Source organism: Bos taurus, chromosome 5 (assembly GCF_002263795.3).
Source record: "Bos taurus isolate L1 Dominette 01449 registration number 42190680 breed Hereford chromosome 5, ARS-UCD2.0, whole genome shotgun sequence".
In the NCBI taxonomy this organism is placed as follows: Eukaryota; Metazoa; Chordata; class Mammalia; order Artiodactyla; family Bovidae; genus Bos; species Bos taurus.
In genome coordinates this window covers 90,376,092-90,863,678 of record NC_037332.1, presented here as the reverse complement: position 1 = coordinate 90,863,678, position 487,587 = coordinate 90,376,092, and the positions used below count along the sequence as shown (strand labels likewise).

Below are 487,587 nucleotides of genomic sequence, written 5' to 3'. Positions count from 1 at the left end.
GGACTTCAAAAACGTACACGGTTTCAAAGGCTCTGTACAGTTAGCTAATATTATAATTTATAGGAGATATAAGAAAGTAGAAATTCAGGTTGGTAAATAACTGAATTTTTAAAAAAGTAAGAGAAAAAGACAAGTTTGTATTTTACAAAATGTTAAAAGATTTAAGTGGTCCAGGAAGAGGCAAACTTGTTGTGTCGAGTCTGAATTCACTCTTATTTGTAGGTCCGTGGCAACTTGTCAAACCGTTGCTATCTGGCACACAAAACACAAACAGGAAAAACCTTCCGTGTGCTTGAATAAAAACGGCCTTCCTTTTTAAGGCTATATATATATATATATATATATATATATACATATATATATATATACATATACACACACACACACACACACACATACACACACATATGTATATATATTTTTCTTTTTTGGGGAAAAATCTTAGATACCCAATAGCTCTTATAAAACAAAGCTCAGATGCTGTGTTTCTGTTGTTTTAGAGAGAGAGCAACCAGGGGTGTTCAGATTACGCTCTCTTTGAATCGCGCTTGGGGCTGGGAAGCCTTAGGCAAAGCCCGGGGGGCAGGACGCCTTTTTTTTTTTTCCCCAATCGATCCCGGAACCTTCGCTCGGGCGGCGGGGGCGGTGGGGAGGCGCGGGAGGGAGGGGTCTGGCCGCGGGGCGCGGCGCCGCTCGCCCATCCCCCGAGCGCGCGGCGGGGCGGCCGGCCGGCGGCCGCGGAGGATGCGGAGGGGCGGCGGCGCGGGCCCGACCCAGCCCGGGCGGCGGGGCGGGCGCCGCCCGAGGGGGTAGGGCGCGCGCGGGGGCGCGCCGGGCCGGGGAGGCGCGCTCCGGCCGCGCTCGCTCTGCTCGTTCGCTGGCTCGCTCCCTCCTCCCTCGGCAGCCGCGGCGGCAGCAGGACAAGGCGGCGGCGGCGGCTGGGGATCAGACATGGCGGCGGATCTGAACCTGGAGTGGATCTGCTCCCTGCCCCGCTCGTGGACTTACGGGATCACCAGGGGCGGCCGCGTCTTCTTCATCAAGTAAAGGACCGGGGCCGGCGCGGGGGGCCCGGAGGGGGGCGGGAGGCTGGCCACCGCGGGACAGCGCGGCGAGTCGGTGCCGCTCCGGCCCCCTCGGCTCCCCACGGCGCCCCCACTCACGCCCCGTCTCGGCTTCTCTCCCCACCCCTGCAGCGAGGAGGCGAAGAGCACCACCTGGCTGCACCCCGTCACCGGCGAGGCCGTGGTCACCGGGCACCGGCGGCAGAGCACAGGTAACGCCGAGCCCGGCCGGGCCCGAGAGGAGTTGGGCTCCGCCGGGAGGAGGCGGCAGAGCCCGGGTCGCCCGCTTCCCTGCCTCGCTACCTGCCCCGAGCCGCCGTCTCCCGGGAGGCGGCGAGGTGGGGCGGAGGCCGGCGGGGGCGGCCGCAGGTAGAGGGAACCGGGGAGGGGGGTGCCCGCCGGGGGACTTCCCTCGAGTCTCCGGACGCCCCTATCCTCCGCCTCGGATCGCCGCCAGCCCGTGGCGCCCTCTGTCCCATCCCAAACTGCTCACCTTCCGCCCCCCACCCTCGTAGGGTGGCCCACTCCCCTCTCCCGGGAAAGCTGGGACCCTGAGTTGCTCCCCCCGCGGCCACTCCTGAGTCCTCCTGCCGCCCCCCGGCCCCCTTGCCACCTTTTAGGAAGTCCTTTCCCTCTCCCATCGTGCAGCCCCGGGATCCTGCCTCCGGTCCGCCCGGAGAACGTATCCACAACCTCCCGGGCGGCTTCCTCCTCTGAGGTGGGACTTGAGGGTAAGGTGGCTGATGGAGGAGGTGAGGAGTTCGGGGGTTCTCCGATCGTTCCCCGCGCCGGAGAGGCTGGGGAAATCTGGGCTCTTTCCCTTATGCAGCCGGGGCCGGAGGAGGCATTTGCAGCTGCAGTTGCCCGCCAGCCCGATTCAAAGTCCCCGGCGGCAGCACCGAGGTCGCACACGCTGCCTGGAGCCGGTGGGCGTGCTGGGGGTGGGGGTAGGGGCGTCCCGCGTGCGGGCCTGGGTCCCCGATTGGAGAGGGTCGCCGGGGAACCAGCTCGGTGCCTTGGGTAGCTGGTTTGAAGGCTGCCTGTGAGCTGAGCTGGAGAAGAGCAGATTGGAGCTTCAGTGCTGCTCTGGCTTTCTTTTGTCAGTCTTTGTGTACATTCTTGAAACTTGTTTGCCTTTGAAACGTAACATGTGTTCTCTTCCTGGCCTGCTTCTGTTACTGGTGATTGGAAAGGCTTGAGAACAGTTTGGGTGGAAGGTGAGGCCGGCTTCAGAAAAGCTCTGTAGAGCTAGTCTTCCGGGATATTTCCTCTATAACTCCGAGGTTCTCTCTTAAAGTTGCCAGGTTATTGAACAAGCCTGTCTCCAGTATTACATGCTGGAGTTCAGCACAGTGACTAATATCCCCAAATTTGCAAAAAGGTGGAGGAGGAAAGAGAAAGCTGGTGTAGCAAGCATGATGAGGTTCCATTTTTAAGGCATTTCTGACTAATTCATCGTCATATTTCTTAACTCCTCAGTGTCCTCTTTGACTGAAATGTACATTTTGGTGTTTGTCATACATACAGTCAACTTCAATGGCCTCTTTGCCTTATGGATAGTAACAGGTTTGTGTCACAAGAGACAATGTGATGTTTAGGTTATGTAGCCTCATCGTGTCGTGGAATAGGTCCGTGATTATTTTGGCTATGTGAAATACATATTTTTATCGTATTAACTCTCCAGGTTTGATAACATTCACACGTCAGAAAAATTTTATTCTGTGATTTTAGGTTAATTTGATTTTTGAGAGATCTTGATTTTTTTTTTTTTTTTTCTGGTTTGGTTTATTTTGCTTTGATTTTGCACACACATCAGTGGTTTTTTATTTCAGAGCGGTATCATGATTAAATCCAAGCCACTGGTCGTTTGTAAGTAATTGGCAAGCACAGAATGTTACCATCATTCACCAGCATTCTTGCCAGGTTTATGACTTGAAACTTCACATCTCTGCAAGCCAGGTCTGTAGAAACACACATGTATAAAGCATGTGATGTCAGATTTCATTCCCCTTAATTAAATACTTAGGAAGTTCTCTCTCATCAGTGACACTTCCCGGATGGATTCACTTATGTAGCTGAAAGGTGTGGTCTTAAATAGACTCAACATCCTTAGGAAGAAGTGGGTGTTACCTTTTATGCAGTCTTTTTCTTTGATTTTGGGAGGTATTTTGGCCTGCTGTTCATGGCTATTTACTTGGGATTAGAAGCCATCCCTTGGCTTCTTTTCCTCTCCACTCTCATCAAAGTGTATAATTCTGTCAGATAATCTCTAATGTGGTTGATAGTTTTCTGGTGGCATTACATATGAATTGCCATTCCCCCAAAATGATGTTGTATCTACTATGAATTTTACTACCAGTCTAATGCTTTTTTGGGGGGTGGGATTAGAAACTTAATAAATGAAAATCATTGATCGTGAAAAGAAATAATTAAAAATGGTTTGAAACTTACTATGCTGTTCTGTTGAAGTAATACTGATTGTGAAATACATGTTTTTTAGATTTGCCCACTGGCTGGGAAGAAGCATATACTTTTGAAGGTGCAAGATACTATATAAAGTGAGTCTTTTTAATTATGATTTTTTTTCCCTTGGTAATTCAGATGTTGTGATTAACCTTTGGTTGTATGTCGAGGTACAATCATGATTTCTTAAGGTTTATCGTATTTTATTTATTTTATGCATTATGAGTGTTGGAATTTGAGGTAAAAGACAACACTCAATTTTCTTATGTTATTTGCCTGGGTATTCATTGATTTAGCAGTTAGATCATTTATGGCCACCGTTACATTTTTGGGGCTTCTGTATATATTCTTGAGTGATTGTAGTAGTTTGTCTTTAGCATGTTACCTTTTTTCTTTTAAAGTGAATTCTGTTCATGTGTATTTTGACCAGAGCTATTAATAAGTAGTGAAAGTGATGTAAAGCTAGGTTACAGTTTGATGGATAGTGACAGGGCTGAAAGTAAAAACAAATAAATACGGAATATTTCACAAACATCTGTGGGAGCATTGTTTGTAATTTGCTTCAGTTTATGTAAATAGAGCTAAGTTTCAAAGTTTCATATCTAAATGTTTTACTGGCATTTGTGTTTGAATAAAAGGCTTTCAGTAGCACTTAAGGACAATTGACCAGTCCTAATCTTTAAATTAATTTTGTAGAATATTGAAATAATTTCTCTTAACTGTTAACTTGACAGTGCTTGGAGATGGATACACCAGTTTGAGGTCAAACATTATGTAGGAAGATTTTTTTTTTTTTATCCCTCAAGAGAACATAAAGGTGGTTTTATCTTCATTTTAAATTAGAAACTGTTTACTTAAGAGCTTGTTTTAAAATTTTTTGTTTCATTTTACGGAACTGAGGCTTGAAGGAGAATGCTTAACTATGAGATTTGGTTGAGATGTCATTGGCTTATTAATAATAACAGATGCCTAGCTTAAGGTACCTCTTCTTCATCCAGCCCAATAAGGCACTTTACTGAGTGCCATTTTAAAGATGATGCCATACCTCATGAAATTATAATTATCTACATGGCTTAAACATTTTTTTAGAATGATTTTTTATAAAATATTACGGGAAACATACAGATACTAGCTGTGCTTGCTTGTTTTGGATGTAGAAATGGAGAAAGCAGAATGAAGATACAGGAATGGAGTACGGTTTCATGATGTGGTCCTTCCCTGGATATGTTTGATTTGCATCTTTTATTTGGAGATTGTGCTGTGCATCATTAGATGGCCTAAAAAACAAAGGCATGAGGAAAGTGCAGAGTCACCAGCTGTTTTCTTTAGAGTTCTTTTTCATCCTGAATTAAAGTGAGTTTGTATTGTCATGAAAGGGATTCTTTTTTTTTTTTCGGACAAAGTATTGATATTTCCGAAGACAGCTTTTTTTGGATGGAGTTCGTTTATTTGTATCCAGTATAATCTTAACTGCTGTACATTAAGCCTTGCTGATCTTATAGAATAGGAGTTACACTGTAGTTCTCAATATTATTTAAATTTTGGTGAATGTGTACATCCTTAGATGAATGTTTATTTGGCAGTGCAAAATGTTACTCTGTGCAGGCCGAATATGTATGTTTTAATTTAGAACTAAGCTGTTAGAAAAGACCGAGTTTTCTTTTGTTTCACTAGCCCTTTTGATTCGAGTTTCTTTTATGTTGACATAAACAAATTAGAATCTTATTTGTGTCATGCCTAAGTTTCTCAGGCACGTAAGGACTGCATTCAGAAAGCTGTAATAATTTGACTTTAATTCTACGTGCATTTTTAAGCTAGCGGGTTTTCATCATGTGGTATTGGGAGACAGCCAATCGTTGTGTCCAAAGGTAGCAATAAAGAATTTACTTTATGAAGGTACTTTGTTCTAAAGTTGAGCACGTTTTAGAAATATGCATTCATTAAACCTCTAAACTTCTTTTAAGTAGAAGTTTAAAACAACCATTGAGAAATACATGATTTGCTGAACATTAGGTGCTACTGTTTTTCCTTTCTGGGTTGTATCAGAAGACTAATTTCTTTTAAGGTCAGATAAATCTCTAGTGTGGGCTGTCATTTCCTCAGAACCTTTTACCTTCTTGTGTTGTTAGGAGCAACTAGGGGTGCTTGATTATTGTGTACTGGGGGCACTGCTTGTATCTGAAATTTCACAGTTTGCAGAGCACTCTCACATATGTTACCATGTCTGAATCTCGTTTTAATTGTGGTTGTTGTCAGAAGAACTCTTTTCCTTGTCACACCACATAATAAAACAGCAGAAACAGGCCTTTGGAACTTAGGAGTCTGCAAAGACAGCAAGATGAGAAACAGCCGGGATGTGAACTATATTTAGAATGTTCAGAGTAGGAGAAAGGATAGGAGTTTGCCGTAGGAAAGTGATGGCTGTTGGTGGATATATTTTTCACTGTGGGTTCTATGTTAGATGAAGAAAGGAGGTTATTGACCAGATTATAATAAAAAGAGGTGATGGAGTGAGCAGGGTGGGTTTTGTTCACATGGGACAGAGAAGATGAAAGGCAGATAAAAGACCCATTGATCATCTTGTTATTCCTAATCCTGTGTTCCTGGGAGGCTCCCAGAGCAAGAAGGGAGACCAAGACCTGGAGTTGTTTCTACTTTAGTTCCCACGTGAAGTACATTCAACTCTCCAATTCCCTTCAGAACAAATGGTGGTGGTGGTTCAAAACGGCAAATGGCCAGGAAGAATTTATCTTTGGATTGTATCGATATTTTAGTGTCAACACCCGCATTCCTGTGGGCAGTAAGAAGAGCAGAAGGAAGGCACGACTGTGGCCTTGACCCTCTAAGACAGTGGAGCTCAGTCTTCACATCTTTAAATTAGGCGGGCTGCAAAAGGCAGCTTCTCTGTTCCAGCCAACTTTCAGATTTCTTTGAATTTTATATGGTTCTGGGAATTTACAATATTCTACAGAATAATGCACTCAGAGTGCCAAAGAAGAGATAGTATGGGAAATGTGGAAAGTTACTTAGCTTTCAGATCCTGCTTAACTATTTAATCTCGGTCTTTAAGCTGTGTGCAGATAACCACAGATAAGTCTAAGTAGAGCCAAAGCTCTGGGTCTCTTTCTGTTGCCACAGTGGGAGAGTTGTATGTGTACAGTTGACAGCGTTCACTAATGTCAACAGAGGGGCGGATCACAGTTAAGAGTTGTATAGATTTGAGCTGGATAATCAGTTTACTTTATACAGTTTTTGAAATTGGTTCTTTCATGAACCAATTCATGTTTCAGGAACAATTCATGTTTCAGGAAACAGAATATAAAGAGAAGGTATTTTACTTTAAGTCACTTTGGCCAGAAAAATGTTAAAATTTGAAAATTAATTCTTTACTGTAACAATAAATATTTAGGTTTATGTTTTTAATGAAGAAAGTTTGCCTTAAGCTACCCAGCCTCTAAATTATTTTATTGTGTGTGTGTGTAAATACATATACACAGAGTCTGAATTTGATTATTGTTTCCATATTGCTTTTTAACAATTAATTCATGCTTTTTATTTTTGGGGAAGAATGCTGAAAGTTGCTGGTGATTTTTATAATTTATGAAGTATAGCTTTAAATATTCAAATAACTCAGCTCAAAGTGCAGAAGATAGTCATATATTTGAAGGTTATAAAGCTTTCTGCTTACTCCTTGAAAAGATTACTTAATGACTCTGTAATGACAGGTCATGGTAGCTTAAAATGTATGTGTCATTGACTGTTACTTTGTGCTTCAAAGCTTTAAGATGGTTAATTTAAAGTGCTAAGTAAATCTTAAAACAATGCTCTCTGAATAGTGAGCAACTTTGTTCTAATTATCTAGAGGTCATTGTCTTATGTGACAGGTTTGGGGATCAAAAAATGTCTTTGCAGGGTCATAAAGTAGTATGTAAATGTTGTGAGGTTATATTTTCATATTGCTTTTTCCCTTAATTTTAAATTTAAAGTTCTGAAAATCGAACTTAGATATGCAAATAGAGCAGTGTTTGATTTTTTTTTTTTTTGACTAATGAAGTTTCATTTCAGTATCTGCTATAGTTGGATCTAATGTATGCTTAGAATTTCAAACTAATCTGCAGTGAGGGGAATTCTAGTATGAAATAACCATTTAAAGTTGCAAGTGAGAAGAAAATCTGTTTCTTCATAGAGTATCACAACTGAAACTATGAGTGAAGACAGGGAGCATAGCTGCCGTGAGAATGTGAGAATATATTGCAGTGCATTTGATATTTAAAATTGTTTGGTATGGTTGTACTATAATATTAGAATTGGGTGTAGCAACATCATGTTTCAGGACAATTCATGGACATTGTACATCTTCTCCATATCCCTAACAGTATTTGGAATGAATAATCCTTCTGTGTATGAAACACTTTATGCTAATTCGTTAGGTACAGCATAACAATGAACTGTGGTTTCAACCTTCAACTGTGGTGTAGAGAAAAGCATGTGGAGTATTAAAGGGAGATGGTGTGGGGCCCCCGGACTCCTAGTGTGAGGCACTTCAACACAGCATTCGATGAATTTAATACTCACAGTAGCCTTTTTTTACCTTCCTCTCCCCTCCTCCCCTTGCACCCTTTTTCATGATGAAACTGAAGCTTAAAGAAGTTAAAGGCCTGTTGTAGGTCTTATAGCTTCAATATTAGTCACTATCATTCAAATTAAGGTCTCTGGGCTAAGTCGCTTCTAGACCTAAAAATACAGAGCAGTATAAACAGATCCTATGGTATGTGTCCCTCCATAAATAGGTTGCTTGGAAATAGAGATCATTTCAAAGAAACAAGTCCAGTGGATAGGTTAGTATGTGTGTGCTCACTCGCTCCGTTATGTCCAACTCTTTGCGATTCTATAGACTGTAGCGCACCAGTCTCCTCTTTGCCCATGGGATTTTCCAGGCAAGAATACTGGAGTGGGTTGCCATTTCCTTCTCCAGAGGATCTTCCTGACTCAGGGATCGAACCTGCATCTCCTATGTGGGCAGGCAGATTCCACTGAGCCACCTGGGAAACCCCCTAGGTTAGTAGGTAGGTTAGTAGGCACATGAAAGCTTGTTTAACTCCTCAAAACCTATTGATCAGTATTTTTTTTAATAGAATCTCAGAATTTGGTCATTTCTTTACATCCACTCGAGAGTGTTGGTGTTGGGCACTATTCTAGGTATTTGGTGACTCAGCTGAGGCTTTCCTGGAGCATACAGTCTTACTAGGAAACAAAAAATGAGATTTCCCTGGTGGTCCAGTGGTTAAGAACCCTTCTGTCAATGAAAGGACACATGCAGGTTCGATCTCTGGTCTGGGAAGATTTGACATGCCTTGGGGCAACTAAGCCTGTGCACCTAGAGCCTGTGCTCCCCAACAGGAGAAGCCACTGCACTGAGAAGCCCGCACACAGCAACAAGAGAGTACCTCCTACTCACCACAACTAGAGAAAGCCTGCACAGCCATGAAGACCCAGTGCAGTCGGGTTGTTTTAAAAAAAAATGGAGCAAACATGTGATTTTAAAACAGCATCCTCATAAAGGAAAAGCAGAGTGTTTTGTGACAGATTATGAAATTTTCCCATAAATGTTTCAGTGATAAAGTGTATTTAGGGGTTTCGAGGGTGGGATAACAGGACTTCAAATAGTGTGAATTTTATCATGGAATCTCATGGTCCTTTTTAGTCCCAGGAACATTGCTCAGGACCAGGCCTGCTCAGTGTCTTCTTGTAGTGCCTGCCTATAGCTTAATGCCAGCATCTGGTGAGCCCCTGGTAAGTGGTGTCTGTGCTGATACTGCTGGCCTCCAGCCTCCAGAGGAGTTAGTTGGGGTAGGACCAGAGGAGTCCCCACAGTGTAAGTGACTGCATTTAGAGAGCCCCTTTTGGATTTCTCAAGTGATTTCCCCCTTACGTGGATGGACCTCTTTCTTGGTTTGTATTTCTGATTGTCAAAGCTGGTGTAGTTTAGGAAGGAGGAAGGAAAGGGGAGTAGGGTAAGAATTGGTTGGAAGAGTCAAGGAATCAGAGGCCACCGAAACTGGTGGGATGTCAACATCCCTGTTTAGGTACCGCTATCTGTCCTACAAAGACAAGGGGTTTCTCAGCGCTTGTGGGCAAATACTCTCTCCTGGGACCTTTTCACCTTTCTATAGAGATATGTATAAGTTGGGGTTAAATGGTGAAAAGTGACATGTATAGCTATGTATGAGCAAATTGGAGTTCATATAAAAGTGATGCTGGTTGTCACTCAAATGGCATCCTAAGAAGTCAGAGAAAGAAGAAGAAACATAGGGCCAGGTTGAAGGGGAAGGGCTTGAGGAGGCAGGAGTGAGTTAGGCCTTCAGGGCATGGCTGAAATTCACATGTATACCAAATACCTAGGATAGTGCCCAGCACTAGCACTCTCGAGTGGATGGAAAGAAATGACCAAATTCCGAGATTCTATTTAAAAAATACTGGTCATTATATTTTGAGGGGTTAAATAGTGATGAATAGTGATAACTGCCCTGCTGGTAGGTGATTAGAAAAAATGCTAGGATAATGGGAAGTCAGACTAAGAATTCTGTTTGCAGCAATGTTGTGTCTGGTCTTTGAATGTAAGGCTGAGATTTTCATTTCTAGGCAAGCCACTGCAGATAGGTTGTTTTTTTTTGTTTGTTTTGTTTTTTGGGTTTTTTTTTGGTTAATAGCATAATAGCGTTAATAGCGTAAGGTGAAGGTATTAAGAGAGATTCTAATGCAGGCAGCATGGCTTAGAGAGGGGCAAAACGTGGAATGGAGGAGTCCCTTTCTGGGTCTGTGGCTATAATCTGGGAGGGAGTTAGTGCTGGAAGCAAGTTGGTAGCAGTGGGAATGGAAAGGAAGGCGGCTATTGATCAAAGTTATTAAGGAGGAGTTGACAGGCCTTGGGAGTCTTGGTGAGCTGGGAGGTTGTCAGAGAAAGAGAGGTCAAAAGTTACTTAGAGGCCTTTGTGTCTGAGTGGCTACAAGAATGATTGGGGCCCTTGACCAGAATAAGGGGGTTGGTGGTTGGGGGGAGCTCTAGGTAGAGGTGTTAATGATGGTTTGCTTTTTGAGCTGCTTACCTCAAAAAGGACATCACATTTTAGGTGGCTAAAATCTGGCCTTTCCAAAGGACTCCCAACATTATTTTCTGTTTCCCCTCATGAATAAGAAACATACCCTCTACCCCTTAAAGTGCTGTCTCAGCTGCTTTATCTCCAAATAATATATGTAGATCCAAGCCAGCACTGTCATATTCTTTCATCCAGTAACTCATTCAACAAATAGTTCGCGAGCACTGTGTGCTGAGCACTTTAGGTTTTGTGAATGAAATAGACATGGACCTTGCTCTTATGGAGCTTATAGTTAAATTAGTGGGAGAGACAGTGCTAACATAATCACAAACGTGCAGTCTGATAAATGCTATGACGTGTGCATGATGCTTTGAGCAGATGCATTGTGAGGAATTGGCCCAGTATGGAAGAGGCCTTTCTCACTAACGTAAGGAATAAACCTTCTTCCTAAGCTCAGCTGTGAAACCCCACAGAGTGATCAGAATAGAGCAGCACAAAGTCACCTGACAGATGAAGAATTAATAGCATCTGGGCTTGAGACTGGACTGTAACCTGAGTGACAGTGTTGTTGTAGCCAATGAAAGACTTGGGGTGGCGTTGATGTGATGTGGAATTTTAGAAAAAAGGAGAAACACTGCAACAGAAGTTACCCTCTACTATCTACTAGAGAGCAAGGCTAAGCTGACTATGATTATGATTTTAACTATTATTTCAGTCTCAGTGGCACAGTCTTCCAGTTACCTAGTCATTCACCAACACATTTTTTCTTCCAATTCTCTTCAATACATTTTGAACTCATAATTATATGCCTTAGTGAATAGGATACATCATTAAGCAAAATATACCCGCCAAACTCTACTCTTCTCAGGGGTGGCATGGTGGGGGAGGGAATATCAGACAAAGAAAATATAACATTGGTAAATAAGTTTTATGGTATGTAAGCATATATAAGTGCTCTAAGAAAAAAAAATTAGAGCTAGATGTGGAGGATCAGGAGAGGAGTGTAGAGGAATGGGTGTGGGAGAAAAAAACAGTGCAATCAGAGAAGGACAGGCAGGGCTGTGTGGGGCCTCATTGGTTGGTATAATTGGCTGTTAACACAGGGTGATGTGGAGCTGTCGCAGGTCTGAGCAGAGGAAAAGTGTGGTCTGATTTTGCCCTTTGAAAGGGTCAGTCTGACTGTTGTGTTAGATGAGACTTTGGGGGGACTTAGTGGAGCCCCTCCAGCAAAAGTTCTGCCCTCATCAGATTCTCTCCTTATGTTTCTTTTTAACACTTAACAGAATTATGATGAAATACTTAATCCTATAACCATCGTATTTCTTTTAAGCTCCCAGTAGTCATCAGTTCCACTGATTTAATAATAATAACAGCTTTTTAGGGGGGACAGAGAGATATAACCATATTAAATAAACCCTTTTATCCTTATTTCAGAAATAGTATATTGAAAAACCACATTTTAAAATCAAGCCAATGCTTGGTTAATACCTGTTTGCCTATATACACTCATGGTAGGTAGCCTTCAGGAAAAGCAGCTTGTTTATAGCTGTATTTTCTGTCCCTCAGCTCAAACCTTTCTCATAATACTTCCTCAATAAATATTTCTTGATGAGTTTTAATGATGACAGTGATCTTAATTCCATGCTATTCAAAAGCCTTATAATGTGGCTTTTTGTGAAATTTAAATATTCTCATTATGTGACAGTCTGTCTGTCCCAGTATGAATTAGGAAATCAGTTGTTTCTCAAGTGTGGCTTATGTGATTCTCCTCCAAGATGCAGATAGGATCTGCTCAGAAGCCCAGCTGAGCGGCCAGAACCAGGATGAAGCCAAGATAATGCGGGGACCTGTGAGGCTTCCTGGGAGACGGACCTTGGCAGTGACCATGCTGTTTCCACTTAGACATGTTGATGGTTCAGCCTACTGTGATTTGGAGAATAGAGGAAATACTGAAGTCTGTCTGCTGTTAGGAGGAGTATGAGTAAAGCAGATAGAGTCCGCTTAGAGACCACTGAACTCAGTGGATCCTAGAAAGGCCTGAGAGAAGTAGAAGGTGGGCCTCATGAGGTGCAGGTCACTGACGTGTCAGAGGCACTCGGGAAAGTCTTAGAAATAGCCTCCTGGCTACTTGGGAATTATTCTTTGAAGTGGCCAGTAATTTCAGAAACCCTAAGAGAATCCTTCTAGACCAGGGGTCCCCTGTTAGGGCTGCACAGCAGGAGGTGAGAGGCAGGCCAACCAGCGAAGCTTCATCTGTATTTACAGGTGCTCCCCATTGCTTGCATTACCACCCGAGCTCCATTGCCTGTCCATGGTGGCATTAGATTCTTGCAGGAGCATGAACCCCACCTGAGCTCGACTTATCCCTAAACCATACGCCCTGTCCCAGTCCATGGAAAAACTGTCTTCCGCAAAACCTGTGTCTGGTACCAAAAAGCTTGGGGACTGCTTCTCTAGACTGTTAACTCTTCGGAGGCAGAGACTGTGTCATAATCATGTTTCCAGCATCCGACACATAATAGCCAGTGAGATGTTTGAAATGAAGACCTATTACAGATGGTAGGAAAAGTAAATCTGAACATCCCAGGACATTTTCCTGCTTCTCATTTGTCATCTAGTTAGGATTCATACTGTTGCAAATGTCAGTGACCCAAAGCCAACTATTATAAGCGAAAGCCAGCTCTTCTCGCACGTTAATTCCAGGAGTGACACAAATGAATCCTTCAAGGCCCTTCTTACCCACCTTTTTCCACTTGAGAAAGCTTTTCTCCACTTAACCGGGAAAATAGCTGCTCACAGCCCCAGATTACATTCTTTTAGTTGTTTAAATCAAAAGATAAGGTTTCTTCTCTGTTCCCCAATAAAAAATCTTAGGGACTTTGACTGTCTTGTATCCTGTGCCCACCGCTAGAGTGAAGACTGGTCCTCTGGTCTTCAGTCATTCTCTGTCCTTAGCTGAAGCTGAGATTATAATACTGTCAGCCAGCCTTCCGAGGACCCGTGCGATAAGAGAGGAAGGCCAGGTTCACGCAGGAAGTCTGGGTGTGAAAGTCTGTGTGATCAGAGACTACCGCTCCTCCCTGGTATACAGGGCACAGTGCTAAAGGCCAGGAAGGCCATGAACTTGAGCACCTGCAGTCTTCTAAGAAGTGATCGTATCAGTGATTGCAAGGCCGCTTTCTGCCTTCCATTGAAGAGGGAGTAGCTGAAAATACACACAGGGTAGTTCAGGCCTGGACCTGGGAGAATGGAGAGCAAGTGTTAAATTCTGAGGATGAAGCCATAGAAACCAATCCTGTCCTGGCTGCCTTGAGCAAGGGGGACTGAGGAAACCAACTTGGATTTAGTACGAGTGGCAGTACAGTCTCACTGTGGCCAAAACCCCACCCTGCTGGAGCGCACCAGGGGTTCCCGCTGGTTCTTCTGAAATCACTAGCCACTCATGATTCCCACACAATGTCAGTGCTTGAGTAATGCTACCCAGACTTGCTTATTGCACGCATCCCATGGATGTTCTACACATTCTTTCCCTCCATCCCTTCCAAGTGACTAAGATTCTTTACACATGTTATTTCTTTGGGATAGATATGGTTCTCAAAAGAGAATCTGCCTCTGAGATGAAAAATTGCTTTAGTCTTCATATTGAGTTAATTCCATCGGCTTTTGCCGAATTTGATTAAAAGTGCATATAATACCCATTTTATTAAATGTTTACAGTAAAGTTGTTCAACCTAAAATTTAAAACTCAGTAAAATGGGACAGTATGGCCCAGTCTTCAGAAAAAACAAGGAATTACTCCTTGCTCATTTTCTATAGTACAGCACAATGGTGCAAGGAAAGTAACATGTTAAACCTAGTGTCAATTTTTTTCTCTTGAAAATTCATCTGTGGTACTACATTTACTTTGAAAAATCTGTTCTACCATGGAATATAGATGCATCTAATAATGATGGCATTTAAAAAAATTTAGTAAAGAAATGTCAGAGAATGATTCCAAATCCATCTTAAGTGTGTGTGCTTTTTTCCTTCTGTTTTATAATGTTAAGTGTTTCTTTCTGATTATAGAAGTAATGTATTTTTATTATAGAACATTTGGAAAAAAACTGAAGAGTATAAAAGAGAAATAAAAATCACCCAGTCCCATTATGCAGAGAGAATTTCTATTAATATTTCAGTATATATGCATAAATATTTTTAAAGATTTGGGTCTTATTGCTAATACTGCGTTGAATGCTGTTTTCATTAAAGTTATATTGTGTGTCCTCATGTTACTATATATTTATTCATTGAAAGATTTTTTATTAATCAGATAGTCTGTCTTATGAATATATAATAGTTTAATCATCCTATTTTTAGATGGCTGTGAGGCTTCCTTGGTGGCTCATTGGTAAAGAATCTGCCTGCCAATGCAGGAGATGCAGGTTTGATTCCTGGGTTGGGGAGATCCCCTGGAGAAGGAAATGGCAACCCATTCCAGTATTCTTGCCTGGAGAATCCCATGGACAGAGGATCCTGGAGGGCTACAGTCCTTGGGTTCCCAAAAGAGTTGGACACGACTTAGCAACTAAACAGCTGTTTCCAACTTTTTGCCGTGAGAAAAATCCTATGTAATACTCTTATATGCATGTTTGTTTCCTAGACTTGGAATTATTCGGATAGGGTATGAGCTTTTTGGGTCTTCCCTGGTAGCTCAGTTGGTAAAGAATCCACCTACAATGCAGGAGACCCCAGTTCGATTCCTGGGTTGGGAAGATCTGCTGGAGAAGGGATAGGCTACCCACTCTAGTGTTCTTGGGCTTCCCTTGTGGCTCAGCTGGTAAAGAATCTGCCTGCAATGCAGGAGACCTGGGTTTTTGATCCCTGGGTTGGGAAGATCCCCTGGAAAAGGGAAAGGCTACCCACTCCAGTATTCTGGCCTGGAGAATTCCATGGACTGTATAGTCCATGGGATCCAAAGAGTTGGACGTGATTGAGTGCCTTTCACTTCACTCACTCATGAGCTTTTTAAAAGGTTCATTACTTAACATTTTGCCCAATTGCCCTCTAGGAGATTTGTACAAAGTTATGTTCTCCCCTTGTACGTGAGAATGTTTAAAAGTGCCCTTGTTTCTCCAGACCTATAATAAATACTCTGATTGGATAGGTGAAATTTGAAGGTATTTCTTGAAGAATTTGATGGAGAATCTGTGTGGGTTTTTATTAGCAATTCTGACAGTTTGGAACAAGAATTAGTCTTCCAGTTATCTGTTGTTACATAACTGACTATCCTAAAACTTAGTAGCTAAAAACAGCAATGGTTTATAATTTCTCACCTTTCTTTGGGTTGACTGGGCTCAGCCAGGCTGCTCTTCTGTTTCCTGTGCTGTAATTGAAGTTACTCGTATAGATACATTCAGCTGGAACTTGATGGTGGCCGGAATTTCCCAATGTCTTCTCATGGCCTCTCATGCCTTAGTGGTCTATCTAGAGTTGCTTGATAACAAGGCAGCTGGGCTTCCAAGAGGGAATATTCCAAAAAGACAAGCCCCTGGGTGTAAGCATTTATGTAATAAAACCTATGATTGTTTTATGCCTGCTCGTGTCCTGTTGATCAGAGCAAATCACATAACCTAGGCCAAACTCAGAAGTGGGAGAGAACTATACAAGCCTCTGAATACTGGGAGATGTGGTTCATCGCAGACTATTGAGGTAATGGACTACCAGAGATAGTAAATAATTCTCGAGTAGCGTAGCAATTCTAATTGATTAGCAGTAGTACTTTGGAGCACTGTATTGGGAAGAATTTGGAGAGTAACTTCTGGATCAGTAGGAAAGTATATTGTGACAAGTTGATGTTGCAAGGGCTTAGGTGAGGATGTCGGTACAGAGTTGTATTTACCATCTTTAATATCTACAAATTTATATGATAAAATTATAAACCTCAAAATGAAAAGCAATTCAAGAGCTTGCATGTAGGCCCAAATATTTTTAAAACATGGGCACACTTGAGTAAATTGAGTTTTAAGCATTTGTTCATCCTGGGTTCACACAATTAATACAACTGGAGTATAGGAGGTCAATTATTGGTATCTTGCGCTAGATTAATTTGCAAAATATCTATATTTTACACCAGGACTGCTCTTCCCCATTGCTGAGTGAAAAAGCTGTAGCAGAGTTCATCGATGAGGAACAAGTACCCATATTAGTGATCACAGTGGTGTCCCAGGTCATATGGGTCGGTGGGTGGATGGCTAGATGGACAGATAATCTCACATATATATGTATTTGCATTGTGAGTGTGTGGTTTTAAGTGCTTGACTGACTTGTGAACTTGACCTTTGGATTAACTTATATGATTTAACTGGTATTATTAGTGGCAATATTTAAGAGTAGGCACTATAACCTATGCATTCCCAGGGAGACTTATAGGAAAATGTTACTGTTGCTTTTGATACAGAGGTGTAGAGTCCCTCTCACCCCATACTTGACCTCCCAGAGGAGGTTCCGTGTATTGGTAGTTTGGTGTTTGTCCTACTCCCCTTTCTTTGCATACCTATCCAAGCATATATTCATTTATTTATTTTTACCAAGATGAACTTGTCCTATGTGTATGATTCTTTGACTTTTCCTTTTTATTTAATATCTTCGGTCTCTTCACATTAGTAGTTAGAAGTCAACACCATTCTCTCGGTAGCTACAAAATATTCATTAATTATTTAGCTGTACCCACCCCTAATTGTGTGGACATTAGTGTTTTTCCATTTTTCCCCCCCTCAGTTTCTAAAATTGTTGTGAACATATTTATACATAAACTTTATGGTCATATGCAAATATTTTTATAAAATAGATATGGAAATTGCTGAGTTAGGTTGTATATGTATTTTAGCTTTTGATAAATGTGGTAAAACCCTGGTAAACAGCATAAATAGTATCTGAAAATATTGAAATGTGTAATTATAAGATAAATGAGAAGCAGTATTTTTCATTAAGTTCATGGGGTTACATGCAAGAAATGAGAAAGTGGTAGAAACTGACACATTGTACAGAGCTGCATAGTGAATCTGAAAGCCCCAAATGATAACAGTGCGTCACTCCCTAAATTCCTTTTGCAGTTGGAGTTGGACCAACTATTGGAGCCCTTCGACAGTCACATTCAGATTGGTTTATGGCTTTACTCTTTGTGGTTAGGCCAACTTCCAAAAACTCTTCACCATTTTATCCTTGCATCATGTAGGATTATTATCTCCTGTATCCTTGCCAGTAGTTGGAGTTACAAGACTCAAGTTTTGAGGGAATCCAATGGACAAAAGTGATATCTTGTTTGAATTCGCATGTTCTTGGTTTTGGCCACGCTTGTCGTCTTTCCCTCTGTTTGTCTCCTGTTTGAGTCTCTTCTACCGATTGCTTCTTCCATATATTTTCTCTATTCTTCTCTTGCTATTTTTCTTAATGATTTATGTCATTTATATTATTTGTATTTTTGATGTCAGAGCCAGTTAGCTTAAAGAGCTCTCCAAAATAGTTTCATTGTGCACCCTGGTAAGTAAAAAAAAATTTGGTTGTATTCTCTCATTATATGTCTATTGATTTACAGATTATATACATGTATTGTCATCAGCCTATGTCTTACAACTTAGTAAAGCTTATTTTTTCCTTACTTTATTGTGTCTTAAAAATAAGTGTAAATAGGGGTGCTAACATGTCAACAGCTCAATGGAGAGAGTCCAGTGTGCATTCACCTAGGAATTTAGGAGTTCTCCATGATACATGATGTAGGCCTATTATAGGCCTATTAAGTTGGCCAAGAGGAGATGCTTTTTGTCCTGTGACCACAGTGTGCAAATCTGTAAGCCTCTGGCCGCTGAGTGTTCTGGTGAAGTGGAAAGTAGCCAAGGGTCAGACCTTGGCTCTGTTACCTCTGTTAACTACACAGCTTGGAGAAAATTGCTTATTCCCACTAAGAACCAGTTTCTTGGAGAGGGTAATTCTTGTCTTGCCTTCTTTATAGGCTTATGATGTGAGTGAATATGTAAACAAACTTGGAAAAACTGTAAACCATGGTTACATATGAAATACGTGGGTATTTGTTTTGCAAGGCCATAACATTTTGTATATGCACACTTCCAGATCATTTATGCTAAACAGTTGAAAATCCTGGCCTACTAATAATGGTTCAGAAATATTTTTTTAAAAAAGTAATCTTTTTGGTGGCATGGAAGATCCAACTCCTGCCTACCGCATTGGAAACACAGTCTTAACCTCTGGACTGCCAGGGAAATCCCCAGAAATATCATTTTAAGCCTTCAACTTGTATAGATTCTGAGTTTCTTGTAGGTAGAAACTGTCACACAGGCTAGTCAGTAAGTTTTGTTGTTGATGGTATCAGATCAGATAACATATATATTTTTGGTTTTTAAAGTGGTTTTTATTTAAGAAAGCCTTGTGATTTAAGAATTAGAAATCAGCTTATTTGTGAAGTACCCAGTGGCGCTAAGGAAGACTTTCTTGAAAGAGTAAAGTAGCTTTTGTCCAGGCTGCAGGTAAAAGGCAGGACCTAGAATGAATATATTCTCCAGGGTAGAGGAGAACTCAAGGCATTGTAACATAAGGGCCTGTTCACATAGGTGGAGTGAACTGAATTATACGGGAGGTGGTATAGGATACAGTGTACCCAGGAGTGATGATGAAAAGGCAGTAAGAACATGGATAATGCTGTGTTTTAAAAACGTGTTTCATAATTTTTTTAAAGAATGTATTATCTGTAGAATAAATTATTATCATCTGAAGAAGGTGGTAGATGAAGGGAAGAGAAATGAACTGAACCCCTGATAATCAATAAAAAGGAATAGGAAAAATTGGGATTGCTATACAAGTTTAAATATAGAGGTTTGAAATATTTCACAAGTATTAACAGTCAGGCCCTGCAACAGTATTGGAAAACAGGCGCTCACAGGCCTGCGCTGCTGGCTGGCCAGGCTGGCCTGTGACCAGTAGTGGCCTGGGTAGGCTGGGACTGGAGCTGTGGGCAGTGGGCCAGGTGAGGTCACATTCCTTCTGAATACCCTCCTTGCCTTCCCTCTCCTTTGATTCTCAGAACAGCCCCACAGGGTAGAAAGCTGGACGGGCCGAGTCCAGTTAGAGTCACTAAACCTTTTATGCTTACCCAGATGAGTGGGAAGGGGAGGTGGCATGCTTCCTTTTTATATCTACTTTCAAAAACTTATTTAAGAGTCTCGGAGGAGGTAGAAGACTGTGCGAAAAAGAAATTCTTTGCGAACTTGGAAGAATAGCTGTATTTCTCAGAAATAGTTCATGCTGAGGAAGTTCTGTATCTCAGAAAAGAATGATAGAAGGACTTTTTTTTTTTTTCTGATACAGAGAAATCACAGGTCCATTTTGAACATTTACCGAATAATCCAGATTTTTACAAAGGCATGTCAAGCCCCCACCCCCAACCCCGTTATTTTTATGTGAATGAGTCTCAGTCCAGCTGCTGTTCCTTTCCCAGTGGAGCTGCAGAGGAAACTGAGTTCAAAACAGGCAGTATTATTGGTAGGAGAAATAAACTCCTTTGATGGGGTTCTACATCTTTTCCATATGTAACAGTTCCTACCTAGTATGGTATTAAAGCCTCCTTGCAGAAGACCCTGAGATGAAAATATTTTACAATTTTGGGCTTCAATTCCTCAAACACATTGAAGGAGAAATGTAATAGATGATTCAAGTTGAATAGATATGATTAATCTTGCTGCGTTAGTTAGTGCTATATAAGAAGCCATCTCCAAACTCAAAGTCTTGAAATAGTCACTGTATATTGCTGAACACAGGGTTGGCTAGTCAGTTCCTCTAGTGTCTGTTGCATTTATTCTCTCTGTTTTAAACTTCTTAGTTTATATTGGAGTATAGTCAGTTAACAATGTTATGATAGTTACAGGTGGTCAGCAAAGGGACTCAGCCATATGTATCAGTTCAATTCAGTCGCTCAGCTGTGTCCGACTCTTTGCGACCCCATGAATTGCAGCACGCCAGGCCTCCCTGTCCATCACCAACTCTCAGAGTTCACCCAGACTCACGTCCATCGAGTCGGTGATACCATCCAGCCATCTCATCCTCTGTCGTCCCCTTCTCCTCCTGCCCCCAATCCCTCCCAGCATCAGAGTCTTTTCCAATGAGTCAACTCTTCACATGAGATGGCCAAAGTATTGGAGTTTCAGCTTTAGCATCATTCCCCCAAACTTCCTCCCGTCCAGGCTGTCACATTTAGCAGAGTTCCTTGTGCCATTCACTAGGATCTTGTTGGTTTTCCATTTTAAATGTCCTGTTGCTTTTACTCTTGTCTGAGATCAGATGTGGGTCAAGCAGGAGGCTCTGCTGATCTTGGCTGGTCTGGGATGGTCTTTTCTGCGATGGTAGAAATGACTGGGCCCTCTTCCACATCCCCAGTAGGCTTCCCCAAGCCTGCTCTTGTGTGGAAGGCAGGTGTGCAAGCAAGTGTGCCAAAGTGCTCCAGGTATCTCGAGGTCTGGGCTTAGAATTAGGGCAGTATCACTTCATGCACTGCTTTCCATTGGCCAAAGAAAGTCTCACAGCCAGCTCCAGTTCAGGATGTGGAGAGAGAGATTCCATCTTTTGAGAGAACTTGGAAAACCACATTGCAAAGGTTGTACATAAAGGGAGAGGTGGAGAATTGGAACCTTTTTGTAAGCTGTTGTGTAGCGCATGTGCCCCCAAATTTACTGAGCCCATTTGAGGTTTATGCTTCCTCTGCCTGAGATAGGGGATTCCACTCGATCCTGTTCACACAGTTGATTGTGTACTTCTGTTAGGTAGAGAATTAACTGGACATGTGTGTACGAGTCTTTTTATTAAATCAGTTAGTTGCTGATGCCTTTAGAGCAGGGTTCTTTTTTTCTCCTTTCATGATGTGTTCAGTTGGTTTGATGGTCATATTGAGGCTAAGTCATTTTAAGGTTCAGAATGAGCCCTAGTGCTTCTATTGTAGGTGGTGGAGAACATATTATAGGTTCAGTGTATTTAAGAAAGCTCTCAAGTAGATGAACTCCCCTGTCTTCGGTCAGTCAGTCAGTTCAGTCGTTCAGTTGTGTCCGACTCTTTGCGACCCCATGAATCACAGCACGCCAGGCCTCCCTGTCCATCACCAATTCCCAGAGTCCAGCCAAACCCATGTCCATTGAGACAGTGATGCCATCCAACCATCTCATCCTCTGTTGTCCCCTTCTCCTCCTGCCCTCAATCTTTCCCAGCATCAGGGTCTTTTCAAATGAGTCAGCTCTTTGCATCAGGTGGCCAAAGTGTTCGAGTTTCATCTTCAACATCAGTCCTTCCAATGAACACCAGGACTGATCTCCTTTAGGATGGACTGGTTGCATCTCCTTGCAGTCCAAGGGACTCTCAAGAGTCTTTTCCAACACCAGAGTTCAAAAGCATCAATTCTTTGGCGCTCAGCTTTCTTTATAGTCACACTCTCACATCCGTACGTGACCACTGGAAAAACCATAGCCTTGAGTAGCTGGACCTTTGTTGGCAAAGTAATGTCTCTGCTTTTGAATATGCAATCTAGGTTGGTCATAACTTTCCTTCCAAGGAGTAAGCGTCTCTTAATTTCATGGCTGCAATCACCATCCGCAGTGATTTTGGAGCCCAGAAAAATAAAGTCAGCCGGTTTCCACTGTTTCCCCATCTATTTGCCATGAAGTGATGGGACCGGATGCCATGATCTTAGTTTTCTGAATGTTGAGCTTTAAGCCAACTTTTTCACTCTCCTCTTTCACTTTCATCAAGAGACTCTTTAGTTCCTCTTCACTTTCTGCCATAAGGGTGCTGTCATCTGCATATCTGAGGTTATTGATATTTCTCCTGGCAGTCTTGATTCCGGCCTGTGCTTCCTCCAGCCCAGCGTTTCTCATGGTGTACTCTGCGTATAAGTTAAATAAGCAGGGTGACAATATACAGCCCTGTCTTACTCACACCCAAAACCCGTTGACCAGGTACCTGCTGTTATGTGACCTACCGTACTTTACTTTCCTCCTGGGATTTAGCACTACTGGCTCAGGTTCTTGTTCATATACTTCTGTCATTTGTCTCCCCTCACTGAGATGTAAGCTTCCCAAGAACAGGGACCTCCTCCAACCTGCTCATTTCTGAACTCCCAGGGCTTAGAAGGGTGTGTTCCTCTCCTTAGTAGATGCTCACTAAATGTTTGTTGATGTTTATAATAAAAGTTTGGTGATAAACAAGTCAGCAACTCATGAAACCACAGCATGTTATGGTTTCAGGTATGTCTCAGGTACCTTGTAGACACTATGGAAGCTTTAGGGAGGGTCGGGGATAAAGTGAATGGTTGGAGCCACAGAGGGTTTTTCCAGATTGATGCCATGGAGGGCAGATGAGCAGGAGAGTTTAAGGTGTGAAAACTTTGTTGAAATGTTAGACCCTTGGACTTCAGGCTGGGAAGGAAGGAAATAGAGCAAGAAAGAACCTGATGAACTTAGAACAGAGACTCTCCAAGAACATATACTCCACAGAGGAAGAGTAGTTAGACACGCGTGCTGGCAGTTGGGGGTTGCATTAATGTACTGTAATCGCTGATGTTGTTGATTTCAGATTATGTGCAGGTTACGGGCATGATGGGGTCCAGGGATTAAGTTCTGTCAAGTGGTTGAAGGACCGTGAGGAGGAGGGAATAAACAGCTGTTGTTTGACAGGGGCGAATAGGACAGGTGGTGTCCTTAAGGGAAAGTCCTTAACAGCCAGAGTATTGGGGTAATGCTTTGAGAGGAGGTTTGCTAACAGTGGGGCACGGCTTCCACAGGTGGTTTAGTTTACAAGATAGAGGCAGAGTGGAGGCTAGGTCAGAGCCAGACCCAGCAAAGTCTGGTAAGGCGAAAGTTGCATCAAGAGATGGATTGGGAAAGGGAATGGAGATGGCATGAACTTGGGCATTGAGAGGCTCAATGGATTTAGTTTCAGTAGAATCTTCAAGAAAAGTGACCCTGCCACTGACCAGACAAGAAACCATGTCTCATTGGTCAAGGGTGGTGGTCAGCCCAGAATTTCTGGGCTCTGACTGTGTGAAGGAGATCTAGGTAGACATCCGTGAACTCCTAGGAGTTCATATACTAAACAGATGTGTGCTGATTTGTTACTGCAGTATTTTCATTGTAAATTCTTCAGAATATATTAAGTATCTTCTTAAAATTAAAAATGACATTCTCCAAATTAAATTATTTTAAAATGTAAAGCAATGATATATGCAAATATTAAAGGACAGTGACTTAATCAGTTTGTGGAGTACTGTTTATCAAGTCTAAAATCCAAGGATTAGGGCTTTCAGATTAATATTTTAATCTATCTTTGGGTCATAAAGTTTTTTACATAGGTGTTAACCACAGTAGATATTTTTACATGTAAATATTTAATCTCTCCTTTTTGCTGTCAGTCATTTTGAAAGTCCAAACTGTGTGGTGAACCAGAGCAAAATTTCATAATCTTTAAACCACAGAGTTGCCTAATAGGCAACAAAGTAGAAATGACAGCAGTCAGGATTTTACAAATTCCCAGAACCGCCTGGCAATAACTTTAGGAAGAGCATTTGACTGTAAGCTCATAAATAGGGACTCTGTAACATGACTAATTAATAGTAATTTCTTTCTTGCCTTAAACCCTTTGGTCAGACTCGTTCCATGGAAACAAGCAGAGCAGGTTAAAGTCATCTGTATAATTTAAACTGTGTGCTTGTGCAGTACAAGTAAGTTTATTTTGTGCAGTTAGCAACGAAGTGTCTAAATTCTGTGAGCCAAGTATTTATTTAACTACTACTTGTATCTGATGCTAAGTACTTTTTAAAACTTTTTTTGAGTACGTGTTTTATTCATTATGAAAAATCTAATACAGATTTAGATGAAAAATCTAACATATACCAAATGAGTATAAAATGTGTCCAACAAAAAGAAAAATGCATTGATCACTGCACAAGATAACTCAGCCTTAAAGAGAGAACATGTCTCAGACCTTTGAAGCCCTCTCTTGCCCCTCCTTGACTCCATTTCTCTGTCACTACCCCCTACCCTTACCCCGTAGGCAACCACCATCCTGAATGTTTATAACATTCCATTGGTTTTCTTTAAATTTTCACCACATATGTTTGAGTCAATATACAGCGCATGGTTTAATTTGCTGGTTTCTTCTTTTAACTTGATAAAAGTGAATTCATTCTGTATGTGATTTATTTTGTTAAACATTATTATTTGTAAGGTTCATACCAAATTGATGTGGCTCATTTTTATGACTATGCATTAGTTTAGTATATGTTTGTTTATACTATAATCTAAGCGTTACCCATTGGTGGACATAAGTTTGCTATTTTATTTTTTTATGGCTTTATGTGAGCATCATTGTATGTCTGCTCATGCTCATTTGTAAGATTATCTCAGACATAGAACTATAGGTATAATTTGAGGTGGTAAGGTGCATTTCAGCTTCATTGAATAAATCTAAATTGTTTTCCGAAGTAGTTGTACTGTTAAACTCCCTCCAGCAGGATGAGTTCTTTCTCCTTCATGTCTTTGTCAGCACTTGGTATTGTTCAGCTTTTATATTTTTTGCCAGCCTGGTGGATGTCAAATGTTTCCTGATGGTGCTTTTACTTGAATTTCCCAGGTTAATGAACTTAAGTATCTTTTATTAGGCTTATTGTATATTTGTATTTTTTCTTTGGTGAAATGTCTGTTTATATCTTTTGTTTCCTTTTTGTCCTTTTTCTTCTGATTGTAGGCATTTTTTATTTGCTTATTAAATATAGATAGTAATCTTTTGCAGGTCTGCTGTTTGGTTTTGTACTGTATCTTCACTTTTTTTTAAAGTTATGCTCCGTTTATAATTACTGTAAAGTACTGGCTGTATCACCTGTGTTGCACAATATATCCTTGTAGCTTATTTTTATATGTAATTATTTACACTTCTTAGTCTACTTCACCTATCTTTCTTCTTTCCTTTCCCCACTGGTAACCACTAGTTTTTTCTCTATATCTGTGAATCAGTTTCTCTTCTGTTAAATTTACTAGTTTGTTTTATTTTTTGGATTCTACATATAAGTGATATCATATAGTATTTGTCTTTCTGTTTGACTTGTTTCGCTTAGCATAATATCCTCCAAGTCCATCCATGTTGTTGTAATTAATATAATTTCATTCTTTTTTTTTCTTAAGTCTGAGTTGTATTCCATTGTGTCTGTGTATACCGCGTGTTACATCCTTCCATCTGTTGATGGATACTTAGGTGGTTATATCCTGGCAGTTGTGAATTGTGAATGACAATGCTATGAACATTGGGTTGCAGGTATCTTTTCCAGTTAGTATTCTTGTTGCCTTCACTTTTTTAAAGGGATTTTTTGATGAACATGTACTTATTTGTCAATCTTTCTACAAGTCATGAGAGGAATTTTTTATTGTTTCTGGTCCTGACTTTCTCTTCTACCCTTTGTTTATATTTCTGGTTAGTACCTTCAGTATAATGATAAATAGAAATAACTACAACTCTGACTTTAACTGCCTCTAATTTTACCATTAAGAATAATATTTAATGAAGATTTTTGGAGGGTGTCTTTTCTAGATTAAGAAAAGTCTCTGTTATTCCTAGTTTGGTATAAGAACTTCTTTATGAGTATTAAATTCTATTAGATATTTTTTCTGCATTCATTGAGATAATTTTTTTTTTTTTTTTTTAGTTTGCTAACTTAGCGCATTCCTGTAAATGGTGTTAATACATTTGTTAATGGTGAACCGACCTTGCAGTCTTGGAATAAACCCAACATGGTCACTGTGTACTTTCATTTTTATACATTGGTCCGTTGGGATGGTTGGTATTTTGTTTAGGATTTTGCCATTTGTCACCTTAGGTGAAATTGCCCTGTAAATTCCTTGTCTGTGCTATCATTGTCTGGCTTTGATACCAGTGTTCTAGCCTCAAAAATGAGTTAGAGGGTATTGGACTTTGTGTGTTCTGGAAATGTTTACATGAGGCTGGAATCTGATACTAAGAAAGGTATATTATTGTAATTTTCAACTGTTGTGATGACTTTTCATTTTCTCTGAAGTTCTGTCATTTTAAAAACAATTTTGAAATTATGTTATCAGATGAATTTATGTGTAAAATTGTTATGTTTTGTTAAGTGTAGACTATGTCATCATAATGAAGTCAACATTTTATCATTGGGAGTTGACCTCTACTTCCATTTTTACTAATGGTCTTGTCTATTTGTTTGATTTTAATGTATCGTGTGTGTGCACACACAGTCACAGTTATGTCCAACTCTTTGTGACCCTATGGACTGTAACCCACCAGGCTCCTCTGTCCGTGGAATTTACTTCAGTTCAGTTCAGTTCAGTCGTTCAGTTGTGTCTGACTCTCTGCGACTCCATGAACCACAGCACGCTAGGCCTCCCTGTCCATCACCAGCTCCCGGAGTTTACCCAAACTCATGTCCATTGAGTCGGTGATGCCATCCAACCATCTTATCCTCTGTCGCCCCCTTCTCCTCCTGCCCTCAATCTTTCCCAGAATCAGGGTCTTTTCAAATAAGTCAGCTCTTCATATCAGGTGGCCAAAGTATTGGAGTTTCAGCTTCAACATCAGTCCCTCCAATGAACATCCAGGACTGATCTCCTTTAGGATGGACGGGTTGGATCTCCTTGCAGCCCAAGGGACTCTGAAGAGTCTTTTCCAACTTACATTTATTTATTTGTTTATTGGCTACACTATGCAGCATGTGCAAATCCATGCCCCCTACATTGGAAGGCAGAGTCTTAACCACTGTTACCATCAGGGAATTTCCCTTATAGCTCTTGTGATTACTGATGTAGTTAAAATTATTTTCACCCTATTTTGTACTTTCCTCTTTTCTACTTTCTTGGTTCCTGGTGTTTTCTTTTGGAGGTCGGGGAAGGGTTCGTTTTTAAGAGGGTAATATTTATAGTCTTTTACGTTAGACCCCAAATACTTAGATAGTATAGTAGATAATAAATTTTCACATTAGTAGTTGACTTAAAAGAAACAGATTGTATCTACCACAAGTTCAGTAAGAAATTGTTAGAAAACAAGCCAGATAAAATTCCTTCATAATTTTGGAAGAAGTCATTCTAAGGAAGAGTACTGATCTTTTTTTAGTGAGAAGAGTTAAATTTGCTGGTTGAACACTTTTTTTTTTTTGGTTTGTACTCATTGATGGAGGCAGCATGTTTGGTGTGTTTTTTAGATTTCAATACTGAAGTCTTCTGTTGGTAGTCTGATATTTATCATCACTTCCAGTGATTTAAAATAAAATGTCATTTGTTTTATCAGGACAGCAGGCAACTTTGAATGCCTTTGTACTAAGATCTGTACCTTGTGGACACGATGAAATGAAGGGCTTTGTCCTGAGGGGTTCATATGGCCTAGCGTTACCTATTGATGTTAAACCAATGTCAGGTAAGAGTCGGGTAAATGTCAGTCAATGTCAGGTGAGAAACCCCTTTCTTGATACGTCAGTATTGGGCTAATCCTATGGGTTTATATGCGCATGGCTGAAACAGAGAGAGGAAAATGAGGCAAAGGGGTGAGAAGCAGTAAGGAACAATCAGAAAAGAATACTACTTGAGGTATACAAGGGGATGGAATTACCTGTCTTTAAACAGATTCTTTTGAAGGTGTACATAAGAACTCTTGGACTTACCTGAAAGTTCATTGTCACATGTTGGGAAGACCTCATAAGGTCAATGTTAAAGAAAAAAAAAAACAAAATTGGCGTGTTTTTATATGATCAACTGTTTACCTGGCGAGAAGGAAGTCCAGACAGTTCTAAACTTGTTTTGATCATGATATTAAATAAAAATGCTTTTATTAGATGGTTCTGAGTAATGAACCTGACTCCATCTAGTAAGAGAGCCCCTGCCAGGAATGGAAGAAAAGCAAGGTTCTTTCCTATCAAGTCCTTAAATCTTGGTTTTTCTTAAGATCCTGTTTGTTTACTGCTGCTCTGTTAGTTTTCGGTCAGCCTGAAGTGCAGTTTAGGGACCTGTAGATTTTTTTTTAATAGCTTTGAAACCCCCAGGATCAGGACTTTATATGTAAACTACTTAAAATCACGTGAAATATGTTTTCCTCTGCAAAAGAAGATAACAGTTTAAAGGTGTGAATCCAAGTCTTGGGCATACAGTATTATTACTCTTGATCTAAAATTTGTTACTGCTCTGTACTCAGGATTGCACAGGCTTTATTCACTTAGGTGACAGGATTCTATCAGAGATAGAATTACATTCTTCTAATCCTCATAATAAATCAAACCCATGGGAAAAAATACTGAAGGTTTTGTTGGCTTCTGTGGCACTGAGCGTAATAACACCTTCATGACCCAAATATCCTGATACGCCCTGAAACAACTACAGGGCTCTCTGAAAATAACTTATCTCTGATTGAAGATCTTTATCTTCAGACATTCCTGAAAAGTGCTTTTTGAATGAATGGTCCTTCTTTCTCTAAGAGTTGATATTGGCAGACCCAGGTGTACAGTGAAGGTAATTTTTATAATTAGTACTTTTGTTTGCTTTTTGAGAGAATTTCCTGTATTAGAAAGTAGAATCTTTTGAAGTTTCTTATTCCAGTTCTTACCTCTCAAAGTTAGTATTGCAGGGACCTCCCTGGGCGCACATTTTCTTAATTGGCAGAGGGATCAGAAGGTGAGATAGGACTGTTTTCCTCGCTTTGTTTTTGTTCCTTTAGGGAACAGAGCCAAGCCAGTCCTTCCACATTCTGAGAAACAGGAAGTAATTGGAGATTTTTATACAGCAGTGTCGAACTTTGGCTTTTTACTTTAGAAAGCTGGTTGTATGGAGTTTCTCTGGTCAAAAACATGTGTTTTTGGTGAAACTGTATATGACACTGAATTCTTATGTTTTGGTTTTGGTAAGAAAACACCTAAAAAATCCTAGATGCCATGTAGAGTAGATGCTTCTAGGATCTAAAATGATAATACTGCTGTGAGTTCCTTAATGTGATCAGCTTTTAAGACTTTCCTGTTTTTTTAGTTTTATTGATAGATAATTAACAGATACTAAGACTTTCCTAAAACAGAGCTTCCAGCAGTAAGTTTTCCATTGTAGCCTACTCACATACTTGTTTGGTCTGAACTCTGGTTAGGAATTACGGTTTTGTTCCCTTTTTTAATAGAACATGAAAATTTATGCATTTGTTCAAACATTTGAGCCCCTAGTTTATGTTAAACATTGAGCAAAATAATATACTTAATTATTTATTATAATATATAATAAATATATATTTATATATTGTGATCCCAGGTCTAAACTGACCTCAGGCTGTACTGACTTGCTTCGTTATAAAGAATAATTAACCAGACAGACTTGGCCCTCACCCTTACGTAAGTTATAGTCCAAACCCAAAACCCCTGACATGGAATTAAATTACAAATCAAAAGTTTTAAGAATTCAAATTATTTTTTAATTGCATGAGAAAAGGTGAAATTAACTGAATGTGTTACCTAATCTGCCAGGCACTGAGATGCAAAGATGAAATAGTCAAGGTCTACAAACTAGAAATTCTCAGAGTTTCAAAATAGATTTTGATAGTTATTATTTAGGAATGTATCAATATTTATTGAGCACCCACTGTTTGATAGGTATGGTGCTAGGTGGTAGGGATAACACATTGTATGTTAATAGTGGGATGGTTTTTTGTTTATTTGCTTTTTGTTTTTCTCAGATTTTGAGAAAACAGTTATTTGCATTAAAGACAGCATTCTTTTTTTACTTCTTATTTTAAGTTCTTGTCTACTTGTTTTATGTAATATCTGCTCTTAATGGAACGCTTACTAGATCCAGGTGCTCTGCTGAATATTTATCTGCATTACATCATTTATTACATACATCTATGGACCTGTCCACCGGTAATTGAGCACTTCTGTACCATTTCATCTCCCTAAAAATGAGGAGTTCAAACCTGAGAGAACTGGTGGAGCTGGTATTCAAAAGGGGGATGGGTCGACAATTGTGGAAGTGAACCCTACCGGAAAACATTGTTTAGCAGTTGAGTTTCTTGATGCTTAAACTTCCACCTACAGTAAAGTAACCAATGATCAGATTATTAAGATAGACCAGATCAAAAAAGAGGCAATAGAGGATTTGTGATGTCCAGCTATGGAATTTATTCATCATTTCGTGTAACCAGGGTATCTATTGGGTTGTTCAAAAAAGTTTGTTTGGGTTTTTCCGTAAGATATTACAGAGAAATCCAAACGAACTTTTTGGCCAACTCAACATTATGGCCAGCTTTAAAAAAAAAAAATCATACTTCCATTCATTTCAATAAATATGGCTATTGCTATAAACCTAGGGTTTAAGTTTACAATAAAACTAAAAATAATAATCCATAAAACTAGCTTGAAAATTCGTGTATATCCTTACAGCCAGTTGTCTTGTGTAAAGGTAGTTATCTTATGCTTGATGGCATTAGGAATTGGTAGCTTGAAGAAGGTCTGCTTTTTAGTAAAGTTTTCAATTTCTTACAGATTCTAGGCTTCCAGTTACTTCACAGTTCTCCATTTAAGCTACTAACAGAGTGGTATCTAAGGTACTACTCTGGTGTTATTCTAGTTTTGCTTGTCTGGTATTCACCTGTTTTAGTGTTGCCTGGTCTCCATCTGAACATATCCCTGGCTCCCTTATTTCTCCTGGAGTAGAAACCTTGTATTGTCTTGAAGGGTGCAGAACAGCATTGTTTGTGGTTGTGATCCTAGGTATAAACTGGGATCAGTCAGGCTGTACTGACTTGCTTTGTTATTACCCTAAATTATCTTTTGACAGCAAATCAGGTATGATTTTTAACTTGACCATCTTTTTTTTGTATTTTAAGTCACTTGCAAGTGATGAGATGTCTCTCTTGTCATTTCTGCTTTTAAATGGCATTAAATTAGGATTAGCTCCTGAATCATTCAATTGATGTTGTACAACTTAGACTATAGACCAGACAATAATTTACTGAATCAAACATTCCAGGTATTTTCTAGCGTGCCTTTAACTTTGCTGGGTGCAAATGGGAATTCTCAGCCTCTAACTGTCATAAAAAGGGTTTTCTTACTGTTTAGTAATACAAATTAAAACACAGCTGGAAATGAAGTAGTTAGCCCAGTCTTACAGATATTAGCCTCCCTCTGTTTATTTCCTCCTGTTTGTATTCCTAGAAGCAAACAGCTGTGCATTCAGTTTTTTCCCTTTATTCCTTTACTTAAGATCTGGCTCTCAAAAGAAATAAACTGGGCATTTAGACTTAGAAAAATTGCCTTATCTCTCTTAGGTGAAACAATGATTTATCCATAATGTTAAAAATTTTTTTGAAGCAAATTTACCCAGAATTTCAGCATCACCGATTTTGGTAATCTGCTGTTTTCACTTGATGGTCGTTGTAACATTTTCTTACATGTCTATAGAGTCATTATCCGCCTGCCAATGCAGGAGACTTGGGTTTAATCCCTGGGTTGAGGAGATGCCCTGGAGATGGAAATGGTAACCCATTCCAGTATTCTTACCTGGAAAATTACATGGACAGAGGAGCATGGCGGGCTACAGTCCATGGGGTCACAAAAAGTCAGACACAAATGAGCACGCGCTCACAGAGTCATTATAATGTTAACCTCTGCATAGAATTCCATTGTTCAACATTTCATTTAAAACTCTCTGCAGTTCACTTAGTTCTAAAACAGCATTACTTTCAGTAATGAATCACATCCATTTTAAACTTTACTGTTCAGATGTCTTTTCTGGACATTGCACTGATTAAATATTAGTATTCTCTTAGAGCCATTAATGCTATGCAAATTAGCATAGGTTAAAATTTTCAGTTCAGAGAAAATCGGGTATGAATAAATGAAAACTTTTAATTTGAATAGTGGAAATTACTACCCAAAGTATTTAAAGTATTTCTTAGTCTGAAATCCATACAAAGCCTTGAGGAAAATGTCAACGATCTTAGTGAGTTCATTTTTTATCTACTGAGCATTGTTCATGCGTATCAATTTTTGTGTAATTGGTAGTAGTAAACTTTATTATAGCAAGTTGATGTGATTTCTTCAACTGATAAGCTGTCTGTAGTGGAATCAAGGTGATTTTATGGTGTGGCATATCCCTGGGTCAGGAAGCTCCACTGGAGGAAGGTATGGCAACCCACTCCATTATTCTTGCCTCAAGAATCCCATGGAGCCTAGAGGGGTACGGTCCATATAGGCTTGCACAGAGTGGGCACGACTGAAGCAACTTAGCACACACACACACACATCATAGGGCATAGTTGGCTAGAGCTTCCCTAGTATCTCAGTGGCATAGACCCTGCCTGCCAATGCAAGAGATGGGTGTTCAGTCCCTGGGTTGGGAAGATCTCCTGGAGAAGGAAGTGACAACCCACTCCAGTATTCTTGCCTGGGAAATGCCACGGACAGAGGAGGCTGACAGGCTGCAGTCCATGGGGTTGCAAAAGAGTCAGACATGACTTAGTGACTGAACAGCAACACCATAGTTGGCTTCTGTGATTTAGTGATAGATCACTACATATCTCTCATTTAGTTAACATATTATGTATCTATCATCCATGGACTTATTTTCACTCTATTAAATCTTTTTTTAAAGTATATATTAACTAAACAACTTCATAATATAGTGTTTTCTGTATTTATTCTATGACATAGAGACATACCATAATCCAAGTGTTGTTCTTTTTTTTTTTAGATAAAGTCCTTGCTATTGGACATGATAATCACTTCCTCCCCATTCCTATCATCATTATCATCATTTACCTTATAGTATGATCTTTTTTTGCCGAAATCATAAATTATTCCTTTTCTTTTAAATCAAAGAATTTTTAACTTTAGTTATTATATGGCAGCCAAAATAGTATATTATGTGAAGTAAAATTTTGTTTCTGAGTATAAAAGAAATGCTTCTTCTGGAAAATACAGAAAATTAATACTAAGAAATTACCTATATTCTACCATTCATATATACCAACTGTTGACATATATTCTTTTCAGTTTTTTTAATGTACATTTATACACATAAGAGGGTTGAGATCTTAGTATGCACATTCATAACTTGATACCTTTAATATGTCTGGGGGACTTCCCTGTCAGTCCAGTGGTTAAGACTGCACTTTCACTGCAGGGGTCATGGGTTCCATCCCTGATGAGGGAGCTAAGATCCTGCATGCCATGGGGTGTGGCTGAAAAAAAATACTGTAATACTGTGTGTGTGTATGTCTAAAATATTTTCTATTAAATACACTGACTTCCACATCTTTCCAGTAACTGTTGGAGAAGCAGTACATGCTGGTGATAAATTCAGGCAGTTTATGTAAAGGGATGTTAAGAGGGCTGAAAAAATTCTTATGCTTTCAGTCCCTCTGTCGACAATTTCTTTTTTTATAATGACTGCACAGTATTTATTATATAGATGTATCATAATGTATTTCATTAATTTCCTATTTTCAGTGGTTAGTTTTTCTTATCTTTTTTGTTAAAGCAATTTAATTCTATGATAAACATCTTTGAACATAAATTCCTTAGGAATTTTTTTTAAGACAAGTATACTGTTGTAGAATTGCTGGATCAGTGAGTATAAATTTTAAACTTTTGATACTTTATAGTAAAGTATTTTAAAATTAATTTAATGAGAGAGTACAAAGACATTATAATTTTATTATTGTCTTAAGAAATAACTTTTTGCTACTTGAATATCCTGTGGTGGCTACATACCAAAATAAAATCAATAGTGTTAGTAGTAATAGCTCATATTTATAAAAGAAAACAGTAAGGTTTTTGTTTTCATTTTATTTTAAAAAATATTTATAAATTTTTATTTATTTGGCTGTGCCAGGTCTTAGACGTATCACATAGGGTCACACGCTTTAGTCGCAGTGTGTGGGATCTGATTCCCTGAGAAGGCAGAGTCTTTCTTAGCCACTGAGCCACCAGGAAGTCCCTGTTTTCATTTTAAATCAACGGATTTGTTGTAGAAACACGTTAGTGTTTTATATTAGAAGTGTTTAGAGTATTCCCTGAAGAAAGAGAGTAGGAAAACTGAAGTATTTTTATGGAATATTTTTCTTTCATTCTTCAATTCTACCTTCATTGTTTAAAAGAAAAAGAAAAACGGATTTCTCTTTCTGTCCCTCTCTCATAGCTTATTTTGAGTTTATCACTGGGAAAACACTTCAGTGAATGTCATAGAATTTCCATCTGAATTGGCCAAAATGTGTTTGTCTTTCCGAAGACTGAAATGTAGTTAACCTCACTTGTAAGAAAATCCCTAATGTGCTAAGAGCAGACGGGTCTAATAGTCCACTACATTATTAAAACACAGTCCCAGTCTGTGATTCCAGTGTGCCCCAGAGGTTACTGTTTTAAAACTTGCAGACTTAATAGATAGAATCTTGCACAAAGTAAAAGCCAACCTTTTGTAGATTTCAAAATGGAACCTTTACTTTTCTAAAGTGTGTGTTGGCCAGTCTTGCTTCTCTAGGATTAGCAGGTATTGAGATACTGATATGTTGAGAATATGCCAGTAAAACAATTTCTAGGAGCAAAAACTTTCTGGCATTACAAGAAGAGGATTTACTATAACATATGTGCCTTTGGAAATTAACCAAGATTGAGTTCTGTGTGTGCCAGCTTCCAAACAGAACTGAGAATGTACTTTGCTTCAGGGCATAGGGAAGAAATGCAATCTTGATTATCCAAATTAGATAACCCTTTAAAAACAGAGTGAGTAGATTTTTCTGGGGTCAAAAATAGTCTTACTTTGTTCCTGTGGTATGAATTTGTACACATTTATTTAAGTAAATGGCCGAAAAAAAAAATAGTCACCTGATGTAAATCAGAGATCTTTTAACCTCTGAAAAGCAATTATACCATGATGCAATCATCTTTGGGAAAATGCAGGAAGTTCACAATTAGGTTTATTGCTTTAGCAATTGCTTTGTGTTTATGTTGAAATACAAGTTTGTTTTAATATAAAATGGAATTATTATACATTTACCTTAGTTAAATGTTTTTCCTTATTACAGAACTTACGCTTAAGTAATTAGAATGAGAGGACACGTTTCTACTCCAGCTTTCAGTTTACTCCCACTGGAAAGTTTTTAACATTAAATTGCTTTATTTAACAAATATTTACTGAGCTCCTACTATGTGCTAGATAAACACGCGCTGGTTTTTTTTCCCTGCCATCATATTGGTAGATGATTTTAAAGTAATGACCACTAATTTATGCATTATTCTTTCATAAGAAATAAGTTTCCATTTAATTTCAACTCTTCCATGTAAGAGTGTTATATTAAACCTTATTTTGGGAAAATGTTTTTTATTGAGGCAAGTAGGCAAAGAACATGGGCAGTATATGGATATGATCAAGTTTTCTTGAAAATGAAATTGCTGGATATAGTTCATCCTTTCTAGTCATTTCCATGCAGACAGTATTTTTTTTCTGGTAGTGTTTTAAGATTTAAAGGAACCAAAATTATAAGGCAGCCTCTGTCTATGCCCTTTCTAGTTCGACCATTCAGTTTTAGGATATATTCCTTATCAGATTGTTTTGTGAATTTAAAGAACAGAGCACTTGAACATTTCATCTTGTAAGAATGCGGCCCTTATGAATAAATTTAGATAGAAGTTTCATTCCAGGTATTATATCACCAAGGTAGTGATGAAGTAATAACTTGAAATTATAGGGGGAAAAACTAGACGGTATAATTAGACAAGTTCTACTGTGGTAAGTACCAGAGGGTCAGCACTCACAATTACTTTGGGAAATGCAGTTGGCTTTTTCATCTTCTTCGAGTGTTTACAGTCTTGGTGTGTTATCACATCCCAGTATTTTCAAGTAGCAGGAAGGTGGTGTTACATCACCTTGAGTTTAAAATATTCTTATTTGAATGTTAATTGCTACAGTAACAAAGTGTTTTCCTAAGGCCTATTTTACTTACACATCAGAAGCAAAAAAATCCTAGTTTTATTTTTCTATATGTCTTGTAACTGCACAATTTTTGCTATATCTTTTAAAAGAAATACATTGTATCATGTAAATAGTATTCCTCATGTTGATTTTCTGGTTACTTGAGAATGTGTTTTGTGTATGAAAAAGAAAGCATTCTATTGAAAAATGTTTTCATAGAAAAGTAGCATAGAAAAATAACCAGTTTGTATGTTTTAAAATTTATGTGAAAGCTTTGAATTCATACAGTAAATTAAGCTTGACTTAGCTGTGACTTTGTTTTTAACAACTGAAAATGTAATCAAATAAAATTTGTACAAAATAGTCCTTATAAAAATGTTTAGTGTGTGTTAGTCACTCAGTCTTTTCTGACTCCTTGTGACTCCATGGACTATAGACCATCGGTCTCCTCTCTCCATGGACTTCTCCAGACAAGAATACTGGAGTGGGTTGCCATTTCCTTCTCCAGGGTATCTTCCTGACCCAGGGATTGAACCCAAGTCTCCCGCATCACAGGCAGATTCTTTACTGTCTGAGCCACCAAGGAAGCCCTTATAAAATGTTCAGTTCAGTTCAGTCGCTCAGTCATGTCCGACTCTTTGCGACCCCATGAATCGCTGCACGCCAGGCCTCCCTGTCCATCACCAACTCCCGGAGTTCACTCAAACTCACGTCTGTCGAGTCAGTGATGCCATCCAGCTATCTCATCCTCTGTTGTCCCCTTCTCCTTCTGCCCCCAATCCCTCCCAGCATCAGAGTCTTTTCCAATGAGTCAACTCTTCATATGAGGTGGCCAAAGTACTGGAGTTTCAGCTTTAGCATCATTCCTTCCAAAGAACACCCAGGACTGATCTCCTTTAGAATGGACTGGTTGGATCTCCTTGCAGTCCAAGGGACTCTCAAGAGTCTTCTCTAACACCACAGTTCAAAAGCATCAATTCTTTGGCACTCAGCTTTCCTCACAGTCCAACTCTCACATCCATACATGACCACTGGAAAAACCATAGCCTTGACTAGACGGACCTTTGTTGCCAAAGTAATGTCTCTGCTTTTGAATATGCTGTCTAGGTTGGTCGTAACTTTCCTTCCAAGGAATAAGCGTCTTTTAATTTCATGGCTGCAATCACCCATCATCTTAATGTTTTTATCGTTTCTTAAACTTTTGCTTTCTTTTTCACTGTCATTACTTTTGTTTGGTGCATAATTAGTAAAAGTAGTTCCTTGTCATGACCATGTTCAGACTTTAAATGATATATTTAGAACTTGCAGTGCATTGTCCCATAGAAACAATATTGTGTGGGTAAATCAGCCAACTCACAGTGTATAATACTGATAGTACTGGGAAACTTAATTCATTTGCAGTATTTTTTTTTTTTTGGACAGATAGATCCCTCTACCATTAACATGGTAAGGATTCTCCTTTCCCTTCCCCCTCTCTAACAAATCAAGCATGTTGGAGACCTCTTTCTCTAGCTTTAAGCTTCTGCAGATGGCTCCTGGGCTTGCTCTAGGGTCTCCCTTGAAGTTTGGTTCATGAAAGCTGGGGAGAAGAACCACATCAATACGAACCAACCTAAGCTTTCTGTTTGGACACTTCTTAGTCTGAACCGAGTGCTTGACTGACCCCTCTGCTACGAAGAACTAACCAGCAGGTCCTCTTTCTTCACTGTTCTCAGTTCAACTGGTACTTCTTTTCTTGCCTACTTCCAAGAGGGACGACACAGCTTTACTCTTTCTTCTTCCTTTAGAGCAGTTTCATCACCCATGGGGTGGTTTCTCCAGATGCGAATGGGTGTGTATGTGTTTCCTTTATTCATCCCTTCTTTCTTTCCTTCCGACACCAGGAAGATGAAAAATAAAAAGCTTTTGCTGCAGCCCACCTCCCTTCCCCAGCCTGTTCCCTCCATTACTCAGTTCTCTGTTCTGCTTCCTCATTGTTTTTGGGTATTAAAAAACTGATCTGTCCAGTTGAGAGTGGCACGCTGACTACCCTTGGCATTTTATTTCTCATCTTGGTGTTAGGGTTTAAGGAGCAAAGAGTCACGAAAGACACTTTGGAGTTTAGGAGAGGGAAATGGGTTTAGAGGCTGTGGATATAAATAATCTATCTGAGGGGAGAGGAGCAAAGGGAGGCAGAATTGGCCAAAGGTTTTGCTCTGTGTCCTCTTCCCAAAGTCCTTGCATTTGAAGCCAGGCAGAATGGAGAAGGGTGTGAGGTGGGCAGACTGGGGATGAGGAGGTAAAGGGTGGCGAATCTCTTGGAGTCGAGCACTGAGAGAGGGAACGTCTGCAGGGTCTTAACTGTCCTTTGAAGCAGAAGTTCTTAACCTTTTTAAAATCTGTGTTACACGTACATAGACAAATTTATGATTGCAAAGCCGTCCAGTCCTATTGAGATATAGATAAGACAATTTTCGAGCAAATTTGTGACATGGTAATATCTATGTCACATTAAATAAAACCCAGAAGTGAGTCTGGTCACTATGGTAATTTTGAAGTGGTGATGAGTGTAAATGATATTTCAGGATCTCTGCAGTAACTGTAACACGATATAAAATATGTGAATTCTATTGTTGATAAAAATCAGAGGTGTTGCTAATACCAGAGTGGCTTCTTGTCTGTGTTCATAATTAAAGGAAATGCTGAATTTCAGTTAGAAGGAAGATGAAGAATAATTTACTTCTCATTTAACATAATGGATTTTCTGAATTCCACTCACAGATGTCTGTATTTCCTCAGTTCCTTGGGGTACTATTTGTATGTAGGGAAAAAAACAAATTAGAGTGTATCTTTGTCTAAACTGTAGCCCCTCCCCCAATGAAACAAATTATACCTGCAAATACAGAACACAGGGAGAGAGCCATGTGTATTAAATTATTAAGAAATTTATAGGCTTGCATCAGAAGCTGTTTTGCATATCAGCAAACATCTACTGGGTGCCTGCCGAGTCAGATTACCAGTCTAGGTACCTTCAGACACGTATCTGCTTTTGTGTATTTTCTCTCATTTCTGAGTAGCTTTTAACTTGGGCCTTTTAAAATGGACACGTGAAATGGCTGACAAAGCACAAGGTAAGTTAGCTTTATAAAAGGAAAAGCCAAGGGAGCCTATGTTTTAAACAGGAAGAGGTTGTCTTTCTTTTTAATGAATTTCAGCACTTTTACAGAACAAAGATAACAAAATGAACGTTAAATTGACCTAGGACAAGTCATTTTCTTTCCCTGCCTCTCAGTTTCCTCGTATATAAATTGATAGCAGTTAACTATTCTCTCTCTTTCAGAGTCACTTGTTGTCAGAACTAGTGAATGAGATAGTGAAAGTAAATGCTTTTTTCTTAAAATTTTTTTTTTGATGTAGACCATTTCATTAAATTTGTTACAGTATTTTTACTTCTGTTTTATGGGGGATTTTTTGACCCTGAGGCATGTGATATATTAGATCCCTCACCAGGGATCGAACTCCCATCCCCTGCATTGGAAGGCAAAGTCCTAACCACTGGACTGCCAAGAAAGTGCCCTGTAAATACTTTTTAAGTGGCAAAGAACCTTACAAATGTAAGATGGTATCATTATTAGTCGTAGTGTCGGTAGTGGAAAGTAACTTAGAAAATTCACAGGATATGAAATGTGGTCAAGACAACTAAAATCTAAGACAGAATTTACAGTGGAATGTAATTCCAGACTGGTTTCATGTTCTTATTTTATGCAGGTAAAAAAAAAAAAAACCAAATTATATTCATCTATTGCCTATCAAGTGGCAGAAACAATGTGGGGTCTTTTCATATATTATCTCCTTAAATACTCAGAATAATTTGGTAAAGGTAGTTATTATAATCCAACCCCCTTTTAAGCAGATGAGGAAGGAAGGCATAAAAAAACTAGCTTGACTAACGTCACATCTACTTAACTAGGAACCAGAGTTTGAAGCCACTTGTATCTGTCTTTCTGTCATATTAACCAGAGAGGAGAGGTATGTGTGTGCGTGTGTGTGTTAGTGTCTCAGTCCTGTCTGACTCTTTGCGACCCCATGGACTGTAGCCCACCAGGCTCCTGTGTCCATGGGGATTCATTCCAGGCAAGAATCCTGGGGTGTGTTGCCATGCCCTCCTCTAGGGGATCTTCCCAACCCAGGGATCGAACCCAGGTCTCCATCATTGCAGGCAGATTCTTTACTGTCTGAGCTACCAGGGAAGTGCAGAGAGGAGGTGTTATGCCCCCAAATTTAGGTCTGCTCTCTGTTGCTGGTCAGTTCCAGTGTCCTCTTGGAAACTGTGGCTGACTTCTTGTTCATGTTTTCCATTCTGAGTTTTTCAGTGTGGGAAACTCACCCATCTCTTCTTATCTGCTAATTGGGAAAAATAAACTACTATTTGGGTCTATCACAAGTTTCTAATTTCCAAGTCTCACCTGGGTCGTCTGTAATGCTCAGTGACCCTTTAAATGGTCTCTCATCACCGCTACAGAGGTTATCTAACAACCCCCATCTCTTCTCTCTCTCGAGAAAAGTAAGGCTGCCTGATAAGAACTTGTTTTTCTTTCACAACCAAACCCAGATAGAGTTTTTTTTAATAAGAGTTTTACTTATTTAGTTTTTGGCTGCACCCTGCAGCGTGTTGGATCTTAGTTGCCTGACCAGGAATTGAACCCACATCCCCTGCACTGGAAAGCAGAGTCTTAACCAGTGGACAGCCAGGAAAGTCCCCAAGATATAGCTTTATCTCATCTTTGCTGTGTTGTGTTCAGTCACTGTCATGTCCGACTCTTTGCGACCCCTTGGACTGTAGTAGGCCAGGCTTCTCTGTCCGTGGAACTCTCCAAGCAAGAATACTGGAGTGGGTTGTTATTTCAGGGATTGAACCGCATCTCCTGCATTGGCAAGTGGACCTGTATTCAACATAAACAAACCCCCCTCTCCCCACTTCAATCGCACCCCCATTGTTTCCTCAACTTTTCTCCTCAGAAAACAACCAATTAAACAACCTCCTGCCAGGGGGAAAAAAAACAAAAGCAACCTTGCTCTGTCTTCCTTGAAGGCCCCAGGTTGGAGGACACACTCGTATTATGTAAAATTCCTCAAAGGTGATGGTTTTGGAGTTGCTGAAAATTTTTCTTTTGATAGGGTGAGAATGATGTTCCCATATAGATGGATAGGTTGCAGGTCTTCTAAGAAATATGTGAAGTTTGGTTTTATTTGGCACTCTGTAAGTGGCTTTATAAGGAGTATGAACTGTATCACACCATTCGGTCAAGCTTACATGCTGGCATCCTTATACCCAGTCCATTCCTGATGCTCAGCACACGTTTGTTGTTTTATTGAGGAACTTAGGATGTGAGCACCTCACTTCTCTGTTGTTTAACCCTAGTTTCTTTTCAATCACATAGTAAACCTTGGATCAAAAGAATCTTATTCTTGGAGAGGAACTTTTTATATTATCATCTTAGACATCATTTTTACAGATTTGGGGAGAGCGTTTAGTTCGCCCACATCCCTGCTGAGTTTTACACTTACGTTGACAGTGATAGAATCTTTGACATTCAGAGATAAAGCCTGAAGTATAGAGTATAGAAAAGAGTTCAAACTAGAAACCTGTAATACCTGTTCAGCTTGTGCAGTAACCAAGACCGGGCAAATGCTCTGCAGAAACCACTCTGGGGAACTTCCTACACAGTGATTTATGATGTCTTCTATTCTCTTGAATTTCTATATCTTTCTGTCAAACTATTCAAACACACGGACCACTTTAGCGGGTGTGGCTCCATCATAGCGATACTGTGAGCAGTTTTAAAGAGGGTTGTCAAAAGGGAAAGTGATCAGTATCATTCCAGGTATCATTATTTACCTGTGCTTTCAATTTATAAAATACATAGAAGCGTGGAACTTTTCACTTCGAGAGCAGAGATTTACTGAAGGCTCACTCTGGGGGCTCTGTGACTGGATCCTTTGAGAATACAGTGTAGGGTAAAAGATCACATTCTAAGGTGATGTGCGTGTGTAGATGAGAAGCTGTGCTGGAAACTGGATTTGACTAAAAACTCTTTATTTCATCCTGAACAAGTAGTGAACAGGGCGTTTCGTTGTAAATCGAGGGTGGCTGCCCCATTGTTCATGGAAATCCCAGGGGTTGCCGTGTGCCGGACATGGTGGGCTCGATGGCTTCTATGTGCCTCTCACACCCCCTCCTGACTTCCTTTAAAAAAGGAAAAGAATATTGGTATTTGCATTTAATGTCCCCATTATACTTATTTTTGCTTTTTACTTTGATGCGTGGCTCATCTGAACTTAAAAATATGATTCAGGGGCTCAGTGGTAAAGAATCCACCTGCCCATGCAGGAGACATGGGTTCCATCCCTGAGTCGGGAGGATTCCCCTAGCCACAGATCAGCTAAGCCTGTGGCCACAACTGTTGAGCTTGTGCTCTGGAGCCCAGAAACTGCAACTCCTGAGCCCACACACCATGACTTCTGAAGCCCGTGCTCCACAACTGATGAAGCCCACACACTGCAGGGCCTGTCCTCTGCAACGAGAGGCCACTACAATGAAAAACCCTTGAACTGTGACTAGAGAGTGGCCCCTGCTTGCCACAACTAGAGAAAAGTCCTCAAAGCAATGAAGACCCACCACAGCCAAAAGTAAATAAATAAAATACGATGCAAAAATGAGGCATTTTAGGGATTTCTTCAGAGAAGGCAGTGGCACCCCAATCTAGTACTCTTGCCTGGAAAATCCCATGGATGGAGGAGCCTGGTAGGCTGCAGTTCATGGGGTCGTGAAGAGTTGGACACGACTGAGCGACTTCACTTTCACTTTTCACTTTCATGCATTGGAGAAGGAAATGGCAACCCACTCCGGTGTTCTTGCCTGGAGAATCCTGGGGACAGGGGAGCCTGGTGGGCTGCCATCTATGGAGTTGCACAGAGTCGGACACAACTGAAGTGACTTAGCAGCAGCAGCAGCAGCAGCAGCAGCAGCAGGGATTTCTTTGGTGATGGAATGGCTAAGACTCAGTTCCCAATTCAGGGATCTGGATTTGGTCCCTGGTCAGAGAACGAGGCCCCACTATTGCCTGGCAAACAGAAGGGGAAAAGGTGGAAGCTGTGACAGATTTCCTCTTCTTGGGCTCCTAAATTATGGTGGATGGTGCCTGCAGCCATGAAATCAGAAGGTGATCGCTTCTTGGCAGGAAAGTAATGGCAAACCTATACAGTGTGTTGAAAAGCAGAGACCTTAGGGAAGCAAAGTCTCTCAGTCGTGTCTGACTCTTTGTGGCCCCCATGGACTGTAGCCTACGAGATTCCTCCATCCATGGAATTTTCCAGGCAAGAGTACTGGAGTGGGTTGCTGTTCCCTTGTGCAAGGGATCTTCCCAACACAGGGATTGAATCTGGGTCTCCAGCACTGCAAGCAGACGATTTTACTGTCTGAGCCACCAGGGAAGCTCAGTCCTAATATGCCAGATTAAGAGACCTAAATCTGGTGACAAATATCGATATAGTCAAGTCTATAGTCTTCCCAGTGGTCACATATGGTTGTGAGAGCTCGACCATAAAGAGGGCAGAATGCCAAAGAATTGATGCCTTCGAACTGTGGTGGTGGAGAAGACTCCTGAAAGTCCCTTGGACAGGATGGAGACCAAACCAGTCACTCTTAAGGGAGATCAACCCTAAATATTCACTGAAAGGACTGAAGCTGAAGCTGAAGCTCCAGTATTTTGGTCATCTGATGTGAACAGATGAGTCATTGGAAAAGTCCCTGATGTTGGGAAAGACTGAATAAAGAAGGAGAAGAGGGCGACTGAGGACGAGATGGCTGGATGGCATCACTGATGCAATGAACGTGAACTTGGGCAAACTCTGGGAGATAGTGAGGGACAGGGAGGCCTGACATGCTACAGTCCATGGGGTTGCAAAGAGTCAGACATGACTGGGCGACTGAACAACAACAACAGGGAACTAGATCCTACATGGAACTAGATCCTGCATGCTGCAACTAAGAGTTAGCATGTGAGTGCTCAGTCGTGTCTGTGCAATCCCATGAACTGTAACCCACCAGGCCTCTCTGTCCGTGGGCTTTTCCAGCCAAGAATACTGGAATAGGTTGCCATTTCCTCCTCCAGGGGATCTTCCCAACCTAGGGATTGAACCCATGGCTACTGCATTGTTAGGTGGATTCTTTACCACTTGAGCTACCTGGGAAGCCCCATGAGTGGGGTTAGTAACATCCAATTTATAGAATTGTTGTAAGGGTCAGGTGACATGAAGTATGTGTAATACAATGTAAGTACTCAATAAGTGATGGCTATTTTTTGTGGCCATTTTTCTATGTAAGTTGAATAAAAGTAAAAGATGGATACTTTTCTTTTAATAGAATTTGTTGTATGAGCAGAAGGTATTTACTGCATGAGTAGACGGTATGAGCAGTTAGGTCTCAGAATAAATACTTACGCTCCTTCATGTGTTTTATGAGATGGAAGCCTACTTAACCTAATTAAACTAAAGAAAGCAAAGAATGTGAAGAGTGCATGTTTAACAGATAATTCCAAAAGGATATGATGTTCTAGGTCTTTTATAAATATTAATGTACTTAATCCTTACAACCAGGAAGTAGATACTATTACTGGGTTGGTCAGAAAGTTCATTCAGAATTTTCCATAGCCTTTTACAGAAAAACATGAACAAACCTTTTGGCCAGCCCAATATTTTTGACATTTTACAGAAGGAAACTGAGACAGAAAGAAATGATGACTGCCCAGAGTGGCATTTGGCTCTGAAGTCCTTGTTTTTACCCCAACCCTAGGCACCCTTTCCTAATGTGCTTTTTTTTTTTTCTATAAATTGTATGTGGGCTTAAAAAAAAAAAAAACAGTAACAGTACTTTTCTAATGCTGAAACATGAAAGAACTCTCAAATTAGAACAGGGTTGAGGAAAGTTTAATCTCAATGTAATACCTGATTTAATTTTATCTATCTTATTCCAGGTGGTATTGACCTTACTGAAGCACTTTGCAAATGCCTCATGGTACTGCATGTCTTGTACCTAAACCTTTTATCCTTAAATAACCAGAGATAACAGTGTTACCTCGTTATCTCTGCTCTTGCCTCTCCTTTCATCTGAGTGTCTGGCTGTCTTTTCCTGGGTGAGATCTTTGTGTCTGTACTAACTGTCGCATGTTGTTGATTACCACCCCTAAATGGCCTGCCACACCCCAGACATGCCCTCTTGTACTTCAGCTGACTGGTGACTGCGAGCCAGAAGCCTGCCTCCCTGGTACCCACTCCAAGACTGTCAGCTGTGCAGGAGAAGTTCCAGATCACATGGTTTACTAGTTAAGTGTCAAGTGTCCAGGTTGGTAGCTATTATATTGGGCATCCCTGGTGGCTATTACATTAATACCCTGACAATGGAAACAGTGACAGACTTTATTTTCTTGGGCTCCAGAATCACTGCAGATGGTGATTGCAGCCATGAAATTAAAAGACGCTTACTCCTTGGAAAAAAAGCTATGACCAACCTAGATAGCATATTAAAAAGCAGAGACATTACTTTGGCAACAAAGGTCCGTCTAGTCAAGGCTATGGTTTTTCCAGTGGTCATGTACGGATATCAAGAGTTGGACTATAAAGAAAGCTGAGTGCTGAAGAATTAATGCTTCTGAACTGTGGTGTTGGAGAAGACTCTTGAGAGGCTCTTGGGCTGCAAGGAGATCCAACCAGTCCATCCTAAAGGAAATTAGTCCTGAATATTCATTGGAAGGACTGATGGTGAAGCTGAAGCTCCAGTACTTTGGTTACCTGATGTGAAGAACTGACTCATTGGAAAAGACCCTGATGCTGGGAAAGATTGAGGGCAGGAGGAGAAGGGGATGACAGAGGATGAAATGGTTGGATGACATAACTGACTTGATGGGCATGAGTTTGAGCAAGCTCTGGGAGTTGGTGATGGACAGGGATGCCTGGTGTGCTGCAGTCCATGGGGTCTCAAAGAGTCAGACACGACTGAGCAACTGAACTGATGATAAACTGATTGTTTAAAAAAAGATGCTATGTATTTCACCTTTTCTCCTTTTTGAAAGTAGTAGTGATCATGGCAACGTAAATTGAGTTTTTCCTAAACATGTAGACCATTGGACCTGTGATTTGTCACCCTTTGAGACCCTTGTCTGTTAACGTGTGGGCCACCTTATATTGGATTGGCCAAAAAGCATCCCATGACAAACCCGAATGAACTTTTTGGACAACTCAATATTTTCTTTAAATCGAGTTAAGAAATTTATGAAATAAACCAGCCTTTAAACTTCTGTACATTCTCTTTACCTCCCCCCCCAAAAAAAAAATCAAAAGTGAAGGAAGTTGTTAGCATATGTTCATCTAGCCAGATAATCCTTGCTGTTTTCATAAACAGGATGATGACTCTTCACACACCCAAGCCCCACCTGTCCCACCTCACTGCTTACCCAATGGTTGTATCTGTTTAGGGTGGTTTCCCTTTTTGCAATCCAGGTTTTCCGCACAGATCAGTGATGAAAGCAGTCTCTCCAGGGCAGTTTCTGGCAGTTTCTGATGTGTTTCTTCTGGGAACTGAGAAGGAACTAGCTGGAAGAGGTGAACTGAATGTAACTTCCTTACAGAGAAGACAGATAAAAGCAGCAGAAGATACAGCCACTTATTTGACTTCTTGTTATTTAGTCTGTAAGTGGCATCTGACTCTTTTGCAACTGCATGGGCTGTAGCCCTCAAGGCTCCTCTGTCCGTGGGATTCTCCAGGCAAGAATACTGAGTAGGTTACTATGTCTTCCTCCAGGGTATCGATGACCCAGGGATCAAACCCATGTCTCCTTCATTGGCAGGCGTATTCTTTACCACTGAGCCACTGGCGGCTGCTGCAGCTGCTGCTGAGTTGCTTCAGTCGTGTACGACTCTCCAGCCCCATAGACGGCAGCCACCAGGGAAGCCCCTTGTTTGACTTAGGAAATGGTAGAAAGAAGTCTCGATTCTGGTGTTAGCTTAATGCTTACGTGAGACTCCACAAGTCTTCAAGACCTCCTTTTTTGTTTTTTTTTGTCTTCGGGAACATGGCTGTGGGCAGATTTGATCTTGATGCAGCGATAATGATAATGTTTTTGTAATTCTTAGCTATGCTGGCAAGTTTCAGGTTTTGAAATCCTGTCTTTTCCCTATACGTTTGACCCAAGTTGCTGTTGTTCCACAGCCTTTCATTTCTTCCTTTCACTTGATTCATTTGATCGACTGCAAGATGTTTATTCAGCTTCTGCCCAATCTCAAGTGGTGTGTTCTTCTCTGGGTTATTGTGGAGAGCACAGATGTCCTCATGGAGCCTTCATTTTAGGCACTAAACCAGCTGTCACACAAATCAGTGTCACATTTGCAAGTGTGATAAGCTTGGTGAAGGAGGGGCTCAAGTGTCGTAAGTGTCATAAGACCTAGCGAGCAGGGACTTGACAGAGATCCACAGGATAAACAGGACTTACCCCAGGCAACGATAGGAAGGCTAGTCATTTGCAGGCATCAGGAAATGTTTGCTAAAAGGCCTTCTGGAGGGAGGAAGCATGGTGGGTTTATGTAGACCAAGGCAAGCTGGCGGAGGGAAAAGTAGGCATGAAATTATTACCAAGCAGGACACGAACGCCATGCTAAGGATTTTTGTGTTTGTCCTTAGAGGTGGCTCAGATGGTAAAAGCATCTGCCTACAATTCAGGAGACCCGGGTTCGATCCCTGGGTTGGGAAGATCCCCTGGAGAAGGAAATGGCAACCCACTCCAGTATTCTTGCCTGGAGAATCCCATGGACAGAGGAGTCTCGCAGGCTACAAGTCCATGGGGTCACAAAGAGTAGGATACGACTGAGCGACTTCACTTTCACTTTTAGAGCTGAAGGGGCCAGCATCACATTTCTGTTTGGAAAACCCCATCCTGTGAGATGAGATCAAAGAGGCCAGAGTAGATGTAGAAAAATGAGTTAGGAGGCTATTGCAAATGACATTCTGATGGATTTTCAGATACAAAACGGTGCCCCTATGTCAATATCTTTGTGCTTTGTGTTTGGAACTTCCCTGGTGGAGGCTTGTCTTTCCACGTGCCTTGCAAAGGACCTTGAGTCTACTTGGAATTTGGTAGAGAGGAAGGTTACTTGAGACCCCCTAACTGTCTGACCATGTGACCGCAGATGACCAGCTGTCAGTCTTAGAGAATAAGCTTGGCTTCACTGAGGTCCAAGTGCTATTCACCTTCTGATGACATCATTCGCTTCTTATTTATTTATTTTTCTGTTCGATATGTGACTGCTGTAGGTGGTGGTGTATAAGCAGCAGCAACAGTGGTGCCAGCTACACATACACAATTATGTCAGACACTGTCCTGATTGCTCTGCATGTATACATCCATTTATTTCTCATACATTCTCATGTGGCCTTAGACCTTGTATTTTCTCTATGTATGGATGAGAAAGCTGGAGAGATTTATGAAGTTCCAGAGCAAGGTTTGAACTCAGGCAGTTTACTTCTGGAACCCAAGCTCTTAACCTTTCCTTTAAGTGGCAAAAGGTCAGAAGTGGCCAGTCAGTGAGGTTAGAGCCCCCGGTCATGCTGCACAGCATGTCAGGACCCAGGACTCCAGCCCAGGTGCTCAGACTTCAGCGCCCACGTGACATTTCCAAGTAAATTACAAACCTCAGGAAATTAGTTTTCTCTAAGTCAAGTAAGGCCAGGTTTCAAGTGTCTACAACTATTTCACTTTATAGAGTGGTGGTCAGTTTTCTTTTTGTGTTTTTTTAGGCATTATTTTGCTTCCCAGGTGGTGCAGTGGTAAAGAATCCGCCTGCAATGCAGGAGATGCGGGTTCGATCACTGAATCGGGAAGACCCCCGGATAAGGGAATGGCTACCCACTCTAGTATTCTTGCCTGGGAAACCCCATGGACAGAGGAGCCTGGCGGGCTACAGTCCATGGGGTCACAAAGGGTAGGGCATGACTGAGCACACATGTACATGCACGCTGGTATTCTACTCTGTTCCAGTAGGCCAAACTACTGAATGTAGACCCAAAATATAATGAGATAACAGACACACTGGTAATTTTTCTCACACAACAGTCCAGGGTAGATATTCCAGGTGGGGATGGGGTAGGGCTGTTTCTATTCCTGTTTGTCTTTCTAGAACTCGATATCTCTGCCACCTTCAGCATATAGCTCTAAGATTACGATTACCCAGGGGGATGGTATGGGGAGGGAGGAGGGAGGAGGATTCAGGATGGGGAGCACATGTATACCTGTGGTGGATTCATTTTGATATATAGCAAAACCAATACAATATTGTAAAGTTAAAAAATATAATAAAATTAAAAGTATCAGTATGTCACTAAAAAAAAAAAAAAAAAAAAAGATTATAGCTCTGCCTATTGCAGGGAATGTATTCACAAAGACACAGCAGACTGAGTGTGTCAGGAGCAGGGATGGAGGTGGAAACAGTCCACTCTGTGCCCAGGAGGAACATGCTTTAACTGTCAGTAGTCTTTGTCATCCACATCATTTTTATTGTTTTGTGATCTCATTTTTCCCCTCACATACTAGTAGTACATTGTGACTGTCTTTTCATGTCAACGAATATACGTCTCATTCTGTTTTTAATGGCAGTAGATTATTCCATTGAACAGATGGGGTGAATTATAAGTTAACATTCACATTGATAATTTTGTTTGTTTGCTTGGTGTTTGCTTGTATTCACAATGCTCAAGTGAATCCTTGTTAAGAAAATTGTTTTCAGAGAGTAAGTTATTAGAAGTAGAATTTGATGAGTCAAAAGGTAAGCCCGTTTTTAAGGTTCTGATATAGATTCCTGTGTTGGTCTCCAGATCAATTGCTTTCAGCATCCATTTTTGTTTGGCATGTTAGTCATTTTCATATTGATTTTAAATACAGTTTTCATTTGTATCAGTTCAGTTCAGTTCAGTCGCTCAGTCGTGTCCGACTCTTTGTGACCCCATGAATCGCAGCACTCCAGGCCTCCCTGTCCATCACCAACTCCCGGAGTTCACGGAGGAGACTCACATCCATCAAGTCGGTGATGCCATCCAGCCATCTCATCCTCTGTCGTCCCCTTCTCCTCCTGCCCCCAATCCCTCCCAGCATCAGATTCTTTTCCAATGAGTCAACTCTTCACATGAGGTGGCCAAAGTACTGGAGTTTCAGCTTTAGCATCATTCCTTCCAAAGAAATCCCAGGGCTGATCTTCAGAATGGACTGGTTGGATCTCGTTGCAGTCCAAGGGACTCTCAAGAGTCTTCTCCAACACCACAGTTCAAAAGCATCAATTCTTCGGCGCTCAGCCTTCTTCACAGTCCAACTCTCACATCCATTCATGACCACAGGAAAAACCATAGCCTTGACTAGATGGACCTTTGTTGGCAAAGTAATGTCTCTGCTTTTCAATATGCTATCTAGGTTGGTCATAACTTTTCTTCCAAGGAGTATGTCGATTGTCATTTCTTTACTGTCAGAGAAGTTTTTGTTCAGTTGTTTAATCTATCAGTCTTTTCCTTTATTGATTTCTCTTTTTGGTGTCGTGCTTGGATTTATCCTTAGATTATAAAAATAGCTGTAGCTCCTTCTGTATGTTTATGTTTTTATTCCTGGTATTTACATTTCTTGTCCACCTGGAAATGATTTTGCATGTAGAATCTAATTTATTTTTTGCTAAGGGCTTGGTTTGTTTTCCCATATGAATTAACTTTTTAGAAATATATAGCATTGTATGGATATGTATAAAATTATTAATGAAGTATTTTAAATCATCCTCATAATTAGTTACTAGGATGGAATACGGGAGAAGGTTTTCAGTTCTATGAACCATTTAAGCAGAGACAGCCCCATTGCCTCAAACAAACAAAAAGCAACATCAGTAAGCATTAAACGCTGTATCGTGGGGAAGGTGGAATCCCTTTATTTGGCTCAGAGAGTGTGGTATGCTTTTCTGTTTTATTTTTTTGCTTGAAAGCTATCATTTTATTTATTTTACTATTGAGGTAAAATTGCTTTATATTATTGTATTAGTTTCTGCTGTACAACAAAGTGAATCAGCTATATGTATACATATATCGCCTCTGTCATGAGCCTCCCTCCCTCCTCCCCTCATCCCACCCCACCATTCTAGGTCATCACAGAGCAGCAAGCTGAGCTGAGCTCCCTGTGCCATATAGCAGGTTCCCATTAGCCACTGGTTTTATACATGACAATGTATATGGTATGCTTTTAGATTCAGACAATCTTCTCCTTACTCCAAGCTGGTCCCTAGTTACAGGGGTATCATCTAATTACATGAGGCTCTACTTGGCTGCTATTTCCTGTGCCATCTCACACTGAGTCATGGGGGAGGTGACTATACCTGGGAGGCTGAATGCTGATTGAAGCTAAAATCAATTCTTTTTAGTAGAAATTGAGGTCAGGATACTTTAGGGACTATGTTTTTAATGAACACTTTATAGCACTGTAATTTCCTTAACATGTGTGACTATTAAAATTATTATTAAAAGTAACCAAAAGTTCTTGCACCTCACTAGACATTATAGTAACATAGTTTTCTCCTTCAGTTTACATAACATGCTTTGAGCAAGTCTATATATGTGCGACAACTGTCAGGTCTCTGGAAGAAGAAAGAGGAAACCTTGCTTGCTTGCTGTACTTTGCTCACTCAGCAGTCATGCCCAGGTTCTGGCAACAGAAAGACAAACAAAATTTGAGTCTTGGACTGGTGACTCAAGGGTCAGCTAGAACCACCCATCTAGCTTCTCAGGCTCACTGTTAGTCAGTATTTGTTAAGATTCCTTGGGTTGCTGTGACAGAAACTTAAGTCTCAGTTCACTTCAGTTCAGTTCAGTCGCTCACTCATGTCCGACTCTTTGCAGTCCATGAACTGCAGCATGCCAGGCCTCCCTGTCCATCACCAACTCCCAGAGTTCACTCAGACTTACATCTATCAAGTCAATGATGTGATCCAGCCATCTCATCCTCTGTCATCCCCTTCTCCTCCTGCCCCCAATCCCTCCCAGCATCAGAGTCTTTTCCAATGAGTCGACTCTTCGCATGAGGTGGCCAAAGTACGGGAGTTTCAGCCTTAGCATCATTCCTTCCAAAGAACACCCAAGATTGATCTCCTTTAGAATGGACTGGTTAGATCTCCTTGCAGTCCAGGGGACTCTCAAGAGTCTTCTCCAACACCACAGTTCAAAAGCATCAATTCTTTGGCACTCAGCTTTCTTCACAGTCCAACTCTCACATCCATACATGACTACTGGAAAAACCATAGCCTTGACTAGACGGACCTTTGTTGGCAAAGTGACGTCTCTGCTTTTGAATATACTATCTAGGTTGGTCATAACTTTCCTTCCAAGGAGTCTTTTAATTTCATGGCTGCAGTCACCATCTGCAGTGATTTTGGAGCCCAAGTCTGACACTGTTTCCACTGTTTCCCCATCTATTTCCCATGAAGGGATGGGACCAGATGCCATGATTTTCGTTTTCTGAATGTTGAGCTTTAAGCCAACTTTTTCACTCTCCTCTTTCACTTTCATCAGGAGGCTTTTTAGTTCCTCTTCACTTTCTGCCATAAGGGTGGTGTCATCTGCACATCTGAGGTTATTGATATTTCTCCCGGCAATCTTGATTCCAGCTTGTGCTTCCTCCAGCCCAGCGTTTCTCATAATGTACTCTACATATAACTTAAATAAGCAGGGTGACAATATACAGCCTTGACGTACTCCTTTTCCTATTTGGAACCAGTCTGTTGTTCCATGTCCAGTTCTAACTGTTGCTTCCTAACCTGCATATAGATTTCTCAAGAGGCAGGTCAGGTGGTCTGGTTTTCCCATTTCTTTCAGAATTTTCCACAGTTCATTGTGATCCACACAGTCAAAGGCTTTGGCATAGTCAATAAAGCAGAAATAGATGTTTTTCTGGAACTCTCTTGCTTTTTCGATGATCCAGCAGATGTTGGCAATTTGGTCTCTGGTTCCTCTGCCTTTTCTAAAACCAGCTTGAACATCAGGAAGTTCACGGTTCACGTACTGCTGAAGCCTGGTTTGGAGAATTTTGAGCATTACTTTACTCGTGTGTGAGATGAGTGCAATTGTGTGGTAGTTTGAGCAGTCTTTGGCATTGCCTTCCTTTGGGATTGAAATGAAAACTGATCTTTTCCAGTCCTGTGGCCACTGCTGAGTTTTCCAAATTTGCTGGCATATTGAGTGCAGCACTTTCACAGCATCATCTTTCAGGATTTGAAATAGCTCCACTGGAATTCCATTACCTCCACTAGCTTTGTTTGTACTGATGCTTTCTAAGGCCCACTTGACTTCACATTCAGCCAGGATGTCTGGCTCTAGGTGAGTGATCACACCATCGTGATTATCTTGGTTGTGAAGATCTTTTTTGTACAGGTGTATTCTTGCCACATCTTCTTAATATCTTCTGCTCCTGTTAGGTCCATACCATTTCTGTCCTTTATCGAGCCCATCTTTGCATGAAATGTTCCTTTGGTATCTCTGATTTTCTTGAAGAGATCTCTAGTCTTTCCCATTCTGTTGTTTTCCTCTATTTCTTTGCATTGATTGCTGAGGAAGGCTTTCTTATCTCTCCTTGCTATTCTTTGGAACTCTGCATTCAGATGGTTATATCCTTCCTTGTCTCCTTTGCTTTTCACTTCTCTTCTTTTCACAGCTATTTGTAAGGCCTCCCCAGACAGCCATTTTGCTTTTTTGCATTTCTCTTCCATGGGGATGGTCTTGATCCCTATCTCCTGTACAATGTCACGAACCTCATTCCATAGTTCATCAGGCACTCTATCTATCAGATCTAGTCCCTTAAATCTATTTCTCACTTCCACTGTATAATCATAAGGGATTCGATTTAGGTCATACCTGAATGGTCTAGTGGTTTTCCCTACTTTCTTTAATTTAAGTCTGAATTTGGCAATAAGGAGTTCATGATCTGAGCCACAGTCAGCTCCCAGTCTTGTTTTTGCTGACTGTATAGAGCTTCTCCATCTTTGGCTGCAAAGAATATAATCAGTCTGATTTCAGTGTTGACCATCTGGTGATGTCCATGTGTAGTCTTCTCTTGTGTTGTTGGAAGAGGGTGTTTGCTGTGACCAGTGCTTTCTCTTGGCAAAACTCTATTAGTCTTTGCCCTGCTTCATTCCGTATTCCAAGGCCAAATTTGACTGTTACCCCAGGTGTTTTTTGATTTCCTACTTTTGCATTCCAGTCCTCTAATGAAAAGGACATCTTTTTTGGGTGTTAGTTCTAAAAGGTCTTGTAGGTCTTCATAGAACCATTCAACTTCAGCTTCTTCAGCGTTATTGATTGGGGTGTAGACTTGGATTACTGTGATATTGAATGGTTTGCCTTGGAAATGAACAGAGATCATTCTGTCGTTTTTGAGATTGCATCCAAGTACTGCATTTCAGACTCTTTTGTTGACCATGATGGCTACTCCATTTCTTCTGAGGGATTCCTGCCCGCAGTAGTAGATATAATGGTCATCTGAGTTAAATTCACCCATCCAGTCCATTCTAGTTCGCTGATTCCTAGAATGTTGATGTTCACTCTTGCCATATCCTGTTTGACCACTTCCAATTTGCCTTGATTCATGGACCTGACATTCCAGGTTCCTATGCAATATTGCTCTTTACAGCATCGGACCTTGCTTCTATCACCAGTCACATCCACAACTGGGTATTGTTTTTGCTTTGGCTCCATCCCTTCATTCTTTCTGGAGTTATTTCTCTACTGATCTTCAGTAGCATATTGGGAACCTACCGACCTGGGGAGTTCCTCTTTCGGTATCCTATCATTTTGCCTTTTCATAGTGTTCATGGGGTTCTCAAGGCAAGAATACTGAAGTGGTTTGCCACTCCCTTCTTCAGTGGACCACATTCTGTCAGACCTCTCCACTATGACCCCCCCATCTTGGGTGGCCCCACACGGCATGGCTTAGTTTCACTGAGTTAGACAAAGCTGTGGTCCGTGTGATTAGATTGACTAGTTTTCTCTGATTATGGTTTCAGTGTGTCTGCCCTCTGATGCCCTCTTGCAAAACCTACAGTTTTACTTGGGTTTCTCTTACCTTGGACGTGGGGTATCTCTTCACGGCTGCTCCAGCAAAGCACAGCCACTGCTCCTTACCTTGGACGAGGGGTATCTCCTTACAGCCACCCCTCCTGACCTTGGACGTGGAGTAGCTCCTCTCGGCCCTCCTGTGCCTGTGCAGCCATCGCTCCTTGGACGTGGGGTCTAACCTCATCAAAAGAAGTTATTTGTTAAAATGGATTATTGATAGATTACTTGGGGAGCTTAAAGTCTTGAATGAACTGCTGGTAGATTCTGAGAGGGGCAGGAATCGTGAGCAATACCTGATCAGCTGGAGCTTTAGAACCCCCCCAGAGCGCTTTCAGTAAGATGGCTCAACCTTGACCATCTCTTCACTCAAGCTTCAAATTCCCTAGAGAGAGAATCAGATTTGCTTGGTGGATGGGAGGACAGAACCACATGTAGTAAATTGAATCATAATAATTTGCTGTTATTGGGTCGTTTTTGAGCTGAAAAAGCATTGTGTGTGTGTGTGTGTGTGTGTGTGTGTGCGCGCGCACATGCGTGCGCACTTCAATCTAGCCTTTAGGGCCACATTGTAATTGTCAGAATGGTGAGGTGGAGAGTCTCCTCAACTAATGTCTACGATATTATCCCTTTGGTCTTCTCAGCTCCAGGGATCTCGGTTCGATTTCTTCATATTCTTTTCCAAACTGCTATGTTTTTGTTGTTTAGTCACTCAGTTGTGCCTGACTCTTTGTGACCCCCTGGGCTGCATCCCCCCGGGCTTCCGTGTCCTTCACGATCTCCAGGAGTTTGCTGAAACTCACATCAGTTGAATCTGTGATGCCATCCAACCATCTCATCCCCTGTCGCCCCCTTCTCCTCCTGCCCTCAATCTTTCCCAGCATCAGGGTCTTTTCCAATGAGTTGTCTCTTCGCATCAGGTGACCAGAGTATCAGAGCTTCAGCTTCAGCCTCAGTCCTTCCTATGAATGTTCAGGGTTGATTTCCTTTAGGTTTGACTGGTTTGATCTCCTTGCAGTCCAAGGGAGTCTCAAGCGTCTTTGCCAGCACCACAGTTCAGAAGCATCATTTCTTCAGCACTCAGCCTTCTTTATGGCCATTTTGCTATAAACCCCCAGGAAAACTCCAACCCTAGATCAGCTTTTCTATGCAGAGAAGCTGCATACGGCTGGGGGAAATGACACAACCCTTGTGATGGCTGTCTTCCACTTGTCACTGGATGCTGGAGATCTTCCTAGTCATGTCATCTTTGTGTGAGGCATCCTTGGTAGCGTGGGTTCTTTTTGGCCCCTGATAATTCTGTATTTCACTGCAGGCTGCTTTGCTCTTCTAGTCTAAAAGTAGAGTACAGTTACTTAACGGAGAGATTACTTCTTCATGCTAGCTCATACTAGTTGAAAGCTTCCATTTGTCATCCCCGCCCCCACCTAGCCCCTGAAGGAGATCTTGATTACTTTCTGACCGAGGAGTTCAACCCATTAAAGCCGTGTGTTCTTAATAGAGACAGCCTTCAGATTGGCTTCAAGGTATAAGCTGTCTCGGATAAACAGAAGGAACCGTCTCCTGGCTGCCATTTTGTTTCATTTCTTTTGAAGTATTCGCCTTGGCTGACTTAATGGTTTTTGAGATTTACTTTTCTTTGAAATCATGTATTTGGATTCCATCAGTGGAAAAAAAGGTTTTTTTTTCCATCTTATGTATACATAGGCTATTCTAATACAAAATAAACTTCAGCGTTTGTACAGCCAAAGTGAGTTATATCTTATTTGTGCCATAGATGAAAGAAATCAACGGTGGCAAGTACATTTGTGAAAACCACAAGACTATGAAGTGGAGGCAGTTTATTGCCATGATTTATAAAGTAATAGCCATCTAGCAATTTCTTTTCGGGTAGGAGAAATAAAAATTTGATACCAGTATCTTTGCCTTCATTTGAATGTTAAATTTACTTAAAATTCTATATCTTCCCATGTACTCCTCTTCCCCATACGCACACCTGTAAGCACACACACATTAAAGGTTTTCATAAAACTTTATTACAAATGACGTCAACATGAAAGAGCTCTTGTTTCTCTTACAAAGGGTAGAGTGTAGTAGTAGTAGATAATACCAAATTTTGAGATTCCTCTTAAGAATGTATTGTATTCGCAAACGTAGATAAAGGTAAATGAGTGATGGTGAAATAGTACATCAGTATTCTGGAGCCAACCTGATAAAGTGGAAAAGGTTGGCTTTAAAGTCAGCCAGAGTTGGCTGCGAGCCCTAGACCTGATTTTCGGCATATATAACCCCTGGGAGTCTCTTGTTTCTTTTAGTCTTCTAGTAAGATTAACTGCTGCCACACAGGATTAACAAAACATACTTTGAGTTCTGGTACATAGTATATAGACAGATAATACAATTCAGTAGTTACTATTTTGAAATAATTTATGAACGGTAAAGCAAATGGTTTGGCTTATTTTATTCTGATAGTAGTCCTAGAAAGCATTTGCCATCTTTCTCTTGCTTTTACCGTTGAAGAAAAATTGTGTTTAGTTGCTCAGTCATGTCTGACTCTTCGAGACCTTTCAAAATGTAGCCTTTGGAGTGTAGGCTCTTCTCTATTCCATAGGATTTCCTAGGCCAAGAATACTGGAGTGGATTGCCGTTCCCTTCTCCAGGGGATCTTCCCAACCCAGGGATCCAACTCGTGTCTCTGGTGTCTCCTGCATTGCAAGCGGGTTCTTTACCCACTGAGCCATTAGGGAAGCTCTGAGAAAAATGGGCTTATCCATAATGGGTTTAGTAACTTTGTGGATGTTGTACAGCTGGTTTAGACTGGGTGGTTAACTTAGACCAAGTTTCAGTTTTATCTTTGGATCTGAGTAAAGAGGCCTACTTAGATATTATCAAGTAAAATTTAAAAAGGGAGGAGGTTGTAAACTACAGCCACCCCAGATGAGTGAAGTTAGTGTCGCTTGCCGAGTTAGTTTCTGCCGATACTACGTTGTAGGGAACGAAGCTCTCTCTTCCTGTCCAGCCCTGGGAGGGCCTCCAGCACATTCTGGCCTTGACCCACCCAGTCTCCAGTTTTTCGAATGACAGTAATGAGTTGGCTGCCTCTGTTGACCAGTAGTAGAGTTGAGTTTCACGTGGCCTTCTGAGACACTTTGAAAGATTCACCAGTGATTTAATGATGACTTTTCTAGGGGGGGAAAAATCAGACTACTACATTAAATTCAGACATCAAATTAAGTTGAACCCAATTTCATAAACATTAAACTGTGAAACAATATGTTTATACCTCCAGGACTTGGAGGGCATTATGCTAAGTGAAATAAGTCAGACAGAGAAAGACAAATACTGTATGATATCACTTACATGGGGATTCTAAAGAATACAGCAAACTAGAGAATAAAACAAGAAGGAAGCAGACTCATCGAGAATATATCAGTGGTTACCAGTGGGGAGAGGGAAAGTGAGGGTAGGGGAATAGAGGGGGTTTTGTTGTTGTTTAGTTGCTAAGTTGTCACTCTTGGTGATCCCATGGTCTGTAGCCCTCCAGGCTCCTCTGTCTGTGGGATTCTCCAGGCAAGAATACTGGAGTGGGTTGCCATTTCCTTCTTCAGGGGATCTTCCCAGCCCAGGGATCGAACCTGTGTCTCCTGCACTGTGGGTGGATTCTTTACCACTGAGCCACCAGGGAAGCCCAATACAGGGGTAGGGAGAGAGAAATGAGTTATCATGGGATTATATGAAATCATGTGTGTGAAACTTTTCAAACTCAAAAAGCACTATAGAACTGAAAGACTCTTCATTGAAAAAAATGTATACATCCCGGAAATATATAATTTGAAGAACCCAGTAGTGATTTTTGTGTGTGTGACTTTGCATGTGTTGATACAGTTGTATTTGAGTTAGGGTCTTTCAGAGCTATCTCTGCATCCCACACACAGGACCATCAGTGGTTCCGTGAAAAGGCCTTGGTGAAAACCACATCAAGATTTAACTGGGCCACTGTCTCTTAGACAGAACTTGGACTGATATATGCCTCGACCATTACTGATACCTTGCAGTTCTTCTCACTTTGTGTAACTCTTTGCTCTATTTTCTAGAGCAGATTTAGCTTCACAGTTAAATTAAGAGGAAGGAGATTTCCCATATGCCCCCAGCCCTCAAACATGTGTGGCCTCTTCCATTATCAACATCCCCCACCGGAGTCCACTCTTTTTTTGCAAACTGTTAGTCATGCAATCTCTTCTCATTCCTCACTCAGTGCTGTGCTGTGAAACGTGAATGTTAAGCACAATGTGTAAAAAGAAAGTAACATGCAAAAGAAATTAATATTTTGTCAGTATTTACTATGCTTTGTTGATTGTGTGTATTCTGTCTTGTTCTAGAGCTGCCTAGCAAGCTCTAGTGCTGTGTGAACCCCTCTAGGAAGTAGCTTATGTAGAAATTCTGCATTAAAATATAAAGCCAGATCAGTCAGAAACCCTGATCCCAGTGAACTCCATCTCTTGCCTGTTTTCATTTATTGGTAAAACACAAGTGTGAGTGACCTTGAAGAGTCACACTCCTTTGGAAAGGTTTGTTTTTAACCTCTGGAGTGGCATATGGATCATCTGTCTGACTTGTGGTAGATGGGATGGTGTATTATTTATAGAGCTTCATTTTCAACCTGAATGCCTTAAAGACATCCAATAAATACTTTAATGGCTTTCTATTGTGTTTTAAGATTTCAGTTCAGTTGCTCAGTTGTGTCTGACTCTTTGGGACCCCATAGACTGTAGCCCGCCAGGCTTCCCTGTCCATCACCAACTCCCAGAGCTTGCTCAAACTCATGTCCAGCAAGTTGGTGATGCCATCCAACCATCTCATCCTCTGTCGTCCCCTTCTCCTCCTGCCTTCAATTTTTCCCAGCATCAGGATCTTTTCTAATGAGTTGACTCTTCGCATCAGGTGACCAAAGTATCGGAGCTTCAGCTTCAGCATCAGTCCTTCCAATGAATACCCAGGAATGATCTCCTTTAGAATGGACTGGTTGGATCTCCTTGCAGTCCAAGGGACTCTCAAGAGTCTTCTCCAGCACCACAGTTCAAAAGCATCAATTCTTCGGCTCTCAGCTTTCTTTAAAGTCCAACTCTGACATCCATACATGACTACTGGAAAAACCGTAGCTTTGACTAGACAGACCCTTGATGGCAAAGTAATGTCTCTGCTTTTTAATATGCTGTCTAGGTTTGTCATAGCTTTTCTTCCAAGGAGCAAGCGTCTCTTAATTTCATGGCTGTGGTCCCATCTGCAGTGATTTTGGAGCCCAAGAACATAAAGTCTGTCACTGTTTCCACTGTTTCCCCATCTATTTGCCATAAAGTGATGGGACAGGATGTCATGATCGTAGTTTTTTGAATGTTGAGTTTTAAGCCAATTTTTTCACTCTCCTCTTTTACTTTCATCAAGAGGCTCTTTAGTTCTTCTTCACTTTCTGCCATAAGGGTGGTGTCATCTGCATATCTGAGGTTATTGATGTTTTTCCTGGCAGTCTCAATTCCGGCTTGTGCTTCATCCAGCCCAGCATTTCTCATGATGTACTCTGCATATAAGTTAAATAGATTTAAATGGTTTTAAGATTTAATTTACCACATTTATGTGTTTTGTTCTTATTGTTCAGTTGCTAAGTCATGTTAGACCCTTAGTGACCCCATGAACTGTAGTCTTTAAGGACTCTCTGTCCATGGCATTCTCCATGCAAGGACTGAAGTGGATTGCCATTTCCTTCTCCAGGGGATCTTCCTGACCCAGGGATTGAACCCATATCTCCTACAGCTCCTGCATTGGCAGGCAGATGATCATTGAGCCACTTGTGTTTACAGAGTGGGTTTGGTTTTTTCCCCCTGTAAACATTAAACTAAAAGGAAAAAATAAGGCATCAGTGACTGTGATTATCTAGGATTTTGTTGTTGGGCATTTAAACCCAGTTAATGGAGATTGCACAAAATATGACTGAAGCCTCCCTGCAACGATGTTATAAGTAATTTATCTTCCGTCACTTTTGGTGTCCACATAATTTCTTGAAACTTGGCTGTCTGGCTGTCTGGCTGTCTGGGAGGGTAGTTGAATTACATGGGTGGATAACTGCACCACAACTCATACCTCACCAACCACAGTTGTGGGGCTTCCCTGGTGGTCCAGTGGCTAAAAGACTTTGTGCTCCCAAGGCAGGGGGCCTGGGTTCGATTCCTGGTCCAGGAACTAGATCCCACAGGCTGCACTAACTGTCCTGTGTGCTGCACGCAAGTAAGACCTGGCGCAGCCAAATAAATAAATGCATTAAAAAACTAAGGAAAAACACAGTTGTAACTCTTATTTGTAGTTATAGTCTGTTACTGTTGCTAATTTTGTTGGGAATTTGGCCAATAAGACAACTGTACAAAGTGCACAAAAAAGTGAGGAATTTTGTGCAGTTTAAGGTGTAAAATGAGGATAGTAGCTACAATAGAGAGAGAGAGATTTCTCCTAGTCTTTTTCTTTCCCCTACTCCAGAGAGAAACCCCAGGCAACCTGGCTTGACTTCATGGGTTGGAGATGCGGTGCTAGAGAAAAATCTGTTTTTATAGCCTGAGAACTGATGACAAGTTATGCCCTCCCCAAACTGAGATTATTAAGAAGAAATTGATTGAGGGACTGGGAATTTAAATTCTGTTACAAGACTTTGATAAAAGGTCTGGGAAACAAGGAGACAAGGAGATGATCAGCTTCTTGAACTGCACCTGGGAAGATTTTAATATTTCCTTTACTATAAAGAAAAAGAGACACTTGATATTAGCTATGAGTTTCAACAACATTCTATAAGAACAGCGGCTTGTAAGTATAGATTTACCCACATAACACAGCTCCAATTAGTTATTCTGAAATTTCTGTGAGTTTATTTATATGTTTATTTGTATAACCAGAACAATTTTTTAAAATAACAACAAGTATAGGAGGACTGTTACTACCTGTTTTCAAGGTTCACTGTAATCAAGACAGTGTGACCTCAGGGAAAGTCTAAATAGAATAGTAACAGCAGTGGGACAGAATAGTCGAGAAGGAGACCCACAGAAACATGGTCGATTTTTTCTTTTTTTTTTTTTTTGACAGAGGTGCAAATGTATTGCAATGGAGAAAAATTAGTCTTTTAAACAAGTAGTACTAGGACCAGTGGACATTCATATGCAAAAAAAAGAGAGAAACTCAATCCATATCTTACACTTTATATAAAGGTCCGAATGGCTCATAGATCTAAATTTTAAAATCATAAAACATAGGCGCTCTTCTTTGTGATTACTCAAATACACATTCAGTGGGTCATGTGCCATGGGGTTTTTAAGTTAGTGGGAGTTATTGTTGCCCTTATGAGGGGTTGTGTTTTGCACCTGGGCAGTAGAATGGGAAGACTATTTTTTTTTTTAAAGAAAATTGTTCCTGATTTTCCTTTCTTATAGATTCATATACACAAAATTGTGCCATCTATTTATGGGAGAATACTGTTTCATGATTTCTTTCTCTTGCTGATTTTCCATCTTTGCCTGTCAGAGAAGAGTAAGGAGAGGATCCTGCAAGAAAAGCAGGCTCCATTCTTAGAGCCAGCCACAGTTGAAGTTGGAGACACTAATTCTACACCAGCTGGAACCAGTGGTTCTGCACCTCCCCACCCCCCGCCCCACCACCCCCAGACAAAAAGATAACATACAGCTAGAACTTTTTACTAGCAAAAAGATCTCAGCATGCATAAATCCCTCACCGTTGGAAACTGTCAGTATCCCACTAACTAACCCCTTTGGCTCCCTGGAACCAGAGCAAAGACAAGAGCCTGGGGTGGCCTATAAAGTGTCGTGTTTGATTTATAGTAATTAACCCCATCTTCAGAGAAAGCACCACATATTTTCATCTTAGAAGGCTTGTGTTTGGCTATGTCTCACTGGGATCCAGTTCATGAAGTAGCATGGAAAAGTCATGAGCTCCACCCTGGGCCCTCAGCCACCGGAAATCAAATAGTGAAGTTTCAAGTGTTGGAAATGTGAATTTTTCACCTTTCCGTTCACATAAACTGAAGCTACTGTTGCTATAGCAACGATTTTCCGCCTACATAGAATTTGTGTTTGACAGCTTTTTTTTTTTTGAAATACAGCTTTTAAAACTGTAGAGTGAATAATTGTAGGCATCATAATGCTGAAGTAAGTCTTCAAATGAGAGAAAGGTGGTTTGTGCTTAATAGGTTTATGAGTGGAAACATGAAAACTCGATCACAAATCTCAATTGATTTCATGGGTAGGAACATACAGTCGAATATAAGTCTAGTTGGTTTTTCCAGTGGTCATGTATGGATGTGAGAGTTGGACTGTGAAGAAAGCTGAGCGCTGAAGAATTGATGCTTTTGAACTGTGGTGTTGGAGAAGACTCTTGAGAGTCCCTTGGACTGCAAGGAGATCCAGCCAGTCTATTCTAAAGGAGATCAGTCCTGGGTGTTCTTTGGAAGGAATGATGCTAAAGCTGAACCTCCAGTAACTTTGGCCGCCTCATGTGAAGAGTTGACTCATTGGAAAAGACTCTGATGCTAGGAGGGATTGGGGGCAGGAGGAGAAAGGGGACGACAGAGGATGAGATGGCTGGATGGCATCACCGACTAGATGGACGTGAGTTTGAGTGAACTCCAGGAGTTGGTGATGGACAGGGAGGCCTGGCGTGCTGCAATTCATGGGGTCGCAAAGAGTCGGACACGACTAAGCAACTGAACTGAACTGAAATGTGATATATCTCATTTAAAATAGCATTTGAAAAAATTCAAATAATGTAAATGCCAATAAGCAGCATGATGATATTCCAGCAACAAGAAGCTTTTAATAGTAGTGGGTTCTGAACTAGGTTTATTTTTTATTCTTGCTAAACTTCTCAAAACGATTGTAGAGAAAATTCTAAGGTGGTAAATTAATGCTTTGACTATATTCAGGATATATGTTTTCCCAAGTTCCTAATGTATTGAGTACTTGAAAATATGAAACGTCTAGGAAACCAGATAGTACAACGTTGATAATCTTGTTATATTATGAATTTTTAATATTTTACTTATAATTGAATATAATTGAATATATTATATTCAAATTGAATATAATTGAATATATTATATTCAAATTGAATATAATATATTCAATTATATTATAATTGAATATATTTTATTCATTTATTTTCATGTGGAAAAAATACAGAAGATGATCAAAACTAAGTAAGTAAAATCTTAATTCCATAATCATCCTCTGCAAATGTATAAAACAAGAAAATGCCCTTCTAATCAGACTTAAGTGAGATAAGCAATATATTATGATTTAGTTTTATTTTTTAAAATACTTACTTGTTTTTTACTCCATAATGATCAAATTATTTCATTATGACCTTCTTTAGATATTTCATGGGCCTATGAGCCTATGAAGAAAATGTTGAAATCTCGTGGATTTATGGGGTTTATACCTAGAAGTAGTCTTAGGGATATGCCCAACTTCTTCCTTCTATTAACTAAGGACCTGATTCTTGAAGGCAGAAGGTGACACCTATGGGTTTTTTAGCTTACTGTGGCAGAGCTGAGACCAGAATTCAGTGGACCCGGGCCTCTTGACCATTCCCCTGATTGATGCTGTGTCCTTGTTACTTCCTTCCACACTCGAGTACCACATGGTTTTTTTAATCTATTTTTATAATAGATTTATGCATGTGAAAACAAATCTACATGCAGTTATTTCTGTTGGACAGAATTCTTAACAGGCAATTCAGATAACAAGGTAACTACAGCCAGTTTGATAGTTACTTTTGTAATGAGAGAAATTTTATGGAGTGACCTTGAACGTGTAACACTTTAAAATGTTTGATTCCCAGTTAGAAAATAATGAGCAAACTAGTAGAAAATTTGAGTAAAAGATGGGAACAGTGAAAGTCAGCTCATACTAAAACAAATACAAATAGCCACTAAAAAGATGCCAGCTGGAATGTGCTGTCTTACTCATCTGTAGATTGGCCAAGATTTAAGTGTGGTATATTAGTGAAGGCAGAGGTAGACTAGTCAAATATAAAAGCCTCACTACCTTTGATCTGTTCAGTTCTATGGCTGCAACTTTGTCCTGCAAATGTATAGTATTTATATGAAGTTGAACTTTCATATATCTTATAATGATGTGCAAGGATGGTTACTGAAGTTTTGGTTTTATATATTTACACACACACAAAACACAAAAAGCAAAAACTGGTTACTGTTCAAATATCTTTTAATAATGAACTACTTGTATATAAATTACAGCACAGTAGAACATAATAGAATATATGTAGCAGTGGATGGGTATCTTCTAGAGACCAAATTTATTAAGAGGAAAAAAAGAGCAAGTTTTAGAGCTGTGTGCATACTAATAAAGATATACATATTTATGTTTTCTTATTTAAAAATTCTGTTAAGATATAAGTGAAAATATTAATAATGTCTTCTGGGTTTTATTGGGTTTCAATGAGAAATATTGAGGATAGAGAAGAGGAAACTTTCCTTTTCACTTTGAATCTTTCTGTATTTTGCGATATGTATATATATATATATACACATATATACACATACACACACACTTGTATGCACTCTATATTGAGGATAGAGCAGAGGAGACTTTCCTTTCCACTTTGTATCTTTCTGTATTTTGCAATATATATAGATAGATAGATACACATTTGTATGCACTGTATATTGAGGATAGAGCAGAGGAGACTTTGCTTTTCACTTTGAATACACACACACACACACACACACACACACACACACTTGTATGCACTCTATGGCCTTCCCTGGTGGCTCAGCAGTAAAGAATCCACCTGCCAATGCAGGAGACACAGGAGACCCGGGTTTTATCCCTGGGTTGGAAAGATCCTCTGGAGTAGGAAATGGCAACCCACTCCAGTATTCTTGCCTGGGAAGTCCCATGGACAGAGGGGCCTGGTGGGGTACGGTCCAAAGGTTTGCAAAGGGTCGAACACAACTGAATGACTTGAGCACACACACACACATGGACTCTATACACATAATTTGAAAACATACGTGTACCTGAATGTCCATTGCAACAGTATTTACAATAGGCAAGACATGAAAGCTAAACGTCCTTTGACAGGTGAATGAATAAAGAAGATGTGGTATGTATATACAATGGAATATTTCACAGCCATAAAAAAGAGTGAGATTAATGCCATTTGCAGCAACACAGATAGACCTAGAGATGATCATACTAAGTGAAGTAAGTCAGACAGAGAAAGACAAAAATCATACAATATCACTTACATATGGAATCTAAAAAAAAAATGATACAAATGTATTTACAAAACAGATTCACAGACAGAAGACAAATATATGGTTACCAAAAGAGAAAGTTCGGGGATGGGATAAATTAGAAGTTTGGGAGTAACATATATATACTACTTTATATAGAAAGATAATTAACAAGGACCTACTGTATAACAGCACAGGGAAGTCTACTCAATATTCTGCAATAACCTAAATGGGAAAAGAATCTGAAAAAGAATATATACATGTAGTACATAACTGAGTCACTTTGCTGTACACTTGAAACTAACATAGTATTATAAATCGGCTATACTCCAGTGGGTCAGTGGGTAAAGAATCCTTACCCACTTCAACGCATTAGACACAGGAGATGTGGATTCTGTCCCTGGGTTGGGAAGATCCTTTGGAGGAGGGCATGGCAACCCACTCCAGTATTCTTCCCTGGAGAATCCCATGGACAGAGGGGAGCCCGGCAGGCTATAGTCCATAGAGTCGCAAAGAGTCAGACACGACTGAAGCAACTCAGCATGCACGTGCATACTCCAATGTAAAATTTAAAAAACATTTTTAATGCAAACAAACAAAAAAAACCCTGGAGAGACAGATTGCATTCGTGGGTCATCCATGAAATAGAGCATGGGGTAGAATTCTTGACCATACTTTGCATACTAATTTTATTTTTAGTTTCATGATTGATGTTACAGAGTCCACATAGTGGAATAAGTTGTGCTGATTTGCACAGAGGTAGAATGGAGCCTGCTCAGCTCTGGTGAGATAGTGACAGGATTTTCCTGGTTGGCGTGGGTCTGTCCTGGGCAGAAAGTGGTAGGACTGCCTTCCTCCTTTTCACATCCCATCTCTCACTGGGTGCTGTTTCCTCATCTCTATAGAGGAGCTATGGGCTAACAGGTGGTGATGTCTGTTAATTGCTTTCTTTAAAAAGGAGAAAAGAAGTAGAATTATTTATAGTGAGCGGTGGTATGTTAGCCTAATTAGTTGAAATCTAGAAATCCATGTATATCTTACTTACTTGCCTTCTTCTGTTTGGGAATAGAAACCAAATGCTTAGGAGAAAGAAGGGCAAGTCTTACCTTTGTGTTGTTTTAATTGCAAACACACAGTTCCTATTTCAGAAACTCACGTTGACTCCTCTTATAACCAATGATTACATCACCTTTTCAAGCAAGATATTTAATTCCTTGGCACTGGGAAATCAGTTTGGGGGATATCATTTTTTTTAATGCAAAATTGACTCTCTTATAACTAATCTTGAACACCTTTCCATTCCTTTTGCTTTTTGATCCCATGCATTATTGTTAAAGACCTCTGCATAACGATATTATTTGTATTGAAACAGAAGAAACAAGTGTGATACTCCTGGATCTCAATATTATAAATTCATGCATACTGCTAAAGACAGGAGGAGAGCCTGAAAAACAACTGGAGTTGCAAAAGAATGAAATATTAGTTAAATCCAGATTTTTAGGATATAGGTTTTCCCCTGGTATATGGAGAAAGAATGGGCTTTTGCAGTAATAAATGGGCAGGTTAATTTCAGGATTGTTGAGGTTTAGCCTCTTATTTGTAACAGAATAGTCATAATGTAACTTTTTCAGTGAGAGAAATACAGGAAAAAGAATGAAGTAGAAGGTAATTTGATAAATTGATATGAAAATATAGCATTTATTGAAGCAAAAGTCTCTCGAGCCTCCCTCTTCTCCCATATAATTAATGTTATACTTAGTTTTATGCTTTGTAACTAGAGTGCTGTATACCAATTTTTTTTTTTTTTTAAGAGCTTGGGAGTGTCAGGTAGTAGGCAAATCTCACACTGTCAGCCTTGAGATTTATTATGTGTGTCTGCTGTTTGAGTCCAAAAGGGCTTAACAGCTGAATATAGATTTTAAATCACCTTTGGGATTTAATTTTTTTTACTCTGTAAGACTAGGTCAGTTGACAGTAATCAAGGGCATTTTCATTCTCAAGACTGTTTTGCAAGCCCAGCAGAAAGCTCGTCCATCAGCCCACGAGGGGTGTCATTCTCTGTGCAAGGCATACTAAACTTGGGTCTTTCACACAAAAAATAATAAAACACGGGAGGGTTTGCTTTGTAGACTAATCCAGCAACTGAGTTTTAAATTGGCAGCACACAGATGGGGAACAATTTGGCCAGATACGGAGGATTAAAGGTATTTAGAACACAAATTGTGTTATTACTTTTGATGTGCAAAAAAACTTTTACACCCGAAAGTTTATTTTAGAAAATCACCAACTTGAAGACTGATTGGTTGCTGGGGGAGATCTGTCAGTGATTATTGCAGGCAATTATATTTTCAAAGACACGTGCAGTAACATGATGATTGAAAATATGTTGGTTACATGAAATTTTTAAATAACTGGATGCAATCAACATATTTTTAATACATATCTGGGGCACCCTGGTAGCTCAGTGGTAAAGAATCCACTTGCCAATGCAGGAGACGTGGGTTCAACCCTTGGGTTGGGAAGATCGCCTGGAGAATGAAATGGCAACCTGCTGCAGTATTCTTGCCTGGGAAATCCCATGGACAGAGGGGCTTGGTGGGCTACAGTCGGTGGGGTTGCAAAAGATTGGGACACAACTTAGCAACTGAACAACAACATATTTATATAGAAAGGTATGTTATATCTTTGAAATACAGAGCTTTCTTTTCAAGAAAAGAAAGATTCTTAAAGCTGTGCTTCTTATTTACTGACTCCTGAATACACATCAGCAACAACATTCAAACTTGGGTTCACCAGAGACCAACCAAGTCAGACCCGTCTGGTGTGAAGTCTGGGGGTCCTGGTTTTCAAGAACTCCAGAGGATCACAGTGCACAGTCGGGGTCCCAAACCACTGTTCAAAGGTTTTGTTTGTTTCACACGGAAAGACACATAGTTGAAAGAAATCTTCTGGTTATCTTGTAGCAAGTGTAAAAAGAAAAAAAAGATCAATTTACTTCTTAGTAGTCTGGAAAATATCAGATTAAAAAGAACACCTCCCTCTCTAAGAAATAATTTGACTCCTTACCTGCTGCTGCTAAGTCACTTCAGTCGTGTCTGTAGCCCACCAGGCTCCCCTGTCCCTGGGGATTCTCCAGGCAAGAACACTGGAGTGGGTTGCCATTTCCTTCTCCAATGCATGAAAGTGAAAAGTGAAAGTGAAGTCACTCAGTCGTGTCCAACTCTTAGCGAGAGATGACTGCAACTAAAAACACAACCAAATAGAAGATAGCTGCAGACCAGCTCTGACACGAGTTAGACTTGACCTGGGCTTAGATTATCAAGAAAGTTAAATTCAGCACTAAGCTCAGGCTAAAGGAGAAGCATGTGAGTAAGTGAAGCAGCAGAGTAGCATTGTATTATCTTTTAAATGTGTTAGAAATCTCTGGTTGAATGAAGCACAGTGATTTCATAGAACTGAAGACTCTGAAGGCTTAAGGTACAATGACTCAGTATAATTAAAGGTGAAAATGCTGGAAAGCATGAATGTGGCTATGTTGATGATTATTTTGATATTTTAAAAACATGTTGAATGCAACAGATTAGTACATTAAGATAATTAAGGTAAGGTCATGTAAAAAAAAAGTGGCTGGAAAACTGAGAAAAGTTAAATAGTGTCAGACATTCATAATTAAAAGCAAGGATAAATTTACCTGTGTTTGTGTTTTGGTAACAGTGATTGGGGGAAGGGTAGTAAACAAAAAGATGTTTTTGCTGATTGCTACTCAGCTATGGATCAAATATGACTCATTTCATTCCAAATTAGCTTAATCAGAAATAAAACTGAGTGTGTTCGGGTCTGGAGGAATTCAGAGATGATTATGACATAGTCCTTCCTCACAACAGATAAATAAGGTAATACACCAGGATGTGCCTCTATGCTCAGTTGTGTCTGAGTCTTTGCGGCCCCGTGGCCCCGCTAGGCTCCTCTGTACATAGGTGAATAAATACAGATGGGTGTGTAGGTGAGTAGGACATATACCAATAACAACAGTCACATCATCATGTTGACTTTTTTCATTGAGGCAGTTGTTGGAAAGGGGGTTTGTTCACTGGAGAAGCCAGTGCTGGAAGGACTAACATCTATAGGCAGACTTGTTGAAGTCATAGTATTTAAGTGGATAAATGGAATGGTGCTTAAGAAAATATATTAAGGATCTGATCTGTGAGGGGGGGGGTGGGGGTGGGGGGTGGGCAGAATCGGTCAGGAGGAAAAGGGGAAGATGGTAAAAGGAGGTACTGTTTCGTAGTGATCTCTGTATTGTAGTCCCGAGGGTTGGGAGTTGAGCTCCACCTGGTGGAAACCGAGGCATAGCTTCGCTTCATGGAATAGGTCACAAGGTTCAGCCTTCTCGCAGAAAGGAAGGTAATGACTAGATACATCACTTGTGTTGGCCAAGGGCTTCTCACGAGGCTCAGCAGTAGAGAATCCACCTGCCAGTGCGGCAGATGTGGGTTTAGTCCCTGTGTTGGAAAGATCCCCTGGAGAAGGAAATGGCCACCCACTGCAGTATTCTTGCCTGGAGAATCCCGTGGACAGAGGAGCCTGGTGGGCTACAGTCCATGGGGTCGCAAAGAGTCGGACACGACTGAGCATGCACGTGCACACTCACTGCGTCTCACTGGTGTACTCACTCTGTATACCAGCTCTTCTGCCAGCTGCCTGTGCTAATCCAGTTAATCCTTGAAACTGCCCTATTCCCTGTTTTTCAGGAAAGGAAACTTAGTCCAGAAACATGAAGTTGCCCTGGATCACAAAGCTGGGAAGTGGCAGAGCCAGGATTTTGACCTGGAGTCTGACCTAAGGGGCTTCCCAGGTGGCACTAGAGATAAAGAACCCACCTGCCAATGCAGGAGACATAGAAGACACGGGTTTGGTCCCTGGTCAGGAAGATCCCCTGGAGAAGGGAATGGTAACCCACTCCAGTATTCTTGCCTATAGAATCCCGTGGACAGAGCAGCCTGGTGGGCTACAGTCCATGGGGTCGCAGCGCTGGGCATGACAGAGCAATGACGATGGTAAACCACCTCCTTTAGCCCAATCAGGTCGTTAGTACCTGAAACCAAACAGGGCTGGGCAGGAAGGGCTCACTGGGCTAAAGTAAAGGTGTGGGCAGAGCTGTGCACCTTCCTGGAGGCTCTGGAGGGGAATCAGCTTCCAGAGCCTGCTGGTCGTATTCTTTGGTTCCTGGTCCCTTTCTCCATCTTCAGAGCCAGCTCTGTTGCCTCTTTCCCACCTTCCTCCGAGGTCACACCCCAGCTCTGACTCTTCTGACCCCCTCTTCCACTTTTGAGGGCCCTTTTGACTCCATCAGGCTGCCCAGCGAATCCAGAACAATCTCTCCATGTTATCTCCCCATTTTAACCACATTTGCAAAGTGCCTTTTGCCACATAACGGAGTAAAGTAACAGTCACAGATTCTAGGGATTAGGACATGGAGGTGGAGGGGGTACCCTGCCCACCTCCCACAGTGCCACAGTGCCTGGCAAATTGCTGCCATTTGAGTGATTTATAATATTATTAGTATTATTGTCTTCATTATCATTACTGTTAATGATAGGATTACTCATTGCTAGTATTTCAGTTGTAACATTAGTGTCACAGCACTGCTGAAAATTGTATTTTCATTTGGGACTCTACTGGATCTGTTTGGCAGAGATGTCAATCTGATAATAAAAATAATTTACCATCATTTAACTTTAGATGACATGTTAGTTTTTAGAACTACTCGGGAAGAGAAATTATGAGCTCTTAAGTAGTGCAAAGATACTTTTTCCAGATGGTAGCATACGTCATTAGTCTTGTCACTAAGAATGTAAAGTTACGTGTGCCATTTTATTATTAATGACTTGGAAATATGAAGACTGGTCACAATTTATTTTCTTCCTAATATATTTCTAATATATCTGTCTGAGGAGAAACTACATATTATATAATTTACTTTATATTTTATGGTTTAAATCGTTGTTTTTGAATAGCAAATAGTTACGTTTGTAAGAAGCAGCAAAAAAAAAATTACACTGTTGGCTTGCTACTTATTTTAAAAATCTTCAAATTTATTTATATACCAATTAAAGCCCTGGAAATTACACTTGAACAGGAGTTAATATGTGCACTTAAAATGTTAAGTTTTTGTTTGGCCAGATGAGGGCACTTTTTCTTTATATTTCTGGAATTTGAGCTGTGAAGCAGATTTGTTTTTCTCCATCCAAGCTGTTAACTTACTTTCGGTTATTATTGCCAGTGAGAGAAATAGTTTTGACATTTTTAGTGTTTTGATTGTGTTGTATTCTTACAGGTTGATCTTTCCCCCAAAAGACAAGCTTCAGTGTTTGTTTGTTTTTTTGCGAAATTTTTACATATGGAAACTTTAAAATGAATGACAATTTCTGTGGTACAGGATAGTTTTAAGAAATATATGTGTGTGCAATTTGTAATTTTGCTTATAATTAGTAATAGAAGTTGAAATTTACATTTACTCTAATTTGACTACTCTGTCTATAGCAAGATGAAGTGGTGTTAGCTGGTGTTAACTCTTCTCCTTATCAAATGTCTTGTGCCAACTTTACATTGAATCAGTGTCACTTTGCATCTCCATCAAAACTGCAAGTAATGGAAAAGAAATAAAAATACCAGAAATATTTTGTCTTAAGACATATCCCCAAACCAAAAATAAATAAAGTTAGATAGAACACAGTCTGACACCTATAAGTAAAATATCAGATGTGGCATGTTTAACTTTTTTATTTTCGTGCTGGCTGTCAAGGGCTGGGTCGAGTTGAGTAGGAGAAGGTTTCTAAGGTTATGTGCTTGCCTGTTTCTAAGGTTATGTGTTTGTGGTCTGTACTAAAAACATACAGACTGCAAACTTGATGTTGCTGTGAATAACCTTAGGAGAAAGCCAAAGACAGTGGTGTTGAGCATTCTCCTAAAGGGCCCCTGTAACAAAGGTCTTGTCATCTCACCGTAAACAAAACACATTTACAGCTTCTTTTGAAAGTTAAGTTTCTGAACAGTAACGAAATGAGAACTGTTGCTTATTAAAGTTTAAAAAACACTAGTGGAAACACATCATCAAAACTTGATTGATTTGAACGAGATTCAAAAAGGGGAGAAACCAGCAGCTTCGTTTAAAGCTGTGAGAGACAATTTTAACAGTCGTGGGAAGGAATGAATTATTTCTAAAATATAGGTGTAACAAGATGAGTATCTGGTCGGGGAGAGACTAAGGAGTCTGTAGTGGATTAAAGAAAGCTGCTGTCCAGTGACTCTGGAAGGGGGTGGGCCATCGGCTCAGCGAGGCAGCTGCCCTCAGTGTGCCCTGTGATCGCTGTCATCACCGCCCTTCTTTTGGGTACTCGCTGTGCTGCAGGGCCTTCTCCTTCATTTGCTCTCATCAGCATCCCTGTGAGACATGGATTATTATTCCCATTTTAAAGATGAGGAAATTTGAGCCCAGAGGCATTGAGCAATGCGTTCAGTGCCACAGAAATTAGAAAATAGTATATCCACTTCTGTGGTGGCTCAGTGGGTAAAGAATCTGCCTGCAGTGCAGGAGACCCAGATTCAGTCCCTGAGTCAGGAAGATCCCCTGGAGAAGGGAATGGCAACCCACTCCAGTATTCCTGCCTGGGAAATCCTACAGAGGAGGCTGCTAGGCTACAGTCCATGGCATCGCCAGAGTTAGATATGTCTTAGTGACTAAACCACCACTTCCAGACCAAAATTCAAATCATAAGAATTAAAGACACTTTAAAGATAGGAGGAATATTGCCAAGAAGCAAGGACTTTGGATTGAAAGGATGGCGTTCCCAGTCAGCTCTGTCTCAGAACGCCATCTCTTGGTGGGTTGATGGATAGCAGCTGAGCTGCTTGGTACCTACAAGGAAAAATTTGCCACGACCTCAACAGCAAGCACGGGGCTTCCCAGGTGGCGCTAGTGGCAAAGAACCCGCCTGCCAATGCTGGAGATGTAAGACATGCCAGTTTGATCCCTGGATCGGGAAGATCCTCTGGAGGAGGGCATGACAACCCACTCCAGTGTTCTTGCCTAGAGAATCCCATGGACAGAGGAGCCTGGCGGGCTGCAGTCCATAGTGTCGCAAAGAGTTGGACAGGACTGAAGCGACTTAGCACGCACACAGGCATGCAACAGCAAGCACATGTGCGGCCCATTGATGGGGGAGAGCAAAGAAAAAAAAAGGGGGGGTGTTTCCTGTTGCTTAACACCTTTTACTTTATGGCTGTGCCACTTGGCATGTGGCTCTTAGTTCCGTGACTAGGGATGGAACCCGTGCCGTCTGCAGTGGAAGGGTAGAATCCCAACCACTGATCGCCAGGCGAGTGCGTCCCTCCCCCCAACTTTTTGTTTATAAATTTTGGTGCCGACCTTTTGCTTGCCTAGAGCTTACCAAGACACTGAGTGTTTGAATAATAATGTCAAACTTTTTTGTTTTCCTGACAGCCCTTTATAACAAGTAGTAAATATTTGAGACCTGGAAAATTATGTATCTTTAGTAAGAATTAACATTTTTCTCTCCCTTTCATTAAACGTTCATGGGGAGCCTCCCATGCGCTAGCCGCCCTCCACGGCCTGTTGGGATACAGTTAGATGTCAGACACGGCTGTGCCCTTGCTGTTGACTTAGTCTGGGGTGGGAACTCCGGACGTGCAGCAGTCCTTCCACTGAAGTGGATAAATACTGTGGCAGTGGCAGAGTGCCCTGTGGGCACACACCCAGGCCTGGGCAGGGTTGGGAAGGGGCGGTGCTTCACGGAACGCGTGATGTTTGAGCTGAGTGCTGCTGCACGAGTGATCAGAATGCTTCTCACATGGGTAACGGAGAGAGAGGAATGGCTGGCTTTGAAAGGGAAAGCATCTGTTCTGGATATTTGAGAGGCAGTACCTAGGTTTTGAGGTGTATATTTGGGGTATGTTTGGAAGTAGAATTTTTAAAGGAGTTTTCCTTTTGGGGGTTCTGGGGATGAATATTTGAGCATCTTGAGTGGAAGCGACAAAAAGATAGGCTAGTTATAGAATGAGATAGAAGGAAGAGAGGAAAACTGGGGAGTGAATGCCCGAGGAAATTGGAGCGGTTCCTGGAGGCTCAGAGTCCAAAGGCTGAAAGGTGCTTCGAGAAGAGGTGGTGAGGTCTACGGAGGGATTGCAGCGCCCCCTTGTGGAGGAGTACGAGGAAGGCACAGGGTGTGGTTAGGCTGCCAGTTTCCCGAACACAGCAGATGTCCTGCAAGGTTAGACTTCAGGTGACGTTTCAGAAACGTGCCTGCCTTGGTTTTACACCGGTTCTTGACTTTGGAGAGGGTGTCCAAGGGCCTCTTTGAAGCCGCGTACAGACGTAGGTTCATCTCTTAATTTCATTCCCGGGGCATTGTCCTCTCCCTGCCCATCTTCCTCTGAGAATCTAACTTTGTATTTTCCTGGGAAAATAACTCCCTCCTCGCTCTCAGGCCTGGTCTTGTTCTGTGTCTGATGCAGATCTGACCTTAGCAATGCGACCTTAGGTGATGTGACTGGACCAGTGAGACTGGACCCTGGGACTTTCCCGAAGCTCTGGAGAAAGAAACTCTTTTGCTGGATTCCAAGCTTGTAAAGCTGTAAACCCACCACTATCCTCAGGGGAGGAGAGTCTCTGAGAGCTGGGGAGGGAGCCAGGGAGTTGAGACAGACAGATACACACACTCCTTTATCATTTGAGTTGAGTCTCTGAATCTGCTCCTCAACTTTTCAATTTTTTGAGCCACTAAATTCCCTTCTTTCAAGTTATGTTATTTCGAATTGGATTTTCTGTCATTTGAGGCTCAAAGAGTCTCTCGTTCCTCTAAATCTATGTTCTAACATTATTTTAAATCCTGCAAATGATTCAGGGGTTTGCAGTTTGGTAGAGGCCCACACTGAACAGAATTAAATGGTTTTCTCTGTCCAATTATTATCAGGAAGATTTGCCCCACAGATCTAGATCCAGTATTGCTGTCATTAACTAATTCATAATGGTCATTCTTGGGACAGTTTGATCTTTATTATAGACATCCATGTAACTTTTTTTTTGTTGTAGTTGAAGAGATGGGATAGTTTTATTAATGCCTTTGAGATTCATCAAGGGTTAACCCATTTATCTCCTTTAGCTTCTTTCAGCAAGGATATTCGTTTGAAATGTTGGGATTCCGTTTTATTCCTTACCTGTCTCTATAGACTTATAACTATTCTTGCCAGCCATAAATCTGAGATCTCGGAATCAGACCGTAAAGCGTTAAACCAACATAATTTGCCAGAGGCTCCATAAAATAAAATATGAAGTCTTCCCTGACTCCTGCTAAGTTAAATAACTTTAAGAAAAAGAAAAACGGTTTTGCTAATTTTGTCATTAGGAGTAAGCTTCCGATTCAGTAGAAAAGGATGGATATTTTAAAATTTAATCCAGTGAAAACTTCTTACTGGAAGGTAACATTAGAAATAGTAGGGCAGTTGGAGAGTACCTGCTGTGGCCATCTGATTTCTGGGGGCATTATGACACATGGCCTCTGGGTTGAGTTAGCGAGGCTGGTCACAGGGAGGGTGATTACTTACTTCTGGCTGCATCTGCAGTGAAAGAAGCTCCTCCCGGGCACACGCTGTTGCTTGTTGGGTTACATAGGAAAAGAAAGTTAGATTACAGTCACCTGTGGGTAGCTGAGAATGTGCCTGAATTTAATACATTAAATTCACTTTTTTCTAAGGAAGGAGACATTTCATAAAAGAAGAATACTAATTTCTAACTAGTAGGTAGAAGAAAAGAAGTAAGAGGAAAAAGGTTAGATTGAAATTGACTCCCTGTCCACACTCCCTTGGGCTTCCCTGGTGGCTCAGATGGTAAACAGTCTGCCTGCAATGTGGAAGACACGGACTCAATCCCTGGGTCAGAAAGGTCCGCTGGAGAAGGGAATGGCTACCCACTCCAGTAGTTTTGCCTGTAGAATACCGTGGACAAAGGAGCATGGCGGGCCCTATGCTCTGGTCGTGTGTTCTTTGAAATTAGTCTGATGTTCTCAGCGTCCGTGCTTTTTTACTTTATTCTCTATCTAAAATACCCCTTATGAGACTTTCCTGGAAGTCCTATAAATGTCCTGTCTCAAAGAGTCGGACATGAATGAGTGACTGATTAACGACCTGGTGGTCCAGTGGTTAAGACTCCAGGCTCCCACTGCAGGGTGCGACCCCTAGGGATCAGAGGAACTAAGATCTGAGGAACTAAGATCCCATATGCCTCAAGACACAGAAGAAGAAGAAAAAAACCTCTTATGAATTAGTGTCAAATTATATATCTTACAAATTATCACTAATTAGTATATGAAGTCCTGTATTCTAGTGCAGCTCACACTCCAAGAAGCTTTGGGGGGCATTATAGTCAGATTTAATCCCTTTCCACGCAAGCATATCTTCCCTTCTCTCTCCCTCCATTAGTGCAGAATTTTTATTTTATTCCTACTACACCCTTTAGGCATTATGTTAGGTATTAGTAGGTCAAAGAACAACATGCTATTCCTGCCCTCTGGTGGTTGAAATAAACATTGCAAACAAGTGATTGTAAAGATCTGTGCTGCGGCTCTTCCCAGCCTTTGCATCATCCATTTATTCCAGTCCCTGCTGGATTTATTCGTTCACTGTTTTGTCAGCCATGTGACGAACATCTTCTGTATGACAATCTTTATCAGTACTTTAAAGGTACCTCATCTGGTATAGCAGAATTTTGGTGTTTGTAGTAACAGCATCGGAGAAGGCAATGGCAGCCCACTCCGGTACTCTTGCCTGGGAAATCTCATGGACGGAGGAGCCTGGTGGGCTACAGTCCATGGGGTCTCGAAGAGTCGGACACGAATGAGCGACTTAACTTTCACTTTTCACTTTCATGCATTGGAGAAGGAAATGGCAACCCACTCCAGTATTCTTGCCTGGAGAATCCCAAGGACGGAGGAGCCTGGTGTGCTGCCATCTATGGGGTCGCACAGAGTCGGACACGACTGATGTGACTGAGCAGCAGCAGCAACAGCAGTAATAGCATACGTAGGTGAAGTCTTTCAGATGGAATTCCAAAAAGCATGCTTTCGATGTGTCTAGATCTGATTTTGCCTCTGTTTTGGGTTGCAAAGCGTTTCCTGTCTGCATCTAACATTTCTAAGCCTGCTGAGCTGCAAATGGGTTGTACATGTGATGGGTGGAAAATAAAGAAATGTTGTATACCTTGGCTCTCTCTCTTTTTCAAAGATGTATTTATTTTTTCATTTTTGGGTTGTGCTGGGTCTTCATAGCTGCACGCAGGCTGTCTCTAGTTGCGGAGGGCAAGGGCTGTTCTTTGTTGTGGTGCTTGGGCTTCTCGTAGCTGTGGCTTCTCTTGTTATGAAGCACAGGCTCAGTAGTTGTGGCACGTGGGCTTAATTTCCTTGCTGTGTGTGGAATCTTCCTGGAGCAGGGATTGAACTGGTGTTCCTTGCACTGCAAGGCGGATTCCTAATCACTGGACCACTAGGGAATCCCCCTCTACCTTAGTTCTCTTTTGCCGCCTAACAAATGACCTCAAAACTCAGCAGCTTAAAACAATAAGCAATTACTATCTCAGAGTTTCTGTGGGTCAGGAAATATGGAAGTGACCTAGCCAGGGTGGGGAAGGGGTTCTGGCTCAATCTCTTAGGGGAGTGCTGTAAAGATGTTGCTCAGGGCTCCAATCACCTGATGGCTTGTCTGAGGCTTGACTCTGCCTCCAAGTTGATCCTGATTGGTGGGAGGCTACAGCTCTTCAGATCATGGTCTTGGCTTCCCCATGGTGTGAGTGATTCAAGAGAGAACAAGAGAGAGACCTCAGTGTCTTCAGTGACCTTGCCTTAGAGGTAGGGTTTGACTCTCAGGAGGTGAGAGTCAGTGGACTGCTGGCCACCATGCTTGTGAGCATGCATATGAAGATATGGGCCCCAATTCACTGGTATCTTCAAATGAAAGTATTTTAGAGTGAAATAGAAGGTTGAAAAATTAGACCAGCTCACCTTCACTATAATTTCATTCTTCACTGCCCTGGGAGAATGTCAATAAGTTCTCAATGCTCCCACACTAGAGCTTTTATACTATACTGTAGTCTGGTAAGGGTGCAGTGGATGCCCAGTGGCTTAGTCCTGTCTGCCTCTTTGCGATCCCATGGACTGTAGCCTGCCAGGCTTCTCTGTCCTTGGGATTTCCCAGGCAAGAATATTGGAGTGAGTTGTCATCTCCTTCTCCAGGGGACCTTCCTGACCCAGGACTCAAACCCACACCTCCCACATCTCCTGCACTGACAAGCAGATTCTTAACCACTGCACCCCCTGGGAAACCCCCCAAACTAATGCTTTTAAATGGAGAGAAGTAGGGAAAGACTAGTAATAGATACAAGTTTTATGGGAACAAGCTTTTTATAAAGGTGGGACTGGAACATTTTCAGAGTTTAAAGCTGTGGTCTGTTCTGGACTAGTCAGTGCTGAGAAGTCTTCCCTCTGAGAGAGTACTTAGTGATGGCTGCTTGTTTTTCAAAGATTCTTTGTCAGATTGCTTACATATTTTAATTTGAGCAGTGAGCACCATTTGGGTCTGTACCCTGTCAGAACACCAGCAGTCTCATCACAGTTGTGATGAAAAATGGCAGAAATTCAAGCAATTGGGTAATAAGAAGACTGTGGCCACCTCATGCATATGCAGGTTGAAACATTGCTAGGTTGCTAAGCACGGATGTGAGCAGAACTAAGAGTAAAGTGTCTGGAACAGAATTTTATTTTGGTATTAAGAACATCAGGTCTTTGAAGTAAAATTAGAAAGGAAAATTAAAGTTGCCATTCCTCCCTGCCACCTTCCGCCCCAGTAATCTTTCTCCTCTCTTTCTCGTCATATCCTAATACATGTTTTTCCTAAGTGAAATCTGTCTTCAGGTGGGTGTGTTCATTCTGAAAGTATAGCAAGACTACTTTCAGCATCATAAATGGATGAGAAAGAAAAATATGGGAAGGATGTAAACACCTTAAAATATTAGCATTCTGTTGATCTGGTTTTTCATATCATGGGTTCAGTACCATTTTAGAAACAAATCATATTAGGAATGGTGTTTCTAACTATGCAGTTTTATTGATGCTTCTGGTAATAGCCAACCTAGAGTACATATTTCCATGGAATAGCTATAACAATCTTCAATGTTCGTTTATCTTTAAGGTCTTATATTGCAGGTAAGACTTACGAAATTAATGCACTAATAAATTTGTAATCCCCAACAGCAAAAGGTTTGATTATAATACATTAGACATTGAGATTATTTTCTTAAGAATTTACTTCATTTACTTCATTGACTATTGAGCTGAACCCATTCATTTCTTATTTTGTGATCGAGTATTTACATTTATAATTTATATGTAAAGGCATTGCATAATTTTAATGGTGAGATAAATTTATTTATTTTGGTCTTAAACAATATCTTTGTTTTTACACAAAGCAGTACAAAATGAGGCAGTTCCTTAAAGGGTGACTTGGAGCTAGAAAATCTGTCCTGAAAAATGTTAGTGTTAATTGCTTAGTCACGTCCGGCTCTTCTCTACATCATGGACTGTGGCCTGCCAGGTTCCTCTGTCCATGGGATTTCCCAGGCAAGAATACTGGAGTGGGTAGTAGCCATTTCCTTCTCCAGGGATAAATCTAAAAGAAAGTCCTTTCACTGAAGAAATATTTACTGGGCTTCTGTGATACACCAAGTCTGCTGGTGGCTTCAGGGGTCACTATCATGAAGAAAACAGATACTGTCACTGAATTTTTGCAGCTGCCAGCGTAGAGGAGAGATGGATGTTGAACTCATACCCATGCATATATAAGCATATTTGAAAAGATTTGAGCTGAGACTGGATGGATGAGTAGAGGGAGTTAGTTTCCCAGGAAAGAGCCTTCTAGGCTGCAGAGATCCACTAGGTCTGGCAGCTGCCCGAACGCCTGGAGGAGTGGGCGAGGCCTGGGCTTATGGTGCAGGATCCATATGGCCCAAGTAGTGAAGGTTTTAAACAGGGGAATGGTATTGTGTGTATTACTTGAATGCCGGATAGAGAATTAAATGACTCGAGGCTTAGAGAAAAGGGGAATAGCTAAGAAGTGATGGCTTCTGTCCAAAGGTGCGAAGGTGATAGATGTGTTAGGGAATTTCAGCCGAGTCAGGGGCTTCCCAGGTGGCGCTACTGGTAAAGAACCCGCCTGCCCGTGCAGGAGACAGAAAAGACATGGATTCGATCCCTGGGTCGGGAAGATCCCCTGGAGGAGGAAATGGGGACCCACTCCAGTATTCTTGTCTGGAGAATCCCATGGACAGAGGAACCTGGTGGGCTACAGTCCATGGGGTCGCAGAATTGGACACCACTGAGCCACTGAGAACACACGCATGCATGCAGCTGAGACAGAAGAAAGACAACCCTCTAGAAAGAGAAGTTAGAGGGTGGATGACACTGTTAGATCACACGGGAGAAATAATTTCTAGTTTTGTGACATAGGCAGCTGGTTGGAGGTTCTCTCTGTGTGTGTGTTTTAATATATATGTATATATATATTTTTAAATTTATTTATTTGGCTGTCCTGGGTCATAGTTGCTTCACGTTGCTTAGCTGCATGTGGAATCTTTAGTTGTGGCATGAAGGATCTAGTTCCCCTACCAGGATCGAACCAGGGCCCCCTGTCGTGGGAGCATTGAGCCTTAGCCACTGGACCACCAGGGAAGGCCCAGGATTTTTATGTTTTAAAATGAGAAAAACGGCTCATACTTTTGGAGGGTGGGGTGAAGCTGTGTATTGATGATTCGAGATCTACAGATGGTTTGGGGTAAAGGGTGAGTTTGAGATGGCTGTGAGTGGGCCAGGTGAAGATGTCAGGCTGGCAGTCCAGGTATGCAAGTCTGGAACTCAGGAGGGGGTCAGAGAAAGGAGTCTGGCAGATGTCAACATATTTGTGCTGGTTAGGCTAGTAAACAGACTGTTGTACATACTCTTGAGCTTTGTCTGGACCAGCAATGGGACTAGGATGACATAACTGTGCTAAAATTGTATTGACATGAAAAAGAACTGCTATTTGAATAATTGAGAAAAATCGGGAATGTTGTTTAGAAAAGGGGCTTTTAGAAAGAGCCAGAACTTTCCTTTCATTAGGGCTTTTTTTGTGATTTAGTGCCCACCCTCTCTTCTTGATCTCATTCTCAAGGAATTTGATTACTTGCTGTTCTGTGCTTTTCCAAAGACATCAATCCATTTTCTTATTAAATCTTGAGATCTGGTTACAACATGTTGATTCCCCATTTCCCCTTGTAGCATGTTTTTTTTTTTAGAAATTCCTAATCAGCTCATTCTTACTCTTAGTATCATTTTTTCCAGAGCTTTTCTGAAGCTTCACTGTGCCTTTTGGTTAGAAAGAAAACCACCAGTGCACAGTAGAACCATCACCCTGAGCTTTTTTGTTCATTTTGTCTCATTTCGGGATACTCTTGAAATCCTCTCTCCTATTAGACAGTTTTAAGAAATGTTTGACTCTAGTGTTTATATTTTTAGTGGTAGAAGTACTGCCTTAAAGCTAGGACAACTTCCCTATGGATAATAACACCTTTCTCTTGAAGCAGTACAGATACATTAATGAACTATCTGTTGATTGGATAAATTTATTTTTTAGTTGGTGAAATAAATGCCTTAAAAAAATTCATTCATTCATTGATCAGCTTAATGCCCAGTATTTCTAAGTGTTTCTAGCACAAAGGAGAAATGAAGGTGATTCATTTAATCAGAAACCCCAGTGATGTCAAGGTCATTTCAAGTTCCCTCTGTGATCTTCCTCTTCTTTCTTGCCTACTCTTTGGAGAGGACCACTGAGCATGTTTCAAAAGGGATGTCCCCAAGGAGAAGGGACTTCAGTCTCTCAACCCTCGAGATGGACAGAATGGAGGTGAGGAAGAAGCAACTGGCCAGAGCTGATTTCCACAGAAATTTAAAAATATTAACATGAAAACAAAATGCACAGTGAAACCCAGGCTTTCAGCTAGCAGGCAGAAAAGGAGCTGGAAATGGCGAGAAGAACCAGCAGAGTACGGAGACTCGTTAGTCTTCTAGGATGTTAACACGTTTGGTGTTTTATGTCACTGGTGTTAAACTTTTGTGAACATTATGCACAACAGGAAATACATATTGGCCTTCCCTGGTAGCTCAGTGGTAAAGAATCTACCTACATGCAGGAGACACAGGTTCAATCCCTGATCTGGAAAGATCCCATGTGCTGCAGAGTGACTAAGCCCATGTGCCACAAAAGAGAAGTCTGTCGCTGCAATGAGAAGCCCTCAGCACCGCAGTTAGAGAGTAGCCCCATTGGGTTGTAACTGGAGAAAGCCCTAGAGGCAGTGAAGACCCAGTGCAGCCAAAAATAAATAAATAAAATTATTTTTTTAAAAAATGAAATACATATTATTTCATGAACCACTGTTCACATACAAATTCATTTCTTTATTTAAAAGTGCTGTTGGCATCCTTTCGGCTCCATTTTCATCATCCTCTAGTAGGTCAGACCAGGGTTTAAAAATACTGCCCTGGGAAACAGTGAGATTCACATAGACAAGAGCAGAAGTGAAGTAAGGGTTGTTTTTTCAATTTAGCTGTTGTGGGTCGTGTGCCTGTGTGACTAGAAATCCAACCACCTTGATCGTCTGGCACACAGCTCTCCACATAGCAAGTGTCAAGTTACTGCTGAACAAATGTGGCATAGTAGTCATCACTAGCGTGCAGCCAAATTGCTTCTTACTGATATCAGTCTCACCCTCTAAATCCATCCGGTTGCAAGACAGGAGACGCTTGTTTAGCAACTGCAGCTCCACTAACCAAAAGAGTTCTGCAAAATAAGCTCAGTTGTAACCTAATCAAATGAGGAGGATCCCCTGTGGCTTCATGACGAGGCTCTCATGACATGGCAGCTAGTCTTGTCCAAAGCGAGCCATCCTGGAGCCCAAGACAGACAATGAAGGGGGTGATACAAAGGTGTGAGTACCAAGAGGTGAGGATCCTTGGCTGTCTTAGAGGCCAGCTATCATTCCTTAAAAGGTTATCTTTGTTAATCATTGCCTTGATTTTTTTTTTTTCTTAAACAAAGAGGAAAAGAAAGAAAGTGAAGTTACTCAGTTGTGTCCAACTCTTTGTGACTCCATGGACTGTAGCCTACCAGCTCCTCTGCCAGTGGGATTTTCCAAGCAAGGATACTGAAGTGGGTTGCCATTGGAAACATGTAAATGCTTCTTTTATTTTTGAATTTTATAAGACCTTTCATTTGTGGAGAAGTGCTGACATTTCTACATTTCACAGGTAATTTGGTGAGATTCCAAAGGAATAAAAATGATAAATTTTAGAAAATATGATTCATGAGGAAATACTGAATCATTAGACAAGTTGTATTTAAAGTGCAAAATTATGAAAAATTAAATATTGGGAAGAATATAGATGGAATCAATAAGGATAGAGAATAATTTAGTAAAGTCAGTTATCCTAATCGTTAAATAAGTAAAATTACCCACCAGTTGTTGGTCAGAGACATGAGTCACTAAACTTTAAAAGAGTAGATACTATGAGAAGATGGTCATGCACATTTTACTTAATTGCTGCTCTAAATGAGGAGGTAGCAGCAGTGGCCTGTGGACCAAATCCAGCCTGCTGCCTGTTTCTGTAAATAAAGTTTTATTGGAAAACAGCCACGTCCATTCGTGAACATATTGTTGATGACTGCTTTTCCACTATAGCAGCAGAGATTGTAACCTAGTCTGTGTGGTCCACAAAGCCTAAACTATCTGATAAACTTTGCAGAATAAATTTGTTGACCTCTGCTCTAGATTTTAGACTTTTATATGCAAGATTAGATTCTGTAGTGTTGATTAAATGCATAAATCCAAGGACTGTAGTATGTAAGTCAGCTTCTAAACATGACTGAAGGTACAGTGTTAAGTGTTTCTATTCTTTTTTAGAAGAAAAGTCTTAATAATTAGAAGAGGGACTGAATATAGGAAGATTCACGAGAAAAATGTTTCATTAGGCAAAGACTTTGTTTATTAAGATAATCCATGAGCTTCACATGGGGCTCCTGGGGGAAGATAAATGCAAACATTATGTTGACTGGATTATGTTACTGTGAAAAAGCAATTTAAAATTTGTGATCAATTTCTTACTCTGAATTGGAAATGAAGACTGTTTTATTTACTTTGAAATTTATTCTGGTTTATGGTGAAGTTTTCTTTCCTTTTCCTTTTTTAAAATGAAAATGTAGTCTTAAGAATATGCCTCTCCCCTCAAAAAAAAAAAAAAACAAAAAACCACCAGTATGTCCTCAAGTGATACCTATCTATTGCAGGATGACTTGACGAGATACAGGTACTTATTAGTCTTAGATGATATGCTGCAGACAAATTGAAAAATGAAATTTCTGGGAAAGAAGCACAAAGCTGAGGGGTCAGGGTCAGATGACTGAGGACAAGATGCTAGGTATTCACATGCAGGGAGAATAAGAAATGCCAGATGTGATGTATTTCTGATAGGACCAGCCACATGCCTTCCTTCTACTGGATTGTCTTTATGGTCATTATTAAAATGTTTACTTTTCTAAACTAGTGAAAATAATTTATACCACATACAGCATTTTTAGATTATGACATAAAGAAGAAAAGACATAGAGGTGAAGTTATTCTAGTATTCTTTGAAATTAATAACTACCAGTTTATTAGGAGAGACTTTATTAGTTTATTAGTGAGAGACTTTATTTTTGGGGACTCCAAAATCACTACAGATGGTGACTGCAACCATGAAATTAAAAGACGCTTGCTCCTTGGAAGAAAAGCTATGACCAACCTAGACAGCATATTAAAAAGCAGAGACATTACTTTGCCAACAAAGGTCCTTCAAAAACGTTGGTTTTTCCAGTAGTCATGTATGGATGTGAGAGTTGGACCATAAAGAAAGCTGAGCGCCAAAGAATTGATGCTTTTGAACTGTGGTGTTGGAGAAGACTCTTGAGAGTCCTTTGGACTGTGAGGAGATCAAACCAGTCAATACTAAAGGAAATAAACCCTGAATATTCATTAGAAGGACTGATGCTGAAGCTGAAACTTCAATACTTTGGCCACCTGTTGTGAAAAACTGACTCGTTAGAAAAGACCCTGATGCTGGGAAAGATTGAAGGCTGACGGAGAAGGGGATGACAGAGGATGAGATGATTGGATGGCATCACTGACTCAATGGACATGAGTTTGAGCAAGCTGAGGGAATTGAAGAACAGGGTAGCAAGACTAAGGCTTGTGTCTAGGGGCGTCTCACTCCGGACCTCTCCACCCCACACTGCTCACCCACGTACCTGTCACTTTGTTCCGACTCCTCTTGTTTTCCTTTCCATTTTCCCTTCTTCCCATCTCTTCTTGCATTTCTGATTTCCTTTTTTCTTTGTAATTGTGTGATAGATGCCATGGGAAACAAAGTAAACCATGGAAGTCACATCACCCGGGCTGCCAGCCTTCACTGTGCCCATCACCCGCTTCTGGAACGATGTATCGATACATGTACCAGACACGTGCCAGGACTGGGCACGGTTTTGCCCAGTTCTTTTTCGGGTTTAGGTTTTTGTTTCTTTTTAGAAATTTTGAACTTTTATTTATTTTGCTGCTCGGGGTCTTAGTTGTGGTATGTGGGATCTAGCTCCCAACCAGGGATCAAACCCGGGTCTCCTGGGTTGGGAAGCACAGTCTTAGCCGTTGGACCATCAGGGAAGTCCCCTGCCCTGTTCTTTTTAATAGGCGCGTGACCCGTTCCACAGTTACAGATACTAACACTTTAACTTATGCAGCCATTCCTACTGAGTATCCTCTTGGCTCTCAGCATCTTGTTTTCTGTCTTTGTTGCTGTTTATGTAACTTTGCCTAATGAGCATCTGGTGTTTGCCTTACCTCCACTAATTGAGACGACTCAAGTGTATCTATGCGTCTAGATGATTTTTCGAAAACAACAGTCACATCTTTTCCATGACCTTGAGTCGTTTAGTTTCTTGAAAATAGGATTTTGTTTCTGTGTCGTGAGGTCTTGTCACCCCTTCTTAAATTCCTTGAAAAGTCTCTGTCTTTGTTCATTTATCAACAGATTACATTTTATGTGTCAATTCTGATTTAAATTTTTTTAGGGATCTGCTATTTCAAGCACGTGTTTTAAAATACCACATACAGGTGATTTGAGAGTTTGTTATAGGTCATTAGACTTTAAAATCATACATGTTGTTAAATGTATGTAGTATTTGAGTCACAAGATGTAATTTTTCCAAAAGAACATTAAAATAACTAACCTAATCCCCCGTGTCATTTTAGTGAGTTAGTAATGAAGATCACAGTTTATCATCATTGTTGATATACTGGTTAATTATATTTTTTCTACAGAAGTGATGCTTATTCTGGAAGTTTTTTTTATTTTAGAAGACGAACTTTTCTAAAATGCACTAGGACTTTGTGTACAGTGTCTTATTGTATATAGTAGACACTGGTACATATTTTTAAATGATAGAAGAGAGAGGTGGATGGACAAATGAATAGGAGGGAAGAAGGAGAAAAAGTAAATTGAAAAAATTTTAAATGTGCAACTAGCAAGAGGGTCTTACAAAGCAGGAAGAAAACCTACTGTTTGCCTGTTGTTTTCAGTTCAGTTCAGTTGCTCAGTAGTGTCCGACTCTTTGTGACCCCATGAATCGGAGGCCTCCCTGTCCATCACCAACTCCCGGAGTTCACTCAAACTCACATCCATCGAGTCAGTGATGCCATCCAGCCATCTCATCCTCTGTCGTCCCCTTCTCCTCTTGCCCCCAATCCCTCCCAGCATCAGAGGCTTTTCCAGTGAGTCAACTCTTCGCATGAGGTGGCCAAAGTATTGGAGTTTCAGCTTTAGCATCAGTCCTTCCAATGAACATCCAGGGCTGATCTCCTTCAGAATGGACTGGTTGGACATCCTTGCAGTCCAAGGGACTCTCAAGAGTCTTCTCCAACACCACAGTTCAAAAGCATCAATTCTTCAGCACTGTGCCTTCGTGGTTTATAACAGAATGAGAAAATAGGCAAAATGGGCTTTTTGGAGTCCAAAATTGATTGATGATGTTGATGTTATTAAAATGTTTAAATCCTTGGTTAAGTCCCAAGGACCTGTCTTATTACTGTTAGAAGTAAATATGCCCCCTGCCACCTAGACCTCCTGCCCTGCCCTTCCATAGAAACAGCTCCCTTCTCTGCTGGCTCCGCACTGCACTTCCAGCATTAAGAATCTCTTCTTTCTCATCTTACTCATCCCCTTGGCAGCATTCAGTGTAGTCGGCCCTTGACATCCTTTCCACTTTTGGCTTCTGTGAGATCACATGCTTCTGGGTTTCAGGCTGCCTTTCTGGACGCTCCTTTCTGGTTCCTTTTCTTCTGCTGCAGTCGCTTTGGATGCCCTGCCATCCTTCATATACATCAGTGATTCTTATTTTAGGTCTTAGGGGCCTTAGTGCTGCCTTCTTCGTCTGCCTGGCCCTTCATGCACACCTCATCTTTTAAATGAGGCTCACCTTGACCCCCATTTAGCTCCATCATCGTAGCCACACTCCCAGTTCCTCTACTGTTTCTTTTCTCATAGCACTTACCCCTTCTGTCATACCACGTGTGTCTGCTAAATTGCTTCAGTTCTGCCTCTTTGCAACCCCATGGACTGTAGCCTGCCAGGCTCCTCTGTCCATGGGATTCTCCAGGCAAGAATATTGGAGTGGGTTGCCATGCCCTCCTCCAGGGAATCTTCCTGACCCAGGGATCTAACCCAGTTCTCCTGCTTGGCAGGCAGATTCTTTACCACTGAGGCACCTGGAAAGGCCCTGTCATACCACACAGTGTACTTATGCTTTAGGTTGTATTTGCCTTCTCTAAGAGTATAAGCTCCACGAGGGTAAGGGTCTGGCCTTTTCACCAGCATCCCAGGCATCTGTGGTAGGCGTTGTGGATTCACGAACGCGTGGCGTCTGTCCTGTGTCACTTCATTCACTTCCACGGCCCTCTGCACACCATGTGCCAGTCACTCATAAGCCCTCATCTCCAGCCAGACCTTTGCTCACTTCTCCATACACTGACCTCACCACGTATCATCTAATGGACACAATCAGAAAAAAAATGTCAGTGCTGCACTGTCCTTAATTTCTGTCTTTCCTTCACTTCCCCCCTGACCCCCAACCTCCACGCTGTCAGTAAGCTCTGTTGACACTTCCCCGTCCCAGACAGCACCCCAGTATTTCCCAGCCCCCGCTGTACCTCCCAGCTGTCTGGCCATCACCTCTCACCTCAACAATTCCAGTGGCCTCTCAGCTGTTCCTGCTTCTCCTCTTGACCCTTTACCATCCATTTTCCACGCTGTAGCCAAAGGTGTCTTCTTAAAATGTACACAAATCACCTCACATCACAGGCTTGGAGTGACTTTTCCATTAGCACATAGAATAAAACCCAGAGTCCCTTCTCTGCCTCATAAATCCAACACCAGTGGACCTGCGACAGCTCAGGCCTCATCTCTCAGCTTTCCCCTCACTCATCACACTCTAGTCACCGGGGCCTTCTTTCTTCTCTTTAGCTATGCTGGGCCTTGGAACGTTCGCACTGTCCACTCTGTCTGGATTTCTTTCCCCTCTTTTCTGCCATTATTTAAGCCAGCGCTTAAATGTCACCTCCTCGAGACTTTGCTTGACCATCCATCCTTCACTCAGTCACTTATATTAGTTCATGGCATAACCCTCTCCCTCTCTCTTGTAGTCAGCCCTCCATATCCACAGTTTTGCATCCTCAGATTCAACCAACCACGGATAGAAAATATTCAGGGAAAAAATCCCAGAAAGTTCCAAAACACACAGCACTTAAATTTGTCTTGCACCGGCAGCTATTTACATAGCATTTACAAGGAGATCAAACCAGTCAATTCTAACGGAAATCAACCCTGAATATTCATTGGAAGGACTGTTCCTGAAGTTGAAGCTCCAACACTTTGGGCCTCCTGATGCAAGAGCTGACTCACTGGAAAGGACCCTGATGCTGGGAATAATTGAAGGCAGGAGAAGGGGGCAATAGAGGATGAGATGGTTGAATGGCATCACTGACTCAATGGATATGAGTTTGAGAAAACTCTAGGAGATAGTGAAGGACAGGGAAGCCTGGCATGCTACAGTCCATGGGGTTGCAAAGAGTCAGACACTACTTAGTGGCTGAACAACCATAACATTATATTAAGCATTATAAATAATCTAGAGATGATTTAAAGCACAATTTTATATAAGGTACTTGAACATCCACAGATTTTGGTGTCCATGGGGAATTCAGGAACCAGTTCTCTGTGGATCCTGAGGGGATATGGTACATTCTTTACAAATTGAGTTTCTTTCCCATGAGAATGTAAGCTCTGTGAGAGTACAGGCCTGTTTACTGCTGTATCCCTGCTGTATAGGACAGTGTCTGGCACAGAGTTGATGCTCCATAAATATTTGTGAGTATAATGAATATAGACAATAATATTACATTGTAATGGTGTGAGTTGATAAGCATTGCTTCAGTGGCAATCATGGTACAATGTATGCATGTATCAAAGTAACATGCCATGCACTGTAAATTTACAAATAAGTCAAATTTGCCAAATAAAAATATAATTAAAAATAAATATTTGGGGATTTCCCTTATGGTCCTGTGGTTAAGAATCTATCTTCCAATGCAGGGGACATGGGTTCCATCCCTGGTCAGGGAACTAAGATCCCCCATGCAACAAAGCAACTAAGCCTGTGCATCACAACTAGAGAACCCATGCATTGCCACAAAGACCCTGCTGCTGCTGCTGCTAAGTTGCTTCAGTTGTGTCCAACTCTGTGCAACCCCAGAGACAGCAGCCCACCAGGCTCCCCTGTCCCTGGGATTCTCCAGGCAAGAACACTGAAGTGGGTTGCCATTTCCTTCTCCAATGCATGAAAGTGAAAAGTGAAAGTGAAGTCACTCAGTCGCGTCTGACTCTGAGATCCCATGGACTGTAGCCTACCAGGCTCCTCTGTCCATGGGATTTTCCAGGCAAGAGTACTGGAGTGGGGTGCCATTGCATTCTCGGACCCAGCACAGCCTAAATAAATAAGTATTTGCAGAATGAATGAATGAACAAAGGGAACAAATTGGTTTATTTTGAAGTTACACATTTCTGTGATACTTAAGATAATGTTGTAACTAATTGACTATGAGTCTTTAGGCAGTATGGAAAGAAATAGACTATTCTCATTTTGGGCAGGAGTTACTAAAAAATACTCCTGTGTCTCTTAGTGGAAAGCAGGAAACAGTTCTGCCCCACCCTGATTTTCTCTCTTTTTTTTTTTTTTACACAATACAATATTTTGAAACATGTTTTTCTTTTATATCTTTATTTAGAAGCAAAATTTTGCACTCACTTTTGTTTTTCTAGTAAAGCAGGAGAGACTTCCTTATAGTCTTAAGCACTGTCTATAGCAGGAGACAGCTTGAATGCCAAAATAATGTATAATTAGGTCTATTCATTATCTTGCCACATGGTAAGTAGATGCTAAGGGTTTATCACTGCAGTAAAAGTCACTGGGATATTTAAGTTTATTTTATGAAAACATGCTTTAAAATTTACAATTCTTTTGTCAGACAGTAACAAATTATTGTGCAGAAGGTATTCCTTTACCAAAGGCTTTTGGAGATAAATGGCCCAGATTTTGTAGAGATTCTTTCTGTTACTTTTTTTTTTCCTCAATGTACATTGCCTGGTCCCACTTTCTTGCTATATATTTGGAAAAAAATTCTGATTGTATTAGTTACTAAGATTGCATATTATAAAAAAATCACAGTGCTTCTGCTTTTTTTCCCTTTAATACCCTCTGATGATCTCTGAATAGGAATGCAGTAAAATATAAATAGGAGTCTTTTACCAACATGATGTATAGACTGTTCTATTTTGTTTTCAGTTTGTCCCAAAGAAGGAAGTGGTGACTGATGCCCGTGGCTGTTCTCTAACTTATGGCTTATTTCTCATCTTCAAGAGCCTGTTGCTTGGGGCTGGGGATGGAGGTGGGGTCTCACTGCAAATGAGGCATGAGGAAATTTTTAGAGGTGATGGAAATATTCTAAAAGTGGATGCAGGAACTTTCTTGGCAACCCAGTGGTTAAAACTCTGTGCTCCCAATGCAAGGTCAAGAGTTTAATCATGCTTGGGGAAGTAAGACCCCACATGCTTTGTGGTATAGCCAAATAAATAGATAAATTTTTTTGTAAGATTAAAAAAAAGTGGATGTTGCGTGGCTTATAAACTTATTAAAAGCCATTGGATTGTGCACTTTATGAGTTTTATGAATGTAAATTTAACTTCAGTATAACTGAACAGAACCTGATTTAGTCCTCTTTGCCTCATGGTCCTTGCTTCTCCCTTTACTATCAGTTCTTATCTTCACAGTTACTCTCCGCTCTTCCACTAGGTCTTTCGACATTGCCTCAGCTATTGAAAATTATTTTTTTAAATAATTCTACCTCCTTCATAAGCTTACTGCTCTTTAAAACTCATTCAGACTGTGGGCTTGGGGGTCCAAAATCTGGATCCAAATTCTAGTACTTAATATCTGTGACATTGGGTAAGTGTTTTGAGCCTCAGTCTCCAGATCTGTAGAATAGGTAGAATTGTAATCAGATCTGTTGCATTGGGATGTTGTGAATGTTACATGAAACTATGTTTGTCACATCCTGTGTTATTTGTTGCCTTTATTTTTTTTTTTAAAGCATCCTAACAGTTGAGTTAGTATAACAAAGTTCTGGTGGACACAAAACTAGGGAATCATAGCACAGCTGTACCACTTTCCAGCTGTGTGAGCCTGGGAAAGACAATTAACAAACCTCTTTGCCTTCATTTTCTCATCTCTGTTTGAGATTTTAGAGTAAAGTTATTGCAAGGGCAAATGATACAACCCATGTAAAGTTTGTAGCGGCGTGTCTAGCAAAAAGTAAACCCTCAATAAAAATTTGTTATTAAGTCTCTTTAGGACTTACTTAGGCCCACCTGAGCCTTTCCTAAGCTGACTTTCATCTCTACAGTACTATTAAAACAGTGTTCATGGGGTTTGTGGTGATGTTCTATGATAAATCTGTTGACCTTTTCTAGTCATTACTCTACAGACCCTTCTGTCCTTGACAGTCTGGCCACTTCCTTAAAGTTCCCTTCCTTGGATCCCTCCATATTGAAAAAAAGTGAAAGTGTTAGTTACTCCATGTCCGACTCTCTGCGATCCCATGGACTGTTGCCCACCAGGCTCCTCTGTTCATGGGATTCTCCGGGCAGGAATACTGTGGGTTGCCATTTCCCTCTCCAGGGTGTCTTCCTGACCCAAGGATCGAACCCAGATATCCTGTATTGCAGGCAAATTCTTTTTTGTCTGAGCCTCTAGGGAAGCCCATTCCCCCTTATTACCCTTCCTCATTATTTCCTCCATGAGTGGTTCTCCCATTCTGATCTCCCTTCTCAGGTTCTTTATCCAGTTTCCTTTCTTCTTCTGTAGATTTGTGCCTTTGACCTTGATCTCTGTTTTGAACCCCAGACGTGTATTTCTATCAATCAATAGTAGATATCACCAGGTAGCTGTCAGGACACTCATTTCCCCTGTTTCACACTGAACTAACTCTCCTTCCTGTCCTCTCTCCTGCTGGACTCACGCTCCCTTGAGAGGCAACCCTTCCACCTGTCTGTTGCATCTTTCTTCTCCGGCTTAGTCAGTTCCCGCACCACTCCTACTTTCCCCCAGAAGCCTTGTAGTTGTGCTCTAGTTTTCCATCTGTTTGACACCCTCCATCCATTCGTACACCCTATCCTGTAGATTCTGTCCTTAAGTTTTCTCAAATTTATTATTTTCTCTCCATTCCTTCCCTTATTGTACTCCTTTGGAATCTCTCTCTAATTCTCATATCAATGACCAACTCATTCATGTCTGACTCTTTGCGACTCCATGGGCTGTAGCCAGCCAGGCTCCTCTGTTCATGGGATTCTCTAGGCAAGTTACTGGAGTGGGTTGCCGTGCCCTTCTCTAGGGAATCTTCCCAAACCAGGCATTGGAACCGGATCTCCTGCGCTGCAGACAGATTCTTTACTGTGAGCCACCAGGGAAGCGGATTACTCATAAAGTCTTTTATAAACTGTACATGTGCCTAGCTGGCTACTTGCTGCTTTGCTGCCCCCGGGCTGTGCATGTGGGGGAACTGCCTTTCCCCACACTGTATGCATCTTCTCCGGCTTTCTGCCTTGCCCACATTGTTCCTTTGTTTGCTGTAAAGAATCCTCTGAAGTATCCATCTGCCCTTTTGTACCAGAACATCTTCATTTTCTTCCTGCCAATCTTGCTCAGATATTAACTGATTTGTAAATCATGCAAAATTATTGTATCCTTAACATACTCCCTTCTCTGTCTCTATCATTGTCTCTGAATTTTTTATGTATTCAGGGTTTCCCTGGTGACTCAGATGGTAAAGAATCTGTCTGCAATGCAAGAGACCTGGGTTTGATCCCTGGGTCGGGAAGATCCCCTGGAGAAGGGAATGGACACTCCACTCCAGTATTCTTGCCTGGTGAATTCCATGGACAGAGGAGCCTGGCAGACTACAGTCTACAGGGTCACAAAGAGTTGGACACGACTGAGTGACTAACATTTAGCACCCTGTAACCTCCTGGGTACTTCAAACAGTGGCTCTTAACCAGGGGAACCTCAAAATCATGTAGGAGCATCTTATTCATGTCTGCCCTGCCCCAGCACTGAATATGTTCAGAATGAAAGATTTCTGGACCCTGGATGCACGTGCTTGAGTGTGTTTTTAGCTACCGAAATGATTCTGATGTGACCCTCTGGTTTAAAAAAAAAAAGAGACAGATTGCAATAAAGGGCTCATGTGTTGATTTCCGTTGTCCCTCCTGTCCTTCCCTCCCTGTGCTTAGGAATGAATGCCAGGTGTGTTTATTACACAGCACGGTCCATCCAACCTCACATGTGTTCATGCAGTGAAATACACTCTGACCGTGTACAGTCTTCAGAGGTTACTCCTCAGTCATCATGGAAATAGGTTCTGTCTTTTGTTGAACTTTTACAGGTTCATCCGTTCTTTTTGGGGTAGCGTTTGGGAAAGTTTTTATCACGTTTTGTAGGTAGAGAAAGGGTAATGAGCAAGTCAGTTAAAGAATGAGTGATGAGACAGAAAGATTTAAAAGACAAAAAAATACAGGACTGCTAGGTGAAAATCAAAGGTTACAGGTAATTACAAGAGGACCTCAGATTTAAATCAAAATGCTGAGGTTGAATATGCAGGAGCAAGGAAATTCAGGTTGAAGATCTATTCAGTGATATGGCAGAATTCAAAAAGTACATTTGAAAAGGGATATACATGTGCTGGGAAAAAAATGCCAATTTTACCCCCCTCCCCCTTTTTTTGTATCTCCCTGTCTTTCCAAAGTTGACTGCTTCATTCTGCTTTTTAACACATTACATGACCCCAGTGCTTCCATTATGCAGGGTGTCGAATGCTCCTTTGGGCTTCCCTGACAGCCCAGTTGGTAAAGAATCCGCCTGCAATGCAGGAGACCCAGATTTGATTCCTGGGTTGGGAAGATTCACTGGACAAGGGATAGGCTACTCACTCTAGTATTCTTGGGCTTCCCTTGTGGCTCAGCTGGTAAAAAATCTGCCTGCAATGCCAGAGACCTGGGTTTGATCCCTGGGTTGGGAAGATCCCCTGGAGAAGGGAAAGGGTACCCACTCCTGTGTTCTGGCCTGGATAATTCCATGGCCTGTATAGAATGCTCCTTGCCATCTGTTGACAAGTATTAATACCATCTCAGAATAATTAACTGCTTTTTCCTCTTCTCTCATCCAGTGTTGACCCTTTCTGATCCCCATACTGGTTCCCAGGGTAAAGAACCCACCTGCCAATGCGGGTAGACGTCACAGAGATACAGGTTCAATCCCTGGGTTGGGAAGATCCCCTGGAGAAGTGAATGGCAACCCATTCCAGTATTCGTGCCTGGAGAATCCTGTGGACAGAGGAGCCTGGCAAACTATAGTCCATAGGGTCACAAAGAGTTGGACATGACTGAAGCGACTAAGCACACACACGCTGCTGTCCTTCCCCGTCCCTGAACTGGGTGTTCCTTCTTCCTAACCTCCCCTTTCTGATCCAGATCCTTAGTATTTATCTAAGAAGTTCACCCCCTTGCAAAACCTTTTCTAAATTTCCCTTCTCAGAATTCTTTCTGTCTTCCCTCCAAACACTCCAGAACATGAAGGCACCTCTCTTCTGCCATGGTGATCTGATCTTAGTTACTGGTTTTCTTGCCTTATCGTCTCTAATCTCTGCTGGAGAGAGAGACAGTCCTCGTTTTTTTATCTCCACTCTGTGTTGCCTTGTACCATGTCTCATATGTTGATTTTTGTTTGTTTGCTGGTTTTCAGTGAAGAACTTTTTCTCATTCAGCAATCACAGAGAGCTTTCCTTGAGTATTTTAGGTAACCTCCTCTTTCTACAGAGCCCTCACCCTGACATGTACAATGCATAAAACTTAGTAGACATAACAGTACACGAAACGTAGGCATATTGACACTTCTTGATGATTTGCTTTTGTTCTGTGTTCCGTTACTTCCTGTGCTTTTTCATTAAAGATAGAATGTTTACGTAGACCCACAGACCTTGCAGTTGTACCTACTGAATTTTCCTTGACAGTAAGAATGAGTTGCTTTGGTAGAATGCCAAAGAAACTGGTGTGTTGGCAGTTTTCTTTGAACTTAACACCTTTATTTTCTAGAAAGGTATTGGAATTACAGGAGTTTCCCTGGTGGCTCATTAGTAGAGAATCCACCTGCCAGTGCAGGAGATGAGGGTTCAATACTTGGTTTGGGAAGTCCCCTGGAGAAGGAAATGGCAACCCACTCCAGTATTCTTGCTGGGAAATCCCATGGACAGAAGAGCCTGGTGGGCTGTAGTCCATGTGGTTGTAGAGAGTCAGACACGACTGAGCGACTATACAACAGCAACATTGGAACTACACGTGGTTCCGTAAACAGTTCCCTGTGATCTTTTCTTTTTTTTTAAACTTTAACATTTTATTTTATATAACCTCTCTGAACCTTTACAAATCTTGTCCCACTATGTATGAGGGACCTTGCCTCAGTTACTGCCATGGAATCTGTCTGTTTCCTATGCCTTCTCACTTTCCCAAGCCTTCCACATTAATTTGGGGGTGGGGGTTGGAGGGAGGCAGGGCTACTGTTCACAGAATGAGACCTTGGTGTGTTGGGGAGGTACACAGGTGGTTTACAATCAGTAAGCGCTAGGAGTAACCAAAAAGGACTGTGAAGGAAGCGAAATCATACCTTACCTCAGGGGCCCATCGCAAGACAGGTCAGCCCCACTCTGTCCGTGGTTTGCTTCCCCAGGGTGGGTGTATGTCGAATGTATAGGCACTTCCTAGTTTTGCTTGTCTGCCCAGGGTGAAAATAGGAAGTGGGCAGTCAAGAATCGTCTGGTTGGTTTGATCGGGTTGTATCCGCTTGCTAGGTTTCTGTGTCTAGGAGACTGAAATGGTCACAGTGAGCAGAGGATAAGCCTCTTGACCGTGTTTCCATCATGTAGAACTGCATGGTCTTTGCAGCAGCTTACCCAGCAAACCGGGCAAATGAGCTATTTGATGACATAAACATACATATGTGAACTATTTGGGTGATTTCTGTGTGTATGGTTGTGTGGTATTTTGGTAAAAATTGTTCTTGAATATGTGGGGGGAAATTTTTTTAAGTCCTATTTAAAGTTCTATCAACGTTTGGGTGAGGCCTGTTTTATATAAGCATGTAATCTGTTATGTAATGTATAATCTGTAGGTGAGAAAAATCTTATCTGCTGTAGTTTGAATACAGTAGACATTTTTAATAAAGATGCTGACCATTCCAGCTTACTGATATTTACTGACATTTCCAAATCAGAAATGAAAATAGTGCTGGATAAGTTTGTAGATGATTTTATTTAGGGCCTAGACAAGAGGACAGAATGAGAGGTTAGAAAGTGACATGAATGGCTCAAAGTTTGCTTAATTCATCAGTGGTCACATTTAAATTTGGGGGATCACATCCTGGATATCTGGAAGTTTCCAGTTCATTCCAGCATTTTGGATGCTCATGTGGATATAGCTAATGTGATAATTGAAACCTAAGGACTTGTTTGAATAACAGAAAAATAATCATTTACAGTGACATTAGGTTAAATGAACCGCAAAAATCATGAAGTTAAAGACAAATCAATGTTCATTCGGTGGTTCTGTTCAGTTTATTGCAGTTAATGATCTTCAATTGAATTTGCGGCTCTCGGAGTTTGCTTGGAAGTAGGCCGTCACATGCCGACGTGAAATACCCAGTCATTTAAATTAGATGCTGAGCATGCTCGTAGGGAGTACTTATTCTTGGAGGCTGCAGTGTGGTTCAGTTTTCTTCTAGTGGCAGGAACAGAAAAGAGGTCCCCGTGTGCCCTGTTCATCACTCTGTCAGAGTGCATGTAATCTGCCTCTGGAAACCAGAGGCCTGAGACAAAGAGGAGCGTGGAAGTTGTTAGCAAGAGGCTGTTTGGTGAGTTAACTAGCTGTTTTATTCTATTCTGTAATTCCTAGCAAGGCTCTGTCTTTACTTGTATCTTCTGCATTTTTTATACTAACTTGTAGCTTTATGTAGCAAAGTAACTTAGCTCAGACTGGGAAAAAATTGTTTCTGCTATCCATATCTCGCTCTTTTGAAATATTTTCAGTATATTTCTGAGGTGACAAGTTTGTGAATTGCTATGATGGTATTCCTCCGTGTTCTCTACAGATTTCATTTGCTCACTGGTGCTGAATAATGCTAGCAGAATTGTGTGCTGAGGGAATTCAGGATTTGTCTGGGTGGACAGTTTAACAGTTTTGCTCTTAGATTTTAATTAAATTAATCATTTTTTTTTTACTTTCACATTTTAAAACTATATGTAATAAAGCAGTGGTAAGAATTTAGCCTAAAAGCAAGCATTTTAAAACTGTATCTAATAAAGTAACAGCACAAGAGCAAGAATTCTTTAAAGAGAACGAGAGGCTCTGTTGTCCATGTTTTTACATAGGTGGTTCAAAAATAAATTGGCTTTATAATGTAATTGATCATTTAAAAACTACTCTAAAAATGATATGAATTTGTTAACACTGTAAAATATGTTGCAGTTATTCAGGATTCATATTTAGAATTTGTTTTTAGTTATTGAATTAGCTTTAAAAGTGTTGTGAGTACAGTAATTGTGCCAATTGGGGCTCTTCTTACTTCCCTTGAGTTCATATTACAGTGATTGCTGGGCAGATAATCTTAAAATGTTTTGTGATTATTTGTTATCCAACATATTCATGTTTTACCATGAAGTTAAAGGAGAAAAAAAATTTTTGCAATTTTTTTATATTCTTATAATATCAAGCAACATTTAAAATCTATACATCATTATTTCATAATAAACATGATCTTGATTATGTTTATAATAGATAAACTTGGCAAACAAGTCTTCAGGGTATTCTCCTAAAGACTAAAATCGCATACTCTGACCAAGATAAATCATATTTTTGAAGATTTGAGAAAAAGCATAAAATTACCATGTTTATTTCCTTGGGGAAAAATCATGTTGGTGACTAAACAGAAATGTCAGGTAGGGAAATTGAGGTATAGAAGGCGCATTAAAGAGCTCTAGAAAAACGACGAGGGGGTGGGAGAAATAGGAAGAGAATACGAAAAGCCTAGTGCCTTCAAATGCCAGGCAATTATGGGATGCTTTCCTAAAATATCTTTGTTTTGAGAACTGCCCCCACTATGCCATTTTCCAGGATTGGCACCTGTGAAGGAGGTGGGTGTGTACTTAAGCTTGTATATTCATGGAAACGGGAGGGTTAGCAGTTAGAGATGAGAACTGGGTGACATCCTCAAGAAATCTATTCCCACTTCTAAACACTGACTCATTTGTATGGCCTGGGGCAGCATGTACACCCGGTTTATTTCCACTTATTTTTAATATATAATAATATTTTCCCATGGTAATAGAAGGTTCATTTAAGGTTTCTAAAGTAATAATAAGATGATTTCTTGGACTGTGGCAAAGATTTGCCAGGGCTGTATGTCATTCACAGAGAGCTACTGTGGGGAAAAAGCAAATACTGCTTTGATAGAATCCTATCAACTGTTTTCTTTTTTAATGAAAAATATTTCAAATGTGTAAGTTCTCTGTGGTCTTTGAATTTTTCAGAGATACATATTCCATGTATATTATATAATTAGAAGATTGCAAATTTTAACTCCCCCCCCCATATTTACTCATGAAATAATCATGAAATTTTCATGGCAAAATACACTATTTTCTTTTACGTATTTAGTCCCATTTACCTCTAATCATAGATCTTCTGTAGAAGATAAATGGATAATCAGTAGAAGATCTATTAAAGAAAATAGTAAGAAATACTGAGGAAATGAAAAGAGGGGACTATGAAAAGAAAAATTACTAAGACAAGGATTTCTTTGCTAGGTTTCTGAAGATGAAGCATATACTGCTATATTTGGTTCTTTTCCACATCATTAAGTTCATGCAGTCACTTATTTAACTTAACATCTGCCTAATGAAGAGCATTTATTTCCCTGGCTTTTATGAAGTTCAGTAGGACTTAAAGGTCCCCAGTGGTGTTAGCTGAAAATGGGGTCTGTGGTCAAGTAAGTTTAGGTAACAGTGGGCCTCTAACATCTTATTCAGAACTTTTTTCTCTGGAATATAGTTTACTTTGAAAAGAGAAACCAATACATGATGTTAAACATTAAACACACATCTTAATTCTGAATATATTCCGTATATTGAAATATCCAGAAAAGTGAAGGAAGAATTAGGGATTTGTGTATATCTTCCAGAAAATTACCTCAATTCTTTTCTCATTATGTATTTAGAAGAACCATCTTAGAACCACAGTGTAAATGGGACTTACAGGGTATGATTAGATTTGGTGATAAAAATGATGCCAAAGTTACATTTTTTTAAAGTCCTAAACTGTAGAAGCATTGGCAGTGAAGGACTTGGGGCACAATGTGACCACGTAAGGATTTTGATAATTCTCACAAGTTCTCATTCGTTCTCAAAGTTACTTCTAGATTAGACCCCTGGAGAAACAAATTAATTTTAAAAATATTTGTAATGGGAAATAACTGGAAGTTATAGTCTGGTGGGCCTAGGTATTTCTCTGTCCTCTGTGTTTTCAGTAGTAAATAGAAATGTCAGTTCTTTTTTAAAGATTTATGGGAATTGAATTTTATGAAAATACTGTAGCATGATGTTAGTCACAAAATACGTATAGAATAAATGTCTGTCTTCTTAATTTCCTTTCCAAACAATTAAGTTATTTTCTGTATTAAAGATTTTTCAAAATATTACCTATCAGCTGTCTGAAATATCAGATTCATAGAACTGTACTGATTTACAGTGGCAACCCACTCCATATTCTTGCCTGGAGAATCCCATGGACAGAGAAGCCTGGCGGTCTACATACAGTCCATTTGGTCGCAAAGACTCGAACACAACTGAAGTGACTTAGTACACATGGATAAATAATAATATACTTGGAATCTCCTTATAATAACATACTTTTAAAACCAGAATGCATGCATGATGAAATGTTAAAAGGGTCTCAGTGGCTTAGTCAACTTCTAAAAATAGAGTAGTTGCTAAATACCTGTTACGTTCCAGCTGTGTTTGGCCTAGTAGACAAAGTGATAAGTATTTTAGCTAAAAAACAAATACTCAGATTTGTTTCTATTAGTATTTAAACAATGTTAAATAAATAAAATTAAATTTAGTGAAGTATGAACTCTTAAATTAGTGGAAACCCAACTGTACCGTACACAGTAGGCACTTAACTAAACGAGGGAAAGTGAAGTCACTCAGTCGTGTCTGACTCTTTGAGACCCCGTGGACTGTAGCCTACCAGGCTCCTCAGTCCATGGAATTTTCCAGGTAAGAGTACTAGAGTGGGTTACCATTTCCTTCTCCAGGGGATCTTCCTGACCCACGGATCAAACCCGGGTCTCCCACATTGCAGGCAGGTGCTTTACCGTCTGAGCCACCAGGGAAGCTTAACTAAATGTTTACCAAATTGAATTTTTTCTTCTCAAATTTTTCATCCATATCAATGAATAACCTGCTTAAGAACTTATATATTTTTTTGTTCTTTACTTTTGTAAAACTTGTTTTTAAAAAAAAAAATTCATAATATTATTAAGAACACGTTAAAATTATTAGATTCCACTCTGTTATGTAATCTCCATATGAGACAATAATATGAATTGATATAGACTTTTAAAAAGAAAACTAAATAATTCTTTGTTGACCTTGATAAATTTTGTAATTACTTATAGCCAGAAAGTCTAGAACTCTGTGCCCAGCCATTGAGATCTGTCTCAATGTAGCCCTTTTAGAGCAGAGTTGTTCAGCCATCAGGATTGAATGACTGTGTGGGTTGGCATTGGAGAAACACCTTAAATACTTTGGCTTTTGGGCCATGGCCATTGTACACTTCCTTCTCTCGAGCACATTTCTTCTGACACTGGCTTTTTGGCAAATTTAAAGTCAGTTAACTAACTCGATATAAAACTTTTAATGAGAGCTCAGGGGGGCATAAATGATTTAAGATACATACATCAAAATGTTATGCATATGTAATCCCATTACTTGGGGCTTCACTGGTGGCTCAGTGGTAATGAATCTGCCTGCCAGTGCAGGAGACTTGGGTTTAATCCTGGGGTTGGGAAGATCCCATGGAGAGGGGAAAGGTAACCCACTCCAGTATTCTTGCCTGGAACATCCCATGGACAGAGGAGCCTGGCAGACTGTATAGTCCATGGGGTTGCCAAGAGTTGAACACAACTGAGCAACTAAACCTTTCACTTTCAATCCCATTACTTAACCTAACTTGACATAACTCTTTAATTAGGTCACTAATAGATGGTTACTGAACTCTGATCAAATTCCTGTGAGTTTGCCCTCAGTCCGTTGTTTCCTTGATGTTTTGTTGATAGTGCCCAGATGACCTGCTCCATTTCATGTTGTCAGCCTCTCAACTGTTTCTGACTCAGTCATTTTCTCATCTAGATTCTTCTTAGCAACCTTTCATCAAGTACTTGTTGGGATTTACAGCTCAGACATTTAGTCCAGGAATCATATTTCAATGTTTCTATTTCTTAGGTTCGTTTTGCTCTTTCTTCCCATTAATCTTTGATTCATTCATCTGTAGGCTTTTTTATTTTTTATTTTTTTAACTTGGCCATTTTGAGGCTGTGGGAATCTTAGTTCTCCAACCAGGGATTGAACCCTGGCCCCTTGCAGTGCGAGGATGGAGTCCTAACCAGTGGGCTGCCAGGGAATTCCCAGGATTGCTCATCCAGGTCTTTGCTCATGTCTCGCACAGAAGAAAAGAGACTTTCAGTTAGTCACATGCATGGGATCCATCTTGCCTAACTTATGTTAAATAGTTTCAGTTTTGTGTAGCCTGTATTTCCTCAGGCGTCATTGGCTTGAGCAACAAAAAGTAAGAACTACAGGTCAGAATAAAGGTTAAAAATAATAGAAGCAGTAACAATAGCTTTACGTTGTTTCCAAACAGAAATATCTCCTTCCCACCCACATTAAGTGTAATGTTCGAATGCACACAAACCGTCTCAGGTGCTCCGGTTTCTAGAATGTCTGTTCTGTTTGACTGATTGTGGGCATGCTCTCCTTGCCAGGTCTGCCACACGTATTTCCTGAGGGTTGAGCCTTAAAATGGCTTGAATTACAGTGTACTGTAATAACCTCAAAATGATTCCTCCTCAGCAAGTTGTTAGCCCACTGGCTCTGAACTGAATTTGTAAACTTTTTCTCTTCTGTCATGATGACATGCTATTTCTTCCCCGTTATCCTGAGTGCTGCCAGGGAGATTACAGAATGGCCTTTATTCTGAGTCTCAAGCCTCCTGCCTCTTCAGTGACATACTCAGACTCACGTGGAAGTGAAATACCTACCGGCGGCTCCCTGACCCACGCACTTACTTTAGGGGCACTTTGTTTTCATTTTGCTTCAAAAAATTGATAGTTTGATTTGGTTAGCAGGTTAGGCTCTTATTCTGGCATCTCTGTTAAATTTGAAATTAATTTAAACTGTGGTTTTCCTTGCTTTAACCTAACAAGTGTACATGTTCTCAAATCTTACTGAATTCTGAGAAGCGAGGGTACAAATATTACTGAATCTGGGACCAAGGACATCTACCCCAAGTTATTTAGGAGCCTGAGATGGGCGTGGTCACTTTACTCCAGGATGCTCTGCAGGTTGAATGTCAGTCTTATTTGGTTTCTGAGAATGGAGACAGACCAAGTTTCTCATTAAGCCTAGTGTAGAATTGGTATTTTGGTGGTTTAAGAGCCATATTTACTCCACTGTAAAGGACTAGATGGGCTTCCCTGGTGGCTCAGTGGTAAAGAACCTGCCTGTCAGTACAGAAGATGCAGGTTCAGTCCTTGGGTCAGGAAGATCCCCTGGAGAAAGGAAATGGCAACCCACTCCAGTATTCTTGCCTGGGAAATCCTGTGAACTGAGGGGCCAGGCTGGACAACAGTGTGTGGGGTTGCAAAGAGTCAGACACGACTGACCAACTAAAACAGCAACAACCGAGGACTAGACATTGAATATGCGATTTAGAGAACCTTTAATGGAAAATGCACATCTGAGTGAAATCCTGCAGATATTCTGAGATTTTAATTTCTGCCATTTTTCAAGTATAAGTTTAAAATCTACTTTGTAAAGATAGAAAAATCACAAGTCTAGAGCAGAGTCTCTGGGACTTATTTGATACAGATGGAATTACCCTTGCTGAAGCCATCATTTAGCATGGAAGATGTCCAATGGAAGAGGTTCAGAATTAGGGATCAAAATCTTCATGTCTGTTCATGGCTTGTCTGCTGTCTCACACACGTCTTTGGGGCTTTTTTAAAAAGCAGTTCTAATGAACTATGGTACAGATTTTTTTTCCTGTGTATCAGAAGGGAAAGTGTGCTTTGAATATAAGCATAAATTTTTCTTGGAGCTAGACTTTTTCCTTAAGAATAAATTTCTGAAAATACAGTTTAAGTCAATGAGAAAGTACAATTTTCATCTACTAAAAGCAACTTTATAAGTATTTCAGAAACATATCTTTCTTTTGAGGCCAAGTTGCTTGTGTCAAGAAAGGGAGAACTGCGGCAGTTAACATCCAGCCAGCAGAATCCATCTGGAAGATGAATAACTTAGTCTTAGTAAATAGTGAAAAAATCTTTCTGTATCAAAAAATAGAAACTGTAGGGCAAAGGATGTGAAGGTCGAGAGACTTCATCAGCTGGTCTGTTTCCTAGTTGGTCAGAGACCTTCCCATTTTCAGTACCTTTTCTCCACTTCCCTAAAGAGTTATTAAGGAAGCAAGAGGTTTTTTTTTTCCCCCTATAACCAAAGAGTTGGCTGGTTTATAGATTTTGGCAATGACATTTGACAGGATTACTGATGTAATATGAGGCAGTGACATGAAGCTTAGTGCACTGGATGCTTTGTAGGTCTCATGGAAGAAGGTTACATTGTACCCGTTTTTCTTTTTTAATGCTTAAAAATTATAAAGTAATACTGTAAAGATATTACAGGCCTACAAAGGACAGGGATAAAAATGCCCACATACTCACTATCATGGAGAAAGAAATGGCAGCCCACTCCAGTATTCTTGCCTGGGAAATCCCACGGACAAGCTACAGGCAGGAGAGTTGGACAGAACTGAGTGACTAAACAATATTTACTATCTAGTTTAAGAGGAAAGAAGTTGCCAGTACATTTTAAGCCTTGTATATCATGTGTACAATTTATGACTGCACTGCACATTTCAATTATTTTCGGATAGCTGAGGAGTGACTTAATATTAAATGTCTAGTTCCTCTTTTAATGTTAGATTTATATCTAACAATATCTAAACAATTTTGAGATATTATTCAGTTTCTCTTTTTTCCTCCTTTTTTTTTTATTATTATAACAAATTTGAATCTTTGATAGTGTTTTCCTCTGTATAAAATTCTTCTCAAAAAGTAATTGAAGCTACTTGATCAGGTGGATCAGGTATCTTAGTAGATGGTGACTTTTAGTAGTACTGGGCTGGAATAGCAAGACCATAGCTATCAGAGCAGTTTTTGTGAAACTGCCCTGTGAGTATAAAGAAAGGAAGACAGTGGAAGTTGCCCCTTACAGCTTTGGGACTCTGTTTTTGGGTCTTGTAAAACCTCCTGCTTCCAGCTAAGTAATGATCCCTGGATGTTTACTGATCATGTCCTGGTCTCCAGAACCTGGTAGGTCGCCTTACATGGCAAAGGTTTCGTACTGGGACTTCCTTGGTGGCACAGTGGCACATGGATGGGAATCTGTCTGGCAGTGCAGGGGACATGGGTTTGATCCCTGACCTGGGAAGATTCCACGTGCTGCGGACCAGCTAAGCTTGTGTGCCACAAATACTGAAGTTCACACACCTTAGAGCCCATGCTGTAGAGAAGCTGCCTCAGTGAGAAGCCTGCGCACTGCAATGAAGAGTAGCCCTGCTCCCCATCACTAGAGAAAGCCTGCATGCAGCAGTGAAGGCTCAGAGCAACCAAAAAGAAATATTAAAAAAAGTACCTTGAGATGGGGAGATGATCCTGGATCCTGGGAGTTGGAAGTACATATAATCACAGTGTCCTTGTAAGGGGAGGTGGGCAGAGGAGATTTCAAGCACAAGAGGAAAAGGCAATGTGACCCCAGAGGCAACAATGGAGTGGTGGGGCCACAAGCCAAGGAACACCAGGAACACCAGCATCTATCCATAGAAGAGACAAAGGATGGCTTCTCTTCCAGAGCCTCCCTGAGGGACGGTGGCCCTGCCAACACCTTGATTTTCATGCAGCTTCAACTGGTTTCAGCCTGTTTTCTTATCTGCAGAATTGTGAGAGAATAAATTGCTATTGCTTTAAGCCACGAATGTTGTGATAATTTGTTTTGATAGTCATAGGAAACTGATGGCACACCACCGACCTGGGTTGTTTGGCTCACGCGCATTCCACCTTTGTCTGTTCACGCTGCAGAATCTGGAGGGGTAACCTCACAGTTGAGAAAGGGCTGAACCAGGGACCCAGAGACTTGCGTGTTACGCATCCTACATAGCTATGAAACTTAAAAGAATTCTGGCCTAAACATACCTGCCTTATTCTGAAAAGGATGAAGACAGCTCGCTCACAAATTTGAAACAACACAGGGAGAGAACTTTAAAACAAATAAGAAAGATGACACATAGAAAAATAATAACAAAAATAACTAAGTCAGGAGAAACTTGGAGTAAGTCACTTTACCTCTGCTGGCCTCTGATTCTTGACTTCAGAAAGAGGCCTGTTGTTACCATCCATGTAAGGATTAGGTTGAACATCATAAAATGCTGCTCACATATTAGGTTTGTTTACAATCATTATTTCCATATGTCATCCCGTGACCACAGTGTTTGCTAATTGAATTTTTGGAGGAGATGGGAGTACTTTTTCCTCTTTGTACATTAACACAAAACATTTTGTAAGTCATATATCTGATAAGAGACTTGTATTTAGAATACATTTTTTTAAAACTCCCACAGCTCAATCATAAAAAGATAAATAGCCCAATTTAAAAATGGGCAAAAGATCTGAGTACTTTGCCAAAGAAGAGTAAGTTCCTGCAAGATGCTAAACATCATTAGCCGTCACAGAAATGCAAATCAAATCCATAATGAGCTCTCACTTCAAACCCACTGGGATAGCTGTAATCAAAAAGATGCGCAATAGCACGCGTCGACAATGATGTGGAAAAATTACTGCTCTCCTCCATTCCTGGTGGGAACATAAATGATGCAGCTGCTTTGAAGAACAGTTTGATGGTTCCTCAAAAAGCTAAACATGGAGTTACCAAATAACTGGGTGGTTCCACTCCCTGTTGTATATCCAAGAGATTTGGAAACATGTGTATGCAAAACATGTACACAAACATTCCTAGCAGCATCATTCAGAATAGCCTCGAAGTGGAAGCAAATGACAGCTTGTAAATGGACAAACAAAATGTACTCTGTCCAAACACGGGAATCATGCTTGGTGACAAAAAGAAATGAAGTATTAATACATGCTATAACATGAATGAACCTTGAAAACATTATGCTAAATAAAAGAAGTCATTCACAAAACACCACATATTATATAATTTTATTTACATGGCTTCCCAGGTGGCTCAGTGGTAAGGAATCCACCTGCCAATGCAGGAGATGCAGGTTCGGTCCCTGGGTCAGGAAGTTCCCTTGGAGGAGGAAATGGAAACCCACCTCCAGAATTCTTGCCCAGAGAATTCTATGGACAGAGGAGCCTGGTGGGCTACAGTCCATGGGGTTGCAAAAGAGTTGGACATGACTTAGCAACTGAACAACAAGGTGTATATGAAATACCCAGAAAAGGCAAATCTGTAGAGACAGAAAGTAGATGGAGGTTGCCAGGAGCTAGGAAGAGGGACTTAGCAACTGAACAACAAGGTGTATATGAAGTACCCAGAAAAGGCAAATCTGTAGAGACAGAAAGTAGATTGGAGGTTGCCAGGAGCTAGGAAGAGGAGGTAATGATGAACTGAAAATAGGTCCGGGTTTTCTTCTGAGGTGTTTAAAATATTCTGAAGTTGATTACAGTAATAGTTGCTCGGTTTTGTGACTATCTAAAAAAATCGTACAATTTAAATGATTAAATTCTATGGTACATGAATCCAAAAAGAAGTTATTTTTGAAAGTAATACTAGATCATCATAAAGAAATTAGAAAATACAGAAAACAATTAAGGCCACTAAAACTACTGCTAATTTCACCAACCAGAGAAACCAAGAATATTTTTAATATATTGCCTTCTAGTTTTTTTCCCTCGATATGTAGACCCTCCCCAAGTATACACTTTTTCTTCCATAATAGGTGCCATATGCAATATATAATATTATATGTTTATCTCTTCACTGACAGTTTATTTTGAGCATTTTCCAAAAGATTTTTAAAATAAGTTTACTGTAAGAAAAGACACATGCTTTTTATAGAAGACTTTTTAAAAATGAACGTAGTAAAAAGGAACAAGTAAAAAGGAAAAAATAAAATCATTCATGATCCTGTTTTAATATTGATATTTTGCTGGGTTTTGATTTTTGTGCGTGTTCACTTTTAACCTGATGCTTCTGAATAATGGCTGTCTTGACTTCAGATGGCTTTTCCGTATCTAATTTATGTGGTTTTCACCCTAATTAGCTAATGTCTGTTTGTTCCGTCTGTCTTATAGTCATTTCTTTTTAATTTCATTTGGAGGCAGCAGAGTTAATGGTAGTAAGAGGAAGTAATTGAATCTCAGTCATGTTGAATTTGAGGAAATAGATCAAATTAGTGATTTTATGTTTCTTTCCATTACAAGGATTATAAAAAATTATATATATTTTTAACTTTTTATTTTGTTTTGGGACATAGCCCATTAACAATGTTGTGATAGTTTCAGGTGGACAGCAAAGAGACTCAGCCATACATACACATGTATCCATTCTCCCCCAGACTCCCCTCCCATCCAGGCTCCATGTAACATTGAGCAGAGCTGTCTGTGCTATACAATAGGACCTTGTTGGTTATCTGTTTTGAATATAGCAGTGCATACATGTTCATCCCAAACTCTCTAACTACCCCTTCTCCCCGTCCTTCCCCTTTGGCAGACGTAAGTTCATTCTCTAAGTCTGTGAGTCTGTTTCTGTTTTGTGAATAAGTTCATTTGTATAATTTCTTTTTAGATTTTACATATAAACAATGTCATACTAAAAAATGTAAATATGGAGTAGCCATCAATTAAAATCAAAAGAGAAATAATTCCAGTTTGGTTTTAATAAAAATAAATAAACTATACTTTTATGTAAATATGTTGATAAGCACGTTTTGAAAAATTAATCTGTGCTCACGTTTAATCTTAAATATTTATAATTTTTGAAATATTATGTGACCAATATGTTCAGAAATTCACCAGACACCTTATATATTTCATGTTAGCAGTTGTTGAGTATCTATTGTCTCATATAATCCTCGCAAGAGTCTATGGGAAAAGGTATCATTATCCCCATTTCAGACACAGGAAAACAGGTTGAGAGCATTTCTTTGAAGTTAATAGAGCTTGTAAATAGTGGAGCCAGGATTTAAACCCAGATTTAGATAACTTCAGATTTCTTTGTCTCAAACCTGAAGAACTCTGTGTTTTCAGTTCTGTTCCAATGCTTGTGCTAGATTCCTGTGAGCCTCAGACAGCTCGTAATCTGACCTGTAGAGAGGAATCTTGACAAACCTAGAAAGCAGAGACATCACTTTGCCGACAAAGGTCTCTATAGTCAGAGCTATGGTTTTTCCAGTAGTCATGTAGGGATGTGAGCATTGAAGCGTAAAGAAGGCTGAGCACCGGAGAATTGATACTTTCGAACTGTGGTGCTGGAGAAGACCCTTTAAGAGTCCCTTGGACTGCAAGATCAAACCAGTCAGTCCTAAAGGAAACCAACCCTGAATATTCATTGGAAGGACTGATGCTGAAGCTAAAGCTCCAGTACTTGAGCCACCTGATGTGAAGAGCCAACTCTTTGGAAAAGACCCTGATGCTGGGAAAGATTGAGGGCAGGAGGAGAAGGGGTCAACAGAGGATGAGATGTTTGAATGGCATCACCGATTCAGTGGACATGAGTTTGAGCAAACTCCAGAAGATGGTGAAGGATGGGGAAGGCTGGTGTGCTGCAGTCCTTGAGGCCGCAGTCAGTCAGACATGACTTAGCCACCGAACAACAACAAAGAACTTTTGTTCTTTCTGCCTAGCTTTTCTCCTGGGAAGAAAAGCAGGAGTGGGTCACAGTCAAAGCAAGAGTGACCAGCAAGAGCAAAGGCTTGAAGATCTCTTCAAGGAACAGTTACTCCAGGGCTGCTGTGGGGGTGAGGACTTCGGGTAGGCAGCTCAGGAGTGTTGGTCACCCATTTGTCAGGGTTTACATAGGAGAGCAGAGCAAGACAAGCCTGCATATTAGAAAGCTAAACCTGCCTCAGTGTGGAGGATACCCTGGCAGAGGAGGAGATGTTAGGAAGACATCAGTGATCTTGATTGAGGGAGAGGGTCGAAGTGAGGTGACAGTCCTTGGAGGAGTGAAGGGCAGGGAGCGGGGTAGTGCACACAACCTGTGTGAACTAGTCTTTGGGCCTAGAAAGAAAGCACTTCCCTGATAGCTCACATGGTAAAGAATCTGCCTGTTGTGTGGGGGACCCCTGGGTTGGGAAGATCTCCTGAAGGAGGGTCTGGCAACCCACTCAAGTATTCTTGCCTGGAGAACCCCATGGACAGAGGAGCCTGCTGGGCTACAGTCCATGGGGTCACAGAGAGTTGGACATGACAGAGTGGCTAACACTTTCACAACTTCACTTAAGATGTGTCAAAGAATGGGAATGCCTAAAGTGTGTTTTTTATCTGTAAAGTAGGAGCCAGGAGAGAGGTGCTTGAAGATGCAAGAAAGAGAAGAGACAGTGTTAGAACAAGGTCCCAGGGATTTGGGAAGAAAACAGGGCAAGGCTATAAAATGGGGGACAGACACCTCATCTTCTGAAGACTTGAAGGAAGAAATGAAAATGGATGTGAATTGAGTAAGTGATAGATGCTAAGTCATGTCTATCTCTTTGCAACCCCGTGGACTGTAGCCCACCAGGCAAGAGTACTGGAGTGGGCTGCCATAAACTTGAAGGAAGAAATGGATGTAACTTTAGTCAAATTTAGCTGTAGGGCAGCCAATGTCTACTTGGGGGCACAGGAGGAATTGGGTAGGTAGCTTAAAGAGAGTGACCAAAATTTTTAGAGTAGCTGCCAAAGGGAGAATAAAAGCAAATTTAAATGTTGCCTGCCAAGTGGTGGTAAATCTGGAGCTGGAAACCAGAAATTGTTAATGACATTAGTCTGTGCTGGTAGATGCTGGGTTTCATTTGAAAGCAAGTATTTTTCTTCTTGTCTTTTCCTTTCTTTTCCTTCCTTCCCTTCCCTTTCATTTTTTTTTTTAAATGCAGAATTTATTTACTAAAAACTAGTTCTTCTCTTCTTTTGCAGTACTTGAAATCCCTGTCAGTTTGTTTAGTTAGCCAAAAGTGTTTTTTTAATGTGAAATATAAAAGTATGTTATGAGTTATTAATAATACAGAAGCTATAATAGAATCCAGATGTTGAATAACTATTTATTGTTTCATATTCTAGCATGCAGAGATGGCCAAAATAGCATGGACTCTGACACACAAACAGCTGAAATTTTAGCCGTGTGTGTGTATGCATGTGTGGGTTGCATATAAGTAGTTTGGATCCAACCACCTCCTTCAAGTTACATTTGAAATTTCCAAAAGCATTTTTACTGGGTTGGCCAAGATTTTACGGAAAAACCTAAACCAACTTTTTGGCCAACATGATATATTTGAAACCATATATTCATGTGCTGTAAATGTCCTAGTAAGGCATATTCAAGACCCAGTCATATTCCCTGAGATCCCTTTAAAAAAATCTATTTAGCAATTTTAGAGAAATCACAAATTATTTAGCAAATGTAGAGAATGTTCCATTCAATTGTTACTGGAGCGCTGCATTATAGCTCAAAGAAGTGATGGGTTTTGGTTTTCAGACTGAATTTGCATCTTTAAAGATAAAGTGGTTCGATGCACGATACTGGATGCTTGGGGCTAGTGCACTGGGACGACCCAGAGGGATGGTATGGGGAGGGAGGAGAAAAAAAATTTAAGAAAAAAAAGAAAAAGAAAAAAGGAAAAAAAAGATAAAGTGATAATTTAACAATTAGTCCCCAACTTATAAACAAGATGAATTTTCCAGATAAGAATACTGGAGTGGATTTCCATTCCCTTCTGCAGGGGTCTTCCTGACCTGGGGAGTGAACCCAGGTCTCGTGCCTTGCAGGCAGATTCTTTACCATCTGAGCCACCAGGGAACTCCAAATGGTGTAATAGACACTACAAAATGTTGCAGAACAGGCAAACTTCTATAGCTTTTCGTTACAGCTGCGTTTGAAAAAACCTAAGGAAATGACACTGGCCATATCTTTTGATGGTCTCATTCATACCTTTTTAAAAAACTTTATTCTCAAGAAGAGAATTGCTGAATCACAGGATATGTGTATATTGAACTTTAGAAAATACTGTCAGGGGCTTCCCTGGTGTCTCAGTGGTAAAGAATCCATTTGACAATGCAGGAGACACAGGCTCCAACCCTGATCCAGAAAGATCCCACATGCCTAGGATCAACTGTGCTCATGGGCCACAACTCCTGAGCCTGTGCTCTAGAGCCTGGGAGCCGCAACTGCTGAAGCCTGAACACCCTAGAGCGTGGACTCTGCATCAAGAGAAGGCACCGCCGCGAGAGGCCCACGTACTGGACCTAGAGAGTAGCCCCCACTCTTGGCAACTAGAGAAAAGACCAGCAGCCAAGACCCAGCACAGTCAGAAATAAATAGAAAATACCGCCAAGCAGTGTCTGAGTAGCTGTACAACTTAGGCTTCCAAAAGTATTGTGAGAAAGTTCTAGTGGGCCCACATCTTCACCAAAAATATATATATTGCCAGTCATCTTTTTAGACATTGTTATTCTGCTTTGGTCCTTTGCATTTCCATATAAATCATTGAATCGGTTTTAATTTCCACAAGAAATCTTGCTGGAATTTTAGTGGTAATTGTACTGAACCTGAAGGTCAGTTTGGAGACAGTCGACATCTTTGCAGTATGGGTATTGCTCCAGCTCCTAAGAACTTTTATAACTTTACTCAGTAGTAGTTTGCAGTTTTCTGTGTAAAGGTCTTGCACAACTTTTGACATGCTGGTGCTTTATCAGATACATGGAATGATATAAATGTGCTTTAGAAATGGGACCAGCAGGTTGAATTCCTAATTATAATCCTTGTAGCTTTGAAGCCAGTAGTCTAGTTTTGTATGGCAGCCCACCCTATGTCAAAAGAGATGGGATATGTGTGGGTTTTCCAATTGTTTATGCAGCAAATATCCTACCATGTGCTTCATAGATACCTGCCGTATGTCTAGCACTTTTCTAAACACTGGGAAGACGGTGATAAACCCCAGAATAAGGTATTTGGAATTCAATTCACTACCGGAAAAGAAAAGAAAGCTTGACTAAAGTGGTAGATATGCCAGAATTGCAGAGTATATTTAGGCACTGAGAAGTTGAGAGGCTAGGCACATATGGGATGATCTGTCCTCTGCTTAGTTGCTCAGTTGTATCTGACCCCTTGTAACCCCATGGACAATAGCCTGCCAGATTCCTCTGTCCATGGGGATTCTCAGGCAATAACACTGGAGTTGCCATGCCCTCCTCTAGGGCATCTTCCCAACCCAGGAATCCTGCATTGCTGGTGGATTCTTTATGGTCTGAGCCACCAGGGAAGCCCATGAATACTGCAGTGGGTAGTCTGTTCCTTCCCCATGGGATCTTCCCTACTCAGAAATCAAACCAGGATTTCCTGAGTAGTAGACAGATTCTTTACCAGCTGAGCTACCAGGGAAGCCAATGGAATGATCTATATAGTATACAAAGAGGTTGGCATAAGGCCTCACATATTTGTACTTGATAACCTGGTTGTGGCAGTTGGTACTATCATACCTATTGTGGGGAAAAATGGGGACAAAAGTCAGAATCTTGGAGAAGTAACCTGTAATTCATGGATAGGAATAAAAATGTAGCACATGAAAAAAGTCAGAAAATTAGTCCAGGGAGCCTGGGTCGGTCCTCAGGAGAATTCACTGTTGTGGAAGCCAACAGTGTGAAGATTTCCAGTTGTCAAAAGTTGTATAGGCATCAAAGGGATGAGAAAAAGAACCCAGATCATTGATGTAGCAATTATGAGAGTATTGATTGACCTTTGAGAAAGCAGTTTTAGCAATGTGGACTCTCTAGAGAAATTTTGGCAGAAGGAGAAAGATGGGAGAACCGAAGGAAGAGTGCTTTTACATTGAAGAAAACTTAGTAATACCTGAAAGCTTTAGGAAAATTTTAATGGGTTACATTAATTTACCTATTGCTGCAAAACACATTGTCCCAAAGTGTAGCCTTTAAAAAAAAAATGATAAACATTTCTGCAGATCAAAGGTTTGCTAAGATTAGCTGGATGATTCTGGTTCAGGATCATTGGATACCATCCTAGAAGCTGACTGTCCAGGTGTGGTAATGGAAGGACATGGGTATTGTGATTTCAGTTATCTCCGTATATTAGAGAATAAGAGCATCTGCTGAGACTTGTTTAGACTGATAGACAGGTGACTTCTCCAGTAGTTGTGTATGTGAATGAAAGAGAAATGGGATTGTCGAGTAGCATGGCTTTACACCTGTCAGGGACAATATTCTGCAGAGAGCTGAAAGGGGTCACCAGTAATTTTTGCTCAAGATGTTTTCTCCTGCAGTGTCACATGCTTGAACTGACTTATTTTTGCCCAAACCCCAACTGTTGACCTTCTTTGTAAATTTAAAAGTTGGGGACACCAGCAATTAAAAAACTACCAACTATTTAACCAGTTGTCCAAAACATTACAGGATGAGGAATAACTATGTTTTATTCTCATTTGGGAAAGGAACCTTACTTTTCATTAGACCTAACAGGAACCTTATTTTTCGTTAGACCTAACAAGAACAAGTGATAACAACATATTCTCCTATATTAAAAATACATGACCTTAGCAGCAGTATCCAAAAATACTATAGAACAGAAATGTTGCTCCATAAAATAAGTCCTTTTCTCTGTGAAAAATATATCTAAATTATATGATTGACTTTGCTCCTGTGAAAGGAAGGAGGGGGTTACAATAATTGGTCTATCTGAAGTAGAAGGTGACAACAGGTTGCCTGGATTGGAAGGGCAGGGTTTAGATGGGTTTTACTTCTCATTCTCTGCCTAAAAGAGCTTCTGAATTTTCAAATCATCTGTGTATATTTCATTTATTTATTTCTGTGTGAACAGATTATTCTGGGCATTGGGATCATCTGACTGTTTTGTTCTATTTTCTTCCACATGTCTACGTATATTTTTAAAAATTAATAATCCTTTTAAAAGATACTACTGTGTGGGTAGTGATATATAGTACATTCAAAATGTGATTATATTTCCAAACTTGAAATGCAGTCAAACCTCTTTAATAACAGACTTGTTGCTTATACATCTATTTTTAATCCTCCAAGACTACTGTTGTTGTTAGTCACTCAGTCGTGTCTGACTCTGTGCAACACCATGGACTGTAGCCCTCCAGGCTCCTCTGTCCATGAAATTCTCCAGGAAAGAATACTGGAATGGGTTGCCACTCCCTTCTCCAGGGGATCTTCCTGACCCAGAGATTGAACCTGGGTCTCCTGCACTGCAGACAGATTCTTGACTGTCTTGAGTTTTTTGTTGTTTGTTTGGGTGTGTGTATGTGTGTGCACACGATTTGTTTTGTTTATAGAGGTGACTACAAAAGCTTCATGATTCATTTGGATATGTACTGCTCTGGATTACCTCTGTTTCTTGCTTTTTAAATTTCCTGTCATGAATTGGCAATCATAATTTAAATAGGCTAACTTACTACATAATGAGTGCTTATAGGTAACCTACTCGTATTTGAAAAGCATACTGGTGTAACATTTCACATATCCTTATATTTTTAAAATACGGTTAAATTGTTTTCAGTTTTAGTTGAATTTTTTCTCATGGATTTTTTTCAGAGGGAAAGATGATCTTCGACTTAATGAATATCTGGAATTTTTGGTATCATTCAAGGAAAGCTGTGTGATTAAATCTTAAATAGTTAGTTTGGGTAGATATGAAGGGGGGAAGTCATTAAAAATGGGAACAACAGAAGCACTTTTCTTTCTGCTTGTCTGTGTCGTACACTGTAGAATAGCATTTGGTACACACACTCACCCCAGATTTTTCTTTTTCCTAAAAAAACAAATTCACACAAAGAGAAAATCAAAAACCTCTTCAATAGATGTTTTTTAAAAACCAGTGATTGAATGCATCCATCACATTGTCCCATTGAATGCTGTTATAATTCCTACAGAAAATAAAGGAGTTAATTTCCTTTATATTGTTACTAGCCACATTTCCAGGTAAAAAGCCACCTGAGAAAAATGACCAGTTAACTGACTTGGAATCTGCACCATTAAGCTTGACTGAAGTATGGAAATGGAACACAGATGTTTACCAAAGCCCTAGTAGTGGATCAGATCAGATCAGATCAGTCGCTCAGTCATGTCCGACTCTTTGCGACCCCATGAATCGCACACGCCAGGCCTCCCTGTCCATCACCTGCGCCATTTATTTTACATGGTTTGTATTTTAAATAGCACAGCTCTCAATCTTTTATAAAGCCAGACTGTGCTCAGAATTTATAATTAATGTGTTAAAAGCTCTATAGTGCACTTGTTTCATGAATGTACCTTAATTTCAATTATTTCTCTGCAGAAGACTGGTGTTTGAGATTGATTGCATTGTATGTACTGCTTTTTTTTTTTTTTTTTTAAATAAGACCAAAGAATCAAGTAGTTTGTTGTTGGTTCTGTTTTTGCTGACCTAGGTGAAATGATGAGATTGATTTATAATCTCTTCTCTAGTAAATTGTGTACATCTGAACAAAAGCCAATTCTTTTATAAAAAATGTCTTTATTCAACAATAAGAAAACAACTCAATTAAAATATGAGCAAACAAAGATTTGAGTAGACATCTTGCCAAAGAAAATACACAGATGGCCAAGAAGTGTATGAAAAGATGCTCAACAGGTTTGTCATTGGGGAATTCAAGTTGAGTAATAGTAAGATAACACTACACACCTTTGAGATAGGCTAAAATCCAAAAAAACTGGCAATATCATCTGCTGACAATGTCGTGGAGCAACAGAAACTCCATGACGCATTGTTGTGTTGGAAACAAAATTGGAAGACAGTTTGGCAGTCTCTTATAAAGCTAAAGATAGTCTTAGCATACAATTTTGTAATCATGCGTCTTGATATTTACCCAAATGAGTTGAAAACTTATGTCCACACCAAAACCTTGTACATGATGTTTATAGCAGCTTTATACATAGTTGCCAAAACTAGAAGCAGCAAAAATTATATCTTTTAAGGGGTGAATGGATAAACAAACTGGTACATCCATATATAATGAAATATTATAGAGCAGTAACAAAAAATGGACAAGCCACAAAAAGACACAGTTCATTTCAGTCACTCAGTTGGTTCTGACTCTTTGCGACCCCATGGACTGCAGCATACCAAGCTTCCCTGTCCATCACTGATTCCCAGAGCTTGCTCAAACTCATTTCCATCGAGTTGGTGATGCCATCCAACTATCTCATCCTCTGTCATCCCCTTCTCCTCCTGCCTTCATTCTTTCCCAGCATCAGAGTCTTTTCCAGTGGGGTTGGGATAACCCCTGAAGAAGGAAATAGCAACCCATGCCAAGGATTCTTGCCTGGAAAATTCCATGGACAGAAGAGCCTGGCAGGCTATGGGGTCTCAAGAGTCAGACATGACTTAGCGACTAAACCACCACTGCCAAATGAAAGAAACCAATCTAAAAAGTCAGCGGAACTGCATGGTTCCATGGACATTCTGGAAAAGGCAAAGCTATAGAGTCAATGAAAAGATTAGGGGTTTGGGAGCAAGGAGGGTTGAACATGTAAAGCACAGGTAATTTTTAGGGTGGTAAACCATTCTGTGTAATGTTGGAGTTGAGGTAACTGGACAAAACCCATTGGATTTTACTCACAAAGAGTGAAACAAAACTATACATATTCTAAAAGTCACTTAGGGATCACAGGACAGGATGCAAACTGTGATAAAAGAAGCTAACTGTTACAGAATTATGACACAACCTTACTGGGGCAGAAAGTTACGGACCAGAGTGACTTTGAAGGGAATGGTGTCTATAAGACTAAAGACAAAAGACACTGTACACACTTATGGCTGATCCATGCTGGTGTTTGACAGAAAACAACAAGATCGTGTAAAGCAATTATCCTTCAATTAAAAAATAATTTTTTTACAAAGGCACTGTACATAAACACTCTAGGGTCAGGAAAAACAGGGAAACTCTGAGAAGTGTCACAACCAAGAAGAGCCTGAGAACACAAAGACTGAATGTAACATATGGTACCCTGGGTGGGGTTCTGAAATAGAAATATGACGTTAGGGAAGATGTAGTAAGTATCACCTAATTTACTGATATGTTTGTTCTTAGCTGCAGGAATCACACAATGTAGTTGTATGTGTGCACCCTCTTAGGGGCACACAACAGCCCCTCTTGCTAGGCACACTCAATCATTGCTAACTGAACTAGTGAAAGAGCGCAGAGCTGGTTCAAGCACTAGAAACTTCCATTAATTCACAAACCACCTCTTGCCATGAAGAATTTGAAATGGCTTGTTAACAAAGACAGTAAGTTAACAATAAATACATCAAGAAGGGAGGTGAAAAATCAGTGCCAGAGAAAATAACATGTTTGAGTCAGACCCAGAAGTGTACGTAAATATTTTTTTAAACAGAGGTATGTCAGGTTTCATTTTAGTTACTCTTTAATCCTGGGGTGACATGCCTGAATGCCTGAGAGCCAGGCGAATACTGTAAACATGTGCATTGGGTCAAGCGTAATGCCGTTGGGGTGGGGAGTGTCTACCTTCCCTGCCAGTGGCAGTCACTCCATCCAACTCCACGCTTTGGGGAGGTAGCTACCAGTTTGCTTGGCCTAAGATTTTGCTCAGTGGATCAGCTCACATAATCCAAAAGATGTTACTAGATAAATATTTATCTGTTTTACTGAGGCAGGAAGAATACTTTATGTGTGTGAGATTTTTTGTTGTTTCGTTCAATTATTGTGCACATCACATCTGGGATTTTATCCAAATAGCTTTGTGGTGAGTTGATCCTGGCCTAATTTTGATTCCTGCTTCCAAAATGTTGCTGATGACCCGCTCCCCATAACTGTAAAATTAATGTGTTGTTGTTGTTCAGTTGCCAACTTGTGTCTGATTCTTTGAGAACCCATGGACTGCAGCACGCTAAGCTTCCCTGTCTTTCACTATCTCCTGGAGTTTGCTCAAACGCATGCCCATTGAGTCGATGATGCCATCCAACCATCTCATCCTCTGTCATTCCCCTCTCCTCCTGCCTTCAATCTTTCGAAGTATCAGATCTTTTCCAAAGAGTCAGCTCTTTGCATCAGGTGGCCAAAGTATTGGAGCTTCAACATCAGTCCTTCCAATGAATATTCATTGGATATTAATATGATAATACTTCAAAATTCTGTGGCTTTAATAGGTACACTTTAAAAAAGTAAGATGTGCCATTGACTTGTGAAATGTGTTGTTGTAGTTGCTCAGTTGCTCTGTCATGTCTAACTCTTTGCAACCCCATTGACTGCAGCATACCAGGCTTCGCTGTCCTTCAGCATCTCCCAGAGCTTGCTCAAAGTCATGTCCAGCAAGTTGGTGATGCCATCCAATCATCTCGTCCTCTGTCATCCCCATCTCCTCCTGCCTTCAGCATCAGGGTATTTTCAGATGAGTCAGTTCTTCACTTCAGGTGGCCAAAGTATTGGAGTTTCAGCTTCAGCATCAGTCCTTCCAATGAATATTCAGGACTGATTGCTTTAGGATTGATTGGTTTGATCTCCTTGCAGTCCAAGGGACTCTCAAGAGTCTTCTCCAACACCACAGTTCAAAAGCATCAGTTCTTCAATGCTTAGCTTTCTTTATAGTCCAACTCTCACATCCATACACAACTAGCGGAAAAACCATAGCTTTGACTAGACGGATGTTTGTCGGCAAAGTAATGTCTCTGATTTTTTGCTGTCTAGGTTGGTGATAGCTTTTCTTCCAAGGAACAAGTGTCTTTCAGTTTTGTGGCTACAGTCACCATCGACAGTGATTTTGGAGCCCAAGAAAATAAAGTCTATATGTATGCTTTGTATCTTATAAATGTATTAGATTCTGTCAGCATTGGAGTTCTCTTTCAGCCACAATGCAACAGCACTTCTAAGACAATAAGGGATAGACATCCTCAAAAAGGGTCTCTTCATGCTCTCTGGGTGAAGTGCCAGGTGGTACCTGGCTTTTGCCGGTTCTGCTGATCCCAGAGTGAGCATCTCAGTACCTAAATGTTTCATGGCCCCAGGATTGCTGGGGTTGCTCCATCTGGATGGAGACTTCTAGACAAGCACGGAATTGGCCTCTTTTGTTGTTGCTGTTGTTTGTTTGTCTTCTGCTGGGCTCGGCCTTTCGTTGCTGTGTGGGCTTCTCTCTAGCTGCGGTGAGTGAGGGCCTGTCTCGAGTTGTGGTGTGTCAGCTTCTTACTGCAGTGGCTTCTCTTGGTGCAGAGCACAGGCTGTCGGCACACAAGCTCGGTGGTTGCGGCACACGGACTTAGTGGCTCCACAGCATGTGGAATCTTCCTGTATCAGGGATTGAACCCATGTCTCCTGCATCGGCAGAAGGATTCTTTACCACTGAACCACCAGGAAAGCTCCAAATATGGAGTTTTATTTCCAGAACATTAGCACAGAATTGCAAATGTTGCTTGTTCTTTTCCCTTGTTATGTCATACTGTATGGTCTGCCTTCTTGGATGGACCACTCTGGTGCCCCATAGAACCTTCCTGTTAAAACAACAGGGGTAGCAAACAGTCTATTTATTCCATCTTTCTCTTGAGAAGCAAAAACAGCTATAAAGTGATGTTAGAGGGTCCTAAACTACCAAGAAATTTCATTACGGCTCCTCATGTTAGTAAATAATTAGGTTCTCTTTCATTTGTGATTTAGATCAGAATGCTTTTTAACTTGGCTTTTTCCTAAATGAGCTGGATTTGTGTTGTGAGAATTAATCTGAAATTCAGAATGTAGATTCACATATTAAATCCTAGAATGTTGTATGTAATGAGAAAGATCCCGGATTATATCCAACTGGAGGAAGAATTGTAGAATGCTGTGCTATATTATAGCAGGTTGAAGTACTCCTAATCAGTATCGACTAAATTTAATTGCACGTCTTCCTTCAGATCTTCACGTATTTCATATTACAGCTATATCAGTTATTTTTTAATATTTGTAAAATTCATACAGCATAAAATAAGCCATTTAAAAGCATATGGTTCAGTGGCATTCAGTTTATTCCCAATGGTAGACAGCCATCACCTCTAGGTAGTTTCAAAATAATTTCATCGCCTCAAAAGGAAACCCTGTGCCTAGTAAGCAGTTGCTCCCAATTTCCTCCTCCTCCCCCAATCCCTGGCAGTCGTTAATCAGCTTTCTGTGTCTGAATTTAACTTCTCTAAGTATTTCTTATGAATGTAATCATACAGCATGTGACCTTCCGTGTCTGCCTTTTTTCACTTAACGTAATGGTTTTGAGGTTCAGCCATGTTGCAGCATCTTGGCTGAATATTGTTCCATTGTGTGTATGTGGTACGTTTTCTTTACTCATTGACCCACTGATGGAGGTTTGGGTTGTTTCTGCCTTTTGGCTTTTGTGAAGCGTGCCGCTAGAACATTTGTGTACAAGTATTTGTTTGAATTCCTGTCTTCCATTCTTCGGAGTATATATCTAGGAGTTGAATTGGTAAGTAGTAAGGTAATTTTAATTCTGTGTTTAACTTTTTGAGGAACTACTCAACTGTTTTCCATAGCAGCTGAATTTTTACATTCCTGACAATACTACATATTTATGCTGGGCCCTCGAACTGACACTGGGACTTTCAGCTGGAATTCTGAATAATCAGGATGTTTTATCTTTGGGTCCAAAAAAACTAGTATATATTGTTTGTTTGAAAATTTTGAGTGGAAGCCTATGAAAGTGGCCCATATCTAAAGATTGTGTTTCAGTATCAATAGTGTTATGCCATTGATCCTCAGGCATCTGAACAAAAGTTTTAAGAACAGTATTTAAGAAGTGAATGTGCTCTGTTATTTGTTAGGGTATCCGTTCCTTTCATTTTGTCTTTTATATCTAATTGTAAATAGCATTTTTGAAATATTTAACTGACTTAACAATCAGAGTAGTAATGGACACACAGGTTGCTTTCGGTAGGAAAAGATTCCTGACTAGTAATTTTCAAATGCAGTTTTTTATTTGATTTACGGTAATTTCACTGCATAAGAAAGTACCAACTTTCTGTCCTTCCAGTTTTCAGTTGGATACATCTTTTGTTTCTTTTTCTGTTGGCAGCTTGTGTGTTTGTGTTAGTCACTCAGTCGTGTCTGACTCTTTGCAACCCCATGGATTGTAGCCCACCAGGTTCCTCTGTCCATGGACTTCTCCAGGCAAGAATACGGGATTGGGTTGCCATTTCCTTCTCCAGGGGATCTTTCTGACCAAAGCTGGCAGCTTGATCTGCCTTTGCTTGCTCACTGCTAAGGTTTTCCAGTCTCTTACTGCACTGAACTGGTTTCTTCCTGCTGAATTACATTTCGATTGGTTTAAACATGGCTTATTACTTTGTCACAGAATGTGATGGACCCTTTTGGTCCCTACCAATCTGCTGTCCACACATCCCTCCAACTTTCTTCCTGTTGGAGAGAGTCCAGACTTTGTCCTGGTGATTGTCTCTTCCATGTGTTCTGGGAAAGTGAGTCTCCTCAGTCCTAGGGTGTATATTATAATTATTCTTAGGGAGTTAGTCCTAGGCCATATGCCAGTGATTGGTCTAAGCTGAAGAACTGTGCCGGTTTTCTTCATTTTCTTTAAAAAAAAAAAGGGGGGGTGCCTAAGACAAGAATTCGTTCCCTTTTTTACAATGAAAGCACGATACTTAGAGCTTCAGTGGCTGCTGTGGAACCATGAGAAAAAAGTAAGGGACTCACAGAGGAGCCCACCAAAGGGCCATGGCATGACTGAGCTTCTGAACTAGTCATCCCAGAGGCCATTCTGCCTCTTCTTGCCATTTGAGATACTGAATTTTTCACTGTTTGAGCAGCTTTTTAAAACAACTATTTAACTTTTTATATTATATTAACGTTTAGCTGATTAACAATATTGTGATAGTTTCAAGTGGACAGCAAAGGGACCCAGCCATACATATACGTGTATCCGTTCTCCCCCAAACCCTACTCCTGTCCAGGCTGCCACATGACACTGAGCAGCCTTCCCTTTGCTATACAGTAGGTTCTTGTTGTTAATCCATTTTAAATATAGCACCCAGTTTTAAAACAGTATTTATTGTTAAAATGTAAACCCACTCCAGTATTCTTGCTTGGAAAATCCCACGGATAGAGGAGCCTGGCGGGATACAATTCATGGGGTCGCAAAGAGTCGGACTCAACTGAGTGACTCTGAGCACATTGTTATTTATTTGGCTGTTCCAGGTTGCCACACGTGAGATCTTTGATCTTTGTTATGGCATGCGGTGTTTTAGTTGTGGCGTGTGGGGTCTAGTTCCCTGACCAGGGATCAGATCTTAGCTACTAGACCACAAAGGAAGTCTTAAGCCACTTTTTAATTGAGTATTCTGTTACTGTGCACATCCTAACTCATACCAAAGGATAGATAGAAAATGTTTTGTTAAAATGTGAAGGAAAAAAAAAAAGCAGCTTAGTATACTTCCTAATTCCTACATGTAAAACTCAGGAAATTTTATAGGTAAAAACACCAGCTCTCCAGTGATTCTGAGGCAACCAGAATTTGAGTTTAGGAACCACTGGCCTAGAGCAAATGTCTGAAATTTCTCAGTTATCTGGAACTCTTAATTACTGCTGCTCTTTTTTTGCTGATAATAAAAAAGTATTTGAATTTCACATTTCAGAAGCTAAATTGATGCTGAAACATTGGTTATCAAAGACAGGAAATATATGTGGAAGTATCATTCTTGAATTTGTCCTTTGTTCTCTTTGCCCTGTTTATTTAGCAGCTTTGTTTAGACGTAGCAAGTATTTTATAATTTGAGGAAAGGGATTTTTTTAAATTAATTAATTTATTTAGCTGTGTCAGGTCTTACTTGTGACATGCATGATCTAGTTCCGTGACAAGGAGTTGACCCCAGACCCCCGGCACTGGGAACACAGAGGCTTAGCCACTAGACCACCAAGGAAGTCCCTAAAGGGACTTGATGTTGTTGTTAGTTTCTTTCCTATTCTGTTTTATATACCTTGAAAATCACTTTGCCATTTCCTAAATGCATTATCTTACACTGGACTCTTTTGTTACGGAAATCGGACTCGAACCTTTAGGCAAGAGAAATTAGCTGGTTTATATACTCAAACTCTGTAGAAGCCATGGATGCAACTCTGGGGAGTGGCAGTAGGGTTTGGAATCAGTAACGCTTAACTCACTGGCAACCCACTCCGGTACTCTTGCCTGGAAAATCCCATGGATGGGGGAGCCTGGTAGGCTGCAGTCCATGGGGTCGCAAAGAGTCGGACACGACTGAGCTACTTCACTTTCACTTTTCACTTCGTGCCTTGGAGAAGGAAATGGCAACCCACTTCAGTGTTCTTGCCTGGAGAATCATAGGGACGGCGGAGCCTGGTGGGCTGCCGTCTATGGGGTCACACCAAGTTGGACACGACTGAAGCTACTTAGCAGTAGCAGCAGCAATGCTTAACTCATAGTGTTTTTGCTGCTTTTCTCTGTGTTTGGTCTTATTATCTCAGTCCTTCCTCCACAGCTAGCTGCTGACAGATCCCAGACCCTCTCCCCATAGCTTCATCACCCTGGAGGACCCCCTGTTGACTGACTATTTTGCAACAAGTTCTGGGCCAGGTACGAGGAATACAGCAAAGAACCAAGACATCCCTGACATCAGTCTAGCGATGGTGACAGAGCTGCGTGGACCCCTGAGTTTAAGGACATAGTCGTTATGTGACATCGGTTGCAGTGAGTTGTAGTAACATTTAGTGGCTAGCTGTGTTATTTGGGAAGTCTGTTTGGCTATGATGGGATTGACCTGCTAAAGAGTAGTTTCCCCTTTCAAGTGAAGCATCCTCAGAGTCAAGCCTTCTAGGATTGGAGTCAGGGCCCTAGAATCCTTCCATTTTTCTACTTCCATCTAGCATGAGACTTCCTTTCTCAAGGTTACTTTGTGTCCTGAAGTGGCTGTCATTCCATCCAGGAGAAATAAAACCAGAAGAGCCAAAAAAGCATTCATTGCCTATCTAAGTCAGCTCCCTTTAAGCATCCTTTCCCGGGCCCCACATGGCACCTGTTCACAGCTGTATCTTAGTACTGTGGTCTTACCTGATTACAGGGAAGCCAGGGAAGGTAATCCTTTGTTTGGGGGCATTGCTTCCCGGAATGAAGCTGTATAAGAATGGGAGATTGAGTGGTGGATAACTACACATTGGTAGTTCCCAGAGGTCGGCTGTATTGAGAGCTCACTGGCACGTTTTCACTCAAAATCTAAACAGGAATATTAACTATTGTTGTTCAGTCTCTCAGTCATGTCTGACTCTTTGTGACCCCATGGACAGGCCCATCCTTCCCGTCTCCTGGAGCTTGCTCAAACTCATGTCCATTGAGTTGGTGATGCCATCCAACCATCTCATCCTCTATCATCCCCTTCTCCTACCTTCAGTCTTTCCCAGCATCAGAATTTTTTCCAAAGAGTCAGCTCTTTGCATCGGGTGGCTAAAGTATTGGAGCTTTAGTAGCTTCAGCGTCAGTCCTTCCAGTGAATATTCTGGGTTGATTTCCTTTAGGATTGACTGGTTTGAGCTCCTTGCTGTCCAAGGGACTCTCAAAAGTCTTCTCCAACACCACAGTTCAGAAGCATCAGTTCTTCTGCGCTCAGCCTTCTTTGTGGTCCAACTGTCACATCTATACAGGACTACTAGAAAAACTGTAACTTTGGCTGTACGGACCTTTGTTGGTAAAGTGATGTCCTGCTTTTCAGTACACTCTCTAGGTTTGTCATAGCTTTCCTTCAAGGAGCAGGCGTCTTAATTTCATGGGTGCAGTCACTGTATGCAGTGATTTTTGGAGCCCAAGAAAATAAAGTCTGTCACTGTTTCCATTTTTTCCCCATCTATTTGTCATGAACTGAGTCAGCTTGTTTTCAAATCAGTATCAAATCTCATCTTCCTTCCCATTCGTTTGTTGACTCATTCATCTCCAGACAGTGAAAGCCCACTTAGACGCCAGCTTCATACTCTATTCGTGCTGGTGAGCTTGTTAGTATAAGTCCTATTTTTCAGTAAACAAACTTGCTATATGGGAAAATCCACTTCCTCAGGGGCATTTGTGAAAAATCCAAACTTTCACCAACCCTTGTTTGATTAATCTTTGATCATAACCCCTCCTTAGCAACTCCTCATGGCCTTCTACGTGACACCCAGGCTCCTTTGTCTGCTGTTCACACCTTCAACCCTGCTCTTCACCCAGCTTTCTGAACACCCACTTTCTAAACCACTGCATTATGACTGGGCCGGACATCAGCAGTGTCATTTTTACTACAGTAGTTTTTCATCATGACTTTTCTGTTTCCTACCCTCCTGATTCTACCTGTTCTCTATGCATTTAGGCTCAAAGTTCATGTACATTTGTCTCTGCTTTTTTGATCCATGTGTCTTTCAGAACAATAATTGTAGTTGCTTGCTGTTGCTAAGTCGCTTCAGTCATGTCCGACTCTGTGCGACCCCATAGATGGCAGCCCACCAGGCTCCCCTGTCCCTGGGATTCTCCAGGCAAGAACACTGGAGTGGGTTGACATTTCCTTCTCTGTGTAGTTGCTTAATGAGCTCTAATTATGTGTCAAATACTTCTATAAAGGCTTTAATGCTTGCATTCATCTAGTCCTTGTAAAGATCCTATGAGGAAGATGCTACTGTTACACCCATTTTAGTGATGAATGGCACAGAAGAGGTACAACAGTTTTCCTGAGGCCTGATCTAAGATTCTGACCTAGACAGTGTGGTTCCAGAATCCATTTATGTTAGAGCATCTCATATTCTTCAGTTCAGTTCAGTTCAGTTGCTCAGTTGTGTCAACTCTTCGCGACCCCATGAATCGCAGCACGCCATGCCTCCCTGTCCATCACCAACTCCTGGAGTTCACTCAGACTCACGTCCATCAAGTCAGTGATGCCATCCAGCCATCTCATCCTCTGTCGTCCCCTTCTCCTCCTGCCCCCAATCCCTCCCAGCATCAGAGTCTTTTCCAGTGAGTCAGCTCTTCGCATGAGGTGGCCAAAACACTGGAGTTTCAGCTTTAGCATCATTCCTTCCAAAGAACACCCAGGGCTGATCTCCTTCAGGATGGACTGGTTGGATCTCCTTGCAGTCCAAGGGACTCTCAAGAGTCTTCTCCAACACCACAGTTCAAAAGCATCAATTCTTCGGTGCTCAGCCTTCTTCACAGTCCAAGTCTCACATCCATACATGACCACAGGAAAAACCATAGCCTTGACTAGACAGACCTTCGTTGGCAAAGTAATGTCTCTGCTTTTGAATATGCTATCTAGGTTGGTCATAACTTTCCTTCCAAGGAGTAAGCGTCTTTTCATTTCATGGCTGCAGTCACCATCTGCAGTGATTTTGGAGCCCCCAAAAATAAAGTCTGACACTGTTTCCACTGTTTCCCCATCTATTTCCCATGAAGTGATGGGACCATGGATGGTCCCATGATCCATGGAAGCATGGATGCCATGATCTTCGTTTTCTGAATGTTGAGCTTTAAGCCAACTTTTTCACTCTCCACTTTCACTTTCATCAAGAGGCTTTTTAGTTCCTCTTCACTTTCTGCCATAAGGGTGGTGTCGTCATCTTCTTACTTATGTATTATTTATGTTGCAGTTCTTACTTAGTCACCAAGTTGTGTCTGACTCTTTTGCAGCCCCATGGACTGTAGCCCGCCAGGGTCCTCTGTCCATGGGATTTCCCAGGCAAGGATCCTCGAGTGGGTTGCCATTTCCTTCTCCATATGTATTAATAGTTACTTACCAACAACTAGTTTTGACATTTCAGTTCTTTTTTGTTTACTTCTCCTGCAGGAGCCAAGCAAATGTTTCTTCTACAGAAGAAGTAATATCCTCAATAAGCATTTGTTAAATGAATTTTTTAAAAATCCACTAATAATAGCCAAGGAAATTAAATCTCAGCCCAGGTTGTTTGATTTTTCTTTTCAACACTAGATAGCGGTATATATAACATTTCCAGTGAACTTCTGAAATAAGGTATTCTCATTTAAAAGAAAGGAAAAACATATAGGCTAAGGAATTTGTACAAATGAGGTATAAAAACAGACAAAGGAATTACGTACCCCTTCATTGCCAGAAATGTAATTGTAGAAGTGTAGCATGGACGGAGAAGGCAATGGCACCCCACTCCAGTACTTTTGCCTGGAAAATCCCCTGGACGGAGGAGCCTGGCAGGCTGCAGTTCATGGGGTCGCTGAGAGTCCTATACGACTAAGCGACTTCACTTTCACTTTTCACTTTCATGCTTTGGAGAAGGCAATGGCAACCCACTCCAGTGTTCTTGCCTGGAGAATCCCAGGGACAGGGGAGCCTGGTGGGCTGCTGTCTGTGGGGTCGCACAGAGTTGGACATGACTGAAGTGACTTAGCAGCAGCAGCAAGTTAAAACTGTTTTGTTTTTTAAGGGAGATAACTCATACCTGGAACTTGGCAGATGGTCTTGGAGTTGTTGCCACAAGACCACCTGATTGTGTGTGTGTTGTATAATCATGATGAGAAAAGGATGACTTGGGAGGACCCTTCATTGAGTCAGTTGCATATGTTAAAAGTCTCTTTGGTCCCCAGGCTATGTCTCAATTATGAATCTGCATAATGGATTTCACCCTGTTACGTGGTGGTGAAACCTTTAAGAACATGCATCTTTTCTACCCTCTTTGCAAGTGAGCAATACGCCTATTGAGTTAATGAAGCCAACGCACAAAGCAGCCATTATAATAAGTTTCTCTGAGGCCTGTTTTTTTGATGATAATGAGACTGGTGACATTGTCATATGTTTGATTCTATTCTTGCATCAAAAACAGACCATGTATCCTCCAGGCAGATGGCTTAAGTGTAGAATCGACCTAGTACTTGAATAATAGATGTTTTGTTGGTACATCAGGCTTTTATAGAAAACTAATTAGAGTTTATGGTTTCTTTAAGAATGAAAATCAATCTATATCCAAGTAGAGTATAAGTCACAAACTATCGTTCAAAACTATACATTTATCCAGAATTGAAGTTAGGACCTTGACAAGGAAACTAGATGTATATTAGTGAGCATTGCATTTTTAAAGTATACAAAATCAGTTAAGTTTTCATACTATATTTATGGCAGGCATATACTTTGACCTGGAACCTTTCTAGAATTTTATTGGTTACAGTTAAAATACAGTTACAGATTCCAGAGCCTATTAAAAAAAATTGACTACTCAGAATCCATTTTTCCCCTATCAAGAGAAAACACCCAGAGATAGTTTGGGTGTTCACGTATTCAAAGGAGATATAAATATAACCAGACATTTCACCTGGCTCAGAAGTTGAGACATCATTTGATAGTTGTGAACGGGAAGGAAGATAGTCAAGTTTTAATGCCTGCATCATTGTTGCCTTTTAGAGTGTCTCTCTCATTTGGGTTTTTATTTAGTTTTATCAATCTGTAAAATTATTAGTCCACTTTCCATGAGTATATTTTTGTTGTTGTTTAGTTATGTTCTATTTATTTTGCAGAATAGCTTATAAACATCTCTATTGACAGAGTCTTTGAAATGTAGGTGTGTATGACTGCAGATTTTTTGGTCATGATATTTGTTCCTGATATATACTGCATCTTGAATGAAGGAGACTGGAGGAAATCTCTCCAAGGAGATAACATTTGAGGTGGACCAAAAAAGGTGTACAAATAAATTGTTGAGATACACAAATTACGACACAGTTTATAAGGAGGAAGTCATAGCTACCAATCTCACACAAAAAGTGGAAACAGTTTTGAAAGGATCAGAAGAAATAAAGTGATTATAAAATGGCTGAATCAGTATCTTATTAACTGGCCTTTAAGGGCCAAGTTGCTCATTGATGACCTGAGAGATATTTTCAAATTAGAAGGTTTCAAGTCTTGTTAGTAAGCAAGTATATTTAGTAGCTACCACTCCCTGGGGAAAAAACTCTTGTGGTATGACGGACTTTTTTGTTATAATTGGTTCCTTCCTAAGCAGGTATTCGTGGATTAATCTGATTCTTAAATCATTCAGCTCTTTCAACTACATTTTCAGAATTTGCTGTGTTATGAAATTTTAACCCTAATAGAAAACCTAACTGGTTGCATGGAACAACCCTTGAACATTTTGAAGGTAGTGAATCGAGAATATCTGAACTGTTAGGTCATTGTCAAGTGAGGGTTGACACTCGTAGTGATTCTCTTCCTATATTCATAGTGATTGTCTTCCTTTGTGGTGTCGAGTTTGTTTCTGTCCTGACCTTCAGGTGATGTAGTTACCTGTGCAGTACACTCGTGGAACGTTTGCAATCTACCTCAGGCTATCACTTGCTGTGAGTGTTCAGCTTCTGTGAGTTAATTTGCTCTTTGCCTGATTTTCACCTTTTAAGAGAAGATAATGAGGATAATGCTACTAAAAGACGCTTGCTCCTTGGAAAAAAAGCTATGACAAACCTAGACAGCATATTAGAAAGCAGAGACATTACTTTGCCAACAAAGGTCCGTCTAGTCAAGGCTATGGTTTTTCCAGTAGTCATGTATGGATGTGAGAGTTGGACCGTAAAGAAAGCTGAGCGCTGACGAATTGATGCTTTTGAACTGTGGTGTTGGAGAAGACTCTTGAGAGTCCCTTGGACTGCAAGGAGATCCAACCAGTTAATCCTAAAGGAAATCAGTCCTGAATATTCATTGGAAGGACTGATGCTGAAGCTGAAGCTCCAATACTTTGGTCACCTGATGGGAAGAGTCGATAAATTGGAAAAGATCCTGATACTGGGAAAGACTGAAGGCAGGAGGAGAAGGGGATGACAGAGGATGAGATGGTTGGATGGTGTCACTGACTCAATGGACATGAGTTTGAGCAAGCTCTGTGAGATGGTGAAGGACAGGGAAGCCTGGAATGCTGCAGTCCTTGGCGGTCTCAAAGAGTCAGACATGATTGAGCAACATGAATAGCAACAACAAGGGTAGGAGAGACAGCATATTTTTGAATTAAAGTCAGTCCTTCACCTCCAAGGATTCTGTATCTGCTGATTCAAGTAACTGTGAATCGAAAATATTGGAGAGGGGGGATTTCAAAAAGTACCAAAGAGCAAACCTTGAATTTGCCTGTTTACATAACATTTACAATGTATCAGGTATTGTAAGTAATCTGCAGATGATTTAAAATATACTGGAGACTGTGCAGCATACTGTGCCATCTTATATAAGGGTCTTGAGAGTCCATGAATTTGGGGATGGATGGTGTGCTGGAACCAAGACCATGAAGATACTGAAGCACGACTGTATTTTTAATTTACTTTTGTAATCAGTGCTGCCTTGAGGTTTCTCTTTAAGTCGTGAAGATATGGTGGCTGATGTGCCAAGATGAATTAATTTGGAAATTTGGGAGAAAGGAAAACGAGGCTGTAAGCACTCTGACTTTCCCTCTGTAAACTATATGCCTGTGTACCTTCTGTCTGGATATTTATAGCCTTTATAATATTCCTGATGCACATGTGCTAAGTAGCTTCAGTTGTGTCTGACTCTTTGCAACCCCACAGACTGCAGCCTGCCAGGCTCCTCTGTCCATGGGGTTCTCCAGGCAAGATACTGGAATGGGTTGCCATGCTCTTCCCCAGGGGATATTTCTCACCCAGGGATGGAACCCCAATCTCTTAAGTCTCCTGCATTGCCAGGTGGGTTCTTTACCATTAGCGCCACCTGGGAAGCCCAATATTCCTTATAATAAATTAATAAATGTTAAGTAACTGTTTCTGTGAGTTCTGTGAGCTTCTCAAGCTAATCAGTCAAACCTGAGATGAGGGTCATTTGAACCTGATGTATAGCCAGGGGTCAGAAGCAGGGATAACCTGGATTTGTGATGGTATCTAGAGTGGGGGCAGTCTTGTGCGACTGAGCCTTCAACCTGTGGGTCTACCGCTGTCTCAGGTAGACACATAATTGCCCGGTAGCTTAGAAGAACTATGCATCGTTGAGTATGTGGCTGTGGGTTTCTCGTTGTAGTGGTATTTTTCTGACCTGGAAGTTTTGCATTAAGTGACCTGGGAGATAAAACTCAGTTACCAAGTGATGGGACATTTCAGTGCTTTGCATTAGCCAGCACTATGAGACAGTATGGAAAAAAACACGGGTAGGTCTGTTTCTCATCTATTAAAAAGAGCTTCATCTTTGGGTGCTAGTGATGAGTAAGCTAGCATCAAATTATAGAGACAGTTGGGTGCTCGATCAAGTCATTTGAATTCATGCCTGACTTGCAAAGTGAAGGCTGGGGAACCAGGTCACATAGTTTGGGGTCCATGGTGGCATTTTTAAGAATAGAGTGGTCAAGAGTTTTAAATGCCACTAAGTGAAGTGAGAACTGAAAAATGATAGTTATCACAACTGAATCCTCAGTCATTATCACAAACAGCCCTAAAGAGTGTTCTGAATGAAGCACATGACTTGGTGGCAAATACTTTGCAGGCCCTCACTGGACTGTTTTTCTGTGGCTTTCTAACAAAGCATGGTTCCTGCCCTACAGCACAGAGATACATGAAAAGAGAATCAGTATGGATTGAGATTTAGGCTTCTCTACTGATTTGAAGACACTTAATAGCTTCAGCAAACAATGGGGCATATATCCACAATCTCCCTTAGCTTCCTGTCCTAAAAATATGGTGTGGGCAGAATCGTAAAAAGCTAAATTAGCCATCCCTGGCTTTGGGGAAAAGCAGGGCAAAATCTCACCAGGTGCTTGTGAGAATTGCCCTATTGGTATGCTTTCCCCCCCCCCCCCCTCCTCTGTTAATTGGGTGCCTTTTGTAGGTGTCAAGTTTAGATTGCATCTTAAATTTGTGCTTTCACAACTACTGGTACCTCTAACTGCAATGTCCTCTGGAAAGAGTTCCTCCGCTGTCATTTACTGTCCTCTGCTAAACCTCTTCCAGATCCCCCCAGGCAGTTAGCCACTTCCTCTTCTGTTCTCTGCAAATCAGGTTACGTTATAATGATCTGTTTACAGCTCTCTCTGTCCTAGTAAACTGTCAATTCCAGGCTGTTCTGGCCTTGAGAGGAGGGACCTTATCTAATTCCCCCTTTTATGTTCCTTGCCCAAGAACCCCGTTTTCCCTGTGGAAGTCCTGTAAACCATGGTGGGATAGCAGAGGGGCTGAGCCTCCCAGGTCCTAGAGAAATAATGCTGAGTGCTGGTAACTTTGTAAACCAAATGCTCCGTCAGCTTGTTAGTTCTTGGAGTTCCTGGTAATCTGGTCAATTTGTTAGTTCTTGAGTTCACGGAGTTCCTAGTAATCTTTCAGAGTCTCTTGACAGATCTCTGCTGCTTCATTATTGCTTTCTCTTGGCAGCTGTATGTAGCACCACCAAGGCACTGCAATTCTGTAAACATATTATAAGTGTTAGTCACTCAGCCGTGTCCGACTCTTTGCACCCCATGGACTATAACCTGTCAGGCTGCTCTATCCATGGGATTCTCCAGGCAAGAATACTGGTGTGGGTTGCCATTTCCTTATGCTGCCATTTAATTACAGAAATGTCTGCCTTCAGAGGTGATAATTTTATAGCATATACAACAATGACTACACCTAAGCCAGATCTACTAGAAAAATATATAGCTTCCTTCTTAGTAGATTTGATAAGTGTTTTGTTACGCCTGCCCTGATGATGTGAACAGTTGAAGACTTTATTACATAACACAAGGTCACATTGGCTTAGGGTAGGAGTAATAAGCTTACTACATTCTAACCTTCATATATTGTGCTTAAAGGTTGTTATCGTTTGTGTCATTTAATAGGGACTGTCCTTTGCTTTCAGAACTATAGCAAAAGTTATTTTGTTAACTTTTCTTTGATGTCTTCAAGAATGGGTTTTGTTTTCATTTTTAGTGTGAGAAGTTTAAACAGAGACTAATTGAGATTGACAAAACCTTCACTTTCAAAAAAAAAAATAGGACAGATCCATGAATGACTGACTACTATTCTAAAACATATGCAAACCCTTCTGGTTATAGCAAACTGCTTCGGCTTGCTTGTCTATATTTCAAGCTATGTGATGAAACAATTTTGTTTTCTCAACTTGAAATGCTATTTTTAATTTCTGTTATTGCAGTTTCATATGAAAGGAGTGTTTTGTTTTTTTTTTTTTAGCACTGGTTATGTTACATGCTAGGTTAATTGTAAGACAACTCACTTTGAGGTATCGTCACATTTTTGTGTCATTAGCATGCTAACAAGATATTTTCAGTACATCTTATAAAAATAAGACTTATAAAAGTCTTATTAAGAATCACTTTTTAGTTGAAGGGCATGAAATGCAGAAGAGACATGATTGGTCATCAAATATGAGTTAACATTTAATTAAACACTTGTTATGTGGTAGGCATGATTCCAATTGCTTTACATGGGTTTTCTCATTTAATTCTCACAAAACATCCCGTGAGGATTGAATTGTTATCTTTATTTTCCCTATAAGGAAATTGAAGCATAGAGAGGCCAACTAACTTGCCTGTGGTCTGAAAACTATGGGAAGGAGAGCTGGTCTTAGTCATCTGACTCCAGACCTTACATGCTTGTAGACTTTAACTGGACTGCTTCCGTGTTAACAAGCTCATGAAGAGAGCCTTAACCTCACTTGCAACTAAAACACACAATTAAAGCTGTATTTTCTGTTAGATTTGCAAGGAAGAAAAATAATTGTCAGTATCCTTTATGTGGGAAAGATGTATAATGTATTAAATTATAAATATAAGTTGTTACCTCTTTTTGGAGTGTCAAAGAGGCAAATGTTGAAAACACACACATGCTTTGACCTATCTGCATCATTTCTAAGGATTACCCTGCACAGATAAACACAAGAAAGCACAAAGGTATCTAGGCTACCTTAAGCACTGTTCATAACAAAAAGTTTTTAATTAAGTGTCTAGTAGGAATTAGGTTTAGATCAATGTGATAGGCAGCCATCATAAAAAGAAAAGTTAAGAATATAGTTACTGACATGGAAAACTGACCATGGCGTATTAATGAGTTTTTAAAAGCAGATTGCAAAACAACATACATAGTTTGATTTCCTTATATTGAATAAATATGTGTTTATATACACAAACTCTGGTCGAAAAGATTGTTCACCAGAATGTTAACAGCTGGTATCTTTCCTGCTAAATGGTATAACTTAGTGATCAGATGTATGGATTTTAAGTCCTGCTCAGTCACTCACTGGACTTCCCAGGTGGCTCAGCGGTAAATAAGTCGCCTGCCAGTGCAGAAAATGTGGATTTGATCAAGTGGGTTGAAAGACCCACTTGAAGAGGAAATGGCAACCTACTCCAGTGTTCTTACCTGGGAAATTCCATGGGCAGAGGAGCCTGGTGGGCTATATAGTCCATGGGATCATAAAAGAGCAGGACACAGCTTAGCGACTAAAAAACAACAGCAACAGTCACTTACTAGCATTGTGGCGAGGCAAGTTCCCTAACTTCTCTGTGCCTCAGTCTTTTCCATAAAATGCGGATAATTACAGATACTAGATGGTTGGGTTCTGAGGCTCAGCTGAGATTGTAAAGTGCTTGACATAATATGTGAGCATTCATTATCATTATTATCATCATCATTTTAGGTAATAGAACTGAAGGCAGTTTTAACTTTTTTTTTTTTAATAGGAGTATTTTAGGGCTTCCCAAGTGGCACTATTGGTAAAGAACCCACCTACCAGTCCCTGGGTCTGGAAGATCCCCTGGAGGAGGAAATGGCAACCCATTCCAGTATTCTTGCTTGGAGAATCCCATGGACAGAGGAGCCTGGTGGGCTGCGGTCCATGGGGTCGCAAAAGAGTCGGACACGACTGAGCAACTAACACTACTACCATAGTTCCTCTACAGTGCTGTGTGGTTTCTGCTGCACAGCAGAGTGAATCAGCCACACATACACATACATTCCCTCTGTCTTGGATTCTCTTCCCATTTAGGTCACCACAGTTTTAGCTTTCTTTGTACCTTTTATTGGCTGAATTTTTTGAAATATGGATCAACTTTGGAAACAACAGCAACCCAAAAAAATGTTTTGAAAGGAATCACTTGAATAGGTTTGCTTATAGTTTTAACAGAAAATGTCTATTTGAGAGCTAAGGTTATTTAAAAATTCTCACAACACTCTTCACAAGCCGTTGGCAGCCACGTATGCTGGTATTTTACCCTGTGCTGTGTGCCAACTTGAAGGGAACTGAAATCATATTCTACTCCTCTGGCTGGAAGGCGTACAGAATCACAACAAACTGTTCGAGAGAAGCTGCCTCAATCTGCGGCTGCAGTGACATGTTGGGGCGTGACGTCAGCCCAGTGTCAGACTGGCAGGGTGGCAAGCGGTCCGCCGGCCACAGTGCGTTTCCTGAGGGCTCGGTCCCCAGGGCGCTCATCTGGGAGCCGCTCAAGACAAAGCAGCAGAGTCAGAGTCTGCTTTTCCTTCCAGTATCCCCTCTGCCTGTAGTTGAATGTAATTTTGATGGAGGCTGGTGAGTAATGCCTGTTACTTTAATATGTAATAATAAATAGCTGATGGCTAAATGAGCAGTAGTTCTTTTCTCAGTTAATGAGCCTGTGGTAAGTAAGCTTTAGAGCCCTAGTGCCAGGATTTACTTATTATAAATACTTCTATAACTAGAAGTATTGTATTCTTAGAGAAATGTAAATACATTGTGAGGTTTTTTCAAATGACTAAAGCATTTGAAGATGTAATCTTCCTTTTGGTCTCTCCTTAACTTGAAGCTACATAAATGCACAGTGGTTGCAAATTGCCTGAAAGCCTAAGGATTTTCATTCATTTATTTTTTTTAACTTATTCCGAGGAGAAACTTGATTTTTTGTTTTGTTTCTCACTTCACAAGAAAGAAATGAATAAATTCTCAGAAGTTCCTTTAGAGATGTTAACAATGCTCGTTACATAATACTTTTATTAAAAAGTATATCACTAGTCTGAACTAATTAACAATTAGCTGAAACAGCTCTTTAATTCTTTAATTATTTGGGGTTATTTCAGCAATGTGATTCAAAATAGGAATCTTCATTTATGAGCCTAAAATTTAAGAGCAGTAAGTTACTACTGCCTTTGATTATAAAGGATGGCAACATGCCTTTTAAAAATTTATTTCTTTTTGCAATATTAATTCATGTCTTTGAATTGCACTATAGAAATTGAGTTAGTTTTGAAATCATTAGTTTCAGAAGATTGGGTAAAAGTGTGTGTATGTATGTTTGAGTAACTATATTTTGCTTTTCTCCCCCTCCGTTTCGAGTGAAGGAATGACATTTTTATTTCATACTGTTTATATAGAATAAACTGAAGCCTTAAAAATCTTAGGCTTTATCATTTCTGGCATAATTCTTCTCTTGAAAGTTCAATCGCAGCCTTATTATTTCAAGGTCTTTTGGAGAATTTTCAAAGTTTTCTCTTAACAGTCACTTTTTACTTTGTATGTCTAGTTGAGGAAAAGACAATATAGAAATTCTTTATAGATAATGTTGAATATTTTCACATCAGTTTTTTGAAGCAAATAAAGAATGAAACTATCTGCACATATTTTCTTTTACATGAATAGGATAGTTATTGAGAGGAAATGATCAAAATCAGTTTTTTATGTACAGATGTACAAAAATATCAATAATTGCCTTATTATGACTCCTAATACATTATACTTCTATATTTTTAGAAACAGAGAGATATAGAAGTGGGGTTTCAGCTTCATTTTGTTTGACTTGACAGGCTTAATTAAAGATCCATTTTTTTCCATAAGTTGTAGAATTTTCAAATTCTGCCCAAATCTAGAAGCTTTAAGTATATAGAGAACTCATTAATATTTTTATTGCTTTTAAAATTTATCTCAAATGTACTTAAACTATTTTAACATGGTTTTAAAATAGCCAATATTTTAATCAGTAAGTTACTGTAGTAATGATGAATTGAAATATATTGGGTATGCATTCTTAACAATGATGTTTTTGAGGCATTATGACCTCAGAGGTCACTGGCCTAAATACCACTACAGTTCAAGTCAAGAGAAGCTACTTTAACTTTTTTGTATGAACAGGAAATTAAATCTGACAAAAGAAGGGAGGATGAGCAGAGCTTGGGGTGGGGGTCAGGGGGATAACCTGAAATTGACATAAAAGCCTGACTCAACTCTGAAGCACTGGGAATAAAGTACTTGTCTGTTCATGAATAAGGTGTTCTTTAAGGAACTCATTCCAAAAAATACTGAAGCCTGGTGGTAAAATATGACTGTGGTATTCTTCAAATTTGAGATTTGGCTTGGTCCACTCAGATGGAACAGTATTCTGAAGCCCATTATAGTCTTGAACTATATTTTTGTTTCATAGTGGTGGAGAGTACAAAACTTCGTGCATAATAAATATTTAATGAATGTTTGAGCATGAATAAATGAATTGATTATACAAGTTAAATGAATGAGGGGAATATCTTGAGCCTTGCATTAGAGAGTTTTAATCTTTACTGTGATGATGAAAACCTACTAGTTATCCTAACCATCTAATAGCGTGCAGTGGCTTCACACTCTGTTAGAAGGAAACATATCCTGAGTAGCACTCGGCCATCACAGTGGCCGCAAGCGGCCATCGGAGTTCACTGCCGGCTCTGCTCTGTGTCTGGGGCTCTGCTGCGGGAAGTGGGCCCTGCCTGCTATTCTAGGTCAGATCTTTGTCCGACTTCTGCCTCATCTGTAAGTGAGAAATTTCTCAGTACTTAGGGATAATGATTTGCTGACGAAACTGAGCCTTAATTAACGTGCTGTGTGCATCACATAAATGCATTACTCTTTGGACCTTTTCAGGGGTAAAAAAAATGCATTCCTTTGAAGTTGAAGTGACAGAGAACCTAACAATGGAACAAATATCCTGCTTCAAAACTTACATAATGGAAATTTTATATATAAATATGTGTGTGTGTGTGTGTGTGTGTGTGTGTGTGTGTGTGCGCGCGCGCGCGCACGCTCAGTCATGTCTGACTCTTCACCACTCTGTGGACTGTAGCCCACCAGGCTCCTCTGTCTGCGGAATACTCCAGGCAAGAATACTGGAGTGGGTTGGCATTTCCTTCTCCAGGGGATCTTCCCTACCCAGGGGTCAAACTCACGTCTCTTGCGTCTCCTTCATTGGCAAACAGATTCTTTATCACTGCACCACCTGGAAATCATATGTAAATATATTGTCACTCAAAGCCTGGATTTTCAGTCTCATTTCTGTGCCCCCTCCCTGCCATCTGGGTTAAACTCTGGTCACATCTGAATATTCTTGCTGATCCCATGGAGGCTCAATTCAAGTGGCAGCCACTTCTGGGCCACCATCTCGGCTCTTCCTCTTTCTAAGCAAGATCAATCCCGAATTGGGCTCGTTTTTGGTTAGTTACTCCTCATATTTGTTTATAAGAATATCATTAAGGCCAAACGTCATCAGTGCCTGTTTCATACTGAGTGAATGAAAATATTTAAGTTACACAGAAAACATAGCCATTTTGAAGGCATACCATTTCTTAACAAAATGTTTTTGTTGCATAGGGATATCATTTGACTTATCAGTAGCTCCCTTTTTATTCTTGAAGTGGTTGTTTTGGTAAAGCTCATGCAGTATGAAAATGATTAATGAAGAATAGTAAAAGTCAATAATTACTAATTTTTTTCCTAATTTGAAAAACTTCTTAGTCTGTCAACTTGATTCTTTTGGGAAGAAGGTTTCACCTACAATAATTGGATCTTTTTTGCAACCTATTTAGAACTAGGTTAGCTTTTTAAAGTAGTGTATAACCACCCAAAAGCAAACGAGATGGTGCTTAAATTCTGCTTTTTCTAATTTGTTGTTAACTTTCATAACAAGGGTGTAGTAATCCTCCATTTAATACATGTTACAATAAAAGATTACTAATTAGGATTCATTAGGAAGCAATAGAGTTGTCTGAAATATTTCTGACTACTGACATGTTCCTAAGTTGGAATTCTGCTTAGTTTTATTTTAAAACTCCATTAGACTTTTGTAATTAATAGTGTTTTGAAATAAGTGACTACTTTTTCAAATAAGCATTCTTTGAAATCACTGGAGTATATACCCTGTGATCATTTTTACTCTTGTGTGGTTTTACAAGGACTTTTTACATAGATCATTCAACAGTAAACTTTAACTTTTGATCAAATTATCAGCTTCCTCATTCATTAAATTATAGTTGTACTTCACGTTAAACATAGGGCAGAGAGCCAACAACTTTTTAAAGCAAGGATGTGACATAATTTGACTCCTCTTCAGGAAACCTCACTCTGCTAGCACATTCATGTTTATTATTTATTTCTTTAAATTGGGGTATAATTGCTTTACAATATTGTGTGTGTTCCTGCTGTACAACAAAGTCAATCAGCTATATGTATACACATATACCCTCCCTCTTGAACCCTCACCCCCCAACCCCACCCCTCTAGGTCATGACAGAGCACCAAGCTGAACTCTCTGTGCTATACAGCAGCTTCCCACTAGCTATCTATTTTATATATGGTAGTGAAATATATATGGGCTTCCCTGGTAGCTCAGCTGGTAAAGAATCTGCCTGCAATGCAGGAGACCCTGGTTCAATTCCTGGCTCAGGAAGATCCCCTGGAGAAGGGAAAGGCTACCCACTCCAATATTCTTGGGCTTCCCTGGTGGCTCAGATGGTAAAGAATCTGCCTGCAGTACAGGAGACCTGGTTTCGATCCCTGGGTTGGGAAGAGCCACTGGAGGGAGGGCATAGCAACCCACTCCAGTATTCTTGCCTAGAGAATCCATACTGACAGTGGAGACTGGCGGGCCTCAGTCCATGGGATCACAAAGAGTCAGACACGACTGAGCAGCTAAGCACACACAGTGTATATATGTCAATCCTACTCTCCCAGTTTGTCCCGTTCTCCCCTGTCGCCCACCCTGTGTCCACATATCATATTCAAGTTCGGCTATTTACTATTTAGTGAGGGCTTTAGCAGCAGTAGCAGCAGCAGAGGGCTTTATTAGGTAATGTCTGGTGGTGCTACCAGGTACCTTTCAAAAGCCCTCTGGAATAAGGTTTGTTGTTCTGGTTTCGGTTGCTGTTTTATAGAAGGAAGTTGAGGTTCAGTGGAGGATGCTCTAAATGGGGGATATCCTGATTATAATGAGATGAATTCGGATGTTGTTAAGGGCCTTGGGAGACTTAAGAGCCTAGACTAAGGCAGTGATGGAGATGCCATTAGCGAGCTTCTTATGTAGGGTAATTTCTGGATAGCAACCAGAAATGTCACTTGATTCTTGAGTGCATGACAGAAAATGACTCTGGTGGATTAGCTTGTACATTCTAAGAGCCATTTTTCTGTTTTAACCATAAAGTGTCATTTAACCTTCCTATTTAAAAGCTTCTTAAGAATCACTCAAATGACTTCCAAGCGAGACAATTATCTAAATTATTTTAAGCATTTTTGTTTATAATGTGATTTATTAAGTGGTCTAAATGTACCTGTCCCATAAAACTCAGGATGGATAACAGTTATTAACATGCTGTGTTCATTTTTTTCATAACTAGCATGGTGATAATTGAATTATTTTCTAATTGCAAAATTATTTAAAGTCTATTGTCAAATTTATTTTGTAGATTCTAAATTAGTATGTTGGTTTTACTTAGGATTTTTTTTTTCAGAAGATGATTTAGAAATTATCTGTAAATACAAAAAACTAAAACATAATTTGTATGTGAATCTCATATTTTGAATTTTTTTCCTTTATTTTGTTCCTAGTCTATGATGCTTTGAGCTTTGTACTTGCAGCATTACATCATACTCCTATTTTCCCAGTGGAAAAAGCAAAATTTTCAATTCCTGTTGGGTGCTTTTGTAAAAATTCCATTGTTTACTATTGATGTTATTTGTGCTTCAATTCTTTGGGACCTATAATCAGGGAAATATGAAGTTACATTTACATCATGATAATGTTGTCTGAGCAACTGAGAGTGAAGAATGATTGCAAAGCCGTAGAGAATAAGAAGATGGAAAAGAAACACTGGGTTTAAAATTCCGTTGGAATCTGTAAAGGTTTCATTACTGTGCTTCAGATGGGAATAACCTTGGGGTGATGCTAGGCAGTGAGACATGAGAGGGCAGGGGAGGGTACATGTTCACGGTGTGCGCAAGGAGAGGGTAGTGTTGAGGTGTGTTGTGTTGTGTTGTGTTTTAGTTACCATTGAGCAGAAACCTGGGAGAAGATGTAAGGCAGAACTGAGAAGGCTCACTGGCTGTGATGAGTCAAGAAGGGGCAGCTGTTGAAAGCAGGAAAAGGAGACTGAAAAGGACAGAACTGGAGCTCTGGGGACCAGGTCTCCATGTGGCTTCTGACACATGGAGAATACAAGTGAGGCTGTGAGCCTCAGTTTATTCACATGTAGAGTGAAGACAGTAATGCGTACCTCGGAGGGGCTGTGTGAGGATTGCTGCTCGAGTTTCCAGTGCAGCAGGCTCAGATGGAGAGCGTGAGCTGCACTCAGAGTGACGTCACATGGTGGTTGCTATTTAGGTGCTGATTTTTATTTTTCTTGTTGGGAGTGTGGATCAGAGAGGGTGTATCTTTTGTTCCTTACCCCCCTCCCCACTCCCAGCCCCCAAGAAATCTGAGATGCTCCATTCCCTGAATGATGAGAGGAGAAAGGAGAGACTATAAAGGGTTAAGGCTGAAAGGAAAATTTGGAGATGTGGGTAAATGAATCACTGAGGTTTTAGCAGGACGTCTGGAAGCAGTTAGTTCGAAGTTAAAGGCAAATGGCATTTAGAACTAAATGTGGGGAAAGGAAATATATACTTTACATGTTTCGCAAAAGAAAAAAAATTGCAATCTTTTAGATTGCTAACTCAGTGGTTATTCACATAACTAAGGCTCAAGAATTCCGTTTCTCTCAAGAAAAGGCATGGCACTTTCAGTGTTTTCTTTTGTTCTTAAAACACTGCCTTTAATTGCAGGCATAATTTTCCATGCCAGCATATTTTCAGTTTAAAAATAAATTGCAGAAACAGTCATTGTGGTAGTCAGATTTCAACATAGCATTTTTTGCCTTTTTATTTAAAGGAAATTAAATCCAAATAGTTATCTGCATAAGACATTAATCAACTTTACATGTAACAGTGTTTTAAAAATTACTCTGGACCACCATAGACCCAATTGGTTTAATAACTAATAAATAAAAATCATGTTTAATAACTAAGTCACTGCTTCAGACATAGTTTTTAAACCTGATTTGAGACTAAGTCTCAGAGTGACACATTATAGCATCATAATTTCTATTGGTAAAGGCACTTCAGTTTTTTTTTAACTGAAGTATAGTTGATTTACAATGTTAATATCTACTATACAGAAAAGTGATTCAGTTATACCCATTTATACATTCTTTTCCATTATGGGTTATCACAGGATATTAAATATAGTTCCCTGTGTTCTACAGTAGGACCCTGTTGTTTATCCATCCTATATATGATAGTTTGCAAAGCTCTTCAATTTTAAAACAAGTCAAAAAGTATAATTGTCTGATAGTATAATGAAACCAAGGCCACTTTGAGAATGTACAGTATTCTTTTTGGTTTGAGTGGAAGGATATTGAAGAGTTGTCCATGCACATCTGAGCTGTTTGCTTTTTGGTTTTGTACCTAAATTTGAGAAATACAATCACTTCCATAGTCCACACATCTCTCTGCCTTGCTCCAGTCTAACAGCATTATGGGTACGAGGCACGTTTTAAGGTCTCGGCCCTTGTAAAAGTCCAAGTCATGATACTGGCTTCTTGACAGGGTTGCAGAAAGAACTGCCAAACCACTATGATATCCTATTTTTCTTAGACTAAATTAAATCCTTCTTTCTCTCCCATAAGGGAAATACATGATGCTGAGCAAATCATACAAATGGGGGTGTGCAGCTGAATTTAATAAGAGAGAATCAAAATCTCTTCTGTGGGACAGAGTTTTCTAAGATACATACTTTGTGCATAGTCGATAGATTTTCAACCTTCTTACCACTGGTACACGGATAAAACAATACCTAGTAAACTTTGCTCTGTCTGACATATCACTCAGAAGAATTATTGGCTGTTACTGATGTTCAGTTCAGTCGCTCAGTCGTGTCCGACTCTGCGACCCCATGGACTGCAGCACACCAGGCCTCCCTGTCCATCACCAACTCCTGGAGTCTACCCAAGCTCATGTCAGTTGAGTCAGTGGTGCCATCCAACCATCTCATGCTCTGTCATCCCCTTCTCCTGCCCTTAATCTTTCATTATTGATGTTAGCAATTTCAATATTTATTTCTTAAGTTAAAAAATAGAATGGATTTTGTAGTAAAGCAATCATTGGAGTCACTCATGAAGCCAAAATATTAAAAACAAAAAAAAAATCACTAAAACAAATATTCCCACAGGGGAGAATTGCAATACTAAGAAGTAGCTAGTACATAGTTATTAATGGCCAAAACGTTAAAAAAAAAAAAATCTTTTCCTAACACCAAAGAAAACAGCAACAAAAACAAATGGGACTAACTGAATAATAAAGGGAACCATCAATAAAATGAAAAGGCAGTCTACCCAATGGGAGAAAAAATTAGCAAGTCATGTGTCTGATAAGGAGTAATATCTAAAATGTATAAAGAACACACACAACTCAATGGCAAAAAAAAAAAAAAAAAAAATTCAGTTAAAAAATGGGCAGAGAGTCTGATAGAGGTTTTTCCAAAGAAGACATATAGAAGACCAATGGGTACATGAAAATGTGCTCAACAGGGAAATGCAAGTCAAACCTGTTAGAACCACTATCATCACTTGTTTTAAGAGGTAAGTGTTGGTTAGGATGTGGAGAAAAGAGAACCCTCAGTGCACGTTAGTGGGAAGTAAGTTGGTGCAGCCATGGTGGGAAACAGTATGGAGGGTCCTCAAAAAATTAAAAACAGAAGCACCATGTTGATCTAACAGGTCCTTCTGGGTATTGTTCCAAAGGAAACAAAAGCACTAATTCAAAAAGCTGTGCACTGCCGCCCACCCAGGATCACTGCAGCATTGTTTATAATAGCCAAGATGCGGAAACAACTGAGGTGTCCATCAGTGGATGAATAGATAAAGAAAATGCAGTTTGTATGTATGTAAGACATATGCACACAGTGGAATATTCCCATTTGCAACAACATGGATAGACCATGAGGGCATTATGCTAAGTGAAACAAGTCTGAGAAAGGCAAATACTATGTTATCTCATTTGTATGCGTATGTGGGTGCTAAGTGCTTCAGTCATGTCAGACTCTGCAACCCTGTGGACTGTAGCCTGCCAGGCTCCTCTGTCCATAAGATTCTTCAACCCACTAAAGTGGGTTGACCTTTCCTCCTCCAGGGGATCTTCCCAACCCAGGGATCAAACCCATATCTCCTGCTTTGGCAGGCGGATTGTTTACCACTGAGCCACCTGGGAAGCCCTTTTGACACATATTTCTGGCCAATGAGAGTCTAGACAAGGATGGCCAGGGAGTTCTTGAGAAACTTCTTGAAAAGGAATAGTGTATGCGGAGACTTTCCTTTCACTTCTAGACTCTGTGGTCTGCATGTGATGTTTGGGACCACTGCAGCCAGTTTGAGACTGGTCAGATGCTCAGCTAAACAGGATAGACTAGTCAGTATTGCCATATTATGCAGTCATGAATAATCATATCTCCTTGGAATCTCAAATGTTCTTATTTTTAAATCTAAAATAGCTTCTTTCCATATCTGGTATAAAGAATATACATATACACTGTGTACTGTGCTGATTCATTTTAATTTTTCAATCTAGTACTGTCAGTGATATATTCATTTTTGCAAAAACCAGACAAATCCTAATGTTTCAAAGGACTTAATGTGAGGGCATTTCACCTGTTTATAAATACCTGATACAAAATTTACATTTACACTCAACAAAGGTTGCAGAGTTGTAGCCTGAATGTTGGATAACAGGAGTTTTAAAACCAAATTACCTATGACTGATTCATGTTGATATGTGGCAGAAACCAAGACAGCATTGTAAAGCAATTAGCCTTAGATTAAAAATAAATAAAGTTTAAAAAAAACTAGATTTCATTTTTCAGTTCATAGCTGTGCTAAATATTTCATGTTTTGCCTTGTATATTTTTAAATAATCACTCCAGTAAGAATGAAAGTTCTTTCAGTGTTAACCTCCTTTCATCATTATACTCAAAAATTTAAACACCGTGTTAGCAGACATCTTTTTTCCTCTTTCTAAACCCATACTTTTACTGGGGTTTATATTTGAAATGGATGTTTCAGGCATCTGTTTAGTGTATGGGGGATTGTTTCCTTAGGGATATCCTTGATTGATGTCCTCCCTTATTAGTGTCCTGCTGAGAACAGACTAGCAGGGTGGACTGAACCAAAAAAATGGCTTCCTCTAGCCAGCCTGGGAATGGACATAAACACCAGCATTCCCAATCTTCAGAGTGTTGTCATACAGTCTAAATTACTCTTCATATAACACTAGCTGCCACTTAGAGTTGATTCTAACCCATTAAATTCTGTTTCCATTAATGGGTTATAGAAACCGTTGTAGTTTATCAGCTTTCCCTTTTAATGTAAAGCTCAGAACTGCTTAAGGTGGCACACCTTCACCCACATTTTCTGGTACAGTAACCTTCATGAGGCGCTGTTTGGTTCACAAATACAATCTGAAAAAGAATAAGGCAGAATAGTGAATTTCTACTCCATCTCCAGTAGATTTCTGATTTAATTTGTTTTTTTGATGGAAATATGCCATTTTATACACACACGGATTTATTCATCAAAAGATCTTTTAAAATCCAGTTATCATTGAGTGAAATAGTTCCATAGGGGTTGGAATTAAGCAGATCTTTCGTTTAAATTCTAGTAAATGATTAAATGTCTAGTGATAAAGAGTGAAGAGGGCATAATGCCAAAGAACAAGCAATTTGTGTTGCTGTTTCTCAATTTCTTGATATATCTTCTAAAAGTGCCACAGATTTGATCCTTTACCTTTGATAGAGCATGATCCTCAGAATGAGCTCCTGGATGTGACCTATTTCATTCAGTAATGAACTCTTCAGAATAGCAGAGTCCATTTTTTTTAAGTGTTGTTTGTCATTATTTAAAAACCTTCTTGAATACTGCCTTAAAAACATAGCTACTCTCTCCTTGGAGCTTTGATATTAGAATACTTTTCTCCTCTATTTTCTGTTTTTGGATATATTAGGAATATCTTGACAAGAAACATGAGAGCCGTGAGAGATCACACCTTTATTCTTTGACAGTAAATACTGACTAGCGGGATAACAAGAGTTTTTAACATTTTTCGGGTTGCATGTTCATTTGAACTATTTCAGTTTAAATAGGTTACTGAACCTAATAAGTTGTCTGATGACACCAACATATGCTCAATTCCTCTAGTTCATAACAAAAATAAATGTCTTCAAGGCCTTGTCTGTTCCTAGCCATGTTTATACTCTCTACTCATTTAATCTTCATAAACATCCCCACTAGAAAGTAAATTCCACAAGGGCAGTGATTTTTATGTTTTGTTCACGGCCATCACCAGGTACCTAGAACAGTTATAAACAAATAGACAAGCAACATGTGACATAGCTACTGTTACCTAACTGTGAGGCAGCTGAGACGTAACAGGTACAGTGAACCCACAGAAATAACACACATGGCTTATGTGGTAGAGTTTATTGTTAGAGGGCAATGATGCTCATCACATAGGGTTTATTACCCTCAGCACTATTTTTAAAAAATATTTATTTATGGATTAAATGCCTTGAATCTTAGTTGTAGCACATGGAACCTTCATTGCATCAGGTAGGATCCTTTCTTGCAGTGCACAGACTCTCGAGTTGTGGTTCGTGGGCTGAATAGTTGCAGTCCTTGGGCTTAGTTGCTCTGTAGTGTGTTCAGGCCTGGTTCCCCAGCCAGGGATTGAACCCATGTCCCCTGCTGGTTTTGAAAGATCTCCTGCAGAGCTGTGGGTTGACAGTGGCTCACCGCAGGGACCAGGGAACTGGCAGCAGCAATCCTGAAACATGCCCCCTGGTGCAGGTCCTCCTGGAAGTTGCCCAACCTCAGCACTATTGATATTTGGAGCTGGATCCTTTATTCCTGTGAAAAACTCTCCTGCAAGTTGTAAGATGTTGAGCAGCATCCTGGCCTCTACTCACTACATACGAACCCCAGTTGTAATGTTCAAAAAGTGCTACCAGACAGTGGATGTACACAACGAGGTCTACTGTATAGCACAGGGAACTATATTCAATGTCCAGGATAAACCTAATGGAAAAGAATATTAAAAAGAATGTGTGTGTGTGTGTGTATATATATGTATAACTGAGTCACTTTGCCATATAGCAGAAATGACGCATCATTGTAAATCAACTATACTTAAGTAATATATATGTAAAACCAGACATCTTACCACGCATTTCCCAATGTCCCTTAGGAGATAAAAATTATTCCCAGGGCTTCCCACGTGGTGCTAGTGGTAAAGAACCCCACTGCCAATGCAAAACGTGTAACAGACAAGGGTTTGACCCCTGGGTCGGGAAGATTCCCTGGAGGAGGACATGGCACCTCACTCCAGTATTCTTGTCTGGAGAATTCCATGGTCAGAGGAGCCTGGCAGGCTGCAGTCCATCTGGTCACAGAGTCAGACAGAGCTGAAGCAGTTTCAGTTCAGTTCAGTCGCTCAGTCGAGTCCGACTCTTTGCGACCCCATGAATTGCAGCACGCCAGGCTTCCCTGTCCGTCACCATGTCGAAGAGTTTGCTCAAACTCAATATCCATTGAGTTAGTGATGCTTTCCAGCCATCTCATCCTCTGTCGTCCCCTTCTCCTCCTGCCCCCAATCCCCCCCAGCATCAGAGTCTTTTCCAATGAGTCGACTCTTCGCATGAGGTGGCCAAAGTACTGGAGTTTCAGCTTTAGCATCATTCCTTCCAAAGAACACCCAGGGCTGATCTCCTTCAAAATGGACTGGTTGATCTCCTTGCAGTCCAAGGGACTCTCAAGAGTCTTCTCCAACACCACAGTTCAAAAGCATCAATTCTTCGGCGCTTAGCTTTCTTCACAGTCCAACTCTCATATCCATACATGACCACTGGAAAAACCATAGCCTTGACTAGACGGACCTTTGTTGGCAAAGTAATGTCTCTGCTTTTGAATATACTATCTAGGTTGGTCATAACTTTCCTTCCAAGGAGTAAGCATCTTTTAATTTCATGGCTGTAGTCACCATCTGCAGTGATTTTGGAGCCCAAGTCTGACACTGTTTCCACTGTTTCCCCATCTATTTGCCATGAAGTGATAGGACCAGATGGCATGATCTTAGTTTTCTGAATGTTGGGCTTTAGGCCAACTTTTTCACTCTCCTCTTTCACTTTCATCAAGAGGCTTTTTAGTTCCTCTTCACTTTCTGCCATAAGGGTGGTGTCATCTGCATATCTGAGGTTATTGAGATTTCTCCCAGCAATCTTGATTCCAGCTTGTGCTTCCTCCAGCCCAGCGTTTCTCATGATGTACTCTGCATATAACTTAAATAAGCAGGGTGACAATATACAGCCTTGACGAACTCCTTTGCCTATTTGGAACCAGTCTGTTGTTCCATGTCCAGTTCTAACTGTTGCTTCCTGACCTGCATACAGGTTTCTCAAGAGCCAGATCAGGTGGTCTGGTATTCCCATCTCTTTCAGAATTTTCCACAGTTTATTGTGATCCACACAGTCAAAGGTTTTGGCATAGTCAATAAAGCAGAAATAGATGTTTTTCTGGAACTCTCTTGCTTTTTCTGTGACCCAGCAGATGTTGGCAATTTGATCCCTGGTTCCTCTGCCTTTTCTAAAACCTGTTTGAACATCTGGAAGTTCACAGTTCATGTATTGCTGAAGCCTGGCTTGGAGAATTTTGAGCATTACTTTACTAGCATGTGAGATGAGTGCAATTGTGTGGTAGTTTGAGCATTCTATGGCATTGCCTTTCTTTGGGTAGCGCAGAGGTATGTTAATTCATAATTTAGTTAGTACAGTCACTTTTGCTGTAACACAGCACACATCTTCCTAAAAATCACCTCCCTGTGTGAACTCAGACAATGAAAGTTTAGGGATTTTGTGGAAAATGGCTTTAGGAGCATAGTACTCAAAAACCTCATTAGTGACACATAAAAATAAAAATAAGAGGACTTCCCTGGTGGTCTGGTGACTAAGACTCCACACTCCTAATGCATGGGGCCCGGGTTCCAACCCTGGTGGGGAACTAGATCCCACATGCTGCAACTAAAGACCTGCAGCCTAATAAATTAATTAAACAAATAAAGATAGGAGCCTAATGAAAGACATAACAGTTTCATACATGTTAAATGCTTAGGGAAAAAAAGTACTACAAATACACTTTGCGTTGAAAAAGACCGGCAGTTTGCTTGTGGAAATGGACATTGGAGAGGTTTCAGCTTGTGAATTATTGGGAAGTGTTGAAAGTGGAAAGACATGGAATTAGACAGTTGTGTCACTGTGAATGGGTGTGTTTTGTAAAACAGACAATGAACTGAAGTAGCTGCTGGACATTTGAGGGTGTGCAAGTGTGTCATTCATGTGCTTCTCGCTATCAACATCATCAGGTGCCGTTTCTGCACTCACCTAGGCTTTCTTGTGAATGTGCTCATGAATACACAAATGCAGAATTTATGTGATGTTTCAGCTTTTCTGTAGTACACAAATTGCATCGGAACATCCTTGTACATAAATGTTATAGGAAAACTGATGCTACTTTCATCTGGATTTTGAGACCCTTCAAAGGAGGAGGGGAAAAAAAGAAAAGCTTAGACTACAAAAAGGGTGGTGAGTGTTGGATGAAAAGATATACTTCGTAAATAATACTGCAGACAGACCGGTAGAACTGAAGAAAGGCTGGAATTTTGTCTTCCCTTCCCTCTTGTGGTCCTGAGCAGTCCCTCCTCCTTTGTGCCAAGCGTGATGGTCATGACTTCATATGTGGCCAGCCACCTCCCAGGGTGCCCCGTTGCTGTGTGTATTAAAGAACTTGTGTATTACGCACTAAAAGAATTCTGCACATTAACAGTGATGGCTTTTTGCTTATTTTTTTTAAAGATTCATTTGGGTTATATTTACATTGCTTTCATTTATTTGTTGGCTCAGTATATTTTTAACTGATTTTTAGTTTCTGTGGATGATTTAGAAATTAATTTTTGAAATATAAAAATAAAATTTTAAGTATATAAAAATACATTTGCACAAACAAGAGCAGGAAAAATTGACAATCCTACCAGGTTGTGGAAAATTACCACATTTAAACACTTGTTTGGTTGATATTTTGGTTTTTCATACTCTTAATTTATTTTAATTGATATTTTAACAAAATCATTAGAAAACATTACTCTGATTTTTATTTGATAAGTATGTTGTTTTATGAGAGATGACATTTTATAACTAAACTCATTGCCTATAAAATCTCAATCTTATTAATTTCAATTTTATAGAAACCTAGTAATCTTGAGTGACTATAAGTCAGAACAAATAAACATTTGAGAGGACTTCTTTGTGTACGTATTACAGTTAGGCCTAAGTAATAGGAAAGATGATTTCTTTGATTAAAGAATAGCAGAAGACTTGCATGTTAGAGTGCCCTTGTAAATAAATGATTTTTTATGTCAACTTAGTATAACATTAAATAAAAGAAAACACGATGGATACTTTAAAAAAGTAAAAGAAGAGCATAGATATATTCATTTTTCATGATTGTTTTTAATCACTGATCTTTTAACTAAGGGGCTTCGCAGGTGGCTCAGTGATAAAGAATCTGCCTGCCAATGCAGGAGACATGGGTTTGGGTTTGATCCCTGGGTCGGGAAGATCCCATGGAGGAGGATATGGCAACCCAGTCAGTATTCTTGCCTGGGAGATCCCATGGGCCGAGGAAGCTGGCAGGTTACACGACTGAGCATGCATGCATGCACTTTTAACTAAGATAGAATGCTAAGATTTTTATTTATTTAGTGAGTTTTACTTAAAGACATTGTGATCCTAAAAGTACTTGGACAATATAACTGTATTCAGTTTAATAGAAATAGCATCCACTTTCAGGGTAAAGAGTGTTTATGCTCCTTTATGATTGTTCTTTATTTTAGTGTCTCCTTTGCCCTGTGTCCTTGTCTGCATGTGTTACTCACTTGTGTCTGACTCTTTTGCAACCCCATGGACAGTAGCCTGACAGGCTCCTCTGTCCATGGAATTCTCCAGGCAAGAATACTGGAGTGGGTTGCCAGTCCCTTCTCCAGGGGACCTTCCCGACCCAGGTATTAAACGCAGGTCTCCTGGATTGCAGGCAGGTTCTTTATAGTCTGAGCCACCAAGGAAGCCCATGTCCTTGTCTAATGGATACTCAGATCTATTGTCTGGTGGTCAGAGTAATAATCTCTTAGGCCAGTAACCATTACAGGGTCCTGTAGTTATAATTTACAGTTTCTGGAATATTAGGGTTAGAGTCTGCTGTATTCCCTCTAGGCAAGATGGCATAGTACTGGAAAATAATGCAATACAATAGGGAGTATTTGTTTTATTTTTGCAATATTGGTTTTTATAAAAAGAATTTGTGTATTTCTCTTCTACCTTCCACTGAACCAAGTCTAGCTTTTTAATGCCCCTTCTCAAGAAGAGACTTAAAAAAAGATGCTGTCCTCCTTTTTTCATTATTAAGGTGTCTAATCTCTATCATAGGTTTACTCCCTTCCCCACAGCATTTTATTCTGTTAGAACATCAGAATTTATGTACCTTGACATATTCATGGTATTCATCACATTTAGGTACTTCAGCATTTTCCACTTCACCTCCAGAGGCTGTTTGTTCTTAGTTATTCTGTCATGAGTTTATTGCTTATTGTATAAGCTGATATCCCATTATGAGACTTTAGGTTTCCATTGTTGCACTTTCTTAAATTAACTGATAAGAAAGTCATTTGCATGCTTTTTATGTAGTGAAAGTATCACCACAAATAAATATCTAAACCCACCGCCTCTTACCACCTATTAAATGTGTTAATACAGATCACATACAATAATCTTTTAAAATTAACAAAGCAGTATTCAGTACAACATCTTGACTGTTTTCTCCATAATTAAAGTTGTTTTCTAAGGTCTAGCACGTCAGTGATTGATCTTCCTTACAGTTTTCTTTGTGGTATGTTAGTCAGTGGAGAAAAAAATATTTGTTTACAAATGATGTATATTTTTTAGGTATCATTGCATATTGCATATTATTTTAGGCATCTGTTATTTTGGGCTTAGATAAATAGATTGGGATTTTTCTCCTTTCATATCCAGAAGACAGTTCAGTTCAGTCACGTCCAACTCTTTGCAACCCCATGAACCGCAGCATGCCAGGCCTTGCTGTCCATCACCAACTCCCGGAGTCCACCAAAACCCATGTCCATTGAGTCGGTGATGCCATCCAACCATCTCATCCTCTGTCGTCCCCTTCTCCTGCCCTCAATCTTTCCCAGCATCAGGGTCTTTTCAAATGAGTCAGCTCTGCACATCAGGTAGCCAAAGTATTGGAGTTTCAGCTTCAATACCAGTCCTTCCAATGAACACCCAGGACTGATCTCCGAAGACAGTAGTAGGCATAATCTTATCACTTGACCTAGGAAGAATAGCAGTTCTTAGACAAAGATCCTTTTCTCCAAAAAATAGCCACTCTTAAAGCAGTTTTTTTTTCAGTAAGCATAAAAGGTAGATTTTTCTTTGTGCTGTTTGTACATTCATTAAACAATTTTGTTTACTCCTTCCATTTCTCCTCTTACATGTTTCTATAGCATACTTTCTTCAGATATAAAAATCAGTCCCTTTACATTATTTATGTAAAGATTTTTTTGTGAAACGACAATCCCATAAATTATTGCTCTTCCAGTGCTACACTCTACGTTTTAATATTCTGATGCCCATCTTGTAGTGCTGTTAGATTGATCTTTCCATATTTGAATTTGATAGTGGGTCTCTATAATGTGCGTAGACTGGGATACAAAATAATGGATGTAGGTGGATACTCATACTTACTTTCTATTCATGGCCCACCTATCATGTAAAATGCAATGATTGTGGAGCCAGATCAGCTTCCTTTTGTTTATGAAAATAGAAGAACAGGTTGAGGTCCTACTCTGGATAGGGGTGGGTTGGGAACTGGTGAGTCTAGCTGTATTGTAAAACTAAGTTAGCATTTACACACACATGTACATACAGTAGATAGTAGAAAGGGCTATGTAGGAGTGTCAGTACCTGGGGCTTTGAATTGCATCACCTTTACTCACTAACTTTATTGTTGCAATGAAGAAATTGGCTATTTCGCTACCTGGTATTTTGTAAAGTTTGTGGTAGTAGTACATTCATTTTCTCTTATTCTCTTTTCTTCCAGCCATAATGAAAGGAAAGTGACCTGTAAACATCCAGTCACAGGACAGCCATCCCAGGACAATTGTATTTTTGTAGTGAATGAACAGTAAGTAAAGCGTTTCATGGAACGCCTCTATTCAAAATGGGGTCAGCATTCCAATTGCTGTTATCCGTATTTAATACAGTACAATTGAACAGTTTTTTTATCTGGACATTTGCAGTCAAGGGTAGTAACAGAATACCATCTATTTACCATGTGTGGTTTAGAAACATGGCTTAAAATTTTTTTCATGAGGAATGTAATTTCAAAAGCTATTTTTACAATAGCTCAAACACAGAGAATAAACTCAAGATCCCTGGATGCAAGGTCAGGGGGAACTAAACTTGGTCAAATTATTAGACTAATTTGAACTTAGGTTTCTCATCCTTAAATAGAGATACTGGGAATTACCATTTCTCAGGATTTTTATAAGCATCAAGTGAAATTTATTTGAAAATAGTTTATAAATCTGTTCTTCAAAAATTAGTTGTTGGTACCATTGTTATTATTTTCTTTTAGGGGGTTGGGAGAGGGCTGCTGCACTGCCTGTCTTATGGGATCTCGGTTCCTCAACCAAGGAACGAACCCGTGCTCTCGGCAGTGAAAGTGAGGAGTCCTAACCACGTGACCACCTGGGAATTCCCTATCATTTTTATGGCCTTCAGTATTATAATAGCAAATCTTGTAATTAAAACGTTCCAGTTAGATGACCAAGTAACATAACTGTATGAAAGCTTATTAAAATAAACATGATATTAACTTAAGTTGTGCTTAGTTATATTTCAAGTAGTTATAAATATTAAGCTGGAACTATAGTGCTTATTAAGCTCGAACTAATACCCAGCTGTTCGGAAAAGTCAGACAGACACCAGCATTATTAGCTCCAGGAAAATGTCATTATAAAGTGGTTTACAGAAGTAGCACGTTCTGCCACTCTTGACATGTTATATTTTCAGGACTGTTGCAACCATGACATCTGAAGAAAAAAAGGAACGACCTATAAGTATGATAAATGAAGCTTCGAACTATAACATGACTTCAGACTATGCGGTGCATCCAATGAGCCCTGTAGGGAGGGTAAGTTATTTTGCTTACTCTTAATTATTGATAACCGACATAGTTGGTAGTATCCATTATTATTACTCTTAATGAACTTAGAATTATAGAATAATCATTTCATTTTTGCTATTACATGAATCTAATTGCATTTGAGGTAATTGGCATAAGAAGCAAGGCCTTAGAATATAAAGAACTAAGATTATATTTTAATAATTTAATGAGTTATAGTTTTTAAATATTATAGAGTTCTGATTTTGAATTGTTTTACAAATATAATAGATGTTTGTGTGAGACAGTGGCAGTTTATTGAATCTACTTAAGTTTTAAAGGTGACGATTAATTCAATGACCTAGAAATCCTGTTATTAAGTATGCCTGGAATGATATATTGGAGAAGGAAATGGCAACCCACTCCAGTACTCTTGCCTGGAAAATTCCATGGATGAAGGAGCCTGGTAGGTAGGCTATAGTCCATGGGGTCGCAACGAGTCGGACACAACTGAGAGACTTCACTTTCTTTCTATAGATCATTTTGGAGAAGGAAATGGCAGTCCACTCCAGTGTTCTTGCCTGGAGAATCCCATGGACAGAGGGGCCTGGTGGGCTACGGTCTATGGGGTTGCAAAGAGTTCGACACAACTAAGCCACTAACACACACACACAGAATGATATATATATATATATTCTATTTTATTCTATAATATTATACTATTTTGTTAATTGTATCCATTACTGCTAAAAGGTTTCAAAACCCTATGTCAGTTGTTTGATGACTGAAATATTTAGAATCCATTATGTGAAAAGTATTATAGCCATAGGGATACAGAAGTGGATGGTTTTTCTTTGTAATCAGAAACAAAAATACTGTTTAATCTATGATCTCAGACTTGTGTGGCTATAATAATTTATAGTTATTGCTTCTTGTACCATAATGTTAATGTTTTGATATAGAATTTTAATGTAAAAATGTCTTCAAACTCTTAGAAAATCTGCTAAATCTGAATAAATAGTTGCCTTAAAGTTACTGCTTGGTGCCTAAATTAAGGATAGCAAGAGAATCAAAAGATGATAAAAGAATTGTCTTTATTTATTTAGAAAATAATTATGTATTTTATAATAGTAAAACAGTTGTAATAGTAAATTATGGTTACTGTAAAGAAATACTTGTTAAGGTTTTTTTAATGAAATATTGTAGAATATTAAAATAAGTATAGATTTTCAAATAATATAAATTATTTCTATTTTGTATATGACATAAAGGATAAGTGAGCATCATGGTGCATTTTAATTAAAATCTAGAAAAATGACTGGTGGGTAGAGAGCCACTAAGTCACTGTCTGGAAAGAAAGTTGAATCTGTGCCTCACACTTTACACCCAAAATTTTCCAGATGGAGCAGGTGTTTGAAATGGTAAAAAACAAAACCATAAAAGCAGTACAGAAAATAATGGAAGTTTTTTAAAAAAACAAAAACAAAACAGCCAACTCAGAATGCAGATGTGCTGTCTAAATATGACAAATCCCAGAAGTCAAAAGAGAGAATGAGAAATTCAGTCACAGAAAACTATCATGCGTGCGTAATATTGATAACTTATATGACAATTAAAGAAGAATACTGAGGAGTAGGTGTTATATAGGCAGTTATTTGAGGGGGAAAGACAGAGATTCTGTAACTGTGAACAGTCATTTACATGAGTAGATACACATATGTACACAGTGACATTAGTTGCCTAGAGTTGTGTTTGGGTTGTTTGAATGCTGGTGTCTAGAGGTGAGAAGTAGACTGGTCCTTCTACATCTTTTTGTACCATTTGAGGTCTATACTGTGTTTTTATGCGTTATTTGTTCAAGAGGAAATTAAAATTTATCCAGAAAAAAAAATGCCATGGTTGATATTGGACCTTAAAACTCTATTATGTACTAATATAACTTTTACAAAGGAGGTTTTAATGAAATGTGCTAGCTTTCCAAAGATTCTAGTAAGTTGAAAAATAAGAGATAAATTGATACTACTTACCTTCCTTGTTGCTGCTGCTGCTAAGTCGCTTCAGTTGTGTCTGACTCTCTGCGACCCCATAGATGGCCGCCCACCAGGCTCCTCTGTCCCTGGGATTCTCCAAGCAAGAACACTGGAGTGGGCTGCCATTTCCTTCTCCAACTTACCTTCACAGAGGAATTGAAATTCAGCTTCTTTTGTCTTTATGTTTGTTGGTCACCGCTATTGTTCCGACCAAGATAAATTGTTTGGGTTAAACATAGCAATATTTTAAAAGATTATTTGTAGTTTTAAGAATATGGTAAACACCATCTGGCTGGCATCATTCAAGTTCAGAGTTGTCCTTAAAGAAGAAAACACTACATGACATTAAGCAGTTCCTTCCAGTCTTGTTTTGATTTGATGTGATATGTTTGTTTATATTTTATCTGTGAGATCTGCTCTTGTAACTTGACACTGTTGACTTTAATTGGGACAACACTGTTAACTGCAGATATGAGTCAAAAAGTTCTGTCATTTGGTTTATTCTTTAAAATGCGTTAATATAATTTTTACTGAAGATTCATTTTATTTAGCAGGTAGGGCAAAATACTGCCATACACTGTGCCTTTTTAAAAATTGTTCCTGAAAATTTTAAAGGAGAGAAATACATGATCCTTTTGTAATATCCTTGAAGAGGAAAAGCCTTTGTGCAGAATTCTTATACTTGAAACAACTAAGACACAAAAGCAGAATTGCAATAATTCATCTGAAAAGATTAAATCCTGAAAGTTTCAAAGAAATCTGGAGAAGAGATTTTAAAAGGTTAAAATTATGAAGATAAAAAGTAAACTCAATATCTAGGCATTAATACCATATTTTCTGTTGGGCTTTTTTTTTTTAGACTTCACGGGCCTCAAAAAAAGTTCATAATTTTGGGAAGAGATCAAACTCAATTAAAAGGAATCCTAATGCACCTGTGGTCAGACGAGGTTGGCTTTATAAACAGGTATTTTTTCCCGTTTGATGTGAAAAAAGAAGAGAATATAAAGAAACCTTTTCAGCTGAAGGTCCTAAGACAATTATATAAAGTAGAGAAGAAACTGTATAGTTAATCATCCAGGTTCTTCCCTTTTTATTACCATGAAGAGTGTTAGAGAAACAGTGAAAAAAGAAAAAGTAATGGGTGTTACCTGGAACAGAGGTATTTTGTGTGTGTGTGTGTGTGTGTGTGTGTGAGAGAGAGGTATTTCTAAATTTGAAATTAAATGTATGTTGTATGAAAATGTTAAAAATAACATGCTAAGATCTTCTAGGCAAAAATATTTTTTCAGTGGAAAAAAATACAGAGTTGTTGTTCATTTTCTATTCTTATAAAAAGGTACAATTATGTACTTCTCTGCTTTGATTTATAGAGAAATTTGATGATAATTCGAGATTTTCCTGAGTTTTGCAGATTTTTGTTTCCATGCCCTCGAAACTACTCTTTCAAGTGTCTGCTTTTTTTTGTTTCTTTTCTTGTTTATCTGTTTGCCCGGGCATAGGTCACTCTTATACCCTGATAAGTAGGGGTTTACATTGTTCCATTATCTGGAAAACCTGGTAACTAAGCTTTTTTGGAACCTTGTTAGTTTTGTAACTGGTAAGGATGTGTGTACATTAAACTTGGTGGCATCTGTTTTGATTGCTGAGAGGCTGTTTTCTTTTTCACTTCCCGGTTTGCATCTGGATTTCAAATGACCTCCAGATAACTGAGATAACTGCACTCGGGACCTTTATCTGCCTGTGTTCTGTCTTTCTGATTCTACATGTATGCAGATGATGTTAGTTAAATATTAGTTCATTAATAGTGCTAATTTACTCTGTCAAATAATGCTAATTGCTTTCAGATGACCTAATAATTATATTCATTAAAATTCACGATGAGGTCGTTATGAAACATGCATTAGACGTTCCACCTGACAATTGGATGGCAACTAATCTAACGTATTGGAAGTAGACCCACTTAAAATCCAGAGAATCCCCATTCAAGCAAATTAATTTTGCCAATTTCTGACTGCATTGATTGTGTGTGTAACTTGGATACCAACTTTTAATTTTTATTTAAAGATCACTTAACTGTATTTTAACCGTCTGACATTTAAACTTATCCAAGCTGAAAGAATTTTAACTAGACTTTCTAATGAGTCCAAATTCTGTTCAAATAGCTAAATGTGATATTGAGCTTTATAGAGGATATGGGACTCCTTACTTAAAATGATTGCCGTTCTTAGTTCTTGATCCCTTGGTTAATTTAGTATTGCCAAAGCTCTACCAACAAGTTTCTCTACTCCTGAGTATTTATTCTGTAATAGGTGTGTAGCTTATAGAGAATATTTGTAGAACTGCTTAAAAATCTAAACTTTGAAATTATCTATACTAAAGAAATAATTAATGAAGAAATTGAAAATGTATATTTGGGGGGGGGGGGAATGCTTTCCTTAAGTGTAACTGTAAATTTTAAGGATGAAATCTTACTTAAGAGATTTTTACCCATATAATTTCTTCAGTTCTGAAACCATCCTTATGTGATGGTCACAACTAGAAATAAATTGAGAAATATTAATCAACACACATACAAACTGGCATCTTTTTACCTGTTTATGTCTGTGTTTGTGTGTGTCTGTGTTTCATTTTCTCCTATGGTTTTGGTTTATTGCATGTGGGAAGGTAATTTTTATTTAAATTGTAGTTTTGTTTGAGCTTGGTATTTTTATTACCCAAATTACTTAGAAAAAGCTGCCAAGTGGGTACTCTCTTCTGCAGGATAAGCAAAACCCAGGCTGGATATGTAAGAAGAAAAAAATGTTTATTAAATGTGTTTGTATGCTAAGGTTCCTTTATTCATAATCATTTTAAATCACATTACCTTTGGAATAATTTCAAATCACACACTTTTCTTCATGTTGAAGATTAACATATTTATTAAATCTGGCTTACCAGAATGCACACCCTACTGCACAGTCACCTTATTCTCATGCTCAGACGTGTTCACATCGCTTGCAAATACGAAACCAGATCAAACTGCTTCAGCAGAATTCCTTTTTACATGACAGTATTATTCTTCAAAGACCAGTGTACTTAGAAATATGTTACCATGTTATAAATCCCTGGAAAACTACCTCCAAATTTTGATTAGGGTTTTAGTTAGATTTCTTTTTTTTTTTTTTTTTTTTAGTTAGATTTCTATGCAGCATATATCAAACACACCTTGTTTTAAGAGCTTATTTTAAACAAATGCACCAGAAATGAGTTTTCACTTTCTGAAATGAAAAAGAAATAATCCTTTATCATGCTGGTTTCATGCAGGACAGCACTGGCATGAAGCTATGGAAGAAACGCTGGTTCGTGCTTTCTGATCTTTGCCTCTTTTATTATAGAGGTGAGTTTACTACCACAAACTATAGAATATATGTGAAGCATCAGATACTCTTTCGAAGAAAAAAATTAGAAATCTTTTTACTATTTTATTATCAACAAACTGATATCAAGAAACTCTTGATATGTGTGATATGTGTGTGTTAGTCACTCAGTCATGTCCAACTCTTTGTGACCCCATGGACTGTAGCACACCAGACTTCTCTGGTGAGAGTCCTTGGGATTCTCCAGGCAAGAATACTGGAGTGGGTTGTCATTCCTTTCTCCAATTGACGTATGTAGTTTGAAGTAAATAAGGTGGGACAGAAGGCAATATAGTGCTTCAAACTGAATGGTCTTAGTTTTGGTCTGGTTTTTGTAATCTGTTTCTGCTAACCTGATTTGTTTATATGAAGAGCATGTGAGTATTCACTCTATAATGTTATCCTTGAATTCAGTGCCTAATAGATAAGAAAACATTAATTTGATGGGATTCTTTTTATATGTCAATTTTGTCACATCTAGCCATTGGTCCACTAGACACCCCATTCTCCCCAGCAAATGATTTTAGAGCATTAGAGACTACTATGATGTATTAGCAAATAAGAAAAATAGCAAAGAATTTATTTATTATGATCCCTTCCAGTACCCCCTCTCTGTCTCTGTCTCTCTCTCTCTCTTTCTCTCACACACACACACTTTTCTTTTGAACAATGGCAACCCGCTTGAAATGAGAAAGTTGCAAAAGGGATTAATAGCCTACAGATTAGGCTATTAATGTTGATGGAGAAGAAATAAAGGTATCATTAAAAGCAGTCTTCATTTATATCTCTCTCTCATTTAATGTTTTTGTAGGCTTTAATAAGTTGTTGATTAACGCAGAGTCAGAGTCCAGAGAAGTCTCTGTTCAGGTGCCATGTGGCTACGTTAGTGTCCCCAGAGTTGGTGTCAAACAGTGCAAGGGATGCATATGCCGTGTGGCCCTAGAAATCTGCTTCAGCTACAGTGTAAAATCATGAATCTGGACAGTCAGCCCTTCTTCCGTACTTTAGAATCTGGTTGGAATCAGTCAGTATATAGTTACCAATTTACATACCACAAAATACAGTAGGATTTTAGAGCCTATTAGCAGTTTTTAAATTTACTTTGTGATTGTCCCCCCAAAAAAGGTGGGACAGAATTCTGTGGTCACCTATCAAAGCAACATATGCAAATTGACCTTCAAAATTTGAAATTACTAGAATTGTATTCATCTTTTTTTTCCCCTCACTGAATACCGAGGTTGAGAAATACTGCTGAGTCAGAATTAACCAAACCTATAAAATTTCATGTTTGGCGTAGAGATATTGGTTGGGCTGCAATTGTGGTATTATCTTTAGTTAAGTGCAAGACTTAAAATTTTCTTTAAAGGTTTTCCCAGTCTTTCAGAAAGTCAGTGTTTGTAACTCATACATTATTCCCAAGCTTATAATTTGTACTTTTCTTTCTTTTTTTCAGTATGTTTTATAGACTAAATTTAGAACTTTAAGAACAAGAAAATGCTGCTTCTCACATAAAAAATTTCTTAATGTTAATTTGCAACAGAAAGAACACTAAATTCTTTGCCATTTGATATTATTATTGCTTATGGAAGTATCCTTGCTACTCATCACTTTTATTAAAATAACTTTTAATGTAATTTGAAAAAAATAAAGGTGAATTCCAAAGCCATTTTGAGTATGAGATTCCATATTATTTTTAAACATATGTGTGTTACATTCAATACATCTATTAATTATAGTGCAGTTTCCCTAGACAGGAGGAATATGAAAAAGAAGAAAATATAGAAAAGAAAGAAATATCACTTCACTCACCTCTTGTTCTTCAGATGGTTGGAAAGAAGCATATGATACTACACTTTTGCTACTTTATCAACAGGAAATGTTAGATTTTGAATGAAAACTCAGATTTTAGTGAAAAGATCCTAATAACTTGCAATTTTTAGACTGTTAACCATTTGCTAAGCACATAACATTATGACCTACTGCATCTCTTCCTCACAGCCAGCTGAACGTGAAAGTGTTAGTCACTCAGTTGTGTGCAACTCTTTGTGACCCCGTGGACAGTAGCCCTCAAGGCTCCTCTGTCTGTGGAATTCTCCAGGCAAGAATACTGGAGTGCACAGCCGTTCCCTGCTCTAGGGGATCTGCCCAACACAGCCACCTGATAAGGTGGCAGATCTTATTCTGCACAGTCACACAGGAGGAAACTAAGGGCAGCAAGGTCCAGTAGCTGACCTGAGGTCTCCCCTAGCAAGTCTCAGGAGCCAGGATTTGCACCCAGGCACTTGTCCTAACCACAAGTTTCTGCCCCACCCAAATCTAATCTTCTCTTTTTTTTCTTGGCCACACCATGGGGCTTGTAGGGTCTTAGTTCCCTGACCAGGGATCAAACTCCGGGCCCGCAGCAGTGAAAGCACAGAGTCCTAACCATTACACCGCTAGAAAATTCCTAATCTCGTCTTCCCTCGTGCATTGAATATAGCAGCCCCATTCATTTCTTCTCTATCTGTCCAAGCATCTAATACTCTAACATTGAGAGTGTGCTGTCAGAAATTTTTAACAGATCAGTCTGTGTTTTACAGATATGGAAAATAATACAGTGAGAGAATAAGAGCGCTTTGCTGCCTTTTTTTTTTTTTTTACAATAGAATAGCATCCAATACCAGATGGAAGCCCAGGTTCTCACTGTTCTTTACAAAACACCGGGCATTTTGTGAACACTGTGATAAAGCACGGAAATTGCTCTGTTCTGTAGTCAGTCTATTGATGAAACTTAACATGGGATATAATTCACTCAGCAAATATTTATTGAGCAAGACCTGGTTCATTCCAGGTATTATTAAAATAGCAGTGAAAGAAAGCTTCCATAAAGCTTGCAATCTCCAGAGGTCAGGGAGACAGTGGATCCACTCAGATAAATAAACAAGACCACGGTTAAGTGCTTTTAGGAGAAGAAGGTCATGATACAAAAGAAGGTCACGGGGCAGGAGCCTGTTTGGATCAGTACTCTGAGCAGACGGTTTAGGTACCAAGATACCAGTGACAAGGAGGAGCCAGAGTGAAGCAGAGTATCCCAGACAGGAGGGACAGTAGTTCAAAGGCCTTGTGGTAGAAAAGTGTTGGGCATATTGAAGGAGCAGGAAGAAAGCAGTAACCCAAGCTCTAGGGTTAGCACTAGGGAAAGAGATAGATGGAAGAAGTGGATGTAGGATCCATGTAGGATGCTATTGGAGTTTAGATTCTGCCCAAAATGCCACAAGGAAGCGACAGTATATTTTTAGTCACAAGAGGAATGTGCTTTAATTTACATTTTCGAAAAGCTCACTCAAGCTGCTGTTGAAGAGAAAGTGAAAGTCTCTTAGTTGTGTCCGACTCTTTGCAGTCCCATGAACTATACAGTCCATGGAATTTTCCAGGCCAGAATAGTAGAGTGGATAGCCGTTTCCCTTCTCAAGGTGATCTTCCCAACCCAGGGATCAAACCCAGGTCTCCTGCATTTCAGGCAGATTCTTTACCAGCTGAGCCACAAAAGAAGCCAAAGGATACTGGAGTGGGTAATTTATCCCTTCTCTGGGGGATCTTGCTGACCGAGGAATTGAACCAGGGTCTCCTTCATTGCAGGCAGATTCTTTACCAACTGAGCCATCAGGGAAGCCCCAAGCTGCTGTTAGGAAACAGGTTATAAAGTAGAAGGAAGGAAACATTGTGTAGAAATGATGGTGGCTTCAGAGTAGGGTGGTAGCCAGCAGTGAGCTCTTTTGATGCACCAAACATCTTAATAGGTGGTAAGATGCAGAAATTAACAATATAGACTCCTCTCCTTATGGAGCTCACAGATTAGCTGAAGGAGTCTGAGAAAGAATGTTGTAGTATTCAGTTGTGTTGATGACTGTTGACCAGGCCTGTACAAGGAAGGGGTCAGGAAAGGTTGATCTAGAGACAAATGACTTGCTTAGTACATACACAGCATGAGTGAGCATGGCATATTTGTAAAATAACACACAGAGCTTAAGGAGTAAAGGTACCTGAAAACCTAGCAAGAGGAAAGGCTAAAAAGTAGATCAAGGCATAAAAGACATTTGTTTGTCATTCTAGTAAATTTAAACTCCTGTATTAAACACGAAACTGTAATTGTATGTATGTCTTATGTTGTTCTCAAACTTCTTTGAAGCAGAAGAAACGGTGGGTCTAAAATGTCCTTTGAATCCACTAAGGTGTTGGGATTCTTATGGCTCCTGTCCCAGGTTGTGTTCCTGAGGAAGCAAGCCTTGAGATGGAGATCAGTGTGCAAGAGGCTTACTAGGGAGTGGTCTTGGTATCAGGACCTGGGGCTGGGGAGGAAGGGAAGTAGGACAGGGCAGAAGGAGGAGTTAGGCTTCCCTGCAGTCTGGGAAACACCTGGCTGACCCCCAGTCCCCGACAAGGAGTTCATTCTTTCTACAAACATCAAGTACCTTCCCTTGGCTTGACCAGAGTACAAGGCCCTCTGTGTGATTGAAACTAAGACAGTTACCTAGGTAGAGAACTAAAAAAAATGCCTTGATTAAGAACATTTAGGGCTTCCCTGGTGGCTCAGATGGTAGAAAAATCTGCCTGCACTGCAAGAGACCTGGGTTCAGTCTCTGGGTGGAGAAGATCCCCTGGAGAAGGGAACAGCTGCCCACTTCAGTATCCGTACCTGGAGAATACCATGGACAGTGGAGCCTGGTGCGCTGTAGTCCTTGGGTCTGCAAAGAGTCAGACACAGCTGGGAGACTAACACTTTCACTTTCAAGAACATATAAGTAATGTAGCATATGACTTTGGATAGTCATTTGATGAAGATTTTATATGCCTTCAGTTTTATATAATAATAATGGCAGTTGTTACTGAACTTGTAGCATGGGCTGAGTGCCTCATTGCAGTCATTATGTCTGTTAACTCATTTAACCCTCACAGCATGTTCCTTTGTGGCAAGTCCTGTTTTCTTCAGTTTTATGATAGATGACACTGAGATACCCAGCATCCGGTAGCTTGGCAAGATCTTACCGCTACTTAGAATCCAACTGGGAAACAGTCCATGATAATTGGTGAAGTCACTCTATGCTTATTACCTCTGCATATTCTGAAATAACTTTAGGAAAGTCAATTTTCCAGTTATACAACATAGAAAAATGTATTATTTGATAAAAAATGATTTTTTTAATAAAGATGATTTCATGACCTGTTTCTGATTATATGTTTTATATAAACATAAAATTGGATTTAAAATTAGAATGTGACTCATTCTTTTAAGTTGTCATTCTTTATAATTGTTGTCTGCTTTCTGCCCCCCCCTTTTTCCCTTTCAGAATAAATCTACACTTTTGTTCATTCTGTCTTATATTAGAGAACTAATGAATATAATAAAAGCAAAATTTTGTTCCAGTGTTATGAGAAGAGTTACAGAAATTAACCTCTAATGTGACTTTTTTCTTTTGGAAGTTTCAACATATATTCTAGAAATGAGGGGAAAATAAGTGAAATCCCTTGTTAAGTTTATAATAATAATAATAAAAACATGGCAAGCATAATAAAAAGATTTATTTCTAATTTATGATTTTTCTCATTGCTGAGTTCACCAGCCTAATGCATAGCTTTATTAACCTGTCTTACGGGTCTCTAACAATGTACTATATATTTCAAGTTTCATAGACATCTCTGCCCCCAAGCAGCAAGTTAATAATGTGAATCTATACTGTTCGAGAATGAATGTTTTGACATTTTCCTAGGTATATTTTATGTGCTTGCCTTGTAGGTCTGTGATTTATTCTCTTAACTTTATTGTGTATCATAGTGACTGGTAAAAACAACCCTTCAAGGATACATGTTTAAGAAGCATATAATATTTCAAGTATAGTTTAAAAGATATTTTTATGTGTATATATTCATGTATTCAAAAATGTTTGAGCATCTACTATTGTTCTAAGTGTCTTTGTGGAGTTTACATTCTAGTCGGGGAGAGGAAGATGATAAGTAAAAAATAAAACATACAGGGTTTCAGAGGTATTGGGGCACATGTTAAGGGTCATTGTGGTAGAGCTCCAGAAAGAGAAGAGAAGGTTCTGGGACAGATCAGGATGGAAGCACTTCAAAATAAAGCAGTCAAGAAAGGCTTCATTGATAAGACATGGAACAAAGTCTGAAGGTTGTGATGAGAGAGCCATGCCTATCTGGGCTTTAAAATGGTTGCCTGTTTAAATCCTATGGGAAACATGGGTGGATTCATTTTGTAAATTTTCAGTGTCACCATTTACACGCTTATGTAGTTTCAGTGAATCACATGCCAGAGGACTTTGTAGAATGCAGTCTATATGCCAAAGGTTTGCCATTTTTATGTCTAATTGACCTTGTTCTGACGTGGGCCAAGTTCTGATTTGCTTAAGACAGGGAATTTTGTTGAAAGTAAAGCAGTATATATATACTCCATTATTTAATGTTTTCCCTTAAAACCTTACAATATAATACATGAATGAATTATACAAATTTATATATGAAAGTCTTTTGGTTTTGTCAAAATAAGTTTTGAGAAAATTTATTCTGCTTCATGAGAACACTGGAAATTCTAATCAGATGTTCAATTACCTCTCAGATGAGAAAGAAGAGGGTATTCTGGGAAGCATACTGTTGCCCAGTTTTCAGATAGCTCTGCTTACCTCAGAGGATCACATTAACCGCAAATATGCTTTTAAGGTAAGGACATAGTCATACTTTTTTTTTTCTGAATTTGAATGTTGCATTGGTTAAGAAATGGATATTGACTGTGGATTATCACAAAAAGACATTTTAGTTACAGTCATTTTTAATATTTGAAATATAATAGCGGTCTTAGGGTCGAGGAGAAGAGTGTCCCTTTAATTAGTAAGAAGTACATGCTGAAGTATTAAAGGGCCAGGTGTCTTTCGTGCCTCCTTTCAAGTGGTTCTAGATCAGGGGTCCCCAACCCCCGGGCCACAGACATGTTAGGAACCAGGCCACCCAGCCCCACGGTGAGAGGCAGGCAAGCAAGTGAAGCTTCACCTTATTTACAGCCCCTCCCTATTGCTTATATTACTGCCTGAGCTCCAGCTCCAGTCAGATCAGCAGAGCCATTAGATTCTCATAGGAGCTTGAACCCTTCTGTGAACTGCACATGCAAGGGATCTAGGTTGCGGGCTCCTTATGAGAATCATCCTGAAACCATCCCTCCCTGGGTTCATGGAATAATTGTCTTCCATGAAACTGGTCCCTGGTGCCAAAAAGGTCAGGGACCACTGTGCTAGATATAGCAAATATGTTAAAATGCTAATAATTGATAGATATAACTGTACTATCCTGGTGATCATTGTATTGTTCTTTAAAAGTTACTGTATATTTGAATTTTTTCATAATAAACTTGGGGATAATGTGTTTTTTAACCTCATACATGTGCACTCATGATTTTAGAGAAGATTTGCAAAGGTGCTCTTAGATCTAAGTACATCATGAATATCAGATAGTTTTGAGAGCCTATTGAAGAGGAAACATTAAATCTATTATTAAATCTAAGCAGACCGGAGCTCGCTTCCCTTAACTAATAATACTCACCCATCTATGATGTGCTAGTAGAACACCTTCAAATAAGAAGCCGCTTTAATGCTAGTTCAGTTCAGTTCAGTCACTCAGTCATGCCCAACTCTTTGTGACCCCATGAATCGCAGCATGCCAGGCCTCCCTGTCCATCACCAACTCCCGGAGTTCACCCAAACTCATGTCCATCGAGTTGGTGATGCCATCCAGCCATCTCATCCTCTGTCGTCCCCTTCTCCTCTTGCCCCCAGTCCCTCCCAGCATCAGAGTCTTTTCCAGTGAGTCAACTTTTTGCATGAGGTGGCCAAAGTATTGGAGTAGTTTAATGCTAAGTTGGTTATTTTGTTGCTATTGTTCTCAAAAACTATGCTGCATTCTTTGCTTTATGATGATGGCTGACATAAATTTCGGAAGTCACCTATTTTTTTAAGTCAGTTTTAAATTTAGAACTCTTGAGGGGTTTAATGTAAAAATTTCATTTTAAGAAAAAGAAGAATATAAAGGTAACGTATGCTGTTATTTAACAATGAAAATGTGTGTACCATTATAAAATTGAGTCACTCTGTAATTCCTGTCCACTTTTAAAGAATAGTCAGGACTGCAGCTGAGCTACAATTTTGGCCAGTTAACATGTTGCATTTATAATTACAGAGAAAAGACTGGGAAAGGCAGAGTGGTGGGAGGGTTGTGGGTGGCTTCAACCATAAGGTTATATCCGAACAAAGACCACTGGTTATGAAGGCATAAGCTACCCATTTCCGTATGTTACAACAACATTTAATACCAATAAGTCAAAATAATAACTTGTTAAAGTACAATGCCAAACTCTCTGATACTGACAGTTAGTTACTGGGGCACTGGTTTAAATTCTTTTGTTTGCTCATCAACTTAGCAAATGTTTATTGAATTTGTAGTAGACAGGATATTTTGCTCAGGTCTTTGACTCTATATATATATAGATTTTTTTTTAATATCAATAAATATGATGTTAAATAGCAATAAAAGTGACCGTGTATGAGTATATTGTCTCTGTAATTATTTAGTTTAATTTTGATTGTATTTTATCTGTAACAAGAATGATGATTTCTGTTTTCAAATTCTCTCCTCCACGATGTTGTTTTCTCTGAATTTATGAGCCATGTTTACTACTAAGTCTGTTGGCGTTGATCCTGCTGTTTTCACAGTGGTAAGTAGGAAGTAGAGACAATTGCTGAACAATACTGTGGAACTTAAAAGCTAAATCGGGAACTTTGCCATCATATTCCCATTTGACAGATTGCAAGCTTGGGTGTGGTTTGTTAGTGTCTTGAGCCCTGGCCACAGCTGGAACTTCTGAGTGCCAGCCCAGCATTCCTTCCACTCATCACAGATATGGGCAGTGGGTCTTTATCCATCTCTCCAAAACACCCCTTAGTCTAGTCTAGAGACTCTGGTGGTTTTAATCACTTTAACAGTATATAGCACTTGAGCTGATTCTTTTTTTGTTTTGTGTTTTTTTTTTTTTTGAGCTGATTCTTTCTCATGGTTTCCATATACAATTTTATATCCCTTCCACAGTCAAATGGTATTTGTTGGTTCTGTAAGTTGATTTTCTCAGTGTATTGATTCAATTTATTTACATCTTGATTCTGAAAAAGGTTTCCAAGAAGCTAATTTGACGCTGTAGATAAAGCAGACAGTCAGGATCTCAGAGTAAAGTCTGTTGCTCCAGGTCTTCTCCTTGCATCTGTTTAGACTAACTCTTTTGCCTCATTCTGTGCTGAAATAACTTGTGTTTATTTATCCTTGTCTTTCAGTGTCTACTGGGGAGTTGTCACAGGCTTTTTAAAATTTATTTTATTTACTTACTTATTTTTGACTGCACTGGATCTTGGTTTCTATGTGGGCTTTCTCTATTTGCAGCAAGCAGGGTTTACTTCTAGTTCTGGTGCGTGGGCTTCTCTTTGTGATGGCTTCTCTTGTTGCAGAGTGTGGGCTCTAGAGCAGTTGTGCTGCATGGGCTTGATGGCCCCCAGGTATGTGGAATCTTGCTAGACCAGGGATTGTCAGGCAAATTCTAATCTATTGTACCACCAGGGAAGTCTGTCTCAGGCATTTTTAAGTGGAAATTAAGAATGGTTCAGGACTTAACTGGTGGTACAGTGGCTAAGAATCTGCCTGCCAATGCAGGGGACATGGGTTCGATCCCTGGTCCAGGAAGATTGCATGTGCCACGAAGCAGCTAAACCCATGCGCCGCTGAAACTGGTGCACCCTAGAGCCCATGCTCTGCAACAAGAAAAGCCGTTGCAGTGAGAAGTCCCTGCTCGCCACAACTTGAGAAAGCCAGTGTGCAGCAATGAAGACCCAGCACAGCCAAAAAAATAAAAATAATAAATAAATAAACTAGGAGGCAAAAAGAATGTTTCTCCCACCTTGGCCTTTGTTTTCTTTTAAAAAAATTTTTTTATTAAAGTCTAGTTGATTTACAATGTTGTATTAACTGGCCTTGGTTTTCTGCTCAACAGGCAGCTACTGCTGCTGTCCGTCCTCGCCTTGCTGGCCCAGGGCTGAGCCTAGCGCTCAGTCCTTGCACTGGGGAGCTGTCCCTCAGCAGGGCCTCCATGACATTGTTTTCCATCTGCTTCTGTGGGTGGAGGCAGGTTAAACCACTTACTGGTGATATAGGGCTTCTTCCTCAAACCTAGAGCATTTATATTTTACTCTGATACTTGAGAAGAAAACCTAAAGGGCAGTGCCATTTGGGGTCATTTATGAATCTTTTATGTTTGTGTATAGGTGTCTATAATGATTAGCCAAACTGCTTTGAGAGCAGCAACTTTTAAGGGCTGAAGGAATTGCTGCCACAGGAGGGAAATGCAATTAGTGACTTTAGTTGCTGTTTGCTGTGAAACATTCTTGAACAGAGAGATGTGAACTGTAAATAGAAATTGCTTGGGGTGTGTCCATGGAACAGGGATGGCCAGGTGCTTTTTTTCTTACCTCCTTCTCCTCCTACCTTCCCTTCCTTTAAACTTTTTTTTTTTTAAAGAAAATGAAAAATGATAAAGATAGGAGAAAAAAATGTAAGATGTGTATATTTTTTCAATATTGAATAGTGTTTTTCTGAAGTCCCTTATTTCTATATCTATATGTATTGGGTTGGCCAAAAAAGTTCATTCATGTTTTTCCATACATCAGAAACCCAACATTTGGCCAACTCAGTAAGACAAGTCCACTTTCTTTGAAATTTGATAGTAATGGTCTGTGTAGGGAGCCACTGAACTTTCTTTCTTTCTTTTACTTTTATAGGTGCCATATTTCTATTTAAAACAATCATGTCGTTTTCGATCAGGCTGCCCATCCGAACATGCGGACCTATTATTTCTGCACTGACACAGGAAAGGAAATGGAGTTATGGATGAAAGCCATGTTAGATGCTGCCCTGGTGCAGACAGAACCTGTGAAAAGGTAAAGGCTTGTAGGGAAAGCAGTGGTGATTTCCACTTATATTTTATCCCCTGCCTTGCAAATACATCATTATCATAGTACATGTCATTTTAGTAGTCATGATACAGAACCATTTCTTCCCCAGAAAGCAAGGATTAAGTTCATCTTCTATATTAAATCAGTACACCTCTAGTTGGTTTGAGATACCACCTGCATTTTTATCCCACCTTCCCTCTTTATTCATTCTCACCTACCCATGTACTGAGGTGAATCCCAAATCCTAACATTCCAACTGAATGTTCTTTCTTCTTACAGAATTACCTTTAATATCCGGTAAGTACATTTTTAATTGCTATCTTAAAAGTATACAGAACAGTGTTTTTTAAGGTTCTGAATCTTAGAGGAGAATTTATATTCATGAAGTTAATTTCACTGTGTTTTTATATTATGTTGTATGTTTCTCAAGTTTAATCAGTTGAAATAAAAGTTTTTGATATGTTTCATTTCTTTGGTGTTTCCGGGATATTTCTGATTGTTTCATGATGAATGTCTCCAGAAAATAGTTCATCAAGCATCTAGATTATTTCTAAATATATCTACTTCTTAATGAATTCTATCTTCTTTCTTTTAAAACTCCAGGACTTACTTTGGTTATATAAATAGGTACTGTTAAAATTGATATAAGTGTGATTTTTTCCCCCCTGCCTTAACATATGAATCATTTTAATATTCAACTATATTAAAAGCTAGTGAGAGGAAATCAGCTTCTAAAATATGTAAATATTAGCTGAATTATGAGCTTGTGGCATTTTGAAAATATATTCCTATATTTTGGACAAAGATCTATGATACAGTTAAATTTTTTTTTGAGTCAACAACAGTTGAGCACATATATAAGGAAGATTGCTAACTTGCATGTCTGGTCTTTTTACTATTTTCTCAGGAAATTAAAGTCTTTTGAGGTGTTGATTAAAAGACTCAAGTTGATGCTGTATAAGTAAATTTATGTTTATCTATTTCAGATCAGTTTAACTAATCACTAATAATTAGAGCTAGGCAATAGTATGCAGAAAAAAATAAAGAAGGTCCAAGGTTGAACTCTGGGACACCTGTTTATAAGAATAGCTACCTCAAACATAATGCATTTTCTCGATTGAGAGCTAATAATGGGAAAATCTGCTTTTGGAATTCCATGTGTAAAAATGACCTGGATGGACATAAAGATGAGATTATTATGACAGAGAGCTCCAGAAAATTTGTTAGGTGAAAAAAAAAGAAAATCTTAGGATAAAACTAACTTCAGATAATACTGACTTTCAGGGAATTGTTTAGAATACAGAAATCAATATAGTCATTAAAATATATGATTTCTAGATAAATTTAGTTTCATATATTGCACTTATCCCAGAATTTCAACTTCTATTTTCTTTTCTTGTATTTTCCACTCTAAAAACTAGTCAGTTCAGTTCAGTTGCTCAGTCGTGTCCTACTCTTTGCGACCCCATGCCTTGCAGCACGCCAGGCCTCCCTGTCCATCACCAACTCCCAGAGTTCACTGAGACTCAAGTCCATCGAGTCAGTGATGCCATCCAGCCATCTCATCCTCTGTCGTCCCCTTCTCCTCCTGCCCCCAATCCCTCCCAGCATCAGAGTCTTTTCCAATGAGTCAACTCTTCACACGGGGTGGCCAAAGTACTGGAGTTTCAGCTTTAGCATCATTCCTTCTAAAGAACACACAGGACTGATCTCCTTTAGAATAGACTGATTGGATCTCCTTGCAGTCCAAGGGACTCTCAAGAGTCTTCTCCAACACCGCAGTTCAAAAGCATCAATTCTTGAGCGCTCAGCCTTCTTCACAGTCCACCTCTCACATCCATACATGACCACTGGAAAAACCATAGCCTTGACTAGACGAACCTTTGTTGGCAAAGTAATGTCTCTGCTTTTGAATATGCTGTCTAGGTTGGTCATAACTTTCCTTCCAAGGAGTAAGCGTCTTTTAATTTCATGGATGCAATCACCATCTGCAGTGATTTTGGAGCCCCCCAAAATAAAGTCAGCCACTGTTTCCACTGTTTCCCCATCTGGTCCCATGAAGTGATGGGACCAGATGCCATGATCTTCGTTTTCTGAATGTTGAGCTTTAAGCCTACTTTTTCACTCTCCACTTTCACTTTCATCAAGAGGCTTTTGAGTTCCTCTTCACTTTCTGCCATAAGGGTGGTGTCATCTGCATATCTGAGATTATTGATATTTCTCCCGGCAGTCTTGATTCCAGCTAGTGTTTCTTCCAGCCCAGCGTTTCTCATGATGTACTCTGCATATAAGTTAAATAAGCAGGATGACAATATACAGCCTTGACGTACTCCTTTTCCTATTTGGAACCATTCTGTTGTTACTAATAATTACTCCTAATTTATGCTGATAAAGATGATATTCAATATTGTGTCTTGACTCTGGACAACTATTTGTTGATTATCTGCCCATAGCAATTGTTAGCCAGTTGTGTTGATATAATTTGCCCAATTATCCAGGAATTATTGAATACCACCTATGTGCCCAACCTGATGTCAGTCACCATCATCCTGTAGAAATTACATCTTCTAAGGACTAGTGGTTCAGTGGCTAGGACTCCATGCTCCCAGTGCAGGAGGCTGGAGTTTGATCCCTGGTCGGGGAACTAAGATCTCACATGCCACAACTAAAGATCCCGCATGCTGCAACTAAGACCCAGAGCAGCCAAATAAATTAATTTTAAAAAAGGAAGAAAGAAAGAAATTACACCTTTTATTCTATCTCTAGCTCATTTATGAAGTATTTTAACCTATGAACTTCAATGTCATCGTTCCCCAATGGGCAGGCCATTGATGGCATTAAAAAATTCTAAGCATAATATACATTCTCTGAATAATTTTCTGTCTCTCAGCCCATTATTATCATTTTCTGTATTTGCATGTATCTTCTGCAGTAACTTAAATGTTACTTTTTAAAATTAGATCACAGGTTTTACATTATTTATGTTATCTTAATATACATTTTTGAATAAGTTTTGGTTCCATTTAGGGAGAAGTCAGCATGTGTCTTTTTTGATTACATCTCTTAAGTCTTTGGAAAAACTGAGGAAAAAGTCATTGCAGTTGTAATTTAAATTAAGAGCTTTAGGTAGATTAGAGGTAACTTTTTAAAAAGACCTTTTCATATATTTGATACTTAGTGTTTTAAAAAATTCTCACTACTCCTGAAATTAGCTTGGATAAATGTGTTTATAGCATAGATCTTCTCTGACTTCTATCTTTCAAGTGGAAGAAGCTCCATCAGATCAGATCAGATCAGTCGCTCAGTGGTATCCAGTTCTTTGCGACCCCATGAATTGCAGCACGCCAGGCCTCCCTGTCCATCACCATCTCCCGGAGTTCACTGAGACTCACGTCCATCGAGTCAGTGATGCCATCCAGCCATCTCATCCTCTGTCGTCCCCTTCTCCTCCTGCCCCCAATCCCTCCCAGCATCAGAGTCTTTTCCAATGAGTCAACTCTTCACATGAGGTGGCCAAAGTACTGGAGTTTCAGCTTTAGCATCATTCCTTCCAAAGAAATCCCAGGGCTAATCTCCTTCAGAATGGACTGGTTGGATCTCCTTGCAGTCCAAGGGACTCTCAAGAGTCTTCTCCAACACCACAGGTCAAAAGCATCAATTCTTCGGTGCTCAGCCTTCTTCACAGTCCCAACTCTCACATCCATACATGACCGCAGGAAAAACCATAGCCTTGACTAGACGAACCTTTGTTGGCAAAGTAATGTCTCTGCTTTTGAATATGCTATCTAGGTTGGTCATAACTTTCCTTCCAAGGAGTAAGCGTCTTTTAATTTCATGGATGCAGTCACCGTCTGTAGTGATTTTGGAGCCCAGAAAAATGAAGTCTGACACTGTTTCCACTGTTTCCCCATCTGGTCCCATGAAGTGGTGGGACCGGATGCCGTGATCTTCGTTTTCTGAATGTTGAGCTTTAAGCCAACTTTTTCACTCTCCACTTTCACTTTCATCAAGAGGCTTTTGAGTTCCTCTTCACTTTCTGCCATAAGGGTGGTGTCATCTGCATATCTGAGGTTATTGATATTTCTCAGTGTCTAATATTGCTTCCAATGTGAAGCCATGAATTTTATCTAAACCTAAATATATGGATGGTCTGTAACTGTACTCTGAGGGAAATAGTCACATTTCTTTTTATTTTTTCTCGCTGATTTTATTCCTAACTAGCCATCTCTGTATAGCTGAACAGAATATGTATGTTGTTAAGTCTCTTCAGCTGTGTCTGACTTCTTTGCAACCCCATGGACTATAGCCCACCAGGCTCCTCTGTCCGTAGAATTCTCCAGGCAAGAATACTGGAGTGGGTTGCCATTTCCTCCTCCAAGAATATATATAGATTATGCATTTTTAACACATGCATTTTTATCACTGACACTGGCAGCAACAGCACAGTTAGGATCCAGCAGGATTGTTATTATATATTGAAATGTGCAAGGGTAGTCAGTTCCCTCTTCAAGGAGCCTCCCAGTGTGGTATCATCTTGGCAGTTTTGTGCAGGTACAGACACTTAGCTTGGTCTGGTCAGATCCTGGAAGTGATTGGTCTCAGGAAAGCTGATTCTCATCAAAAAGACCCAGATAGAGCAATTGACATGGTGAGCAGTAAAACCATCTGCTGGCTCAGGCGCACACTGCTAAGCAGCACATTCTTCCTGCAGGGACGTGGACATGAGATGCCAGATTCTAATCCACAGTTGCTTGATGAGATTGAATGGTAGTGGTGATAAAGTCTGTGCCAGCCACAGATTTACTCGTGTGGAGCTCACAGCAGTCCCGAATCCTTGGTGCTAAAGTTTTCCCTACTTGCTAAAGAGGAGTTTGAGGCTCAGTAATTTCTGTACCGTGCTGGAAACTCAACTAGTAAGAGGTGGAACTATGGACTTCCGTGGTGGTCCAGTGGTTAAGAATCTGCTTGCCGATGCAGGGGACACAGGTTTGATCCCTGATTCGGGAAGATTCCACCACATGCTGCAGGGCAGCTAGGCTCGTGCACCAAAGCCTGCTCCGCAGCAGGAGAAGCCACTGCAATGAGAAAAACCTACACACAGCAACTGGAGACTAGCTGCACGCTCTCCCTCCTCCTCCAGTCCCCACCAAACCTGGCCGCAACTAGAAAGCCTGTGCTCAACCAAAAAATAAATAAGCAAAACAACAGTGTAACTACTAGAAGTTCCACAAATTAAAAAAAAGAGAGAGCACATGTAGTCTAGCTCAGAAACTTAAGTCCTCAGGAATACAGAGAGTTGGTCACATGGTCTCAGTCTTTGATAGCATCAGAAGATAATGTCCATTTCCACAAACCAGAGTCATGTTTGTCTCATGATGCATTAACCCTCCTGGCTGGAAACCATGTTGTTTATTTCAAACGACCAGCTACTGTGGTCTTTTAAGCATGGATTTTTGTGGTTTCACGGTCAAAGGGCAGCCTCATTTGCTTTCTTTTCAGATTTCTAATGGTAAGGACACTCACCACTTTTTTTGTTTTCCAGTGCTTTCTACACTGTGTATTTTATGGTTAGTTTTCTCCCCTTTCTATTTATACATTCTGGTGTCGTACTTGAATTTTCATGCCATGACACTGGGGATTTGTGCAGACGTGTCCTCTGCAACCCTTTCAGGGCTTTTTGTAAAGTCAAAGGTAGTTTTATGTTTTTTTTTTTTTTTTTTCAGAGTGAATCCCAAAAATAGCATGTGCATTATTTCATCTGATTTACTCTGCCTTTCTTCTCTGATTTCAGAGTGGATAAGATTACATCTGAAAATGCACCAGCTAAAGAGATCAATAACTTTCCCAATCATAGAGTGCTAATTAAACCAGAGGTCCAAAATAACCAGAAAAACAAGGAAATGAGTAGAAATGAAGAAAAAAAGGCATTAGAAGCTGAAAAATATGGATTTCAGAAGGATGGCCAAGATAGACCTTTAACAAAAATTAATAGTGTAAAGTTGAATTCTCTGTCGTCTGAATATGAGAGCGGGTCGACATGCCCAGGTCAGACTGGACACTACAGGCCAGTCAATTTGAATAGTTCAGAGAACAAAACAGTCAATGTGAGCCTGGCAGATCTTAGAGGCGGAAGTCATCCCAATACGGGGCCCTTACACACAGAGGCTGATCGAGTCATACAGAGAACGAATTCAATGCAACAGCTGGAGCAGTGGATTAAAATCCAGAAGGGAAGAGGTCATGAAGAGGAAACCAGGGGGTAAGTGTCTTGTGGTGTTGTGGGAGACTGGTTTCTGAGATACAGAGTCAATGTATTAAATTCAAATTCCATTGTGATATTACAGCTTCATGACTCATCTTTTCTTCAGGGTAATCAGATGTGTGTGTGGGGGGGGGGTTGTTTTTTTTTTTTTTTCTCTCTGTCTCTCAGTGTTCTGAGAAATGTTCATCCAACTTTACTGATGGCAAGGAACCATCCTCCCTGGCCCGGCATAAAAGAAGGCGTAGGCCGTGGGTACAGATCATGTTTGTTTGAGGCAAGGAAGGGGGCAAGACCTAGCCTTGCCCCCTTATACACACACACACACACACACACACACACACACAACTTGTCTTCACTCTCTCCACCGTCCTGCTCTGTTTTCCGTTAGTAGCTTCTACAGCTTAATGTAATGCGAAGCTCTCCTGAGACATGTAATGTGGTGACCGGAAAGGCTTAGGTGCTCTGGTTCTCAGTCTTGTTCCTTGGCTTTCTTAAACTCATGATGCACATGACTAAGTATTATTATTTATTCATCTAAGCATTTATTCATTCATGTACACACTTGTTCTTTTGTATACTTATTGTATAATTACTATATGGTAATCATGGGACCAGGAAGTAAAATACTGAAATGATATAGTCCCAATTTCTTGCAGCCGTTCTTAGTCTTGTGGAGGAGAAAGTTAAACAGATACTGCATACGATGACAAATACAGCAAGAAGAGAAGATGTTTCAGGGACAACCAGCCCAGCCTAAAGTTTCAGGGAAACCTCTCTGGAGGAAGTAAAGTAGGAGCCCAGATAAGAAGGATGGTATGCTTATCTTGGTTTAGGTATGCACAGCTCAGGAGTGTGTAGTGCTGGGAGGAGGCTCCAAAGCCGTGAGTCTGGCTTAGGCTCACATCATCACAACTGCTATAATGATGGACAAGAAGCAAGGCTGGAGAGAGAAGCCAGAGGAGTTGTATGTTTGCAGAATGGTGGTTCAGTAGAATCTGGAGAATGAGTTGGAGAAAGTTCAAAAACTGAACTTGTAATTGACAAGGCTAGTTGAGTACTTGGATGTGCTTGATTGCAGACTGGTCTCACTCAAATCTAATTTGAGTGGCTGGGGGAAATCAAGAATGGTGCTCTGCTTTTTTGGTCTAGTTGTCAGGCATTATCCAGTGCCTCTCACTGCATAGGGAAGGATTGGGAAGACAGAAGGTAATGAGTGATTGGATAGGTTAGATTTGAGGTGTCTGCAGTCTGTACCTCCAAAGAGAGATCTGGACTTGAATAAGATTTGGAGTGTCATCATCATTATATCAGACATGCTTAAAAGTAAGGATGAAAGGAGAAGCATTCATTCAGCAGGAGGCTGGATAAAGTAAAGATTCTAAGGGAAAACCAGAAAGAACTTTTACATTTAAAGGAAAAAAAGGATAAACAACAAGGTCATACTGTATAACACAAGGAATTATATTCAATATTCTGTGACAAACCATAATGGGAAAGAATATGAAAAAGAATACATATGTGTGTGTAAATATGTACTTCAATACAATTTTTTTGAAAATTAAAAAATAAAGGGAAAAAAAGGTTTGGAGGGTCTGCAAAAGACCAGAAGTAAAGGCCAGAACATGGAGGAAAAGCAGGTGCCCGTGGATGAGAAAGTGTTGTGTTTTTACGTGGGAAGCTGGTGATGCACGATTTATAACGTACTGTAATGAACTAATGCATACACAATTAACTGAAGACCTACTATAACTCTTACCTTTCAGGAGTAGAGAGCCAGACAGCATTAAGTTAGTAATGTTTTGGTTGAAAGAAGATGAACTTTTGGGGTAGTGGGACGTCCTTCTGGTCTGGATGGTTGTCAGCCAGCCTCTCCTCTCCAGAGTGCAGCTCGGCCCCTCTCATCCCATGATGCGTTGCTTCTGGTCTGGGCGGTTGTCAGCCAGTCTCTCCTCTCCGGAGTGCAGCTCGGCCCGTCTCATCCCATGATGCGTTGCTCATCTCTGTTTTCTCCTCCTCCACCCTCATTGCTCACATTCCTAATTTTCCCAAGGGACAGTTGTGAGAAACAGTTGCTGTCTCAACAATAAAATTTGATTGCACAGAGGGAAAGCCAGAGGTATTGACGGGGGCGGGGGTGGGTAGGAAATGACAGGATGTTTGAAAGTACTTATGAAGGTAATCGTTTTCAGGGAAACAGTAATAAAAACCACAGCCAGAAGATTTGCCGCCTCTCTACCCAGCAAATTAAATCTCGCTTCTTAATAGAATCAGTTTTCCTCAAGTAGAATCATACTTTCTTAAGGTTGAAAATGAACCATTAAAGGGGTTCAGTATCTAAAGTTTTTTTAATTGTTGAGCCATAAGTATTAGTTTTCAAGCACTTCGCGAAGTCCTTGGTTGGATGTAATTAACATCCATAAAGGCTCCCTGTGACTTACTAATTTTGACTGCAGACCTTCCAGCTTCTAAAGGCTGGCCTGAGGTCATTTGGAGCTCAGGTTCCCTTCACGTTGCTCCTCCAAGTTTGGGTTCCCTGGCTGGAGTCCAGGTTAGATCATTGACGTAGGTCATCTACATTATTATGTGGACTTCATGCTTCAAAAACAGTGGTGAGGTTTTACAGCAAAATAATTTTTATCGGTGGCAGAAGCATAATGGTCATAGATGGCAGAATTCATTTGGTGAAACTATGAAAGGCTGGCTTTCATTCCTAAAGTTCTAATAGAAAGAAAAGAGGTTTCCTATGTAGTCATATAGTAGGTGCCTGCATCTGTGAACAGAGCCTGAAAGTTCCTTTGTGAGGGGCGGTCCCGTTCAGATGCTGGGGCCTAAGCCATTGTTCTGCATGGCAGACTCACGTGTCAGGGTTTTCAGGGCGTTTGACAGGCAGGTGCTGTTGAATGGGGCACAAAACCTGATGAAGGCGCCGACAGAGCTACTTAAGCTTTCACTTAAAAAGTAAATCACAGTTTGCTTAATTTGAATTTCTTTGGAGAAAAACACTGTAGGAAACTAGTTTTTTTAAGAAAGGTCTCAAAGTGGTAGAAAGTATATGGGGTGGAAATAAACTTGCTTGATGATAAGCAGATTTTCCATTAAAATCCTCCAAAAGGTAGTTCCAAAGATGGCAGAAGAGCCCTTTACACTTTGTAGTCACTTTTAATTAGCCAAGCTTGGTAGGAAAATCGCCTGCCGTTGTCGATCACGCAGTTAGATGATCCAAGTGCAGTAGCCATCTCAGCCACAGGGTCCAGCTCGTGTGGATGCCCGAGTTCTGTGTTGTCAGATTTCTGAACTGGAATTTAAACATTAGTCCACAGGCAGTTTTTCATTTGCTTTAAATCGAAAATATGTGACCTTCCTTTATGTACCTATAAATGACCTTTTTACATATTTCTGAACAGCATACGTAAAGTTAATATCATTTATGTTTTTGGTATTTGTTACTCTGATACAGTTCTGTGCCTAATCCAGAGCTTCTTACACAATAAGGTGTCTGTGGTATTTCTTAAGTTTGTGAGTGGCCCAATAACCAAGGTAAGCTGGAGTACACTGCTGGAGCACTAGGGCAGAATTTATCGAATGGAATCATTCCCCTGTCTGACATACTTCCTAAGCACATAGCTGTGGGGTTGCCAGCTCTGGACTTTATTCAGTTTCTGGCTTCCATGTTAGCAGAGAAGATGAGGATCGGAGGGAGATCAAGCAGGGAAAAAATAGGAAATTTACATGGAGAGAAAGCAGTAAAAAGACTTCTTTTTACTGCTAATATCAGGGTATGGGGTACCTTCCTCCCCCACTCCAAAGTTGTCAGATGGTTGGGCTCACAGAAGTGGTTTGTGTGTGTTGAGAGGGAGGGTTAATTTTGAGCAAGTCTGTTTTACATTAATGAGCTTCCCTGATAGCTCAGTTGGTAAAGAATGCACCTGCAATGCAGGAGACCCTGGTTCGATTCCTGCGTCAGGAAGATCCGCTTAAGACAGGATAGGCGACCCACTCCAGTATACTTGGACTTCCCTTGTGGCTCAGCTCAAGACATGGAGAAGCTGAGGGACATTCAGCAAGATGAAGAAAACTCAGTTAAAAGAATGGTTGAAGGAACTGGAAATATTTCAAAATACAAAATAAAACATGGGACTTTAGAATTGTAAGACCACTGTGTGATCAAATCCTCTTCTAAATGAGAAAGCCAAATCCCAAAACATTTCAGCTGGCCAGATTTCAGTAGCACCCAGCACTTTAAGATTATGCCCTTCCTAATTTAGGGGTATCTTTTTATCTTTAAGTATATTATTGCAATAGAATAGTAAAGTTTTTTAAAATTATTTCCATACTTTTGGCAAAAATTTTTAAATAAAAGAATGAGTTTGCTTTTTCATTGAATCTCAAAGTCTTGAGAAATCTTAAGTCTCAAAGGGAATCATTGACATAATAAAGAGAGTAGATTGCTGCTTAAGGAAGTAAGAGGCCTGCATTGTGGTTCCAGCCAGTCCACTAACTCTTCTTTAATCCCAAGTATTGAAAGGAATATAATCTCTTCTTAGTCTCCTCCCCCCACACACTTGAACCTTCTCTCAGTCCCAGAGGTGTAACTAACTTCTCTAAGGTCTCTGTATTTGGGGGGAAAACAAGAATGCAAGCTTGGCCCTCCTGGTTTTTGACCAACTGCTTCTTCCCACTTGATTAATAATAAAGTTCACAAGTATTAAAACATCATACTATTCTGGAGATCTGCAGTTTTGAGTCTGAAATAGCATGTTGAAGAATTTTGTCTTTAAAAAATAAATTTTTAGCTTTAGCTTTGAGTCATTTTTATTTCTCAGAAGTTATCCAGGGAAATGATTCCTTCAGACCACAAAGGTACTGATTCATGTACTTCTTCCCGTAAACAGTTATGCTTTCAGAAGGACGTAGTACAATAGAGCCTCACCACCTGCAGTCCTTCATTTCCAGTCTCCATGCTCTGTAGGCCAGCTCAAAAACTCCCGTGTTCCATCCACACCCAGAAATTAAGTATTCTGTTGAGATGTGTAAAGATGAGATTCTAGGAGATTATTTATGTAAAAACAAGTAAGACATGAGGACGGACTTGATATCTTGAACATTTTTATTTCTGGAAAAAGTATAGTACCCTTCCTTCCTGAAACCAAACCATACATTGTGTGGAATAAATGGTCTTTTATGTGAGCAACACAGATGCTGTTGACTTAGTATATTCAATCCATCAAATTAGATTTCATTAAAAAAAATAAATCTGTTCATTAGTCACCTTAAAAAAAAAAATGAATCTTCAGTATACATTTTACCTACCAGGAGGGGAGAAAAAAAGAAAAAACAAAAACGTACTCTAATTTACTATCTGGAAAGCAGCTGTCCTTCAGTTTTATGTTGCAATTGTTCTTTTATTTCAGAGTAATCTCTTACCAAACATTGCCAAGAAACATGCCAAGCCACAGAGCCCCAGTCATGGCCCGCTACCCTGAAGGCTACAGAACCCTCCCAAGAAACAGCAAGACCAGGCCGGAGAGCATCTGCAGCATAACACCCTCGGCCCACGACAAGACAGCGGGACCCGGAGCCGAGGAGAAGCGGAGATCCATGCGGGACGACACCATGTGGCAGCTGTATGAGTGGCAGCAGCGTCAGTTTTACAACAAGCAGGGGACCCTCCCTCGCCACAGCTCCCTGACCAGCCCTAAAACCATGGTTAACATCTCCGACCAGACAATGCACTCCATCCCCACGTCACCCTCCCACGGCTCCATAGCCGCCTATCAGGGCTTCTCCCCTCAGCGGACCTACAGGTCGGAAGTGTCTTCGCCAATTCAAAGGGGAGACGTGACCATAGACCGCAGAGACGTGACCATAGACCGCAGAGACGTGACCATGGACCGCAGAGACATGACCATGGACCGCAGAGACATGACCATGGACCGCAGGCACCGGGCCCATCATCCCAAGGTAAGACATCTGCTCATCAGGGTTCATTGCTCCTCTGAGGATGCTGCAGCTTACTTTTAGTTGTTTAGTCTCTTAGTCATGTCCAACTCTTGTGACCCCATGGACTGTAGCCCACCAGGCTCCTCTGTCTATAGGATTTCCCAGGCAAGAATACTGGAGTAGGTTGCCATTTCCTCCTCCAGGAGATCTTCCCAGCCCAGGGAATGAACCTACATCTCCTGTATTGGCAGGCAGGTTCTCTACCACTGAGCCGCGCGAGAAGCCTTTTATTTCTATTAATAGTACACTGCTCTTTCTTGTGAATGCCAGAGACAAGATAATGGGCAGGAGGCAGGCAAAACCAGCTTTTTTTTGTTTGTTTTAAAAATTAATGAAGCACTTTCTGCAATGTCAGACTCTCATGTATAAAACCTAAGCTTGCAGGTCTTCTCTCAGGAGCAGCTCTTTGGAATGGATACATTATGTATTCCTCTCTGCTTGAGAGTGGCTCTCATCAGCTTTCCGTGTAGGTTAAGACGGCCTGCATTTGGATTGACCCTATGCACACTTGCAAATTCTACACTGCCTCTTGTAGCACCCCTACAGTCTTCTGTCAGGCTCTTCATGTTCTGTGCTAAGATAAAAGTATGATCCTCATCTTCTAACCACCAGCTGAAGATACAGCATACTGAAATACCTCCTCAGGTGCCCAGTTGCATATTAAAGTAACATCACTTACTGGTATGTATACTTTTTTTTTTTTGGCCACGCCATGCAGCCTGTGGGATCTTAGTTCCCCTACCAGAGATCAAATCCATGACCTCGGCAGTGATGTGCAGAGTCCTAATCACTAGTCTGACCGGGAATTCTCCAAATATATATTTTTTTAAATTAAGATATAGAGATCATGCTTTAATGCACATATTAAGTTGGTTTAGGGGCTTCCCAAGTGGTAAGGAATCTACCTGCCAATGCAAGAGACATAAGAGACAGGGGTTCAATCCCTGGGTCAGGAAGATCCTCTGGAGAAGGAAATGGAAACCCACTCCAGTGTTCTTGCCTGGAGAATCCCATGGACAGAGGATTCTGGTGGGCTACAGTTCATGAGGTCACAAAGAGTCGGAAACAACTTAGCTAATAAACAAACAGCAGCAGCAGCTAAGTTGGTTCAAGTCTTGCTTAGTAGGTTTTTTGAAGTGAAATTGGAACACCTTGCATCGATCAGCTTTTCACAGTGCTGAAGCAGATCGTTTTGATTAGTCACTGTGTTTGCAACCAAATCCTAATGTCTGTCCTAAAGTGAAAAGGAATTTTTCTTTCCCTTTGTTTAAATTCTAAAGAGCCTCTCGCTTTATGCTATTTTCGAAAGTGCCTTTTCTTGTCCTTGTGATGGGCTGACTCCTTCAGTTACATCATTGCATAAAGCGTTCGCTTGATTTTTCCATAAATAAGCATTAGTTAGGAATTAATAAGTCGATCAAAAAGTTTCTTTTGAAAGAAGCTTTAGTTTGTCTCACCAAAAAAAGGCTCACTTTGAATGTCCTTGTAAGAGAGTTCAGTGTTTTGACACTTCGTACATCCAAAGGCTAATAAAAATTATTAACAATATTCAAGAGAAATCTGATCAAATGCAAATTATTAGTGCATGGTTGAACAGTGTTCTCATGGTCAAAATTGATCATCTGTTTCAATAGCAAATATGAGATGAGGGTGTGCGGTCTAGCCAGTTTTCCTAGTCAGCTAACATCTGGTCCTCCTGAAAATCTTCTCCAGTGTTGCCAAGTTTTCTTTGTAACTGTCCTATCATCTTCCTTGATGTGATCCGTGGTTCTCAAAATAAGCTTCATGGACCCTTAGGGAGTACCTGGGATTACCTGAGGTACCCATTAGCCTTTCAGGGCGTCTCTGATAAGCTCAGAACTGTTTTTGTAATAATAATAATAAGGCATTGTTGACTGTGTTGTCATTTCCTACCAGTGCGAAAACACTGAAAATTGGGTAAAAGCACTAGCGCCTTAGCCTGCGTCAAGGCAATGGCTCAGAGTGTGAGTGGTCATTGTAATATTTCACTGTCACAGATTTGCTGTAAAAATAAAGGCTCACTCTCACTCAATCCCCGGCATGAAACAGTAAAAGAAAACTGTGTTCAGTCTTGACTGTTCATCCCATAGTGTTTGTGTGATGAAATGGGAAATGTACTTAAAGCATGTCTATTGCATACCCAAGTACTAATGGTTGTCTCAGAGAAAAATGCTTGCGTGGTTATTTGAGTTGCAAGCTAAACTAGCTCCTTTTTTTTTTTTTCAGTCTCTAATGTTTTGTTTTGTTTTTTATTTATTTTTGACTTTGCTAACCCTTCACTGCTCTACTCAGGCTTTCTCTACTTGTGGCGAGCAGCGGGGACTCCTCTCTACTTGCAGTGCACAGTCTTCTCATTGCCATGGCTTCTCTTGTTGTGCAGCACAGGCTCTAGGACACAGGCTTCAGTAGTTGTGGCACACGGGCTTAGTTGCCCCGCAGCATGAAGGATCTTCCCAGACCAGGGATCAAACCTGTGTCCCCTGCACTGGCAGGCAGATTCTCAACCACTGGACCACCAGGGAAGTCCAACCTCTAAGTTTTTATTAGCATGAGTTTTCAAAAACAAACGTTCATACTAGTGTGGGGGTTGAAAGAGGGAGAAGAGGAAAGGGCAGGGAAGAGGAATTCTGCCCTACTGGTAATAAAGCTCCCAAGTTCATCCCATCGTGGATCTTATAGTCCCTCAGAGACACAGTCCTTAAAAATCATGAACCACTTCTTCAAAATGACCTTGTTCCAGTGGGTGCCAGATTGGGCTGTGATCAGGTTCTTGAGATCCCAACTGGTGTCAGCAGCCCTGTGTTTAAGGCAGACCTTCTTCCCCAGGTGGTGGTTGTAGCCAACCTCGATCATCCTGGCTGGAGCTCGAATCGCCTGGAACCAGCTGATACCACAGCCTCCTAACTGGGGTGCAGAGCCTGGGCCCTTCTTTAAAAAAAAAAAAAAAAAAATATATATATATATATATATATATATATATAAACACCATTTTTACTTGAAAGAACGAACGACAAACTAGAGTTGTTCAGACTTGATGTTTGACAGACACTTCCAGAGTGGAACGCTTGCCTGTCACTTCAAGGAAGGCAGCCCACGATATTTGTCACCAATGACACCACTTGAGCTTTCAAGCAAAAATTAGAATTTGGGGAATCTTGTACCTGCCTCTTTGAGCTTGACAGCTTTCTAGTGTTTAAAGATCAGCGATGGTATTAACAGATAGGAGCTGCTCATCTCATATAGTGAAAAACAAGTGCCAGCCATTGGAAACTCTGCATATTTTACTGAGCCAGTATTTCCTACCTGACCTGTGTTTGATGTCACAAAACCAAGAATGGGTAAAAGGATCATTTGAAATGTGGACATGTGCAAATATCCAAAAAAAACTATTCAAGTTCTCTTCCCTTTTCCAAATACCTGTATCGAAGGTGGATTTTCTTCATGTACTTCCCCTAAAAGAGATTATCACAACAGATTGAATACAGCAGCAGATAGGAAAATCTAGCCAGACATTAAAGAGATTTGCAAAACTGTAAAAGAATACCACTCTTGTCATGAAAATCTTCTTTTAATGACAGAAAGAAGGCTTCCCAGGTGGTGCTGGTGGTACCCAGGCAACCCACCTGCCAGTGCAGGAGACATAAGAGATGTGAGTTTGATCCCTGGATCGGGAAGATCCCCTGGAGGAGGACATGGCAACCCACTGCAGTATTCTTGCCTGGAGAAACCCATGAACAGAGGAACCTGACGGGCTACAGTCCATAAGAATCTCATGGAGTCAGACACGACTGAAGTGACTTAGCAACCATGCAAGGCCATATAGGGATCCTGAGACCAATAAGTTTGAGAACCACTGAGCCAAACGACTATATAGAATTATTCTGTCAATCAGAGTGTGTATTTTAATCCTGAAGCTTTAGTATCTGTCTTCTTTCATAAGCACTAGTAGCAGTTTTAAATGGCATTTTATATTACAGTTTTCATCACTGACATTGACCACAGAATTTATACCGTACCTTTATCTTCCTAGCACATGTACGTGCCTGACCGGAGGTCAATGCCAGCTGGCCTCACTTTACAGTCTGTTAGTCCCCAGAGCCTCCAAGGCAAAACGGTGAGTACGATATCTTTATTTACCATATCATGTTTTATTTATGTGCTGCACATGATAGCATGTATCTGACACAGCTTTTAAGCTTGAGTTTTCAGAGAGGTGCCTCTCAGAGAAAAACCATTACCAGTTTTGTGGAAGAGATGCTCAGTGGTAGAGTTTGCAACCATGTAGCCACATCAGTGTCTGCCTGATTCCTTTTCGCTAAATGTCTGACTCGGTATAAGATGCTGTTTTCCACATTTACTGTATAACCTGGGAGGGTTTCTTTACTTCGTTGAATGTTAGTTTCCTTTTCCTTAAAACAGAAGTTGGAGTGGTTCATTAGGGGAACAAATCCAGTAACGCTGTGTGTGTAGTCAAACCACAGGCCTGGTAAGTTTCTCCGGTGGATTTTTATGTAGATTAACTACTTTAGAGCAGAAAAGAAACTGATTTACATATTTATACAGAGAGACTGTCCCGGATCCGAGGTTCAAGCAAGGGCTTACTGTGATCAGTTCATAGTCAGTGTTATTTCTATTCAAATTGAGAAGGAGTTATGTTACCAGAACACTGTTGCTCTTCAAATTAGAAAGAAAAGATGACTTCTCAAAATTTCATTGCATTCTTCTATCAGGGGAGCTATGCTTTAATACTAGTATTTAGTCTCAGTTTCTGTGAAGATGAGGACCATATAGTTGTCCATTATTTAAAGTCCTGTAACAATCAAAACAAATTCATCTTACATGTATTTCTCAAACATTTTTTATTTCATCTCTTACATGCTTAGATATAAGGAAGATTTCCTGGTTTTGAAATACTTGTGCTTTATTTATTAAAGGCTATGGATACTATTATACTTCTCTAAAACTAGGGAATTTTAACTGTTGGAATTTTTAAATATTGTTGATCTGATGGACATTAATGCTGCTGCTGCTAAGTCGCTAAGTATCCTGTATTGAGCTTTCCTTCTCCCTTTCTCCCTCTAGTGGCTGTTTAGGATAAAATTTATGTGTCACCGCCTCATTTTAGAGGAGTCCACTGTGCCTTTTTATTTTGCCTTAAATCTAAATATCTGGCAGATTTGTTGGAATCTTTCATCCTTTTGAAAATCTCTTTAACTCCATAAATAGTAAGCCAGAGTTTTAAGGTTTTTTCTTTTAGTATTTCTGTCAAACACCACTCTGGGTCTTAGACTGTCTAATCCCTTACTCCACCCTCCCCTCTCTCTGGCAAGATCTCTAGAGCTTGGGGATATAGTGACATAAGATACGGACTTTCCCACAGCCATGAGATCACAGCATGTAGTTGGCATCCGAGCAAAGGCAGTTCTTTGTTTTCGGTTAAGAAATGTCTTCTTTAAGTTATACGCACACACGTTCTGTGACTGTTTAATAGAAGAGGCTGTTGTCTCATCTGCATAGATACCCACTTTTATCCTGAGGATCCAGTAGTAATGATGGTTTACTTTTGACATCTTTTTCCACCTGAAGGCAGGAACTTTTAACATAACTTCAAATAACAGTTAAAATTAATTTGTAATAGATACAGGGTACTACACATAAAGTAGATAAGCAACAAGAATTACTGTATAACATAGGGAACTACATTCAATGTCTTGTAATAAGCTACTATGGAAAATAATCCGAATACATATATATAACTGAATCACCTTGTAGTATACCTGAAACTATCATAATACTGCAAATCAACTATACTTCTACTTCTTACAAAATTATTTGTGTCTCTAAAAATTGTTTTTATATGAAAGATAAAGAGCAATAACAAACAGAACAGAAGAGAGTGGGTGTGATGCTATGGTGCTGGCAAAGCAAGTCAGTCTTGGGAACAGTTTTTGGCTTGGACATTTTCAGGGCACTTTGCAACCCTTAAGTGAAGAGAGTCTCCCTGTGGACTCTGTGTGGTTTTTAATCACAACAAAGCTCAGAAAAAAACATGGAACATTATTTTATGGCCTGTAAGACTGTCGATGACCACACTTTACTGCATTTCTAATGAAGAAAAATACATCAGATCGGCCTGTTAAGCAATTTTTATCTACCTTTGAAAGTTGATTCCCCGTCAGGGATCAGAATAACCAGTCAGGAACCGAAAGGTTCTGTGCTGTCCTCCGAGCATGGAAGGGGGATTTGTGCACACCTGGAAGCTTTCTACGTGTAGTAGATATATAGATATATATATATATATATATTTTTTTTTTTCCTTTAAAAAAAAATTTGGTCTTTTGGTTAATACTAAATATCCTGTGAAAACACTAACAGTGACATTTAAAAATATGACTGGGAAGCAATTAATAGATCCCAGGTGCTAACTAAACTTAATGATGTGAAGATGTCATCCACATTTTACATGAATTTTATTTCTTTGCATTTATGTCCTATTCTCTAAAATAGAGTGTTGGGCATGCAGGTATTGTTCTACTGCTGTAAAAGTCTTAGGTACCATTTTTAAACAACTCATGACAATATATTTTAATTATAGCTCTCATGTACAAATTTTTTTTTGGCATTCTGCTTTTTCATACTGAATGTATGAACAGTCTCTCATGAGTTCTGAGAAAATGCCTGAATATACTGTTGTTTTGCTGTACCTTACCAAGTAACACTGTTCCTTCTATTTCTCTGGATATCTATGCATTTATGTAGAACCTATCATCATAGTGCCTAGGCATTATGTTTGATGTCAGCCGTAATCGGAAACTAGCCAAGAAATCTTGGTTTAATATCTGTCACTTAAGACCACAATTAATCTGTTTTCCACTGTTTGGATTCTTAAATTGTACTCCTTCAGCCCGAGGAGCTTACACTGCTGCTCATAAAGCTGAGACGGCAGCAGGCGGAGCTGAGTAGTATCCGGGAGCACACTTTAGCACAGCTCATGCAGCTCAAACTCGAGGCCCACAGCCCAAAGGTCAGCCCTGGAGCCACGTGTCTGTGTGTCTGCTCTCGTCACTCACTCTGAGCCGCTCATCGTCAGTCAGTCCGACCTGCGTCATTCCCATGAGCACAAGCCATGCTACCATTGCAGGACCTCCTATTGACCCTTTGAGAACTCCTTTGGTCATACCTTATCAATGTGGGCTGAGTACATTTCTTCTCAGCCTTCCCTTCACCCACTCACCCACCAAGTTTTGGTTGTGAGCAAGGAAAGGCAAACAAGACTTCAGAATAGCTTTGTCATCCACCAAACACCGCAACTCCGGTGAACCAGATTGAATAGTCCCATCATTTCCCATAAAGTAACCAGTGGAGAATTGATCATCTTTCTAAAAATGCTGCCTTTTCATTGCCAAAGATCAATTTCCTTGTGTTCTCAATTTTAAAAATGAACACACGGAAACATTTCTCAAAGGGTTTAATAGTCTCTGGTTATAAACATCCCAAGAAGTAGTCCTCTATTGCAGAAAAGAATTAACATGTAAAGTTTCTAACATGGAGTCTGCTAAAGCCATTTGAAGGATTTTTCTGCTTACTGTTTCAGCTTATATGCATGTCTACATAATTTCTTACAGAACAGTTTTTTTTTTTTTTATAGTAATGGAATATGTCATCTGTACCATTTATGGGGGGGCATGTGTGAAAGTTGTTGTGTATTGTGACATAATAGGTGGTGGCAGACTACCTGTTTTTCCTGTTTCAAAACTGACTTTTTCATGAATTCCGCACCCTCTTTCTCTGTCCCTTTGTTTCTTGATTGACGTCTACTAGAATGAAATCCTTTCACATCACCTTCAAAGGAACACCATATATTTGGATCATCAGGTGGGATTTGAAGAATTTTTCTTTCTTATCGTACCTTACGTTTTAATGTTTTAAGTGTAGTACAATTTTCAGGCTACTCGGATATTTCAGACACTTTGAGTTAATAGCGTGACTTTTACAAGTGGCAGGCTGATAAGAAATCCTTTACCAGGGAAATTCAGGAATACCATAATAACCAGGTTAGAAAGGACAGGTGTGGAGATGAGGCAGGATACAAATGTCAGGTCTCTGGAAGTTGAGAGCCTGGACTCACTAGATTTCTTTATTCTTACCCCAAGAAAACTTGTACTTACTGGCTTACATCAGCTTGGAGGTGACCTCATTAAAGAAATAGACACCCAGCTGTGAATGCTTTTTTTTGGAAGGCTAGGAGGAGACCGGTGTGGTGGGCTCTGTATTCCCAAAAGGGAGGTTAAGGATGGGTGAAATGTGTGAAGATATTGTGTTATTGTTCACCATCTCCTCCCAGTGTCAGTTTGATAGAGACTGATAGTTGCATTCTCTCAGTGGTGGTAGTGAGTGTGGTTGGTTAAGGTGAATGTTGAAAAGTGGAAGTTCATAAACAAGGACTGACACTCCTCAATGTTGGTGTTTATGAAATTCCCTGTTAATATTTAATTTTAATTTGATGAGAATTTTCAATATGTTCTTAAATAAAAATTTCTTCTAGTGAATTCTTTTTTTCCATACAAGTTAAGCTAACGCTTCCTTTAGCTTGTTTTTGAAATGTTTAAACTTGAATATTTTATCAAGTGAAAGAAGTTACTGTGGAAAGTGTTATAAGAAATTATTTACATATTTATATTTGCCCTGTCCTGTTTGAAACAAAATAATAATGCACTGCTTTAAATTAGTTCTACTTAAAGAGGGATTTTGCATTAGGAAACCCTTGAAAAGACCATCAGTCATATTTCTTTTAATTTTTGAAAGAAACACACTTTTGTTGATATATAACTTATTTTCCCACAAAATATTTTCATCCAAGTTTTGCCCATCAGAATGCTTTAAAAAATCAGCATTTCATGAATCCAAATTTTGATCTTCACTTCAGAATCTGGTGCTATTAATTTTAACCACAGTGTACATTATATATGCTATCAGTAATAAAGACATGTTTGCCAACAAAATAGTAAGATAAGTCTTCGCTTAAAATTCCAAACTGCCAGAAAGCTTCTAACATACATAGGAAATAACTTTCTTAGAAGCTCCTTTGTATATAAATCTAATGATAGTTCTGAAAAAGTGGGATTCACAAAAAAATGAGGGTTAAAAGCAGTGATATAAATGTGAATCTGAAGTTATCTAGAATCTCTGGAAATAATCCTAGTGATTTATTAATTTACTATGTACCTCATCAAATCAAATCTGTTATTGCAGACCCACAGAACTTAAGCAGCTTTTGGGAAAGGGCAGGTAAATACATGGAAATACCACCATTTGCACAAATGTCTCTCCTCATCCTCCTTTCCCAGGTTGAGCTGCTTCTTCCCTTGGCTTCAGTGGCCTAGATCTGGCTGAGGCTCCCTTCCCATCCTTTGCTCCCTTGGCATGCCCCGCCAAGCCTTTCCTGATGTGCCATGCTGACAGTCCTACAGGTGGCTTCTAAAATCTCAGCTTTTTAGACACAAACCCCTGGTAGTCCGGTGGTTAAGACTTCACCTTCCAATGCAGGGGGTGTGGGTTCAATCCCTCGTCAGAGAACCAAGATCCCACAGACCTCTTGGCCAAAAAAAAGGGTAAACAACAGAAGCAATATTATAACTAATTTAATGAAGACTTTAAAATGGTCCACATCAAAAAATTAAAGAAGATGGAAAAGGCCAGGAAGTGGGCTCTCCCCTCCACAGTGTGGAGGGAACATGACCCTGCCCACACAGTGGTTTTGGCAGATGGAAATGATTGCAGACTTCTAGCCTCTAGAAATGTAAAAGAATAGGGTGTGTTGTATTTTAATGAATTAGTTAATTAAAATTAAACTTTCAACTTTGTATCCTGTCCTCTCTGTACTCTCAGCATGTCAGCAGAGCTTTTCCAGTGATTCACCTTTTTCTTAGATTAGATCCTGAAATAGCTGTCTGATTCCACTTTAAAAATTTATGTGATAGTGAAAAGAATTATAGAGTTTGATTGTTGATGACTTGCAGTGACTATTTCTGATGGCAAAAATTGGGCCATTCTTTGGTAATAGAAAGTATACATAAAAACATGGTGAGGGCTTTGCCCAGAAACTCAGATATGCCTAAGTGTGGATATTGTTAAGGGTTCCTAAAGAAAAATCTCTCTTTAAATAAATCAAAAAAATTTATGGTTTCAAATAATTGCATTTGATATAAATGAAATATTTATTTTTGAACTGTCCTATATTTTATTTATATCAGTAGTATGATTATTAAGTTATGTAGAAAGGTTATTAAGTTATGTAGAAAGAATTCTTGGTAATTTTAATTTTAATGAAATTTTTCAGCTCAAACATTTCCAGCTTTTAATCTTATTACTGCCAGTAGCCAATTTTAGATGACCAGGTAAATTTTTATAGGCGTTATTGGTTGCCTGGGTTTATAAACTAATTCACCAGTTTTATATGATTGTAAATTTGAAAGTAGATTTTAAAACCTTAACGTCAGAGGCTCTGGTCACATTTTACAGACTATATATCATACCAAGAGAATATGTACTAATTGATACTCTTTCAGCACTTGTTCTGCTTGTGCAAATAAATCATCAGAATAACCTAAGGCCAATTTTTAATTGATTTAAATTCTCTTAATCCCTATCATTATTCATGAAAAATAGAACCAAAGTGTAGTCTCTAAAGTGCTTCTAGGTAAATTCATTTCTGATACTATAACAAATAAAAATACCTTATCTGAAATTCTAAAAATTTACATATTAAACAGTCAACCCCAAACTCTTAACTTCTGGTGCCATATCACCATTATGAAGATAAGTCATTTACTGGAGTGTTTTTTATAATAACAAAAACTATACTAATTGTATGGTAGAATTTTCTTCTGCTTTCTGTTTTACTTTGAAGTACACTATCACAGTTTGCTTATGTTTTTATAGCCCAGTTAGTAGACTGTTCAAAGTCTATATGAGCCTAGGTTTGTTTATTTGTCATTTTTATGAATTTTTAGATATCAAAGCCCTAATGTATAATCTGTGAACATACGATAATCCCAACTAGATACTTTATGTACCTCATCAAGGTTCTATTTAGAAAATGAATAAATACATAATGTATCAGTAACTCATTTTCTTCTCATTTAACTTAGCTATCATTGAACATTAGAGAAACTTTTGGTTACAATTTGTGAAACCTGACAGTTTCATCCTAAAATACATCTATGGAAAGGATTTGACATTGACTTTTCCCTTGTTTATTTCTCTGTCTACTAGAATATGGGGTGTAGGGGGCAGGACGGGGGGGAAGCCGTAAGTACATCTTGCAATGACCTCTACTTTCCAGGAAGCTAGAAGTAAATTTGAGACTATCAGCAACTGTAATGATATCTCCTCCTGAAGAGTTCTTTGACAATGAGGAAAAGAGACTTTTCTTGATATATTTTCCTTTTTTCTCAGAACAGGACAAATTGAGCTTGAATTTTAGAACTATGCCTTTGAACCTTTATTTGATGATTAGGAGTTCCTGATGTTTTCACAGAGCCAGATGTACATCATCGCTTTGAAGCCAGAGTAACAGGTTTCCACTGAAGCTTACTGTAGTCAACCTTCTTGTCTGCTTGTCAGCTGGGGTGTATATCTCTGCTTCACCAGGCCTAACAAGGTATAGGGACTTCATTTTCTTCATCTTGTCCCTTACAAGGATTCCTCCTTTGTGTAGTTCTTGGCTCCTGTCGTATGGACCAGGACTGGTTGGATTGAGCCAAGGAGTGAAGCTGGGGTTGTAGAAACTAGAGCAAGAGCTGGGGAGAGGGAACTAGGCACGACCTCTGTGGATGAAGAGGTAGAGCAAGAATTGGTGCTTATTTGTTCAGTTGTGATGGGAGGAGTAACAGGATTGGGGAAGTTAGGACATGTTGCCATCTGTCTTCTCCTTTCCCTTTGCTTCTTTCTTCTTCACTTGCTGTTTCCTTCTTTTTCTGTTGGTGATCGAAGAGCAGTTATGAGGGAGTTTCTGCCAGTTTTCCATGTAGGCCATGGTAACAGCAAAGGAAATGCTTAAGAACTGAGATGAAGAGATAACGTAGGACCAGAAGGATCTAGAGGCTTGGAGCGGCGCTTTGCAGACCTTTTGCAAGCACGCTGCCTGCTGGTAGGTGACCTTGAGCCTATACCAGCCCTCTTTCCCTGCCTCCTCCCCCAGCACTCCAGTGGCCAGCCTCCCCGTTTTAGGAAACCTGGTAGAATAAATGGAGTTTGACTCCTACAGATGCATGCTTTGCTTGTGTCGGTATTGTAGCAGATGATTTTTCATTTTTTAAACGTAAAATGGTAACATCGAATGTGCTTTCACAGATGACCTTTAAATGATGACATTCCGCCCTTACCCCTCTCCCTTCAAGAGTCACTATAGTTAATTGCATCAGAAATATCTTCATGAAAACTGGAAAGGGAGGGACAGCCATACCTGTCCTGAGGATTGCCTGTTCCTAGTGTACTCAAAAGTTCTTCATGAAAAGAAAGTAACTCTGCTAGTCACTTTATAACATTCATTTGCCCTTACCCAGCTGGAGCTTTCTCCTCCCCACCTGGAACAGAACTAAATCATTTCTGAATTTAGCATCAAATAGTATATTCTTTAACACCAGATGGCTAAACCTTATCCTCAGATTTTCATGGAAAAGCTGGAAATTTCTCATGAAAAACCAGTTCGCCAAAGTACAAAAAAAGAAAAATACAAGTCATGAATGCCTGTGGTGTTCTTGTTGCATGAAAATGTTTAAGGTTTGCAAGGCAAAAGCTCAGTCTTTCTTTTTGAAAAACTTTATTTATTTTTGGCTGTGCTGGGTCTTTGTTGCTGTGAGGGCTTTTCTCTAGTTGCAGTGTGGGGTGGGGGATGGTGGTTACTCTCTGGTGGCAGCACGTGGACTTCAGTAGTTGTGGCTCCTGGGCTCTAGAACACAGTCTCAGTTGTTGGGGTGCACAGGCTTGGTTGCTTTGTGGCATGTGGGATCCTCCCAGATGGACCAGGAATCGAACCCTGTGTCTCCTGCATTGGCAGACAGATTCTTTACCACTGAGCCACCAGGGAAGCCCTCAATACGTCTTTTATCAGGAAATTTTTTCTTTTTTTCTTTTTAGGTATGATCAAATGCTTATGAGGAAGTAAGTCTTTTATTATACTAACTGTTGTGGTCTGGGTGTGGGTTGGAAAAGAATTTCCAGACATGAGACAGAATAAGAGGGAAATAAAGTTTATCAGAATGGAAGATGCTGTTAGAACAGCAGGCCAGCTCAAGGGAGAACTGACATTGAACAGGGGTCTTTATTTCTAGGGTACAAAGAGTGGGATACGGGTCTTGTGGGTCATTTGCTGATTGGATGAAGCACATATACTGGATGGAGGGAAGAGTAAAGCAAATACCTTCTCTCAAGTAGGAGGGGAGACAGGTTAATACTGCTCAGGAGGACTTGAAATCCATTAATAGATACAACATGGGGGAGGGAAGGATGATAAGGGTCTGGTTTTTCCATTCCTGCATTCCAAGACCCTCCTTTGTTTTATCTGCTCTTTTGTCCTTGGGTCACCACTAACCTCTAAAACATCTGGAAGAGTACATTGAAGTTTCTAAAATGCAAAAGTTTGGTAGTAGCATTCAGATTATATAATGTAGCTCTTTTATAATACTAACATTTTGTGACCCATGCGCCAATACTACTAGTGACTTTTGGAAGAAGTCTGACACCCTATTATTGGTTCTGTGGACATCCCTTATCTGCATGCTTTCTATATCCTTTGAAGAAACCACAAAAACAGGAAGTCTGACCACTTCTAAACATACTTATGCCAAGGGAAATGCAAAAATGAACAGTTAACCGGGTGTATATAATTGGTACTGAAACCATTCAAGGTAAAAAATCTGAGTACTTTCTTGCATTTTGTTCTTTGTGTTCATGAAAAACAGCTTCCCTAAAAGGGAAGAAATGCTAACAAGATGACTGAAAAGATTCTCCATGGCTTTCATGGTTGGCCATTCAGCACCTTTATTCCATTGAGCTATTAAGTAAGATCCCATTTTTCTCTAATATTTGAAGGGATCCTAGAGCTTCTATTTTTAGGGGTGATTGAAAGCTCCAGGGGGTAATGTTTCTAGGGGATATAGGAAAGGCATTTGGAAAAAGCAAGCTAAGGAAACTGGAAAATTGAAAATATCTTATTTAGCACATACGGACCCAAATTAATTACGTGGTATAGAATATCAGTATTTTCTGGTGCCTTGCTGTTCAGAGCAGTCCTCTCTCTCACATATCCCATTTCTCTTTTTTTCTGTTTCTATCTCTCCCTTCCTCTGCATATTTGATCATAGTAGTGGTAGGGAGAGGGAGATGTCATCAAGAAATATCTTAACCAGGATATGACATCATAATCAGTTCAGTCTCTCAGTCATGTCTAATTCTTTGCAACCCCATGGACTGCAACACACCAGGCCTCCCTGTCCATCATCAGTTCCCAGAGTTTACTCAAATTCATGTCCATCGAGTCAGTGATGCCATCCAGCCATCTCATCCTCTGTCGTCCCCTTCTCCTCCTGCCTTCAGTCTTTCCCAGCATCAGGGTCTTTTCACATGAGTCAGTTCTTCGCATCAGGTGGCCAAAGTATTGGAGTTTCAGCTTCAGCATCAGTCTTGCCAATGAATATTCAAGACTGATTTCCTTTAGGGTGGACTCTTAATGGCAGAATATAAATAAATGGACAGTGTGTAGATTAGAATTTAGAATGTGTAAGTGTGTCAATACACTGACCTCTCAGCCTCTCTGATGCTTCCCCATTATATCACAGTTCTCCTGTTCCTTACAGTGATGGATCTGTCCCTGTTTGCTGTTTTCACCCATCTCAACCCTAATTTTATGGAAGTGCCCGGTGTCTTGGTGTCCTCTCATCTGAACATTCACTAGTTGTCTGTTACTGTTCATCTCTAGCCCCTGGATTTCTCCTGGAAAGCAGAGTCTGTGATGTGGGCTTCCTTGATGTGGGCTTGTTTGCAGGAAGTTTTACTTTTGAGAAGTAATCCCAAGGTACAGGAATAAAGAGAGTGAGCCGGGAAGGTGGGAATAGCTTATCAACTGCCAGAAGCAACTCGGGCCTCTTCTGATACTTGTTGACAAACAGATAGAAATCCTGTGGACTTACCAGCTGACCTAGAGAAGAGGGCAGCATTTGTATTCGCTCCCATCCTTCACTGACCAGAGTTGCCCCTAGAGACCAGCTCTTGAGTACACTGACGTTACTCATACATGAGCGCCCGGAGGTTCTCATAACACAGAACAAGGGCTGAAACAGGAGACATGGAGAGGGAGCACAAAGGGTGTCTAAAACACCTGTCTCTGCAGTTCCCATCATGTAGTTCTAGTTGATCAAAGAAATCTCCATTTGGAAGCTCTGCCTTCGATGCATCTCCTGTGTGTCCAAAATTAAGGCTGTCATCTTGATCCCTCAATTCCCTGACCAAAAAAAAAAACAAAACCAAGAGCAGAAATGGTTCAAAACACTGGTCCCCTTTAACCCCATTGATGTCACAAACGTTTATTGAACATATCATCCTCAGGGAAGAGCTTGATGGACTTGAGAAGGATCAGGACCTTAGTTTTAGCTCTTTGCTTAGACAAGAACTTGAAGTGATTGAAGTCCCCAAGAGAACAGAGGAAAATCTTCGCCAGCTATGGCTGGGGCAGCTTCTCCCAACCTGGTGGGTGAAAAGGAAGACAATTAGCAGGCTACCTGAAAGGACCCCCGGAGTTGTGTTCTACCAGCTCATATTAAAGCTAAAAATACCTTGAAACTGGAGTTAAAAGTGCTTTAAAAACACTTGAAACAGTTCTGTATGATTCTGCCGAACTATCCGAACAGATTGTACTTTAACTGATACATAATGTCTGCATGGTATTGAGTATGGATCATCAGATCAGATCAGATCAGTCGCTCAGTCGTGTCTGATTCTTTGCGACCCCATGAATCGCAGTACGCCAGGCCTCCCTGTCCATCACCAACTCCCGGAGTTCACTGAGACTCACGTCCATCGAGTCAGTGATGCCATCCAGCCATCTCATCCTCTGTCGTCCCCTTCTCCTCCTGCCCCCAATCCCTCCCAGCATCAGATTCTTTTCCAATGAGTCAACTCTGCATGAGGTGGCCAAAGTACTGGAGTTTCAGCTTTAGCATCATTCCTTCCAAAGAAATCCCAGGGCTGATCTCCTTCAGAATGGACTGGTTGGATCTCCTTGCAGTCCAAGGGACTCTCAAGAGTCTTCTCCAACACCACAGTTCAAAGGCATCAATCAGCCTTCTTCACAGTCCAACTCTCAAATCCATACATGACCACAGGAAAAACCATAGCCTTGACTAGACAAACCTTTGTTGGCAAAGTAACGTCTCTGCTTTTGAATATGCTATCTAGGTTGGTCATAATTTTCCTTCCAAGGAGTAAGCGTCTTTTAATTTCATGGCTGCAGTCACCATCTGTAGTGATTTTGGAGCCCAGAAAAATGAAGTCTGACACTGTTTCCACTGTTTCCCCATCTATTTCCCATGAAGTGATGGGATGGGATGCCATGATCTTCGTTTTCTGAATGTTGAGCTTTAAGCCAACTTTTTCACTCTCCACTTTCACTTTCATCAAGAGGCTTTTTAGTTCCTCTTCACTTTCTGCCATAAGGGTGGTGTCATCTGCATATCTGAGGTTATTGAGATTTCTCCCGGCAATCTTGATTCCAGCTTGTGTTTCTTCCAGTCCAGCGTTTCTCATGATGTACTCTGGATATAAGTTAAATAAGCAGGGTGACAATATACAGCCTTGACGAACTCCTTTTCCCATTTGGAACCAGTCTGTTGTTCCATGTCCAGTTCTAACTGTTGCTTCCTGACCTGCATACAAATTTCTCAAGAGGCAGATCAGGTGGTCTGGTATTCCCATCTCTTTCAGAATTTTCCACAGTTTATTGTGATCCACACAGTCAAAGGCTTTGGCATAGTCAATAAAGCAGAAATAGATGTTTTTCTGGAACTCTCTTGCTTTTTCCATGATCCAGTGGATGTTGGCAATTTGATCTCTGGTTCCTCTGCCTTTTCTAAAACCAGCTTGAACATTGCAAGTTCACAGTTCACATATTGCTGAAGCCTGGCTTGGAGAATTTTGAGCATTACTTTACTAGCGTGTGAGATGAGTGCAATTGTGTGGTAGTTTGAGCATTCTTTGGCATTGCCTTTCTTTGGGATTGGAATGAAAACTGACCTTTTAATGCCACCAAAACACGTTACACGTACTAAGCTCCTCAGCACCATTTAGTCGCCAAATCCTGGCTGTACTTAAACCTGCCGCATTGTCTTTCAGCTAACTCAGGAAACTTCAAGCTCCCTGTTCCTCAGGCCCTCATTTCATCACAAACACCTCCTCCCCCATAAAGCCTTTTCTCCAGTGACTCATCGTTTCTCAGATGAGGCGAAAGCACCCCGTTCTCTTTACCATGCACCTGTCCAGCATCTGTCCATGCTAATAGCTTGTATCTCTCCACAGCTGTCCAAGTTCTGACACATTCCATGCCCCACCTGCCTCTCATACCCTCCTCAGCAATGTGTGGCCAGCGACTCTTATCCCCATTCAGTCAGGTTGAAATGACTTGTCCAAAATCACAAAGCTAGGATGAATACCTTGTATTAATGAGTTTTCTTTCTTTTCTTGTTTAAAATTTGTTTTACTTCCTTCAGAATCAATAAAGTTGTTCTTGTACCTAAAATAGTTCTGTTTCAGGTTGCTGATCTTTGTTACCTGACAAGTATCAGCTCTTGGTTATATAACTGGTTATTTTTCCCACCTACCAAGGTAAATTCAGCTTTCACAGTACCTTAATGATGTATAATTAGTTTTATAAAGATAAAAGATTTAATTTTAAAGATTCTTCTCCAAATAATTTGCTATTAGTAAACTTTAGTTTAATAAAACTGTAGTATTTCTATATGTATCTTTATATGTTTTGGAGAAGAAAATGGCAATTCACTCCAGGATTCTTGCCTGGAAAATCCCATGGACCAAGAAGCCTGGCAGGCTACAGGTCATGGGGTCACAAGAGTCAGACACACGTTCTCAAGTACCACCACCACCACCACCAAGACAGGAAAATGAAAACAATAGTTCCCCACCCTTCCTAAAATGCATAATGTTTATACAGTTCCATGATTTATTTACAAAAACTAATATTTTATAACCCAATTATTGTGGCTCTTGTTTGCTTCTATCTTTTGTTATTATTTTTTTTTTTTCCAGTAAGTTCATTCAGCAGAGATTTATGGAGCTCAGTGTCAGGCAGGATGTTAGAGCTTATAAGGTAGAATTGTAAATGGTTTTCAAAGCTCAGGAAGGAAATAAAGTTGAGCATAAATGCCAGAATCTTTTCTGGGATCAACCTAAGGATGTGATTATGTAGTTAAAACATAAGCTGATAAATCTTTGAATTAATGGTAGGAATTCTGTTAGTGCCAACTTTAACTCAATAGGAATGCGATTGCTATTAATAAAGCCCAGATCCTGTATCTAGAGGATATTTTAATTTTGATTTAAAGCTCAAATATATCTTAGAGTAGATTTACCCATTGGCCAAAACAAATACTTTTTTTTTTCCCTAACAGAAATGATGTAAGATTTTGACTTTGAGAATGTTTTGTTCCTTCAAAATAGTATCGTTTTGGGACTTCCCTGGTGGTCCAGTGGCTAAGACTCCAGGCTCCCAATTCAGGGGGCCCGGGTTCAAAACAGGTCAGGGAACTAGATCCCACATGCTGCCCCTGAAGATTCCACATGCCGCCCCTGAAGATCCCACATGCCGCCCCTGAAGATCCCACATGCTGCAACTAAGACCCAGTGTTCCAAGTTAGGAAAAAAAAATATATCAGTTTATGGTATCATTTTGCAAAATGCTTTCAAGGAAGAGAAATATATGGCCATTTCAAACATCTTTTCCACAATAAAGCATTTTTACAAAATGTATTTTGAGTTCTTTTCATATTTCCAGTTTCCTGTGGATACCAGGAATAAAGATGGTGTCATCAGATAATAGTACATTGCTTAAAGGAACAGTATTTTTTTAAAGTTATTAATCAAGGAAAACAGGCTCGTTCATGTTGATATATGGCAGAAATCAGCACAATATTGTAAAACAATTATCCTCCAATTAAAAAACCTAAAACAATATTCTCCAAGGGGAAGAAAAGGAAAACAGATTTAAGCCACTGAAGCAAAAATCAGATCTATAAAATGTATCCTTTAGCCAAAAGGATTTTAATTAAAAAAAACAAAATTCTTAAAAGACCCATAGATGAAAAAGGATGACCCTATAATTTGTAAATTGTTTGGAAAAGTACAAATTTAGAAAATTCCAAACAATTTACGTTTATAATTGATGCAAATTGTAGATTGTTTAGAAAGACATTAGCCTAGACCTTAAAAGTTTCCTTGAAATATACCACAGGTATGTATCTCAAAATTGTGACTTAAAAAATTCAGCAGTTTAACTAAGGTTATGAGTATAGAGATTGCCCTCCTTTTGTTCTGCTGGATTAGGGGTATTTTCATAATATGCCTCAATAAGTGGATCTTGTTCCTAAAGCCAGTACTTAGAGTCAGTTTAAAAATGCTCTTTTTTTTTAGGGGAATGTCAGATATGACTCCTGTGTTTGTGTCCCAGTTTGCTTTCTCTTTTTCTTTCTTGTTTTTTTAAATCTATCTTTCTCCCTTAAAGAAAAAGAGGATATATTATATAGTCTAGCTGCATCTTTTAAAGCACCATTGAATTTTTTCTGAATATATATATAATAATAATACTTTGCCAAAGTTCTACCTTTAGAAACCACATACAGCATGAACCGTCTGTTCTGATTGCTTTAAAATTTCATAAGTAATAGACCTCCATACTTTGCCCCATTAGTTATAGAGAGACTTATTTACATTCTTCTGTTTAAAAAGTCACTTCAGATTTTCCTGGTTCCTGTTAAACAATGAGCAGTTTCTATAGGTAGTCATACCCTTCAATCTCAGGTTCTGGGACTTTCAGCTGTGCCTGGAATGAGAGTGGAAAGCATTTACGTTGTCATTATCCAAATGACCTGTTTATAAAGGCCCCTGCAATCCTCACAGCTTCACCCCGGGCATGTCAAATTCTTTAGCCTTTTCTTTTTATTGCCACACATCTTAAGAGTTTATTGATCTAGACACAGGAGGACATTCTTGAGAGATGGAGTCTTTGGTGATTAGGCTATCAGGGTTTTGGGCTATTGTTAAGACAGAGTCCCAACTTAAAAATTCTTTTTTCTAAAATGTCATTAAAAGCTCAGGAAAAGTCCATTTTCCATTTAAATGGAAAATGACCGCACAGAAATGGGTCTTCTCATTGGTTATCAGTGAAGGACAAAAGCGCTGTAGGGTGGCTAGAAATCATCCAGACTGATTGCCCCCACCCCACCCCCACCTAAAAAAGGAGAAAGCTGTTAGTGCAGAATTCAAACTCAAGGAACATCCATTACTAGACAGAGCTTGAGCGAACGTTTTCCCTTCTGAGAATGAGATCCAAATTTAGGGGAAAATTATACTTAACTTTGCCAGTCTAGAATTTCTAGGCTTATACTGTCCACTATAATAGCCACTAGCCCATATGTGGCTATTTAAATTAGAAAGGTAAAATTCATCTCCTCCATCACACTAGCCACATTTCAAGGGCAGAAGAGCCACTGGTGTGGCATTTTGGACTGTAGTGGTAGAGAGCATTTTCATCACCACAGAAAGTTCTGTTGGACAATGTTATTCTAGATGATTTATTATATAAACTTTTTTTAAAATAATAAACATTTATTGCACCAAGTGTCAGGCTTGTAATTTGCCAGATGTACATTTTTGTTGTTATTGTTGTTGTTTCTTTGTTTATTTGTCTATACCAAGTCTTAGTTGCAACACATAGGATCTTCGATCTATTTTCATTGCGGCATGCAGGATGTTTCAGTTGGTAAAGAACCCACCTGCCAGTGCAGGAGATGAAAGAGACACAGGTTTGATCCTTGTGTTGGCAAGATCCCCTGGAGTAGAAAATGGCAACCCACTTCAATATTCTTGCCTGGAAAATTCCATGGACAGAAGAGCCTGGTGGGGGCTACAGTCCATGGAGTCGTGGGGAGTCAGACACAACTGAGCTCATGCACTGGCTGGCTGGCTGTGGGATCTAGTTCCCTGACCAGGGATTGAACCCAGGCCTCTTACATTGGAAAGGCAGAGTCTTAGCCACTGGACCACCAGAGCAGTCCTATATAAACTTTTTAAAGAGCATTTAAGCCACGACTTAACCACTTCTTATACATAAAGGGGGATTGGGAAATTAATCGTCCCAAGGACAAATTATATGAATGATTGTCCTGCCTTTGCTCACTGCTAGTCTTTCTCCTTCCTGACCCTCCCCCTAAAATTATTCAGGAGCATTTATCTTATGACTTACAGCATACTGATCCATCTGCAATCCTAGCTGGTCTAGTTTCTATAGCAATAGATATTGTTAAACAGATATTTGAAGTTGCTAGAATAATAGAACAACAGGCAGTTGGAAATTGAATTCTTAGTAATACCCCCAGATCTCAGTGGATTCTGCTGAGCCCACTGACAATAAAGCGATTCAATTGATTTTTTAAAGGGAGTGAAGTCTTTTAAAGCTGTATTTCATACAAAAGAAAGAATATTTTAGTCTCCATGAAATATACTTGTGTTTAGATCATTAGTTTCAAATTTTTCATCTTTTGATAGTTGACCAACATTTAGTACCAGCTTATCAGGACCTTGAAAAAATTCCTAATTGGTGGTGGTTGAATTGGTCCTCAGTTACTTAAATTAGTACTGGGGCAGGATCGAAGTTCTCATGCCTGATTTCCTGCCAGAACTACCACTGGATCTTTAGCAAGACAAAAACAGAAGTACAATTCACAAGGACTTCTGCACCCCAGCTGCTGCTCAGGGTTGCCAGAGCCCCTCTCCCCAACTCTGCATGTTTTTAAAACCCCACCGGTGATTTATTTTCCCCCGTCAGCCAGGTTTGAGAACTATTAAGATAATGACAAGGAACACCAAAGAAAGAGGAGACATCCGGGTTATTTTGAAACGTAAACACCGTCTTTGTGCTTTCTGCCTTTTTCATGTATGGTGCACGTGGAAGAGTGACCGCGGGGAGTTCCCTCGTGGTGCGGCGGCCAAGACTCCATGCTCCCAGCACAGGGGCCTGGGCTCCCTCCCTGGTCGGGAGCTAGATCCAAGAAAAGCAGAAGGACAGGATCTGTACACACCCTGACAGAAACTGGAGGCCATGCTTTGGGGGCATCTCAGGCCCTCTAAGGACTAAGGCGGTGTCTGTCTCATACACCTGGAACCCTTTCCCAGCCCACAGGTGTCTGTTGGAAAGCTGCTCACGATCCTACCAGCTGTGGTATAAGTTGCATAGAATTGTGTTGAGTAGGTGGATTCTTAACCACTGGACCACCAGGGAAGTCCCAGTGATGGGTTTTTAATCAAGATATTTCCAAGAGTAACATCAAAGAAGGCTCTGTATTCATACTTGCCCAAAATGCCTCAAACCTGAGAAAGAGACTAGAGTTAAGTATCAAATTTTCTAGGTCGTTTTATAAACATTTGGACTGACACATTTCAAATAAAAATATGTGTTTTTGTTGTAAACAGACATATCCTGGCACCACCACCTAAATCTATCCATTTAGATTTTTTATTTATTGCTGAAGTGAATTATGAAAATAGTGTAATGCCTGAATCCTGTGTTCTCGTTTTTATTATTATAAAACAATGGACCTTTCATAGTGCTTTATAATTTTGCAATTAACTGGAACCCAAACCTGTATTACCTTTCACTTCAAAGAAGGAATTAAAGCAGGAAGCGAAGCATTTAACTGATTTCCAAGTAAATTATTAAGCATCCCTCACATACTAATTAGTCTTTCTCTTGCTCTGATTCCTTAAAACCAAAATACATCAGCTATTAGAAGCAGTTCCTTAATGCTGCCTAGGGTTCTTGTAGTAGTCAAGCCAGAAGAGAATTACTGGATTGTCCTTTTGTTTTTGTCTTTTCAAGAACTTAAGCATGAAATTCCGAGGTCTCATAGAGCATTATAGTTTTTGTTTTCAGGTCATATTGCATTGCTTTAATTTGAAAGCTGTTGTATAAAGTTCCCATAGCAAAAACTAAGTAGAATGTGCTCTTTCAGTGTAAATTATAGAAACGATCATTTTCTATGTATTAAAATATAGGTATTTCATGACACAAATCAACCTATCTAAGACACAGACTCACAGACGTAGAGAACAGACTTGTGGTTGCCAAGGGGGAGAAGGGTGTCTGGGAGGGATGGATTGGGAGTTTGGGGTTAGCAGCTGCAAACTAGTATATATAGAATGGATAAACAGCAAGGTCCTACTGTGTAGCACAGGGAACCGTTAATATATACAATATCCTGTGATAAACCATAATGGAAAAGAAAAAGAATGTATGTATAACCAAATCACATTGCTGCACAGGAGAAACTAACACAGCATTGTAAGTCAAGTATGTTTCAATAAATTAGAGAGAGATAGAGACACTGATAGATAGTTTTCAGAGGTGATTTAGTAAAAGAAACCACTAGCCTATCTCTAGGATTTTTTGGAGCAAAAAAAGATCAAGTATTTCTGATTCAGTGATGTGCAGAGAGTAAAGGTTCAATCAGATTATTAAAATTGTTTCAGTTCACTTCAGTTGCTCAGTCGTGTCCGACTCTTTGCAACCCCATAGACTGCAGCACGATGAGGCTTCCCTGTCTATCACCAACTCCCAGAGCTTGCTCAAAATCATGTCCATCACGTCGATGATGCCATCCAACCATCTCATCCTCTGTCGTCCCCTTCTCCTCCTGCCTTCAATCTTTCCCAGCATCAGGATCTTTTCCAATGAGATAGTTCTTCCTATCAGGTGGCCAAAAGTATTGGAGCTTCAGCTTCAGCATCGGTCCTTGCAGTGAATATTCAGGACTGATTTCCTTTAGGACTGACTGGTTGGATCTCCTTGCAGTCCAAGGGACTCTCAAGAGTCTTCTCCAACACCACAGTTCAAAAGCATCAAATCTTCTGTGCTCAGCTTTCTTTATGGTCTGATTCACACATACATACATGACTACTGGAAAAACCATAGCTTTGACTAGATGCACCTTTGTCGGCAAAGTAATGTCTGTGCTTTTTAACATGCTCTCTAGGTTGGTCATAGCTTTTCTTCCAAGGAGCAAGCGTCTTTTAATTTCATGGCTGCAGTCACCATCTGCAGTGATTTTGGAGCCCAAAACAAAGTCTGCCACTGTTTCCACTGTTTCCCCAACTATCTGCCATGAAGTGATGGGACCACATGCCATCATCTTTGTTTTCTGAATGTTGAGTTTTAAGCCAGCTTTTTCACTCTCCCCTTTCATCTTCATCAAGAGGCTCTTCAGTTCCTCTTCGCTTTCTGCCGTAAAGGTGGTGTCATCTGCATATCTGAGAGTATTGATATTTCTCCCAGCAATCTTGATTCCAACTTGTGCTTCATCCAGCCCAGCATTTTGCATGATGTACTCTGCAAAAAAGTTAAATAAGCAGGTGACAATATAGAGCCTTGACATACTCCTTTTCTAATTTGGAACCAGTGTGTTGTTCCATGTCCAGTTTTAACTGTTGCTTCTTGACCTGCATACACATTTCTCAGGAGGCTGGTAAGGTGATCTGGTATTCCCATCTCTTTAAGAATTTTTCACAGTTTGTTGTGATCCACACAAACTATTTGGCGTAGTCAATAAAGCAAAAGTAAATGTTCTTCTGGAACTCTCTTGCTTTTTTGATGATCCAGCGGATGTTGGCAATTTGATCTCTGGTTCCTCTACCTTTTCTAAATCCAGCTTGAACATCTGGAAGTTCTTGGTTCACATACTGTTGAAGTCTCACTTGGAGAATCTTGAGCATTATTTTGCTAGTGTGTGAGATGAGTGCAATTGTGCAGTGGTTTGAGCATTTGTCGGCATTGCCTTTCTTTGGGATTGGAATGAAAACTGACCTTTTCCAGTCCTGTGGCCACTGCTGAGTTTTCCAAATTTACTGGCATGTTGAGTGTAGCACTTTCAATAGCATCATCTTTTAGGATTTGAAATAGCTCAGCTGGAATTCCATCACCTCAGCTAGCTTTGTTCGTAGTGATGCTTCCTAAGGCCCACTTGATTTCAGACTCCAGAATGTCTGGCTCTAGGTGAGTGATCACACCATTGAGGTTTCTGGGTCTTGAAGATCTTTTTTGTACAGTTCTTCTATGTATTCTTGCCACCTCTTCTTAATATCTTCTGCTTCTGTTAGGTCTGTACCATTTCCGTCCCTTATTGTGCCCATCTTTGCATGAAATGTTCCCTTGGTCTCTATAATTTTCTTGAAGAGATCTCTAGTCTTTCCCATTCTATTGTTTTCCTCTACTTCTTGGTATTGATCATTGAGGAAGGCTTTCTTATCTCCCCTTGCCATTCTTTGGAACTCTGCATTCAGATGGGTGTATCTTTCCTTTTCTCCTTTGCCTTTGGCTTCTTTTCTTTTCTCAGCTATTTGTAATGCCTCCTCAGACAACTGTTTTGCCTTTTTGCATTTGTTTTTCTTGGGGATGGTCTTGATAACTGCCTTCTGTACAATGTCACAAACCTCTGTCCGTAGTTCTTCAGGCACTCTTGTCTATCAGATCTAAGCACTTGAATCTGTTTGTCACTTCCACTGTATAACTGTAAGGGATTTGATTTAGGTCATACCTGAATGGTCTAGTTGTTTTCCCTACTATCTTCAATTTAAGTCTGAATTTGGAAATAAGGAGTTCATGATCTGAGCCACAGTCAGTTCCCAATTTTGTTTTTGCTGACTGTATAGAGCTTCTCCATCATCAGCTGCAAAGAATATAATCAATCTGATTTTGGAATTGACCATCTGGTGATGTCAGTGTGTAGAGTTGTCTCTTGTGTATTGGGAGAGGGTGTTTGCTATGACCAATGCATTCTCTTGGCAAAACCCTGTTAGCCTTTGCCCTGCTTCATTTTGTACTCCAAGGTCAAACTTGCCTGCTACTCGAGTTATCTCTTGACTTCCTACTTTTGCATTCTAGACTGCTATGATGAAAAGGACATCTTTTTTTGGGTGTTTGTTAGTTCTAGAATGCCTTATAGGTCATCATAGAACCATTCAACTTCAGCTTCTTCGGCATTAGGGATTGGGGCTTGGATTTGGATTACTGTGGTATCGAATGGTTTGACTTGGAAAGGAACAGAGGTCATTCTGTAATTTTTGAGATTGTACCCAAGTACCGCATTTTGGACTCTTGTTGATTATGAGAGCTACTGCATTTCTTCTAAGGGATTCTTGCCCACAGTAGTAGATATAATGGTCATTTGATTAAATTCACCCATTCCAGTCCATTTTAGTTCACTAATTCCTAAAATGTCGATGTTCACTCTTGCCACCTCCTGTTTGACCACTTCCAATTTACCTTGATTCGTGGACCTAACATTCCAGGTTCCTATGCAATATTGTTCTTTATGACATTGGAGTTTAGTTCTGTCACCAATCACATCTACAACTGGGTGTTGTTTTTGCTTTAGCTCTATCTCTTCATTCTTTCAGGAGTTATTTCTCAACCCACAAAATATAGAACAGTTATACCAAAGAAATTCTCTCACTGTTAAGAAAGTTGTAGGACCCACAACAGATTTCCCAACCTGGGGATGTGGCAAAGGGACAGAGAACCCTTAGGGAATTTGACTTTGGAGGCCAGTGGGATTTCATTATAGAACTTCCACAGGACTGGGGAAACAGACTCTTGGAGGGCACAAACAAAACCTTGTGCGTACCAGGAGCCAGGAGAAAGGAGCTGTGTCCTGACAAGAGACTGAGTCAGACTTGTCAGTGAAATTGTTTAATGGGGACCAAACTCCTATTGTGTGAGATCTTGAGTGTTGTGTTTAGCTGCCCTCAGCCATTGCATGCTGCATACAAGAGGAGTGTCGCCATGTACAGGACCACTCCTCTGTGCCCTTCATTCTTGGAAGCCCACTGCCCAAGCATCCTAGCAGCCCTTGGTCAGGTGGGTGTGATGCCCAAGGGAATTCTGAAATGGTCCCCCTGCTGCTTCTTTCCATAGATAGACCTACCCATCTCTCCAACTTGAGTGAGATGAGATTCTCTAAGAGTATGTGAACTGAAGAACATTCACTGTGCTCAGATTACATTTGACTGACTTCAACACTTTGAGAAAGAACATTGTAGTTACTTTTCTGTCAAAAGGAATCTTGAGGCCAGACCGTCACCTTGATATTTTAATGATACTGTCTACATCACAGATTTTCGAGGTGTACGTTATCATTATCTGGAAGTCAGGATCTCTGTTCTTTTCAAGCTCCTCACATGATTCTGGGTTCAGAACCACTGGTGGAAATAAACCTTTACTGTACTAAATTGTCACTTTCCAAAGATGCCTTCTAAGTTTAATATTCTAGGATTTGATATATACATTTGAAATTTTTCATAATGAAAAGTAGTCAACTTCAGAAGTGGTCTCTGTGACACTCTATACTTTGTAACTTTAAATGTTATTTTTTTCCCTGATTCCTCAGTTGGTAAAGAATCTGCCTGCAATGCAGGGAACCCCTTTGGTTGGTAAGATCTGCTGCAGAAGGCATAGGCTACCCACTCCAGTATTCTTGGGCTTCCCTTGTGGCTCAGCTGGTAAAGAATCTGCCTGCAATGCGGGAGACCTGGGTTCTATCCCTGGGTTGGGAAGGTCCCTTGGGGAAGGGAAAGGCTACCCACTGCAGTATTATGGTCTGGAGCATTCCAGGGACTGTATAGTCCATGGAGTCAAAGAGTCAGACTTGACTGAGGGACTTTCACTTTCACTTTGTTAGAGAAAGACAAATACTGTATGTTATCACTCATATATGGGATCTGAAAAGTGAAAACAAATGAATGTAACAAAACAGGAACAGACTTACAGATGTAGGGAACAAACTAGTGGTGACCAGTGGGAAGACAGGAGTGGGGAGGGGCTGGTTAGAGGTAGGGAATTAAGAGGTATAAACAACTGTGTATAAAATAAAGAAGCTACATGAATATTTTGTACAGCATAAGGAATGTAGCTCATTTTGTAGTAACTTTAAATGGGTTATAATCTATAAAAATACTGAATCACTGTATTGCACACCTGAAAATAATATAGTATTGTCAATTGACTATACTTCAGTTTTTAAAAAATAGTCATTTTTTAAATGTTATTTTTGCTCTTTGTATTTTTTAGTTTTTCTGTTCCTATGTCAGTGTCTTCTCACAAGGTCCCCCCTCTTAGTGACTTAATAGTTAATGATCTTTGATAGGTAAATTAAATGGAGGCAGTTTTAAATCGAAAATGTGGCTTCCCTCTATAACATGCATGTTTACCCTCTCGAAGTATTCTGCTAAATAAATCAGGCTGGATTACCCTTCAGCTGATGATATTGTCCCTTTTTTAATACATTTAAAAAAAGTAATTCCTAAAGGTCTAAAGTCTGAATACTAGTCACTGGTCTGTACCCTGTTGAAGCTCCACTTAAGGGTGAAAAACCACCATATTAAAGGCAATGGCAACACACTCCAGTACTCTTGCCTGGAAAATCCCATGGACGGAGGAGCCTTGAAGGCTGCAGTCCATGGGGTCACTGAGAGTCAGACACGACTGAGCGAGTTCACTTTGACTTTTCACTTTTGTGTATTGGAGAAGGAAATGGCAACCCACTCCAGTGTTCTTGCGTGGAGAATCCCAGGAACAGGGGAGCCTGGTGGGCTGCTGTCTATGGGGTCGCACAGAGTTGGACACGACTGAAGCGACTTAGCAGCAGCAGCAGCAGCAGCAGCAGCAGCAGCAGCCATGTGACAAGGGCCTATTTGCAAGACTCCACAGGCAGTTGCATTTTTGACCTTGAGTGTCTTTTATGTTTGGAGACTATCCAACCTGCATTATTTCTTAAACATTCATGCTCTTGACCATCTTTCAAATCCCCAGGCCCTCTACCCTGTTCCTCCCAACCCCCTCATGTAATCTGAATCAAGTACTTTTCTGTCTAATTTTCATGGCATGCTATTGAAAAATAGCAAGTGTAGATGAAATTGCTTTGAAAATCAAAATGATATAATACTGAAAATGAAGAGAGACTAGGCTACCTACATTATATGAAAGAAAGAAAGTGAAAGTCACTCAGTTGTGTCTGACTCTTTTCGACCCCATGGACTTTATATAGTCCATGGAATTCTCCAGGCCAGAATACTGGAGTGGGTAGCCTTTCTGCTCCAGGGGATCTTCCCAACCCAGGGATCGAACCCAGGTCTCCCACATTGCAGGCGGATTCTTTATCAGCTGAGCCAGAAGGGAAGCCCACGTTATACGAAGTATGTATCAGTGCGGTCAAATGATGAAGCCAAAACCAAAGGCAGTTACACTTTATTACAAGATCAACATTTGATTGGGCTTCCCAGGTGGCACTAGTGTTTAAGAACCCGCCTGCCAAGGCAGGAGACATAAGAGATGCGGATTGAATCCCTGGGTCGGAAAGATCCCCTGGAGGAAGGCATGGCAACTCACTCCAGGATTCTTGCCTGGAGAATCCCATGGACAGAGGAGCCTGGTAGGGCTCAAAGAGGGCTGCAAAGAGTCAGATTTGACTGAAGCAACTTAGCACACGCTCAACTCTTTGGTTAAGATAAAATGACAAGCATTCCTTTAAAACATAAACTTTAAAATATAAAGAGGTCTTAAATTTCTGTATAAAAGTTGTTTTCTACTAAAGAAAACTTTTTGTCATAGTTGCCTATTTATAAGTTACTTCCCAACAGTAAAATTTTATCTTGTACTTCCTATCAATACAGCCCTTTCCTGTGTGCATGAGAGGTCACCGGTAAATGCCTCGGTCCCTTACTGGGTAATAGTGAGGGGAAGAGAGTTTGAATTCAACCAGCGTGTAGATTTGAGTTTTACTGACATACAGACGCTTGAGTTTAACTAATATTAAATGTTTAGATTTAAAAACAAATTACTTAGCTAGAATAAAACTTTTTAAAAGGAGATTAAACCAGTCACAGGTTTCTCATTTGACAGCTAAAACAGAAATTACTGACTTGAAACATTGGTAACTAGACTGCAAATAAAATTGTCTAGGTGTATAGTCTTCCAGATTTAATTTTTACTTATGCATTCAGTCTTAATATTAGTAAACTTCTACAGATTTTGTTAAATCAGTGAAGTAGCATTTGTTAACCATGATAGAAATGGTTATTTTCTATAATATGGGGGATGAAAATTATGTAAACTAAATGTCACAAATTGCAATTATAAACAGACTTGTCTGCTTACAAATAGTACAAATATGTTGGCCTTTTATTGTCTATACATAATGATAATTGTCTTTTGAATGCTTTAACTTTTGAGTCCAGAGCCTGCTAAAACAAATATTTTTCTAGAGGCAGTAATTAAGTGCAATATAGCTGGAAATGTGAAACATGATTTCAGTCTTTTAAAGAGCTGGGAGATTCCCTGAGTCTTTGCTTATTTAATTTTAGTTTGCACAGCTTTGAAATCATTCTGCATATGGTGTTCTACTTTGAGATAATCTGAAGTAGAGTATATATAAACGTTTATCAAGATTAATAATAAAGTGTGTGATTGTTTAAGTGAGAAGGTATTATTTGTTGAGAGCTGTTTTTTCTGAATAACCTTATAAAGAACTGAATATCATTTTAAGCTTTTTTACTAAATAGCTAATTAAGTTATGCCATTTTTTTCCTTTTAAGTTTGTAGGTGGTTGCCTTTTAGTTTATCCTTTGAATCTTGATGCTTTATCATCTGTTCTAATGTATATAAGGATATTCGTTAATTGACTGTTGGTTATGTTTATTAAGTAAAACATTTACTGCAGTTAGTAAGCCCTTTTTATAACTGGCTTTTTACAATACTTTTACAATATTTTCAGCTTTTAATACTTGTTTGAAATGGCTTATATTAAGTTGATTCTGTACAACCTTGGGATAATATATAAGCAACTGCACTCTTAGGAAGATATTAAAGTAGAGGCTATATTTACAGTGTCGTCTTTCAAATCTAGCTATGCTGTAAACTGATGTTTGCTGTATGCTCCTCCTGATTTGAAATAGATGAAAGAAAATGAACCTATTATCACCATGGTTCACACAATGATTGAGAACTCGGCGCTAAGACCCCAACTGTACCAGCAAGTAAGGTCTTGGACAGTGAATGATACTGCTTTATCATCTGCAAAACCCCTCAGTGACAGTTTTGGTTTCTCCTCAAAGTTACTCATAACATTAGTCTTTTTCTTATTCCATTTTTTGTTTCTGTCTCTTTGGAAAAAAAAATAAAAACAACAACCCAACTCATCCATGCTTTTCAAGACGCTGCAGTTCTTCGCATGGCTTTGCTGAACATTTTGCTGTTGAATATTAAGTGTGCCATTTTCTTGAAGTTTTTGTACAGAATACTTGATTGAAATGTACTTGGAGGTCTGCAGTACATGTGTAAAGATTTTTTACTAACTTGCCATTAATTTTTGATTAAAGCATTGTAACTGATTTTTACGGAAAACTTAAAAGAATTTCTTTTTCCCCTTTCAGGGGCAAGCTCCCCAACCTCTCTCCCCCACAGTGTTTTAGGAAGTTTATATTTGTATGGAAGTTCTTTAGGGCTTGTTTCTGTACTGTGGTATGGTAAAAACTAAAGATGACTATTTCTTACCATACTGGGAGTGACTTCTCCCTGTATTCTTTTCACTCTCTGTAGTCGTCATGGTCTTCATATCTTGCCCCGTTCTCTTCCCTAACTCAAAATATGTGCCATGGCGTTGGCTGGCTTGAACTTAGGACCTCGGTAATCTGCAGATCTGCAAAAGAAGTCATGTTACGCATTCCTCTCCAGTATTTTTTTTTCTTTTTTGTATTTCATGGTCTAAATGTTCTTAGCTGTGTGTTTTGCAACATCAGCTTAGCTTCTTCCACTTCAACACCCTCGAATTAACTGTGGCCTATGACCTGTCACAATATTTTAAAAATCATACTGAGGAAGAAAATTAACTAACATGAAAAATGAATATACCTTTTAATTGAAATATGTAAAAGCACCTGGTAAAAAGAAGCACCTTGAACTTGCACTGGTTTTAAAGGTCTCCGATTTGCCTCAAGGTGCCTTGAGGTCTGCGTGATGGAACTTGTAACTGGGAGACTGAAGCAGTTGGCAGGAGGGTGACTCTTATTTCTGAGCTCCGTTTTCAAAACATGTAGAGTATGTGATTGAGCATAGTTTTTAATTTGCAACAAGGAGATAAACTATTAAATATTTAAAGTTAAACAGCTTTACTCTTCAAAAGAAAAAGGAATCTCCATTCTTAAAGTCACGAGATTATAGAACCTTGTCACTTCATTCCAAAAAGCCACACTTTTTGAAATGAACCTTAGGACTTGATCTGGAATTAATAACCTTTTAACCATCCAAAGCTGTCGGTTTCTAACTTTATATAATGCTGACTGACATGAGATCGAAGGCCTTTTATTCTAACAGGTTGTGTTTTCGTTTTTCACATTTTGTATATTTCCAAAAAGTAAGAGGTGAGATTTTCTGTTTGGTTTGATTTTTCTTTTTTATATTGATCGGTAATCAAGGCTGATGGTGCAGAATTCATTGCTGATTGAAATCATTCAGCTGCACTAGAAGTTCTCCCTGGAGTTTTTCAAAAAACATGGAGGTTATCTGAGACTGGTCTTCCATAGCATCACTGACTTTGAATACTGAAAGAGTAATAGATTTATATACACGTATTTCCACATACTGATTCTTGAAAGAAAAAAAAAAAACAAACTGAAATTCCACAGAACAGGAAGATCTGAAGGTCTAAGAGCAGCAGCCATGCCTGAGTTTGAGATATGGGCAGCCAGGTAATCAATATTGACTATCAGTGCTGTCCAATTTAGGGAGTTTTTAGATGATTTTTTTCTTTAACTAGCCAGTAGTAAAGTGATTGATTATTGGAAGAGCATCACTGGTAGATAAAAGTGACAGACACATTTCTTAAACTCTGTCTGTATAGACTTATATGAATTGAAATTATATCTTGTTTTTCTCCAGATTTCCCTTCTTGTGTTATTATTGAAAGAAAATCTTTTATGAAAATTTTTGTTGTACACCTGATGGTTTGCTTTTCTGGGATTGCGTTGCAATGCTGTCTTGATAGGTTCCTGAAATTTAGCTGAAAATGAAGTGGCAATACGGGCTTCCCAGGTGGCACAGAGGTAAAGAATCCACATGTCAATGCAGGAGACACAAGAGAATTGGCTTTGATCCCTGGGTCAGGAAGATCCCCTAAAGAAGGAAATGGCAACGCATTCCAGTATTCTTGCTTGGCAGATACCGTGGACAGAGGAGCTTAGCGAGCTACATTCTGTAGTGTCACAGAGTTGGCACATGACATAACATAGCATAGCATAACAGTGTCTTATGACCAGTTATTCTGAGTCATAGCCATTTCAAGTTTTCTCTCAGGAGACCCTCTGTGTTTCCATTTTCCTAAAAGAAAGAGGACACCTGAGAAATCACCTAGGCAGTCATTTTTTTTTTTTTTTTTAATTTTTGGAGTCACCATTCAGTATGCAAGATCTTAGTTCCCTGACCTGGGATTGAATCCACACCCCCTACAGTGGAAGCATAGAGTCTTAACCACTGGATCACTAGGGAAGTCCCTGTAATTTTCTTAAAATTAGTCAAATAAAAAGAACCTAAAACTGAATCAAAGCAAATGTTAAGTGAGCATCAAGTTTAAAAATTCCTCTGGTTCTCTTAATCATTCTATCTCCTTTCACAAGTACAATTTGTACTAGAATTTTTATAGCATAATTAATATCAGTGAAATTAATCACATGATAATGGTTTTAAAAGATACAGATTGATTAGCAAATACACATGCATAGCCCTAAGAGCATTTTTGAGTTTTTGTAGGACATGTCTAATTTTATCGAAATAGTTCCCCTTGGATCTGTTTTTGTCTTTTATGCATATATTCATATGCTTTAAAAGATATATATATACACACATATATATATTTCACATACTTAAAAGGGATACTGTAGAAGGTTCAGTTTTAATTGGCAAAAATGATTTTGTTTGAACTTAATGCCAAACCAGTTTTTAAAAAGATTATGATACTATACTATGAAAAAGTTCTGAATTTCTAAATATAATGTATATCCTTATATAATCAATAAAGTCTGTATACTATGCTTCTCAAACTGAATTAATTACTTAAGTAACCCCCTGTCACTTAACTTTTCTAGTGTTGCAGAGGTACCTCAAACAACGGTATTCAAACTCAGAACTTTCTTGCTAAAGATGTGTTTGAAAAATGATAAAAAGTATTGCCATGAAACACTATTTCATGTAGAACTTGAGTTATTCAGAGTATTCATGAAGTTAATTTTTCTTATTAGTAGGATTTTGATATGGAGAACAAAATAGTAAACGTCTTCAGTTCTAGATAAATAAATATAATTTATTTTAAAAAATAAATTATATTCTAGAATCCCATGGTGGTCCAGTGGTTATGACTTGGCAGTTTCACTGCCATGACTCAGTTTCAGCCCCTGGTTGGGAAACTAAGATCCCTCAAGCCTTGTGGTGTGGCCAAATTAAAAAAAATTTTTAATAAATAAATTCATCTTTTCTTAAATCATCAGTAATTATAATCAGTACTAGGAAATGGGCCATGCTTAAAAGTTAATTTTTTAGTGAATCTACTGTACTCCAGTTTAAAAAAAAAAGTTAATTGTTTAAAGAACCATCTTGTTTTCTTATGCTTTGCTTTTCTTCTGACAGGCAAAAGAAATGCATATTGCAAGATTGATTATTTTAAGATTTTATTAGTTGATATCCAGTTATTTTTATTGAATAAGTTGATAAAAGATTTAGATAAATCTTCATTGGTACCAAAAATACAGGTGCAACAAAATAACTCTAATTTGTCTGTAATATTACTTCTATAGTTTTCAGGAAATAGCATTCTAAAATTATAAGTACACTATATACATCTTTCCTTTTTATAATTTGCCAACTCATATGAGAATGCAGTGAGATTCCCTAAATAAAAATGTTATACCATTATCCAAAATATTTGTTATAAATTACTGAGTTTTCATTTTTTAAATACTTGGCTTTTTCTCTTTTGACTTGGGATATAAGGTGCAAATCACATTTTAATCTAGATATAGCACTATTTATGCCCAAATTATACATACCATGGTTTAGTAAAGCTGTTTGGCGTTTAACTTTAAATATTAAATAAGCAAAGTCTTGTAGACATTTAGCAGCTAAAGGCTTTTCATCTTTTATTTTTGTAAATGAGAAATACTGATTTTGAGGTTTCTGACTTTTTTTTGTCTTAGATGTAAGCATTTTAAAACTTATTTTCCATTACTTTCTTTAGATAGAAGTGTAAACTCTTCTTGGATCTAGGTGCTTTTATTGAGAATGACAATCGACATTTTTCAGGACATATTCAGTGGCATTTATTTTAAAATGGTGCATAAATATTCTGACTTTTGTCATTCAATTCATTTTTCATGTGATGTTCTTTTCTATGAAAGTTCTATGGTTTAATAATCACTGTGCATACCCCTTAAGTAGTCACAGAATCATTTGCATGAGGTACGTGAAAGCAATGTCTTGAAGTGAAACATGGAAACCAGGATTGATTATTGTATGTTTGGAATGCTTATTACCTTTTTTAATCTTCTGATTTCTACATTCCTAGATCCATTTAAAGTTATCTATTGTTTAAATAGTGCCTTCTTGAGATACACCTGTCAAACAGTTTTTTACAGAGAAGGCATATATAGTTGTAACTTTTATATTCTTATGCATTTGTAGTGAAATTTAATTTTCCAATCTAGAATGTAGTTGAGATACATTATTCCTGTCCCCATTTTGAGAAAAAGTATACCATTTCGTGAACATGCATTGAGCCCCAATTACATTTTCCTGCTATGTTTTTCTTACACTGTCTAGCAGTCAGTATAAAGTGAAAAGACAAGAGAAATACTAGTGTTGCCTGCAGAGGTGCTGCGATATAATCTATGCTATAGCTGACTGGAACGGCTTATTGAAATCTTGGTTAGCACAGTCAGAAATAAGGATTGGCTTGACCAAAAGATATTTGGAAGAAGCTGAAAATAGGATGTTTAAATACAATGAATAGTAATTCATTACAATAGAATAAAACAAATGGTGTCAGTGAACACATCTGTACTTTTTATGAAATTTGGCCGTCCATACTTATAATGTAGACTTTCAGTTTTAAGAGATTCTGAGTGCTTTTCCTCTTTTCGATTAAACCCATCCTTTTCCTCCATTCTTTTAGTTCTTAAGACAGAGGAACAAGATAAGTCTATACTGTGTATGTGTGTTTATATATTACGTATATGTATACAATGTGTTCTAGGTTTTGTTAATAAAATTGTACAAAGATGTGTTGGCATCTGAATGTACACATACACAGTTGTGTGGTTATGTGTATACCGTTGAAAGCACAGTTTTGACTGCTGAAATAATGCCTGATTCGAGATTTGATTCAATACAGCTGCTCTGATTGTATTTGTCAGTTTTTTTCATTAAAATAATGTGTGTCTCGCAAATGGAAAACATGAGGTTCTGCATAATTTCATTTGACCAGCTTCTTATTTTGTCTGACAAGCTGAAGTTAACATCATTCTTACGTATCTTGCATATTGATTGTATTGATGTTCAATAATTTTCTATTTTTGTAATGATCTGTGTTTGAACTAAACTTTTTAAAAGTATAGAATCATTAAAAAACCCATTTCTGTTATTGTTCTTTAAATTAAAATATTAACTATAGACTAAGTAAATGTATATTTTTTATCATTTTTAAAGTTGTGTGACATTTTCTTTTATAGCTGTCACAGGATGAATGCAGAGGCACATTATACAAATATAGACCTGAAGAAGTAGATATTGATGTAAGTATTAGCATGAATATATAATCAACGCTCTGCCAAAACACTGGAAATAGCGTGACAAAAAAGATTTCCTTTTCCTGTTCTGCCCTCCAAAATGACATCAAATAAACAACATTTTCTTCTTTTGCACTTAGATTCAATTAAATCCTCACTCCCTGATTTGTCCTCTTCCCACCCCACCCCCATAGTTAGCAGTTGAACAAATTTAGAATCATTTAAATGAAAATAAAGAGTATTTCTGATATAAAATTATGAAGGATTAGAGACAAAGTAAAACTGTCATCTGGAGAAAGTGTCAACCTCGAGAAATTCTGTCACTGCATCCTTTTGTTATTGCTGTTAATCGTGTTTTACATCACTAACGTCCTTGTTTATATCTCATTCTTCCCTCATTTCTGCTGGTTTTATTCCACTGAGCTGGACCTCCTTCTCATTTCAATGTATCCCATCTGATGTGGCTTGAGTTGTGTTGTCTAACAAAGATAAGGTGGTTACTTTAATAGATAAATGACAAAGAAAGAATCTCAAATTTCTTGGTTTCTTGTGTCATTATGCAGTAACACTTGGGATATATTTACTGTTTGTCCAGGGTTTTTATTTTCAGATATGTGATGAACTGGTTTATTGCAGGACCAAAGTCTTATTAAAGTGTTCTCTCATGTTTTATAATTAAAAAATTGAGGTATTATCAAGAATTTAAAACATTAAAATTGTTGAAAGTCATTTTTCTCCATTAGCAATGTTTTTACTTGTATTATTATAGTTAGAAGCAATTTTTTCTGAAGAACATAAAAGCATAATTTAAAAAATATAAAAAGAGAATCCAGTCTGTGTGTTAATTAAGGATTGCAAAAGTTACTTAAACTCTCCAGAAGTTTGTAGAGAAAATATCTTAACCACATTAAAATGATTTGCTGAAGTCATAGGAGACTGCCTGGTTACTAAGAGTATTTTGAATTGTGTAAGTTAAATAGTATGGTAAAAAATGCTTTTTTACTTTATATGCATTTTTTAAAGCGTCCTATCTCTGTATTCTATATTTTAATTTTTATTTTACTGATTGAAATGAAGATTGACCTGATAAGCTATTCCTTGGCTGTTTTAAATGTGAGGGGTTTTTTGGTTATGCCTAAATCCAATTACAGGAAAAATTAAAAACTGCTAACAAAAGACATCTTCTCTGTAACGTAGGCCAAGCTAAGCCGACTGTGTGAGCAAGATAAAGTGGTACACGCTCTGGAGGAGAAACTTCAGCAGCTCCACAAGGAGAAAGTAGGACGATTATGTTTATTATTTACAACTGATGTTACTTTACATGATGATTATCAGGACACTGATAACTGAAGTAGGAAAGAATTAATTCGATGATGCAGAACATTAAGTGTAATCATTTTTTTATTATAATAGTACACGCTTGAGCAAGCTTTGCTGTCAGCCAGCCAAGAGATAGAAATGAATGCAGATAACCCAGCAGCCATTCAGACCGTGGTGCTTCAGAGGGACGATTTACAAAACGGACTGCTCAGCACATGTCGTGAACTCTCTCGAGCCACTGCAGTAAGTAGCAGAGTTTCCTTCCTGGTAAACACCAGAATGGTGTGCAGTTCTTTTTTTTTTCTATTTAATTTATATCATTTTAATTGGGCTTTCTGTAGAATTTTTCTTTATTATTACAAAATTTTAATTTGTTGCTCTTAATTAAGACTAACAAAAATAAAGGGTGGTCTTTGTTTTTTTAATTAGTGGACCTTGTGTTCTTTGTGAAATAGTTTTACAGGGAACGTCAACACACCTGTTTATATATTATGAAGATGAAAAGTTCTTTATAATGTTAAAAGTTGCTGCTGTTAGGAAAATAAATGTCATGTTAGAATAATTTTTGGAAGGTGATAATTGGATTCATTGAACCAGCCGTTTCAATTAAAGGCTCCCGAGAAATGCTTTTAAGAAGCCGCCAGCATTACCATTTTACAGCTGCAGTGTGATCTAAAGTTAGATGATAGTTTTGAGTAAGAAATATAATTAGCAGAACCTTTAACCCACAGTCCAGTTACTTTATAATAAAGAATCTCCTGGGATTACCAAATCTAAAAGTCTTACTTAAGAGTTTATAAATTGAGTGTTTTATGAGTTTAAAGAGTCTGCGTTAGATCCTATGACGTACTCATTTCTAAACATAGTAAGAGCACCTGCCCAGGCAGCCCTTTGAAAGGGAAAAAAGCCATCTGTTACAGAGAACTGCAAACACACCCCTGTGTGTACCTTCCGTGGGCTGTTTAGGGAGCAGCTACCTTTGAAGAAAGTCCTCAGACAGTATAACGTAACTAAGAGAGGTCTTTCCCAGCTGGGAAGCTACCAGACTCTCAACATGGCATCCATTCTAAACACTAAATTCACTTTCCAAACACAAACTACTTTTAAAGGAATATACCATGGTTTTATATAAATCATAACTTGGTTTTTGTGACTCTTAAGTACTTTATATTTAATATACCTATTCTTCCTGCCTGTCAGTGCAGGAGATACAGATTTGATCCCTGGGTTGGGAAGATTCCCTCCCTGGAGTAGGAAATGGCAACTCACTCCAGTATTCTTGCCTGGAGAATCCCATGGAGAGAGGAGCCTGGTGGGCTAAGGTTCATAGAGTCACACAGAGTCAGACACAACTGAAGCATCTTAGCATTCTTTAAAACAAACAAACAAGAGTGCTGTTACTTCCATTATCTTATCTGAGTTTCTTACTTATACACTGGCATATATAGATATTTTAAGAATTTAATATCCTTGCAGTTGTGATATCCTTGAAATCAGAACCATATCTTATTCACCTTTGTAACTCTAGCATTCAGCAAGATAGTATGTGCATTAAAAATGTGATAAATCGGGGACTTACTGATGGTCCAGAGCAATGCAGGGGATGTGGGTTCAATCCCTGATCAAGGAACTATGACCCCACATTCCGCGGGGCAAGTGCGCCTGCACCACAACGTAAGATCCTGCATGACACAACTAGGACCCACTGCAGCCAAATTAAAAAACTGTGATGAAGGAACTGAATGACTTACCCAGCGTTATAAAGCCAATCGAATGCAATGCCTCCTAGAGGTCAACTCCAGGTCTTCTATCCATAGCCCTGAAGCCTTAGATCTACATAGCTTTTTCTAATATCATCATAAATGTTATCAACAAGGAAGTAGTCATTTAGTGCATCAGTGACGGGTAGGATTTGGAAGAAAGGTGAAGTGAAGGGCAGCCCATACAGGACAAAACGCTCTGAACCAAACCCGACAGATGAGAATGTGAAGGGCATATTTGGAGAAGCAAGAAATAGAACTGAGTAGTTGGCTGGAGTCCAGGGTGGGAAATACGAGATAAGGAAGGGAAAGAGGGGTTAAGCTGTCAGTGCCAAGTTAATGAAAAGCTTGGAATTTGTATGACAATCTGAGTCAAATCAAAATTAAGTTGGAAACTATTTCACAATTTTGTGTCTGTTATAAAAAGTTTTAGAGATGTGTAGTGTTTAATTGAACTATTATTTCTTCCCTTATCAAATAGGTTTCGTAACTTAAATCTCATCTGTAGGCTCTCTCCCAAGATACCTCCAGTCCTGATGGAAGTTTATCAGATACGTTCAAAGAAATAATCATTTTTGAGTATCTCACTTTCTGGTTGTTATCACATATGATCACTTTCCAGGGATTTTTTTTTTCCTTTGCCTTCAGCATTATTCACTGGTCATTTACAGACCCTCAATATGTTCTTCTAAGGTCTTAAAATGCATAGACTACAAACTATGTTATCTGTGCCTTTAAGTAAACATATTCATATTTGTAGCTTAGGGCTACAAATGGTTGGAACTCACTGGATGTTGACCATACTTGAATTATATATCTGCCAACAGAATCCCAAAGGATTCCTCTGGTTCTTTAACAGTTGATTTTGGGGCATTGGTTCCAATCCAGGTCCTGAGATATAAAATATATAAGGTATGATGTTAGGCTTCCATAGAGCAAAGCTTTGATCATCTCACCTGGTTGGCTACTGAGGTATTAAAACCAAGATTTAATACATGATAAACATGTAAAGCAGTGTTGCCTATGTGTTTAATTCTTGATGCAGCATCTCTTCTCTCTAAATCCTATCTAACACACAGAAACACACACACTCACGCGTGAGTGTGCTTTAAAGCACATGATGTCTTTATGTGATCTCCTGGCCTCTGCTTCTTTTTTTCTTTGTTTTTAATTTTTTTAATTTTTTTAACTTTATTCTACTCCTTTTTGACCTAAGCCTAATTAGTGGGAAGGATTATTGTAACGGTCAGTTATCCCTTGAAAATTGTCAGCATGTTGCTGTCTTAGTTTGGGTTTTTTCTGAAAGCAGAGCCTGGGATGAGGACCTGGGAGCTGTTTCCAGGAAATGAAAGTGATGGAGGGAGAGAATGAGACGGGGCGGGGTGAGGGGAGTGGTGGGTAGAAGAGCCAGTGGAGGTTCACTGCTGAGTTGGTCACCACTGTGGAGTAGTAGGGACCCTCTGAGGAAAGGAGCTAAATATTTCTAGATTTCCCACTGAGAGGTGGGGAGGCTGGGCTGTCTCTCACTCCTTGGTCACAGTCGCCCCAGGGTCCTTAATTCACCGGCATGTCCAAAGCGCCCTAGTTAATTGACCATGAACACCGGCACACGTGGAGTTGGCCACAGTGCCTTGAAATCAGGTGGACAGAGGGCTAAGCATCTGCTCCAGTCACCTTGCTCAGGAAGTTTACATTTAGGCTTTATCTCTGATTGTAAGAGAAATATTCTCATGCTTTATTCATTCAGCAGTGTTGCTTTTATTCTTTCTGACAACTCAAGGAGCCAGATAAAGCAGATGCTCTTCACATACCTTAGATGAGAATTTAGGGTTCATCCAATAATGGTAGCAAAATATATTTGTATTTCTGTGTTATGTACATATATTATCCGGTTTGATCCTTTAGCAGATACTGTGCAAAATAGATGTAGTAATTATCTCCATGTTATTTTCATTCTCATTACCTCCACTGCACAGATGAAGAAGCAGCTCAGGTTCATAGAGGTTAAACGACTTCCAAAGTGACATAACCAATTAAAAACAGATCAACACCTAAACCCAGGACTTTTAAGATTTTTTTTTTTCAATGTGGACCATTTTTAAAGTATTTATTGAATTCGTTACATTACTGCTTCTGTTTTATGTTTGGATTTTTTTGCCTTGAGGCATGTGGTATCTTAGCTTCCCGACCAGGGATTGAATCCACATCCCCTACAGTGGAAGGTGAAGTCTGAACCACTGGGCCACCAGGGAAGTCCCTAGGATTTTTTTATTCTAGGACTTCTGTATTTTCTATTCCACTGTACTCATAGTAGTTACAGAATTTGTATTTTCTGAAACATGAAATCAAATCTAGGTTCTCTTACTCAAACATCTATAGTCGGAATTCCATGGTTCAATCCTGGGTTTTGGCACCAAAGAAATACATGAACAAGTAAATAAAAATAAAGTTGGAATTTAAAGAAAACAACTATAAAGCACCCCAGTCGTCCTGAATCATGCTAGTAGATGGCTTATGCACTTGGCCATGGCAGAATAGTACCAATATATGAATAGTAGTAAACATTGTGAATATTTCTGGAGCAGTTTATTGGGTGCCAGATTCCATTATAAGTGTTTTCACACATAGTTAAGTCATTTAAGAACCCTTTCGAAGAGGTACTATTACTACTGTGTTAAAAATAGAAAAATGAAACAGAGAGATTGCCCAGAGTTACAGTGAATGAGCATTTTGTATAGACTTCCAGTAACTTTAAATTTATGTTCTAGACCAGATTCTGCATGGGAGGGACTTAAGTCATTGGAGACTTTAGACTAGAATGGATAAAGTTTAACGGGCTGGGGAAGAGGACAGATAAACCACCTTGAAGAGAAGCCTGCACTTGAAATATCTTCATCTTTCCATTCTCCGTATCACACAGAGCTACTGAGAATTATAGTTATAGCAAAATGTGATTTTTTTTTTAACAGATCTATTGACATACATGGATTGTCATGAAATACACTTTGAAAGATTTCATGATGTCTTTTAAATACACTGGTTGTTTCATGATTGTAATACAATATCCTAGAAACAGAGGCAGCCAGGGGTGATAAACCTCCTGAAATGCTGCAGTGGAAAGTACCCAGCAACATTCGTGAGGTTGGGGGAATCAAAAATCAAGTCTGAATCTCAGCAAACCTCAGCATCTAACTACGAGTTTATAGGAAACATAGAAAACACAAGCACAAGCTAAACAATACCACAGGAATTCAGTTAACAGACTCTGCTGCTGCTGCTAAGTCGCTTCAGTCATGTCCGACTCTGTGCGACCCCAGAGACGGCAGCCCACCAGGCTCCACCGTCCCTGGGATTCTCCAGGCAAGAACACTGGAGTGGGTTGCCATTTCCTTCTCCAATGCATGAAAGTAAAAAGTGAAAGGGAAGTCGCTCAGTCGTGTCCGACTCTTAGCAACCCCATGGACTGCAGCCCACCAGACTTCTCCATCCATGGGATTCTCCAGGCAAGAGTACTGGAGTGGGGTGCCATTGCCTAGCATTGGAGAAATTCTACAGAACAAGTAACCCATTCTCTTCAACAAATAAGTAGCAAAGGAATAGACAGGGAAATTGTTACAGTTTAAAATATTTTTTAGGTCTTCCCTAGTGGTCCAGTGGTTAAGAATATGTCTGCCAATGCAGGGGACACAGGTTCAATCCCTGGTCTGGGAAGATTCCACAACTACTGAGCCCTTGCTCTAAAGCCTGTGCTCTGCAGCAAGAGAAACCACCACAGTGAGAAGCCCGAGCACCACAACTGTAGAGTAGCCCCTGCTGGCCGCAACTAGAGAAAGCCCACACAGCCATAAAGACCCAGCACAGCTAAAAATAAATAAAATGATTTTAAAAATATATTTTAAAAGAAATACATGTGTGTGCTCAATTGCTCAGTTGTGTCTGACTCTTTGAGAACCCGTGGACTGTATGTAGCCCTTAAGGCTCCTCTGTCCATGGGATTTTCCAGGCAAGAATACTGGAGTGGGTAGCCATTCCCTTCTCCAGGGGATTTTCCCAACCCAGGGCTTGAACCCAGGTCTCCCGCATTGTAAGAGGATTCTCTACCATCTGAGCCAACAGGGAAGCATATTAGTTATTAAAATTCATTAGAATTTATCTGTTTATCTTTTTCATTTTTGTTCCTTTTCTGAAGTGGTTATAAATGAAACAATATAATCTCTGGTACTTGCTTTGAAATGATCCCATGGGGATGGGAAATGGATTCTATAGATGAAACCAGATTGATCATGTATTGATAACTTTTGCATTTGGGTGCTTGTTGGCTACATTTGTTTATATTTGGAAATTTCCGTTGTATATATCTAAGGAGGATTAAAAAAATAATCCACAAAACTGCTAACAAAGGGGGAGCATATTAGATCTTCTTATCTTTTCTTGTGTTCTATTCTACTTTTATTATTAGAAAAATTCATTATGTCTTCAATTTGTACAATAAAAAGCAACCATTTTCTTTGAGATGGAATATTATTTTGTTTCAAAGAGAAGATTAGAGGAGAAACTAAATATATGAGTTCAAGATTGTAACTAGCCAGTAAGTTAAAGATTATAAGTAGCCAAAAAAGTAAAATGACTATAATTGTTATCATAAACTAGATATTTAAAATTAAGGTAGCTCCATAATCATACCTGATTTAGTTGAGCCTCACTTTATATAGTTTGAATTTGTCCCTTGTAACATCTTTTTAAGTTTAAAAAAGCCAATATACTAGTTATTATTAGATAGTATAATAAGATATGTTATGTGTTTAGTAAGTAGTGATTTTTATCTCTGATGCAGTTATATACTAAGATAAGTATAAAATCATTTAAAATGTTATTTTTTTAAAAATTATTCAAATTCTAAACACATTGTTAATATGTATGCCAAGAAATCCCTACATCCTGAAGGTAAAACTGAAATTACATTAACTTTATTTTGATTGATCTCAAAAATCAACTAGTTCTGATACCCAGTTCACAGAATTGTTATCATTGGGTTGTAATGGTCAAAATCAATATTTTGTGTGCCTAATCACCGAAACATAATGGTAAATTTAAATTGTTATTTGCTGTTTAGTCGCTGAGTCAGGTCCTACTCTTTTGCAACCCCATGGACTGTAGCCTGTCAGGCCCGTCTGTCCATGGCTTTTTCCAGGCAAGAACACTGGAGTGGGTTGCCATTTCCTTCTACAGAAGATCTTCCTGACCCAGGGATTGAACCCACAACTCCTGCGTTGCAGGTGGATTGCTGAGCTACCAGGGAAGCCAGATTTAAGTACTGCAGTATTTTAATTTTCCAAGGTGTAGTTGTGGACCTTAATCTGTAATATTTAAACATGAAGAGTTATTGGAGCTTAAGAAGCTAATTTTGTTGTTGTTCAGTTGCTATGTCCAACCTTTTGCAACCCCATGAACTGAAGCATGCCAGGCTTCCCTGTCCTTCACTGTCTCCCTTTCCTCAAACTCATGTCCTTTGGGTCAGTGATACCATCCAAGCATCTCATCCTCTGTCGCCCCCTTCTCCTCTTGCCCTCAGTCTTTCCCAGCATAATGAGTCGGCTGTTCGCATCAGGTGGCCAGTGTCTTGGAGCTTCAGCATCAGTCCTTCCAGTAAATATTCAGAGTTGATTTCCTTTAGGATTGACTTGTTTGATCTCCTTGCTGTCCAAAGGACACAATGGAAAGACAAAAAGAAGCTAATAATTACAATTTCTGTATTACTCCCTCATCTCTATTTTGAAGCAAAATCTACTGCCAATTTCTTATGCTTTTTTTAATAAAAAGTAGAATAGTGGATTAACATTTCTTAGATTAGAACTCAGGAACACTGCTTGAGAGGCAAACCAGAAGCAGACCAGTCTATTAGCTCTGAGTATAATGTAATAAATAACATTTACATTCATGTGTATCATACTGTGTAACTATTCCCATGGGTAGATTCTGTTATAAATTGCCATTGGTTCTGGACAAGGAAAGGAAAGTTCTTATTATATTAAAAACTTGGAAATGAATCATCAGTCTTAATCCCTTCTTAATAAAGCCCACACTATGTTGCTGCTGTGGCTCTGTAGTTACATATTAAAATTCTCTTTCATCTCTTTTTGGTAGTCTGGGTTTCACTGCCTCTGAATGTTGCAGACCTACTTAAAGTTTGGGTTTTTTCCCCCTACAGTAGCCAAATCTTATCTCAGTATAGACTGTAAAGAAGTAACCACTATTAAAATTTACTTGTTCCATGCCGTAAACTTAGACGGAGTCAAATTTTAAAAAAGTTTTCTGCCATCCTTGTAGCAAGTCCATATAGGCACATGCACTTTCTTTTTAAACCTTTGTTAGAGTAGAACATTTTCTCAGAAAAGTACACAAATTAACCACACAGACGTGGCCAACATCCTTATTGAGGCATTGCATTTTAATGGGATGCTTTCTTCTCCATGACTGCCTCCTCCCCCAAAAAAGTGACTACCTGACTTTTAAACTGTATATTCAGTTTGCCTGTCTTGGACTTTGTTAAAGTACAACCATATAGGATATACTATTTGGCTTCTCTTAACATTATGAGGTTCATCCATGTGGTTCTAAATCACAGGATTTATCTCATCCTCTTAACTATATGGCTTGAAAAGTCCAGGTCTTTATTGAAAGCACTGCTGTGTTTCCTGACTTGTGCCTGTGATTTTAAGATAATTGTATATGTGCAACTCATCACCCCTTTTAATTGCCTTAGTGTACCTAGATATTATCTTCTTGACAAAAAATGCTAATGTCACATTTAAAGATTTTAACCTTGTACTCGGATAAGCCACTAAACTCTTTAATGAAATGCTTGGCCAGGTGTTGGGAGGACTGGTATGGGGCCAGTGCTTTCCTGTTGCTGGCTGCTTCCTATAGACTTGTGTTATTACTCACACGTAATCATGCTGGAGGAGCCCAGAGGGAAAGGCCGAAACAGGTACAGCAGGATAACGGCACTGGTACAGTGGAATGGCAGGACTCTCCAGGTTAGGGAAATTCAAACTATATTGTGTTTCCTCACCCCTAGAATATTAGTAAGGTAGGCTGCCTGTAGATCTGTTTTTTATGTGAAGGACAAGAATTCCTCACCATTCTAAAATATTCTCAGATTTAGTTGCCTCTGTAGCAGTTTGGGGCTTCCAAGGTGGCCCAGTGGTAAAGAATCTGCCTGCCAATGCAGGAGACACAGGAGATGTAAATTCAGTCACTGAGTCAGGAAGATCCCCTGAAGGAGGAAATGGCAACCCACCCCAGTATTCTTGCCTGGAGAATCCCATAAACAGAGGAGCCTGGTGGATTACAGTTCACAGGGTTGCAGAGAGTCAGACACAACTGAGCATCTGAGCACACACACAGCAGCTTTGGTCTCCCTCTGAACTTTTCTACAAAAGAGGTTCTGTGTCGGCCTGGCAATGCCATCTCCTTACATTATTGGACTGCCACTGAGTCTGTGCAGTTCAGTCTCTGAGTCGTGTCCGACTCTTTGAGAACCCATGGTCTCCAGCACGCCACGCCTCCCTGTCCATCACCAACTCCCAGAGTTTACTCAAACGTGTCCATTGAGTCAGTGATGCCATCTAACCATCTCATCCTCTGTCATCCCCTTCTCCTCATGTATTCAATTTTTCCCAACATCAGGGTCTCTTCCAGTGAGTCAACTCTTCACATCAGGTGGCCAAAGTATTGGACTTTCAGCTTCAACATCAGTGCTTCCAATGAACAGCCAGGACTGATCTCCTTTAGGATGGACTGGTTGGATCTCCTTGCAGTCCAAGGGGCTCTCAAGAGTCTTCTGCAACACCACAGTTCAAAAGCATCAATTCTTCAGCACTCAGCTTTCTTTATACTCTAACTCTCACATCCATACATGACTACTGGAAAAGCCATAGTGTCGACTAGACGGACCTTTGTTGACAAAGTAATGTCTCTGCTTTTTAATATGCTGTCTAGGTTGGTCATAACTTTCCTTCCAAGGAGTAAGCATCTTTCTTTTTTTTTTTTTTTTAGGAGTAAGTGTCTTTTAATTTCATGGCTGCAGTCACCATCTGCAGTGATTTTGGAGCCCAAAACAATAAAGTCTGCCACTGTTTCCACTGTTTCTCCATCTATTTGCCATGATGTGATGAGACCAGATGCCATGATCTTTGTTTTCTGAATGTTGAGCTTTAAGCCAACTTTTTCACTCTCCTCTTTCACTTTCATCAAGAGGCTCTTTAGTTCTTCTTCACTTTCTGCCATAAGGGTGGTGTCATCTCCGTATCTTAGGTTATTGATATTTCTACCAGCAATCTTGATTCCAGCCTGTGCTTCATCCAGCCCAGCGTTTCTCATCATGTAATCAGCATAGAAGTTAAAGAAGCAAGGTGACAATATACAGCCTTGACATTCTCCTTTTCCAATTTGGAACCAGTCTGTTGTTCCATGTCCAATTCTAACTGTTGCTTCCTGACCTGCATACAGGTTTCTCAAGAGGCAGATCAGGTGGTCTGGTATTCCAGTCTCTTTCAGAATTTTCCACAGTTGTGATCCATGGCAGTCAAAGGCTTTGGCATAGTCAATAAAGCAGAAATAAATGTTTTTCTGAAACTTTCTTGCTTTTTCGATGATCCATTGGATGTTGGCAATTTGATCTCTGGTTCCTCTGCCTTTTCTACAACCAGCATGAACATCTGGAAGTTCACGGTTCATGTATTGCTGAAGCCTGGCTTGGAGAATTTTGAGCATTACTTTGCTAGCATGTGAGATGAGTGCAATTGTGCAGTAGTTTAAGCATGCTTTGGCATTGCCTTTCTTTGGGAATGGAATGAAAACTGACTGTTGCCAGTCCTATGGCCACTGCTGAGTTTTCTAAATTTGCTGACATATTGAGTGCAGCACTTTCACAGCATCATCTTTTAGGATTTGAAATAGCTCAACTGGAATTCCATCACCTCCACTAGCTTTGTTCATATTATGGCATCCAGTTCCTTCATATCATGGCATCCGGTTCCATCACTTCATGGCAAATAGATGGAGAAACAGTGGAAACAGTGCCTGACTTTATCTTTTTAGGCTCCAAAATCACTGCAGATGGTGATTGCAGCCATGGAATAAAAAGACACATACTCCTTGAAAGAAAAGTTATGACCAACCTAGACAGCATATTAAAAAGCAGAGACATTACTTTGTCAACAAAGGTCCGTCTAGTCAACACTATGGCTTTTCTGGTAGTCATGTATGGATGTGAGAGTTGGAGTATAAAGAAAGCTGAGCACTGAAGAATTGATGCTTTTGAACTGTGATGTTGGAGAAGACTCTTGAGAGTCCCTTGGACTGCAAGAAGATTCAACCAGTGCATCCTAAAGGAGATCAGTCCTGGCTGTTCATTGGAAGGACTGATGTTGAAGCTGAAACTCCAATGCTTCAGTCACCTGATGCCAAGAGTTTACTCATTGGAAGAGACCCTGATGCTGGGAAAGATTGAAGGCAGGAGGAGAAGGGGACAACAGAGGATGAGATGGTTGGATGGCATCACTGACTCAATAGACATGAGTTTGGGTGAACTCCAGGAGTTGGTGATGGACAGAGAGGCCTGGCGTGCTGTGGTTCATGGGGTCGCAAAGAGTTGGATATGACTGAACCATTGAACTGAATTGAACTGTACTTTCACAGCATCATCTTTTAGGATGATGAGTCTGTTACCCTCATTTTATCCTTCCTGACAATGTATTGTTGAGCACTTGTAGAATTATTCTGTATTAAATAGATTACATGTGGTTAAGGATTAAGTATGAAAGTTTTCTCTCCGGTTTGAGGTTTAGGGATAGTTTTCTTTTCCCCAAAGAAGAAAAGTATAGGTGGGAAGTACCTCTGTCAAGTCTCTACAAGCAGGATTCACTGTATTAGTTAGCTGAACTAGGTTCATTTGTTGTTGTTCAGTTCCTAAGTTGTGTCCAACTCTCTGTGACCTATGGACTGCAGCACACCAGGCATCTCTGTCCTTCACTATCTCCCAGAGTTTGCTCAAACTTATGGCCATCAAGTCGGTGATGCCATCCAACCATCTCATCCTCTGTCGACTCCTTCTCCTCCTGCCTTCAATCTTTCCCAGCATCTGGGTCTTTTCCAGTGAATTAGCTCTTCGCATTACGTAACTGAAATATAGCAGCTTCAGCTTCAGTCCTTCCAATGAATATTCATGGTTGATTTCCTTTAGGATTGGGGCTTCCCTGGTGGCTCAGAGGTTAAAATGTCTGCTTGCAATGCAGGAGACCCTGGTTCGATCCCTGGGTTGGGAAGATTCCCTGGAGAAGGAAATGGCAACCCACTCCAGTGTTCTTTCCTGGAGAATCCCATGGATGAGGAACCTGGTGGGCTACAGTCCACGGGGTCACAAAGAGTTGGCCACGACTGAGCAACTTCACTTTTCCTTTAGGATTGACTGGTTTGATCTCCTTGCAGTCCAGGGGACTCTCAAGAGTCTTCTCCAGCACCACAGTTCAAAAAGTGTCAATTCTTTCGTGCTCAGCCTATTTTATGGTCCACTCTCACATCAATACGTGAGTACTGGAAAAGCCATCACATCGCTTTGACTATATGGACCTTTGTCCGCAAAGTGATGTCTTTGCTTTTCATTATGCTGTCTAGGTTTGTCATAGCTTCTCTTCCAAGGAGCAAGTGTCTTTTAATTTTGTGGCTGCAGTCACCATTTGCAGTGATTTTGAAGCCCAAGAAAAGGAAATCATTACATGACTATATTTATTCTAAGTAAAGTCATGTGAAGCTTCCACTGTTATTGAAAATCTGACATGCTAAAAATACAGGCTATTTAGTGTTTTTATTTCTGGACAAATGTTAATCATGACATATAAGAAAATATTTTACTTATGCCTCTTCTGCCTTTTAAGAAATCACTTACAAGAAAAAATTAATGTATTATCATGAATAAAATAACATATTTTCTCCAAATAAACCTGCTTAGATCCTACAATCAGCTGAATATTTTGATGTCATGAATGAATAATGTAAAGTATGTTTGTTTGGGTTGTTTGGGGGTTATTTTTGTTTGGTTTTGATTTTTTTAAGTGAAATTTGAATACAGCAGCACAATAATAAATAATTCATTTGCTCAGCATTCTTCTTAAATTGAACTAAATGAGAGGAAAAAAGGGAAATGAGTTATAACATGTTGTACTTTGCCCATTATTGATTACAAGAGTGATAACACACCAGCACATTTTCTCCGTGAAAGTAATTAAAGCCCTTTGCTTTTAGGAACTGGAACGAGCGTGGAGAGAATATGATAAGTTAGAGTACGACGTAACTGTTACCAGGAACCAGATGCAAGAGCAGCTGGATCGCCTCGGTGAAGTTCAGGTACAGAATTATAATAAGTTTACTTTGTTCTAACTGGCTTTGACTGGTACTGTGCAATCCATCTTGTTGGATTCACTCAAAGCTTCAACATTTGTTGCATAATTAGCTACCTAACATCTGGATTTCAATGATACTTTCAATGATAGGAATCTTACTGTCTCACAAAGTAGCCCATCCCTCATTGTTTAAAAGTTCTTTATTCTGTAGAGCACATAGTGAGCCCCAGGGTGTTCTGTGCTCCTGGCTGTCACTTGACATTGAAGTGTCAAATTATTTTATCTATTCTATTTTAAATCCCTCTCTTCTATCAAACTGTTTTAGCCCATTATCTTGACTGCTATGTTAATTAGAATAGGGGAAGATGTGGCAACTTTGGGCATAAAGAATCCAATTTTGTGGATAGGTAGATAGGGAGCCAAGGTCCAGGTGTTTGTTTTCTCATCTGTAAACTGAAAATAATAATAGCTGTCTTAAAATAATACCCTGGGGAATGGAGATTATATATATTTGAAAAAAAAAAAAATAAAAGTCACTTCATGCACAATGTAAATTTAATCATTTACATTGGAATCCCAGTGGACTCAACAATTCAGTATAATAAATAGATAGTAAGGTTGACATAGAAAGTCACCTGTCTTCTATGCATGCTATCCAAAATAGAATCACTAAACCACATGTAGTTTTTAGGCCCTTCAGTGTTGCTAGTGTAGTTGTTGGGCATTTGCAATATTGCTAGGAATTTTTAATTACCTAAATTTAAGTAGCCATGTGTGGTTGTGACTTCTGTTTTGTACACTGAAGTTACTAAATGGAATATTTAAAAAATGGTAAATATCTAAAATATAACCAAGGGATCGGCAAACTTTATCTGTAAAAGGCCAGATGTTAAAGACTTTAGATGTTGCAAGTATAAACACTCTGCCACAAAATCTTTGGTACTTGGGATTTTTAATAACCCCTTAAGAGTAAGAGAATAAAGTTAAATTTTAGGCCATAGGCCATAAAAAAGAAGCTGTGAACCAAAGCAGTTTGGAGTCCTGATTAATCTAATAAAAAAGTTCATCACGAAAATTTAGGAGAAGGAAATGGCAACCCACTCCAGTATTCTTGCCTGTAAAATTCCGTGGACAGAGGAGCCTGGCAAGCTATAGTCCATGGGATCGCAAAGAGCTGGCCACGACTGAGCGACTGAGCACATGAATATTTAATTAGTATAGGACATGAGAGAAGACCTGAATAAATGGAGAGGTATTAATTGTTATACTGTGTTGTCGATGACCTGATTTAACATTATCACAATGAAAATTCTTCCCATAAGCATAATTCTATTCCAACCAAATTTCCAGAAAAGAAAATCACAAAATGGTTCTGTATTTTTAAGGTATAATAAAGACCACAAGTAGTTAAACGTTTTGTAAAAAAATGAAAAACTAGGAGGCACATCTTATAAGAAGTAGCATTGCGCGTATAACCTTAGGCCAGTTACATATGCCTCAGTTTCCACTCAGTAAAATAAAAATAATACCAGTATCTAGCCCTGTTGGGTTATTATGATGGTTAAATGTGTTGATTTTTTTTAAGCACTTAGAATAGAACCAGGCAAATAAAACATACTATATATAAAACATATATAATTATTTGTTAAATACATGAGTAAACAATGAAAAAACATAGGAAACTTAGAAAATGACATACTAGGAAGAAGTCTCTTGAACCTCTAAAAATTCAACAAGTTACTTAACTAGATTTGCGGAAAACTTTTTCATTTTGGTTTGGAGAAACAGAAATGCATTAGCAAAATAGACAAAGAACGTGAAAAGTTTTAATTGATAGAAAACTTAATAACACAGTTTGCTAACAAGTGTTTGAAAAGTTGGTCAGTGTAACTAGGAACCAGAGAAGTGCAAAATAAAATAAAAATGAGGTTTTCATTAAACACCTTTCAGATACACAGAAATATGTATTCTTTTAAATTATTGCAAAAATAATACATATTCTGTATGTGCAGTTGTCTGATTTGTGTAGTTTATATTCCCTCTCACAAGTCTTTATTGGTATTCACATTTCAGGGCTAGCATAATCATGACAATTTTCGTACTTACTTACCTGTTTCTTTTTAAGTTATAGTCCTAAAAATTATATTTATTGTTTTACTGTTTATCAATGAGTCATAGAGTTTTGTTAGAATCTTACCAATATTATCTTATTTTGGCTTCAATTAGAGTATTTAGCCAAAGGTCATGCAATGGGGTATTAGAGGTAAAAAGAAGTAGATACAACTTTAGGTTAGAATAAAAATGGCAATAATAAAATGGCAAACTGAAAATTTGTCCTGAAAATTCTTTTTAACTCTATCAGTCAAAACTCTTCAAAATATATTTTGTAAATTGCCCTTTTGGCATTTCTCTATGTTCTAGAACTTAGGAAGCTAAAATACTTTCCTTTTTTTCCCCTAAAAATGCTTTGTTTAATTTGAGGTTGGTGAGTTTCTGTTCTGTTGTGTTTTTGTGTTGTTTTGTTGGTTTTGGTTTAGGGGAAGTTCCCCATTTTTAGTCCCATCTAGTCAGTATTCCTTCCCGATTGTAAATAATGCAACACAATGCTTATTGAAAAAATGTGAAATAGTGTACCATGTAGGTCTGAAATATTAAATTTTTCTCTTTCTTTGCTTTTTCTTTATCATTAACATTGCAAAACTGAGAAGGACACACAGATTATATTAAGTAGTCTCAAAAGTAACCACTGTGGTTCTCATTTTTTAGATATGTAATTAGTGGAATTTATAACTGTATCTCATGATTTCTCTCCCTCTCGCCGCCCTCATGTGTGGTCTATCCATTTTTACGGATAGACCGAATCAGCAGGAATTCAGCGTGCACAAATTCAGAAAGAACTCTGGAGAATTCAGGATGTCATGGAAGGACTGAGTAAACACAAGCAGCAGAGAGGCACTTCGGAAACAGGTACATTGGTTTCGTCTTTTATTCTGCACTAATTGACTATATTATTATATCTAAGTGGAATGACATGCAGAATTGGATTTCCCTTGTTATTTTACTGGATTTTTGGCATTAGAAAACAGGTACTTTGTAATAATGAATTAGTACCCAAGTTTATATGTAATATATAGAAAGAAAAAGTTCTCCCAGCCACACTCAGAAAAAAATAAATCATTGTTTTGTATCTGTAATTATAAACACACACAATAATTTGGTTTGAGTAGTTTTTTCCCCACAATAGAAAGTGCTGGTTTTCATCAGTATGCTTTTTTCTCCTTAACAGCACAGTATAGTAACAGCTGTGTAAAAATACATTGTATAGGTAAACTGTAATTTATCAATTTCAGTGTTGATGGACAGTATTTTTTTCAGTAGGTTGATTCCAGTAGGTTGTTGGTGGGTTGGTTGAGGGTTTTTTTTGTTTTTCTTTGATATAATGAACATTACTGTGTACATGATAAACACACATGCTAGTACTAATGGATTGTAGAAAATGAGAAATAAGTTTACATTTTTCATTTTGATAGGCACAGCCAAATTGCCCTCCTAAAAGATTGTATCAAATCATACTTAAACCAATTGTATTTGAGAAAACCCATTTGCCCGTACTGTCGTTTAAATTAGATATTTCAGTTTGTATTTTTAAGGTAATGAGTTTTTAAATTTATTTTATTGTAGTGGCTTTATGTGTTAATTTCTACTGTATAGCAATGTAATGGGTTTTTAATTCAGAAAACGTTAATAAACGGGTTAGAAACTAAAGCTTTTGTTGAAAATAAGCAAAATGAAATTGTTCCTTTTTTCTATAGATTTAAGAAGGTATGTTTAGTGTTAAGTAGTTATAGTTTACATTTTTTTTAATAGGTATGATAGGATCAAAGCCTTTCTCAACAGTTAAGTACAAAAATGAGGTAAGTTTGGATTGTTTCTCTAACTATAATTATTTTAATTTATAATTAAAACATGAATTAGAATTTACTCATAACAAAAATGTTTTCTAAATATATCTGTTATTGTCTTAATCTTGAAATTTCAGTGGTTCAGTAATTTGGTGCTTTTAACGAGTATGATCTTCTTCCCTTTTTTTAATGCAAAAAATTTTGAATCACCACTTTTTATCTATGTTAGAACTTTAACATTGTCATACTTTTTCTAATGTAAGTAATTTGAGTATTTATTTATCATTGTTTGGTGTATTTTTTAAAGTGTATGAGATGACTGATAGATAAGTTGGCTGTGTATCATGCATACCATAAAGAAATTACAACTATAAAGAGATACTGTCAACCTAGTTGAAAGCATCTGTTGTCGTGAATTTTGTATAAAAGTCAACCAAAAAGAAATGGCTTTTTTTTTCCTCTTAAATTTACCTAAACAAAGTGGAGCAAGATTTTTAAAATTAATTCTTCTATTTTTAAAATAAAATACAGTAGTTTCATAAATTTGTTTTGATGTTGAGCTTCAGAGTAAAGCTAACCTATGGTTACCAAAAAAAATGAGATGCAACCAAATTTAAAACCCAGTTATTGGCTATCATAAACATTTTTGGTTTTACTTTTTGATATGAGACTCTTGACTTGGCAGTGTCCCTTTAATTTTCTTAAAGTGAATGTAAGTTAACTTACCATTGCAAAGAATTTCGATATACTTAATTCAGTATGCTTATCTAAATAAGGTGACTGTTCTACAATCTTTAGGAAGAGGAAGTAGTCCCACCTCGTCCTCCACTTCCTCGGTCCTATGACTTTACAGACCAGCCTCCCATAATCCCCCCTCTGCCCAGTGATAGCAGCTCCTTGCTCTGTTATAGCAGGGGCCCAGTCCATCTGCCCGAAGAAAAGAAGATTCACCAAGTTCAAGGATATCCAAGAAATGGATCCCACTGTGTAAGTGGCTGCAATAGCCACAGAGTAATCAATCGTACATGCCCTCATTTTTCCCAACAATTTATTTTTGACTCAGTCTTTTCTTTTTATTATTATCACATCACTTTTAGCCAGTACTTTTGTGTTCATATATAACATTATCGTCTGTTTTTCCTGTTTTAGTTTTATGTTTCTTATTTTGTCATTTTCCCCCCCCACAATTTTAATATTTCATAGTTTGTTGCTTTTCATGAATATTTTAATCAAGTGGTTATGTTGCATGTGTTTAAGGAGCCATATTTTAAATCTACCGTTTCAGGATATTGGAGGCAAAGTGATATCTTTAAATCAGAAAGATGCAAGGAAGAAAAAGATCCTTATCAGGAACGATAAAAAGGATGGGATATGGGCAGTTCAGTATAGGAAAACTTAGAGGATTTGGACATTGCCAGCAAGAGACATTACCCATGGAAACTAGAAAAAAGCTTAGAGATTAAGTAAATGTGTTAAATGAATAAGCAAGGAGAAGAGAACAAGAAAAAAAGAAATAGGGCTAATTGAGTTAATATGATATAATTATTTTCAGACTTTAGTTATACTATGATAAAAATGTTCTGATGACTTTGTCCTTAAGAGGAATATTCTTAATTTTAAAGCCAAAAGATATACTGGTTAAAAATCTTACAAAGTTTTTTTTTTCCCTATCCTAATTATAACATATATATTAATTGCTTTATACCCAATATAGCTGACTGAGGTTTTTGATTGTTAAGAGTGTGAGTTTTTGGAGGTAAACATTTTTAAAAAGACTTTTACCTTTTTTTTTTTTGTAATTACTCATCTTTCTTTCAAGGGTCCAGATTATAGACTCTACAAGAGTGAGCCAGAATTAACAACAGTGGCAGAAGTTGATGAGTCTAATGGAGAAGAAAAATCAGAACCTGCTTCAGAAATAGAAACTTCTGTTAAAGGTCAGCATTTGTGATATGTCTTATCTCCTGTGTTTTTCAGACATTTTAGAAACAAATTCAGTTTGCATGCTGACAGAGTACATATACGAGCCCGCAGTCCCTTATCTGAAACCTGTGGAATCTGACGAGTTTCTGAATTTAGAAGTTTTCAGATATTGAGACAACAGCATGACCCATAAACTGTATATTATAAGTCACCTTCTCTGCTAGGAATCTCCCTTTTTAAACAGTAATATTTTTGGATTATTCATCCTTTGTGGGATAAAGACTAAAAAACTTCATGTCAGTTAAGGTGAGGTTTTATTGAGTATAAGTTTATGTCAAACTTGTGAAAAACTTTCTATTTCCTAACCTGACACTTTATTTTTTGGTTTTTATTCTTTCAAAATTATATATAAAAGATTAGGAATAAGACAGACTTTTATACAATTTCTATAAAAGTAAATTCTATGAAATAATGCTTATTTTTACTGTGTATACTCTGATTATCTTTTAATACTTATTTATTTGGCTGTGCTGAGTCTTAGTTGAAGTATGTGGTATCTAATTCCCTGACCAAGGATCAAACCTGGGCCCCCTGCATTGGGAGCTTGGAGTCTTAGCCACTTGACCACCAAGGAGGTCATCTGATTATTTTTTAACGCTAGTCATTCTTTAAGAAATTAAAAAAAAAAAAAAAAGGATAGAGAGGGGGCTATTCAGGAATAAGACAGAAAAAAACAGATATAGTGCAGTACTTGAACTTTGAGCTGATCATGGTTTAAAAGAAAAGCTCTAAAGACATTCTTTGGAGAATAATGGAAATTTACATAGGTTCTAGATGATAGGTTCTAATGATACTGTGATACTGTGATTATTTAGGAGATGTAGTAAGTGAATTCTGAAACACTTAGGAGTAAAGTATCTGTGACTTACTTTTAAAAATGTTTCACCAAAAAATTTGTTAGAGATAAAACAAATAATCTACAATGTGGGATTTTTCAGAAAAGTAATTTCTGATCATCATAACTCCCTAGTCAATTTTTTTAAACCTGCTAGAGGGTTACAAAGTAAATTTTGAACAATATGAAATGATAATATTCACATAGTTTTTTCCATAATTGGAATATTTTTCAAGGTTTTCTAATGTCAGTGTTTTTTTTTTCCCATTAGAAAAATATTGCTATCTTGCAAAGTTAATATCTATACACCTTTCTCATTCAAATCATATCTTCTCATTGAAAGTCTTTTTTAACTTTCTCTTCTCACAGACAAATTTAAGTTAAAGAGTCACAGTCCTAGTCCTTACCATATTGTTGCATGTAGTTATAAATACGCAGGAATTATCAGGCAGCAAACAAAGTAAATGTTTTTGGTAACTAGATACCCTGGCCAATCCTCCCACAAACAGGGATTATAAAAGCTGGTTCAGGGACTTCCCTGGTGGCCCAGTGGCTCCAACTCCACAGTTCCGATGCAGGGAGCCCCAGTTCACTCCCTGGTCAGGGAACTAGATCTTACATGCCATAACAAAGAACTTGCATGTCAAAACCGGAAATGATCCTGCCTGCCACAACAAATCTTCAGATCCAAAGTGCCACAACTAAGAGACTTGGTGTAGCCGAAAAAAAAAAGCTAGTTCAGGAACTTCCTGGTGGTCCAATGCAGGGAGCCTGGGTTTGATCCTTGGTCGGGGAACTGGATCCCACATGCCGCAACTGAGTTTGCATACCGCCACTAAAAGATCCCGCATGCTGCAACTAAGACCCAGCACTTTTATATAAAAGCTGGTTCATATCACTTAAATTTTTTGAGAAGCTTCAACAAGTTGAAGAAAAGTAAAGAAAGGAATGTTTAGGTGGAAAATTACGTGAAGGGTGGTTCATTAGTCTAGGCTTCCTTGGTAGCTCAGATAGTAAAGAATCCACCTGCAGTGCAGGAGACCTGGGTTCAAGCCTGGAGTGGGAAGATAGCATGGCTACCCACTCCAGTATTCTTGCGTGGAGAATTCCATGGACAGAGGAGCCTGATAGGCTAACAGTCCATGGGGTCACAAAGAGTCAGGCACAACTAAGCAACTAACACGCACATCATTAGTCTACTCAGACCACAGTAACAAAATACTATAGAACAAGTGCTTGTTTTGTGGGGGTTTATTTGTTTGTTGGTTTTGTTTTGCATATTTGGCTGTGTTGGGTCTTAATTTCGGCATGCAGGGTCAGTTAGCCCCAAAGCATGTGGGATATTAGTTTATGGAGCAGGGATCAAACCCATGTCCTCTGCATTACAAGGCAGATCCTTAACCACTGGACCAACAGGGGAGTCCCACCAAGAGCTTTACACAACAGACATTTGTTCTTATAGTTCTGCAGGCTGAAAGATCAAGTTCTGGGAAGATTTTCTAACTTTTTATTTTGCATTGGGGTGCAGTTGATTAACAATGTTGTGATAGTTTCAAGTGAATAACAAAGAGACTCAGCCAGCCATACTCCCCTCCCATCCACGCTGCCACAGAACAATGAGCAGAGTTCCCTGTGCTATAGAGTCCTTGTTGGTTATCCATTTTAAGTATAGCAGAGTGTACCTGTCCATCCCAAACTCCCTAGCTATTCCTTTCCACCTCCCTTTTCCTGGGTAACCATAAGTTCATTCTCTTAAATCTGTGAGTCATAACAACCTCTTTTTAAGAACCATTTTCAGGTCTTCAACATCAGGGGCTAGCATTTCAGCAGGAATTTTAGGAAGACCACTTCAATCTATAGCAGGAGGCATCCAGGAAGTTACTAAGTGGAGCATGAGAGCCAGCTTTCACTTTGCGACAGGACAAAGCTCAGAGCATGAACATACTAGTAGTCTGCTAGGAGACCCAGTCAGATAAAGTTGGGACCCTCTGAGGGGTATACTCTCATTGAAAACTGATTAATTTGGTTTCATCAAAATTTAGAACTTTTGCCCATCAGAACAGGAGGAAAAATTACCAATACATACACCTGACAAAACCCTTGTGTTCAAAATATATAAACAACTCTTGTAAATCAAAAATAAACAACCCGGTGCAGGCATATAAGCCTTGGAGAGCTAACAAATAAGGTATACAAATGACCAGTAAACACATGGAAAAGTTTACAACTTATTGATCATAAAAGAATTGCAGTTTTAATGCAAATAAAAATCACAACGCACACCATCTAAAATGATTGAACTTAAAAGACTGACTGACTACCTAGTGTTGGTTAGGATGCGGACCAGCTGAAATTCACACCCATTTCTGAGGTGGTCAAAGATAGAACAGTAGTCTGGCAGCTTCTTATAAAGTTAAACATGCATTTATCAAACTTAGGAATCCTATGTATCTACCTAAGAAAAATGAAAACATAACTCCTCACAAAGACTTATTCAAGGGTCTTTAAAGCAAGCTTTAATTCATAGTAGACAAAAACTGGAAGCAGTCACATGTCTGTCAAGAAGAGTATGGATAAACAGATTTTAATACTCTTCAGCAAAAAACTCATAGATATATTTACTCATAAAAACTGTACTGTCTGAAATATGTTCTCTCAAAGTTTTTCCTCTTTTAAAATTTGGGTTTTTTTTTTTTTTTTAAGTGTAATCCTAAAAATAAAAAATTTTTTTTAATTTAAAAAAGTGTAATAGGCTCTCATCTGAATAAATTGTCTGAAGTATACAGATCAATTACAGTGTAATTTATATTGTACCACATGACTTAAAATAGAGCTCTTAAAAATGGACCACTATTGTAAAGCAATTATCCTTCAATAAAAAAAAAAAAATGGACCATTGACTGGCACAACAGAAAAGTCTTTTGTTTGCTTTATAAAATTACTTGTAACAGAGCAGTCCAGCTCTTCACATTCTCAAATATACAATTCTCATAAATACACAGTTTCATAATATTTTGCCTTGATTCAGCTGCAGATCGTTTGGTTCTTAACCTATAGGGACCGTGAATGGTTGACCACTATCTGGTTTTAGTGGGAAAAATAAGATTTCATTTTTCTGTTGATACTTAGTTCATGTAACGTTAGTGAGCCCCAAGAGAGTGATTTTTTTTTTTTTTTTCAACAAACCATCAAGATTTGATTAATTCCTTCCTTTACTTGTGTCCTCCAAGGACAAAAGTCCACCTCTTCTGCTTAAACGAGACAACTAGGATACAAGTGAACCCATTTTCTGTTAACTGACCACTAGCTTTTATTGTTATGTTAATGATTTTGTGTGTACAGCTGTGTGTTGTTCTCTAATTATAAAAGTAGTATGTATTCATTCTAGAGATTTTCAGAAATGCGAAAGAAAAGTTAACTTCAATTACCTGTAGTTAACTTCTCTTAACATTGTTAGTAGATTCTTTACTGAGGTAGTGCGGTGTGATCAAAAGAGATTAAATGAAAATGAAGGACATTTAGGTAAATGACTACCTTTCGACAATAACTTTGCTAATCTGTGTGACAGGATTAGATTAAGGTACTTTCAGCCTCTGAAAATAATTGTAAATATTTCATGAAGAAGGAGAGCAACAACAGGAAAAGCAGAAACCCCAGCCATGATGCTGCTGAGCTATATGGATGTGAAGAAGTCCATTAACCCAGAAACTGCATTTCCTTTACCTTCTTGTCTTTACAGAGCTGTTGTGAAGATATATGACCCATTGAGTATTACTGAATTTTTATAATGTTTTAATGTCATCTGTTATAGTCAGTAGAACTTTACTTCTAAATCTAACCTTAAATTTGTCTGGTTAGCATCATTGCTGGCTTATAGATAAAATGACTAATGAAGGGTTATTATGTTTCCCTATCTCTTTTCAAACAATAAATTTGCATTCTAATTTTAAAAGTCTCAGAAACTGAATAGATCAGTGAGAGAGATGGTGTCATGTGAAGATGTTTTATAGAACTTACTACTCTTTTTACTTTTAGGTTCCCACTTTCCTGTTGGAGTAGTCCCTCCAAGAACAAAATCACCAACACCGGAATCTTCGACAATAGCCTCATATGTAACGTTAAGGAAAACTAAGAAGATGATGGATTCAAGAACGGTATTTAACTGTCCATTAATTTCTAGAAGGATTCTGAAACCTATTTATTGCCACATTTATGTACGTTTTAATTTTAGGGGGTTGTTTTGGAAATTTTTTTTGGCGCACCACGCAGCTTGCAGGATCTTAGTTCTCCAACCAGGAATCAAACCCATGCCCCCGGCAGTGGAAGTTCGGAGTGCTAACCACTAGACCACCAGGGAATTCCCATCAAAACTTTTTTTTTACATATTCTAAGAAAAAATTAGCAATCTTAATTTCTAAAATTACATTCAGGGAATTAGCACCTCAGGAAGCCCTGGTGGCGTGCAGCGGTACCATGCGCCACCAGGCATGGTGCCTGCCCTACAGGCGATGTGGGTTCAATGCGCCTGCCCATACAGGAGATGTGGGTTCAATGTGCCTGCCCATACAGGAGATGTGGGTTCAGTCCCTGGGTTGGAAGATCCCCTGGAGGAAGAAATGGCAACCCACTCCAGTATTCTTGCCTGGAGAATCCCATGAACAGAGGAGCCTGGCAGGCTACAGGCCATGAGGTCACAGAGTCAGATACGACTGAAGTGATTTAGCAGCCACACAGTTGGCACCTCAGAGGACAGGCCTAATTTAGGTTTTCTTTGCTCAGACTCCACATGAAGCCTTTAGTGACCAGTTTGTGGAATCTGTTCTCAGATAGCTGCTCCTTGACACCTCTAAGAATTTCCTTAAGAGAGTGATAAACACATTCTGTGGTCAGACAAGCTGATGGATTTACAAGCCAGCCTGAGTTTTCAGGGCCTTTCTGCTGTGGGAGACTTAGACTTTGCACCCACTCCAGTACTCTTGCCTGGAAAATCCCACGGACAGAGGAGCCTGGTGGGCTGCAGTCCATGGGGTCGCTAAGAGTTGGACACGACTGAGCGACTTCACTTTCACTTTTCACTTTCACACACTGGAGAAGGAAATGGCAACCCACTCCAGTGTTCTTGCCTGGAGAATCCCAGGGACGGGGGAGCCTGGTGGGCTGCCGTCTATGGGGTCGCACAGAGTCGGACACGACTGAAGTGACTTAGCAGCAGCAGCAGTCCTCTGGTTACAATGAGAAATGTGAATTAAGAATGAGAAGGAAATCCTCTATTTTTCACACTTTCATCTAAGATCCATTTAATTCAAACTGACTTTTCACCAGTCTAACCTTGGTCTTCTTGGGAAGATTCCCAGAGGATTTAACTCACTTCCCCAAGTACTCTTTAGAAATTTGGACTGCAAAAAGACTTTTACTTTTCACCTTTTTTTTAAACTTTTCATCTTTATAAATTCTATTTATTTGGTATGAGATAAAATGATAAGAAAAGACTGAAAAGTACAACAAATGATGATTATTCTTGAAAGATGCTAAAGTACAAGTACAAAGTATATCCCCCAAATTCTGACAATACTTAACTTCTGCCCTGGGTTCTTTCCAAAACTCTAGCAACTCCACACCAACATCCTAGTCAGTCCTCAGCAGTTGAGTCCAGAGGGCACAAAACACCTATGCAGTCTCTTCTGTAGATCTTCAGTTCAGTTCAGTTCAGTTCAGTTGCTCAGTCGTGTCTGACTCTTTGCGACCCCGTGAACCGCAGCACACCAGGCCTTCCTGTCTGTCACCAATTCCCAGAGTTTACCCAAACTCTTGTCCATTGAGTCAATGATGCCATCTAACCATCTAATCCTCTGTCATCCCCTTCTCCTCATGTATTCAATCTTTCCCAGCATCAGGGTCTTTTCCAATGAGTCAGCTGTTCGCATCAGGTGGCCAAAGTATTGGACTTCCAGCTTCAACATCAGTCCTTCCAATGAACACCCAGGACTTATCTCCTTTAGGATGGACTGGTTGGATCTCCTCGCAGTCCAAGGGACTCTCAAGAGTCTTCTCCAACACCACAGTACATAAGCATCAATTCTTCGACACTCAGCTCTCTTCACAGTCCAACTCTCACATCCATACGTGACCACTGGAAAAACCGTAGCCTTGACTAGACGAATCTTTGTTGACAAAGTAATGTCTCTGCTTTTGAATATGCTATCTAGGTTGGTCATAACTTTTCTTCCAAGGAGTACATGTCTTTTCATTTCATGGCTGCCATCACCATCTGCAGTGATTTTGGGCCTAAAAAAATGAAGTCAGGCACTGTTTCCACTGTTTCCTCGTCTGTTTCCCATGAAGTGATGGGACCAGATGCCATGATCTTAGTTTTCTGAATGTTGAGCTTTAAGCCAACTTTTTCACTCTCTTCTTTCACTTTCATCAAGAAGCTCTTTAGTTCTTCTTCACTTTCTTCCATAAGGGTGGTGTCATCTTCATGTCGGAGATTATTGATATTTCTCCCGGCAGTCTTGATTCCAGCTTGTGCTTCCTCCAGCCCAGTGTTTCTCATGATGTACTCTGAATATAAGTTAAATAAGCAGGGTGACAATATATAGCCTTGCCGTACTTCTTTTCCTATTTGGAATGAGTCTGTTGTTCCATGTTCAGTTCTAACTGTTGCTTCCTGACCTGCATACAGATTTCTCAAGAGGCAGATCAGGTGGTCTGGTATTCCCATCTCTTTCAGAATTTTCCACAGTTTATTGTGATCCACACAGTCAAAGGCTTTGGCATAGTCAATAAAGCAGAAATAGATGTTTTTCTGGAACTGTCTTGCTTTTTCGATGATCCAGCAAATGTTGGCAATTTGATCTCTTCCTCTGCCTTTTCTAAAACCAGCTTGAACATTGCAAGTTCACAGTTCATGTATTGCTGAAGCCTGGCTTGGAAAATTTTGAGCATTACTTTACGAGCGTAAGAGATGAGTGCAATTGTGCAGTAGTTTGATCATTCTTTGGCATTGCCTTTCTTCGGGATTAGAATGAAAACTGACCTTTCCGAGTCCTATGGCCACTGCTGAGTTTTCCAAATTTGCTGACATATTAAGTGCAGCACTTTCACAGCATCATCTTTCAGGATTTGAAACAGCTCAACTGGAATTCCATCACCTCCACTAGCTTTGTTCATAATGATGCTTCCTAAGGCCCACTTGATTTCACATTCTAGGATGTCTGGCTCTAGATGAGTGATCACACCATCATGATTAACTGGGTCATGAAATCTTTTTTGTACAGTTCTGTGTATTCTTGCTACGTCTTCTTAATATCTTCTGCTTCTGTCAGGTCCATACCCTTTCCGTCATTTATAGAGCCCATCTTTGCATGAAATATTCCCTTGGTGTCTCTGATTTTCTTGAAGAGTTCTCTAGTCTTTCCCATTCTGTTTCTTTGCATTGATCAATGAGGAAGGCTTTCTTATCTCTCCTTGCTATTCTTTGGAACTCTGCATTCAAATGGGTATATCTTTCCTTTTCTCCTTTTGTTTTTCGCTTCTTTTCTTTCCACAGCTATTTGTAAGTTCTCCCCAGACAGGCATTTTGCTTTTTTGCATTTCTTTTTCTTGGGGATGATCTTGATCCCTGTCTCCTGTACAATGTCACGAACCTGATTCCATAGTTCATCAGGCACTCTGTCGATCAGATCTAGTCCCTTAAATCTATTTCTCACTTCAACTGTATAATCGTAAGGGATTTGGTTTAGGTCATACCTGAATGGTCTAGTGGTTTTTCCTACTTTCTTCAATTTCAATCTGAATTTGGCAATAAGGAGCTCATGATCTGAGCCACAGTTAGCTCCCCGTCTTGTTTTTGCTGACTGTATAGAGCTTCTCCATCTTTGGCTGCAAAGAATATAATCAGTCTTATTTCGGTGTTGACCATCTGGTGATGTCCATACATGTTTAATCTCTAAAGTTTCTGTTATATCAAATAAGCTAAAATTTCCTTTTGACAGTTATTGGTGTACTTAGTAAGAAAGTGAGAAGTAAAAACTGGTTGTTTAATGTGACTGATGTTTTTAAACCGTTCAGTAAACCATAAAAGTGAACCATGTATATGCATATATATATACTTATATAAAATATAGCCATCTGATTTATAGAAAATAAATTCTTCCTTAGTTTTATTATTGCTCATAAACTAAGAATGTCTTCTCTACCAGTCTTTTCACAGTGAAAAAAAAAAAGTGTGACTTGAAACATTACATTTTTTACTGTAATAACAAAAATTACTGAGGGACTTCCCTGGTGGTCCAGTGGTTAAGACTTCACTCTCCCAGTGTAGGGGGCCCAGGTTTGTTCCTGGTCAGAGAACTAGAACCCACATCCCATAATGAAAATCTTGTGCAACATAGGGAAAAAAAAATTACTGATATTTAGAAGCTATGCCTCTTTTTTCTCCTAATTTGAGTTTTATACAATTTCCCATTTTAGCACTGTGAGGTAGGGTCACTTCAGAGCTGCCATACCATTTGGTATTTTGTTTTAAACAAGCAAATATCTTCCTTAAGTTCCTCTTTTCTCCCCTTCCTCCTACCTCCCACCTCTCTCGCTCTCCATCACTGATCATGCATTAGTGTACTCGTAATCTGCCTTTCTGGTGTTATGTAAATGACATCTAAACCTGCCACTTTTGCTTTTGCCAACAAAATTAATGCATTTTAAAACACTTTTTTTTTTTAAATTAAAAATATTAGGTTTATTTTTGTGCTGCATCTTCATTGCTTCTTTTTTCAAGGGCTTTTCTCTAGTTGTGGTGATCGGGAGCTTCTCCTCAGTGTGGTGTGTGGGCTCTTTGTTGTGGTGCCTCTCTTGTTGTGGAGCACGGGTTGTACGGCCTGCACGCTTCAGTAGTTGCAGCTCGAGGACTTTAGAGCAAGGACTTTTGTGGCACAGTTGTTCTGTGGCATGTGGGATCTTGCCAGACCAGGGACTGAACCATGTCCCCTGCATTAGTATGCAGGTTCATATCCACTGTGCCACCACGGAAGTCCATTTTAAACGTTTTTTTATTTTAACATACTTTTACCCTGTATTCAGGATTCATCTGTTTATTTTTAATTTAAAGGAACGACCAAGAAGTGCAGTGGAGCAGCTCTGTTTAGCTGAAAGCACTCGACCTAGGATGACTGTGGAAGAGCAAATGGAAAGAATCAGGAGGCATCAACAAGCATGCTTAAGGGAAAAGAAAAAAGGATTAAACCTTATTGGTGCTTTAGACCAGTCACCCTTACCAAGTCCTTCAAATTTAAGGGATAATCCATTCAGGATTACCCAGGTATTTATATCAGTTGTTTTTACTCATTCTTGTGGGTAAATCTAATATCAGTTGAATCTTAGAATCATAGAGTTACATGGTAGATGGGTTTTTAAATATTGGCAACATAGATAGTTATATTATTTAACTCTTATGATATGCGAAGACGGCTTGGTAAAATGGAAATAGCCCTGGATTCAAAAAAACCTGGGCTAAATTACTTGTTGACTGCCCTCCTATTGCTTGTAAACTTAATCTCCTCTACTATAAATCAGTAAAGACATAACCTGTTCTGTATATGTCACAGAAATACTAAGAAGATAAAATTTGCTTTCAACAAATGTAAAATTTCCATGTAAGATAGTCCCCAATTCCCCTCCCAATAAAATGTGCAATACTCTGTATCCTAATTTAGCATGACCTAAATTGTAGCCGGGGAGAGCTTTGGAATAAAAGTTGTAGTATGCAGCACATTTTAACTTCAGTCTTATGAAGAGACACCATTCCATCTCTTATTATTTGTTTGTTGGTTATCCTGATTCATAAATCAGAGCAGACTAGTGAACCTTTCCAGAGGCTTCAGTTGGTCGATCCCTGTTTATTGATGTGGAATAACTGAAAGTGCCTCCCCATCACCATGGAAATCTCTTAGCATAGTTGGAGAGCAGGCATTTCTAGGAGAGGTTAACAGTTGAGTAACTGTACATTCTACACATTACCAAATAGACGATTAACATATATAAGATGCTACTGTTGTTTCTCATAAGGAAACTTTGCAAATGAAGGGCCAACTTAAAAAAAAAATTAGCAGGTACTATCTGGAAACTACACATACCTGTATAGTATGAATCTAAAATACTGTCTATCTGTTGAACAGGCTCGAAGAAAGGATGATAACTCTAAGGAACTGGACACTGTCATCAGAGAAAATGACATGAAGCCAAACCATGATACTCCTGCCACAGACACTGTTCAACTAAAAGAAGCTGAACCTCAAAATACGGATTTCAGCGGAGAGGTAGCAAGATTATTTTAGGACACATATTCCAAAGGGATAGATTTTTTAAGATGAAATCAGGTGGGAAGGTTGAAGATAGTTTTGTGTGGCTTTCTGTCACAGAGGATGCTGATCTCAGTGAAATGATAGGTTTCATGTAATTCGATCAATACATTCAGCCACGTCAAAAACTGGGTTAACTGAAAACTTAAAACATGATCAGTTGAGGCTGGAATAAATTACCATTACCCCAATTAAAGAATCTTTAATCCCAAAGCAGCCAGCTAATGGCAGTGCACTTTTTGTCCTTCTGATGTAGGAAAGGATGTCACTATTTTTAATATACTTGATTCTAAAATATATTTCAGTAAATATTTGATATGGTATAGTATTTAATAAACTTTTATTTGGGAATCATTCTAGATAATTCACTCATATAGCAAATATGGTAAAAAATAATCATTTGAAAAAGCAAATTTTTCCTTCTTCCGTAGTTTAAAAAAACTGAAAATGTTTTTTCTGAAACACTTTTCACACCTGAGCCAAATGGAGTGAATTCTGAGGAAGTGATGGATAAAGAAGGAGACAAAAAAGAGGTGCCTGAACATGTGCCATACAGGTAATAATTAGAGAAAACAAACAAGCAAACAAAGGGATCATTCATTAAATTAAATTCACCTGCTTAAAAATGGTAACTTTCATGGTTAGAGGTCTTAGATGCCACTCCCGTAATATCTTACAAGCTGTAGGATCTTAAGCAAGTTACATAACCTTAAATTCGAGTATCTCACCTGTAAAAATGAGGGTAATAGTAGTAACCATCTCACAAGTGTGTTTTAAGGATTAAATAAGAAAATAAATGTGCAGCACTTAACTCTGTGCTAAACACCTAGGAAGTGATTTTAGCTTTTTATTTTATAATTGAGTATAGCCGATTAACAGTATTGTGATAATTTCAGGTGGACAGCAATGGGACTCAGCCAGACATATATGTGTATCCATTCTCCCCCAGACTCTCCTCCCATCCAAGCTGCCACATAACATTGAGCAGAGTTCCCTGTGCTATTCAGTAGTACTTTGTTGGTAATCCATTTTAAATATAGCAGTGTGTACATATTGATCTCAAACTTCCTAACTATCTCGAGGCACACAAGCTGTAGCAAAGTAAGCACCTTACCATTGTCTGTATAATGACAGACGTTGATCAGCTGTCTAAGCTGTCTGATAAGCATTCCAAAAATTATAGTGATTTTCTGTTTATTTTTTAATTGTATTTGTTAACTAGCCTTTTAAAATGCATCTCCTCAATCTCACCCTCCATAAAAACATTCTCAGTGCTAGAAAAGAGAAATACTGTGATTTCATGTAATAGGAGTGCCTTATCTCTGAAATGAATAGCAAAAGTGAATCTGGGGTCTTTTAGTTTGTGTTTTGTTTTATTTACTTATTTATTTTTGGCTGCACTAGATCTTCATTGCTGCTCTGGGGCGGGCTCTAGCTGCTTTGAGCAGGGCTCCTCTCTGTTGCGGTGCTCGGGCTTCTCACTGCAGTGACTTCTCTCGTTAGGGAGCACAGGTTCTAGGCTTGTGGGCTCAGCAGTTGTGGTACACAGCTTAGTTGCCCCGAGGCATGTGGGATCTCCCTGGATCAGGAATTGAACCCATGTCTCCTGCATTAGCAGGCAGGTTCTTCACCACTGAGCCAGCAGGGAAGCCTTGGGGTGGTGTGTTTTAGATTAGACATTAAGGGACTTGTCAGGCAAATATAATCAGACTTTGTTTGGATCCTGATTTAAACAGGTAACTCTTAAGATGATGTTATAAAGCAGTTGAGATCATTTGAACACTGATTGGGTATCTGATGGTATTTACAGATTGAGTGATAGGTCCTTAATCTGGTTGAAAATAATTTGGGGAGGAGCAGGCTGAGGGCTTAGAATGAAACAAAATTGACAAAATGTGGATTTAAAAAAAACTTTGAGCAAAATGTTAGCAGTTATGAAATATAGATGGCTGCATTGTTTCTGTAAAGATTTTTCATAACAGTTGGAAGAAACAAATTGCATTCTAATGTAACAAATTTGGGGGGCTTCCCTGGCAATTCAGTGGTTAAGACTCTACACTTTCAAAACAGGGGACGTGGGTTCAGTCCCTGGTTGGGAAACTGGGATTCCACACACTCTGCAGCCAAAATAATAATAATAATAAAAATAGATTTAAAAATAACAAATTTTAAAATATATTTCTATTTTCATTAGCCCTCAAGAGGAGTCACAGATCCCAAATCATAAACCAGAAGGCCCCCCTGCAGAAGATACAAAGGATGATATTCATGAGCAGGAAGAAAACGTTCTTTCTTATGAACTAACTCCTGAGGCTTCTAGAGGAAATCAGACAATGGCAGGTAGATATTACACGTTTCCTAGTTTTCTCACCGGTGCTTCCTCTGAACCTCTGAATTTATTTGCTGTGTGGAGACTCTAGCAAGGGAGCCACTCGGGAACATCAGCTGCAGACTGAGAGGTATTTGCCTTCCCACACCTGCATGGTCAGGAAGACTGCTGCTACTCAGGATCCAGGGCCAGTCCTGTCTCAGCAATTAGAGCTGCCCTCTCTCTCCAACTTGGATGTCACTTCCTTCGTTTGTTTTTTTGATCTTAACCTTAACATATACCTTAAACTTTTTTCTAAGAAGATCTTTTACAACTTGGAAATTCTACCTATTTCTCTGACATTGCATTCCCAGAGTATTCATAAACCTCTCCCCCTCTGGGAACTGTGGAAGATTGAAAATCTAAACTATTAATAGTAGAATGGATTTACTTAGCTCCTACCATAATCCACATCTGGGTTTTTCTGATAGTAAAGGATCATGAACTGTATAGCATGTAAAAAAATACATTTTTGTCTATGCTGTTCTTTTATACTTTCTGGATTCTTCAAAATATTTTTTATGATTTTTGGCAAGGGTAGGGCATAGGACAATCATACCACTAGTATAAATCATCAGCTTTCCTTCTCATAGTCCATAAGCAAAATCTATTTCCTTTCTCCACCTCCCACCCCCCACCCCTAGTCTTTTTGCAGAATGGTAAGCACAATGAAATTCAATTACCTAGGACTGTTCTTAAGAGCATTTTCTGTATCTTATATACCTGTAACATGGAAATGTATATTATCAGCCATGTTCCTTTGTAACCAGTGTGAAGCACTGTATTTTCCTTGTCTCTTATCACTTTCAAGGCAATGTGCATGGGCATTCTCATTTTTAACAAAAAATTATCATTGGTCACATCAGGTTATTCATACAGCAGGTCTGGGTTAAAGGGTGTGTATGTGTGTGTGTGCGCGTGCGCACACGCGCTCAGGCCTGTCCCACTCTTTGCAACCCCTAGCAGACTAGGCTCCTCTGTCCATGGGATTTTCCAGGCAAGAATACTGCAGTGGGTTACCATTTCCTACTCCAGGAGTCTTCCTGACCCAGGGATTGAATCTTGGGTCTCTTGCACTGGTAGGCGGATTTTTTACCACTGTGCCACCAGAGAAGCCCAAAGGGCTATGTGGATATATTTAAACCCCAGCACTTAAACCATCTGTAATATTTAGCTGCGTGGAACTAGAAAAGCCTTTTAAAGTGAGAAAGTGTTAAGTCACTAAAGACACCTGAAAATTAACCTTGAAACAAAAAAATTAAAAAGAGAATTCTTAATTTTTTCCAGTTTCACTGCAATATAATTGGCATATAACATTATATAAGTTTAAGGTGTACAAGGAAGAAGAATTTTTAAACAGTCTTCAAGAGACATTTCATCCTGAATAATTAGCTGTCAGAATAGCCAAAACGCAGAAGCCAAATGCAGCTAATAATTCCTTCCCGGAACATGTTCTTATCGTGCTGGGACCACAGCATCAGAATTTTCTGCTCCAGAGGTGTCTCCGCGGCTTTGACCTTGTCCCATTTTCTCGGTGTGTTCTAGCGCAAAGCCTGCCTCCGTCTCCCGACTCCTCCGCGTCACCCGTCCCGTCCGCGCAGCCGCAGCTCACGGAAGGCTCACACTTCATGTGTGTGTAGTCTCACAACAAGTACGTCATTTCCTTTCGATTCTGTGGTTTACCGTTAAAGGTTTCAACTTGACTTTTATTCCTCTGTTGTTTGAGTGACCAAAACCTGTAATGAATTGTGTCCTGTGTATTAGTGATAGTTGGCAGGAGCAAGTAGACCAAGAACTTAAACCATGGGCAATAAAGCTTTCCAACATCGGCCCTTCAGTGATGCGCTCCGTGACCACATTTTCTCCTGTCTCTTCTTTCATTGTCTGTAAAAACACCCCAACTGGGAGGGAAGGGCCTGTGCCAGGACAGGCCTCCTGGTGTTTTGCAGCTGTGTTCCCAGCTCATGGTTCTTTCCATAGTCGGGTCTTGGAATTCTGTTCAAGTCATTACATTTTGATCCAGAAATGTTTTTTACAGTCAGGGTGATGTATCTTACATATTGAGAGTTTGCTAATTATTTTTAAGGATAAAGAGGTTGTCATGGTACAGCCAACTAGATATGGAATCTAAAATCTTTTAAGATCCATCAGAAATTATTTCTGAATACTTTTAAGTCAGTAAAGTAGTTATCTAAAAGCCACTAGTGGGGACAGGGAGAAGGGCCCTTTCTCAACCAGTATTTCTTTGACCACAATTTAGAAATGAGAATAATTTTCTAAGGTCCTTTTTTTTTTTTTTTTTTCTTTCTTAATTTTATGCCTTTATTTTTGGCTGTGCTCGAACTTTGTTGCTGTTCGGGGTTTTCTCTAGTTGCAGCAAGTGGAGTCTACTCTGTAGTTGCGGTGCATCGACTTCTCGTTGCGGTGGCTTCTCTTGTCCCAGAGCATAGGCTCTAGGGCACACAGGCTCCAGTAGTTGGAGTGCCCAGGCTCTAAGAGTTCAGGCTCAATAGTTGTGGTGCTCAGGCTTAGCTGTTCTCACAGCATGTGGGATCTTCCTGGATGAGGGATCTAACCCATGTCTCGTGCATTGCAGGTGGAGTCTTTACCCATAAGCCACCAGGGAAGCTCCCTGAAGTCTTACTTTTAAACTTTATCAACAATTGGTACATTTTACATCAATTTTGTACTTACATACTTTATTTTTCAGAAAAGCTGTGAGGTATAGAGTCAGCATTTTATACCTTTTTCTGCACTTTTTTTTTCTCTCCGTATCTGCCAGATCTTCTAATGTTTAGTGCCTTAGGATTACCACCTATTTCTGTTAAACAGTTAAAGCTATGAAAACACCTACAGATTTTTTGAGCATAATTATAAACATGTTCTTTGATTTTTGGATTCTCAAAATAAATGACTACAGACACTAACTTGACTCAGTTTTTTATCCAGTAGTGCTCACATTTTCTAGGATCTACTTCCATTCACACCTTTTTTGGTAGAAGCTGTAACCTATGTCCCTTTTTTTCAGCCAGAGGATTTATTTTTAACTGAAGGCAATGGCACCCCACTCCAGGACTCTTGCCTGGAAAATCCCATGGACGGAGGAGCCTGGTGGGCTGCAGTCCATGGGGTTGCTAAGAGTCGGACACGACTGAGCGACTTCACTTTCACTTTTCACTTTCATGCATTGGAGAAGGAAATGGCAACCCGCTCCAGTGTTCTTGCCTGGAGAATCCAAGGGACGGGGGAGCCTGGTGGGCTGCCGTCTCTGGGGTCGCACAGAGTCAGACACGACTGAATCGACTTAGCAGCAGCGGCAGCAGTCTTGTATCTATAACTTTTATTTGAGATCATGTCTGTCTGGAGCCCAGAAGAGGCTTGCTTTGTTGTCATTTGGATCTCTGCAGGATTGTCGTCCTTTCTGGGGTTATAAACCCCATATTTGTTACAGTCTTACCTGTGTCTTTGCTCTATTACTCATACATTTAAACTTTAAATACATTCAGAAGTGGCAGTTGCCACTAGTGACAGAATAACACCAAACACAGGGATAATAAACATTATGTGCCCTTGATGCCTCCTGTGCAAAAAATTGATCAATGGCCTCTGTCTGTCTTGGTGGGAACATGTACTCTAAGAGCCACTCTCATTATCTTTTGGTTCAGTAAACAAGTTACAACTCACTGTACTCAGACCATTATGACAGTTAGGCATGTTCACAGTTAAAACTCGAATACATGGCCGAGTTCCTTAAGTTGTTATTATTGGATTTTGTTTTGTTTTGCTTTTGTCCCAAGAACCATTGGCATTACCTGCTGGCATGAGATCCAGGGTTTGCTGGATATTTTCTAACCTTGTGGCGTGCAGCCATCGCAGTCAACCAGTGGCATTCACGCTTGCGTCATTTTACAGTCCATCTTCTCGTTGTGCGTGTGTCATTTTTCTGAACTTTTTTGGGCAAGACTTAGGGAGGTTTCACACAAGACAGACACACCACTATGTAGGCAGCTTAATATAATACTGCATATTTTAGTAAAGTCATGCAGATCTCTGCTCATTTTGTCAATCTTTTGGATTCAGCCAGAAGTTTGGGTCCTTTTTTCCATCTGAATTGCAATTTAACTGCATTATGTTTCTTTGCTTTGTCAATTAAGCTTATGGAAATGAAGAGAAGATGTCCTTCAATGGTTATTATGTTTTAGAATTTTCATGGCCATGCTTGTCCGTTCTTTTGTTAGAGAATGTCACCCTCAGTTACTTTAGGAAAGGGTCATTCATTAACTTTGCAGATGTCAAAGTAATTTTCCTTCTCTGTATTTTTCAGCTATACTGACTTCTGTTGAAACCATTCAGAGCTGAGGACATGGACCTTTGGCAATGTGAGAAGATATTGTACAGTATATTTTAAATCTATGAAATTCATAGTTCTGATGCTTTTGGCCACAGAGCATCGTTTTATCACTTCTGGAAAATGTTTATTCCAAAACAGCTTTAATGGCCCATATGTACACTCAAGATTCTGTAATGTAATCTCAAGGTTATTACTCTGACACCAGCTTGCTGCTATGATTTCAAAGCACATAAGTAAAGGTGCTTTTTAGTGTGCAGTCTACAGCCAGAGCTTACATAGTTACTGATCTCCAGGTTTTGATGTTTCTAAAGTCTGGGTGGATTTATATTTCTTTTCACTTTTCAGTACAGAAAATTTAGTTATTATTTCCAGTGAAGCTTGTTTTCCTTTTTTTTTCTTCCTTCTTCCTCCCATTTCAGCTACTGCAATGCTTTGTTTCACACTTAATTTGTAAAAATTTTATATATATATTTAAAATGTGCCATTTTATTATTGCTAAGTGAAGTATGTCTCGTTTCCTGCTATAATTATTTCTCAGTCAGATTGCATTGTCAGCAGTTACTGCCACACTCTTGTCAGCTTAAACACAAATGTTACCGCTTACTTTTTCTTAAAAAGCAATTTAAAATGTAGGTATTTTGAAGTACTGGGCTTCTACTTCATTGGACTAGATGTGTACAGCAATAAGCAGGTTTTCAAATCCAGTACTTAGTTTGTGTACAAATGTAATTATGTTCATTGTGTATATATTATACAATGAGCACACGTAATGTAAGTATTAAAGGCTACTTACTATTGTTTAAATGCAAATGTTCATATCTCATTTCTTTTTTATCATGTTAAATAAATGTTGATGTTCTTAAATGACTTGTGTTAGAATTTTTGCTCTTCCCATGTGAAATGGAAAGTCTGAGACTTTAAGAGACTTCTCAATGAAAAAGTAGTCTGTTAATCTCATTGCAGACAGCACCAAAACAGAACTGTGTCTGTCGTCCAACTCAGCTCTCCCATGTGGAAGCTGAGAAACTTGAAGCTCAGAGAGAGAAACTGACTTGGCCACAATCGCTTTACACTTAATGACAAAATCTGCACCAGAATAAAGTTTCTCTGACCTTTCAACACCAGTGGGCAAACTTAGTTTTGTCAAGTCTTCTGTACCTACTTCCTCTTTCCGTTGGTTTTGGTGTCATAGAAAGTAGCTTCTAGCATCTGTAATCTCGTTCTACTTAGGGGATTGGACTTGGGGTGGGGGCAGGGGCAGCCAGTTACTTCTCTGACCTGGGTAACGAGAAACCGTTCATCATCATAAGCAGGACCCTCCGAGATCGTTTTCTCTTACAACACATTCTCTGCAGATGTTCACGCTCTTCAGAATCAATTACATTTCCTTCCCTGTATAACCTTTTGTTCAGGCTATATATTGTTCCCAGAGTACAAGGAAATGTGATGCTTTGGGATTCCTATATAACACAGTTGAAACTAAATCGGTGCTGGTCAGTCTTTTTTTTTCATTCTATGTTAAAACAGATTTAATTTAAAATGCACATGTATAAGAATTTATCCAAACAGAAATACACAAAATGAAGTGCAAATAGATACAGTCTGTAATGTAGGAGGTGAACGAAAAGAGAGGTAAAAACGAGAGAAGAATGTATAGCTCTGTCTGTCCATATAAACATGATTACATGTGTCACCTTTTTCTGAAGATGGCTTCTCAAAAGAAATAGTCAACAGATGAAGATTTCCCTTTAGTCATGATACAGAGATTGTTGTCAAGTTTTTATGGGTATGTTGAGGTTGAAAGTTGATGTTATTCTTTGGGTTTTGTTTGGGTATTTTTGTGCCGTTTGTCTTTATGTTTGACTGGTGTGTGTGGTATGTTACTTTTAATTTACTCTAAGCACATTTTTTGAACTATTGTAAGAAGGAAAAAATGTCCTATCCTGGAATATGTGGATGCTAGGAAGAATTTGAAGAAACCAGTATAAAGTAGTTGTAACTCTTCATTCTGGCTTTCAACGTTTCAGAAAGCCAAATGAAAATCATATATTTACAAACAGTGTGTCAACACAGGTATTTGTTACAGGATATAGTAGAGGGACTATTAATATGCTTTAAAAACTTGTACTATATCAGTACTCTCTATCCAACCTAAAGCTCACCTTTCCCAACTTTCCCTTCTTATAGGAGAGGTACATAGAGAGTTCAGGAAGTCCCAAGGCTCGTGGTAAGGAGGGCAGAGAGACTGGTAAGGCCATTACACCAATTTGGGGGCATAGGGGTTACCGTAAGGGCCACCGCTCAGCCATGGAAGTAAGCTTTAGAGTTCAGTGCATGTCTAGTTGGGTTGGTTTCTCAGTCATCACATCCATGTACCTCACCCATCCCCGGTGATTTGACAGTTGACAGCCATAGGGTGGTTGAAAAGTAAACAGGTTGGGAATTCCTTGGTTGTCTGGTGGGTCAGATTCCAAGCTTCCATCGCAGAGGGCAACAGGTTTAATCTTTGGTCAAAGGGAAAAAAAAAGAAACAGATAACCATAGACAAGAGATCTGCAAATTTCTCTGGTTCAATACCCTCAAAAGTTTTTCACTTTTAATATTTAGCTTAGCTGCATCAGGTCTTAATTGTGGCACCTGGGATCTTCCATCTTCATGGCAGCATGCAGGATCTTCCCGGTTTTTTTAGTGGCAGCATGTGAACTCTTTAGTTGTGGCATGTGGGATCTAGTTCCCTGACCAGGGATCCAACCCAGACTCCCTGCACTGGAAGTACAGAGCCTTAGCCACTGAATCACCAGGGAATTCCCCTACAAAAGTAGTTTTAATAATCATGTACCCCTTTGTACATTTAAAATTTGATATCCACAATTTTTCATAAGTTGGAATGGTTAAAAAGAATGCAGTTTCTAGCATGCTGTAAATATTAACTTTTAAAATAAACCTGTTACCTCAATTTTTATAAATGTACCCAACAGAGTCTACATGCTATTTTGGTACATATATCTTCCATTTTTAAAGATACAAACCAGCCTTTTAATTTTTTTGTTTTTGTTTTTTTGGCTGTGCCACACAGCTTATAGGATCTTAGTTCTTTGACCAGAGATTGAACTTGGACCACAGCAGTGAAAGCCCCGAGTCCTAACCACTGGACCTCCAGGGAATTCCCACAGCTAATATTAATCAAGGGCTAACTTTATCTAACTTTACAGTTTCTAAATTTAGTAGGGCTCTATTACTCATTATCTTGTTTGAGCAGTGTTTTTAGACTGGGCCACAGTTTATCATGTATCAGAATCACCTGAAAAGCTTGTTAAAACACAAATTGCTGAGCCCCATCCCTAAAATTTCTTATTCTGTCTGTCCGGAGTGTGATCCAAAAATGTGAATTCTAATTCTCAACAGTTTTCCAGGTGATACTGATGCCTGTGCTCCAGAGACCACACCTTGAGAACTTCCGATATAGAACAAGGCTCTGTGTTGTTCACTGAGTTTTTGTTTTTGTGTTCATTGAGTTTTTGTGTTGTTCGTTGAGTTACATGTGGTGGTAAAAAGGGGCTTCAGGATAAATTCAGTTTTTATTTATGAAGGTGTGCCTCAGTCAGTTCAGTTCAGTCGCTCAGTCGTATCCGACTCTTTGCAACCCCATGAATCGCAGCACGCCAGGCCTCCCTGTCCATCACCATCTTCCGGAGTTCACTCAAACTCACGTCCGTCGAGTCTGTGATGCCATCTAGCCATCTCATCCTCTGTTGTCCCCTTTTCCTCCTGCCCCCAATCCCTCCCAGCATCAGAGTCTTTTCCAATGAGTCAGCTCTTCGCATGGGGTGGCTAAAGTACTGGAGTTTCAGCTTTAGCATCATTCCTTCCAAAGAACACCCAGGGCTGATCTCCTTCAGAATGGACTGGTTGGATCTCCTTGCAGTCCAAAGGACTCTCAAGAGTCTTCTCCAACACCACAGTTCAAAAGCATCAATTCTTGAGCGCTCAGCCTTCTTCACAGTCCAACTCTCACATCCATACATGACCACTGGAAAAACCATAGCCTTGACTAGATGGACCTTTGTTGGCAAAGTAATGTCTCTGCTTTTCAATATGCTATCTAGGTTGGTAATAACTTTCCTTCCAAGAAGGTGTGCATAGAGTGTGGCAAAACTAAAATGTAACAACTTAGAGATGTTCTATCCCTAGGCCCAAAGGGGTAATGGAAGAAGCAGATAGAACCCATAGAAGAGAGTCATTTGAAAGAAGCCTTACTCTGAGAAACAAAGCCAGCTTCAGTGAATGCACCTGCAAAGATGAGGTAGAGCAAGAAATTTCCGATGGCTCTGTCTTATTGCCAGGGTTCCCACTGGCTGAACCCAGTGAGATTCGGAGGTCACAAAGTTGTGTTGGGTGTGGCTGGGAACTCCTGAGGGTTTCCTGGACCTTCTCAGAAGATCTTTGCAGTCAAAGCTGCTTTCATAATAACACTAGGATTGTTGTTCAGTCGCTGTCATGTCCAACTCCTTGTGACCCCACAGACTGCAGCACACAGGCTTCCCTATCCTTCACTGTGTCCTGCAGTTTGCTCAAACTCATGTCCATTATTTCGGTGATGCCATCCAACCATCTCATTCTCTGACGCCCCTGACTAAGATGGTATTTGCCTTTTTCCACTTTCATTCTCTCAGTAGTGAATAGTGGTGTTTTCCAAAGGCTGTCTTGTGATACTTCAGCAGCTTGAGTGCAGAAGGAAATGTGAAAATCCACCTATCTTCTGTTAATCCTGATAGAAAAGGGCATTATAATGCAAAGCAATTTTTTAAATTAAAAAGTGTTTATGTTAACATGTAGTGGGTTTATTACTGTAATTTTTGATGAACAAGTAAATATTTCAAACATGTTTCAGCTTTATAATCTATTGCCATTAATTCCGATAAGATGTAAGTCACGAAACAAGCTATGTAGAGTCCTTGATAGTTGTTTAATATGTGAGAATTGTGAGACCCAAAAGTTTGAGAACCCCTTATATTGTCCCTCTGTACTCATATAGAAAGGATGTGGGAGCTGGCTCTTAAAGAAGGCTGAGTGCTGAAGAACTGATGCTTTTGAACTGTGGTGCTGGAGAAGATCGGAGAAGGCAATGGCACCCCACTCCAGTACTTTTGCCTAGAAAATCCCATGGACAGAGGAGCCTGGTAGGCTGCAGTCCGTGGGGTCGCTAGAGTCGGACATGACTGAGCGACTTCACTTTCAGTTTTCACTTTCATGCATTGGAGAAGGAAATGGCAACCCACTCCAGTGTTCTTGCCTGGAGAATCCCAGGGATGGGGGAGCCTGGTGGGCTGCTGTCTCTGGGGTCGCATAGAGTCGGACACGACTGAAGCGACTTAGCAGCAGCAGCAGCTGGAGAAAACTCTTGAGAATCCTTGGACTGCAAGGAGATCAAACCAGTCAATCCCAAAGGAAATCAATCCTGAATTGGAAGGACTGATGCTGAAGCTGAAGTTCCAATACTTTGGGCCACCTGATGCGAAGATCAGATTCATTGGAAAAGACCCTGATCCTGTGAAATATTGGAGTTAAAAGGAGAAGAGGGCAGTGGAAGATGAGATAGTTAGATAGCATCACCGACTCATGAAAATGAATCTGAGCAAAGTCTGGGAGACAGCGAAGGACAGAGGAGCCTGGTGAGCTGCAGTCCATGGGGTTGCAAACAGTTGGACACAACTTAGTGACTGAACAAAAAACAACATATAGTCCATAGAAGTCAGCCTCCTGTCACAGGGGATAAGTTGAAAACTTCTAATAGGGGAAGGAGATACCAGCCCATCTTTCCAAGGACGATGCTTCTTGCAGTCAATACTTACAAATCATCACCAGTCTGCTTCTTGAACTGGAAGCCTCAGTGTCTATGAGTCATCCAGAGCCTGTGAGTCCCTCTTGGGCCCTGCGGGCTACAAATCATTAATGAAAAATGACTCAGAAAGCTGGCATCCAGGCATACAAAGGTGTAAAAAGGCTGAGAATTTTTACTTTAGCTCTCATACCCAATTCATACTTTCTTATTCTCATTAGCCTTGGGTGATTACAAAAACATAGTTAAAATATTCAAACAGGACTTTCCTGGTAGTCCAGTGGTTAAGACTTCACCCTCCAGGGGGTTCAGGGTTTGATCCCTAGTTGGGGAACTAAGATTTCACATGCTGTGCAATGCAACTAAAAAAATAATAGTAAGTAAAATATAATTCTGTTAAATTTTTAAAAAATATTTTTTTGTAAATATAGACATGTTATTCCACGACAACATGGAGTAGCAACCATGAAAGAATCCATGACATGATCTACCCAAATGATATTTGCTAAATGTGATTTCTGCACAGACATTTGTGTCACCTGTAAGAAACTGCTATCCTCTGACTATTGGGGTGTCTGGTTCCACCCAACATAAGAAGATGAATGACTCAGCCCTTTGGATGACAAGTGGCAATTTAAGCTGTTCAGAAACTTGTTCAGCATATGCCTGAAAGTAGCAGATGCTCAAAGGATCCCTAACTTTTTTTTTTTTTTTTTTGGAGACATCTCTGACCGAGGTCCTTCCCAAGGGTGCTGGGGTTGTGGAGACATTTGGACTGCCAAAGAGCAGGCCTGAAACGGAGATCATGTCTGTAACATCCTATGGGAAAGTGACAGGGATGTAATAGAATTGCTGGAATTTCAAACAAACTGGCTAGATGTTTCCCCCAACACTGCCCACAAGCAAAGAGAAAGGAAGCAGGCTGCTTCCAGTAAGTTAGTTCCCTGATCTAACCTGAAATTTACAAAAGAAAGAATACAGGCATTCACTAAACATATGCATTATCCCTGGTAAGCCAAGATAGACAAATTGAAACAATGAAGTACCCTTTTTTAATCTATCAGTTTGGAAATGGTGCAAAAAAAGAAAAAAGATAATGCAATCCATAATCCACGTGCATTTCAAAATTTGTTAAGTAAACTTATACAATATTATATGTCTGTTGTCTCAATGAAGCTGGGGAAAAATTTTTTTTAGAGCCTTGTCAATGGTTTTTTTTCATTTATTTATTTCAATTGGAGGATAATTACTTTACAATATTGTGGTGGTTTTTGCTATACATCAGAAGCTGGAAATTTTAAAACGGCAGATCTCAGGTTAACTATTCTTAACATGCCCATGGGCTTCCCAGGGGTGCTAGTGCTAAAGAACCCGCCTGCCAGTACAGGAGACATTAAGTGACTGTGGATTAGATCCCTGGATCGGGAAGACCCCCTGGAGGAGGGCCTGGCTATCCACTCCAGTATTCTTGCCTGGAGAATTTCATGGACAGAGGAGGCTGGAGGGCTACAGTCCATAGGGTCGCATAGAATCGGACATGACTGAAGCGACTTAGCACGCATTCACAGCAGAGAAAGGCATATACTAAAATAGAGGTAGGCTGGGACTTAGGACCCAGGGTTTATCAGGCGGTGCAGTAATAAAGAATTTGCCTGCAATGCAGGAGATCTGAGTTCGATCCCTGGGTCGGGAAGATCCCCTGGAGACGCGAATGGCAACCCACTCCAGTATTCTTGCCTGGAGAATTCTATGGATAGAAGAGCCTGGTGGGCTACAGTCCATAGGGCTGCAAAAAGTTGGTCATGAAAGAGCACGCATGCACGTGACCAGTGTGCTTGCCCCATGTGATAGTTGGGAACCTTGGGAGCCTTTACTGAAGTGCAGAGTGTAACCACCTCCTTGAGCAACAGAATACAAAAAAACTATAAAGGACTAAAAATAACCTCGGTCCTGGCAACTATGAACAGTAAGATACAAAAAGGCTACAAAGCAACGGCCACTGCTGTGGTGCCGGGAGCAAAAACCAGGGTACTGCGCATGAGCCCTGCACACAGCACTACCAAGGGGTGGGCAGACCATCTAAGCCACGCCTTCTGCCCCACCCACCGATCCGCCCCTACCCTCACCTTATTTAAGGAACCAGCCCGCTCTGCTCGGCACCTGGTTCTAGTTTTCGATCTCCGGTGGTTCTGCGGGAGCCTCGAGAAAGACTTGTCTGAAATTCTCGTCTCACCTCTTGTCAGTTTCTATTGCCTGAAAAGCCCAAGGACCCAGGTCAGTAACAATTCAGGATTGGTGGCAGTGTCCGTTGATAAAATGTTTCGAAAGTATTTTAAGACGTATCTTTAATCTACTTATGCGAGTTTTTCTTAGAAAAAATAACCGAGTGAGTACCCAGAGGCATTTTGCAGTTTATTTTTTTAGTGGTTTAAATTAAGGTGTCTATTCATCTCATGTCCTAAGAAGTCCAACAGAGAAGTAACTAGGGGCTGGCTGGAGACCTGGGGTTGCTGTGAGGGAGCCCGGCTTCCCGCTTCCTGATGGCTGTGCCTGGGGCCACCTGTGGGGAGCAGGAAGCCTATGAGGGAGGCAGAAAGTGTTAATCGCTCAGCCGTGTCCGACTCTGCGACTCTTTGCGACTCCATGGACTATATAGCGAACCGGGCTCCTCTGTGCATGGGATTTTCCAAGCAAGCATACTGGAGTGGGTGTCCATTCTCTTCTCCAGGGAATCTTCCTGACCCAGGGATCGAACCGTGTCTCCTGCGTCACAGGCTGGTTCTTTACCGTCTGAGCCACCAGGGAAGCCGACCTTAGGGGTGTCTGGAAAAGGAAGTGCTTATTTTTCCAGCTTTTAGAATTAAGGAGGGCTGTGAGAATGGAGTTGAAGTGGGTGTTGAGTGAGTCAAAGGGCAGTACCCCACGACTTACCTGTCCATCTTTGAACTGTTCAAATAGAGAATATGCATTGTAAGCAGCCATTTCTTTTGGTGTAGTTAATCTATGAAAGCAGTTCACTGTATATTTAGTGGAAAGGGTAGTTGATAAAATAGTATGTTTCATAGGACTCTGTGTTGTTAAAAATACATGTGTGTACTGTACATTTGCAGAAAAACCTGATATATATGATATGTTAATTCTGGATCCTTAAAGACTTCTACATTCTCTGAATTTTTTTTTTTTTTTTTTGGCAAGCATTCGTGCCTTAGTTTTAGAATAAGGAACAGAAAATAGATTCACTTTTTTTTTTTTTAATATTTGTTTATTTAATTTATTTTTGGCTGGGTCTTCATTGCTGTTCCTGGGCTTTCTCTAGTAGTGGCCAGTGGGGGCTACTCTTTGTTGTCGTGCCAGGCCTTTCATTTTGGTGGCTTCTCTTGTGGAGCATGGGCTCTAGGGCACATGGACTTCGATAGTTGCTGTGCGTGGGTTCAGTAGTTCCCACTCTCAGGCTGTAGAGCTCTGGCTTAGTAGTTATGGTTCGTGGACTTCGTTGCTCCATAGCACGTGGAACCTTCCAAGACCAGGGCTCAAACCCATGTCCCCTGAGTGGCAGGTGGATCCTTAAACACTGGACTACCAGGGAAACCCTCCCTAAATTTCCATTTTTAAGGTTGACACTGGACCTGAAATAGAAGATAAACTAGTCAGTCGGTTAAAATCAACCTGATGAGGGCTTCTGAACCCACGTGACCTCCAGATCTTAGCCATAAAACTTCAAGATTGATTCAAGGCCAAGACTGTAAAGAGAATAAGCCATTTTAGAAAATACAGCTCTTTGTGATCTGTTAACGTTTCACTTACATTTCCAAAAGGACAAACTCCAGCACATCCCCAGTTGAGCACAGTTGGTGAAGCCAGGTGATAATTATTTCAGAAACAGACCCAGCTCAAAAGCATGAAAAACTGATTCTGAAAGAAGACAGATCAGCATGCCAGAAAGAAACATCATGGGTCAGGATACCAAGGAAAACTTGTTTGTAAGTTGGTCTGGTAGAAATTGATACTGTAAACGGATCATCTCCAAGGAAATCTCAGGGAGAGCAATATAATTCGCAAGTTCTCCTCAGAGCTTTGACTTGGCTTGTTTGATTGCTGGTGGAATGGCTCAGAGGTAATTGAAGACATTGTAATAGATGATTTGCAGAGTCACATTTTAAAATCAAAACTACCCTGTTTTAAAAAAGTGTTGTTGCTGTTTATCGCTACGTCGTGTCCAACTCTTTTGTGACCCCATGGGCTGTATCCCACCAGGCTCCTCTGTCCATGGGATTTTCCAGGCAAGAATACTGGAGTAGGTTGCCATTTCCTTCTCCAGAGGATCTTCCCAACCCAGGGATCGAACCCGGGTTGCCTATTGCAGGTGGATTCTTTACTGCTGAGCAATCTGGGAATAGTACCCTGTAAATCTCCTATCTTGTTCAAAAGTCCTCAGGTCTGAAGAAGCACTTAGGCTTTGATCTTAAAACACTTCTGGAAAACTCAAGGGAGGCCTGTGATTCCTTTCAAAGTCTAGCCATCAATTCCCAAAAGATGCCGGTGGATCAACCAAATAAAGGAATCAGCACATAATACTGTGTGGGTATAGTATGTAAGCTATGATCCCTTTACCTCCTTTTATAAAAGAAAAAGGAAGTAAAAAGTAAAGAAGGTAAAATCTAGGGAGTTCCCTGGTGGTTTAGTGGTTAGGATTCCAGGGTTTCACTGAAATGGCCTGGGTTCAATCCTTGGTTTAGGGAGCTGAGATTCCACAAGACTGGTGACAAGGTTTAAAAAAAAAGAAGGTAAAAACTAGGAAGCAACAGTCAATAATTGTATAAAAACATGAGAACCTGGGGCAGAGGGAGCTACCTACCACCAGAAAGTGGATCAGAAGCTAAGAGACTAATGATGGTCAAGAGCACCCAAGGACAGTGTTCACTTAGCAGCTTCATTTGGTGTCTGGTGAAACCCAGGGAATATACTGTTTATAGTCAAATTTTAACAAGTCTGACTATCTGTGTTTCCTAAAGTATCTGCTTTTCTTAAGCTTAGCTGATCAACAGAATCATTTGGCTGCTGCTGCTAAGTCTCTTCAGTCGTGTCCGACTCTGTGCGACCCCATAGACGGCAGCCCACCAGGCTCCCCCGTCCCTGGGATTCTCCAGGCTAGAACACTGGAGTGGGTTGCCATTTCCTTCTCCAATGTATGAAAGTGAAAAGTGAAAGTGGAGTCGCTCAGTTGTGTCCAACTCTTAGCGACCCCATGGACTGCAGCCCACCGGGCTCCTCTGTCCATGGGATTTTCCAGGCAAGGGTACTGGAGTAGGGTGCCATTGCCTTCTCCGGAATCATTTGGGGATTTTGTTTTAACATAAATTCTTGACCATCCTGGCTATTTGTAAGTATTTATTTGCCTGTGTTAGTCACTCAGTCATGTCCTACTCTTTGCAACCCCATAGACTGTAGCCTGCCAGGCTCCTCCGTCCATGAAATTCTCCAGGCAAGAATAGCAAAGTGGGTAGCCATTCCCTTCTCCAGGGGGTCTTCCCGACCCAGGGATTGAACCTGGGTCTCCTGCATTGCAGGCTGATTCTTTACTGTTTGAGCTGTTTGCCTGTGCTGAGTCTTAATTGAGGCACGTAGGATCTTTGATCTTTGCTCTGGCTTAGGAATCTTTAGTTTCAGCATGTAGCATCCAGTCCCCTCATCAGGGCTTGAACCCTGGCGCCCTGCATTGGGAGCACGGAGTCTTAGCCACTGGACTACCAGGAAAGTCCCCCTACCGTCTCAGCTTTCTGAGACTCCAGACTCACTAAGTCTGGAGGGTATCCAAGAAAATTGCATTTTTTTTAACCGTTTCATTTTTTAGATGAACTGTTAGTAAGTTGTAATTTACATAAAATAAAATGCACCCATTTTAGATGTATGGTTAGGTGATTTTTTTTTTTTTTTGCAAATATATATGCCCCCCATAACCTTTACCACAATCAAGGTATAGATCATATCCATCCAACAAGGACTACTTCCCCTAAGTGACTTTCAAACCTTAGCTATGAGATTTTCTAGAATGATTCAAACCCAAGTATAATAAGAAAACCATAAATCCCAAAATGTTCCTTTGTGCCCTGGCAAATCATGCCCCCAACCCACCCCTGACAGCCTCCACCCCAAGCAACCACTGATGTACTTCTTAACCCTGTAGATTGGTTTGCTGTATCTAGAATTTTGTATCAGTAGACTTGTATGGTATTTGCTTTGGGGGTTTGGCTTCTTTGGCCCGGCATAATGTTTTTGAAACTCATTCATGTTGTTGCAGATATATTTAAATAGTTTATTCCTTATTAAGGGTAATAATATTCCATTGAATGGATATACTGAATTTCTGTATCCATTCATCTGTTGATGGATGTTTGGGCTGTTTCTAGTTTTTTGCTGTTATGAGTAAAGCTTCGTATATATTGATATAAAAAAGTTTGGGCATACATGTTCATTTTGTTGGACTAAATACATAGAAGTGGAGTTGATAGGTCATATGGTTAGGTATAAGTCTAACTTTTTAAGAAACTGCTGAATAGTTTTCCATAGTGGTTAGACCACTTTACTACCAGCAACTCTGAGGATTGCAGTTGCTCCATATCCCTATTAACACCTGGTATTATTAGTCAATTTTAGCCATTCTATATTTGCATGTATGCTCAGTTGCATGCGACTCTTTGCAACCCCATAGACTTTAGCCTACTAGGCTCCTCTGTCCATGGGATTTCCCAGGCAAGAATACTAGAGTGGGTTACCGTTTCCTCCTCCAGAGGATCTTCCTAACCCAGGAACTGAACCCACATCTCCTGCATTGCAGGTGGATTCTTTACCCCTCTGAGCCATCAGGGAATCCTCGATTCTATTTAGGGTATTGTGGTATTGCACTCTACTTTTTTAGGCACTTGCTTATATTTTATTTATTTATTTTGGGATGCACAGGGTCTTCCGATGCTGCTCATGGGTTTCTCATTGTAGTGGCTTCTGTTGCAGATCACAGGCTCTAGGACAATCAAGCTTCAGTAGTTGCAGCACTATGGGGTCTGTAATCATGGCTCAGGAGCTCAGTTGTTCTGTGGCACGTGGAATCCTCTGGACCAGGGACTGACTGCATGTCCCTGGTGTTAGCAGGGGACTCCCATCTACTGAACCACCAGGGAAGTCCTTGCTGCTGCTGCTAAGTCACTTCAGTCGTGTCCGACTCTGCGTGACCCCATAGATGTCAGCCCACCAGGCTCTCCTGCCCCTGGGATTCTCCAGGCAAGAACACTGGAGTGGGTTGCCATTTCCTTCTCCAATGCATGAAAGTGAAGTTGCTCAGTCGAGTCCAACTCTTAGCGACCTCATGGACTGCAGCCCACCAGGCTCCTCCATCCATGGGATTTTCCAGGCAAGAGTACTGGAGTGGGGTGCCATTGTCTTCTCTGAGGGAAGTCCTTAATGTACTTTTATTTGCTTTTTTTTCACTGTACTTTTAAATTGCTTTTCCTAATGAATATTGAGTGTGTTTTCATGTGCTATTGACCAAACATATCTTCTTTTGTTAAGAATCTATTCTAACTTTTTGTCATGTTATTATTGGGTTGTTAACTTATTGTTGAATTTTAAGATACATATATTCTGGATATAAAATTAAATATATGTTTTACAAATATTTTATTAGATTTTATGGTTTGTCTCTGTTTTCTTTACAATGTCAACAAAGAACAAGGTTTCAATGTTGATAAAGTATAATTTATCAACACCGATTTTCTGTAATCGGTGATTAGATTGTATCTCGTCTGAGAAATTTCTCTTGTACCAGGGTTGTGATGATTTTCTCCAATGTATTTTCTAGACCTTACATATTATTAGCTTTTACTTTTATGTATATGATCCATTTTGAGTTAATATTTATCTATAAGGATCAGTGTTCACTTTTCTTCAGGTAATATCCAGTGGTTCACCTTTTGTTGGAAAGACTTTTCCCATTAAATTGCCTTCACACAGTCAAAAATCAGTTGAAAAAATAAATATATAAAGCATAGTTTATATAATGTATATCATGTTATACATTATTTTACAACTTATATATAATACAATTATTTATGAATTATATATGTAATTGTATGTATTATATATGCATATATATGTATGTGTATATATATATATGTATATACACACACATCTGTTTCTAGACTCTGTTCTGTCCCGTTGATCTGTGTCTCTGTTATTTCCCCAGTACAACATGGTCTGAATTACTATGCATTCGTGCGTGCAAAGTTGCTTCAGTCCTGTCTGACTCTTTGCCCCATGGACTATAGCCTGCCAGGCTCCTCTGTCCATGGGATTCTCCAGGCAAGAACACAAGAGTGGGTTGTCATGCCCTCCTCCAGGGGATCTTCCCAACCAAGGGATCAAACCTGAGCTTCTTATGTCTCCTGTATAGGCTGTCGGGTTCTTTACCACTAGCGCCACCTGGAATGCCCCTGGATTACTGTGTCTTAAAACGAAATGGTTTAAGTTTTCCATTTTTGTTCATTTTTAAGATTGTTTTGGCTAGTTTAGGTCCTTTACATTTAGATTTCGGGATTCAGTTTGCTAATGCTTTGTTAAGGATTTTTATGTTTGTTCTTCAGAAACAACATTAATCTGCCATTTTCTTGTAATGACTTCATGTGGTTTTGGTGTTGGCAGATTATGACCTCATAAAGTAACATATAAGAGCTTCCTCCTCTAATTTCTGAAAGAGTTTATGTATTATTTCTTCCTTAAATGTTTAATGGAATTCACCAGTGAAGCCACATAACATGGATTTTTCTTTACAGAAAGATATTTAAATATAAATTTTAATTACTAGATATAAGACTATTCCAATTTTTTTTTATTGTTTCTTGAAATAGTTTTAGCAATTTATGTCCTCAATGAATTCACCCATTTTATTGATTGGCATAAAGTTGTTCATGCTACCTACCTCCTTATTAGTCCTTTAATACCTTCAGAGATGTCCCCTCTTTTATTCCTGATATTATTAGTTTCTATATCCCTTTTCTTTTTTCTTAATCAGTCTAGCTAGAGGTTTACCCGTTTTATTCACTATGTTTGATGGATTTATTTTATTTCAAATTATTTTCTAATTTCCTTTGCAACTTCTGTAACCCGTGAGTTATGAGGATGTGTGTAATTTTTATATACCTGGGCAGCTTTCCAGATAACTTTTGCAATTAATTTCCAATTTAATTCTGTAGTAGAAAGGAACATTCTACAGTTTTTCAATCATTTTGTATTTATTAAGACTTAGTTTATGGCTCAGAATATTATCTGTCTTGATAAATGTTTCAGGTGTACTTGAAAAGATAATATTGTTTCATGTCCCTTGTGTCCTTAGAGATGTTGAGTCTTTTTGTTCTGTCAGTTGCTGAGAGATCAGTATTGAAAGCTCCAAGTAAAATTGTGACTGTGAATTTGTCTGTCTCTCCTTTTGAGTCCATCTAGTTTCTTTGGTTCTGTCAGATTTCACTTAGCATATTTTGAAATTTTGATATTAGGTACACACATATTTAGGATGGCCATGTCTTCTCAATGAATTGACTCTTTTGTCATTAGGAAATGTATTGCTCTTTAACGCTGGTGAAATACCTGTCTTTATGTCTTTTACCTGAAAACTGGGTTTGCCTCTTGGTGGATGTTGAGCCAAAGGACAGAATTGGGAGAAGGAAGGATTTATTATTACTTGCAGCAAGCAGGGAGAATACCAAGGATCCTTCTCAAAGCAGTGTCTCCCTGGACAGCAAAATTGGGGAAGTTTTAAGCTAAGGGTTCATGCATATTCATAGTGGGATTTGGCCTTCCCCCGTGACTCAGCAGGTCAAGAATCCTCCTACAATGAGGAAGACACTAGGGACTCTGGCTGGATTCCTGGATAGGGAAGATCCCCTGGAGTAGGAAATGGCAACCCACACCAATAGTTTTGCCTGGAATATCCCATGGACAGAGGATCCTGGAGGGCTACAGTACATGGGGTGACAAAGAGTCGGACATGACTGAACTCATTGGGCAGTCCAGTCCAAACTTTAGTTGATTGAAGTCACTGAGAGTCAGAAAAGTCAACATCTTGGTCCCTTGGATTCTAGTTGATCTGGTGGTTAAAGGGCCTGAAAGTTGGTAATAGTCGCTCAGTGTGTCCAACTCAGTCATGTCCATGACCCCATGGACTGTAACCTACCAGGCTCTTCTGTCCATGGGCTTCTTCAGGCAAGAATATTGGACTACAAAAATAATGGGCTGGGTAACCATTCCCTTCTCCAGGGGTTCTTCCTTACCCAAGGATATAACCCAAGTTTCCTGCATTGCAGGGAGATTGCTTACCATCTGAGCCAAAGGGCCTGATAAGAAATTTAAATCTAAAAAACAGCTCAAGACAGTGCTTTAAGCTAGTCTTTACCATTGCTATACAACCGGGAATCTTTACAGCTGATTTATTACCTTTGCTATTGTTACCTCTCTTGCTGATAACAGTCCTTTGTTTCTGGATTTTTTGTTCGCTTGTTGTTGTCACTCATGTCCCATTCTTTGTGACCCAATAGACTACAGGACACCAGGCTTCCCTGTCCTTCACAATCTCCAAGAGTTTGCTCAAACTCACATCCATTGAATTGGTTATACCATCCAATCATTGCATCCTCTTTGAGAGGCAAAGTGATAGGCAAGAAGTAGATTTATTAGTATAGGACGCTTATAAGAAATGCAATCGGGCAGGCGAGGAAGCTCTGCCCAGAGGATTGAGTGGGCTACAATTAATAATGGAAAAAAGGGGATGAGAAAAGATGCCTTCTTCAGGTAGATGTAGATGCAGACATACGTCATTAGCTCCTCCTTCATATTAGGCAGGAAATTGTCTGACCCTATGAGGTCAAACTGGGATTATCTTATTAGTACAAGGGTGGTGACCTTTCTTCCATCTATTCGGGGCAGGGGGGTGGGATATCTTGTGGTTCTGTTTATGGTTTTATAATTAAGCAAGCCTGATTCATTGAATAATGTTCCAATAGCTTTCTTGAGCTATCATTGGCTTAATAATGGCCTCCCAAACTTTCTTAGGTTTCCTTCTCAATCTATAGTCAACCTTTTGGGACTTCTACAACTACTTGTATAACTATCCTATTTTATCTCCTTGTGGTCCAAGGGACTCTCAAGAGTCTTCTCCAGCACCACAGTTCAAAAGCATCAATTCTTGATGCTCAGCTTTCTTTATAGTCCAACTCTCAGATCCATACATGACTACTGGAAAAACCATAGCTTTGACTAGACGGGCCTTTGTTGGCAAAGTGATATCTATTTGCCCTGAACTGATGGGACCAGATTCCATGATCTTCATTTTTTGAGTGTTGAGTTTTAAGCCAGCTTCTTCACTCTCCTCTTTCACCTTCATCAAGAGACTATTCAGTTCTTCTTCACTTTCTGCCGTTAGGGTGGTGTCATCTACATATCTGAGGTTGTTGATATTCCTCCCAAAATCTTAATTCCAGACAAGACAGAGTGTGGGCCATCTTGGAAGGCAAGAGCAGCCCCAGAATATGGGGTTGTCAGTTTTTACAGTTCAGTTCTGTTGCTCAGTCGTGTCTGACTCTTTGTGACCCCACTAACTGCAGCACTCCAGGCTTTCCTGTCCATCACCAACTCCTAGAGCTTGCTCAAACTCATGTCCATTGAGTCAGTGATGCCATCCAACCATCTCATCCTCTGTTGTTCCCTTCTTCTCCTGCCCTCAATCTTCCCCAGCATCAGGGTCTTCTCCAGTGAGTCAGTTCCTTGCATCAGGTGGCCAAAGTATTGGAGATTCAGCTTCAGCATCAGTCCTTCCAATGAATATTCAGGACTGATTTCCTTTAGGATGGACTGGTTGGATCTCCTTGCAGTCCAAGGGACTCTCAAGTATCTTCTCCAACACCACAGTTCAAAAGCATCAGTTCTTTGGCGCTCAGCTTTCTTTATGGTCCAACTCTCACATCCATACATGACTACTGGAAAAACCATAGTTTTGACTAGACGGGCCTTTGTTGGCAAAGTAATATCTGCTTTTTAATATGCTGTCTAGGTTTGTCATAGCTTTTCTTCCAAGGAGCAAGTATCTTTTAATTTCATGGCAGCAGTCACCATCTGCAGTGATTTTGGAGCCCAAGAAAATAAAGTCTGTCACTGTTTCCATTGTTTCTCCATCTATTTGCCATGAAGTTATGGGACTGGATGCCATGATCTTAGTTTTCTGCATGTTGGGTTTTAAGCCAGCTTTTTCACTCTCCTCTTTCACTTTCATCAAGAGGCTCTTTAGTTCTGCTTTCTGCCATAAGGATGCTGTTTTTAGTTTTTACAGGAGTGGACAATTTCATACACTAATGAGTGGGAGGATTATTCTAGTTCAGTTAAAGGGTGGGATTTCCAGGAACTGGGCCACTGCCCACCTTTTGATCTTTAATGGTCCACTTGGAACTGTCATGGTACTGGTGGGTATGTCACTTAGCTTGCTGATGTGTTACAATGAGCATTTATTAAGGCACTGAGGCTGAAGTTCAAGGGCAACTCGGACTATTTGGATTATTTAGTTCAAATCAGTTTATGTCATGTCCTCCAGGTATGTCGTTCTTTTAAAGTTTGTGCCCTGTCCCCTTCCTTCCTGTTACAAAAACACTAATTTGCTTCCCAGGGAGTGCTGGTGGTAAAGAACCTGCCTGCCAACGCAGAAGACATAAGAGACTCAGGTTCCCTCCCTGGGTCAGGAAGATTCCATGGAGGAGAAATGGCAACCCACTCCATGGGCAGAGGAGCCTGGTGGGCTACAGTCCATGGGATGTCACAGAGTAAGACACGATTTAGCTTGCACACAGGTCCAGTTTTCTAGTTGTTTACAGAGCTGGGCTGTATCCAGTCCCAGCCACCCAGTCAGGGTTTGAGATTAAATCCTGGAATAAGTAGTGGCATAATATCTAAAACAGGCCCAAGATGGCATTGCTCATGCTGAACCCCACATCAGCAAACTAAAACTTACCTAGGTATCTCTGCTCAGCTCTCCCAGAAAAGGAAGCTCTCCTTTTCTGCAGCACTTGCCTGCTCAGCACAAGTTATATCACCCAAGAGGTCTTCTTTACCCCATGTAAGGAAGGCAGTGCTGCTGCTTTAACCAATTAGAGGATGCTTGTATAATTCCTTGATTCTGTTAGCTTTGGTCAGTAAGATCACTCATGTTGCACAGTTCTTTGGAGCTTCTTTCTGTCTGCTAGATTGGATGATTCCTGATTCAAGAATTGCTGAATAAAGACTTACTGGATCAGTCCATTGTCTATGGGTTTAACAGTATTTAACAAGTTGTATCCAACTTTTTGTGATCCTATGGACTGTAGACCTCCAGGCTCCTCTGTCCATGGAATTCTAAACGCAAGGATACTGGAATGGGTAGCCATTTCCTTCTCCAGGGGATCTTCCTGACCCAGGTCACCTGCATTGCAGGCATATTCTTTAATATCTGAGCCACCAGGGAAGCCCAAGTTTAAATTCAGGAAAATTAATTAGAAAAATATATGTACTAGGCAGGAGAAAATTTCCAATACTTCTTTTTCCATTCATCTAGCCAAGTTTATTGGACACCTACTAAGTACCAGGGACTCAGTATGGCTGTTTAGAGATGTAATTGTGAGCAAAAATACATATGGCCTCTGCAGACTTTTAGTTTTGGTAGGGAGGTATGACCGGTAATTTAATCATGTAGCTCTTGGCTCTGGAAAGATTGTTATGAAAGCATGTAAGAGGTGATCTGACAGGTGTGGTCGAGATGATGGGGAAGACTTTCTCACGGAAGTAAATCCGAGCTGAGATCTGAAGAGTTGAGTAGGAGTTAATTAACAGGAGGGGAAGAAGCCAGAAGCTTAGGACAGGCTTTGGCAGTGAAGGAACCTGAAATCAAGCCAGACCTTAGATTGTTAGTCCTCAGCTTCAAGCAGTAGAAAACTGCTGCGTCATCTTGAGCAGGAGATTGACATGATTGGATTTGCCCTTTGAATAGATAACTGTGTCATTCTCTTTTTTTTTTTTTTTGTCATTCTTGACTATGCATTCAATGAAAAGATTCCACTACATGGAAAGTAAATGGACCAGGACAACACCTTTCAGCATGAACACTTCACACTAATAAGAGATTAAGTGAGGTAGGGGTGAGGAGCCATGGCAGGCAGAAACGACACATAGGATGTGATTTCATCTCTATGAGGTATTAAAATATTCAAGAAAATATACAGATACACATACGAAGACATATGGTTGCTGTTGTTCAGTCACTCAGTCGTGTCTGTCTCTTCGCTACCCCATGGACTGCAGCACAGACACTAGACTTCCCTGTCCTTCGCCATCTCCCAGAGTTTGCTCAAACTCATGTCCCCATTGAGTCAGTGGTGCTGTCCAACTGTCTCATCCTCTGTTACCCACTTCTCCTCCTGCCCTCAATCTTTCCCAGCATCAGGGTCTTTTCTAATGAGTTGGCTCTTCGCATCAGGTGGCTAAGAAGGGATACTAATGTTGTAAAAGTATACAGGTATATGAGGAAATGATAAATAGCGCAATCAGGATAGTAGGTAATCTGTCTGCAATATTTAAATACAGACAGACCTAGCAGAGGAGTTTTGGGTGAAGCAGAAAAGAATAGCTTTATTGCTTTGCCAAGCAAATGGGGACACAGCTGGCTCCTGCCCTGAAAAACTATGTGTCCCAACCCGGGAGGATTTGATGGGGAGTTTTATGGTAACAGTTCAAGGGTGGGGTTGCTGCTAAGATCAGGGTGTGTGCAGAGCCTGCACTCCTCTAATCTGATCTCAGGTAATCTTGATGAGCTTCTCTGGTTTCTGGCCTCAGGTGATTTCTTGTGTGTGCATGCTCACTCACTCAGTCATGTCCAACTCTTTGTAACCCCATAGACTGTAGCCCACCAGGCTCGTCTGTCCTTGGGATTTTCCAGTCAAGAATCCTGGAGTGGATTGCCATTTCGTCCTCCAGGGGATTTTCCCAACCCAGGGATCAAACCCTTGTCTGTTGTGCCTCCTGCATTGGCAGGTGAGTTCTTTACCACTGCACCACCTGGAAAGTCCAGTTTCTTAGCTGCTCCTCCTTTATTTAGCAATGGTTGGACACTGCCCTTTGGAAGTCAGAAAAGGTCACGGAGGTCAGATTCTGTTCCCTCCAAGCAAGAGAATGGAGGACAGGCTTCCAAGCCCAGGGGCCCCATAGGATTGGTTCAGTTTTAGTTCCAACCTCCAATGCCGCTATGATTTTCCACCTGGATTACTACACCAGCTTAAACCAAATGCAGAGTTACCTTCTACTTTCAGTCTATTTTCTTTTTCCTTTTTGGTCACGCCATGGGTCATGTGGGATTGTAGTCCCCTGACCAGGGATGGAACTCTTGCTCTCTGCAGTGAAAGCAGAGTCCAAACCACTGGACCTGCAGGGGAGCCCCTCAGTCTTTTTTCTATATGTCATGTATCACTGTCCGATTTGAAATCCCTTAATGAGGACCCTAACTGTTTTAGACAGGAGGTAAACTATGTTGATTTGGCCCTTACCCAATTAAAGCAAATTGTTATAAACTACTTGCTACTAGACCCAGTTACATGCAGTTACATTTTCTGTTCATTGATAACCGTCAATCAACAATTTCATATGGTTCAACTAATTCATGTCAAACACTGCCCTATACATATTATCTGAAATGTATACATATTAGCTAAAGTTAATCCTCAGAATAACTTGGTAAAGGAGGCAGCATGATTTTCATAGTTTTACAGATGAAGAAACTGAGGTCCAGAGAAGCTAAGGCCTTGCTTGTCAAGGCTTTACAACTGGTGAGTGGTAGAACTGGGAGTAAAACGCAAATGGCTCTGGCAAGACGTGGAGAAATTGGAACCCTCACACATTGTTGGTGAGAATGTTAAATGGTGCAACCCCTCTAAGAAAACAGTTGGATAGATCCTCAATAAATTAAAGATGACTGGATTATTCTTGTATATACCCAAAAGAACTGGCTTTCAAACAGAAACCTATACATAAATGTTCACGGCAGCACTATTCACAAGGCCAAACGATGGAAACAACCAAAATGTCCATCAGTGGACGTAAAGAAGCTGTGGAATATCCATACAATGAAACATCACTCTGCCATAAAAAGGAATGAAGTACCGATACATGCTTCCACATGAGTGAATCACAAAGTGTTACTCTAAGTCAGAGAAGGCCCCATATTATATAAATCTCTTGATATGAGCTATCCACAATAGGCAAATCCGTGGAGACAAAATTCCATGGACAGAGGAGCCTGGTGGGCTACAGTCCAAGGGGTCACAGAGAGACATAACTGAGCGCATACACATGAAGACAGAAAGCAGATTAATATTTACCAGGGACTGCAAAGAGGTGGGGAAACTGAGAAATGACTACTTCATGGGTATGGGACTTCCATTTGGGGTGCTGAAAAGGTTTTGTAACTAGATAGTGGTGATATTTTTACTCAAGATACTGTGAATGTCCTTAATGCCACTGAATTGCACACTTTAACATAGATAAAAGGTAAATTTTATCTTATGTGTATTTTACCACAATTTTTAAAAAAAGAGCTTCAGAGACAGGACATGTAATCTTTTCACTACCCTGTCCACTCAAAGGGCTTCCCTGGTAGCCCAGCTGGTAAAAAATACACCTGCAATGCAAGAGACCCCAGTTCGATCCTGAGTCAGGAAGATCCCCTGGAGAACTTGAGCCTGCTCAAGTCTTCTTGGGCTTCCCTGGTGGTTCAGACGGTAAAGAATCTGCCTGCAATGCGGGAGACCTGGGTTCGATCCTGGGTTGGGAAGATCCCCTGGAGAAGGAAATGGCTACCCACTCCAGTATTCTTGCCTGGAGAATCCTATGGACAGAGGAGTCTGGCAGGCTACAGTCCATGGGATTGTGAAGAGTCGAACAAAACTGAGCGACTAAGCACAGTCCATTCCAAGTTGACTGCTCAAGGTTCTTGGAATGTAAAGATCTGGTGTGCGTATGTATGTTAGTTGCTCAGTTGTGTCCAATTCTTGAGACCCCAGGACTATAGCCGGCCAGGCTCCTCTGTTTAATGGCATTCTCCAGGCAAGAATACTGGAGTGGGTTGCCATTTCCTTCTTCAGGGAATCTTCCCAACCCAGGGATCAAGCCTGGTCTCCTGCATTGCAGGCAGATTCTTTACCATCTGATCCACCAGGGAAGCCCAGAAAACCCTGTCCCCTCAAAGCTGACTGCTTGCTCATGCTTCATGGAATGTAGAGATCCAGATCAACTGCAAAGACAGGTCATTCCCTCTGCTGGAGACCATCCCTCTGCAGGCATGCAAACACATTCTGCCCTTATCTCAGAAATGCCTGCTTACCTTTGAGCCAGCTTAGACCTCATTCTTCTAGAAGCCCTCCTGGATTGTGTCACCCCTCGTGGAGTAAAACTCTCATCTTGTGTGTTCCTCACAGCTTTAGCATCTCCCTATTACAGCACTTAGTAACAGCTGAGATCAGTAACTGGATGTGTGTATCATTGCTGTAGTCCTACCACTTAGCAGAGTGCTTTGCACATAGTAAATCGTCACTGAATGAATAAGTATGTTGTAAATGTTTGCTGTTTTTTAATACTGGGATAAATTGTTTTATTAAGCTTCTCTTTATTGTGCTTTGCAGATTTTTTTTTTGTTTTTTGAAATTGAGGGTTTGGGGCAATCCCCAGGTGGCACTAGTGGTAAAGAACACGCCTGCAAATGCAGGAGACATAAGAGACCCAGGTTCAGTCCCTGAATCGGGAAGATCCCCTGGAGGAGGAAATGGCAGCCCATTCCAGTATTCTTGCCAGGAGAATCCCATGGACAGAGGAGCCTGGAGGGCTATGGTCCATAGAGTCACACAGAGTCAGAAGGGACTTAACCCAGATGCACATCAAGCAAGTCTATCGGCACTGTTTTTCCAACAGCATTTGCTCACTTCATATCTTGGTGTCACATTTTGGTAATTCTTGCAGTGTTTCAAATATTTTCACTATTATTATATTTGTGATGGTGATCGGTGATCTTTGATGTTGCTGTTATATAATTCACTGAAGGCTCAGATAATGTTTAGCATTTTTTAGCAATAATTTTTAATTATGGTATGCACACTTGAAAAAAATATTTTACATATGTATTTTTGGCTGTGTTCTTTTTGGCCACGCGGGTTTTTCTTTAGTTTCGGTACAGAGGGGCTACTCTCTAGTTGCTGCGTTAAGGCTTCTCATTGTGGTGGCTTCTCTTGTTGCAGAGCACAGACAGGCTCTAGGGCGTGTGGACTCGAGTGGTTGTGATTCTTGGGCTGTACAGCACAGGCTCAGTAGTTGGGGCACACGGGCTTAGTTGCTCATCAGCATGTGGATCATCCCGAACCAGGAATCGCATCCATGTCTGCTGCATTGGCAGGCCGATTCTTTACCATTGAGCCACCTGGGAAGCCTGAGAACTGTTTTTTTAGATGTAATGCTATTGCACACTTCACAGAACTACATTAGAGTTTAAATATAGCTTTCACGTGCACTAGAAACAAAAAGAAAATTGTGTCACTCATTTTATTGAAATATTCGCTTTATTGTTGTGGTCTGGAACTGAGTCTGCAATGTCTCTCAAATATGCCCAGTAATCAAATGTTATTATCTCTCTGTCCCCCCCACCAAGGGTACAGGAATGTAGGATCTCACCACAGATAGGGAAAGAGAATAACAGGAAGTGCATTAGCTCTCTAAAAGTCTGACTTTGGCTTTAAAAGAGCAACAAATTCAATAGGGAAAGTGAGACACCCCCCCGCCCCCCCCCCCCCCCCCCCCGCCTCTCGCCCATCTCTTCATGGCCCAGGTAGGTCACTTTGTCCAAAGCCTTCAAGATAATTGCACTTGCTTTTTCCAATCCACACAAGAAGGTTGAAGGACTCCCCTGGTGGTCCATTGGATAAGACTCCGCACTTCCAAGGTTTGATCCTTTGTTGGGGAACTAAGGTCCCTCATGCTTCTTGGCATGGGGGAGAAAAATAAATAAAATAACAGTGTGTGCTAAGTTGCTTCAGTTGTGTCCGACTTTGGGAGCTACCAGGCTCTTCTATCCATGGGATTTTCCAGGCAAGATACTGGAGTGGATTGCCTTGCTCTCCTCCTAGTATCTTTTAATTAAGACTAAGACACTAGTGGGACTTCCTTGATGCTCCATTGGTTAAAATTCCATGCTCCCAGTGCAAGGGGCACATGTTCAATCACTGGTCTGGGAACAAGGTCCCATCTGCCATAGGGTGTGGCCAAGAAAGAAAACTTAGAGGGCTTCCCTGTTGGTCTAGTAATTAAGAGTCCACCTTGCAGTGCAGGGGACATAGGTTCAATCCCTGGTCTCGGAAGATCCCACATACATCGGAGCGACTGAGCCTGTGCTCTGCAATAAAAGAAGTCATACAGAAACATTTTTTTTTTGTTAAAAGCAAAAACTGCTGCTGCTGCTAAGTCACTTCAGTCGTGTCCAACTCTATGCGACCCCAGAGACGGCAGCCCACCAGGCTCCCCCGTCTCTGGGATTCTCCAGGCAAGAACACTGGAGTGGGTTGCCATTTCCTTCTCCAATGCATGAAAGTGAAAAGTGAAAGGGAAGTCGCTCAGTCGTGTCTGACTCTTAGTGACCCCATGGACTGCAGCCTACCAGGCTCCTCCGTCCATGGGATTTTCCAGGCAAGAGTACTGGAATGGGGTGCCATTGCCTTCTCCAAAAGCAAAAACTGCGGCGGCTGCTGCTGCTAAGTCACTTCAGTTGTGTCCGACTCTGTGTGACCCCATGGATGGCAGCCCACTAGGCTCCCCCAAATCCTGAGGTGTTAATGTGATATAAATAACAATAGAGTTTTCACTGGGTTTACAGTGAGAGCTCACAACCCAGCGCTTGCTTATGTCATTATAATCCAGCAATAGTGTTTATCTGTCTGAGGAAATGGATTCAAGTGATGACCAAAATGTGTTTATAGCAGTAATGTAAAATGACATTGAACATATGCTTTCGGTGTTTTTTGTTTTATTATTATTATTACTATTATTGCTTCTCATTTTGTTTTGTTTTGGATGTACCACATGGCATGTGTAATTTCCCTGATCAGGGATCAAACCCATGCCCCCTGTAGTGGAACTGAGAAGTCTTGACTCCTGGACCACCAGTAAAGTCCTAGACATACACTTTAAAGGATGATAATGTGATTTAATTCCAGAACCCTGCTTTGAGGGTGCACCATATTTCCGGCGTTGTGCTGAGTACAATGGCTGCGTGAAACATAGTTACAGCACAGAGGAATGCGCTGTTGTTAATAGCACTGCCCAAGAGGACACCTACAACTTTGCTTTTCTGCTCTACCTGCTCTAGTTGAATGACAGTGCGCCCTCCTTTTCTCCCTTCCTCCCAGGGAACCACTTCTTCAGAAGGGTTCTAGAGGTGGTGGCATGAACCAAACTGTGTTCCCTGCTTATGGTCTACCCAGCCATCTGCCTATATTCAGACACCCTAACTTTTCCCAAGTTTCCCCTTTGTATATAAAGGAAGTTGAGGAATTTCCCAGTCCTATACTTGGCACTAAGGAGATGCTCAAAAAATTCTAGTTCCCTTGGCCTCCTCTCCATTCTCCAAAGACTGTAAAAGAAGAGCTGTGTTGTTCTGGAAGCCCAGCTCCAAGTCCAACCGTTTGATAGACAAAAAGTATTCTTAGTAAAAGAAAAATTAGAGACTTATTAAAAAAACACCTTTTTGTAGAAACATGGCTTTTAAGTTGTTTGTTAATGATATCTAGGTTCAGTGGAACTATAATGATTAGAAAATCAAATCTCTAAACCTCTTCAGACCAGAAGACAATGGGACTTTTCTAGAGAAAAGGGCCAGTAAAAGATGCTTTCTCTTCCAAATTCTTGTTTTCCCTCCAAAGATTTCACCCCAACGTAGATACCCTGTCTTTGCTAGCTGTTTCTTCTACCTGTTGCATTTTGTCTACAAAGATGACAAACAAATTACACATTAATGAAGCCCAGTCTTGCTGGCAGGTTGGATGAGAAGGCTTTCAATATGAGAAGTTGCTCAGAAACTATGCTGGAGGGTAACATGGGTTTAAAACTCTGTGAATGTTATATATATATATATATGTATATGTTATGTGTACATCTCAGATCAATCACTGAATGTTCAGCAGTCCCCAGTGGTGACCCCTTGTTACAGCAAGGAAACAAACTCGCTAATGTGTAGCCAGATTCAGAAATGAGGGGAGGATTTCCCTGACGATACACTGGATAAGGACACCTGCCAGTGCAGGGGACATGGGTTCCATCCGTGGCCCGGGAAGATCCCACATCCTGCAGAGCAACTAAAGCCTGGGCACCTAGAGCCTGTGCTCTGCAACAAGAGAAGCCATCATAGTGAGAAGGCCATGCACCGAAACTAGAGTAGTCCCCACGTGCTGCAACTAGAAAAAGCCCAATCACAGCAGTGAAGAGCCAGTGCAGTCAAAACCAAATAAAAAACAAAACCTTCAGTTCATTTCAATTGCTCAGTTGTGTCCAACTCTTTGCAGCCCCATGAATCACAGCACGCCAGGCCTCCCTGTCCATCACCAACTCCCGGAGTTCACTCAAACTCACGTCCATTGAGTCGGTGATGCCATCCAGCCATCTCATCCTCTGTCGTCCCCTTCTCCTCCTGCCCCCAATCCCTCCCAGCATCAGAGTCTTTTCCAATGAGTCAACTCTTCGCATGGGGTGGCTAAAGTACTGGAGTTTCAGCTTTAGCATCATTCCTTCCAAAGAAATCCCAGGGCTGATCTCCTTCAGAATGGACTGGTTGGATCTCCTTGCAGTCCAAGGGACTCTCAGGAGTCTTCTCCAACACCACAGTTCAAAATCATCAATTCTTAGGCGCTCAGCTTTCTTCACAGTCCAACTGTCACATCCATACATGACCACTGGACAAACCATAGCCTTGACTAGACAAACTTTGTTGGCAAAGTAATGTCTCTGCTTTTCAAAACAAATCCTTAGAGACTGGAAAAAAAAAAAAAGGAGCTAGTTCAGCTTGCAACTCATAACCATGCAAGTGTTTTTCCCTGAGACAACCATTAATACTTGGGTATACAATAGAAACGCTTTAAGTACATATATTTCCCATTTCATCACACAGAATATTGAAATGCTGTGGAAAGAAAGATCATTGAAAGAATGACAGATTGAATAAAATTATCTTTTATTGTTTCATCAAAGGGAAGCCATTGCAATGAGAAACCCATGCACCACAACTAGAGAAAGTCCATGTGTAGCAATGAAGACCCAGTGCAACCAAAAATAAATTAATAATAATTTTTAAAAAAGAAATGAGAGAAACACAAGGGTTATTTTTCTACCCCTAGCATCTCATTTAAAACATACAGCTGTGAAATAATTGCATTTAAACGAAGAATCCAGACCACTCAGCTTGTTGAACTTTGATGCCAAGGAGACCAAAGACTTCCCCCAAAGGAAACAGGAGATTCAAAACACAGGCACATTTTCTTCCATCATCACCACCCCATAATCCTGCTGTGTCACCTCAGAGAACAATGCTGTAAATTCCCAAGGAATTTGGAAGAGGCAGTGTAGACAGAACATTTTCAACACTCCTAGCGGAAAGTGTGTCTTTGAATTTTCTTTCATGTATCAGTAGCATCCTCTTCAGAAGGGCCTGCCAGATCTTAAAAAATAAACTTGAGAAACTCACATTAAGTTTCTAATGTTGAAGTTCATGCTCAAGGTCAGCTTGCCTCTTGACAAAGGAGACTTGCACACGTAAGAGCCTCACATTTGTAAGTGGTGTAGATCCTGATTTCCTTCTCGGTCACAGGTCTTTCCCTAGCCAGCCTCATACATAATGCAGTGGTATCTGCTTTTGGTGAAAGCTTGATTGATTCCTCCTCTTTCAAAAGCAATCACGAGAATGAAGCAATTAAACATAATAACGCAGAGTAGAAAGAAAACAGCTCTGTTTGTGTTGCAGTCTTACCTCAGGAAGATCATGTGGCTTTTGCATAATTTTAAAGAATTTTATGACAATAGCTGTATGGGTTTTTTTTTTTTTTGGTATACTCTTAATTGAATCAACCTGTCCAAACAGCTCCCAATTTATGAAGTTGAAGTGTTCTTAAGTAATTGGATAGGAGGTTTCTTAGTAGGATATTAAAGGGCGTTTCAAGTGAATAAGGACAGCATTGGAGACATAATTTACGACTTGGGTTCATCTTACAAATAGGCAACCATGAGTGACCTAATGTCCTGTTCCTTCCCAAATGATACTGAGTAACACTAATGTGTCATTTATTTTAATCAGCAAATATTAATACACTCCTTGAAGTGTTCCTTTAAAATTTTAATTAACTTGTTCATTTAGATTTCCCTCCTAATCAGCATGTAGGTATACTCAGTAATTATTGATAGTTCCTCCTTATTCTTACTAATCTCCCAAAGTGATGCTGCTCCTTTGTGTCGAGTCTTTGCAACCCCATGGGCTGTAGTCTGCCAGGCTCTTCTGTCCATGGGATTTCCCAGGGAAGAAGACGAGTGGGTTGCCATTTCCTTCTCCAGGGGATCTTCCTGACTCAGGGGTCGAACCCAGTTCTCCTACATTGCAGGCAGACTTTTTACCATCTGAGCCACCAGGGAAGCCTAGTCTCCCAAAGTTATGCTTTTTATAAAAATATAGCAAATGCTTTTTATAAACTGATTGGGACTAAATAAATTAAAGCTGCATTTTCTAATCTAATTTTCACAAAGTGTTAGAAGTTTGAATTTGGGACTTTCCTAAAAGGGAAATCACTGAGTAATTCTTAGTTCTGAGGTACTTCACATCTCCTTACCAATAAATATAATCTGTCCATTTAGGTAGAAAAGTTAAAAACTTTTAAAAGATACTGGCTGTTCTAATAGGTGTATGGTAGTGCTAGCGGAACTCTCATTCATTGTTGGTGAGAATGCAAAATTGTACAACCGCTTTGGAAGATGGCTTGGTAGTTTCTGAGAAAACTAAATATAATCTTCCTGTACAATCCAGCAGTCACATTCTTTGGTATTTACCCAAATGAACTGAAAATTTCTGTTCACACAAATAGCATGCACACCTATTTATAGCAGCTTCATTTGTAATTGCTGAAACTTGGAAGCAACTGAATTGTCCTTCAGGAGGTAGATGGATAAATAAATTGTGGCACATCCAGACAATGAAATATTACTGAGCACTAAAAAGAAATGAGCTATCAAAGCCATGAGAAGACAGGAGAATTTTAAAACCATATTAACTACATGAAACAAGCCATTCTGGTAAGGCCACATACTGTATGATTTCAACTAGACGGCATTCTAGAAAAGGCAAGACTCTATAGTTCTAATGAGGTGGTTGAACCTAAAGCCTACTATACAGAGTGAAATAAGCTAGAAGTTGTTGTTTAGCCTCTCAGTCATGTCCGACTCCTTTGTGTCGAGTCTTTGCAACCCCATGGGCTGTAGTCTGCCAGGCTCCTCTGTCCATGGAATTCTCTAGGCAAGGACACTAGAAGAGGTTGCCATTCACTTCTCCAGGGGATCTTCCTGATCCAGGGATCAAACCTGGGTCTCCTGCATTGCAGGCAGATTCTTTACCGTCTGAGCTGCCAGGGAAGAGAGAGAAAGACAAATATTGTACATTAATCCATATATATGGAATCTAAAAAGATGGTACCAACGGTCCTACAGCTGGGGAGCAAAGGAGACACAGATGTAAGGAACAGACTCTTGGACTCAGTTGGGGGAGGGGAGGAGAGGGTAGGATGATTTGAGAGAATAGCATTGAAACATACACATTACCATATGTAAAAAGATAGCTGGTGGGAGTTTGGTGTATGACGCAGGGGACCCAAAGTCTGCACTCTGTGACAGACTGGAGGGATGGAGTGGGGAGGAGGTGGGAGGGGGGCTCAGAGGGAGGGGACACCTGTATACCTGTGGCAGATTCATGTTGATGTATGACAGAACCCATCACAATATTGTAAAGTACTTATCCTCCAATTAAAATAAATGAAAAAATTTTAAAAAGAGAGAGGGGGAAAAAAAGGCATGACTATGGAGACAGTAAAAAAATGAGTGTTTACCAGGAGTTAGGAGAGAGGGAAGAACAGGAAGAATACAGAGGATTATTTTTGGGCAGGAAACTATTCTGTGTGATACTACAATGATGGATATGTGTCGTTACGCATTTGTCCAAGTGGTAGAAATTGGAATGGCGCGAGTGAACCCTAACATGCACTGTGGACTTCGGGTGATTATGATGTATCAATGTAGGTTCATTGATTGTATCAAGTACACCAGCACGTTGATGCTAGATCGTGGGAGAAGCTATGTGTGTGCAGGAATGGAGGAATATGGAACTCTGTACTTTCTGCTCCATTTTGCTGGGGACCTGAAACAGCCCTAAAAAATACAGCTTATTTATTTTTTAAATATTTATTTGGCTGTACCATGTCTTAGTTGTAGAGTTTGGGATCTAGTTCCCTGACCAGGGATCAAACCCAAGCCCTTGCATTGCGAGTATGGAGTCTCAGCCACTGGACCACCAGGGGAGCCCCTAAAGTTTATTGATTTAAAAAAGAAATCTGCTTGGCAAATCCTACATTGAGCTCAGCAGTGTTTTAGAGATACAAAGGAAAAATGGATTCTGACAACATATCTGCTAGAACTCACAGTCTTGCAGAGAGATAGACCAGTAACAAAAAATGCTTGATGCTCTAATGGAATGATGTGAGTTCCTCTCATGAAAGTATATCTTCCATATTTGTTGTTGTTCAGTCGCTAAGTCATGTCCAACTCTTGGTGACTCCATGAACTGCAGCACACCAGGCTTCCCTGTCCTTTACTATCTACTGGAGTTTGCTCAAACTCGTGTCCATTGAGTCAATGACACCATCCAACCATCTCATCCTCTGTTGCCCCCTTCTCCTCCTGCCCTCAATCTTTTTTATAGGGAGATCCAAAGATGGGCTTTTCTCCTGTGGGATGTGGAGGACAAGGAAAGGATTTCCCAGAGGAAGTGGCAGTGAGGTTTGGTAAAGGATGGTGGTTAGAGTTCTGTTCTCCTGTGCTACAACTAGAGAAATGATCCTTAGTGGGGCTTCTCTGGTGGCTCAGTGGTAAAGAATCTGCCTGGCAATGCAGGAGACACTGGTTCAATCCCTGATCTGGGAAGCTCCCACGTGCTTCAGGGCCACTAAGCTCAGTATGCCACAACTACTGAGCCTGTGCTCTAGTGGTTTCGGGAGCCACAACTACTGAGCCCCCAGGCTGCAGCTATTGAAGCCCATGCGCCCTGGAGCCCGAGCTCCACAGCCAGAGCAGCCACAATGAGAAGCCTGCTCACTGCAGCTAGAGAAAAGCCCATGCAGCATAGCCAAAAATAAACAAATAAAAGTGATTCTTAGTGTTGCCTTCTTTCTACTCCCTGAAAAATGTGTAACAGAGTAAGGGAAGGAGGTGTATCAACTGATGTTTTACTTGCTCTTCTGACCAGCCCAGGATGAGGTCTAAATAATCATTGAAAAATAGTAAAATATTCTATTCTTTAAGCATTGATTCTGTGCTTATTAGAAACCAAATGATGAGTGGAAGAAGAGAATTTGGTCAAGTTCATGAACTACATTGTTTCAGCCTCCAGCTTTTCTCACTTTATATTTTGTCCCCAAATGATCTCAGAATGAGCTGCAAACAGAAATATCTGGAAGCACATCTCCTTCTCAGGCAAGCATCTCCAGCTGCTTGTCTGACATCTCTACTAGAATGTCTCTAAAGCACCCTTAATACGATGTGCTGAAAGCTGAATTCACACACTTTCGCTCTAAACCTCGTGCTCCTCCAGGTCTGACCTCATGGTTGGCATCACTCTCTGTCCAGCTGCATAGACGGACCCCAAGGAGATATCGCTGTCAAGCTCTTCCTGCCTTGCCTCTGACATCTGCCTCCCAGTCCTGCTGTTGGACCTTTGTATTCCTCAGATGTATGCTCTTCTCTTCAACTCTTCCTTCATCTCCCAGATCAAACCACCATTAACACTCACTTTATTACTCTCCCAGTCCACTTTCCACCGTGTGCAGAGATATTTTCAAAAATGGAAACTTGAGCACATCCTGGAAGTGGAACTTAAAATCTGTAGTATCATAAATAATAAAGATTTAGGGGATTCCTTGGTGGTTTGCGCTTGCACTGTAGGGAACATGATCCCTGGTCAGGATATTAAGATCCCAAAAGCTGCATGTGTGTTAGTCGCTCAGTTGTGTTCGACTGTTTGCGACCCCATGGACTGTAGCCCACCAGGCTTCTCTGTCCATGGGATTCTCCAAGTAAGAATACTGGAGTGGGTTGCCATTCCCTTCTCTAAGAGATCTTCCTGACACAGGTATTGAACTCCAGTCTCCTGCATTGCAGGAGCCACCAGGGAAGCCCTAAAAGCCACATGGCCAAGTAAGAAGAAGAAGAAACATTTAGTCTCTGTCCCTGGTTCCATCTATGTCCCTGGCATAGAGTTCCTAAAACCCTTAGAATCTCTGCAGTGATAAGATTGTCTTTTCTGGGAATTCCCTAAAGGTCCAGTGGTTAGGATTCAACACTTTAACTGCCAGGGACCAGGTTCGGTCCCTGGTTGGGGGAACTAAAATCCTGGAAACCATGGCACAGCCAAAACACAGAAACATGTTAAAGAAAAAATAGAATTAAATGATTCCTTCACATGGAGCTCCATGAAATAAAAAGTTGTCACATAGCAGGATGCTAATGTCATGGATTGCGATAGAAACACTCAAAATGATCTTTTAAAATCTGGAATACAGAGAATGAATAAAAAAAAGAAGGAATTTTAAAAACAGAATGTCCATTGAAGGAATGCATTCACAGACAGACTGTGGGCCGTCACAGAGGGTGAATGTGGCCTCAAAATGTGCTGTGGTTAGCTTTTATGGGCTGGGTAATTTCGTAGGCTAATGAGTGGGAGGATTAGTCCAACTGTTTTGGGGAAGGGGCGAATATTTCCAGGAATTGGGCCACCACCCACTTTTTGGTCTTTGATGGTCAGCCTTGGAACTGTCGTGGCAACTCCGGGTGTGTCATTTAGTTTGCTGATGTGTTACAGTGATCATATACTGAGGATCAAGGTCCAGTTGAAGTTGACTCATCTGCCATCATGGCCCCATTTGATTCTAATTTGGTTATGTTGGGTCCTCGGGCTAAGTTATTCTTTCAAAGGTTGTATGGCCCTGCCCCCTTCCCTCTTGTTTCAAAAGCTGTAAGCCCCTTCCCTCATATCCTGCCCTTCTCATCTTTTCCCCTGGCTGTTCCTGAGCTCTATCTTTTATAATAAATGAGTAACAGCAGGAAAAACTTCCCTGGTGGCTCAGATGCTAAAGAATCTGCCTACAATGCAGAAGACCCAGGTTCGATCCCCGGGTTGGGAAGATCCCTTGGAGAAGGGAATGGCTACCCACTCCAGTATTCTTGCCTGAAAAATTCCATTGACAGAGTAGCTTGGCAGGTTATAGTCCATGGGGTCGAAAAAGAGTCAGACACGATGACTGAGTGACCATCAATTTCACTTTTCAGCAGCAAGGAAAGCACTTTCATGAGCTCTGTGAGTCATTCTAGCCACTTCTTAAATCTGAGAAGCTGTTTATGAGAACTCCTAATTTATAGTTAAGAAGCTTGTCTGACTCTTGCAACCCTATGGGGTGTAGACCGCCAGGCTCCTCTGTCCATCGGATTTTCCAGGAAAGAATACTGGAGTGAGTTGCCATTTCCTTCTCCAGGGGTTCTTCCCGACCCAGGGATCGAACTTGGGTCTCCTGCATTGTAGGCAGATTCTTTACAGGCTGAGCCACCAAGGCTAATATTTAACTTATATGCAGAGTACATCTTGTGAAATGCCAGGCTGGATGAAGCACAAGCTGGAATCAAGATTGCCAGGAGAAATATCAATAACCTCAGATATGCAGATAACACCACCCTTATGGCAGAAAGCAAAGAGAAACAAAAGAGCCTCTTGATGAAGATAAAAGAGGAGAGTGAAAAAACTGGCTTGAAACTCAACAATCAAAAAGCTAAGATCATGGTATCTGGTCCCATCACTTCATGACAAATAGATGGGGAAACAGTGAGAGACTTCAATTATTTTTTTGGGCTCCAAAATCACTGCAGATGGTGACTGCAGCTATGAAATTAAAAAAGACTTGCTCCTTGGAAGAAAAGCTATGACAAACCTAGACAGCATATTAAAAAACAGAGACATTACTTTGCTGACAAAGGTCTGTCTAGTCAAAGCTATGGTTTTTCCAGTAGTCATGTATGGGTGTGAGAGTTGGACCTTAAAGAAGGCTGAGTACAGAATTGATGCTTTTGTACTGTGGTGTTGGAGAAGACTCTTGAGAGTCCCTTGGACTGCACAGAGATCAAACCAGTCAATCCTAAAGGAAATGAATTCTGAATATTCACGAGGAACTGATACTGAAGCCGAAGCTCCAACACTTTGGCCACCTGATGCAAAGAACTGACTCACTGGAAAAGACCCTGATGCTGGGAAAGATTGAAGGCAGGAAGAGAAGGGAACGATAGAAGACGAGATGGTTGGATGGCATCACGGAGTCAATGGACATGAGTTTGAGTGAACTCTGAGGGATAGTGAAGGACAGGGAAGCCTGGCTTGCTGTGGTCTATGGGATCACAAAGAGTCAGACACGACAGAGCAACTGAACAACACAAGTTATAGTTGGTCATTCAGTGGTAAGAGTGTCCTGGAATTATAGTTGGTGTCTGAGGTGAGAGCAATCTTGTGATACTGAGCCCTTTAATCTGTGAGCTCTTACTCTCACTTGGAATAGATAGTGTCAGAATTGAATTATTGTACATTTCGTTGACTTCAGAGATCCTGGTCCAGGAAGATTCCACACACCGCAGAGCAACTGAGCTCGTGCACCAAAAGTACTCATGCCTGCGCACCTAGGGCCTAAGAGTTGCAACTACTGTTGAGCCCCTGTGCCGCAGCTACCAAAGCCCACATGCCCAGAGCCTGTGCTCCGCAACAAGAGAAGCCACTGCAATGAGAAGCCCGGGAACTGCAACAAAGAGTAGCCCCTGCTCACCGCAAATAGAGAAAGCCCATGCAAAGCAGTGAAGACCCAGCATAGCCAAAAATAAATAAATGCATTTTTTAATAAAAAAAGAAATGGTGAAGTGAAAAAATGCCCCAAATCCTTCTAAGGGTTGCCATTGTTTTGGACCAAAAACCAAAATCCTTTAATGTCCCACAAAGTGCTGAGTGCTCTCTGGCTGATAGCTACTCCTTCTTTTGCCCAGTTATCACCTGTTCTCCTCTGTCACCAGTGCTCCAGGCACCCCAGAGTCTTTTTGGGCCCTTGAGTATGCCTCCTCCGTCCCCTCTTTCTGCAGCTCTTGCTGCAGATATTACTTCTTGAGGGATTTTTGTTTTCAATGCCCTCCCCTCAACACACATCATAACTAAACCCACTGCCCTGTTACGGGCTCTCAGGGCAATGTACTTTCCCATCAGAACAATTATCCCAGTTCATCAATATAAATTTAGGCTGTGCTGTGCTCAGTTGTGTCCAACTCTATGCAACCCTATGGACTATAGCCTGCCAGGCTCCTCTGTCCATGGAATCCTCCAGGCAAGAATATCAGAGCAGGTTGCCATTTCCTCCTCCAGGGGATCTTCCCGACCCAGGGACTGAATCTGTATCTCTTGCATTTCCTGAATTGGCAGGCAGATTCTTTACCACTGTGCCACATGGGAAGCCCCAATATAAATTTGGATGACTATTTATTAACGTCTGTCTCACACATAAAATCTCCCGTAAGTGTAGAGACCATAGCTGTTTTGTTCATCATTGTAACTTAGCTCTTAGGATAGTGTCTGTTCTGTAACAAATGGCAGTAAATATTAAAGTAATAGTGGTTTATAGGGACTTCCCTGGTGGTTCGGTGGCTAAAGACTCTGTGCTCCCAAGACAGGGGGCCCAGGTTCAATCCCTGGTCAGGGAACTAGATCCTGCATGACACAACCACGAGATTCCAGGTGCTGCAACTACGACCTGGTGCAGTCAAAATTAACTCATTTTTTAAAAAAGAAAAAGTGGTTTATGGTAGAGTGAGGAGAAAGTGCTGCTAAGCACTTTTCATGAGAGGAGAGCACTTCAAGATACTGGAATGAAAAGAGGCTACTGTGCCATTTTCTAAAAGTCCAAGGAAAACACATTTCTCTGCAAAACAACTTCATGGGTTAACTATAATGTCAAGTTACTTGCTTTGAGCAAAAGGAGATGTGTCAATATAGTATTTCTGATGCATCACCCTCACCAGAAGCTCTGATTACAAGATTTATGCACCTTCAACTAAAAATCAGATGAATGGATACATAAATAATGCAGATTTGTAGACAATATAAGGTGTGGCGAAGGAGTAATAGAAAGTTGGTCAGCTTGAAATACCAGTAATAACCAGATTGGTTATTATTATTATTGTTGTTGTTGTTATTATTGGTGCTAGTGGTAAAGAACCCACCTGCCAATGCAGGAGACGTAAGAAATGTGGGTTCGATCCCTGGGTCGGGAAGAAACGCTGGAGAAGGAGATGGCAACCCACTCCAGTACTCTTGCCTGCAAAATTCCATGGACGGAGGAGCCTAGTAGGCTCCAGTCCATGGGGTCACAAAGAGTCGGACATGACTAAGACACTTAACTTTCACTTTCATGGCCTCATGGTTAAGAGGAAGTTTTCTGGAGAGACTTCCCTGGCAGTCCAGTGGTTAAGACTCCACATTTTCACTGAAGGGGGCTCGGATTTGATCCCTAGTCAGGGAATCACTGACAGCAATTGTCCCAAGGAGATCCAACCAGTCAATCCTAAATGAAATCAACCCTGAATATTCATTGGAAGGACTGATGCTGAAGCTGAAGCTCCAGTACTTTGGCCACCTGATGCAAAGAGCCAACTCATTGAAGAAGACCCTGATGCTGGGAAAAGATTGAGGGAAGGAGGAGAAGGGGACGACAGAGGATGAGGTGGTTGGATGGCATCACTTCGGGAACTAGTGAATAACTGGGAAGCCTGGTTTGCTGCAGTCCATAGGGTCACAAAGAGTCAGACACAACTTGGCCACTGAACAACAGCAGCAGGAAATTGAGATCCTGCATGCCATGTGGCATGGCAAAAAAAGAAAAAGGTCTCTGAAGCCAACTTCCTTGCCATCTGTGTATCTTCTCTGTTCAAGTCCAGTCCATTTTTCTTTTTTCATTGGCCATGCCACATGGCTTGCAGGATCTTGGTTCCCTGACTAGCGATTGAACTCCAAGGCTCTGGTAGCGAAAGCACTGTGTCTTAACCACTGGACACCCAGGGAATTCCCATCCAGTGCATTTTTAATCAGGTTGTTTGTTCGTTTTTTTTTTTTAATTGTGAGGCTTTTCCCCTCCAGACGTGAAATCCATGGTGTCTTTTCATCAAATATGTGGTATCTTTTCAGCACTATCAGTTTTCTGACACCAGTGGGGTGCCCAACTATTCCATTCGTTCTGACACTGTCTACCTGGAGTTAGCATCAGATCCCACAAGTTGAAGGGCTCAGGCTCAAAAGACTGCCCCTCTTCAGCTGCCAACTGCGAATGAAGTATCCATGCTACCTATACTTTTACCTGATGAATGACAAATTCAGGGCTTCTCAGGAACCACTCTCCTGTTCAGTAATTTGCTACAATGGCTCAAGAAACTCAGGAAAATGCTTAATTATGTTCCCCCATTATTAGAAAGGATACAATTCATGAACAATCAGAGGGAGGGATTCATAGGGTAAAGAGTAAGGGTAGGAAGAGTCACAAAGCTTCCACACCCACTCTGTATGCAGCACCCTCCTAGCACTGTTTAAAAAAGATACTTATTTATTTTTATTATTTACTTGGTGGCTCTGGGTCTTGGTGGAATACAGGATCCACACGAGGAATCTTTGAATTGTAGCATATGAACTCTTACTTGGTGGCACATGGCATCTAGTTCCCTGACCAGGGATTGAACCCTGGTCTCCCTACATTGGAATCAGGGAGTCTTAGCCACTGGACCCCCAAGGAAGTCCCCCTCCTAGCACTTTAATAGATTCATCAACTCTTCTACAGCTCAATCTCTTTCCTCCCTTCCCCTCCCGAGGTTAGTGGGGAGGGATGAAAGCTACGACCCTCTAATCATTAGGTCTAGGTTATCTAAGGGCCCCTCTATGAGCCCCTCATTAGCATAAATTCATTGTAGTGAAAGGTGCTCATTATAAATAAAAAGATACTCCTATTACTGAGAAAATCCCTAAAGTTTAAGGAGTTCTGTGTCGGAAACTGGGAGCAAAGACCAAATATATCTTCATGATACCCACTTAATTGTTAAGTTTTCAGAGTTCTTCAAATTTTTTGGATAATAGTCCATCACCAGATATCATCTTTTGCAAATATTTTCTCCCAATCTGTGGCTTGTTTTTTCATTCTTTTGGCAATGTGTTTCATTGAGCAGAAGTTTTTTATTTTAATGAAAAATAGCTCATCAGTTTTTTCTTTTATGGATCCTGTTTACAGTGTTGTATTGAAAAAGACATCCACTGGCAATCTGGTGGTTAAGACTTCCTAATTTCACAGCAGGGGCATGGTTTTGATCCCTGATCAGTTAACAAAGATCCCTCAAGCTTCAAGGCACTGCCAAATAAATAAATAAAAAGGCATTCACCATACTCATGGTTTTTTGGGTTTTCTCCTAAGTTATCTTCTAGAATTTTTACACTGTTGCAAAGAGCTGACACATTTGAAAAGACCCTGATGCTGGGAAAGATTGAAGGCAGGAGGAGAAGGGGATGACAGAGGATGAGATGGTTGGATGGCATCACCAACTCAATGGACATGAGTTTGAGTAAACTCTGGGAGTTGGTGATGAACAGAGAGGCCTGTCAGGCTGTGATCCATGGGGTCATGAAGAGTCAGGCACGACTGAGCAACTGAATTGAACTGATTCTACATTTAGGTCTGTGATCCATTTTGAGTTAACTTTTGTGATGGATGGAAAGTCTGTGTCTAGATTCATGTTATTTGGATGTAAATATCCAGTTGTTGCAGACTTAGTGCTTTTGTCAAATGTATATCTTGAGTTTTTTTAAAAAAGGCACAAATTTAATATTTTGCTGTGCTACCCTTTGTATAAACACAAGTATGTGAACATGTTTGTGACTCAGTCGTGTCTGACTCTTTGTGATTCCATGGACTGTAGCCCTCCAGGCTCCTCTGTCCATGGGATTCTCCAGGCAACAATACTGGAGTGGATTGTCATTTCCTTCCCTGGGGGGATCTTCCCAACCCAGGGATTGAACCTGAGTTTCTTGCATTGCAGGTGGATTCTTTACTGTCTTAGCCACCAGGGAAGCCCATATAAACGTAAAGATTGGGAAAATTCCCTTGGGGTCCGGTGGTTAGGACTTAGTGCTCTCACTGCTGTGGCACAGGTTCAGGCGCTGGTTGGGGAGCTAAGATTCTGTAAGCTGCACAGCGCAGCAAAAAAAAGAAAAAAGCAAGTTTTTTTTTGTTGTTTGTTTCTCTCCTGTAACATATATTTTGTGTATATATAAGCAAGTATGTATTTATCTACCTGGAATAGAGTTTGGCTTAGGATAGGCAATAGACAAGGGAAGAAAGGCATTCCAGAAAGACTCCAACTTGACTACAAAAGATAGCAGTCTTCAACTGGTGATGTTTTTTAAGAAAAGCTTTATAAGGAATAGTTTATTTTCAATTTGTCTTTAGTTTCTGCTGTAGTGCAAAGTAACTCAGTTATACACATACTCTTTTTCATATTCTTTTCCATTATGGCTTATACAAGATACTGAACAGAGTTCCCTGTGTTATATAGTAGGACTTTGTTGTTTACCCCCTTTTCTTTTTGCTGCACTGCACAGCAGGCAGGATCTTAGTTCCACTAGGGATCAAACCTGCACGCCATGCAGTGGGAGTGTGGACTCTTAAGCACTGCAGTGCCAGGGAAGTCGTGTCTAATCTGTATATAATAGTTTGCATCTGCTAATCCCAAATTGCCACTCCGTCCTTTCCCCACTCCCCTTCCTCTTTGGCCACGGCAAGTCTGTTCTCTATGTCTGTGAGTCTGTTTCTGTTTCATAGATGTGTTCATTTGGGTCATGTTTTATATTCCACATATAAGTGATATGATACGGCATTTGTCTTTCTCTTTCTGACTTACTTCGCTTAGTAGGATCATTTCTAGGTCCATCCATGGTGCTGCACATGACATTACCTCATTCTTTTAAATGACTAATATTCCGCTGTATATTTGTACCACATCTTATATCCATTCATTTGTCTGTGGACATTTAAGTTGCTTCCATGTCTTGGCTGTTATAAACAGTGCTGCTGTCAACATAGGGGTGCATGTATTTTTTCAAAGTAGAGTTTTGTCTGGGCATATGCCCAGGTGTGTGATTGCTGGATAATATGGCAACTCTATTTTTAGTTTTCTTTGAGGAAACTGCATACTGTTTTCCATAGTGGTTGCATCAACTAGGGATTTTGAATTAGCTTATTTAATTCTGCAATACCAAAGCCAAAAAAAAAAAAAAAAAATGCTTTCTCTATCATTTAATCTACCTGCATTGATATTTCCCTGGCAAGTGGCTGCAGAATCACATTAGTTCAATTATAGAACTTTGCATTGTATTAGGCACCACTATTTCCCTTGGGTCCTCGTTAAATAAGGTTAAATCAACTTTCTGCCTACAACATTTGTGCTTAAAAAGGAAAAATCCAAAAAACTCCATTGCATTATTCTATATACCCTTAGAGAAATAAAAAAGAGAAAAAAAAATCTTCTCTCAAAGGGTTAAATTCAGAATTTTTTTCCTTAAAACCCACTGGAAAATGGCTTCCACATTCCAAAGGATAAGGAAGGAAAGCTATGAAATCATTTTGAATGGATTTTTTCAGCAGGGGAAGAACTGGCTCATTTTCCATGTGGACTGCCAAGTTCGCCAGTCTTGGGGAAGAGGGGGGAGGGGGAATGGTTTTACTCTTTCTTACTTCACATACATTTTTAAACTGCAGTCTTATGGAATTGAAAATCCCATTTGGAGATCAGATTCTTCAGATGGATTTAATTTATATACCATTTGACCAAGTCAATCAGGCCAGGCTTAGTAGATGGCTTTTTTCTTTACAATGTTGGGAGCTCTGCTGAAGAATCCTGTTTTCTAAGTTACAGAAAGTCGATTTAGCAAGTAGTGCAGCTCATTTAGGTTTTGTAGCTAATTATCTTTGGGCTGCATGAAAATTTTCTTCTGAGCAATAATTACATTGCCTCTCCTTAAAAGCAAACTTTCTGAATTATTGTCTTCTAAAATCTAGAGTTTCTCCCAGATTCCCTGGTAGCTAAATATGGTCAAGGGAACTGATTTCAACCTGTAGCTTGTTTGTGTACAGGGTCAGAAATGTACAAGAATGGAGCAGAGCAGAGTGAGAAAACAGCAAAGCGTCTCTTCCAAGAGATGAGGCTTCAGTCTCATTCTAAGAAAGAGCCCAGTGTTCACACTTCGCTGTGAGCCACCTTTTTCTTATTGTTTGAAAATATCAGTGAGTTGGCTGAAGCCTATTGGGTTTAAGAGACAATTGCATACCAGCGAGCGCACCCACACGAAAATGTGTGCCCTGGCATTAACGGAAGTGTCTTTAGCCACTCTTCTCTCCCTTCAAGGGAAACTGGAGTAAAGCATGCCTCCTGCCACTTGATTATGTCAGAGGTTTGTGTCTCCTGTTAGCAAATCCACATAGACCAGGGACTTCCTGCCAGCCAAATGGTGTTGATGGAATAGATTCAAATATTTGAGACAGAACCTGCATTGTGTCATGCTTTCACAGACATTTTCTCTAGCCGAGGGAGTCCCTGCGAGTGCCCTGCTCTTTCCACAGCCTCCCCGTGCCTCTAGGAATTGCTTCTCTGCTGTTTCTAGGCTTTCTCCATCTCCTATTCCACACTGAAGACGATTTCTGAATTCTCTGCCAGACTTGACAAATCCTGGCATATTGTTGGTGTTCGGTCAATATTTGCTGAATAAGTAAAAAAACCGATTTATGATATATGCGACCTGTTTGCCGGAAGGCTGGAAATGATCAAAACTCTTTCTGTCAACGTGGATCTTGATAGCAGAGAATTCTGGGGCTGGAAGTATTTTAAAAGACTTCTCATTGCTTTGAGTTTGAAGAGATCCATCAGTGATTACGTTAACAATGTAAAAAGCCGCATGGGAGGCAGTGGAGAAAAAGCAGGGACACGCTTTACAAGTGCTAAAATGCATCATTTGTTTTGGGTAAACTGACTTTTGTTCCTTAAAGTGCATTTCCATATCAGTGGTGCAAAGAAGTTGATGACAGAAATGACTAGGTTCACTGAAAGTTCTCAGGGATGCTGAAGACGTGAAACACACACCCATTTATGAAACACACCCATTTTGCTGACAGATGAAGAACTGGCAAGACTTTTGGCAAATGATTGAAAGTCAGCATGTGGGAACTTGTACTACAAATTGGGAGTGGATCTTCTGAAACTCCAGTAAACAAGCAATCTCTTCTCTTTTATAAAGCACAAAGGCAATCATCTAAGCATCTAATGTTCCTCATTAGCTCCAGTGTTATAAGAACAGCACAACTTGTGTGATAATTCACAATATTAGAAACTGGTCGAAGGGAGGCTGTTCATGCTGGAGGTCCAAGCATGATACCCGCTGGGCAGGCAGTGTGTCTACCCTGACCTCTTTGCCACAGGCCAGGTTAGGAGACCCAGCTTGGACAGATATCCACATGGACTAGAGAGAAAAAACAAAGAAAATTTCCTCTTCTGCCTTTGGTTTTTAGCTCTTACTGAGCCAGAGGAGCCTCAGGACTCTGGAGAGGATCCTTTTGCATCTCTACACCAGGATTTTACGAATTACTACCTCATATGGTCAGGAGGATTAAATGAGTTAGTGAGTGAGTGAAACTTGCTTAGTCGTGTCCAACTCTTTGTGATCCTATGGACTATACAGTCCATGGAATTCTCCAGGCCAGAATACTGGAGTGGGTAGCCTTTCCCTTCTCCAGGGGATCTTCCCAACTCAGGGGTCTAACCCAGGTCTCCTGCATTGTAAGTGGATTCTTTACCAGCTGAGCCACAAGGGAAGCCCAAGAATACTGAAGTGGGTAGCCTATCCCTTCTCCAGAGGATATTCCTGACCCAGGAATCGAATGGGGGTCTCCTGCATTGCAGCCGGATTCTTTACCAACTGAGCCACAAGGGAAGCCCCTCTTATATACATGGATTAAATAAATTAAACCATGTATATTTCCTAGAACAGTATCTGGCAGAAGCAAAGACACTAAATTCTCCTTCTTCCTCTCCGTCACCATTTCCCTCCTCTTCACCTTTGCCCCGTTTACCAGCCCTTCCTCTTCCCTTCCCCTTCCTCCTTAGTATTATTTTTATTTTCATCATCATCTCAGGTCCTGGCAAGTCTCAGACCTGCACTGCTGCTGGAACGTCTTCTGAAGGAACCAGATGTATTAACTTTCTATTGAGATCTTCTAGAGAAATAAGCATTCAATGAGCACCGCCTATGGTAAAGAATGCGCCTGCCAATGCAGGAGATGAAAGAGATGCAGGTTCAATTCCCTGCATCCGGAAGATCCCCTGGAGGGGGAAATGGCAACCTGCTCCAGTATTCTTGCCTGGGAAATCCCGTGGACAGAGGAGCCTGGTGGGCCACAGTCCATGGGGTTCCAAAGAGTTGGACATGACAGCACACACATGCCCACACACACAGCTATGTTACAGACAGAAAGTGCTTTACAGATGACTCTTTTACTCCTTAACAATAACGCTAAAGAAATAATGATGATTACTCACATTTTAGGGATGAGGAAACTGGCATGACTGAGTCAGGTGAAGCCCAGAGTTTCCTGGCAAATGTCTTGGGTGGATTAGGAAAGGTCTCCAGTACCCATTTCATCACCCACGTCCAAGGTACAGATCACAGATCCCTGCCATTTGGGAGGAGCAGTTTCTGCGCTTCCCCAGGCCACTGCCTGTCCAGTGGGTACCCTCTGCAGAGTCTTGTCCTGACAAAGCACCTTTCTGAAGTCACACATAGGCTGTCTCTGGACTCTCAGAGGCCCTGGGAGTCTCAAATCTTAAGGTGCCGAAATTCAAGTAACCTACAAAGAGTTGCCAAGAATGCTTTGATTTCCAAAGTCTTTGTAAGAGGGAATCTCAGACTCAGTGCGTTTTCAGGATTTGCTGACATTGTTTGTACAGGTGAGGTGCCTGAGGTCTCAGGGTAGGGCCTAGGGCGAGGTGAGGGAGGTACCCAGGACACAAAATTTAAGGAGGCTTCATGCAAACGTGGGCTTCCCAAGTGGCTCAGTAGTAAAGAATCCACCTTCCAATGCAGGAGACTCAGGAGATGCAGGTTCAATCCCTGGGTTGGGAAGATCTCCTGGAAGAGGAAATGACAACCCACTCTAGTATTCTTGCTTGGGAAATCCCTGGACAGAGGAGCCTGGTGGGCTACAGTCCACGGGGTAGCCAAGAGTCGGACACGATTTAGCGACTGAACACCTTCAAGCACAGGCATGGCATTCTCCTGTCCCAGTCATTTTCTTTGACTGTACTAGAAAATCTCTTTGCCCTCATCCCTGGCTATCAACAAAGAACCTAGAAGTTGAATAAATCTGGGTACCTATGTGTGGACAAAAGGCAGTGGAAAAGTGGTTTGAGGCCAAATCTTAGCCTTCAAGAACCATAACTGAGAGTTTGCATGTTACACCACCAGCCAGTGTTTCTCCACATGTGGTGTTGGAATCATCTGTTCTCTTAACTTCAGAATTCTCAGATTGAATTGGAAAGGCAGATAACTCTTTTCTGCAGATAATGCATGTTAGCCTGGTTCAGTCTTTTGGAAACCTTCTTTATCCTTTTGGGGGAAGGGATAAATGAGATGATGTTGGTAAAATATCTAGTAATGTCATTATGAGGTCTGTGATTTTCTTTAACATATTTTAACACATAGATTCTGTTGTTATGTGTGCACCATTTAGATTAAGCAGCAATTTAGATGCTACCAGCGTTCTAATCTAGACAGTACAAGCCAGTAACAGCCAAATGCAAGGCAAGATCCTCATTGGGTCTGATTTTTAAAAATCAAATGTAAAAGACATTGTGGGGACAAATGTGGAAAACTGAGTACAGATTGAGCATGAGAGGATATCATGGATTACTGTTAATTTTATTCAGTGTGATGTGGTATTGTGATCATGGGGAAATGTATTAGGTTGTTAGAAATGGATCATTAAGAATTTAAGGGTGAAAATACCATGATGCTTATAATCAACTATATAATACTTGAATAAATATGATAAAATGTTAAGATTTATTATGAAAGATGATAAGAATTATTAAGTCTAGGTGATGAGTATATTGGTATTCATTATACTATTCTCTCTACTTTTCTGTATGTTCATAATGAAAAGCTAAAAAATAATAAAACACACAGTCCATGAAGGGTAGTTTTCTGGCTTTTGTAAACACTTCTATTACCAATATCTTGTCTAAACCATGACACTTTATCACTTGCTAGGATTTCCCTGGTGGTCCAGTGATTTTTTCCAGTGAATGATTTTTCCTTTCTTTTGTGGCCATGCTGTGTAGACTGCTGGATCTTAGTTCCCCCACCAGGGAATGAATCTGTGCTCCCTGCATTGGAAACGTGGAGTCTTACCCCTGGACTACCAGGGAAGTCCCTGATATGTGATTTTTTTCCTAAAAATATTCCCTCCCATTGTCTAAGTAGGGTGTACAAGAGGCTTGTAGTCTCTACCCTTAGCAATGATGTGTGTACATGTGTGTTAGTCACTCAGTCTTATAAACTCTTTGTAACCCCATGGGGTGTAGCCCGGCAGGCTTCTCTGTCCATGGGATTCTCCAGGCAAGAATGGGTTGGAGTGGGTTGCCATGCCCTTCTCCAGGGAACTCTTCCTTACCCAGGGATTGGAACTGCAGAATCGTCTTCGGCATTGCAGGCAGATTGTTTACCATCTGAGCCACCAGGGAAGCCCCCTTAGCAATGATGCCCTAGGCTAATTCCTTCAAGGGGTCTCTCACCAAGAACACTGGAGGATTCTGGGTGTCTGATCGAATTCTCCTTTTGGAATCTTGGCTTTTACTGGAAGATAAAATTATTTTTTGGCTGATTGTACCAACTACAAAGAACCTAGAAGTTGCACATGTTCACATTGACTCAGGTTCATTTTTAAGAATAGGACTTGCACATAGTAGATTTTCAGTATTTGCTCACCACTTCCACGTCCCGGTTTTGAACTTCTGTTGCTGTAAATAATCTGGGGTACATGTTGTCTTCTTAGCTGTCTTTACAAAACATCAATGTTCTACAGCTCTGTTTCACTTACTACGCACTCCACCTAAGCTGATTATTCAACTACTAGCTAGATCTTTTCAATGCAGCTTTCCTTCCATTGAAATGAAATGGACATAATGTAAAATGTCCATTTTACATTATGACCAAATGACCAGTGAACAACACGACGCCCTTGAAAATCCAGTCTCTCCGTAGTCTGCAGAAGTTGAGGTCAAGGATGCATTTTACTTACCCTGTTATTGTTAAGTGTCTAATAAAATCACACTGTGTTTTCCTTTCACACTCAGGATACTTCTGACTCTAACCACCTGTAGGGTGTCCTGCAGTTCAGTTCAATTCTGACCAATTGCCGGGAGTTAGCTCACAAGGTAAACTCTCAATCCCATGAGACTGATCCACTTCAGACTCCAGTTGAAAATCCCAAGTTGTCACCTGTACTTTTGAGCCAGTGGCTATCAATCAGGCTCCCATGACCCCCTCCTCAGGTTTAATAGTTTGCTAGAATAGCTCACAGAAATCAAAACATTTATATTTAGCAGTTTATTATATAATAAAGGATATAATCACAAACACAGATGAACATCTTGATGAAGAGATATACAGTGTAAACCAGAAGGGTCTTCTCTGCCCTAGGAGCTGGGAAACACCACCCTTTTGACTCATGTATGTGTTCATGAACCTGGAAGCATCTGAACCCCATATCTTGGCGATTTTCATGGAGGTTTAATCACATACACATGATAGATTATTAACTCAAGCTCAAGCCCCTCTCCCTTCCCTGGAAGAGGGGAATGGGACAAAAATTTCAAGCTTCTAATCAGGGCTTGGTTTTTTGCTGACAGGCCCCCATCCTGATTTATCCAAAAAGCCCTCTAAGAGTTGCATCGTTAGAACAAAAGATGTTTCTATCATCCAGGATATTCCACATGGTTTATAGCTCTGAGTCAGGAGCTGAACTTTTAAATATTAAAACAAAATGTGCTCCTAACAGCTTTATTGCTTGTTGTTGCTGTTCAATCGCTAAGTCATGTCTGACTCATTGTGACTCCATGGACTGCAGCATGTCAGGCCTCCCTGTCCCTCACTATCTCCCGGAATTTGCCCAAGTTCACGTCCACTGAATCAGTGATGCCATCCAGCCATCTCATCCTGTGTCACCCTCCTCTCCTTCTGCCTTCAATTGTTCCTAGCATCAGGTCTTTTCCAATGAATCGGCTCTTTGCATAGGGTGGCCAAAGTATTGGAGCTTCAGTTTCAAGATCAGTCCTTCCAATGACTATTCAGAGTTGATTTCCTTTAGGATTGACTTGTTTGATCTTGTTGTCCAATCTATTCTCAAGAATCTTTAGTGCTTAAGAAGTTATAATAGTTTTAGGAGCTTTGGCCAGTAGTCAGGCAGAAGCACCAAAATATATGTTCTTATTATGTCACAATATTACAATAAGACACTGCTTACACTCTCAGGTCATCTGTGGAACTACATATATGTATTAATATGCATAGCCCAGAACCTATAGCATTTTGAGAATACATTGTTATCTCTTTTGATATAAATAAAATTCAATATTTTATTTAATTTTTTTTTAATTTTTAAAAAATATTTCTGTATTTATTCATTTGTTTTGGCTGTGTCAAGTGTTAGTTGCAGCGCGCAGACTTAGTTGCCCCTCGGCATGTGGGGTTTTGGTTCCCTGACCAGGGATTGAACCCAAGTCCCCTGCATTGGAAGGCAGATTCTTAACCACTGGACCACCAGAGAAATCCCTCAATATTTTATTGATATAAGATTAAAATACTGTAACCAGTTTAATAAAGTCCTGCTTTTAGTTCCTTTTCTACCCTCTTGCATTCTGTTATCCATTCTCCTGCTTACATCTTCAACACCTTTGGGCTTTTGTCCTTTTGACTTGCCCTCCTAGCAGACCACTGACACTGGAGCAATCCAGTGTCCCTGTCCTGGACTCCTACACGAGGTCTGCAAGCATCCCCATCATCCTGCCCAAGGAGAGTGTAAATGTCCTGTGACCTGGCCAGTGCCAATCAACTTGGACCTGGATCCCAGGACCAAACTGGGAAGATTATAACTCCTTCCCTAAGGTAATTGGGATGAGATTCAGAGAGTCTTCTTCGAGTCTTCATGGCTAAAGATTTGAGCATGAGTGTATCATTTCTTTTTATATTCCACATATAAGGATGTCATACAATATTTCTCTTTCTCTGTCTGACTTACTTCACTTAATAGGACACTCTCTAAGTCCATCCATGTTGCTACAAATGGCATTATTTCATTCTTTTTAATGGCTGAGTAATATTCCATTGTATATATGTACCACATCTTTTTTACCCATCCCTCTGTTGATGGACATTTAGGTTGCTTCCATGTCTTGGCTATTGTAAACAGTGCTGTAATGACTTACAAAACCAAAAGATACTCAAAGACTTAGAAAGCAAACTCATGGTTGCCTGGGGGAGGAGAAAGTTACGGACTTTGGGAACGTCCTGTGCACACTCTACATGCTTTCCTTGTGGCTCAGCTGGTAAAGAATCCGTCTGCAGCGCGGGAGACCTGGGTTCAATCCCGGGGTTGGAAAGATCTGGAGAAGGGAAGGGCCTGGAGAATTCCATGGATTATATAGTCCATGGGGTCACAAAGAGTCAAACACGACTGAGCGACTTTCACTTTCACTGTACACACTTCAGTTCAGTTCAGTCACTCAGTGGTGTCCGACTCTTTGTGACCCCAGGGACTGCAGCACGCCAGGCCTCCCTGTCTGTCACCAACTCCTGGAGCCTACCCAAACTCATGTCCATTGAGTCGGTGATGCTATCCAACCATCTCATCCTCTGTCGTCCCCTTCTCCCCCTGCCCTCAATCTTGCCCAGCATCAAGGTCTTTTCAAATGAGTCAGCTCTTCGCATCAGGTGGCCAAAGTACTGAAGTTTCAGCTTCAACATCAGTCCTTAAAAGAACTCCCACTGATCTCCTTTAGGATGGACTGGTTGGAGCTCCTTGCAGTCCAGGGGACCCTCAAGAGTCTTCTCCAACACCACAGTTCAAAAGCATCAATTCTGTGGCACTCAGCTTTCTTCACAGTCCAACTCTCACATCCATACGTGACTATTGGAAAAACCATAGCTTTGACTAGACAGGCCTTTGTTGGCAAAGTAATGTCTCTGATATGCTGTCTAGGTTGGTCATAACTTTCCTTCCAAGGAGTAAGCATCTTTTCATTTCATGGCTGCAATCACCATCTGCAGTGATTTTGGAGCCCCCAAAAATAAAGTCTGCCACTGTTTCCCCATCTATTTGCCATGAAGTGGTGGGACTGGATGCCATGATCTTTGTTTTTTGAATGTTGAGCTTTAAGCCAACTTTTGCACTCCTCTTTCACTTTCATCAAGAGGCTTTTTAGTTCCTCTTCACTTTCTGCCATAAGGGTGGTGTCATCTGCATATCTGAGGTTATTGATATTTCTTCTGGCAATCTTGATTCCGGCTTGTGCTTCTTCCAGCCCAGCGTTTCTCATGATGTACTCTGCATATAAGTTAAATAAGCAGGGTGACAATATACAGCCTTGACGTACTCCTTTTCCTATTTGGAACCAGTCTGTTGTTTCATGTCCAGTTCTAACTGTTGCTTCTTGACCTGCACACAGTTTTCTCAAGAGGCAGGTCAGGTGGTCTGATATTCCCCTCTCTCTCAGAATTTTCCACAGTTTATTGTGATCCACACAGTCAAAGGCTTTGGCATAGTCAATAAAGCAGAAATAGATGTTTTTCTGGAACTCTCTTGCTTTTTCAATGATACAGCAAATGTTGGCAATTTGATCTCTGGGTTCCTCTGCCTTTTCTAAAACCAGCTTGAACATTGCAAGTTCACAGTTCATGTATTGCTGAAGCCTGGCTTAGAGAATTTTGAACATTACTGTACTAGCATGTGAGATGAGAGCAGTTGTGTGATAGTTTGAATATTCTTTGGCATTGCCTTTCTTTGGTTTAGGATTGGAATGAAAACTGACCTTTTCCAGTTGTGTGGTCACTGCTGAGTTTTCCAAATTTGCTGGCATAGTGAGTGCAACACTTTCACAGCATCATCTTTTAGGATTTGAAATAGCTTAACTGGAGTGCCATCACCTCCACTAGCTTTGTTCATAGTGATGCTTTCTAAGGCCCACTTGGCTTCACATTCCAGGATGTCTGGCTCTAGGTGAGTGATCACACCATCGTGATTAACTGGGTCATGAAAATCTTTTTTGTACAGTTCTTCTGTGTATTCTTGCCACATCTTCTTAATATCTTCTGCTTCTGTCAGGTCCATACCAATTCTGTCCTTTATCAAGCCCATCTTTGCATGAAATGTTCTCTTGGTATCTCTGATTTTCTTCAAGAGATCTCTAGTTTTTCCCATTTTATTGGTTTCCTCTATTTCTTTGCATTGATCGCTGAGGAAGGCTTTCTTATCTATCTTGCCTTGCTATTCTTTGGAACTCTGCATTCAGATGCTTGTATCTTTCCTTTTCTCCTTTGCTTTTCGCTTCTCTTCTTTTCACAGCTATTTGTAAGGCCTCCTGAGGCAACCATTTTGCTTTTTTGCATTTCTTTTCCATGGGGATGGTCTTGATCCCTGTCTCCTGTACAGTGTCACAAACCTCCGTCCATAGTTCATCAGGCACTCTATCAGATCTAGTCCCTTAAATCTATTTCTCACCTCCACTGTATAATCATAAGGGATTTGATTTAGGTTATACCTGAATGGTCTAGTGGTTTTCCCTACTTTCTTCAATTTCAGTCTGAATTTGGCAATAGGGAGTTCATGATCTGAGCCACAGTTCACTCCCGGTCTTGTTTTTGCTGACTGTATAGAGCTTTTCCATGTTTGGCTGCAAAGAATATTATCAATCTGATTTCGGTATTGGCCATCTGGTTGTGTCCATGTGTAGAGTCTTCTCTTGTGTTGTTGGAAGAGGGTGTTTGCTATGATCAGTGAGTTCTCTTGGTAAAACTCTTCTAGCGTTTGCCCTGCTTAATTCTGTACTCCAAGGCCAAATTTGCCTGTTTTCCAGGTGTTTCTGGACTTCCCGCTTTTGCATTCCAGTCCCCTATAATGAAAAGGATCTCTTTTTTGGGGTATTAGTTCTAAACGGTCTTGTAGTTATTCATAGAACCGTTCAACTTCAGCTTCAGTGTGACTGGTTGGGGTGTAGACTCGTATTACCATGATATTGAATGGTTTGCATTGGAAACGAACAGAGATCATTCTGTACACACTACTGTATTTAAAATGGATAATCAACAAAGACCTATTGTATAACACATGGGACTGTGCTCAATGATATGTGCCAGCCTGAATGGGAGGGGAATTTGGGAGAGAATGTATACATGCATACGTATGGCTGAGTCCCTTTGCTTTTCACCTGAAACTACCACAACAGTGTTAACCGGCTATACCCAATGCAAAATGTTTTTGGTGTTAAGAATATATATATATATCTTTGACAAAAAAGAAAAAAATTATTCAGTGATTTGAATTGTGTGGGTGCTGGCCATTCAGGATGGGTACAAACCACAGGACAATAGGCGAGGCCTGTTGACTCCTGATGCCTTTTTTTGATCCTGTAGTTGCTGGATCCTGAGGAGGATCCGGGAGTCCTAGGGAGGTAACATGCTTCAGAATTGTAAAAGCTCTGTGTGAAACTTCGGAGTTCTGAGCAACCATGCTTCCTGCCATGTTGTTGTATTGCTTCTGTAATAATTTACTTTAAAATACTTCCTTCTAAACAGTGTAATGTACTTGTGTGTAAATTAACTCTAATCTACACTCTAGGGGAGGTTAGTTATCATTAGAGTTACCCTATTAGGAATTCACACTCCAGAGGTGGTTAGTTATCATCTGAAGTGCCCTAATCAGGAATCCACACTCCCCAGGTGGCTACTTAAGCCTTTCAAGGATCTTTATTGAAATTTATATCAGAAGATTCATTAATTAGCATAAGAGATGTTAGAAATACATTTTCATTGGTGAAATGAATGGTGTTCCTGATATATGGCTGGCCAGAAAGACTTCAGAGCCCTGTCATACTTGTGAGAATAAGGTACAAGAACACCTGATCAGAGAGTTAAGTTCTATGAAAGCAGGAATTTTTCTTGGATTTACCCCCCATAGCTCTGTATCAGTGCTGAGCCCACTGCCTGACACCTAGGATACACTCATAGATCTGATGTATGGTGAATAAGTGCTAGAAAGCCCAGCAACCTACTGTGTTCTCATTGTAAATTCTATGTGATTCTGTGCTGTCTACCTCTCCCCAATGCCTTCTGTTCAGTTTTTTAAAAAATAGTGTCTTTTGTTTTCTTTATTCTTTTATTTTTTTAAATTTAATTGAAGTTGATTTATAGTGTATTATTAGTAGTTTCTGATATACAGCAAAGTGATTCAGTTACGTGTGTGTGTGTGTGTGTGTGTGTGTGTGTGTGTGTGTGTATTGAATTACTCAGTTGTGTTCAGCTTTTCGACCCCATGAACTGTAGCCTGCCATGCTCGTCTGTCCTTGGGATTTCCAAGGCAAAAATACTGGAGTGGGTTGCCATTTCCTCCTCCAGGAGATCTTCCCGAACCAGGGATTGAACCCATGTATCCTGTATTGGCAAGTGGATTTTTTATCGTTGAGCTTCCTGGGAAGCATACACACACACATTTATATTCTTTTTCAGACTCTTTCCCATTATGCTTTATAACAAGATATTGAACATAATTCCCTGTGGTATATAGTAGGTCATTGTCATGTATGGATGTGAGAGTTGGACTGTGAAGAAAGCTGAGCGCCGAAAAATTGATGCTTTTCACCTGTGGTGTTGGAGAAGACTCTTGAGAGTCCCTTGGACTGCAAGGAGATCCAACCAGTACATTGTAAAGGAAATCAGTCCTGGGTGTTCATTGGAAGAACTGATGCTAAAGCTGAAACTCCAGTACTTTGGCCACCTCATGCGAAGAGTTGACTCATTGGAAAAGACTCTGATGCTGGGAGGGATTGGGTGCAGGAGGAAAAGGGGACGACAGAGGATGCGATGGCTGGATGGCATCACCGACTTGATGAACGTGAGTTTGAGTGAACTCCAGGAGTTGGTGATGGACAGGGAGGCCTGGCGTGCTGTGATTCATGGGGTCGCAAGGAGTCAGACACGACTGAGTGACTGAACTGAACTGAACTGTTGTTTATCTACTGTATATATAGTAGTTGTTTCTGCTAATCTCAAACTCCTAATTTTTCCCTTCCCCACTTCCCCTTTGGTACCCATAAATTAACTTTTTATTTCTATGAGCCTGTTTTTATTTTATAAATAAGTTCACTTGTATCATTTTGTTAAGATTCCACATATAAGTGATATGGTGTGATATCTGTCTGTCTTTGTCTGGCTTGCTTCACTTAGTATGATAATCTCTAGGTCCACCTACTATTCAATTCTTGGAGTGTCTCCTGGAAGACTGAGTAGAAAGTTGGCTGATTCTGCTGTTTGGACATTGCTTGACCCACCTCAGAGTGAGCCTCTCATACAAGATGCTTTAGGAATACCTTAGGACAGAGAGTGAGGATTTCCTTAATCTTAAATGGGCATATATGACTATTTTTTTGCCCACTTGCAAATAAAAGTTTATACATTTCAAAGAATTTGGACTAAGGCTTCTTTGCCTTGTAATCTACTATCTGATGTGAATGTTGGGTGGGGGAAGAGGCTTGCATAGCTTCCTCCTGATTCAATTAGTGGCCTCTATTGATGTTCACTCAAAGAGCCTGACAGTTCTTGAAGGACACAGAAAAGCTGAAGTCAATTGGTAATATATGAGGAAACTGTGGGACAGACAAACATACAATTTTTTCTACTGGTGCCGTATAAATGAAGGATCCTGTATGTTAGGGAGGCATTGGTGCTGTCCAGCCATGTAGAGAATGAATCTGAGAGACTCTTGAGATTCATCATCAAGGCATCAGAATAAGGATACTGGATGTTATTTACCAGGAAAACTGTAAAATAAGAAGAGAGTTGGCTAAAGATATAGACTTGGGAACCAATATTTAAAGAACAGAAGAGCAAAAAGAAATGATGAAGGGTATTGGCAATCTAGATGAGTGTCAGTTCAGTTCAGTCACTCAGTGTGTCCAACTGTTTGCAACCCCATGGACTGCAGCACTCCAGGCCTCCCTGTCCATCACCAACTCCCAGAGTTCACCCAAACCCATGTCCATGGAGTCAGTGATGCCATCCAACCATCTCATCCTCTGTCGTCCCCTTCTCCTCCTGCCCTCAATCTTTCCCAGCATCAGGGTCTTTTCAAATGAGTCAGCTGTTCACATCTGGTGGCCAAAGTATTGGAGTTTCAGCTTCAACATCAGTCCTTCCAATGAACATCCAGGACTGATCTCCTTTAGGTTGGACTGGTTGGATCTCCTTGCAGTCCAAGGGACTCTCAAGAGTCTTCTCCAACACCACAATTCAAAAGCATCAATTCTTCGGCACTCAGCTTTCTTTATATTCCAACTCTCACATCCATACATGACTACTGGAAAAACCATAGACTTAACTAGATGGACCTTTGTTGACAAAATAATATCTCAGCTTTTTAATATGCTGTCTACGTTGGTCATAACTTTCCTTCCAAGGAGTAAGCATGTTTTCATTTCATGATTGCAATCACCATTTGCAATGATTTTGGAGCCCCCAAAAATAAAGTCTGCCAGCTTTTCCACTGTTCTCCCATCTATTTGGCATGAAGTGATGGGACTGGATGCCATGATCTTAGTTTTCTGAATGTTGAGCTTTAAGCCAACTTTTTCACTCTCCTCTTTCACTTTCATCAAGAGGCTTTTTTGTTCCTCTTCACTTTCTGCCATAAGGGTGGTGTCATCTGCATATCTGAGGTTATTGATATTTCTTCTGGCAATCTTGATTCCAGCTTGTGCTTCCTCCAGCCTAGTGTTTCTCATGATGTACTCTGCATATAAGTTAAATAAGCAGGGTGACAATATACAGCCTTGATGTACTTCTTTGTAGCATCAGAGAAATCAAGAGAGAAGAGGAAGATGTGCCACAAAGTGCATGCACAATGCAGAATTTGATCTGAGACTTATTTTCATCATAATATGATAGCATATTTGTAAGGTCAGAACTGGTTTGACAATTAATGATTCTACTGAGAGTAGTTTATGAACATGTAGTGGGATCAGATACCATTTTGCAGTGGTGGTTTTGTCGCTGAGTTGTGTCCAACTCTTGCGATCCCATGGACAGGGGATCCTGGCAGGCTACCATCTATAGGATTTTCCAGGTTAAAAATTCTGGAGTGGGTTTCCATGCCCTCCTCCAGAGTATCTTCCCAACTCAGGGATCAGACCCAGGTCTCCTGCATTGCAGGCAGATTCTTCACCAACCAACTTACCAGGGAAGCCCATTATTGTGCAGTAGGGAGATAATATATGGGAGGTGAGAGAGTGAACAAAGTAGGGAGATAATATATGGGAGGTGAGAGAGTGAACAAGCAAGTGCAGTTCACATTTTTGGATGTTTAGATCAAAGTGGAGTCAGTACTTACTTTATAACCACAAAAGTACCTGATCATGTTTATAAACTGAAAAAAAGAAAGAAAAAAAAAAAGGATGGGATTGAAGACTCAGAAGAGGAAATGGAAGCTGATGGGTTAAGTTGTAAATGTTTGTTAATTTCAGTGAAGGCTAAGTTGCCATTTAAAAAAAAGTCACCCCAGGGACTTCTCTGGTGGTCCAGTGGTTAAGAATCTGTCTGCCAATACAAGGGAGACTTTTTTTTTTAATAGCTGCAAAGACACGGCATATTTTATTTGTAAAATCATCTCTCCATAAAAATCGTACACAGCCATCTTATCGTAGGAAAATACTCAAGGGCTACATTTCCACTTGCTGAAAAGGAACAAAGATCACAAATGCCATGGGGCAACTGTGCCCATGTGCTGCAACTACTCAAGCCCGTGCATCCTACACCCTGTGCTCCACAATAAGAGAAGCCACCACAATGAGAAGCCTGCACATTGCAACTAGAGAGAGGATCCCCACTCGCTGCGACTAGAGAAAGTCCTTGCGTAGCAACGAAGACCCAGTACAGCAAGATAAAAGAAAAAAGTCACCCTAAAATATAGTAGCTTAAAGAGAAGCTTGTTTCTTTGACAACATATAGCAGTCAGGTAAGTCTAGATAGGCATGAAGCTTTGCACCATGAAATCAGTCAGGGGTTCATATTCCTTTCATCTAGTTGCTTCGCCATCATCGCGTGTTGACGTTGGGTCGATGGCACAGCCTTGTTCAAGCACATGGGAAAGAAAGTCAAGGGCGCTTCAGGTGAAGGTTGTACTCATCACCTCTGCTCATATTTTCCTGGTGAGGATTTAGTCATGGAACTACCACTCACTGATAACATTTCTGTAATTCACTTAAAAATAGTGTATTTCAGTATAGTTAGTGTGATGTTATATATATCTGCCAACAATGTAAGCTTTAATTCTGTAATGGGTGAGCTAATGCTTAAAAAAACACTCAATTCAGTAGTCTTCTGCCAGCATTAGATCAGAAAGGGACACACTCCAGAGCTTGCTGATAACACATTCTTCTATGATGAATACCTCCATAAGCCTTGCTAATTGGCATATTAACTGTAAAAATGGGTTTGGTATTGGTGAAGCTGGTGATTTGTTAAATAGAATGTGAATGTTAGAGTGAAATTAAAGTTACTCAAGGTATGAGGATTATCTGTAATGGTTAGGAAACTTATCTTATGCTTTCATGAACAGTAACTTTGTTGTCTGATGCCCTTAGCAATGACTCCTAAGCCATTCTCTGTTGAGCCAGGATTTCTGATTTCATCATAATAGCTCAAGGGCATAGAATCCTGCTCCTTAATTGTTTCTGTATCTAAAGTCATTGTTCATTTGGCAAGTAACTTTTGTCCTAAAAGTACAAAGGGAGCTAGATTTTCACCCAAGGTTATAGAACTGGTTATATTCACATTTCTTTGGTAACTGCTTCTCTCCACCCCAAAGAATCCACTGCTTGGATTGACCAGATATGCTTAGGTTTATGAACTGGGTGTAAGGGAGCATAAAGGATGCTAGAGAAGCATGATCTCCACTGAGCTGCCGTGTGCCCAAAAAGTGGAAGAAAAAATCCATATATACACTTGCAGTCTTTTTTTTTTTTTTTAAGATACCTAAGACTCTGCAATAGTATAAACCTTGATTAGGATAGGGACAGATAAATAAGTGTGGATATAGATGAGTTTATAGATGGAGAGGCAGGAAATTGAAGGATTTTACTCACCAGAGCATCAAATTGCTGGAAAACAGGAAAGTATGTTTGTCTGTTTATTTTACCTACATTAATTAAGATATTGATTTGGCCAGTTTAGAAATGACAAACTAGATAAAAGATTTATTTCTCTTTTACAAGATAGTCTGAGATGTTAATCCATGGGGGTGAGTGGCATTGAAGTCATGCCGGCTGGGGCCCTGTCATCCTAGGATGTGGTCCTGGTAGGCATGGTGGAGGCTGGCTCACCCCCACCACCATGTCCGTGTTCTAACCTAAGGATGGGGCACAGGAAGAGTGAAATGTTTTTGTTGTTCAGTCGCTAAGTTGTGTTCAATCCCATGAACTACAGCACACCCGACTTCCCTGTCCTTTACCATCTCCCTGAGTTTGCTCAAACTCCTGTCCATTGAATCAGTGATACCATCCAACCATCTCATCCTCTGTTGCCCTCTTCTCCTCTTGCCCTCAGTCTTTCCCAGCATCAGGGTCTTTTCCAGTGAGTCACCTCTTGGCATCAGGTGGACAAAATATTGGAACTTCAGCTTCAGCATCATTCTTTCCAATGAATATTCAGGGTTGATATCCTTTAGGATTGACTGGTTTGATCTCGTTGAGTCTTCTCCAGCACCACAATTTGAAAGCATCAATTCTTTGACACACTACCTTTTTTGTGGTCCAACCCTCAAATCCGTATATGACTGCTGGAAAAACCATAGCTTTGACTATATGAATCTTTGTTGGCAAAGTGATGTCTCTGCTTTTTACTACACTGTGTATGTTTGTCAGAGCTTTTCTCCTAAGGAGCAAAGAGTGAAATAAGGGAGGGCAAGCAGCTTCCTTGGGAGTTCGTGATCCCTTCTGCTTACAGCTCGTTGGTCAGAACTTAGTCACATAGCCAAACCGAGTTGTCTGTGATGCTGGGAGGTTATATGCCCAGCAGACCCACATGGTGGGAGTGAGGAGGGAGGAGGCTTAGTAGGTTCTACAAAAACAAAACCAGAGTAACTCAGTCAAATTCACTTGAAAAAATAATTTACCAAGATATATAAGGACTGTAAAGTAGATAAGAGCAAGCAAGGAAATAAGGGAGAAAGGGAAGAGGAAAGAGAAAAAGAGGGTGAGTAAGAGTACTAATCTTTGGTTTGAGAAAAGGCAGACCACCTGATCTGCCTCTTGAGAAATTTGTATGCAGGTCAGGAAGCAACAGTTAGAACTGGACATGGAACAACAGACTGGTTCCAAATAGGAAAAGGAGTACGTCAAGGCTGTATATTGTCACCCTGTTTATTTAACTTATATGCAGAGTACATCATGAGAAATGCTGGACTGGAAAAAACACAAGCTGGAATCAAGATTGCCTGGAGAAATATCAATAACCTCAGATATGCAGATGACACCACCCTTATGGCAGAAAGTGAAGAGGAACTCAAAAGCCTCTTGATGAAAGTGAAAGTGGAGAGTGAAAAAGTTGGCATAAAGCTCAACATTGAGAAAACGAAGATCATGGCATCCAGTCCCATCACTTCATGGGAAATAGATGGGGAAACAGTGGAAACAGTGTCAGTCTTTATTTTTGGGGGCTCCAAAATCACTGCAGATGGTGACTGCAGCCATGAAATTAAAAGACGCTTACTCCTTGGAAGGAAAGTTATGACCAACCTAGATAGCATATTCAAAAGCAGACATTACTTTGCCAACAAAGGTTCGTCTAGTCAAGGCTATGGTTTTTCCTGTGGTCATGTATGGATGTGAGAGTTGAACTGTGAAGAAGGCTGAGCGCTGAAGAATCGATGCTTTTGAACTGTGGTGTTGGAGAAGACTCTTGAGAGTCCCTTGGACTGCAAGGAGATCCAACCAGTCCATTCTGAAGGAGATCAGCCCTGGGATTTCTTTGAAAGGAATGATGCTAAAGCTGAAACTCTAGTACTTTGGCCACCTCATGCAAAGAGTTGACTCATTGGAAAAGACTCTGATGCTGAGAGGGATTGGGGGCAAGAGGAGAAGGGGACGACAGAGGATGTGATGGCTGGATGGCATCACTGACTCAACGGACGTGAGTCTGAGTGAACTCCGGGAGTTGGTGATGGACAGGGAGGTCTGGCGTGCTGCGATTCATGGGGTCGCAAAGAGTCGGACACGCCTGAGCGACTGATCTGATCTGATCTGAAGATTAGTAGTCGAAACAGGAAAGGAAGAGGTGGCTTGCCTTTTTTTGGTTTGTTTGTTTTTATTTTGACTTCAAACTGAGGCTGTTTACAAACTGCTGATATGCTGTTTTTTTAAAACAAGCTCAAGGCTGTCTTTTTTTTTTTTTTGGCCATGCCCTTTGGCTTGTAGGGTCCTTGTTCCCTAACCAGGGATTGAATCCAAACCTGGGGTGACAGTGAAAGTGAAGAGTCCTAACCACTGGATTGCCAGGGAATTTCCAACTTTTTAAAATATGTATGTTATATATGAAATATTATGTTTAGACTCTTCCCTGCCTTCTTAGAGATTTGATGGATAAAGTTCTAACTGGTATTGTTACTTGTATGTTACAATAACTAATCCATCAAGTTCAGTTTCAATAACTGAGAGACTTGAATGTTGAAAAAAGTTATTTGGAACGTTGTAAATCGATAATACTTCAACAAAAAGTTTTTAAAAAGTTACTTGGTTAGCAAGTTAGATATAAATTACATGAAAGGTCAAAACCATGGTGTTTATGTTATTTACTTTTCATACTTTTCCTATCCTTTCATTGCTAGTTTACAGGAAAAGCATTTTACTAAATTAACAATGAGAAACTATTCAAAAATAGCAGACATGTATATGATCTCCTTATGGTAGAAAATTACTACCCAAAAAGCAGTTACATCTTTAAATGGTCCTACTGACAACAGAACCTTTAAAAAACTTTTAATTGTAGGCTTTCTTGATAGCTCAGCAGGTAAAGAATCTACCTGCAATGCGGGAGACCTGGGTTTGATCCCTGGGTTGAGAAGATTCCCTGGAGAAGGGAAAGGCTTCCCCCCTCCAGTATTCTGGCCTGGAGAATTCCATGGGAATTCTGTATAGTCCATGGGATCACAAAGAGTCAGACACGACTGAGTGACTTTTAGTCACTTTCCATCTGCAACATAGGAGATACAGGTTTGATCCCTGATACGGGAAGATTCCATATGCCTGGGAGCAATTAAGCCCATGCGCCATGACTATTGAGCCTGTACCTGTAGAGCCGATGTGCTGCGACAGGAGAAGCCGTGCAATGAGAAACTCGAGCACTGCAAATGGAAAAAAGCCTGTGCAGCAAGAATGTGCAGCACAACCATAGGTAAATAAATAAAATCTTTTTTTTTAAAAAAAAAACACCCTATAATCCTCAAGAAGATGATGATAATGATAGTAACTAACATGTACTCTTGGAGAAGGAAATGGCAACCCACTCCAGTATTCTTGCCTAGAGAATCCCAGGGACAGAGGAGCCTAGTGGGCTGCCGTCTATGGGGTCTCACAGAGTCGGACACGACTGAAGCGATTCAGCAGCAGCAGCAACATGTACTCTTTTGAGCCCCTCATGGATACTCAATGTTTGATCTTCACAACAACCCTCAAGGAAGTACTCTCATAAACCTCCTTTTACAGGTCAGAAAACAAGTAAGTTGCCCAAGGTCACAAGTAATAACTGGAAGAAATACAATTTGAACCCAGGCAATTTGGTCGCAAAGCTCATGCTTTTAGCACCACGCCACACAGCTTTTCCAGTTTCATGAGATAAGGGATGCTACAAAGCTTTAGAAACTAGAAAGTGCTACAGTAAATGTAAGATACTTTTATGAAAGGAAAAACTATAATCATTATTTGGTTGTATTTTGGTTGATGACAATCTACAAATTGGAGAAGCTTTCATCAGATTTTGAGTTATTTTCAGCTTTAGCGTGTTAGTTGTTCACTTGTGTCTGATGTAGCCTGTCAGGCTCCTCTTTGCATGGGATTCTCCAGGCAAGAATACTGGAATGGGTAGCCATTCCCTTTTCCAGGGGATCTTTCTGACCCAGCGATGAAGCCCGCATCTCCTGCATTGGCAGGCAGATTCTTTACGTCTGAGCCACCAGGGAAGATCTAATCATTCCATCTTCCAATAAGATATTGTCTCTTTTCACATATATTTTCTTTAGATGTCAAGTCAATCAGAGAGTGATGTCATTACATTGTTACTGATTCTGCTCACCATGACATTGTTAACAAGAATGAGGAACCTTGAATAAAGACGCACAACCTGCTCTGGCTGCGTATTTTAGAGAATTTTTCAGAAATATATCATGTGTGATGTTGTAGGAATCTCAGCCTGACTCTAAGCTGGATGTGCTGCTGAGGTTCAAGCTTGTCTGGGCATGTCTGGGAACTGCTTAGGTAGGGCTGAAAGAAGCTGTTGACCTAGGGGCTGAGACTGCTTCCTGGAACAGGACTCATGTTCATGGAAGAGAATTAGACAGAGAAGCCCTAGAAGAAAGACTTAGTCATTGGATGGGGAGTAATCAATACAGCTAGGAGTAGCTGTTACTCAACTCTGTCACCAATCTAGGTTCATGAAAGCATGTCTGGGTTCCTAAGAGAGACAGATCTCTGAGTAAAAACATAAAGAACTGTTTCATTGAAAACCGTGTGGGCCAAGCAGTCTGCTCCAGGGTTCCCCTAAAAGAGGTCAACACAGTGATCTCCATTTCTTCAGGCTACACCGTGGCTTTGGCTGTTTTGCTTGTATTACAGGTCCAGGTAGTAAAACCGTTTACCTCAGACTGGGACTTGAACCCATGTGGCTGGGACTCAAACCCAGCCAAGACTCACGGTCTTCCAACTGAGATCATAGACCTGGCTTTAGGACCTAATGAAGCTCAGGTTATTGATATCTCATCGCAGAAAGAATTCAGTGAGAGACAAAGTGTTGGGTAAGAACTGGATTTATTCAGAGAGAAGCACACTCTGCAGATAGAGTATGGGCCATCTCAGAGGGTGAGTGTGGTGTGGGGAAGTGGTTAGTTTTTGCGGACTGGGTGAATTTCATAGGCTAATAAATAGGAGGATTATTTGAACTATTTGGGGAAAAAGGGTGGAGATTTCCAGAAATTGGGACACTGCCCACTTTTTGGTTTTTTGACAGTGCCTTGGAACTGCCTTGGCACCTCTTGGTATGTCATTTAGCTTGCTGATTAAAGATCAAGGTCTAATCCAAGTTGACTTGTCTGCCATCTTGGACCCATTTGGTTCTAATCAGTTTATGTTGTGCCCTCGGGCTATGTCATTCTTTCCAAAGTTGTGCCCTGCTCCCTTCCCTCTTGTTTCAATAGGAATCTGCAGTTCCTGAAGGAGCAGAACTGGGGAGGGAGCCGTTGGGCGAGCAGGGTGTGAGCAAAGGAGAGATTCCCCCTTCCCAGGGGCTCCCAGAAAACTGGAGGTGAGCTGCCTATGTTAGTAGGCTTGGTAGGTGGAAGTGCCAGTGAAATTCAAGTTATCATTGTTAATTTGACCTCATTAGTACTGTGGCTGATGAGTTTGAATACTATCCCTAATAAAATAGCTCTTATGCAATGGTGGGAGAAGGCAATGGCATCCCACTCCAGTACTCTTGCCTGGAAAATCCCATGGACAGAGGAGCCTGGTAGGCTGCAGTCCATGGGGTCGCTAGGAGTCGGACACGACTGAGCAACTTCACTTTCACTTTTCACTTTAATGCATTGGAGAAGGAAATGGCAACCCACTCCAGTGTTCTTGCCTTGAGAATCCCAGGGACAGGGGAGCCTGGTGGGCTGCCGTCTCTGGGGTCGCACAGAGTGGGACACGACTGAAGCGACTCAGCAGCAGTATGCAATGGTGTGTTATTGGGTAACATAATTACAGGTAGAATCACAGTCTCTAGGCAGGAAGGTGGGAAATACACAACAGTGATTCTCAGTCTATGAAGGACAGTGTTTTACTTCCAGGGGACTGATACTTTTGGAACATTACCAGATTAAGAAGATAAAAAATAAACTGGCAACATAATAAAAAATAAAAGCCTCTTTTTGATGATTAGGTTTGCAGATATAAAGTTACTCTGCCAAGTTGTTATAGAAGTTCCCTGGGACTTCGCTGGTGGTTCAGTGGCTAAGACTCGGCACTCCTGATGTTCAATCCCTGGTGAGGGAACTAGATCCCATATGCTACAACTAAAGATCCCATGTGTCCCAGCTAAGACCCGATGCAGCCAAATAAATAAATAAACAAATAAATATTTAGAAAAAGTTTCCTGAAGCTAATTTCCTGTAGCTAGCTGCTGGCTGGTAAGGACCAGGGAGTGGATGGGCACTGGTCTACAGACCATGGTGCTTTCGTTTCATCCAGCTTCTACCTGAAGCCACCTGAAAAAATTCTATCACCCAGAGGACTGCCTCTGGCCAAACACTTCATGAATGCCTCAGTGACATTGTGACCTTGTTCTAAGGAGATGCTTGCAGAGTAATTAATCTGCAATTAAACCAAAAGAAAGAAAGAAACAGAGACAGAGGGACCCGGGCTGCACAAATGTGGCAAAATATTAGTGATTGATGACTGTTGGCAGGTTTATGGGCTTCCCTGGTGGCTCAGATGGTAAAGAATCTGCCTGCAATGCAGGAGACCCAGGTTTGATCCCTGGGTCAGGAAGATCCCCTGGAGAAGGGGATAGCTACCCACTCCAGTATTCTTGCCTGGAGAATCCCATGGACAGAGGAGCCTGGTGGGCTAAGAGCTGGACACGACTGAGCAAGTAACACACACACACACACACACACACAGAGGCAAGCAGGTGTACAAGTGTTTATTATTATCCAGTTCTTTAAATTTTTCAAGAAATTTGCAATTAAAAAAAAAAAAAACCACTCCAGTGATGGGAAACAGAGTTGTTTTCTTTTTTCCAGAAAGCCAGTTCTAAGATAGTTTTTGTCTTCAAGTATAAATACTGCAGTCCAAGCATTCGTTTGTGGGTTTGATACCTGCTATTTCCACTTATCTAATTGCCATGCACCTTTCCATCCTTTCCCGTTTTTCTCCATATCACCTGTGACATTAGATAACCTTATAACATAACTTTAATCATATCACACCTTTAAAAATTTTTCTGAATACAAACATATATATATATACACACACACACACTGTCATCTTTCAAAGTAAACCTTTTTACTCAAGGTTTTCTGTGATCTCATCTTGAAGTCTTTCTCACTTGTGTAGCTTCATTTTTTCATGCTTAACAGTCACAAATCAAATTTGTATGCTTTTCCAATGTCTCAGTCCTAGAATTCGCCCTCACACAGATTTCTAGTCTATTCAACCTTCAAGATCTGGCTCCATTGTAAATGTAGTGTATGTTACGTACACAGCTGTTCAAATCCTATATTCTTCATGATGTTTTCCTTCAGTAAGTCGGCCAAACACAGCCAGAATCTCTAGGGCTTAATACAGTGCTTGGCACATACACTTAATACACGCTTTTTAGTTAAACTGTGATAGTTTTTAACTGACAACACAGGAGGATGAAAATACTTTCCCAGTCTATCTCAAAGATTGGCTTTGAGGTTGAAATGTTTGTGGTTAGCATTTTGCCTTGTATGAGTGTTGTGAAGGTATCTGTGAGCCATAATGCCCCATGCTATTATTTATTATTTTTATTTTTGCTTTCTTTTGAAGCAACATATGGAACAAAGCTGTCCAAAGGCCTAAGGCTGTAGACATAATGCTGGGGTATTCATGATGTATGATGACTTTCTAAGATGTGTTTGAGCGCAGAGCCTGTTTTAAGGCAATCAGTTCTCTGATTTTCCCTTCTCTTACACCTAGAATTGATCTGCCTGAAAATGTGCCTCGGGGTCAGGTGTAAGGTGGGCTCCTTTCCAGATTCCCTTATCCCAAGTGACCCTTTGCTACTTTACAAAAGAAAGGCATAACTCTGCCTCACCCATCTTCCTAACCTACCTAGCAGGGTATGCAAAATCCCAAAAGGAACAATTAAGGGTGAATGAGAATGAGTAACACATCTTTTTACAAGTCAGGTGGTTTTCAGTTACTTGCTTTCAACAAAGTTGAAAGAGAACCTAGTCAGAGTTGTCAACGGATAGATCATTAAAAGTATTTTTTCCTTAAAGAATCGAATTGCATTGCTCTGACAAAACTCCATTCTTTCTCATGTACTTATTTATGTGAACAAGTTTTTTTCAGTGGTTACATCCATGGAATTAAAAGATTGTAACTGAATGGAAGTGGTCAAACAGGAGATGGCAAGAGTAAACGTTGACATTCTAGGAATCAGAGAACTAAAATGGACTGGAATGGGTGAATTTAACTCAGATGACCATTATATCTACTCCTGCGGGCAGGAATCCCTTAGAAGAAATGGAGTAGCCATCATGGCCAACAAAAGAGTCTGAAATGCTGTACTTGGATGCAATCTCAAAAACGACAGAATGATCTCTGTTCGTTTCCAAGGCAAACCATTCAATATCACAGTAATCCAAGTCTATGCGGCAACCAGTAACACTGAAGAAGCTGAAGTTGAACAGTTCTATGAAGACCTACAAGACCTTTTAGAACTAACACCCCAAAAAAGATGTCTTTTTCATTATAGGGGACTGGAATGCAAAAGTAGGAAGTCAAGAAACACCTGGAGTAACAGGCAAATTTGGCCTTGGAATACGGAATGAAGCAGGGCAAAGGCTAATAGAGTTTTGCCAAGAGAATGCACTGGTCATAGTAAACACCCTCTTCCAACAACAAAGAGAAGACTCTACACATGGACATCACCAAATGGTCAACACTGAAATCAGACTGATTATATTCTTTGTAGCCAAAGATTGAGAAGCTCTATACAGTCAGCAAAAACAAGACCGGGAGCTGACTGTGGCTCAGATCATGAACTCCTTATTGCCAAATTCAGACTTAAATTGAAGAAAGTAGGGAAAACCACTAGACCATTCAGGTATGACCTAAATCAAATCCCTTATTATACAGTGGAAGTGAGATATAGATTTAAGGGACTAGATCTGATAGAGTGCCTGATGAACTATGGAATGAGGTTTGTGACATTGTACAGGAGACAGGGATCAAGACCATCCCCATGGAAAAGAAATGCAAAAAAGCAAAATGGCTGTCCAGGGAGGCCTTACAAATAGCTGTGAAAAGACGAGAAGCAAAAAGCAAAGGAGAAAAGGAAAGATATAAGCATCTGAATGCAGAGTTCCAAAGAATAGCAAGGAGAGATAAGAAAGCCTTCCTCAGAAATCAATTCAAAGAAACAGAGGAAAACAACAGAATGGGAAAGACTAGAGATCTCTTCAAGAAAATTATAGATACCAAGAGAACATTTCATGCAAAGATGGGCTCAATAAAGGACAGAAATGGTATGGACCTAACAGAAGCAGAAGATATTAAGAAGAGGTGGCAAGAATACACAGAAGAACTGTACAAAAAAGATTTTCACGACCAAGATAATCACGATGGTGTGATCACTCACCTAGAGCCAGACATCCTGGAATGTGAAGTCAAGTGGGCCTTGGAGGGCATCACTATGAACAAAGCTAGTGGAGGTGATGGAATTCCAGTTGAGCTATTTCAAATCCTGAAAGAAGATGCTGTGAAAGTGCTGCACTCAATATGCCAGCAAATTTGGAAAACTCATCAGTGGCCACAGGACTGGAAAAGGTCAGTTTTCATTCCGATCTCAAAGAAAGGCAATGCCAAAGAATGCTCAAACTACCGCACAATTGCACTCATCTCACACGCTAGTAAAGTAATGCTCAAAATTCTTCAAGCTAGGCTTCAGCAATACGTGAACCGTGAACTTCCAGATGTTCAAGCTGGTTTTAGAAAAGTCAGAGGAACCAGAGATCAAATTGCCAACATCCGCTGGATCACGGAAAAAAGCAATAGGGTTCCAGAAAAGCATCTCTTTCTGTTTTATTGACTATACCAAAGCCTTTAACTGTGTGGATCACAATAAACTGTGGAAAATTCTGAAAGCGATGGGAATACCAGACCACCTGACTGGCCTCTTGAGAAACCTATATGCAGGTCAGGAAGCAACAGTTAGAACTGGACATGGAACAACAGACTGGTTCCAGATAGGAAAAGGAGTACGTCAAGGCTGTATATTGTCACCCTGCTTATTTAACTTATATGCAGAGTACATCATGAGAAATGCTGGGCTGGAAGAGGCACAAGCTGGAATCAAGATTGCCGGGAGAAATATCAATAACTTCAGATATGCAGATGATACCACCCTTACGGCAGAAAGTGAAGAGGAACTAAAAAGCCTCTTGATGAAAGTGAAAGTGGAAAAAACAACAACAACAAAAAGAAAGTGAAAGTGGAGAGTGAAAAAGTTGGCTTAAAGCTCAACATTCAGAAAAGGAAGATCATGGCATCTGGTCCCATCACTTCATGGGAAATAGATGGGGAAACAGTGGAAACAGTGGCAGACTTTATTTTTCTGGGCTCCAAAATCACTGCAGATGGTGACTGCAGCCATGAAATTAAAAGACGCTTACTCCTTGGAAGGAAAGTTATGACCAACCTAGACAGCATATTGAAAAGCGGAGACATTACTTTGTCAACAAAGGTCCATCTAGTCAAGGCTATGGTTTTTCCAATGGTCATGTATGGATGTGAGAGTTGGACTGTGAAGAAAGCTGAGCGCCAAAGAATTGATGCTTTTCAACTGTGGTGTTGGAGAAGACTCTTGAGAGTCCCTTGGTCTGCAAGGAGATCCAACCAGTCCATTCTAAAGGAGATCAGCCTTGGGTGTTCTTTGGAAGGAATCATGCTTAAGCTGAAACTCCAGTGCTTTGGCCACCTCATGCGAAGAGTTGACTCATTGGAAAAGACTCTGATGCTGGGAGGGATTGGGGGCAGGAGGAAAAGGGGACAACAGAGGATGAGATGGCTGGATGGCATCACCGACTAGATGGACATGAGTTTGAGTGAACTCCAGGAGATGGTGATGGACTGGGAGGCCTGGCCTGCTGCGAATCATGGGGTCGCAAAGAGTCGGACATGACTGAGCGACTGGACTGAACTGAACTGCATGGAAGCATCTCATTTTCATTCTAGAAATACTCGTCCACTGATAATAATCTAGCTTTAAAAAAAATATTCAATTCCATCTCTGCAAGATGCATTGCCAACTTTTGGGTTTAATATCTATTTGTAAATATTTGAAATATATTTGTTTTGATCAGTTGAAATAAGTGTTAACAGTGTTATGATCTCAGGAGATTTAGAAAGAACCTTGAATTTCAATTTCGATACACATTTTTTGTGTATATAGATGTATACAGGAAATATATAAGATGAACAATAAAACAGTTCAAATATAAAATATTAGGATAAAATTCTGGAGATGTAAAATGTAAATGAACTCCAGAGAATAAAGGATGGAAATTGCCGAAGTATAAACGAGACTGTATTTAAAAGATATTGGTGGGTATTAAATCCGTATGGAATTCAGGATTCATTGGTTGACTACATTTAAAAAAGTGTGACAGTCGTAAAATATGAGGCTGGAAAAAAATGTGGATGTCACTTTAAACATGTGGATGTAGGAAGATGTACAAAATCGTTTCAGAGGGCTCAGGAGCTAAAAAGTTTGAAGATGTTGCACAGAGATGTTTGCTCTCAGACTGTGATTTAACCAGTCCTCGGGGGTATTCGAACGTAGGTTAGATAAAAACCTGTGGCTCTGCGTCGCGCGTATGGATTCAGTACCTAGCACTGTATTATTTATTTTTACTCATTTTCCTTGCCTCTCCTCTTAGACTGTCAGCTCTCAGGAGCCTAGGGACTTGTTCGATTCTTGGCTCAGCGCCCGTGCGCCGGGGACGCTCCCCAAACACTCCCGGAATGAATGACTCGATCGTGAGCCCTCGGGGCGGGGGCTGTTAGAATCCACGGCCGGCGCCCAGCTTTTCGTTCCGCGTGTTCCGCCCGCCGCGCGGCCGGGGAAGGCGTGGGCAGCCCCCGCGGAAACTCTGAGTCCCGGCGGGTCCGGGCGGGGGCCCAGAGGGGGCGCGGCCGGGGGCGCGGGCGCGGAGCCCGCAGCCGAGGGGAGGCGCCACCGCGTGCCGCCGCGCAGGCGCGCAGCCGTCTCCGCGTGAGTGAGCGCAGTGGCGCGCCTGTCCCCGCGCGGGTTCCGTAGCGCGTGTGCAGGCTGACGCAGCTCGCGGGCCCTCCTCCCGCTCTGCCGCGGCGTCGGCCGAGTTTGGGGCGTTTGGGAGGGGGGCGAGGGAGCGAGAGTCGAGAGAGGGAGGCGGCGGCGGCGGCGGGGAGGCGGAGGAGCCAGAGGAGGAGGAGGAGGAGCAGGCGCCGCCATGGCCGCCGCTCTCACCGACATGGCCGACCTGGAGGAGCTCTCCCGCCTGAGCCCTCTGCCCCCTGGCAGCCCCGGGCCGGCGGCGCGGGGCCGGGCTGAGCCCCCCGAGGAGGAGGAGGAGGAGGACGAGGAGGAGGAGGCGGAGGCCGAGGCGGTGGCGGCGCTGCTGCTGAACGGCGGTGGGGGCGGCGGCGGAGTGGGGGGCGGCGAGGCGGAGACGATGTCGGAGCCGAGCCCCGAGAGCGCCAGCCAGGCCGGGGAGGACGACGACGAGGAGGAGGACGACGACGAGGAGGAGGAGGACGAGAGCAGCAGTGGCGGGGGCGAGGAGGAAAGCAGCGCCGAGAGCCTGGTGGGCAGCAGCAGCGGCGGGAGCAGCAGCGACGAGACGCGCTCGCTGAGCCCCGGCGCCGCCAGCAGCAGCAGCGGGGATGGGGACGGCAAGGAGGGCCTGGAGGAGCCCAAGGGACCGCGGGGCAGCCAGGGCGGCGGCGGGGGCGGCAGCAGTAGCAGCAGCGTCGTCTCCAGCGGCGGCGACGAGGGCTACGGGACCGGGGGAGGCGGAAGCAGCGCGACCTCCGGGGGCCGGCGAGGCAGCTTGGAGATGTCGTCGGATGGGGAACCCCTGAGCCGCATGGACTCGGAGGACAGGTCAGTACCCCGAAGCGTTCCTCCGCTTTCCTTCCTCCTCTGGCGCTCCTGGGCCCCTCCGAGGGGGACTTTTCTGCTGAGAGTCCCCCTGTTCCCCGAATCCTCGGCCCCTCCCCCCCACCCCCCCGGCTCTCAACTCGGAAACCTCTCCCTGCCGCCGCGCCCCTCTCGCTGCGGATAGCGGCTTCCAACTCTTCAAAACCCTTTTCCCCCCAACTCTCCTTTCCCCGCCCTCTTTCCCCCTCGGCTCTGCACTCCGTTCGGACCGAAGGACGGCTCCAACTCGGAAACCATCCCCAAAGTAGGCCCAGAACCTCCGGCGGAGCTGAAGAGGGCCTTGATGTACACACCTCGGTACACAAGGTTAGCTTCCCCGGGCGGTGTTGGCGAAGACTTGTCACAACTGTAACTGACAAGTGTTTTCCAACATGGCTGGTCTCGCCTGGATGTAAGAGAACTTCCTTGTTCAGGGAGGGGGACCCCAACCATCACTTTTCTTTTACTTAGGGAAAAAAAGACTATTCTTTTCTATTTGAGTAGCGCTTCCAGAATTCCTCATATCTTCCTTAACCTGGTCTCCAAAATGATTTTATTAACCTCTCTTTATTTGGTTGGTGGTCAAACTGGGGAGAAAGTTCTCAAACTGTACACATCGTTTTGTAAGAGAATAATGAGTTGGTGTCGTTTAAGGTAACTTGACCGAGCCGAAGAGAGTTGCAGTAGTAACAAAATGCAGTCTTAAGGTACAACATGTTAGTATGCGTTTTAAAATCTGTGTACACTAATGATTCAACATGAGTCGTGATTTTAGGTGATAATATTTAAAGTCATGTTTTGGCGAGATTTCTGAAGGGATTAGTAGTTTTCTAAAGCTTTTTAGAAAGAATGTGGAGACTGACAAAAATGCGCTTCATTTTTGGGGGGTTTTAAGATACTCATTGTTATGGTGTGTTTCAGATGTTATTGTCATTACTTTTCATCTCCGGAAGATTTCATATTTTAACTAATTGGTTGTTAATGTATTTTATTTTGATAGAACAGAACCACGTCATGCGTATTGTACTGCATCTAAAGTATATTAGCAGTTATTTTGACCGTCTGCTAATGTTTGAATGAGCAGTAGAATTTTAACAATCAGTATTGGCTTGGATTTGAAAGTTTAAGTATTCTAAAGTTCCAGGAGTTCTATTGTTAACTGATAAAAATGAACACATTGGCTTATATTTAGTATTATGAGGAATTCACAGCCCTAAATATTTTGAAAATACAGCATCAATTTCTATTTGACATTTATTTTAATATCTAAGGAAATAACTTTGAATGGGGTAAAATACACTGCAAACCTTGAAAAAATTGTCCTGAACTATGTAGGCAGGATAGGAAGGAGAATGTCTTTAAGAAAATCAAAAATTGGTGTGAACTGCCTAACGAAGCATGTATTATTTGTCGTTTTACTGTATACGCCTTCATTGGTACCAGTAGATACTTAAAAGTTTACATTAGTTCATACAATTCAGTGTCTTCCACAGTTGTTCTGTTTACCTAGCATACACACAAACTTGCCTAGTAGCACTGCAGGATTTAAATGTGCCAATCATTTCATTTTCACAACTCTGGTGCAAGGCTTAAACACAGAAGAAGCAAGTTAAGTGTCTTACTCAAAACAGTAACTATGGAATGGAAGTGGTGGAGCTGGATCTGAACAAAGGTTCTCAAGTCCCCTGCTAGTTCCACTTCACCAGAGTTAGAATTACTCTCTTTAAATAAGGTATAAGCAGTATATGCCAGATTGTTGGGTTTGTTTTTTTTTTTTAAATTTAATGTCTGTCTACTATTTCATTTTAGGAGACTGAGTAGTTGGTCCAGTAATACTTAAGCAAGTGGAGTTTTGACGTAATTTTTATTAGATACTCACTTGAATATGTAATTCTTACCTCATTTCAGAGTAAGGAGTAAGATGCTGGTGTCACAAGTCCAAATAAGGTTAAAATTTGATAAAAAGGCATACTTGCTCTTCTGGATGCTTAAATATTAGAGACTACAAAATACTATAATCTTTTTACCATTACAGGGTAATGAATTTATCACTTGTATGAAAAAACCTTTATTGCTAAGTGAAACTGGTTGTGATCTTGATAATATTAACTTTGAAATGCCCCCCTCCTTTGCTTTTCAGGTTTTTTTTTTTTTTTTTTGAGTTATTTTAAGTTTGCAAAGGATTCATAATTCTTATAAACTGCCATGCAGATTACATCAATCTGTGGATTTTATAGATTGATTTCATGGTGGGAAGTCTTTATATTTGTAACTGATGGAAGGATATCGTGGTTTTAAAGTGCTTTTTAAAAACATGAGGCATTCCTGTTGCAAAGATTTTATTATCATTAGAATTTACTCTTTTGTTAGAATGTCTATTGAGCTTTCACATTGAAATAAGATTATACTTTTGAGTTTATGTAACATTCTTTAGAACGTGTTGAAATATCTTAAATATTTTTAACTCTTAAGTGCTTCTTTTGAAGAAAGAACTAACTGTAAAGATTTGGATATAAAGCTTGTGATCCAAGGAGTCAGTTTACAACACATATTTGAAGTGTTGTGAAAATGATTAACTTATAAAATGATTAAGTCACACAATTCCAAAAACATTGTTTTCCCCAGGAGAAAGTTATTCAAAACCAGCGTTAAGTGTACTGATGTTTATTTTGGTAAGATTAGGAAACCTTAAAGTTGATATATGTTTACTCTTAACTTCGGTTATAAAGATAATGGAATTTTCTTTGGAGAGAATATTTAGCCATGTGAGGCCACTAAAAACTAGCTTTTGTTTAACTTTGAATCTAAGCTTAAGTACTTTTTAAAAAATTACCACCTTTTAAGCTGATTTCAGAGCCTAAGTTGACTTTTAAATAGAATTTTAGAACTTGAAATGCCTCTGAAATTTTTTTTTAGTGTAAAAGTTAGTTTATATTTTTAGTTGCTTGTCCGTATAAGTGAATTGATAATAACAGCCTGTATTTTGTGGTTATTTGTCTCTTTTTTGTATTATAGTTTTTCCTCCCCAGATAGAATATAAGGTATGATTTATTTTGAAAAAGCCACTTTTATCAGCCTTTCTAGGTAAATTCAGATGTCAAGTGATGGGTGCATATAGGGAAGGGCATTTAGTGTGAAGCTTAATCATCAGCATAGACTACAGGCCCTTACTGTTTTGAGAATTAACATTTGGATTCCCAGCTTTATGGGTTGCAAACTTTGAGGTTTAATTAAGATCATTTTGACGCTGGGAAAACAGGGTTATGTTGCCCACTTGCCCAGTAGTATGATTGGGAAGATTTTTTTTCTAGTATGGAGGCTAAACTTTTAAATTGGATTGATACTAGAAAGCTTCATGCTGAGGTTATCATCAAGATCTATTAAGGCTCTGTATGGTTGAGACAATCAAATACTGATAAAAGTATTTTGCTCATACTTCATGATGGAACTGCTTTTCACTATTTGCCTTTCAACTCTGAAGCAGCTGCTTATAGTCTCTCCGGAACCACTTTTAAGCTACCTTTTAGTTTTGACTAAATTTAGAGAAGAGCTGCTAACAATTTAGTCTCAGTTTTCATTGATTACGTATTGTAATTTTCAGTTAAGGAAGGTATGGCTCTGTGCTAAAAAGTAAACAACAGTAAAACTACAGCCTTCAGGATTGAACTTATATGGAAAGATTCAAGGGAACCATTTTACTTTTAAGAAACTTTGAGGCTGTTCTCCTTGGGTCAGTTAGGAAATCTTGTGTGTATGCTAGTTTGTTACCAAGCTTAGGTATTTACCATGTGCAGGAAGGACTCCATTGGATATGGTGAGAGATAGACAAAACACTTTCCTCTCATCCGTCTTGCATATTGCTCTGAAACTTTTAATTAGCACAAACTTTGATTTCAAAGTTAGCGATTTCACACCTTAACTATTGTGTTAGCTATTTATTGCTGTCTAACAAATATGCTCCAGATTTAGCAACTTAAAGAAACAAACATTTAGTACCACATGTGGTTTCTAGAAGTCAAGAACGGAGCTACTTAGCTGGGTGGTTCTGGCTTAGTCTCTTATTGCAGCAAAAGTGTTGGCCAGCACTGCAGTCATCTGAAGGCTTGACTGGGGCTGGAAACCATCTCACTTATATAGCTTTTGGCAGGTGGCCTCAGTTACCAGGTCAGTATCTCTATAAGGCTCCTTATGTGTTCTTAGGACCTAGCAACTAGTTTCCTCAGAGCAAGTCTTCTGAGAGAAAGAGAGCCAAGGATTTTATGACCTAAATGTACCTGCTCACATTTTCTTCATACATCTTCACTTAGCAGACAACATTTTCCCCACTTTTCTTTTTATTCATATTATGATACAAAATAATTGCTTCAAATTTCTGTTGATGGAGACAGCCTTTCAAAACCCTTCAAAATACCATGACAAATTAGGTCTTTTTAAATGATATTAATTTCTTCTTCCCTTTAATTAAAAGGAAATATGGTCTTCCTTTTAATTAAAAGAAAATGTGGTCTTTTAATTAAAAGGAAATATGGTATTGCTCTTAGTACCGTATTTGTGTTTCTTCCTTGCTTTTTCCTCCCAGTTTGTGGCTCTGTTCTATATAGATGGAAGGATGTAGAATATTGCAACATGAATAGCCTGTAATCAAGGGTCAAAGGATGAGATTCAAATCTTAGTATTGCTAACATCTTTGACCCTTAATTCCTTAACTGTAAGACCAGGTTAGGTTTTCCCATGAAGGTTTTATTAAGGTTTTCATGACTCTCTATTAAGAAGCCCTGTCGACTATTCTGAAGACCTCCTATTTGAATGCTTTGCTTCATCCTTTTTGTTGTAACATGGTAGTTTTGAGAGCAGGGACGGTTTAGCTCATTTCCATCTTTGTAGTGTCTTAGCAGTATGTGCTTACGGTGTGTACTCAGTTCTTAGAATTAAACTGAAATACCAGCAGTAGAATTTGTATAAGGAAGACTATAAAGTGAGGGCCAGGAATTGATGCCTTTGGTTGGATTATTGTACTTGGTATAGTGATTTAAGGCCAACTTTTTCTCTGGGGGCATACTCTAGTAAGGTCAGTGAGATTGAATGGAAAATTTCATGTGGACGTTTCTCTGAGAAGATGTCAGTAGTTTTTATCAGTCTCGGAAATGTCTGGTCTAAGCTAAGAACTGTCAGTTTAGAGGCAATCCAGAGGTGCCCAATAAATAATTTTTAAATGATTGGAAACTCTGTAACTTTCTGTAAAGAGCATATTTACAAAATAAGTTGATAGAAAAATCCAAAATGGATAGGCACTTGGGGTTTTTTGTTTTTATTTTAACCACTGTTTAGAAGCATTTATAGTAGAAAAATGCCCAATGTTTTATCAAAGGCAAATGGAAAATTTGAAGTTAATGAGAGAAGGATAGCAAGAGAAGTGGTTAAGAGTACACCATGAGTCAGAATGCTTGGATTTGAATTCTGGCTGTCACTGAAGCTGGGTGACCGTGGGACAGTCATTTAGGTTATTTAACATCTTAGTACTACTTCAGGTTTTTTATCTGCAGAAGAGGGACATTAATAGTTCCTTTCCTGTAAGGTGGTTGTGGGGAATAAATGTGCAGTATTTGGCACACACTTTACTAAGCATTTATTATGTGCTAGGTAGGTATTTAGTCCACAGATGTATGCAGAAGCCCCATTATGTGGGTACTATTCTAGGTGTTCGGTACACAACGGCAGTGACTGAGACAAAGCACTTGACCTCATGGACGGGGGTACAGACTGTGCGTTTGAGCCAGTTGTAGCTAAGGTAACATTGGTCTCTTGTTGAAGCAGTTTAAGATCTGAAATGCCAAAAGATACTATGCTGTTGTTCAGTTGATGAGTTGTGTCTGACTCTCTGCAACTCCATGGACTGTAGCTCGCCAGGCTCCTCTCTCCATGGGATTTTCCAGGCAAGAAGACTGGAGTGGGTTGCCATTTCCTTCTCCAGGGGATGTTTCCCAGCCAGGGATCAAACCCACATCTAAGGCGGATTTTTTTTCTTTCTTTCTTTCTTTTTTTTACCACTGAGCCACCTAGGAAGCCACACCTAATTATGTGCAGTTCTCAGTTGCTCAGTTGTGTCAGACTTTTTGCAGCCCTTTGGCTCCTCTGTCCTTGGAATATTTCAGGCAAGAAGACTGGCGTGGGTTGTCTTTTCCTCTTCCAGATCTTCCTGACCCAGGGATGGAACTTGTGTCTTTTCTTGCATTGGCAGGTGCATTCTTTATCATTGAGCCACCTGGGAAGCCCCCCAAAGTCCTAAACAAGCTGTTAAATATGTGGCATGTTATCTGTAAATGAATGCATCAGAAACTTGCAAACGGATATGCCATATCAAAAGATTTTATTACAAAATCTACATCTTAATCATTTACTTTAACATATATGGTTGATCTAAAAGGCTTCTTAATGCCTTTCATTTTTAATAGTTTTTAATATGTAACACTGCTGATCTATTACTAAAGGGTTTTGGGATATGTTTTCTAGTAATGGTAATGGGTTTGCAATTAATTTTACCACAGGTTGAGTTCATTTTTGTGACTGATAGTATACATTTGTGGAAATAATAAAAACATTGACCTTAGAACTAACTGAACAGTTTTGGGCATGGATAGGAGATCAGGTAGATGTTTGGGTGTTTAAAAAATCTTTGTTGAGCATTGACTGATGGTTGGCATTGAACCGTTTAGTGATAAGAAGTATACATGTGTTTCTTCCCATTTGGCTAGTTTTTAAGGAGAGTAAAAAGACGATTCCATCATTTTCTGGTTTTTCTGTAAATTGTTTATGACCTAGTATATTAAAGTTAAGGCTGTAGAGGACTTCCCTGGTGGTCCAGTGGTTAAGAATCTGCCTGCCAGTGCAGGGGACACAGGCTTGATACCTGGTCTGGGAAGATACCACATGCTGTGGAGCAACTAAGCCCATTCACCACAAGGAAGAGTAGCTTCCGCTCGCTGCAACTAGAGAAAGCCCTTGCGCAGCAACAGAGACCCAGGGCAACCAAAAGTAGATAAAATGGTGATATTTAAAAGAAAAAAGCCTGAACTGTAGCGTATTGTAGTCGATAACTAAAGTTTTGATGAGAGAAACGGACTGGATTTTAGAGTTAGTTGAGTGATGAAAAGAAAATTTCTAGAAAGCTTAAATGAAGCATAGGAAGGAAAGAGCCTAGCGTATTCAGGAAACTTCCTGCCGAGACAAGAGGTTCCACATTGAAAACTGGGAAATAATGAATGGGAGAAGTGTGGCCTTTTGTGCCAACACAGGTGTGCCCATCTTTCTTACTGTAGGTTGGTGAATTGGTTTCTTTGGCTCTCCCCGACTTCTGTTTTTGTAACTCCAATCATGATCAGGTTTTACCTTAAACATTTTCTCAAGCAGCCTCTCCCTGATTGTTTGTTAGATACATAGTGCTTGCACTTCAAGTTCTGCATTGTCTTTATCACAATTTGAGTGATGATTTACTACTCATTGCTCTTGGGAGAATGTGTGCTCCTTGAGAATGGGAACCACGTCTGTTTTGATCATTGCTCTATCTGCATTACCTGGTACAGTGCTTAATGCTTATTTTAGGTATTTTAAAATGTATTTTGAACGAATGATGAAACTTTGTGTTACAGGAAAATTAATCACACGTGGCAAAGGTAGAGAAAGAAAGCTTGGGAGCTGGGAGACCAATTAGGAGGTAGAAGGAATAGTACAGGTGTGAAGTGAAGAGACTTTGAGCGGGGGTCAAGCTGGGGAAAGTCACACTTGGGAAATTGACTTGAAGGAAAGAAAAGCTAATCTCTGCAGTGATGAATAAGAGAAATAGTGTTACTATTTCTGAGTACAAAGTTTTTTCCTTGAGGATTTTATTGGAACAATACCTTACTGTATTTTTGTAGACCCGTCTATCACTGAAACAATGAAAGAAACATTGGGTAGTGAAAGAGCATGAACCTGTAAGTCAGCAAGCCTTGGTCTTATAATTTGTCTTCTCAGAAGTTGTTTCCTTACCTTTCAAAACAGGAGACATATCTTGATTAAGTGAGATGGAATATGTAAAGGGCCTAGGGCTGTGATTGATTGATATTGTCATTTATCCTCCCATTTCTCATGTGTAAAATGTGGAAAGAATACTCTAGTGAGAATAATCAGTATTGTAGCTAGAGACTGCCTGCAGGAAATCTGGCAGTTGATTTCATTTCTCTGAACTTCAGTTTGACTCTTTTTCTTGGAAGTGAGGGTTTTGGACTAAATAATAAAAAGTGGTTTGGAACTCAAATATGATTTGGCAAGTGCTCTAAATGGAAGTCAGGAGATAAATATAGTAACTCCTGTCTTGATTAGGTCTTATCTTGAACAACTTCTCAGGCAACTATCCCCAATACTTTGTTAGGCTCATTGTCCATTTCAAATTCTGCATTAGCCCTGTCACAATTGGAGTAATTATTTACTGTTCATCTGTTGTTAGAATGTGTGCTCACTGAGAATAGGAAACTGTTAATATATCCTCAGTGTGTCTGTATTTCCTGTCCTTTAGACAAACCCAGAATATTGTAGGTTGTGTCTTTGCTATATCCAAGATCTCAAAGATACTTTAGGTTCTTCTGGGTTCAAAAGTCACCGTAATTCTAATTCATATTTATGGTGGTGTTTTGAAGTATCCATTTGTGTTTGTCTTCTGTAGGCTATAATATTTTAAAATCAGGTCCTATTTATCTTTATACTTCCAGCACTTAGCTATACCACACTCACATATTACACTCTCTGAGTAAAGTAACTCATTAATTCGTTGAATTCAGCTGATTGTGGATGATGTTTAGTTGCTAAGTCGTTTCCGACTCTGTGACCCCATGGACTGTAGCATGCCAGGTTCCTTTGTCCACAGGGTTTCCCAGGCAAGAATACTGGAGTGGGTTGCCATTTCCTTCTTAAAGGGATCTTCCCCACCCAGGGATTGAACCTATGTCTCTGAAGGTGGATTCTTCACTGCTGAGCCAGCAGGGAAGCCCAACTGTGGGTGTACGTATTTCTTCTTTCTTGCTGTCATTTGTGTGGCTGCAGGAAACAAGAAGAACCATTCTGTCCCTTATGTCTTCCCCTAGTTCCTCTTAATCAAGTCAGTTCCGTCACTCAGTCATGTTCGACTCTTTGCGACCCCGTGGACTGCAGCACTCACGCCAGACTTCCCTGTCCATCACCAACTCCTAGAGCTCAAACCCATGTCCATCGAGTCAGTGATGCCATCCAACCATCTCATCCTCTTGTTGTCCCCTTCTCCTCCTGTCTTCAATCTTTCCCAGCATCAGGGTCTTTTCCAAAGAGTTGGCTCTTTGCATCAGGTGGCTAAAGTATTGGAGCTTCAGCATCAGTCCTTCCAATGAATATTCAGTTCCTTTTAATAGCATAAGGGGAAACAGTATTTGAAAAAAGTTGTGATTATTTGAAGTTTTAAAAAGCAGGATTCCCAAACTTACATTTTGTTTCTCAGGAGAAAAAAATAGATCGACACACTGTTTTAGAAGAAAACCACTATTGATTGTCTAGTTTGCTTAAGAATCTGAGGCTTGAGCTTATTGAAAGGATTTGATGAAGTTCACTGCATCCACATAGTTCACTGAAGCTATGATTAAGTTCATAGCTTCCCTGGTGGCTCAGATGGTAAAGCGTCTGCCTGCAATGCAGGAGACCTGAGTTCAGTCTGGGTTGGGAAGATCCTCTGGAGAAGGAAGTGGCAACCCACTCCAGTACTCTTGCCTGGAAAATTCCATGGACCAAGGAGCCTGGTAGGCTACAGGCCATGGGGTCGCAAAGAGTCGGACACGACTGAGCGACTTCACTTTCTTTCATAACTGCATCCACATAACCAGTGAGGTGAGAAAGTACACACTGACTGTACCCTGCCCAAAGTCACACAGCCCCTGGAGAAGGCTGATGGGCCTGGCTCTGGGTGGGGTCTTAGCTGTTACACTGCCTGTAGGACTGTTTTAACAGCTTTGACCAGGGAAGCTTAACTAAAATTTATTGGCTGTTTTAATGTTCATCCTGTCTTTTTTGCAAAGAGTGTCTTCTGTGCTTGAGCTCATTTACATTTCTGGGCTTTAGTCTCTGTTTGTAATTGTATAGTTAGACTTTGTAACCTAGATTCCTTATAAGACTATGAAATACAGGAGTTAATTTTTTTGAAGTATTGTAGTTACTCAGTTTTTAGGGGGGTAGAGTCTTTATTGACATTTTTTTCTTTAATTGTAACACTTTTCAAAGTCCTTGACTTGTTTTCTGGTTTTGATTTATATTTCGAGTTTCTAGAAAGATAAAGTATTAAACCAATTAGAGAAAACAAAGATTTTAGATGGATATTAGTATTTCTTAGTAAATACACTTAGTGGTTCATTTCTTTCTTTTTTTTTTTTTTTTTAAACATTTCCCTTTTATGTACTTATTTATTTCTTTATGCCTGTGCTGGGTTTTCGTTGCTGTGCTGGCTTTTCTCTAGTGAGGTGGGCAGTGGCTACTCTGCAGTTGTGGTGCACGGCTTCTCATTGCGTGGCACGTGGGTCAGTAGTTGCAGCATGTAGGCTTTAGAGCACAGGCTCAGTTGTGTGGTGCAGGGGCTTAGCTGCTCCTCGGCATGTGGCATCTTTCCAGACCAGGGATCAAACCCATGCCTCCTGCTTTGGGCAGTAGATTGTTTCTTACTCAGCCACCAGGGAAGCCCACTAACTAGTTCATTTCTAAGTTATAAAATGTTTGTCATTACTTTTTATAAATACTTGTTAAAGTACTGAGGGTGGGATGAATGAGCAGTAGACTTTTTAGTGATTTAAATTGCTGTTAGCAGTCATTCAAACATGTCTTTTGAGGTGTTGGATTCTACTGTAGTCATTCTTAGGCTGAAGTCATCTAATAAAATCATTTTCATGATTTAACACTTAAACACAAAATGACTATGCGATTGCTTCTGTATAAAATGAGTATTGTTTTTCATAGCAGATTTTTAAATATATCATTGTGTATAGACATTTTTTTGGAAACTGTTTTAAGAAGGTAAAAGATAACTCTTAGTGTAATTTTACTGAAGTAGAAATGTTTCTAGTATTACAGTTGTTCTGAAGGTAATTGCTTACTGATGTCTTAAGCTGGATGAAAAATGTGGGTGGAGTAATCTTAAAGGGCAATAGACTAGAGATGAGAAACAATTGAAAATAATGTGCACAGTGCATGGTGGTGATACAAGATGTAACGTCTTGTTTTCCAAGAACTATATTTCATCATTGTTGCATAAAGTCCCTTTTGGCCAATTTGGTGAATACTGCTGGATCTTGGGGAAAAATCTTTTGTCTTTATTCAGAGAAATAATTGTGGGGATAGAGAGTAGTCTTTTTCTTGATTAGAAAAATCCATTTAGCTTTTTAAATTACAGTGATAATAGCTTGTAATTACAGTAATAATCGTAATAATAATATCTTGGTGTTGGCCAATGATTTTGTGTGCCTCTAATTAATTTTTATGATTATCTCAGTGTGACAAAGCCATATATTTTACTTGCCTTAAAACGCCTACTTAAATTTGTGACTAAAATGTGAGCTTTTCCCACGTGCAAGGCACCAGCTAGGTTTAGGAGTTCAACCTGAATAAGAGGTTTATAGGTGACTTACTCATCTTACACAAATCAACGGGATCTTCCGTCTTAGATGAGTAGGAAAGACCTTAGGGAAGTTGGACCTGAGCATATGTAGCGTAAAATAAACGAGGCGCTTACCTTTACTTTGGTCCCCCTAATTGCTTCTGAGTTGAAAGCTCTGAAAGCCTACAGGACCGTGGCAGTTGGGAAGGCAGAACCAAGCAGTCTTAGAGAAATCAGATGTAGTCTAAATTCCTTAATTCTGGTTGAGACTAATCTCAAAACTTACTGTTTGTTTTTTATATATGAAAACTAAAGTGAGTGCTTCCTTGTCCCTGGAGCAAGTATTTTGGAGTTGAATTTTACACTGATATTGTTAGGCTCATGATCTGGTTCCATGGGCCACTATCTAAATTTGGGACAGGTTCTATGTGAGAATAGTGTTGCTTTCTATGACTGACCTTAAGTTAATTTTTTTATGAAACCAATTGACTTGTAGAAATCAAATTTAATACATCATCTTGTTAGTAAAGCCATCTGTTCAAACGAGGCAAATTACATGTAGATGCTAAATATCTTCTGTGTGTATGTATGCATTGTAGATACAAAAGCAAAGAAATAGTTTCCTATGGGTACACACCAGCTGAAACTGTGCCACCTTATCTTGATGTGTAATATAGACAACATTTCAGTATTTCTGAAGTCAGTAATTGACACATTTGTCCTTCATATAAATGTGACAGGTTGTTTGGCATTAGTGCTTTGGACAAGTCACATAATTTTTGTGTCTCTTTTATCTGCTCAGTCTTTTTGCTCAGCCTCTCTTATCTGTAAGATGAGGCTACTCATACTTGAAGTGAAGTGAAGTCGCTTAGCTGTGTCCGATTCTTTGCGACCGCATGGACTGTAGCCTTCCAGACTTCTCTGTCCATGGGATTTTCCAGGCAATAGTCCTGGAGTGGATTGCCATTTCCTTCTGCAGGGGATCTTCCCAACCCAGGGATCGAACCCAGGTCTCCCACATTGTAGGCAGACGCTTTACCTTCTGAGCCACCACGGAATTGAATATTAGTAAATAGTGATTACCTCATGTGGTTGTTGTAAGCACTACATGAGTTAATACACATCAGGCATTGTTCCAGTTCCTAGGGCTGCATGACAAGCAACGCCAGCATTTAGTAGTTTTAAAACATTATTTTGCTTACAAATCTCCTGTCTGAGCAGGGCTTGACGTGATTAGATCATTCCTGCTCTGCTTGCTGTCAGCTTGGAGGAGCATAGAGTCTGGGGACACCAGTCACCAGAAAGCTCACTCACGAAGCTGTCCCATGTGTGAGGCCTAGACCGAGAAGACTCAAACAGCTGGAGCTGGAACAGCCGGGGCTCTGGCATCTCTAGCTCTGTGTACTTTCTTTCTGGGATCTCTTTAGCATAGTGGCTTCCGGAGAGCCAGATTTCTCTACTGGGTGAGTGAGTGTGGTTCAGGGCTCCCACGCTGTGTCCCAAGAGCTAGATTGTCTTTGATGACCCAGCCTAGGAAGTTCTGAAGTGTCACTTCTACAAGTGTTAGCTTGCTGAGATTCAGAGGAGGTAGGCTAGACACCCCACCCCTCAGCCCCCCATTTCTTGATGCCATGTTGTAAGAAGAGGATGTGGGAAGGTGTGAGCATGGCGTGGACATCTTTGGAAAATACAGTCTGACACAAGTGCACAGAAAAAGGCAGGGCATGTGGCAGACACGGCAGGGCATGGAGTAGCGCTTGTTCACAGTTGTGGTGAAGAGTGGGGCGTCGTCTAAAAATAGTAGAGCCTGCCTTTTGTGAGACAAATTTTCATAATCTCCTTTTTCCTTAGGGTAAAGTCATAAAATGTAATAGGCAGGCAGTTCATAGTTTTCCTGAAGTTCCTGTTTCTTTTAACTGGTTCAGTTTTAGCTTTTAATTTCTGTCAGTTCCTGGAATAAAGAGCCGGGCACAAAATGAGAGTCTCTTCCAACAAAAGGACGTGAGGAGTGGTATTAATAACTGAAGTAAAGATGTGTAATATCTTAAAGTTGTGTAATATCAGGCGTACAACTTCAGACTTTTCAAAAGTACAGAATTGTCATTGATTGACCAGCAACTGGAACAGTTTGACATCAATAAGGACTTACCATCTCCTCCACATATGCCTTAGTTTGCCTAAAATAGAAAATATGGTCTTTGTTTTAATTTAGTAAATTAATTAAAATCAATTTATTTGAATTAAAAATAAAAGATTATCTTAAATATTTTTTCTGTTTTTGAATTTTAATTTCTAGTAATTTGATTACAGGTGTGGGGGAGACAGTAATCTTTGTAGTAGTGAGTGGCAGTTTTATTATGGATGAAAGGAGCATCATCTTTTAACCATATAATTTACCCTGTTATATGATTAGATAAGGAATTCCCTGTGTGTAGTTACGTTTACCTACAATATGATAAGTACTTTTGAAAGCTAATTTCTATCCAAAGTTTATTACCAATAACAAAATTAAACAAAGTTTATAATTTTTGTCCCTGATTAAGTGTTCCTTAGAGTAATAGAATTTTTGTCTAACTCGTCACTTTCTTCAGTCCATATAGGGAACAATATTTCATTCTTAAAAAGTTACATTTATAGAGTAAAAGTTAAAATTACAGAATATTTCTTTTGTAGTAATTCAGATACAGTCAATGAGCTGAAGACATCCTAAAGATTATGTATTTTCACTTATAGAACAAAAATAAAACAACCTTGATCCTTAGAGATTAAGGGGGTTCTTTTGTGTAATTTCCATGAGTAACTTCCAAATCTTGAACATAGTGGCTGGATGCCTTGATCATTCTGTTTTCCTCCTCCATTTTTATGACACTCGATCTGTATATAATAGAGCTCAGTGGTTTTTAACCTTTTAATATAAAAGTTAGTAGTTTGACAGTTTTGAGGTCTGTTGTTACAGATTTTTATTTGTAACCCCAATGCATAAGATATATTAAAATGGTGTTACTATTTTTTTGTAAGTTCAAAAATTTAACAATTTGTCAAGTCAATTAAAACAGGAAAGCTTTTTGAGATGAACTTAAATTTCATGTGAGGTTTGTGGGTGATACAAGTTTATGTCAGTTTTTAGCATCCAGTTTTTTTCTTTCTGTTTTGGCTGCATAGCTGTGAAAATGTGACTTGTGGACAAGGGCACTTTGTCTTTAGCCTGTATTTACACTTTAATTCTCCTGGCAGAGAGCTGGAATTGCTCCGGAGAAAGGGAATTGCCAGGAGAAAGGGAATTGCCAGTAGGGAAGTCTTGTTTGGAAGACGCCATTAGTTAGTGGTTGGTCTTAGTAGTCTTTACTTCATATCACAAATACAACAGTGATCGGAATCTTAAGTTTAAACAATAAAAAATAGTTTCATGACAGCTCTTTGATTTGTTAGCAGCCACCTGGCTAGTCCTCTAGCAGGAGAGCATTCAGCAAGTAATTGGGTCTTGGGGAGACATTTAATTGGGTAAAGCATAAAGTGTGTGATTCACAGACCTAACTTATCAGAGTGGACAAGTGGAGGCCTAAGTTAGGGTTGGAGAAGCACCAGTGCAGAGCTGCAGCTTTGCTAATCAATGTTACAGGAGATTCTGAAATTCCTATATTTTAGTTTTTTGATAAGAATAAAATACATTTGATTTCATGTTACACACTTACATATCATGTTGTACATTTGCTATATATATCAAGTGTGTGTGTATATATATACATAATCATAATGACACCTCATCCTCAACCCTCTTGTAAAGTTACACATTTCAGTAGCCTAGAAAGAGGAGAAGGACCCAGATTTAATGAGGAAAATTCATACCCCAGATGAGTTTCCTCACAGATAACTGGAAAGAAGACCGCAGATAAGACTGCCCCCATCCATGTCACCTCAAACTGAATTTCAGACTCAGATTCTATTTAACCCTAGAATAAAATCAGGATATTCCAGGTCAGAAACATACTCTTTCCAGGCTATTTCAGAGAGACCTTGAAACTTTGCTTTAAATACAGTCTGGATCAGTGGTTCTCAAACATTTTGCTAAGGACCTCTTTGCTTTCTTAAGTATGGAGAAATACAAATTATATTTCAGTAAAGCTGTTAAATGGAGAAGGCAATGGCACCCCACTCCAGTACTCTTGCCTGGAAAATCCCATGGACGGAGGAGCCTGGTGGGCTGCAGTCCATGGGGTCGCTAAGAGTCAGACACGACTGAGTGACTTCACTTTCACGCATTGGAGAAGGACATGGCAACCCACTCCAGTGTTCTTGTCTGGATAATCCCAGGGACAGTGGAGCCTGGTGGGCTGCCGTCTGTGGGGTCGCACAGAGTCGGACACGACTGAGGCTGTTAAAAAGGTTATTGAAGAAACCAAAGAGCTTGTTTATGTAGATTACAGTTACCACTATTACAGGGTCAAAAATAAAAACTGAGAACATTAAAAACATAAAAAAATTTGTTAATTTTAAAATAAGCCAATTAAAAATAAGTTTTTTTAAATAAACTACTTTCCAGTTAAATTAGAAGAGTGACATTGTTTTATGCTTAATGTCTGGCTGAACAACTATTTCTTATGTCTGCTTCTGCATTCAGCCTGATGCAGTGAAGTGATTTAGTCGAGCCATATGAAGAAAATCTGGCTTCATGCAAATATTTAGTTGGAAAAAGAAGTATTTTAATAGACTTTTAAAGTTAATTGTGTGGCTATTTGATAATTTGCCAGAACTTAACAGTTTGTTTTTTAAGGGACTATTTGCAGTGTAGAATCTGAAACCATGTCAATGAACTTCTCTTACTCCGTTACTTTAAGACCACTGTCTCATCCTTCTCCATAATGATAAGGTAGCATCCATTTATTTCTTCCTCTGCTGTCTTCTCAGTATTGACAGCCTTATTGGCAGTGGTCATGTCTACCAAACATGTTTTTCTTGGAAGTAGTTTGAGTTATCAAAGAAGAGGCTATTATATGTATGTGTGAGTTGGCCCTTGAATTTCCAAAGGAACCCATTTTCATAAAATCCATGTAGTTGGTTACTCTAAATGTTAGAGTCTGATCTGCCAGATAGTTTCTTAACAGGGCCCATGGGAAAAAAAGGAAAAAGGGAATGTTGTTATGTTAAAAATAGCTTGTCGAAGTGAAGTGAAAGTTGCTCAGTCGTGTCCCGATTCTTTGCAACCCTGAACTGTAGCTCACCAGGCTCCTCTTTGCATGGGGATTCTTCAGGCAAGAATATTGAAGTGGGTTGCCATGCTCTCCTCCAGCTTATCTTCCCAAACCAGGGATCGAACCAAGGTCTCCCGCATTGCAGGCAGATTCTTTACCATCTGAGCCACCAGGGAAGCCCCAAAATGGCTTATGCCCTTCCCCAGATATTGCATAGGAATCTTTAGTAATGTGTGTGTGGTTTAACTTAAGGATTTTCGCTCGTCATGGTGTATGTGTGTTTGCTTTAGCTTACTCTTCTACAGTATGAGACAGTTCCTTAGTTGGGTCAGTCTCAGTTGGGTAATAATAATGAAAGAGATCTTTTAGAGTCTTGCTACTTAAAATGTTGTAGCAGCGTCATCAAGTAGGTTCTTGTTAAAATCACAGTATGTTGGATCTTACCCCAAACCCACTGAATCAGAATCTGCAGTTAATAAGATCACAGATGTTCATATACGTATTAGTTTGAAATGCACTGCTTTAAGTTACTGAAACTATCTGAATAGAGTGAGTGCTTTTTCTGGCTCAGGTTTTCTTCCATATCCCAGGCTGCTTTTGTTCACATCTTATAGAATCAGTAAGTGTTCACTGGGAAGGAGAACTGACTGAATGAAAGATTTTAATACATGCTTAAACTTAGACATAAGATTGGGTGGAAGTAGAAAGTCAGTTTTTAGTTCTGATCATATTGTTATACAGTAGGAAGAAGGACACTGCTTTCTATGAAATCTGTATCTGTCCTGTCAAGATTATAAATTACTTAGGATTTGTCTCCTTTGCTCTCCTGTATTAAAACTGTTGTCTTTATCGGTCTTGAGACTGGAGGGAACCACTGATTCTGGGATGAATCTGGAACCAAAAGAGAGCCTGGAGATTTAGGATTGGACTCTTTCTAGCAGTTGGAGGTGCCAAGCAGGGGTCATGTGGCAGGACTCCACTTTGTCCTGTTGGGCAACGGGAGGCTTTGTGGGGATGCCACCCAGATGTAGAGTGTCTCTCAGTCTTTCAGGGCAGAGAACGTGCCCCTTAAGCTCCTGCACCATTGCTTTTGCAGCTTGTTGCCAGTGGTAGACAGAGTACATGTGCTTTAATACCTGCAATACGCTTTCCTTTCATGAGGATCTGCATCCACATGAAGTACTGGTTTTCAAATGAGTAATACTGCATGTGAGCAGTATTTCGCTATTGCTTAGTGTTCATGGCTATTTGGACTCAGAAGGCTCTCCTTCTGGGGTGAAGTTCATAAGCAAAACATGTTACGCACTGGGTAGATGGACTCTATTGCTAGTTGGATTTATTGCAAGGGTATGAGTCTCTTGACCTTGTTCTACTTTGTTCAATTTAAAGAAAATTAATTTGGTTTCACTTTCAGCTAATTTTGGACTTTCAAGTAAAAGCAATGGAGATACGTGGTTAAAATAAAACAGAAGTGTGTTTACAGTTAAAGTCTGTCTTGCTTCTCCCATCTGCCCCAGCACAGAAGCACTTTGTGTATCCTTGAAAAGAGGTTTGCCTTGAGGGGTGGCTGTATCTCCATGTCTGCCTCCACTTAGGTATGCAAAGTGGAACTGTACTACCCTGCACTTCTGTGGGGCTTTTTTTTTTTTTTTTTTTAACTTGGAGGTTGTACCATAGTAGGCCATTGAGATTTATCTCTTTTCTGAGGTTGTTTATAAATTGAGTGTGATGGATTGCTCATTTAACACTACTATTTATTTGCCTTTGGAGTTAATCAGTATGGTTTATGAAAGTATGAACTTTACAGGGGAAATGTTTTAAAATATATGAAGCAAGTGGCAAGGAAAATAGGTAACCATTTTGCTGTTAAGGGCCTCATGAAACTTGGAATTTCTGGGGCTCAAGTAAAAATTTGTATTTCAGTATAAACCATACTTATGGTTTATTCCTGCAGAAACAATATATACATAAAATTTCATATATTCAAGAGTTGATTCGCATTTAAGAGTTTTCTAGAGATTATGGAGTTTTAGAATAAAGGGTTAGAGCTGACGTTTAGAATCTGTAGATAGACTGGGAGATATTTAGCCAGATGAACTTAAATACATGAATATCCTTTAAAGAGAAACTTTGAGTCATTTTTCCTATCTTTTTAAAAATCTTTATTTATTTGGCTGTGCCATGTCTTAGTTGTGGCATTAGGGGATCTAGTCCACACATTGGGAGTGTGGACTCTTAACCACTGGACCACCAGGGAAGTTCCTATTTTTTGTATCTGAAGCATCCTAAAAACATTTTTGTTACCTTTGAAAAATGGATGCATTTGATTTTAGACAATGCTGCTGCTGCTAAGTCACTTCAGTCATGTCCAACTCTGTGTGACCCCAGAGACGGCAGCCCACCAGGCTCCCCCGTCCCTGGGATTCTCCAGGCAAGAACACTGGAGTGGGTTGTCATTTCCTTCTCCAATGCATGAAAGTGAAAAGTGAAAGTGAAGTCGCTCAGTCGTGTCCCAACTCTTAGCGACGCCATGGACTGCAGCCTACCAGGCTCCTCCGTCCATGGGATTTTCCAGGCAAGAGTACTGGAGTGGGGTGGATTTTAGACAATATATAAGTAAAATTTCAGATGTTCAAGAATTGATTCACATTTGAGAGTTTTCTAGAGATTTCACATTTAAGAGTTTTCTAGAGGTTACCGAGTTTTAGAATGAAGTGTTAGAGCTGAAATTTAGAATCTGTAGGTCGACTGGGAAATGGTTCAGGACTTCAGTTCAGTTTAGTAGCTCAGTTGTGTCTGACTCTTTGCGACCCCATGGACTGCCGCACTCCAGGTCTCCCTGTCCATCACCAACTCGTGGAGTTTACTCAGACTCATGTCCATTGAGTCGGTGATGCCATCCAACCATCTCATCCTCTGTCGTCCCCTTCTCTGCCTGCCCTCAATCTTTCTCAGCATCAGGGTCTTTTCAAATATGAAAAGTATCATGATACTTTCATCATGATAAAAAGTATCATGATACTTTTTCAAGTATCATGTTTGCAACCTGTGGATAATTGAGAAAGACAAATTATATATAGCAAACAGGACAGTGTTATTATTGAGTTCAGATTTAATTATTTTTATTGAGGTATAGTTGATGGTACAATATTATATATTTTAGGTGTGCAGCATAGTGATTCATAATTTTTAAAGGTTATGAAGATATCCTCTGCCTGCCTTTTTTCTGTAGAAAAAACTTTAGCCAAAGAAAAAGTTTAATCACAAATGTGAAAATGTAGAAACAACGGAAAACAGAGAGCACCAAATAATGTAGTTTGTGTGCATAGTCAAGGACCTTTAGTTCCTTCTCAAGGGCTATAGGTAATCCTCTGAGCCATATCCTGTGAGCAGTCTTACAGATACTGAAACCCTCACCAGGTAGAGAAGTTAACTTATGTGATAACCAGACTGTAGCCATGACATAAGCTGCCACAGTTTTGACAACTGGCCTCAGGAAATGGAAACAAACGGACCCTCGAACTGAACTGAACTATACTTAAAACAATCGAGATGACTCTGATCAGACCACAGATGACCAATTTCTGTATGACTGTCAGAGCTGACTGTACTGTTTCTACAAGTAACCCCCTCCCTCAGCCTATAAAAGCTCTTGCCCACTGATGGTCATTGGAAGGTCTCCGCCCTTTGGACAGGTCCCCTCCCACTCCCGCCCCGCCCTACCCCACCCCCATCCAAAAGAAAGCAAACTTGACTTTCCACCAGCCTGGCCTCTTTAATGATTGCTTTTGAGCAGCAAGCAGAGCAGCTGGACCCCACTTTTGATTACAGTTACATTCCATTTATTAGTTATAAAATATTCCCTGTGTTGTATAGTATATGCTTGTTTCTCCTAGCCTGTTTATTTTATACACAGTGGCTTGTACCTTTTAATCCCTCCCCCTTGTCTTTACTTCCCCACTACCTGCTCCCTACTGGTAACCATGAGTTTGTATCTAGTCTGTATCTGAGTTCAGGTTTAGATATACTTTTTTGTGTTTTTGAAATTTTCTATAATAAAAACTTAGTGGAATGGGGAAGCATGCCCCTTAAAAGTTAATGTGAATTGTATAATTTACTGGTACTTAAATTAAGTACAGGCAGTTTTAGCTTTTAATAGGTTTGAGAGTCTGAAGCATTCTTACTGTTGGTCGTTCTGTGATTGATACTACTTCCATGTAATTTCTCTATTGAGAAGATACGAAGGAAGGAAATAAAGTGAATTGCTCTTAAGATGAAGGCAAAATGTGTTACATTTTTTATGATGTGAAATTCTTAACATTAAAAATTACTCACTTTTATTAATGACTTTTATTACTAGTATTTTTTAGTAAATAAAAAAATTAGTACATAATACTTTGTTTATTAAATAAGAAGTAAGAGTTTGAGGTGCATAAGACTTTGAAAAAAATTGAGGGCCAACAAAGTACTTTTTGGACTTTGGTAAAATCAGAGAAACTTTTGCCCTTAGTTCTCTCTTTTGCTTTTTTATCAAGAGGGAAAATACAGCAAAATTTCCCAACTGCGTTGCGATGGAAAGAGGTAGGATGTGGTAGCAGTTGTATTGTCAGATTAGTGAATGGAAGAAAAGATCAACAAGTGATTTGCAACACTGTAAATACAATCTTTTGATTCTAAATTATTTGCAGCTGGAAACTTTATTATTTTATCATGCTTCTTAGAGAACTCTGGAAGGGGTAGAATGTGGTGAGCTGTGTGTGTGTGTGTGTGTGTGTGTGTGTGTGTGTGTGTGGGGTTTGGTTTGTTTTCTGTGGGGTATGGTGTTGGGGACTTCATGTCTGCCAAAAGTTGCTTAAATTATTCCATGGCTGGTTTGAGGTACTAGTTTTTTTTTGCCTTGATTTGCAATTTATTGCAAATAATATTTATTTGAAATTTAGTTTTAGAAATAATTATTTGAAACTAATTTTAAAGCATGTTGTTTTCTGGTGGAAAATATGGTTCATATGCTTTATGGGGCAGAATGTCAAGTTGTAATCTTAATTATTTATAAGATCATATTCATGTTAGTGAACTTCTAGGAATAACACAGCCTTTTTTCTTCTTTTGTAGCATAAGCAGTACTATAATGGATGTAGACAGCACAATTTCCAGTGGGCGTTCAACTCCAGCAATGATGAATGGACAAGGAAGCACTACTTCTTCAAGCAAAAATATTGCCTATAATTGTTGTTGGGACCAGTGCCAGGCTTGCTTCACCTCTAGTCCAGATCTGGCAGATCACATCCGTTCCATACATGTAGATGGTCAGCGAGGAGGGGTTGGTTTTGTCATTTCTTTTTTTCACTCCCTGTTTTCATTAGTTTTATTAATTTGTATTTTCTAGTTAGGCTTTTTTTTTTAAGTAATTTTTAAAAATTTTTATTTTTCAAATGTTTTATTTTTTCAAATGTTTTTTCCCTTTTATTTACTTTCCACATATTTGAATCAAATTAAATAGAACATATTATGTGTTGGATTTTAATTTGCTCTTAGGTGTATTACTTTGAAGAAATTAGACTTTTTAAAATATGGTGGGAGTATTGTAATGAATACTGTGTATTTCAAGGTTCTGATGTTTCGAGTTGAAGGCTTTTAGGAATTGGCACTCTTAGGGATTTCCGTTGTTAGAGTGGTCTTAAATTGTCCCTGATGCTGACATTAACTGGAGAAACTATTGGTATCAGGATTAGTATATACAATCCTGTTAAATGGCTATCTGTACTCATTATTTGTGACTATTGATCATCTTTCGCAGGTTTGTCAGAGCTCATTTAGTATTGACCTATAAACTTAGGAATCCATTTAGTCGTGTCAGTTCATATAATTTTTATTGAATAGTAAGTAAAGAGCTAAAGCAAATTAGGTAAGTCACAGCATAATGGGGCAAAATATTTGTAAAATTGATAGCATAATACATACTTTTCAACTTTATCTAGATTTTTGTCTTGAATAGTTAACCAGTCTTAGTATGTTTTTTAGAAATTCAATGTCACATTTTTAAGTACAGATAATTTATTAGGCCACACACTGTCTGTCAGTATGGTATAACTATTGAGATACACTGATACTAACATGATTAAAATCTTCTTAAGTAAGTGGGTAACTGTTTCCAAGGTAGTATTAATATTTAGATTGTATTACTGATCTTTTTTTTAAAAGCATGCAGCCATAATAGGGACTCCTAATATTTTTACCATTGGTATTGCATTTGAAATTTCTTTTTAAAAATATTTACTGTTATCACAATATGTTATAATGTTTCAGTAGTCTTTCAATTACTTAAACTTGTATAAGTGAACATTTGTCTCTTTATTAGATTTAATACATATGGGGTCTGGGTAGATATCAGAGGGTGTATTAACATATTATTGACTGGGGGATTTTTGCAGAAACTTAACGTGTATGGTTGGCAATGTGTTATGTAAGTGAATATTGAAACACTGTGGTCAGTAACATTTGGGTAACAAAAGACATCTCTGGTCAATAAGTTGCTAATGAACTCTGCCCAGCTCAGTGGTTAAGCTGCTTTGGTAACAGTCTTTATTTCACCCTGTGTATATCCCTTGGCTTCTTGGTCATTACAGAGTTGCCTTTTGTACACCAGTGCTTGGAATCACTTGATAGATCACCAAGGCAGTCCTGTGAACCACGGCATGATGCTTTATAGTCACTTGACTTGGCAGCTACATGCAGGATCCCAGGCTCTGCAGGCATGGTCTCTTAGTAGTAATAGGAGACTTGCACATTTCTAAGTCTTGATCCTACAAGTTGAGTTGGCACACGGCCTTTATGAGAATGTTTTCAGCCTTTTACAGATTTGGAAAAATGGAGTTACAGACTGAATGTGTAATGTAATCACTGCACCTGCATGTATCTTACTGATATTACAGAGCCAGGCGTGAAGTTTTGGTATTTCTACTTTAAACATGTTGAAACGGAAACCCCCAATGTCATTTCTTGAATGCTTATTCATAAAATTACTTTATTACAAATAATAAGATTCTCTGGCTAATTTTAAGAGTAATTCTATTTTGACTTGAGAAAGGAGTTCTGATCTTTGAAGGACATTAGTTGCTAAACTACAGACTTAAAGGCTCAGCTAAATGAACAAAATACATTTCATTACATTCCCATTATTTTTGCATATCAGTCTTTGATGTATAGACTTAAGCTTTCAGAATGAGAGTTTGAATGAGAATTTGAAAACTTGATGTGTTGTGTGCTCAGTTGCTTCAGTCGTGTCCAATTCTCTGCAACCCCATGGAGTTGTCCAACTCTCTGCAACCCCATGGAGTGTAGCCTGCCCCAGGCTCCTCTGTCCATGAAGTTCTCCAGGCAGGGCTACTGGAGTGGGTTGCCATGCCCTCTAGGAGATCTTTCTGACCTGGGGATTGAACCTACATCTGTGTCTTCTGCACTGCAGGCAGATTCTTTACCACTGAGCCACCAGAGAAGCCCAAAACTTAATTACTACTAGATAATTTAGGAAATCTCAGTCTGGTTTGTGCTTTAAAATAGAGTAGTTATGTTATGGCCATACCACCCTGAACACGCCTGATTTCAGCTACAATTTAGTAGTTGTTAATTGTTGTTTTTTTTTTTAAGTGACCTCTTTGAAGGGAAATTTTTTTAAAGTCATTTTAATTATTTTTAAGTGTGCACTTCAGTGGCATTATTAAGTACATTCACATTGCTCTTCAATGACTACTATCCCTCTCCGTAACTCTTTCATTGTCCCAAACTGAAATCTACCTATTAAATAATACCTCCCTAATCCTCCCTTGTGCTAACCTCTAGTAACCATGGTCCTACTTTCTGTCTTTAAATTTGACTATTCTCACTCGCTCTCCTGTATAGTGGAAAACAGCTGATTTTGATGACATTTTTAAAGAGTTTTTAATTCTCTTCTTTCTATCCCAAATGTGAACTGTCACAGTGGAACAGAAACAAATGAGGAAAATTACTGGCAACTCTAGAGGATTTTATGTTTCTAATTACTGAAAGATGACAGTTCTGGAGCAGTAAGGTAGCAAGATCTACATCCTGTATTAATTCCTGTTCTTTTTCTCATCCCACTCTGCTGTTCACCCTGGGAAAACAAAAACTATAACAGTTTAGTAACTTCTTTATGTGCCTTAAGCTATTTATGTTGCTATGTCACGTGGACTTTAATTGTATTTATAGGCTGAAGGCAAGTGGAATTTTAAGGTTTCCTGACCTTTTCATATGTCAAAGTGGGTGGATACTTAATCCTGTAGTAAAAGTTAAGCTTATCATTAAAGCACCTTTTTTTTTTGGAATGTACCTTTTTTTTAAAAGTCATGGAAGTACTTTCTTTAAAAAATAAAGACAAGCAAGAAAAACTTAACCTTTTTTTGTTCAGTAAAACAGAATTGTGTTCTTGGGTTCATACTTCATGCATGACTGGATTTCAGAAACTAGACCGAGCTATTTTGCTAGTCAAATTTCAAAGGCCTGTGTCCTCTTATTACACACGTAAGTCTTGGTAGGAGGGGAACTTCATCTTGTAGGATTTCAGTGGTTCAGTAAGATCCATTAGTGTACTGTTTTTTTTTTTTCTTCCCCCTTGTCTTAACTATTTCTCACTTTAAAAACAGTTGCCAGAAGGAAATCTGTTTATCAGGGGTGCTCTTACACATGTTATTTTTATTAAGTTTACTTTTGTATATGTTCTTTGGTGCTCTTGAGGCAAGAGGGCCAGAGGGATATTTTGGGGGAGCTGATGACAGGGTATTACTATTTGGAGAGCTGAATGAGTTAACCTTGATGTTACATAAAATTAGGCTTGTAGACTCTCATGGTTACATTGAATGCTACTAGGAAATGGGGTCAATCTTAGGAGGCCAGTTTGAGTTTTGATTGCCAGTCTGATATTACTAGATTCTGAACATAACATGAAATTGGGCATATCTTTTGCAATAAATGAGGGATGTTTTTTCCTTGTATTGTGAGAGCTTACTGAATAGTTGTCCTCTGTTTATTAAATATCTTTTAACAGAGGAAATTGAAAATGTTAACACATTTAATGTGGCTAAAAATTACAGAATACAAAATTATAGCCTTCATTTTAGATCTTGAAAGAGTAGACTGATTAGAGACAAAATAATTAGACGTAAAAAACATTTACTTCTCTTTTATATGTTCACATTTTGTGAAAAACTGAACTAATTTTTTTCTAAGAGCTTAAAGGAACCCTGAGATCATCCATTCAACCCCTTCCTGACTTTATTTTAGATTGTCTGTCTCTTATTTAATATAAAATCTTTTTGTATCATTTTACTACAGAAGGAATCTATTTAGTAAAAGTAGGCTTTTTTCACTCCCTTTGAGGATGTAAATTATATTGCTTACCAGCTCTATTTATAGAGTATTAGGCTGATTTTACTTTACCAGTAGTAACAGAATTTTCCTTATACATGCTTATTAGACTTTGTTAGGTTGCATTGTATTGTTTTGCAGTGAGTCTTAAAATTTACTTAATTTCTTGATGGATTCATTTATGCACTTCATGTATGATATGTTGGTAATCAGGTGTAAGTGCATTTATTTTTACTGTCACACAATCCATCATAGGTGTAGAACTTGTGTTGTTATTATCGTTTAGTCTCTTAGTTGTTTTTGACTCTCTTGTGACCCCGTAGACTGTAGCCCGCCACGCTCCTCTGTCCATGGGATTTCCCAGGCGAGAATACTGGAGTAGGTTGCCATTTCCTTCTCCAGGGGATCATCCTAACCCCAGGGATTGAACTCAGGTCTCCCGCGTTGCAGGAGATTCTTTACCGTCTTAGCTACCAGGGAAGCCCATGCATACATTCAGGTAAATACTCTAGTTCAGGAAAATTGACCAAAGACTAGGACTACCCTTGGTTTGTACAAGCTTCTTCATTTTAGGCCTTTTGGAGGGGACCCCTGACGGTAAAGCTGACTTGTTCTGACAGTAATGGGCAAGGTTTTCTAGAGGAGTTCTGAACAGAAAGCCTGAGCTTCCCTCTAACATAGAAATTTTAGACCTCTTCATCTTACAAGTTAGGTCATTATAAATCTGAAGCTGGTAGTAGAAAGATTCTTTTAATGGCCGTGTGCTGTTTTTTTCCTTGGACAGTCTGGCAGAAAAAAATGTGCAGCAGTTATTTTGAGAAGGGACCTCCAGTGTCTAATATAAACCCAAGTTTTCTGTTAACTAGTCCTGAGAGAAAATATTATCTTGTATCTTCATTGTGTTCTGGACTTACAACAGGTGTGTGCTCATAGCATCTATTTGGTGACAAAGGAAATAGAGACTTAAATTAGTGGTTCTTTGAAGACTGTGTAGCTGCAAAATATGAAAGGGCTGGATAGATTTTAGGTTGTTTACTTTTGTTCTGTTTGTTATCTCTAATACAGCCTGTTTTAACTAAGCCAGTTTATCATGAAAGACTGGACTATGAACCTCAGTGGTCTAATTAACATAGTTAGATCTTAATTCATTTTAAGATAGTTTAGAGGAACCATGTTAGATTTTGTTCTTGAATAATTCCATTCATATTGAACTCCTGTAATGTTTTCAGTGTTAATTTTTACAATGAGAAAGTTTCTAAAAATGGAGTATAAAAATGTTTTTCATATGTTGTGCATACAGAAAGTCTCAGGTCAAATACCCCTTTGTCAGATTTTGGACTGGACTTAAGGAAATTTAGCTTTTTAAAGATTTGTGGTTTGGGGGAATACTTGATAATGGATTTTTAGTGCCCATGTTGTGTATCAAGATTATCCTTATACAAGTTTACTTATCCCCTTTCCCCTCAGAGTAGTTTTCAGGTATTAATATTCTACCCGAATATAGCTAAACATAGTTTGCTTTGATCTCTTTACACTTATCTCATTTCCTCTAAAATTCACTAGGTTGAAGGTTATGGTTTTTCTTTGAACCTGAAGGTGTTGGTGCCCTAATAGTGTTACTAGACATTATTCCATCTAGAAGGATAGACCGTACCTGTTCACCCTAGAGGCTGTTATCTGATGGAATCACATGGCCGGCAGTTGCCTCCTATTAGTGTTGGTTCAGAGGAAAAAGAATTAGAAATCAGACATGGTTGGTTCTCCCAACTGTAGCTGTTGAGTAGGGACAGAATGTGAGTATTTATCTTTTTTCTTTGAGAGTAACTCAGCACAGGTGTTTCTTAAGTGTTATAACAATTCTTTACTGTTAAATTTTTTTTTTTGCATAACTGAGATTAATTTTGTTCCCAAATACTTGCTTTAGGACATACCTGTTTGTGTATGACTTGTGAAAGCGTTTTAAACCAGTCTGTTTATTACTTGGATTGAAAATTTAAGACAGTCTTTGTAGTCTTGAGTTAGGAAGTTGATAGGATTGATATCCACATATGATTATTAAACACTGGATTAGTCTTCACAGCATATTGGTGTACCTTTAAAGACTTCTCTACATTCATTAAAAAGTGGCTTTTAATTTTGGGAACTTTAGGAATCATTTTATAAACATGTACTAGGGTCAGGAATTTTTTTTTTTAAAGAATTTTAAATATTCAGGAGGAAATGTGACATCATATCTGCTTAACTAAAAGAAAATAGCAAATGCTTTAAGCACATCAACAGCAATAACAGTGTTGTCTCGTTGTGAAATGGTTTTGAGTAAAAATTGATCTCAGTTATTTTAGACTGTTTTTCTAGATTTCTAAAAATGTTCCTTTAAACTTACTGTTTAGTGATTGTTTCCTCAGTCCTGTGTGTATCTTTGTTTTGTTCTATATGCAGTACATTATAATCTTCAAAGTATGGCTCTATTTATAATTGTTGTAACCTTAGAAAAGAACAGAGCCTATAAATGGTTCTTTGAATGTAATGGTTACTGTAGGTTCATACTTCTTTTACCGATGATGGGGAGCAGTTTTCAGTTGGATAAAAATAGAATCAGTCAAAAAAAAATTGGTATCTCAGTGGTAGGAAGATGGTAAAAATCATGTTAGTTGTTAACCCAGTCATACTCAGCTGCCTGAACCCAAGAATGTGGGTCTATTATTATAGAGTAACTGCGGTCATAGCTTCTGCAACTATATTAATTTTAGCATTCTGTATTAGATTTTGCTTCATAATTAAGACAATTGGAAATCATTTTAAATAAATCAAAACAATATAAATATAAACATATTGGTATGCATTTGAGAATAGGAAATCAAGAGCAGCAAAATTATAATTGGAAAATTTGTTCACTCATTTTTTTGAAGGTGAAACTATCAGTAACTACCAGTTGACTGTTTTGATTTATTGTCATCATTTCTTTATACCTTTATATATTCCTAATATTTACAGTTAGTACATGCTTGTTCCTTCATGCAGTAAACAAAAAAAACTAAATTATGGTCCATCATTCTAGTTCTTAGGACTATATTGTTAATATTTTGTATATTTCCTTCTGAATGGCTCATTGGGATTGGTATATCAGTTCCTTATTGAGGGAGTAGACAGCAGCCTTAAAGGGGAACGGTTAAAACTGTGCCTCATGTGGGAGGTTCAGAAAGTACCTACAGTAAGCATTTTGACTGACTGGTACATTCAATGTCTCTTTGTCAATTGAAGACTTGCAGCATGTTTACTTGAATTTACAGGGAATAAAAGTCCCTGTTGAAAAAGCGATGAAAATAATTATGGCCCTTCTGTTAACAGGTGTTTGTTTGCTTATGGAAAGGCTGTAAAGTATATAACACTCCATCAACCAGCCAGAGTTGGTTACAGAGGCACATGCTGACACACAGCGGAGACAAGCCTTTTAAGGTAAGTAAGTGTATATGAGTTATTTTTCTTAAGTTCAAGTTGACATGTTTCTTAATAGGCATACTTTTGCCCTCCTAAAAATTTTTTAAAGAACCATTTGTTTTAATATTCCTGTAGATGCATGAGATTTTATAAAGTAGATGAAGGTAAAGATAATTTAATCTGACTTTTATAATTTGAAGACCAGAAAAAAGTCAGTGTGAAGGTAGGGTCTTGAAAACAGCTAGTAGGCAGAGTAGCACCTTGAATGGATGTCTTTAAAATTGCTTGGTTGTGGTTAGTACCTTGTACTCTAATTATGTTTTCTTAGTGTCATAGGTTTCAGCCTTTTTAATTAGCGAACAGTCCTGATTATTACATGAAAAAATTTTGAAATTGTGGAGAATTAAAGGGTTTGATCTCTTTCCCTCACTTTGAGATCGTGTTACTAAGCTTAGTCATAAATTACTGTGTCAAATAGATGTATTTGGGGAATTCTGAGGAATTTCATGTAAAAACCATTTTTTGTTTTATCCTCATAAAAAGTTAAAATATTTTGCTTTGTAACTATGGAAAGCATATATCATAGAGATGAAAAGTTTAGAAGTTTAGTATGGAAAGCATATATCATAGAGATGAAAAGTTTGTCTTTAAAGAAGTTTAGTAGTTGTTAAATACAGTGTCTACTGGTATGTATTAATAAGCACTGTTGTGCCAGAAACTCATTTTGGGTTTCATTAGAGGAGGAGGTAATTTGTATGCAGTTTTTTTTTAATTACTTAATTTCCTTGAAAAAGATAATCATTAACAATTTTAAGAAATTATAAAGAAAAAAATTTGTATTCAGAAATTTTTCTACCTTTCTTATTTTCTCTCCCCTGAATATATAACTGTTCTTTTTAATTACTGGTGAATTCTTTATGGAACTACAAGTAGATTCATATGTAGTATCGTTATCCTTCCACTTACACAATGTCTAATAAATATATACTCTCTGTATATTATTTTTTATAAACTTTATATTTTAGAGCAGTTTCAGTTTTACAGAAACATTACAAAGATTAGAGTTCCCTTATGTCCTATACCGAGCTTCTCCCATTATCAGGAATTCTATTGTGTGTATGTGTACCTTGCTTGTGTAACATGCTTTGTAGTAGAGATCTTTTCATATCTGTTCATAAAGAATATTCTCTTTTTAACAGCTTCTTAGTATTCCATTGTGTGGCTATAGCAGTTCATTTAACCGGACTTGCATAGCTGCTTTGGTTGATTTCAGTCCTGTGCTGTTGCAAGTAGTGCTGCAGTGATGGATCTTTGAATATATGTCATTTTGTACATGTGTAATTATAAATGTAGGAAAAGTTCCCAAAATGATGAGAGTGGCTGGATCAAAAGCTATATAACCATTAATAATTTTAATAAATATTGCCACACTGCCTTGCTGGGGGTTGTGCCTTTATCAGCAGTGTTAGAGTGTCTGCCTTCTTCACAGCTTTGTTAAGAGGGTTTTGTCAAACTTTTATATTTTTGCCAATCTAATAGATGAGAAATTGCATCCTGATGTAGTGGTTGTCCCATCAGTTGTGTCCCCCTCCTCCCCTTAATGTTTATTTTGGTCTTCCCTGGTGGCTCAGTTGGTAAAGAATCCACCTGCGATGCAGGAGACCTGGGTTTGATCCCTGGGTTTGATCCCTGGGTTGAGAAGATCCCCTGGAGGAGGGCATGACAACCCCACACCTGGAGAATCCCCAAGGACAGAGGAGCCTGGCGGGCTGCAGTCCATGAGGTGGGAAAGAGTCAGACTCAATTCAGCGACTAAGCCTAACACAGCATAGCACAGGATTGATTTATCTTTTTTTGACTACTCTGGGTCTTCCTTGCTGTGCATGGACTTTTTCTAGTTGCGGGAAGGTGCAGGGGTGGGGCTGCACATTGCTGCAGTGCTTGAGCTGCTCATGTGGCTTCTCTCGTGGAGCCCTGGCTCTAGAGCACAGGCTTAGTTGTTCCGCCGCATGTGGGCTCTTCCCAGCCCAGGAATAAAACCTTTGTCCCCTGCATTGGCAGGCATATTCTTAGCCACTAGACCACCAGGGAAGTTCCCAGCTTGTAGGATCTTAGTTCCCTGACCAAAGATTGAACCTGGGCCCCCAAAGTAAAAGCGCCAAATTCTAACCACTGCACTGCCAGGAAATTAATTCCCTCCCCTGATGTAGTTTTAATTTTATTTTCCTCTATTATCAGTGAAGTTGGGCATCTTTTCATATGTTTAACCATTTGGATTTCTTTTTCTTTATTCTCTTAAAAATAGTCTTATTGAGCTTTCTGTTGGCATGTGTGTCCTGTAATGTTAACCTCCTAGTCTTCCCTCTTCTCATACTGCAGGTTCTGGCCCTCGTGTGACCTGGGACAGTTTTTTGAACTTCCTGTCTGATTTGTAGCTGCTAATAGTGGTTACCTCATAGAACTGTACAGTATATAGTAAATGTAAGAGCTTATTGTTAAAAGTAAGAGAATCATTTACTTTACCATTGTGTTCCTTTGCATATATTTTTCTTTAAGGCAGCCATTCTTTTGCTGGTTGGTTATGATGTTCAAGTTAATTTCACAGTTCATAGAAATGGATTTTTTCCCGAAAATCTCTTTTTAGAAGCTGTAGAAGAGTCTCATTGAAGAGGGGGAAAGAAACTGTCTTTAAAAGACAGAAGTTAAAGGTTGTGATTTAGTGAGGCATTGTTCTGTAAATCGTAGGAACCATTTGAATCAAAAAAGTGTTTGTTGATGTTTGCATTACATAGCATAGTGCTGGGCACTTGGAAAGCAGGGTGAATAAGAATGGAGACCTCTGCCCTTTAGAGAACTTTTTTTCTTTAGGATTTTACAGATGTAAGTAGGTTTTAGTAATAAAATGTCTTCAGTTCAGTGCAGTTGTGACTCTGCGACCCCATGGACGCCAGGCTTCCCTGTCCATCACCAACTCCCGCAGCTTGCTGAAGCTCATGTCCATCAAGTCGGTGATGCCATCCAACCATCTCATCCACTGTCGTCCCCTTCTCCTGCTTTCAGTCTTTCCCAGCATCAAGAGTCTTTTCTAGTGAGTCATTTCTTTGCACCAGGTGGCCAGAGTATTGGAGTTTCACCTTCAGCATCAGTCCTTTCAGTGAATATTCAGGACTGATTTCCTTTAGGATTGACTGGTCAGATCTCCTTGCAGTCCAAGGGACTGTCAAGAGTCTTCTCCAACACCACATTTCAAAAGCATCAATTCTTCGGCACTCAGCTTTCTTTGTAGTCCAACTCTCACATCCATACATGACTACTGGAAAAACCATAGCTTTGAGTAGACAGACGTTTGTTGGCAAAGTAATGTCTCTGCTTTTTTAATACGCTGTCTAGGTTTGTCATAGCTGTTCTTCCAAGGAGCAAGTGTCTTTTAATTTCGAGGCTGCTGTCACCATCTGCAGAGACTTTGGAGCCCTAGAAAATAAACAAATCACTGATTTGTTGTCATTCAGTTGCTAAGTCATCTCTGACTCTTTGCAACCCCATGGACTGCAGCATGCCAGGCTCCTGTGTCCTCCACTATCTAATAAAATGTGAAGTGCCGATAAATGTCTGTCAAAAGGTTCTCTGGAAACATGGATTAGTGACCAATTAATGGGACTGGGAAAGAGGAGTAGAAGTTGAGTGGGAGTTGACTACAGAAAGGGGATCATGTGATTTGGAAAATTTTTTTTTTAGTTGTAACATATCACAGTGTACATTAAAGTGTTTAAAGTATACTTAAGTATTTCCTGTGTTTGTATGTACCTGTGTAACCACCATTCCGATGAGGAATATTTTCACTCCTTCCCCTAGACCAGATTATGATTTCTGTCATCTTGACTTAGTTGTATGAACTTTTGTGTCTGGCTGTTTTCACTCAGCAGAATAACAGAGATTTGTCCTGTTGGAGGTTGTTACTTTTACCTAGTCTGAGTTGTGTCTGACTCCTTTGCGACCCCATAGACTGTAGCCCACCAGCCCCTCTGTCCATGGGATTCTCCAGGTAAGAATAGTGCAGTGGGTTGCCATTTCCTTCTTCAGGGAATCTTCCTGACCCAGGGATTGAGCCCATGTCTTCTGCACTGCAGGCAAATTCTTTACCGCTGAGCCACCGGGGAAGTTCCCTGTGTACCAGTCATTTAAATAAATAGTTACTGTGTAGTATTCCACTGTACAGTAAACCAGTTTATTCTTTCTCCTGCTGATGGGCAAGTTGGTTGTTTCTAGTCTTTGGCTGTTACTAATCAAGCTGTCTTAAACATACTCTTCCACATGTCTTCTGATGGCAGACATGTACTCATTTCTCTTGGTTGTATAGTTAGGAGTGGAATTACTGAGTCACAGATAAGTATATATTTAGCTCTAGAAACTACAGACTCTTTTCCAAATTGGTCATACATTTTATGTTCCCACCAGCAGTGAATGAGAGTTTTAGCTGCTCTAGATCTTGATATTTGCCTCTTATTAATTTTAGCCTCTCTGGTGTCTATTTAGTGGTATCCCATTGTGACTTTATTTTTTACTTCCCTGCTGAGTAATGATAGGTTGAACACATTTTCAAAGGCTTTGGCTATCTGAATTTCCTCTTTTGGGTGAAGTGCCTATTCAAGCCCTTTTTTATTTTACCGAAAGATTTGTTCTTATTATTATATAAAATTTTATATGTATTTTGGATAGAAGTACTTTGACAGATATGTGTATTTGAACGCCAGTCTGTCTTTGGTTATCTTTTTTACCTTTTCCTAACAGGATTTTTTGAATAATAGTTTCTAGTTATAGTGAAGTCTAATCTGTCAATTTTTTTATGGTTAGCGTTTCTTGTATTGTGTTTAAAAAATCTTTGCCAATCCTCGGTATATGAAGACGAGGAGGATCTTACAGAGAAGAGTTTTGTCTTATAGTGATAGAGGGGATCATTTCAAGAGGTGTGTGTATATATATATCAGTTCAGTTCAGTCGCTCAGTCCTGTCCGACTCCTTGCAGTCCAAGGGGCTCTCAAGAGTCTCTCCAACACCACAGTTCAAAAGCATCAGTTCTTTGGCACTAGCTTTCTTTATAGTCCAACTCTCACATCCATACATGACTTTGACTAGATGGACCTTTGTTGGCAAAGTAGTGTCTCTGCTTTTTAGTATGCTGTCGAAGTTTATAATTTGCTCATCTCAATACTTAACAAGTATATAATTAAGTTGTTTTTAGTGTATTCATAGGTTTCTGCGAGTATCACTGCTACTTAAAGAAATACATGATTCTGAAAAAAAGACAGGCATAGAAGAGTAAGTGAACTATTTAAAGAATAACATGCAATTTTATATATTCAGTGATACTTTATGGTGGCAATTTGAAATCGTTAAAAAAATTCTGACTAGTAAGCTTGGACTGTCTAGAAACTAAGTATAAAAGCAGTTGGTTGCAAAATGTTGTCTTTCCATACTTTTTTTACTATCTTTTAGTCTGGAATCCAGTTATTACAAGGAGTTACATTATTTATTTTGTCTTTTATATTTACCATATGCTTCAAGCATTTGCCAAGGAATTCAATTTTATTCCTATCTTAAGCAGCCTTGATGTTGGCTGCTCTGATTTGGTGGTTTGTGTGTGGGATAATTGATAGAATCATCTTGATGAAGGATTTTTAGAAATGTATACTGTGTTTACTGAAAACATTTTAAATTGTTAATTTTTTTTGTAAATTAATTTATTTAATTAGAGGCTGATTACTTTACAATATTGTGGGTTTTGCCATACCATCACATAAATTCAGCCAGGGGTGTACATGTGTCCCCCATCCTGAACCCCCTCCCACCTCCCTCCCCATTGTATCCCTCAGGGTCGTCCCAGAGCACCAGCCCTGAGTGCCCTATCTCATGCATCAAACCTGGACTGGTGATCTGTTTCACATATGGTAATATACATGTTTCAGTGCTATTCTTTCACATTATCCCACCCTTGCCTTCTCCCACAGAGTCCAAAAGTCTGTTCTTTACATCTGTGGCTCTTTTGCTGTCTTGCACATAGGGTCGTCGTTACCATCTTTCTAAATTCCATATATGTGTGTTATTATACTGTATTGGTATTTTTCTTTCTGACTTACTTCACTCTGTATAATAGGCTCCAGTTTCATCCACCTCATTAGAACTAATTCAAATACATTCTTTTTAATAGCTGCATAATATTCCATTGTGTATGTGTACTATAGCTTTCTTATCCATTCATTTCCCGACAGACATGTAGGTTGCTTCCATGTCCTAGCTATTGTAAACAGTGCTACGATGAACATTGGGGTACACGTGTCTCTTTCAATTCTGGTTAATTCTTTAGAATGAAGCCTGAAGGGAGAGAAGGGATGGAAGATAGGAAAAGAAAGGGCTAGTGTAGCGTTGCTGGCTACAACAGACTGGCCATACACAGCCAACAAAGCTTTTTCTTAATTGCTAGTTGTCTCTTGCTCTTCTCCTGCACTCTGTCAGATGGAAATAAGTGTGTTAAAAAAGTCATGCTTGCTTCATTTTAAGGAATTTGATTTTGAAAAGTTTAAATAGTATAAATATAATCTAACATCTGTTGTATTTGACTTCTTAGCATATATGTACAAAGTAAAGAAATAAATGTAATCAATTTGCACATTGATTACAATGCTTGGGGGAATCTTAGTTCCTTCACCAGAGGTCGAGCCCATAACCTAGGCAGTGGAACCATGGTGTTCTCTAACCACTGGACTGTCCCCAGGGAATTCCCTAGCCTCCCTTTTTAGTTTTGTATTGGACATCATTTCCGGTTATGCAATATTTCTGTGTAATAGTTTCCCTATATTTTATTTAATCATTCCTTAATGGGCTTTTTTGGTCCAGTTTTTCACAATATAACCTATGAGCTCATTTTTGTATACTACTTTTGTGAACTAATATAAATTCCTAGAAGCTCTTTTGCTAAGTCAAATAGTACATGTCTAAGCTTGCTTTTGAAAGATACAGTTAAATTCCCTCCGCAGAAAAACGTACCAATTTATATTCTCTCCAGCAGTGTTAGAATATAGTAGTGCCTGTTTCCCAACAGCCTTCTTGAGGCTTATTATTTATTCCCTTTTATTTTGCCCGTCTGCCAGTGTATGGTAATACCTTTCTACTTAGATACCATGCAGGTACATATAATGTAAATACAGTATAAATACTTTTCTGTATATTCACATTGTTTTTCCCCCTATGTTAATTATTTTTGTATTTTTAGGATGGAAAATTTATTGAGCTTACTCATTATTCTTTTTTATAGAGTAGGAAAAATATTTCCCTCCTGTGATAGGAGTTAAATGTTTTCCCCATTTTGACCTTTTTCTAAAGTGCAAATTTTTTAAACTTATAATTTCAGCTTGCAAAAAAGATGGGAAAACTCCCATATATTTCTCTCTCTCACATGTATGTGTAAAGAACTCCCATATACCCTTCAGCCAGATTCACCGGTACTCTTTTGCCACATTTGCTTTCTCTCTATCCATCTCTCCATCTGTCTTCCTCCCTCCCATCTCTCTCTTCTTTCCTCCCTTGCTTCTTGCAAACACATTTCACATACTACACTGTTTTTGAGGAGCCATTTAAGAGAAGCAGTAGCCCTAAATTGTGTATTTCCTAGGAATACTCATTTACATAACCTTAGTACAGTTACCAAAGTCCAGAAATTTAACATTGATGCTATTAGCTATTCAGATTTCACTAACTGTCCCAATAATGTCCCTCATAGTCATTTTTTTCTCTTTGTTTAGAATTCAGTTGAGCATCATGCATTATATTTAGTTGTCATGACTCTTTAAAACTTACTTTCCTCAGCTTTTCTCTATGTTTTATGGCAGTAATATTTTTGAGAAGTATAAATGTTTTATTTTGTAGTATATTTCCTATTTGGGAGTTATTTGATGTGATCAAATTCAGTTTATGTCTTTGGAGAAAATAAAAATTCTCACTATTACCACTTCAGGGAATTCTTGAGAGTTTGTTCCATCATGGGTGAGGTTACCTAGCATCACTCGGTTAAGGTGGAATTTCCAGGTTCTCTTACCACAAACTTTTCGTTTGTACCTTTACAATTAATAATCAGTTTGTGGAGGACACTTTGAATCTATATAAATAACATTGTTCCCCATTAGAACTAGTTTTAGTATCCATTGATGTGTCTTGCCTGAATCATTTATTACTATGAGGGTGGTTACAAAATGAGTATTTTTCTAACTTTATTCCCATCTGAATTTATTAGTTGATACTCTTATTTTCAGAGCTTTCTACCCATTGTTCTATCATGTAGCTACAGAATGGACTCATGTATTATGTTATTCTTAAGCTTATAATACATGGCTATCATTTTGATCCTAATCTAATACAGATTTTTATATATTGAATTTTATCAGTTTTTGCTCATGTGGCTTCTGGGGCAACTGTCTGAAGATTAAAGATTCAGATGATGAAAGTCTGTTGGAGTTTTGGTAATGGCAAAGGTTGGAAACGAAAAGTCCAGAAAGACGTAATTGAGTTGATATGGGAAATCAATGAAAGTCACGGATGTGTCATTTAGGTTTAAACTGAATTTTATATTTCCTATACTTTCTTGTTTTGCGCTTGATAATAAAAAAGTTAATGTCATATGAAAATAATCTTGGTAGCTCATTATCAGATTTTAGTTTTATAAAATCATACTCCTGAAATGCAGATACAGGTTTTTTCTTTTAATAATGTTTGTCTTATATAATGAAAATGCAAAGATTATTCCTTAATAAGCAGCCCCCTTCCCCGCCACATTCACTTTGTCTTGTATATATACCCCTGCTTTGTATGTGCCTTTAGAGTTTGTGTGAGGGGAGTTGCTGCTGCCATTTCGTTAAATGTAGTGAAACCTTTTATTATTAAAGTTTGAAAAACATTACATGTGTAATAGGACTAGGATTTTGAAATTCTTTGTGCTATTCTCTGGTCTTTATTTTTAATGGTGATTTTCATTCTCCTTGGTCATTTGGTATTAAGCTTTATCATGGCTAATTAACCTCAGCTCACCATGCTTATTAATATTTTATTTAACTGAAGAAAATAAAAATTAGTCATACACAGCATGTTTGGTGATCATTTTGATTTCCATTTTGCCAGTGTGACAGTTACTTGTCTGGACAAATTTGTATAGTGTGGAAGAAATTACATAGTTGTACTTTTCAGATAGTCTCCATAGTTTCCTTTTTCTTCCTACACATTTCTCTTCTACTCTAGTATTTCTGTGTACTTTGAACACAGTACTTGTAGTCACTTTGTTGTCATGGGCTAATGTATTTATTGGGCTTCCCTGGTGGCTCAGAGGTTAAAATGTCTGCCAGTGTATTTATTATAGTATTTATTATAACTTTTCCTCAGCAGCTAGTCTCCCACAGCACAATATGATTGTGTTCTTTCATAATAGTGACATATCTGAATGACTTCTCATTGTGATAGAGTATTGCTTGAAAAACTTAAGACTTTCTTTCAGACCTGATATACGAAATAGCCAGTCCTTTTAAATATTTTGGAGTCAAGAACGTAGCCTAAATTGTGATAAAGAAAAAAGAAATTTCATCAGACCAGAATTAAACTATTAAATACCCTCGTTAACTGTGCGTGTCTTGTGCATACAAGACACAGTGATGCCAGTATTAGATCATTCACGGTGACGGGTGATGAAAAAGTTCCTTCTTCAGTTCCTTTGTAACGTGTTTGATAATGGCAGTTGATACTGATAATTTAAAAATTTTTTTGCTTTTTCTCTCTAGTTTTATTGAGATATAATTGACAAATGAAATTCTAAGATATTTAAAGTGCACATTGTGATGATTGGATATGCATTACAATTGTGAAAGGATTCTATCCATGTAGTTAATTAACACATCCATCACCTCACAGATATTTTATATATATATTAAATTATATATGTATGTATATTTTGTGGGGGTGAGAATATTTTCCTTTTCAACATTCTCTGTAATAATTCAAGACTTAAGCACCCTGTTCTGTCTTTAATTCTCCTTTGCCTTTTTGTGTCTCTGTGTTTGAAGCACTCATTTTCCCTAGCCTTGGCAGCCAGATTTAGGTTTCCACTGACCAAAGATGATACAATTTGAGTATAAATAAGGAAAATAAGTGTAATGAACATGATGATACTGAAAAACAAAACATGATTCCTTAACACACACACACCTATCCACCCACCCACCCATGAAGCTAATTGGTCACTGGTGGGGAATGGTAGGGATCTGGTTATCTGGAAATCTAAGAACAGTCTTGAGGTCATTCTTTCTTGACTATACGAGCGGTGCCACTGGGTATTCAAATTCTGGTGCCTGAGTTGCACCCATGCCCAATTAAATTAGAATCTTTTTGATGTGCTGCGGGTCGCTCCTTTATTTTAAAAAATCTTCCTGGTGATTTGGATGTGCACCCGTGCTTAAGAATTCTTCATGTGGCTGCTATGGATCTATGTGCTGCATGTGGGCTTTCTCTAGTTGGGGCGAGCGGGGGCCACTCTAGTTGCATTGCGTGGGTTTCTCATTATGGTGACTTCTCTTGTTGCAGGCAGAGCACAGGCTCCAGGCGAGCAGGCTCAGTAGTTATGGTTCATAGGCTTAGTTGCTTTACAGTATATGGAATGTTCTTGGACCAGGGATTGAATCCATGTCCCCTGTATTGGCAGGCAGATTGTTATCCACTGTACCACCAGGGAAATCCAAGAACTTCTGTTTACACAGTTTTTCTCTTACAAGGGGACCCTTAAGAGAAGTACCACTTGTTACAACACTGGGTGAACGTGGTTAGTTAACATTTCTCTAGTAAATGAGGGTACCAACTCAAAGCTCTTTGAAAGGAGGGGGAAAAGCACAGGGAAGAAAGATGTATGCTCTGTTTACTCTGTGCATGTTGCGTATGGGGTCTTGGTTTTTATTAACTTACTCTTTCCTCTCTGGGCCTCCTTGATACCACACTTGCCTGTTCATCCCCACCGAAACTCAGTGGCTGTTCCTTCTGGAGTCTGCTTTGCTGTTCTGCCTCACTTCTGAATGTTGGAGACTGCTATCAAAAACTCTCACCCTAAGTGTTTTTATCTTATCAAGTTCTTTGGTTTTAAATACTCTGTATATTCTGCTTGCTCCCAGATGTTTACATCTAGCCCTAATTTTCCCTCTTGGATTCCAGAGTAGAATATTCAGCTTGGATGTCTTATGGAGCATTTCAAACTTAATATGTACAGAAGCTTGGTTTTCCATTTCAACCATGCTTCTATTTTAGACTCAGTGAATAGTAGTATCTTCAATCCAGTTACCCTGACTTTAAGAGTCCTGCATTATTCCTGATTCTTCTCAACTTCTCGTATACAGCCCCCACATGCATTCCCAAATCCTATCAATTTGCTTGCCTCTTGGTGTATTCTGAGTACCTTTACTACTTCTCATTCTGCTCTTTTGTTATTCATCTACCAGTTCATCGTCTAAGAATCACTTAGTTATTGCTATTTGAAATCCTTGGTAACTCCTCCGTCTCTGTAAATGAAAACATCCATATTTCTTAGCATGATGTATAATATCATATCTGATACTTATCTGCTTCTCTCTTCTCATTCATTCCTTTACTATATATCTTCATAGGATTTGTGTTCCAGCCAAATACTGAACTACTTGTACATCTCAAATGGATCTCCTTTTTCTCTCCTTGTGGTTTTTGTATAGGCTGTGCTTTCTGCTAGCGAATGTTAAAAACTTTGTTTCAGAAAATTTTTAAAGTTACAGAAAATGTGCAAAGATAGTACAAAGAGTACTCACATACCTTCACCCCATTGGTTTCCCTGATATTATCATCTCACGTACTGTGGTGCATTTGTCAAAACTAAGAAACCAACATTTGTACCTGGAATTTTTGTTTTCTTTTAGATTACTTGCTAATAAATACTCCTGTGTCTTCCGTTTTCTGCTCTGTGTTTCAGTAGCCTCTTGTAGGTTTCTATAGCACTTATGGGAATATGACTATGAATGACAGTCTTGGTGCTGCTTCAGTCGAACAAATCTGTTTGAAAAAACTGTCATTCCATGTTTCAAACTTTATAACAGCTACTTGGCCCACAGTAGCAGCTAACAAATGTTTCCGTGGATTCGGAAGATAGAACATTTGAAACACTTATCCAACCACCAGTTTTTCCCCTGATTGTTCAAATGGGTTTGCTTTTTTTTTTTTTTTTTAATCAGCACCGTGTGTGGTAGCTTATGTTCAGTGGTCATTGCTGTATGTTTGGATGAAACATTGACTGTTTGAACAGTAAAATCACTCAACACCGTGAAATGCTTGTGTTAAGAGGAGTGAATGCACTAAGACCATTTGAGGCAGCAGGTTTGTCTTTCACCTTGTTCTCTGTGATAAACACTAAATTAGTGGAATATTGATTAGTGACATTTAAAATTTTTCTGTTAGGGTAAATGAATTTGTGTTTTAGTGAAAGGTGTGTGATTCTATTGTATTTGTTTTCATTAAAAGTGCTCTTTTCTGTCATTCTAAATTCTCGTTTACTTTATGTTTTTTAGGATTTGTTTTTGATTCTTTGTTTATTTTTTGATTCTTGATTGATGAATAATCAAAACCAAAGATAAAGTAATTTTCCATTAGAATTCTCATTATTGATTTTATTTCCTGAGCATTGAATCATTAATGATTAAAATAAACTTGAGATATTTACTCTCTTAGTTCTAGGTACTACCAGAGCTTATGTTTTGCAGTTTTGAAGGAACCCAGGACAAAATGAATCTGTTATCTTATTCGAATCCTTGTAATTAAGGATAATCCTGGGTGGATTTGTATGACAAAATCCCTAGAAATTTAAACCCTGGGGACTTGGGTCTGAACAGTTATTGTCATTGCTGCCTTAACTGTAGTCAGGTAGCAATTCTAAAATTTGGAATGTGGAATTTGTCCATAAATTTGTTTGAATAACCAGTACTTAAGCAAGAATCTAAGGGGAAAACTGTTTTATTTATTGCATTCCTTGAAGTATCTGTCACATGGGGCACAAAATAAGTAATTGACCCAAAGTATGTTGTTTTGGGACTTCACTGTTGGGCCAGTTGCTGAGACTCTGAGCTCCTAAGGCAGGGGGCCTGGGTTCTCTCCCTGGTCAGGGAACTGGATACCGTATGCCACAACTAAGACTCAACACAGCCAAATAAATAATAAAGTATGTTTTTAGAATAGGTGTTAGGAAATAGGGGTGATGTCTTTTAAAATGGAAAAGCGAGAAAAATAAGTAGTGCATGTCTTAGTCTATGGCAGTACTGTACACTTTAACAGAAATGACTTGTGAACTAAATGTGTTGTTTAATATTTAAAAATTTTCAGTGCTGTGTTAAAATACTTGAAACAAGTGGAAATGAAAAGAATTTAAATAACATCTTAGACTTAACCTATTTGATCATTTCAGCATCTTGTCAATATGCATAGTTAATAAGATCTTTTGCATTTTCTGGTACTAAATCTTCCAAATTTGGTGTGGAGTTTATACTTAACACTTTTAAAAAAACTTGAACTAGCCACATTTTAAGGACTCAGTAGCTCTATGTGTCTAATGACTGGCATGTATTGAACAGTGCGCAGCTAACTCTTCAGGGTGATTCTCCTTCAGCACTCTTAATTCAGTCTCTGAACACTTGCATCTGTCTCATTTATTTTATTTTTTAGCCATTTTTTAATTGAAGTATTGTTAATTTGCACTGTTACGTTAGGTATAGGTATACAAACAGATTCAGTTATATATACATACGTATATTCTTTTTCAGATTCTTTTCCATTATAGGTTATCACAAGACATTGAATATAAACAGTAGGTCTTTGTTGTTAATCTGTTTTATGCATAGTAGTGTGTGTATGTTAATCCCAGTCTCCTCCTAATTTGCCCCTCCCTCCCTATCTTCATCTATATTTAGATATCATAAAATTTGCAGTTGCAGAAGTAGATTCACACGCTCATGTTTTCCAACCATATTTAAAATTTTTTTTCGGTATTTAGAAGGAATTATCAGGTTTTAAATTAAAATGATTATTAAGGAAATGCAAGTGAAAACCACAGTGAGATTCCACTTCATACTCACTAGGATGGTTTTAATAAAATAAACGAAAAATGACGAGTCTGGACAAGGATGTGGAGCTGTCCTTATAAACCTTGTATTTGTTTGTAGGTTGTAGATACACTAAATACCACTGAATTATATACTTTAAAATGGTATGTTATATGAAATTCACCTCAAAAAATTAATAAAATCAAATAAAAATAAAAATTCAGTTTCTTCTAGTAGCATGTATTTATAGTGGTAAGTAGCAGCATCTGACTAGTGGGTCCTGTAGTAGATGGTGGTGTTTTCTGGCAGTGTGGTAATCTGCAGAAGATGGAAACTTTAAAAAGCATTATTCTTTTTTGGTGCTCAAAATACGTGTAGTTAAGATTTTAGGTTCTAAGAATTCAGCAACCGTCAGATGCCCAGCTTCTTTCTCAAGGTCAGAATCTATAGCTGAGCCTTCTGTGATGTAGGCAATCCGAGGACCACACTACTGATAAGAGTTGTAAGAATTAAATGAATTGTGAAGCCCTGAATATGTCTGATTGTTTCTTTTCAAGGTTCCATAACTCTTTGTGCCTTACCCTTGATGACAGTCCTTTGAAGTTGTCGCTTTATATATATATATGTCTTGCTGATCACATATAAGCACTTTCACTGCAAAAAGTATATCTCTTATCCATCCTCACACTTCTAGCATCTAACGTTAATAGTACCGAATATGGAATAGATAAGTATTTGAACTAAAATCTTGAGTCATTCTTCTCTCAACCTGCTGCTGCTGCTAAGTCACTTCAGTCGTGTCCGACTCTGTGTGACCCCGTAGACAGCAGCCCACCAGGCTCCCCCATCCCTGGGATTCTCAAGGCAAGAACACTGGAGTGGGTTGCCATTTCCTTCTCCAATGAATGAAAGTGAAGTTGCAGTCACTCAGTCGTGTCCGACTCTTAGCGACCCCATGGACTGCAGCCCACCAGGCTCCTCCGTCCATGGGATTTTCCAGGCGAGAGTATTGGATGGGTTGCCATTGCCTTCTCTTAACCTAGTGTGCACTTCAGAATGGTCAAAGGTTTTTGTTAGCAATACTGAGTACCGTTGGAGTGCTTAACATGTCTCTATATATAGTGAAATGAGTAGAATAATTCTTAATGGTACTATGCAAGGATTTTGCTGTGAAGTGTTTCAGCCAGCACTGATTTTTATCAGAATCTGTAAGCCAGTATATTTAGAGATAGCTATGATTTATAGGACGCTTCTGGTAATGTATATATTCATAAAAGTATATTCTTGCCTTGAAAATGCATGGAAAAGATGGGCTGGGATAAATTCTCTAATTGTGATCTGAAAATGTGAGGATGTTCCTCACACGAGGGTGAACTCTTTTCACGTGGTCAGATTTAAAGAGATTTTGTGAATAAAGTTACGATTTTTACTAATAGAGGGCTGTTAGTCTGAAAGATCCCCTGGAGGAGGAAATGGCAACCTACTCCAGTTTTCTTGCCTGGAAAATCCCATTGACCGAGAAGCCTGGAGGGCTACAGTCCATGGGGTTGCAAAGACTCGGTCGCTTCTGCGTGCGCGCACATGCACACACACATTCTCTCTCTCTTTCTCGCTGTATTGTGCTTTTAGAAGTTTGAAATGGTAGCGGTATCTCAACTGAAAGAATACACACACTAGAGGGCAGTATTGTGGAAACACGGGGAGTCTTTTGTGGTGTTAATCTAGAGAAACGTAAGTTGAACCATCTGGGAATAATGTGTTGGATACATTTAGTGACCTACATGGCAAATTTGCCTGCTTCTTGTTTGGTTGTCAAGTCAGAAACGAAACAACTTGAGTAAATCACTGATGGAAACCCCCCAGCAGTCCAGTGTGGATTTCACTGTTTGAGGATCACTTCTAGAAAATGTTTTAGTTAGTAACATTCATTTCTTAGAAGACCTGAAAATATTATTTTTTAAGATCTAACTAGAAATCTTACTAAAATTGTAATTTTAGTGATTTGCAAACACTCTGCATCCATTGTTGGAATAGCAGTTGCCAGGAGACTTGGGCAGTTAAGTAGACCTTGTTTTCTCAGTTTTGCAAGTACAGAAGACTGGTGGTGGTGAGATTTAGTTGCTAAGTCATGTTTGCCCCATGGACTATAGCCCACCAGGTTTCTCTGTCCATGGATCATAGATCCTTTCTGGAATTACTTCAGTAGTGTTACTGATTTACTTCTGAAAATACAAAATATCTACTTGTTTCTATTTTGCTTGCATCATGTACTGCTTCCCTGACTATTATTATTATTTTTTTATTCAGTGTGTCGTCGGTGGCTGCAATGCCAGCTTTGCTTCTCAGGGAGGGCTAGCTCGCCATGTACCCACACACTTCAGTCAGCAGAACTCCTCAAAAGTCTCTAGCCAGCCAAAGGCCAAAGAAGAATCTCCTTCTAAAGCTGGAATGAACAAAAGGAGGAAATTAAAGAACAAAAGACGACGCTCATTACGTAAGTATTCAGTACACACTGAAAGGCAGTGTGTGTCAGATGGTTTAGTTTTTATCTTAGACTCTCATGCAAATTCAATTTCTACCATTCTTCAACTCTGCTTATCTGTTTTTGTTCATAGTAATGAACAGATAGGATCTTGGGCTGTCCCTGTGAGAATTCAGATGTATGTTTTATCTTTAGTAGCTAAGGGAGCAGTATATGTGGTCTTGAGGACTATTGTAATTCTGAATGGAGAAGGCCATGGCACCCACCCCAGTGCTCTTGCCTGGAAAATCCCATGGACGGAGGAGCCTGGTGGGCTGCAGTCCATGGGGTCGCTAAGAGTTGGGCACGACTGAGTGACTTCACTTTCACTTTTCACTTTCATGCATTGGAGAAGGAAATGGCAGCCCACTCCAGTGTTCTTGCCTGGAGAATCCCAGGGACAGAGCAGCTTAGTGGGCTGCCCTCTATGGGGTTGCACAGAGTTGGACACGACTGAAGCGACTTAGCAGCAGCAGTAATTCTGAATAATTTAAATTATGACAAAGTTCCTGTTTGTAACAATATTTTAGAAAATTTGAACTTGTTAAAGATTTAAAAATCAGGTAAAAATAAAGTAACCTGTCTGTTCCAAAGTGGTGTGTGTGAATAGGGAAACTCAGTGTAGTCTGTGTCTCAGTGCTTAACAGTCTATTGTGATGCATATGTATAGTGTTCATGTGCTTAATTACAAGATTATTAGATGTAGCCTCCATATTTAGGACAGAACATAATTAGGTGATTGTGTACTTTTGAACCACAGGGAAATAGTCTTTATTTTTGTGGTCTTCAAACAAAAAGTTTTTGATTATATAATTTACTAAGAAAAATGGTTGGCCATTCAGTCTTAACTTGGTGTACTTACAGTGTATAGAGATAACACTGCTAGTGTACACTGACGAGAAGGAATACTGAAAAACATAGAAATGGGAAAAAGAAAGAAGTTGTATTATTTTCTTCCTCATGATAGTGGATCATGACACACACACCTGCTTTGGAGACTATTGTTCTAGTTTAGTATTCTTGATCCTTTAGTAGTGGACGTAAAAAGGTTAAGATCTGATGCATAGAATCTGAAATTTGAGCGCTCTTTTTATTATTCTGAATTTAATTCAAGTGATGACCTCTGTGTTTATTTAATCTTGAGTTGAAGAGTGATAGATTTGAGTGATTTAGAGGGGTGAGTCATTATTAATAAGCTTATTCTTCTCAAAAAAAGCATATTTGGAGAGTATGGAGAAAGTACGCATTTTTTCACCCAGTAGTAGCAGATGAAGTAGGAAGGGGATTTGTTTCTTAGCATTAGGTAAAATCATGACTTTTTTCCTCTCATAAATAAATGTGAGTTTTTAAAAACTGATTTCCCATTGTCATTGTTTTGTTAATCTTGTGGGTTCTGTTAGTTTATTACTAGCTGTTGTTCTGTTTATTTCCTTTTGAGCAAAAATCCAATGAGAAAAGAGCTATTCAGACTGCTTTACTGAGTATACCAACTGGTAGATGTGTAGGTGTACGTGAGTAGTAGAGACAATTTTAGTCTACCCGTGTGTTAAGTCAGAATAGTGTGGTAAATTAGCATATATGTAATTTAGAATATGCTGTACCAGGAAATTAGGCTGTTTCTTTTATTGTCAGTAAAATTTAATTTTTAATTACAGATGATATTGAGATATTTTACATGTATTAGAAAGCTCCACAATTGTAAAATAATAAATGCTCTTTCCTTACTTTGAACAGTGTTATTAGGAATAGAAACAATACAATTTATAGTTATTAATGGGTTGAAAATAGAAATTTAAAAAATGATCCTATCAAATCTTTAGTGTATAACTTTGTTGTGATTATACTGAAAGATTGCTTACTCTAGGTTTGTCCATTTTTTAAAAAAATGACTTAAGCGTATCAGTATAATTGCATTATGGCTTAAGGCATTTTTCCTGTGCGTTTATTTTACTCATCATCTATAGCTGTTGCATTTCCATTTCTCAGATTAGGAAACAGACTAAGAAAGATCAGACAGTTTGTGCAAAGTCACATAGGTGATAACTGATGGGATTGGATGTTTGAAAGAATTTTGGAGGACTCATTGGCATTTAAATGTATTTATAATTTTCTTAGATTATCATTAGAAGAGTTACTCATAATCAGGAAAATGTCAAAATTTTTAAATTTTAATATTACTACTTTGTCAAATCTGAAGGAAATTTTTATTACATATTAATGTAAACTGTTCATGAAATGTGTATATCATATGTTTGGCCAAGGTGAATGAGATCTTGTTGTAGTGCACAGATGAAGACGTTTGTCATATTGTTGAAAACGCAGGACTGGTGCTCAGGAGGGGTCCTGGAGTAAAATGCAAAACTGGATGAAAAAGAGAATAGCTAACGTGTACAGTCATGAGGTTGAAGGTTAAAATCTCACATACCAAGGAGCAGAATTAAACCACACTTCCTTCTTAGAGTTCTGCTTCTTACACCCTTAACCTTGTCAGCTTGGTTCTGTTTTGAAAGCAAAGAAAGTCTTGATATTTAAACACTAGATAGATAGATAGTTAATTGTTTCAGTCTTTTCTACTTAGTATGTATTTTTGTGAAAAATGGATCACTAATTATGGCTGTTCTGAGACATTTTCCTAAATATTCTTTACTGCTTTTGTATTGACTTTTAGCACGGCCGCATGATTTCTTCGATGCACAAACACTGGATGCGATAAGACATCGAGCCATATGCTTTAACCTCTCAGCTCATATAGAAAGTTTAGGAAAGGGACACAGTGTTGTTTTTCATAGTACTGTAAGTATCTGATTTTATTTTATTTTTCAAATATTTCCCACAGTTCTATGTTTAAAAGATCACATGAAGTTTTTTAGCCTTTAATTTGAGCTATTTAGGAAATTGGGATGGTATTTGGGTTACTAAGCATTTGAAGATCCGTCTCTGACTTTTAAGTAAACGAGGTGTGTTTTCTGACCTCTGGTTTCCTTATATGTAACGTTAGAGCATTAGACTTCCTTTAAGGTACATCCCTGTCTATGTTTCTGTATGCTGTCTGTTTCCCCTAAAATGCACATCTAAAGCTAGTGTTAAACAGAAAATAAGATAATGGTTATCAAATGAAAGCTTCATGAAAGAAGGAATTTTTATCTTTCTTTTTTTTCCTGTGGATGTATCTGAAGCATGTAGAATTGTGTGTATATTTGTTGGATAACTGTTGGAAAAAGCAAAATATCAAATTAAAAAAAAATAACTAGTATGTTTTTGGTTAACTAGAAGTTAATAGAGAGTTATTTTCTTCTCATTCACCTTGCCATTTTATTATCCAGTCATCTTTATATTGCTGTATTTTGATGTAGGTGAGTTAGTAGAGATAAACTTTAGACCAGACTCAGTGATTTGAATCCCTAGAGTTTCTTTAATTTTGGCAGTTGAAATAGAATTTATGTTTTATATATTCTAATAAAAATGCATGAGAATTTAAATATAAAAGAGCAGTATGGATATTTCTACTGGTTTGAATCTTTTATTTTTCCCAACTCCTCTACTAATGAGGTTTTCTTGTACTTTCGCTTTTTCTTCTATGACTGCTTCAGTTCACAGTCCCTGATTTTGATTCCCAAAGTTAAAGACAAGAAGGTAGAAGATTAGACACAAGGAAAGGAAATCTTTTCTGAGCTTGGAGTACATAATAGGTGTGAGTTGGGTTTAAGGAAAGGTTTGCCATACGTATGTGCTTTTAAAGAATGTTGGAAATACATTTATTAAATAAGAAAGGGTCAGAAGGAACATTAGAGGCTTTGAAGACAAAGTTAAAATGGCTGTGCTGGAAATTTTGTTGGGATTCAGCAATATTAGGAGCTTGCTCAGCAGTGATGGTTAAAGTCCTCCTTTGGAATTTGATAACATAGGTTTATGATTTGGTAGGTCTATAATTTTTTTTTTTTAAGTTGAAATTAACATTTATTATCCAAGTTTACATTTATGTATTAACATATAGGAGATAGAAAATATTAATCATTTTACAAGTTGAAATAAACTGAGGATTGGGACTTTGCTGACTGTCCTGTGAATTAAGACTTGGCCTTCCAATGCAGTGGGGTGTGGGTTTGACCTCTGGTTGGGAAGCTAAGATCTCACATGGCTTAGGGCCAGAGAGCCAAAAAAGATAAAGTAGAAACAATATTGTAATCAATTAAATAAAGACTTTGAAAAGTTCACATCAAAAAAAATTAAAAAAAAAAAAAAAAAAGCCTGAGGATTGACTGATCATAAAAAATATTTCATGATGATTTGATAAAGTAGACTTAAAAGTAGACTTTTAAGGGTTTTGCTGAATAAAAAGCATGTGAGATAGAAAATAAGTTACTTAAATTTTATCCATGTGATCTTTTTCTCTTCTAGAAATACAGTTGATTTACAATATTGTGTTTCAGGTATATAGCAAGGTGATTCAGTTATATGTTATTTTCCTGGTTATATTCCTTTATAGATTATAAGATATTGAATATAATTACCTGTGAAAGTGTTAGTTGCTCAGTCATGTCCTTACTCTTTGGTGATCCCATGGGCTGTAGCCTACCAGGCTTCTCTGTCCATGGAATTCTCCAGGCAAGAATGCTGGAGTGGGGTGCCATTCCCTTTTCCAGGGGATCTTTCTGACCCAGGGATCGAACCCCGGTTTCCTGCATTGCAGGCAGATTATTTACCATACTATACAATAAATTCTAGTTCCTAATCTATTTTATGTATAGTAGCTTGTATCTGTTAATCCCATACTTCTAATTTGTTCCCCCTTTCCACCTTCTAAGTTTATTATAATTTCTTTTAAAGGTTAGTAAGATGTGGTCCCAGACTCAAAAGGAGTGTGGCATTAGGGCTAATTTGTTCATTTACTTAAATATTAAGCAGCTACACGTGCCAGGTACTAATGATACAGAAGTGAACAAAATGGATGAAAAACAAGAAACCGGATATGCTTACACTTTAATAGGGGATACATGATAAACAGGGTAAATGAATTAAAAGCTTGAAAGTGAGGATATGACCATTCAGTTACGAGGGGAGGGGCATTGTGGCCAGAGGCAGGTGTAGAATCCTAAATTGGAATATGCCAGGTAGGTTTGAAACCACTGAGAAGGCTGGTGTAGCTGGAGGAAATGACTGAGGCAGAGAGAGTAGAAGTGTCAGAGAAGTAATGGGAGAATCTGGTTGCACTGACACTTGCCTTTTTATTCTGTATGTGTTGGGAAGCCGTTGGAGAAGTTTGAGTAGCCATGCTCTGATGTGATCTTTTAAATAAAAGTTCTGTTGAGGTGTAGTAAATATAAACTCACCTCACCCATTTTAAGTATACAAGGGAATTTCTTATGGTCCTGTGGTTAGGACTTTGTGCTTTCACTGCTGGAGCCTGAGTTTAGTTCCTGATCTGGGAACTAAGATCCTGCAAGCTGTGTGGCCAGGGGAAAAAAAAAAAAGTATACAATTCTCTGAATTTTGACAGTTTTACTTACCAATGAAACCACCACCACCATCACTACAGTTAAACTTTACTGGTGTAGCTTTGTGTGTTCATCTCTGTCTCTGCCCTCTGCCTTAGAGAACGTACCAGTCTCTTGCCTCTCATGCAGGTTTTAATGTGCTCACTTCAGTTTCTGTATTGAGAACATATTGTAGGTCAGTGTGGGGGAGAGAAGGGGTCAGTCTTTTCAGTATCTCAAGTGAGAAAAGACCAGAGTGGTTGCAGTTAACAGTCTGTGAGATGAGCAGGTTGAGGGAGTCGTTATTTAGTTGCTAAATCATGTCTGACTCTTTTGCAACCCTATCCACTGTAGCCCGCCAGGCTCCTGTGGCCATGGGATTTTACAGGCAAGAATACTCAAGTGGGTTGCCATTCCCTTCTCGAGGGGATCCTCCTGCCCCAGGGATCAAACCTGTGTCTTCTGCTTGGCTGCTGGATTCTTTACCACTGAGCCACGAGGGAAGCCCAGGTTGAAGGAGAGGGGAATATCAAGAGCCGTAATTTCAACACATTTTGTGAAGAATCTAATGCTTTTGTCATGTAGGCAGGTGGATATGAGTCTGAGCTTAGCGGAGAGATGTGACTACAGATAAGAATGGAAGTTATTCGTGTATTAGGGTGTTTAAAGATACCAGACTGGATAAGATCACCTAGGACATATTAAATAGAAAAGAGAAGAAATTGAAGGACTGAGGTTTGGACCTATCAACATTTAATGATTTAAAAGGGTAATAAATCTGATGAAATAATGGTCTAATATTTAATAGGGACCTCTACCTGTTAGGGAATAGAGGCGACGATGATAGTTAAGGTTCTGTTTTAAAAAGTGTAGCATCGGTTTTCACATGATTTCACTAGAGCTGATCCTTGAGATGAAATCCTTAATTGACACAGGAGAAGTAAAATGATAAAAAAAATGGAGGAACTAAAAATGTGATATTAGGAGTCTGGAAGAAAACTTAAAATTTACTCTGTTAACATAGTCTATGAAAATGAAAAGGTTTCCATTTGTAGAAAACATCTGCGAGGGTTTAAGAACATGATTGATAGCTGTTATCAATAAATTTTTAAAAACCTAGAAATAAGAGTGATGTTGCACCCCAAGCGACATTGTGGTGGCAGAGGTACCTTGACTGAGGAGAAGTAACAAAGGTGTAATATAATCTGAAGAATGCTTTTTCCTGGGGGAATTGGAAGGAAGAAACATCCATGATGGGTAATGGTCTTCCTTGGACACAATAGAAAGGAAAGGGGCTAGGTGAGGAAATCCTTGAAACTTCCATGACTGTGACTGAGAAAGGTTGATGAAGGCGGTTTGTATTATACGGAATCATTTCTGTTAGTAGTCAGTGTTCAGTACTAACTGTAAATAGAAGTTTTCTAGTATCAAATTAGCTTTTATAGTTAATTTGATAGCCATATTGATAGTGAAGCATTTTACATAAGAATATTTACCTGGTGTACTGTGCTGTTCAGTTTGCCTACTTTGTCTTCCTTAATTGAAACATTTTCTTTGAGCCTTCTCCAGAAGAGGTCAGCAGAATCCCAGTTAGCAATCAGTTGACTTGCTATACTTGGTTGCATTGTATTATTTTTATATCTTATTTCTTTGCCTGTAGAGATAGTTTGTTTTAGTGTCTTCAGATCTGTCTTTGGGCTTTTTAATTAATTCCATTACCGAGTCTAGAATTAGAGTACTTAACTATAGAGTTTTAAATAATGAGGCTAGAAAGTGTTTTGTATTTGTTTGAAGTACTGCTTTTACTTCTAATATATTTTGAGGATGACATGTAGCATTACTTTGTGAGGCTATTTGAAACTTAAAAACTTGGTAAAAATATTGACATGTAGATTATTAAAACACTAGTGTTCTAATTTCATTAATATGGAAGTTCTCAGAGTTATAAAATGCCATTTTGATCGATTTTTAAGAATCGTTACTTCAGTTTTTAGAATCTGGTAATGGAAGACAAGCATTTTGGGTTTTTTTTACACTTACATAGGTCCTTACAGTTCTAGTTGATTCACACCTTAACTTAGATTCCTTTATCAAATCACACCTTAAAATCAAACCAAATTCCTTAAAATCAAACCTAAACACTGATTGGTTAATGTTTCATTTAAAATAACACAAATCAACCCACAAACAAAAAGCCTCCACACAAATGACAAATACCTTAATCATAAAAAGGAGACTTGTCCTTTCCCAGTGTTATTTTTTCCTTCACTATTCATCTGTTCCTCAAACACATTTCACCACCACCCCCACCCCCGCCCCCAAAATACCCATTTTAGCCAATGTGGATTCTTGGTTGGTATTCTGGCTCAGCTAAAAACTTAGTAAAATAAACAGCATTTTAAGAGATAATATGGTTTTTGTCTTTGGCTGTGTAAAGCTACTTCACTTTTTCTCTTCTTTTTCTTTTGTGAAAATAGATGATCAAGGGTGAAATTGCTGTGAACTAGGGCAGGACAAGATGTGGTGGTGGTAACATCTGGTCCCAGACATGAACACTTCAGTTCTTGATTAGGACTGAAAGCTTTTTTAAAGCACATAAGAATGATGTTTTATAGGTTTTGTAATTTATTTTATATCATTGCTAGGTAATAGCTAAGAGAAAAGAGGATTCTGGAAAGATAAAACTTTTGCTTCATTGGATGCCTGAAGACATGTGAGTATTTGGAATACCACATATATAACTAATAGACTGATGTCTTGTTCTTATTAAAGTCTTTTACTCAAAAATTACTTAAGCTATTGGGTTCAAATATAGAAGACTTAACAGGAATGAAATCACAGAACATTTTGAGGTTGTCAGCATGGAAAAGATAATCTGTAAAGGCTCTTAAGAGTACCTGGCTCAAGGTATAAACTTTAAAATTAACTTTTAAAATAGTAGTTTTTTTAATGTAAGTTGTCATAGCAATTTTTAATCATTTTTAGAATGTGATTATTTTTAGAACTTTTAATAACCTTCAAGTAGGATAGGGCATAAGCAACCTTAGTTATGCCTTTGAGACAATTATTTTTAACAATTTCTAAACATTTTTCAGGACATTATTAATGATATTTTATTGAAAAAAGCAATTGGTGAGTTTTCTAGGAGTGTTAACATTTTTCTTTGAGTTTTAGTACCCTTTTATTAGAGTGGTTCTGACCCATGTGCTCCTTAATTTGGATATTTAATGTTCAATAATCCTTTTATTCTTAAAAATTTTTTTAGTTGTTGCAAAAGGTAAATGAAGGTATATCATAGAAAAGCACCAATAATATAATAAATTGAAATGAATGGAATCTCATTAAAAATTAATAAGATATGGTCCATACTTATTCTTGTTATTATATGTTTTTCTACAACATCATTTCCCAAACTCCAGTCCAAAGAGATGTTAATGAACATGATATGAATTAAGAGCTTTAAAAATAGATTTGGGATGGGGTGAGGGGTGAGGGAGGTTCAAGAGGGAGGGGACACATGTACATGCTGATTCACATTGTATGGCAGAAACTGGTACAACATTGTAAAGCAGTTATCCTCCAACTAAAAATAAATTTAAAAAATAGATAGGAGTTTACAGTGCACATTAGCATATTGAAGTAAAGCAATCTATTTAACTTTTTAAAAATCCTGTGATTATCAAATGTCTGTGAGTGTAGGACATCCTTTCCACTTGCTTTTACCCCCTCCCTTCCAGGTTTTTAAAAAATGCCACTCTAAAATATTTTGAAATGTTCATGTAACATTTATTTAATGAACTTTTTACTGAACATTTAAAGCTACCCATTTTTCTCCACTGTTTAAAAAACATTAAACTTTGTTTTTATTTACAAGCTATGGAAAATGTTATGGAGATAGGCGTTGCCTTCCTGAAAGTTTGTGTTAGCTTCTAATATCATCTCTGACATTAGAGAGCTTACTTCTGACTTACTATCAACACTGGCTCTTGGAGTTTTTACATTTTGCATTTCTTTGATTATAAGGCAACTACATCTTTGGTGAATTAATGGTTTATGCCCTTTGTCTCCCCTATTCTTTCTCCCCTAATGAGAGTTCACTTTTTTCATACTGATTTGTAAGAGCTCTTTTTATAGTAAGGTTATAACTGTTCCTTAAAAAAAAATTATATTCGGATGTCTGTAGTCTTAATATTTTAGAAATCGATCAATCCAAATATCAGAATGCTTTTATTCCGAAGTTCATTTTTTTCAAAGTGAAAATCTGGTGGGGTTTTTACTTCTTATTTCTTTATAAAGAAACTAGATTTCAGCTTTTTATCACATCATGATCTAATTGCACTTAGCAAGCTAAGAGATAGACAGTGTGTTAATATGTGTTTCCAAGTTGTAGGATGACTTTGCCATCAAAATTCATTTCCAGATTTATGTCTAAAATTTCACCATACCATTTTCTGGCTGGGTCTTTACATCCCAGTACTTAGATGACTAAGTTTCCTTGGTGTCTGATAAGCTTGTTAACCTAGGTGACCCAGTCAGACAAGTCAGAAAAAGCTGGGTAATGTGAGTAATGTGAAGGTATGTGAAGGATAAATTTAAACTTAATGTTATTTTATATATGACTTGTTTTTTAAATTCACAGTCTGCCTGATGTGTGGGTGAATGAAAGTGAACGACATCAATTAAAAACTAAAGTAGTTCATTTATCAAAGCTACCCAAAGATACTGCCTTGCTTTTGGACCCAAACATATACAGGTAATTTAATTCTTGTTTTGATGTTTCACTTTGAATTGTAATCATAAATCTTAAATTTTGGATATAAGGTCAGGACTTAATAAGTACTGAGTTTCAGTATCAAGCACATCTTGCTTTCTGGAGCTTTGTGTGTGGAAATTACATCACAGTGATACATACATTGTAAACTCTAGAAGGGCAATATTTTGGTCAAGTTTATATGCCCGGTTAATTCCAGATTTATCTTGAGTAGCTTAGACTGTGATATAGAGTGTTTTGAAAATAAGTGCCTTTTGTTTAAGTATGTAATTCTTTTTTAATAATATCAAACATGTAGACCTGGTCATAATATCACATGTTCACTGAATACCATTAATGGTTGAAGTTCTTAAACTTAAGCTCTTCCCAGACTTTTCAGAAGAGCAGTTCAGATATTACTGTGCTTGTTTTTAAGAGGTAGCTTAGAGTGTTCACATTTCTAAGGTTTTTGATCTTACCTTTGTTTTTGTGTGTGGTGCATATGGAGTATGTTTAGTGGGGGAAGGAGAAGAGACCACCATTTCTGTCTATTTGCTGAGTCACTGTGCGGGTGCTTTACATAACACTTCCTCCTCACAGCAGGCCTGTGAAGTAGGTGTTCCTATGTCTGTTTTACACATTAGAAATCTGAGGCAAGAGGTACATAGCTTGCCCAAAGTGACACAGCTAGGGTGTGACTGAACTCCATTCTGCATCTGTGCAAATGACATATACTACAGTGATTAAAAAAGTGGTTGAAAATGGTTAAAAGGCACTCTTAATGAGTGAACTTCCTGTATTTTAAAAAGGAATTCTATTTTAGTATGTACTTTATATAGTGGTAGGTTGGATAAGAATAAAGTGACAAAATGATTGATAATCCCAGATGTGAATTTCAGCTGTCCTAAAGTACACTATGTCTTGTGCCAAAATTTGAAACAGAGACTTTGATTTGAAGGATTTGTTCATTCCACGACTCAACTTCTTGGAATGTGAGACATCTTTTGAGAGAGAGATTCTCACATAATGGGCCTTGCTGCAAGGAGACATTGAGATGCTTCCAGACTTTGAAAGCATCTTTTGGTGAAGGTGCTAAGTCTGATGAAAACTTGTGTTTTTTCCAAAACTTGTGGAATGAACTAGGTTAATCAAGAAACTAGCTAGCAGAGAGAACAGTGAAATAACCTTAAATGATTTACCTTTCTCTCTTTAAAGAAAAATAATTGGATATTTATTATTTACTGGCTCCTAATTTAGGGCTTATTTCTGCTTATTCTTTGAAGGGAGTGATTAAAACTAGCATCCTAAAATAGTGGTATTTTGGGAGAACCAAGAATGGTCCTAAACATGCCTTAAGCAGTGAATTGATAAAGGGGCATGAATTTTAAATAAAAGGTTGAGACTAACTTGTGTTTCTGCCCTGCATTCTACTTCCCACTCTCTATGAGAGTCTTCCTTTTTCACAGAATCAGCTTATTTTTGCTGTTCTTATGCTATATAGGAAGCAATTTAGATATTTTGGTGAAAGTGACAAAAAAGTCGTTCAAGCTCAGAACTGATGTCCAGACGTGCATAGGACTTGCATCGCCTGTTCTCAGGGTATAATTCTGCAATTGTTACTAATTTCTGGGGTAATGAAAATACACATTCTTAAGATGTATTTGGTACTTATGTGGAGTTAATTTTCTTTAGTTGTAAACCATCTTCCACCATCTTAACATTTAATCTTGAGTCTATAAACTTTCATGCTTCTACGATTCTGGAAATTAGAATCAAATCTACCCTAAAGTGGTGCGGAGTTACAGAACTCCCTACATTTGCCATGCTGTAGCAGCTTAGTAATGCTTGGACTTTGAGTGGGAAAGCATGTGAAATTACGAGGGGAAGAAAGCAATTATTCTAATTTGTTTTAGGAGAAAAAGTTTGCAGCTTATGAACATCTCAAAATGAAAGCATGACAAACATTCCAAAAATATATTAACTTCAAAAGTAGCAGTAAAAAGGACATACTTATATGAAATTTAAACACTAAACACTAATTTAAATTTCATATAAATTTAAACTTGAGATTCTTTTTTAGAAACACATTAATAGGTTACATGAAAAGGATTTGTTAAAAAGCTGTATATTATGTAACTAAATTATATATATATATATATATATATATATATATATAAATTATGTAACTAAACTATATCCACCATGTGAATGCTTAGGAAATAAATTTTCATGGTGATTGTCACATTTTCTATTTCTTATACATATTTGTATTTTTGAAGCACTTCATACGTGTTTTTCATTCAGTTGAATAAAAGATTATCCCTTTTTCTCTTTTTCTAGAACAATGCCGCAGAAGAGGTTGAAGAGGTAAAAAATAAATAAATACATAAAAAGCAAACAAGCGGGGACACCTGCAGTCTTAGTCACTGACAATGGGTTTTAGTAAAAGTTGCACATTAGAATCAACCCCCTTCCTTTTTTTCCCTTAAATCCAGTATTTAGAATATTTATGCTTAGTGTAAACATTCTGTGAATGAAGTAGGCTCTTCTGTGGAATATATTAATATATTACTGTATATCCACATTTTCATGGAGTGGTACTGTGGGAGACTGAGCAAACACTCTTCTGGCAACTTAGTGGAACAGCTTCTTAAAGGCTTTGCATGCTTGCTGCTTTAAGCTGCTTTTTTTTTTTTTAAACCCTTTAGTGATTACAGTAGTTGATATTGGAAAGAAAACCAATTACAACATGTGCCCTTACAAATACCAAAAGCACTGTAAGGATATTTGTCTTGACAGTGTCTATTGATTTGAAGTCTTATTAGGAACTATTTAGACAATGAAAATTATCGAGAGATAATTTACCTTTCAATTATGATAAATAGATGTGATTGGTTGCCATTTGTGTTCTTTTGCAGAACTCTGATAAGAAAAGTGTTCAATTTGTATTTAAGCAAACAGTGAACGACATTTGCAATCAACTAAAAATTCGTCTATCGAATTAGGGCTGAGAATTTCTGTTAAAGAGTGTTGCAGAATGTCTGGTGGCTCCCCTTTCAGGAGTAGGGTTTTTTCTCATGGAGTACAGTATGTTAATATTTACCTATATAACTAATCTGTTAACGGTTTTTGAAAAACCTCTATTTCAAATTATTTGAATAATCCTCATATTTTCATTTTAACCTATATAATAAGCCTCTATTTTTTTTTTTTTTTTTTTTGAGGAAAGCATTTGGTTTGTGAGCTGTTTTTTTCTTAACATAAGAAAAATCGTATTTTTTTTACAAGTATCTTCAAACTGAATCCTTTATGCACCAAAGTTGGTTTTGAAAAGGAAAATAAAATCACTTTCTTGCTTGGTAAGCAAGAAGCCATATGGATTTTTTTTTTTTAACTTACAAAAATGGAAATATGTGTAACTTGTTAGTATTGTATCAAACAAATGTTGCATAGAGTTAATAGAACATTGCTTGTAAATAATTCAGATTTGTAATATATTTTTATATTATGAAATGTACTGTAGATGTTTTTCTAGAGGCATGAAAAGTTAAATGTATATATTATGGGTAGAAATAATATTGAAGGATATTGTAATTCACTAGTGCTGCCAGAGGAATTGTTAATAAAGCACCTTCTTTAACAATAAATGTCTTTTGCAGACTTAAGGGACTATGTACTACTGTTAATATCTATAAGAGCAAAACACATTGAACATCCTTCCAGAAAGTCTTTGAGGGAGGACCTATTACCCATAATAGAATTATGGCACTCATTTCTGACAGTGACCGTGAAATCAATTATTTCCTTACTGTTGGAAGGACATATTGTAAAGTATGTGGTTATATGCAGTCAAACTGCAGAAACTACTCCTGATTGAGGAGTTTTCACTTTACTACAGTGATATAAAAAAACCAGCAGTTTTTACACTAAAATTTTTTAAAGAAAGAATAGACAAAAATATAGAATTAATAAGCCTTTTGGTTCCAAAATGGGAAAGGTTCCATGATACATAAATCATTTCTCATTTACTTTAAAAAAATTTTAAAAAATGATAAAAATTACGGGAGGCTTTATTCGTTAACAGTGGGGTTAAAGAGCTATATACATGAAGTAAGTCATATAAAGTTAAATGAAGTGCAAATAAAAGCACTGCTTCTGTAAGACATTCTGGAATGGTTGTTTAATAAGGGTATTATTCATACGATCTGTAGCAAATGTGATTTTATTTTTGAAAAGAAGAAAAGCAGTGTGTTTTCTTAACTATTTTTTGTTTTCTTTTGCTTAAGCACTTCATCAGTTGCTTTATTCTGTATCTATGAAGTAATCTGCAATCTCCTTTGTTCTTTTTAAATTTTGATTTGTTATAAAATTGCCAAATAGTGTTTCAGATATATAGTTTGTACCTGTATTTTTATTTTATTGCCTCATGTTCTTGTAAGTCATTCTTAATTGACCGATGATTGTAGACCTTGCCTGAGTATTTTTTCTAATAAAACAAAGCAAATCACATTTAGTTTCAGAATTGTAACAATTCAATTAAGTTTTAAAACGACATCTGAATTATACATCTAATGTTTTCTTCAGGGGCACAGCAGATAAATTAGTTTTCCCATTGTGTAGAAATACTAAGATGGTCAAAACCAAATTTCATGGTTATTGATTACCCTCTGAGTACTCAGTCACTCATGATACTCTGCTGCTTATCTGACTTTGTTCTGATACTATTTACACACACCAAAAAAGAATATGGAATTAAAATGAAATAGTTTTATAACTTGTATGTATACAAATATACACACATGCAATTGTGATTGGGAAATAAGTGTGGAAATTTTTACTTTATACTGTTTATTTAGTAATAGCTATCCATCTATATTATCCCTATCCCTGTATTCCCCACCCTTCTGCATCTCTTCTCACCCCTATATATATATATAAAATATGCATTGTCTTTTCAGCAGCAGGCAAAACGGCAGCTCACAGACATACCCATTCATTTACTTGTGGCTGCTTTCTTCCTGTAAGACAGAGTTAAGTAGTGACACTTTATTACCTGCAAGCACAAAATGTTTGCTATCTGACCTTTTAAGGAAAAATTTGTCAATCCCTGGTTATAGTTGATAAATTTTTCTATAAAATAAACCTAGATTGCACAAATTATATTTTAATATGATAGTATTATCTTGGTAATAAAGCAGCACATTAAATTTTGGTGAAGCTTTTTAATATACATAAGAGTATAAATACTGCCAGACTAAGATACATGCAACAAATGGTGTTTTGTTTTTTTTTTTAACTTTTACATTGGAGTTCTTAATAGTTACTAACATTTCCCCATTTGTTATTGTATTTTGTTTTACTCAATAGGACTAAATGAGATTTTGTAAGTTGGATCATGTTTAAATCATAAGGTTCATCTTCTCTATCTGAAAGACTCTTGGAAGTGGAAAATATTGTAAAATTTAAAGTTGTTTATTTTTCTAATAAACTTTTTCAAATATAAAATCTTCCCTAAAGTGGACACACATTACCTCTGAACTTCAGACGAAGGAAAATTAAGATGGACAGTAGTTGACTCTCAATGCGTATTTTAAGATCTGTTTTATTCTCGTTGAAAGCATTGATAATCATATCAGCAAATCTTTGTGAAACTTCTCCTCCCACACCTTAATAAAATATTTTAAATATGCAAGTACTCATAAAAGGATAGAATTTGCCACAGTTATTTAATACATCTTTTATTGTTTGCTCTTTGAATTCTTTTAAAAATATCATATGGTTGGTTAGCAAAAGTGTTAGATATTTGAATAAAGTATAAAAGTGGGTAAATATAGTTGAAGTCTTTAAAATAGTTGATGGGGGCTTCCTATATGATTACAACTTTTTTCTTTTCTTTTTATAGTCTAATACCTTTTCATATGTTCTCTAAAAGACAAAGAGAAATTCTTATTTAGGTAGATTCCCTATTGGAAAAACTGATAGGTTTATATGTATAGCAAGGCTGGGGGTTGCACACCTACAGGGGAATGCTTATATATAAAGCCTTTATTAAAAAGAGTACAATCATATATGTCATTTGAATGTCTTGGGGGTTTTTTGTTTTTTGAGAGAAGTTTTTTTTGTTCGTTTGTTTTAATGAATAGTATTTTTCTACTTCTAAAATGTAAGAAATGTTTCTTAAAAGGTAAGATTTTAAGATAAAATGTCTTATATATTTTTATTTTTTAATTCTTACAAGAATCTGACCTAGTAGAGGATGTTTTGCAATTCAAACACTAGCTTTAATACAAATAAAGTCTGAGGAGTTTTTTTGTTTTTTAATGGTTTTAGAGTATTTTGTCATTACTAATGGTTATGAGCTTCAGTAGCCTTGAGAATGTAACGAGTGCTGTATTACTTTAAATTAAAATTTTTAAAACATATTTACATAGTGCAGTTCATTCTCTGAATCAGATTTGCATGGCATATAACACATGGTTCTATATTACTGTGAAAATTAAAAAGGACTTGTAAACAGAGCAGAAATTGGAACGCATTTTTTTTTTCTAGGTTGATAGTCATTCTACTATACCAAATGGCTTTTCACAGTGTGAAAGAGAAAATAGATGTGCTGTAATACCACTACAAAGTTGTTTTCAGTGTTTCAGCCATAGCCAGTCTATAACATAATACATGGTACAAAATTAGTCTCTAAAATATTTATTGAATGAGTGTTATAGGTGAATTACTTGTTATAGAAAGGTATTTTGGAGAGTATGGCTGAAGCACACTGTCTTAAATGATACTCTGTGGTAATATTTATATTTGAACCTATAAAGGGAACTACAGTTTGCCTGAACATTCTCAATGAAAAGAATTATTGACATTATATTTTTGCATACTCAGTTGTAATAGGAGTATTTTTAGTTAGTTTACTTTTGTGAAAAATGTTCTCAATCTTGTTTTTGTAGAGTGCCCCTCCCCTTATTGAAGCACAGTTGATTTATAATGTTTTGTTAGTTTTTGGTGTACTGTAAAGTGATTCATATATACACACACAGACACACACACACATATTTGTAGAAGCCCTTTTTAAAATAATAAGACTTCAGTTACATTTATGGTATGAGTAATGTGTTTTGAAGTAATAACACTTTTAATGGAGTTACCTAGTATTTGATTAATTTATCTTAATGCTTTTATCTTACAGCATTGTAAGGACCTTTTTTCCTTTTCAGTATTTATAAGACCCTGCTAGTGAGAGAGCTACATTTTTTAAGTCTTACAAATTTATTATGAAATTGCTAAAGGTTTTTATATTCCTATTAAAGAAAGCCATTTCAGGAATTCATTTATATTGGGATGCCTAATAAGACTCATATAAGATTATTGCATGTTTGAGGGAATTTTTTACTTTTAGAAAAGCAAATTTTTGTAGCTAAGTTACACAAATTTAGTGTGTAGCTAAGATTGTAAAATGTGAGCATGGTGAGCATTTACTCTTGGTTGCTGGGCCCAGTGCATGTAGTTTTGTGTTAACGTCATTGAGCATTGCGGAAGAGTAGGTCAGAAGATTTCCCATAATGTTCGTTTTGACACACTGCAGTTTGCTCATCATCAAAAGTTGAGTTTCAGTCTAATACCAGTTGACCTGCTTTACCTGTTGTGTTCTTCCACACATGTATTTGATTTGCTCATATTTGTTGAGTGCTTTTGCATCTGTGTTCATCAGTGACACTGTATTTTTTTTTTTTTTTTTGTATTGTCCTTGTGCTAGCCTTGTAAAATGAGTTTAGAAGCATTTCCTCTTTTCAGTTTTTTGGAAGAGTCTGAGTCTAGCTTTTCTTTGAATGTTTGGTAGAATTCACATGTGAAGCCATCTGGTCCTAGACGTTTGTTTTTTGGGAGGTTTTTGATTAGTATTTCAATTTCTCTGCTAGTGATTGGTCTAATGATTGGCCCATTCAGGTTTTCTGTTTCTTCATGATTCAGTCTTCGAAGGTTACATGATTCTAACTATTTATCCATTTCTCTTACATTGTCCAGTTTGTTGGCATATAATTTTCATAGTATTCTCTTATAATCTGCTGTATTTCTGTGGTATCTGTTGTAATTTCTCATTTTCGTTTTCCGGTTTTATTTATCAGGTACTTTTTTCGTAGTTTAGCTAAAGGTTTGTCAGTTTTCTTTTTTTTTTAATCTATTGTTTTTTTACCCTCTAATTGATTTATTTCTCCTCTTGATCTTTATGTCCTTCCTTCTACTGACTTTGGACTTTGCTCTTTTTCTAATTCCTTTAGGTGTAAGATTTGAATTTTTATTTGAAATTTTTCTTGTTTGTTGAGGTAGGCCTGTATTGCTATGAATTTCCCTCTTAAAACCATTTTGGCTGCATCCTGTAGATTTGGTAATGGTGTATTTACGTTTTGATTCGTCTTCAGGTATAAAAACATTTCTTCTTTGGTTGACCCAGTGGTTGTTCAGTAACATGTTGTTAAGTCTCCACATATTTGTGAATTTTCCAGTTTTTTCTTATAGTGCATTTCTGTGAGTTGGAAAAGATGTTTGATCTGTGTCTTAATTAATTTATTGAGACTTGGTATTACATTCTAGAATATGGTCTGTTCTTGAGGATGTTCTATGTGATCTTGAGAAGAATGTGTGTTCTGCGATATTTGGATGAAATGTCCTACATATATATTTATCAAGTCCAATCTGATGTATTGTTTCACTGAAGACTGCTGTCTCCTTGTTGGCTTCCTATCTGGATGATCTGTCCATTGATGTAAATGGGGTGTTAAAGTCCTGTACTGTTACTGTGTTGCTGTCAGTTTCTTTCTGTAGGTCTGTTTATAATTGCCTTATGTATTTTGGTGCTCCTATGTAATTTGCATATATATTATTAACTGTTATACCTTCTTGATGAATTGTCCCCTTTATCATCATATACTGTCCATCTTTGTCTCTTATTACCCTTTTGGGGTCTGTTTTGTCTGCTGTTTGCTTGGAATGTCATCTTTTTTCTTTCACTTTGAGCCTATGTTTGTCTTTAGAGCTGAGTCTTCTGGAGGCAACATGTAGTTGGGTCTTGTTATTTTAATCTTTTCAACCAGCATGTATGTATCTTTCTTATTTTTTTGGTCTGAAGCATGTGGTTTGTAGTATCTTTGTTCCCTGACCAGGGATTGAACCAGGGCCACAGCAGTGAAAGCACCCAAGTCCTAAGCACTGGAGTGCCAGGGAATTCCCATACCCTGTATCTTTTTGATTGATGAATTCAATCCATTTACATTTAGGGTGGTATTAACAGTTGATGAATAAGGACTTACTATTAATTTTATCTTTTATTTTCTGGTTATTCTGTATCTTTGTTGTTTCTTGTGTGTGTGTCTATTTCTGTCTGCCATTTTAGCTTGGTGGTTTTCTGTAATGTTTTTCTTAGTTCCTCTTTTGTTGTGTTTTGTATCTTACCTAGAATTATATTCGGAGAAGGCAGTGGCATCCCACTCCAGTACTCCTGCCTGGAAAATCCCATGGACAGAGGAGCCTGGTTGGCTGCAGTCCATGGGGTCGCTAAGAGTCGGATACGACTGAACGACTTCACTTTCACTTTTCACTTTCATGCATTGGAGAAGGAAATGGCAACCCACTCCAGTGTTCTTGCCTGGAGAATCCCAGGGACGGGGGCGCCTGGTGGGCTGCCGTCTATGGGGTTGCACAGAGTCAGACACGACTGAAGTGACTTAGCAGTAGAATTATATTCCATGGTTACCATGGGATGTGTATAAATTTCTCATAGATAAAGTAGTTCTTTTCCTGCTGATAGCATCTTATCTTCCTTTGCCTATATGAATTTTCTGCAATATTTTTGTGGTCCCAAATTATTCTTATTTACCAAATTGACATCACTTTAGTTATTTTTACTTCTTTTTCCTCTTTAACCTTTATGTTGTAATTAAATGTTTAACAGCGTCTTCTAGTACAGAATTTACAGTTTTCTGATTCTCTTAGAATTAGAAATTCTATTACCTTACTCAAAGTTTTGTGTCTTTTCATTTCAGAAGGAAGATCTTTCAGCACTTTTTGTAAGGCAGTCCTGTGTCTGTGTGTGTGCTCAATCATAGTCTGACTCTTTGTGACCCCATGGACTGTAGCCCACCAGGCTCCTCTGTCCATGGTATTTTCCAGACAAGAATACTGAGACGGGTTGCCATTTCCTGCTCCAGGGGATCTTCCTAACCCAAGGATCCAACCCTTATTTGGTGCTACCTGCCTAGTGGTCATGAACCTCATCAGCTTTTGTTTGGGAAAACCTTTATTTCTTCTTCATATCTAAAGAGTAACTTTGCTGGATAGGGTATTCTTGGCTCACAGTTTTTGTCTTTCAGTATTTTGAGTATGTCATTCCACTGTCTCCGGTCCTGTAGTGTTTCTACTGAGAAAACTGCTTGTTTAGTAGCTCAACCATGTCCCAACTGATTTGCAATCCTATAGACTGTAACCCACCAGGCTCCTCTGTCCATGGGATTTCCCAGGAAAGAATCCTGGAGTGGGTTGCCATTTCCTTCTCAAAAAGATCGTCTCAACTTAGGGATTGAGCCTGGGTCTCTGCATTACTGTAGGCAGATTCTTTACCACTGAGCCACTGGTGAAGGCTGGTACTGAGAATGCTGCTGGTAGTCTCATGGGAGTTTCTTCATAGGTTACTCTTTTTTTTTTTTTTTTTTTTTACCTTGACTGTCTTTAAACTCTTTGTCACTGGCTTTTGACAGTTTTAATATGATGTATCTGGAAAGAGGTCTTTTTGCATTGAGGGTATTAGGTGTTCTCTTAGTTTCATAGATTTGTGCATCCAGTTCTTTCTCCAGGTTTGGGAACTTCTCAGCAATTACTTCTTTAAATAAATTCTCTTTTCCCTCTCTTCTGGGATACCCATTTTTCTTATAACTTGATAGTTCTCGTAGAATTTCTTCTCCTTTTAGATCTTATTCTTTCCTTTTCTACCTGTATCATTTCTAGATTTCTGTTTTCAGACTCACCTGAAGAGCAATTCTCTCTTCCCTACCATCTGCTTTATATCCAGTGCTTTCTAATGTGTTCTTCATCTCAGTTATTGAGTGCTTTAATTCCAGAATTCATTTGGTTCTCTTTAACAGTTTCAATCTGTTTGTTAAAGCGTTCTTTCTGCTCATGAATTTTTAAAATACTTTTTCTGAATTTTCTTGTAGCTCATTGTGTTTCTTCATGACAGCCCTTCTGAATCAGATTGCAGTATTCTGTGACTTTAAGTTTGGTGTTTGGAGAATTGTTGTTTTCTTCTTGTGACACCATGTTACTGTGGTTTCTTGTGGTGTTTGATTTCCTTTTCTGATGCATTTGAAGTAGTGAATAATGTTCTTCAGGTAAAGCTTTTTGATTCTGACAGTAGGTGAGTAATGAGAGGTCTTTGTTTTCCAGTTTAGTTGCTAAGTCGTGTCTGAGTCTTCTGCAACCCCATGGACTGTAGTCCATCAGGCCCCTCTGTCCATGGGATTTTATATCTTATGATCCCTTTAAGCCCACTCTGGATGCAATCTTTTGTTGTCATTGGAAGAAATCTCATGTAGTTTTCTTAGTTTTTCTGATTATGCTTGGGTAAAAAAAGCTCCCCAAATTTCAGAAAGTCATTTTAGCCATGTAGTGATTTTGTGAAGTATTTATCGTAGGCAATTTTTCCTGTTCTCTTAGGTGTGTTTTGACAGACACTCATAATTATGAAATTACCAACACAATCAAGATACAGAATGTGTCAGTCACCTCCTGTAGGTTTCCTCCTGTGCAGCTCATCCTTCCCCTTGCTCCAGCCTCTGGCAACTGCTGATCAGTATTCTCTCTTTAATACAGATTGGTTTGCATTTGCTAAGATTCTATATAAATGGAATCATACACACACACACGTGCTCCTTTGTGTCTGGTTTCTTTCAGTGTAATGACTTTGAAATGGATCAGCAAACAAATGGTAATTATAATTTCATAATTTATATCTGTTTCTAAAGTAGTTGGGGCTTCCCTTGTAGCTTAGTAGGTAAAGAATTTGCCTGCAATGCAGGAGACCCGGGCTCAATCCCTGGGTTGGGAAGATCCCCTGAAGAAGGAAATGGCAACCCACTGCAGTATCATTGCCTGGAAAATCTCATGGACAGAGGAGCCTGGTGGGGTGCAGTCCATGGGATCACACAGTCACGCACAACCGAGCGACTAACACGTAAGGTGTTGTGTGACTTAGGATCGAAGTCCTTAGCTGTTTCTTTACATTGGAGATGTGAGAATAAATATTTCTAGCAAAGAAATAGGGCTGTCACACTTACAATGTCATGAAGTTTACATACAAAATTAGTAAAATGTTAGTAGAAAGTAAAATCTTAAGTGCATGTGTAAACGGCAAGGGCTTGCCACTGTTGATCTCATGGGACTGAAAACTGGATGGGAGATGAAAGGCAGTATACGAATGAATGAAATATACAGTGGGTTATGTGGTATAAATGCTGTGAAGAAAAACGAAGATGGAAGAGGATTTGTGATGCAATGTAAGTGGGGTAGTTGATAAAACCTTATTGATAAGGTGACTTGAGAGCAAATCCCTGAAGATATTAAGTTCAGAGCCTTAATATAGATTAAGGTATCTCAGGGAAGAATGTTTCTAGCAGAGAATAGCAAGTCTAAAAACCCTTGAGGCAAGAGCAGTCATTTCAAATACATATATCAAGTACTTGACTCCATCCCAGCATAATCCCAAGCATTGGTGATGCTACCTTGAACAAAGCATTAAAAGAATTATTTCAGCTTCTTGGAGCTTGTGTTTTAATAAAGCTTAATGTGTTGTTAGGCTGGGGTTGATGCAAAAGGACTTCATGTTTGAGGAGGCGAGAAGAGCAGTTAAAAGACTTAAAATAAGCAGCTGCTGGAACCAGAGTGAATGGTGGTAAAAAGTTAGGTATTAATTGGCAGGTAGATTTGCTGAGATTGGATGAGGTGTGAGTGACTCTAGAATGACTCCACATTTGGAGGGTGAATTAAGCTTTGAGTGGTTTACACTTGGATTGCTTATTAGACGTCCAAGTAGTAGTGTGTGAGTCAGAAAGGAATGTACAGTGGAAATGGTTTAAAGTTGAAGACTATGAATGCAGTTTACACACTTCCATTGACATCTAGGTTAAACATTCATCAGGGTGAGTTTATCATTTCAGTTCCAGTGAAGAGTTCATAAAGCTTCCTTTTGAGTCTTGTTTAGTTGCTAGGTTGTGTCTGACACTTGTGACCCTATGGACTGTAGCCCGCCAGGCTCTTCTGTCCATGGGGTTTCTGAGTCAAGAATACTGGATTGGATAGCCATTTTCTATTCCAGGGGATCTTTCCCACCCAGGGATTGAGCTTCATCTCCTGTGTTGCCAGCAGTTTCTTTACAGCTGAGCCTGCTTTGTGATTAAAAAAAAAAAAAAAAAAAAAGGCGCAGACAGACAGTTGCATACCCTTTATATTGAAAAAGGAAGAGAGTTCCAGAAAAACGTCTATTTCTGCTTTATTGACTATGCCAAAGCCTTTGACTGTGTGGATCACAATAAACTGGAAAATTCTGAAAGAGATGGGAATACCAGACCACCTGACCTGCCTATTGAGAAATCTGTATTCAGATCAGGAAGCAACAGTTAGAACTGGACATGGAACAACAGACTGGTTCCAAATAAGAAAAGGAGTATGTCAAGGCTGTATATTGTCACCCTGCTTATTTAACTTCTATGCAGTGTACATCATGAGAAACACTAGGCTGGAAGAAGCACAAGGTGGAATCAAGATTGCCGGGAGAAATATCAGTAATCTCAGATATGCAGATGATACCACCTTTATGGCAGAAAGTGAAGAGGAACTAAAAAGCCTCTTGATGAAAGAGTGAAAAAGTTGGCTTAAAGGTCAACATTCAGAAAACTAAGGTCATGGCATCTGGCCCCATCACTTCATGGGAAGTAGATGAGGAAACAGTGGAAACAGTGCCAGACTTTATTTTGGGGGGCTCCAAAATCACTGCAGATGGTGACTGCTGCCATGAAATAAAAAGATGCTTACTCCTTGGAAGAAAAGTTACGACCAACCTAGACAGCATGTTAAAAAGCAGAGACATTATTTTGCCAACAAAGGTCCGTCTAGACAAGGCTATGCTTTTTCCAGTAGTCATGTATGGATGTGAGAATTGGACTATAAAGAAAGCTGAATGCCGAAGAGTTGATGTTTTTGAACTGTGGTGTTGGAAAAGACACTTGAGAGTCCCTTGGACTGCAAGGAGATCCGACCAATCCATCCTAAAGGAAATCAATCCTGAATATTCATTGGAAGGACTGATGTTGAAGCTGAAACTCCAGTACTTTGGCCACCTGATGGGAAGAGCTGACTCATTGGAAAAGACCCTGGTGCTGGGAAAGATTGAAGGTGGGAGGAGAAGGGGACGACAGAGCATGAAATGGTTGGATGGCATCACTGACTCAATAGATATGAGTTTGAGTAAACTCCAGGAGTTGGTAATGGACAGGCTTGGTGTGCTGCAATCCATGGGGTTGCAGAGTCGGACACGACAGAACGACTGAACCGAACTATATCCTCCACAGATTTAAATGAATTACCTTAAATGTTTTTGGCAAAGTATGGGCTAAGTGGGCATTATCACTTGTACTAACAGGAATGGTGAACATCTTTTGAGACACCAACTTCTGGGTTCTGCTCTGAGTTCCTTAGGTGCACTGATCAATTTAATCCTCAAAAATAGCTCTGAGAAGCTGGGATCATGCATTGTATGGTGGAGAAAGCAGGTGCAGAGAGGTTAAGTGATGTTTCCAAGATTACATAGTGATCATTTGGACAAATCTGTTGGGCAATTTGTGAATAATATCCCAGAGGAAGTGATTTTCAAACTTGACTTAGAAGGGTGCAGTGACCTTTGCCAGAGGAAATAGCATGTGCAAAAAAGACCAAAAATTTTTGAACAGTGGTGCAACTATTTAGTGCCAAGCATGTCCTTGGTACTTTGAGTAAAAATGAATAAGGGGTTCTGTTCATACTTTCCAGACTTGAGAGGAGGAAGAAGATGACAGTGGCATTAACATGACCACTGTGCAGCGTGGAGGGCTGTGCTGGAGGCTTGCCTGGACGATCGTGAAAGTACTGAGAGCATTTGGTCACCCTGGAGCATCAGGGCAGGCTCCCCTTGGAAGAGAACTCCGAATTACCTTGTAAAGATTACTTGGGACTCTGTTGAGTGGAGGGTGAGATGGAGTGGTTTAGGATGGAGGAAGCTTCATGTGCCCAATCCCTGGAACAGCCTGAGTGTGCTGAAGAGGGAGGTAGGGAGTGGTGGAGGTGATTACGGCCTTGTTACCATGCATTGTCATGGTTTGGGTTTCCTATGGAAGATGTGAGAAACTGTTCAAGGTTTCTGGAAGGAAGTTAATGGTCAGATTCTTTTTTTGGCACTGTGCCTAGTAGTACGTGAGAAGCTGGGCCTGGTGGGTTGGTGGGGGACAACTAGTTCAAACTCGGCTGTTGTGCCTTACTCTCCACAGAGGGAGAAATAAGAACATCATAATATTCAAAGGAGTGTATGTTTTCAAAGCATTTTTTATGTATTGAAAGTACCTGAAAAGTACCTTTTCAAGATTTGAAAATAGTTCATTACTGGGGTGGTTAATATATGTTCTGTTCTTACAGTCCTTAAACAGTTTTATCTATTAAATTCAGACTTGTCTCTGGTAAGGTGGGGACTAAACTAAGTGACCTTTTAACTCTATATGTTGCTCTAATTATACCATTACGTGTTTTCTTTTAAAGTGGGATATAAAGTACAGAGTACAGAACATTGCCCATTTTATCTTTGTGAGAGGTAAGACATCAAAAATGTCCTTAAAGCACTTAAAAGTTGGCCTTGGCCTTTATGGAAAACCATATTCAAACTGGCAGACAAGTCCTACCTAGATAAATTTACAAATAGGGGAAAGCATAGTCTCATTAACATTGAACTGAGCCAAGAATTAACTTGGGTTTTTTTTTTTTTTCTTCTTCTTCTTCTTGAATTTTTGTGACATTTTGCAGATCACTTAGGAGCTTAGCAATTTAGGGAATGTTTCCTAAAATAAGGAATGGTATTTATTGTATAGAGAGGTTTGTTGATGTTTGTAAGGAAATTTGAACATGAAGCAGATATTCAAGCTGATTTGGTAAACATCAAATAATTGAAGTTTAATCCTTCCCAGAGGGAAAAAGTGGGGAAGGGAGCAAAATACAGAAGTTAATCATAGTGACCAGTATATATGTGTGTGGTAGGCATCCTGTGGTTGGGAACATGGCCAGCGGGCCTGCCTTGGATGCCATATTTGAAGGTTGGCGGTTGAGGTGCTTCTAGAAGATACTTCTGAGAATTATTTCATCCCTTCCTTGGAAAAAATATGAAACTGTTGGCTTGGTCTCTTATCTTTTTATTTCTCTAATTGTTTGAAAAGGTTTCATACTGTTCCAAAGCAAGATAATGTTTTCAAAAACTATTAATAATAAACATAACACATAGGAAAAACTTCAAAATACAGGTCGAGTGATGTCCCCAAAATGCATGCTCTGAAATTTTGTACATTTGTTAGAGATTGGCCACAAACTTATTAGCTCATTGTGAAACTAGTGTAAGGGGAAAGTCTAGGTTCATACTGCTTACAGCTCAGTCATTTAGAATTAGCTGTTCAGAGGGCTAGGTGAATTTGCGTATCCTTTGCATTTAATCCTTACGCTAATACATGAAATACGGGTTTCATCATTTTTGTTTTACAGATGAGTTACTCAGGCAACTTACTCACAACTACATACAGCCAGCAAGTTGCTGAGCCTGGAGTTTGAACCACTTTTTTCTGATTCTAAACCTAAAGGTTTTACAACTATGCCTTTTGGATAAGTGGTTTATTATTGACATTTGAATGTATTTTGCTAGGCTCTGTTAAAAAGAATTAAGTATCTCTGAAAGAAAACATCTTAGTTACTGTCAAGGAGATCTTAACCAAGTCTTGCTCATCTTTCTCCTGTCTTCTTGCAAACAACTTCCACTTAATGCAACTCTGCCTAAGGATTGAAATTACTTTTAATTTATGACAAACAGCAAGGTAAGTATTGTATAAAACCATTGGAAGTATTTTATCTTCATTTATTTTTTCCTTAATGTTCTTTACTTAACACAGGTCTGAGTTTGTGACATTTCCTTCTGTCTGAAGAACTCTTATTATTTTTTGCAAGACAGGTCTACTGGCAATGAGTTTACCCAACTTCTGTTTGAAAAAGTTTCTCCTTCACTTTTGAATAATTTCACAGGATACAGAATTCTTAGTTGGTTGGGTTTTGTTTTTTTTTTTTTGTCTCAACACTTTTAAATATTGCATTCCATTTTCATTGATTGCATGGTTTCTGAGGAGATATGTAATTTTTTTCTTTGATCCTTAAAAGATAAGGTATTTTTCGCTCCCTCTGGCTTCTACCAAGATTTTTTCTTTGATTTTCTACAGTTTGAATATAATATTCTCTGGCAGATTTTTGGGGGCATTTATCCTGCTTATTGTTTTCTTGAGTTTCCTATACCTATGTCTGACATTAATTTTGGAAAATTCTCCATCTTGATCACTTCAGTTATTTCTTCTGGCCCTTTCTCTCAGAAATATTCTCATTACAGATACATTATACCTTTGTAGTTGTCCCATAACTCTTGGATATTCTGTTCCTTTCTTGCTTGCTCCCTTTCTTTTTCTTCTCTTTGCTTTTCAGCTCTAGAGGTTTCTATTGATTGTCCCCTAGCTCACAGGTGCTTTCCTGAGCCCGTCAGTCTTTTTTCATTTCCAGCATTTCTTTTTTTTTGATTGTTTTAGTTTCCATCTCTGCTTACATTACTCACCTATTCTTGAATATTGTCTGCTTTCTTCATAGCATATGAATACTTATTCTCATATATTAACTTTAATTATTTTAAATTCTCAGTCTGATAACTGCAAAATGCCTGCTCTGTTTTAAAATGTCGGGTTTTTTTTTTTTGCATTTTAGTATCCATGTATTTGTTGAAAGCTGGACAGGATGTACCTGGTATAAAGAACTGTGGCTTTTAGCAATGTGAAGTGTTCTTTAGTCCTCTATGCATGTTCAGTATTTTCACTGTAAGCATCTTTAACTGCAAGTGGCTTCACCATGTCACTCATTGGCCATAAGGCAGTTATGCTCTGAAAGATAAAATAATTGAAAATAAAAGAGGCACATTAAAAAGGACATAATAAAACATGAAAAAATCAACAGCAAATTTTAAAATATTGTGAAAAACAACAAAATATTTGAATACATTTAAAATGTGCACAGATTCATGCTTATGGTTGTATGTGGGTATATTTTCGGAAAGAAATTATTCTGGTTTTTTTTGGCTACGCTGCCTAACTTGTGGGATCTTAGTTCCATGGCCAGGGATTGACCCCAGCCCCCCTGCAGTGAACATGTGGAGTCCTAACCACTGTACCGCCAGGGAATTTCTTATACTTTGTTAAAGTCAGTCATAAAGATTCAGAATCTTACTGTAGACATAAATTCTTTATGATACAAGGAAATCTCCTTTGAGTTGATTGACATTTCCTTGGAAGTAAATAAACAGGGATGCTGCTGTTTCTTATTCATACATGTGATGGATGCAAGGGCTTTCCAGGTGACTCTGTGGTAAAGAATCCGTCTGTCAAGGCAGGAGATGTAGGTTTGATCCCTGGGTCAAGAAGATCCCCTGGAGGAGGAAATGGCAACCCACTCGAGTATTCTTGCCTGAAAAATCCCATGGATGGGGGAGCCTGGCAGGCTACAGTCCTTGGGTTGAAAAGAGTTGGACATGACTGAGTGATTGAGCACACACGCACAGTATATGTAAATGGTATTACCTGTCTGGACTGCCTTTAAAAGTTCTGTCACATTCTCAGTCCTTATACTTCACTGAGTCATATAAGCCAAATTCTGTGCCAACTACCAAAATTCCAGCCGCCACATGTTTTTCACTATCAAATAGCAAAAGACTGATGATTTTGAAGAATCAAACTTAACAGGAGTCACGTAACCATTTCTTTTGCAGGGGAATCAGAGGAACTTGATTTCCTCTTTTGCCTCCAACATCTAATGTTACATGAAAAATCTGGTAAAGATGGTGTTAGAGAACAAACTCCTGGATCTCAATTAACTAAAAAGTCAAGAATGAATGTGCCTGAAGATTTGTGAATTATTAGCCATAGCTTGGTAAGCTTTTGGTTTTGGCAAGTGGGAGGGTGGAGGTGCTCACCAAAAGCATCTGCAAACCCAATTTGTTACTTTGTACTAAAGTGTGCAGTCTGGCGCTTTGCACTCTTATCTCACACCACCAGTAAGTTTTCTAATCAAGTTGGTACACTGTTATCGTCCACATCTTAAGACTTCCACATCTACTCGTCACTGTATAGACCATTGAGGCCCAAGATTGCTGTTATATAAAAATGGAGTACTGCCTCAATAGAGAAGCAAAACCAAACTGCTAACGAGCTGAAACCAAACTGTTAAACCCTCGAAACCAAATTGTCAAACCAAACTGTCAGCCAGTTATTCTGTCTCTTACTGCAAAATCGTCTTACGGTCAGTTGTCTGGTGAAACTGCTTGCATCAAACTTCTTATGACCGAATACCTGGATCCTGTCCTTTGAGTGGGTGAACATGGGCCCCCAGGCTGTGGCCCTTGGGAGTGCTTCTGGGTATCTTTCTCTTGCTAAATAGGGCAGGGTGCCTGGAGGAAGCTGGAGTTGGGAATTTCCCTCTCCCACCTGGAAGATTTTCCCAGGTCAGTTAGGCTCTGATAAAACTCCAGGAGGGGGACTTCTCTGGTGTTCTACTGATTAATACTCCGGATTTCCACTGCAGGGATCTTAGGTTCACACCTTGGTTGGGGAACTAAGATGCCGCATATGGCATGGCCAAAAAATAATAAGTATCTGAAAACAAACTCCAGGAGGGTTAAACTCTGGTGAAGTGGTTTCTTCTCTCAAGGGCGGGCCTTGTTAAGAATCGCAGCATGCTTTGGGTGTATAGTTTGGCCCTCTGTATGTGTTTCACGTCCTTGGATTCCACCAACCATGGGTCCAAAATATTTTGGAAGAAAATTACAGCAAGTTCCAAAAACAAGATGTGAACTTTCCATACTCGGGACAGCTATTTACACAGCATGTGCCTTGCATTTGCAATTATTTATGCAGCCTTTATGCAGGCTTCTCTGGAGGCTCAGTGGTAAAGGATCCACCTGCTAATGCAGGAGACATGGGTTTGATCCCTGGTTGGGGAAAATCCCCTGGAGAAAGAAATGGCAACCCACTCTAGTAGTCATGCCAGGAGAATCCCATGAAAGAGGAGCCTGGTAGGAGTCCATAGGGTTGCAAAAGAGTCAGATATGACTTAGCACACATGTATGCAGCTTTTACATTGTAATGGCACCCCACTCCAGTACTTTTGCCTGGAAGATCCCATGGACGGAGGAGCCTGGTAGACTGCAGTCCATGGGGTCGCTAGAGTCGGACACGACTGAGCGACTTCACTTTGACGCACTGGAGAAGGAAATGGCAACTCCCTCCAGTGTTCTTGCCTGGAGAATCCCAGGGATAGGGAAGCATGGTGGGCTGCCGTCTCTGGGGTCACAAAGAGTCGGACACAACTGAAGCGACTTAGAAGCAGCAGCAGATATAAGTAATCTAAAGATGGTTTAACATATAGAGGAGGGTATGTGTACTTACATGCAAATTTATATGAGTTTGGTATCTGCAGGTTCCTGGGACAACTATATTTCAAAATGATTACTTTCCTCTCCTGTGAAAAGCAAGAGAAGGCTTTTCTCTGTCTTCATTATGAGAGTCTAGTAGAAGTGAAGGTAAAACTCAACAAAAGTGTGACAGAGGCCCACTGAAACTAGGTCTCATTGGAGTCTATAGCTCTCAAACTTGTCCACACTGAGCATCTAGCAGTTTGCCAATTACAGTCTGGGTTTTCCTACCCCAGTATTGGCCTGTGGAGGCTTCTGCTTCAACTGAGTTGTGATTTTTTTGTATCTGCCTGTCCCTCCAGTTTCAGGGGCAGTGGTTCGCCCTGTGATCACAGTTCTCTGATGGTTCTAAGAAGAGTTGTTTGACAATCCAGATTTTTACTTGTTAGGACCGAATGACGACTTCCAACTGCCTTACATGCCAGACCAGAAATGAGAAGTTTAATTCATTAGAAATGAATTTGTCATCATTACTTTTGTCTCTTTAAGTTGTGTCTGATTCTTTGCAACCCCATGGACTGTAGCCCACCAGGCTCCTCTGTCCTCCACTATCTCCTGGAATTTGGTCATCATTTCCATCTAGTCAGTGATGCCATCCAACCATTTCATCCTCTTCTGCCCCTTTCTCCTTTTGCCCTCAATCTTTCCCAGCATCAGGGTCTTTTCCAGTGAGTCAGCTGGTCACATTAGGTGGTCAAAGTATTGGAGCTTCAGCATTAGTCTTTGCAATGAATAATCAGGACTGGTTTCCTTTAGGGTCGACTGGTTTGATCTTGCTAATGATTCATCCATTGCTTTGGCTTCATTACTATGATAGTTACGCACGTATAAGGATCAGGATAGTGTTTTCAGACTGTATGTCATATGATTTATACCATCTTACATTAAGCATCCTCAGACAACATTATTTTCTTTCCATGATTTTGAAGTTTTCCCTCTACTGCACTCCCAAATGGAAGAACCTGAAGGGAAAGGAGGGATCCAATGAGGATCGAAAAAACTCATCAGTTCAGTGCTTACTGATTTCCTACTATGCGCAGTGTTCCGGAGATACAGGATTGAACATGTCTTCCTGGAACCCATAAGCTGATGGGGAGGAAAGGGCGGAGATGTTAAACAGATACATGGAGTTAGTGATGAGGCCATGAGAAAGGGAGGGTGCAGTTCAAGTCAGCACAGCCCAGGCAGTGCCCCTTTGTGGTGGTAACCTTTGACCAGAGAGCTTTCTGACAAGGGGTCAAGGCATGCGGGTGTGTAGAAAGAGGTGTTCTGGGCAGAAGGTTCAATGCAGAGGCCTGAGGGGGCAGGAGGCTTGGCCCAATTATGAATGGAAAGCCAGTCGGTGAAGCTGGAACCCAGTGGGTGACGCCTGGCATATAGGAATCGGCAAACTGTAGAAACAATAAAAAAACTTTTTTTTAACTATGGGGGCTTTAAGGTCCCTGCCGTTGGAGCAAGAAAGCAGCCATAGGTATTATATAGACTGATGGGAAGCTGTGTTCAGGAAAACTTTTTTTTATAGGAGCAGGCACTGAACCAGATTTTGCACGTTGGCTGAACTTTGCTAACTCTCACCATAGGGTCTCATTGGCCGTTGGAAAGCGCTTTGGGTTTTAGTCTAAATATAATCATAGATACTGGAGTGTTAGGAGCAGACCAGTAAAATGAGAGGATTAATTTTAAAAAGATTACTGGTTGCTTCATGGGGAACAGACATTTTCTCTAACCAAGAATGAAGCAGGGAAAGCGACTGGGGGTTTTGTGTGAGTTGAGATGGTGGCTTGAACTGAGGCAGTGGCAGCAGTGGCATTGTCAAGAAGGGGTGTTAGATGAAAAGCGAATGAGATTGAGTGAGAGAGTGTGTGTGTGTAGAGGCTTCTAAGACTATTTGAGCAACTTAATGAAAAGATAGGTTCAAGAAGACTTCACCAGGATGGGATTTTGTGGAGAAACCAAGTGTGGTTAAGCTTGAGATGCCTGTTAGACATCCAGGTGCTAGAATTGAACAGGCAGTTGGATGTATTCCACTATTAGCTCTTCCAGGGAGAGGAGGAGGTGTGCAAATCATCTGGGAGAGTGAATGGAATAAGGAAAGAGAAATACTAGACAGCCCCGAAATAGCACAAGGCGTGTAGCGAGAGTAGATGCCATTACCATGTACGTCTTCCCCCAGCCATGATGAGCTGGGTGGGTGCAGGTGTGGAGTTACTGGAGGGTTGGCTTGAACTTGAACTTGGATTTTATTAAGTAGGTAGAATGAAGGGAGTGAGTCCTAGGAAAGTACGTGGTCTGTGGACTCCAGTTGGGGTGGGGAGTGAAAAATGAGTAGGTCATAGGTCCTGGTGGAGTTGAATTGTTGGACTCCTTGTTACTGGAGGAAGTGAAATAGAAAAGCAGGCGTTTGGTCAGATTTTGCTCTTGAGGCATTAATTGCTACCACTGAGATCCAGCACACGGCCATGAGAGTGAGTAACGGATATGACTGAGGATGTGGCGATTGGGTGTCAGGGAGTCCAGGAACTGAGAGGCTGGAGCGAGCCATTATCATGTGCATTTTGGAGTCAGAATGATCATCAGAGTCATCAAGGAGACCAAGGCAGTAAGCTTGGAAGCCAGTGAGACTCTTCAGTGAACATGAATGATGACAAGTGAGTGGAAGGTGGTGGATAATTGCTGATTTTAATCAGCTCTGTGACTTCTGGCCAGTCAGTTAACCTATTAGGTACCTGTTCCCTTCTGTTTGTACTAGTGTAATACAGCAAGTGAGGGGAGACTAAGGGCGCATAATGAAGGACAAGGATCAGGCAACTTCTTTTGTATAAAAATAGTATTTTTTTTTTTTTAATGTTGACATCATGGTCTCTGTTACAACTGCTAACCTCTACTCTCGTAGAAGCATTTTTATAAACATGAAAACCTCAATTATCATACATGTTGGGAGAAGCAAGAAAGGGCTGGAAAGGTAAAGAATGGAATTGCCCTTTTAATGCAGTAATGTCTTTGAGCATTATTTCCTTGAAGCATCAGTTAATGAATTCATTGATCCAGAGTGTTTGTCAGTGATACAACCACACATTTGTCACCAAAATCTAAAGTCAAAATACTTTTCAGTGATTACAACTGACTTTTTATCTCATGTCTCTATTTCTCAGTCTCTACCATAATGTATTTTTACATGTTACAGTGTCTTTAATAAATTGTTAATGAATGAAGATAAGAGACTTCCTAAAATTAACAGTTTTTAAGAAGCTGTTTTCACCCTTTTTGCCAGTACAGCATGATGAAAAATTAGAAAGTAGTCGTTATACTTCTGCATATTTTGCTTAACATTTGAGACATTTACTAGTTTTTGTATGTAAATAATTTTAAAGGGTATAAAGTCTTTCTATTAACAAGGATTCTGAAATGTGTAGTATTGAGCAACCAGTGTGTCTCAGTAGCCAAAGTATATTTATGATAAGATAGGAGTTATTTAGGAGAAGGCAATGGCAACCCACTCCAGTGTTCTTGCCTGGAGAAACCCAGGGACAGGGGAGCCTGGTGGGCTGCAGTCTATGGAGTCGCACAGAGTTGGACACAACTGAAGCGACTTAGCAGCAGCAGCAGGAATTATTTAAAGCTTAATTAGGTCAGAAGGAAGCAGGAAAATGAATCTATTTGCACTAAGGTTTGCAATTTGATTTTTACTTTCTCAAGGATGTCATAGTGTCAGATAAGGATATTTCTTCTTTGCTTTTAAGCAGTTCCTAAAAAGTCTTCTGTGAATGAATAGTCTACATTGAGGTGCTGACCAGTGATGCATTTATGGATTTAGGTATTTATTTACTTACTTTCATAGCACTTACGTTCACAGCACTTACTATGTGCTACGTAAAGCTAGTTGTGTATATGTGTGTGCTTAGTCGCCCAGTCGCGTCTGACTCTTTGCGACCCTGTGGACTGTAGCCCACCAGTCTCCTCTGTCCAGGAGATTCTCCAAGGAGGACTACTGGAGTGGGTTGCCATGTCCTTCTCCAGGGGATTTTCCTGACTCAGAGATCGAACCCGTGTCTCTTAAGTCTCCTGCTGCTGCTGCTAAGTCGCTTCAGTCGTGTCCGACTCTGTGCGACCCCATAGATGGCAGCATTGGCAGGCATATTCTTTACCACTATGCCACCTGGGAAGCCCGTAAAACTAGTTGTTGCTCAGTCATGTCTGACCCCATAGACTGCCCAGGCCTCCCTGTCCTTCAGCATCTCCTGAAGTTTGCCCAAGTTCATGGTCATTGCATCAGTGATGCCATCCAGCCATCTCATCCTCTGACACCCTCTTCTGCCCTTGATGTTTCCCAGATCAGGGACCTTTCCAATGTATCGGCTCTTTTCATCAGCTGACCAAATACTGGAGCTTCAGCTTCAGCATCAGTCCTTCCAGTGAGTATTCAGGGTTGATCTCCCTTAAGATTGACTGGTTTGATTTCCGTTCTGTCCAAGGGACTTTCAGGAGTCTTCTCTAGCACCACAGTTTGAAGGCGTTGTGTCTTCTTTAAGATCCAGCTGTCACGACTACACGTGACAGCTGGGAAGACCATGGCCTTGCCTATAGGGACCTTTGTTGGAGGACAACACACTGTCTAGGTTTATCATAGCTTTCCTGCAGAGAAGCAATCGTCTTCTGATTTCATGGCTGCGGTCACCATCTGCCGTGATTTTGGAGCCCAAGAAAAGGAAATCTGTCCCTACTTTCACCTTCTCCCCTTCCATTTGCCATGATGAAATAGGGGCAGATGCCTTGATCATAGTTTTTTTTTTAGTATTTAGTCTTAAGCCGGTTCTTTCACTCTCCTCCTTCACCCTCATCAAGAGGCTCTATAGTTCTTCCTCTTCGCTTTCTGCTGTTAGAGTGGTATCATCTGCATATCTGAGGTTGTTGATATTTCTCCTGCCTGTCTTGATTCCAGCTTGTAACTCACCCAGCCTGGCATTTCTCATTGTGTGTTCAGTGCATAGGTTAAACAAACAGGGTGACAGCAGACAGCCTAGTTGTACTCCTTTTTCAATCTTGAACCAATCAGCTGTTCCATACAGGGTTCTATCTGTTACTTCTTGACCTGCATACAGGTTTCTCAGGAGACAGGTAAGATGGTCTGGTATTCCCGTCTAAGAGTTTTCCACTGTTTGTCATGATACACACAGTCAAAGGCTTTAGTATAGTTGATGGAACAGAGATGTTTTCCTGAAATTCCCTTGCTTTCTCTAAAATCCAGCAAATATTGGCAATTTGATCTCTAGTTCCTCTTCCTTTTCTAAACCGAGCTTGGACATCTTGGTTGAACATCTCTAGTTCATCTTCCTTTTCTAAACCAAGCTTGAAGTTCTTGGTTGGCATAATGCTGAACCTTAGCATGCAAGATTTTAAGCATGACCTTACTATCATGGGAGATGAGTACAATAGCCTGATGGTTAGCACACTCTTTGGTACTACCCTTCTTGGGAATTGGGATGAGGATTGACCTTTTCCAGTCCTGTGGCCACTGCTGGGTCTTCCAGATTTGCTGGCATTATGAATGCAAAACCTTGATGGCATCATCCCTAAAGGATTCAAATAGTTCTGCTGGAATTTAATCGCATCCTCTAGCTTTATTAACTGCAGTGCTTCTTAAGGCCCACTTGACTTTGCACTCTAGAATGTCTGGCCCTGGGAGACTAAAGCTAGTTAAGCCTTATAAATAGAAGCTCAATAAATATGTTGAATCTTGGCATATGGATTACATGGGGATTCTTTGCTCTCTTGTCCTTTCGAGGTGAGTATCTGGCTCATGGAGAGAAGCCCTATTGCACTTAATTCTGTTCTTCCAGCACTCCCTGCCATCTTCTGCTTCTGTGTCTGTAAACATGCTGTTCCGTCTTCCTGGGACATTTCTGTACATTTCCTCCTGGTTACCTGGCCTTGATCATACATCCATCCTTCTCATCTTGGCTTGAGCACCACTTCCTCAGCACAGCCTTCTCTGGTGCCCTTCTCTCGGTGAGACTGCCTTGTGTTGGGATCAGCGCCAAAATACCGATCATATTTGTGTCCTCCTTTGTATCCGTGCTCCAGTCTTCTCTGGAGTAGAAGTCCGACGGAGCTAAGAGCTTTATTTCTCTTGTCCTCCCCACTCCCCTTCTGGTGTTTATGTCGTCTGGCACCTGATGGGCACACAACAAACTGGAGTTGCAAAAAATCTTATTGGCATGTGTATTCTTGGCTTTTGTTATTGGAGACATTTAAAACTCAGTTTCTAGTTGCCATGAATAATGGTGGGTATTTCCTGACTCCCAAGACAAAGCTGGGGAGAGGTGTGGCGCAGCTCATCAGGGAAGGCGTGGGCTGCAGTTTGAGTCTGAGCTTATGGCATGTGATCAGTTCATTGATGAGGTATCTGGTGCTGTACTCCTTGATCACTGGGCTTCCCTGGTGGCTCAAACAGTAAAGAATCTGCCTGCAATGCAAGAGAACCTGGTTCAGTCTCTGGGTTGGGAAGATTCCCTGGAGAAGGGAAATGGTTACCCACTCCAGTATTCTTTCCAGGAAAATCCCATAGGGTCACAAGAGAGTCGGACACAACTGAGCAACTAACACTTACACTTTTCACTTTCCTGGGTCACTTGAGCAAGGATGACAGTACTGTTAGGAATCCAGTATTGGCTGCTGTGGTGGGAAAAACTGGTTGTGTCCAACTGGTGTTTAGTTTTTATTTGGATAGAATATATTTTGGTGTTACGTGAGTATCTAAAGAAATGGTCTAGTCCTGGATCATGGAATTGCTAAATAAAATGTTTGGCTTCTGTGTCTGCACCAGTTATAGTAGAATGATATTCCCATTTTCCTCACAGTCTTTTTGTGGAGGAGTAAAATTAATTTCAAAACAAAAATCTGAAAATTTTCCCCAGGAGCTGCGTGTCTGTTTTTTTACATCACATCTTTGATTTTACCTCAGAAGCCCAATGATGACTTCAGGTGAAAACAAGCAAAGACTGAAAAAGAAAAAAGCAAAGACTGTTTCTTATTAGCCAAAAAAAAAAAAAAAAAAAGTATGGACATATTCAGGTGAAGCCTTGATGTTTGATGTAAATGTATTAATAATTCAGGTTTTTCTAAAGCTAGGGGACTGGGATGCCCAAATGTAGCTTTGCTTAGGATCATTATATGTTCTGTGAGCTTGCTTTCTATTTGAGAGGAAAAACTTGCCCTTTGAAGAAATGTGGCACACACACTCTTAATAGAACATGAAAGAAAAGGTTCTTCATGCCAAGGAATCCCTCACGTGAGATGGAATCTCTTTCAACAAATCTGGTGACAAGCTTTTTTCTGAAAGCTTGAAAGAAAGATGAGATAATCTTTTGTGTTAATAAAAAAAAAAAAGTTATTTATTTTTGGCTGTGCTGGGCCTGCATTGCTGTGCAGGCTTTTCTCTGGTTGCGATGAGCAAGGGCCACTCTAGTTGTGGCTTCTCATTGTGGTGGCTTCTCGTTGCAGGGCATGGGCTCTAGAGCATGTGGACTTCAGTAGTCGTGGCATGTGGGCTCAGTTGTTGCAGCTCCCAGGCCCTGGAGGACAGGCTCAGTAGTTGTGATCCACAAGCTTAGCTGCCCTGAGGCATGTAGGATCTTCCTGGATCAGGGATTGAACCCCCTCTCCTGCATTGGCAGGCAAGTTCTTTACCACTGAGTCACAGAGGAAGCCCAGGATGAAATAATGTTAACCTGTGTTCATGGCCATCCCCCTCAGCCTTTCATTCGGAGTGCGTGAAGCCTGCCTGAAAACTCAGATTCAGCTCCGGCAGCCCTTATACAGCCAAACGGTGTGGAAAGCCTGCTTCTCTGGGCAACTTTTCCAGTTTCCAGGTGGCAGTGGCGATGTTTAGATCTACAGCAAGATCTAGATCTGCTGAAAGACAGCGTGATTCAAAAAACGAGGTGTTAGGACTCCCAGAGTGGGGGTAACCCACCAGCCTCTCAGGGTCATGTTCAAGTTCAGAACTGTGAGTGTCGGCAGTTCAAAAACAAGGGAAACAAGCTACTTTGCAGGTTTTGGGAATTTTGGTTTTTTTCCTTCTAACCAAGGACTGAACTATTTTCCCTTTATCACATTGGGCTCCATACCTTTTCCTCCGTACCTTGCTTCCCTGGTGGCTCAGTGGTAAAGAACCTGCCTGCAGTGCAGGAGACCCAGGTTTGATCGCTGGGTGGGGAAGATCCCCTAGAGAAAGAAATGGCAGCCCACTCCAGTATTCTTGACTGGAGAATTCCATGGACAGAGGAGCCTGGTGGGCGACAGTCCAAAGGATGGCAAAGAGTTGGACGTGACTGAGTGACTTAACACTTTTGCTTTCTTTCACATTTTCCTGAAGCAGCAGCCCCGTTTACAAGTTCCATTTTGCTTAGGGTATCAATATCTTACGCTGCTGGGAGCTTTCCGCCTTCAATCCTGGAGTCTCAGTAAAAGTCCGCCCACCTTCATATTTGCGAGTTTTTCCCATGCTGTTAACATTCCTCTTTAAATGGAAACACACTGTTTCCAGCTCTGCCCTGCTAGCTTGACCCTCTGTATCACTGATGATTTGTAGAAATCAAATAGGCATCGCTGCCTCTGCATTCTTTTCCCAATTTGAGTCTTTCCTCGGTTTGGAGAGATGGCTGCGTGCTGTTAGTGAGGGCCCTATGACCTCAGCCTTTGGCAAGAATTCAACAAAGGCACGACCTCAGCCAAGAAATTTAACCGGATCAAACTTCTGAACAGCGTCCAAAACACAGTGTCAGGGCTTCTATCATCCCAAGTAAGGACCCGAATAACCCCTGAAAACCATGTCTCTCAGCAACACAAATGTAATAAAAAAACATGAGGCTATTACTACTTTTTTTTCTTTTTAATCAGTAATATCCTAGGGTGAAAAAAGATAATTCTTTCCTTCATATTGGAAATGGTAGCCATCATAAGTCCCCCCGCTGTTTTTTCCCCGCTCTCAATAGATGCATTTTTTGTTTGTTTTCAGTTTGCTTTTGTTGTCATAAAAATCAGAATTTAGCTCTCTACTCAAATACGTGAGAATTATTTTTAAAATTTATGACACATCTCAGTTGGGTCTAGGGTAAAGAATGTACACTTGCTGAGATATGAAAGGCAATCTCTTGAGAGCATTTTGTGGGAACCATGCTATTTAAATATTTCTGTGCTTTCCCAAACCACTTTTGGCTTCCTGCCTTGGGGAGTGAAGCCTCATCGCAGAAGGGCAGAGGAGAAACTCTGGATTAGAAATCGAGAGATGTAAAAGCTGACCTCAATACCTACTGCAAATTTGTTTTGTCTTCCTGGGCAAATCTTTTCCTTTCTCTTTACCCCGTGGTGAACTGATCAGTATGAAGATATGGTTAAAACTGAGCCTGCTTAAATCAGTTTAAACTTGATTTAATTTTGTTGTTCTTTTTTCCACTGCAGTGTCCTGTTATCAAATTGTAAACTTACATAAACTCTAGTACATCATTTAGATAAAAGATAATACATGAATTCTAAGTTAATCTTCATTAGAGAGTTAAGCCATGAAAACAGGCTGTTTGAGCCTTAACAGTTGAAATGGGAGTCATATTAATTTCCTAAGGCTGCTGTAACAAATTACCACAAAGTGCTGCTATCTTCTTTTTTTTTTAATATTTATTTATTGGGCTGCATCTGGTCTTAGCTGCAACTTGTAGAATCTTCCTTGTGGCACACAAACTCTAGAAATGTGGGCTTATTAGTTGTGGCAGGGGTCTTACTTGCTCTGAGGCATGTGGGATCTTAGTTCCCTGACCAGGGATCAAACCTCTGTCCCCTGCATTGTAAGGTGGATTCTTTACTACTGAACCACCAGGAAAGTCCCAAACTTACAGTTTTAAACAACAGAAATTTTATTACCTCACAGTTCTGGAGGCTGAAGTCCAAAATCAAGGTGTGGTCAGGGCCATGCTCCTAGCAAAGTCTGGAGAAGGATGCTCCCTTGTGTCTTCCACCTCTGGCCACCCCAGCATTCCTCAACTCCCAGCAACATAATTCCAATTTCTGCTCATCTTCCCATGGCCGTTCTTCCTCTGTATTTGTGTCTCTGTGTCTTTACATGGAGAACTTTTTTCTGTGTCTGTTTTCTAAGAACATCAGTTATTGGGTTGAGTGCAAGTGTTAGTCACTAAGTCATGTCTGACTCTCTGCAACCCCATAGACTGTAGCCCGCCAGGCTCTTCTATCCATGGAATTCTCTAGGCAAGAAAACTGAAGTGGGTAGTCAATCCCTTCTCCGGGGGATCTTCCTGACCCAGGGATCCAGCCTGAGTCCCCTGCATTGCAGGCAGATTCTTTACTATCTGAGCCAACAGGGGACCCCACATTGGGTTGAGGGCCCATTCCAACTGAACTTGACCTCACTTTAATTATATTTGCAAAGACCCTATTTTTTTTTTTTAAATATAAAGACCCTATTTACAAATGAGGTCACATTAATAGGAATTGGGGTTTAGGATTTCAACCTATCATATGGGGGGGTCAATTCAACAGTAATAAGAGTGACAGATGACACTTGCAGGGTTGTATTAACACTAGTAACCAATTCACTTCTGTGTTTTTTTTGGTAATACCATATGGAGAAAAATACTGGTGCACACTAATCAGTAAATATAAATGATGGTCTTTTTTTTTTTTTAATATAAACATGTCATTTTGCAGTCTCGATCCCTTCAGTTAAACTGATCCCAAGGTCTGAAAGAGCCATGTGGGGAAATGTATGCATCAACATTAAATTACTGACAATTTCTTGAATAACACTCACCTTCCTTATTGGAGAGGGTTCACTTTTTTAAAGGAGTTGATAAATGGACTCTGGAGGAGGCTTAAATCATCATTATATTTGGCTGACATTGTTTTCCAACATCATCATACCCCAAGTTTAATGGCACTGTTTGAAAACATCTCACTAGTGACGTGTCCTGTCACATTCCTTCAGAATTTCAAAAGAGTAAAAATAGTGTCGTTACTGCTATTGTGAGCCGTAATGGGGGGAGCATGAAATCCAAAGGAACCCTTTCAACTGGTTGAAAACAGTGTCCAGCTACTCCAGCTGGTTCAACTAAGTCATATTCAGGAGATGTTTCATTAATGGAGGTGTAGGGCTTCCCTGGTGTTTCAGACAGTAAAGAATCTGCCTGCAAAGCAGGAGACCCGGGTTCAATCCCTGGGTCAGAAGATCCCCTGGAGAAGAGAATGGCAACCCACTCCAGTAATCTTGCCTGGAGAATCCCCACGGACAGAGGAGCCTGGCAAGCTACAGTCCGTGGGGTCACAAAGGGTCAGACACGACTGTGTGACTAACAATGAACACTTTTCTAATACATAAGTAATTTATATTTTTATTGGAAATATCTGCGCCAGAACCTTGTTTTGAAACTACTAAAATGTTCAGTGTTAAAACATGCATTCTGGAACTTACCATCTTTATCATGAAAGTAACTCTGAAATGTCCCCAGTTTTCAGACTGGGGACATTTTAAGACCTGTAATAAATTTGACAGTTTTTATGGCTTTATCCAACTTCTTCCAGAATTGCTGCACAACCTTTCAGCACGAGTGCAGTGACCACCAGCAGGTTTCAGTAACTGCTTTTATCTGAACAGTTCTTTCTATAGCTTCAGTATATACATGGTTCATTTTTGATAAGTTGTTCAATATCCTAATCTAAAAGCATTTTCTCCCCCTGTTGTGTTTTATCTAATACGTCTTCCTTGGGTTCATTTGGATTACTTCATATAAAACACAAGCAAAATGCAGAGATCGGCCAATTCATATTTTCATTCAGCTGAATTATAAAAGCTTTAAGGGAATTCACCAGATGTATTTTGATGTGTATTTTCGGGTAAGAATGGTGCTACCCAGCGTGGTATGGGTCCTCAAGGATATTTATTTGCAAATCTGTGGGGGCATTTTGCTTGACACTAAGGTTCCTTGAACGAAGGTTGCCAAGTAACTTGTACTTGTCTCATCTGAAATGCTAGCAGAAAAAGGGTAATGATGTTTCTGTACATGTCAGCTTGGGCTTTCTGATGGCTCAGTGGTAAAGAATCCACCTGCCATTGTGGGAAATGCAGGTTTGACCCCTGGGTCAGGAAGACCCCCTGCAGAAGGAAATGGCAACCCACTCCAGTATTCTTGCCTGGACATCCATGAACATTGGAGCCTGGTGGGCTACAGTTTATGGGGTTACAAAATCAGATACGACTTGTCCACTAAACAACGCAAAAATGTCTGTTTATTTAACACAGCTGAACCTCGAACAACCTCTTTCTGATAGAATTTGTCTTTTCCTTACTTACAGCTTTGGATTCTTCTGTTAAAGAGTTAGTTTTCATTATCAGATTTACATTCGGTTCACAAAAAAATTTGTGCTGTTGACACCAGGCAGGAACATCTGAGTTCCTTACCTTTTGAACTTCTGTGTTTTGTTTCCAAATGCTATAACTGTGCAAGGTTAGAGATGGTACAACTTCACTGAATGAAACACAAGAAGTTGAGCAGTCTTAGATACACTGAAATGACTTTCAGTGATGGATATTCTCATTGTTACTTTGTTGACTTCAAAAGCTCTCCTGTGAAACTTACAGACATTTGCTTTCATTTCATACAGTGTTGTTACAGTGGTTGATTCTTGATTATCACTTTGTGCCAAATTGGCACTTTCGTCATGAGACAATCTTATTTTACTTACAATCTTATTTTCTCATTAGATTTAATTCTTTAACCAGTGATTCACTTCTACTTTTAACGATAATTACTTTGTCTCATGAGAAAAAAAATTTTAAATATCCAAAATTTACCATAAGCCTTAAGCTTAGACAATAATCACAACATGGGAAATAGATGGGGAAACAGTGGAAACAGTGTTAGACTTTATTTTTCTGGGCTCCAAAATCACTGCAGATGGTGATTGCAGCCATGAAATTAAAAGACGCTTACTCCTTGGAAGGAAATTTATGACCAACCTAGATAGCATATTCAAAAGCAGAGACATTCCTTTGCCAACAAAGGTTTGTCTAGTCAAGGCTATGGTTTTTCCTGTGGTCATGTATGGATGTGAGAGTTGGACTGTGAAGAAGGCTGAGCACCGAAGAATTGATGCTTTTGACCTGTGGTGTTGGAGAAGACTCTTGAGAGTCCCTTGGACTGCAAGGAGATCCAACCAGTCCATTCTGAAAGAGATCAGCCCTGGGATTTCTTTGGAAGGAATGATGCTAAAGCTGAAACTCCAGTTCTTTGGCCACCTCATGCGAAGAGTTGACTCATTGGAAAAGACTCTGATGCTGGGAGGGATTGGGGGCAAGAGGAGAAGGGGATGACAGAGGATGAGATGGCTGGATGGCATCACTGCATCACTGACTCGATGGACGTGAGTCTGGGTGAACTCCGGGAGTTGGTGATGGACAGGGAGGCCTGGTGTGCTGTGATTCATGGGGTCGCAAAGAGTCAGACATGACTGAGCGACTGATCTGATCTGATCTGATCTGATGTGACTTGGCCACACAGCTTTCTGTGGCTTTCTGACATGAGCAAGCACTGAGTAGAAGCATCTGAGCCTCACCTGGCATTTGATGAATCTGATTAATGTCTGTTAGGGTAAGTCTACTCTCCTGCCGAATTTTACAGGAGAGGCCACAAGCAAGCCTGAATTTAAAAAAAAAAAAAGGACTTGCAGAGTTACTACCTTTTCGGTGTATATTATACATGCTAAGTAAAGTGTTAATTGCTCAGTAGTGTCCGACTCTTTGTGATCCTTTGAACTGCAGCCTGTCCATGGAATTCTCCAGGCAACAATACTGGAGTGGGTTGCCTTGCCTTTCTCCAGGGGATCTTTCTGACCCAGGGGTTGAACCCAGGTCAGTTCTTTACCATCTGAGCCACCAGTGGCTGAAAAAGCTATAATTTAAGGTCTGCATAAAAATGAAGAAAACTGAATGGGAGTTAACTGTGTATTCAAAGTTGGTGTTTTTAGTGACATTTTTTAAAAACTTGGTTAAAATCTAACAGCTGGTTCCCCACCACCCCAAGCTCTCAGGTCCTTAGTAGTGTTCAGCTTGGTCTGGTCCATTTCTTCCTTTTCTTTATCTCAGTCCAGTCTCCTCATTTCCATGTCAACTTCAGTGTAAGTGATTCCAGTGTAGACAGGAGCCCATCTCAAGATTTTTGTCCTTTTCCCTTGTGTATGTGTGCTCAGTCGTTCAGTTGTGTCCAACTCTTTGTGACCCTATGGGCCCTATCGACCCACCAGGCTCCTCGGTTCATGGGATTCTCCAGGCAGGAGTGCTAGAGTGGGTTGCCATGCTCTCCTCCAGGTGCCTTTTCCCTTACCTAGGTCCCCAGTTCCAAACTCACAAGGGCTACCCCAGATAACTGAGAAAGGGACACTTCACTTCTTGGTCTTTTCTTGGCTTGTTTCCCCTCGGGGAGTAAATGCCAGGTCTGCTTGTATTTTTTTAATTCACACCAAACAATCTGGCTTCCCTGCTGGATCAGACAGCAAAGAATCTGCAATGCAGGAGACCAGGGTTAGATCCCTTGGTTGGGAGGATCCCCTGGAGAAGGAAATGACAACCTACTCCTGTATACTTCCTTGGAAAGCTCCATGAACAAGAGGAACCTGGTGGGCTAGAGTCCATGGGTTGCAAAGAATTGGACATGACTGAGCGACTGAACTGAACTGAGTGATTAACACTTTCACTTTCTTCTTTCAAACAACCTGGCAAAAATTATGGCTCTGAAATTGATCTTCAGTGTCCTCTTTTCTTCATGTCAGGAGGCCCAAGTAATGTGTTGTACCTTTGCTCTGCAGATGGTCTCCTGGCCGGTGGACGCTGTGGCTATGCCTGGGGGGGCCCATGGAAACTTCTGGGTCTTCACCATCCCCTTAGGAGCCGCAAGGAAACCCAGGGGGCTGTTTCTAACTTTTCCTGGTTGCATTCTCCACAGTCTTGTCCCCTTACAATGCAGAGTGTTTCTGTGTGTCTGGGGCTTTCGAAGTTGGAGCTGAACACGTGTTCTTTACTTTGGGCTTCCCCAATGAAAGGTTTTCCATACTGCCTTCTCTCTTCTGGTGACTGGCCACCATGCTACTTCCTTCTTGAAGCTCTCCTTTTTCCTTCTGCTGAGATGTTTTTGTCTATTTGGAGTGAAGAATAAGGGAGAACAAGGAAAATCTGTCCTTCCAGTGTGTGTCTGCTTTTTGTAATGTTTTGTTGTCTTATCTGGGTAGGAGTGAGGAGTGCACTTTCCTTTGACTTAGAGATTAAGATCATGACATCTTTTTTTCTCCCTGTGTTACAGTCACAGATACACTGACAAGTCCTAGGAGGATCAGTCGTTTTACTGGGCATGTGCGAAGGAGTGCATCATTAATGCTTTGAAGTATCATCATGCCACATAAATGAAGCACACACAATGAAAAAAAAATTAGCACCTTAAAATCAGTCAATTCTACTTCCTTGAAATTTCCTTCCTTGAAAGTGGTTTGGCTAGAAGATGTCAAAAGTTCCTTCAGAGAAACCCTCCAGTTTCATTTGCTAAGTGATGATGACAATTATACTTTGATTTCTCAAAGATTAACACAGCGAAACAATAGCTGGTCATCCCCTTAAACAAGAGCGATATCAAGATTTTTCTCTGTAGAGAAAATGCCAGTTAGTGGCCTGAAGGAGGAAGAAGAGAATTACAGGATCCTTAGAATAAGGAAAGCCAGAATCCCTATTAAAAAGAAAAAACATTTTTCCCTACCCGTGGACCACTTCTGACACCAAATGTGTATAGCTTTTTTTTTTTTTTTTCCCCTCAAACCAAAAAATTCTTCATCTGTCTCAATACCATTTGGGTGCTGCAGTCCAACTCTGACACTAACTATTCTGAATTAGCAGAGATCCCAAATAGGTTGAGGGCTCAATCCCACAAGACTGCCCCCACTTCCGATGCCAATAGCAGATGTCAGGATGTCTTTTCTGTACTTCTGACCAACTGGCTATAAGTCAGGGATTCCCACAACTTTTTACTCCACTTCAGTAATTTGCTAGATGGCTTACATAAGTCAGAGAAACATTACTTACATTTATGGTTTATTATGACAGAGGATGAGATGGCTGGATGGCATCACTGACTCGATGGATGTGAGTCTCAGTAAACTCCAGGAGTTGGTGATGGACAGGGAGGCCTGGTGTGCTGTGATTCATGGGGTTGCAGAGTCGGACACGACTGAGCAACTGATCTGATCTGATCTGATGAAGGATATAATAAAGGATACAGAAGAACAGCGAGATGATGGGGTACAGAGGGCAAAATCTAGAAGGGTCTTGAGTGCAAGAGCTCAAGGGAAAAGAAGCTCCTTGGAGGTCAGGAGTACCATCTTCCCAGGATGTAGATGTGTTCATCGACCCAGAAGCTCTCCGAACCCTATGGTTTTGGGATTTTCATGGAAATTTCATCACATAGGCATGATTGGTTATTAATTCATTCTCCAGCCCCTCTCCCCTCCCTGGAAAATTGTTTATGGGGCTAGGAAAAAAAATCCCAAACTAAGCTATCATGGCTTAATCATTTGGTGAGCAGCCACCATCCTGAAGGTATCCAGGAGCCACCAAGGATCACCTCATTAGAACAATGACTGGGGAAATCCCAAGGGATTTAGGAACTCTGTGTCAGGAACCTGAAGTAGAGATCAAATGTATATTCTTGTTATGTCACACCTGTATTAGGTGAGATGAACTTGACCTGATAGGTGGGTGTAGCTTCAATATAACACAGAGGGAAAAGACAGTGACCTGTGGGCCCTAGGTGTTACTTTTTTTTTTAGTTGTGGGTTGTGAACTCTTAGTTACATTATATGGGATCTAGTGCCCCTACAAGGGATAGAACCTGAGCCCTCTGCTTTGGGAGCGTGGAGGAAGCAAAGACAAACTCGTTTGGAATAGAAAACTCATGAGATATTTCTATAGTTGTCAAGGGTCAAATAAAGGAGATCAAGGCAGAGTAAGTGAGGAAAGACTAAACATTATATAAATATGTATATATACACACACACACAAACATACAGACACATATAAATTTCAAATAAAAAAAATAATTTATCAATAAAGCTGGTTTCTATAAAAATAATATTTAAATTTCAAAAAGATCGTAAAAACATGAACAGCCTTATGTAAGTTGGTTATCAGCCTTTGAAAAATTTTAATACTTGATACAATGAAACTAAAACTATCATTGAAAAGATTTATTATTTTGATATTAATGCATTTTTTAAAAAGAAAACTGAAGGAGATATTTCCTTCCTGAGAAGAACCAATAGATATTATAATGTAATAGATATAATAGTATCTTAAATAGCTGTTCTAATAGCTAACAAAACCTAAAATGCTTTAATTATTTTCCCTTTTGTTTAATCCATATGCATTTCAGAGAAAAATTCATCCAAACATCAGATTAATCTTTTAATTAGTAAGAATGCTGATTTGGAAGATGTTAGTGTTCTGTTTCCAAGTATCTTGTTTATTAGATGCTCAGTGTTCATGAGTTTTGCTGAGAGAAATCATAATTAAACTTCCGATGGTTATAGTTGGGAAACCGTGCCTCCTTTCACAGTGACAAAATATTGTGACACATTGTAAAGGTTCAACGTCCTTGTTACAAGTTTATGGCATTTTTACGTGGAAAAAAGGGACAGAGAGAGGGTTATAAAAGATCTTATATGAAAAGAGATTCTAAATCCAGAGTCCAAAAAAATGAAAATTCTGAAATGCAGTGCATGGAAGCTTGTGAAGAATGAAGAGAATGTCTTTCAAGGCCATTTAAATTGATGAATTGAGACTTAATTTTGACTTAGCTATCAACTAGCAATGATTATTTACTTCTTTCCCAAGGCAAAGGTCCAAGGCAAAATACGCAATTTGTTCAAATCCTATAATTCTTTTACTCTGGTGCAAATAATTATAATTACCAGTAAATAGACCTACACATCCTTTTAAATATTTAGATTTTCCCTCTAGATTTTGACACTGACTGGCAACACTGAGCAAGTCAGTTGGATATTAATATGTCACGTGGTGTTAACTGAAGATACTGAACTTTTTCATTTGTTTAACCACATCCTTTTTTTTTTCCTTCTTTCCTTTTTTTTTTTTGGCCTCTTGGCATATAGGATCTTAATCCCTCAACCAGGGATCAAACCCGTGCCCTCTGCAGTGCACAAGTGCAGTCTTAACCACTGAACTGCCAGTGGAAATCCCAGGAAATTTGTTTAAGAACTTGTCACAGTATGACAGTGAAAAGGTTGTATTTTTTACCTCTTGGGTCTCATTTGTTCAACATGTAAATAAAACCAAACTTTTGTTGCCAAATGTTTTTCCTCCAAAGCTTTATAATGTATTTTCATTTAAAAAGGAAACAGTGCTTGTAAACCTGCTTGAAAATCATCAAAAAGTTGGAGGAAAATAGTTTTCATGGTCCTTCAAAGGGTAAGACTGATTTCCTAGAGACTTAGATATCTTTAGTTTGAATTGCCATCCACAGGATACCTATTCTAAGACTTCACTTTCCAGAGCATTCTCCTGACCTTGAAGAGCAACATGTGGTCTGCAGATGTCTTTGCCACCTGACAAATGACTCTGAACAACAGCCAGATCTCTTCTGTTCTTCATAGAAATTTTCTTAGATGAACATTTTTTTTTCTCCATCAGCCTTTCCTCTTCTGAAGTTTCATATGAAGAGAGACATTCTCTAAATCATTCATCTGAATAAACTGGTCAAATGTTGCTTCATACATACCACACAGTCATAGAAATGTCTTCTCAGAAAGTCTATATTGACCTCTAAGAAATTGCTACTCCTGCTCTTTTTCAAAAGAATAAAACAAGATTCTGATATCATGTTCAAGAGTAATTCTGAAATGTAATGTGATTTTAGAGACTGCAGATCTGTTCGAGAATTTTGCTTTAAGGACTGGAGGGACTGGTAAAGTAGGAGAGATGGGTCCTAGATTTTCTCCTTCTGAACTCTGTATGGCCGGTTGTTTTTTTTTTTCTCCTGGGGTAAAGAACAGGTTGGTCTAAAATACATTACCTTTGCAGCGTGTCCAGTCATATGACGTGACTTCATTTTCTTTATGTTATTATTGGGTTGTAGGGTACCCTTCTGGAGTGGATGGTGGTGATATCGAAAGTGAACTGTAACGAGAGGTATCATTGGAAATGAAGGGCTGGGTACATTTTGGAAGACTTGGACTCCTAGACCTAAGAGTTTCGATTTAATTGAATAAGAATACAGGCTTTTTCAGCATGATTTGCACATTCTACTGGTCTGCATAATCACTTACACATCTTTTTTGTATTTTTTTTTTAATGGTAAATGGCATGTTATTTATTTTTAATTACTATGGGGGAAAGAAAGAATGCAGGATTCATACATGTTACAACATGAATAAACATTAAAACTATCTTTAATGAAAAAAATCCATATAGAAAAGGCCACCCAGATCCCATATTCACCATGTCTGCTTTATTTTTTTTTAATATTTCATCTTTGTATTTTAATTCTCCGGGAAATGATTGTTCTTATTGTATTTCAATCTGAATCATATATATGAAAACAGTTGAAAATGAAAGCAGCATGGCACAGGAACTGAGATCTTGGATTCTAGAGTCGGGAAGACCTAGATTAAGACCAACTACACTCTGCTGCTGCTGCTAAGTCACTTCAGTCGTGTCTGACTCTGTGCAACCCCATAGACGGCAGCCCACCAGGCTCCCCCGTCCCTCGGATTCTCCAGGCAAGAACACTGGAGTGGGTTGCCATTTCCTTCTCCAATGCATGAAAGTGAAAACTGAAAGTGAAGTCGCTCAGTCGCATCTGACCCTCAGCGACTCCATGGACTGCAGCCTTCCAGGCTCCTCCGTCCATGGGATTTTCCAGGCAAGAGTACTGGAGTGGGGTGCCATTGCCTTCTCCGCAACTCACTCTACCACCCACCATTTGTGTCTTTTGGGGCAAGCATCTTAACTTAAGCCTCAGTTACCTCACCTTCCGTGGGAATACCTATCTTGGAAGGTTGCTGTGAATATCAAATGAGAAAGTGTGTATAAACTACATAGTATAGATTAGGGCACATGGGAAATTATCAGTAAATATTGTTATAAATAGTTATTGAAATTTAAAAATCACTCTTAGAGTTATTGTGTCTCCCCCCCAATTCATATGTAGAAGTCCTAACCCCCAATGTGACTTTATATCAAGAACAAGCTTTTAAGTAGATAATTAAGGTTAAATGGGCCTTTCCCGGTGGCTCAGCAGTAAAGAATCTGCCTGCAATGCAGGAGCCACAGGAGATGTGGGTTTGATCCCTGGGTCAGGAAGATTCCCTGGAGGAGGGCATGGCAGCCCACTCCAGTATTCTTGCATGGAGAATCCCATGGACAGAGGAGCCTGGTGGGTTACAGTCCATAGGCTCGCAAAGAGTCAGACACGACTGAGTGACTTGGAACACGTGCACAAGGGTAAATGAGGGCAGAAAGTTTGGAGCCCCATCCGATGGGACTGGTGTCCTTACAAGGAGAAGAGATACAAGAAACTCTTTTTCTGCACCTGTATACAGAAGAAAGGTTGTATGAGGGCATAGTGAGAAAGTAGCCATTTATCCACCAGAAACAAGCCTCCTCCAAAACCAACCTAATAGCACCTTGATCTTGGACTTTTAGCCTCCAGAACCATGAGAAAATAAATTTTGGTTGTTTAAGCCAGCTAGTTTGTGGTATTTCATTATGCAAGCCCTAGCAGACTAATATACTGTTTAATGAAATTGTACTCAATAGTAAGATCTTATAATAATAATAAAAAATCCTATTTTGTATGCCAAATGAATCAATATCACGAAACTTACCTTTGAGCAAGACAATGAAGACTTTTCCCATCAGCGTAGACAGTGATGGTTGAAACACAAATGTTTAGTTGCAGCTTGAGAAATTCATCAGAAAATCAGCTGGTGAGCTGACTGTTGAGCCAGGGTGACTGGGTGGGTCACTTGTCTTTTATGCTCCAGCAAAATAGTCCAGGTTTGTTTACATGGTGGGAGAGTTCCAAGAACAGCCGAGGATGAAGTCCAGTGTGAAAGCATGTATTAAGCTTCTGCTTGCATTACATTAGCCAAAGGGAGTCACATGACCTACATAGATTCAAGAGTAAATCTACATTGGCAGGGGGATAGAATTTGAGGCAATTTTTGCAGTTTTCCACATCTTTTATGTTACTTACAGAATAAGACCATCTGAAGTCTAAGCTGAACTACCTGTGTTGAATAGTCACAGAGCTATGTCAGTCCTTTCAAGTGTTACTAGATGCTGAATGTAGTTACTAATGTTACTGTAAGCATGTCCTCAAACTCTCTTTTTACATGGCACTAATGTTGCAGCTACCTGCTTGATCTTGTTTGTTCGGGGACTGGTAGGAAGGACTTAGAATAAGCTTCTAAAGAATCATTCATCTTTTGTTGTTGTTTAATCATGGGAATTAGATGCTGGTTTCACTGGTAAAGAATCATGAACGTTCTGAAACTCCTAAAACTGATAGACTGTCCGATTTTATAGACAATATAAAAGGTCTTTTGGTTTTCTTTACTAAGAAAATCAGGGGAATTTTCCTTAGGTCAGTAGTTAAGACTGTGCTTTTACTACTGAAGGCCCAGGGTTCGATCCCTGGTTGGGGATTCCACAAGCCACGTGGTATGACAAAAAAGAAAATCAGCTGTTTTTTTGTTGTTGTTTTACTAGCGGCATTTCAATATAATACTGCAGAATTCTAGAATGCCATCGTCTGTATTATACGGGTAGGGGCATGGCTGTTATTTCTGCCACATAAGTTCAGTTCCAAGACTCCTCTTCCTTTTAACTCCGGGATAATTGAGGCCTCCCTGGTTATCTGTAAAGCTGCCCTCCATTTTGAGGAATTTTAAGACCTGGAGTGAGGGGTGCAATTGATTCTGTCCTTGGAGCCTGGTACATTCTCTGATTGAGGGCAACAAATGGTCTACATGTGGTCATTGAGTTACCAAACTTGAAATTATTGGATTTTTGGATTATACAATGTGTAGAAAGAAACCTCTTGATTCAAATAGTTTGCAAGCCTAGAATTTTTTGTTTTCCCTTGCGAAAAGCTTTATTGTTTCCATCTGCTCCATGGCTTGGATTAGAACTCCAAGATGGTTAAAAAGCTGCCTAGTGGCTGCAGGGAGAGGCTTGGCAGAAAACCTGACGCTGGGGGACTGCCAGAGAGGCCCTGCGGGGCTGCTGGGCTCCCGAGGCTCCTAGTTAATGCGTGCGAGGGTGAGGGGTATTTGCCCAGCCTGCAGGCTGCAGAGGGCAGGCAGGTGGGCTCTATCTTCTAGATGAGTTTCACCTGCTCATCTAGTTAAGGAGGTGGCTTCCAGGAAGTTGGATGGAGTCTGCCCGCAGAGCTCAAACCGCTTGGTTCAGGTTCTCCTCCCAGACCATGGCGGCTTCCATGTCGTCCAGGGTTTCAGCCCACTCATGGGGGACGGTTTCTGCCTGTCCTAGAAAGGGTGTGTCTGACACCATGGTTTTGCATCTTCAAGAGAGGCTTGGCACCCTGATGCTTCTCAGCCCATTCGCAGAAGAAGCAGCGTAGGCCCTGCAGACCCACTTCTTTAGGTGGAAGTAGAAGCCCCAGGAGAGGTAAGTGTGGGAAGTCCACAGATTCAGTTTACCCAAGGGTTGACGGGTGGACTTTATCTAATGGATCTGGGAGCTCCTGGTTGGTGGGCAGTGAGGTGCTAAGCACAAAAAGCCATGTTGGCTGGTCTTGAAGGTAGAGGATGGAGGGCAGAAAGGTCCCGAATGTTGCTGCTGAACCAGGAGGTGGTTGGAGGCTGAAAGAAGCTACAGGCCTTGGGTCTGCTGTGTGCAAACACGGGGTACCCGGGACCCTCGAGTGCCCTGCCAGCTCACATAACCTTTGAGAAATGTTCTCAGGACTGACCTCACTCAGAGCACAGGATATATATCCAAATATTTGTATATGAACCTGGGTGGTTTCTTTTCTCTCCAGTTGTAAAAAGGTGTATTCTGTGAGTATCTAATCATTTGTTAAACACTTTCAGAAAATCTTCCTGGGATGACTTCTAGAATAGTTTCTTATGTAACAAATACAGTCTTATTGTTGTTCAGTCACTAAGTCCTTTCCGACTCTTTGCAACCCCATGGACTGCAGCATGCCAGGCCTCCCTGTCCCTCACTATCTCCTGGAGTTTGTCCAAGTTCACCTCCACTTAATCTTATCCTTTCTTGGAAAAGTGCTTCCATCTTCTTTTGGAGAATTGTTGATGCTTTCTTAGTCCAAACACATGGTTTTGGTGAGGCTGTCTCTACCATAGGATGGGGCTCTCACACTACTTCATTTCCCAAGCAGGAGAACTGCTTGATCAGAGATGGGAGAAGTTAGATGGACCAATCAGAGACCTCCTCCAGCTTTTTTTTTTTTTTTAATGAGAAGGTCATGTGTGCTTTCCTCTGTGGTTCTTTAAGGATGTTGCTGAGTTACTTATATGCAGTCTTATAACCTCTAGAAGCAATCGTCTTTATGTTCTTGATTCTCCACAATAGCATTATTCCACATGCTATTGAATAATTCCACAATATTGATATTCCTTGTGTTGTTCTAAGGTGTTCTTGTTGCCTTAAGGAAGAGAGCAATAAAACTGAATCTCAGCATTTTTCTCTTTTTCTTCCAATAAACAGGGTTTTGAGAGTCACAGGAGAGGTCCTGAAGGAATTAAGACTTAGAATTTAGATTCTAACATACACAATTAGCGAGAAACCTGAAGAATGAGATTGGCCTCATCTGTACCCTTGAGACCAGAGGAGGGCAGCTGGGTTAGGGGAGATGGGGCATTGCTTATAGGAGATGGGAGGTGGAGTGAGAGGTCCTCACATGCTCCAGGTGAAGAGGAGTTGGATCAAGATTTGGAGCCTGATGAGTTTCACTGGTGGCTGTCTTGAGGCAGTCAGTGGGAGCCCTGCTGATGGCTGTAACTTATCATCCTTCAAGAGAGCACCATGTGCTGTGTGTGGGTTGACTTTGATAAACTCTATTGAAGTCCAGTCTGTATATTTCAGGGCTTCCTAGGTGGCTCAGTGGTAAAGAATCTGCCTGCCAATGCAGGAGATGCAGGAGTAGCAGATTTGGTCCCTGGGTGGGGAAGATCCCCTGTAGAGGTAATAGGAACTCACTCCTGTATTCATGCCTGAAGAAGAGCCTGGCAGACTACAGTCCATGGAGTCACAAAGAGTCACACACACACATGCTGTATATTTAATGAGTCAGTTGTACTTCGGTTCCAGCTTTTACCTCTTTTCTCCAATGACATGGCAGGGAGGAATCTCAACATCCATAAGAATGATTTGTTTTTTTCCCCTGTACAATGAGCGATTTTCTCAACCCCCTCTAATAAACAATCTATTCTTTTCCCATTACTCAATTGATACCATATGTAACACTTACATATATAAATAGGCCTGTCTCTGGCAGGTCGCCATTTAAAATAAGAGGCCTCAAACTTCCTGCATTTTCCATAAAAGCTGAAGGATAGAAGGAAAGAGCTGTGAACATACCCACACTCTGTCAATGGCCTAAGGCGGCGGGCAGGCAGCATTGAAACTGCAAAACTAATCAGTGGCGCCTGCATACGTCTTTACTATCTGGGGGACTGTACAAATGGAACTTTATAAATTTGAGTGGAGAAAGTTGGAGAATTTGGCAAAGCAGTACTATATCTACACGACTTCAGTTAAAAAAGAAGCACAACGTGAATCCGCCATGGGTAAACCAATACAATATTGTAAAATAAAAATAAAAAAGGCTAGAATGTTAAAAAAAAAAAAAAGAAGCACAAGCTGGGGGAAAATGGGAACAGTGCAGGTGGGTTACTTAGAACCTTCTGGAATATTCTGAGAACGTTGTGGGTTAAAACCAATTTTGTTGAACTTGCCCTGAGAAGCTGCTGACTGATTCTCAACTCAGGCTATGTGGAGCACAGCTCCCTTCATCACTACTCCAGAAAGATTCACATGAATTTTGTTTTTTTCTTCACTCTGACCTCAGACATGGGAACTGTACCCTCTGCAAGCTGACCCTCTACATATAGAAGTAGGAACAAGGTTGCCCCAAATGTACATGGCAGGTGGAAATGTTGACTTTCATCTCTGTAGAGAAAAGCAATTTTACAGCAGGGAGAGTCAGGCCTCTGGTGCCCAGATCCTAGTCATACGTACGTATCTTTAAGTGAAAAGTGGGAACAGAGCCCAGAATTCAGAATTCAGTGGGAAACCAGGCCAGGGTTCCCCCTTTCTTGCTTGTGAGCCCTTGACTTCTTCATGTGCTGGTTGACTTGCAAATGGCTAAGACTCACTGAACTCTCTTCAAAGCCAATCTGATATAAAATGCCACATCAATGTTGTATCTCTTTCCTTTTTTGTTTTGGGGACCAGTGGGATGGACCAGATGCCTGGGCATAGCCTGTGAATGTGGGGACTGGGACGGGACTAAGCATGGCCAGCACCTGTCTGATTCTGTCTGTAGAGCTGGGAAACATTGTTTCTCTCTGACTTCATTGGTTTGAGCATGAGACAAAGATGAGATTTGATCAGGTTTGCACAGATTTGGTCCAAAATATTCTTAAAATTATGGGCTTCCCAGGTGGCTCAGCAGTAAAGAATCCACCTGCTGATGCAGGAGATGTGGGTTCAACCCCTGAGTCAGGAAGATCTCCTAGAGAAGGAAATGGCAACTCACTCCAGTTTACTTGCCTGGGAAGTCCCAGGACAGAGGAGCCTGACAGCCTACAGTCCATGGGGTCCCAAAGAATTGTACACGACTTAGTGAGTAAAGAACAGTTCTTAAAAATGCACTGAAAGTGGCTAATATCTTCTCTTTATGTGTTGCCTAGACACAGTAACTTTGTGATGGAAACATATACTGGTATCTAAACTCAAAGAAATGGAAGTATTAAGTGTTTCGGGAAAACAGATGGATAACCTCTCTCTCTGTCCCCCTTTTGTACCCTCCCCTCCATCTCCCCATTTTCTCCTTTTTAAAAGTTAATTTAATAGATAAAGGACACTGTTAAGCGACTGTAAAAATAAGGTTCATGTTTAGACAGTTTCCGCAGCTGCAGTGCTCTGTTTAAAATACTCTGTTTTCATGGTCTACACTGTTTATTTTACATTCGGAGATGTGGGCACATGGGAACCATTTGCAGAAAATACCTTTGTTTGCTTCTATGATTGATATAATACAGAAGCAGGGGGTAGAGGTTCAACAAGCTGCCCTTCTAAAGCCAGATGTATACTCTATCCTCTTATTAATACTAACAAGTACATCTATAAGAAAAAATTTGAAGTTATGGAAAGTAACAAAGAGATAAATCCATTCTGTCTTTGATTGTCACACCCAAGATTTATACGAAATAGAAAGTTCTCAGGGATCATTGGGGGTCAAATTCTGGTGGAAATGCTCAGAGCCATTTCACCTACCTGCACTGAAAAATTAATCATCGATGATAAAAGTGTTGTGCCTTAGGTTTGACTCTCAGTACATCTATTTCCAAAGACTGATCTGCAGGTGCCTTCAGATAGGTTTCTCCACATTTGATTTCAATTTCTCCTTCCCCTAATCAATCCATCCTGTATTCTTCCACTAGAGCAATCTTTAAAACTGCAGACTGACCATGGGTCCTCCCTGTCTTAAGTTTCATAATGGTTGTTCCTTTTTGCTTCTAGGGGAGGTAAAAATGATCTGTTGGCTGGAACCAGCTTTCAAGAATATGTAATACTTTTTTTTGACCACATACTGTGAGCCTGAAAAAACAGGTAATAGTTGCCAACGTTTAAAAACCAGAGAATTTGATAGAAAAATCTGGATAGTCTGCTGTTATTAAAGTGGTATGCCTGGCAACACTAGTCTTACACTTTGTATAAAAATAATCAAACTGTTCCATCTGGAAGGGCACTATCTCGCCAGTTTCCCAGAGGACCCATACTTCCTGTCTTTTTCCTCATTTACATGATTTCACTTCTCTTATTTGCATGATCAGTTTGGCATTTACAGGCATTTAAATGGTCAACTCCTGGACCATGGGCTGAAGTCCAGCTCTTTGGCCTCACACGTAAGGACCATCTGACTCCTATTAACTTTTTAAGGCTCACTTCTCACATTTATTTTCTCTTCTGGAGCTTTCTACTCCAAAAATACAGGTTTTCCCCCAAGACACTGTGTTATATTGCTATTTCCAGTCTGCCCACTTACCAAATTTATATTTTCCTTCTGTTTTTCTTAGAGTGAACCATTCTTCTTGGTATTTTTTTGGAGCATCTGAGCATACTTCCATTACTGATTACATAAATAAGTAAAATACAGAGTAATATAAAGTCAGGAGAAACTCTTATGAGCAGCACGTATAAAATTCCTTGAAGGGAGATGCAAGGCTCTGCAGATGAGGAGCTTGCTCAGGACCTGTAGGTGAGCCACCCGGGCTCAGAGGACCCACTGAATTTCTGTTCAGATTCCTCTTTGGGAAGAGGGCTTCAGGTCCTTGCAGTGCAGCTGGGGGTAAAGTTGAGAAGATGTTGTTCAGTCATACAGTCATCTCCTAGTCTTTGCAACTCCATAGACTGCAGCACACCAGGCTTCCCTGTCCTTCACTATCTCCTGGAGTTTGTGCAAACTTGTGTTCATTGAGTCCATGATGCCATCCAACCATCTCATCCTGTCACCCCCTTCTTCTCCGGTGCTCAGTCTTTCCCAGCATCAAGGTTTTTTCCAATGAGTAGGTTCTTCACATCAGGTGGCCAAAGTATTGGAGCTTCAGCCTTAGCATCAGTCCTTTCAATGAATATTCAGGGTTGATTTCCTTTAGGACTGACTGGTTTGATCTTGCAGTCCAAGAGACTCTCAAGAATCTTCTCCAGCACCACAATTCTAAAGCATCAAATCTTTTGTGCTCTGCCTTCTTTATGGTCCAACTCTCAACATCCATGCATGACTACTGGAAAAACCATAGCTGTGACTGTACAGACCTTTGTTGGCAAAGTGATGTCTCTGCTTTTTAATATACTGTCTAGGTTGGTCATAGCTTTTCTTCCAAAGAGGATGCATCTTTGAAGATAGAGGAGGCTTGAAAGGGAGACATTTCAAATGGAGGGTTTTTCATACAAAAACCATAAAAAGAACTGAACATAGACTTAATTGAAAGTAATGAGAAGAGGTTGGCCCTCAGGGATGGCGTAGAAGGATGGAGAGTGGGTTGGCGGGGGGGGTGGGGGGTGGGGGGGGTGGCAGTTGCATTTCACCATAAGCCTCCTATCGTCTTTAATTTTTCAAAATCAAATTACTTTGATAAATTATAATTAGGAAAACATGAATGTAACAATTGATTGTATTTGCTGTGATCCTCTCCCATGGTCTTAGAAATCATCATAAAGAATTGTTAAAAAAAATCATTAAATCTGCAATGATTATTTTTCTTAGGAAAACCCATGAAGAATCTGGGTTCTAAATCCTGGCTAATGTGAGACCAGGAGTGTCAGTAACTGTGAAGGTCAGAACAGCTGGGATCTTAGTTATGTTAATATTTTTCTGGGTATAATCTTAAAAGAACTGATCAAACTAATACATGCAATTGATTAAAAAATATATTGAAGAAGGCTATAGATAAAATTCTAAAGGAGATCAGCTCCTGGGTGTTCTTTGGAAGGAATGATGCTAAAGCTGAAACTCCAGTACTTTGGTCACCTCATGCGAAGAGTTGACTCATTGGAAAAGACTGATGTTGGGAGGGATTGGGGGCAGGAGGAAAAGGGGATGACAGAGGATGAGATGGCTGGATGGCATCAGCGACTCTATGGACGTGAGTCTGGGTGAACTCCGGGAGTTGGTAATGGACAGGGAGGCCTGGCGTGCTGCAATTCATGGGGTCGCAAAGAGTTGGACATGACTGAGCAACTGAACTGATCGATAAAAAGCCACAGACCCCACCCAGTTCCAGTCCCACCCTCTTGGCCCAGGGTCAACCATTTTTTAAAAAATGTTTTTTTGGGAAACTTTATTGGCCATATTCATACCCAGCTTCCCAGGTAGCTCATTAAGGAATCCTCCTGCCAATGCAGGAGATGCAGGTTTGATCCCTGGGTCAGGAATATCCCCTGGAGGAGAAAATGCAACCCACTCCAGTATTCTTGCCTAGAAAATCCCATTGACAGAGGAGCCTGGTAGACTACAGTCCATGTGGTTGCAAGAATCAGACACAATGGAGCACGCATGCATGTAATTTCAGGTATCAGACCACAAGGGTAGATGTTCAGAACTTTGATTAAATTCTTTGAGGAAGACTTACATTTCTGGCAATGGTAAATGATTGTATATACAGTTTGTTTTTTACTTAGAACATTTTAATTCATTAAATAAATTCTGTATTTAGTTCTTATGGTAGTGATCTTCATAACCCAAAATAGTATGTTAAGGTCACTGCAGCCCAGCTTTATAGCTGAGAAAATAAGTAGTCATGTAGTTAGTATGTAGCCAGAGTACATTGTTCAGACTTGACCCACATCTCTCTCACTCAAGCATCCTGGGGTTGTTGCAGGCTCTTCCTCTAGCTCCCTACCATCGCTTCCAGATGGCAGAGCCAGATATCCGGATCTAGGAGAGCCTCTTTGGGGCAGAAGCCTCATGGCCATCAGTAGTGCAGGTATCTTTGGAAATTTAAATACAGCATGGGGAAGTTGTCCTGAACTGGGAAGTACTAATGCGGACTCCAAAACTTCCTGATGTGCTCAGACAGTGAAGAATCTGCCTGCAGTGTGGGAGAACTGGGTTTGATTCCTGGGTTGGGAAGATCCCCTGGAGAAGGGCATGGCAACCCACTCCAGTATTCTTCCTGGGAAATCCCATGGACAGAGGAGCCTGGCGGGCTACACTCCATGGAGTCACAAAGAGTCAGACATGGCTGGGAAACTAATATACACAAAGGGGACTCTGCCAATCAAACTGATTAAACCCCTGTGCTGATAAGCCTGATGGGGCTGACCTTCCACTCTCAGAGGGGACTTGCTGATCCTGGTTGCCCTCATAAGCTCTGCTGTCCCTCAAGTGGGTAATGATGGGATACCCCATGGAGTGATGCTAGCAAGGGGGTGAAGAGGAGGAGGACGTGGTGACAGTCTTATACACACAAATAATTGCTTGTTGATCTATATGAGGAAAAGTAGACAGTGCCTCAACGAGTTACCCCAAAGTGGTGACCACAATTCAGATCACAAAATAGAACATTATCCGTAACCCAGGAGACTTCCCAGAGCTCCCTGCAGTCACTACCCCCTTTTCTTCCAAAGATAAACACCATCCTAATTTACAACACTGTAGTTGTTTGTTTTTTTTTTAACTTTTTATTTGATATTGGAGTATAGCTGATTAGCAATATTGTGATAGTTTCAGGAGAACTTGAAAGGACTCAGCTGAATATACAAATATAGCCATTCTCCTGATGTTCAAGCTGGTTTTAGAAAAGGCAGAGGAACCAGAGATCAAATTGCCAACATTAGCTGGATCATCGAAAAAGCAAGAGAGGTCCAGAAAAGCATCTATTTCTGCTTTATTGACTATGCCAAAGCCTTTGACTGTGTGGATCACAATAAACTGTGGAAAATTCTGAAAGAGATGGGAATACCAGACCACCTGATCTGCCTCTTGAGAAATTTGTATGCAGGTCAGGAAGCAACAGTTAGAACTGGACATGGAACAACAGACTGGTTCCAAATAGGAAAAGGGGTTCATCAAGGCTGTATATTGTCACCCTGTTTATTTAACTTATATGCAGAGTACATCATGAGAAACGCTGGGCTGGAAGAAACGCAAGCTCGAATCAAGATTGCTGGGAGAAATATCAATAACCTCAGATATGCAGATGACACCACCCTTATGGCAGAAAGTGAAGAGGCACTCAAAAGCCTCTTGATGAAAGTGAAAGTGGAGAGTGCAAAAGTTGGCTTAAAGCTCAACATTCAGAAAACTAAGATCATGAAATCCGGTCCCATCACTTCATGGGAAATGGATGGGGAAACAGTGTCAGACTTTATTTTTCTGGGCTCCAAAATCACTGCAGATGGTGACTGCAGCCATGAAATTAAAAGATGCTTACTCCTTGGAAGGAAAGTTATGACCAACCTAGATAGCATATTCAAAAGCAGAGGCATTCCTTTGCCAACAAAGGTTCGTCTAGTCAAGGCTATGGTTTTTCCTGTGGTCATGTATGGATGTGAGAGTTGGACTGTGAAGAAGGCTGAGCGCCAAAGAATTGATGCTTTTGAACTGTGGTGTTGGAGAAGACTCTTGAGAGTCCCTTGGAGTGCAAGGAGATCCAACCAGTCCATTCTGAAGGAGATCAGCCCTGGGATATCTGTGGAACGAATGATGCTAAAGCTGAAACTCCAGTACTTTGGCCACCTCATGCGAAGAGTTGACTCATTGGAAAAGACTCTGATGCTGTGAGGAATTGGGGGCAAGAGGAGAAGGGGACGACAGAGGATGAGATGGCTGGATGGCATCACTGAGTCGATGGACGTGAGTCTGAGTGAACTCCGGGAGTTGGTGATGGACAGGGAGGTCTGGCATGCTGCGATTCATGGGGTCACAAAGAGTCGGACACGACTGAGCAACTGATCTGATCTGAGCCATTCTCCCCTGAACTCCTTTCCCCTTCATGCTGCCACATAACATTGAGCAGATTTGCATGTGCTATACGGTAGGTCCTTGTTGTCTAACACCATAGTTTATTCAGTTTTATAGCCTTTTGGAAACTCCTACATGAGAAAACATAAATGTTTATTCTAGTATCATTTGTTTTTGTTCACTCACTAAGTCGAGTCCAACTCTTTTGAACCCCATGGACTGCTGCACGCCAGGCTTCCCTGTCCTTCACTGTCTCCCAGAGTTTGCTCAAATTCATGTCCATTGTGTCAGTGATGCCATCCAATATCTCATCCTCTGTCACCCTCTTCTCCTCTTGCCCTCTATCTTTCCCAGCATCAGTGTCTTTTCCAATGAATAGGCTCTTGGCATCAGGTGGCCAAAGTATTGGAGCTTCAGCATCAGTCCTTCCAATGAATATTCAGGGTTGATTTCCTTTAGGATTGACTGGTTTAATCTCCTTGCTGTCCAAGGGACTCTCAAGAGTCTTCTTCAGCACTGTTGTTCAAAAGCATCATTTCTTCCTATCATTAGATTTGCCTGTTTTTTGAACTTTATGTAAATGCAATTGTACAGTATGTATGTGAGATTCATCCATGTTGAGTCATATAGTTGTAATTGACTCATTTTTTTTTACCCCTGCATACAGATGCATGCATGTGTCATGATACATACAAGTAACTTTCCTACTCATGAGATACATACAAGTAGCTTTCCTACTGATGGAAAAATTTGCAGTTGTTTGTAGTTTTTGGCTATTAGAAATAGTGCAGCAATGAGCATTCGCTGGTATATAATTTTGGTACATATGTACACAGTTCTGTTGGGTATGTAGTGAATTACTAGGTCCTATAGTATATGCAAAATTTTCATTTCTCCCCCAGATTTGAGATATGATTAACATGTAACATTGTATAAGTTTAAGCTGTATAATGTGATGATTTGATACCTGTGAGTATTGCAAAATGGTGACCATAATTGTGTTCGTGAACATCTCCGTCACTTCACATAATTATCCTTTATATTTTGGGGTGAGACATGTAAGACCTACTCTGCTAGCAACTTTCAAGTATATAATACAATACGATTAACTGTAGTCACCATGCTGTACATTATATCCCCAGTATTTATTTATAACTGGAAATTTGCACTCTTGGATATCTCCCCATCTCCCCTACCCCTCAGCTGTTGGCAACTACTATTTACTTTGCTTCTATGAGTTCAGCTTTTTACGATGTCACAGATTAGGGAGAACAGATAGCATTTTGTCTCTCTCTGGCTGACTTGTTTCCTGTAGCATAATGCACTCACGATCCACTCATGTCACAAATAGCAGTATTTCTTTCCCATGTCTGAATAATCTCATTGTATTTTTCACCACAGCTGTGTGTGTGTGTGTTAACTTTTTATTTTGTACTGGGATAGCCGATTAACAGTGTTGTGATAGTCTCAGGTAAACAGTGAAGGGACTCAGCCATACATATCCATGAATCCATCACCTCATCTTTTTTTAAATGGTTTTCTAAAGTTATTTTCTGTTGAAGTATAGTTGAATTGCGATGTTGCATTAACTACTGCTGTACAGTGAAGTGGCTCAGTTATTTTCTTCCATGTTCTGTTCCATGATGGTTTATACCACATCATTTTTCATCCATTCATCCCTTGATGAACACTTAGGTTGTTTCATATCTTGGCTATTGTGATTAATGGCGCAGTGAACATGGGAGTGCAGATATCCCTTTGAGAACTTGATTTTATTTCCTTTGCTTATAAGTCCCCAGATGGAATTTCTGGATTATATGATAGTTCCATTTGTAATTTTTTTGAGGAACTTTAATAAAAATTCTTGCCATAATGGTTGTAGCAGTTTGCCTTCCCACTAATGGTTCACAAGTGTTCTCTTTTCTCTACATCCTCACCAACACTTATCTCTTGTCCTTTTAATAATAGTCATCCTAACAGTGTGTGGGCTTCCCTGATAACTCAGTTGGTTTAAAAAAAAAAACCCCCACCTGCAATGCAGGAGACCCTAGTTCGATTCCTGGGTCGGAAAGATCTGCTGGAGAAGGGATAGACTACCCACTCCAGTATTCTTGGGCTTCCCTTGTGATTCAGCTGGTAAAGGATCCACCTGCAATGCGGGAGACCTGGGTTCGATCCCTGAGTCGGGAAGACCCCTTGGAGAAGGGAAAGGCTGCCCACTCCAGTATTCTGGCCTGGAGAATTCCATGGACTGTATAGTCTATGGGATTGCAAAGAGTTGGACACAACTGAGCGACTTTCACTTTCATCCTAAGAGTGGGAGGCGATATCTCACTGTGGCTTTGATTTGCATTTCTCTAATTAGTGATGCTATGTGCCTTTTCATGTACCTACTGGTCATTTGTAGTCATCTTTGGGGTGGGTTTTTTTGACTGCCTTCATCAATAGACTATTATGGAAGGGATATTATGTGACTTTCAAGGCCAGACCATAAAAATGTCCAGGACTTCTGCCTTGTTCATACATGATGGAAGGGTATAGGTGCAGAAACAGAAGAGACTGCCCACAGCACTGAAGTTGGAGGAAGGGGCCTGGAGCCAAGGAACTCGAGGAATATAGCTCTGGAAACTAAAAGCGCTGTAAGGAAAGGAATGACAGTGATGCAAAGTGGCAGCCACCATGGGCTTGGGAGTAAAAGTTCCTTGCAATTTCCAACTGTTGGAAGAAGGCCAGAAAGGTGTAGGAGATAGCACAGTTGGCCTAAGTCTAGAAGATGATGAAGACATGGCACTTACAAGATGGGCAGGGATGATTGGGCCTCCAAGAACAATTTATGAAAACTGAATATACTGCCTTAAAATAGAATATGGACCCAAATACCCAGAAGCACCCCCCCTTTGTGAAATTTGTAACAAAAATTCATATGAAAGGAGTTAATAGTTCTAATGGGGTGGTGGAGCCCCATTAGAGCCATATCAATGCTACCAAAATGGCAGAATTAATAATCGCATCAAAGTTGTCCTGCAAGAGCTTCAACACCTAATGATGTCTAAAGAAAATCTGAAACTCCCTCAGCCACCTGAAGGACAGTGTTATAGCAGCTAATGAAAAAGGAGAAACCACAGGCCCTCCCCTACCCACTGTTCGATTTCAGCAGTCTTCATTTTGTGCGGTAGTAAACTTTCTAGAATAGTAACTTTCTACATCTTGTAGACCTCAATGTACTATAAAGACAACTCTCATTCAAAAACAGTTTATCTTAAGATACTGTAAATGATTCTCATTTTTTTCTGTCCAGTTGAGGTATATGAGTTGTGCTATAACGACAACAACAAAAAGGTAAGGAAAGGATTCTCTTGTAGAGACTTCCAAGGAAGCACAGCCATGATGAACCTTAAGTTTATTCCAGTGATACTGATTTTCAGATTTCCTGTCTCTAGAACTCTGAATGGAGAAGGCAATGGCGCCCCACTTCAGTACTCTTGCCTGGAAAATCCCATGGGTGGAGGAGCCTGGTAGGCTGCAGTCCATGGGGTTGCTAGGAGTCGGACACGACTGAGCGACTTCACTTTCACTTTTCACTTTCATGCATTGGAGAAGGAAATGGCAACCCACTCCAGTGTTCTTGCCTGGAGAATCCCAAGGACAGGGGAGCCTGGTGGGCTGTCGTCTCTGGGGTCGCACAGAGTCGGACACGACTGAAGCGACTTAGCAGCAGCAGCAGCAGAACTCTGAATAAATACAATTCTTATTTTAAGCCACCAAGTTTATGATAATATATTACAGCAGCCATAGGAGCCTGGTACAAATGGCAAAAAAGTACTTGAAAAGATACTCAACACCATTAATCATAAGGGGGGTACAAATGAACACTGCCATGTGATACTACTATATACCTGCCCAAATGGTTAATATTGAAGATGTAATAAACTGATCACTGTGCGTGATACCCTAATTTTAGTGAAAATGCGTTATGCAGATTTTCTTATGTTGTCATGAACACTTTAGAAGGATATCCAAAAAACTAATGAGAGAGTTTACTTTGAATTCAATGAAACAGAAGTCAAGGACTGTTTCCCAGAAGAAACCTAAACTGAAAGAATCATGTTTTGACCAAAACTTGTTGTTCTTCGTATCTCCTGAAAGAAAGCATTGCGCTGCCACCAAAGACCAACTTAGGAGTCTTTCTCTACCACCTGTTCTCCCCCAGACCCTACATCCCAGACACTGAGTCTTGTCAGTTTTATTTCTCAGTGTCCTTTAACTCCGTCTTCTCTCCCAGGCTGCTTCCGTTGCCTCCACAGGGCCTTATGATATTTTCCGTGGACACTGTAATTACCTCCCAATTGATCTTCCAGCTGCCATCTTATCTTTCTCCTTTTACTGATGACTAGGTTGGTTTTTAAAAAATACACAAATCTGGCACTTTGCTGGCAGTCCAGAGATTAAGACCGTATACTTCCAATGCTGGGAGCTCAGGTTTGATCCTTGGTTGGGGAACTATTAACTCCCATAGGCTGTGTGGTGCGGCCAAAACAATTTAAATAAATAAATGCAAATAAAAACATGTACAGATCTTACCAGATCAATGTCAAGGTTATATCCTTTAATGGATAAAAAAGTGTTGGTGGTGGGTAATTCTTCGAGACTAGTCTTAACTGTGAAAAGAGTGCATAGTGAGAGTCAGTGACTAACAGAAGGTCCAAGGAAAAGATGACTGAGCATGAATGTGTTTGATTGAATTCCTGTTTTGTGCAAGGGTCAGAGGGTAGAATGGAGCAACAGAGGAAAAGTTTGATCTGGAGGCTCAGAAATGGAAAATATGAGATAAAAGGAACAGGAGGTAAAGATCAGAAAGAGAAGAGAGAGCATTCAAATTGGAATCATCACTTTTGTTTCTATTGAATAGGGAAGTCACAGAATTTTTGCATTAATGTGCTGGAAATTATTTTATAAATCCCAGAAGCATCTGTAACAATTCCCTAAAAAGATGTAGAAAAAGAGACCTCAGTTGATATTGTAAAGGAGAAGGGGAAAAAATGTAAAACAGGGAATGAAGTTGTGGTTGTCTTTTGAAGTTCAGAAGACCAAAGAAAGTTAAAAAAATTTCTTTCTTTCTTTCTTTCTTTTTTTTTTTTTTTTTTTTGCAGAATTGCTTTGTGTGTGTGTTTGTGGGTTTAATATCAAGAGAGGCTCCACCATTTTCATGGGCCTGGAACGGCAGTTTCTGACATCTGTTAAATAATCCTGAAACATGAACAGTGCAGGCTTGGCTGGTGGCATACAGTGTGCTGTATTGATTAGGCTTGTCTTTCAAATGGTTAAGTCCAGTACATCCATTATTTGAAAATACAAGAATTAAAAACAAAATACAGAAATTTAAGGGAAGCTGATAGCTGATCAAGTACAGTGTGCTTCCATCTCTGTTAGAAGTAGCTATGGCATGACTTATTAAAAAGCAAAACAAAACAACAGAGACAAAGCAGAAATGTACCTTTTCAAACAAGATGGAAGATTTAGGGCAAATAAACTGTGCTAGTCACTCAGTTGTGTCCGACTCTTTGAGACCCCATTGACTGTAGCCCACCAGGCTCTTCTGTCCATGGAATTCTCCAGGCAAGAATACTGGAGTGGGTAGCCATTGCTTTCTCCAGGGGATCTTCCCGACCCAGAGATTGAACCTGGGTCTCCTGTGTCTCCTGCATTGCAGGCAGATCCTTTACTGTCTGAGTCACCAGGGAAGGCTGTAGATCTATTCAAAATTGTGTTGCTAAAACATTTGAAGATGACAGGTAAAGAAATAGCTAATATAAAATAGCTGTTTCATTGTGATATGGATAAAAATAGTGCTGCCCTCGGGCTTTCCTGGTGGCTCAGATGGTAAAAAGTCTGCCTGCAACGCAGAAGACCTGGGTTCGATCCCCTGGGTAGAAAGATCCCCTGGAGGAGGAAACGGTAATCCACTCATAGTGGATTCACCCGTAGTCATAATGCACTGTGATCTAGAACATAAAAATGCTGTGGATTTGTAGATAATTGAGGGACCTCTTAATGTGAGATCCCTGGACTGCGAGAGTTCCTCATCAGAAGTTTACACAATTGAGTAAAAGACATCAGGTCTATAACACTGTGTATATCTGGATAGAAAAATACAAGACACAGGTATTGGGCCACATCTAGGATGAAGTTGTTTAGTTGCCAAGTCATGTCTGACTATCTTGCGATCCCATGGACTGCAGTCTGCTAGGCTCCTTTGTCCATAGGATTTTCCAGGCAAGAATACTGCAGTGGGTTACCATTTCCTTCTCCAGGGGATCTTCCCTCCCCAGGGATCGAATGCATATCTCCTGCATTGACAGATGGATTGTTTACCCACTGTGCCACCAGCGAAGCCCAGGGGTGGGTTTTTGTATTTCTTGCTTTGGAAGATTACAATTAAAAAAAAAAATCAGACCAGGATACAGTGCTTGCACCCATATATGCATGCAATTTAGGGAAAGAGTTTAATTTTGTGAACTTGGCTTACAGAGACAGACTGATATTCTTCTGGGAGGGATGGGAGTGCTTTGCAATTACTGGGGAAGACACTTGGCAGCTTTCCCATGAGAGCTGGAATGGATTTTGTAGGGTTGTTTCAAAGTTCACACTGTGAGTCATTAATGTTGGTCAGGCCAATGATGGAATTGCTGAGAAGTCAGGCAGGAGATGGGGAGCCAAGCCTGATACTGGATGGCAGGAAGCTAGTGTCACTCCTTGGCAGGAGGGACAGAGGAAGGAGTTGATGCTCCTAGAGCCCAGAGACTAGAGTCTGTCCCCCATGACGAGTGAGGTCACTGTAGCGTGGGTCATATGAGCCACACCCCAGAGGGAACTGAGGAGGAGGAATAGCTTGGGTTCTCCTTTCTTCCATGTATCCAGTCTCCCTCTCCTTTCCCCTCCCTGACTGATTTCAGATCCTCCAAGGACAGAGGTCCCTGGATGTGCAGCGTGCAGGGCCGCCTCCCTGCTGTCCAGAGCAGTCCAGGGGAGGGAGAAGGATTCCACCTGGGTACCTGGCTCAGGCTTGGAACAGTGGGAGAGAAGAAAACTTGAAATACTGCATAACCAAGAGAGCTACAAAGTTCTTTTTATAAAGTTGTTGAGAAAGAAGGCACATAGAGGAAGGAGGGTTTAGCTTGGCAGTTAAAATAGATCAATATACAGTGACTGACAAGTCTACATGTTGAAGTACAGAGAATGACATTTAAAACTGAAACGTGTTAAGAATTGGTATAGATGATCTAATTTACAAAGCAGAAATAGGGACAGATGTAGAGAACAATCATGTGGATACCAAAGGGAAAAGGAGAGTGGGATGAATTGGGATTGACATATACACACTATTGATACTATAAAATAGGGGCTTCCCAGGTGGCTCAGTGCTAAAGAATCCGCCTGCCAAACAGGAGCCTCCAGTTGGACCCTGGCTCAGAAAGATCCCCTGGAGAAGAAAATGGCAACCCACTCCAATATCCTTGCCTGGAAAATCCCATGGACAGAGGAGCCAGGTGGGCTGCATTTCATAGAGCTGCAGAAGAGTCAGACACAAATTAATGACTCAATAACAGCATGAAATAATTACTAATGAGAACCTACTGTCTACTTAGTGCTCTGTGGTGACCTAAATGAGAAGGAAATCCAAAAAAGACGGAATATATGTATAGATGATTCGCTTTGCTGTACAGTGTAAACTAATACAACATTGTAAAGCAACTGCACACCAATAAAATTTTAAAAAACAAACATGCAACTTTTCAATTTATATGAGACTTGCTGAAATGGGCTGGTGTTATTAAGCAGTGCACTATTTGCAGTGGAGAAATTACTTTGCTTTGTCACAGGTACCAGCCATGTGGGGGAGTAGCCATAAGACAGTGTCTTATTCCCCTCTAGCTCAGGTCAGTCTAATGACCTATGATCACAGCCCCTTCCTGCATCCTCTCCCTCTAGCCAAAGGGGGAAGGAGTGATTTTTGAGGTCTTTCAAAAACTGACCATTACCTTTGGTGAGAGCCCATCAGCCATTCTCCAAAATGCTGAGGTGAAACCAGGGTGAATCTGGATACCTGATGCCAAAATCAGTTCTGCTATTAGGGACTCTGATGCTTTTCTTTGGAGTACCCACTTGGCTCTCTCTTGTGCAAGCATCCTCTGAGACAGTGCTGTCCAATAGAATTTTCTGTGGTGAGGGAAAGAACTTCAGAAGTGGATGATGTAGCTGAGGATCTGAATTTTAAGTTCTTTTTAATCTTAATTGTTCACCATTTAAACTTGAATCCCCGTATGTGGCAAGTGGCTGCCATGTTGGAGAGTGTCTTTATGGTACTGAGGCTGAGCCTTCAGATAATCTCACTGGTTTATTCCACAAGAGTCTTTCCTTTGCATTCAAGTCATCCCGGGGACTAGGCTAATTAGCTCAGACCCTCAAGAGGGACTAACATTTGACTGCAGTCTCAGACTTTAGGGCTTCCCTGATAGCTCAGTTGGTAAAGAATCCACCTGCAATGCAGGAGACCCCAGTTCAATTTCTGGGTCGGGAAGATCCCCTGGAGAAGGTATAGGCTATCCACTCCAGTCTTCTTGGGCTTCCCTTGTGGCTCAGCTGGTAAAGAATCTGCCTCTAATGTGGGAGACCTGGGTTTGATCCTTGGGTTGGGAAGATCCCCTGGAAAAGGGAAAGGCTACCCACTCCAGTATTCTGGCCTGGAAAATTCTATGGACTACAGTCCATGGAGTCGCAGAGAGTCGGAGTCTGAATGACTTTCACTTTCTTTCGGACTTTAGAGAATTCTCTTGTTCATGTCCCCAAGGCCCCAGGTAGATTCTAAGCCTCTTTTCCTGATAAAGTCAGAGAATACAGACAACCTGTGGAAAAGTTCTTGGCCAGTGTGAGTCTAGGAAGAGAGGTCTCATTGGTGCTCCAGTGGTTTGTCGCCACAGAGTGCTGTGGGAAACCTTATTTTCCTCTTGAGAAAAGTACAGAAAAGCTAAGAGGGAGAATTTGTGACATCTCTAAGCTAGCCACCAGAGAAGGATGAAGACCAAAATCACAAACAAAAGTAACCAGAGTAGGATGAGATAGATCATGGAGGATGTCAGTGGAAGATAGAGTATGCCAATGGACCAGAAGCTTCCTTGCTGTACAAAATTGACTTTCCATAAGGCCCCCTGGACTACCTTTCTGATGAAAGAATCAGGAAAGTCCTGAATTGACTGAGCTTAAATCTAAATTGAGAAAATACAGTAGTGACTAAAGTTACTCCCCACCAAAACCCGAGTTACAGAACAATCGTGGAGTAATGCTTTCATGTGATTGCCATGGGCATGGTCAAGCATATTTATAACCCCCGTCCCAAATGATTAAAACAACAACACGAACAACAAAATCAAACCTCATCAACAGGAGACTAGGTCAGTACTTTTGTTGTTGTTCAGTCGCCCAGTCGTGTCTAACTCTTTGTGACCCCATGGACTGCAGCATGCCAGGCCTCCTGTCCCTCACAATCTCCTGAAGTTTGCCCAAGTTCATGTCCATTGCATTGGTGATGCCATCCAGCCATCTCATCCTCTGATGCCGTCTTCTCCTTCTGCCTTCAATCTTTCCCAGCATCGGCGAAGTATTATGTAGTACTATGCCATGGTGAAAATCAAGGAATTACTGCTATGTGAACTGGCATGGAAGAATTTCCAATGTATTGAGTGGAGAAAGCAAGTCATTAGAAGAATGTAGGCAAACATTATATAAGATGATAAACAGGCAAAACTGAGTAATACTTGCTCTAGGTATACAGACAAAAGTGGTAGCAGCTGTTTAAAAAAAAATTAATGCTAAAGTCAAGGTAATAGTTAACTTCTTGGAGTCAAGGGAGAGGAGAGTGGGATCAAATGGGCTCCTATGGTAATAGTAACATTCATTTTCTTAAGCTGTGGGGTTAAGTTGTTCACTTTAAATATTATGATGATGATTTTTTTTTTCCTGCCAGTTTTTTGGATGTGTAATTGACCTATAGCATTGTGTAATTCTAAGGTTTACAGCATTACAATTTGACTTACATAATTCATTAAATAATGAGCAGCGTAAGTTTAGTAAATATCTCATCTCATAGATAAAAAAGACATAGAAAAAAATTTTGTGTGCTTGTGAGAGCTCTTGGGATTTACTCTCTTAACTTTCACAGGTACTGTGCAGCAGTGTTAGTTAATTATATTTATCATGTTGTATATTACACCCTTAGTACTTATTATTATTATTATTAAAATAATCTAGGGGGCTCCCTTGGTGGTTCAGTGGTTAAGACTACACCTCCCAATGCAGAGGGTGCTGGTTCAATCCCTGGTTGGGGAACTAAGATGCCCCATGCCTTGTGACCAGAAACCAAAGCAATATTGTAACAAATTCAATAAAGACTTTAAAAAATTTTAAAATAGCCTATAATGTTGAGGGAATAACATATGTTCAATGAGATACGTTTTCTATACAGTTTAAAATCACGTAGAACTCGATATTGTTTGTATTCTGGAGTCCTATTAGAAGTGTAAAAATGTATCCCAGTGCAGGATAGTGGTTAATTCAGGGAGAAGAGAAGAAAAAAAGAATCGTGCAGGGTTCACAGGGGCTTCAGTTGATGCACTTGCTCTCATTTTTTCTTTCTTTAGCTGAGTGCCGTTTGCCACAGTTTTACATGCCTAAAATATTTCACCAAAATTTTATGAAAAGCAGAAGCCAGGATGGCTTCCTTAAAGAATATGCAGAGAATGCAGGCTCTGAAGAGCAGATGGAGAGAGGAACAGACCCGAGGAAAGACAAATGCCAGATTACCTCCAGGTTCAATGCAGCCAGTGCTGAGACATAAATCCATAGGAAACCTGTGCTCAGAGCAAGGAGAGTAGCAGGAAAGTGCTAGGCTTGCTGGATTCAGATAAGCTACCTTAACAGATGGCCCCGAGAAAGTAGGAAGTCCTAGTATATCTTTCATTTTTCTGCTCATCTTTTTCGTGCATCTTTGAGAGCTTGAGACCAAACTGGAAATGATTAAAAATTCCAAAGATAATCAATGTAAAGTAGTTGTTGTTCAGTTGCTAAGTCATGTCTGACTTTTGTGACCCCATGGACTGCCTCACATCAGGCTTCCCTGTCCTTCACCATCTCCTGGAGTTTGCTCAAACTCATGTCCAATGAATTGGTGATGCCATCCAACCATCTCATCCTTTGTCTCCCGCTTCTCCTCCTGCCCTCAATCTGTCCCAGCATCAGGGTCTTTTCCAATGAGTCAGCTCTTCACATCAGGTGGCCAAAGTATTGGAGCTTCAGCATCAGTCCTTCCAATGAATATTCAGAGTTAATTTCCTTTAGGATTGACTGGTTTCATCTCCTTGCAGTCCAAGGGACTCTCAGTGTAAAGCAGGTATAAGGTTAAAAGGAGATGAGAGACCAAGTTAGAATCTTGCGTTTCTAACTCTCCCATCCTAGGATGGGAGTTTAGGATAAGGGTTCTAGAACCAGACTGCTTGGGTTAAAATTCCAACTCCACCAATTCTAGCTGTGTGTTCTTGAGCCAGCTGCTTAACCTCTCTGTGCCTTAATTGTGTCAACTGTAAAAATGTGGATGACTATCTACTTCATGGGGTTATGAGGATTCAATGGATGAATATATGTAATGATCTCAGACACATGCCATATAAGAATTTCCTATTAAAAAAGTTTCCGATTAAGAATTTTAACCTCCTTAAGTTTATTCAAGTTTTCAGGGCTAAATTGTTATCTTAGAAACATGTCAGAAATTATCATACCAATTCGTTACTCAGGAGGATGGGAAAGGAGTGAGGTGTGGTGGGTTTGGGGTAGGGCAAGAAAGTAATTGGGCTTCCCTGGTGGCTCAGACAGTAAAGAATTTGCCTGCCAATGCAGGAGACTTGGGTTCGATTCCTGGGTGCAGAAGATCCTCCAAAGAAGGGAATGGCTACCCACTCCAGTATTCTTGCTTGGAGAATTCTATGGACAGAGAAGCCTAGTGGGCTACAGTCCATGGAGTCGCAAAGAGTCGGACACAACTGAACGACTAACACTTTGACTACTTTCAAGAAGCTAATTCAGTTCAGTTCAGTTCAGTTCAGTCACTCAGTCGTGTCTGACTCTTTGCGACCCCATGAATCGCAGCACACCAGGCCTCCCTGTCCATCACCAACTCCCGGAGTTCACTCAGACTCACGTCCATCGACTCAGTGATGCCATCCAGCCATCTCATCCTCTGTCGTCCCCTTCTCCTCCTGCCCCCAGTCCCTCCCAGCATCAGAGTCTTTTCCAATGAGTCAACTCTTCGCATGAGGTGGCCAAAGTACTGGAATTTCAGCTTTAGCATCATTCCTTCCAAAGAAATCCCAGGACTGATCTCCTTCAGAATGGACTGGTTGGATCTCCTTGCAGTCCAAGGGACTCTCAGGAGTCTTCTCCAACACCACAGTTTAAAAGCATCAATTCTTTGGTGCTCAGCCTTCTTCACAGTCCAACTCTCACATCCATACATGACCACAGGAAAAACCATAGCCTTGGCTAGACAGACCTTTGTTGGCAAAGGAATGTCTCTGCTTTTGAATATGCTGTCTAGGTTGGTCATAACTTTCCTTCCAAGGAGTAAGTGTCTTTTAATTTCATGGCTTCAGTCACCATCTGCAGTGATTTTGGAGCCCAGAAAAATAAAGTCTGACACTGTTTCCACTGTTTCTCCATCTATTTCCCATGAAGTGATGGGACCGGATGCCATGATCTTTGTTTTCTGAATGTTGAGCTTTATTAGGTATGTCCAAGTAGATGAGCAGACCGAAGATAAAAGCTTAGGCGTTGTTAGCCATCCAGTTTTCAGTGGCTGATCTTATAACAGGTCTTAAGACATAATGCCAGATGCCTTTCATTATGAATGAAATTCCGCAGTACTATTCAAGTGAGAAGCTTTATCCTTGCTTCATTGCTCCTATTTACTGTTTCTCTTAGAACTCCAAACTAATGCCAGCATGTCTTTTTCCATGTATCTTTTTTTTTTTTTTTTTTTTTTGCATTCTTGCAGTGATAGACATCAAAGAGTGAGGAGATACTGGTTTGCCATCTAGGAAGGGCAATAAAAGTTATTAGTAGCACACAATAATGTACTTTTAAAAAGGGATGCAACAAAAAAGGGGAATGCAAGCTTGTTTTGAAAAAGAAACAGATTTCAGTGCAGTTTGATTCTGATTCATAACAATAAATCGATGGGCATTCAGCCTTCTAGTTCTCTATGTTATTGGCTGATAATGAGGTCCAGAATCATGTGTTGTTATTACTTTTTATTTTTCCCAGGTTTCTTATTTTAGTAACTAGAGATGAAAATCATGTTTGAGGTACTTCTATACAGCGTTTCTAATGTGACATGTTTTAATGTCACTGAAATGTATTTAAATTCTCAATATGTATGTGTGTGTGTGTGTATATATATATGTAATTTAATTTTGGCTGCATGGGACCTTCGTTGGTGTGTGTGGGCTTTGTGTAGCTGCATTGGGCAAGGGCTACTCTCTAGTTGCAGTGTGCAGGCTTCTCTTGTGCATCTTAGGGCTCTAGGCACACAGGCTTCAGTAGTTGTGGGCTTGGTTGCCCCCTGACATGTGGGATCTTCCTGATCCAGGGATCAAACCATGTTCCCTGGACTGGCAGGAGGATTCTCTACCACATAGCCACTAGGGAAGTTCTGATATATATGTTATGATGCTGAAGGCCGTGAAAGCAATGTCCAGCTCTTCATGCTCAAGAGACCTTCCTGATCATGATCTGTGTTAGAAGCCTGTACTTTGCCATTTAGAAATACAGGCAGTCTTCTCTAGTCTTTAAGACCAAGGATTAGAAATTAAGCTTTTACAGAAAAATAATCCAATAAAATTGCAGACTGTCTCAGTTCAGTTCAGTTTAGCCGCTCAGTTGTGTCTGACTCCTTGCAACCCCATGTACCGCAACATGCCAGGCCTCCCTCTCCATCACCAACTCCCAGAGTTTACTCAAACTTATGTCTATTGAGTCGGTGATGCCATCCAACCATCTCATCCTCTGTCTTCCCTTTCTCCTCCTGCCTTCAGTCTTTCCCAGCATCAGGGTCTTTTCCAATGAGTCAGTTCTTCGCATCAGCTGGTCAAAGTATTGGAGTTTCAGCTTCAGCATCAGTCCTTCCAATGAATATTCAGGACTGATTTCCTTTAGGATGGACTGGTTGGATCTCCTTGCAGTCCAAGGGACTCTCAAGAGTCTTCTCCATCATCACAGTTCAAAAGCATCAGTTCTTTGGTGCTCAGCTTTCTTTAAAGTCCAACTCTCACATCCATACATGACCACTGGAAAAACCATAGCCTGGACTAGACGGACCTTTGTTGGCAAAGTAATGTCTCTGCTTTTTAATATGCTGTCTAGGTTGGTCATAAGCAGACTGTCTAGATTTGCCTATTTGATTGTTATCGTGTCCCTAAATTGTGCCGTTCATATTCTGAAAAAGCAAAATCTCACAATAGACTCTTTTGGGGACACTTGATTAAAGTTCTGATTTTGGTTGGTGTCCTCAGTCACTATGTTCATTGTTGTTGACTTTTTTCTTTGTGCTTATTGATTCCTTGGACCACCTATGCTTTCCCCTATAGCTATCAACCTGAAGTGGTTTTCTTCTAAGAAACGCAGGGTCACTGTCTGGGGAGCGAGCATTAAACACCTCTATGAGACAATACAGTGATTGTATTCTGAAAGCCTTTTATGGATGGAAGTAGCCTAGAAGTGGTCCCTTCATCTTATTTTACTTGGCTTATTTATCATCTTAGTCTTCAAACCAAGCAATCTTTATATCTGTCTTAGTGGGTGGTCTCAGATTTGGACCGGTTGACTTGGTGGGACTTTCAGAAATGTTAAGAACTCTTTTGGATCACTTACCTACTCAACATAATGGAAACATGACACCAAACCCTGAAACTGCAATTAACTTACAAGAATAATGAAGAGGAGGACTCAACTAACAGAGAACATTTCACTACCTGGTGATAATTTAGCTTTTAAAAATTATGCTAAAGAAATCACTAACCACAGCCATAGCAGCAATGTTTTTACCAGAACAGAGCTAATTAATTCCTTGGCTATTAAACCCTTCAGGCAACAACCCTTCAGGAGCCATATAACAAGGTAGTGGGAGACGAGTGATGGAAAAAGTTTCCCTTTTTTGCCTGACAGCATTACCAGTCATATTTTCCCCCCACTCCTCTGAGTAGCAAACCATAAGCTGCAGAAATGGTTAGGGGAAAATGTTAAAGTATTAAATAGTCCCTAGATGGCTATTAAAATAAAAATTCTATCTGCATATTATAGAATTAAGTGAGTCTAAGGAAAGTATTAGTTCTTAATATTCCTCCAGGAGTTCTTTTGTTCCATTAACTTCCCAGGAAGAAGACTTAATGAAGAGTTTCTGAGCTTGGCTAGAAAGAAGCAACATGGCTCTGATTGTTTTTCTTTCCAAAAGATTTTTGAAACAGGGACATTTATTTTTCCTTTGGAATTGTGTACACAGTTGCTTCTCCAAGAATGCCCAAACTGAACATCTTTTCCCCTTATTTTCCTTCTGATTTGGGAGCATACAATCATTTGCTTTCCATAACCACAGATGGGTAAAAACTGTCTCCTTTTCTTTAGTATCCTTACGTTCTTGCCTTGGTTCAGTTTTAAGCCGCTTTGGAAAAGGGATTCACTGTTTGCAGCTCCTGGCTAGGGAATCTGCAGTTTCTTTGGTTTTCCATATTAAACAGTCTGTAAATGGAGAAGCTGAGTATCAGTGCCTTCACTGTATAAATAGAAAAGGTCCAGGATTATATTGGGCTCCATGCCCGCCCAAGGCCCCTCCTCTGAATGTTAAGGATAAAAACAGTGCCTGACTTTGTAAAACCTTTACAACTTGTAAGGTATAGTGACATACTTTATATAATTGCATCTTGACAACCCTTTGAGGTAAGCATGGTAGAGATTACTGTGTTCTCTTTATGAAGAGAAGAAATTGAGGTTTGGAGAGATGAAAATAATTCCTAAGGTCACTCATCCAGGAAGTAGTAGAAGCAGGAGATCTAAAACTCAAGCTACTGAAGCTGTTCTAGGTACCCCCATCCCATTGTTGTTCAGTTACTAAGTCACGTCTGACCTTTTGTGACCCCATGGACTGCAGCATACCAGGCCTCCCTATCCTTCACTGTCTCCCAGGGTTTGCTCAAACTCATGTCCATTGAGTCTGTGTTGCCATCCAACCATCTCATCCTCTGTTGCCCCTTCTCTTCCTCTTTGATCTTTCCCAGCATCAGGATCTTTTCCAATGAGTTGGCTCTTTGTATCAGGTGGCCAAAGTATTGGAGCTTCAGCATCATTCTTTCCAATGAGTATTCAGGGTTGATTTCCTTTAGAATTGACTGGTTTGATCTCCTTGCTGTCCAAGGGACTCTCAGGAGTCTTCTCCAGCACCACAGTTTGAAAGCATCAATTCTTCAGTGCTCAGTCTTCTTCATGGTCTGACTCTCACATCCATACATGACTTACTGGAAAAACCATAGCTTTGACTATATGGACATTTGTTGGCAAAATGATGTTTCTTTTAAATGATGTTTTAATACGCAGTCTAGGTTTGTCATAGCTTTCCTTCCAAGGAGCAAGCATTCTTTAATTTCGTGGCTGCAGTCACCCTCTGTAGCAATTTTGGAACCCAAGAAAATAGTCTGTCACTTTTTCCACTTTTTCCCCATGTATTTGCCATGAAGTGATGGAACTGGATGCCATGATCTTAGTTTTTTGAATGTTGAGTTTTAAGCCAGCCTTTTCACTCTCCTCTTTCACCCTCATCAAGAGTCTCTTTAGTTCCTTTTTGCTTTCTGCCATTGGAGTGGTATCATCTGTGTATCTGAGATTGTTGATATTTCTCCTGGCAGTCTTGATTCCAGCTTGTGATTCATCCTAGTCTGGCATTTCACAGGATGTACTCTGCATTTTAAGTTAAACCATATTAACTCTAACCACTCTTCCCCGCCTCCTCCACTGCAACAGAGTTTTAAGGGACCCAGAAAGATACAGCTATAGCATAAATGAAAATGATGCAACAGATTTGGGAATGAGAAGATGGGGGCTCAAGGTTACCCTAAGAGTTCTACTTCTTAGTGACACTGGACCTTTTAGTCAAGTGGTTTTGCTCATCTCCAAGAGCAGCATGCTACTTGCCACAAAAAAAATCCCAGTGTTATACTCCAGTTTCACAAGCATTCTTCTGACTTGTGGGTTGAAAAATCTTATTTGTCTTAACTATTCTCTTAAGGAGGACTCTTGATAGAAAATACTGGCCACTGTAATAAGTCAAGAAAATCATGACTTCAGTCCTGAAAAACACAGCTAACTGAATGGAATGATTCTTCTCTATTGATTATAATAATAATCATAACAGTTTCTAGGTGTTTTTGAATAATACATATGGTAGTACCTTATTAGTGCTACATGCAAAATGGAAATTTCAAAGAACAAGGCAAAATCCCCCATAAATGGCATATTTCTTCTTCCAGTGCATCTGTTGGCTTATTCCTTGGAGTATGTGCTACCCACATTGCAAATTGCTGTCCTAAAGAATAAGAACAATAGAAAAATATCACTCACTATAGAGAACAGAATGGAGCTTCCTTTAAAAACTAAGAATAATTACTGTATGATCCTGCAAACCCACTTCTGGGCATGTATCTGGAGAAAAGATACATGCACCCTAGTGTTCATAACAGTGCTATTTATAATAGCCAAGATGCCTAAGCAACCTAAATATCCATTGATAAATGAATGGATAAAGAAGGTGTGGTGTATATATATATATATATATATATATATATATAGTGTTATATTAGCCATTAAAGAATGAAATAATGCCATTTGTAGCATCATGGATGGACCTAGAGATTGTCTTCAAGGATCTTGTGCTATATGGAGAAAATTACTGAATTCTCTCATACATGTTGATATGGATATGACCCACTAATGATTTAAAAATCCTTATGATTGGACTTCCCTGGTGGTACAGTGGATAAGAACCCACCTACTAATGCAAGGAACGTGAGTTCGATCCCTGGTCCAGGAAGCTTCCACATGCTGTGGACCAACTAAGCCTTTGAGTGACAACTACTGAAGCCCATGCATGCAGAGCTTTTGCTTTGGAACAAGAGAAGTCACCTCAATAAGAAGCCCACGCACCACAATGACGAGTAGCCCCTGCTTGCCATAACTAGAGAAAGCCCTTATGCAGCAACAAAGACCCAGCACAACCAAAATAATAAATAAAAAATAAAAAACTCTTGTTATAAAAAATCTTTATGATGAATTGTTCTTTTACTGCACTGCCAAAATTTATCTGATAGCGTTTAAAATGTTGGCATCCTATTCATCAGTGAAATTTGCCTAGAGTTTTTTCTTCATTATGTTATGTTAATAAGAACATGATAATGCATAAAATGAATTCTGCGGTTGAGAATAAATAACATAAATTAGGAATTATTTGTACTTTAAAAAGTAGAGATAATCCAGCTGCTATATCATTTGGGCCTGGTATTTTTTGAAAAGTGGTAGTAGACCTTGGCTTTCCAATGTCTTTTGTGATTGTTAATCCTTTCAAACTTGCTACTTCCTATTTGGTCAAATACAGTAGTTTTTATTTTGGTAAAGTCAACCATTTTCTCTGCATTTTTAGCTTGAAGTCCCTGGAAAATAGAGGCTGAAGCCAGGGTTGAGTGCTAATGGTTTATTGGGAGGTGCAATCCTGGGACAGTGAAAGAGGTGAGTTAGGAAATGCGGGTTTGTGCTCACCGCCTCCTGAAAGATGAAGGCTGTGTCACTCAGGGCAACTCCAGACAGGCTATCCAGAAAATAAGTATAGGAATAGTTTGTTGCAGGGAGGAAGGGAGGTGGATTTATCTGCCAATTCCTTCTCATCTCATTGCTCTTGTTGGTCAGTATTTGCTATATGGGGAGCTCACCCTCTGCTGTCCAGATTGCACCACCTGGCCTCTTTGGCTCTTGCTGCAGAAGCCAGATCCCACTGTGTGGGATGCAATTTTGGGGAATATTCATTGGAGTCAGTCGTAGGAGGAATCAGAGCCTACGTGGGTCTGATTGAGTAGTGTTAAGAGGACTAGAGCTTCCAGGGCTTCTGGCATGATGGGAAGATGTGAGGAAGGTCATATTTCCAGAGCCTGGCACTGGCCTCAGGAGATGATGGAGTGATCTGAGATGCCTGCTAATGGGGTGGTGTCGGTGACAGCTGCAGTGGCTGGTTCAGTCTTGTGAATCTGAGGGGACCCACAAATTATATCTGCAATATTTCCATAGACTTGCATCTATACTCATATGATTTTAAAATCATTAAAATCTGATTTATCATAATTAAAAATAAAACCCTGCAGTTATTACTTTCTGTCTTGTGTGTGTATGCTAAGTTGCTTCAGTCGTGTTCAACTCGTTGTGACCCCATGAACTGTAGTCTGCCAGGCTCCTCTGTTCATGGGATTCTCCAGGCAAGGGTACTGGAGTGGGTTGCCATTTCCTCCTTCAGAGGATCTTCCTGATCCAGGGATCGAACCTGAGTCACTTAGGTCCCCAGCATTGATAGGCAGGTTCTTTACCACTAGCACCACCTGGTAAGCCCTTCCCACCTCCCCTTCCCCTGCCTTTTTTATCTTAATATTGTATATTTTTGCTTTTTCTTTTTCCATTAATCAAGTTTGCCAGGGGTATATGCATTTAAAAAATACTTGCAGAGAAACAATTTCTATATATTTTATATATTCCTTATTGCTTTCTGAAAAATTATCTGATTTCCTTATTTTAGCTTGGCAGTTGATGTTATATTTTAAGTTTCTTACATTTAGAGCTTATTAATATTAGGAAACATTAAAGCATTAAACATTAAAATAATTAAACATTAAAATAATTAAAACCTTAAAATAATGGTATAATTTTGATTTGGCGTCATGGTGTTACCTATGGTCCATTGGTTTTAGCATCAGTAGTCTCCTTTTTGTTACTTTTGAGACAATTTGCAATTATAATTTTGACATTAACAAGGTCCCTCTAACAATTTCTGACCCAAACAGTGGCACCATTTAGTTTCTTTAGAAAGATTTGGGTGTATTTATAGGCCTTTCTGAGACTCTTGAATCAAACTTTCCCCTAGGATCCTATAAAGATAATTCATAATAATGATACTTTACTAAAAGTACTTGACATAACCCTAATCCTGTTCTGGGTCAGTGGACATAACCCTGACCTTCTTTGGAGAAATGATCCCTTGCATTGTCTCCCAGGTTCATGACCACTGACTTCTCTTTGATCTCAGTGTTCTAATCCCACAGTGGTTTTCACCCTGTAGATGTTTTGACCTTGCTTAAATGAATATGTGCATTTTAATGAGTCTTGTATAGATATCGATGACCTTTCACTAATTTCATCAATAAAGTAGTTTTTGGAGTGAACTCTTTTAAGCAAATTAAATTTGTATCCACTCTAGCCTTGCTGCTTATTATGGTTAGTAAGCCAGTCTTATCTCTTGTGATAAAGTGACTCTGTTGGCCTCTTCCACTCTGGATCCCATAATCGCTATTGAAAGAGTAGGACCCATTACACAGACAGCTTTCACATTTATCTTGATCCACAGAGTGCAACCATTATACTGCTTTCTGAAGACCTCAACATTTATTTCTCAGTGCTGTGGTAAAGACATGGGGCCTTCTTGGGAGACCTAATTGGGAACAGATATAATTATGGTGCATGTGATAGCTGTCTCTCCAGATTTCTATGTTTTTTCTACTACATATAATCTTGTATCTCAGCCTCATTTAGGAGGCCATGATTGAGTCCAGATTTGAGTTAAACCACCAAGAAAACAGAAGCAACCTGGGTCACCCAGAATTAGTATATTGGCACCAGCATTTTTGCTATTTGTCTCTGTATTTTTGACTTGAGTAAATCTAAAATGATGTTCTTCTCCCTCTAATCTATCATCCCCAGAATCTGTTTTCACATCTATTCTCGGTGTTTTTTGTAATAGAATTTAACCAACTCTTGTGATTTTTCCTTTTTTGTTGTTATATACTCATGGTTTGATTTTGTAATGTACGTCAAAGGACATGCTGGAGTATATATCCGGTTTTAGGTATAGAAGCAATTTAGAATGGGACATAGAGAGAATTGGCACCCCTTGAGAAGGACCTTGCCTAGGTGAGGTGTTTACAACCAAGCCACCTATGGTGGCTCAGTGGTAAAGAACCTGCCTGCCAGTGCAGGAGATGCAAGTTTGATCCCTGGGTTGGGAAGATCCCCTGGAGGAGGAAATGGCAGTCCACTCCAGTAGTCTTGCCTGGAAAATACCCATGGACAGAGGAGCCTGGTGGGCTACAGTACATGGGATCACAAAAGATTCAGACAGGACTGAGCACTCATGCACTCCTATACCAAGTTAGTAACAGACTGGTCTTAATGGAAGAGTGAACAGCTTTATCTGGCAAGGGAAAATGAGTGGTTTTAAATTAATTTTGGGGATACCAATGGACTCCATTGGAGCTCTTAGGATCGCATTCTTTCTTGATCAGTTCCCTCACTTGTACGCAAGAGAAGGACTGTGAAATCAACCTGCATTGCCGTGGTGCAAATTAAGGTCATCTTCTGTGTCTGACTTCAGTGATCTCAGCCTTGCAACATAGAAGAGACTCGTTCTTAGGGTGGTAGTCATAGAAACCCCTTATTTGATGATTGTACCCAGAGCTAAGAATTTTATTTATTTTTTAAAGAGTTTATTTTGGCCAAACAGCATATGGGATCTTAGTTCCCCAACCAGGGATCAAACCCATAGCCCATGCATCGGGAAGCATAGAGTCTTGACCCCTGGACCCCCAGGGAAGTCCCAAGCTAAGAATTTTAAATACTGAGCTTGCCATTTTCTCTCTTTAAGCTTTCCTGGGAGGCAGCAGGGATCATGTAGTCTTTTGCTAATAGTAGGTGCCGCATTGTGGCTCACAACAGGTAGTCATGTAGGTCACACTTCTGCCCAGTGTAAAATGAACTACTGGTCCTTTAAAAGTCTTAGGATCTTTGCTACTTTCAAACCCAGTTCAGGGAGAAAATCATTCAGATTTCTGTTTCTTTGGGAGTCTGTTGACTGTAAACTCTTTGGCACCACTGACTCTGTGGTTTATTTTAACTTTGAATCCTCTCTTGCTAGTTTTAACAGAAAAGGATTTATTAAAGGTATATAAAAAAGGGTATATAAAAAGTATTAGGTAGCTCACCGAATCTTGGGGATGGTCAGATAATCGGGCTTTGACATGAAAATACAAGTAAATTTCACATTGTACCAATTATATCTAAAGGAAATCTAGCTTGTCCCTGCTACAGGGGCCTAATATCATTCCCTTTTACCCTGAAGATAATTTCCAAGGAAGACAGTTGTGTAGAAATATGTATGAAAGGGTTTCCTTAATCCTTTTGGCTCATGTTACTAGTTTGAAAGTCAGGCAAAGATATTAAAACTGAAAGGTAAATCCTGTACTCTCTCCTAATTGGCAAAGAACACTGCATTAAATGTTTCATAAACATTATGCTGTAACAAAGCCAGCGACTTATGCATTTGTTCTTTGTTTTTGCCTGAAAAGACCAGCAGTCTATTCTGGTTTACCTTTGGGTGAACTTTTGTTTTTTGATAGTAAGCAGACTTTTTGCTCTGAAGTTCCAGGGTTGGTGTTTCACTTCTGCTTTTTAAGGAAAATAATTACCTTAATGCTTTTGGTTTTTTCAGCTCTGTTAGCTGTTAGTACAAAGATAGAAACCCAATTCCTGTTCAATACGAAATTCTTCAGTAAATGGAAATTGACAAAGAACTGTTCACTATACTTCTTTCAAAATCCTCTTTGAGTCCCAGGTCTGGGGTTTCAGAATTTTTAAGAATACCCAGGCACTTGATGACTTCAGGTTGAGTGACCATGGTCCCAGCATTCAGATCTTTCAGACAAAGGAACTCTGCTTCTATTAGAAAATACCCTTTCAAATAAGAGGAAATAAAAATGAAAGGAAGGCCTAACTATATGGGCTGTTTATTATGGCTCCATTGGTCAGATTGGTTCTATTCGTTCCTTCCCTCCTTATTTGCTGATGCTTAGGCCCCAGTAACATGTAGTCTGTTCTTTTAGAAGCACACCATCATTTTAGAAAGTGTACACAGTTGAGGAAATGTAAACTCATGCAGAATTTTTACTTAATCTGCCATGAGTTTAAAATCCTGTAGATGTTCCATCTCCAGTTAGGAAACTCTTCAAGAGACTGATCTCAAGTAACTGTTTATAAGCTTTTTGATGACCTCAGTTAAAAATCTCTATTATACAGAGTGAAGTAAGCCAGAAGGAAAAACATAAATACAGTATACTAACGCATATATATGGAATTTAGAAAGATGGTAACGATAACCCTGTATACGAGACAGCAAAAGAGACACTGATGTATAGAACAGTCTTATGGACTCTGTGGGAGAGGGAGAGGGTGGGAAGATTTGGGAGAATGGCATTGAAACATGTGAAATGTCATGTATGAAACGAGATGCCAGTCCAGGTTCAGTGCACGATGCTGGATGCTTGGGGCTGGTGCGCTGGGACGGCCCAGGGGGATGGTATGGGGAGGGGGGAGGGAGGAGGGTTCAGGATGGGGAAAAAAAACAATAAAAAAATAAATAAATAAAAATAAAAAATAAAATAAAAATTACATGAAGTCTTTAGGTGAAAAAAAAATAAAGTTAAGTATCAGTGATTAAGTGAAATTTAAAAAAAAAAAAAAAAAAGGAATACATTTGAATCAGTTTTAATGAGGTGGATGAAACTGGAGCCTATTATATAGAGTGAAGTAAGCCAGAAAGAAAAACACCAATACAGTATACTAACACATATATATGGAATTTAGAAAGATGGTAACAATAACCCTTTATGCGAGACAGCAAAAGAGACAGATATATAGAACAGTCTTATGGACTCTGTGGGAGAGGGCGAGGGTGGGATGATTTGGGAGAATGGCATTGAAACATGTATAATATCACATGTGAAATGAATCGCCAGTCCAGGTTCAATGCATGATACAGGATGCTCGGGTCTGGTCCACTGGGATGACCCAGAGGGATGGTATGGGGAGGGAGGTGGGAAGGGTGTTCAGGATGGGGAACACATGTATACCCGTGGCAGAGTCATGTTGATGTATGGCAAAACCAATACAATATTGTAATTAGCCTCCAATTAAAATAAATAAATTTATATTTAAAATAAAAAAAAAATCTCTAATGGGACTGTTTGATTATGAATGGATTAGTTTGAAATTTGAGCTGGTAAGAGAGTGGGGTGAGGAAGAAAGCTATAAATAGCAGAGGACTCCATTGGGTCTGGGCTTTGTTGCAAAGTGTTGGTGAGAATCCCAAGGATGCATAGAAGCTTTTCCCCATCCCCAGTTTTTGGGTTCCAAAATCACTGCAGATGGTGACTGCAGCCATGAAATTAAAAGACGTTTGCTCCTTGGAAGAAAAGTTATGACCAAGCTAGACAGCATATTAAAAAACAGAGACATTACTTTGCCAACAAAAGTCCATCTAGTTAAAGCTATGGTTTTTCCAGTAGTCATGTGTGGATGTGAGAATTGGACTATAAAGAAAGCTGAGCACCAAAGAATTGATCTTTTTGAACTATGGTGTTGGAGAAGACTCTTGAGAGTCCCTTGGACTGCAAGGAGATCAAACCAGTCAATCCTAAAGGAAATCAGTCCTGAATATTTATTCATTGAAAAGACTGATGCTGAAGCTGAAACTCCAATACTTGCACGTTTGTGTGTGATAAACAAGGATAAGCTTAGTGTACATAAAAATGAGTGGATATTCTGTTTTATAGATAGAGGAACAGATGTTAGCAAAGTTAGATAACTTGACCAAGATCATGTGACTGCTAAGTGAGAGATAAGGTTTGAATGCAACTCCAAGTTCAAAGCTTTATTTTAAACCACCATGGTATAATTGCTGCCCTTGTGCATTAAGACTGCTTCCTGTTCTGTGGGGCTGAGAGCATTAATGGTAGGGACTGAGCTATATTTGGGGAAATATTTCTTTCACAAAACTTGGGAGAACTCCACAGATGCTCAGAGCTACATCCTTAATGCCTTAGCCCTCAGTTCATTGGGGTTCCCTGATGGGTCAGAGTCAAGAATCTGCCTGCAATGGAGGCGACTTGGGTTCAATCCCTGGGTCAGAAAGATCTCCTGGAAAAGGAAATGGCAACCCACTCTGGTATTCTGGTTTGGAGAATCCCATGGACAGAGGGGCCTGTTAGGCTACAGTCCATGGGGTCGCAAAAAGTCAGACACAACTGAGTGATTAACACTTTCATTTTCAGTTCATTAGTTGGAAGTAGAAATTGTTTTCTTGAATAGTTAAAAATCTCAGGGCTAAAAACTCACGTTAATGAATTTTTTACCAACATATAGCTATGTGCAAGCCTTTTGGAAACAGAAAATTTTTAATTTAGGCCAACTTGACATGAGCGAATGAAAAATGTATACCTACCTAGGTGAAGATTCACCCTTTCTTTGAAGATTTTCAGGCTAAAACAGTCCCTTCAGGTCTGGTCTTATGATTGGTAAAAGAATGTAATTGTTTACAGGGTATGGTATGAGAGGTATTCTGAACACACAGATACCACATCCCCCCAAATTTCAAAGCATTGTTATCATTTCTGAAATTTTACCATTAGAGATTCATTCCTTTGAGATGTTATAGCTTTTTAGACTTCATGAATGATCTATTAAAAGTAAAGACTCATGTGTGTGAAAACCAGAGGAACACCTTAAGGACATTGCTGACCCCTGAGGGTGTTGAATTGGTGGGTTGAGAGCAACTCCCTGAGGACTGAGACTGACCAAGCAGCGTGGAGAGAGGCAAGGTTCTCTGGAATGGAGGATAACCCCCTTCCAGCCTGAAACCCTTGGCTTCACACGTCCTAAATGTATCTTCCACAACCTCCAACGTTCTTTAAATTTTACTTGGAAATGTGCTGTTTTCTTTTCACATCTGTTTCCATATTTTCATATAATTGCTCCCTAGCTCTGTAGAGAAACATGTTTTTGTTTCAGACTTGCACGTATGTATTCAACCCAAAGCAGGGAAAAAAAGTGTTACTCCCGTTCAGTCGCGTCTGACTCTTTGTGAGCCCATGGACTGTAGCCAGCCAGGCTCCTCTGTCCAGGGAATTTTCCAGGCAAGAATACTGAAGGGGGTTGCCATTTGCTTCTGCAGGGGATTTTCCCAGTTTAGAGATGGAACCTGGGTCTCCTGCATGCACTCATCCCAAATCCCACCGCTAATGCAAGAGCAGAGACAGTCTCTTGGACCTCAGTGTCTAGTATGGCACAGCTTAGAGGTCCGGGTTCAGACTTTCATGTCCTTTCTTGAATTCTGGAGATAACTTAGCAAGGAGATGAGTAACTTTGTGAATGATGCACAGGTAGGAAGTGGCAGAGGTTAGTGTTTCTGTCTCTGAATCCAGCACTGTATTCAGTACTGCAGAGCAGGGTTAACAAAACAGATTTAACAAACCTGTTAAAAGGAAGGAAGCAAAAGTGGCAGGGCCCAGGAGATACGCTTTTCCTGTTCCATAACTTGTCCCTTGGTGTGTAATAAAAACTAAACTTTTATTTCCTTCGAATCTAATTTTTTTCCCCTGGAACTCTGGAGGGAGAGCATTCCAATTGCCTAAAACTTTGTTTCATTGAGTATTTCTCTCCTTACACTAGTAGAATCAGATAGGAGAGGGTCAGCCAGGCTGAACCTTCCTGTCCAGCTTAGTCTCTAGAGGGAATGCTATTTTTTTTCAAGTTTTTTTTTAATTGAAATATATTTACTTTACAGTGTTGTATTAGTTTATGCTGTACAACAAAGGGAATCAGCCATATGTGTGTGTGTGTGTGTGTGTGTGTGTATGTATATATATATATATATATACACCCTCTCTTTTGGGTTTCCTTCCCATTGAGGTCGCCACAGAGCGCTGAGCAGAGTTCCCTCTGCTATTCAGTAACTTCTTATTAGTTACCTATTTTATATATAGTAATCTATACATACTTCCCTGGTGGCTCAGATGGTAAAGCATCTGTCTATGACGTGGGAGACCTGGGTTCAATCCCTGGGTTGGGAAGATCCCTTGGAGAAGGAAATGGCAATCCACTCCAGTACTATTGCCTGGAAAATCCCATGGACAGAGGAGCCTGGTAGGCTACAGTCCATGGGGTCGCTTCTCAGTCTCCCAATTCATCCCACCCTACCTCCCCACCGCCCTTGGAGTCTATACATTTGTTCTCTACATCTGTGTCTCTATATCTACTTTGCAAATAGGTTCATCTGTACCATTTTTCTAGATTCCACATATATGTGTTAAATATACCTGGTGAAAATCAATTCCAAAAGATTCATGAATCCCAGTGTGTATTGCAGCACTATTTATAATAACCAGGATATGGAAGCAGCCTAAATGTTTATCGACAGAGGAATGGAGGAAAAAGTTCTGGTACATATATATACACACAATGGGATATTACTCAGCAGTAAAAAGAAACAAAATTTGTGCCATTGGCAGAGACGTGGGGCTGCTGCTCTTTCCTGATTGAAGCCACTGCAGGGGACACCCTTGCAAGTGACAGTGTTTGTACATAGGGCTTAAATTTGCCTTTCAAGTTATGTTTGATTTTCTTGAAAACAGAACTGTGGCAGAATTTTCCATTTTATTTGAAACCAGTTCACTACTGTAATCACTTGGTGTTGCTCTTGCTTAAGAAAAGAAATAGTTTTATACTTTATTAGTTACATTGCAGCAGTGATTATGTGGGAAGGCCAGTCTGGGACAGTTTGGGTTCAGAGAATGTTTGTTTTTCTCCATGAGTGTGTTATCAGGCTCCTTAGGTTAGCCAGGGATGATTTAGGGGACCCAAGATCCAAGTTTTTCTTGGCTCCTCTGTCTTCCCTCATTCATCCTCTATTGTTCTCTCCACTCTCCTTGTTGGGTCTTTAGGCTGAGCCTGGAGTCACACTGGTTAATGACTTGCTGCAAATGGATCTCTGACTACATTTCACAGTGAAATTTCACAGTGAAATTGAATTGGAGGGTTTTGGAGTGTGTTGATTTTACAGCTGCCCTTGGCTCTTACTATCCAAATGAACATTAAAAAAGTAGTCAATTATATGACTAATTTTTTTAAGATTGCCATCCAGCTGAGAGTTCAGTCAGCCTTAAAAAAATACCATAGTTTTGAAAACATATTCCATTTGGGTACCAGAAGGCACCAGAGTGCTTTGGGTCATGTGTCAATTTTGTATTAAAAGATCAATCTTTACACACTCTGATTTTATTGAGGTCCAAATAAAAATTCCATTTCCATGACTGTGGCTTGCATGCCATGAAAATTTGCATGCCTTTTCTGTTTTCCTGCTTTTTCACGGATATGTTTTTAAATTATCGTGGTCTAAATGTTTAATTCTGGAAGAACCCAAGTGATAAAAAGCTGAAATTGCTTTATATTCTACCATCTGTTTTACTATTTGTCTTCTCTAGTGAGAACGTTAAATTGAGCTTTCCTATTCTCTTTAAGGCTCTGATTTAGTGAGAGCAGGGAAGAGATAAACCATATGTAGGTCTTTCTCTGGCTTAGTTGCCAAATATTTTATGATGGTCTTCTGTTGAGCAGTAAGTTATGTGGGAGGGCAATTCATCAGTCTTTAGTCCCAATTTGTGTACAAACTGTATAGTAAAACATTTATGAATACCCATGTGATAAAATGAAGTTACCTATGTCATAGATCGGAGAAGACAATGGCAACCCACTCCAGTACTCTTGCCTGGAAAATCCGATGGACGGAGTAGCCTGGTAGGCTGCAGTCCATGGGGTCGCAAAAAGACGGACACGACTGAGTGACTTCACTTTCACTTTTCACTTTCATGCATTGGAGAGGGAAATGGCAACCCACTCCAGTGTTCTTGCCTGGAGAATCCCAGGGACGGGGGAGCCTGATGGGCTGCCGTCTCTGGGGGTCACACAGAGTTGGACACAACTGAAGCGACTTAGCAGCAGCAGCAGCAGCATGTGTTAGATGCCATTTGAATGGGATTTCCCTCTGTTTACTTATTTGATGTACTATCAAGATGGTTAATTTTTTTTTTTTTTAACTACTTAGAAGGGAGACAAAGGAAAACTCAGAAAAATATGATTCCTAAGCATCTTATTTCACTATGGCCGTACAGCAGGCAGTGAGTTTTGACTCTGGACATATGGACCAAAAGAAGACAGCTGCTAGATGCTATAAAATAGTTAAATTCGCCGTCTGGTTTGCAAGATGGGTGAAGATTTGCTGAAAATCTGGAGTGAATGCTATGCCGCAGTTAGTTGACAAATATGGCGGGTCCCTTTAGTTCTAGAGCATAAAGTGTGGTCCTAAGGACCAAAGAATTAAACTCTTTTAAAAGTAACAGTACGTGTGGGACCTGGAGAAAGCCCACGCACAGCAATGAAGACCCAATGCAACAAAATATAAATAAATAAATAATTTAAAAAAGGTATTTAAAAAAAATAACAGTAAAAATGGGACAAAGATAAAAACAATACCACTTTACCTATAATTTGTTCTACAGGGTAGGGGGAGATTGGGGGGAAGGGATAGTTAGGGAGTTTGGGATCAACATGTACACACTGCTATATTTAAAATGGATAACCAACAAGGACCTATTGCATAACACAGGGAACTCTGCTCAATGTTATGAGGCAGTCTGGATGGGAGGGGAGTCTGGGGGAGAATGGATACATGTGTGTGTATGGCTGTGTGCCTTTGCTGTTCACCTGAAAGTATCACAACAGAGTTAATCAGCTTTACTCCAATATAGAATAAAAAGCTTTAAAAAAAGTAACATTTGCTCTGTGTGGTTTCTAAAAGTGATTTTTTATATCTTTAAGGATCTGGCAAAGAATAGCAAAATCGTAGACCTAGTTTAAATTGAGACAACAGTGAAGCGAAATGAAGCACACATACATTTGTTAGAATCAAAACTGGCCTAATAAATAAGACTACAACTGCATCTGATGTTCCTTCCTTTTAAAAATTTTATTAAAAGCACTTTTTATTGTGGTATAGTTGAACTAAAATATTAAGCTTCAGGTGTACAACAGAGTGACTCACAATTTTTATAGGTCATACTCCATTTATTGTTATACAATACCGAGAGATATTCCCTGTGCTGTATATATATCCTTATAGCCTATTTTATACACAATGACTTGTACTAATATCTCTTACTCCCCTACTCCTATTTGCCCCTCCCCCTCCCTCTCCCTCCAGTAACCAATAGTTTGTTCTGTGTGAGTCTGTTTCTTTGTTCTAGTCACTAGGTGTGTGTTTTAATCTCCACATACAAGTGATATCATGCAAATTTCTGTCTGACTTATTTCGTGAAGAATACTCCCCTCAAAGTCCACCCATGTTGTTGCAAATTGTGAAATTTTATCCTTTTTTATGGCAAAGTAGTATTCCCTTATATATATATATGCCACATATTATTTATCTGTTCCTCTGTTGATGGACACTTATGTTGCTTCGGTAACTTGGCAATTGTTAATAATGCTGCTCTCAACATTGAAATCTGTGGTATCTGGTATTCTTCCTTTTGAAGAAGTGATTTTATTTAGCAAAACTGTAGTTTTACTTTAAAAATTATTTTTAATTTAAGTTTCGAGATAGAATTGACATATGACATTTGTTTCAGGTATAGAACATAGTAATTCAACATTTTTATGTATTGCAAAATGATCACTGCAGTACGTCTAGTTAACATCCGCAATCACATGTGAGTATAAGCTTTTTTTTCTCATGAGAATTTTTAGGATTTACTCTCTTCAGTGTTCAAGTATACAGTGTAGTATTATTAACTAAGGTCACGATGTTATATGTTACATCCCCAGGACTTACTTATTTTATCACTGGAAGTTTTTAACTTTTGACCTCTTTCACCCATTTTGTTACACTGCCCCCCTCCCCCCGCCACCACTATCATCAATCTGTTCTCTGTATTTGCAAAGTTAATTTTTTTTTTAGATTCCACATGTAAGTGAGACCATATGATATTCATCTTTCTCTGTGTGACTTATTTTACTTAGCATAATGCCCTCAGTTTCCATTTATGTTGTTGCAGAATAGTGAGATTTCCTTTTTTATGGTGGAGTAATATTCCATTGTGTGTATATATACTGTATCCTCTTTATCCATTCATTTATTGATGGACACTTATTGCTTCCGTATTTTGGCTATTGAAAATAATGCTACAGTGAACATGGGAGTGTATTATCTTTTCAAATTATTGCCCAGAGAAGTCACTGTTCAGATAAATACCCAGAATGGCAAGATCATATGGTAGGTATGCTTTTAATTTTTTCAGGACCCTCCATAATGCTTTCCATAGTGGCTGCACCAGTTTACATTCCTGCCAACTCTGTACAAGCATTCCATTTTCTCCACATTTTAGCTAGCATTTGTTATTTCTTGTCTTTTGGACAGCCGTTCTGACAGGTATGAGGTGATACCTCATTGTGGTTTTGATTTGCCTTTCCCTTTTCATGTACCTGTTAGCCATCTGGATATCTTCCTTAGAGAACGTGTCTATTCAGGTCCTCTCCCCACTTTCCTATTGGTTTTTTGTTATTTTGCTATTGAGTTGTATGAACTCTCTCTGTGTTTTAGATACCAACCTTTTATCAGATACATGATTTGCAGTTTTTTCCCCATTAGGTAGGTTGCCTTCATTTTGTTGATGGTTTCCTTTGCTGTGCAGAAGATTTTTAGTTGGATATAGTCCCACTTGTTTATTTTTGCTTTCGTAATTTTTGCTTTTGGTGTCAAATCCCAGAAATTATCACCAAGACAGATGTCAAGGAACTTACTGCCTATGTTTTCTTCTAGGAGTGTTATGGTTTCAGGTCTTAAAGCTTTAGTCCATTCTGAGTTGATCTTTGTGTATGATGTGAGATACGGATACAGTTTCATTCTTTTGCTGGTAGTTGGCCATTTTCCCCATTTATGGAGAGAGTCCCCCACCCCCCACATTCTTTGCTCCTTTGTTGTAAATTATTTGACTGTATATATGTGGGTTTATTTCTGGGCTCTCTGTATGGTTCCATTGATCTGTGTGTCTGTTTTGATTATAATAGCTTTGTAATATACTTCAAAATTAGGAAGCATGATGCTTCCTAAGGTTTGTCTTCTTAAGATTATTTTGTTTATTCAGGGTCTTATGTGATTCTAAAAAAAAATTTAGGATCATTTATTTCTGTGAAAAATGCCATTGGAATTTTGATAGAGATTGCATTGAATATGTAGATTGTTTTGGGTTGTATAGATATTTTGATAATATTCTTCTAATCCATGAGCTTGGAATATCTTTCCATTTATTTGTATCATCTTCAGTTTTTTTTTTTTTATCAGTTTCCTACAGTCTTCAGTGTACAGATCTTTCACCGCCTTGGTTAAATTTGTTCCTAGTTATTTCATTATTTTTGATGAAATTGTAAGTGAAGTCATTTTCTTAGTTTCTCTTTCTGGTATTTCTTTAGTATATAGAAATGCAGCAGATTTTTGCATATTGGTTTTTGTATCCTGGAACTTTACTAAATTCATCTATTTCAGTTCTAACAGTGTTTTGGTGGAGTCTTATATATATATAATGTCATCTGAAAGATATGCCAGTTTTACTTTTTCTTTTCCAATTTGGATGCCTTTTATTTTGTTTTCTTTCGTAATTGCTCTGACTAGGACTTCCAATACAATGAATGAAAGTTGAGAGGGCATCCTGTTATATTTATGATTTTAGAGGAAAAGTTTTCAGTTTTTCACTGCTGAGTATGATGTTAGCTGTAGGCTTATGATATATGGCCTTTATTATGTTGAGGTATCTTTCTCTTTCTACACACTTTGAGAGTTTTTATTATGAATGGATGTTGAATTTTGTCAAATGGTTTTCAGCATCTTTTGAGTTGATCATAAGATTTGTATCCTTTATTTTGTTAATTTAGTGTGTCACATTGATAGATTTGCAGATGTTCAAGCATCCTTGCATCCCTGGAATTAATCTCACTTGATGATGGTGTGTGATTGTTTAATCTATTGTTGAATTTGATTGGCTAATTTTTTTGGTGATTTTTATTTATTTTCATCAGGGATATTGGCCTGTAATTTTCTCTTCTTGTCGTGTCATTGTCTGAGTTTGGTATTAGGGTAATGCTGGCTTTGGGAAATAAATTTGGACATGTTTCTCCCTCTTCCATTTAATGGAAGAGAGCTTGAGAAGAATTGGTATTAATTCTTCTTTAACTTTTTGGTAGAATTCACCAGTGAAATCATCTGGTCTTGAACTGTAGTTTGTTGGGAGGTTTTTGATTACTGATTCAATCTCCTTACTAGTAATTGTTCTGTTTGGATTTTCTATTTCTTCATGCAGTCTTGGTAGCCTGTATGCTTCTAGGAATTTATCCATTTCTTCTATGATGTCTGGCTTATGCCAGAAAGTAACAAAGGACTCCAAGAATGATGGATACATGTCAGTAAGACATAGAATCCAGCTTAAGTGACTCCCGCTGGTCTAAGCTGGGACATCTTGAGCATCAAAATAATGATAATGTCAGATATAATCCATTAGTGAGATAAAACTCTAAGTTCTACTGGTATAATTAAATGGAAAAGAAGGAAAATGTTTTCCTCATAATAGTTTGCCAATTAATAAATGAAGAAGTATGATAACCATCACTGTAATAATTGATTCAGGTAAAAACTATCATCATTGGTTTCAGCGCATTGAAAGTTTGAGATACTGCCTGTTTACGGAGTCTCAAAGTATGTTCTTAAAAATTACTAATTAATCACAAAGGGCAAAGTGGCAATCTTATAGTGGAGAAACTGGGGAAGCATCTTATATTAACTTGATAAAAGTTAACATCCCCAGTGTTGGGACAAATAATGTGTGGCTCCCGATATGATACTCCTTGGAGGACCAATATTACTTCTGTGATATTCCTTTGAGAACTGCATAGCCCAAATCTAACATGAAGAAATACCATGATTAATGCAACACCAGACAAACCCAAATTAACAGACATTCTGCATAATAAGTAGCCTGTATTCTTCAATAGTATGAAATTCATGAAAGACATAATCTGCTCCAGATTAAAGAATACTAAAGAGTCATGACAGCTGATGGCTGTTTCTGATCCTGGCTCACTCATTTTCTGTCCTGTGCTCACATCATTCACATAGCATATATTACTATTAGTAGTATTGAGTCATTGAAGTTTGTACCAAGGTTATGAAAGACAGAATCTTTATTTTTGTTGTTCAGTCACTAAGTTGTGTCTGACTCTTTGTGACCCCAGGGACTGCAGTACTTCCTGTCCTTCACTATCTCCCAGAGTTTTCTCAAACTCATGTCCCTTGAGTCGGTGATGCCATCCAACCGTCTCATCTTCTGTCACCCCCTTCTCCTTCTCCTCCTGTCCTCAGTCTTTCCCAGCATCAGGGTCTTTTTTTTTTTTCAGGAGTTCAGTTCAGTCAACCAATCATGTCTGACTCTTTGCAACACCATGGATTGCAGCATGCCAGGCTTGGCTGTCCAGCTTGCTCAAACTCATGTCCATCGAGTCAGTGATGCCATCCAACCATCTCATCCTCTGTCATCCCCTTCTCCTCCTGCCTTCAATCTTTTCCAGCATCAGAGTCTTTTCAAATGAGTCAGTTCTTTGCATCAGGTGGCCAAAGTATTGGAGTTTTCAGCTTTAACATCAGTCCTTCCAATGAATATTCAGGACTGATTTCCTTCAGGATGGACTGGTTGGATCTCCTTGGAGTCCAAGGGACTCTCAAGAGTCTTCTCCAGCACCACAGTTCAAAAGCATCAATTCTTTGGCACTCAGCTTTCTTTATAGTTGAACTCTCACATCCATACATGACTACTGGAAAAACCATAGCTTTGACTATACAGACCTTTGCTGGCAAAGTAGTGTCTCTGCTTTTTAATATGCTATCTAGGTTGGTCATAGCTTTTCTTCCAAGGAACAAGCATCTTTAAATTTCATGGCTGCAATCACCATCTGCAGTGATTTTGGAGCCCCCCAAAATAAAGTCTATCACTGTTCACATTGTTTCCCCATCTATTTGCCATGAAATGATGGGACCGGATGCCATGATCTTAGTTTTCTGAATGTTGAGCTTTAAGCCAACTTTTTCACGCTCCTCTTTCACTTTCATCACTTTCCTATTTTTAAGGAAATATCATAAGGTATTCAGGAGTAAATGAGCACGATGTTTCAACTTATTCTCAAATGATTTATGAAATGTATACATACATACATACATACATAGAAAAGCGAAGAAGCAAATTATAGTAACTGTGGACTCTGATCAAACCTTATATGGAATTTCTTGCAGTATGTTGAAGTTTTAAAAAATTACATTAAAGCAAAAAACACTGTGGCACAGATCTGAGTACATAAGACAGTAGATGGGCTTGTAACAAGAGCCCTGTGGCGTTTGCCATCCCTGGTGATGGGCAGAGTGGATGGTTGTGGAGGACCACTCCCTCAGCAACCTGGGGCAGAAGACAGTAGTCAGTCAAGGAGGAAGTAAAATCCTCCCTTGTTTCAGAAAACGCTGAGGTGGGAGGTAGGAGGATCTGACCATCACATTGCTTAGTGAGCACTCCACAGCATATGTAGTAGGATGTACTAGGTCAATAGCTGTTAGAAATCTTAGAAAGCCAGGGAAGGGTTTTCTTGCTGTATAATTCGGAATTTCTGGTGTGTTCTACTTGGTATTTGGTTTTCTCATGATAAATAGAATGTTCATTAAACTAAAATTGTAATTAATTTAATAAATTGAACTTTATTGACCTTGCTTCTCCCTTAACCCCTGGCAACCACTGATCTTTTTATTGTCTCCTAGCATTGGATACTGTATGGTTGGATTCATACACTTTGTGGCCTTTACAGATTGGCTTTTACCCCTAGTAACGTGCATTCAGGTAGCGCTAGTGGTAAAGAACCTCCCTGCCAATGCAGGAGACATAAGAGATGCAGGTTCAACCTCTGGGTTAGGAAGATCCTCTGGAAGAGGGCATGGCAACCCACTCCAGTATTCTTGCCCAGAGAATCCCATGGACAGAGGAGCCTGGCGGGCTGCAGTCCATAGGGTCACAAAGAGTCAGACACGACTGAAGTGACTGAGCATGCACTGAGCAATGTGCATTCAAGTTTCCTCCAAGTCTTTTTCATGGCTGATTGCTCACTGCTTTTTAATGCTGAATAATGTTCTTTTGGATGGATATATGGATGTACCACAGTTGGTTTATTCACTCAGTCACTAAGGGGTATCTTGATCGCTTCTCAGTTTTGGCAGTTATGAATAAAGCTGCTGTAAACATCTATGTGCAGGTTTGGGTGAATATAAGTTTTCACTTTCTTTGGGTAAATAGGAGCATGACTGCTGGATCGTGTCAAAAGACTTTGTTTAGTGTTGTAAGAAACTGCCAAACTCTCTTCCAAAGTGTCTGTCCCATTTTGTGTTCCCACCAGCAATCCATGAGAGTCCGCATTCCTCTATATCCTTGTCAGTGTTTGGTGTTGTCAGTGTTTCAGACAATTCAGTGTTTCAGGTCAATTCAGTGTTTGACCATTCTAATTGTTGTGTGGTGGTATCTCATTGTTTAAAATTTCAATTCCCTAGTACTCTTGTCTGAAAAATCCCATGGATGGAGGAGCCTGGAAGGCTGCAGTCCATGGAGTCGCTGAGGGTCGGACGCGACTGAGCGACTTCACTTTCACTTTTCACTTTCCTGCATTGGAGAAGGAAATGGCAACCCACTCCAGTGTTCTTGCCTGGAGAATCCCAGGGACAGAGGAGCCTGGTGGGCTGCCGTCTCTGGGGTCGCACAGAGTCAGACATGACTGAAGTGACTTAGCAGCAATGACATCTGATGCTCATTTGCTGTTTGTTATCTTTGGTGAGTTGTCTGTTCAGGTCTTTTGCTCTTTTTAAAATTGAATTGTTCATTTATTTATGGTTGAGTTTTCAGAGTTTCTTTGGATATTTTGGATAACAATCCTTTATCAGATATGTCTTCTATAAAGATTTTCTCCCAGTCTGTGATTTGTCTTCTCATTCTCTTGAGACTTTACACTTTTCATCAAATTAAAATGAAGAGGGAAATTTGATCAACAATTGAAAATATCTATTAAAGCAATCTAGTTCCTACAAGAGAAATATAAATGTTCTTGCTTTTAAGAGCATAAATGAATTTATCCCAAAGTCCTCAATAAAGGAGCTCTTTTTTGGTACTAATAATGAAAAAGCACACTTACTACAGGCTTCTCTCTCCTACCCACCAAACTGTGTAATGTCCTTCTTTATTTTGAAGAGAACTTGGAACCTTAAACACTGTGTATTAAGATTATAAAGCAGGAAGATATTCTTAGAAATAGAATGGATATGAGAAATTAGGGTCCTAAGCTAGTGCCTAGAGGCCCATTAACAGTAGCAATAAATAATACACACGTGTCAAAAAGGGGCTCCGAGAGTGCAGCAATGGCACAACTAGGCCTCCCCAGCTCATTCTGCACAGAGACACTGGCAGCTGGTTGAGAAAGTAAAGTGTCTCACTTGCATTCGTTTCCCAGATCACAGATTCACACAGTTGAGCACACCATGCTAAGTAAGATGGGGAGCCAGTGTGGTGGTGCTGGTGTGTATGTGCCAGAGACAATTTCTTTCTCTCTCTCTCTTTTTTTTTTTTTTTAAGATTCATTTATTTATTTTTGGGGTGGTGGGGTCAGTTGTTGCTGCACTCGGGCTTTCTCTGGCCGAGACTAGCAGGGGCTATTCTTCGTTGTTGGGTGCAGGCTTCTCAGTGCAGTGGCTTCTCTTGTTGTGGAGCACAGGCTCTAGGTGTTCAGGCTTCAGTAGTTGCGGCTCGCCTGCTCTAGAGCACTGGCTCAGTAGTTGTGACTCACAGGCTTGGTTGCTCCATGGCATGTGGGATCTTCCCAGACCAGGGATCAAACCAGTGTCCCTTGCATTGCAAGGCGAATTGGTAACCACTGGACCACCAGGGAAGCCCCCTGGATACAAATTCTACCACCAAGTTCCATAAGGAGACTTCACTGTTTACTCCTCTGCTAACAAGCCCTCAAGCATGGAAGGTGTTCTATAGCCACTGAATTCTGCCTGCTCCCCTGCTCTTTAGCAGTGTAGAGATTCCTTCCTGTTCCACTCTTTCCCTCTGCTCTTTCTGTTTATCTTTCCTCTCTCCCCTTGTCCTTTCTTTCCTCTTCTCTCCCACCCTCCCTCTTTTTCTTTCTTTCTCTTGCCCTCTCCCTCCATTCTCCCTTCTTTTTCCCTTCTCCTCATCTCTCCCCTCTTTTTCCTCTCCCTTCCCTTCCTCCATCCCTCCCTCTTTATCCTTCTCTTCTCCATATTTAATTACTAGGAGGGGAAGGAAGAGAAAATGGAGCTTCTTGCTGAAAACCTGTTTCAAAAATCTCTGCCTCTGTGTTTCCTCTAGCATTAGTTTACAGTTCATGGGGTGGGTTTCTGTTCACAGTCACTGCATGAAATGTTCTAGGTCTTCCCCCAAAACCTTATAGGAAATACACCTCCCCATCATGCAGATTGATGTCTATATGATCTTTCAATATAGATCTGTGACATCACACTGATATACCATCAGAAACATCTTTGAGTCCCTTGCTCATCAAAGTCCTTGACAAGTTAACCTCCCCATGGAATTTGTAATAGAAATCACTTTGCCAACAGTTAGAAGCAAAGCTGATGTCCGTTGAAGTTATTGTACTGAATCAATAACTTCGATGATATGCTTTGTGGCCTTAGAGAAAGAAAGGAAATCCAAATGGTAAGTTCACTTTCATTTAGTTCTTCTGGCTGTTTGAGCTTTTATACGAGGTGCAGTTCAGGCAACTTAGGTGAACTTCTCTAGAGAGAAAACTGAGGACTTGAGAGTTGTCAGCACACCTTGATTAGTGATGTATCACTGCTAGTTTGAGTAAATAACATCTAAATAACACCCTCAGGCACTTCCTTCTTTACCAGCAGAAGGGTACTTTGTGGAAACTGTCTCTCTGCTATACCTGTTGGAGTAGAATACTAGGTAACAGGGTCAGTACAGAGGTCTGTAACCCTTTCTTCTCCCTATAGCCCTGTTATGTTTTAGGAAGTACAGGAAGAAATAAATATCTCTGAATTATAGGTTTAAGCCAGGAGGCTGTAGTGTTTTGTTTGTTTGTTTGTTTTTTTGGATAACTAGCATAAAGGGCCAGTCTTGCTGCAACTTGTAATTTGGACTACATTAGCAGGGACTTGTAAACGACAGTGTCCAAAGCCTTGGCACAGGACCTTGGGGCAGTATGTAGGTCAAAAGGCGATGCCTCAGTAATTAAGTTATCTTACATCTTATGTTTATAGTCACATCAAATTCTGCATGAGTATCTGACAATAATAAAAGTCCTGGTCTTTGATATTCCATGATAATTACGATCACTTACCATCATATTGTTGAATCTGTATCAGAACATAGGTTTAGAAAATGTTTATTGAGTTCTTAAAACGCGGCAAAGAGCCAACTGCCCAATTCCCTTCTGGCCTCCCAGACCCTCCCCAACCCCAAATTTCTATCTGCAGGGCAGTTGGTACCCAATCAGGTATCACTTGCCTAAGGAGATGGTAGATGAAGGAAAGTTACATGGCTCAAAATAGCCTGGAGTTAAAACTCCCCTCTGGGTCCTCCCCACCATTCTGTGCAAAACAAAGAACTCTCTCACCTGAAGGGAAAAAAAATGGACATTAAGGTTGATTTAGCCCAGCTCCCAGTCAGTCCCAGCCTCTGGCCCATCTCCAGAATTCCTTGCCCCAGCCGTTTAAGAGAGAACTACTCCGAACAACCTTGGAGAATAACAGGCCCCCTTAAGACAGTAGATTTCCACATATACCTATATATACTTACTCTTTTCTTGGGTTAGTGCAGCAGCTCACTAATCTGACTGCTGCCCCTTCTCGTCTCATTAAAGGTGATCTGTTCCTGTAAAGCGCAATCTCATTCTTTTTCCAAACCTCGCCTTCTCTAACTCCCTTACCCTACAGTAGACATGAGAAAGAGGTGAACTCAGTTACTCAACTGTGAGCACCAGAGAGAATTTTCCTCATATGCAAATGATAGACCCAGATCAAAAATGTAAAATGTTGTATGTCATACTCAATGTATAGAAATCTCTTGGTTTTACTGAATAATCCCTTGAAATGTGTTTCTCTAATACAACTGTCCTTAATGATTATTCCCCCTCACCCCCTTCATGACAGAATGAGCGTCAGTATCATGTAGGTAGCAGTGTGTTGAGTTTCTTTTAAAGTAGGAGTGAATCAGACGACTCCTAGCAGGACTTCATGGAAACCCTCCACTCTTAGTAAAAGCCCAACATTCCCTCATTGGGAATCCTTTAAGCAAAGCACATGTGGCCTTGAAGAAATGTGCACATCATCTGTTTCTTCCTTCAGTCAGGTTGGAATGTATCACCTTGGCCTCTGACTGTTGAGTCTTATGAAGTATCTCCAGGGGTTTTTAAGGCCAGACCGAAAAATGCTCTGAAGGCGGATGAAAGGAAAGTCTGCATAGGGAGCCCCAGCACAAGGCAGAGAGCATTTTCTGTATCTAAAGGTAGTCTGCTTTGTTGCTTCTGAACAAAGCTCTGGGAGGAAGGGGAAGTGTGGGCTGCCTTCCAAATGGTAAGGACCATTGCATCCAACTCTTACAGGCATGAGCTCCTCATTGGTGGAGCATCTTGTCAGCCATGAGAAAATAACCAGAAGACCCGGTATTCTGAACTGCTACCTATACCTCCTAAAATTCCTTTTTTTTCCCCTTTAACACCAAAAATGTTTTGTATTGGGGTATAGCTGATTAACAGTGTTGTGGTAGTTTCAGGTGAAGAGCAAAAGGACTGAGCCATGCATACATGGATCCATTTCTCCCCCAAACCCCGCTCCCATCCAGGCTGGCACATAGCACTGAACAGAGTTCCATGTGCTATAACATAGGAGCTTGTTGGTTTTCCTTTTTTAATATAGCAGTATGTACATTACCTTCCCAAAGTCCCTAACTGTGCCTTCCACCTGGTGGCCATAAATTCATTTCCTAAGTCTGTGAGCCTCTTTCTGTTTTGTGAGTATGTTCATTCGTATTATTTATTTTTAGATTTCACATATAAGGGATGTCGTATGATACTTCTCCTTTTCTGACTTATTTCACTCAGTATGACACTCTTTAGGTCCATCCATGTTTCTGCAAATGGCATTATTTCATTCTTTGAGTGGCTGAGTAATATCCCATTGCATATATGTACCACATCTTCTTTATGCATTTGTCTGTCGATGAACATTTCAGTTCAGTCACTCAGTCATGTCCGACTCTTTGCAACCCCATGAAGTGCAGCACGCCAGGCCTCCCTGTCCATCACCAACTCCCAGAGTTCACTCAAACTCAGGTCCATCGAGTCGGTGATGCCATCCAGACATCTCATCCTCTGTCATCCCCTTCTCCTCCTGCCCCCAATCCCTCCCAGTATCAGAGTCAACCCTTCGCATGAGGTGGCCAAAGTACTGGAGTTTCAGGTTTAGCATCAGTCCTTCCAAAGAACACCCAGGACTGATCTCCTTTAGGATGGACAAGTTGGATCTCCTTGCAGACCAAGGGACTCTCAAGAGTCTTCTCCAACACCACAGTTCAAAAGCATCAGTTCTTCGACACTCAGCTTTCTTCACAGTCCAACTCTCACATCCATACGTGACCACTGGAAAAACCATAGCCTTGACTAGACTGACCTTTGTTGGCAAAGTAATGTCTCTGCTTTTGAACATGCTGTGTAGGTTGGTCATAACTTTCCTTCCAAGGAGTAAGTGTCTTTTAATTTCATGGCTGCAATCACCATCTGCAGTGATTTTGGAGCCCCCAAAAATAAAGTCTGCCACTGTTTCCACTGTTTCCCCATCTATTTCCCATGAAGTGATGGGACCAGATGCCATGATTTTCGTTTTCTGAATGTTGAGCTTTAAGCCAACTTTTTCACTCTCCTCCTTCACTTTCATCAAGATGCTTTTTAGTTCCTCTTCACTTTCTGCCATAAGGGTGGTGTCATCTGCATATCTGAGGTTATTGATATTTCTTCCAGCAATCTTCATTCTGGCTTGTGCTTCTTTCAGCCCAGTGTTTCTCATGATGTGCTCTGCATATAAGTTAAATGAGCAGGGTGACAATATACAGCCTTGACGTACTCCTTTTCCTATTTGGAACCAGTCTGTTTTTCCATGTCCAGTTCTAACTGTTGCTTCCTGACCTGCATATAGGTTTCTCAAGAGACAGGTCAGGTGGTCTGGTATGCCCATCTCTTTCAGAATTTTCCACAGTTTATTGTGGTCCACACAGTCAAAGGCTTTGGCATAGTCAATAAAGCAGAAATAGATGCTTTTCTGGAACTCTCTTGCTTTTTCCATGATCCAGCAGATGTTGGCAATTTGATCTCTGGTTCCTCTGCCTTTTCTAAAACCAGCTTGAACATCTGGAAGTTCACGGTTCATGTATTGCTGAAGCCTGGCTCGGAGAATTTTGAGCATTACTTTACTAGCGTGTGAGATGAGTGCAATTATGCGGTAGTTTGAGCATTCTTTGACACTGCCTTTCTTTGGGATTGGAATGAAAACTGACCTTTTCCAGTCCTGTGGCCACTGCTGAGTTTTCCAAATTTGCTGTCATATTGAGTGCAGCACTTTCACAGCATCATCTTTCAGGATTTGAAATAGCTCAACTGGAATTCCATCACCTCCACTAGCTTTGTTCATAGTGATGCTTTCTAAGGCCCACTTGACTTCACATTCCAGGATGTCTGGCTCTAGATGAACATTTAGGTTGCTTCTATGTCTTGGCCATTGTAAACAGTTGTAATACTGTTACATTGTAAACACTGCAATGAACATTGGGGTGCATGTATCTTTTGGGGCCATATTTTTCTCTGAATATATGCCCAGAAGTCGGATTCCAGGGCCCTATGGTAGCTCTATTTTTAGTTTTTTAAGGAACTCCCTTACTGTTCTCCATAGTGGCTGTACCAATTTACATTCCTGCTGACAGTGCAGAAGGGTTCCTTTGTCTCCATCCCCCTCCAGCATAAAATACCTTTATTTTTAGATTTTCTTTTTCAACCAGAAATTGACTGATAGGACGTTGTACTTTAAAATATTTTATTTACTTCAGTTGTGAACACTTAAAGGTGGAAAATTGCTTAGGATGAAAAGAACCACCTTTAAACATACAAACAAAGCAACATGTCTTGTTTGAATTCAGTAAATGAAGATCGAGTCTTTTCAGTGTTATTTAACAAGCTTACAGAGATGACAAAGACACAGCCTTTTGGAACTTCAGCATAGTGAATGGTCACCCCCCCCCCCCCTCCTCCAGTGAAGCATTAGAAGGATGTAATGGGGCATGTACAATGTGCCATTGGAAGGCAGGGTAAATGTGTCTGAGAAGATTGACAGTGTCCATTAGGGTGATGCTAGTGATGATATCGTGCAGGTGTTTACCAGGTGAGGGAGATGGGTGTTGGGCTGCACCTCTGGCTTGTCAGCCCTATGCTTGCTCAGCCTTAAGACTGAAGAAAGGGCTTGGAGTCAGTGACAGAGACATCAGTGGTTTTATGGATGGGGGCTCTTATATGTCTCAAACAAGGTCCTGGAGCCACCCCACCATGTGTGGCAGTTGGTGGGCAGGACGCGGTGGCCATCTTTGCACTTAGAGAGAGGGGGAGGTTACCAGTTATAGGGAAAGTTAACAACAGGTTGACTCCTTGGTTACCAGGCAGGCCAGCAGAGGAGCACGCCCCTCACTGCTCTCTTTGATAAGCTTTCATGGTAGAGATGTTCAGATCTGAAAATTAGAACAGTCACTAGTTGTATGTAGTGTACACTAGCTGTATTTGCTGCTTAGGTTCTATGATTAAGAGGGAGGGTCAGTCATGGGAGTAGAGTGTAGGTGAAGCAGTGATGGGTCAGGCAGGATATGTACAGAGAACAAGAGAGCAGCCATCTTGGGTGGCCTGATCACACAAGGGGAAAAGGACGTTGCAAGGAGAGGGATGGGCGTGTGCAAGGACAGTGGGGCGTGTGTGTGCTCCCTGGGTTGGGCCAGTGGGGAGGT

The 487,587-nt window shown here is 39.8% G+C and overlaps 2 protein-coding genes, 2 long non-coding RNA genes, 2 other non-coding genes and 2 pseudogenes across 26 annotated transcripts; 4 read left to right on the top strand and 4 right to left on the bottom strand.

Moving 5' to 3' along the window:
* The first annotated feature begins 887 nt into the window (after window positions 1-887).
* Window positions 888-263,063, top strand: PLEKHA5 (pleckstrin homology domain containing A5). 19 transcript variants are annotated; one of them, XM_024992601.2, is made up of 31 exons: window positions 888-1,043; window positions 1,197-1,276; window positions 3,565-3,622; window positions 156,966-157,049; window positions 157,940-158,060; window positions 160,920-161,024; window positions 163,364-163,436; window positions 170,063-170,163; window positions 174,352-174,467; window positions 180,274-180,741; window positions 186,156-186,705; window positions 190,796-190,879; window positions 193,670-193,789; window positions 194,587-194,640; window positions 218,050-218,130; window positions 223,311-223,346; window positions 223,867-223,929; window positions 225,121-225,201; window positions 225,337-225,486; window positions 238,308-238,409; window positions 241,261-241,372; window positions 242,273-242,319; window positions 243,106-243,294; window positions 244,127-244,244; window positions 249,161-249,279; window positions 254,232-254,441; window positions 255,298-255,438; window positions 255,912-256,036; window positions 257,675-257,820; window positions 259,394-259,499; window positions 262,173-263,063. In XM_024992601.2, the coding sequence occupies exons 1-30, from the start codon at window positions 952-954 to the stop codon at window positions 259,486-259,488; spliced, it is 3,921 nt and encodes a 1,306-aa protein (XP_024848369.1). In that variant the 5' UTR covers window positions 888-951; the 3' UTR covers window positions 259,489-259,499; window positions 262,173-263,063. The 19 variants fall into 19 exon arrangements, with proteins under 19 accessions (XP_024848369.1, XP_059743033.1, XP_024848373.1 ...); XM_059887050.1 differs by lacking the exon at window positions 223,311-223,346; XM_024992605.2 differs by lacking the exon at window positions 243,106-243,294.
* Window positions 30,845-30,929, bottom strand: MIR2285Y (microRNA mir-2285y). Its single transcript, NR_107828.1, has one exon. It is a non-coding gene; the product is annotated as a microRNA mir-2285y (primary transcript).
* Window positions 30,848-30,927, top strand: MIR2284Z-6 (microRNA mir-2284z-6). The gene has a single exon (NR_107812.1). It is a non-coding gene; the product is annotated as a microRNA mir-2284z-6 (primary transcript).
* LOC112446737 (uncharacterized) lies at window positions 69,710-70,401 on the bottom strand. The gene is made up of 2 exons (XR_003034820.2): window positions 70,134-70,401; window positions 69,710-70,023 (listed from the first exon to the last, which is right to left on the bottom strand). It is a non-coding gene; the product is annotated as an uncharacterized lncRNA (long non-coding RNA).
* Window positions 155,100-182,775, bottom strand: LOC132345332 (uncharacterized). 2 transcript variants are annotated; one of them, XR_009494623.1, is made up of 3 exons: window positions 182,501-182,775; window positions 160,058-160,203; window positions 155,100-156,197 (listed from the first exon to the last, which is right to left on the bottom strand). It is a non-coding gene; the product is annotated as an uncharacterized lncRNA (long non-coding RNA). The 2 variants fall into 2 exon arrangements; XR_009494622.1 differs by lacking the exon at window positions 182,501-182,775 and having other exon boundaries at window positions 160,058-160,349.
* LOC107132516 (ubiquitin-like protein 5) lies at window positions 189,398-189,618 on the bottom strand (annotated as a pseudogene).
* Window positions 263,064-333,326: 70,263 nt separating the features above from the next.
* Window positions 333,327-395,047, top strand: AEBP2 (AE binding protein 2). 2 transcript variants are annotated; one of them, NM_001083485.3, is made up of 9 exons: window positions 333,327-333,979; window positions 355,955-356,162; window positions 363,572-363,679; window positions 380,101-380,287; window positions 382,983-383,107; window positions 388,434-388,501; window positions 390,428-390,541; window positions 392,879-392,905; window positions 393,457-395,047. In NM_001083485.3, the coding sequence occupies exons 1-9, from the start codon at window positions 333,327-333,329 to the stop codon at window positions 393,500-393,502; spliced, it is 1,536 nt and encodes a 511-aa protein (NP_001076954.2). In that variant the 3' UTR covers window positions 393,503-395,047. The 2 variants fall into 2 exon arrangements, with proteins under 2 accessions (NP_001076954.2, XP_010803760.1); XM_010805458.4 differs by lacking the exon at window positions 333,327-333,979 and adding an exon at window positions 334,115-334,342.
* A 50,615-nt stretch (window positions 395,048-445,662) lies between these two features.
* Window positions 445,663-446,638, top strand: LOC112446620 (ubiquitin-conjugating enzyme E2 variant 1-like; annotated as a pseudogene).
* The last annotated feature ends 40,949 nt before the right edge of the window (window positions 446,639-487,587 follow it).

Excerpts from the sequence above, each read along its gene's own strand:
- PLEKHA5 (XM_024992601.2), top strand. The coding sequence starts at position 952 with ATGGCGGCGGATCTGAACCTGGAGTGGATCTGCTCCCTGCCCCGCTCG. Across the intron at positions 225,487-238,307 it reads AACTCTCTCGAGCCACTGCA|GAACTGGAACGAGCGTGGAG; the intron begins GTAAGTAGCAGA and ends CTTTGCTTTTAG. Across the intron at positions 242,320-243,105 it reads CAGTTAAGTACAAAAATGAG|GAAGAGGAAGTAGTCCCACC; the intron begins GTAAGTTTGGAT and ends TACAATCTTTAG.
- AEBP2 (NM_001083485.3), top strand. The coding sequence starts at position 333,327 with ATGGCCGCCGCTCTCACCGACATGGCCGACCTGGAGGAGCTCTCCCGC. Across the intron at positions 383,108-388,433 it reads GTGTTGTTTTTCATAGTACT|GTAATAGCTAAGAGAAAAGA; the intron begins GTAAGTATCTGA and ends TATCATTGCTAG. Across the intron at positions 392,906-393,456 it reads CCGCAGAAGAGGTTGAAGAG|AACTCTGATAAGAAAAGTGT; the intron begins GTAAAAAATAAA and ends GTTCTTTTGCAG.